The sequence below is a fragment of the Schistocerca cancellata genome, chromosome 7, assembly GCF_023864275.1.
Source record: "Schistocerca cancellata isolate TAMUIC-IGC-003103 chromosome 7, iqSchCanc2.1, whole genome shotgun sequence".
NCBI classification, from domain to species: domain Eukaryota; kingdom Metazoa; phylum Arthropoda; class Insecta; order Orthoptera; family Acrididae; genus Schistocerca; species Schistocerca cancellata.
In genome coordinates, this window is record NC_064632.1 from 434,384,162 (window position 1) to 434,960,877 (window position 576,716).

Below are 576,716 nucleotides of genomic sequence, written 5' to 3' on the forward strand. Positions count from 1 at the left end.
CCAATGAAAGAATTACATACAAAGACATTCAGAGAAATACAGGAATACAGAAATACAAATCATTTAGGAATGAAACAAATAGGAAATCCAAAGAAGCTAAGGCGAGCTGCCTGCATGAAAAATGTGAAGAACTCAAAACAGAAATGACTGTCTGAAGGAGTAGCACACAGAACTGTCAAAACAACCTACTGCGAAAATAAAGCAAAGGCGGGAACATTGAGAATGCTACAGGAATGCCACCGTTAAATGCAGATGATAGAGCAGATAAGTGTTGGTTGGAACATTGAGAGTGCAACAGGAATGCCACTGTTAAATGCAGATGAGAGAGCGGATAAGTGTTGGTTGGTTGGTGCTGTAGTGTGCAAAACTGCTACGGTCATAAGGCACCATGTCATAACGTAAGAAAAGAACAAAAAAACCTGAGGCGAGAAAGGCAAAAACATTAAAAAAGGTGGAGCAGCTGAGGACAAGGAAGTCCCTCGGAAAAATTTTCGGAACACCATGGAGATCGCGGAGGTCCCCATCGGGGAGGGTGGGGGGAGGGATCAAATTTGCTTCGCCATCCCGCTGGGGCAAATAAAAAGCAAGACGCGAACCACAGAGAGCCTTTCGTCTCCTAAAACATCAGGTAAAGTAGACAGCAAACAGACGAAAATGTAAACAGTTAAAAAATGGGCACCGGATCAGTAAGAGGCGCATCGACGAAGGTTTGAGAGCAGTATTAACAGAGTGGGACAGAGTCGCCATCTAATAAATAGGAGTGACAAAAACGACAGAGTCCTATATGCAGCTGGGCTAGAATGACCTCGTCACAACATGGGGACCAAGAGTCAGTTCACCATGCGGGTTGATAGAGGTTTGACGTCCTGGAGTTTGTTCCCCTGGAGAGAAGACCTTTGTGCTCTCCAGAGTGAAACTATGAGGTGTGATTGGAAAGTTTTAAGAATGGATCCGCTACTGCTTACAGGTTTGGCAACCAGGTACACGGAGGGTGGGGTTTGAGTCATTGCCTCGTTCTTGAACGCTCTCTGACAGGAAACTGCATTTCCTTCATTCAGTTCATTGTGACAGCTGTTTGAGTGCGGGTCTGTTAGGGCTTGTTTCCAGATTCTGTATGCGTAAAAATGGACGTAAAACGGAGCAAAGAGTTTGTGTGGAATTTTGTTTTAAAACCGGGAAATAAGCTTCTCAGACTTAAGAACTATTGAAAACAGCTTTTGGAGATAATTCTATGAGCCTGTCAAATGTTTTTGTCTGGTTCAACAGATTTAAAAATGGCCACGAATCATTTGAACATGAACCATGATGCAGCCATCATTCCACCTCAAAAATGATTGAAAATGTTGTGAATGTTGGCGACGTAGTGTGGTCTGTTCGTAGACTTACAATTAGAGAGATAGCTGACGAACCTAATTTAAGTTTCTATGCAGTTCAGTCAATATTAACTGAAAATGTGAACATGCATCGAGTGTCCGCAAAATTCATTTCAAGTGTTGTCAAGTGACCAGAGACGACAGTATCGACATGAAGTGTGCCAAAGACTGATTAATGGGACTAAAAATGACCTAGATTTGTTAAGTAGGGTAATTAAAGATGACGAATCGTGGGTATACGGATATAATCCTGGAACCAAAGTGCAGTATTCTTAGTGGAAGACTCCAGGTTCACCACGACCGAAAAAAGCACGGCAAAGGCAAAAGTCAGTCGAAAGTGAAGACAATGTTGGTGATTTTTTTCGGTTCTACCAGTATTGTGCATCATGAACTTACCTTAGAAGACAGACAATTAACCAGGAATACTACAAATGTGTCCTTAAGCGTTTCCGCGAAAAGGTGCAGAAGAAAAGGCCTCCATTGTGGAAAGAGATGACAATGCTCCGGCTCATAGTGCCTTCTCCATAGTTGAATTTTTGACCAAATTCAACATTCCTGTGCTTTCACAACCACCATATTGTCCTGGTTTGGCCCCTGAAAACCTCTGGCTATTTCCTAAACTGAAATTTTTACTGAAAGGGAAGCGATTTGACTCGATTAAAGACATCCAAGCAAATACGGAGAGCGTCGTTAACACACTTCAGGAAAAAAAATTCCAGGAATGTTTCCAAAATTGGATATACCGTGGGAGTCGGTGTGTTCAGTCATAAGGGGACTATATTGAAGGAGATGCATCAGAGTAGCATGTAAGAACCACCACTGTACAATTACAAGTCCATTCTTACCATTGTACAATTACAAGTCCATTCTTAAAACTTTCCAATCACACCTCGTACGTGCCGACAGACAGCAACATGAAGATCATCAGAGGGAACAAAATGACTACCAGGCCAAGGGAGGAGAATTCCAGACTTTGCAGCTGCAGCAGGAGCCTCGTTCCCTGGCAAGTAGACGTGACCGGGAACCCACAGGAACACCACATTGGCTGCCCTTACAGTAAGCGAGTGGAGGTAGTCTTACATCCGTTGTACTAAAGTGTGGACTGAATACAGTGCGCAAAGTCTGTGAAGAGCACCAAGAGAATCAGAGCAGATGACACAATTTGGAAGGCCGTGGCACCAGGATGTACTAGCTAGGTGGCCTAATGAAGGGCGTCGAGCTCCACGGTAAAAAAGGATCACCGCCAAGTACAAGAATATTATCAGTTTTGGAACCATCGGTGCAGACGAAGACACTGTCCCCAAGGCGCGTGAGAACTGCGAGAAACTCGCTGCGATACACCAGGCCAGGAGTGGGGTCCTTAGGAAATGGATGTAGTCCGAAATGAGCACGTACCTCGGCGCGAAGCCAGGGATTTAAGAGCTCACCCACATGGAATACGTGGCAGGGCGCTTAGAGCAAAGCTGTCGAATCAGCAAATGAAAGCAAACTCCGGGAGGCAACAGAGATGATGGACGCAGCCCATACTGGCGGTCAAGGGAATCGTCAAAAAAGGGAGCATATAATGGGTGACCAGGCACAGAAGACAAACGGCTTGCATAACGACAGAGGAGAACATCCCACCGGTAGGACAATGGTAAGCCAGCAGCCTCGGCATAAAGACTCGCTACAGGGCTAGAATACAACGCGCAAGTGGCTAAACGTATTCCGCAATGGTGGATGGTGTTGAGATAATTTAAGACACACGAACATGTTGATGAATATACGATATGTTCATAATTCAGTTTGGAACGGACAAGGGATCGGTTTAAAAGGAGGAGGTTAGTCCGATCCTCTACCTACGAGGCATCGCATTAAAACACGTAGGATACTGAGGGAGCGAGTACAACGAGCTGCCAGGTAAGAGGCGTGGGAAGATCAAGAGTTTCCTATCAAAATTAACTCCCAAGAATTTCGTGTGTCAACGAACGGAAGAAGGAATGAGACGAGACTTAGGGATGGAGGAAGAAACTCCCGGCGCTGCCAGATGTTCATACAGACAGTCTTGTCAGCCAAAAAGCGGAAGCCATTGTTGATGCTCCACTAATAAAGATGATCAAGACATACCTGAAGACGCCGCTCAGGTAGACAGGTTCCCTCAGACCTGCAATAGATCACAAAGTCATCACCGAAAAGAGAGCCTGAGATACATGGCCAGAGACAATCCAAGATCGACTTAATGGCTATGCAAATAAGACGACGCTGAGTACAAAACAATGAGGCACCTCGATGTCTTGAATAAATGTGTCGATCAAAGACGATCCCATGCGTATCTCAAAAACACAGTGTTTTAACAATTTCCAGGTAAAAGGGGAAGGAGACTACGGAAGCTCCATTGTACATAATACGGGGGATACCCGTCCTCCAGTAGGTGTCATACCCCTTCTCCTAATCGAAAAACACGGCCGCAGTTTGGCGCTTCCGCAAAAAATTGTTCATAATATGAGTTGACAAGGTGACGAGATGGTCAACTGTGGAGCGATGCCTACGGAATCCACATTGGGCGTCAGTAAGAAGATTCCAAGACTCAAGACACCACAACAGCTTACCATGAATCATACATCCCATCACCTTGCAGATGCTACCGGTGAGGGAAATTGAGCGGTAGGTGGAAGCAGGTGTAAGTATGGGAATGACAATGGTCTCACGCCATTTACTGGGAAATGTGTCATCTGTCCAAATGTGGTTATATATATGGAGGAGAAAGCATAGGTCCTAGGGAGATAGGTGTTGCAACATCAGAATGTGAATGCCGAGTGGTCCTTGGGGGATGACCGGGACAAAGAGAGCGCATGTTTAAGCTCCCTCATAGTAGAAGCTGTATTGTAAGATTCACAATTATCTGAGGAGAAGGATATCGTCTTTGCCTCTGCCGCCCGTTTTACAGCCAGGAAGGCACGAAGGTAGTGCGTGGAACTGTAAATGTCTGCAAAATATCGGCGCAAGGTGTTGGAGATACAGAAAGGGTGTACAATGACATTGTTCGCTAAGGTCAGACCAGGAACTGAGGAGTGAACCGCGGTTCTTGAAACCGATGGAAAATTACCCCAAACAACAGAAGAGGTAGTAAAACCGTTAAAAGAGCTTTGAAGAGAATACCAACTAGCTTTTTTGCTATCCCTGAAAATGTAGCGACACTGCGCACGTAGCTGTTTATAGCGAATACATTCCGCCATCGTGAGATGGCGTTTAAAAACGCGGAGAGCTCGTCTCTGCGCGCGGATTGCTTCAGTCCACCAGGGATTTGCGGCACGTCGCAGCGAGGAAGAGGTGCGAGGTATGGAACATTCTCAGCAGGAAGGACAGCGTTTGTCAGGACTTCTACCTGCTCATCAGTGCAGAGGACGTGGTGTTCATCGAATATGGCCATTGAGGAGTAGAGCTACCTGTCACCTTTGAATAGCTGCCAGTTGGTTGGAGACACAGATGGATTAGCAAACGAATGAGACAGGGGAAATGCTCACTCGAGTGGGTGTCGGAAAGAGCGGACCATCCGAGACGAAGAGCAAGCTGAGCAGTACAGATCGAAAGGTTCGAGTGGGAAAAGGAGTGCGTGTAAACGGAAAGAAATTGTCTTTGTGTACCCATGTTCAAAGAAATTACATTGGGTTGGTTGAAAATACCTACTAGGAGAGAGTCTCCCAGACAGTGGGGTGGAGAGCACCAGAGGGAAAGGTGGACACTGAAGTCGCTGAGCAGCAAAAAGGGAGGTGGAAGTTGAACAGTAAGTTGCAAAATGTCTGCCCTGGTGACAGCAGAAGACGAGGGTAAGTAGACGTTACGAAGAAAGAGGGTTAAACCAGGAAGGGAAAGACGGATAGCAACAACTTGAATCTGTGTGTGCAAGGAAATGGTGTGACTACAGACGTCGTCTCGATTGAGCAACATGACTCCCCCTTTAGTAGGAGTTCCGTCCTCAGGAGGAAGGTCTAAACGGATTGAAGAGAAGTGGTGGGACGTGAGAGCGGTCATGAGGGCATAATCTGGAGGCAGAAAACAACTGGACAGAATGATCACAAGAGGAGCTGTAATTCAACCATATCGGATTCGCGGATGTTCCATTGGAGAATAATCTTATCCAATGATATACAGGAGATGAGTCAAATAAGGAGGCAGTCACCACAGTGGCTGCCGAGTGCCAGAATTCGAACGTGGACAATAAACAATTTCAGAGGCTGGAGGATCTAGGTCCATCAAGTTCGACAGAGGTGTCGATAATGGCCTTCGATTGGCTAGTAAACAGGTTGTTGTCGGTGCGTCCCAGTGAAACGGAGGTTGGCCGGACGAGGGTAATGCATGGTGACACTGTTGAAGAAAAACGCCGAGGTGGAGAAGGGGAACATGGTTTGCCTTTGTTTACTGCATAGAACCCTAGCGTTTGTCAGGTGCTGACCCAGATGTTGGCTATATGTGTGCAGAAAGCCATTGCGGAAGTATTTCTTTTTAGATTTCCATGCTTCTGTTTGCGAGGCAGGCGAAGGTTTGTTGGTGTGGTGGGCACCTGTAGCAGGTGAAGATGAGGGTGAGACCGTGGAGCTGGACGATTTCGCAACAGTGGCACTAAACTGGTAGCCGCAAGTCTGCGTAGCAATGCCCCACGTAGGTCTGAATGTAGCGAGAACTGTATTATAATTGTCAGAGAGCGGTGTACAAGGTTTGCGGCTACACAACATTTTCCCATCACTGTTAGTAGGAACATTCTCTTCACCCGATCTCCTCAATGTCTCTCTCATTGAGGTAGATTGGACTGTCACAGGAGGAAGCAGCATAATCACCCTTGCATTTGATAACCTGCGTCCTTGCCGCAGGTTATGCATTTGGCTGGATATTCACGAGTGAAGTTGTAGCAATTACATTTATAGTAACGCATTGGATTCGTGATATATGATCTGACAGCAATAGCTTCGTAGCCAGCTTTAATTTTTGATGAAGGTACCACACACCCTCAAATGTGAGGAATAGAGTGCGGGTTGGCACTAACTCTTTGTCAACTCTTTTCATACAAGGTCACCTGGAGTCGCTGTTGTTTCAGCTTCGGCCAGGCCATCAGGCAGTCGGGTGTATGTGACAACGCAGAAGAAATTCAGAGTGCAGTGGGCTTCTACTTTAACGGGATAGCTGTGGAGAAGCGTTGCATTAAGCCGTTGTGTGCTTGAAATGCGCTATCCGTAGCCAAACCACAGTCCCATTATGCACTTCTGGACAAAAAGTGGATTAAGTGTCGCGAAGCTGTGACCATCTACCACGCGTGACACCACGTGGTATTGGGGTGCAGCCAGGAGAGGCGTCGATTCTTTCATTTTAATCCACTTACGTTTTTGTTATGAGAAACTCACTACGGAGAGATCAGTCATGATTGACAGCGTCTCTGACACCGTCTTCCTTCCTGATGCCCCCAATCTCCCTCAGGGAGGGGTGTGGGGCGCACCTGCTTTAGGTGACTGTTCACACCTCAGGTCAAACCTCGGAGACTCCTAACAGAGGGACCAATCGGCATACAGGAAGGTACCAGCTCAGGCAGTCACCCTTCCCTGGGCCTGGCCTACTTGTCGTCCCGACTTGGAATTACGCGTTACCCAGTCAAATTTTACTCGTCAAACGCGTGAGCTGGCCTCCAGGAACGCACAGGGAGGAAGAAGAAGAGAAGGAAAAAGAGAAACCTGAAATGCCAAAGTGAAGGGAGACTAAGAAGAAGGCCGGCCGCGTTGGCCGAGCGGTTCTAGGCACTCAGTCCGGAACCGCGCGACTGTTATGGTCGCAGATTCGAATCATGCCTCGGGCATGGATGTGTGTGATGTCCTTAGGTTAGTTATGTTTAAGTAGTTCTAAGTTCTAGGGGACTGATGACCGAAGATGTTAAGTCCCATCGTGCTCAGAGCCAGCCACTAAGAAGAGGAAGGAAAGGAAAAGAAAGACAGCTGGACACGAGGAATCCACAAACAGCTTTACCAAGAACTTCAGTTTCCCAAAGAAGGGATACAACTCGATCCCCAAGAGAGGGGAAGAGAGTAGCAGGAGGATAAACATGCAGCACGGAAAGGGAAGCTGCGCGGCGAAGACTGAGACCCCGTAGTAGCCAAGCACGAACTCACGCAAGAGTGGTGAGCCCCCTGGGGAGAGAGCGAATAAGTGGAAAGGGTACATTGAAGGCCTTTACGATGGGGAGGAGCTGTCTGGTGATGTGATGGAAAGAGAAACAGGAGCCAACAAGGAAGAGATAGGAGATTCGGTATTAAAACCAGTATTTGGATGACATTTGGACAACTTAAGCTCAAATAAGGCAGCGGAGATAGATAATATTGCATCTTAATTTCTAAAATCATTGCGGAAGTGGCAACAAAACTATCACTTACGTGCGATATTCCTGATGTGGTCAATGTGGGGGCAATCTGCAGTTTATGGTAACTGAAGAAAACTTCCAAAGCCAAGATCGCTAGAAAAAGCATTCTACTGGATGGCAAAGGTATTCTGTCATCATAAGATCTTATGTTCTGAAAGGTTTACAACATATTGTCTGTCAGTGTTGAAAAAAATTGTCGCTTTGATTTGTATGAGATCGGCGACATACCATCAGATTTTCGGAAGAACATCATCCACATAATTATGGAATTAGCAAGAGGCGACAAGAGCGAAAATAATCAAAGAATCAGTTCGACAACTGGTGCTTCCAAGTTGCTGACAAGAATTACAAGAATTACTGAATAACAACCGGAAAAGAAGAGAATCTAAGCATTTGAGATCTGGTACTACAAACGAATTTTGAATATCCGTTGGAATGACGACTTATGCAATGAGGAGGTTCTCTGCAGAATCGGCGAGGAAAGGAATATATGGAAAACACTGACGAGAAGAAAGGATAGAGTGACAGGACGTCTGTTGAGACACAGTATGGAAAGGAACGAAGTATAGTAAAGGGTATGCAACATGTTAATATTTTTTAGAGATTTTACACTTACTATTTTTTTTTGAGTATGGTAGGCGATCTGAAATGGAAAACTGTTGACTGCCTTCTCGAAGCATAACGTATCCCTAGTGCTTACTGGCATCACTGATGAAAAAGTGCCAGTGCTGTATCACAGATCAATCTCATCAAAGGTATCTTATGAAATTACGAGTACAAAAAAGTTGTGTAATTTGGCTTTGTGACATTATTAAGTGAAAAAAGGGATTTCTCAAATTTCACACCTGCATATTTTTTGTTTTTAATTAGTCTTTGACCACTGACTTGGAAAAATTTTCTCCGTCGTATTGGGCACATCGGTTTTATACAGGAAAGTTGTACAATGGAATATTTACACTTCAGACATGTATTGAAAATTAAGCATTTGGAATGAATACAGGTTTTTACAATAATAATATGGTCAGATACTTGTCAGTGGTATTTAAATAAAACTGTAGGTTAACTCACTTTAGGGCCTACTAGTACTTGTGCATACTACATCAACATACTTGAATGATATATGTTATTTTGTTTTCAAGGAGCTCAAGTCAGCTCATTTTCTGTGATGTTAGGGAACACTGAAAATCTTTCTGCCTGGTTCACGCATTATCGTGTTGAAGTTTAGTTGTACACAAAAATTATCCCTTTATTACGAGTAGTTATCTATCTCATACATGAAGTATCCTGTTATGTATTTAGACACTTAACTATCAGGATATTAAAATGTAAAAAGAAAGCAAAACATCACAGCAGGCAGGTTACATTGCCGAACTGTATCGGAAAGGGTGCATATTATTGCCTCACATATTTGACGAACTATGTACGCTATCATCACATTTAAGTTAAAAAAAAGGCAAAACATGGAATCGACAACTAAGCATTCCCCAGGACAGGAAATTTTGTTATTGAGGAATTTCTGAAAACTCTGCACATTCGTATTCCCCCACACCAATACTATAAATTCAGAATCTTTCAATGTGGATACCCAAAGAAGAATTAGGTCAACAGAGTAAAAAGGTGTGGTAATGACATTTGAGGCGTTTATATCTGTTACTCTTACAAGGTTAACACAATCAGCCATCCACTGGAATTCTGCGTACAATAACGCCAAATAGAAGAGATACGTAACAAACTGAAGACTTGGAGATACTTATTTAGCCGCTCGCTCAACAAAAATGTAAGACTCTCTCGATAGCAGAAGAAATCGAGCAGTTTTCCAGAACTCACATAGAACTTCGCTCAGATGGGCTATCTTGTACAGGAGTAAGAGAATCTATCACGTTGCCTATATTTTTGTGTTGTATTACAAGGCCCTGCACTTTTTCCATTAAGCGAACAGCATCACAAATTAAGCTTCGAATTTTACCTACAGTATTCACCTTACATATTAGTTCCTACATGAAAAAGCGCGTTTATAACCTTTCACTCTAACAGTGCTGTAGCAAAGTTCCGTGTATTTCCTGTTGCAGCTGCGAGCGTAATATTTCTAATAGGGAGTGATAACCACTTACGTACTATATGAAACACCAATAATCGTTCAGTCATCAACTGATATGTACTAGACCGTCAATATTCTAATGGTGCTTCCACACGGTGCCGTTTTTGTGTTCAATTTTGCGACTGCCCATAAATTTCCGACACTGGAGCTATGCAGACGCATTTGTACATGCGTCATTTCCTGGAAATGGAAAAAATGAACAAATGTGTGTGAATTCCTCAGGGACCAAACTGCTGAGGTCATTGGTTCCTAAACTTACACACTACTTCAACTAACTTACGCTAAGAACAACACACACACCCATGCCCGAGGCAGCACTCGAACCACCGGCGGAAGGGGCCGCGCAATCCGTGACATGGCGCAATAAACCACGCGGCCATTTCGCGAGGCCCTGGAAGTGGAGGCCGTGCGTGCATAAAGCGCATTGCTGCCCGCCTTCGGAGGGAATCTTTGCGCTTTTCAGCAGACGAAAAGCAGCTGGGGCCCATAGGTGTTGATTGTGAAGTGTGTTGTGGTTATACTGTGAACCGATTTATGTGCAATAATGTCTGTTGACTTCGAAGGAAGTACGTTTAAGTTTGTAGATGATTTCAGACAAAGAAAAAAGTCGTATGAGTGCCGCTTCTGAAGAGTATTTGAATGAAAATTCGTGATGTGTTGCCCTGTACGCCACGTATTAGATAAAAAGCTTCCGATCATATTTCTGTAAAGTATAAGATACTAGAAGTATCTATAGATTGTAAGTAAAGCATACTGTAAATTTTGTGTATGAAAAGTATATACGAAAACTGGACGAATATTCATGCGATTTAAAAGCACAGCAACTCACGAGTCTGACATTTGAATAGAAGAAGTGTTGGGATATGTGTAGCTGCTCACAAACTACTAAAAGAGAAATAAAGCACACTGATGATGCAAAAAAATATGAAAAAGAAAAACGCAACCTCCGTTTTTTTGGATTCTGGATTATATGAAATTTCCAAATTTGTCGAGTCCGAGAATGTAATCGACATATCATATTTCATCATTACATACAAAAGACGTGCTGAAATTTACTAGCCTTCACACCGAGCACAAAATCTAAAATCTCGTTATGACCTCGCTCTGAAATACACACACAAAACTTTGTCATCACTTTGCAGTTCTCTTACCTCTGTTCTTTGCATACTTTTTTACCCACAGTCGCTTATTCGTTTTCTTTTTCTGTCACCTTTTCATCACAATAAATATCATTTCTGGAAACCCAGAATCTACTCTGTAGGAATCAACATGGATTCCGGAAACGGCGATAGTGTGAGACCCAACTCGCTTTATTTGTTCATGAGACCCAGAAAATATTAGATACAGGCTCCCAGGTAAATGCCATTTTCCTTGACTTGCGGAAGGCGTTCGATACAGTTCCGCACTGTCGCCTGATAAACAAAGTAAGAGCTTACGGAATATCAGACCAGCTGTGTGGCTGGATTGAATAGTTTTTAGCAAACAGAACACAGCAAGTTGTTCTCAATGGGAAGGCGTCTACAGACGTTAGAGTAACCTCTGGCGTGCCACAGAGTAGTATTATGGGACCACTGCTTTTCATAAATATATAAATGACCTAGTAGATAGTGTCGGAAGTTCCATGCGGCTTTTCGCAGATGATGCTCTAGTATACAGAGAAGTTGCAGCATTAGAAAATTGCAGCTAAGTGCAGGAAGATCTGTAGCGGATAGGCACTTAGTGCAGGGAGTGGCAACGGACCCGTAACATAGGCAAATGTAATGTATTGCGAATACATAGAAAGAAGGATCCTTTATTATATGAGTATATGGTAGCGGAACAAACACTGGTAGCAGTTACTTCTGTAAAATATCTGGGAGTATGCGTACGGAAGGATTTGAAGTCGAATGATCATATAAAATTAATTGTTGGTAAGGCGGGTGCCAGGTTGAGATTCATTGGGAGAGTCCTTAGGAAATGTAGTCCATCAACAAAGGAGGTGGCTTACAAAACACTCGTTCGACCTATACTTGAGGATTGCTCATCAGTGTGGGATACGTACCACGTCGGGTTGACAGAGGAAATAGAGAAGATTCAAAGAAGAGCGGCGCGTTTCGTCACAGGGCTATTTGGTAAGCATGATAGGGTTACGGAGATGTTTAGCAAACTCAAGTGGCAGACTCTGCAAGAGAGGCGCTCTGCATCGCGGTGTAGCTTGCTGTCCAGGTTTCGAGAGGGTACGTTTCTGGATGAGGTATCGAGTATATTGCTTCCCCATACTTATACCTCCCGAGGAGATCACGAATGTAAAATTAGAGAGATTCGAGCGCGCACGGAGGCTTTCCGGTAGTCGTTCTTCCCGCGAACCATACGCGACTGGAACAGGAAAGGGAGGCAATGCCGTGGCACGTAAAGTGCCCTCCGCCACAGACCGTTGGGTGGCTTGCGGTGTATAAATGTAGATGTAGATGTAGAACACAAGCTCCCAAGCAAAGAAGAGGCTCATACCAAACTGCTCGCGCATTGAGCAAACGTGTTGACACGAGAACGCCCTTGCGTACATGCGTTCTTTCTTTTGTGTGTGCCCTTTTATTTCCGTTGTAGCCGCTCACTATTCTCCGAAGTAACTGGATTAATAGACGTGTCGAACCAAAAAAACACTGAACTATCGTCCCTGGACTACTGTCACTGTGATACGTCCCCACAGTAGCTCCCCCCCCCCCCTATTTTATGTGGGGGATACGGGTACCATTTTGTGTTGACTCTCTGGAGAATGTGGTTGCTGTTTCTTCTCTTCCGACTGTAAAAATGTTCCGGAACCCTGGTGCGCCTGGACCTCTGGACGCGCATGATAAATGCGACGTGCAGGTCGGGAGAACACTTCACTGGGCTGTCCTGTTGTTGATCGAGGTGTCTCAGTAGGCACTGCAGCCGGTGTCCATGGCCTTCTTTGCTGTTCCTGTGGCTGCGGCTGATTGGCTGGCGAGGCGTCTGGAGGGTAGGGCGCCGAGGTACGACTTTTCTTCCTGCCCGCGTTCTATGTTCCTCTCGGACTGCGTGTCCAACTGGCTGCTCGTCCTCTTCCTTCTGACATGTCTGTGAACTTTTCTCCTCTCTCGTGAAGACCACTGTATTATGAGGTAATAATGTTTCTAGATCTTGTCGATTGCTTGTGGTTCCTGGTTTTGCAGGCTGCACTGTGTCCTCCTACTCTGCCACTTACTCTGGTTTTAGTTTCTCTATAGGTACTGCCGTGGCCTTGCCTTCTTGCTCTATGACAAAAGTATGTGTCTTACGCATCAAGACTCGGCATGGTCCCTCATATGGCGGGCATAATGGTGGTTTGACTGCAACTCCTAGTCGTAACCACATAGCAGAACATTGATGAAGATGTTTATGAATAAATACAGGTATTATACAGTGACGCAGAGGAACCTATGGGGGAAGTTTTTGGATTGAACGCTAGCTGAAGGTATCATTGTATTTTGAAGCTCTATTAAATCCGCGGGAATACAAATCTGTTTGCCGAGAACCATTTGACTTGGTGATAGGTCGATATCTGCTTTAACAGCCGTTCTTAACCCAAGCAGCACTACAGGGAAAGCTTCGATCCATGTCTCCTGGTGACACATGAATGCAGCTATACGAGTTCTATGCAGTCTTTATACCACGCCTACAGGGAAAGCTTCGATCCATGTCTCCTGGTGACACATGAATGCAGCTATACGAGTTCTATGCAGTCTTTATACCATGCCATTGCTGTCGGGATGATAGCTTGTAGTCCGCAAATGGGAAATTCTACATAATCCCTTAAGCTATGAAAACCGTTCACACTCGAACTGACGTCCCCCGTCAGTTGACACCGTGGACGGACTCCAATATAGGGGCGAAGTTGACCACGAGCTGTCTCGCACCACGATGTCGTATGCCTCCCGCCGGAGGTTCGAGTCCTCCCTCGGGCATGGGTGTGTGTGTTGTTCTTAGCTCAAGTTAGTTTAAGTAGTCTGTAAGTCTAGGGACCGATTACCTTAGGAATTCACACACACATTTTTAATGTCGTATGCGCGGGCGGTACGTAAGTTTCTTTCAATTCATAACTCGAATTTTTTTCCTTCCTTTAATCTCTGCAATTCATCGTCTACTTCTTGTGCCGGGGCAATAGCTGGCCATGAAATTCCTTGAATCGCTGTACACGCTTTTGATATACAGCCCGCCACAATGTCGCCATAACCACTGTTGTGACGAACGTACTTTGTAAATTGTCCTACGAATTCCAGATGTCTGATGCGACGTGAGGTACTCTCCTGGTGAATCAAATGGTTCAAATGGCTCTCAGCACTATGGGACTTAACTACTGAGGTCGTCAGTCCCCCAGAACTTAGAACTACTTAAACCTAACTAACCTAAGGACATCACACACACCCTTGCCCGAGGCAGGATTCGAACCTGTGACCGTAGAGGTCTCGCGGTTCCAGACTACAGAGCCTAGAACCGCACGGCCACTCCGGCCGGCCTGGTGAATCCTCTCAAAGGCGTTGACCAGTGGGCGGTAGAGAAGGGTCTTGGCCTATAAATAAGTACTGAAATATTTTACTTCTTTGTATATTTCCAATAACTCCCTATTGACAGCTGACCACAGAGTTGGAGCTGGTAAGAGCTTTCTTGAAAACAACGCCAATGGCTGCCATATCGCTGCCACCCGCTGCTGCATTGCTGCATCAGTGTCGCTCCGGCTTGCGTCAGCCATTAGAGCCAGCTCTGCAGTATGAGTTGGATGACATAACAGTAGCCAAGACAAAAGAATCCTTGAGTTTAGAGAAGGCTTCTGTCATCTGCTGTAACCACGGCACCTGACATTTGCCACTGGTATATTGCCCCGCTATATTTGTATGAAGAGGCTCTAGAATCTCAGCTACATGTGGTAAGTGACGTCAGTAAAAATTTATCAATCCCAATAAACGACGTAAATCTTCGTATGTTTCTGGTTGGCGCGTATTTACTATTGCTTTTACTCGCTTTGGAAGGGGCTCATACCTTCTGCTGTAGCCTCGTAGCCCAGAAATTTGATCTTCCTTTTTCCTAATCTACGTTTATCAAAGTTTAAAAGGACGTCAAATTTTTGCAAACGATCGAACAACTGTCGTAAATGTCTCTTGTGTTCTTCCTCGTTTCGTGAATTATTCTCATTTTCAAGTGCATTGTGGCATTTGTTTATATGAATATGTTTGGTTCGCTTCTCTTGCGTGTTTTTGAAGTTAGACAACAGTCAGAAAATCTGAAAAAATGAAGGTGCGGACTACAACAGGAATTAGACCAGACCTTAAATAACGAAAATCAGGAATATACAAAATATCATGTAAAACTTACTCAAGCTACTACACTGGACGAACTAGCAGGAATTTTCAAATTGCATACAATGAACATATCAACTACTACACGCATGACCAATTTATAAAATCAGCAATAGCAAAACAGATTAAAAAACACTGATAAACACTGTACACACATTCGAAAACATAGAAGATTTTAAAACACTTCACCTCTTCCAAATACCTCATGCAATGGATTTGATAGAGGAGCTTGAAATTTCTGTACACCACAAAAATCGAAGAGATACATTCTCTAAGACAAACTATATGGTGAATCACTTAATTTTTACAAATGTTTCTCCTTTATATGATAAGTCCAACAATTTTCATAAATATGTATTTTCTTCATTAGAAAAAAAGTCGATAATTTGAGACAACAGTGGTAAAAGTATGTTTTGTAATGTACAACCCAGTAACCCTAACAATTGCGACTGAGTACAAACCTTTTGTGAAGTCATATCATCGTAATATCTTTGTGGCATGTTTTGTAGACAAACACTGTAAGTGTTAATTTGCATCTGTATGATATTCTGAGTTTGTCCGGTTTTCCGATAGCAGTCTAACTTCAGAAACACGGAAGAAAGGCAGAAAATCACACATGCAAACATCACCAAATATATTCATGTTATTTAATGCTCTTTAAAACGAGAATAAATTCTCGCGACGCGTTGTGCTAAGCAAAAAAATTAAGTAACTGGTGCAGTTATCAGTATTTAAACCATGAATGACACTAATACAGACTTACGTGAATCATATAATATGAAGAACGATATTAAATCGATTTATTGTCCTGCAAGCCAGATCTTCCGCGTATGACACACAACCAATATGGATTTAGAAAGCGTCGTTATTGCGAAACATGGCGCTTTATGTATTCGAAGAACTGAGTGTTACCGACAGGGGATTGCAAGTTCAGTTTATGTTTCTAGACTTCCAAAAGACTTTTGGCGCCTTTTCCCACAATCGGATTCAAATCCAACTGCGTACCTGGAGTACAGTCTCAGTTGTGCGACTGGATTTTTATTTTCCTGACAGAAAGGTCAAAGTTCGTTCCTGGGGTTCCCCAAGGAAGTGTTACAGGCCATCCGCTATTCTTAGTCGATGCAACCGATCAACCGATTTAGGTGTCAATCTGAGCAGCCGTCTTACAGTGGTTGCAAATGATGCTGTCGTCTACAGTCTGGTAAAGTCATCAAAAGAACAAAACCAGTTGAAAAATGATTTATACAAAACATCTGTATGGTGCGAAGAGTGGCAATTGATTCCAAGCTATAAAAAGTGTTAGGTTCTCCACAATTGAAATACTGCCGATTCAACTTTAAGGGACCGAGCGAGGTGGCGCAGTGGTTAGCACACTGGACTCGCATTCGGGAGGACGACGGTTCAATCCCGTCTCCGGCCATCCTGATTTAGGTTTTCCGCGATTTCCCTAAATCGTTTCAGGCAAATGCCGAGATGGTTCCTTTGAAAAGGCACGGCCGAATTCCTTCCACATCCTTCCGTAACCCGAGCTTGCGCTCCGTCTCTAACGACCTCGTTGTCGACGGGACGTTAAACACTAATCACCACCACCAACTGAAAGGGGCGATCAAGAAGTTTCCGTTTGAGGTCGTTGTTGCAGTATATATACAACAGAGCGTGACTCCGATGCTGGTATATAATCACCGACATGTAGGCAAGGGATTAGTGTGGCTTTAGTGTCTTTCCGCCATGTGTACACTGAAACCGGTATTACCTCGGCGTATCATAAAACTCCCAAATGGCTAAGCAGGGCAGGGGAACATTCACCTTTTATCGTTCACAATATTTATTAACGTCAATGAACAGAAATAAGAATTGTCATAGAGCCCATCAGTTGGCTTCAGTACCCAACCAAATATAACAACTCTTCAAATGAGAAAGACAATACCTTCAAAAAAGGATAACTTTACACATGAACTGTGAATAATTGTATTTTGTATTAACAAGTAGTGAAGATATAACATTTCTAATAATCTCCCAATCAGAGAACATTTACATGTAAAGCCCCTGAGTTTGCTTTAGTTACTAACAAATGTATTACAACTTGTCAAATGAGAAATTTAATACCTTTCTATAGAAAATAGGAAACATTGCACGCCCAAAGGGCTATCGTAAGTGCACTTACAGAGAGTTGTAAAACCCTGCCCAAATATGTTCATTTAAAAAAAAGAGCAACCTTGCATACGGACTCTCAACCTGACAGGCAATAATCTACACTCCTGGAAATTGAAATAAGAACACCGTGAATTCATTGTCCCAGGAAGAGGAAACTTTATTGACACATTCCTGGGGTCAGATACATCACATGATCACACTGACAGAACCACAGGCACATAGACACAGGCAACAGAGCATGCACAATGTCGGCACTAGTACAGTATATATCCACCTTTCGCAGCAATGCAGGCTGCTATTCTCCCATGGAGACGATCGTAGAGATGCTGGATGTCGTCCTGTGGAACGGCTTGCCATGCCATTTCCACCTGGCGCCTCAGTTGGACCAGCGTTCGTGCTGGACGTGCAGACCGCGTGAGACGACGCTTCATCCAGTCCCAAACATGCTCAATGGGGGACAGATCCGGAGATCTTGCTGGCCAGGGTAGTTGACTTACACCTTCTAGAGCACGTTGGGTGGCACGGGATACATGCGGACGTGCATTGTCCTGTTGGAACAGCAAGTTCCCTTGCCGGTCTAGGAATGGTAGAACGATGGGTTCGATGACGGTTTGGATGTACCGTGCACTATTCAGTGTCCCCTCGACGATCACCAGTGGTGTACGGCCAGTGTAGGAGATCGCTCCCCACACCATGATGCCGGGTGTTGGCCCTGTGTGCCTCGGTCGTATGCAGTCCTGATTGTGGCGCTCACCTGCACGGCGCCAAACACGCGTACGACCATCTTTGGCACCAAGGCAGAAGCGACTCTCATCGCTGAAGACGACACGTCTCCATTCGTCCCTCCATTCACGCCTGTCGCGACACCACTGGAGGCGGGCTGCACGATGTTGGGGCGTGAGCGGAAGACGGCCTAACGGTGTGCGGGACCGTAGCCCAGCTTCATGGAGACGGTTGCGAATGGTTCTCGCCGATACCCCAGGAGCAACAGTGTCCCTAATTTGCTGGGAAGTGGCGGTGCGGTCCCCTACGGCACTGCGTAGGATCCTACGGTCTTGGCGTGCATCCGTGCGTCGCTGCGGTCCGGTCCCAGGTCGACGGGCACGTGCACCTTCCGCCGACCACTGGCGACAACATCGATGTACTGTGGAGACCTCACGCCCCACGTGTTGAGCAATTCGGCGGTACGTCCACCCGGCCTCCCGCATGCCCACTATACGCCCTCGCTCAAAGTCCGTCAACTGCACATACGGTTCACGTCCACGCTGTCGCGGCATGCTACCAGTGTTAAAGACTGCGATGGAGCTCCGTAAGCCACGGCAAACTGGCTGACACTGACGGCGGCGGTGCACAAATGCTGCGCAGCTAGCGCCATTCGACGGCCAACACCGCGGTTCCTGGTGTGTCTGCTGTGCCGTGCGTGTGATCATTGCTTGTACAGCCCTCTCGCAGTGTCTGGAGCAAGTATGGTGGGTCTGACACACCGGTGTCAATGTGTTCTTTTTTCCATTTCCAGGAGTGTATATTAGACACTTCTCTTACAAATAGTTCCCAGCTCACGGCATCCGCCAAGTGCGGACATGAACGTCCTGAGGAGCGGCCAACACGGTCCACACCTGGTTGTGCCGCTCGGACCCGATTTATCCGCCCGACCGAGGGCGCGAAGTACAGTAGTTGCATCCGACTTCCCTTCCCGGTTGCTCCTCTTCCTCAACCGGTTAATTCAGAGGCCTGAACTGGGTGCATCTGGGTCTTAACGGAACGTTCAATTTCGTCAGATTCAAGAACAAGCGAGAACCCGAAGGTGTAGCCCAGACCCACCACTTAGGCACAGAGTAGAACACCACAATTGTAGTCCAACAAATCACGTGTGGGAACGCGTCAACAACATGGTACAATCAAATGTCTCAAACAGTGCGATGTTAGTAAAAGCAAAATCAGTCACTTACAACAACTTTAAATAAAAAGGCATAGCAACAGTATCGCAAGATTTAAAACAAATTGGGACTGATAATTTTAGCTTAAAAGTAACCATTAAACTGAGGGTTGTGATATTTTATGTAACCGAGTGAGCTCACTTCCACACGTGATGCCCCCCCCCCCCCCCCCAAAGAAAAAAAGAAAAGACACCAAATGATATTTTACGCTTAAGATAATCGACTCCTTGGTGGATGCCGACATTCAAACCTCCGCACAAGTGTCTCACGGAGTTAGCGTACCTTCGTGCATCATACAGTTCAAGATCCATCAGTTGGGATGGTAAGGCTGAACGCCGACGTTACCAAACACCGAGCAACAAGTGTTCCATCAAAATGGTGCAACAAATTGCGTACAGTCCGACCACAACATGGATTACTAACAGATTCCCATAACTCAGCACTCGCTAATACTTTGTCTCAGGTGAGGTACACTTGAAATCCGAGGGCAGAAGGTGCATGGGCAGAGAAAAATATGAATAGAAAGACGTCACCTTATCAGTCCAGCGAAATAATCGTCCAACAGCATCGGAGAAGCAGGTCGCCACTACAATCTCCCAGTAACATGTCATCGGTTAACGGCCACCAACTGCTTGGCTGCGCAGACCATCTCAAGACACAGCCGTTACAACTGGCGCCTGTACAACGCCTTTTCAAAAACACCTCTTCACCGACCGGGTTACCTCCCCTCCTTGGGCAAGCGCACCATCTTCTCTCTCCTCCAAACTCAAACTCTCTCGCTGACCCGTCTTTCCGCTCACCGCCGCGCCACCTGGCGACCAACCCACCAGCGCCGAAAGATTAGCATCTCAGAACAAATATCGATAGCCGCAAAACCGGCATGGCTCATGCACTAAATGCGTAAAGGTCAACTATGGCGACGTTATTGCCACATGTGTTCAAACAGAACCAACGAGCTGTTATTCTTTTCTTAGCTTGTGAAGGACGATCTACGATAGCCATTCGTCGGAGAATGAAGAATGTGTATGTGGCAGTATGATTGTAGAAAACCACCATTTTGGATATCGCAATTGTCATAACGCAAAAGTTACGCGAACTCAATGAGGGAGGCGCCGAGCATCCGTTCTATTGTCCCGGTCCCTGCCCATGCGTTTAGAACGCATTCAGTCCCTTAGAAAAGGTCTTGAATGGTCGTCACTTCCTGTAGGACGAAGATGTGCAGCAGGCACTTACGGCCTTCTTCATGTTCTAGGATCTTCAACCTCGTGCGTCGGTGGGACGATGTCCTCAATGCTCACGGCAGTTTTGCCTGATTGGCATACCGATTCTATACTGTGCGGCCTATGAACGGAAATTATATGACAGCCGTTAGAAGTATCTAGGAACTACTGTCACTACCAACTTAATTTGGAGCTGTCACATAGAAAACGTTCGGGCAAGACGATTTTTTTGTTCGGAACATATACAAGATGCAACATATCTATGAAAGAGACTGGCCACACTGCACTTGTGCGTCCTCTTTGGAATACTGCTCCGCATTATCAGATTCTTAGCAGATAGGACTGACGGAGGACACCGAAAACTTCAAATTCAGAGAAGGGCAGCTCGTTGTGTACATCACGAAACAGGTGACTAAGTAACATCGATATGAGAGTCGAATTCTGGATGCCACTCATTAAGAGAAAGATGTTTTTTCGTTCTGCGGATAGCCTTTTCACGAATTTCAGTCACACATTTTCTCTTCCGAAACCATCTACATTGGGCGAAATGACAATCGCAATGAAATAAAGGAAATCAGAGCTTGCACGGGAGGACTGGGGAATGCTTTCTTCCTATGTGCTATTCGAGAGCGAAAGGCTCGAGAAATAGTGTAAAGGTGGTGCTATGAACCGTCTGCCAAACACGTAAGTATGAAATGCAGAGTAATCATGCAGATGTAGATGTAAAATGAATTATACCGCTGCAGGGGTCTTTCAAGGGTTTTCAGGCTGGCATCTACTGTTCCCTCAAGTCGCTTTAAATCATCGCTCACTTCAGGTCACTCCCAGCTGTTTTACAATTCTTGCTGCTTCCAGGGATTTCTCGCTAATAGTCTAATCGAATGGTAATCCATCTCATCGTCGCAATGCCTTTCGTTCATTTATGTTGAGTGTCAGCTGCTCATCACTTCATCAAACATCGATCATTGACCCTCTACAGCTCTTACTGCAATTGGCTACAGACTTCTGATGTTGCAACTTCCCTACGGTCAACAGCACCATCTGCAGACATCCTCATCATGCTTCCTATGTTTGCCACCTTATCATTTATATGAATTATGAACTGTATTCTTTACGATCTATCAGGTATTCTCTGCATAATAAATTAATGGTGCAGCTCTAGTACAGTCAGCCAATGACTCAGTAGATGAGTTTCAGCCGTTAACTAACTTCAGGTAAGACCAGTGCGTTGACTTTTCGATGGGGCCATCGGTATAATTTTGCTTTCAAAATTGATTAAAAACTTTAAGAGATAACACTATCGTAATGGCCTAAAAAAGCAGTTTATTGCAGGTTCTTTTCATAAAGAAAGGTAAGAGTGAAATAATATTTATGATAGCTACTGAGCATATATTTAAGTGCATGGTGATTATAATTAAACTCTCAAACCGCTGTAGAAATAACATCATTGATCAGAATGACGTCAAATTGCAACGAAATATTATCGGAGAAGGGGAAATGGTATGGCAGAAGAAAAATAAATAGTTACACAATGTAGCAATAGATGGTGCTTTAAGTGTCATAATTTAATAGTGGTCGTCTACAAATGACAAATGTATCATACAACAATACCTGTGGTGAACGTTTGACGTTAAACAAACTGTACTACTCAGTGTGCCTGGGTGTACAGGTGTGATACTATTAGTTCGTTAGCCCATCCACCGTTCCAAGGTCATATCAAATTGAATGGGAAAAATCTATTTTTAATTTTCCTGAGGTAAAAAAAAAAAATGCTTCAGATGGCTCTGATCACTATGGGACTTCACATCTGAGGTCATCAGTCCCCCAGAACTTAGAAATACTTAAACCTCACTAACCTAAGGGCATCATACAAATCCATGCCCGAGGCCGGATTTGAACCTGCGACCGTAGCGGTGGCGCGGTTCCGAACTGAGGTGCCTAGAACCGCTTGCCAACAGCGGCCGGCTGAGGCCAAAAAAACCACATCAAAAGCATCAATAGGTTTTTAACTTTCCTGAAGCAAAAAACCACATAAAAAAGATAAAACACGTCAGTTTTTAATTCTCCTGAGGCCAAAAACCGCATAAAAGCATCAATCGAAATAAAATCGGATTATTAATTTCCGTGTGATTGGCGCAGAACATGTTTAGTATGCCGTCCGGCGTTATCTGGAACAAGCTGAAATCGAGAAACAGCATGTTTCACAACTTATCGAAGTGTTTCCGGTAGGATTTTCAGAATATGTTGCGCAATTCGCCCCTTCGATGCAGCTAGGTGTGATATTCTTGACTGAACAGTACTACACTTGTTAATTTAGTGACGACAAAGAAGTCCATCACGGAAAATTCTGTACATTTTGGAGCACGTCCATCTAACTACATAATATTGCTATTATTTTGCCATGTTGAGTTATACGTGCGCTTGTGTGGAAGCCATACAAAAGGGGTCATACACAAGAAATGACAACGAAGCAAGCCTTTAATTGGCTTGCTCAGATATCTCATTAAGGGTTCAAATAATGATGATGACTGTATCAACTAGGAACAATTTATTTTCGAATTACCTAAGGCGGCTACGGGATAAAGCGCCTTGTGATCAATAATGTGCAGAAGGTATACTGTGTGTCTGGGTTTCTGAGAACACTTTAGTTTAATGAGAAACAGGCAGCTTGGCGTAGGCCTGTTTAAATTAAACATAAGAGCACCGTGAAGGAAAAGTGCTGCAGCGCCACGCCTGTGGTACCGGTTGGAGCCAAAAAGAATCCGTGATTCGTCAGTGAGCGTTTCTTTCGATTCCACGACGGCTGCACTTTCTCCTGCACGACGCTTTGTAGCGACCATTTGAATAGTTAGCTCACAGTGCATGCCGCTAGTTCGTTATTCATAATCAGTCTCTGTAAGATGGTGAGTGGCAATGATAAGCAGTTTTACATTGTCTTGTTTCCATAAATAATACATGCAGTGCGGCAACAAATTTGAAGCATTAGTGTATTTGTTTAACTATCGATTTTTGATGTTGACACTTTTAAATTACTTACTTTTAGTATTCCTACGTGTATTTAGACGTAATACAGTGAAAAATAGTTACTAAAAGAAATACTGAGCTCCAGCTTCCTTCAGACGTGCCCTGTTTTAGACCATCAACATAAATGCATATTCAAATAGGTATATTGGCATAAACTACAAATGTTTAGTATGGCAAATCTCTATATGCAAAAGGCAATGTCCTGAGTGACTGACACATCACCGCCCCGCCCAAACCTGTAAGGACAGAAACTTGAAATTTGGTGAGGGTGATACTCTTATACTAGGGGCATCGCAGATGAAGGGATTTTTCGAAATTCCACCTCTAAAGGGGTGAAATAGGAGACTAAAGGTTTTTCTTGAAAATACGTCTGTATTAATCTAATTTTGAACGTAGAACGATGGAAATTGGTATTTGGTTTCTCGGTCAGAAATCAAGAAACACTTATTTCCATATTTTTTCAATTTTACCCCTATAAGGGGCGGGGGGGGGGGGGGGGATAGTTGGTGAAAGATTTTTGGCAACGAATCATTATTGAAGAACTACTGAAGAATTTTTTAAAGCCACATCTACAAAATTGGTGTTTGACTTCTCGGACAGAAATGAAAAGTACGCGTTTCAGTGTTTTTGGAGTTTCAACCCCTACAGGATTGAAATAGAACCTGAGTGAGTCATTCAATCATCACTACCCAGCCTAAACTGCTAAGGACGAAAACTTTAAATTTAGAAAGGGTGTTGATTTTATATTGTAGGCATCATTTAGTAAGGGACTATTCGTAATTCCACCCCTAAAGGGATGAAGTAGAGGATGACAGGATTCATGAAAACATGTCGCTATTAAGGCAATTTTGTGGCTAGATGTACGAAAACTGGTGTTTATTTTATTGGTCAAAATTAAAAAATTAAAAATGTATACTTCAGGATTTTTGAATAGTCAACGAATAAGAGGGTAAAATATTAGGTGAATGATTTTTAGAAAATAATTCATTATTAACGTTTTCTTGTAGAAACATTAAATAGCTAATCAGATGCAAAGTGGAAGGTTTATTAAAACCGCTTTACCATGGTTTCTACTTTTATAAACACGTCTTCTCCACAAGGAGACATAGACAACTGGGTTACATGTTGTGGCAAAGGTATTTTAGAACATAGCTGAAAGGCATCAGTTAAATATATAATTTCACATCCATAATAAATCAAAACATGCACAACATGGTGGTTGTTATGTCGTGCTTCCTCGCCAAAGTACATCTGGTGCACACGTTGAAACCATGGTAAAGCCATTTCAATAAACTTTCCAATATGTTGCTGACTGGCTGTTTACTATTTCTCCAAGGAGATTTCATTTTACGGTTGCTGCTCCAACCATGTACAAAATTTTCAAACGTTGTTAAAGTACCAATGAAGCATTTTCAAAGCTACATCAATGAAAACTGGTATTGAACATCCCAGTTAGATTTTTTTAAAAAATCGTGTTTTCAATGTTTTTGGAAACTTAAGCCCTAAGGGGGTTGAAGCAGTATTAGGATTTTTATGAGAATAAATCGTTATATTTAAATATTTTTGAAGTTAATTCTACGAAAATTTGTATTTGACAGCTATAGAAATATATATTAAGGGATGAAAGTTGTTACAGAAATATCACTACAAAAAGTCAAAAGAGAGGACTCACTAAGACTTCATACTCTAGCTGCCAGAATCCCTTTTTGGTCGGAAGTACACTCGGAAAATACAATGATTCTAAGGCCTTATTTAGCGCGCAAAATGTAGTGGGTCCTGCAAATTGTTAACATAAAAATTAGATTAAAGGAAAAATTAAAAAATAAACCTTGTCCAGAGTGTACAATCGCCACGAGCAAAGCATTGGGCGCTAAGCTAATTTTGTTGTTGTTGTTGTGGTCTTCAGTCCAGAGACTAGTCTGATGCAGCTCTCCATGCTACTCTATCCTATATAAGCTTCTTCATCTGCCAGTACCTACTGCAACGTACAGCCTTCTGAATCTGTTTAATGTATACATGTCTTGGTCTCCCTCTCTGTTTTTTACCCTCCACACTGCCCTCCAATACAAAATTGGTGACCCCTTGATGCCTCAGAACATGCCCTACCAACCAATCCCTTCTTATAGTCAAGCTGTGCCACAAATTTCTCTTCTGTCCAATTCTATTCAATACCTCCTCGTTAGTTTCCATCTAATCTTCAGTATTCTTCTGTAGCACCAAATTTCGAAACATTCGATTCTCTTCTTGTCTATACTATTTATCGTCCATGTTTCACTTCCATACATGGCTACACTCCATACAATAACTTTCAGAAACGACTTCCTGACACTTAAATCTATACTCGATGTTAACAATTTTCTCTTCTTCAGAAACGCTTTCCTTGCCATTGCCAGTCTACATTTTATATCCTCTCTACTTCGACCATCACTAGTTATTTTGCTCCCCAAATAGCAAATAGCAATAGCGGCTCATTTCCTAATCTAATTCCCACAGCATCACCCGACTTAATGCCACTACATTCCATTATCCTCGTTTTGCTTTTGTTGATGTTCATCTTATATCCTCCTTTTAAGACACTGTCCATTCCATTCAACTGCTCTTCCAGGTCCTTTGTTGTCTCTGACAGAATTACAGTGTCATCTGTGAACCTCAAAGTTTTTATTTCTTCTCCATGGATTTTAATTCCTACTGCAAATTTTCCTTTTGTTTTCTTTACTGCTTGCTCAGTATACAGATTGAATAACATCGGGGAGAGGCTACAACCCTGTCTCACTCCCTTCCCAACCACTGCTTCCCTTTCATACCCCTCGACTCTTATACCTGCCATCTGGTTTCTGTACAAATTGTAAATAGCCTTTCGCTCCCTGTATTTTACCCCTGCCACCTTCAGAATTTGAAAGAGAGTATTCCAGTCAACATTGTCAAAAGCTTTCTCTAAGTCTACAAATCCTAGAAACGTAGGTTTGCCTTTCCTTAATCTATTTTCTAAGATAAGTCGTAGGGGCAGTATTGCCTAACGTGTCGCAACTTTTCTACGGAATCCAAACTGATCTTCCCTGAGGTCGGTTTCTATCAGTTATTCCATTCGTCTGTAAATAATTCGTGTTAGCATTTTGCAGCCGTGGCTTATTAAACTGATAGTTCGGTAATTTTCACATCTTTCAACACCTGCTTTCTTTGGGATTGTAAATATTACATTTTTCTTGAAGTCTGGGGTATTTCGCGCGTCTGGTACATCTTGCTCACTAGATCGTAGTGTTTTGTTATTCCTAGCTCTCCCAAGACTGTCAGTAGTTCTAATGGAATTTCGTCTACTCCCGGGACCTTGTTTCGACTTAGGTCTTTCAGTGCTTTGCCAAACTCTTCATGCAGTATCATATCTCTTATTTCATCTTCATCTACATTCTCTTCCATTTCTATAATATTGTCCTCAAGAACATCGCCCATGTATAGACCCTCTATATACTCCTTCCACCTTTCTGCTTTCCCTTCTTTGCTTAGAACTGGTTTTCCATCTGAGATCTTGATATTCATACAAGTGGCTCTCTTTTCTCCGAAGGTCTCTTTAATTTTCCTGCAGGCGGTATATATCTTACCCCTAGTGAGATAAGCCTATACATCATTACATTTGTCCTCTAGCCATCCCTGCTTAGCCATTTTGCACTTCCTGTCGATCTCATTTTTGAGAATTTTGTATTCCTTTTTGCCTGCTTCATTTATTGCATATTTATATTTTTTCCTTTCATCAATTAAATTAAATATCTTTTCAGTTACCCAAGGATTTCTACTAGCCCTCATCTTTTTACCTACTTGATACTCTGCTACCTTCACTATTTCGTCTTTCAAAGCTACACATTCTTCTTCTACTATTTTTCTTTCCCCCATTCTTGTCAATCGTTCCCTAATGCTCTCCCTGAAGCTCTCTACAACCTCTGGTTCTTTCAGTTTATCCAGGTCCCATCTCCTTAAATTCCCACCTTTATCTAGTTTCTTCAGTTTTAATCTACAGTTCATAATCAATAGATTGTGGCCAGACTCCACATCTGCCCCTGGAAATGTCTTAAAATTTAAAACCTGGTTCCTAAATCTCTGTCTTACCATTACATAATCTATCTGAGACCTTCCAGTATCTCCAGGCTTCTTCGATGTATATAGCCTTCTTTTATGATTCTTGAACCAAGTGTTAGCCATGATTAAGTTATGCTCTGTGCAAAATTCTACCAGGCGGTTTCCTCTTTCATTCCTTACTCCCATTCTATATTCACCTACTACATTTACTTCTCTTCCTTTTCCTACTATCGAGTTCCAGTCATTCCGTGAGTATTAAATTTTTGTCTCCCTTTACTATCTGAATAATTTATTTTATCTCCTCATACATTTCATCAATCTCTTCGTCATCGGCAGAGCTAGTTGGCATATAAACTTGTACTACTGTGGTAGGCGTGGGCTTTGTGTCTGTCTAGGCCACAATAATGCGTTTACTATGCTGTTTGTAGTAGCTTATCAGGATTCCTATTTTCCTATTCACCTACTGACCCTACTCATGCATTACCCCTATTTGATTTTGTATTTATAACCCTGTATTCACCTGACCAGAAGTCTTGTTCCTCCTGCCACCGAACTTCACTAATTCCCACCATATCTAACTTTAACCTGTCCATTTACCTTTTCAAATTTTCTAATCTACCTGCCCGATTAAGTTATCTGACATTCCACGCTCTGATCCGTAGAACGCCAGTTCCTTTCTCCTGATAACAATGTTCTCCTGAGTAGTCCCGGCCCGGACATCCGAATGGGGGACTATTTTACCTCCGGAATATTTTACCCAAGAGGACGCCATCATCATTTAACGATACAGAAAAGCTGCATGGCCTCAGGAAAAATTACGGCTGTAGTTTCCCCTTGCTGTCAGCTGTTCGCAGTTCCAGCACAGCAAGGCCGTTTTGGTTAGTGTTACAGGGCCAGATCAGTCAATCGTCCTGACTGTTGCCCCTGAAACTACTGAAACGGCTGCTGCCCCTCTTCAGGAATCACACGTTTGTCTGGCCTTTCAACAGATACCCCTCCGTTGTGGTTACACCTACGGTACGGCTATATGTATCGCTGAGGCATGCAAGCCTCGCCACCAGTGGCAAGGTCCATGGTTCATGGGGTGAGGGGGGGGGGGAAGTTTGTTAATAATTGTGAATCCATGAGTTGAAGAATCACTCTAACCATATGAAACACTTGTATTGACGACATCCAGTAGGCGTCAACGTAGAAAATTACAAGCGAAAAGAAACTGTGGTGCAGATTGCTCGGCCATCAGGATCAAAAGGATTGAGCGATTGATTGAGGTTAAGCCTCATATTTTAAACAATATATTTATCGAAACCATTATTAAATTTAACATTAACCGATTCATCAAGACAGCTTTAGTCAAATAGCCTTTCAAATATTTAAAAATGTTTGCCAGTAACAGTGAATTCCGAAAACCGTTACAATAATAGAAGAAAGAAAGGCTGGCACGTAATGCAACTGTCGAAATTTCTTATGTGAAGAATGAATTAATACCCTTTCGGAAAATAGTCTTTAGTGAAGACTGGCCAGCAGGTGGGGCTTAATTTTAAAAGATTAATGCAGGCAGTACACACATGCAACCACAACTACCAAAGGTAGTTATGGTTCTCTTCGGCACATCATTACGCAAACATAGAGAATGGAGCTGCTTCGAGACTGTTAAAGCAATCTTTCAAAACGTTCAAGTAAGATTAGAAAGTGCTGTTATAATAGATACAGTACATTCATTGTAATAGGAGGCACAAACTACATTAGCTTCCCATGTTCAATGCGTGTTGCACCAGCGTCACTCTCCTTCACACATGTGACAGACCATTCGGCGCATCGTTTCTGTCAAGTAACAGCTGTAAAGGGAATCTAACCAGCAACAGACTATAATTAATAACCACTAACCACTGTTCTTAAAGTCAAGGCTGTTCAGCACTTCTTCCTTTCACTACAAATGCCGGCCAACGTATATATCAGTACACATCCCACTGACTTACAGTTAATCACGTGAGCTAACCGGCATTCAGCAAACAGCAAGCAGAAATGTCGGCGCCCAAAGAAACACTATGTGGTGAAACGTTACAATAAATAATTTTGGTGCCAGCTGGAATATTATGGTCTCTGTAGATATACAATAGATATGTTAAGGTTGATCTTGTTTTGTCACATTCTGGTATCTTTAATTTTTCAACGTTGAATAGATTTTGGGGAGAGGGGAGTAAGTCCGGTCATTATTAAATAATAACCATTCAAGTGACGAAACCGGTGTACACAAACATTATTACAGTCCGGTGACGACTATGAGTGTAGAGAAGCGAAGGAGTTTAGCAGTTTTTCGAGGTAGTAAAAAGTCAGCTCATCCGAGAAGCCCTCTGCTTCCTGTATACCGATCTAAAGCGAGGCAGGTGTTCTTTTTCTAGATCGTAGAACTAACCATAATCATGAAATATGGCACTAGGAAATAACCCGTTCGTACCTCTCTTGGCAATGTTAATCCCTTTTGTGTGGTGCGGCTAAGGATTTCATAGAGAATCATCCTCAAATTGCGTGCGTATCTGATTTTCAAAATTATTAAGATATAAGTCTCTGACTAAGCAGTCAGCAATGTTTCTATCGTTTCGATACTCGTCAGTAATTGCAAGTCACACAAAGGGAGGATTTACAGTGTGCTTTAATACAGGAACACAATCTGCCGGTGGACTCAAGTAAACTTACTGCCATCCAAAACGGGGCTCAGAAAATATGACAGTACCTGTAAACACGAAGAGCAAGCGCAGCCCAGGCTCGCTACACACACTACACATACATACCCTTCCACAGAAGGGGCCCAGCAGGATACAGACGTCCGATGTACAGGGAGCGGTGCTTAAATCCAGACAAATTTCAATTTGAATTTCCCGTCATATCGTAATTCCGCTGGAGGTCGCGATTGGCGTTCTTGAAAGCCATAGGCGTCTAGTAAACAGTCATGACCTCAAAATGGCCGAGATGTGACGGACAAGCGCGGAGTACAACCGAAGAGCCGCGATTATCGAAACTCTTCGCGCTGGGCGTCCGTCCACTGAAATAGTTCGATTCTTCGGATGGCAGAGATCAACTGTCTACGATATTCTGGCCAAATATAATGCTTCGGGGAAGTGTGGGGAACGTTCTGCTAACGCGGCGAGGAAACGCCATTCGAGGAAACGCGTGTGACGAACTGTGGCAGTGGTAGAAAAGGCTCAGGCGCTGGTTTCGGAGCACCCGGGGCCATCGTTGAGGAATCTGGCGCCAGTAGTGAATGTCAGCTAGCGAACAATGCCTCGAATGGCAGAGGAGGACCTCATACTAGCCGTTTAGTTCAAAACTGGCTCTCGAATAACGTTGACATGTTTTCTGGTCAAAGAAGTTCTGCCCCCCCCCCCCCCCCCCCACCCGTCCCTAACAGCCGGGATCTGAACCCTTTCGACTATTATGTTTGGAGCGTAGTCGAAAGAGTTATCAATAACGCGAGACATCGTAACGTCGCATCCCTACGCACCGCTATTGAAGCAGCATTCGTGAATATGGAGAGCAATGTTATTAGAGTGCTCGTGTGATCGCTTCAGGACAAGACCGGAGGCGGCCATTGCGGCTGAAGGAGATTATTTCGACTAATATCATACGACTATAGTTGGTGGTCGCTTCAATTTACCCTCAATATGTTGGCGAAAATAGACGTTTAATTCTGGAGGTACCCATAAAACGTCATCCGAAATTCTGCTAAATGCATTCTATGAAAATTATTTCGATCAGTTAGTTCATAAGCCCACGCGAATAGTAAACAGTTGTAAAAACACACTTGACCTCTTAGCAACAAATAATCGTGATTAATAACAAGCATCAAAACGGATACAGGGATTAGTGAACACTGGGTTGTCATAGCGAGACTGAATATTGTAATCCCCAATTCCTCCAAAACTAAACGAAAAATATACCTATTCAAAATGCAGATAAAAATTCACTTAACACCTTCCTGAGAGACAATCTTCACTCCCCAAACTAATAGTATAAGTGTAGACCAGATGTGACTTGAATTCAGAGAAATAGTATCGGCAGCAGTTGAGAGATTTATACCAAATAAATTAACAAACGACGGAGCCGATCCTCTTTGGCACACAAAACTGGTCAGAACACTGATACAGAAAAAACGAAACAAACAGGCCAAATTAAACAGACGCAAAATCCCCAAGATTGGCGATCTTTTACAAAAGCTCGAAATTTTGCGCGGATTTCAGTGCGGGATTCTTATAACAGTTTCCACAACGAAATATTGTCTCGAAACATGGCAGAAAATCCAAAGAGATTCTGGTCGTATGTGAAGTACGTTATCGGCAACAACCAATCAATGCCTTCTCTGCGCGATAGCAATAGAGATACTATCGAAGACAGTGCTGACATGGGAGAGCTACTAAACGCAGCCTTCCGAAATGCCTTAACAAAAGAAGACGAAGGAAATATTTCAGAATTCGAATGAAGAACAGCTGCCAACATGAGTAACGTAGAAGTAAATATCTTCGGAGTAGTGAAGCAACTTTAATCACTTAATGAAATCAAGTCTTCTGGTCCAGACTGTATACCAATTAGGTTACTTTCAGAGTACGCTGATGCATTAGCTCCATACTCAACGATCATATACTACCGCAATGGCCGTTTTCTAGACGAAAGATCCGTACCCAACGACTGGACAGTTGCACAGATCACACGAATATTCAAGAAAGGTAGTTGGAGTAACCAACTTAATAACAGACCCTATATCATTAACGTCGAAATGCAGCAGGATTTTGGAATGTATATTGTGTTCGAACATTAGGAATTACCTCGAAGAAAACGGTCTATTGACACACAGTCAACATGGGTGTAGAAAACACAGTTCTTGTGAAACACAACCAGCTCTTTATTCACATGAATTGTTGAGTGCTATTGATAAGGGATTTCAAATCGATTCCGTATTTCTGGATTTCCAGAAGGCTTTTGACACTGTACAACACAAGCGGCTTGTAGTGAAATTGCGTGCTTATGGAATATCGTCTTAGTTATGTGACTGAATTTGTGATTTCCTGTCAGAGAGGTCACAGTTCATAGTAACTGCCGGATAGTCATCGACTAAAGCGGAAGTGATTTCTGGCGTTCGCCAAAGTAGTGTTATAGGCTCTTTGTTGTTCCTTATCAATATAAACGATTTGGGAGACAATCTGAGAAGCCGTCTAAGGTTGTTTGCAGATGACGCTGTCGTTTATCAACTAATAAAGTCATCAGAAGATCAAAACAAATTGCATTGCAAAACGTTTTAGAAAAGATATCGGAATGGTGCGAAAATTGTCAGTTCAACCTAAATAACGAAAGGGGGGGTGGTCATTCATATTAGTGCTAAAAGGAATCCGTTAAACTTCGGTTGCACGATAAATCAGTCAAATATAAAGGCCGTGAATCCAACAAAATACCTAGGAATTACAAGTACGAACAACTTAAATTATGAGGAACACATAAAAAATGTTGTGGCGGAAGGCTAACAAAAAACTGCGTCTTATTGGCAGGACACTTAGAAAATGTAACAGACCTACTAAGGAGACTGCCTACACTACGCTTGTCCGTCCTCTTTCAGAATACTACTGCGCGGTGTGGGATCCTTACCAGATAGGACTGATGGAGTACATCGAAAAAGTTCAAAGAAGGGCAACATGTTTTGTATTATTGCAAAATATGGGAGAGGGTGTATCTAAAATGATACAGGAAAAGTTCAGAGAAGGGCAACATGTTTTGTATTAATGCAAAATATGGGAGAGGGTGTATCTAAAATGATACAGGATTTGAGCTAGACATAAGGCGTTTTTCGTTGCGACGAAATCTTTTCACGAAATTCCAATCACCAACTCTCTGCTGCGAAAGCGAAAATATTTTTTGACACCGATCTACATAGGGAGAACCCATCACCACGATAAAACAAGGGAAATCAGAGCTCACACGAAAAGACATAGGTGTTCGTTCTTTCCTCGCGCTATACGAGATTGAAATAATAGAGAACTGTGAAGGTGGTTCGATGAACCCTGTGACAGGCAATTAAATGTGATTTGCAGAGTATCCATGTAGATGTAAATGTAGAATGTTACTCTTGAAGGATACTACTAATTATAAGAATTTCCATTTTCTTTTGTATTTTGTTTCATAAAATTGCTTTAAATAAAGTTCCATTTGTCCGGATTTAAGCACCGAACCTTGTACAGTGTCTCATAGGATAAACTTGAGGACATACAACAGACCAGCTGCGGACGTCTGTTTACGAGGAAAGCCGCCACAACTGTTCGCTTCCTCCTGTTCCTTGCTGTCATTATCCACTACCTCCCTCGTGCCCCGCAGGTAAACACTCTTTCTGGCAGCCATCTCGTAAAACGCAGACGGTGGAAGTGTTGCCAACTTAGGTCGTACGTTGGAACAGTGCCAACTACGGCACAGCTGAAGAATATTTCCTACATTTTTTTACAGTTGCTTATAGATATTACCTAACATACGCAAATAACACTCTAATCTATATTCCACATATATTACGAAAATGGATATGCGAGTATGTATGTGTGATGTATTTTGTATGTGTATGAGTGTGTGTATGTATGTTCCACACCTCCTCCTAAACCACGGAACCGATTTCAACCAAACTTGGTACAAATGTACCTTACTGTCAGACAATAATCGCTGTGGGGTTGAGAACCACCGGCCTTGCGAAAAGGGTGGTGGTGGGGCTGAGTTAGCAGCGTAGCCTGCGACGTGTGAATTCTTAGAATCTGTTCATCAAGTATTTGAGAATGATAGCACTTAGCGACTTGCAACAAATTTTGCATATAATTTCAAATCTTTACCAGATTTTTTATCTTTAACAACCCCTGCAAAATCATGACAGGAAAAAAGTTTCTCCCTTGCCACTCTTCCGTTATTCATGCAGTAAACGTACCGTATGAGGCTTGACGTCATGGTTTGTTACTGCTTTACTACTAACTGTTTCGCATCACATTTTTCAGACAGTATGCACATACAGCACTCAATGTAATATTAAAATTATATAATTGTGTGACTCATAGTTCAGGAGCATGACGTCATAAACAATGAGATGCGTGAAAACTGTCACATCGAGCATGACGTTTAAATTTATTACTTCGTTACTATTAAATCTATTTGCAATACATTTTGCTGACAGTATCCACGTATGTCTTTAAAAGTACCCAGAAGATTATATCATTGTACGAGACATGGTTCAAAATATATGAAGTCATAAAAATGGTTCAAATGGCTCTGAGCACTACGCGACTTAACTTCTGAGGTCATCAGTCGCCTAGAACTTAGAACGAATTAAACCTAATTAACCTAAGGAGGTCACACACATTCATGCCCGAGGCAGGATTCGAACCTGCGACCGTAGCTGTCGCTCGGCTCCAGACTGTAGCGCCTATAACCGCACGGCCACTCCTGCCGGCTATGAAGTCATAAACGTTAAGGACAAGGCGAGACGCTGTGCGGTACGAGCGTGGACACACTGCTTCAAAGAAATACCTGGGCCATGCAATGTTTCTCTCCTAGTATATTTCGTTTGGCTAATAGAATACAGCAGTAAGTAAGTAATAACACAAACAACTTATAAAAACAATGAATGGTCAATATGTTACAAGCAACAAACAATTATTAGAGCTAAAAAAGGAAGTAAAACACAAAATACACAAAAATACTTAGAAATTATAGTAATAGTATCTAGTAATAGGTTTTTCAGAAGGAAAAGAGTAGACCAGACTCATGGTTGTATGTCCAAGTCCCTCAGCCAGCCAGATGCATCTCCCTCCAGGAGGTGCAGCTCCTGCATTGTGCCAGGGAATCTCCTCGTAGGGCAGTCCATCGCGATATGATGTAGAGTTTGTGGATTACCACAGTCGCAGTTGGGTGAGTCAGTCTGTCCCCATTTGTGCTTCCAGTAATTACATGTACCATAGCCTCTTCGGATACGATTTAAAGTTGTCCAAGATTTTCTGGGAAGACCGAAGCCCTCGGGCCGTACGGTTGGGTCCGAGACTAAGTTAAGGTGATCAGGGTTAGACATATCCCATTCCCGACGCCAGGCTTCGTCGATATCATAATTGTCCTCGATCAGCTGTTGCCCTAATCTCCATGATGGCTTACGGGACTTGAGCCTGTGGCTCTCCTAGTGAATCAATAAAATAGCCGTAGATAGCACCGAAAAGTATAATTTTAGTACTGTAAACACTTTTGCCATCGTCAGTGCCCCGATGTATCATTTAGAAGAATTTTTGATCACACTATAAACCAGCGGCGGATTTCTGCTTGCCCTATCGCTTATTAGTTACAGCTGGAGCATATCTAACAGTAGTCCAACAGGGGTCTGTCAAAATACCAATAGGTCACTTCACTGCATACCATACCCCTTCTCAGTGACTGCAGTAACCTGTCACTTGCAGCGTTCGTCAGGAAGAGTTCTGCAATATTCAGGGTAGAAATCGAGGTCGGTACGAGGGAAGTGTCTTTCAGAGACATGTCACAGCCAAGGTTTTCGTACCATGACAACAGTTCATCCCCAAGTTACTTATAATTATGTTCTCTCTTATTACCTAAGTAACTGAAGCAAACGTTATTAAATCTTTCCTAGGCAGCGTCCTTCTCTCGACTAACGTTTCCTCAAACTGTTTGCCTCTGGAAAGGTCCGGAATCTACGGGTCAGCGAAGATACTCTCTTTCACTTTTGATTTGTTCAGTCGTGGCAGCTTTTTCTTCGTTTGCGTATAGACCTCACATTCGTGATTCATTTTCTTTATAAGGGTAATTCCATCTCAAATCAACTAACAGTCTGAACCTTGATATCTCAGATTTGTATGAATTTTTTTTCAGGTAATGTACCCACTAACACTAGCTTAAGTTTGAAATTTCAGATTTTTATGACCTTTGGTTTTTGAGTTTACAGGGTATAAAAATAAAAAAAAGCCTCCGATTTTGATCACTAGATGATTGTTTTAAAATGTTGTAGCTCAAAAACTATGCAACCTAAAGAGTTCAAACTTGCACCATTGTTTTCCTCTATAAATTTCCTTCAATTTGATATGTAACATGACTATGCTACCTAAATCTGAAAATTTTAAACTATTCCAAAAAACATTTTTTGAAATTTCCAAAATACGTACCTTCGGATTTTTTTTATAAAAATTGTATGTGTTGCCCAGTCTAACTGACTACATGCATGCAAAATTTCAAGATGGGATCTCAATGGGTTCTTGTATAAAATAATATTTTACTACCGCAATACACACTAGTGAGATGGAAAGCAGACTATTTCTACGCTATGAATATTAAGGTAGGCATATCTAATTCTAACCAACTTAAATTATTATGTTAGCCTTTTTATGCAACATTATCCTCTTATTGTTTGTTTATTCATTAAATCGTACAAATCTGAGAGGTCATGGTTCAAATCATGTGGTACAATTGGTTGATTTGACATGGAATGACCCATAAAATTTTTCATGAAAGATATAAAAATGAGTTTAGAAGAAAGCGTAACGATAAATTATTGTAACTACCATCTATAGCACTAACTAACTTAACATACTGAAGTAATATAATCTGAGCATTGAATAATGTTTGCAACACATAGTTTCATTTTTTATGTATGTAGCAGTTATACGTGCATTGGCGATAAATTTCTTCTAGTTTCCTTTGTAAACTGAATGCTTCAGCTAAGTTTCGTTTTTCTTTGTTATATTCGTTGTTAGCATTATGAAACCGATAAAAATTATGTATTTCGCGCAATTTGCATTTTCACTGTAGTACGGTGCTACCTAAATCCTTTTATCTCTAGACTTGGCGTCATGGTGTCACGAATATTATATGAGCTTGCATCATTATGCGTTGCCACGTCTTTTAATTGTAGCTGAATTTCTCAATTACAGCTGAAGTGCTTTCTGTCCGCAAGGATGTGGCGGAAGCTCCGTCGCTGGTTTTCGTGCTGTGTGAGGGGAGAGGAGGAGGAGGAGAGGAGTGTCCAGCAGCAGAAGGAGGAGGAGGAGGAGGAGGCGTGCCGTCCAGCTCCTCTGGGGGACAGCGTGCAGGTGAGGGTCGCCGTGGTTCGTCACTCTAGAGGCCTTAAAACACAGCAGTGCTTCGAAGCAGCCACAGTGTGTTTAGCATGTCCACAGCATTATACCGTATCCTGATTTACTGCTACTGCTTCTGGACAATAGCAAGATTACTTATCGAAACACAGTTTTAAACACTGTATGGTCGAATTCCAATTTTTATGCCACTACTCATGAACGTAGCCCTCTGTATTCATGTTTATAATAACAGGAATGTAATGTCATTCGAGTTTCGAGAACCGTTCTCTGTACTTTTGTAAGGGACAGTCAGATGGAAACGAGGGAGATGGAATAAAAATAAGTAAACTCTTTATTATTTTAAAAGTAATTGCTGCAACTGTTAATACAATTATACCACATTTTGGAAAGCCAGCCAGTACTTTCATCGAAAAATGTTTGCGGTTATCGACGAAAACACGATTGTTCCCTCCTTCGGAGCAAATCAGCAGCCACGGACCTCTTTCTTCAGGGCTCCAAAAATATGAAAATCGTATGGGGAGAGATTGGGACTTAACTGACGACGTGTAAGCACTTTTCTGCGAAACTTGTGCAGCGTGGTCGAAACAACCGCGGCAACATTCTGGCGGGCCCCCTACATCCTATGATAATGGTCTGAAGTAACACAGAAAAAGACATCACGTAAGCAAATCTTCCGCTTGTTATGTAGAAGCCTACAGTCGACAATACCGACACCATAATAAACCTACACAGAATGGTCCATGTATTGCGGGAAGTGTAATATTTTCGCAACGTTTGCGAATAACCTAGTGCGGATATAACGAAACAACAGAATATAAAGATGCAGCTAATTTTTCTCCAGTTCAAATGCAAAGCATTTTTTTCCTGAGATATAAAACCAAGTATATTCTTTCTAACGGCAACGAATATAACGCAAACTCTATTTTTTACTGAGATACAAAACCAAGTATATTCCTCTTAACGGCAACTAATGCATTGCCAGTTGATAAAAAAGAATACAATTATACAGCTTTATATGGTAAAGGTCATAGTGCAATAGTTCACAAAAATATTCTTGAAGCTGTGCTAAAAGTTTGATCAAGTTTGTCAACAGGGAGTAGTTTCTCAGGATTTGTTTACAAAGAAGTGGATCTGACAATGTAATCTGTTAGGAGATTTCGCGTATGTCTAACCGAACAAATACATAATTGAGGTTACAATTCCTCAAGTCGATATTGTCTAATTTCACTGAAGCTCGAAAACTTTTATTGTGTCTTTAAATGTATTCGTGTTAAATCAGAAAGTATAGTTAGATTTTGGCTACCATGCGGCTTATCAGTCGTTTTGTTTACAGGACAGTCCCATCCACCTTGGCGACTTGTGCGCGCTGTACGGTGGGCTGCTCGTGAGGCTGACGCTGGAGTCGTCTGGGGTGAGTAGCATCAGCTCTGTGGACTTCGGTCGTAGCATAAGGCCGCAGGCTTTGGCTGTACGCCCACTTGTTACCTTCCATTCATTTTTAACAGTTAAGGCAGCCATTATGATCAGATGACACTGAGATTTTCTCATGTTTCTTAGTCCGTATCCCGACAAATAATACACTTTGTGGCAGAGTGGACTATGTACAGAGTTGGAAAGAGCTGTCTACTGCTTGCCAGGAGCGATAGGCAGTTCACCTACACACTTCTTCGTGTAGTGTCGGAAGAGTAGTACACGTAGGCGCGATCTTAAACATCAGTGTATCTTAATTCAATACCTGTCGATGAAAAGCTAGAAGTATATGCTAACGGACCAAGACAGTGTGACCATAGCCCGCCACGGGACTGAATGCGACGCGGTAAAGAAAGCGTGTGAGCGGAGCGAACAGGGATATCCACAGATATAAGCGACTCTGGCAAAGCGCGGATTATTACCACCCGACGCTTGGGAACAAGCATTTCGGCAACAGCGAAGCTGGTTTAGATTAGATGCGAACAAATCCATTTTTCTTCCCAAAATGCTTTTCTTATTATACGTAATCTAATCTCCATTTGATCTCCTCCCCTGCCCGCATCTCGTGGTCGTGCGGTAGCGTTCTCGCTTCCCACGCCCGGGTTCCCGGATTCGATTCCCGGCGGGGTCAGGGATTTTCTCTGCCTCGTGATGGCTGGGTGTCGTGTGCTGTCCTTAGGTTAGTTAGGTTTAAGTAGTTCTAAGTTCTAGGGGACTTATGACCACAGCAGTTGAGTCCCATAGTGCTCAGAGCCATTTGAACCATTTTGATCTCCTCCCTACTTCACCCATTGTCAGTTATTTTGTTTGTCAAACATCGAAACTCATCCATCATTTTTAGTGTATTATTTCCTAATCTAGTAGCCTCAGCATTGTCTGAGTCAATTCTAGTCCCTTCCATATCCCTCGTTTTACTTTTGTTGACGTTCATCTCATAACCACTTCTCAAGGTACTATCCTCTACGCTGAACAGTTTTTCGAAAACCGAACGAGGTGGAGCAATGGTTAGCACACTGGACGAACATTCGGGAGGACGACGGTTCAATCCCGCGTCCGGCCATCGTGATGTAGGCTTTCCCTGATTTCTCTAAATCGCTCCAGGAAAATGATGGGATGGATTCTTTAAAAGGGCAAGGCTGACTTTCTTCCCCCTCCTTCCATAATCTGGTGAGATCGCTGTTTGGTCTCCTCCCCCAAACAACTCAACTCAAGCTCTTTGAAGAACTTTGGTGTCTGTGACATAATTGCAATGTCATCGGCAAACCTCGAAGTTGTTTCTTTGCCCGATAATCAATTCCTTTTCCAGATTTCTGATTGGTTTCCTTTACTGCTTGCTTATGTACACACTTAGTAACAACGTCCTTGGAATCTCAAAACGGTAGCAGATTTCTGTGCAAGCTGTATACAATCTTTCACTCTCTGTATTTTATGACTGCTACCGTAAAATTTCGAAGAATAGATTCCGGCCACTGTAGTCAACAGTTTTCCTTAAAGCAGTGTTTCCCAAATTCTGCTCTGTGGAACAATGGTGTTAAACAAAAGCTCTGGAAAAATCTTGTCAATAACATGGTTGTTTTTTCCGATTTGTTGCCAGTACTAAAAACTTTTTTTCAAATCTTATTATGGTTTTTGTCTTAGTAGCTATGGTTTAAAACTGAAGTAATCACTGATTAAAACAAGTTTATCTGATTTTTAAAAACAATATTAACCATCAAAATAAAGGTATTCCATCGAAGCACCAGGATTCTCAAAGTTTTCCGTCAGAGCAGAAGTTTGGAAACCTACAATGAGATTTTCACTCTGCACCGGAGTGAGCGCTGATATGAAACTTCCTGCAGATTAAAACTGTGTGCCGGACCGAGACTCGAACTCGGGACCTTTGCCTTTCGCGGGCAAGTGCTCTACCAACTGAGCTACCCATGCACGACTCACGCCCCGAGGTACTGGCGGACGTAAAGCTGTGAGGACGGGGCGTGAGCCGTGCTTGGGTAGCTCAGTTGGTAGAGCACTTGCTCGCGAAAGGCAAAGGTCCCGAGTTCGAGTCTCGGTGCAGCACACAGTTTTAATCTGCCAGGAGGTTTGATATCGTTTGGGAACCTGTTTCCTAAATCTACATATGCTATAAACGTAGGTTATCATAACTGCAACGAAATTCCCTGCTGTTTCGCAGTAATTTGCGTCTCGCCAGTGGCCCCTCGGTCTCAGCAGTTGACGCGACCCCGCTAAGTACTGACCTTGTCGTGCAGGACACGTCGGCCCCAGCCCTCGCTGCCTACTACTCCGACAGCCGCCGGGAGTTGCCGCACCGGAGGCGGAAGCGCCGCGAGGAGCTTCGCTGCCGCTCGCCGACGCCCAGCAGTTCGACCTGCAGCAGCGAGGAGAGGCGGCACATGTCGCGGAGGCGGAGCCGCCGCTGCCGCCCCTGCGACCGCAACGCAGCCGCCGCGCGCCAGCCGGCCCGCGTCAGCCATCGCTGTAACTACAGGCTGTGTCCGCGCAGCCAGCGCTTTCAATAAATGGCTCTGTCTGAGCCGCACGTGTACTCAGCTGTTGTTATTGTAGTCTCACTCAAGGGTAATAGACGCGCACAATCACCCGACCGATCAACTTCGTGTGCAACTTTCACACGACCCTACCAACTTTACTCAGCCATTGCAATGACGCAATGACAAACTTTTGTGGGCCAGTTGGAACGACTGCGCTACACACGGCACCGTTATTTTTAGTGAAAGGGGAAGGAAGGAGGGAGGCGAGTGAAGTCGTTGGCGGTCGCCTGTCGAGTGGACGTACGCAACAGACCAACTGACAAGGATAGTTGGTCAGTCGGTTGGCCAAAGAAGCACCTGCAAACATTCAGTTTGTTGGTCGAACGGTCGGTTGGTACACGTGTATGGCCAGAAACAGTCTCAGAGTTCTGAATTAATTGATAACATCATTGAGCCGACTTGAGCGTTCGATACCGGGCGTCAGTTCTGAGCTGTGACGTAGTGGCGTTCTGTGGGTTTAGTCATATATGTGTGGAGCGCTGCTCGTTTTTCTCTTGGGCGATGTTAAAGTGCGCCTCATTTACGACGGCGGCCGAGTTTAGGTTCGTTCTGCGCATCTGACGTCACAAAACAGTCAGCAAATGAACAGAGAACGACGTTGCCAGAGCTCGACTGCAGTGCAGAGCATGGACGAGTGTCTTCAGTTTTAGAAACGTTCAGTCATAAATAAAGTAATTGAACAAAAGCAATGTCTTGATAGCAGACTTTCTACAAAAGAAAGTTTGGAAAAAGCATTCTTTATACCAACTGCTTCATATTCTATTAATTAATTAAACCAAACAAGTAATAAGCACGGTAATACAGGCGATAGCAAGAAAATTCATTCTCACCAGCCACTTTTTTGCAATAAAGAACAGCGGTAATTGCTTATTTCCTATTGTACTTCGACGAAACGTGGGTAATTCATAGTCATACTAACAATGTTTGTCGGTATTTTGCGTGACTTTTTAATGTACTACAGGAGGCCTGTTGGATGGTGAGCTACAGTAGCGGAACAGGTAGCGTGTTTCGCTGCTAAGCAAAAGGTTCTTAGTTCAAATCTTGTTTGGTGCTTCATATTTTCATTATTTAAAAACAATATCGAAGTGTCTTACTTAATGAATTTCATTCGTTTGAGTGTGATTTTTTTAAATTTCTAGGGCCAACTAAAATCGTCCATACAGAAAGTATACGCTGCGGACTTTCACCTCTGCAAACTCTTCAAAATTTACTGCAAAGGTTTACTACATTTAATGCTGCACAATAACGGCGGTAAACATCGAAACAAAATTAAGTCATTCATGGGGGAAGGTATCAGTCAAAAAGATGTATAAAAATCAAATTTTTGGGCCAAATAGTTTTTGTGAAATCGAATGATAAGTGTGTCAAAGCAGTCAGAACACCATGTGCCTGCACAGGCGAGCAGTGCAGTGGTGACAAAACCACACACAGCGCGGAATGCGGGGCGCACGTCTCTGAAGCAGTGAAAGCGTAAATGCGGCGTGGTGGCTTTACTTCATAAACTGCGCGCTCCCCCCTAAACGTAAGTTTGCGAACTATACTACACTATGGCTCTGCTTCTCTTGGCTCGTGCATCTGGCAACGCAGCAATCTCCCGCGCCTGGGCGGGCATGCGCGAGCCGCCAAGATAAAAGAATTGAACTATAGTGTGAGTTAATGCTGCATTTGCAGTTTGTTATCTGTGTCACGTGGCCTTACTCGCACACCAAGGAACAACCGTGAGTTGGTTTAATGAACAGATTTTTGTAAACCCTCGTCGCCAGTTTTCTAAAGGCCTTCTCGCTACTCCTGTGGAGGTCGAGTTGCCACTGTTACGGTAGGCCGAGTTTGTGAGTTCGTGTAACGGCTTCTCGTGCAGTAAACCGTTAAGACAATTTCTTCGTGCCACTATATAAAAGTTAAGTCCCAGGATCAGGTAACAGTATATGAGAACGAAGGTTCTACAACACTCCAACAATTTAGTAACAAAGTCACACAAATGAGTTACAGGTTTACTCTCTTTGTGACTAGCTGAATACGGGAGTCCTGAACACTACATGTAATACAACACAAAAAGGCTCTCATTGGCTAAGTGCAAGTAATCGTAGGTAGACATCACAGTACATAGCAAATGCAATTCACAACAACTGTCAGTTCACTTCAAAGAGTTCACTAACGACGTTGCATATCTAAGTCAGCTGTGGGCAGTGATCTACAATCAAGTGTGAGAGCTGCTCTTCTATCTGTCGAGTAGGCTTCTGTCCGTTGCCGCCCGGTCATTGGCGGATTGTACTCGGCCGGCAATTGGCCGAATTGAAATCGATGGCTTCATCCCCAGCGCCGCCTGTGGCGCTGGTGGACCTCGCGCAAGTCGCGCGTCTGTATGGCGCTGACACCATCTCGCATCTTTGCGTGTGTGGTGCTTTTGTCCACGCTCTTTTGTGTTCAAAAGATACATCACAGATAACGTGAGAAGTGCACAACTTTTCAACCACTTTTCGCACTCATCGATAGTGATACCTCATGCACTACAATGCTAAAACCAAACACTGCAGTTTCAATTTGTCTCATTCCATTCAAACAGATGAGTGAAAAAGATGAAACACTCACACTTCAACTCTTTTCGGTTAAGGCGACCAAACAAAACTCACCTCAAAAATGAAACAACCACTGATACTTGCGGGATGTTATGTTGTTATTTTGGGATAATATCTGGAGGAGGTAGGCCACCAACATGATACAACAGGAAAACTGAAAAATGCCTCTGTTTTTGCAAAAACATCTAGAAAATGCGTATCACAAAAGAAAAGAAAAAAGAAAAACAGTGAGAGATGATATAGTGTTGGACCTTGATAGTACCACACCCAGTTGGAAACACACTGCTGGCATTAAAATTGCAACAAGAGGAAGAATAGCTAATAACGAAATGTTACTTCTTGTATGTTGTATGTATATATAGTTTAATGGTATTGCTCATCAAGATTGTAACGGAATGGGAGAGAGAAAATTTTTGTAAGTCACTACAGCTCAGCACTGCTCCGGCACATGGAGGAATCAACACACGCAACCACTAGATATAAACATTTCTACACGGTTAGGCACTCACCAAGATTGTAAAACCAACACTTCAGCATGTGAATGTAAGCTCAAAGGAAAAGTGTAAGAGAAGTGCATACCATCCTGCACCCATCACTCTCGTAACATTAAGCAAGAAGCACTAGGTAGGACGCAACAACACTTGAGAAGAGTCTGATGAAGCACTTAAGATACTGAAACAAACTGATGAGTCAATGCAGCAAAACTGAAGACATCTGATGACTTGTAATGAGGATACCTATTAGGTCGTTATAAAGGACTTGGTACTGCAAAGCCACTCCTCAGCGCCAGAAATACTCCACTACACTAGCCAAGAGGCAGTCAACCTTAGAATCCATGGTGTTCATGCCATTTGCACTTAATTATCTGTTTATGACATTGTAGTAACTGCGACTGGAATGGTCGCGAGGTTGACGAGACGGAAAGCGCGGTTGGACCCATGTAGCGACCCGTGAACAACAACACAAACGTGAGAAGATGGACACGACCAACGAAGGACCTTACGAACAACAACATGATCGAAACAACAGTCACAAGAAAACCTAATTAGACCACCACATCCACTCGTACACACAACAAGAAAGTAAATACATTGTCGAAGGCGAGGCGATATGTCCAGAGACGTACACAAGATTAGACTGGCTTACTGAGCGAGAGGCAGGTGCTTAAATACGTGATCGGGGGCTCCGCTATTGGTCGCTGGGACCACGTGTTCCACGGTGGCCCCTCTCACCTTAAATGAGGGCCAGGAGGCGCACGCAGCCACAGCTTATAGCGCGATGGTGCAGAGACTTCTAGGGGTCTTCAACATCCATGCCGTCTGGCGCATGCGACCGAACCGCTGAAACTTTCCATCAGTAAATGGGGTATGTTCTCCACCGACTCGGTTGTTTTAACCCCCTCCACTGACGGAATGACCCACTTCCCAATTCCGTATGTATAAAAGCAATACGGACTTGTAGCTGTCACGCCTTTGCGCTTACTGCTACGTATTTTAACTGTAAATAGCTCAGTCCCAATGGTAAGAGGCAGTAGTGAATTCACGTAGTTAATATTTGAATCCAGCACAGCTGCCACAAGCTCAGCTCACTTTTACTCCACTCCTACCCTCGCCATTGCACCACATTAACTAGGTGCTACGTGGACCTTGCTAAATTCACTTGCGTATACATTTTTGACCGTTACTCGCCAGTATTTACCTAATGATTAGTACACTCCTAACCGGACTATTTCCCTAAGAGCTGTGATGATTGAACGGGTTCGATCCATGGCCTACAGTGCCCTACAGTTCACATGGTAACACTGCCTACCTGACCCACTTAACTTGGTAGTGAGCTAATGTATCCAATCACCACTGCTAGCAGCAGTGGATAATCCTATCAGCACGACGAGAGCAGCAGACATACCGTCGAATCCTCCTGAAAATACTTATAACTACGGTCGCCAGCTCTGAAGGAGCAAAAGAATAAATCAATTTTTGGGCTCGTTTCAAAGTGAAATGGCTTGAGTTGAATTTAAACTTAATTCTGAATATTACTATTTCTGATCATTCTAGATGATTCTACAAAGCAAATACTCTCTCAATTTCTGTGAGTTGGCTTGGTAATTACTACCAAGACAGTTTATGCAACTTCGGTTAACAAAATTCTATCCTTCAACTTATTTAATGATTTTGGATATTACTCTTTGGACCATTGATACAGAATTAGTTAAGTGACTTTACTTGAAAGGTTGCTCAGAAAAATTTAAGTAACTATAAATAGGCGACTCATTCTGGTGTGACCATTGCTCTTTTCAACATTCTTATACGCTAAAGTATTCTACAACCAAAAGAATTGTAAATGAAAGAGGCGATGGTGGCCTCAGTCTGATTTCACTATACTATGTTTGAGGTTACTACACTTTACAATGAACAATATGCATCGTAATTTTACTCATTACTATATTCTGTCCTCTGCACTTGCATAAAAGAAAACTGGTATTCTCCTTTTACATTTATACAAAGTTCGACTTAACAATTGCAAGCAGTCTTGCCTTGGGTAGACGTGTCGGTGCTGGTGGTGAGATGCATGTGGCTAACGCAGCTCTTCACGCCTCATGCCCTTAATGGCGGCTGGAACTATGAGCTGTAGCACTCGTATAAGCTACTGCATGTCCGCCATAAAATCTGGGCACAGGAACTCTTACAATCAGCCCCAGTGGCATAAAGGCGGCTTCAACAACCATTCGTCGCGTTTTACTCCAAAACGGCGACGATATTCGCCTCTTCGCTGTTGCACAATCACTTTTGCATGAGCACAGTTACGCACGTCCGATCACGTCAACACTCCCCAGGCCATTCCATTGTTCAGTCCCTGTGTCTCCAGCTACCCTTAGCTACACTCGTATCACCAAGAGTGGGGGCGTTCCCCTACCACCTTTTTACCGAAATCATTTAGTATTTAAGAATATTTATATTTACTACCCTGGAGTCCATACCAGTCATAATAATTTACTACTAGCGCTTTACAACATTAAATTATACAGTAATAACTTATAATTACCAAGAAAAAGAATACATTTGACTCCGAGAGCTTAGTGCATTGTCTCACAGGCAGCGCTAATTCCCAGTTTCGCCAATAGATGGCATCAGGGTGCACTCCCTGGCAGTCTCACACAAGCGCGCCCGTTTCCGACGCGCGGGCTCCAAATTACTGTCAGCCCACCATCATTTCAGTTCCGTTACACACAGATTCAAATTCCGTGGCATGCGGTACCAGAACACTCAGCCCTGAATCTTGCACGTATTGGAGGAAACGCCATGGACGGTGCCGAGGTGGGCGGCAGTGGGAAGAAGAGCCTGGCTCATCAACCGCTGTTGGTGGGGAGGAACGGACCCTGATGTATCCATGATGGCTGACCCAGAGTCCAGGATGGGGGAGGGAGCTGCTGATCCACCCGGAGGTGGGTAGGGGTGGGGGCAGGCGCGGGGGAGATGGCAACTGGGGGCAGGGGCAGCGACTCGAGGAGTACGTCCGTAGCGAAAGGAGGTGGGAAGGAGGCGGTGGCACGAGTCCCATGGGGGCATACAGGCAGAGATGATTATGATGGAGGTGCTCCAAATCTTTTGATGTCTGCACTGACGTCACACGCCGCCCGTACGACCGTCGCAGGCTTTCAACCCGCCTTGTAGCCGTATTTGCGGGCCCACACAACCGTGCGGGGGGCATAACGCTTTGAGGACCAGGAGTGGAGGCGGGACGGGTTTGGCATCAGCAAATGGAGGAGGGTCTGTGGCTGTTGCCCATGAAGGAGCTCCGGTGGACTGCGTCCATCAGTTGGCATAGTGCAATAGGTGCTCAAAAATAGCATGAGGGCTGACGTGAACGGAGTTGAGTCGACCACCTTTGCCAGCTGTTGTTTAAACATGTGGACAAGCCTCTCCATCGTGCCAATGGATGAAGGGTGGAAAGGGGGGCTATGGATACGTTTGATACCATTGGCCTGACTGAAGTCGTGGAAGGAGGATGCTGTGAATTGGGGATATTTGTCAGAGCCCAACATGTGTGGCAGCCCTTCAATGGCGAAAACCTGGGCCATGGCTGTGAGTGTAGCCTCCGTGGTGGTGGATGCCATGTGGACGACATATGGGTATTTGGAGTATGCATCAACGATAAGTAACCACAAGGACCCCAAAAACGGGCCCAAAAATCGATATGAATGCTATCCCAGGGCCAGTGAGGCACAGGCAAGGGTGCAAACGACTGAGGGGGGCTTGCCTAATGATGCGCACACACACTGCACCCACAGTCGAGGAGGTCAATATTGTCATCAATGCTGGGCCAATACACGAGCCGATGAGACACAACTTTCATACTTGACATACCCCAGTGCCTGTGGCGTAAGAAACTGAGCACCCGAAGCCGCAAATCTGGAGGGATGACAACCTGATGGGCATCCAACTCTGTGGCCAACAGAAGGACATCATTCACCTGTTGTCCAGATGGCGCCAGGGGCTGAAATCAGACTGCATCCAACGAGTAACATAAAACTGCCACCAATGGACCATGCAGTGGAGAACCTGCCGAAAGATAGGGTCACGGTGGGGAGCTGCTTCAATGTGAGCTGCCGTGAGAGGTAGACCGTCCAGTGCATCCTGGAGGTCAGAATCAATGCGAAAGCAGAGGACCTCCTGTTGGTCAAAGGCAGGATCGGGGCCTGCTGGGAGACGTGACAAAGCGTCCACGTTAGCATGGTGGTCGGTGGGCTTATACCAGATGGCGTAAGCGTAATTCCGTAAAATCAACGCCCAGCGCTGGAGACGTTGAGCCATCTGCTCTGGAAGGTGAGAGTGGCGTCCGAAAAGCGTAACCAAGGATTTATGGTCCGTCAGGAGGGCGAACTGTGCCTCAAAAATGTAGGTGTGAAATTTTTTGATGGCGAACTCGCACGGCTACCTTTTCAATCTGGAAGTAGATCCATTGTGCTGGGGTCAACGTCTTAGAGGCATAAGCGATGGGCTGTCGGAGCTATCAGTATCCCGGTGGGCGAGGATGGCCCCAATGCTGTATGTCAACGCACCAGCCACCACAACCAAGGGGTGGTCCAGAGCGAAGGGAGTAAGGCAAGGGGCGGACTTCAGCATCACCTTTAAATGGAGGAAAGCCTGGTCACAGGCAGGAGTCCAATCAAAAGGTATTCCTTTGCGATGCAAGTGATTGAGGGGTTGAGCAACGGAGGCAGCCTGGGGCAAGAACTTTAAGTAATAAGTAACCTTGCCTAAAAACACCTGGAGTTCAGATAAGTCCTTGGGACGAGGAAGGGTCTCAATGGCCGCGACATTGTGACCTGAAGAGCTAATGCCATCTTTGCTAAGCCAGTGGCCTAAGTATTCCACTTCTGGTTGAAAAAAACAACACTTCTCCAGCTGACAGCATAAACCCACGCCGGCAGGGGTGGCCGAGCGGTTCTAGGCGCTACAGTCTGGAACTGCGCGACCGCTATGGTCACAGGTTCGAATCCTGCCTTGGGTCCGGATGTGCGTGATGTCCTTAGATTAGTTAGGTTTAAGTAGCTCTAAGTTCAAGGATAATGATGACCTCAGCAGTTAAGTCCCATAGTGCTCAGAGCCATTTGAACCATTTTTTCGAAAACCCACTGATTGCAGAGCGTGAAATAAGGCGCTGAAATTTTTCAAATGTTGGGAATGCCCTGTGACCAAGATGTCATCCAGATAATTAACGCAGGTGGGGATAGGCTGTGTAAGCTGTTCCAGGAACCGCTGGAAAATGGCCGGCACCGAAGAGCCATCAAAGGGAAGGCAGTTGTACTTGTACAATCCAAAATGTGTGTTGTTAACCATGACGTTCTGAGATTCGGCATCCAAGGGTAACTGGTGGTACGCCTCAGCCAGGTCGATCTTCAAAAAATACTCTCCCTCGGCAAGCTTGGTGATAAGGTCTTCCTGTCGGGCAATGGGACTGGGGATGAGGGACTGGGCATTGACAGTCGTGCCAAAGTCCCCACACACCGAAGGGTCCCATTGTGTTTCTGCATGACCACCAATGGTGTCACTCAGGCACTGAAAGTCACAGGTTCCAGAACGCCAGCAGATTGGAGGCGATCAAGTTCCTGCTTCACTGCTGGCCATAAGGCCACTGGAAGGGGCTAGGCTCGGAAAAAGCAAGACTGCACATCTGGCCAAAGGGTGAGGTGCAGCTGAAAATCGTAAGCATACCCAAGATCCGTTGCAAACAACGACGCAAAAGCGGAGCACAGATCGTCCAAGTCCTGAAAAGGAACAGCCGTGAAAATGACCTTAACTTCGTCGGAAATTGAAAAGCCAAACAGTTGAAACGCAGGTCGTGCGTTAGCGTTCTCGCTTCCTGCACCCGGGTTCCCGGGTTCGATTCCCGGCGGGGTCAGGGATTTTCTCTGCCTCGTGATGACTGGGTGTTGTGTGATGTCCTTAGGTTAGTTAGATTTAAGTAGTTCTAAGTTCTAGGGGACTGATGACCATAGCTGTTAAGTCCCATAGTGCTCAGAGCCATTTGAACCATTTGAAGTTGAAACGCATCCAGGCCAAAAATATTCGAAGCTGACAGCTGGTCGACGACAAAGAGGGTAAGGAGCCAGGGAACACCCTTATACATCGCCTGGGCAATGAACTGCCATCTCTGTAGGCGACCACACGGCGAGACGGAAGTGACAACTCAAGAGAGCCAAACTGGGTATAGGGCGCCATATTAATCAGGGAGACGGTGGCCCCAGTGTCGATCTGAAAACTGACATGCTCAGTGGAAAGGCGGAGCGTGAGGAAAAGCTTCCGCGCCAACGGGTCGTCCTGTGGTACAAACGGTTGCAGGGCATGGATGGTATCTTGAGGCCAAGGAGGGGCAGGACTGGAGCAGGTCGAGCGACTATGACAAACCAATTGAATGTGGCCCTCCTTGTTACACAGTGTGCAGGTTCCCTAGCGGTGGGGACAATCAGCTTGAGAACATGCAGTAAAGCACTGTGGGCAAGATGGAAGTGGGTCGTGCGACTGGCGACGAGGGGCGACCGGAGGCAGTGATGCCATAGAGACGTCGGACAACGGGGAGTCCCGACGGCGCTGGCCTCTTTCGTCCGGGGGCATGTCGACGTCGCAAGGGCAGAACATGCCATGATCCCTCTATCGCCGCCACCTGCGGCCGTGTCATAAGATGCTTGTTAGCCGCCTCAGCAATTTCAAAGGAGTGGGCAATGCGGAGGATCTCTTCCAAGGAGGCGTTATCGAGTTTCAACGCCGCAATGTGGACCTCAGGATCGGGAGCCAGCTGAAGCACTACATCCCGGATCAGGGAGTATGCATAAGAAGACTTAAACTGCTGATTGGTGCATGTAAAATCGCGACGACGGCTGAGACCCTGCAATTCGGTGACCCAGGAACAATACGATTGACCAGGCTGTTTATGGTACTGGTGGAACTCCAGCCGAGAGGTGACCGCTTTGTAGTGTTGGGAATAATAGTTTGTAAGCAAAAGGCATATCTTCTGGAAAGCGGGAGCCAACGGATCGGACAACGGTGCCAACTTGCGGAGAAGAAGGAACGTGTCAGGGGAGGCCCAAGAAAAAACAACGACTGCTGTAAGGAGGCGTCTGTGAGTTGAAAAGCCGTGAAATGTGGTTTCAGTCTATCTAAGTCCGTCTTCCAGTCTTCTGTATCGTCATTAAATGGAGGGAACGACAGTGGACGTGGGAACGCATCAGACACCCAAGGACTAGGAAACTGTTGTGGTAATGTGCCCTGGCATCAACGTTGTCCGTTAGCAATTGCAGTGACTGCTGTAAGATGTCTAACTGGAGCTGCTGCTGCTATATGAACTGCTGCTGTTGCTCCAGCAGACAGACCAACTTCGCCTCCATGCCAACAACGATCACCATGTACCTCATCGCCAAAATGTTGCAACTGCGACCGGAACGGTCGCGGGGTTGACGTGGCAGAAAGCGCGGCAGGACCCACGGAGCGGCCTGTGAACAACAACACAAACGGGAGAGGACGGACACGACCAACAAAGGACCTTACGAACTACAACAAGATCAAAACAACAGAGTCAGAAGAAAACCTTACTAGACAACCACATCCACTTGTACACAGAACAAGAAAGTAAATACGCTGCCTAAGGCGAGGCGATATGTCCAGAGACGTACACAAGATTAGACGGGCTGGCTGAGCTTCTTCTCTATTGAGTTTCGATTCCCCCCGAAGGGGGCGGGCTGGCAGCAGCTTAGTATGCCGCTCTTCAGCCTACAGAATTGGTTGTAAAAAGATGAAAATAATAAATAATAAAAAGATGCGATAAACTCGGAGACTTAAATGGTAACATGGCGGAAGATCGTGGAACTTAAAACATAGAACAAAGGTTTGATAAGGCTAATAAATTTCATATGAAGGAGACAGGGAAAATAATAGACCAAGCCACAGGAAAAAAACACAGCGACAGTCTGGTTACTGTTCGCCGGAGATATAAAATTTACACCCAGGGACAGCATGGTTTCTGTTCACAACACTTTGGAAAGACGAACAACACTGAACAGTCACTTAAACACTGCACTAAAAAATTGGTACAAATGTGATATACCACAGCTGAGGGCAGATGGGGAAGGGAACCTGGACAGATGACGGGAAAGGAAATGGGGGAAGGAGAGGAAAAAATGAAGTGGGAGGAGGGGGGAAAGGAGCCAATGGAGGACGAGGACCCACAAGAGGGGTGGGGCGGGTGCTGGGCAGATATGACAGGGAGTGGGGAAAAGCAGAGGATGGGTATACAAAACGAGTTGCTGGGGGGGGGGGGGGACAGAGAGAGGTGAGGTGTGGAGAAAACAGGATGGAAGGGGAGGAAGAGGGAGCCCAGGGAAATGACAGGAGAGCAGAGGGGTTGAGGATCAGGGTTGATAGGAGGGATAATGGAGGGAGAGAGGGCACCCTCCAGGAGAGGGAGTTGACGCAAGACACCTTGGAAAGGAAGATGAAGGGTGTAGAGATGGAGGGTAGGGGGGAAACAACAGTAAAGGCATGGCAGAGGGTGGGGACTGGAGAGGAGAGCTGCGACCAGGGGGTGAGGGGAATTAAGGCGGCGGGAGGTGTAGTGTATGCAGATATGTTTGAGGAATAGGAGCAGATGGGGGAAAGGAATGAGGTCGTAGAGGATCCGCGTGGGGGATTGGAGGCATATATGGAAGGCGAGGTGGAGTGCATGGCGCTGGAGGATCTGGAGGGACTTATAGAGTTTGGGGGGGAGGGGAAGGGGATATCCAGGCGGGACTGGCATTACAGAGGATGGGACTGATTAAGGATTTGTAGGTGTGGAGGATGGTAGAGGGGTGCAACCCCCATGTCCGGCCAGAGAGGAGATTGAGGAGTCGGAGGCGGTTGTGGGCTTTGGACTGAATGCAAGGGAGATGAGGGATCTAGATGAGGTGATGGTCAATTTGAGGCCAAGGTAGGTGAGGGTGGGGGAGAGGCGGACAGAACGGGCGCAGATGGTAAGGGAGAAATCCAGGAGCCAGAAGGAGCGAGTGGTACGACCTATGATGATTGCCTGGGTCTTGGAATGATTGATTTTCAGGAGCCACTGGTTACACCATGTGGCAAAAAGGTTAAGGTGATTCTGAAGAAGGCGTTGGGACCGTTGGAGGGTGGGAGCGAGGGCAACGAATGCGGTGTCATCGGCAGGACGCACCGCCAGGGCTTACAGTGCGATGTTGCAGAGACCTCTAGAGGTGTTCGACATTCAGGCCATCTGGCGCGGATTCAAATTCTGGGGCATGTGGTACCATATATATTGTAACATCTTCTATAAGATTCTTCCAGTATTTGTCATATTCTTGGTGCCTGATGTGATGACCACCAATCTTTAACCATGGATGAACACGAACCAGGATTCAGTACTGACGCCACTAATGGGTATTCCACACGTATATGAACACTGTACCAGTTTAGGGCACCAATTTCTCTTAATCTTGAGCATCGTTTGGGTCAGACAGCCTACCAGCCGGCAGGTCAGGTCAACATCCGACACAACGTCATAGCATCTTACATCACGGTCCATCTAATAGGACAACATGGCCGGTGACCCAAGGTGACAAACTATTCTTGACAGAATGTGAGCCAAACACATATGTGTCACAGTGATGGCTTCATTTGTAGCAGACCAGTCCACATGAAGCGCCTTGCAAACCAGTGGGTGTGTAAGCCACCATTCTCCTAGTCAATGGCTGGGCTCAGGGCCTCTGGATATGGCAGAGTCCACTCCAGCTTACGAAGCCACCAGGCACTGTAGAGGACATGAGGACAAGATGTATCTGGGGAAATAAAACGAGTCAACAACAGAACACAGGTTTCTCAGCTACCATCCTGACGAAACTTTAGGGGTTTACCGCCTGGGAGTAGGTGATCTCCACATTCAGAAGAACATATGATAAATTTTGTAGATGACTGGCGAAGTGTGCACGGCGTGAAATTTATTTCAAAGAGCTACCGCCTCTGCCTGCAATAAAGGCGCAGAATCGGTCGGGCAAGAAGTCAAACTGAGTCTTTATGCGCTTGGGGACTGGGTGTTGTATCGTCTACATCACAATTCTATCGTCACTGACATGTAACTCACCGAAATGGCGCCAAAATACAATAAATAAACTTGGTTACCAAACAAACTCAGATGACGTTTCCCAGTTAATAGTGCCATACGGTCATTTAATTCTCATTTCAAAGGCAGATGCAGGTAAGTCACTCCATGCTCCTTCAAATCTGGGCCAAGAAGTTCATCAAATGAAGTGACCAGCGTGTGATGGTCTGCCAGTCTTGCGAGAACCAATGAACAGATATTTTCAGTGGCTGAGGGATTTGAAGAACTTGCTGGCAATAGCTACATATGAAGTCTGTACGTATCGAGAGAGGCCAGGACAGCACAGCCAACATGCTATCTGGCGTTATCTTATTGAATGGTAACATCATGGAGATCTTGAAGATAGCTGCTGTTCGTATTACAGCCTATGTGAACCAGAAAAAATAGGAATGTCTACCAAATGACAACCTGTACCATCGTGCTACGTGCAGGACCGGTATGACGACGACAAATGCGCTCACACCGAGATACGTCCATTTTGAATCTGTACACAGAAGCAACAGTCATCTGAAAAGAAGACTTACCGCCTCTCCTGTGTCAAGTGTCGAGTACAGCACTGTCAGTGCACCTCCGCCAGCTGTGGGTTCAAGGGTCGCTGCAGTACTGGTCACCATGCTTGGTATGTCTGACAAGGCAGCCCCCACACAGTAACTGATTGGCCAAGGTCATAGTTAACTTGAATTTATTTCCATTAGACACTAAAACACAAAACACAAGGAAACCTGAAACTTCCTGGCAGATTAAAATCTCTGAATCCTCGCCAATGTGATGGTCCAAGTAATCCTGCAGTAGTGCATCGGAGACATCTACAGGAGCAACATGCTCCTGTTGATATGAGTGTTCAGAGAAGCGTTGCAGGTATTCAGATGTCGCAACAGGGTACTGGTGTTGCCATCACAGAAAGCTAATAACTTACGGCAGGCACTACACTCTGCGTAGCATACTGATTTATTTTCACAATCTACAATCTGTGTAACGTTTTGCCGTACCACGATATCTCCTAATTTCTTCAAACGAGTGTAGGCTCCCTCCACCAGTTTCAAGGAAACTTGTTTCTTTTCTTCCTCACGTTTTCTAATTTTTGGACTTTGGGAGGATATTTCCTGTTCGGTATGTTTTTCTGACATAATAATGATAATCTTTTAAAAACCAATAAGCTCTATCAAGATGCCCACGACAGTTACGAAGTTCCTGCGCCCTGGTCACTTCAGCGTCTTGCGCCGAACTGCGTGCATCCCCCCACCCCCCATTCCCGGCGCCGTCTCTGCCGCTGTTGCTGCGGGCCCTGTTGACTCTCCGGGCTCGCCGGATACCCCGTCGAGCCACGGGCCTCCGTTCCCGGTGCAGAAGAGCTCGACTAGAGCGGTGCGGGCAACAGCACGGAGCGGTCGGCAGCAGGCGAGCTCGGGCGGGTAAATGTGGCGCGGTGCACGGCTCTGGTCGCAGGTTCGAATCCTGCCTCGGGTATGGATGTGTGTGATGTTCTTAGGTTAGTTAGGTTTAAGTAGTTCTAAGTCTAGGGAACTGGTGACCTCATATATTAAGCCCCATAGCGCTCAGAGCCATTTCAACCATTCTGAAAAGTACCGATACAGACAAAATTTCAACTTTGAAAAGTTTTGTCCATAAATTTGTTAAAAACTATTCACGATGGCGTCATTGTTGAAAATTCATTACAAAATGCAGTATGCCAAGACGTCGGAAATCCAAGCTTGGCAACAGTTGCCGTTAATGCGCCAAATCGTGAACTGGCTGATGGCAACCAAAATAACGAGTTTGCCGCCCCACTATTAATAAATGATGACACTCGTAATATAACTAATTATGATGTCATTTTTATGACGCTCGATGAGACAATTTCTCAGTTCTCACCGGCACACGGTTTTTCAAATATATGATGTCATTTTTATGATGCTCGATGAGACAATTTCTCAGTTCTCACCGGCACACGGTTTTTCAAATAGTGAAATTGAAGGGCGCGAAGCGAAAAATTCCTTTGATTACTTGCTCACGACACCGTGAACACAAGAACAGGAAACAGTTCGTAAAAACAACGTAAATACTAGCGAGACACACAATTTGACAAAACTGATGCTACAAATAACACAAGTTTACGAAACAACAGAGATTTCAGGGAAGTGTAACGCTACAGCTCCATCATTTGGCAACGTCAAAAGGTGACCAGTCGCTTTTTCCTGCATTTCTTAAACGTTCTTAATTACTTTTTGATATCATCTCTTAATAATTTACTCTCTCCCGCCACTGATAGATATTGTCAATATCGAGTTCAGTTTGCGTAACATAACATCTCTCTTGAGGTTTTCTACACCTTGAAACGTTTCCTCGCAAGCAAGATGTGCTGTGTTATGTTAGAAATATAGTCGAACTGCTGCAAATGCGTAATAACGTACTTCGCCCACATACAGCTTTAACTAAGTGGGAGACGAATGTTCTCTTCGATTACATTTCTGTGGTGCTTAAAGAAATAATTGTTTTAATAAGTCATTCTGTCTCCATATTAAACTTTGGTGTCGTTTCCGTACGTCGTGTTTCAATCTTCCTTCTCTTGGGAGATTCGTACTGGCATCGGCCAGCAGTTCTGTCCGATTGTTATATGGTGTATGCTTACACTTCAAGAGCCTTCAGCCCACGTTTGTCCGGAAATGATCAGTCAGTGGAGATTCATCAATAAAATATCTTGCGCAATGCAAGCAATAAAAATCTGTGCTTTTCTAGGTTTATCTAAATCTATATTTTGATTTGGTAACCGTCTTGCATTCTTTTCTTCCATATCCCCTTCAAACTCGTCAAAGACTTTGGTTCGGTGCTTAGTTCTCGAATCCTTCTTAAAACACCTATCGCCTTTATGATGTTTTTTTCCCCTATATCATTCTTTGGCGTAGGAACGCTTCGGTATGTCTGACGATATAACAAAAATTCGCAAAATTGCTATCGAGGTGTCACTTACGACTAGGTATCCCCCCACCCCTCCCCCACGAAAAATTCTATTTTGACTATATGACTCTCCTGTTTTCCATACTACCCACCTGCGTGCCTCCCTTGACGAGCACTCTTCTAAGAAAGGAGCGGTAACCAGCAGCTCCGACTCTGCCACAAAGTAAATGATCCAATATGGAAACAATCCCTAGGATGAGACAAAGCCATTCGCTGGGATATTCTTTCTTTGAGGAAGTCGAGTGAGGTATGCGTAAGAGCTTTAGTGAAACCTGAGAAGCAGGAGATACAGTACGTAAACAGGCAGAATACGGCGCTGCTGTCGACAACGCCTTTATAAGACAAGTGTCTCGCGCAGTTGTTAGATTAGTTACTGCTGCTACAGTGGCAGGTTATCAAGATTTAAGGGAGCTGGAACGTGATGTTATAGTCGGTGCACGAGCGATGGGACAAAGCATCTCCGAGGTAGCGATAATATGGGGATTTTCCCGTACGACCATTTCACGAGTGAACCGTGAATATCAGGATTCCGGCAAAACATTTAATCTCCGATATCGCTGCAGCCGGTAAAAGGTGCTGCAAGAACGGGACCAACGATGACTGAAGAGAATCGTTCAACGTGACATAAATGCAACACTTCGGCAAATTGCTACAGCTTTCAATGCTGGGTCATCAGCAACTGTCAGCGAGCGAACCATTCAACGAAACATCATCAGTACGGTCTTTAGGAGTCGAAGGCCCACATGCGTACCTTCCATGCCTGCTCAACACATAGCTTTAGGCTCACCTGGGTCTGTCAACACCGACACTGGACTGTTGATGAGTGGAAGCATGTTGCCTGGTCGGATGAGTCTCGTTTCAAATTGTATCGAGCTGATCGACGTGTGCGGTGTGGAGTCAACGTCGTGAATCCATGGACCCTGTATGTCGGCAGGGGACTGTACAAGTTCGTAAAGGCTCTATAATGGTGTGGGGCGTGTGTAGTTGGGACTTCCGATACAGCTGGATACGACTTTGACAGGTGAAACGCAAGTAAGCATCCTGTCTGATCACCTGCATCCATTCATGTCCATTGTGCATTCTGACGGACCTGCTCAAATCCAGTAGGACAATGTGACACCCCAAAAGTCGAGAATTGCTACAGAGTGCCTCCAGGAACACTCGTCTGAGTTTTAACACTTCCGCTGGCCACAACCTTCCCAGACATGAACATTATTGAACATATCTGGGATGCCTTGCAAGGTGCTGTTTAGAAGACATCTCCACGCACTCGTACTCTTATGGACTTATGAGCAGCCCCGCAGGATTCATGATGTCAGTTCCCTCCAGCACTACTTTAGACATTAGTCGAATTGATGCCACATCGTGTTGCGGCACTTCAGCGTGCTCGCGGAAGCCTTACACGACATTAGGCAAGTGTACCAGTTTCTTTGGTTATTCAGTGTATAATTACTTTCAGTTTCATCAGGTAAATAAAGGAAACCTAACACTTTTGTACTATTACTTCTCAAAAGAAGAAATTAATGTTTTTCAAGCTGGTAATATTAAGTCGTTGTTATTAAACGTGTGTGTGTGTACTGTCTCTCTTTGTATCTCTGTGAAGGACAATATCCCAAACAGCGTTGACTTCTCCCACAGAATACTTAATTTCGTACACGTAGACAAGTTACTCTCATGGTGGAGAAGCAGCTGCCGACTCCGACGGTTGCCTGTAAAATTCTTTGAAATGCAACAGACTGTATTCTGACGCCGGCCGCGGTGGTCTAGCGGTTCTGGCGCTGCAGTCCGGAACCGCGGGACTGCTACGGTCGCAGGTTCGAATCCTGCCTCGGGCATGGGTGTGTGTGATGTCCTTAGGTTAGTTAGGTTTAAGTAGTTCTAAGTTCTAGGGGACTTATGACCTAAGCTGTTGAGTCCCATAGTGCTCAGAGCCATTTGAACCATTTTTGTATTCTGACCGTTACTAAACTCCACATTAACATTACATGTTGCTTGTGCACCTCAAAAAACACCAATTATACAATATGGAGGCTAACAATTACTGTTCCATTGCACACACTCCTACATGTCCTTTCGTTATCCCGTCTCGTAATGAAGCGCGGTCAGATTCCGACTTTCTTACTATTCTTCGCTCGCCATGGAACAACGCTAAGTCAAGGAACAAATATTTCGCTCGCGCAGGCTAAGCGCACCAACTGGCGATATATATTAGCTTTAAATCGCAATGGCAAGGCACCTGCCCATGTTAGGCAAAATTTTCTGCCTGACTCATGTAGTACTATCACCGTCAGAGGGTGGTACGGGACTACAAGTCCCACCGCCACACCTCCAAAGTGAATTGCAGTGACGCAGTCACTGCCCTGTGGAAATTTACCGCCTCACCAACACAGCTAGACCGCAATAGACCGGTGAGCACACCCGCACTTAACTTTCACACACGTACACTTTTCTTCAAAACCCTTTTGAATTAGTTTGTAACTGCATTCCATCGCATGGTCTCTATATATATCTTGTCAGTCGCCATGAGCAACGGGAAATATACCGTTACATATATATATTGCATCGTACTTCAAGAAGTGTCACAATTCTTTTGCAAAAAAAAAGGGACATATTTTGCAACTTTTTGGAGAGTTCACAAATTAGCTTTTTTTAACGACGGCGGCATTGCTAAGAAAACAAAGAAATATTTTAACCACACTGCATGAAACACACTATCACAAGTTAGCAATGTCGTGTCATTGCACGCACTAATTTAAAACCTGAGAATTGCCACTAATGGCGCTTTTTGATCCTAATCAACAGTCGTATTTTGGCTTTATGGACATCAGTGGATCAGATGTCTCTAGCAATAGAAGACGAAACGTCACGCAGAGCGCTAATGCCAATGAAATTAAATTCACCGAGGATGTGAAAGACCGTGCATGGTAACAATGGTGCCTGTTGTATTACATCCCGATCCAATTTCTGTGATACGTCGTCAATGTGAAGATCCAAGAGTTACAGTAAACACGCAGTGGTACATCTGAAACAACTACTGGACTCCCAGAAATGTTATTTCTGTGTTTCCTCGTCAATGTGAAGGACCAAGGGTTACAGTAAACCTCAAGTGGTCCATCGGAAACAACTACTGGACTCCCCGAAAGGTTCCAAGCAGATACCGTTTGAAGCGTTACTCCACTGGACAGAAGTTGGCATGGTGAATGTTGTATTCAATTCCGATGCAATATCTGTGCTTCGTCATCGACGTGAAGATCCAAGGGTGACAGTAAACCTGCTGTGGTGCACCGGAAACATCTACTGGACTCCCAGAAAAGTTCCAAGCACAGAACGTTTAAAGCCTTACTTGCATGGACAATAGTCAGCATGGTGCCTGTTGTATTCAATCCCGACACAACTTCTGTGTTTCCTCTTCAATGTGAAGATCCAAGCGTTACAGTAAAACTGCAGTGGTGCATCGGAAACAACTACTGGACTTCCAAAAATGGTACCAAGCAGATACCGAGTGAAGCGTTACTCTCCTTGACAAAAAGCCAGCATGGTGCCTCTTGTATTGAATCCAGGTGCACCTTCTGTTTTTCGTCTTCAATGTGAAGGTCCAACGGTTACAGTAAACTTGCAGTGGTGCATTGGAAACAATTACCAGACTCCCAGTAAAGGTTCCAAGCAGATACCGTTAAAAGCGTTACTCGGATGGACAGTAGTCGTCATGATTTCTGTTGTACTCAATCCCGATGTAATTTCTATATTTCATCGTCAATGTAAAGGTTTAACGGATACAGTAATCCTGCAGTTATCCATTGGAAAAAACTACTCGACTACCAGGAAAGATTGCAAACACAGTCCAATTTAAGCGTAACTCGAATTGACAGCAGTCAGCATGGTGCTTGTTGTACTCAATCCCGATGCCATTTCTGTGTTTACTCGTCAATGTGAAGGTCCAATAGTTACAGTAAACCTGCAGTTGTGCATCGGAAACAACTACTGGACTCCCATATAAGGTTCCAAGCACATCGTTTAAAGCGTTATTCGTCTGGACAGTAGTCAGCATGGTGCCTGTTGTATACAAACCCGATGCAACTGCTGTGTTTCATTGTCAATGTGAAGGTCCAACGGTTACAGTCAACCTGCTGTGGTGCATCGGAAACAACTACTGGACACCCAGGAAAGGTTCCAAGCAGAGGCCGTTTCAAGCGTTACTCACATGGGCAGTACTCGGCATGGTGCCTGTTGTATTTAATACCGATGCAATTTCTGTATTTCGTCTTCAGTTTGAAGATCCAAGCGTTACAGTAAAACTGCAGTGGCCAGGGAAGGCTTATCTCACTAGGGGTAAGATAGATACTGCCTACAGGAAAATTAAAGAGACCTTTGGAGAAAGGAGAACCAGTTGCATGAATATCAAGAGCTTTGATGGAAACCCAGTTCTAAGCAAAGAAGGGAAAGCAGAAAGGTGGAACGAGTATATAGAGGGTCTGTACAAGGGAGATGTACTTGAGGACAATATTATGGAAATGGAAGAGGATGTAGATGAAGATGAAATGGGAGATACAATACTGCGTGAAGAGTTTGACAGAGCACTGAAACACCTGAGTCGAAACAAGGCCCCAGGAGTAGACAACATTCCATTAGAACTACTGACAGCCTTGGGAGAACCAGTCCTGACAAATCTCTACCATCTGGTGAGCAAGATGCATGAGACTGGCGAAATACCCTCAGACTTAAAGAAGAATATAATAATTCCAATCCCAAAGGAAGCAGGTCTTGACAGATGTGAAAATTACCGAACTATCAGTTTATTAAGTCACAGCTGCAGCTGGCCTTCAGTGTGAAGGTCCAAGGGTTACAGTAAATCTGTATCTGTGCATCGGACACAACTACTGAACTCCCAGGATCGGTTCCAGGCACAGACCTTTTCAAGCGTTACTCGCCTGGACAGAATTTGGCATGGTGCCTGTTGTACTCAATCCTGATGCTATTTTTTGTTTCGTCGTCAATGTGAAGGACCAAGGATTACAGTATTGCTTTAAAAAAAGCGTTCTGTTCATAGTGTTGTGGAATGGCGAACAAAACCGCAAATTGGCGTTCATAAGAAGAAGAACAACACAAAAAATGCAACAGGAACGTAATATGTAGGAAATTGTCCACGCAACCTGCCACTGATGATGCCTTGCAGAAAATAAAGGCGAAACGCGTATGGCACTAAAATTGTGTTTTATTCAGTTGCTGTCAGACGGTCCATAAGTAAAAATTATTAATCTACCCATTCTTCTTCCACTGTATTTCTTTCCCCCATTCCTGTCAATTGTTCCCTTATGCTCTCCCTGAAACTCTGTACAACCTCTCGTTCTTTCAGTTTATCCAGGTCCCATCTCATTAAATTCCCACCTTTTTGCAGTTTCGTCAGTTTTAATCTACAGCTCATAACCAATAATTGTGGTCAGAGTCTACACCTGCCCCTGGAAATGTTTTCACAATTTAAAAACCGGTTTCTAAATCTCTGTCTTATCTTTATATAATCTATCTGATACCTTTTAGTATCTCCAGGGTTCTTTCATGTATACAACCATCTTTCATGATTCTTGAACCAAGTGTTAGCTATGACTAAGTTACGCTCTGCGCAAAATTCTACCAGGCGGCTTCCTCTTTCATTTCTTAGCCCCAATCCATATCACCTACTATATTTCCTTCTCTCCCTTTTCCTACTCCCGAATTCCAGTCACCCATGACTATTAAATTTTCGTCTCCCTTCACTACCTGAATAATTTCCTTTATCTCATCATACATTTCATCAATTTCTTCGTCATCTGCGGAGCTATTTGGCATATAAACTTGTACTACAGTAGTAGGCGTGGGCTTCGTGTTTGTCTTGGCCACAATAATGCGTTCACTATGCTGTTGGTAATAGCTTACCCGTACTCTTATTTTTTTATTCATTATTAAACCTACCCCTGCATTACCGCTAATTGATTTTGTATTTATAACCCTGTATTCACCTGGCCAAAAGTCTTGTTCCTCCTGTCACCGAACTTCATTAATTCCCTCCATATCTAACTTTAACCTATCCATTTCCCTTTTTAAATTTTCTTACCTACCTGCCCGATTAAGGGGTCTGACATTCCACGCTCCGGTCCGTAGAACACCAGTTTTCTTTCTCCTGATAATGACGTCCTCTTGAGTAGTCCCTGCCCGGAGATCCTAATGGGGGAATATTTTACTTCCGGAATATTTTACCCAAGAGGACGCCATCATCATTATTTAATCATACAGTAAAGCTGCATGCCCTCGGGAAAAATTACGGCTGCAGTTTCCCCTTGCTTTCAGCCGTTCGCAGTACCATCACAGCAAGGCAATTTTGGTTAGTGTTACAAGGCCAGATCAGTCAATCATCCAAACTGGTGCCCCTTCAACTACTGAAAAGGCTGGTGCCCCGCTTCAGGAACCACACCTTTGTCTGGCCTCTCAACAGATACCCCTCCGTTGTGGTTGCACCTACGGTACGGCTATCTGTATCGTTGAGGCGCGCAAGCCTCCCCACCAACGGCAAGGTCAATGGTTCATGGGCGAGGGGGGGGGGGCGGGGGAGCGTTTGAAGTGTTAAAACCCTGGACACAAGTCGGCATGGTACCTGTTCTATTAAACCAATGCAATTTCTGTGTTCCATCGTCAATGCGATGGTTCAAGGGTTTCAGTCAACCTACCGTGGTGCATCGGAAACAACTACTTGACTCCCATAAAAGTTTCCATATCACAGACCGTTTGAAGCGGTGCTCCACCTAGGCGGAAGTCGTCATGGTGAGTGTTGTATCAATCCCAATGCAATTTCTGTGTTCGTCTACAGTGTGAAGATCCAAGCGTTAGACTAAACCTGTGTTGGTGCATCGGAAATAACTACTGGACTCCCAGGAATGATTGCAAGCACAAACCATATTAAGCGTTACTCGAATTGACAATAGTCAGCATGGTACCTGTTGTAATCAAATCCGATGCCATTTCTGTGTTTCGTCGTCAATGTGAAGGTCCAAAGGTTACAATAAACCTGCAGTTGTGTATCAGCAAACACTACTGGATCCCAAGAGAGGTTCCAAGTATAGACCGTACTCCCCTGGACACAAGTCGGCATGATTCCTGTTGTATTCAATCCCAATACAATATCTCTGAATCCTCGCCAATGTGATGGTCCAAGCGTTACAGTATTCCTGCAGTAATGCATCGGAAACATCTACAGGACTAACAGAAAAGTTCGAAGCACAGACCGTTCGAGACATTACTCGCCTGTACAATAGTCGGCATGGTGCCTGTTGTATTCAATCCCGATGCAATTTCTGTGTTGCAGCGTCAATGTGAAGGTCCAAAGGTTACAGTCAACGTGCACTGGTGCATCGGAAACAACTACTCACCCAGGAAAGGATCCACGCACAGACAGTTTGAAGCGTTTCTCCCCTGAACCGTAATGGGCATGGTGCCTCTTGTATACAATCCAGTTGCAATTTCTGTTTTTAGTCTTCAACGTGAAGATCCAAAGGTTATAGTAGTCCCAAAGTGGTACAACGGAAACGATTACTTGTCTACCAGATAAGTTTCCTAGCAGATATCATGTGAAGCGTTACTCCCCTGGATAAAAATCGGCATGGTGCCTGTTGTATTCAATCCCGATGGAACTTCTGAGTTTCATCGTCAATATGGAGGTACAAGGGTTACAGTATAGCAGCATCTGTGTATCGCAAACAACTTCTGGACTCCCAGGATTAGTTCCAAACACAGACTGATTGGTGCGTTACTCGCGTGGACTGTAGTCGACATGGTGTCTACTGTTTTTCATCCCGATGCAGTTTCAGTGTTTCGTCGTCAATGTGAACGTCCATGGGTTGTTGTTAACCTCCAGTGGTGCATCAGAAACAACTACTGGACTCCCAGAAATGGTTAAGAACAGATACCGTTTGAAGCGTTTCTCCTCTGGACAGAAGCTGGCATGATGCTTGTTGTTATCAATCCCGATGCAATTTGTGTGTTTCGTCGTCAATGTGAACGTCCAAGGGTTACAATAAACCTGCAGCGGTGCATCGGAAAAAACCACTGGAATCCCAGAAGAGGTTCGAAGCAGGTACCGTGTGAAGCGATATTGTCTTGGACAGAAGTCGTCAGTGCGCATTTTGCATTTAATCCCGATGCTATATCTGTGTTTCTTCGTCAATGTGAAGGACCAAGTGTTACCGGAAAACTGCCGAGGTGCTTCGGAAACAGCTACTGGTCTCCCAGAAAAGGTTCATAGCAGATACTGTTTGAAGCGTTACTCACCTGGACAGAAGTCGGCATGGTGAATGTTGTATTCAATCCCAATGGAATCTCAGTGTTTCGTCGTAAATATCAAGGTCCAAGTGTTACAGTAAACCTGTGTTGGTCCATGGGAAACAATTACTGGTCTCCCAGGAATGATTGCAAGCACAGACCGTTTTAAGCGTTACTCGAATCGACAGTAGTCAGCATGGTGCTTGTTGTACTCAATCACGTTGCCATTTCTGAGTTTCTCGTCAATGTGTAGGTGCATGGGTTAAAGTAAACCAGCAACTGTGCATCGGACACAACTACAGGACTCCTAGAAAAGGTACCAAGCGAATACTGTGTGAAGCGTTATTCCCCTGGACAGAAGTCAGCATGGTACCTGTAGTATAAAATTGCGACGCAATTTCTGTGATTCATCGTCAATGTGAAGGTCCAAGGAATGCAGTAAACCTGAAGTTGTCCATCGGAAACAACTACTGGACTCCCAGAAAGGATCCAAGCACCGACCGTTTGAAGCTTTACTCAACTGGACGGTAGTCGGCATGGTGCAAGTTGTAGTCAATCCCGATGCCATTTCTGTGTTTCGCCTTCATTTTGAGGATCCAAGCGATACAGTAAAACTTCAGTGGTGCATCGGAAACAACGACTGGATTCCCGGTAAAGTTTCCAAGCAGGTACAGTTTGAAGCATTACTCCCCTGGACAGTCGTCGTAGTGGCTGTTGTATTCAAACCCGATGCAATTTATATGTTTGGTCGTCATTGTGATAGTCCAAGGGTTACAGGCAACCAGCAGTGGTACATTGAAAACGACTACTCGACTCCAAGGATAGGTTCCAAGAACATACCATTTAAAGCGAGACTCTCCCGGGCAGTAGTGGGCATGGTGCTTGTTGTATTCAATCCCGATGATATTTCTGTGTTTCGTCTTCAATGTGAACATCCAAGGGGTACAGTAAACCTACATCTGTGCATCGGAAACAACTACAGGACTCCCGGATAAGTTGGAAGGACAGAAAGAGGAAACGTTACTCGCCTGGATTGTAGTCGGCTAGGTGCCTGTTGCATTCAATCCCGATGCAATTTCTGTGTTTCGTCGTGAATGCGAAGGTCCAACGGTTCCAGTAACCCTGCAGTTGTGAATCGGAAACAACTACTGGACTCGTAGGAAAGATTGCAACCACAGACCGTTTGAAGCGTTACTCGAATTGAGAGTAGTTAGCATGGTGCCTATTGTACTCAATCACGATGCCATTTATGTGTTTCGTCGTCGATGTGAAGGTCCAAATGTTATTGTAAACCTGCAGTGGTGCCTCGGAAACGACTACTTTACTCCCAGGATAAGTTCCAAGCACAGGCCGTTTGAAGCGTTCTCCCCCTGACAATAGTCGCCTTGGTCCCTGACTTACTCCATCCCGATGCAGTTTCTGTGTTTCGTCGTCAACGTTGTGGTCAAAGGGTTGCAGTAAACCTGCAGAGATACATCGGAAATAACTCCGGGACTCGCAGAAAATGTTCAACGCAGGTTCAGTTTGGAACATTACTCTCCTGGACAGAAATTGGCATGGTGCCTCTTGTATTTAATCGTCCTGCAATTGCAGTGTTTCATCGTCACTGTGAAGGTCCGAGAGTTACAGTTAACCTGGAGCTGTGCATCGGAAACAACTACTGGACTCCCAGTAAAGGTTCCAAGTTACTCCTCTGGACAGAAGTCGGCAAGGTGCTTGTTGTGTTCAATCCCGATCCAATTTCTGTGTTTCGTCGTCAATGGGAAGGTCCGAGGGTTACAATAAACCTGCAGCGGTGCATCGGAAAATACTATTGGGCTCTCAGAAAAGGTTCCGAGCAGATACAGTGTGAAGCGTAATTACCCTGGACGGAAGTCGGCATGGTTCCTGTTGTATTCAGTCCCGATGCAATTTCTGTGTCTCATCTTCAATGTGAAGATCCAAGGGTTACGGTAAAGCAGCAGAGGTCCATCGGAAAAAAACTCCCAGAAAGGGTCGCCAATAAATGTCGTTTGTAGCCTTACTCCACTGGATAAAAGTCGGCATGGAGCCTGTTATATTCAATGCCGATGCAATTTCTATTTTTCATCGACAATGTGAAGTTCCAGGGGTTACAGTAAATCTGAGTGGGGCATCGGAAATAATTACTTGTCTCCCAGAAAATGTTCCACGCAGATACGTTTTGAAACGTTTCTCCCCTGGTCGGAAGTTGGCATGGTGCCTGTTGTATTCATCCCCGATGCAATTTCTGTGTATCGTCTTCGATGTGAATGTCCAACGGTTACAGTGACCCTCCAGTTGCGCATCGGAAACAACTACTGGACTCCGAGGCAAGGTTCCATATTAGAGACCGTTTGAAGTCTTTCTCCCCTGGACCGAAGTCGACATGGTGAGTGTTGTATACTATCCCAATGGAATCTCTGTTTCGTTGTAAATGTAAAGGTCCACGTGTTACAGTAAACCAGTGTTAATGCATCGGAAACAACTACAGGATTCCCAGTGAAGATTCCAGCCACAGACCATTTTAAGCGTTACTCGAATTGACAGTAGTCTGCATGGTGCCTGTTGTACTCAGCCCCGATGCCATTTCTGTGTTTCGTCGTCAATGTGATGGTTGAAAGGTTACAGTAAACCTGCAGTGCTGCATCGGAAACAACTACTGGACTCTCAGAAAAGGTTTCAAACAGATACGGTTTGAAGCGTTACACCCTGGACAGCAGTCGGCATGGTGCTTGTTGTGTTCAATTCCGATGGAATTTATCTGTATCATCGCCAATGTGAAGGTCCAAAGGTAACAGTAGACCTGTATTAGTGCTTGGAAACAACTACTGGACTCCCAGGAAAGGTTCTAAGCACATACCGTTTGAAGCGTTACTCACCTGGATAGTAGTCGGCATGGTGCCTGCTATAATCAATCCCGCTGAAATTTCTGTGTAACGTCTTCAATGTCCATTATAATTATCCGGGCTGTTATGCCGTGGTCGGTTGATGAATTCTGTGTCGATTCCCAACGTTTCGTCTCCGACTGCGGGAGACATCTTCAAGGGGGTCCGTAGCTCAATGGAAGGGCCAACACACCCACTGGCTCGCTACTGATTGCCGCTAAATTCCGTGTCCGCGCGCTCCCACGCCGCGGCGTGACGTCACGTGTTTTGAAAACGTCAGTGCAATTGGCCGCTGTCCGTCGCCGTCGATCGCCGTTGCCATCAACCAGTAGTGGGCGGGTGGTACACATCTTCTTTAACACCGGCATCCATATGCCGTTTAATTTCACACCCTCCTCCTTACGGTTGAAATTATTAGGGTGTTTAGCGATTTCGATTGCCTCCCTGTAGAGACTTTCGTAATATCCGCTAGTGGCCGCTAGTACTTGCGTCTCCTCGAAACGAATATTGTGGTTCCCTGGCTGGAAAGCATACTCCGCAACAGCTGATCGTTCCGTTTCTCCTCTTCTACAATTTCCCTTATGCTCTTCCAAACGTTTAGAAACAGTTCTTTTAGTGGTACCCACATAAACATCACCACAGCTGCATGGGATCCTATACACTCCAGCTTTTTCCAGTGGTTTGCGAGCGTCCTTGGCAGGCTTAAGGTATTCCTGTATCTTCCTGGTGGGCTTGTAAATTACGGTAATATTCCGCTTCGTCAAGATCCTCCCTATTCTTTCCGTTACATTTTCAACAAACGGCAGGAAAACCATAGATTTTGCAGTAGCCTGTACGTCAGTATGATTTCTGCGTGGGTGCCTCAACGCACGTTTTATTTCGGCGGACGAATATCCGTTCTTCATTAGTGCATTGTGGAGATGTTCCATCTCAGCGTCGAGCAACTCAGGTTCACAAATATTTCTAGCTCTGTCCGCTAACGTCTTGATAACACCCCGCTTCTGTTGTGGGTGGTGGTTCGAATCCCGGTGCAAATAACGGTCCGTGTGCGTGGGTTTGCGGTATACTGAGTGGCCCAAACTACCATTTTCGTTTCTAAAAACAAGCACATCGAGGAAATGTAACTTGCCGTCTACCTCCTCCTCCATTGTAAACTGAATTCTCGAGTTTATACTGTTCAGATGGTCGTGGAACCGGCTTAGTTCCTCCCTACCATGTCTCCACAGCACAAACGTGTCATCCACGTATCGGAACCATACATTTGGTTCTTTGGTGGCAGTACCTAAGGCCTGTTCTTCGAATTTCTCCATAAAGAAGTTTGCAATTACGGGACTTAGGGGGCTTCCCATAGCCACGCCATCCGTTTGCTCATAAAACTGTTCATTCCACTTGAAGCATGTGGTCGTCAAACAACACTTAAACAGTTGTGAAATATCGGCAGGGAAAATTCGATCCAGCTGTTCCAATACATCATTAAGTGGAACCATGGTAAACAGCGATACCACATCGAAGCTGACCAATATGTCCTCCGGCTGAACCACTATGCCATTCAATCTGCTGATGAAATGTGTCGAATTCTTTATATAAGAGTCCGAACGGCCCACATGTGGTTTTAGCAGCGTAGTCAAAAACTTGGCTAACGAGTAGGTGGGCGAACCAATGGCACTTAGTATCGGTCTTAACGGCACATTTTCTTTATGAATTTTGGGCAATCCATAAAGCCTCGGTGGTAGCGCAACCGAACTGCAGAGACCTTTCTGTACACTCTCTTCAATGTAGGACTTTTTTATTAACCGCGACACAGTTCTGAGAACGCCGTTAGTGGGGTCCTTATTCAGCTTCCTATATGCTTGCGGATCCAGCAGATCAGTAATTTTACTCCGATAGTCGGCCACATCCATAACCACCGTTGCGCTTCCTTTGTCAGCTGGGAGAACCAAAATACTATCATCGTCATTCAGGAGTTTTAAAGCTCTTCTCTCACCCACAGTTATATTACTTTTCGGCGGTTTTGCATTGGCTAATATTCTTACTGTTTCTATACGGATTTCTTCAGCTGTTACAGAATCCACACTGCGAATTCCTGCTTCTACACTGGCTATAATTTCTTCCGTGGGCACAAAACGCGGACTAACAGCAAAATTCCCTCCCTTGGCAAGCACAGATGTCTCATCGTCAGATAACGAACGTTTGGACAAATTGATAACGGTCCGGGAAACGTCTAAATGCCGAGCAGTCTGATTAGGTAGCAAGTTATCAAACTTCTTCTTCTGTCTACTAGACGTTGTCAACATACGCTTCCCCATGGTATCATGCAGTAGTCTATCAATTTTACCCCAGTCACCGCTGCACAGTTTATTACTGATCGTAATATGGAGAGACATTAACTTACAGTTTGTGCTTGCCAAGTCCCGTCGGGTCTGCTGAATGCGCTCTCGTAGTAAGGCCTCCTCAGTCCGTTTGAAAATGCGTTGTGCCTTTCCCGAATAGAACAGTCGCTTTATCTTCAGAAACTTCGGTATAACGCCGACGGCTCTGCAACGAGACAGGAATGTGAGGTAACACAAAAGCTGCACTCTCTTCTTCTGGAGTCCTTCCAGGCGTCGCACTTCTCTTGACATCTCCTCCCCGTAGAGGCGTCTGATACTAAAATGTAGACTTTCAAGGACGGAAATATCATGTCCATTATAATTATCCGGGCTGTTATGCCGTGGTCGGTTGATGAATTCTGTGTCGATTCCCAACGTTTCGTCTCCGACTGCGGGAGACATCTTCAAGGGGGTCCGTAGCTCAATGGAAGGTCCAACACACCCACTGGCTCGCTACTGACTGCCGCTAAATTCCGTGTCCGCGCGCTCCCACGCCGCGGCGTGACGTCATGTGTTTTGAAAACGTTGGGAATCGACACAGAAGTCATCAACCGACCACGGTATAACAGCCCGGATAATTATAATGGACATGATATTTCCGGCCGTGAAAGTCTACATTTTAGTAACGTCTTCAATGTGAAGATCCAAGGGGTACAGTAAACAAGCAGTGCTGCAATGGAAACTACTACTGGACTACCAGAAAAGATTCCAAGCAGATATCGTGTGAAGCGTTTCTCCCCTTGATAAAAGTCGTCATGGTGTCTGTTGTATTCAATCCCGGTGCCATTTCTGTGTTTCGTCGTCAATGTATAGGTTCAAGGGTTACGATAAAGCTGAATAGGTGCATCGGAAACACGTACTGAACTCCCAGATAAGGTTCCAAGCACATCGTTTGAAGCTTTATTCGTCTGGACAGTAGTCGGCATGGTGCCCGTTGTATGCAATACCGATGCGATTTCTGTGTTTCTTTGTCAGTGTGGAGGTCCAAGGGTTACATTAAACCTGCGGTGGTGCATGGAAAACAAGTACTGCACTCCCAGGAAAGGTTCCAGCACAAACCGTTTGAAGCGTTACTCGCCTGGACAGTGCTTTGCATGGTGGCTGTTGTATTCAATCCCGTGCAATTTCTGCGTTTCCTCGTCAATGGGAAGGTCCAAGGGTTACAGTAAACCTGCAGTGGTGCATTGGAAACATGTACGGGACTCCCAGAAATGTTCCGAGGACAGAAACGTTGAAGACCTTACTCCCTAGGACCATAGTTGGCATGACACGTGTTGTATTCAATCCATACGCAATTTCTGTGTTTCGCCGTCGATGTGAACGTCCAAGAGTTACAGTAAACCTGGAATTGTGCATCGGAAATAACTACTGGACTCCAAAGAGAGGTTCCAAGCATAGACCGTTTGAAGCATTACTCCCCTGGACAGAAATCGGCATTATGCCTGTTGTAGACAATCCCGATGCATTTTCTGTGTTTCGCCTTCATTGTGAGGATACAAGCGGTACAGTAAAACTGCAGTGGTGCATCGGAAGCAACTACTAAACTCCCAGAGATGTACCAAGCAGATACTGTGTGAAGCGTTACTCCCCTGCACCAAAGTTCGCTTGGTGCTTTTTGTATTTATTGCCGATGCAACATCAGTGTTTCGTCGTCTATGCGAACGTCCAAGGCTTACAGTAAACCTACCGTGGAGCATCGGAAACATCAAGTGGCCTCCCATAAAAGTTCCAAGCACAGACTGTTCGAGACCTTATTCGCCTGGACAGTAGTCGACATTTAGCCTGTTGTATTCGATCCCGATGCAATTTATACGTTTCTTCGGCAATGAGAAGGTCCAAGGGTGGCAGTAAACCTGCAGTGGTGCATGGAAAACAACTACTGGACTCCCAGGAAAGGTTCCTATCTCAGACTATTTGAAGTGTTACTCGCCTAGACAGTAGTTTTCATGGTGCTTGGTGTATTCAATCCCGATGCAATTTCTGTGTTTTCCCGTGAATGTGATGGTCCAAGGGTTACAGAAAATCTGTAGTGGTGCTTCCGAAAAAACTACTGGACTCTCATAAAAGGTTCATAACAGATACCGTGTAAGGCGTAATTCCGCTGCTCAGTAGTCGACATGGCGCCTGTTGCATTCGATCCCGATGCAATTTCTCGGTTTTGTCTTCAATGTAAGGTCCATGGGTTACAGAAAACCTGCAGTGGTGCATCTGAAACAATTACTGGTCTCCCAGAAAAGGTTCAGAGTAGATACCGTTTGAAGGGTTACTCCCATGGACAGGAGTATGTATGGTGCCTGTTGTGTTCAATCCCGATGCAATTTCAATGTTTCGTCGACGATGTGAAGTTCCCTAGGGTTACAGTAAATCTGCAGTGGTTAATCGGAAACTACTATTGGTCTCTCAGAAAAGGTTCCAACCAGATACCATTTTAAGCGGTATTCCCGTTTATAGAAGTTCGCATGGTGGCTCTTGAATTCAATCTCGATGCAGTTTCTGTGTTTGAGCGTTTGACCGTTCGAAGCGTTACTCGCCTGGACAGTAGTCGGCATGGTCACTGATGTACTCCATCCCGATGCAATTTCTGTGTTTCGCCATCAATCTGGTATTCCAAGGATTGCAGTTAAAATGCAGTGATGCATCAGAAACAACTAATGGGCACCAGAAAATGTTCCAAGCACAGGCCATTTGAAGCGTTACTCGTCTGGACTGTATTCGACATGGTGCCTGTTATATTCAAACCCGATGTTATTTCTGTGCTTAGTCGTCAATGTGATGGTCCAAAGTTTAGAGTAAAACTGTAGTTGTGCATCGGAAACAGCTACTGGACTACCAAGAGAGGTTCAAAGCATAGACCGTTTGAAGTGTTACTATCCTGGACAGAAGTCGGCATGGTGCATCTTATATTCAATCCCGTTGCAATTTCTGTGTTTCGTCGTCACTGTGAAGGTCCAAGGGTTATAGTAAATTTGCACTGGTACATCGGAAACAACTACAGTATTCCCAGAAAAGGTGCCAAACAGATACCGTTTGAAGTGTTACTCCCATGGACAGAAGTGTGTATGGCGCCTGTTGTATTCAATCCCGATGCAATTTCAATGTTTCGTCGACAATGACTAGTTCACTAGGGTTACAGTAAATCTGCAGTGGTGCATGGAAACTACTAGTGGTCTCCCAGAAAAGGATCCATGCAGATACCGTGAGAAACGTAACTCCTCTGGTCTCAAGACGAAATGTTGCCTGTTGTATTCAATCGCGATTCAATTTCCGTATTTCGTCTTCAATGTGAAGGACGAAGGGTTACAGTAAACCATCAGTGGTTCTTCGGGAACCACTTCTGGACTACAAGAAAATGTTTCAAGCAGATACCGTTTGATGCGTTACACCTTGGACAGCAGTCGGTATGGTTCCTGTTGTATTCAATACAGATGCAATTTCTCTGTATCATCGCGAATGTGAAGTTCCAAGGGTTACAGTAAACCTGCAGTTGTGCATCTTAAGCAACTACTGGACTCCCAGGCAAGGTTCAAAGCACAGGCCGTTGGAGACCTTTTTCGCCTGGACATTAGTCGTCATGGTGCCTGTTGTATTCAACCCCGATGCAATTTCTGTTCTTTGTCGTCAATGTGAAGGTTCAAGGGTTACAGTAAAGCTGCAGTGGTACATAGAAAACAAGTACTGCACTCCCAGAAAAGTTTCCAAGCAGATACCGTTTGATGTGTTACTCCCCTGGTCAGAAGTCGGCATGGTGCCTGTTGTATTCAATCCTGATGCAATATCTTTGTTTCATCGGCAATGTGAAGGGCAAGGGTTACAGTAAACCTGCAGTTGTGCATCGAAAACAACTACTGGGCTCCCAGGAAGGGTCCAAGCATACACCGTTTGAAGCGTTACTCTCCTGTAGTCGACATGGTGCCTCTTCTAATAATTTCCGGGTATGCAGCCGGATCCCGTCGACATTCTGCCACGATATTTCGGCCCAGAGACGTCCGGCCATCATCAGGTGAGTACACAACTACTGAAGAGCCCAGGTGCAGTCGCGGTATTTATGCCGAATCTCGCGCATGTGAAATGTACTGGCATCCTACAGCGCAGAATGTCGACGGGATCCGGCTGCATACCCGGAAATTATTAGAAGAAGAAATACGCCGGGAAAATTTCAGAAGTGACATGGTGCCTGTTGTATTAATTCCCGATGCAATATCTTTGTTTCATCGTCAATGTGAAGAATCAAGGATTATAGTAAACCTGCAGTGGTGCATCGGAAAATATACTGGATCCGAGAAAAGTTCCAAGCACAGGCCGTTTGAAGCATTACTCCTAACAACAGAAGTCGGCATGGTGCATGTTGTATTCAATCCAGATGCAATTTCTGTGTTTCATCGTCAATGTGCATCGGCAAGCCTCCGCGTGTGGTCGATTCTCTCTAATTTTTACTTTCTCTGTCTTTTCTCGAGATATATGCATGACGGGGCCATGTTTTGGTTGACTGGTTGACTCAAGTGAGAAGAAACTGAAATGGACGTGAAATTTGTACTACATGTCTCTGTTGCAATCTCATCAGAATGTTTGAAGTCGATTGAAGATTTTCGCGCACGCAAGGCCAAAAAGCAGAAAATACTTCTTAAAAAAATGAACTTCTTAACAAAACATGTATTTAAAATTTACTATAAAGTATAAAATAAATTCTCCTATTCCTATTCTGATTCCTAATCGCATATCTGTTGTCCTGAAAATTTGTGCTTCTACTTTTTTAATAGCTATGACAATACTTCTAAAAATTTAAAACGAAAAATGTGAGCCGCATGCTGTAGACAACTGATTCATGACTACTTCACCTAGTCACTAACAGTTTTATAGCACAGCACATGATATTAGCTGTACGTGATTTTTCCCAGCGACAAATACTCTCTACACAACTTACTTTCATCTATTGCATATGCCGCACAATTTTTGTTTTAAATGTTAGAAGTATTGTCATAGCTATGAAAAATTCGCAAGCTCAGATTTCCAGGACTGTGTGTACGGTGGTTAGGAATCTAGTAGAAATTATTTTACATTTTATAGTTCGCTTGAAAGAGGTGTTATATTAAGAAGTTTTTGTTTACATAAATAATTACTTATTCCAACCTGGGACTCCAACTACCATTTCAGGTTCCCGCAGAATACGAGCTCAGTGAAGAGCGATATGCAGGACAGCCAGGCATCAGAGTGCCAAACGCGTTTGGATAGTCACGAAGCTTAATGAACATTCGTACTATTATTGATTAACAGCAACGTTATTCAGCCGGCCGGGGTGGCCGAGCGGTTCTAGGCGCTTCAGTCTGGCCTCGGGCATGGATGTGTGTGATGTCCTTAGGTTAGTTAGGTTTAAGTAGTTCTAAGTTCTAGGGGACTGATGACCTCAGCTGTTAAGTCCCATGGTGCTCGGATCCATTTGAACCATTTGAACCAACGTTATTCACAGAGAAAAACTGGGATAGTTTCCGCTGATGAAAGCGATTGTAGGGTGAGAGGATCATAACATATGTAATTTACAATTAACATACACGAAATCGCAAACTGAGGAAGTAATCATTTCTCGACGAGGCTGGTCTCAGACAGTAGTTTAAATTTCACCATTTGATGCAGGTGATGATTTGAACACTCTCTATAACACGTGTCTGAGAATTTAGTTCACACATCTCTATAAATAACGAGAAAGAGATTGGAATTTATATTGGAAACACGAACTCATACTGGAGATGACATTATAAATATTACTTTCACACAAGGTCCATTACAAGCAAATGTAAAGCCAAAGTAAGAACAGATTTAAATCATACAATGGAGCGTTTTCTCGGGATGAAACCACCGCTGTACATCGAACTTGTCTACTTCTAACCTAACTTTTTGTCAACTGCGAAATAGCAACCTGAGCTTAGTTCCTGACCAGTAATTGCCTTTACAGGCAGGAAGACACCACTTCCGTTGCATTACATCGAAAGAACCAGCGCATGAAATGAGCTTCATACTCTGTAATGCAAGAGTGGCCGCATAGTGTTACGTCATAGCAGCTTCAGACGTTCAGCATTCTGTCCTTATTTCCAAATGGAATTGACTAAGACGCAGTTCTAACTGCAAATTTTTAATCTTTGAGTTCTGATGGGAGACTCATGATTCATCTGCAGTCACATACCGACTTCGGAAATCCATCGTATTACGCTTCGTCATTTCCAAGTACGATTTTATTATATCCTTTCACTGGAATCAACAAAAATGGAGTCCATTGCGAGATTAGCTCTATTTGCAAAACGTCATCCAGGATAACTATTGGAGATTGGTACAACACCACACAAATCACGACACCACGAATTGTAACAAACATATCTTCATAAGGAACCCAAACGCAGCTGGCCAGGATAGAAAGCAGGGAACATGTTGATACCAGGGTATCATTCATCTTCTCGAATTCCATTCTGTGTACTCAGCTGGACAGTGGCCATGCTTCACAGACAGACGCGTGAATGAAATATGCAGATCTCAAAATTTTAGAGAGGACATGTAGTTGAGCTAAAAGAAGGTCATTGAAGTAATCGGCGAATCGCTCAGCATTTAAATAGAAGCTATGCCACTATTCGGCAATGTTGGCAGGAATGGGTGAACCGTGGCGGAACGCAAAGTCGAGTTAGAAAGACAACTGGTCGTGAGGACCGAGCAGTCGTCAGAGAGGCATTCAGAACATCGGATTCATCATTGTCATCGATCCGACGTGCAGCTGGTGCTTCACTGACTACCAGCACCATTAACAGGTGGCTCACAGAAAGGGGGCCGAGTTGATGGCGCCTGTCGCCCTGACTACCATTGAGCTCTGTACACCAACGAGGCCGTTTGCAGTGGTGTCGGGCCCATTTGGCCTGGAATCTCATTGACTCGTGTAGAATTGTCTTCAGTGATGAACCACCCTCCGAAAAGAGCCCCGATGACGCGAAAACGTGTTTGGAGATTCCCCGGACAACTTTGGGATACCAACATGATTTTCGGCCGCCATACGGCCCGAGAACCAGAAGTGATTGTCTGGGGTGTCATATCATTTCATTGCAGTACACCTCTGATTGTCTTCCGCAGCACCCGTAAAGCAAAGAGCTACGTCGACGATATTCTAAGCCCTTTTTTTGTTCTTCATGGAGAGCCCACGTGGGGTTACGTTTGTGAAAGGTGAGGTCCTCTCACACACTGCGAGAGTTTCTGCCGCTTGTTTTCGCCGTGGCAAACATTACATTGGCCAGCAAAGTCGACAGGTCTCTCCTCAACTGAGAATGTCTGGAGCGCCACGGGTAGGGCCTTCCAATCAGTTGGGAATTTTGATAATCTAACTCGCCAACTGGACATAGTCTGGCACAATATCCCTGAGGGAGACATCCAATTACATCAATCAATGCCATGCCAAGTAACTGCTTGCTCAAGGGCCAGAGGTGGAACAGCGCGTTATTGACTAGCTCAATTGGTGAAACTTTTTTCCTTGAATACATTGTCCAATTTTTCTGAAACCGTAATCATCTGTTTGTCTGTTCATGTAAATAGCATCTACTGATTTCCACCCTTTTCGACTAATTCTTTCGTGATGCATCATTGTTTTTTTTGTCTTATAATGTATTTCATTGTACACGAATCATTAAATAATAATTGCGATGAATAAAGGCTTTCGTTAATAGTGTGGGTATACAACATATCGATTGTCTACATGCCCCTATCCCACAAAGCTGTACTCTCATTCCGAGGAAGTTGACGCAAAGGTATAGCGTTGGACTCGGACTTGGTAGGACTGCGGTTCCGATATTCGTCTAGCCGTCCAACCGTGATCTGATTTCCCTACATCGCTTCAGCCAAATGCAGGAATGCTTACCTTGAAACGCATGCCGCTTATTTTCTACATTATCCTACCCCAAAAACTCGTAGTAGCCGACCTCGGAGAATATCAGTTTGGATTACGTAGAAATGTTGGAACACGTGAGGCAATATTGACCCTACGACTTATGTTAGAAGATTGTTTACGGAAAGGCAAACCTACGTTTCTAGCATTTGTAGACTTAGAGAAGACTTTTGACAATGTTGACTGGAATATTCTCTTTCAAATTCTGAAGGTGGCAGGGGTGAAATACAACGAGCGAAAGGCTATTTATAATTTGTAAAGAAATCAGATGGCAGTTATAAGAGTCGAGGGGCATAAAAGGGAAGCAGTAGTTAAGAATGGAGTGAGACAGGGTTGTAGCGTATCCCCGATGTTATTCAATCTGTATATTGAGCAAGCAGTAAAGGAAACAAAAGACAAACTTGGACAGGAATTAAAATCCATGGAGAAGAAATAAAAACATTGAGGTTCGCCGATGACATTGTAATTCTGCCAGAGACAGCAAAGGACCTGGAAGAGCAGTTAGAAGGAATGTCCAGTGTCTTGAAAGTAGGATATAAGATGAACATCAACATAAGCAAAACGGGGGTAATGGAATGTAGTCGAATTAAGTCGGGTGATGCTGAGGGAATTAGATTAGAAAATGAGACACTTAAAGTAATAAATGAGTTTTGCTATTTGGGGAGCAAAATAACTGATGATGGTCGAAATAGAGAGGATATAAAATGTAGACTGGCAAATGGCAAGGGAAGCGTTTCTGAAGAAGAGAAATTTGTTAATATCGAGTATAGATTTTAATGTCAGGAGGTCGTTTCTGAAAGTATTTGTGTGGAGTCTAGCCATGTATGGAAGTGAAACATGGACGATAAATAGTTTAGACAAGAAGAGAATAGAAGCTTTCGAAATGTGTTGCAACAGAGGAATGCTGAACGTTAGATGGGTCGCCCACATTACTAATGAGGAGGTACTGAATGGAATTGGGGAGAAGAGAAATTTATGGTACAACGTGACTATAAGAAGGGATCGGTTGGCAGGGCATGTTCTGAGGCATCAAGGGATCACTAATTTAGTACTGGAGGGCAGCATGGAGGGTAAAAATCGTAGAGGGAGACCAAGAGATGAATACAGTAAGCAGATTCAGAACGATGTAGGTTGCAGTAGGTTCTGGGAGATGGAGAAGCTTGCACAGGATAGAGTAGTATCGGGAGCTGCATTAAACCAGTCTCTGGCCGGCCGGAGTGGCCGTGCGGTTCTGGGCGCTACAGTCTGGAACCGAGCGACCGCTACGGTCGCAGGTTCGAATCCTTCCTCGGGCATGGATGTGTGTGATGTCCTTAGGTTAGTTAGGTTTAATTAGTTCTAAGTTCTAGGCGACTAATGACTTCGGAAGTTGAGTCGCATAGTGCTCAGAGCCATTTGAACCATTTTGAACCAAACCAGTCTCTGGACGGAAGACCACAACAACAATAACAGCAACAACAACTTACCCCAATTCAAGACTGGGATTCATCTGTAACGATCTTCTCCACAATGGAACGTTATACACTAGTGAACATTTCTTTTTATACGATCATTTGATAAAGATTTTTCTGTATGGTTCTCCCCCACCACATTTACTCTAATATCGCTACATTCCGTTTTTATTTATATTTTGGCTTCACTTTGTTGTACACTTCTGATATATTTAGTTACCTGTTGCGGAAGGACCCACTGTCTAATTTGCGCCTGCCTCTCGGGGTAGCCGTGCGGTCTGGGCCGCCTCGTCACGGTCAGCGCGGCTCCCCCCGTCGGAGGTTCGAGTCCACCCTCGGGCATAGGTGTGTGTGTTGTCCTTAGCGTTAAGTTAGTTTAAGTTAGTTTAATTTGTGTGTTACCCCAGGATCGATGACCCCAGCAGTTTGGTCCAATAGAACCTTACCACAAATTATCTACTTCGTTCCCGGCGTCCAGTTTCGTAAATGCCTCTCTGTCTCTTTTCTTTATCCTTTAAAAACCTAAGTTCACCTCTAGTAATCGTGTACACACTACTTCTCAACGTGTGACACGTAACACAAGCCTGTTGTCTACACATCTGAATTCTTTCACTTTCATTTTCTAGTGCTGATATGATAGACACTGTTTTAGAGTGCTACGCTTCTGTGTTTTAATTGATTTTGATTATAAATGACAAGTTCGTCATTTTAATGGTTCTCGTGATACAGCTATCTTTCAGCAGCAATTTCATTTCAAAACATAATAATTGCTATTCGTTTCTCTTCCGTTTACACTGACGTGACGCTAGTCATTGGATAGAGGTATGCTTGCGTACAGAAGGCGGTAGTGTGGTGTACACAAGATATAAAAGAGCAGTGCTTCGGCGGCAACGACTTTCGAGGTAAACTTCCGGCCACTTGTGGAACCAGTTAACCTGAAGAACGTCCAAACTGTCGAGACCAGACTTGCTGCCTTCCTCGATGGAGACCATGGTGACGTCATCATTGTACCGACGTCTGAACGGGAGGTCACTGAAAACATTACACGGTTGCCCCAGAAGACAGTCGCAGGGCATGACATTGTTGATGGGAGAGTCCTCCGCTTGCTGCCCAGGCTAGCCATCTTGTATGTAGTAGGTCTCATCAACGCCATATTTGAGAAAATGCGGTTTTATGAAGCTTGGAAGAAGGCTGTCGTTGTGGCGGTCCCGTAGCCAGGCAAAACCAGGACATTACCGGCGAATTATCGGCCCATCAGTCTCTTCCCGAGGTTGAGCAAAGTGTTTGAGAGAATCCTACTCTCCAGATTCGACCGGCTGATTCACCAGGACAACATCACTCCACGGGAGCCGTTCGGATTTCGTCAGCATCAATCTACTACTGAGAAGTTACTCCACGTATTCGAGGAGGCTGAAATGGTTCAAATGGCTCTGAGCACTATAGGACTTAACTTCTGAGGTCATCAGTCCCCTAGAACATAGAACTACTTCAACCTAACTAACCTAAGGACATCACACACATCCATGCCCCAGGCAGGAATCGAACCTGCGACCGTAGCGTACGCGCGGTTCCAGACCGTCGAGGAGGCCTTCAACAACCGGGAGATTTGCGGCCTTGTCCTGCTTGATGTGTCATAGGCTTTTGACACCGTATGTCACCAAGGCCTTCTCTACAAGCTGTTCCACCTTGGCATCCCACCGTGCTTGGTACGCCTCCTTGCCAGCTACCTCGAGGGGCGTAATTTTGTCGTCCGTGTTGGTACTACGAGTTCTTCTGTTCGCCAAGTCCTTGCTGGAGTACCACAAGGGAGTGTTCTTGGCTCGATCCTGTACAACGTCTACACCTCTGACCTCCCAGTTTCCCCGAGAGTCGGTCGCGCCATCTACGCAGATGACACGACACTCTTCTCGCGATATCGGAACATTGATGCCGTGCTCCGACGTTTACGAACCGCACTGGAAGACCTCGAGCGTTGGGCTGCCGACTGGAGGATCGGCTTCAACGCCACCAAGATGCAGTGGATGATACTTACCCGCCGTCGCCCACCTGATGCACAACCAATGGTTCTTTGTAACCAGCCCATCACCTGGACTACTACAGCCACCTACCTTGGAGTCCTCCTCGATCGCCAACTAACCTGGAAGGGCCACATCACCGCTGTCCCCCAGAAGACGTCTCAGAGGGCCGGGGCATTATAGCCCATGCTCAACGCAACCTCCTCGCTCCAAGTCGACCATGGTCTGCGCCGATATCGCACCTGCATCCGTCCAGTCATGAACTATGCGTGTGAAGTCTGGGGAACGCTGCTCCCTCGCACATGCACAAGCTCCAACAACTACAAAACAAGATTTTGCGACGCGTCTGCCACGTACCAGACGACTTTCGTCACCGTCTCCTTCACGAAGCTGCAGAAGAACCGCTAGTAAAGGAGTGATTTCAAGAAGCGGCGCACCGGTTTTACAACACCACCCGCACTTCCGACAACCCACTCGTCCAGCAGGTAGGACGGCCAAATGACAATCACGACCACTATAGGCGGCCCGTTGCCTTGATCGAATAGACAGGTCAACATAGAAGCTTCACCACCACCTACTCCTCTCCGAGACTAACACCATCAAACAAGACGCCACCACCACCTACAATCCACAGCAGTGGTAGGAAATGCCCTTATGGGTAAACCCTACGTTCCAGGTAGACTTGGGCTACAGTCCAGAAGATATGAGGCCGCGCGCGTTGTCATTTGTACTCAGGCGATTAACGTGAATAGGTTTCCGGCGTGGATGTGGCTGCACGACAAGAATTAAGCGACTCTTAACGCGAAATGGTAGCCTGAGCTAAACACATGCGACTTTCAACTTATAAATCGTCAGGGAATTCAGTGTTCCGGGATCCGCAGTGTCAACAGTGTGTCGAGAATACCAGATTTCAGGCATTACCTCTCACCCCGGACATCGCAGTAGTCGACGGACTTCACTTAACCACCGAGAGCAGCGACGTTTGTGTAAAGGTGTCAGAGCTAACAGATAAGCAACACTGCGTGAAATAACCGCAGAAACCAACGTGGGGCGTGAGCCAGACGTATGTGTCAGTACAGTGCGGCGAAATTTGGCGTTAATACACTCCTGGAAATTGAAATAAGAACACCGTGAATTCATTGTCCCAGGAAGGGGAAACTTTATTGACACATTCCTGGGTTCAGATACATCACATGATCACACTGACAGAACCACAGGCACATAGACACAGGCAACAGAGCATGCACAATGTCGGCACTAGTACAGTGTATATCCACCTTTCGCAGCAATGCAGGCTGCTATTCTCCCATGGAGACGATCGTAGAGATGCTGGATGTAGTCCTGTGGAACGGCTTGCCATGCCATTTCCACCTGGCGCCTCAGTTGGACCAGCGTTCGTGCTGGACATGCAGACCGCGTGAGACGACGCTTCATCCAGTCCCAAACATGCTCAATGGGGGACAGATCCGGAGATCTTGCTGGCCAGGGTAGTTGACTTACACCTTCTAGAGCACGTTGGGTGGCACGGGATACATGCGGACGTGCATTGTCCTGTTGGAACAGCAAGTTCCCTTGCCGGTCTAGGAATGGTAGAACGATGGGTTCGATGACGGTTTGGATGTACCGTGCACTATTCAGTGTCCCCTCGACGATCACCAGTGGTGTACGGCCAGTGTAGGAGATCGCTCCCCACACCATGATGCCGGGTGTTGGCCCTGTGTGCCTCGGTCGTATGCAGTCCTGGTTGTGGCGCTCACCTGCACGGCGCCAAACACGCATACGACCATCATTGGCACCAAGGCAGAAGCAACTCTCATCGCTGAAGACGACACGTCTCCATTCGTCCCTCCATTCACGCCTGTCGCGACACCACTGGAGGCGGGCTGCACGATGTTGGGGCGTGAGCGGAAGACGGCCTAACGGTGTGCGGGACCGTAGCCCAGCTTCATGGAGACGGTTGCGAATGGTCCTCGCCGATACCCCAGGAGCAACAGTGTCCCTAATTTGCTGGGAAGTGGCGGTGCGGTCCCATACGGCACTGCGTAGGATCCTACGGTCTTGGCGGGCATCCGTGCGTCGCTGCGGTCCGGTCCCAGGTCGACGGGCACGTGCACCTTCCGCCGACCACTGGCGACAACATCGATGTACTGTGGAGACCTCACGCCCCACGTGTTGAGCAATTCGGCGGTACGTCCACCCGGCCTCCCGCATGCCCACTATACGCCCTCGCTCAAAGTGCGTCAACTGCACATACGGTTCACGTCCACGCTGTCGCGGCATGCTACCAGTGTTAAAGACTGTGATGGAGCTCCGTATGCCACGGCAAACTGGCTGACACTGACGGCGGCGGTGCACAATTGCTGCGCAGCTAGCGCCATTCGACGGCCAACACCGCGGTTCCTGGTGTGTCCGCTGTGCCGTGCGTGTGATCATTGCTTGTACAGCCCTCTCGCAGTGTCCGGAGCAAGTATGGTGGGTCTGACACACCGGTGTCAATGTGTTCTTTTTTCCATTTCCAGGAGTGTAGGTTTGGGCAGGAGACCCACCGACGCGAGTGCCTTTGCTAACAGCACGACATCGCTTGCTGCGCCCCTCCGAGGCACGCCATCATGTCGGTTGGACCCTAGACGACTGGCAAACTGTGGTCTGGTCAAACGAGTCCGGATTTCAGTTGATGGTAGGCTTAGAGTGAGGCGCAGACCCCACGGATACAAGTTGTCAGCAAGGCAGTGTGCAAGCTGGTGGAGGCTCCATGTTTACGTGGAATGAACTGGGTCTTCTGGTCCATCTGAAATAATCATTGACTGTAAGTATTTATGTCTACATCTACATCTACATCCATACTCCGCAAGCCACCCGATGGTGTGTGGCGGAGGGTACCTTGAGTACCTCTATCGGTTCTCCCTTCTATTCCAGTCTCGTATTGTTCGTGGAAAGAAAGATTGTCGGTGTGCCTCTTTGTGGGCTCTGATCTCTCTGATTTTATCCTCATGTTCTCCTCGCGAGACATACGTCGGAGGGAGCAGTATACTGTTGACTCCTCGGTGAAGGTATGTTCTCGAAACTTCAACAAAAGCCCGTACCGGGCTACTGAGCGTCTCTCCTGGAGAGTCTTCCACTGGAGTTTATCTATCATCTCCGTAACGCTTTCGCGATTACTAAATGATCCTGTAACGAAGCGCGATGCTCTCCGTTGGATCTTCTCTATCTCTTCTATCAACCCTATCTGGTACAGATCCTACACTGCTGAGCAGTATTCAAGCAGTGGGCGAACAAGCGTATTGTAACCTATATCCTTTGTTTCCGGATTGCATTTCCTTAGGATTCTTCCAATGAATCTCAGTCTGGCATCTGCTTTACCGACGATCATTCCATTTTAAATCACTCCTAATGCGTACTCCCAGATAATTTATGGAATTAACTGCTTCCAGTTGCTGACCTGCTATATTGTAGCTAAATGATAAGGGATCTTTCTTTCTAAGTATTCGCAGCACATTACACTTGCCTACAATGAGATTCAAATGCCATTCCCTGCACCATGCGTCAATTCGCTGCAGATCCTCCTGCATTTCAGTACAATTTTCCATTGTTACAACCTCTCGAAATACCACAGCGTCATCCGCAAAACGCCTCAGTGAACTTCCGATGTCATCCACAAGATCATTTATGTATATTGTGAATAGCAAAAGTCCCACGACACTCCCCTGCGGCACACTTGAAATCACTCTTACTTCGGAAGACTTCTCTCCATTGAGAATGACATGCTGCGTTCTGTTATCTAGAAGCTCTTCAATCCAATCACACAATTGGTCTGGTAGTCCATATGCTCTTACATTGTTCATTAAACGACTGTGGGGAACTGTATCGAACGCCTTGCGGAAGTCAAGAAACACGGCATCTACCTGGGAACCCGTGTCTATGGCTCTCTGAGTCTCGTGGACGAATAGCGCGAGCTGGGTTTCACACGATCGTCTTTTTCGAAACACATGCTGATTCCATGTTCTGCTAACATGAAGATAATTTGCAAGCATTCATGGACTTCATGTTTCCAAACAACGATGGAATTTTAATGGATGACAATGCGCCAATTCACTGGGCCACAATTGTTCGCGCTTGGTTTGAGAAACATTATGGACAATTCGAGCGAATGATTCGGCCATCCAGGACGCGAGATATGAATGCCATCCAACATTTATGTGACATAGTCGAGAGATTAGCTCGTGCACAAAATTCTGCACTGACAACACTTTCGCAGTTATGGACGGCTGTAGAGGCAGTATATCTGCAGCGGACCTCCTACGACGTGTTGAGCCCATGCCACGCTGTGTTACTGCACTTCGCCGGACAGAAGGAGGTCCGACACTGTGTTAGGGGGTGTCCCAAGACGTTTTTCACTTCAGTGTACATCTTAGTGCGTTATTGATTTCTTCCATACTGTTTTCACGCCAAGGTTAAGTTATAAAGGAATGGATAATAAACGCCTTAAGTAGAAAGTACATGGTCCCAGCAGCAAAAAAGTTTCAGTAAATATTGGATCTAAAACGCATACCATAAGAGCTATTAGCTCGAAGGGAACGATCTATTGATACGTAATCAGCATGGTTTCAGAAAACATCGTTCTTGTGCAACGCAGCTAGCTCTTTATTCGCACGAAGTAATGGCCGCTATCGACAGGGGATCTCAAGTTGATTCCGAATTTCTAGATTTCCGGAAAGCTTTTGACACCGTTCCTCACAAGCGACTTCTAATCAAGCTGCGGGCCTATGGAATATCGTCTCAGTTGTGCGACTGGATTCGTGATTTCCTGTCAGGAAGGTCACAGTTCGTAGTAATAGACGGCAAATTATGGAGTAAAATTTAAGTGATATCAGGTGTTCTCCAGGGAAGCGTCCTGGCACCTCTGCTGTTCCTGATCTATATAAATGACCTGGGTGACAATCTGAGCAGTTCTCTTAGGTTGTTCCCAGATGATGTTGTAATTTACCGTCTAGTAAGCTCATCCGAAGACCAGTATCAGTTGCAAAGCGATTTAGAAAAGATTGCTGTATGGTGTGGCAGGTGGCAGTTGACGCTAAATAACGAAAAGTGTGAGGTGATCCACATGAGTTCCAAAAGGAATCAGTTGGAATTCGATTACTCGATAAATAGTACAATTCTCAAGGCTGTCAATTCAACTAAGTACCTGGGTGTTAAAATTTGGAACAACTTCAGTTGGAAAGACCACATAGATAATATTGTGAGGAAGGCGAGCCAAAGGTTGCGTTTCATTGGCAGGACACTTAGAAGATGCAACAAGTCCACTAAAGAGACAGCTTACACTACACTCGTTCGTCCTCTGTGAGAATGTTGCTGCGCGGTGTGGGATCCTCACCAGGTGGGATTGACAGAGGACATCGAAAGGGTGCAAAAAAGGGCAGCTCGTTTTGTATTATCACGCAATAAGTGAGAGAGTGTGGCAGATATGATACGCGAGTTGGGATGGAAGTCATTTAAGCAAAGACGTTTTTCGTCGCGGCGAGATCTATTTACGAAATTTCAGTCACCAACTTTCTCTTCCGAATGCGAAAATATTTTGTTGAGCCCAACCTACATAGGTAGGAATGATCATCAAAATAAAATAAGAGAAATAAGAGCTCGAACAGAAAGGTTGACATGTTCGTTCGTGGTTCGATGAACCCTCTGCCATGCACTTAAATGTGAATTGCAGAGTAATCATGTAGGTGTAGATGTAGTTATAGCACTTGTTCAGCTCCTCTACTGTAAAAAAAAAGTCTCTTTAACTGTAATATCTTTGCTTCCCATTAGTGGGAAGGAGGTACAGTGGATCAAAACAAGAAAAATATGTCCAATGAACATTGGCTCTAGTGTGCACAACTTAAGAGCTGTGAGCACTTGCGTGGTAGAAGAGACGTGGGTCAAGGAGCAAAGATGAAGTGCTCATCACCGTTAAGGTATTCACTTTAGAGCCCATGTTTGCTGGACTTTTGTTCTTCTTTTGGTCCGTACTACCACCAATAAAACTGTGGAAATAAGGGATTTTTGCCGTAGAAGAGGTCTGTTTCACAGTATCGAAGATGAACAAGTTTTCATAGTTCTTAAGGTATTTGTTTTACACCACATGTTTGGTGACACATTTTTTGTTATTAGAATCGTGTACTTTCGACTGTTTGTGTTGACGACATTAATTAAGATACACTCCGTACACAAGTTTTGAGTAACTGTAGTAATGTCTCACACAATGGGAACATTCTGTCTTTGCGTTCAGCTCCTGTAACCTTGTCTTCTTTCGCTGATATTCTAATGTACGCCTTGTCTTCACCCTTGATCGCAACTCTTCCTGAAATTCCATGCTCAGTGGTCCAGTTCTCGTTGTCAAAGGCTTTCCCTGAGCCTACAGATTATTTGAAGGTATTCCGATTTCTCTCATACCTTTCCGTCGTTCTGCTAATGCGATACGCACCGGAAATGGAAAGGAGCGTACGGCACTGTGGGCCGGGAGCCCCCTACTCGGGGAAGGTCGGCCGCCGAGGGCAAGTACTTATTGCATTCGACGCCACATTGGGTGACTTGCGCATCGGAAATGGGGATGAAATGATAATGAGGACAACACAACACCCAGTCACCGAGCGGAGAAAATCTCCTTCCCTAGCCAGGAATCAAACCCGCTCCCCTTGGCGTGTCATTCCGCCGCGCTGACCACTCAGCTAACGGGGACGGACGCGATACGCACTGTTTCCAGTATGCAGTTGAACAACAGATTAGGCACTACTTAAATACAACTGAAAATCAATTTCGTAATGGTCTTCTAAACCGTCTCACACTTTGCAGTACATAGAAGAATATCACGATCCGTCGGACGTATAAATATAAAAAGAACAGTAGAAAACAGTTTACAGTCATTGTGTAGCTTCCGAATCAACATACTGATTTATTTCACTTCCATTTCAATTCCATGTAAATATCTATTTAACTACTGTCTATTCAATGTGATCTTTCGTACCTACCTTCTAAATTCGAGTGGCATTCTCTTCTTGGAAAATTCTCATTATGTGGCCAAAGTATACTAGCTACAGCGTTAGTATATCGTCTTCCACAGAAACCTTCGTTCTAATATACTCTAACGTGCGCCTTGTTAGTACAGTGGTGATTGTTAAAACTGCGACGACGTGACGGTGACATGTAACAAACGTCAAACTGGCATGAAGTGTACTGCATGCTTCGATATGCAAATGACTGGCACTGCAGTGCACCTGTACAAATTAGGTGGCAGTAGCGCCAACTGTATCCTGCATATGTGCTGAAAGATCACGCGGGTGGTTCCTCATTCGCAAATCCATTTTTATGTTGTTAAAATTTCCAGGAAGAGAGGCCGTGGTCGATAAACAAAACCGCTTCTTGACGTTTCGTCTCCAACTTTGGGAGACTTCTTCCGAAGTAAAACGGCTACTGCGACTAAAGCTTGAGGGGCTCTCGCATTTATAGAGCGCATGAAGAGCACCACAATACGCCAGGTGACACCGGCTGTGTTACTGTTTCTGGATGGCATCAAAATTCTCGTTCATAAATAATCGAGTGCCACTCTGATGGTGCAAAGTCGACATCCGTATTTTGTCTAACAAAAGGCCTTCTTTTCTACGAAAATTATTATGGCGTTTGTGAGTCTCAATTCTACAGTACTCGACGTCTAGGGGTAACGTCTTTGATTACTAATCATATCGGCCTCAGTCTCAGGTTCGAACCACACCACCCTTCAAATTTTGAATAAGACTAATTACCAGTGTCGGTCGAGGACGTCCGGCATAAGTTGCCCTCATTCTAGCAGAGGTTTTGTCAGAGGGTAGAGGATCTGGCAGAGGTACAGGGCACTCTATTGTCCTTGGGGTGGGAAAGAACACTAAAGTCGGAAGAAACAGCTACGATCAGAAGTTGCAGAAGTCAAAGGAAACCAATGCATTACTGACGAATAATGTGTGTCCATATGACTTGTGGGCTGTAATTGAAAAAGTGTAATGATCTCTGCATTCGCAAAAGATTCTGGAATAGTCCTCCATTCGGATTTCAGGAAGGGGACTGTCAAGAGGGTGGTGACCATGAGAAAAATATTGAATGACCAACGAAAGGATAACGTTCTATGAGTCGGGGTGTGTTATGTCGGTAGCATGAACGTAGTAGGAGAGCTAGAAAATCTGAAAAGGGAAACGCAAAGGCTCAATCTAGATATAATGGGGGTCAGTGAAGTGACATGGAAAGAAAACAAGGATTTCTGGTGAGACGTGTACAGCGTAATATCAACAGCAGCAGAAAGTGGTATAAATGTTATAACGGGAGCAGGATTCGTTATGAATAGGAAGGTAGGACAGAGAGTGTGTTACTGTGAACTGTTGCGTGATAGGGCTGTTCTCATCAGGATCGACACCAAACGAACACCGACAACCATAATTCAGGTTTACATCACGACTTCGGAATCAGAAGATGGGGAGACAAAGTATACGAGGATACTGAACGGGTAATTTATTACGTCAAGGGAGATAAAAATCTAATAGTCACGGGGGAATGGAACGCTGTTGGAAGGGAAGGCGTAAAAGAAAGTGCTATGGAAGAAAATGGGATTGGCAGTAGGAATGAGAGAGGAGAAAGACTAATTGAGGCCTCCAATACATTTTGGGTATTAACAGTAAATGCTCTGTTTAAGAATCACAGAAGGAGGAGGTATACTTCGAAAAGGCCGGGAGATACCAAAATATATCAGTTAGATTTCGTCAAGGTCAGAACGGGATTTCAGAATCAGACATCGGATAGTAAGACGTATCTAGGAGCATATATAGACTCAGATCACAATTTAGTAATTATGTAGGGCAGGATGAAGTTTAAGGCACTCTTGTGGAAGAATCATTCCGCTACGAAGTGGGATACGGAAACTGTGGAACGAAGAAATACGCTTCAAGTTGGCCGAGGCTATAGACTGCAATAATTAATTGCTAAGTAGGCAGGTCCAAGTTTGCGGACACTGTAGATACTGCGGTAATTAATAGCTAAGTAGGCAGCTCAATTGAAGACCAATGGGCAGTCACAGAAGTTGGAAAAAAAAAACATAGGTACAAGGAAGTTAACTGCGAAGAAATCACGGGTGACAGAAGAAATACTTCAGCTGACGGGTAAAAGACGGAAGAACAACGATGTTCTAAGAGATTCGGGAATAGAGCGATACACGTCACTGGACGCAAGGGTGAAGTGGCTGCACGTCAAATGTGAAGGAATCGATAACAAAATTATTGCCGAAAGGCCTGACTCAATACATAGAGAAGTCGTAGAAACTTCCGATGATATTTACGGCTACAATTTACCGACCAGATCTACGCTTATCGGGAAAATTTCCAGTTTAATCCGTTTCACTTCAGTAGATATCCTTCCATTGCTAAAACTAGAACTGACAAAATACGTCGAGTTAGCGCGTTTCGCCTGCGTTGGCGATGCGTTTACTCCGGGAAATTGTGTGCTTCGTGGCGAGCGGTCAGAAATAGCAAAACATTTTTGCGCTCGGGAAAAAGACAGGCCACAGGGAAGTGTTTATTTATGGGCCTATTGGACTGAGATGTGCGTAACTGTCGATTGTAGAGCACCATGTTGTAAAAAATAAACTGTTACAGAGCGGTATAAAGAGAGAGAGAGACAGAGATCTGTGATTTTATCATTATTAACCTATGCGAGACTATATGGAAATTCTATAAAAGTAATTCAATCTGTCACAGTTAATTTCTAGAGTGAATTTTGAAGAAGTAAATTGTGCTAAGCTTCTATAGGAACTTGGGACATTCGGCTGACGATGTTTGCTGGTAGATCTGTAAGCATGGTCATGCGAATTTAGAAGTGCTTCCAGTTATTAATAGATATCCGCGAACGGTTGCGCATCATATAATCAAATGTGGACTGAGTCGTACAGAATCAGTATCCGAGGATCGTATACGAGTTCCTGTTCATAAACAGTAAAAGTTTTGTAAGCGACCGAAGGATATGGGCAGCTGCTTCCTCTTTACGAGATCAACGAGGTTTCATCACTACACATTTAATATTCTTTCTAGGTTAAAATCTTATCGCCGGACATTTTTTGACAAATGATAAATGATATACGCTCATGTTCTGTAAGACTGTAGAGGTACCATACGAACAGTAATAAGTGCTCTAGTAACTTTAAGCATTAGTTAAGAGAGTTTATGCTTATTCGCGATACAAATATTCTCAGCGTAGAGCACTAGACACAGATCCAGACATTGGTGCAAATATATTAGCTTCAAGTTATAATTACTTCAAGTATTACTATATATCAAGTATTACTACATATCGGCACATACATAAATCAGTGTACACAAATACATACAAGAAGTGATATACCGTAAGGCATGGGCGTTAACATTAAGAGTGCAATGGAAATTCCTCTGTTATAAATACAGTAGTGAGAGCGGATAGTTGGAAAGAGTGTATTGAGAGCCTCTGTAAGGGGGAGGACTTATATGATGCCGGCCGGTGTGAAAGAGTGGTTCTGGACGCTTCAGTCTGGAACCGCGCGACCGCTACGGTCGCAGGTTCGAATCCTGCCTCGGGCATGGATATGTGTGATGTCCTTAGGTTAGTTAGGTTTAAGTAGTTCTACGTTCCAGGGGACTGATGACCTCAGATGTTAAGTCCCATAGTGGTAAGAGCCATTTGAACCATTTATTCGAACTTATATGATGACGTGGTAGAAGAGGAAAGAGAAGTCGTCATGGAAGAGATAGGGGTTTTAGTGTTAGACACATCATTTAAAAGTACTTTGGAAGACTTAAGATTAAATAAGGCTGAAAGACAGATAATATTCCATCAGAATTTCTTGAATCACTATGGGAAGCGTCAAGAAAAAAAAAACCATTGTTTACGTTGGTATGCAGAATGTTTGAGAGTGGCGATACACTATCTGAGCCGCTCGGAGTGGCCGCCCAGTTTGAGGCGTCATGTCACGGACTGCGCGGCCACTCCTGCCGGAGGTTCGAGTCCTCCCTCGGGCATGGGTGTGCGTGTTGTTTTTAACAAAAGTTAGTTTATGTTAGTTTAAGTAGTGTGTAAGTTGTTGACCGATGACCTAAGCCGTTTGGTCCCTTAGGAATTCACACACATTTGAACATTTGAACACTATCTTACATTCAGAAAAACGTTATCCACGCAATGCCAAAGACGGTAAGAGCTGACAGATGCGAGAATTATCGCAGTCAGCTTAAGAGCTCATGCATACAAGTTGCTGAAAACAATAATACACACTAGAGTAGAAAAGAAAATTGGGGATCTGTCAGATGACGATCAGTGTGGCTTTAGTAAAGGTAGAGGCAAGAGAGACACAGTTCTGACGGTGCCGTTAATAATGGAAGCAAGACTAAAGAAAAATCAAGACACATCCATAGATTTATCGACCGGGTAAAAGGGTTCTACAACGTCAAAAGATGCAAAATATTGAAAATTCTGAGGAAAAATTGGGTAAACTATAGGGAAAGACAGCTAATATACAACATGTACAAGATCCAAGAAGGAATAATAAGAGTAGAAGGCCAAGAACGAAGTGCTCGGATTAAAAAGATGAAAAGACATGGGTGTAGGCTTTCACTTCTACTGTTCCATCTACTCGTCGAAGAAGCAATGATGGAAATAAAAGAAAGATTCAAGAATGTAATCGAAATTCAAGGTGAAATGATCTCAACGATAAGATTCTCTGATGACATTGTTGCCCTCAGTCAGAGTGAAGAAGATTTACAGAGGTGCCATCTGTACAGATATCATTGGTAATCTAGCAGCTCTCGAAGAATGAAGTTATAATGAAATCTAGACATTTCGCTGTTACAGGCGTTGATAAGTATCAGCGGGGACAGATGAAAATGTGTGCTTCGATCGGGACTCGAACCCGGGACCTCCCGCTTACATTTCAGATGCTCTACCTGACTGAGCCACCGAGTTTGCTGAATAGAATAACAGTCCAATGAGTACAGATTATGGACTGCGGATAAATCGAACAAAGACGAAAGTAGTGAGAATTAGCTGAAATGGCGTCAGCGAGGAAACGCCAGGATTGATGGTCACGAAGTAGATGAAGTTACGAGATTCTGCTCCTAGGCAGCAAAATAACGCATGAAGGATCGAGCAAGGAGGGCATCAAAAGCAGACGCGAAGTGGAAAAAAGCGCATTCCTGGCCAAGTATCAAGTATCTAGTATCAAACACAGGCATCAATTTGAGGAAGAAATTTCTGAGAATGTTCGTTTGAAGCAGTGTTGTATTGTAGTGAAACGTGGACTGTGGAAAAGCCGGAACAGAAAGAATCGAAGCGTCTGACAGGTGGAGCTACTGACGAATGTTAAAAATCCGGCGGGCTGATAGGGTAAGGAATGAGGAGATTCTGCACAGGATATGAGGGGGAAGGAATACATATGAAAAACAGTGACAAGAAGAATGAACAGGATGACAGGAAATCTGTTAGGGCATCAGTCATTAACTTCCACGATACTGGCCGTTGTTGTAGAGGATAAAATCTGTAGCGGAAGACAGATATTGGAATACATTTAGCACATAATTGAGGACGTAGCAATACTGAAAGGAATATGTGGCATGCCGCATCAAACGAGTCAGAGGAATGAAGACTCAAAAAAAAAAAAGAAAAAAACCCATGAAAGATCATGCAGTGTCCTTCCTAAAACTCGGGTCTCGCTGAATTTTATTTCGTGGTTCTTATCTAGAAACATGTTCTGCTACCGCACGATTCTTCGGTATTTCCGAGACGACAGTACCTTTTTTGTTCGGCTATCTGACGTTGACATTTCGTTCCATTGTACCAATATACACATGTCTGCAACTGCACAGAATTTCACGTAGCCTGGATGTCGCTAGAGGGTGCCATTCGCCTTTTGCCGCTCTTGAACATTCATTAATTTCTTGGTGGGTCTAAAGATCGTTTCAACCTCATATCTGACGAAACCTTCCACAATGCGATACGTAATTTTTTTTAATGAACGGGAGAAAACCGTTGCAGACGGCAGCCGTTATTGCTCAGTACTTCCGGCGTCCTCTCTTCTTTGACGGAGTGCTGGTTCAGTCTCCTTACTATCACATTCATTTTTCTTTACGGCTGATGGTAATTGAGTTAAACAAAGAGGCTCCCAAATTTTTCGATCTGTCCATCTAGGTTTTAATGACACCCTTTTTTCGTTTAGCATGATGGTTTGATTTCTTGTGGAGGTATCGATCAGTGTGTGTGTCCTTTCTGCATATCTCATGGCCCAGAGTCCCGTCCACCCATTTGAATACAGATACATCCACAAAAATAAGTTTATTATTGCTCTCCTTCTGCATCGTAAACTGTATCTTTTGGCAAATAAAACTGAGATGCTTCAGTAAGACACGTAGCTCTTCTTCACCGAGAGTCAATACTAGAAGGGTATCGTCCACATAGCAGTACCACTCTTTTACTGGCAGTCTGCAACGACTGCTGTTCGAAGAACTCCATAACTAAATTGGCAACGGCTGGACTAAGAAAGCTACCCCTTGTACTTGTCGGTAAAATTGTACGTTGTTTATTCGTGAGAATATGATGTACCTGCTCTCTCTCTCTCTCTCTCTCTCTCTCTCTCTCTCTCTCTCTCTCTCTAAGTCGTTTGGCAGCTCGCCATTGCGTGAAATTCCTTTTAGGTGAAGCCATTTAGGCGAACTGCGCGTCAGTGATGATGAAACGATGATGAGATAACAGAACACCCATTCCCCGAGCGGAGAAATTCCCCGAACTGGCAAGTAATCGAATATAGGTGTCCTTTTTTGGCATCCAGCCACACTGCCTCGCAGCTACGGAGGCGAACGTGAGACGTCGTGTAAGAAGGATAAACGTCTGCCAGCACGTGCTGGACCTCGACACTGCCAGGACGGTGCCCTGCCAAGGCTGGAGATTATAGTTGCACGATATACTCTTCCTCCCGTTGGATGGTATCCCACAAGTGAGAAACGAATTTAGAATCAATCAGTCGAGGACAGCCACAGCGTCGCGCTCGGCTGTACAGCAGCGTAGTTCAGTCACGTAACATACCTCGTTTGCAGCAAGACAGGTATCGATAAGGACAGGGGAACAATGCCTGGAGCAACAAGCAGTCAGCACTGCCGTAATGAAGGCCTTCGCCTACGACCACCGTTACCTGCCTTACAGCCGTAGCTTGCAAGTTGCCGACGCTCCCGCTCTGGGTGAGACATTCTCTTGCTGGAACGAGGTGGCAACAGTACGGTAGGTATGGCGTATCAACCATAAAAAGTTGGAGTGTGTCCAAAACACGCTTGTCTGTTTTAAAGTGGGACTGAAACCGACACCACAGGAACTCGTGACGCTAGCTCTAAAATAAGAGGCGCCAGCCTCGAGTCCAGCAGCGTACACATCGCTTACAACAGAGTCAAAATCGGAAGCACTACTTTGTTTCTGCTAGTCATGTGCCATCCACGCATCGAATAGATATCGCCCCACCTCCCTGCCAGTTTAGTTGGCTGAGCCACTGCAAGCAATTTCGAAGCATAGCGGCCACCAGGATATACACCACGAGGCTCTGGGAAGAGTGTTGTTTGAAATATGCTGCACCACAGCCACCACGGGCAGCCAACTGTCGCCCAGGAATCTTAGTCTCCTCTGACTTGCTCTGAGATTGGTATTCTCGTGTGGAGCTTAGACTCACAACTGTGCTCAGTAGCTGGCGTCACTAAATTACCGAATAGACTTTGACTTCGTCGCACTTCCTGATAGTGGCCCCTTGCTAATTGGGCGTAACACTCATTATCCCCCTCATAAACTAGTTCAGTGACTACCATCGTCGTGATTCCACATGTGGAACTTACATACTTTCAAACAGTTTCATGGACAATCAATAATTGTGGTGAAGTGCAGTTGACGTACTAAATCACTGCTGAACAGGTTTCCTTGTGTTTTGTGCTTTAGTGTCTAATGGAAATAAATGCTAGTTAACTATGACCTTGGCCAATCAGTTACTGTGTGGGTGCTGCCGTGTCAGACATACCAAGCATGGTGACCAGTACTGCAGCGACCCTTGAACCCACAGCTGGTGGAGGTGCACTGACAGTGCTGTACTCGACACTTGACACAGGAGAGGCGGTAAGTCTTCTTTTCAGATGACTGCTGCTTCTGTGTACGGATTCAAAATGGACGTATCTCTGTGTGAGCGCATTTGTCGTCTTCATACTGGTCCTGCACATAGCACGATGGTATAGGTTGTCATTTGGTAGACATTCCTATTTTTTCTGGTTCACATAGGCTGTAATACGAACAGCAGCTATCTTCAAGATCTCCATGATGTTACCTTTCAACAAGATAACGCCAGATAGCATGTTGCCTGTGCTGTCCTGGCCTCTCTCGATACGTACAGACTTCATATGTAGCTATTGCCAGCGTGTTCTTCGAATACCTCAGCCACTGAAAACATCTGCTCATTGGTTCTCGCAAGACTGGCAGACCACGGCACACCGGTAACTTCGTTTGATGAACTTCTTGGCCCAGATTTGAAGCAGCATGGAGCAACGTACCTGCATCTGCCTTTGAAATGAGAATTAAATGACCGTATGGCATTATTAACTGGGAAACTTCATCTGAGGTTGTTTGGTCACCAAGTTTATTTATTGTTATTTGACACCATTTCGGTGAGTTACATGTCAGTGATGATAGAACTGTGATGTAGACGATACAACACCCAGTCCCCAAGCGCATAAAGACTGAGTTTGACTTCTTGCCCAACAGATTCTGCGGCTTTCTTGCAGCCAGAGGCGGCAGCTCTTTGAAATAAATTTCACGCCGTGCACACTTCGCTAGTGATCTACAAATTTTATCGTATGTTCTTCTGAATGTAGAGATCACCCATTCCCAAGCTGTAAACCCCTAAATTTTTGTGAGGATGGAAGCTGAGAAAACTGTGTTTTGTTGTTGACTCGTTTTATTTCCCCAAATACATCTTGTCCTCATGTCTTCTGCAGTGCCTAGTGGCTTCGTAAGCTGGAGTGGACTCTGCCATATCCAGAGGTCCTGAGCCCAGGCAGTGACTAGGAGTATGGTGGGTTACCCACCCACTGGTTTGCAAGGCGCTTCATGTGGACTGGTCTGCTACAGATGAAGCCATCACTGTGACACATGTGTGTTTGGCTCACATTCTGTCAAGAATAGTTTGTCCCCTTGGGTCACCGGCCATTTTGTCCTATTAGATGGACCATGATGTAAGATGCTATGATGTTGTATCGAATGCTGACCTGGCCTGCCGGCTGGTAGGCAGTCTGACCCAAACGATGCTCAAGATTAAGAGAAATTGGTACCCTAAATGGGTACAGTGTTCATATACGTGTGGACTACCCATTAGTGGCGTCAGTACTGGATGCTGGTTCATGTTCATCCATGGTTACAGATTGGTGGTCATCACATCAGGCACCAAGAATATGACAAATACTGGGAGAATCTTATACAAGATGTTACAATATATCTGGTACCACGCGCCGCAGAATTTGAATCCGCGCCAGATGGCCTGTACGTCGAAGGCCCCTAGAGGTCTCTGCAACATCGCGCGGTAAGCCTTGCTGTTTGTGCCTCCTGGCCCACATTTTGTGTGAGGGCGCCACAGTGGAACACGTAGTCCCAGCGGCCAATAGCGGCGCCCCCGATTATGTATTTAAGCGCCTGCCTCTCGCTCAACCAACCCCCTCCCCCCTCCAGTACACCTCCTGCAGTATGCCAATGACACCGCATTCGTTGCCCTCGCTCCTACCCTCCAACGGTCCTAACGCCTCCTTCAGAATCACCTTAACCTTTTTTCCACATGGTTTACCCAGTGGCTCCTGAAAATCAATCCTTCCAAGACCCAGTCAATTATCATAGGTCATACCACTCGCTCCTTCTGGCTCCTGGATTTCTCCCTTACCATCTGCGCCCGTTCTGTCCGCCTCTCCCCCACCTTCACCTACCTTGGCCTCAACATTGACCGTCACCTCACCTGGATCCCTCATCTCCGTTCCATCCAATCCAAAGCCCACAACCGCCTCCATCTCCTTAATCTCCTCTCTGGGCGGACATGGGGGTTGCACCCCTCTCACCCCTCTACCATCGTCCACACCTACAAATACTTAATCGGTCCCATCCTCTGTTATGCCAGTCCCGCCTGGATATCCGCCCCCCCCCCCAAATTCTATAAGTCCCTCCAGATCCTCGAGCGCCGTGCACTCCACCTCGCCTTCCGTATATGCATCCCGTCCCCCACGCGGATCCTCTATGACCTCATTCCTTTCCCCCATCTGCTCCTATTCCTCAAACATATCTGCATACACTACACCTCCTGCCGCCTTGACTCCCTCACCCCCTGGTTGCTCCTCTCCTCTCCAATCCCCACCCTCTGCCATGCCCTTACTGTCTTGTCCCTCCTACCTCCATCTCTACACCCTTCATCTCCCTTCCCAAGGTGGCTTCCGTCAACTCCCCCTCCTGGATGGTGCCCTCTCTCCCTCCATGTGTCCCTCCTGTCAACCCTGATCCTCAACCCCTCTGCTTTCCTGTCCTTTCCCTGGGCTCCGTCTTCCCCTCCTTCCATCCCGTTTTCTCCCCACCTCACCTCTCTCTGCCTCCCCTCCCCACCCCGAGTCCTTTTATATACCCATTCTCTACATTTCCCCACTCCCTGTCGTGTTTGCCAGCACCCACCCCCCCCGTCTTATGGGTCCTTGTCCTCCATTGGCTCATTTCGCCCCTCCCACCACTTCAGTTTTTCCTCTCCTTCCCCACCCACTTCACATTCCTGTCATCTGTCTAGGTCCCCCCCCCCCCATCTGCCCTAGGCTGTGGTATATCATATTTGTACCAATTTTTTAGCGCAGTGTTCAAGTGACTGTTCAGTGTAGTTCGTCTTCCCAAACTGTTGCGAACAGAAACCATGCTGTCGCTGGGTGTAAATTTTATATCTCCTGCGAACAGTAACCAGACTGTCGCTGTGTTTTTTCCTGTGGCTTGGTCTATTATTTTCTCTGTCTCCTTCGTATGTAATTTATTAGCATTACCAACCCTTTGTTCTATGTTCTATGTTCCACAATCTTCCGCCATGTTACCATTTAAGTCTCCGATTTTATCGCCTGTTTTTATTATTTATTATTTCTATCTTTTTACAACACATTCTGTAGGCTGAAGAGCAGCATACTAAGCTGCTGCCAGCCCGCCCCCTTCGGCGGGAGTCAAAACTCAATAAAGAAGAAGCTCAGCTAGAGAGTCTAATCTTGCTCACGTCTCTGGACATATCGCCTCGCCTTAGACAGCGTATTTACTTTCTTGTTCTGTGTACAAGTGGATGTGGTTGTCTAGTTAGGTTTTCTCGTGACTCTGTTGTTTCGATCTTGTTGTTGTTCATAAGGTCTTTTGTTGGTCATGTTCGCCCTCTCCCGTTTGTGTTGTTGTTCACAGGCCGTTCCATAGGTCCTGCCGCGCTTTCGGCCACGTCAACCCCGCGACCGTTCCGGTCACAGTTACAACATTTTCGTGATGAGGTAAATGTTGGTCGTTGTTGCCATGGAGGCGAAGTTGGTCTGTCTGCTGGAGCAACAGCAGCAGCTCATATAGCAGCAGCAGCTCCAGTTAGACATCTTACAGCAGTCACTACAATTGCTAACGGACAACGTTGATGCCTGGGGCTCATTACCACAACATCTTCCGAGTGTCCGATGCGTTCCCACGTCCACTGTCGTTCCCACCATTTAATGACGCTACAGAAGACTGGAAGATGGACTTAGAAAGACTGAAACCACATTTCACGGCTTTTGAAGTCACAGACGACTTCTTGCAGCAGTCGTTTTTTTCTTGGGCCTACCCAGACACGTTCTTTCTTCTCCGCAAGTTGGCACCTTTGTCCGATCCTTTGGCCTTCGCTTTCCAGAAGATATGCCTTTTGCTTACAAACTATTATTCCCAACACTACCATGCGGTCACCTCTTGGCTGGAGTTCCACCAATACCATAAACAGCCTGGTCAATCGTATTGTTCCTCGGTCACCGACTTGCAGGGTATCAGCCGTCGACGCGATTTTACGTGCACCAATCAGCAGTTTAAGGCTTCGTATGCAGACCCCCTGATCCAGGATGTGGTGGCTCAGTTTGTTCCCGATCCTGAGGACCGCACTGCGGCGTTGAAACTCGATAACGCCTCCTTGGAAGAGATCCTCCCCATTGCCCACTCCTATGAAATTGCTCAGGCGGCTTACAAGCATCTTATGACACGACCGCAGGTGGTGGTGATAAAGGTGGTCACGGCGGGTTCCGCCCTTGCGACGTCGACATGGCCCGGCCGACAGAGGCCAGCGCCGTCAGGACTCCTCGTTGTCCGACGTCTCTATGGCATCACTGCCTCCGGTCGCCCCTCGTCGCCGGTCGCGCGACCCACTTCCATCTCGTCCACAGTGCTTTACTGCACGATCCCAAGGTGATTTTCCCCACTGCTGGAAAACCTGCACGCTGTGTAACAAGGAGGGCCACATTCAATTGGTTTGTCGTAGTCGCTCGACTCGCTCCAGTCCTGCCCCTCCTTGGTCTCAAGATACCATCCATGCCCTGCAATCGGTCGTCCCCCAGGACGACCCGTCGGCGCAGAAGCTTTTCCTCACGCTCCGCATTTTCACTGAGCATGTCAGTTTTCAGATCGACACTGGGGCCACCGTCTCCCTGATTAATATGGCGCCATTACCCGCCTTGGCTCTCCTGAGTTGTAACCTCCCTCCCGCAGTTTGGTCGCCTATGGAGACGGTTCCATTCCCCTACATGGGCAGTTCATCGCCCAGGCGATGTACAAGGGTGTTCCCTGGCTCCTTACCCGCTTTTTCGTCGACCAGCCGTCGGCTTCAAATATTTTTGGCCTGGATGCGTTTCAACTGTTTGGCTTTTCAATTTCCGACGAAGTTAAGATCATTTTCACGGCTGTTCCTTTTCAGGACATGGACGATCTGTGCTCCGCTTTTGCGTCGTTGTTTGCAACAGATCTCGGATGTGCTTACGATTTTCAGGTGCGCATCACCTTTTGGCCAGATGTGCAGTCTCACTTTTTCCGGGCCTAGCCTCTTCCGGTGGTCTTATGGACGGCAGTGAAGTTGGAACCTGATCAGCTCCAATCTGCTGGCATTCTGGAGCCTGTGACTTACAGTGCCTGGGCGATAACATTGGTGGTCATACGGAAACCCAATGGGACCCTTCTGCTGTGTGGGCACTTCGGCGCTACTGTCAATGCCCAGTCCCTCATCGACACTTACCCCACTCCCCGACAGGAAGACCTTCTCGCCAAGCTTGCCCAGGGAGAGTATTTTGCGAACATCGACCTGGCTGAGACATACCACCAGTTACCCTTGGATGCCGAATTTCAGAAAATCATGGTTAACAACACACCTTTTGGATTGTACGAGTGCAAGCGCCTTCCCTTTGGTGGCACTTCGGCACCAGCCATTTTCCAGCAGTTCCTGGAACAGCTTGCACAGCCTGTCCCCACCTGCGTGAATTATCTGGATGACATCTTGGTCACAGGGAGTTCCCGCCAGGAACATTTGAAAAATTTCAGCGCCTTATTTCACGCTCTTCAATCAGTGGGTTTACGAAAAAATAGTTCAGATGGCTCTGAACACTATGGGACTTAAATGCTGAGGTCATCAGTCCCGTAGAACTAAGAAAAATGGTTCAAATGGCTCTGAGCACTATGGGACTTAACATCTATGGTCATCAGTCCCCTAGAACATAGAACTACTTAAACCTAACTAACCTAAAGCCATCACACAACACCCAGTCATCACGAGACAGAGAAAATCCCTGACCCCTCCGGGAATCTAACCTGGGAACCCGGGTGCGGGAAGCGAGAATGCTACCGCACGACCACGAGCTGCGGACAGAACTTAGAACTACTTAAACCTAATTAATCCAAGGACATCATACCCATCCATGCCTGAGGCAGGATTCGAACCTGCGACCGTAGCAGTCGCGCGGTTCCAGACTGTAGCGCCTAGAACCGCTCGGTCACCCCTGCCGGCATGGGTTTACACTGTCAGCTGGAGAAGTGTTGTTTTTTTTCAACCGGAAGTGGAATACTTAGGCCACTGGCTTAGTAAAGATGGCATTAGACCTTCAGGACGTAATGTCGCGGCCGTTGAGACCCTTCCTGTCCCAATGACTTATCTGAACTCCAGGTGTTTTAGGGCTTGGTTACTTATTATTTAAAGTTCTTGCCCCAGGCTGCCTCCGTTGCTCAACCCCAGAATCACTTGCATCGCAAAGGGATACCTTTTGATTGGACTCCTGCCTGTGACCAGGCTTTCCTCCATTTAAAGGTGATGCTGAAGTCCGCCCCTTGCCTTACTCCCTTCTCTCTGGACCGCCCCTTGGTTGTGGCGGCTGATGCGTTGGCATACGGCATTGGGGCCATCCTCGCCCACTGGGATGCTGATGGCTCCAACAGCCCATAGCTTATGCCTCTAAGACGTTGACCCCAGCACAATGGATCTACTCCCAGATTGAAAAGGAGGCCCTGGCGAGTTCGCCATCAAAAAATTTGACACCTACATTTTTGGGGCACAGTTAGCCCTCCTGACGGACCATAAACCCTTGGTTACGCTTCTCGGATGCCACTCTCACCTTCCAGAGCATACGGCTCAACGTCTCCAGCGCTGGGCGTTGTTTTTACGAAATTACACTTACACCATCTGGTATAAGCCCACCAACCACCATGCTAACACGGACGCTTTGTCGTGTCTCCCAGCAGGCCCTGATACTCCCTTTGACCAAGGGGAGGTCCTTTGTTTTCACATTGATTCTGCCCTACAGGATGCACTGGACGGTCTGCCTCTCATGGCTGCTCACATTGAAGCAGCTCCCCACCGTGACCCTATCTTGCGGCAGGTTCTCCACTACATGGTCCATTGGTGGCCCTTCTATGTTACTCGTTGGATGCAGTCCGATTACAGACCCTTGTGGTTACTTATCGTTGATGCTTACTCCAAATACCCTTATGTCGTCCACATGGCATCCACCACCATGGAGGCTACACTCACGGGCCTGGCCCAGGTTCCCACCATTGAAGGCCTGCCACACACGTTGGTCTCTGAGAGTGGCCCCCAATTCACAGCATCCTCCTTCCAACCTTCTGTCAGGCCAACGGTATCTAACGTATCCGTAGCCCCCATTTCCACCCTTTGTCCAATGGCGCGATGGAGAGGCTTGTCCACTTGTTTAAATAACAATTGGCAAAGGTGGTCGACTCATCTCCAACCACATCAGCCCTCATGCTATTTTTGAGCACCTATTGCACTATGCCAATTGACAGAACGCAGTCCGCCGGAGCTCCTTCATGGGCGACAGCCGCGGACCCTGCTCCATTTGCTGATGCCAAACCCCTCCTGCCTCCACTCCCCATCTTGGCAGCGTTATGTCCCCAGCACTGCCACGTGGGCCCGCAAATACGGCTACAAGGCGGTTTGGAAGCCTGCCACGGTCGTATGGGCGGCGTGTGACGTCGGTGCAGACATCAAAAGAGTTGGAGCACCTCCATCATAGTCAGCTCTGCCTGTATGCCCCCATGGGACTCGCCCCACTGCCTCCTTCCCTACCTCCTTTGGGTAGCACGTGGTCCTCGAGTCGCCGCCCCTGCCCCCAGTTACCATCTCCCCCTGGCCTGCCCCCACCCCTACCTACCCTACCCCCAGGTGGATCAGCAACTCCCCCCCCCCCTTTCCGATCCTGGACTCTGGGTCAGCCATCATGGATACCTCAGGCGTCCCTTCCTCCCCACCAACGGTGGTTGATGAGCCCAGCTCTTCTTCCCACTGCCGCCCATCTCGGCACCGTCCGGGGCATTTCCTCCACTACGTGCAAGATTCAGGGCAGAGGGCTCTGGTACCCCATGCCACGGAATTTGAATCCGCGCCAGACCGCATGGATGTTGAAGACTCGTAGAAGCCTCTGCACCATCGCGCCATAAGCTGTGGTGGCGTGCACCTCCTGGCCCACATTTAAAGTGAGGGCGCCACAGTGGAACACGTGGTCCCAGCGACCAACAGCAGCGCCCCCGAGCATGTATTTAAGCACCTGCCTCTTGCTCAGTCAGCAAGTCTAATCTTGCGTACGTCTCTGGACATATCGCCTCGCCATCGATTAGGTATTTACTTTCTTGTTCTGTGTACGAGTGGATGTGGTTGTCTAGTTAGGTTTTCTTGTGACTCTGTTGTTTCGATCTTGTTGTTGTTGGTCATGTCCATCTTCTCACGTTTATGTTGTTGTTCACGGGTTGCTCCATTGGTCCCACCGCGCTTTCCGTCATGTGAACCCCACGACCGTTCCAGTCGCAGTTACAATATAATAAACGGAGAATTAAGTGCAAATGGCATGAACACCATCGATTCTAAGGTTGACTGCCTCTTGGCTAGTGTAGTGGAGTATTTCTGGCGCTGAGGAGTGGCTTTGCAGTACCAAGTCATTTATAATGACCTAATAGTTATCCTCATTACAAGTCATCAGATGTCTTCAGTTTTGCTGCATTGACTCATCAGTTTGTTTCAGTATCTTAAGTGCTTCATCAGACTCCTCTCAAGTGTTGTTGCGTCCTACCTAGTGGTTATTGCTTAATGTTACGGGAGTGATGGAGGCAGAATGGTATGCACTTGTCTTACACTTTTCCTTTGAGTTTACATTCACATGCAAAGGTGTTGGTTTTACAATCTTGGTGACTGCCTAACCGTGTAGAAATGTTTATATCTAGTGGTTGGCTTGTGTTGATTCTTACAAAAATTTTCTCTCTCCCATTCCGTTACAATCGCCGGCCGGAGTGGCCGAGCGGTTCTAGGTGCTACAGTATGGAACTGCGAGACCGCTACGGTCGCAGGTTCGAATCCTGCCTCAGGCATGGATGTGTTTGATGTCCTTAGGTTAATTAGGTTTAAGTAGTTGTAAGTTCTAAAAAAATGGCTCTGAGCACTATGGGACTCAACATCTTAGGTCATAAGTCCCCTAGAACTTAGAACTACTTAAACCTAACTAACCTAAGGACATCACACACACCCATGCCCGAGGCAGGATTCGAACCTGCGACCGTAGCAGTCCCGCGGTTCCGGACTGCAGCGCCAGAACCGCTAGACCACCGCGGCCGGCTGTAAGTTCTAGGAGACTGATGACCTCAGAAGTTAAGTCCCATAGTGCTCAGAGCCATTTGAACCATTTTTACATTACAGTCTTGATGCGTAATACCATTATACTATATATACGTACAAGAAGTAACATTTCGTTATTAGCTATTCTTCCTCGTGTTGCAATTTTAATGCCAGCAATGTGTTTCCAACTGTGTGTGGTACTATCAAGGTCCAACACTAAATCATCTCTCACTGTTTTTCTTTTTCCTTTTGTTTTGTGATAGGTATTTTCGAGATGTTTTTGCAAAAACGGTGGCATTTTTCAGTTTTCCTGTTGTATCATGTTGGTGGCCTACCTCCTCCAGATATTATCCCAAAATAACTGCATAACATCCCGCAAGTATCAGTGGTTGTTTCATTTTTGAGGTGAGTTTTGTTTGGTCGCCTTAACCGAAAAGACTTGAAGTGTGAGTGGTTCATATTTTTCACTCATCTGTTTGAATGGAATGATACAAATTGAAACTGCAGTGTTTGGCTTTAGCATTATAGTACATGAGGTATCACTATTGCTGAGTGCGAAAAGTCGTTGAAAAGTTGTACACTTCACACGTTATCTGTGATGTATCTTCTGAACACGAAAGAGCGTGGACAAAAGCACCACACGCGCAAAGATGCGAGATGGTGTCAGCGCCATGAAACCTCGCGACTTGCGCGAGGTCCACCAGCGCCTCGAGCGGCGCTTGGGATAAAGCCATCGATTTCAACTAGGCCAATTGCCGGCTGAGTACATTCGGCCAATGACCGGGCGCCAACGGACAGAGGCATACTCGACAGGTAGAAGAGCAGCTCTCGCACTTGATTGTAGCGTCCCCCCCCCCCCCCCCCCCCGAGTGCTTTTGTATTCCCCACCTCTGCCTTCCCCATTCCCTGTCGCGTCTGCACAGCACCCCCCACCCGTCTTATGAGTCCCTATCCTCCATCGGCTCCTTTCCCGCCTCCCCCCTTCTCTTTTCCTCTCCTTCCCTCTTTTTTTTATTTTCCCATCATCTGTCTCGTTTGCCCCACCTGCTCTCGGCTGTGGTATGTCACATTTGCTAACCTTTTAGTGCAGTGTTTGTGATATTTGCTATTTTTGACTTCATTAAAACAGCAAATACGAGTAGTTAATACTTTCAGCCAGAAGGCAAATACTTGTTTATACATAATGATTAATGTATAATAAGGCGTCGCATAGCGACGGTGTAATTTTCTAAATACTGTAATTCGTCGTCTTTGGGCAGCAATATAAACAGAAAAATACGGATAGATATGCGACCCTTCACTATTTTGTTCGCTGGAGAACAAATGAAGCCTTGAGCGCTAAAGACTTGTACTGTTTTTCTCAAGTAAGACGGACGCAGATTTGTGGCGGTCTGATCTAATCTTTTTACTAAATACGAGTAAATAAAAACGTGTTCCGTCTAAGTTTGAGTGAAGTGTAAGAAGAACATTTATAACTTATAGTGACGACGCACGGGTGACTCAAAAGGACAATGGCTATATAAAAGAGCGCTCAATGGACATGATACGGACATAAAAATCTACCGTCATTGTAGTACTAAGCTTAAGGTACGATATATGTTTTAGTTATAATAAATATTTGTTCTGGGAATATTGAATCGGTTAGCAGTGTCCATTCCTATCTCCTCAGTATTATTTTCATTGTAATTGTGCATTTTGCTAAGATTACAGACACCAAGATCAGCAATCCAATGTGCGTGTTACATTGACAAAAAGAAAACTGTTTTATCGTCATCTTGCATCAGCTTTAATATTGAATTTCCCTTTTGTGTGATGTTACAGTTGTTTTTATGCCCTTAAGAACTTTCTGGTCCCTTAGGAAATTGTTTTGTCATAACAATAACTTCACGAATAGGTATGATCGTATCTACGATCATGAAATAATTCGAAAGACGATAACGCAATTTCTTAATCAATAGCACGCTAGTTGTGACTGCCTCAAGCCACGCGAAACTGCAAGTAAAAACTATTCACATCTCATAATGCAATATTTTATGACAATGGTCAATCCATGATTCTTACGCCAATTGTAATTGATAAAACAGTAAGCGAAATCTCAATTTCCAACTTTCCATTGAATAACAACATCACTTTTATTTTGTAACATCACACTTGGCGCCCGAACAGGGACATGACCAAATATTAGTACAGATACTTGGAAAATTTTCTATGTGCTTGTGTTAATAAATGTTCCGTTGTTTCATGTACACATCATCTCTCTGAGAGAAAGACGAAAAATACGCTTGTCGATAACGCAGTTTAATTACCGAGAGAAAAGAAAAGAAAAGAGACGCGAATTTGCTGAGACAACATAGCGGTAACCAAGCCATCAAAAAGTAAGTCAGAATTTTGCATACGCAGTGTAGTGCTTCAGTAGCGACGTTGCTTTTCCAAGTCGATCCACATCCTTTCTATCTCCTTCCCGCTATAGAAAGTCTGCTTTATTTTGTCTTTGAAAGTAAAATTCTTCGTAGTCTGATAATAGAAATTATTTCTCTCCATTGTTAGTATAGCTATACTACATTTTCAACATGGTGGATATTTTGTGCAATTTGCAGTGAAGAGCATCTTCATTCATTTGTCTTAAACGTTTAGGTTCCATCTTGTCTTCTCGGCAGATAGAATTTCATTTGTTGCTCACGCTAGAGCGGTGCTCTTAGCGGACTCACCACGTCACTGGCAAACGACGAAAGCCTTGGGTAGCACGTTGTTTATTGACGAAAATGGCAGATAGTAAACAGAGACAGGTGACAACAGGAGACGGGAGTGAAAACGTTAACAGTATTCCATACCCTTTACGATCGCGAACGGTAGGTTCCCGTGTGGAAACTGCACTGACTATGTCTGTAACTGGGGAAAGTGACCCTAAAGTCCAAACTCTTCCCGCTGCAGCTACAAATGACCTCGGTGCGTTAATGGAAATGCTGAAACAACAGTTTGACGCAGTAAATGAAACTATAAAAACACAAAATGAGACTGTTAACGCCCGATTAGATGCTGTAAGCGAATCAGTAAAAACACAGCTAGGCACAATCAAAACAGATCTGCATAAAGAAATTACGGCTGAATTAAATACCCATTTGGGTGAGGTGCAAACTAAGATCAGTGATCAAATTCAGAAAATGCAGAAACAGGTGAAAAGTGAAATAGCTGAAGTATCTGGAACATTAAACACAAAAATTCAGGCAGCTACCAAAGAAATAAACTCAGTTAAAAATACAGTATCTGACATTGAAGGTGTAGTAGAGGATCTGTCGAGGCAGATAGACTCAATCAATATCGAAGAACAGGTTCAAAGCACCGTGAAAACACACGCGGAGGCATTGTTGGAACACTACGGTGCATGGATAAAGGGTAAAGATATTTTTATCGAAAAGAAGGTCAGGGAGGAGTTCAGGGAGACTGTCAAGGATGTAACATATGAAATCTTAGCTGCTCCTGGTATGTCGGGTGACACAGTGGTTTCTGAATTGGGACAGATTCGGAGGACACTTACACGGGATCTTCTTGAGTGGAAGCAGCAAGTAGTGGACGAGGTCAGAATGCTGAGGAACTGGGTAGAAAATCCGCACATGCATACGCAAACTATAGGGAACAACTCTATAGACGGTGACGAATGTCAGTCAACTCCTTATGGTTCACCGCCTGATTACATGCTAAACAACAGTTCTGTTGAGCCTCGAGTGGGGAAAATAAATGATCCGCCCACAATTGTGAGTTTAATGCAAGAGGAAAGTGTGATTAAGCATCGCACTTTTCCTGTTTTTCATCCGCTTCATCAGAAGCGAGAAATACACCCCATCGTATTCCTAATGAATTTTTCCGGCATATTTCCCAGGAGCTGGACAGACAGACAGCGTATTCAGTTCGTCACTGGCTTTATTTCCGGAGATGCAGCATTATGGGGAACGGAAATGGTAGACACGTGTTGGAATTATAAGGAGTTTGAGAAAATGTTCTTGGCAAAAAATGGTTCAAATGGCTCTGAGCACTATGGGACTTAACATCTATGGTGATCAGTCCCCTAGAACTTAGAACTACTTAAACCTAACTAACCTAAGGACATCACACAACACCCAGTCATCACGAGGCAAAGAAAATCCCTGACCTCGCCGGGAATCGAACCCGGGAACCCGGGCGCGGGAAGCGAGAACGCTACAGCACGACCACGAGCAGCGGATGTTCTTGGCAAAATTTTGGAGTAATGGGGTACAGCAAAGATTAAGGAAGGAGGTGTATGGTGGGGAAATTTTCAATGAGAAGTATGGAAGTCTCCGGCGATATTTCGAGAAGTATGTAGCAAAAATTAAATTCTGAGATTCTCCGACTACTTCCAAGGACGTAATTATGATTCTCAAAAGCAAACTCCCTGTGTCTATTAGAGAGAAACTAGTAAATGTGTCCGAAAAAGACACGGATGTATTCCTTTCTGTGCTGGATTCCTTAGATTTAATTAGCAAGGATGTGCGCTCCAAGGTTGGCAGCGGCAATTTCTTCCCTGGCAGCCAGCAGAATGCATCGCACGCGGACAACAATGCGCCGAAGGAGAGAGCGAGCTACTGCGACCGCTGTTGGCAACCTGCCAGCCGTTATGAAAACGCAAACGGCAATAACTTTAAACGGAAGCAGAAAACCAATTACAGTAATCAGCAGAGATACCACCCAATTTACAACCACCAGGTACAACATCAGTACGGAAACCCATCCTTTAATTCTGCGCCTGAGCAGTATGGAAATTCTCCACAAACGAGTGGCAGTTTTTCAAATGGGCCAGTGTACAATCAAAGTTATTGGTGGAAAAATAGCAAGTGGCATGGGCAAGGCGGAGGCCACCCAGCACAACATCAGAACAACTTTTCACAGGATAGAGGACCGCGGAACAATTTTCAAGCGACATCAAATGCGAACTTTCCTTCACAAGGAAATGGTTTTGCCGGCTACCAAAAGATAGGGCGACAGCAGCCGTCTCAAGTATTCTATTCAAAAGTGGATGCATCCAGTGGATTTTACCCCTTTACACCGGCATTTGTACCACATAACCAGCACCAATATGAAACGGAACAAACACTTACGACCATGAATGACAAACAGACAAAACATCCCGCGGAAAATTAGAGGCAGCGCCTTTCAGCCTTCTAGAGGTCGCTGCTGGTTCGAGTGAGGGTACTAACGAATACTCTGATTCTGAGTATGTTAATGCGATACGGTACGCCCATGAGACCGATTTACGAGATGATCTTGCACTTGACAAAGAAGCTCAAGACATTAATGACATTTATGATGAACAGGTCCAAGCTTCGATTAAGATTTCTATTGCCAACATTCCTGTCATAGCCATTGTTGATACAGAAGCAAACATCAATGTCATGTCATGTCTCTTCAGACAGGTGTCTTCTGTTTCAAAAGTTTTATCATTGCCGATTCAGGGTTGCTGCATATCGGGAGCGATTGGTCCATTGAAACAGAGAGTTAGTTTACAGACACAGCCTCAACTGCAGATAGAATCTGTTTTGGTTTCTTACCTCTTGCGTACTGGAAATTTCCTTGTGTGAACTGTTAATGATAAGTATTGTGTTGAACAGCGCTCTGACTACATGGTAACGGCTACTACATGTAAACTTTAAGTATTAAATGTTAAGTATGGAAAAATTGTTTATAGTGATGGACATTGAACTGATATTTCTTCAACAAGCTGTAGCAGGAAATTGAGGTTGCACCAAGAATTTCAATTTAACTTTAAGTTAAAAAAAAGAAGTGCTTGCGAGGTGATTGGCCGGAGCTATATAAAATGTAAAGGTGAGAAATGGAGGAGGATGCGTAAATAAGCACTTCTCTCAAGGTACAAGAATATTTATAGATTTATTTTTAGTAATGTAAGTACTTGAAGTTCTGTTGTAAAAGCCCAAATTACCTGCTAAAAAAATACATATTCAAAACGTCCAGACAGTGAACAGGAGTGGAGGAAATATCTTAGCTTAAAGTTCAGTTAAAGCGTACTGTTAACTGAGAAAACAAGTGGTAACCCACATGTGTTAACGCAAGGAGACAATAAGCTGTAGTAAACTAAGTTAGGTGAAATACAGTACAAATAGAGGCAAACCATGAAGCATCGATAATGTAGCGTACGTACTCCACGTGGCCATTAATTGCTATGAAAGTAAACTATTTCCCTGTGATCTGAGCCCAATGTAAAGAGTATATGAGGAATGTTAGCTGACGAATTGATTTCAGTAGAACCAAGGTACTAAATAACCACACAGCAAGCCCCCTGTATCATAAATAAGTCCAAGTAAAGATCTTCAGAAGTTTTGTAGTGTAATTTAGCGACCATTCAATACCCTAATTGAAGGCTACTCTAAAGAACAAACAATGCAGTGATATTTAAACTTAATACTGACTATAACCAGAGTAAGACGTAGAAGTAGCAAAGCATGCTGTAATGAAAGAGGTTAAAAATTTATATATGTGGCTATGTTTATTATGATAATTTTATTTGCATGCAGATTTTATTGCAAAAATGTCTCCTAAGACACTCCTCTTATGAAATCCATTTTCCTTGTGCCCGTTCCTTTTGATCCTGGTTCATTAACCCAGACCAATGGTCGACTTGTAAAAGGCTCGTGTGCTTGGAGGCAAAGCAGTGCTTATGAGAAATGAGACACGTAGCGCGATGAACTTCGGTAGCTTTGGTAATGTTTGTTATGGACAGGTTGCGTAAACCCAGTGACATATGGGTAATTCCATTCATACGGAAAATAGTAGACACGCGTTACCCTATTTTTTTAACAGAGAACGATTGCTGAGTACATGAAGCGAAGAGGGAGACCTATTGTTATCCAGTCTGCACTCAAATATAAAAAAAAAATTGGCAAGCACAAAGGAAAGCACAAAAGAAAGGGTTCAGCGTTAAATGCGTACTCGTTAAGTAGTAGATACGCTGCGTGGCGGTAGAAAATGATCTTGAGTGCACTAAAGAATAAATGCAACGAGTGTTGCGAAATCTGTAGTTTTCATAATGAGGAGATGAGCCCTTAAAAGAAAATTTGAAATAATATTTTTAGATTCACTAGTGAAAGTAAACCTTGAGATATAAAGAGTCCATTCATAAAGCAGTTGTTCACTGGACTTAACAAAAGGAGTGACCATTAATTGTAAATATTAGCTCGTAGCCGGCCAGGGTGGCCGAGCGGTTCTGGGCACTACAGTCTGGAACCGTGCGACCGCTACGGTCGCAGTTTCGAATCCTGCCTCGGGCATGGATGTGTGTGATGTCCTTAGGTTAGTTAGGTTTAAGTAGTTCTAAGTTCTAGGGGACTGATGACCTCAGAAGTTAAGTCCCATAGTGCTCAGAGCCATTTGAACCATTAGCTCGTAAGTGATCTTTTGTAAATAGTAGAATATAAGTCTTTCTGTACCAATGGAGGAAACATGCAAAATTGATTGTTTTGTAAATGAACGCTATTGACGAAGGAACTGAGCACGAATGCTGTGTGAAGATGCACACTAAAGTGCGACGTGCATAATAAAAATAACTGTTCAGTGTGTATTAGTGGTAGTGCTGTACTGCAAGTGTAAAAAGAAGTCAAGGCTACGACAACAGGTGCAAAGCAAAGTTCAGTGTTGTTCTAAGTGCAGCGACAGCTAAAACATTCGTCGTCACTTACCTGTGAGCCTCATGGGAGGCAGTTGACAGGGAAGTATGGAGGCAGCTTCAGTGTCCGGCTCCTCCGATGGAAAACGCGCGAGGTGTTTGTATCGATGCACTCGCGTGATACGAAGTTCACAAAAAAAAAAAGAGCGATCGACGACCGGCAGCTCTGTTACAGCCTGAGCGCGAACGGATACTGAGTATTGGAGCTCACGCAACACTGTGGAGCCGCTGTGAGTGGCTGACGTGTGGGTGACGATACAATCCAAACTTTAAACTGCTAACCGCCATGACTTCAATCATACATACTGGAGGAAAGACATTTGCACACTTGTGTGACTACATTTTCAAACGTAAATTAAGCAATTTTCTTGAGTTGAAGTTAAGATGAGTGAGAAGTAGGTTGTTAGATTACTCAGACCTTAAAGCCATTAATACCGGCACTCCTGAACACTGCTAAAATGAATTATAATCCTGTCTCTTGATGGACAAAGAAAATGAATGTGCACTGTAGGAAGACCCTGAACTCCAGACCAGTCCCGATCCTTAACAAATGTATCCAATAGGTTCTAAGTTATACTAATAATTTTCCACTTCTTCTTTTTCATATTGTAAATAAAAACCCGGGAAGCCACTTGAATTCCTGCACCACAGTGGAAAGGACAGATATACTGCATGATGAACGCCGTAGACAGCTAACACAGAAAGTAAAAGCATCACGAAGTGTAGTGCTACGCTATTAAACTGTAATTGAACCACAATGAGTCAACAGATGCTCGAACATTGTCCACTCTAGTTTAGTGAAAATAAGCACTCACTGTACTCATGTATTAGTTGTTAAACTCAAGAGAATGTAATTTCTGAATTCTATCCCCTGAAGTGTGAAATCAACGTTCACTTATTGTTATAAGCAAATATGGACCAAACTTAAATATGCACATAAATGTTAATCTTGGTATTATGGAATGCAGTGACTGATGAACAAAGAGTGAAAAACTTTATTTTGAAAAATGATAAATATCTGAGATATGTTTATAAATGTAATTTCAATTTATCTACTTTGTACGCCAGTAACATTATGTAAATGTCACACCAAAAATCACGAATATCTCATGAGGACATGAGGATCGAGGTAATCCTTCGGCATTCCCTCTCTCCTCATGGGAGGCAATGTGATATTCGCTATTTTTGACTTCATTAAAACAGCAAATACGAGTAGTTAATACTTTCAGCCAGAAGGCAAATACTTGTTTATACATAATGATTAATGTATAATAAGGCGTCGTATAGCGACGGTGGAATTTTCTAAATAATGTAATTCGTCGTCTTTGGGTGGCAATATAAACAGAAAAATACGGATAGATATGCGACCCTTCACTATTTTGTTCGCTGGAGAACAAATGAAGCCTTGAGCGCTAAAGACTTGTACTGTTTTTTTAAGTAAGACGGACGCAGATTTGTGGCGGTCTGATCTAATCTTTTTACTAAATAAATAAAAACGTGTTCCGTCTAAGTTTGAGTGAAGTGTAAGAAGAACTGTTATAACTAATCGTGACGACGCACGGGTGACTCAAAAGGACAATGGCTATATAAAAGCGCGCTCAATGGACATGATACGGACATAGAAATCTACCGTCATTGTAGTACTAAGCTTAAGGTACGATAGATGTTTTAGTTATAATAAATATTTGTTCTGGGAATATTTAATCAGTTAGCAGTGCCCATTCCTATCATCTCCTCAGTATTACTTTCATTTTAATTATGCATTTTGCTAAGATTACAGACACCAAGATCAGCAATCCAATGTGCGTGTTACATTGACAAAAAGAAAACTGTTTTATCGTCATCTTGCATCAGCTTTAATATTGAATTTCCCTTTTGTGTGTGTAACGTCTCTTAGGAAAAGACATATTATGTAATAAAGAGAAAGCATTATGTGTCATGTTTTGTTCTTGTATGGAATTATGTACTGATTTTTTTATTTAGATAATATCTGTGTCGGCGAGTACTGAAACCGCCACAGACGATACTTATTAAATATCAAACAAAGATGAGAATAGGTGACTAGTATAAATAGTAAAAAACGAACATTAATTTCTCCGTCGTCTTCCTGGAGTTACGTGAGTAGGAAGAGCCTGTGACGTTATATTGTACGCTTGCGTAGCATTCTTTTGTTAAGATGTGAGAGGGACGCCATTAGACATAGCCTTGGAAAGGTGTGTAATTAATTGATTTGTTTAAATGTTTTGAATAAAGTTACTTAGTGAAACCTTGCATTATGATTTGCAATAAGCTTGCCTGGTATTTTATCCCATCCCTTTAAGACTTTTTCAGTTACTTAAATATTATTCGTGGTGCAGAGCTGCGCTACGAACGAACGAGCCGCTGCCGCGGCGCATTAAAATTGCATTAAATGAAATCTATCATACCGCAAACAAGCGGGCAGGTAATAGTGAAGTAAAATTATTTATTTCAGCTTTCAGAATTGTAGAGCAGAGCAGCAGATTTTATGATGTGTTTTACAGGTTGATGCGGACTGCTGATAATATATTACTAACAGTGCAAATAGATAATTTACCTTCATAACATAAAAGAAATCTTGCTGTGCGTAGTTCTGGTCTGGCTAACCTTATAGTAAAAACATCTTTTTTCTCCGATAATAGTCTCATGTTCTCGTGTTAGTCGTGGTAATTATTGGTGTTTTACTGTTAACAAAAATCCACTGCAAAATTTTGATGTTGAACAATCATTGCGTACTGTAACATCAGTATTGATAACAAAGTAATTTTCATTAACCTTTTCAATAACTATAAAGTAAGGAAGATATGTTGAACTTTATAGTGAGTTACAGTAACGAAAAAATGTTCCTTTAATAGAAAGCCAGATCCAGAAGAATAAGAACATAATATATTTTGTTTTGTTGAAAATTAATGATCCAACGAAAGTCACAGCACAGCATCGCTAAAAGGTATTTTGGGGCTCTTTTCGTAGTAACATATTTTATTTCATATATTAGTTGTTACGCGAGTAATAATAAAACGAAGCAAATAGTAATAGAGCCGGCGAAATGTGATGTTACAGTTGTTTTTGCGCCCTTAAGAACTTTCTGGTCCCTTAGGAAATTGTTTTGTCATAACAATAACTTCACGAATGGGTATGATCGTATCTATGATCATGAAGTAATTAGAAAGACGATAGCGCAATTTCTTAATCAATAGCACGCTAGGTTTGACTGCCTCAAGCCACGCGAAACTGCAAGTAAAAACTATTCACATCTCATAATGCAATATTTTATGACAATTGTCAATCCATGATTCTTACGCCAATTGTGATTGATAAAACAGTAAGCGAAATCTCAATTTCCAACTTTCCATTGAATAACAACCTCACTTTTATTTTGTAACATCACATGTTCCAGTGATTGTTCAGTGTTGTTCGTCTTTCTCGTGTTGCGAACAGAAACCATGCTGTCGCTGGTTGTGAATTTTATGTCTTTTGCGAACAGAAACCAGACTGTCGCCGTGTTTTTTAATTGTCTGTCTATTGTTTTACCTGTCTGCTTCGTACGTATTTTATTAGCATCACCATCCCTTTGTTCTATGTTTTAAGTTCCACGATTTTTTTTTGCCATGTTACTATTTAATTCTCCGATTTTTCGCCTGTTTTTATTATTTATTCTCTTCATCTTATCAACAAAGTCTGTAGGCTGAAGAGCGGCATACTAAGCTGCTACCAGCTCTCCCACTTCAGGGGGAATCGAAATTCAATAAAGAAAAAAAAGTTGATTGTAGATCAATGCCCAGAGCTGACTTACATACGGAACGTCGTTAGTGAACTCTTTGAAGTGAACAGACAGTTGATGTAAATTAAATTTGCTATGTACTGTGATGTCTACCTACGCTTACTTGCACTTAGCCAATGTTAGCCTTTTTGTGTTCTATTACATGTAGTGTTCAGGACTCCCATATTCAACTAGTCACAAAGAGAGTAAACCTTTAACTCAGTTGTGTGACTTTGTTACTAATTTGTTGGAGTGTTGTAGAACCTTCGTTCTCGTATACTGTTACTTGATCCTGGGACATAACTGTTATGTAGTGGCACGAAGAACTTGTCTTAGCGGTTTACTGCACGAGAAGCCGTTACACGAACTCACAAACTCGGCCTACCGTAACAGTGGCAACTCGACGTACACAGGAGTAGCGAGAAGGCCTTTAGAAAACTTGCGACGAGGGTTTATAAAAGTCTGTTCATTAAACCAACTTCCGGTTGTTCCTTGGTGTGCGAGTAAGGCCACGTGACGCAGAGAACAAACTGCAAATGCAGCATTAACTCACACTAACAGAGCCCTAGAGAAAAACGAACAGCGCTCCACACATGTATGACTTAACCCGCACAACACCACTACGTCACAGCTCAGAGCTGGTGAGCGGTATCGAAGTTGGCTCAATGATTTTATCAATGAATTCATAACTCTGAGAATGTTTCTGGCCATACACGCGTACCAACCGACCAACCGACCAACAAACTGGTTGTTTGCAGGCGCTTTGGCCAACCGACCGACCAACTATCATTGTCAGTTGGTCTGTTGCGCACGACCACTCGCCAGGCGACCCGCCAACGACTTCACTCGCCTCCTCCCCCCCCCCCCCTTCCCCTTTCACTAAAAATAAGGGTGCTGTGTGTAGCGCTGTCGTTCCAACCGCCCCACAAAAGTTTGTCATTGCGTCTTTGTAATGACTGAGTAAAGTTGGTCGGGTCGTGTGAAAGTTGGACACGAAGTTGATCGGTCGGGTGATTGGTGCGCGTCTATTACCCTTAAGTGAGACTACAAGAACAACAGCTGAGTACCATGGATTTCTCCCTTACCGTCTGTGCCCGTCCTGTCTGCCTCATCCCTACCTTCACCTACCTTGGCCTCACCATTGACCGTCACCTCACCTGGATACCTCCTCTCTGCTCCATCCAATCCAAAGCCCACAACTGCCTCCGACTCCTCAAATTCCTTTCTGGCCAGACATGGGGGTTGCACCCCTCTACCATCCTCCACACCTAAAAAGCCTTAATCCATCCCATCCTCTGTTATGCCAGTCCCGCCTGGATATCGGCCCCCCCCCCACAAATTATATAAGTCCCTCCAGATCCTTGAGCATCATGCACTCTGCCTCGCCTTCCGTATACACCTCCCGTCCCCCACGGGGATCCCCTATGACCTCATTCCTTTCCCCCATCTGCTCCTATTCCTATCCGCATACTCTACACCTCCCACCGCCTTGATCCCCCTCACCCCCTGGTTGCTCCTCTCCTCTCCCATCCCCACCCCCTGCCAGGTCTTCACTGTTGTGTCCCCCCTACCCTCCATCTCTACACCCTTCATCTCCTTTCCAAGGTGGCATCCATCAACTCCCCCTCCTGGATGATGCCCTCTCTCCCTCGATTTATCCCTCCTATCAACTCTGATCCTCACTCCTCCTCCTTTCCTCTGTCCTTTTCCCGGGCTCCCTCTTCCCCCCTTCCATCCTCTTTTTCCCCACCTCCCCTCTCTCTGCCCCCTTCTCTCCCCTGAGTCCTTTTGCATTTCCCTCCTCTGCCTTTTCCCATTCCCTCTCGCATCTGCCCTGCCCCTCTCCCCCCTTATGAGTCCTCTCCCTCCCTTGGTTCTCCCTACTCCCTCGTTGTTTTGCACCAGGTCCCCCCCCTCCCCCCTATCAGCCCTTGGCTAGGGAGTGTCATCTTTGTGCCGACATTTTCGTGCAGTGTTTTACAGTGAGTGTTCCGTGTTGTGTGTCTTTTAGGAAGTGTTGCGAACGGCCATCATACTGTCACTGGGTGTGATTTTTTATCTGTTGCAAACAGGAACCAGACTGTCGCCATGTTTTTTTTAATTGTGTGTCTGCTGTGTTACTTGTCTGATTCCTCAGTATTTTGTTAACCTTGCCAAACCGTTTGCTTTCTGTTTTAACTTTCCACAATTTTCAGCCATTTTACACTTTTACCGTTTTCACGCCTGTTTTTCTTGTTTCTCTTCTTCTTCTGTTTTTAAAAAAGTCTGTAGGCTGTAGAGCAGCGTACTAAGCTGCTGCCAGCCCGCCCCCTTCGGGGAGAACTAAAATTCAATAAAGGAAGAAATAAAACAGCTGAGTACACGTGCGGCTCAGACAGAGCCATTTATTGAGATCGCTGGCTGCGCGGACACAGCCTGTAGTTACAGCGATGGCTGACGCGGGCCGGCTGGCGCGCGGCGGCTGCGTTGCGGTCGCAGGGGCGGCAGCGGCGGCTCCGCCTCCGCGACATGTGCCGCCTCTCCTCGCTGCTGCAGGTCGAACTGCTGGGCGTCGGCGAGCGGCAACGAAGCTCCTCGCGGCGCTTCCGCCTCCGGTGCGGCAACTCCCGGCGGCTGTCGGAGTAGTAGGCAGCGAGGGCTGGGGCCGACGTGTCCTGCACGACAAGGTCAATACTTAGCGGGGTCGCGTCAACTGCTGAGACCGAGGGGGCACTGGCGAGACGCAAATTCCTGCGAAACAGCAGGGAAGTTCGTTGCAGTTATGATAACCTACGTTCATAGCATATGTAGATTTAGGAAACAGGTTGCCAAACTTCTGCTCTGACAGAAAACTTTGAGAATCCTGGTGCTTCGATGGAATACCTTTATTTTGATGGTTAATTATTTTTTTAAATCAGAGAAACTTGTTTTATTCAGTGATTACTAGAGTTTTAAACCATAGCTACTAACACAAAAACCATAATAAGATTTGAAAAAAAATTTTTAGTACTGGCAACAAATCGGAAAAAACAACCATGTTATTGACAAGTTTCTTCCAGAGCTTTAGTTTCACACCAGTGTTCCACAGAACAGAATTTAGGAAACCCTGCTTTAAGGAAAACTGTTGACTATACTGGACGGAACCTATTCTTTGCAGTTTTACGGTAACGGTCATAAAATACAGAGAGTGAAAGACTGTATACAGCTTGCACAGAAACCTACTACCGTTTTGAGATTCCAAGGACGTTGTTACTAAGTGTGTACATAAGCAAGCAGTAAAGGAAACCAAGCAGAAATTTGGAAAGGAATTGATGATCGGGCAAAAAAACAACTTCGAAGTTTGCCGATGACATTGCAATTATGTCAGAGACAGCAAAGTCCTTCGAAGAGCTTGGGTTGAGTTGTTTGGGGGAAGAGAACAAACAGCGAGATCTTCGGTCTCACCAGATTAAGGAAGGAGGGGGAAGAAAGCCAGCTCTGCCCTTTTAAAGAATCCATCCCAGCATTTGCCTGGAGCGATTTAGAGGAATCAGGGAAAGCATAAATCACGATGGCCGGACACGGGATTGAACCGTCGTCCTCCCAAATGCTAGTCCTGTGTGCTAACCATTGCTCCACCTCGTTCGGTTTTCGAAAAACTGTTCAGCGTAGAGGATAGTACCTTGAGAAGTGGTTATGAGAGGAACGTCAACAAAAGTAAAATGAGGGATATGGAAGGGACTAGAATTGACTCAGACAATGCTGAGGCTACTAGATTAGGAAATAATACACTAATAATGTTGGATGAGTTTTGATGTTTGACAAACAAAATAACTGACAATGGGTGAAGTAGGGAGGAGATCAAATGGAGATTAGATTACTTAGAATAAGAAAAGCATTTTGGGAAGAAAAATGGATTTGTTCGCATCTAATCTAAACCAGCTTCGCTGTTGCCGAAATGCTTGTTCCCAGGCGTCGGGTGGTAATAATCCGCGCTTTGCCAGAGTCGCTTATATCTGTGGATATCCCTGTTTTTGGCACGTGATGTCACTAGAATGACTTCCCATTCGCCGCTGCTCCACTCACACGCTTACTTTATCGCGTCGCATTCAGTCCCGTGGAGGGCTATGGTCACACTGTCTTGGTCCGTTAGCATATACTTGTAGCTTTTCATCCACAGGTATTGAATTAAGATACACTGATGTTTAAGATCGCGCTTACGTGTACTACTCTTCCGACACTGCACAAAGAAGTGTGTAAGTGAACTGCCTATCGCTCCTGGCAAGCAGTAGACAGCTCTTTCCATCTCTGTACATAGTCCACTCTGCCACAAACGGTATTACTTGTCGGGATACGGACTCAGAAACGCGAGAAAATCACAGTGTCGTCTGATCATAATGGCAGCCTTAACTGTTAAAAATAACTGAGGAACGAAGTAATTAATGGCTAAACGTCTGTTGTCGGTTATGAACGGAAGGTAACAAGTGGACGTACAGCCACAGCCTGCGGCCTTATGCTACGACCGAAGTCTACAGAGCTGATGCTACTCACCCCAGACGACTCCAGCGTCAGCCTCACGAGCAGCACACCGTACAGCGCGCAGAAGTCGCCAAGGTAGATGGGACTGTCCTGTAAACAAAAGCACTGATAAGCTGCATGGTAGCCAAAATCTAACTATACTTTCTTATTTAACACGAATACGTTTAAAGGCACAATAAAAGTTTTCGAGCTTCAGTGAAATTAGACAATATCGACTTGAGGAATTGTAACCTCAATTATGTATTTGATCGATTAGACATATGCGAAATCTCCTAACAGATTACATTGTCAGATCCATTTCTTTGTAAACAAATCCTGAGAAACTACTCCCTGTTGACAAACTTGATCAAACTTTTAGCACAGCTTCAAGAATATTTTTGTGAACTATTGCACTATGACCTTTACCATATAAAGCTGTATAATTGTATTCTTTTTTATCAACTGGCAATGCATTAGTTGCCGTTAAGAGGAATATACTTGGTTTTGTATCTCAGTAAAAAATAGAGTTTGCGTTTTATTCGTTGCCGTTAGAAACAATATACTTGGTTTTATATCTCAGGAAAATAATGCTTTGCATTTTAACTGGAGAAAAATTAGCTGCATCTTTATATTCTGTTGTTTCGTTATATCCGCACTAGGTTATTCACAAACGTTGCGAAAATATTACACTTCCCGCAATACATGGACCATTCTGTGTAGGTTTATTATGGTGTCGGTATTGTCGACTGTAGGCTTCTACATAACAACCGGAAGATTTGCTTACGTGATGTCTTTTTCTGTGTTACTTCAGACCATTATCATAGGATGTAGGGGGCCCGTCAGAATGTTGCCGCGGTTGTTTCGACCACGCTGCACAAGTTTCGCAGAAAAGTGATTACACGTCGTCAGTTAAGTCCCAATCTCTCCCCATACGATTTTCATATTTTTGGAGCCCTGAAGAAAGAGGTCCGTGGCTGCTGATTTGCTCCGAAGGAGGGAACAATCGTGTTTTCGTCGACAACCGCAAACATTTTTCCATGAAAGTACTGGCTGGCTTTTCTAACTGTGGTATAATTGTATTAACAGGTGCAGTGATTACTTTTGAAATAATAAAGAGTTTACTTATTTTTATTCCATCTCCCTCGTTTCCATCTGACTGTCCCTTACAAAAGTACAGAGAACGGTTCTCGAAACTCGAATGACATTACATTCCTGTTATTATAAACATGAATACAGAGGGCTACGTTCATGAGTAGTGGCATAAAAATTGGAATTCGACCACACAGTGTTTAAAACTATATTTCGATAAGTAATCTTGCTATTGTCCAGAAGCAGTAGCAGTAAATCAGGATACCGTATAATGCTGTGGACATGCTAAACACACTGTGGCTGCTTCGAAGCAGTGCTGTGTTTTAAGCCCTCTAGAGTGACGAACCACGGCGACCCTCACCTGCACGCTGTCCCCCAGAGGAACTGGACAGCACGCCTCCTCCTCCTCCTCCTCCTCCTTCTGCTGCTGGACACTCCTCTCCTCCTCCTCCTCTCCCCTCACACAGCACGAAAACCAGCGACGGAGCTTCCGCCACATCCTCGCGGACAGAAACCACTTCAGCTGCAATTGAGAAATTCAGCTGCAATTAAAAGACATGGCAACGCATAATGATGGAAGCTCATATAATATTCGTGACACCATGACGCCAAGTCTAGAGATAAAAGGATTTAGGTAGCACCGTACTACAGTGAAAATGCAAATTGCACGAAATACATAATTTTTATCGGTTCCATAATGCTAACAACGAATACAAAGAAAAACGAAACTTAGCTGAAGCATTCAGTTTACAAATGAAACTAGAAGAAATTTATCGCCAATGCTCGTATAACTGCTACATACGTAAAAAATGAAACTATGTACTGCAAACATTATTCAATGCTCACATTATATTAATTCAGTATATTACGTCAGTTAGCACTGTAGATGGTAGTTACAATAATTTATCGTTATGTTTTCTTCTAAACTGATTTTTATATCTTTCATGAACAATTTTCTAAAGAAAATGAATCACGAAAGTGAGGTCTATACGCAAACGAAGAAAAAGCTGCTACGACTGAACAAATCAAAAGTGAAGGGGTGTCTTCGTTGACCCGTAGATTCCGGACCTTTCCAGAGGCAAGCAGTTTGAGGACACGTTAGTTGTGAGAAGGAAGATGCCTAGGAAAGATTTAATAACGTTTGCTTCAGTTACTTAGGTAATAAGAGAGCACATAATTATAAGTAACTTGGGGGTGAACTGTTGTCATGGTGTAACATTACGAGTCAAGATAGCTGTAACGGAAACTGAATAGCGTAAAGTTATCATTAAAAACGCACGCCGCGCGATTTAATTGAATAGCGTAAAGTTATCATTAAAAACGCACGCCGCGCGATTTGTGACGATTTGGTTCGTCATAATAGTAGTAACATGCTTTTGAATACAATTAAAATATAACGGCGATACCTGTTTAGTGTTATTGGAAACAATATGTAGTAAATTAATGAGTAAGGTAGCCGATCCTATAAGAAGAGGTGAAATTGGGCATATTAAAGTGTTTTGCTTTATGTCGACTAAGCCCATGATACAGCGTCTTTTTTTCCGTTTACTCTTAGAAAAAAAAACAAATAAGTAACGAAGTGCTAATTGTGCGTTGTGGAAAATATAGGGGCGAATTTTAAATAGCTACAGTGTATAATCAGACTAACAAATGGACATTCAGTTACGCGAAATAGCGGACAGCGAAGTGTGGTCATGAAACTGAGTACAGCTACAGGGCGGTCAATTCCGGGATAAGTCTATTCGCATCTCACGAGGGACGCGGTATTGAGACCGGTTTTTTTCTTATTATATCACGGAGAGCGGGCTTCAATTTATAAAAAGGAGAAAAGCTGTATCATTATCATTGACTGTTGGTGTTAAGCAACCAAAACTGTTCATCAAAGGGTTTCGGTGAATGAGTGGTGAATGCGAAATGAAACTGTGAACGAAGTTATATTAAATAAAGCAGAAGAGACAAGACAGTTTGGTCGTATCTGTTATTATTCCATCAACCGTAACATTTCTTCTCGTTGTACGAAGCCTTTATAGACGATTGTTATGACAATTTACTTTGAAGGGATCTCGTTGCGAGTTAAGTTTTGGGGACCTGGTCAACAAGGGATAGTTCGTAGATCTTAACTACTGCAGCTATTCTGGAATCAGGTGCTACCGTGACCGTTGTGTGTTGTCAATGGCTTAAGGTCATCATATCTCATGCTCTAAGATCGACGCGCCTTTCCTCTTGGTATAACGGTGTCTCACGGTAACAACGACAACGCCGACGGCGAAAGAAGATACGGTAGAATGGTACGAAAACCTTGGCTGTAACATGTCTCTGAAAGACACTTACCTCGTACCGACCTCGACTTCTACCCTGAATATTACAGAACTCTTCCTGACGAACGCTGCGAGCGATAGGTTACTGCAGTCACTGAGAAGGGGTATAGTATGCAGGGAAGTGACGTACTGGTATTTTGACAGACCCCTGTTGGACTCTTGTTAGAGATGCTCTAGCTGTAACTAATAAGCGATAAGGCAAGCAGAAATCCGCCACTGGTTTATAGTGTGATCAAAAATTCTTCTAAATGTTACATCAGGACACTGACGACGGCAAATGTGTTGACAGTACTAAAATTATACTTTTCGGTGCTATCTACCGCTATTTTATTGATTCACTAGGAGGTTCAAATGGCTCTGAGCCCTATGGGACTTAACATCTATGGTCATCAGTCCCCTAGAACTTAGAACTACTTAAACCTAACTAACCTAAGGACATCACACAACACCCAGTCATCACGAGGCAGAGAAAATCCCTAACTCCGCCGGGAATCGAACCCAGGAACCCGGGCGCGGGATGCGAGAACGCTACCGCACGACCACGAGCTGCGGACTTCACTAGGAGCCAAACATTGCATGGCCCAGGTATTTCTTTGTAGCTGTGTGTCCACGCCCGTACCGCGCAGCGTCTCTCCTTGTGCTTAACGTTTATTAGTTCATAGCCGGCTGGAGTGGCAGCTGCGGTTCTAGGCTCTACAGTCTGGAGCCGAGCGATCGCTACGGTCGCTGGTTCGAATCCTGCCTGGGGCATGAATGTGTGTGATGTCCTTAGGTTAGTTAGGTTTAATTAGTTCTAAGTTCTAGGCGACTGATGACCTCATAAGTTAAGTCGCGTAGTGCTCAGAGCCATTTGAACCATTTTTTATGACTTCATATATTTTGAACCATGTCTCGTACAATGATATAATTTTCTGGGTACTTTTAAAAACGTACGTGGATACTGTCAGCAAAATGTTTTGCAAATAGATTTAATAGTAACGAAGTAATAAATTTAAACGTCATGCACGATGTGACAGTTTTCACGCATCTCATTGTTTATGACGTCATGCTCCTGAACTACGAGTCACACAATGATATAATTTTGCTGTTACATTGACTGCTGTATGTGCATACTGTCTGAAAAATGTGATGTGAAACAGATAGTAGTGAAGGAGTAACAAATCATGACGTCATGCCTCATACGGTACGTTTACTGCATGAATAACGGAAAAGTGGCAAGGGATAAACTTTTTTCCAGTCATCATTTTGCAGGGGTTGTCAAAGATAAAAAATCTGGTAAAGATTTGAAATTATATGCAAAGTTTGTTCCAAGTCGCTAAGTGCTATCATTCTCAAATACTTGATGAATAGATTCTGAGAATTCACACGTCGCAGGCTACGCTGCTAACTCATCCCCACCACCACCCTTTTGGCAAGTCCGGTGGTTCTCACCCCCATAGCGGTTGTTGTCTGACAGTAAGGTAGATTTGTACCAAGTTTGGTTGAAATCGGTTCAGTGGTTTAGGAGGAGGTGTGGAACATACATACACATACAAAATACATCACACTTACATACTCGTATATGCAATTTCTTCATATGTGGGGAATATAGATTAGAGTATTGTTTGCGTATGTTGGGTATTATCTATAAGAAACTGTAAAAAAAAATGTAGGGAATATTCTTCAGCTGTACCGTAGTTGGCACTGTTCCAACGTATGACCTAAGTTGGCAACACTTCCACCGTCTGCGTTTTACGAGATGGCTGCCAGAAAGAGTGTTTACCTGCGGGGCACGACGGAGGAAGTGGATAATGACAGCAAGGAACAGGAGGAAGCGAACAGTTGTGACGGCTTTCCTCGTAAACAGACGTCCGCAGCTGGTCTGGTGTATGTCCTTCAGTTTATCCTCTGAGACACTGTACAGGGTTCGATGCTTAAATCCGGACAAATGGAACTTTATTTAAAGCAATTTTATGAAACAAAATACAAATGAAAATGGAAATTCTTATAATTAGTAGTATGCTTCAAGAGTAACATTCTACATTTACATCTACATGGATACTCTGCAAATCACATTAAATTGCCTGTTCATCGAACCACCTTCACAGTTCTCTATTACTTCAATCTCGTATAGCACGAGGAAAGAACGAACACCTATGTCTTTTCGTATGAGCTATGATTTCCCTTGTTTTATCGTGGTGATCGTTTCTCCCTATGTAGATCGGTGTCAAAAAATATTTTCGCATTCGGAGCAGAAAGTTGGTGATTGGAATTTCGTGAAAAGATTTCGTCGCAACGAAAAACGCCTTATGTCTAGCCCAAATCCTGTATCATTTTAGGTACACCCTCTCCCATATTTTGCATTAATACAAAACATGTTGCCCTTCTTTGAACTTTTTCGATGTATTCCGTCAGTCCTATCTGATAGGGATAGCACACCGCTCAGCAGTATTCTAAAACAGGACGGACAAGCGTAGTGTAGGCAGTCTCCTTAGTAGGTCTGTTACATTTTCTAAGTGTCGTGCCAATAAGACTCAGTTTTTTGTTAGCCTTCCGCCACAACATTTTTGATGTGTTCCTCTCAATTTAAGTTGTTCGTAATTGTAATTCCTAGGTATTTAGTTGAATATACGGCCTTTAGATTTGACTGATTTATCGTGCAACCGAAGTTTAACGGATTCCTTTTAGCACTAATGTGAAAGACCACTCACTTTTCGTTATTTAGGTTGAACTGAAAATTTTCGAACCATTCAGATATCTTTTCTAAATCGTTTTGCAATTTATTTTGATCTTCTGATGACTTTATTAGTTGATAAACGACAGCGTCATCTGCAAACATCCTAAGACGGCTTCTTAGATTGTCTCCCAAATCGTTTATATTGATAAGGAACAGCAAAGAGCCTACAACACTACTTTGGCGAACGCCAGAAATCACTTCCGTTTTAGTCGATGACTTTCCGGCAATTACTATGAACTGTGACCTCTCTGACAGGAAATCAAAAATCCAGTCACGTAACTGAGACGATATTCCATAAGCACGCAATTTCAATACAAGCCGCTTGTGTGGCACAGTGTCAAAAGCCTTCTGGAAATCTAGAAATACGGAATCGATCTGAAATCTCTTATCAATAGCACTCAACAATTGATGCGAATAAAGAGCTGGTTGTGTTTCACAAGAACTATGTTTTCTACACCCATGTTGAGTGTGTGTCAATAAACCGTTTTCTTCGAGGTAATTCCTAATGTTCGAACACAATATATATTCCAAAATCCTGCTACATTTCGACGTTAATGATATGGGCCTGGTTACTCCAACTACCTTTCTTGAATATTCGTGTGATCTGTGCAACTGTCCAGTCATTGGGTACGGATCTTTCGTCTAGAAAATGGTAGTATATGATCGTTGAGTATGGAGCTAATGCATCAGCGTACTCTGAAAGGAACCTAATTGGTATACAGTCTGGACCAGAAGACTTGATTTTATTAAGTGATTTACGTTGCTTCACTACTCCGAGGATATTTACTTCTACGTTACTCATGTTGGCAGCTGTTCTTCATTCGAATTCTGAAATATTTCCTTCGTCTTCTTTTGTGAAGGCATTTCGGAAGGCTGCGTTTAGTAGCTCTCCCATGTCAGCACTGTCTTCGATAGTATCTCTATTGCTATCGCGCAGAGAAGGCATTGATTGGTTCTTGTCGATAACGTACGTCACATACGACCAGAATCTCTTTGGATTTTTTGCATGTTTCGAGACAATGTTTCGTTGTGGAAACTGTTATAAGCATCTCGCATTGAAATCCGCGCTAAATTTCGAGCTTTTGTAAAAGATCGCCTATCTTGGGGATTTTGCGTCTGTTTAATTTGGCCTGTTTGTTTCATTGTTTCTGTATCAGTGTTCTGACCCGGTTTGTGTACCAAAGAGGATCGGCTCCGTCGTTTGTTAATTTATTTGGTATAAATCTCTCAACTGCTGCCGATACTATTTCTCTGAATTCAAGTCACATCTGGTCTACACTTATACTATTAGCTTGAGAGGAGTGGAGACTGTCTCTCCGAAAGGCGTCAAGTGAATTTTTATCTGCTTTTTGAATAGGTATATTTTTCGTTTCTTTTTGGAGGATTTGGGAGGTTACAATATTCAGTCTCGCTATGACAACCTAGTGTTCACTAATCCCCGTATCCGTTTTGATGCTTGTTATTAATTCACGATTATTTGTTGCTAAGAGGTCAAGTGTGTTTTCACAACTGTTTACTATTCGCGTGGGCTTATGAACTAACTGCTCGAAATAATATTCAGAGAATGCGTTTAGCACAATTTCGGATGATATTTTATGCGCACCTCCAGAATTAAACGTGTATTTTCGCCAACCTATTGAGGGTAAATTGAAGCCACCACCAACTATAATCGTATGATATTAGTCGAAATAATCTGCTTCAGCCGCAATGGCCGCTTCCGGTCTTGTCCTGAAGCGATCGCACGAGCACTCTAATAACATTGCTCTCCATATTCACGAATGCTGCTTCGATACCGGTGCGTAGAGATGCGACGTTAGGATGTCTCGCGTTATTGATAACTCTTTCGACTACGCTCCAAACATAATAGTCGAAAGGGTTCAAATCCGGCTATTGGGGGGGGGGGGGGGGCGGGGCAGAACTTCTTTGACCAGAAAACATGTCAACGTTATTCGAGAGCCAGTTTTGAACTAAACGGCTCGTATGAGGTCCTCCTCTGTCATTCGAGGCATTGTTCGCTTGCTGACATTCACTACTGGCGCCAGATTCCTCCACGATGGCCCCGGGTGGTCCGAAATCAGCGCCTGCGCCTTTTCTACCACTGCCACAGTTCGTCACACGCGTTTCCTCGAATGGCGTTTCCTCGCCGCGTTAGCAGAACGTTCCCCACACCTCCCCGAAGCATTATACGTGGCCAGAATATGGTAAACAGTTGATCTCGGCTATACGAAGAATCGAACTATTTCAGTGGACGACCGCCCAGCGCGAAGAGTTTCGATAATCGCGGTTCTTAGGTTGTACTCCGCGCTTGTCCGTCACATCTCGGCCATTTTGAGGTCATGACTGTTTACTAGATGCCTGTGGCTTTCAAGAACGCCAATCGCGACCTCCGTCGGAATTACGATATGGCGGGAAATTCAAATTGAAATTGGTCTGGATCTAAGCGCCGCTCCCTGTACATCGGACGTCTGTATCCTGCTGGGCCCCTTCTGTGGAAGGGTACGTGTCTGTGGTGTGTGTAGCGAGCCTGGGCTGCGCTTGCTCTTCGTGTTTACAGGTACTGTCATATTTTCTGAGCCCCGTTTTGGATGGCAGTAAGTTTACTTGAGTCCACCGGCAGATTGTGTTCCTGTATTAAAGCACACTGTAAAACCTCCCTTTGTGTGTCTTGCATTTACTGACGAGTATCGAAATGATGGAAACATTGTCGACTGCTTAGTCAGAGACTTATATCTTAATAATTTTGAAAATCAGATACGCATGCAATTTGAGGATAATTCTCTATGAAATCGTTAGTCGCACCACACAAAATGGATTAACATTACCGAGAGAGGTACGAACGGGTTATTTCCTAGTGCCATGTTTCATGATTATGGTTAGTTTTACGATCTAGCAAAGGAACATCTGCCTCGCTTTAGATCGGTATGCAGGAAGCAGAGGGCTTCTCAGGATGAGCTGACCTTTTACTACCTCGAAAAACTGCTAAACTCCTTCGCTTCTCTACACTCATAGTTGTCACCGGGCTGTAATAATGTTTGTGTACACTGGTTTCTTCACTTGAATGGTTATTATTTAATAATGACCGGACTTACTCCCCTCTCCCCAAAATCTATTCAACGTTGAAAAATTAAAGATACCAGTATGTGACTAAACAAGACAACCTCAACATATCTATTGTATTTCTACAGAGATCATAATATTGCAGCTGGCATCAAAATTATTTATTGGAACGTTTCACCACATAGTGCTTCTTTGGGCGCCGACATTTCTGCTTGCTGTTTGCTGAATGCCTGTTAGCTCACGTGATTAACTGTAAGTCAGTGGGATGTGTACTGATATATACGTTGACCGGCATTTGTAGTGAAACGAAGAAGTGCTAAACAGCCTTGACTTTAAGAACAGTGATTAGTGGTTATTAATTATAGTCTGTTGCTGGTTAGGTTCCCTTTACAGCTGTTACTTGAAAGAAACGATGCGCCGAATGGTCTGTCACATGTGTGAAGGAGAGCGACGCTGGTGCAACACGCATTGAACAAGGGAAGCTAATGTAGTTTGTGCCTCCTATTACAATGAATGTACTGTATCTATTATAACAGCATTGTCTAATCTTACTTGAACGTTTTGAAAGATTGCTTTAACAGTCTCAAAGCAGCTCCATTCTCTATGTTTGCGTAATGATGTGACGAAGAGAACCATAACTACCTTTGGTAGTTGTGGTTGTATGTGTGTACTGCCTGCTTTAATCTTTTAAAGTTAAGCCCCACCTGCTGGCCAGTCTTAACTAAAGACTATTTTCCGGAAGGGTATTAATTCGTTCTTCACATAATATTTTATGTAAAATATGAGGCTTAACCTCAATCAATCGCTCAGTCCTTTTGATCCTGATGGCCGAGCAGTCTGCACCACAGTTTCTTTTCGCGTGTAATTTTCTATGTTGACGCCTACTGAATGTCGTCAATACAAATGTCCCATATGATTAGAGTGATTCTTCAACTCATGGATTCACAATTATCAAGAAACTCCCCCCCCCCACCCCCTTGAACCAAGAAACTTGCCGTTGGTGGGGAGGCGCGCGTGCCTCAGCGATACAGATAACCGTACGGTAGGTGCAACCACAACGGAGGGGTATCTGTTGAGAGGCCAGACAAACGTGTGATTCCTGAAGAGGGGCAGCAGCCTTTTCAGTAGTTTCAGGGGTAACAGTCTGGATGATTGAGCGATCTGGCCTAGTAACACTAACCAAAACGGCCTTGCTGTGCTGGCACTGCGAACGGCTGACAGCAAGGGGAAAATACAGCCGTAATTTTTCCTGAAGCCATGCAGCTTTACTGTATCGTTAAATGATGATGGCGTCCTCTTGGTTAAATTTTCCGGAGGTAAAATAGTCCCCCATTCGGATGTCCGCGCCGGGACTACTCAGGAGGACGTTGTCATCAGGAGAAAGAAAACTGGCGTTCTACGGATCGGAGAGTGGAATGTCAGATTTTTAATCGGGCAGGTAGATTGGAAAATTTAAAAAGGGAAATGGATAGGTTAAAGTTAGATATAGCGGGAATTAGTGAAGTTCGGTGGCAGGAGGAACAAGACTTCTGGTCAGGTGAATACAAGGTTATAAATACAAAATCAAATAGGGATAATGCATGAGTAGGTTCAGTAATGAATAGGAAAATAGGAATGCTGATAAGCTACTACAAACAGCATAGTAAACGCATTATTGTGGCCTAGACAGACACGAAGCCCACGCCTACCACAGTAGTACAAGTTTATATGCCAACAAGCTCTGCCGATGACGAAGAGATTGATGAAATGTATGAGGAGATAAAATAAATTATTCAGATAGTGAAGGGAGACAAAAATTTAATACTCGCGGATGACTGGAACTCGATAGTAGGAAAAGGAAGAGAAGTAAACGTAGTGGGTGAATATAGAATGGGAGTAAGGAATGAAAGAGGAAAACGCCTGGTAGAATTTTGCACAGAGCATAACTTAATCATAGCTAACACTTGGTTCATGAATCATAAAAGGAGGCTATGTACATGGAAGAAGCCTGGAGATACTGGTAGGTCTCAGATAGATTATGTAATGGTAAGACAGAGATTTAGGAACCAGGTTTTAAATTGTAAGACATTTCCAGGAGTAGATGTGGACTCTGGCCACAATCTATTGATTATGAACTGTAGATTAAAACTGAAGAAACTAGATAATGGTGGGAATTTGAGGAGATGGGACCTGGATAAACTGAAAGAACCAGAGGTTGTAGAGAGCTTCAGGGAGAACATTAGGGAACGATTGACAAAAATGGGGGAAAGAAATACAGTAGAAGAAGAATGTGTAGCTTTGAGAGACGAAATAGTGAAGGTAGCAGAGTATCAAGTAGGTAAAAAGACGAGGGCTAGTAGAAATCCTTGGGTAACTGAAAAGATATTTAATTTAATTGATGAAAGGAGAAAATATAAAAATGCAATAAATGAAGCAGGCAAAAAGGAATACAAAATACTCAAAAATGAGATCGACAGGAAGTGCAAAATGGCTAAGCAGGGATGGCTAGAGGACAAATGTAATGATGTATAGGCTTATCTCACTAGGGGTAAGATATATACGGCCTACAGGAAAATTAAAGAGACCTTCGGAGAAAAGAGAGCCACTTGTATGAATATCAAGAGCTCAGATGGAAACCCAGTTCTAAACAGAGAAGGGAAAGCAGAGAGGTGGAAGGAGTATATAGAGGGTCTATACAAGTGCGATGTTCTTGAGGACAATATTATAAAAATGGAAGAGAATGTAGATGAAGATGAAATAGGAGATATGATACTGCATGAAGAGTTTGGCAGAGCACTGAAAGACCTAAGTCGAAACAAGGCCCCGGGAGTAGACAACTTTCCATTAGATCTACTGACAGTCTTGTGAGAGCCAGGAATAACAAAACTCTACAATCTAGTGAGCAAGATGTATGAGACACGGGAAATACCCTCAGACTTCAAGAAGAATATAATAATTCCAATCCCAAAGAAAGCAGGGGTTGACAGATGTGAAAATTACCGAACTATCAGTTTAATAAGTCACGGTTGCAAAATAATAACACGAATTCTTTTGCAGACGCCGGCCGCAGTGGTCTAGCGGTTCTGGCGCTGCAGTCCGGAACCGCGGGACTGCTACGGTCGCAGGTTCGAATCCTGCCTTGGGCATGGGTGTGTGTGATGTCCTTAGGTTAGTTAGGTTTAAGTAGTTCTAAGTTCTAGGGGACTTATGACCTAAGATGTTGAGTCCCATAGTGCTCAGAGCCATTTCAACCATTTTTTCTTTTGCAGACGAATGTAAAAACTGATAGAAACCGACCTCGGGGAAGATCAGTCTGGATTCCGTAGAAAAGTTGGAACACGAGAGGCAATACTGACTTGTCTTAGAAAATAGATGAAGGAAAGGCAAATCTACGTTTCTAGCATTTGTAGACTTAGAGAGAGCTTTTGACAATGTTGACTGGAATACTCTCTTTCAAATTCTGAAGGCGGCAGGGGTAAAATACAGGGAGCGAAAGGATATTTGCAATTTGTACAGAAACCAGATGGCAGTTATAAGAGTCGGGGGACATGAAAGGGAAGCAGTGGTTGGGAAGGGAGTGGGACAGGGTTGTAGCTTATCCCAGATGTTATTCAATCTGTATACTGAGCAAGCAGTAAAGGAAACGAAAGAAAAATTTGGAGTAGGATTTAAAATCCATGGAGAAGAAATAAAAACTTTGAGGTTCGCCGATGACATTGTAATTCTGTCAGAGACAACAAAGGGCCTGGAAGAGAAGTTGAACGGAATGGACAGTGTCTTGAAAGGAGGATATAAGATGAACATAAACAAAAGCAAAACGAGGTTAATGGAATGTAGTGGAATTAAGTCGAGTGATGCTGCGGGTATTAGATTAGGAAATGAGACGCTTAAAGTAGTAAATGAGTTTTGCTATTTGGGAAGCAAAGTAAATGGTGATGGTCGAAGTAGAGAGTATATAAAATGTAGACTGGCAATGGCAAGGGAAGTGTTTTGAAGAAGAGAAAATTGTTAACATCGAGTATAGATTTAAGTGTCAGGAAGTCGTTTCTGAAAATATTTGTATGGATTGTAGCCATGTATGGAAGTGAAACATGGACGATAAATAGTTTGGGCAAGAAGAGAATAGAGAGTTTCGAAATGTGGTGGTACAGAAGAATACTGATTAGATGGGTAGATCACATAACTAATGATGAGGTATTGAACAGAACTGGAGAGAAGAGAAATTTGTGGCATAACTTGACTAGAAGAAGGGATCGGTTGGTAGGGCATGTTCTGAGGCATCAAGGGATCACCAATTTAGTATTGGAGGGCAGCGTGGAGGGTAAAAACCGTAGAGGGAGACCAAGAGATCAATACACTAAACAGATTCAGAAGGATGTACGTAGCAGTAGGTACTGGGAGATGAAGCTTCTATAGGATAAGAGTAGCATGGAGAGCTGCATCAAATCAGTCTTTGGACTGAATACCACAAGAACAACAACAAAAGTAGCCTAGCGCCCACTGCTTTTCTCGTGACGACTGTACACTCTGGACAATGTTTTTTTTTAATTTTTCCTTTAATCGAATTTTTATGTTCACAATTTGCAGGATCCACTAAACATTGCGCGCTAAATAAGGCCATAGAAGCATTGTATTTTCCGAGTGTACTTCCGACCAAAAACGGATTCTGGCAGCTAGATTATGAAGTCTTAGTTAGTCCTCTCTTTTGAGTTTTCGTAGTGATATTTCTGTAACAACTTTCATCCCTTAATATATACACTCCTGGAAATGGAAAAAAGAACACATTGACACCGGTGTGTCGGACCCACCATACTTGCTCCGGACACTGCGAGAGGGCTGTACAAGCAATGATCACACGCACGGCACAGCGGACACACCAGGAACCGCGGTGTTGGCCGTCGAATGGCGCTAGCTGCGCAGCATTTGTGCACCGCCGCCGTCAGTGTCAGCTAGTTTGCCATGGCGTATGGAGCTCCATCGCAGTCTTTAACACTGGTAGCATGCCGCGACAGCGTGGATGTGAACCGTATGTGCAGTTGACGGACTTTGAGCGAGGGCGTATAGTGGGCATGCGGGAGGCCGGGTGGACGTACCGCCGAATTGCTCAACACGTGGGGCGTGAGGTCTCCACAGTACATCGATGTTGTCGCCAGTGGTCAGCGGAAGGTGCACGTGCCCGTCGACCTGTGACCGGACCGCAGCGACGCACGGATGCACGCCAAGACCGTAGGATCCTACGCAGTGCCGTAGGGGACCGCACCGCCACTTCCCAGCAAATTAGGGACACTGTTGCTCCTGGGGTATCGGCGAGGACCATTCGCAACCGTCTCCATGAAGCTGGGCTACGGTCCCGCACACCGTTAGGCCGTCTTCCGCTCACGCCCCAACATCGTGCATCCCGCCTCCAGTGGTGTCGCGACAGGCGTGAAAGGAGGGACGAATGGAGACGTGTCGTCTTCAGCGATGAGAGTCGCTTCTGCCTTGGTGCCAATGATGGTCGTATGCGTGTTTGGCGTCGTGCAGGTGAGCGCCACAATCAGGACTGCATACGACCGAGGCACACAGGGCCAACACCCAGCATCATGGTGTGGGGAGCGATCTCCTACACTGGCTGTACACCACTGGTGATCGTCGAGGGGACACTGAATAGTGCACGGTACATCCAAACCGTCATCGAACCCATCGTTCTACCATTCCTAGACCGGCAAGGGAACTTGCTGTTCCAACAGGACAATGCACGTCCGCATGTATCCCGTGCCACCCAACGTGCTCTAGAAGGTGTAAGTCAACTACCCAGGCCAGCAAGATTACCGGATCTGTCCCCCATTGAGCATGTTTGGGACTGGATGAAGCGTCGTCTCACGCGGTCTGCACGTCCAGCACGAACGCTGGTCCAACTGAGGCGCCAGGTGGAAATAGCATGGCAAGCCGTTCCACAGGACTACATCCAGCATCTCTACGATCGTCTCCATGGGAGAATAGCAGCCTGCATTGCTGCGAAAGGTGGATATACACTGTAGTATTGCCGACATTGTGCATGCTCTGTTGCCTGTGTCTATGTGCCTGTGGTTCTGTCAGTGTGATCATGTGATGTATCTGACCCCACGAATGTGTCAATAAAGTTTCCCCTTCCTGGGACAATGAATTCACGGTGTTCTTATTTCAATTTCCAGGAGTGTATTTCTTTAACTGTCAAATACAAATTTTCGTAGAATTAACTTCAAAAATATTTAAAAATAACGAATTATTCTCATAAAAATTCCAAAAACATTGAAAACACGATTTTTTAAAACCTAACTGCGATGTTCAATACCAATTTTCATTAATGTAGCTTTGAAAATGCTTCATTGGTACTTTAACAATGTTTCAAAATTTTGTACATGGTTGGAGCAGCAACCATAAAATGAAATCTCCATGGAGAAATAGTAAATAGCCAGTCAGCAACATATTGGAAAGTTTATTAAAATGGCTTTAGCATGGTTTCAACGTGTGCACCAGATGTACTTTGGCGAGGAAGCACGACATAACAACCACCATGTTGTGCATGTTTTAATTTATTATAGATGTGAAATTATATATTTAACTGATGCCTTTCGGCTGTGTTCTAAAATACCTTTGCCACAACATGTAATCCAGTTGTCTATGTCTCCTTGTGGAGAAGACGTGTTTATAAAAGTTTAAACCATGGTAAAACAACTGATTAGCTATTTAAAGTTTCTACAAGAAAATTAATAATTATTAATTTTCTAAAAATCTTTCACCTAATATATTACCCTCTTATTCGTTGAATATCAAAAAGTCCTGAAGTATGCTCCCTTCATTTTTTAATTTTGACCGATTAGATGAACACCAGTTTTCATATATCTAGCCACAAAATTGCCTTAATAGCGACATATTTTCAAGAATCTTGTCATCCTCTACTTCATCCCTTTAGGGGTGGAATTACGAATAGTCCCTTACTAAATGATGCCTACAATATAAAATCAACACCCTTTCGAAATTTAAAGTTTTCTTCCTTAGCAGTTTAGGCTGGGTGATGATGATTCAATGACTCACTCAGGTCCTATTTCAATCCTGTAGCGGTTGAAACTCCAAAAACACTGAAACACGTACTTTTCATTTCTGTTTGAGAAATCAGATACCAATTTTGTAGAATATGGCTTTAAAAAATTCTTCAGCAGTTCTTCAATAATGATTCGTTGCCAAAAATATTTCATCAACTATTTTCCCGCCCCCCCCCCCCCTCCATAAGGCTTAAAATTGAAAAAAATATGGAAATAAGTGTTTCTTTACTTCTGACCGAGAAACCAAATACCAGTTTCCATCGTTTTACGTTCAAAATTAGATTAATACAGACGTATTTTCAAGAAAAACCTTTAGTCTCCTCTTTCACCCCTTTAGAGGTGGAATTTCGAAAAATCCCTTCATCTGCGATACCAATAGTATAAGATTATCACCGTCACCAAATTTCAACTTTCTGTCCTTACAGGTTTAGGCAGGGCGGTGATGTGTCAGTCACTCAGGACATTGCCTTTTGTATATAGAGATTTGCCATACTAAACATTTGTAGTGTATGCCAATCTATCTATTTGAATATGCATTTATGTTGGTGGTCTAAAACAGGGCACGACTGAGGGAAGCTGGAGCTCAGTATTTCTTTTAGTAACTATTTTTCACTGTATTACGTCTAAATACACGTAGGAATACTAAACGTAAGTAATTTAAAATTGTCAACATCAAAAATCGGTAGTTAAAAAAATACACTAATGCTTCAAATTTGTTGCCGCACAGCATGTATTACTTATGGAAACAAGACAATGTAAAACTGCTTATCATTGCCACTCACAACCTTACAGAGACCGATTATGAATAACGAACTAGCGGCATGCATTTCTTTCACTGTGAGCTAACTATTCAAATGGTCGCTACGAAACGTCGTGCAGGAGAAAGTACAGCCGTCGTGGCACCGAAAGAAACGCTCACTGACGAATCACGGATTCTTTTTGGCTCCAACCGGTACCACAGGCGTGGCGCTGTAGCACGTTTCCTTCACGGTGCTCGTAAGTTTAATTTAAACAGGCCTACACCAAGCTGCCTGTTTTTCATTAAGGTTTTCTCAGAAACCCACACACACAGTATACCTTGTGCATATTATTGATCACAAGGCGCTTTATCCCGTAGCCGCATTAGGTGATTCGAAAATAAATTGTTCCTAGTTGATACAGTCATCATTATTTGAACTCTTAATGAGATATCTGAGCAGGCCTACTAAAGGTTTGCTTCGTTGTTAGTTCTTGTGTATGACCCGTTTTGTATGGCTTACACACAAGAGTACATATAACTCAACATGGCAAAATAATAGCAATATTATGTAGTTAGATGGACGTGCTCCAAAATGTACAGAATTTTCCGTGATGGACTTCTTTGTCGTCACTAAATTAACAAACGTACTGTTCAGTCAAGAATATCACACCTAGCTGCATCGGAGGGACGAATTGCGCAACTTATTCTGAACGTCCTCACGGAAACACTTCGATAAGTTGTGAAACATGCTGTTTCTCGATTTCAGCTTATTGCAGATAACGCCGGACGGCATACTGAACATGTTCTGCGCGAATCACACGGAAATTAATAATCCGATTTGATTTCGATTGATGCTCTTTATGCGGTTTTTGGCCTCAGGAGAATTAAAACCCGATGTGTTTTATCTTTTTTATTTGGTTTTTTGCTTCAGGACAGTTAAAAACCGATTGACGCTTTTGATGTGGTTTTTTTGGCCTCAGCCGGCCGCTGTGGGCAAGCGGTTCTAGGCACCTCAGTTCGGAACCGCGCCACCGCTACGGTCGCAGGTTCAAATCCAGCCTCGGGCATGGATGTGTATGATGTCCTTAGGTTAGTGAAGTTTAAGTAGTTCTAAGTTCTGGGGGACTAATGACCTCAGATGTGAAGTCCCATAGTGCTCAGAGCCATTTGAATCATTTTTTTTTACCTCAGAAAAATTAAAAATAGATTTTTCCCTTCCAATCTGATATGACCTTGCAATGGTGGATGGGCTAACGAACTAACAGTATCACACCTGTACACCCAGGCACACTGAGTAGTACAGTTTGTTGAACGTCAAACGTTCACCACAGGTATTGCTGTATGATTCATTTCTCATTTGTAGACGACCAGTATTAAATTATGTCACTTAAAGCACCATCTATTGCTACATTGTATAACTATTTATTTTTCTTCTGCCATACCATTTCCCCTTCTCCGATAATATTTCGTTGCAATTTGACGTCATTCTGATCAATGATGTTATTTCTACAGCGGTTTGAAAGTTTAATTATAATCACCATGTACTTAAATATATGCTCAGTAGCTATCATAAATATTATTTCTCTCTTACCTTTCTTTCTGAAAAGAAACTGCAATAAACTGCATTTTTAGGCCATTACGATAGTGTTATCTCTTAAAGTTTTCAATCAATTTTGAAAGCAAAATTTTACCGATGGCCCCATCGAAAAGTCAACGCACTGGTCTTACCTGAAGTTAGTTAACGGTTGAAACTCATCTACTGAGTCATTGGCTGACTGTACTAGAGCTGCACCATTAATTTATTATGCAGAGAAAACCTGATAGATCGTAAAGAATACAGTTCATAATTCATATAAATGATAAGGTGGCAAACATAGGAAGCATGATGAGGATGTCTGCAGATGGTGCTGTTGACCGTAGGGAAGTTGCAACATCAGAAGTCTGTAGCCAATTGCAGTAAGAGCTGTAGAGGGGCAATGATCGATGTTTGATGCAGTGATGAGCAGCTGACACTCAACGTAAATGAACGAAAGGCATTGCGACGATGAGATGGATTACCATTCGATTAGACTATTAGCGAGAAATCCCTGGAAGCAGCAAGAAATGTAAAACAGCTGGGAGTGACCTGAAGTGAGCGATGATTTAAAGCGACTGGAGGGAACAGTCGATGCCAGCCTGAAAACCCTTGAAAGACCCCTGCAGCGGTATAATTCATTTTACATCTACATCTGCATGATTACTCTGCATTTCATACTTACATGTTTGGCAGACGGTTCATAGCACCACCTTTACACTATTTCTCGAGCGTTCCGCTCTCGAATAGCACATAGGCAGAAAGCATTCCCCAGTCCTCCCGTGCAAGCTCTGTTTTCCTTTATTTCATTGCGATTGTCATTTCTCCCTATGTAGATGGTTTCGGAAGAGAAAATGTGTGACTGAAATTCGTGAAAAGGCTCTCGGCAGAACGAAAACGCACGTTTCTCTTAATGAGTGGCATCCAGAATTCGACTCTCATATCGATGTTACTTAGTCACCTGTTTCGTGATGTACAGAACGAGCTGCCCTTCTCTGAATTTGAAGTTTTTCGGTGTCCTCCGTCAGTCCTATCTGCTAAGAATCTCATAATGCGCAGCAGTATTCCAAAGAGGACGCACAAGTGCAGTGTGGTCAGTCTCTTTCGTAGATATGTTGCATCTTGTAAATGTTCCGAAAAAAATAGTCTTCCCCGAACTTTTTCTATGTGACAGCTCCAAATTAAGTTGGTAGTGACAGTAGTTCCTAGATACTTCTAACGGCTGCCATATAATTTCCGTTCATAGGTCGCACAGTATAGAATCGGTATGCCAATCAGGCAAAACTGCCGTGAGCATTGAGGACATCGTCCCACCGATGCACGAGGTTGAAGATCCTACTACATGAAGAAGTCCGTAAGTGCCAGCTGCACATCTTCATCCTACAGGAACTGACGACCTTTTCTAAGGGACTGAAAGCGTTCTAAACGCATGGTCAGGGATCAGGACAATAGGACGGGTGCTCGGCGCCTCCCTCTTTGAGTTGGCGTAACTTATGCGTTATGACATTTGCGATATCCACAATGGTGGTTTTCTACAATCATGCTGCCCCATACACATTCTCCGATGAATGGCTATTGTAGATCGTCCTTCGCCAGCTAAGAAAAGAATAACAGCTCGTCGGTCCTGTTTGAACACATGTGGCAATAACGTCACTGTAGTTGACCTTTACGCATTTAGTGCATAAGCCATGCCGGTTTTGCGGCTATCGATATTTGTTCAGATATGCTAATCTTTCGGCGCTGGTGGGTCGGTCGGCAGGTGGCGCGGCGGTGAGCGGAAAGACGGGTCAGCGAGTGAGTTTGAGTTGGGAGGAGAGAGAAGATGGTGCGATTGCCCAAGGAGGGGAGGTATCCCGGTCGGTGAAGAGGTGTTTTTGAAAAGGCGTTGTACAGACGTCAGTTGTAACGGCTGTGTCTTGAGATGGTCTGCGCAGCCAAGCAGTTGGTGGCCGTTAACCGATGACATGTTACTGGGAGATTGTAGTGGCGACCTGCTTCTCCGATGCTGTTGGACGATTATTTCGCTGGACTGATAAGGTGACGTCTTTCTATTCATGTTTTTCACTGGCCATGCACCTTCTGCCTCCCGTATTTCAAGTGTACCTCACCTGAGACAAACTATTAGCGAGTGCTGAGTTATGGGAATCTGTTAGTGACCCATTTTGTGGTCGGACTGTACGCAATTTGTTGCACCATTTTGATGGAACACTTGTTGTTTGGCGTCTGGTAACGTCGGCGTTCTGCCTTACCATCCCAACTGGTGGATCTTGAACTGTATGATGCACGAAGGTACGCTAACTCCGTGAGACACTTGTGCGGAGGTTTGAATGTCGGCTTCCACCAAGGAGTCGATTATCTTAAGCATAAAATGTCTTTTTTTTCATTTTTTTTTGGGGGGGGGGGGGGGAGGCATCACGTGTGGAAGTGAGCTCAATCGATTACTTAAAATATCACAACCCTGGGTTTAATGGTTACTTCTAAGCTAAAATTAGCAGTCCCAACTTGTTTTAAATCTTGCGATACTGCTGCTATGCCTTTTTATTTAAAGTTGTTTTAAGTGATTGGTTTTGCTTTTACTAACATCGCACTGTTTGAGACATTTGATTGTATCGTGTTGCTGATGCGTCCCCACACGCGATTTGTTGGACTTCAGTTGTGGTGTTCTACTCTGTGCCTAGGTGGTGGGTCTGGGCTACACCTTCGGGTTCTCGCTTGTTCTTGAATCTGACGGAATTTAACGTTCCGTTAAGACCCAGATGCATCCAATTCAGGCCTCTGAATTAACCGGTCGAGGAAGAGGAGCAACCGGGAAGTGAAGTCGGATGCAACTACTGTACTTCGCGCCCTCGGTCGGGCGGATAAATCGGGTCCGAGCGGCACAACCAGGTGTGGACCGTGTTGGCCGCTCCTCAGGACGTTCATGTCCGCACTTGGCGGATGCTGTGAGCTGGGAACTATTTGGAAGAGAAGTGTCTAATATAGATTATTGCCTGTCAGGTTGAGAGTCCGTATGTAAGGTTACTCTTTTTTTTAAATGATTATATTTGGGCAGGGTTTTCCAACTCTCTGTAAGTGCACTTACGATAGCCCTTTGGGCGTGCAATGTTTCCTATTTTCTATAGAAAGGTATTAAATTTCTCATTTGACAAGTTGTTATACGTTTGTTAGTAACTAAAGCAAACTCATGGGCTTTACATATAAATGTTCTCTGATTGGGAGAGTATTATAAATGTTGTTTCTTCACTATTTGTTAATACAAAATACAATTATTCACAGTTCATGTGTAAACTTACACTTTTTTTAAGGTATTGTCGTACTCATTTGAAGAGTTGTTATATTTGGTTGGGTAATGAAGCCAATTGATGGGCTTTATGATAATTCTTATTTCTGTTCATTGACGTTAGTAAATATTGTGAACGATAAAAAGTGAATGCCCCCCCTGCCCTGCTTAGTTATTTAGGAGTTTTATGATGCGCCGAGGTAATACTGGTTTCAGTGCACACATGGCGGAAAGACACTAAAGCCACACTAATCCCTTGCCTACATGTCGGTGATTATATACCAGCATCGGAGTCGCGCTCTGTTGTATATAATCTCCAACAACGACCTCAAACGGAAACTTCTTGATCGCCCCTTACAGTTGAATCGGCAGTATTTCAATTGTGGAGAACCTCACACTTTTTATAGCTTGGGGTCAATTGCCACTCTTCGCACCATACAGATGTTTTGTATAAATCATTTTGCAATTGGTTTTGTTCTTTTGATGACTTTACCAGACTGTAGACGACAGCATTATTTGCTGCTCAGATTGACACCTAAATCGGTTGCATCGACTAAGAATAGCGGATGGCCTGTAACACTTCCTTGGGGAACCCCAGGAAAGAACTTTAACCTTTCTGTCGGGAAAATAAAAATCCAGTCGCACAACCGAGACTGTACTCCAGGTACGCAGTTTGATTTGAAGCAGATTGTGGGAAAAGGCGTCAAAAGCCTTCTGGAAGTCTAGAAATATAAACTGAACTTGCGATCCCCTGTTTGTAACACTCAGTTCTTCGAATACATAAAGCGCCGTGTTTCGCAATAACGACCCTTTCTAAATCCATATTGGTTGTGTGTCATACGCGGAAGATCTGGCTTGCAAGACAATAAATCGATTTAACATCGTTAATCATTTTATATGATTCAGGTAAGTCTGTATTTGTGTCATTCATGGTTTCAATAATAATAACTGCACCAGTTACTTAATTTTTTTACTTAACACAACGCGTCGCGAGAATTTATTCTCGTTTTAAAGTGCATTAAATAACATGAACATATTTGGTGATGTTTGCATGAGTGATTTTCTGCCTTTCTTACGTGTTTCTGAAGTTAGACTGCAATCGGAAAATCGGACAAACTCAATCTTTGGGTGTCTACTCCACTACACAGAATATCACACAGATGCAAATTAACACTTACAGTGTTTGTCTACAAACATGCCACAAAGATATTACGATGATATGACTTCACAAAAGGTTTGTACTCAGTCGCAGTTGTTAGGGTTACTGGGTTGTACATTATAAAACATACTTTTACCACTGTTGTCTTAAATTATCGGCTTTCTTTTCTAATGACGAAAAGTACATATTTATGAAAATTGTTGGACTTATCATATACAGGAGAAACATTTGTAGAAATTAAGTGATTCACCATATAGTTTGTCTTTGAGAATGTAGTCTCCTCGCTTTTTGTGGTGTACAAAAATTTCAAGCTCCTCTATCAAACCCATTGCATGAGGTTTTTGGAAGAGGTGAAGTGTTTTGGAATCTTCTATGTTTTCGAATGTGTGTACAGTGTTTATCAGTGTTTTTTAATCTGTTTTTCTATTGCTGATTTTGTATATTGGTCATGCGTATAGCAGTTGATATGTTCATTGTACCTAATTTGAAAATTCCTGCTAGTTCGTCCAATGTAGTAGCTTGAGCAAGTTTTACATGCTATTTTGTGTATTCCTGATATTCATTGTTTAAGGTCTTGTCTAATTTCTGTTATAGTCCGCACCTTCATCTTGTCGAGTTTTCTGACTGTTGTATAACTTCAAAAACACGCAAGATAAGGGAACCAAGCATATTCATTTAAACAAATTCCGCAATGCACTTGAAAATGAGAACAATTCACGAAAGGAGGAAGAACACAAGAGACATTTACGACAGTTGTTCGATCGGATGCAAAAATTTGACGTCCTTTTAAACCCTGATAAACGTAGATTAGGAAAAAGGAAGATCAAATTTCTGGGGTACGAGGCTACAGCAGAAGGTATAAGCCCCTTCCAGAGCGAGCAAAAGCAATAGTAAATATCCGCCAACCAGAAACATACGAAGAGTTACGTCGTTTATTGGGATTGATAAATTTTTACAGACGTCACTTACCACATGTAGCTGAGATTCTAGAGCCTCTTTGTACAAATCTAGCAGGGGAACATACCAGTGGCAAATGTGAGGTGCCATGGTTACAGCAGATGACAGGAGCCTTCTCTAAACTGAAGCATTCTTTGGTGTTATATCATCCAACTCATACTGCAGAGCTGGCTCTAATGGCTGACGCAAGCCAGAGCGACATTGATGCAGCAATGCAGCAGCGGGTGGCAGCGATATGGCAGCCATTGACGTTGTTTTCAAGAAAGCTCATACCAGCTCAAACTTTGTGGTCAGCTATCAATAGGGAGTTATTGGCAAGATACAAAGAAGTAAAATATTTCAGTACAGATTTAGAGGCAAGACACTTCTCTACCGCCCACTGGTCAACGCCTCTGAGAGGATTCACCAGGAGAGTACCTAACGTCGCATCAGACATCTGGAATTCATAGGACAATTTACAAAGGACGTTCGTCACATCAGCGGTTATAGCGACATTGTGGCGGGCTGTATATCAAAAGCGTGTACAGCGACTCAAGGAATTTCATGGCCAGATATTGCCCCGGCACAAAAAGTAGACTATGAAATTCAGAGATTAAAGGAAGAAAAAAAAATCGAGTTGTGAATTGAAAGAAACTTACGTACCGGCCGCGCATACGACATCAAAAATGTGTGTGTGAATTCCTAAGGGACGAGACTCCTGAGGTCATCGGTCCCTAGACTTGCACACTCCTTAAACTAACTTAAACTAACTTGTGCTAAGAACAACACACACACCAATGCCCGAGGGAGGACTCGAACCCCCGGCGGGAGGCATAGGACATCGTGGTGCGAGGCAGCTCGTAGTCAGATTCGCCCCTATATTGGAGTCCGTCCACGGTGTCAACTGACCGGGGACGTCAGTTCGAGTGTGAACGGTTTTCAGAGCTTAAGGGATTATGTAGAATTTCCCATTTGCGGACTACAAGCTATCATCCTGCCAGCAATGGCATGTTATAAAGACTGCATAGAACTCGTAAAGCTGCATTCATGTGTCACCAGGAGACATGGATCGAAGCTTTCCTTGTAGTGCTGCTTGGGTTAAGAACAGCTGTTAAAGCAGTTATCGACCTAGCACTAAGTTAAATGGTTCTCGGCAAACAGATTTGTATTCCCGCGGATTTAATAGAGCTTCAAAATACAATGATACCTTCAGCTCGCGTTCAATCCAAAAACTTCCCCCATAGGCTCCTCTCCGTCACTGTATAATACCTGTATTTATTCATAAACATCTTCATCAATGTTCTGCTGAGTGGTTACGACTAGGAGTTGCAGTCGAACCACCATTATGGACGCCATATGAGGGACCATGCCGAGTCTTGAAGCGTAAGACACATACTTATGTCATAGAGCAAGAAGGCAAGGCCACGGCAGTACCTATAGAGAAACTAAAACCAGAGTATGTGGCAGAGTAGGAGGACACGTGCGAGCCTGCAAAACCAGGAACCACCAGCAATCGACAAGATGGAGAAACATTATCACCTCATAATACAGTGGTCTTCACGAGAGAGGAGAAAAGTTCAGACATGTCAGAAGGCAGAGGACGAGCAGCCAGTTCGACACGCAGTCCGAGAGGAACATAGAACGCGGGCAGGAAGAAAAGTCGTACCTCGGCGCCCTACACTCCAGACGCCTCGCCAGCCAATCAGCCGCAGCCACAGGAATAGCAAAGAAGGCCATGGGCACCGGTTGCAGTGCCTACTGAGACACCTCGATCAACAACAGGATAGCGCAGTGAAGTGTTCTCCCGACCTGCACGTCGCATTTATCCTACGCGTCCAGAGGTCCAAGCGCACCCGGGTTCTGGAACATTTTTACAGTCGGAAGAGAAGAAACAGCAACCACAGTCTCCAGAGAGTCGACACAAAATGGTACACGTATGCCCCACATTAAAAGGGAGGGAGGGGAGGGCGACTACTATGGCGACGTATCAGAGTGACAGTAGTCCAGGGACGATAGTTCGGTGTTTCTTTGCTTCGACACGTCTATTAATCGAGTTACTTCGGAGAATAGTGAGCGGCTACAACGGGAGTCAAAGAGCACACACAAAACTTTGTGGAAAGAACGCATGTACGCATGGGCGTTCTCGTGTCAACACGTTTGCTCAATGCGCGAGCAGTTTGGTATGAGTACCCCTCCTTTGCTTGGGAGCTTGTGTTCTACATCTACATTTATACACCGAAAGCCACCCAACGGTGTGTGGCGGGGGGCACTTTACGTGCCACTGCGTTACCTCCCTTTCCTGTTCCAGTCGTGTATGGTTCGCGGGAAGAACGACTGCCGGAAAGCCTCCGTGGGCTCTCGAATCTCTCTAATTTTACATTCGTGATCTCCTCGGGAGGTATAAATAGGGGGAAGCAATATACTGGATACCTCATCCAGAAACGCACCCTCTCGAAACCTGGACAGCAAGCTACACCGCGATGCAGAGCGCCTCTCTTGCAGAGTCTGCCTCTTGAGTTTACTAAACATCTCCGTAAGCCATCACCCTTACCAAATAACCCTGTGACGAAACGCGCCGCTCTTCTTTGGATCTTCTCTATCTCCTCTGTCAACCCGATCTGGTACGGATCCCACACTGATGAGCAATCCTCAAATATAGGTCCAACGAGTGTTTTGTAAGCCACCTCCTTTGTTGATGGACTTCATTTTCTAAGGACTCTCCCAATGAACCTCAACCTGGCACCCGCCTTACCAATAATTAATTTAATATGATCATTCCACTTTAAATCGTTCCCTACGCATACTCCCAGATATTTTACAGAAGTAACTGCTACCAGTGTTTGTTCCGCAACCATATAATCATACAATAAAGGATCCTTCTTTCTATGTATTCGCAATACATTACATTTGTCTATCTTACTGGTCAGTTGCCACTCCCTGCACCAAGTGCCTATCCGCTACAGATCTTCCTGCATTCCGTTGCAATTTTATAATGCTGCAACTTCTCTGTATACTACAGTATCATCCGTGAAAAGCCGCATGGAACTTCCGACACTATGTACTAGGTCATTTATATGTATTGTGAAAAGCAATGCCGGCCGCAGTGGCTGAGCGGTTCTAGGCGCTTCAGTCTGGATCCGCGCGACCACTACGGTCGCAGGTTCGAATCCTGCCTCGGGCATGGATGTATGTGATGTCCTTAGGTTAGTTACGTTTTAGTAGTTCTAAGTTCTAGGGGACTGATAACCTCAGATGTTAAGTTCCATAGTGCTCAGAGCCATTTTTTTTTGAAAAGCAATGGTCCCATAACACTACCCTGTGGCACGCCAGAGGTTGCTCTAAAGTCTGTAGACGCCCTCCCATTGAGAACAACTTCCTGTGTTCTGTTTGCTAAAAATTATTCAATAAAGCCACACAGCTGGACTGATATTCCGTAGGCTCTTACTTTGTTTATCAGGCGACAGTGCGGAACTGTATCGAACACCTTCCGGAAGTCAAGGAAAATGGCATCTACCCGGGAGCCTGTATCTAATATTTTCTTGGTCTCATGAACAAATAAAGCGAGTTGGGTCTCACACGATCGCTGTTTACGGAATCCATGTTGATTCCTACAGAGTAGATTCTGGGTTTCCAGAAATGATGTTTATTCTGATGACAAGATGACAGAAAAAGAAAACGAATAAGCGACTTTGGTTAAAAAAGTATGCAAACAACAGAGGCAAGAGAACTACAAAGTAATGACAAAGTTTTGTGGGTGTATTTCAGAGCGAGGTCGTAACGAGATTTTAGATTTTGTGCTCAGGAAACTGCAGCGATAATGCTGGAAAAAAATGTTGTTAGCTAGCAACTGGCGGCTTTCATACTAGTTTGAATCATTTATTCCTCATTTCAAAGCAAAGCATTTCAATTCTATCAAGTTTGTAACGTGTAAAGTGGAATAATTTATTATTTAAATTTTTATACCTCTTTTCAGTGTAGGAAATGCCTAAGCTTGTAATTATTAGCATATTTTGTCCTTATACACATATTACAAATTGTATTTACACTGAAGCGCCAAAGAAACTGGTACAGGCATGCATATTGAAATACAGAGACATGTGAACAGGCAGAATACGGCGCTGCGGTCGGTAACGCCTATATAAGACAACAAGCGCCTGGCGCAGTTGTTAGATCGGTTATGCTGCTACAATGGCAGGTTATCAAGCTTTAAGTGAGTCTGAACGTAGTGTTATAGTCGGGGCACGAGCGATGGAACACAGCATCTCCGACGTAAGGATGAAATCCCTATTTTTCCGTATGACCATTTCACGAGTGTACCGCGAATATCAAGAATCCGGTAAAATGACAAATCTGCGACATTGCTGTGGCCGGAAAAAGATCCTGCAAGAACGGGACCAACGACGATTGATGAGAGTCGTTCAATGTGACAGAAGTGCAACCCTTCCGCGAATTACTGCAGATTTCAATGATGGGCCATTAAAAAGCGAACAATTTAACGAAACATCATCGATATGGACTTTTGGAGTCAAAGGCCCACTTTCGTACCATTGATTACTGCACGACACAAGCCTTTACGCCTCGCTTCGGACCGTCAACACCGACATTTTACGGTTGATGACTGGAAACATGTTGCGCGGTCGGACGAGTCTCGTTTCAAATTGGGTCGCGCGGTTGGACGTGTACGGGTATGGAGACAACCTCATGAATTCATGGATCCTAGATGTCAGCAGGGGACTGTTCAAGCTGGTGGAGGCTTTGTAATGGTCTGGGGCGTGTGCAGTTGGAGATATACGGGACCCCTGATGCACCTAGATACGACTCTGAGAGGTGACACGTAAACATCCAGTCTGATCACCTGCATCAATTCATGTCCACTGTGCATTCCGACGGCCCTGGGCAATTCCAGCAGTACCCCACACGCCCTGAATTGCTACAGAGCGGCTCAAGGAACACTCTTATGAATTTAAACACTTCCGCTGGTCACCGAACTCCCCAACCATGAATGTTATTGAGTATATCTGGGATGCCTGCAGAAGAGATCTCCACAACCTCGTACTCTTACGGATTTATGAACAGCTGTGCAGGATTCATGGTGTCAGTTCCCTCCAGCACTACTTCAGACACTAGTCGAGTCCATGCCACATTGTGTTGCGGCACTTCTGCGTGCTTGCGGGTGCCTTACACGAATTTGGGCAGATGTATCACTTTGATTGGCTCTTGGCTATTAGGATCTGTAAGTACTGATCTCATGTATAATTATGACTCGTTCCATTACCATGCAATTATCTTGCATACTGGATCAACGGAACAGGCATAATAAATAAAAAAAACAGTGAAATACTTAAGGAAGGTTCTTAGTCGTTATGTGAAGGCTAGTAAATTTCAGCACGTCTTTTGTATGTAATGATGAAATATGATATGTTGATTACATTCTCGGACTCGACAAATTTGGAAATTTCATATAATCCAGAATCCAAAAAAACGGAGGTTGCGTTTTTCTGTTTCATATTTTTTGCATCATCTGTGTGCTTTATTTCTCTTTTAGTAGTTTGTGAGCAGCTACACATATCCCAACACTTCTTCTATTCAAATGTCAGACTCGTCAGTTGCTGTGCTTTTAAATCGCATGAATATTCGCCCAGTTTTCGTATATACTTTTCATACACAAAATTTACAGTATCCTTTACTTACAATCTATAGATACTTCTAGTACCTTATTCTTTACAGAAATATGATCGGAAGCTTTTTATCTAATACGTGGCGTACAGGGCAACACATCTCGAATTTTCATTCAAATACTCTTCAGAAGCGGCACTCCAAACGACTTTTTTCTTTGTCTGAAATCATCTACAAACTTAAACGTACTTCCTTTGAAGCCTACAGACATTATTGCACATAAATCGGCTCACGGTATAACCACAACACACTTCACAATCAAACACCTATGCCCCCAGCTGCTTGTCGTCTGCTGAAAAGCGCAAAGATTCCCACCGAAGGCGGGCAGCAATGCGCTTTACGCACGGCCTCCAGTTCCAGGGCCTCGCGAAATGGCCGCGTGGTTTATTGCGTCATGTCACGGATTGCGCGGCCCCTTCCGCCGGAGGTTCGAGTATTGCCTCGGGCATGGGTGTGTGTGTTGTTCTTAGCGTAAGTTAGTTGAAGTAGTGTGTAAGTCTAGGGACCGATGACCTCAGCAGTTTGGTCCCTTAGGAATTCACACACATTTGTTCATTTTTTCCATTTCCAGGAAATGACGCATGTACAAATGCGTGTGTATAGCTCCACTGTCGGAAATTAATGGGCAGTCACAAAATTGAACACAAATACGTCATCGTGTGGAAGCACCTTTAGAATATTAACGGTCCAGTACATATCAGTTGATGACTGAACGATTATTGGTGTTTCATGTAGTACGTATATAGGTTATCGGTCGCTATTAGAAATATTAACCTCGCAGCTGCAACAGGAAATACACGGAACTTTGCTACAGCGCTGTTAGAGGGAAATATTATAAACGCGCTTTTTCACGTAAGAACTAATATGTAAGCTGCTTACTGTAAGTAAAATTTGAAACTTAATATGTGATGCTGTTCGCTTAATGGAAAAAGTGCAGGGCCTTGTAATACAACACAAAAATATACGCAACGTGGTAGATTCTCTTACTCTTTTACAAGATAGCCCATCTGAGCGAAGTTCTATGTGAGTTGTGGAAAACTGCTCGATTTCTTCTGCTATCGAGAGGGTCTTACTTTTTTGTTGAGAGAGCGGCTAAATAAGTATCTCCAAGTCTTAAGTTTGTTACGTATCTCTTCTATTTGGCGTTATTGTACGCAGAATTCCAGTGGATGACTGATTGTGTTAACCTTGTTAGAGTAACAAATATAAACGCCTGAGATGTCATTACCACACCTTTTTACTCTGTTGACCTAATTCTTCTTTGGGTATCCACATTGGAAGATTCTGAATTTGCAGTATTGGTGTGGGGGAATACGAATGTGCAGAGTTTTCAGAAATTTCTCAATAACAAAATTTCCTGTCCTGGGGAATATTTAGCTGTCGATTCCATGTTTCGCCTTTTGTTTTAAAAACTTAAATGTGATGATAGCGTACATAGTTCGTCAAATATGTGAGGCAATAATATGCACCCTTTCCGGTACACTTCGGCAATGTCACCTGCCTGCTATGATGTTTTTCTTTCTTTTTACATTTTAATATCCTGATAGTTAAGTGTCTAAATACATAACAGGATACGTCATGTATGAGAAAGATAACTACTCATAATGAAGGGATAATTTTTGTGTACAACTAAACCTCAACACGATAATGCGTGAACCAGGCAGAAAATGAACTGACTTGAGCTCCTTGAAAACAAAATAGCATATATCATTTAAATATGTTGATGTAGTATGCACAAGTACTAGTGGGCCCTAAACTGAGTTAATCTACAGTTATATTTAAATACCATTGACAAGTGTCTGACCATAATATTATTGTAAAAAGCTGTATTCATTCCAAATGCTTCATTTTCCATACTTGTCTGAAGTGTAAATATTCCATTGTACAATTTTCTTATATAAAACTGATGTGCCCAATACGTCGCATAAAATTTTTCCAAGTCAGTGGCCAAAGACTAATTAAAAACAAAAACTATGCAGGTGTGAAATTTGAGAAATCCCTTTTTTCACTTAATAATGTCACAAAGCTAGGTACCGCCAAATTACACAACTTTTTTGTACTCGTAATTTCGTAAGATACCTTTGATAAGATTGATCTATGATACAGCACTGGCACTTTTTCATCAATGATGCCACTAAGCACTAGGGATACGGTATGCTTCGAGATGACAGTCAACAGTTTTCCATTTCAGATCGCCTACCATACTCAAAATAATTTAGTAAGTGTAAAATCTCTAAAAAATATTAACATGTTGCATACTCTTTACAATACTTCGTTTCTTTCCATACTGTGTACGAGATAAAATGCAGGGAGTTTTTCCTCTCAGTAACGTCACAAATTATTAAGTACATTTTTTGAGAAGGTTAGAGATGTGCTGCATCTTGTATTATTACTGACACGAGTTTCCTATACTATCCAAAATTAACGCAATATATTCTTACAAAATGATAAACGGCTGTGTTATGTCTGGCCAGCGGTAGCAGAATGAAAATACTGTACACTTCAATAACTATCCTCTCTGGAAGTACCATCGGCTTTTACGAACTTTAACTGGAGTCCGTAACACATTTACCAATTTCTAGGTTACGTCAGTGGTAGCACGTTAACTCCCGGAGAACAAGAACTATGAGTGTATATGATAAATGCCACAGAAAAATACCGAGGTCTGACGGTCATTTCGATAGACGCGCGGCTTCGTTGTGGTCGCTCCAACTTAGTTTGTGCCGACAGTAATAAGAGTGCACGAAAGCGTAGTGCACACTTACACAAGCAGAAGGCGTGCAGTCGCACAGTTACTGCCATGAGCTACATAGCACCTACACGGTCCGCCCCTCTTTTTTGTGGCCAGGTTTCAGGTGACCAACACTGGTAAATGTTATGAGAGTACCATAGTTGTTCCAGCCCTTCAACACCGTGAATGTGCGGGCACAATCGTTTTTGTGTAAGATAGCACTTTCCCGAACATTGCCATGGACAGTGAAGTGGCTGTTGCTGGGGAATTCTGGAAATGCTGGAATTATCACCCTTTATTTCGCTACAGCTTGGCAGTCCAGGTCACTTAATTTTAGTCCGTGCGACTTCTGGCTGTGAGAGTGTCTGAAAGATACTGTGTTCAATGCACCGATTACAAACGTAGCGCCAAATGAGGTGGCGCTGTGTTTAGCACACTGGACTCGCATACGGAAGGACGATGGTTCAAACCCGTCTCCAGTCATCCGGATTTAGGTTTTCCGTGATTACTCTAAAGTGTTTCAGGCAAATTCTGGGATGGTTCTTGTGAAAGGGCACGGCCGATATCCTTCCCCATCCTTCCCTAATCCGAGCTTGTGCTCTGTCTCTAATGACCACGTTGTCGACGGGACGTTAAACACTAATCTCCTCTTCCACAACTGAACTGAACTGAAGACACACGCGCGAGGCACCTCTGCGACTCTCCCACCTGTTGTGGAAGAAGCTGTTTATCGATATCAACTTGTGGAATAAAACGGTTGACATCATACGAAACACGTCGTGCGCCTGTCTCACGACAGTTAAAAACCGACTCCGTTGTTGCTTTTTATGCGGTTTTTGGCCTCAAGACAATTAAAAACCGATTTTTCCCATCCGATGTGGTACGAACTTACCATGGTGGAAGGGCTTACCATCTAACAGTGGTGCAACTGTTGAATGCCAAACTTGTTCGGTCATGCACATTCCATAGTGCGGTTGGTTTAACGTGCAACCAACACCAAAGCCTTCGTGTTGCGATTCATGTGTCGTTTCTGTTCGAATCCATCTATGTTATGACGCTTACAGCGTCACCGAGTGGTAAAATGTTCACTAATTACTTTTCTTTCTTCGATAATTCTAATTTGACCGTCCCAAAATCAGAAAGCAATGGAAGAGCTATAGACACCGTAGAGAAAAATTTTATTTAGTTTCATTCTTGCCTGCTATCTGAGTGGTTTGATGCGACTCGCTAACCTTTTCATCCCAGAGTAGCATTTGCTACCTCCGTCCTTAATTACTTGCTGGATGTACTCAAATCTCTGTCCTTCTCTATAGTTTTTACCCTCTACAGTCCCCTCTAGTACCAAGGAAGTTATTCCCTCATATCTCAACAGATGTCCTGTCACCCTATTCCTTCTTCTCGTAAGTGTTTCCCATATATTCCTTTCCTCGCCGATTCTGCAGAGAACCTCCTCATTGCATAAGTTATCATTCCAACGGATATTCAACATTCGTTTGTAGCACCAGATCTCCAATGCTTCGATTCTCTTCTTTTCCGGTTGTTATTCAGTAATTCTCGTAATTTTTGTCAGCAACTTGGAAGCACCGGTTGTCGAACTGATTCTTTGATTATTTTCGCTCTTGTCGCCTCTTGCTAATTCCATAATTGTGTGGATGATCTTCTTCCGAAAATCTGATGGTATGTCGCCGATCTCATACAAATCAAAGCGACAATTTTTTTCCACACTGACAGACAATATGTTGTAAACCTTTCAGAACATAAGATCTTATGATGACAGCATACCTTTGCCATCCAGTGGAATGCTCTCTTAGCGAACTTGGCTTCGGAAGTTTTCTTCAGTTACCATAAACTGCAGATTGCCCCTACATTGACCATATCAGGAATATCGTACTTGAGTAGTAGTTTTGTTGCCACTTCTCCAATGATTTTAGAAATTAACATGCAATATTATCCATCCCCACTGCCTTATTTGAGCTTAAGTTGTCCAAATGTCATCCAAATACTGGTTTTCATACCGGATTTCCTGTCTCTTCCTTGTTGGCTCCTGTTTCTCTTACCATCACATCACCAGACAGCTCCTCCCCATTGTAAAGGCCTTCAATGTACTCTTCCCACTTATTCGCTCTCTCCCCAGGGGGCTCACCACCCTTTCGTGAGTTAGTGCTTGGCTACTACGGGGTCTCAGTCTTCGCCGCGCAGCTTCCCTTTCCGTGCTGCATGTTTATCCTCCTGCTATTCTCTTCCCCTCTCTTGGGGATCGAGTCGTATCTCTTCTGTGGGAAACCTAAATTCTTAGTAAAACTGTTTGTGGATTCCTTGTGTCCAGCAGTCTTTCTTTTCCTTTGCTTCCTCTTCTTAGTCTCCATTCACTTTGGCGTTTCAGGTCTCTCTTTTTCCTTCTCTTCTTCTTCCTCCCTGCGCGTTCCTGGAGGCCAGCTCACGCGTTTGACGCGTAAAAGTTGACTGGGTAGCGCGTAATTCCAAGTCGGGACAACAAGTAGGCCAGGCCCAGGGAAGGGTGACTGCCTGAGCTGGTACCTTCCTGTATGCCGATTGGTCCCTCTGTTAGGAGTCTGCGAGGTGTGACCTGAGGTGTGAACAGTCACCTAAGGCAGGTGCGCCCCACACCCCTCCCTGAGGGAGACTGGGGGCATCAGGAAGGAAGACGCCGTCAGAGACGCTGTCAATCATGACTGATCTCTTCGTAGTGAGTTTCTCATAACAAAAACGTAAATGGATTAAAATGAAAGAATCGACGCCTCTCCTGGCTGCACCCCAATACCACGTGGTGTCACGCGTGGTAGATTGTCACAGCTTCGCGACAGTTAATCCACTTGTTGTCCAGAAGTGCATAATGGGACTTTGGTTTGGCGACGGACAGCGCATTTCAAGCACACAACTGCTTATTGCAACGCTTCTCCACAGGTATCCCGTTAAAGTAGAAGCCCACTGCACTCTGAATTTCTTCTGTGTTGTCATATACACCCGACTGCCTGATGGCCTGGCCGAAGCTGAAACAACAGCGACTCCAGGTGACCTTGTATGAAAGCAGTTGACAAAGAATTAGTGCCAACCCGCACTCTATTCCTCACATTTGAGGGTGTGTGGTACCTTCATCAAAAATTAAGACTGGCTGCGAAGCTATTGCTGTCAGATCATATATCCCGAATCCAATGCGTTACTATAAATGTAATTGCTACAACTTCACCCGTGAATATCCAGCCAAATGCGTAACCTGCGGCAAGGACGCTCATGACGGTGAGTCTCCACTTCCTTCTCCTCACTGTATCAAATGCAAGGGTGATTATGCTGGTTCCTCCTATGGCTGTCCACTCTGCCTCTATGAGAGAGACATTGAGGAGATCGGGTGAAGAGAATGTTCCTACTAACAGTGATCGGAAAATTTTGTGTAGCCGCAAACCTTGTACACCGCTCTCTGACAATTATACTCGTAGTACAGTTCTCGCTACATTCAGACCTACGTAGGGCATTGCTACGCAGACTTGCGGCTACCAGTTTAGTGGCACTGTTGCGAAATCGTCCAGCTCCACGGTCTCACCCTCATCTTCACCGGCTATAGGTGCCCACCACACCAACAAACCTTCGCCTGCCTCGCAAAGAGAAGCATGGAAATCTAAAAATAGTACTTCCGCAGTGGCTTTCTGCACACATATAGCCAACATCTGGGTCTGCACCTGACAAACGCCAGGGTTCTATGCAGTAAACAAAGGCAAACCATCTTCCCCTTCTCCACCTCGGCGTTTCTCTTCAACAGTGTCACCATGCATTACCCTCGTCCGGCCATCCTCCGTTTCACTGGGACGCACCGACAACAACCTGTTTACTAGCCAATCGATGTCCATTATCGACACCTCTGTCGAACTTGATGGACTAAGATCCTCCAGCCTCTGAAATTGTTTATTGTCCACGTTCGAATTCTGGCACTCGGCAGCCACTGTGGTGACTGCCCCCTTATTTGACTCATCTCCTGTCTATCATTGGATAAGATTATTCTCCAATGGAACATCCGCGAATCCGATATGGTTCAATTACAGCTCCTCTTGCGATCATTCTGTCCAGTTGTTTTCTGCCTACAGATTATGCCTTCATGACCGGTCTCACGTCCCACCACTTCTATTAAGTCCGTTTAGACCTTCCTCCTGAGGACGGAACTCCTACTAAATGGGGAGTCATGTTGCTCAATTGAGACGACGTCTGTAGTCACACCATTTCCTTACACACACAGATTCGAGTTGTTGCTATCCGTCTTTCCCTTCCTGGTTTAACCCTCTTTCTTTGTAACGTCTACTTACCCTCGTTTTCTGCTGTCACCAGGGCGGACATTTTGCAACTTACTGTTCAACTTCCACCTCAATTTTTGCTGCTCAGCGACTTCAGTGCCCACCATTCCCTCTGGTGCTCTCCACGCCACTGTCTGGGAGACTGTCTCCGAGTAGATATTTTCAACCAACCCAATGTAATTTCTTTGAACATGGGTACACAAAGACAATTTCTTTCCGTTTCCACGCACTCCTTTTCCCACTCGAACCTTTCGATCTGTACTGCTCAGCTTGTTCTTCGTCTCAGATGGTCCGCTTTTTCCAACATCTACTCGAGTGAGCATTTCCCCTGTGTCATTCGTTTGCTAATCCATCTGTGTCTCCAACCAACTGGCAGCTTTTCAAAGGTGACAGGTAGCTCTACTCCTCAATGGTCACATTCGATGAACACCACGTCCTCTGCACTGATGAGCAGGTATAAGTCCTTACAAACTCTATCCTTACTGCTGACAATGTTCCATACCTCGCACCTCTTCCTCGCAGCGACGTGCCCCCATTCCCTGGTGGACTGAGGCAATCCGCGCGCAGAGACGAGATCTCCGCGTTTTTAAATGCCATCTCACGATGGCGAAATGTATTCGCTACAAACAGCTACGTGCGCAGTGTCGCTACATTTTCAGGGATAGCAAAACAGCTAGTTGGCTTTCTCTTCAAAGCTCTTTTAACGGTTTTACTACCTCTTCTGTTGTTTGGGGTAATTTTCCATCTATTTCAAGAACCGCGGTTCACTCCTCAGTTACTGTCTCACCTTAGCGAACAATGTCATTTTACGCCCTTTCTGTATCCCCAACACCTTGCGCCGATATTTTGCAGACATTTAGAGTTCCATGCACTACCTTCATGCCTTCCTGGCTCTAAAACGGGCGGCAGAGGCAAGGACGATTTCCATCTCCTCCCATAATTGTGAATCTTACAATACAGCTTCTACTATGAGGGAGCTTAAACATGCGCTCTCTTTGTCCCGGTCATCCCCCAAGGACCATTCGGAATTCACATTCTGATGTTGCAACACCTATCTCCCTAGGACCTATGCTTTCTCCTCCATATATATATAACCAAAATTTGGACAGATGACACGTTTCCCAATAACTGGCGTGAGACCATTGTCATTCCCATACTTACACCTGCTTCCACCTACCGCTCAGTTTCCCTCACCGGTAGCATCTGCAAGGTGATGGGATGTATGATTCATGGTAAGCTGTTGTCGTGTCTTGAGTCTTGGAATCGTCTTACTGACGCCCAGTGTGGACTCCGTAGGCACCGCTCCACAGTTGACCATCTCGCCACCTTGTCAACTCATATTATGAACAATTTTTTTGCAGAAGCGCCAAACTGCGGCCGTGTTTTTTGATTTGGAGAAGGGGTATGACACCTACTGGAGGACGGATATCCCCCGTATTATGTACAAGTGGAGCTTCCGTGGTCGCCTTCCCCTTTTACCTGGAAATTGTTAAAACACTGTGTTTTTGAGATACATGTGGGGACGTCTATGTCCGACACATTTATTCAAGGTGCCTCATTGTTTTGTACTCAGTGTCGTCTAATTTGCATAGCCATTAAGTCGATCTTGTACTGTCTCTCGCCATGTATCTCAGGCTCTCTTTTCGGTCATCTATTGCAGGTCTCAGCGAACCTGTCTACCTGAGCGGCGTCTTCAGGTATGTCTTGAACATCTTTATTAGTGGAGCATCAACAATGGCTTCCGCTTTTTGGCTGACAAGACCGTCTGTATGAACATCTGGCGGCGCCGTGAGTTTCTTCCCCCATCCCTAAGTCTCGTCTTATTCCTTCTTCCGTTCGTTGACACACGAAATTCTTGGGAGTTAATTTTGATAGGAAACTCTGTTGATCTTCCCACGCCTCTTACCTGGCAGAACGTTGTACTCGATCCCTCAATATTCTACGTGTTTTAATGCGGTGCCACGTAGGTAGAGGATCGGACTAACCTCCTCCTTTTAAACCGGTCCCTTGTCCGTGCCAAACTGAATTATGGACATATCGTATATTCATCAACATGTTCGTGTGTCTTAAATTATCTCAACACCATCCACCATTGCGGAATACGTTTAGCCACTTGCGCTTTGTATTCTAGCCCTGTAGCGAGTCTTTATGCCGAGGCTGCTGGCTTACCATTGTACTACCGGCGGGATGTTCTCCTCAGTCGTTATGCAAGCCGTTTGTCTTCTGTGCCTGGTCACCCATTACATGCTCCCTTGTTTGACGATTCCCTTGACCGCCAGTATGGGCTGCGTCCATCATCTCTGTTACCTCCCGGAGTTTGCTTTCATTTGCTGATTCGACAGCTTTGCTTTAAGCGCCCTGCCACGTATTCCATGTGGGTGAGCTCTTAAATCCCTGGCTTCGCGCCGAGGTACGTGCTCATTTTGGACTACATCCATTTACTAAGGACCCCACTCCTGGCCTGGTGTATCGCAGCGAGTTTCTCGCACTTCGCACGCGCCTTGGGGACAGTGTCTTCGTCTCCGCCGATGGTTCCAAAACTGACCATATTCTTGTACTTGGCGATGATCCTTTTTTACCGTGGAGCTCGATGCCCTTCATTAGGCCACCTAGGCAGTACACCCTGGCGCCACGGGCTTCCAAATTGTGTCATCTGCTCAGATTATCTCAGTGCTCTTCACAGACTATGCGCACTGTATTCAGTCCACACTTTAGTACAACGCTTGCAAGACTGCCTCCACTCGCTTACTGTAAGGGCAGCCAACGGTTCCCGGTCACGTCTGCTTGCCAGGGAACGAGGTTCCTGCTGCAGCTGCAAAGTCTGGAATTCTCCTCCCTTGGCCTGGTAGTCATTTTATTCCCTCTGATGATCTTCATGTTGCTGTCTGTCGGCACGTACGAGGTGTGATTGGAAAGTTTTAAGAATGGACTTGTAATTGTACAGTGGTAAGAATGGACTTGTAATTTTACAGTGGTGGTTCTTGCATGCTACTCTGATGCATCTCCTTCAATATAGTTCCCTTATGACTGAACACACCGACTTCAACGGTGTATCCACTTTTGGAAACATTCCTGGAAATTTTTTTCCTGAAGTGTGTTAACGACGCTCTCCGTATTTGCCTGGATGTCTTCAATCGAGTCAAATCGCTTCCCTTTCAATAAAAATTTCAGTTTAGGAAATAGCCAGAGGTTTTCAGGGGCCAAACCAGGACAATATGGTGGTTGTGAAAGCACAGGAATGTTAAATTTGGTCAAAAATTCAACTATGGAGAAGGCACTGTGAGCCAGAGCTTTGTCATGTCTTTCCACAATGCAGGCCTTTTCTTCTGCACCTTTTCGCTTAAACGCTCAAGGACACATTTGTAGTATTCCTGGTTAATTGTCTGTCCTCCAAGGTAAATTCATGATGCACAATACTGGTAGAACCGAAAAAAATCATCAACATTGCCTTCACTTTCGACTGACTTTCGACTTTGCCGTGCTTTTTTCGGTCGTGGTGAACCTGGAGTCTTCCACTAAGAAGACTGCACTTTGGTTCCAGGATTATATCTGTATACCCACGATTCGTCATCTTTAATTACCCTACTTAACAAATCTGGGTGATTTTTAGTCCCATCAATCAGTCTTTAGCACACTTCATGTCGGTACTGTCGTCTCTGGTCACTTGACAACACTTGAAATGAATTTTGCGGACACTCGATGCATGTTCAGATCTTCAGTTAATATTGACTGAACTGCATAGAAACTTAAATCAGGTTCATCAGCTATCTCTCTAATTGTAAGTCTACGATCAGAGCACACTACGTCGCCAACATTCACTACATTTTCAATCATTTTTGAGGTGGAATGATGGCTGGATCATGATTCATCTTCAAATGATTCGTGGCCATTTTTAAATCTGTTGAACCAGACAAAAACATTTGACAGGCTCATAAAATTATCTCCAACAGCTGTTTTCAATAGTTCTTAAGTCTGAGAAGCTGATTTCCCGGTTTTAAAACAAAATTCCACACAAACTCGTTGCTCCGTTTTACGTCCATTTTTACGCATACAGAATCTGGAAACAAGCCCTAACAGACCCTTACTCAAACAGCTGTCACAATGAACTGAATGAAGGAAATGCAGTTTCCTGTTAGAGGGCGTTCAAGAACGAGGCAATGACTCAAACCCCACCCTTCGTGTACCTGGTTGCCAAACCCGTAAGCAATACCGGATTCATTCTTAAGACTTTCCAATCACACCTCACAGTTTCACTTTGGAGAGCACAAAGGTCTTCTCTCTAGGGGAACAAACTCCAGGACGTCAAACCTCTCTCAACAGCATGGTGAACTAACTCTTGGTCCCCATGTTGCGACGAGGTCATTCTAGCCCAGCTGCATATAGGACTCTGTCGTTTTTGTCACTCCTATTTATTAGATGGCGACTCTGTCTCACTCTGTTAATACTGCTCTCAAACCTTCGTCGGTGCGCCTCTTACTGATCCGGCGCCCATTTTTTAACTGTTTACATTTTCGTCTGTTTACTGTCTACTTTATCTGATGTTTTAGCAGACGAGACGCTCTCTGTCGTTCGCGCCTTGCTTTTTATTTGCCCCAGCGGGATGGCGAAGCAAATTTGATCCCTCCCCCCACCCTCCACGATGGGGACCTCCGCGATCTCCATGGTGTTCCGAAAATTTTTTCCTAGGGGCTTCCTTGTCCTCAGCTGTTCCTCCTTTTTTAAAGTTTCTTGGTTGGGATTTTGCCTTTCTCGCCTCAGGTTTTTTTGTTCTTTTCTTACATTATGACATGGTGCCTCATGACCGTAGCAGTTTTGCACACTACAGCACCAACCAACCAACACTTATCCGCTCTCTCATCTGCATTTAACAGTGGCATTCCTGTTGCACTCTCAATGTTCCAACCAACACTTATCTCTCTCTCATCTGCATTTAACAGTGGCATTCCTGTAGCACTCCCAATGTTCCCGCCTTTGCTTTAATTTCGCAGTAGGTTGTTTTGACAGTTCTGTGTCCTACTCCTTCTGACAGTTATTTCTGTTTTGATTTCTTCACATTTTTAATGCAGGCAGCTCGCCTTAGCTTCTCTGTATTTCCTATTTGTTTCATTTCTAAATGATTTGTATTTCTGTATTCCTGCATATCTCTGAATGTCTTTGTATTTATTTCTTTCATTGGTTAGCTGAACTATTTCTTCTGTTACCTACTGATTCTTCTCAATTACTTTTGTTAAACATACATTTGTGCATCCAATATAAGTGATTGCCCATGTTAGTGATGTCCACCCCTCTTCAGCTAAACTGCTTTACCTGGTATTCTTTATCGCAATATCCACATCCTTAGAGATTTTCCAACAGTCTCATCATTCCTCAGTACTTCAGTATACCAATTCTTTGTACAATGACTTCTCTGGTCATTTCTCTTAAATTTCAGTCTTCTCTTCCGAGTCTATATCTGCTCCTATGTACACCTTACAATCGAATATCTAATCTCGGAATGTCTGCTAGACCATGATGTCATCTAACTGAAATCTTCCAGTATCTCCTGGGCTTTACCACGTTTACCTCCTCCTCTTGAGATTCACAGAAAGATTATTAGCTTTTAGTATGTGAAATTTATTACAGAACCCAATTTGTCTTTCTCTTGTTTCTTTCCTTCTACCAAACCCATATTCTCCCTTAATCCTTTGTTCTACTCCTTTTCCTACAGCTACATTTCAGTCCCCCATGACTATTCGTTCAAAATGTCACTTTACGTATTGAATAACCTCTTCAATATCTGCATATACTTTCTCTATCTCATCTTCTGCTTGCAACGTTGGCATGTATATCTGAACTATTGTCGCCTCTGCAGATGTTGATCAGAACAACCCTATCACTAAACTGATCACAGTCACTCACTCTCTGGCCTTCTTTTCTATCCATAACTAATCCTACCACCTTTTACCATTATTTGATTTTCTTGATATTCCACTAACTCGTCTGACCAGAAGTTCATGTCTTATTTCTGTTTAAGTTCACTGTCCCCCACTACATCTAGATTGAGGGTTAGAAGGAGAGGTATCATGCATTAGGACTGGCTATATGAAACCATCTGCATGGTGACATAGGTTAGAGTCCCAGATATCCCATTCTTGTCATTAGTCCTGGCGGGTCCTTATTTGCTTGTAATAGATGGAAAAAGAAATTCATTTCCCTTTCGTTTGTTATTCAGTCTTTTTCTCATGGTCACCTCCATTTTGGCAAATCCCTTCTGAAGATTTGAATGGGGGACTAGTTCAGAACCTTTTACCAGTGGAGTGATCATGATGATACTTTTCCCATTACAGGCCATATGTCCTGAGGATGCACATTACCTATCTTTAATACAGTAGCTTCCCTCGTCTTCTGCTCATAATTGCCGATTATTCCGCCTTTTAGGAGCAGTTTCCCACCCCAAGGGAAGAGAGTGCCCTTAACCTCTTTGCGCTCCTCTGCCTCTTTGACAACAACATTGGCAGATAAGGGTGACTTCTTTTCGTGATGTTCTAGAGACATAAAGTTGATGTTAGGGCATACAGTACCATTCTAGCATAATGGTTAGGATACGACCATATGGGTTCGAATCTCATTTTACTCTTAAATAGTAATCGACATCAGTTTGACAGTTAATTTTATTCAATTACTTGGTTCACATGAACCTTTAAGAAATTCTCATCATATTCTATATAAGTTTAACCATCGTATTAACTTCTGCCTGTCTTCCTATTTTCATTCGGAATCATTGTGCATGTGGTTTTATTACCTGTATTTATCTGTCGCAACATGTAAATAATCGAATAGCCAAACTATCGGTTAAAAGACGAAAGGTGAAATAGTCTATTGAGGTTGTAATAGTGTCATTAATGTATTTTTCGTTACATACAAGGTGCAAATTTTTTTGGCTAGTAATCGACATACAAACATTTAAAACACAAATTGCTGTTGCATCATGGACAAAATAACACAGATAAAGATATAAACAAAAGATGGGGATTATAAATAAATGTGGAATATGAGGGATAGAAATAATGAATGCAGTAACATGGCCGAAAATATAAGATGATCAAATGGATGAAGTTAAATGGAAATTAATACGAAAAAGTCATAGAAATCATGAGCACAAAGATAGCAAATAAAGTATAGGAAGAAAATATAAGAGTAAATGTAAAATTTAATACAATGATTAAAACGATGTGTGAAAGGATTTAAAAAATTATAGAAAATGCATTTAAATCAATTAACTAAATTAAAGCAGTGATCAAAGTTATTTCTATACTTATTTAAAAATAAAAAAGGATTTCATTCCTTACGCCGCCAAATGGAATCAAGTGACTTTCATCATTATTTTCATTCAATTACTTGTTTTAAATGCGTTTTTTAAAATTTGCTATCACTTTCAAAATTTTGATGTTCCATGCCCTAATTTTTAGAACGTCACGCTTTCGTTGGTTATTCAGTCTTTTTCTCATGGTCACCTCCATGTTGGCAAGCCCCTTCTGAAGATTTGAATGGGGGACTAGTTCAGAACCTTTTACCAGAGGAGTGATCATGATGATACTTTTCCCATTACAGGCCATATGTCCTGAGGATGCACATTACCTATCTTTAATGAAGTGGCTTCCCTTGTCTTCTGCTGATAATTGCCGATTATTCCGCCTTTTAGGAGCAGTTTCCTACCCCAAGGCAAGAGAGTGCCGTGAACCTCTTTGCACTCCTCTGCCTCTTTGACAACGCCATTGGCAGATAAGGGTGACTTCTTATGCTGGAAGACTTCAGCTGCCATTGCTGATGATTTTTACTCAAAATTTATGCAGTGCAGCATTAGAAGCCAGCATGCAGGAGTTTTGATTATTAGTCAAAAACACTATCCACACCCCCATGGGTATGTTTCATTACAAAGACAATATGGCCATTGGAGTGGAATATTCATTCACAAAGCCAAATCTCAAGTAAACTTACTATAGGTAAATTTTCTAAAGGCAGTACTATTTACAAAACACAATCAACAATATAAATAAACAGGCTACAATGAAGCCAGATAACGTATTAAATAAACTGAGCAACTGCAATTGGATCCACAACGAAAATAAGAAAAACAAACTGATAGCTCTACACGAAAACAAATAGTCTACATATGTCAGACAATGCCTGGTAGTCATATGAAAACCATCAAATGGCGGGAATGTTATACCTGTCACTAAATGACGATAGAAATTTTGAAATACATTATGCACTAAGAATGTAATAAAAGAATGAATATTGCACAATTGAAATATTGCGAATAACTTTCGGTAAACATGTGGAATACAGAAGGCGTTTAACTATACGATTCAGCTTGTCATGCACAGTCTTAGACATAAATCCGACCGCCAGATGGCCGCCGCAGAGACCAAGTCGGTGTCATTCACTTAAGGTGCCCAATGTAACCGGCTGCCCTTCAGAATTCTAACTCGGGCCATATGCACCATCTTGCAATACAGTAGGATGCTGAAGTGTATGGAGGATATGCTGTAACTCTTCATGAGCTGTTACAGTGCAGTACCTGCTCACGGTCCAGTGGCAGTCCAACTTTGGCAGCAGACGTGTGCGGACCACTGCTGCAAGCTGCAGCGGCCTCACTCGCTTGCGGTGAGTCTGAGCGCTTGCTGCAGCTTTATGCTGTGGTGTTCGTTTTTGTGCGATTCTCAGAATATGGAGGTGTAAGTCAGCTAAACAGAGCAGACACTTTCGACTGGCAGTCTTTTAAACCGAACTCTTACAAAATTGAATGTTTTCTTGAACAAGCTATGAAGATAACTTCTGATAGTTTAGTTAGTGGCCAGAGATTTTTCACTCTGCAGCGGAGTGTGCGCTGATATGAAACTTTCTGGCAGATTAAAACTGTGTGCCGGACCGAGATTCGAACTGGGGACCTTTGCTTTTCGCGGGAAATTGCTTTAGCAACTGAGCTACCCAAGCACGAGTCACGCCCCGTCCTCACAGCTTTACTTCTGCCAGTACCTCGTCTCCTACCTTCCAAACTTTACAGAAGCTCTCCTGCGAAAGGTCCCGAGTTCGAGTCTCAGTCCGGCACACAGTTTCAATCTGCCAGAAAGTTTCATATCAGAGCCCACTCCGCTGCAGAGTGAAACTCTCATTCTGGAAACATCCCCCAGGCTGTGGCTAAGCCATTTCTCCGCAATATCCTTTCTTTCAGGAGTGCTAGTTCTGCAAGGTTCGCAGGAGAACTTCTGTAATGTTTGGAAGGTAGGAGACGAGGTACTGGCACAAGTAAAGCTGTGAGGACGGGGCGTGAGTCGTGCTTGGGTAGCTCAGTTGGTAGAGCACTTGCCCGCGAAAGGCAAAGGTCCCGAGTTCGAGTCTCGGTCCGGCACACAGTTTTAATCTGCCAGAAAGTTTCAGTTTAGTTAGTATTTATTTCTCGATCGTGAAAGCTGTTATGTATGTCAAACTGACGAATGCTGATTTTTGTGGTAAAACGGTCGAATTTAGTGGAAAATCTTTCAGATTTAATCACTCTGACTGAAACTTTTGCCGGTTTTTGGTATACGAAAAGTAATGGTTTTCGAATGGCCATTGGAAGCTCCAGATAGGGCTCTGTCATGTTCGAACTCACATAACTTTCCAGAGCTCAGTGATATCAGACAACTTAAAGTGCAACTTTTGAGAAACAACCTGCCTTACAATAACATTTGTGCCTATCGAGCCATCGTCATGGATGAAGGACACCATAGAATGTGCGCATGGCGTGGTTCAATGGGTCACGTGCGTGCCGATGTATACAATGGCGGGCGGCCCAGATGCCGGCCGACGAGGCTGTTAGACCTACAGCTACACCCTATATACCGATAAAGTATGTGGCGGCAGTCACTGGACTCCCACACGCCGCCCCCATTATGACCACTCCTCAGACTGATAATGCTAATGATAATGGTATTCCAGTGGAAGACAGTGAAGTAGAGGAGGTAATTCCAACCACACTGCAGCCAACGGTACACTCCAAGGAAGCCCTACACGAGCCGGTTCCGGAAAGTAATCCGAAATCCGACGCACCACCTGCTGACGGGAACATCACTGAACCTGAACAGGATATTGCAACAGAAAAATCTCTAAGCTCACCGAAAAGCTGCTCGCCTAGAAAAGAATCTGAAACGAAGCACATGAATTGCTGAGCAAATTGTTCCACTGATGGACGGAAAGATCAAAAAGGTAGCCCACAAAGTAAATGAAAGTTGACAGGAATCTTCCAGTCGTACTCAGTCTGCAACTGTTCACACACCAGCTGGCGGTAGAGCACCCATTCCTAACGAAGGAAGAAGAACAAGACACAAGTGCAGCTCCCGACAAATGTGTTGCAGGAATCCTCCATACAGCCGTGGAAGACAACTTCAGATATCCGTTTTAGAAGAACTGGGGAGACGAGACTGTGGGAGATGTGGAAATGAGAGAAACTCCTTTAACTTCTAGAGGGGCACTGCCAGTCTTCTTTCAAGAACAGATACCTCTCCGATCCTTAGTAATAGTAAGCGATTATGTATCTGATATTTACTGACAGCTTTCATACTGACTGTGTGTGATGAAAGAGTTGAATGTATAAAAACATAGTAAATTATGAGTTCAGCTCAAGCCTACATAATTGCAATACTGAGCATCAGCAACATACACAGTTCACTGAAATTGAATAGCCCGAAAGACTTTCTGTATGCGGCAAAAATTAATATTATTGTACTTCAAGAAGTAACAGACGTCGCACTACACGATATCTTTGCGTTATAGCACTGTAATTAATGTTGGAAGTTAAGGTGAATCTTAGACAGTGATACTTTCGAAGGAGGAGCGTATAATATTCAATCACAATGAAAAACTCAAAATTAATAGAAGGATCGCTCGTACTATCTACGACACCTGGATTGCTAACACACATCAAAAAAAGTTTTGCATCACCTCGGTTCCGAGAGCTCAGGAACCTCTACAGAGAATTTGAATAGAGATCAACATAAACATCATTTCCACCCTTTTTATTGGTCATGAAAACCACAGATTGGTTGTTGTACAACCACACATCGAGACCTTCAGAGGTGGTGGTCCAGATTGCTCACACCGGTACCTTTAATACCCAGTAGCACGTCCTCTAGCATTGATGCATACCTGTATTCGTTGTGGCATACTGTCCACAAGTTCATCAATGCACTATTGGTCCAGATTGTCCCACTTCCAAATGGCGATTCGGCGTTGATCCCTCAGAGTGGGTGGTGGGTCACGTCGTCCATAAACAGCCATTTTCAATCTATCCCAGGCATGTTCTATAGGATTCATGTCTGGAGAACATACTGGCCACTCTTGTCGAGCGATGTCGTTTACCTGAAGGAAGTAATTCACAAGATATGCACGATGGGGAGCGAACTCTCGTCCATGAAGATGAATGCCTCGCCAATATACTACCTATATGGCTGCACTATCGATCGACGTATGGCATTCACGTATCGTATAGCCGTCACGGCGCCTTCTATGACCACCAGCGGCGTACGTCGGCCCCACATAATGCCACCCCAAAACAGCAGAGAACCTCTACCTTGCTGCAGTCGCTGCACAGTGTGTCTAATACGTTCAGCCTGACCGGGTTGCCTCAAAACGCATCTCCATCGATTGTCTGGTTGAAGGCATATGAGACACTCCTCGGTGAAGAGAACGTGATGCCAATTCTGAGCGGTCATTCCACTATGTTGTTGGGCCTATCTGCACCGCGCTGCATGGTGTTTTGGTTGCAAAGATGGACCTCGCCATAGACGTCGAGGGTGAAGTTGTACGTCATGCAGCCTATTGCGCACAATTTTTGTCGTAACAAGACGTCCTGTGGCTGCACGAAAAGTACTATTTAACATGGCGTCGTTGCTGTCAGGGTTCCTCTGAGACACAATCCTTAGGTAGCGGTCATCCACTACAGAAGTAGCCCTAGGGCGGCCTGAGCGAGGCATGGCATAGACAGTTTCTGTCTCTGTATCTCCTCAATATCCGAACAACATCGCTTTGGTTCAGTCTGAGACGCCTGGACACTTCCCATTGTTGAGACCCCTTCCTGTCACAAAGTAACAATGAGGACGGATTCGAACCGCGGTATTGACCGCATAAACATGGTTCAACTATAGACAACAAGAGCCGTGTATCTCCTTCCTGGTGGAATGACTGAAACCGGTCGGCTGTTGGACCCCCTCCGTGTAATAGGCGCTGCTCATGTATGGCTGTTTACATCTTTGGGGGGGTTTAGTGACATCTCTGAACAGTCAGAGGGACTGTGTCTGTAATACAATATCCAAAGTCATCGTGTTTCCTCAGGAGTTCTGGGAACCAGGGTGATGCAAAACTTTTTTGATATGTTTATATGTTCCATCTGGTAGCAGCAAACGACGCAACCGAACAAAGTTTTTTTAAATAAGAAATTGTCCCCCTCTTCGGAGTCCATTATGATAATATTGTTTTAGCGGGAGATTTATAACTGTATCCTACCTCCCAAAGATAAGCTCATTAATTTTAACTCGTCTGCTGAATTATAATACATAATCGAAGAGTTCAATTTAACTGACACGTGAGAGCACAGAAACGGTGACGTGCTTGGTTTTACGTTCATCACCAATTGCTCGACAAGTCGCTTGGATAGAATATAGGCATCTAACAATTTGAAGACTAATACTCTGCACATAGTAGAGTGGCCCACTAGCCACTAACCCGGAGAAACAGGGACCTCCACAGCTAGAAGTTACTGGAGGCTATAGGTTGCACACTTGCAAGATGCCGAATTCCGCGAGCGTTTTCACAAAACTTGGCAGGAATGCAAAAAGTAAGTTCACCTCCTCCGTTAATGGAAATCAGCATAAAGGCATAGATATTTGTAGGGGAATTACCATTGTTGTGCATTGTGTATGCGGCAGTATGAGGTCTAGTATACCGACAAATGCAGTCGAGTGGCAGCGCATTTGAAGTTAGTTGTATAGTATATAACAAGACATCAGTGCTTCTGGCGGTTGAGTGTGGAATTCGGTACACGCAATCGGGTTTGTGTGTTCTTGGTGTTTGTGTATGTGCCCTTACTCAAAATGGGAAACACATCTTTAATGAAGTGCGCGTTGTGTATATGAACCACTAGAATGGCAACGCCACGCGGAAAATTGTTACCATATGATGAAAAAGCAAAAATCAGAGTGTACAAGGAAATGGGACTCAGCAAGCAAGTTGAACCGTTGAAGTATAGTACTGATAATTTCGTTAGACTGGGTGCACGACATGAACAGAACGGAAAAAATGGCGAGAGTAGAAAATTATGAGGCAAAACGGTTACTTTTTTGAAAATCAATGGCCACAAATCGTTATTCGTCTCAACTTGCTGTTGATTTACAGTTGTCAGTAGCTGCCAGACACAAATTTTATCAAATGACAGACATCTTGCATTCAAGAAATCACTGCAGAAACCTGTTCTAACACCCAAACGTAATGAAGCTAGATATGAGTTTGCTAAAAACGTTAGTCATGGAATGTAGACTGGGATAAAGAGGTCTTCAATGAGGTGGAGAAATTTAATTTAGGTGGGCAGGATGTTTTTTAGTATTATTTGCATGGCGTCAGGGCAGGGCAGCAAGTAAGAATGAGCAGAAATTCTGGCGATGTTAAGTGTTATGATTTGGGCAGCCTTCTACGCTAAAGATAAATCACGCTTTGCCTGGCTGATCACTAGAATGAAATCTGACATGTACACTGAAATTCTGCAGACAGAACTGATTAGAATGTATGATGATCTAGGGGAATAAAGTCTAAAGTTTCAAGATAATGCATGTGTAAGTGTTTCTGCAACAGTCAAAAAGTTGTTTTTGAAGGTAAAGATATCAATGTCTTGCGCAGGGCTGTACGTAGCATTTGAACAACGTGGAAAACCTTTGGGGAATACTTGCAAGGCATGTTTATCGCAATGTAAGGCATTTTAAGGCTGCATGTGAGCTCAAAAGAACGATACGAGAAGAGTGCATGACAGTTTCACTGCAAGAACAACGAACCTTAACACAATCAACGCCGTAGATCATTATGAGTTAATCAGGAAGAACGGATGTCGGGCAAAGTACTAACACTGCAGTAACTCAACTGGATAGTGAGTGCCCTTATATCAGTTTCCATCCAGGCAATTCAAACGCCTTACTTTGTTACCCGTGTTATGAAAGAATTATGCAATTCCGTCATGATTATGTATATCTAATGTGTATCTACTACTTTCATGATAAATTCGACACTTGTATGCTTGAGATATTACATTCGTAGGAACACAGCTTCTACACTGATTTCCAGTACTGTAGAATTCTTCTCTGTCCCGGTGGCTAAAATGCGCGAAACAGCGATTAAGGAAAATGTTAATCGACTATTCGCGAAAAAAAAGTTTTGCTAAAGAAAAGTAGCAGAGTTTTAATTTCAATGACAGTGGGACCTATTCAAACTCGACACATCTGTCACTGAAAATTATGTCTCGATCAAGAAAATGAAGGCCACAATTTTGGCCCGGAAGCGGAAACAGACAGGTAACAAACACTTGTGAGGACGCAGGACGCTGTTTGCCGTGAAGGAACTTCAATGGTACATGTAATAGATGAAAAGCATAGAGGAAAAAGAATAATGAAGAAAATAAAAGAAATAATTAAAAATAAAAGAATAATTCTCACAACACAGAACGACTTTAAAAATGATATCTATGACCATCTCGCTAACGTCATGTGCGGCCGTGGTGTTAATTGTGAAGCCCAAGAGGCCCCGAAACAAAATATTTAAGGCAGACATAGCAGACTCTTGTAGTAGAGATTCACGATGATGACCTGGTAACCGTAATTGCGCAGAGTCCCAAAAACAAAGCGCCGTTGCATGACGGTCTTCCAGAAGAGTTTTACCATCTTTTCCAGGCGCAAATTAAATATAAATTGCTACTCGAGTGTAATGAATTAATGAATTCTGACAGGAAGATCTCAAAGGAAGATCTCCTCAGGGGGCACCACCTTAACGAAGCACTGTCTGTGCGGGCGACGAAGTTTACATGGTCTTGATCCGGAGGGATATGCCAGCGGTAGTCTACCTACCAGAAGCGTCGCCCAAGCCAGACAGGCTGCAGAGAAGGAGCCAGACAAAATTTGTCCCACAATGGGCTATCTGTCCCCATTTTCCTGTCCTCATTCTGTCTACATCTACATCTACATTTATACTCCGCAAGCCACCCAACGGTGTGTGGCGGAGGGCACTTTACGTGCCACTATCATTACCTCCCTTTCCTGTTCCAGTCGCGTATGGTTCGTGGGAAGAACGACTGTCTGAAAGCCTCCGTGCGCGCTCTAATCTCTAATTTTACATTCGTGATCTCCTCGGGAGGTATAAGTAGGGGGAAGCACTATATTCTATACCTCATCCAGAAACGCACCGTCTCGAAACCTGGACAGCAAGCTACACCGCGATGCAGAGCTCCTCTCTTGCAGAGTCTGCCACTTGAGTTTGTTAAACATCTCCGTAACGCAATCACGGTTACCAAATAACCCGGTGACGAAACGCGCCGCTCTTCTTTGGATCTTCTCTATCTCCTCCGTCAACCCGATCTGGTACGGATCCCACACTGATGCGCAATACTCAAGTATAGGTCGAACGAGTGTTTTGTAAGCCACCTCTTTTGTTGATGGACTACATTTTCTAAGGACTCTCCCAATGAATCTCAACCTGGTACCCGCCTTACCAACAATTAATTTTATATGATCATTCCACTTCAAATCGTTCCTCACGCATACTCCCAGATATTTTACGGAAGTAACTGCTACCAGTGTTTGTTCTGCTATCATACAATCATACAATAAAGGATCCTTCTTTCTATGTATTCGCAATACATTACATTTGTCTATGTTAAGGGTCAGTTGCCACTTCCTGCACCAAGTGCCTATCCGCTGCAGATCTTCCTGCATTTCGCTACAGTTTTCTAATGCTGCAACCTCTTTGTATACTACAGCATCGTCCTCGAAAAGCCGCATGGAACTTCCGACACTATCTACTAGGTCATTTATATATATTGTGAAAAGCAATGGTCCCATAACACTCCCCTGTGGCACACCAGAGGTTACTTTAACGTCTGTAGACGTCTCTCCATTGATAACAACACGCTGTGTTCTGTTTGCTAAAAACTCTTCAATCCAGCCACCCAGCTGGTCTGATATTCCGTAGGCTCTTACTTTGTTTATCAGGCGACAGTGCGGAACTGTATCGAACGCCTTCCGGAAGTCAAGAAAAATAGCATCTACCTGGGAGCCTGTATCTAATATTTTCTGGGTCTCATGAACAAATAAAGCGAGTTGGGTCTCACACGATCGCTGTTTCCGGAATCCCTTGATTCCTACATAGTAGATTCTGGGTTTCCAAAAACGACATGATACTCGAGCAAAAAACATGTTCTAAAATTCTACAACAGATCAACGTCAGAGATATAGGTCTATAGTTTTGCGCATCTGCTCGACGACCCTTCTTGAAGACTGGGACTACCTGTACTGTTTTCCAATCATTTGGAACATTCCGTTCCTCTAGAGACTTGCGGTACACGGCTGTTAGAAGGGGGGCAAGTTCTTTCGCGTACTCTGTGTAGAATCGAATTGGTATCCCGTCAGATCCGGTGGACTTTCCTCTGTTGAGTGATTCCAGTTGCTTTTCTATTCCTTGGACACTTATTTCGATGTCAGCCATTTTTGCGTTTGTGCGAGGATTTAGAGAAGGAACTGCAGTGCGGTCTTCCTATGTAAAACAGCTTTGGAAAAAGGTGTTTAGTATTTCAGCTTTACGAGTGTCATCCTCTGTTTCAATGCCTTCATCATCCCGGAGTGTCTTGTTTCGAGCCACTTACTGATTTAACGTAAGACCAGAACTTCCTAGAACTTTCTGTCAAGTCGGTACATAGAATTTTACTTTCGAATTCACTGAACGCTTCACGCATAGCCCTCCTTACGCTAACTTTGACATCGTTTAGCTTCTGTTTGTCTGAGAGGTTTTGGCTGCGTTTAAACTTGGAGTGAAGCTCTCTTTGCTTTCGCAGTAGTTTCCTAACGTTGTTGTTGTACCACGGTGAGTTTTTCCCGTCCCTCACAGCTTTACTCGGCACATACCTGTCTAAAACGCAATTTACGATTGCCTTGAACTTTTTCCATAAACACTCAACATTGTAAGTGTCGGAACAGAAATTTTCGTTTTGATCTGTTAGGTAGTCTGATATCTGCCTTCTATTACTCTTGCTAAACAGATAAACCTTCCTCCCTTTTTTTTATATTCCTATTTACTTCCATATTCAGGGATGCTGCAACGGCCTTATGATCACTGATTCCCTGTTCTGCACATACAGAGTCGAAAAGTTTGGGTCTGTTTGTTATCAGTAGGTCCAAGATGTTATCTCCACGAGTCGGTTCTCCGTTTAATTGCTCGAGGTAATTTTCGGATAGTGCACTCAGTATAATGTCACTCGATGCTCTGTCCCTACCACCCGTCCGAAACATCTGAGTGTCCCAGTCTATATCTGGTAAATTGAAATCTCCACCTAAGACTATAACATGCTGAGAAAATTTATTTGAAATGTATTCCAAATTTTCTCTCAGATGTTCTGCCACTAATGCTGCTGAGTCGGGAGGTCGGTAAAAGGAGCCAATTATTAACCTAGCTCGGTTGTTGAGTGTAACCTCCACCCATAATAATTCACAGGAACTATCCACTTCTACTTCACTACAGGATAAACTACTACTAACAGCGACGAACACTCCACCACCGGTTGCATGCAATCTATCCTTTCTAAACACCGTGTGTACCTTTGTAAAAATTTCGGCAGAATTTATCTCTGGCTTCAGCCAGCTTTCTGTACCTATAACGATTTCAGCTTCGGTGCTTTCTATCAGCGCTTGAAGTTCCGGTACTTTACCAACGCAGCTTCGACAGTTTACAATGACAATACTGATTGCTGCTTGGTCCCCGCATGTCCTGACTTTGCCCCACACCCGTTGAGGCTGTTGCCCTTTCTGTACTTGCCCAAGGCCATCTAACCTAAAAAACCGCCCAGCCCACGCCACACAACCCCTGCTACCCGTGTAGCCGCTTGTTGCGTGTAGTGGACTCCTGACCTATCCAGCGGAACCCGAAACCCCACCACCCTATGGCGCAAGTCGAGGAATCTTCAGCCCACACGGTCGCAGAACCGTCTCAGCCTCTGATTCAGACCCTCCACTCGGCTCTGTGCCAAAGGTCCGCAATCAGTCCTGTCGACGATGCTGCAGATGGTGAGCTCTGCTTTCATCCCGCTAGCGAGACTGGCAGTCTTCACCAAATCAGATAGCCGCCGGAAGCCAGAGAGGATTTCCTCCGATCCATAGCGACACACATCATTGGTGCCGACATTAGCGACCACCTGCAGATGGGTGCACCCTGTACCCTTCATGGCATTCGGAAGGACCCTTTCCACATCTGAAACGACTCCCCCCGGCATCCACACGGAGTGCACATTGGTTTTCTTCCCCTCTCTTGCTGCCATATCCCTAAGGGGCCCCATTACGCGCCTGACGTTGGAGCTCCCAACTACCAGTAAGCCCACTCTCTGCTACCGCCCGGGTCCCTTCCTTGGCCCCTTTCCTACCATCCCTTGTTATAAGTAAAGGGTGGACAGGGCTCCTTAGCAATAGTGAAGGCAACCTGTCTAGGGGTGAAAAACTCCAATAATAAGCCTCTCAAGCTAACAACTTGGGTACTATCTTGGACAGTGGCTCGTCACTGATGCCACGAAGAATAATCTTCAACTGAGCATGGAGAGAAATTTCGCTCAATACACTAGCCCAGGTGGTAACCAATACACCATCACACGAGGTGGCATTAGCGGACCTTCGAATTCTGCGGAGTTCACATTAACATGCTTTGAGGATGAGTCAAAGCATCCTGAAATCATCGGATGTAAACTCAGACCAAGACGGCAAAGCTTCTTCGCAACATTTAATGCAAATTCACTGGTCAAAGTGGGTAAATTGACAAAACTGACAGATTCACTAACACAACACATCATAGTACTGACAAAAGTATAGGAAACTAGATTCACGGATGATCGTGCCTTCAAGTTCCTAGGATACAGGATTCTCAAAGGAAAGTGGGTCAGCAGGTAATGAAGAATGTACACCGCTTAGGTACAGGACTTATAATCAGTCACAAGATACTGAATTCAGTGATTGACTTCACCTCTCCAAGGAGTTGTGTATCCATGCACTACCTCGAATGTGCTATCAAGGAGTACAATGTAGTCAACGTACATGCCTCAACCAACCAAGACCATAGACGCAATCCAGACAGAACTTATAAATTCTGGGAAGACTTACAAGATATACTCTATAAAGTTCCAGAGACACACACCATCATACAGCTTGGTGACCTCAATGCCCAGCTGGGAAGAAAGAAAAAGGACAGGAATACAGTGGGCAACTATCCGGTGCCTACGAGAACCAACCGCATTGGGGAACGATTGGTGTATCTGTGTAGGACTTTTGGGTTGGTCATGAAGTCTACAGCCTTCAAACACCTGCCAAGGAAGCAGAAGACTTGGATTTCACCTAACACCAACATGGGTTAATTCCAGATAAATCATGTGGCCGTTTCAAGAAAATCTCAAAAAGGAAATACAAAACGCACAGATATTAAGAAGTGCCAATCTGGACTCAGTCCACTACCTCTCAAAGATCAACCTGAGACTCCAGCCTAAAAACACTAGATTACACCGAACTTCCAAGATGGTAAGATCTGACGTAGAGCAACTTAAGAATAGGCAGGAAGTAAAGCAGAGATTGAACAGTAGAGATTTAAACATCTGGGAGCAACTGAAGGAGATTCTTTTGAAGACAGCCAATGAACTCGCCCCCCTCACGAGAAGAAGGAAGCGTCAGTGGTGGAATGAAGACAGAGACGATGATACAGCCCAAAGACAGAAAATCTGGGGGAAATGGAATTGTAAGAAACCCAAGCAAAATTAGGAGAACTTCTTGGAACAAAGAAGGCTTGCAGATAAGGTAATTCGAGGAACCTTCATACAAATCCATCTAAATCAAATCGAGGAGAGCTTTGCTAAGAACAGAGATTTCTACAGAACTTTAAAGCAGATATTCAGAAAATATAATCCGCCAAAAGTCCAGAGACTCGCAGGGCAAACTGATTTTTAATGACAAGGACAACTGCTACCAGTTAGCTTGTCCTTTAGAAACCTACTCATCTGTGATCCACAAAGCGAATATTTCGACTGCGAATGAACCACACCAAACCTGAACTCACTGCTTCCTTGACTGGAAGTAGTTGGACAAATCATATAACTTCTAAAGAATAATAATACAGCTGGAGAGGACTGTATCGTTGCTGAACTCTGGAAATGTGTTGGGAGCAATGTCGTGGGCAAGCTCATGGAGATCATCCAGGATATCTGGGAAACAGAGAATTAACAACTGGGTGGAACACGGCTCTGATCCATCCACTTCACAAAAAGGGAGATTTTACTGATCTCAACAACAACCATGGAATTTCTCTTTTCCTGGTAACATATAAGATTCTCTCCTAGGCATTACTAACAAGGGCAGAAGATCAACTAGGTAGTCACCTGGGAGAATATCAGGGAGGCTTCAGGCAGACCTCATCCTATGCTGAACAGATCCTCAACCTTAAAACTGTACTGGCATACTCCAAGTTGAGGAACCACATAGTGGTAATCACATTTGTTGATTTTAGGAAGGCCTACGACTCCGTTGATAGAGAAATACTTAAGAAAATACTCCATGGACTAGAACTAGACAACAAAAGCCGCAGAATCATTCTAGGAATCTTGACAAACCCCTATTTGGAGGTCAAATTTAGAGGTGAGATCTCAGAAAGCATCGAGATAAAAACTGGAGTGAGACATGGGAATGTACTCTCCCCACCTCTCTTCACCTGTGTCCTTGAAAAGGCTGTGAGAGAATGGGGCAAGAAACAGACCAATTTGGGTGTTCAGACTGGCTTCTACCTGGGCTGTAAGAACGAAGGACTGATTGCAGATTGCCTGGCTAAAGCAAATGAGATGGTGCTGATTGCTAATTCTCTTGAAATGGCAACAATGCATGTAAACTGCCTCAGAAAATAAGCAGCGAAAGTGTACTAGATCAGGGAAAAATCAAAAGGACTGAGATGTTTAAGTATCTCGGTGAATGGATTGAACCCAACTTATCGGAAGAAAACATCATTATCCATGAGAGTCAGCAAGTTGGATCAAGCCTATCGACTGATTATGAACACCTACAACAAAAAATGCCTGCCACGCAACCTGAAACTTAAGCACTACACATCAGTCATACGACCAGAAGCCTGTATGCCTTGGAATGTCTTTCTATGAACCGGAGAGGTCTGATGGACAAATTGGAAGACAGAGAGAGAGGAGAATCCTCAGGAAGATCCCAGGCCCGGTAGAAGAAGATGGGGAATTCAAAAGGCGACGTAACTCAGAGCTGTACGAACATACCGAGAGGCTCTCTAACAGTGCAAGAAAAAGAAGGGTAGCTTTCTATAGCCATGTTGCAAGATTGCCTCCAAACAGGTTGACCAACCGTCTGTTCACCTTCTGCCAAAACAAGAAGGTTCGCACCGCTTGGGTCACATGAGCTGAAAAGGACATTAAAGAACTGGGAATAACCGATCTCCAGAACAGAGAGTGTGTGAGACATACCCTGAAGGAAGTCCGAGGATTTCAGGAAAAGCACTGATTTGAAGGTAATCTGACGATTTCAGGAAAAGCCCCCTTGGACAGATGAAAGGAAGAGTTACAACGGCAGAGGATGCCACAGTACTGAGCAAAGATCAAAGCCCAAAATTTGAACAATCGAGGTCCAAAGTACGCCCATTCGAAACAAGAAGAAGAAGGAAATGTAGTGCTAATTTTCAACCATCCCTGCAGCGTGTCAATAAAATGCCTAATGCAAATTACTCCCCTAAACAGCGATTACAGAATTATAGCACGCATTCTTGCCCGAAGACTAAAAATAATAATGCTTGAATTAACCGGACCGTATAGTGTGGCTAACGAGAGATCAATTATCCAAACAGTTTGCGAATATAGGCACATCATAGCGACGAAAGACATTCTCAGACTTCAGTCTGCTATAATTACGCTTGATTTTGAGAATTGTTTCAATACGGTCAGCTACCAATACCTTCCCAAAACAATGACGGCACTGGATTTTCCCCAATGTTTTGAAAAATTATTGGTAGATTTAGAAGAAAATCGTGAACAATGGTCAGCTTAAAAGGTAACTTGCGATCATGGGTTCGGTGAGACAAAGTTGTTCCATGTTTGCTATTGTCATTGAGACTGTGCTAGCCACTCTGCAGAAATAACTCCCAAAACACCATGTGCATGGCATATGCAGATGATGCCGGTCTCGTGGTCACCGCTGTAAGCGACGTCGAGAAGGCATTGCAGGCCACAAGCAAGTACGAACTTCCATCAGGTGCGAAGCTAAGCAAGACTAAATCACGCAATATGAATGTAGACCTTGAAATATCTTTGCAAAACACGGAAGAACTAAATCTGTTCACCCACGTATAAATTGTAGGTAAGGACCACAGCTCTAATACAAACCTATAAGCTGCAAACTCTAGGGAAATCCTCGCAAGAGTGTCAGCTAGCGTCAAAAAACATAGCGTGCAAAGACTTGACGATATACAAATATCCACCCTTTGCAAATATGAACATAGTCTCGAAAGTAAACCATGGGGCACAGGTTTTACACATATCACGTAAAACATCAGCAAGAATTTTCTGAGCTTTGGGTCATTTTGCAGCTCATGCTAAAATTTTCAGGGTCATGTTTGACATGTTGACTCTCCCATCCGAAGACGGGGGTCTAAATCTCACAGTTGTTGGAAGGAAGCCACAAGTTACAACCATCAGCTTCACATCCCACTTCGTAGGCGAAATTCCTCCCACTGTCTTGTATCGACCCATAGACGTACGGCGCATCCCCAACGGCTTTTAACATTTTCAGGAACTTTCCTCGAACTCAGTTGTATCAAAACCAGTCCGCCCGTCGAATATCGTAAAAGTTATGTTCATACACATGAAATTGACGGAAGATAAAAGCTGGAATGTGATGGAACAAAAGTACCTGTACTCCAACTGGGAGGTCATTTCGAAAAGCCGGCCGGTGTGGCCGAGCGGTTCTAGCAGCTTCAATCTGTAATCGCCCGACTGCTACGGTCGCATGTTCAAATCCGCCTCGGGCATGGATGTGTGTGATGCCCCTAGGTTAGTTAGGTTTAAGTAGTTCTAAGTTCTAGGCCAACTGATGACCTCAGATGTTAAGTCCCATAGTGCTCAGAACCATTTGAATTTGAAAAAAATATCAGCACTAATCACCCGCCAACAAATGTGAAAACTACTACGTACAATGCAGTAAACAGAAATGTAGCAACCAAAGCGTAACATCGTGCCATCCACCTGGGTGATTCAAATACATGTGACAATAGCGACCTAATAGACATAGAGTAACATAGGTTTGTGTGCACTGAAGTGAAGGACATCTGGTAAATTATCATAAAAGCCACGAAAAAGTGAACAGTACCATCCCCCCCCCCCTCTCCATTCTCAGTACCTTGACTGTCGACATTTTGAATCCTAGTGATGTGCCATACTCATTCACAGTAATAAATGACCTAAACTGGCCAAAAGACCAAACAATACCTTACCTTCTGACCGAATAAAGGACAACTAAAGATGATTTCCAAATGTGTCTTATCCTTCCGCATCGTAACCTAATGAAGACAAAATACCATAAAAAATTGCAATTTTTTAAGTATAGGCCGGCCGAAGTGGCCGTGCGGTTAAAGGCGCTGCAGTCTGGAACCGCAAGACCGCTACGGTCGCAGGTTCGAATCCTGCCTCGGGCATGGATGTTTGTGATGTCCTTAGGTTAGTTAGGTTTAACTAGTTCTAAGTTCTAGGGGACTAATGACCTCAGAAGTTGAGTCCCATAGTGCTCAGAGCCATGTGAGCCATGTTTTAAGTATATATAATTACGTCACACTTAGTCTACAACATCAACAGAGAAAGACACTCACACAAAACTCAAGAACAAAATAAAAAATTCTTGTTTCCATGAATTTGTTTTGAATGGAAACAGAAATTTGATCTGAAATACTCAGCTCAGAAGCACCTTATTTTACGTTGAATCTCTGAGAAAAACTTTATCCTCACGACAGTAGATGTCGAACTTTTTATGTTATTTTATTTTATTCCGTGTGTAAAAACCTCTTTTAATCAGAAGCAGGACTGCCTTAATTTCTTCTATCCTGAGATACAGTCATCTTCATCTGAAGCATTGAGAATGGCAGTACGGAGATTCCGGCGAGCGGTGTGCTCGGAGTTAAGAGAAGACCACTCAGCAAACACACATCGGGGAACGGTTGCGTTGGATGGCTCATGGAGGTACTGCGGAATGTACTGGAAAACACACGTTCATGAAGACAACGTTGAAGCTGTCGCTCAGCTCAGATAGTTACAGTGCAGACGTTCTCTTCTGAGGTAGACAGAACAAAGAGGAGAGACAGTTATTATCTTACTACAAAGTATCAGTTTCTCACAACGTAAGAAGAATGCATGGAAGACTGGAACCGAAAGAAAGCATCGCGAGCGGAAGGACGGGGTGAAAGGGTGGATCAAGGTCACTCAACGGGCAAAAAAGAAAAAAAAAAACGAAAAGAAAGTTGGGGCGAGGGGTTAAATGTCAGGCAATGTAGATGCTGAGTCTGTGGTTCGAGTCCATTCCATCTGGAACCACAAAGATAATTCGTTTCACTTTCAAACCCACCTATAACAGCACAAATTTCTGGAAGCTATTTCGCCAAACAGCTTGCGGCTGCGCCATGATCGCCACCCACGGCATTACGCCAGGCGCCGTCCGCCAGGTGAACGCGGGCGGGGCTGTGGGTGTATTTATCAATTGTTGATTTCTTATTTGCAGATCTAGTACTTACCTTGCAGTTACGAATTGGATTCTGCATGCTTGAAACTTGTGACCGTTGTTCAAGAGTTGTAAAATACAATCGCAAGTGGAAAAAGGCCTAGCACCTGCGACATCTTAATCTCTTTGAATTTCATAGAGGGGTGTTGGCAGCAGAGGCAGCGCGAAACCTTTGTATTGTGTGTGGGGCGAGTGCCTTTGGGCAAAACACGTCAAAAAAGGATTATCTTCTTTCGAGAAAGATCGTTGTGATCAATGATTTTCCTCATTTATGAAGTCTCGATAGCTGACACACATGATGAACTGGATGTGATAAACTGAGACCGTTCAAGCATCGTGCAACATTTGCATTAATAGGCAAAATTCAGAGGCCGGGTGTAGGAATATTCCACGCTGTAATTCAATCCCACAAAAATCAAAACAGTGGTTACTAATGTACACTCCTGGAAATTGAAATAAGAACACCGTGAATTCATTGTCCCAGGAAGGGGAAACTTTATTGACACATTCCTGGGGTCAGATACATCACATGATCACACTGACAGAACCACAGGCACATAGACACAGGCAACAGAGCATGCACAATGTCGGCACTAGTACAGTGTATATCCACCTTTCGCAGCAATGCAGGCTGCTATTCTCCCATGGAGACGATCGTAGAGATGCTGGATGTAGTCCTGTGGAACGGCTTGCCATGCCATATCCACCTGGCGCCTCAGTTGGACCAGCGTTCTGCTGGACGTGCAGACCGCGTGAGACGACGCTTCATCCAGTCCCAAACATGCTCAATGGGGGACAGATCCGGAGATCTTGCTGGCCAGGGTAGTTGACTTACACCTTCTAGAGCACGTTGGGTGGCACGGGATACATGCGGACGTGCATTGTCCTGTTGGAACAGCAAGTTCCCTTGCCGGTCTAGGAATGGTAGAACGATGGGTTCGATGACGGTTTGGATGTACCGTGCACTATTCAGTGTCCCCTCGACGATAACCAGTGGTGTACGGCCAGTGTAGGAGATCGCTCCCCACACCATGATGCCGGGTGTTGGCCCTGTGTGCCTCGGTCGTATGCAGTCCTGATTGTGGCGCTCACCTGCACGGCGCCAAACACGCATACGACCATCATTGGAACCAAGGCAGAAGCGACACTCATCGCTGAAGACGACACGTCTCCATTCGTCCTTCCATTCACGCCTGTCGCGACACCACTGGAGGAGGGCTGCACGATGTTGGGGCGTGAGCGGAAGACGGCCTAACGGTGTGCGGGACCGTAGCCCAGCTTCATGGAGACGGTTGCGAATGGTCCTCGCCGATACCCCAGGAGCAACAGTGTCCCTAATTTGCTGGGAAGTGGCGGTGCGGTCCCCTACGGCACTGCGTAGGATCCTACGGTCTTGGCGTGCATCCGTGCGTCGCTGCGGTCCGGTCCCAGGTCGACGGGCACGTGCACTTTCCGCCGACCACTGGCGACAACATCGATGTACTGTGGAGACCTCACGCCCCACGTGTTGAGCAATTCGGCAGTACGTCCACCCGGCCTCCCGCATGCCCACTATACGCCCTCGCTCAAAGTCCGTCAACTGCACATACGGTTCACGTCCACGCTGTCGCGGCATGCTACCAGTGTTAAAGACTGCGATGGAGCTCCGTATGCCACGGCAAACTGGCTGACACTGACGGCGGCGGTGCACAAATGCTGCGCAGCTAGCGCCATTCGACGGCCAACACCGCGGTTCCTGGTGTGTCCGCTGTGCCGTGCGTGTGATCATTGCTTGTACAGCCCTCTCGCAGTGTCCGGAGCAAGTATGGTGGGTCTGACACACCGGTGTCAATGTGTTCTTTTTTCCATTTTCAGGAGTGTATTTTTGCTTGAACGCTGTCAGTTTATACATTAGGCTTCCTGTGCAATACTGTTACTGGTGACAAGTTATGATGCCTTTATATTAAATTCATAAGAAGAAATTAAAGGCAGAGCGACATATACTCGAGCAAAGATCAGTCTGAGCATACTCTGATTCTGCTGGCTGAAAAAGGGTGTTGTGCTCTAGAGACTCCTTCCCAGACGTGTCTCCATCGCAGCTGATACTTGTTTCGAACACCTGAGACACCTTTCGGTCGCCGTTTAAGAAAAACGACAGTCAAAACTGAATCGCGTGTTGCTACTACCCACTATTGTACTCTACTGATTATGAAAACCAAACTATTCAGGAGGTTGTTTGGGAAATCATCCGTCACGTACTTTTACTCTGATCTTAAGCCCTCAAACGTACACTCCTCCTTATCGAACAACCGTCAAGGTTATTTTTTGCGGACGAAACTGCACTTCCAACTTCCTTTGATGACATCCATTACTCAGAACTGCTAGGTTTATAAAGGTGTGGAATCGGTGAATTATCTGAACATTTTCGGACTATTTTAGATAATGTGAGAGAATACCAATACAAATGAAATGCAGCTTACAGCGATAACCTTACGACAAATGTCTATTTTAATAAAATATTAAATATCTGTAACACGAGAGTGCCTATATCTTTATTAATTAATAATATGTTATTCAGTATGATATGGTCTTTGTTTACTTGCTTTGCTGTGTCATACTCAAGTAGTGCGTAAATGTGGAACTTCATAAATAACGCTATGTATTCACAAAAACAAAAAGTTATGTTAGTAGAAACGGAAAGATGCATTAAAATGTGTACAGCATCATGGTTTTCGCCCTTACGCTCTGAGGTACTGGAAGTGGTGAAACAATATTTCATGGAGAAGTTTTCTTAAGATATCCTTACAGATTTTCGACATGGCTGATTATAGGTCTGTAACCGAACGGCTAAAAATATAGCCTTCCGCGAGGCTTGAACCGCAAGTCATCACAGCCTTCGTTTGACATGCGACCATGTGACCCAAAGAGGGGGCGAACAACTGCAGTGTTTACCACCACTTACTGTCTCAGTGGTGGCTGGAATATCGCAACGTGAAAAACTAGATTAGTTGCTGTTTTCACGTGAAATGAGTTTTCTGAACTCAAAATCATAAAGTGATAGCCTTGCGTCTCACTTTCAATGAAAATCACAAAGATTATTCAATGGTAGTGACACACAAAATGAAGTGAATTTAGCTAGATCATTCTGTGCCATCCAGAAAGTAACTCATCCGGCAAAGAGTTGCCAAACTTATTCCACGTTGTTGCCAAGATTCAATTATACTACCATCAGAAAGAATACCAACCGATGTGCGGCGTGAGCGAATTCAGGTATGAGGCAGGTGAAGGTCGTAATACCAACAGTATATGTCACAGTGTTTTTATTCCCACTTCTCCAACGAGGTTTAGGATCTAGAGCGTGGTTACTAATAACTGTCACTAGCACAAGCTACAAATTAATAATTATAAATCAATGACTGTAGCAGTCGCTTTGGGTTTTCCTTCTTAAGCACTCTGAATACTGGAAAGTTCGCTCAACGGACAAGATTCACATTTTGGAGCGTTCCAGTCACCATGCTCCAATCATTATGAGTACACGGGGCGAATTTTGATCGTTATACACTTGAAAAATATTTTTCCTTAGAACGCTGTCATTGGGACCATCTACAAAACCAAGGAACTCAAATGAAAAGACAAACAACACTGATCACAAAAGAACATTCACAGAGGGACTTCGTAAGTTACAAATAACAATAAGTTCCAAATCAAGTAGTCTACTGTGCACAAAAACCATGTGCCATGAACGCTGAAAGTAATGTCTGGCATAAGTCGTCCTCAAGCAGAACCGTCATTCAGTCTGTAAATACTGGAAGAACGACTAAAATCATCTACTTGTAATAATTACAATATTACCAGTTCTGATGCTTTCTCAATAAAAGCGAAAATCATATATTTTGAAGAGTTTCCCAATTTGCAGTACTCTTAATAGAGAGAAAACCCGAAATAACAACTGGTTCACCAAGTTGAAAGTGGTGCTGAGATTCTACGTAGCGTCTGCGCAGACTGTTACTAATTCTGTCCCTCATGTTTTCATACAAATGACGTTATAGGTTGCCATAACATTCGTATGAGAATTATCGAGTTGTAATGCGACGGCGTAGATGGACAGAAGGTCATAGAATTTGTCGAGACTGTCCATATGTTGCTGTTTCATAACGGCAAATCACCATTACGGCGGAAGGTTATTTCTGCCTGTGAAGGAATTGCACAACGCTGGGTGAACAGCATCGAAACCTGCACGCCACAACACAGACCTATTATATGCTAATTAATCGCATGTCAGTGGCATAAGAACAAATTTCTATGGCAATTTTCGACGCGGTCCTTTCAGGACCAGCGCCCCTTATCTCAGACTGGTACAGTCACACTTCTCCATCACCCCTGAATGTTTGTAACATCATCCCGGTCTCTCCTTGTACATTTACCGGTTTCTTGTAGTCAGCTTTTCTGACTGGTTATCCTGCCATTGCTCTGAAGATATGTACATCAGCTAATTACGAATACTGCGTAATGCGAACATCCGATGTTTCCACTGTTCCAATTCCATCAAAATAGTGCATTAAAATAGTGTAAATTAGCGGGGTAAAAGGTGCTATGGAGTAATAAATAATGCATAGTAAAGTTTGGCAATCTCCATCAGACATCTGGCGATTATGAAACGTTACTTTCATTACTTACACAGCACTGCAGTACAATCTCAAAGATTTCGTAAGATCCCATTACTTAAACTTGTTGCGGCAGTTTAGAGTTCAAGTAGAGGAACAGAGAAAACATCTGACTTTAAATACACATTTGCAGCGGGATTTGAATGTATGGCTACAGGTGCAGTAGCACACATCCAATGTGGCATCGAGGATTTGACCACTCTACCATTGCTGTGGTAGAGGCTAAAGACAGAAAGAATCAGATTTATCACAAAGTAAATAATGAGTGACTTTGTGATTTACTCGTAAAATAACGTTCTTGCGCTCGAAAACTTTAAGTTTGTGACCCACTGCCACTTACTGCGCTCGACAATTACAAGTAAATATCTAGAGGACCTAGTAGGATAACGCAGATCCAGTCCTGGAAGTCCGTCGACTATCTCTGGGTTACCAAACGTTTCCTGGATGGCAGCTTATATACACATATCAAAAAAAGGTATGCATTGGCCCGGTTCCCAGAATTCCTGAGAAAAGGGATGACTTTGGATATTGTATCACAGATACAGTCCCTCTGACTATTCAGTGATGTCACTAGACCCGCCCAAAGGTGTAAACTACCATGCATCAGCAGCGCCTTTTAGCGGAGGATGGTCCGACAGCCGATCAGTTCCGCTCATTCCACCAGGAAGGAGGTACACGGCTCGCGTTGCCTGTCGTTCAACCGTCCATCGACGGCCAATACCGCGGTTCGACCGCGTCTGCATTGTTAGTTTGTGTCAGGAAGTGCTCTCAACAAGGGAAGTGTCCAGTCGTCTCAGAGTCAACCAGAGCGATGTTGTTCGGATATGTAGGAGATACAGAGAGACAGAAACTGTCGATGACATGCCTCGCTCAGGCCGCCCTATGGTTACTACAGCAGTGGATGACCACTACCTACAGATAATGCCTCGGAGGAACCCTGACAACAACGCCACCATGTTGAATAATGCTTTTCGTGCAGGCACTGGACGTCGCATTACGAATCAAACTGTGCGCAATAGGCTGCATGATGCGCAACTTCACCCCCGACGTCCAGGGCGAGGACCATTTTTGGAACCACGACAACATGTATCGCTGTACCGATGGGCCCAACAACATGCCGAATTGGCCGCTCAGGATTGGCATCACCGATGAGAGTCGCATATGCTTTCAATTAGACGATCGTCGGAGACGTGTTTGGAGACAACCCGGTCAGGCTGAACGCCTTAGACACACTGTACAGCGAGTGCAGCAAGTTCGATGTTCCCTGATGTTTTGGGGTGGCATTAGATATGTCGCTGGTGGTCGTGGAAGGCGCCGTACCGGCTGTACGATACGTGAATGCCATCGTCCTACCGATAATGCAACAATATCGGTAGCATATTGGCGAGTAATTCGTCTTCTTCGACTACGATTCGCGCCCCCATCGTGCACATCTTGTGAATGACTGCCTTCAGGATAAGTACATCGGTCGACTAGCGTGGCCAGCATGTTCTCCAGACACGAAACTTATCGAACAAGCCTGAGATAGATTGAAAAGGGCTGTTTATGGATGACGTGACCCACCAACCACCCTGAATGATCAACGCCGAATGGCCGTTGAGCAGTGGGACAATCTGGACCAACAGTGTCTTGATGAACATGTGGGTAGTATGCCACGAAGAATACAGGCATGTATGAAGGCAAGAGGACGTGCTAGTCGATATTAGAGGTACCAATGCGTACAACAATCTGGACCACCACCTGTAAAGGTCTCGCTGTATGGTTGGTACAACGTGCAATGTGTGGTTTTCATGAGCAATAAAAAGGGCGGAAATGATGTTTATGTTTATCTCCATTGCGATGTTCTGTACAGGTTCCGGAACCCTCGGAACCGAGATGATACAAAACTTTTTTCATGAGAGTATTAAATTCATCTAAAACAGTTACTCGCTCCTCGTCGCAGACGGCTGCTGTCCTGCAGTGTCACGTGCTGTGACGTACACGCCACGGCCTGTCTTTTTCGTGGATCTCGCCTCGTGAATGGTGATGGCACTTGCTCCATACACTTACGCATCCTGCAGTTATGGCAGACTGTGCATATTCCCAGACTTAGGATTCTGAAGGGCGGCCTGTAGTATTTGCTGCCGTAAGTGAGCGACTCCTACTTAGTCTCTGCGGCGGCCGGGAGGCGGTAGGGTTTCATGTCTAAGACTGTACGTATGATGGCAATATGCGATTTTCAACGACTGTATCCTTCAGTAACATACAACTGGCATAAAAGTACAGATGGATGAAGCTATACGCTGCTGAAAAGACGTTCTGAATCGCAGTGTTCATCATTTGACGCATTTTAAATGGCAGGTGTTCACAGCTCGAACACACAACAACAACAACGCACTCACTCACACACACACACACACACACACACACACACACACACACACACATACACAAAATGGTTCAAATGGCTCTGAGCACTAGGGGACTTAACTTCTAAGGTCATCAGTCCCCTAGAACTTAGAACTACTTAAACCTAACTAACCTAAGGACATCACACTAACCAATGCCCGAGGCAGGATTCAAACCTGCGACCGTAGTGGTCACGTGGTTTCACACTGTAGCGTCTAGAACCGCTCGGCCACCTCGGCCGGCCGCACAACACAAACACAAACCGGAATCGAGTATTCATTTGACCTATAGACATCGACGAGGAAAAAAAAAACCGAGAAGGATTTCTGCGAGTTAAACGAGAGCTGGTTGACGCCTTTCTACATCTGAGAAATAGTGTCTGTTGCAGCTTCGAGCCAGTCGCGTAAGAGTTGTGAGCGGTAGTTACTTTTGAGATTGAATGTGGTGAACTTACGTTAATGGAGAATACCTTAAGGCGACAGCCACCAGTATCGGCACCTCACTGACTTTGAGAAAGGTGGTTTAATAGGGCTAAATGTAGCTGGATGTTCCTCCTGTTACACTGCAGAAAGACCTGGCATGCATATAGCCATTGTACATAATTGCTGGCAAGGGTGCTCACAGGAATGTACCGTAGCGAGAAGACCAAACTCCGGACGGCCATGTTATCTGCAGCAGCAGCTGGCACCACAGTGACACGACGAACTGTTACAAATCGGTTACTTCAGCGATAGTTTCGAGCCCGGTCCACTGTAGCGCGCGCTACACTGACCTCAAACGAACGCCGTCTGGTACAACAGTGGTGTCAAGCGAGCGATCATTCGAAGCCAGGATGGATGTCTTTTGAGTTTTCTGATGAAAGCTGGTTCTTTCTTGGCACAAGTTATGGCTATGTATTCGTAAGGAGGACAGGTGAGCGCCTGCAAATGACATGTCTGCGTGCTCGACACACTGGACCGACACTTGGAGCGATAGCGTGACGTGCAGATTTCGTATGACAGCAAGAGCAGTCTCAGTTATCTCCCAAACACTGACTGCTAATATGTTCCTTAATCTAGTGATTCGGCCTGTTGGGCTGTCGTCCGCAGCTCGTGGTCGTGCGGTAGCGTTCTCGCTTCCCACGCCCGGGTTCCCGGGTTCGATTCCCGGCGGGGTCAGGGATTTTCTCTGCCTCGTGATGACTGGGTGTTGTGTGCTGTCCTTAGGTTAGTTAGGTTTAAGTAGTTGATGACCATAGATGTTAAGTCTCAGAGCCTGTTGTGCTGTCATTCGTGAACGGTATTTCATGGTGCGTTTTCCAACAGGATAACGCTCGCCCACATATCGCTGTTGCAATCCTACAAGTTCTACAGTGTGTAGATATGTTGCCTTGGCCTGCTCGATCACCATATCTGTCTTCAACCGAGAACGTCATCGGACCAACTCCAGCGTCATAACAAATAGCGTTAACCGTCTCTGTGTTCAGCGGCCAAGTGCAACAGACATGGATCTCTGTCTCACAAAGTGACATCCAGAACTTGTACAACAGAATTCAGACACGTTTGCTTTCAGCTTTCTTGCGGTTACACCCATTATTAATGTACCAGTATTTCACATTTGCAATGGGTAATCTCCCACTTACATTAACCTGTGATCTTGCATTGTTAATCTCTTAAATATATTATCTAGACAAATGTATTTCCGAAATGTCATTACACCATCTAAATTATTTTTAAGTGTTCCAATTTTTCCCTCAGCCTAGTTTAAATGGAGACGCGATACCAGACTCCTCTTTCCCCGCCCGCCACAAAACTGTGATATTCAGTTTCGTAAATTTAACTTGAAAACAACCCCCCTACAGAAACAGTCCATTCCCAATACGCCGCACATCCACGACGTCACTCTAGGGTGATGATGATGATGTTTGGTTTGTGGGGCGCTCAACTGCGTGGTTATCAGCGCCCGTACAATTACCCAATCTTTGCTCAGCCCAATTTCGCCACTTTCCTGGATGATGATGATGAAATGATGAGGACAACACAAACACCCAGTCATCTCGAGGCAGGTGAAAATCCCTGACCCCGCCGGGAATCGAACCCGGGACCCCGTGCTCGGGAAGCGAGAACGCTACCGCGAGACCACGAGCGGCGGACGTCACTCTAGGGAAGAACATGGCCAAATATTTTTAAGAACCAAGACTATATTTATGATGAGTACTCGTTTCAGTCGCAACAGTTTCATTTGTGCTCACAGGTTCCTGCCTAACCTCCCCCTCGGAACACATACCTCATATGAGAAACAGCCACATTTGTGACAAATAAAATTATAAGTTAATCGTTTCACCCGCAGACAATTTAAGCAGTGCTCGTTGTTTCCTACCTAAACTTATCCGCGGAAATATTGCCGCATGCGGAAAGTAACAACCTAATAGTTGTGAGAACCAAAATTATAAATATGATGGCTACTCATTTCTCTAGCAACAATTTAGTGTGTGCTCGCAGGTTCTTGCTCAACCACGCCCTCGTAAAGCACGACATATTTGGAATAAACTGCGTAGTTTATACCACTCACTAAGACAACCACGGTTAATATTGAATAATAGGCCGCGTACATCGTTTGTGTCGTAAAGTAATGACGTCACAAAGGACATCACTGGTCAAAGGAGGCTGGTGGACTCGGACTCGCATGTCTTTCAGCCGTGAGTAAGGACAGATATGATCGCTGGTCACCTACCTGATTTCAGGCGAATCAACTCCCCGTCTACAGATGCTGCGGCCTGATGCTTCTCAAGACGAAATACTAAGCTGTTAGTCACTCCTATATCAAATTACAACCTTTCTCACCACGAATCAGAACGCTCGAAACGATAACGAACAAAGGCGTATTCGAATCGAAATCGAACTGATGCTACGCAACAGCCAACGCAGCTTCAAACCATACTGTATTGTTGGGATCCTGTCCTGACAAGCTGCTGTTCCGATAGCTTCAGTCCACTCCTATTGCCTTACTGTTGATGTGTTGCTATAATCGAAACATTTAAGAATAACGATATAAGGGTGAAATACTATACCGCTGAGAATTAATACTACTACTAGATGTTATGAACAAGCCTGGCTAAAAGTCTATCATTAAATCTTTTAAATCCTACGTGTTATATAATTCACTATTTGAATTTTAAGAAGCAGTTATGTTTGAGAGTACTGGAAATAGAAACTTCATTAAATCTTATAATGAACGTTTTCTGTTAATCAGAGATTCTTGTATGGAGTAGAATTTTAATAGTTGTCATCAGCTTGAAAGGAAGTATGAGGCTAATTCGGTATATTTTTATTCGACAGAAACGAAATATTGTACGCGAGATAACACGGAAAGAATTTCCACAGACGAATCGGGCTTCTACATGAAACAGGCAAATGTTGACTTTTTCTTTTTAACTGCATGCGACCATTGCAAATGGATAAGGCTTGAACAATTGTCTGATTTGAAATTCGAGTAGCAATCGTTTGTGGTTAAGTGAAATATAACAAGATTAAAGATTATTGGATGAAGCAGTAAGGAATATACTGATTCCATGTTAGCCTCAGGTTTTTAGTAGTGGACATGAGAGTATTCGTGGTCAAGAGATAAGCAGACGACTGTCATATATGGGTGATATTGCAGGGTGATTCAAACTGTTCGTTCAGTTTAATACAGGAGACAGAGAACATTAAAACAATTATTTTGGTTGTAGCACATATGGTCCCTGGTGGCAGTTTCTGAGTCAAGGGGAAATTTACACAGAAAGTAGTGTAGCATGCAAAGTACAGCAGTGGTAATCGTACGAACTGCTCGAATGCGCGACGGTTGGCCTGTATGCACGCAGTACATCTTCGGACAATTGGCTGGTGTGCCTATTCGAAGATTCCTGGCATGTCCGCAGTGCTCTCGGCACGGAAGGGAGTTCTCGCTACGAGGTCGTCTTCCGTTGCCACAACGGTTTCATATACCAGCTGCTTCATATACCTCCACAGCAAGAAATCCAGGCACGTTAGGTCAAATGATTTGGGTGAGCAGGCCTCTGCCTGTTCATATTAGAGCACGCAGCACTGGCAGACTACAGTCCCAGTTATTAGTTAAATGTATTCCAAACTCTGTCTTCCGCTACAATTTTTACCCTCTACTGCCCATCAATGGTTCAAATGGCTCTGAGCACTATGGGACTTAACATCTTAGGTCATCAGTCCCCTAGGACTTAGAGCTACTTAAACCTAACTAAACTAAGGACATCACGCACATCCATGCCCGAGGCAGGATTCGAACCTGCGACCGTAGCAGTCCCGCGGTTCCGGACTGCAGCGCCTAGAACCGCACGGCCACCGCGGCCGGCTGTCCATCAATCATTTACGATTCACCAACCTGGAGGATGACTATAAATGAGCGAAGGAAAAACTAAAATTTGTAAATAAGAGTAATGAGGAAGATATGGGGACAAATCTTAGATAAACGAAAGTGGAGGAGGAGAACGAGGACATTTTGCTCTTGATGCAACAACCAGTAATCTTACAGAGGCAGGAAAAAGACAAGTGAAAAAGGCGCTTGAGGAGAAACTAAACACCATACGCCCCACAGCACGAACACGACAACTCCGAATAGAAGCCCTCGCGAAGGACGTGGCATCCATGATGACTGAAGACGTCTGGTGGATCCGAGCAAAAAACACAAAGAAATGTAGTTTTGTAGAAGCAGCGCGTAGTTAGCAAGGCCTGTGATGGCTAGATATGCATGAATGTCGGTATGTATGTTTAGCTCCCTCTAGTACCATGGACGTTATTCCCTTTGGTCACCACACATGTCCGACCATCCTGTCCCGTATTCTTGTTGGTATCTTCCATACGTTCCTCCCGTCACCGATTTTACGGAGCATCTTCTATTTTTTGTCTTATTCGTCCACCAAACTTGCAATATCATTCCCTAACACCATAGCTCTGACGCTCTGATTTTCTTTTTTTCCAGTTTTCCCACAGTCATCATTCACTACCATACAATGCTGTGCTGCACAAGTACAGTCTCAGAAATTTCATCCTTAGATTATGACCTATGTTTGATAATACTAAACTTCTCTTGGCCAGGAATACCCTTTTTGTCAGTGCTAGAGTGGTTTTTATGATCTCCTTGCTTTAGCCATCATGAGTTATTTTGCTGTATACACATCTGCATTCCGTAACTTTATCTTCTTCTTGATCACCGATCCTAATGTTAAGCTCTCTCTCGCTGGTCTCATTTCTGCTACTTCTCATCTCTTTCTTCGACTTACTCTCAAACCATATTCTACATCCATTAGACTGGCCATTCCGTTCAACAGATCCTGTTCATTTTCACTAAGGATATGCAGTGTTATCAGGGAATCTTATCAGTCATGTCCTTTCACCTTGAATTTTAATTCCACTCTTGAATCTTCCTATTATTTCGGGCATTGCTTCTTCGACGTACAGACGGAAGAACAGGGGCGAAAGATTACGTCTCTGTCCTCCACCTTTTTCAATCCGAGCGCTTCGTTCTTGGTCTTCCAGTCTTATTGTTTCCTCTTGGGTCTTCTGCATATGGTATACCAGAGTGAAGAATGCACCTATTATAGCATAAAAGTAGGCGACTATGTCATCGGCAGAATTAGGAATGTAAAACAAGGAAACTAGCTTTTAGGTTTATATGGCGGCCTCGAAGACATTTAAATCAAAACACCTTGACATTTTCTCGTATTTTTACTTGTTAGCATTAGTACCAACGTCGTATAGTACAATGCGTCGTGTGAAGTGAAGTAACATGGTACATGTGATACGTCGTATTAACATTTGTCATGTCATGCAATATAAGTCAACGTTTCATTAAAATTTGGGGTGTATGCATCACCATTCTGAAATAATTCCCGTAACACATCCACCCCACTCTCGGGGTCTTGATGCATCCCAATCTCTAGAAGCACATACATTTGTGTCTAGCGGTTTCTACACCATTCACCATGTATGTAACAATGGGTGGGTTTGGTCGAGAAATGGTCCGCTCAGGGACAAAATCAAATCTCAACCCCCCCCCCCCTCCAATCCAGAAATCAAAACATTGTTTTAGCGTCCCCCTCCCCCCCTCCCCGGTCCCCGTTCCACCAAGTCTTGCTCCCTGGAAGGAAACCGCCCCTATATATTTCATTCTTCCGGAAAAAACTTTTCCAGACTTAACATATATTGTCTTTAGCCATACGATAAAATGTATTGATTACGATCTTCTGGATTTTGGGCACAGGATCATGGATTTAGCTTATAAGTTGCAAGAAGCATGTGTGGCAGCATCTTTCAGTTAAGAGAGTCACTGCGCTGAACAAGTAGGGGTAAGACGTAAAAGAGCGCTAACGTGTCAGTACCTTTTGACTTAAATGTCTTTGAAGCTACCAGATAAATCGAAGAGCTACTTCCCTTCTTCTGCAGCCCTAATTCTTCCCAGGACACATTCACCTGTTTTGTGTTGTAACTTGAGTATTTTTCATTTTGCTCTACCATAATTTTGATGTGCGACTGCCATAACTTGGCAGCTGATATAGATTTCTGTTGACTTGGGCCACGACTGGTACAGTATAGGTTTTCCCGCGAACCATGTTCCTTATATCACGGATTACACAAAGCAACAGAACTATTGTTAATTACATATATTTGTCTCCGTTATTACAAAATAAGAGCCGATTCGCAACAGTTTTAGTCATAGAAGAAACACGCGAAAAAATATTTAAAAAGCGGTTTTCTTGCAAGTAAATCCGAATGAAGGTATATTTTTTAAAGCCAGTTTTCAATTTCTTTATCTGATATATTTTAAGAGCAACGGAAAAAAATTATCAGATTAAAAAAGTGGTTTTGATTTTATCCATTTATCTACCTTCGTGCAAAGTTTGAACCTATTCGTACAAATTTAAAGTCTAGCAGTGAAACGCTTCAGAAATGTCCAAGGAAAACGCATTTGTGACATACATTGCTCAGCCAGAAAATTATGACCACCTACCCAACAGCCGGTATGTCTACCTCTGGCACGGATAACAACGGCGGCGCGTTGTGGCATGAAAGTAATGGGGCCTTGGTAGGTTGCTGGAGGGAGTTGGCTCCATATCCGCACGCGCACACACACACACACACACACACACACACACACACACACACACACACACACACACGTCGCCTAATTCCCATAGGTGTGGCCAAGCGGTTAAAGGCGCTACAGTCTGGATCCGCGTGACCGCTACGGTCGCAGGTTCGAATCCTGCCTCGGGCATGGATGTGTGTGTGATGTCCTTAGGTTAGTTAGGTTTAAGTAGTTCTAAGTTCTAGGGGACTGATGACCTTAGAAGTTAAGTCCCAGTGCTCAGAGTCATTTGAACCATTAATTCCCATAAATTCCGGAGAGGGGGCGATGAACTCTCACGCTGCGTTCAGTGATATTCCAGATGCGTTTGATCGGGTTCAGATCTGGCCAGTTGGGAGGCCAGCACATCAACGGTAACTTCCTACTGTGTGCCTCGAGCCACCCCATCATACTCCTAGCCTTGTGACATGGAGCATTATGTTGTTGAAAAATGCCACTACCGTCGGGAAACATAGATGTCGTGAAAGGGTGTACTTGGTCTGTAACCAGTGCACATGGCATTCCTTGGCCGTCATGGTGCCTTGCACGAGCTCCAATGGACCCATGGATGTCCAAGTGAATGTTTCCCAGAGAATAATGGAGATTCCACCAGCTTGTAGATTTCTATGTTAATCTGTACTACCATTTTCAGCTTGAGAAATAGTCCAAGACTGATTGGAGTGAGGCAGGAGGGGGGGGGGGGGGGGCGGCGGTTGGAGGACGGCACCGATGTTGAGCGAAATGGTTCTCGCTTTATTTCGAAGATTTTAAAATCCTGCTCCCTGCAGTGTGAGCCCTCTCTGTTAGTGGAGCTACCTGGTGGCTGGTTTTGCGACTTGCAACATACAGCAGTTGGAGACTCAATCTTTCCTTTTGTGACGTTGAAGTGGCTTCCCTGAACACAAATTGATGACATTTTTGTTTGTGTTCAGTGTAAAGACTTAAAGAAAGGGGATCCATATCAAAAGCGGTAAAAAGAGGGGAAGATACAGATGCTTTCTTTTTTAATGAAAATTTTTCAAATACTGATTACTCTCAGTTTCAATAATATCTGACTGAATTTACCGCCCAAAAAAAGAAAATTAAATTCACGGCAAAATGGCCATTTTTGGTTAGCGGTGCACCAGATGACGTATAACCGTGTATGTAGTTAATATTCATTCAAGGAAATTACTTGGTAAAATGTTAATCGGGCTCGGAAAGAAATGCAGGCTCGACTTTCAATAGATGAGGGAACCACAGTTAGAGCGGTTATTAACGGTCAATCGTTGCGACACAAAGCAAATTGCTTGCAGCTTAAAATGAACGATCAGAAATCATTTGATTCAAAAATTAACACACCGAACCCCAAAGATTATTCACCTCACAAAATAAAAATTCATTTTTGAAACAAAATGCTCCAATCATTTTTGGCAGAGAGTTACAACGAAGACACATCTGCATCGTGCCGCTGCCAAAGGGAGAAGCAAACAAAGTCGAGTCGCTTTTTATAGAGGTAACAAGATTACACGTACGTAAAACAAACAGTATTCGAAATGCACAGCAGCACATTTTTTCAAAAAGTGTTTGCCTTTTTATAGATAAAGTTTTTTTTGTTCATTTAATGTACAGTCGTGTTCAAAAGTATCCGAACGACCTGAAATGCATTTCCCCTGATTCGCATATAACCCTCATAACGCAGCTGTCTAGCAGGTCCTCTAATCGCTCCTCGGTACAGTCGTTTGTCTATTGAAAATGGTTCCAACAAATCACCACTAGAAAACACTGCTCTGTATCGCAATAACTCAAGATGTAAAGTAATTCCACGACACTACAAATAACAGGGAACACCTTATCACAGATACGACTGTCCTTAAGGCTTGTAAGCTCACATTTATCGCAATAAATGACATACCTGAAATGTTACCACTCTCATTATTATGTCAGATAGGTAATACACGTAGTAAGTTCGTCGTATTCATGATTTCCTCTTCAGAGTAACATACCGTACTTATTATTTAACACAACATGACATTACAAATTTAAGTTATTCACGAGCTGCTAGATGAGAATATGTATGAACTTCAAATGACACGACGAACCGTCACGTTCTGCATATGGATTCAAACCCAGGTCATGCAGACTAACCAAAGATTTCTTGACTGACGGAAACTAAGTGTCATTCCTAACTAGGAACACAGAGAGTGATATACCTCGATTTTAGACAATATCAGTTAGGAAATATCAACTTTAAATTACATAATGTAAAAATTTTTAACGGATGCGGATTCCTACCCAGCATCTATTGTCCCTGTTAACAAACCACGAGAGATGTTAAATATTGCTTCTTCACAAGTAACTTACTTGAAATGTCGTGAGATAAAGCATTGTGTTGGACAGGGATTCGAACCCAGAACCTAATCGGATTGTTATCGAAGCACAATGAACTGTGACATATCGGATTTTCTCTGCAGTAGCAAGATGTTTTAACTGAAATGACGAGACGAAGCATTAATTTTTTCCTTGCCAGGACTCCAACCCGGCACCTATCGCTGCTATATTCTAGAGAAAAAGAACGTTAAATATGGGTTTGTTATACGAGCAGCGACATGTGAGCATGTTTGAATTAGAAAAAATATCACGAAGAGTTCAGTGCTGACTGGTAATCGAACCCAACACATATTTTTGTCGACTACACACAAAGAGACGTCAGCTACCGAATTTTTCTCCACCACCAGCTCGGACTTAACATCCTTGAAGTTTACGTGATCTAGCAAATAGTTCTGTGTCTCACTGGGAGCCAAAAACGTCAGATATCGTTAGTGTTGACAACGAATGAAAATATACTAAAAATCAAAATTATTATCCATCAGCAGATAGGTGTTCTCATGCTATAGCTTGATAATACATAATGAAAACCTTAGTGCCGGGGCCACGATTCGAACCCATTCACGCGCAATATGTGGAGATGTTGAGGAATCTGCAGTTTTGAACGAACAACAAATTTCAGTCGAGCTGTATTGTCACGAAAGGATCAAATTCCACGTTAAGGGCGGTCTGAGTTGCATTCCCAGTTCAGAACCAATTTTATCGACGTACAGAAGCTCAAAGCAAAGATGGAATAAGTGTCTTGTGACCCTACGTAGCGTTTCTTTCGTCACTAGAAATAAATAACTAGTATAATACAGGTTACTGGTGATTGAGTTTCTGCATGTCACCACTCCTGACTTTATTGTGGTTCAAGCTAATGTCTACTTGGTAGAGAAGGAATATCATGTTCAATGTGAATTTCAGACCACAATGCCATTATACCTTCTTCACTTGGAGCGACCAGAAGAGAACAGTATGTGTCTCTCCCTATCAAAAATCGTGGACACAAGTTGGGATCGAATCCAAACCAAGCATATACGAATCTATCAGCAATCCAACAGACTACCAAATCCTCTTCTCTGTGGCACATTTTTCTATTGTAACGCCGTTTCGCCACACTGGATGAGAATTCTGACACACAAGCTCCCTGTAGTGGTTTGCAGCATGTTCAATACATTCATTTGTTTGGTTGACCGAATCGCCATGAACTAACTGAATCGGCATACATTAGACTCTATTTTGTAACCACTGAAATAAAGTCACGTAACTGCCACCTACACAGAACTGCCAACAGTGTAGGATGCAGAAATTAAAATAGGAAGTATTCCTTTCCACTTGAACTACTCTATTGTGCTATCTGTTTGTTGAAAACTTCGTGCAGTGCAAAGAAATGCTGAAACTGTCTGTCTGTCAGAAGTCTACATCCAGCCTTATGCATTATCTCACAACATTGTGTAAGGCGGAAGTTCTGGAGCTGCTGTAGCTACGTTTCAGGTAGTAGTGTAACGGTAAGAATAGCGCACCGTAGACAAAACATCGCGAATTGAAATACATTCACTGCTACATTTTTTAAAACGCAATTCTGCTGTCTGCTGAAGTTATCAATCTAATGGAACTTTGACATTATTCCCTTCACTTCTCAACTCAAAATAGTCGCATGTGGAAAAAGGGCCAACTACTGCGACATTTTGTTCTTTTCAGGATTAATAGACGGCCAGACAGAAGATGCATCTCGAAACTTTTGTATTATGTATGGGGAGAGCGCATCGTGCCAAAATACGTCAGAAAAGTATTTTCTACAGTAACTGCCATGTGGTATTAGCATTTTATTCTTCTACAAACCATGTTTGACAGCTTTAACTCAGATAAAGTTTTCTACATGCATGTCATCAATAAAGTGCATGCCTATTGTCAGACTGTTATAGGTAACATCAGAGAGTTCGCATATATCGTTGATGATGAATTTCTCTCTCGTGTTTTCTATTGTTTCAGCAACACAAAAAGTACCCTACTAAAATTGTGCACTGTATTACAAGAAATGAAATAAAACTACCCACGATAACCTTACGACAAAGTCTGTTTTAATAAAGCTCAGTATTTGTACACAAGCCTGCCTATATAGAAACGAATTAGTAAAATACTACTCACTTAGATTTCCATTTGGTGTGTGTTTCATTAGTATACTGTGCGTAACTCAAGAGGTATGCAAATATAGCATTTCATAAATAAAGTTAAGTATTCCCAGAAACCGAAATTTTGCTTGTCAGCAACGGAAAGAGGCATTATCTGTTGTGCAGCATTGTAAGTTTTTCACGATTGCACTATGAGCCGAAAGTTTTTTCTTGCATTTTCCTTATCAATATTTGATCTGACTGCTTGTAGCTCTTTCACAGAGGGGATAAAAACGTCACGCTCAGCGGGACTGGAACCGCGAAACAGAACAGACGCTTTTTTACAGGTCAGCATGTTACCACAGAGCCAGCGTACAGGTGTGTGTCAAAGATTCCAATTACGATGCTAATAGTGGCTTGAACTCGTAAATCGCTACTTAAAGGACAAGAATAGTTGCGATTTCCACGTGCAACGGCTTTCCTGGGCTGAATACCGTAAATTTACAATCTTTTGTTACACCTCAAGTGATAATAACTCAGATTATTCAATGGAAATAACAGGAAAAATCAAGTGAAATTTGAGGCTTAATTCCGTGCACACCAGGAAGTAACTCGTCGACCACAGAGTTGCCAAACATACCTTGCCTTGTTGCCAAATCTCAGTTACAGTATCACCAGGAAGAAGACGAAACGATGTGTTCCTACAGAGGGCTGAAAAGTGAACATATTTGACATCTCAAAGACGCGGCTGGCACGGCCGGGAATACGTAAGGCGCCTGATTCGCATTTCTGTAACTAGGTATAGGGACTAGCGCGTAGTTTCTAATATTACTCAGAACAGACTGTAAACTAAGTATCACAAATCAGTATCTCTCATAGTTGTTTTTATATTTCTTTCGTAAGTGTACTCAAAACGAAGAAACACGTTCGTCAACGTTTTCGTGCCTGGCCGATAGTCGAACACAACAAACAAATAAAAATAAAAAACAATGTGTGTGTGTGTGTGTGTGTGTGTGTGTGTGTGTGTGTGAGGAGAGAGAGGGAGAGAGAGAGAGAGAGAGAGAGAGAGAGAGAAGAGAGAGATAGACATAAATATAAAAAAGACTGAGAGAGTAAATAATTGTAAAAAAATTTCACCATGGTATGTAAAGAAATCTTTTATTAAAATGACACGTTCCACATCATTACGACTTGTATTCACGATCTGTGGAACAAATATTAATCGAATCAAATCAAATCCTAATCTAATCATATTGCTGACTAGCCACGAAGAGTCATGAATTACTGAAATTGTCGCCAATATCAGTAACCAAATCTAAACTTGAAAATAAAAGACCACAGTTTTTGTAATAAGCTGGGACTCCTATCAAGATCTTTTCGTCCCTGTTAACTATCCACGAAAGATGTCTGATATACCTCCATTCAGATGTAACAAAGTGTGTATGCATTTAATGATGAAGTGCATGACATGAAGTTCTGTGATGGAGATACGAACCCAACACCTACTTGGATTGTTAACTAAGTAAAATCAAATGTTATGTATCGGTTTTTCATACCTGCTGCTAGATGTTTGAATCTAAAATAAGGATACAAATTTTTTGCCTGAGCGACAATCGAACCCACTCCTACCGTCCTTCTTTATCATCCACGAATACAGCTTAAGAATCAATTGGTTACTCACCAACAGTAAGATGTGTGCGTGTTTGACCAGAAATAACGAAACCTATTGCGAATGTTGGGAACACATGAACAGACATTACAAATGCATGTTAATTTTCACAAGAAGTTCGCTGAGCACGTGATAGGTCTTGAAATGAAATTATGAATATTTTTGTACTATATCAGTATTCGGACCCACATACTTACCTTTGGAAAAGACCTAGAGAAGACTGCAGTATTGGGAAGAGGAACGAAATGACTGAACTATACTGTTCAGAGAGATTCAGATCCTCGAAAGGGGAGATACGAATTCAAATCACAGTCCAGCACCAAATTTTTCAGCGTCTGTAGTTCAATCAAGTACAAGTAAAATAAGAGTCCTGTTCCTTTAAATGGCTATCGGTTCATCAGATAAAATAAAATTTTATAATGAAATTAAGTTTACTGGTGACAGTATTTCTGTTTACCATGACTTCTGCCTACGTCATTTCCCAACGTAAAACGGCTCTGCCCAGTTGGTAATGTAGGAACGTGATGTTTAATGCGGTTTATGAATTATAACGTCTTTCTATTGAGGTTACCAGAGGTAAAGTAAATCTGTTTGTGCCTCTTAAAATTAAATGCCTGAACCCACGCATTGCACCTATGATAGTTCGTTCCACTAGACCATTATGACAACATTTCCCAGCCCCAGGAGTGTGCTGTAACGGATCATAAGCTTAGTTTACAAATGTAGCCACGGTGGAAAAAATGCGAGTCTATTAAATGGTTAAGTAGAAGCAAGCTTCTGACGCGGAGATTATGCTATTCTCGTGTCATCAGGATGTAAAGACTCTTCTGTGCATCATAGCCTCGATGTGAAGCCATTTTGAAATTTTCACTAATTCAGCAAATGTTTTAGTTCGAGAAAATCGACTGTGAAGTATGAAGTTACCGGATAACACCATTATTACCGTCATTAATACCATCATTTTCTTCATACCGTTGCTAGAACACATGAGCTTTAACATCATTTAATGTCTTTTGGTCATTATAGAAGTATTTGCCCAAGAACAGGTTCTTTCCCTGTCTACGGAATTCTTTTCATGTTAATATAAAACATCAGCAATTACTCGTAGTTTACATTAAAACTGAAGTAATTGATGAAGACATCTCTTGATAACAGAAACGCTCTGTCTTTCTTCATTTACTTTCGCCTAGAAACGGCTGTCGAATACTCCCAAGCCAGAAGCCAAGGGATCTTACTGCCTTCCGGTATACGTCGCTGTCAGTTCTTCACAATGATTTGGTCGCCGTGACCTGCTTCAAGTTGTGTATGACAGAGAATGTTTTAGAAAATCAATTGTTTTCCTTTGCAAGAAACAGTAACATTTTCATTCTAAGCTACCCAAGTGCAAAATTTTCGCAATATTAGTTCAAATTTAATATTCCCCTCTGTAATGTCGGAAAGTATTTCACAGTTGGAAAACCCACATCCGACCCATTGACCTTACACTTAGTCGCTGACCATAAATTCTAGTTCAAAGTGACACTAGTTGAAGTAACCTAATGTGGCGAAGACTGTTTACCAGTGCTCTTTCTCACCGGAAAGTACGCAATTAACCGATTGGGCTCAATAAATACACTGCAACAGTAATTTCTGCGTGTATGCAATGCATACGGATTGTAGAATGTAGTGGTGCTTTTTCTTCCACTTCTGTATACATTATGCGTGATCTAAACGGGCCCTTTATCATTACAGTCCCTGGGGAGTGCAACATCATACTGACAAGAGTAATGTGCTTTTACTGACAACTTCACTGTTCGTTTTACCTGATTTCGTAATCATTTAAATAAAACAACACGACCTTTCAGCGTACGTTAGGCAGTGTTTGTTGATGTGAAAAATGCCGAGTTGCACTGTGGTCCGAAAGCCACGTTAAACTGTAGGCTCCCCTATTAACTGTCTAGTCAAGTCAACTCAAAGGTTGGAGGAAAGCAACGGCGTACCAACTCCAACAGGACCGTGCCTATTAAAGCACTATGGTGTTCAAACCAGTCTGCTAACTGATGACTGCTTTACTTTACTGTGGGTTCCAAAGTTAATGATCTTTAGGTTATTAACGTTTTTGTGTTTTCATGCTGTAGCTTTGATACCACTAAACGTAAGTAATCAGCCGAGCACTGTCACCGTTCGAGTTGTCAAGGTGGTAGACGACAATGCTGTCGACCCAAGTTATAATCTTGTTCATGGCAATAATTCAGTCGAATATCCCTTTGTGCCTTTCTGTGTATTTCAAGATATACTTTTATACACTTGGGACGCATCTTCATTGATAGCTGATAGAGGTGTATTAAGCAACATGAATCAGATATGTTTTCCGAGCAATATATCAGACAATACGTCAGTGCAGCGAGATTTCGTTTGTGTGTTGCGCATGGTGCAAGAAATATTTGTGTTTTGCTTGCTTCTGTGATAGGTTTCACCCCACTGAAAGCGCGCAATCTCACAAATAGACTATCAATAATTGGAATTACGCAATAATACACTTAAAAGGTGTATTTTTGCATTGTATAACAGGATGAAACTAACTGTAAATAGATTATATGCCTACTTGCTTATTACTCGCGCCAAGTTCGTCTAGCCGCCCATAGTGGCCGTGCGGTTCTAGGCGCTGCAGTCTGGAACCGCGAGACCGCTACGGTCGCAGGTTCGAATCCTGCCTCGGGCATGGATGTGTGTGATGTCCTTAGGTTAGTTAGGTTTAACTAGTTGTAAGTTCTAGGGGACTAATGACCTCAGAAGTTGAGTCCCATCGTGATCAGAGCCATTTGAACCATTTTGAACCATGTTCGTCTCGTGATGTAAAGCAAGGAGAGTTGACAGGTAATATCTCGTTGCACTAGCGATATGTATGGCTACTGGATTCTCTCTTTTCCCTCTGCAAACAACCAGAACAGAATTCACTAACAAAGCGGTAGGAACACTTATGCAGTGCGCCAATTAAACACTCAGCCTTTCTTGGTTATTTTCTTAATCGTTAACAATTGTCTGTAATGTAGTAAACATCCTTGATTACTGATTTGTTACTACTACCTCTGTTATTTTTATTCGTCACCTCACAACAACTTTTCTATCAGTCATTGCTGCCGATGCACGTAACGAATGGATCAGGGTGAATGGAATGTGGGATGTTTCGTCACGGAGAATATACACATTTATCTCGGCGTCTTGTGTTCAGAGTAATATGAAAATCTCAGTAAGAGAAGACAACAATGCGATGCCGATGAGGCAGGCAATAATACCCAACTATTTCTGTCGACTTAACACCGCGACGACAGACAGATATGCGTCTCAATGGATTTTGATTATACTTCGTTAGCCTTCTTGCGACCTCGTTCTAATAGCTCATGGGAGAAAGCATAACATTTTACTTTTTGAACACCAAGCAATAACATACAAAGTTAGTAGATGGAAGGATACAAAGAAACAATCAGACTCATGGGTGTGGATCCAGTTCATCATTAGAAAACTAGACAAGAGGGAAACATTACGAAAGCAAATAATACGCTGGTTAGTATACATTATTTGTATAGATCTGAAGATGAAAAAGCGCAGATCTGCACAGTGCCCGCATCTGCACTGTAGTTTCTGTCTTAATGGGCATAATTTTTGGTTTCTTATCTTCTGAACTATCAAATGAATTGATTATTACGTGGTACAGAATAATTAGGTAACTGTGTTTCTTACAGCTTCCATTCGCACCAACATTTTTCTACATTCTCGTGCAATTCATGAAATTCTACTTGTATGATCACAAGACTGCACATAGATGCAATCTATTTCGAGGTACAAAGTGTTTGTTATCTTACTTTTCGTGACAGGTGGGCAAAGTTGATTTCCTAAGACGTTCTGTTGTACTGAAATAATCTTTTGTCACAAAGTAACAGGGTAAGTGTTTTATTCGTATATATTTTGTGGGAAATTGTAGTCGTGATGGCAGTTTATACACCTGAATGTTTGACACAACTGGTAGGAGAAAACGCTGCATATTAACCAAACCCCGCACCTCCTCTCCGTACCCTCCTATGACACGAGCACGGGATTCTCCTCGCATACCGCTACAGAGCTGTTCCTAGCACAACTGAGAATTGGCAACATCGTCACATAAATTTGGCAACAATGTGACATTGCAATCACTTCCATGTATGGTACTGAACTGACTCGCTAAATTCACTTGATATTCCCGTTCCATTTGAATGACTCGTGCTATATAACCCCTAGACACAGAAACAGAAAATTCTAATTTTTGGCTAAAGTAATGCTATTCTTCACGTAAGTGACAACTTCTATTATCGTTCACGACGCGTTATGAGGTTCAGCGACCAATACCATGATGAGAGTGGCGTGCTGGCTGCAGTGTGTCCGTAGCCCCGTTACCCCACCCGTATCTCATGTCACATTGGCTGAATGAGTCATCAGTTCTAACCATGGCAGGGATCAGAGTGTGTGAGCTTTTTTTTCTGATTTATTTGATGGAGCTGCGAATTTCCAGAAAAAATTCTGTAATGAAATCTGAAGAAAACCTCTACACATTAAAGTCCTCTTGGTAGCTCGACGCAGCAAGTTGTGTTAATGGTCATAGATCTCGGCTTTCTGACTGCCAAGCTGCTTCACAATACAAGCGTCTCTGAAGAAATTCGAATCGACTGTCAACAATACGGTTCAATTGGATCTGAGCACTATGGGATTTAACATCTGAGGTCATCAGTCCCCTAGAACTTAGAACTACTTAAACCTAACTAACCAAAGATCATCACACACATCCATGCCCGGGGCAGGATTCGAATCCGAGACCGTAGCGGTCGCGCAGTTCCAGCCTGTAGCGCCTAGAACAGCTCGGGCACTCTAGCCGGATCAACAATACGAATTTCAGTATTGTTCTTCACTTAAGACTCACATGCCAGGGAGATAAATATGATGGAAATGAACCTGTTGATTACTATATAGCCTCTATGCTAAATTTCCACACTAGCAATTAGGAACTCTCTGCAGACATTTGCTAACAGTGGCTCTAACAACTTACTTTTTTCCTGGATAGCTTCAAATATGGGCAATTTTGTCGCCTTAAATCCAATTGAATATTTTAAATATCACTTTTGAACAGTGTTCACTTCTCCATTAATTAATGTATGGACCTCAAAACAAGCAATCTACCTGAGTAGCTATAGAGCGGGTTTTGAAAGGTATTGACACAGTTTCACATCCATTTAACATAGGGAATCAAAGAAAGAAACCAAACACATTACGTTGCATTTACTCTCTGTGCCTTGACTAACATATATTAATCCATGACAAAAATATAGTACACTCCTGGAAATTGAAATAAGAACACCGTGAATTCATTGTCCCAGGAAGGGGAAACTTTATTGACACATTCCTGGGGTCAGATACATCACATGATCACACTGACAGAACCACAGGCACATAGACACAAGGCAACAGAGCATGCACAATGTCGGCACTAGTACAGTGTATATCCACCTTTCGCAGCAATGCAGGCTGCTATTCTCCCATGGAGACGATCGTAGAGATGCTGGATGTAGTCCTGTGGAACGGCTTGCCATGCCATTTCCACCTGGCGCCTCAGTTGGACCAGCGTTCGTGCTGGACGTGCAGACCGCGTGAGACGACGCTTCATCCAGTCCCAAACATGCTCAATGGGGGACAGATCCGGAGATCTTGCTGGCCAGGGTAGTTGACTTACACCTTCTAGAGCACGTTGGGTGGCACGGGATACATGCGGACGTGCATTGTCCTGTTGGAACAGCAAGTTCCCTTGCCGGTCTAGGAATGGTAGAACGATGGGTTCGATGACGGTTTGGATGTACCGTGCACTATTCAGTGTCCCCTCGACGATCACCAGTGGTGTACGGCCAGTGTAGGAGATCGCTCCCCACACCATGATGCCGGGTGTTGGCCCTGTGTGCCTCGGTCGTATGCAGTCCTGATTGTGGCGCTCACCTGCACGGCGCCAAACACGCATACGACCATCATTGGCACCAAGGCAGAAGCGACTCTCATCGCTGAAGACGACACGTCTCCATTCGTCCCAGGTCGACGGGCACGTGCACCTTCCGCCGACCACTGGCGACAACATCGATGTACTGTGGAGACCTCACGCCCCACGTGTTGAGCAATTCGGCGGTACGTCCACCCGGCCTCCCGCATGCCCACTATACGCCCTCGCTCAAAGTCCGTCAACTGCACATACGGTTCACGTCCACGCTGTCGCGGCATGCTACCAGTGTTAAAGACTGCGATGGAGCTCCGTATGCCACGGCAAACTGGCTGACACTGACGGCGGGGGTGCACAAATGCTGCGCAGCTAGCGCCATTCGACGGCCAACACCGCGGTTCCTGGTGTGTCCGCTGTGCCGTGCGTGTGATCATTGCTTGTACAGCCCTCTCGCAGTGTCCGGAGCAAGTATGGTGGGTCTGACACACCGGTGTCAATGTGTTCTTTTTTCCGTTTCCAGGAGTGTATTTGAAGAATCTCCTGTGAAAGGAAAAAGAACAGGATGTGACAATTTAATTATAGCACACTAGATCAGGAACAATGAAATTAATTCTGTGCCACGTTGATGTATTGCATATTAGTGTAATAAAATACTCCTCAAATAAAAATGGTTTTGTGCCTCCATCGCTATCGAGTGTGAAACACAAATCGTAGACAGATATTATGGGTCACCACTCAACAACATTAAAGCATGTTACACCGTTGAGAGTGAGGAGTGGAGCAGATGATGTCGGCAGAAGGCGAGGCAGCGCAGTGCCTCAGCCCCCACCAGTAGACAGCAAATGGGTCCCAGAGAACTCAGACGCATGCAGTGTTCAGAGGCAGATGGCCGACCAAGAACTCTCTCACTAAAATAGTGTTGAACCAAACTGTTATTACAAATGAGACAGAAAGTGAAATATATTGTAAGTTCGCTTGAATTATACTTGTAGCTTCAGCACCAAGAGGAAAGGGGCGATAAAAGTTTTGTCAACGTGTGCTTTCTGTTGCCAGATGTCGTATAGCTAGTCTCGTGTTTTACCTCAAGACTACAGTTGTAGTCAAGACTGACGTACTCAGACTGCAGTCAAGACTTCCTCCGGGAAGTGCCGTAATCTACAATGTTGCCAGATCGAGTATATTGCCGCACATAGTATTCTGAGGGGAGCACAAGTGTATTGTCCACCCTAAGTGAACGATTCGGCGGTCAATAATTTTTGTCTAAGACTGTATCTACAACACATATTGCACGCTGAAGACCCAGAAGAGTTTAAAAAAGAACAAAATTAGTTTATGGGAGCAACGTTAACTACAGCGTTCGAGGTATTCATAGTATTGTATACGTGTGTGTAAACGCCTTCCAATGCCCACTCAAGGAAGACAAGGACCACAGTCTAGCTTCAATATTATAAATAGGCCTCAGTTTGTGAATAAACTGAGTCTTAGATTGATAATCATTTTGAACATACAGCAGTACTGTACCCATTGGTGTTACACTCGTTTTCAACCAATGATTCCCACAGCTACAGGAACACTACTTGTGATACCTCTTAGACAAAATACGCAGTACTATCAGAGGAAGATATCAACCTGACAGAAACTGTGGGAAGTTCGTTTTACAATTTCCGTACCTGGATAAAGAGCTTTTCCTATTTGAGATATCTGTGAACGTTGCTGCATAAGACGATTTAAGAAGAAACTAAATTCCTTCAGCTACCACAATGTTTAAACAAATCGTCTTAATGGCACTAAATCATGGTTTGATAATTGTTTAACAGCCATATTCTGCCGCATTTCTCTGATTGGAAGTAAAAAGCTTACTGACAGATTTCACAGAAGCAAAACGGGGACGAAAAGTCTCCCACTGGAAGGTCACGTTGTTTTATTTAAATGACTACAAAAAAGATGAAACAAACAGTGAGGTTGTCAGTAAAAGCACATTACTCTTGTCAGTATGATGTTGCACTCCCCAGGGCCTGTAATGATAAAGGGCCCGTTTACATCAGGCATATTGTATACAGAAGTGGAAGAAAAAGCACCACTACATTCTACAATCCGTATGCATTGCATACACGCAGAAATTACTGTTGCAGTGTATTTATTGAGCCCAATCGGTTAATTGCGTATTTTCCGGTGAGAAAGAGCACTGGTAAACAGTCTTCGCCACATTAGGTTACTTCAACTAGTGTCACTTTGAACTAGAATTTATGGTCAGCGACTAAGTGTAAGGTCAATGGGTCGGATGTGGGTTTTGCAACTGTGAAATACTTTCCGACATTACAGAAGCGAATATTAAATTTGAACTAATATTGCGAAAATTTTGCACCTGGATAACTTAGAATGAAAATCTTCCTGTTTCTTGCAAACGAAAACAATTGATTTTCTGAAACATTCTCTGTCATACACAACTTGAAGCAGGTCACGGCGACCAAATCATTGTGAAGAACTGACAGCGACGTATACCGGAAGGCAGTAAGATCCCTTGGCTTCTGGCTTGGGAGTATTCGACAGCCGTTTCTAGGCGAAAGTAAATGAAGAAAGACAGAGCGTTTCTGTTATCAAGAGATGTCTTCATCAATTACTTCAGTTTTAATGTAAACTACGAGTAATTGCTGATGTTTTATATTAACATGAAAAGAATTCCGTAGACAGGGAAAGAACCTGTTCTTGGGCAAATACTTCTATAATGACCAAAAGGCATTAAATGATGTTAAAGCTCATGTGTTCCAACAACGGTATGAAGAAAATGATAGTAATAATCGCGGTAATAATCGTGTTATCCGGTAACTTCACACTTCACAGTGGATTTTCTCGAACTAAGAAATTTGCTGAATTAGCGAAAATTTCAAAATGGCTTCACATCGAGGCTATGATGCACAGAAGAGTCTTTACATCCTGCTGACACGAGAAAAGCATAATCTTCGTGTCAGAAGCTTGCTTCTACTTAACCATTTAATAGACTCGCATTTTTTCCACCGTGGCTACAATTGTAAGCTGAGCATATGATCCGTTACAGCACACTCCTAGGGCTGGGAAATGTGGCCACAATGGTCTGGTGGAACGAACTGTCACAGGTACAATGCATGGGTTCAGGCATTTAATTTTAAGAGGCACAAACAGATTTACTTTACCTCTGGTAACCTCAAGAGAAAGACGTTATAATTCAGAATCCACATTAAACATCACGTTCCTACATTACCAACTGGGCAGAGCCGTTTTACGTTGGGAAATGACATAGGCAGAAGTCATGGTAAACAGAAATACTGTCGCCAGTAAACCTATTTACATTAGAAAATTTTATTTCATTTGATGAACCGATAGCCATTTAAAGAAACGGGGCACTTATTTTACTTGTACTTGATTGAACTACAGACGCTGAAAAATTTGGTGCTGGACTGTGATTTGAATCGTATCTCCTCTTTTGAGGATCTGAATCTCTCTGAAGAGTATAGTTCAGTCATTTAGATCCTTTTCCCAAGCCGGTCGGAGTGGCAGAGCGGTTCTAGGCGCTACAGTCTGGAACCACGCGACCGCTACGGCCGCAGGTTCGAATCCTGCCTTGGGCTTGGATTTTTTGTGATGTCCTTAGGTTAGTTAGGTTTAAGTAGTTCTATGTTCTAGGAGACTGATGACCTCAGAAGTTAAGTCCCATAGTGCTCAGAGCCATTTGATTTGAACCTTTTCCCAAGACTGCAATCTTCTCCCAAGTCTCCTCCAAAGGTAAGTATGTGGGTCCGAATACTGATCCAGTACAAAAATATTCACAATTTCATTTCAAGCTCTATCACGTGCACACCGGTCTCCTAGTGAATATTAACATGCATTTTTAATGTCTGTTCATGTGTTGCTAACATTCGCAATAGGTGTCGTTATTTCTGGTCAAACACGCACACATCTTACTGTTGGTGAGTAACCAAATGACACTTAAGCTACATAAAGATGATAAAGAAGGACGGTAGGTGTGGGTTCGATTATCGCTCAGGCACAAAAAGTTATATTCTTATTTTAGATTCAAACACCTAGCAGCTGGTAAGAAAAACCGATATATAATATTTGATTTTACTTAGTTAACCATCTGATTACGTGTTTTGTTCATATCTCCAACACACAACTTCACATCATGCACTTCCTCTTTAAATGCATGCACACTTTGTTGCATCTGAATGGAGGTATATCAGACATATTTCGTGGTTAGTTAACAGGGACGAAAAGGTCTTGATAGGAGTCCCAGCTTATTACAAAAACTGTGGTCTTTTATTTTCAAGTTTAGATTTGGTTACTGATATTGACGACAATTTCAGTAATCATGACACTTCTTGGCTAGTCAGCAACATGATTACATTAGATTAGATTTGATTTGATTCGATTAATATTTGTTCCATAGATCGTGAATACAAGTCGTAATGATGTGGAACGTGTCATTTTAATAAAAGATTTATTTAAATACCATGGTACAATTTTTTTAAAATTATTTCCTCTCTCAGTATTTTTTATATTTATGTCTATCTCTCTCTTCTCTCTATCTCTCTCTCTCTCTCTCTCTCTCTCTCTCTCTCTCTCCCTCCCTCTCCTCACACACACACACACACACACACACACACACACACACATTTTTTTTTTTAATTTTTATTTGTTTGTAATGCTCGACTATCGGCCAGGCACGAAAACGTTGAAGAACGTGTACATTAGTTTTGAGTACACTTACGAAAGAAATATAAAAACAACTATGAGAGATACTGATTTGTGATACTTAGTTTACAGTCGGTTCCGAGTAATATTAGAAACTACGCGCCAGTCCCTATACCTAGTTACAGAAAAGTGAATCAGGCGCATTACGTATTCCACGCCGTGCCAGCCCCGTCTTTGAGATGCCAAATATGTTCATTTCTCAGCCCTCTGTAGGAACACATCGCTTCGTCTTCTTCCTGGTGGTACTGTAACTGAGATTTTTCAACAAGGCAAGGTATGTTTGGCAACTCTGTGGTCGACGAGTTACTTTCTGGTGTGCACAGAATTAAGCCTCAAATTTCAATTGAATTTTCCTGTAATTTCCATTGAATGATCTGAGCTATTATCGCTTGAGGTGTAACAAAAGATTGTAAATTTACGGTATTCAGCCCAGGAAAGTCGTTGCACTTGAAAATCGCAACTATTCTTGTCCCTTAAGTAACCAATTTCGAGTTCTAGCAAGTATCAGCCTAGTAATAGGAATCTGTGACACCCACCTCTTCGCTGGCTCTGTGGCAACATGACGACCTCTAAAAAAGCGTCTGTTCTGGTTCGCGGTTTCAGTCTCGCTGACTGTGACGTTTTTATCCCTTCTGTGAAAGACCTACAAGCAGTAGGATCAAACATCGATTAAGAAAACGCAAGAAAATACTTTCGGCTCACAGTGCAATGGTGAAAAATTTACAATGCTGCACAACAGGTAATGCCTCTTTCCGTAGCTGATAAGCAAATTTTGGGTTCCTGGAAATACATAACTTTATTTATGAAATGCTATATTTGCATACCTCTTGAGTATGACACAGTATACCGATGCAACACAGACCCAATGGAAGTGAGTAGTATTTTACTAATTCGGTTCGATAGAGGTAGGCTTGTGTACAGATACTCAGCTTTATTAAAACAGACTTTCTCGTAAGGTTATCGTGGGTAATTTTATTTCATTTCTTATAATACAGTGCACAATTTTCGTAGGGTATCTTTTAGTGTTTTTTAAACAATAGAAAACATGAGAGAGAAATTAATCATCAACGATATAAGCGAATTCTCTGATGTTATCTATAACAGTCTGACAATGGACATGCACTTTATTGATGACGTGCATGTAGAAAACTTTTTCTGAGTTAAAGCTGTCAAACAAGTTTTGTAGAAGAATAAATTGCTAATACCACATGACAGGTACTGTAGAAACTACTTTTCTGACGTATTTTGGCACGATGCGCTCTCCCCATACATAATACAAAAGTTTCGAGATGCATCTTCTGCCTAGCCGTCTATTAAACCTGAAAAGAACAAAATGTCGCAATAGTTGGCCCTTTTTCCACATGCGACTATTTTGGGTTGAGGAGTGAAGGGAATTATGTTCAAAGATCCAAAGTTCCATTAAAAAATGCAGCAGAGTTCCATTAGATTGATAACTTCAGCAGAGAGCAGAATTACGTTTTAAAAAATGCAGCAGTGAATGTATTTGAATTCGTGACGTTTTGGCTACGGTGCGCTATTCTTACCGTTACACTACTACCTGAAACGTAGCTACAGCAGCTCCAGATCTTCCGCCTTCCACAATGTTGTGAGATAATGCATAAGGCTCGATGTAGACTTCTGAGAGACAGACAGTTACAGCTTTTCTTTTGCGCTTCAGGACGTTTTCAACAAACAAATAGCACAATAGAGTAGCTCAAGTGGATAGGAATACTTCCTATTTTAATATCTGCATCCTACACTGTTGGCAGTTCTGTCTAGGTGGCAGTTACGTGACTTTATTTCGGTGATTACAAGATAGAGTCTAATGTATGCACTGGGTAGCCGATTCAGTTAGTTCATGGCGATTCGGTCAACCAAATAAATGAGTGTATTGAACGTGCTGCAAAACCACTACAGGGAGCTTGTGTGTCAGAATTCTCATCCAGTGTGGCGAAACGGCGTTGCAATAGAAAATGTGCCACAGAGAAGAAGATTTGGTAGTCTGTAGGATTGCTGACAGATTCATATACGCATGGTGCGGGTTCATCCCATCTTGTGTCCACGATTTTTGATAGGGAGAGATAGATTCTATTCCCTTCTGGCTGCGCCAAGTGAAGAAGGTATAATGGCATTGTGGTCTGAAATTCACATTAAACATATTATTCCTTCTCTACCAAGTAGACATTAGCTTGAAACTCACTAAAGTCAGGAGTGGCGATATGTAGAAACTCTGTCACCATAACCTTTATTATACTAGTTATTTATTTCTAGTGACGAAACAAACGCTTTGTAGGGTTACATGACACTTATTCCATCTTTTCTTTGAGCTTCTGTACGTCGATAAAATTGGTTCTGAACTGGGAATGCAATTCAGTCCGCCCTTAACGTGGAATTTGATCCCTTCGTGACAATACAGCTCGACTGCCATTTGTTGTTTGTTCAAAACTGCAGATTCCTCAACAACTCCACGTATTGCGCGTGTTTGGGTTCGAATCCTGGCCCGGCACTAAGGTTTTCATTATGTATTATCAAGCTATTGCATGAGAACCCCTATCTGCTGGTGGATAATAATTTTGATTTTTAAAGTATTTCCATTCGTTATCAACACTAACGAGATCTGACTTTTTTTGACTCCCAGTGAGACACAGAACTATTTGCGAGTTCACTGTAAGTTCAAGGATGTTATTTCCAGCTGCAGGTGGAGAAAAATTCGGTAGATGACGTCCCTTTGTGTGTAGTCCACAACGACATGTGTGGGGTTCGATTACCAGTCAGCACTGAACTCTTCGTCATATTTTTTCTAATTCAAACATGCTCACATGTCGCTGCTCGTATAACAAACCCATATTTAACGTTCGTTTTCTCTAGATATAACAGCGATAGGTGACGGGTTGGAGTCCTGGCAAGGAAAAAATTAATGTTTCGTCTCGTCATTTCAGTTAAAACATCTTGCTACTGCCGAGAAATTCCGATATGCCGCAGTTGATTGTGCTTCGATAACAATCCGATTAGGTTCTGGGTTCGAATCCCTGTCCAACACAATGCTTTACCTCACGACATTTGAAGTAAGTTACTTGTGAAGAAGCAATATTTAACATCTCTCGTGGTTTGTTAACAGGGACAACAGATGGTGGGTAGGAATTCTCGTCCGTTAAAAATGTTTTCATTATGTAATTTAAAGTTGATATTTCCTAACTGATATTGTCTAAAATCGAGGTATATCACTCTCTGTATTCCTAGTTAGGAATGACACTTAGTTTCCGTCAGTCACGAAATCTTTCCTTAGTCTGCATGACCTGGGTTTGAATCCATATGCAGGACGTGACGGTTCGTCGTGTCATTTGAAGTTCATACATATTCTCATCTAGCAGCTCGTGAATAACTTAAATTTGTAATGTCATTTTGTGTTAAATAATAAGTACGGTATGTTACTTTGAAGAGGAAATCACGAATACGACAAACGTACTACGTGTATTACCTATCTGACGTAATAATGAGAGTGGTAACATTTCAGGTACGTAATTTATTGTAATAAATGTGAGCTTACAAGCCTTAAGGACAGTCTTATCTGTGATAAGGTGTTCCCTGATGTTTGTAGTATCGTGGTATTACTTTACGTCTTGAGATATTGCGATACAGAGCAGTGTTTTCTAGAAGCGATTTGTTGGAACCATTTTCAATAGTCAAACGACTGTACAGAGGAGCGATTAGAGGACCTGCTAGACAGCTGCGTTATGAGGGTTTTATATGATTCAGGCGAAATGCAGTTGAGGTCGTTCGGATACTTTTGAGCACGTCTGTACATGCCTGGGGTAATGAATATTGTGTCTAATTCACTATCTCTTGTCCTGGTAGGATTAACAGAAAGCAAATGATCCACTCCGATGATGATGCCAAAGAATAAGACAGCAGCAAAAAAGATTTCAGAGATGGTAAAGTTTCCAAACAGACAAATCTAGCGATACAAGGAAGTCACTGAGTCGGCCCCATAGAAGATCAAAACATCAGCACCAAAGTGGAAGGCAAGAATGAATAGAAATACAAAGACATGGTACTATGAAGTAGGACAGAAGGTTCTGAGACATTATTTTATCCATTTTGATTGGAGAACACCATAACTCTTTTCGTAAATTATGCTATAGAAACACTGCAACTAGGCACAAGTTTTCTTGAAATGGTTTTATCATATCATTATAGGTTTCTGGCATGAGCCCATCATAAGATGATGATAAAATTTTTGTGCTGCATAGTTTACAACAGATGCTTCACAATTGTTTTTTTAATTTAATTTGTAAAGAAGTCGACGCTGCCATCTGACGATGGGCTCAGTCCCGAAACTAGTAATGGTATAATAAAATAATTTCAAGAAAACTTGTGGCTGGTTGTAGTGTGTCCTACGGGGTAAGGTTTTGATACAGCCGTATAGACTATCACGGAGACAGAAGGCAATGTGTCAAATTCTTTCTGCTGTGTTATGGAGCAGTGAAGATTCGACACGTTATCCATACCAACGTCGTGGAGCTGGAGGCATTCAGGACTGTAAGAAATGGAGGAAAATACCGTATTAGCAATATTAAATCTCTTAGAGAATGAGGAAGTAGTGAGAACAAAGCCTTTGGGGTCAGGAGCAGTAATTAATTTGTTAGCGAGATGTGTGGTCATTCACGTTTTATTATCTGAGTGGGTGTAAATGTTGACGTTTGGAAAGAGGAGATCAACTTGTGAGTACAGTGTGTGGCTCTGGGTATCTGACAAAAGTAATTATAATATGTAAGAATGATGAATACAATACCGGCCCTTACAATTGCTACACCACGAAGGTGACGCGCTATAGACGCGAAATTTAACCGACATGAAGAAGATGCTGTGATATGCAAATGCTAGCTTTTCAGAGCATTCACGGAAGGTTGGCGCCGGTGGTGACACCTACAACGTGCTGACATGAGGAAAGTTTCCAACCCATTTCTCATAGAGAAACAGCAGTTGACTGGCGTTGCCCGGTGAAACGTTGTTGTGATGCCTCGTGTAAGGAGGAGAAATGCGTACCATCACATTTCCGACTTTGATAAAGGTCGGATTGTAGCCTATCGCGATTGCGGTTTATCGTATCGCGACATTGCTGCTCGCGTTGGTCGAGATTCAATGACTGTTAGCAGAATATGGAATCGGTGGGTTCGGGAGGGTAACACGGAACGCCGTGCTGGATCCCAACGACCTCGTATCACTAGCAGTTGAGATGACAGGCATCTTATCCGCATGGCTGTAACGGATCGTGCAGCCACGTCTTGATCCCTGAGTCAACAAGACAACAACCATCTGCACGAACAGTTCGACGACGTTTGCAGCAACATCGACTATCAGCTCGGAGACCGTGGCTGCGGTTACCCTTGACGCTGCATCACAGACAGGAGCCACTGCGATGGTGTACTCAACGGCGAACCTAACCTGGGTGCACGAATAGCAAAACGTCATTTTTTCGGATGAGTCCAGGTTCTGTTTACAGCAGCATGATGGTCGCATCCGTGTGTGGAGACATCGCGGTGAACGCTCATTGGAAGCATGTATTCGTCATCGCCATACTGGCGTATCACCCGGTGTGATGGTATGGGATGCCATTGGTTACATGTCTCCGTCACCTCTTGTTCACATTGACGGCACTTTGAACAGTGGACGTTACATTTTAGATGAGTTACGACCCGTGGCTCTACCCTTCATTCGATCCCTGCGAAACCCTACATTTCAACAGGATAATGCACGACCGCATGTTGGAGGTCCTGTACAGGCCTTTCTGGATAGAGCGACTTCTGCCCTGGCCAGCACATTCTCCAGATGTTTCACCAATTGAAAACGTCTGGTCAATGGTGGCCGAGCAACTGGCTCGTCACAACACGCCAGTCACTACTCTTGATGAACTGTGGTATAGTGTTGAAGCTGCATGGGCAGCTGTACCTGTACAATCCATCCAAGCTCTGTTTGACTCAATGCCTAGGCGTATCAAGGCCGTTATTACGCCCAGAGGTGGTTGTTCTGGGTACTGATTTCTCAGGATCTATGCACCCAAACTGCGTGAAAATGTGATCACATGTCAGTTCTAGTATAATGTATTTGTCGAATGAATACCCATTCATCATCTGCATTTCTCCCTGGTGTATCAATTTTAACGGCCAGTAGTGTATTAATTAAGTGGGTGTATGATGCAGGGAGGATTACAAGACCATAGAGTAGGATGCATGATATCATAAGAGAGGAGATGGAGAACTCACATTTAAAGGAATACACATGACTTAGGGAAAACCTGGAATTGGTCTGATGTTTACAAAGCGAAAGAGAGGAAGACCACTGCTGTAGGGAATAACAAGTGATTGCGTATGTGTCCACGCCAAGTGAATACGAGGACATGATACGTGGGGCTAAATAATTTGTTCTACGTCCAGACAGCAAGTGTTAAATTGGTAATATAACATAGAAACAATCGAGGATATTATTTATAGCAGGCTCGTCCAAACTGTGCCCCTGGGGCGCTAGCGCCCGCGATCGCCCGCGGCCGGCGCCCCGGCCGAATTCGTATGGCTGCAGTGGCCGAGCCGTGCCGCTTAGCTGGCCGTGCGGACCGCCCGAACGCCAGCCGATAGATGTATTTGTTCGCTCGTTTTCCCTTCGGGCAGAGGACGTCTCACAAATGCTTCAACTAGAGCTGACTGACCTACAGTCCACCTGAAGGACCGCTTTCTTATGTGTAAAACTTTGGATGACTTTTACTGCTGTCTTGCACGAGAGAAATATCCTCTTTTGCGCAAGCACGCGGCCAAAGTTCTCTCAATGTTTGGTTCCACGTATATTTGTGAGCGCTTTTTCTCTCTTTTAAAGCTTGCTAAAACTAAGAACTGTCCGTTCCTTGGCGATAAAAATTTGACCAATTCCTTGAGGTTAGCAGTCTCACGGAATATTGTACCAAGCCTAGACAAAATCGTTTTCTCGACAAAGAAAAAACGTGTAAAATGTTAATTGTCTTCTTTAACAATGTTGACTGTAAGAATTAAAGAGCTTTATTACCTTAATTATATTGTAATAAGTTTTCAAACTTGGTCAGTTAAATTATTACGTACCAAACAGCAAACTAAGTATCCGATTTTTAAACTCTGAAAAGGGATGCAAAAAATTGTAGCACGAAGTATAACAAAAAATACTTACTTGTAACTACTAACAGTGAGAATGAGACTCTATATCCCTTACATAAAAGTAATTCTAAAATAGAATATTTTGTTTACGTTAGATCTGACCGCGGGACAGTCCAGCGCAGAGTAGTGCTGCGCGATCTCACTCGCTCTTCAGCTCTCTCTCTCTCTCTCTCTCTCTCTCTCTCGCTCGCTCCTACGCCGACACTAGCGACACACGGTCGCGGACGGGGCGCTGAACTACACTGTCTTGCGCCCGCGGGGCGCGGGCGCGCCTGGCGGGCGCAATTCTTGGATTAGCCTGATTTATAGCGTGTGCGTTGCAATGAAGCAGTTGCCCAATATAGGGAACAAGTGTTCTTCCTTAAAAATAGTCTAGAGAAGGATTAAATGACAGATGCACTTATAAGCAATGTGAACAAATGTACATTCCAGCAAATGAGTAAAATCGGTAAATGATAGTCCATTAGATAATAAATATATGCGTTTGTTTATTTGTTTTCTTTGTTACATATAAGTATAAGCCGTACTGCTCATGATGGAGAGAAGAGGGAGAATGATTGGAGAAGCATATCCACTGTCCATGTCTACAGAAATGACCATTGTGAAATACGAGGAGAACAGCCATAACAGGTCCCAGAATCTGGGATCTATTATGGCTGTTCTCCTCACATTTTACAATAGCCATTTGTGTAATGAAAGAGAGTATCCCGCTAGACTACGTCGCTAAAAGGTAAAGCGAGAACATAAAGTTGCAGAATAGTGTATGGTAGGCTGATGTTTTCTTTTATTATGTTTGCAAAGAAAGAGCTAGTTGCTCCTGAACGACAACAATGAGGATAATACGGGAGTGACTGGAGGCTTAATGTAATGAAAAGAGAAAAGGTGTAAATATATAGACCCTCATATAGAAGGGGAATACCAGCCATGATGTCAAAGAATAACTTCCCTTATGTGACTAAGATGTGGTTAAACATAAAGGAAGTAACCTGGAATGCATGAGGAGAAAATTGCACATATGTAAAAATTGGTTGTACATCTAAAAGACTCATTAGCCAATAACAAACTCTGTGTTTGGTTTCCCGCACTTATTGCCGTTATGCCGTAGTTCTTTCTCTTTCTACGTGTGGTAGCAGCTGTGTGTATCGATATTTGCTCCGTATACCATCTTTGGTCTGGTGCTTATAGTTACAGCTTGGCGGTGTGCAGGGAGTAGATCGGTTGGAGCGGATCGGCAAGCAAGTCTCCGCACAGCACCGTCGGCCGGGCCCGCTGGCGGTCTCTATGCAGTGTCGGAGCGTGTGGGGGCTGTTCCGAGTGCTACAGGGTTCGTGGCCCACCGACCCATGACATGAAAGTTGAGTGGTGACTTAATTACCGAAGCCACGTGTGTTCACGTTGTCCCCTTGGTTGGTGGTTTGCTGTTGGCCATATTCCTGGGAGCAACAGTGAGTGTTCAAGTTGGTGAAGATTTAGCCGCCATGTGGAAGAATTTACTATATACGTCGGTTTGAAATTCAAGTGCACCAGCGGAATTTTCTGGTTTGTGGCCTTTAGTGTTCCGGTTACCTGCCCTGGTCGCTGACGTAAATTCCGGCAGTGTCCTTTCCTCATCTGTTGTCGCTGTCCACAATGCTGTGTAGTTTTTGACAGCTTAATGTCTTTTTTGGTTGTGGGCGGCTATTTCTGTAACGTTTTGACTTTGGAATTCACGTGTACTGGCGGTGGTTAGCATGTCGTCTTTTCGGTAGGTCCCTGACTGTCTCTTGTTTGTGTTGCCGGTGGACCAAGTATAGTTTGGCCGACTTCTTGTCTCACCTAAGCGAACGTTAAGATTTCAAGGGCAGACCGAGCCCCCTGGAAACTTCTGAGCGCCGTTGCCTATATTGCCTTTCTTGTTGACGTTTAATTGTGTATTTTTAATTGGTCATTGCCGATGGTTGGAATTTGTATGCTTGTAATTGTATTTTCAAAATCAAAGGCCTTCAGCCGTTTTAAAAGTAAGTTTTTCCAAATTGGGCAAGTTACATTGCCTGAAGATAAAGCTTGGGCCCTCTGCCTGTTGAAAATTTATTGTATTGTTTTGAAGCATCGGCCTTCTGCCGCTTTAAGTTTTAAGGATCTTACTTAACAAGTATTACCTTTTGGAAGATAAAGCTGTGGGCTATCTGCAAGTTGAAAATTTATTGTAGTGTATTGTTTCTAAAAGCATCTGCCTTCAGCGGTTTTAAGTTTTAAGGGTCCTACTTATCAGGTATTACATTTTGGAAGATAAAGCTGTGTACTTTCTGCCTGTTGAAAATTTATTGAAGTTGTATTGTTTTTTAAAGGCATGGGCCCTCAGCTGCTTTAAGTCTTAAGGTTCTTACTTATCAAGCATTACATTATTTCAAGATAAAGCTATGGGCCTTCGACCAGTTGAAAATTTATCGTAGTTGTATTGTTCTTAAAATGATGGGTCTTATGCCACTTTAAAATTTCAGATTCTTGCTTATAAAGTCTTACATCACTCGGGCTTAAATACTATATAAGGTTAAAAACTTTGGGTCTTCTGCCTTGGAAAATTGATTGCAAGTTTTTTTAAACGCCTTCAGCCGTTTTGGAGTAAGGTTTCTTATTGGTCATAAAGCTTGCACCCGCTGCCTATTGAAAGGTTATTAGTTTTAAATTTCTCGACCTTCAGCCACTTTTAAAAAACTGAATGTATCTGATTAGTCAAGTCTTACATCGCTTGGCCTTAAATACTATCTAAGGTTAAAGTCTAGAGCCTTCCGTTAAAAAAAAAAAAAAAAAAAAAAAAAAACCAGTTGTATTTAATTCGATAGTCAAGCTTACAAGTTGCGCTGTTACGTTTGGGCAACTAAATCTACATCTACATACGTACTCCGCAATCCACCATACGGTGCGTGGTGGAGGGTACCTCCACCCTCTCCCTGTTCCACTTCCAAACAGAACGAGGGAAAAACGACTGCCTGTATGCCTCTGTACGAGGCCTAATCTCTCTTATCTTATCTCTGTGGTCTTTACGCGAAATGTAAGTTGGCGGCAGTAAAATTGTACTGCAGTCAGCCTCAAATGCTGGTTCTCTAAATTTCCTCAGTAGCGATTCACGAAAATAACGCCTCCTTTCCTCTAGAGACTCCCACCCGAGTTCCTGAAGCATTTCCGTAACACTCGCGTGATGATCAAACCTACCGCTAACAAATCTAGCCGCCCGCCTCTGAATTGCTTCTATGTCATCCCTCAATCCGATCTGATAGGGATCCCAAACGCTCGAGCAGTACTCAAGAATAGGTCGTATTAGTGTTTTATAAGCGGTCGCCTTTACAGATGAAGCATATCTTCCCAAAATTCTACCAATGAACCGAAGACGACTATCCGCCTTCCCCACAACTGCCATTACATGCTTGTCCCACTTCATATCGCTCTGCAATGTTACGCCCAAATATTTAATCGAAGTGATTTTGTCAAGCGCTACACTACTAATGGAGTACTCAAACATTACGGGATTCTTTTTCCTATTCATCTGCATTAATTTAAATTTATCTACATTTAGAGTTAGCTACCATTCTGTACACCAATCACAAATCCTGACCAAGTCATCTTGAATCCTCCTACAGTCACTCAACGACGACACCTTCCCTTACACCACAGCATCATCAGCAAACAGCCGCACATTGCTATCCACCCTATCCAAAAGATCATAAAGTGTTATGTTGGAGTGTAACTGACAGCCCCTCATTCTGGACCTCTTTCACAATGCCTACTACTTTTCCTGTCCTGCGGGTTTAGCAGGGCGTCTCAACGGGTACATAAGTGACATTTGTATTATGAGTACCAAGTAGATAAGAGGTGGAGAGAATGATAGATGGACTGTATGTGATGGTATTTAAGCGTCAGGCATACATGAGGGAAGCACGAGAAGGAGGTGTGAAGTGAACTTCAGGACAGCTGGCAGCCAAACAGCACTGCGCCCATCCACTTGACAGACGCTGTGACCAGTAAAACTAGGCCATGAGGCGACCCAATTGTCCAGACTTTGTTGTGGAGGGATCAGTTGAGGGTGCCTCACAACGTGGAGACAGAGTTGCACCCTCGGACCAGAGGGAGCACGACAGCGTTGGCAATCAATATGGGTTAATAACAAAAAACAAGCGTGAGCACGCGCCAGGACACAGTGTACCACCGTGGGGGGATGGTATGAGGCTACAGCTTTGTTGAGATGCATCATGGAACCCAGCGAGGAAACTACGAAGACCATTCCTTTTTGGAGGCTATACAGGGTGTTACAAAAAGGTATGGCCAAACTTTCAGGAAACATTCCTCACACACAAAGAAAGAAAATATGTTATGTGGGCATGTGTCCGGAAACACTTACTTTCCATGTTAGAGCTCATTTTATTACTTCTCTTCAAATCGCATTAATCATGGAATGGAAACACACAGCAACACAACGTTCCAGCGTGACTTCAAACACTCTGTTACAGGAAATGTTCAAAATGTCGTCCGTTAGCGAGGATACATGCATCCACCATCCGTCGCATGGAATCTCTGATGCAGCCCTGGAGAATGGCGTATTGTATCACAGCCGTCCACAATACGAGCACGAAGAGTCTCTACATTTGGTACCGGGGCTGCGTAGATAAGAGCTTTCAAATGTCCCCCTAAAATGAAAGTCAAGAGGGTTGAGGTCAGGAGAGCGTGGAGGCCACGGAATTGGTCCACCTCTACAAATCCATCGGTCACCGAATCTGTTGTTGAGAAGCATACGAACACTTCGACTGAAATGTGCAGGAGCTCCATCGTGCATGAACCACATGTTGTGTCGTACTTGTAAAGGCACATGTTCTAGCAGCACAGGTAGAGTATCCCGTCTGAAATCATGATAACGTGCTCCATTGAGCGTAGGTGGAAGAACATGGGGCCCAATCAAGACATCACCAACAACGCCTGCACAAACGTTCACAGATAATCTGTGTTGATGACGTGATTGCACAATTGCGTGCGGATTCTCTTCAGCCCACACATGTTGATTGTGCAAATTTACAATTTGATCACGTTGGAATGAAGCCTCATCCGTAAAGAGAACATTTGCACTGAAATGAGGATTGACACATTGTTGGATGAACCATTCGTAGAAGTGTACCCATGGAGGCCAATCAGCTGCTGATAGTGCCTGCACACGCTGTACAAGGTACGGAAACAACTGGTTCTCCCGTAGCACTCCCCATACAGTGACGTGGTCAACGTTACCTTGTACAGCAGCAACTTCTCTGACGCTGACATTAGGGTTATCAGCAACTGCACGAAGAATTGCCTCGTCCATTGCAGGTGTTCTCGTCGTTCTAGGTCTTCCCCAGTCGCGAGTCATAGGTTGGAATGTTCTGTGCTCCCTAAGACGCCGATCAATTGCTTCGAACGTCTTCCTGTCGGGACACTTTCGTTCTGGAAATTTGTCTCGATACAAACGTACCGCGCCACGGCTATTGCCCCGTGCTAAACCGTACATCAAATGGGCATCTGCTAACTCCGCATTTGTAAACATTGCACTGACTGCAAAACCACGTTCGTGATGAACATTAACCTGTTGATGCTTTGTACTGATGTGCTTGATGCTAGTACTGTAGAGCAATGAGTCGCATGCCAACACAAGCACCGAAGTCAACATTACCTTCCTTCAATTGGGCCAACTGGCGGTGAATCGAGAAAGTACAGTACATACTGACGAAACTAGAATGAGCTCTAACATGGAAATTAAGCATTTCCGGCCACATGTCCACATAACATCTTTTCTATATTTGTGTGTGAGGAATGTTTCCTGAAAGTTTGGCCGTACCTTTATGTAACACCCTGTATGCCAAGCTACGACACAGGCAGCACCGAGGGCAGGGATATCTACCCATAATTATATTTTCTCCTGGCGAGATCTAACCCCTTGCTTTCGATTATGCAATGTGGCAACATATAGACAGACAGAATTACATCGCCAGGTAGCGCTACTCTTGCTATATCTCTCTATATTTGCTCTCAGAATTACATCGCCAGGTAGCGCTACTCTTGCTATATCTCTCTATATTTGCTCTCCTGTGAGTCTTTCAGAATCTTTCGCATTTACATAGCAATGGCACCAACCCTAATAGATAAAAGAGAGTAGATGGGCTCCATATATGGTCACACGAGACAAGTGACAATATGCTGACGGTAACTCTGACCTTGCCATGCTACTCAGGCGCAAACGAAGCCAGTAATGCTGTCACCTCCTGTGGGACCTTGCTTCTCCGCAGCTGTTGACGTACAAGCTGAAGGAATCCTATCTTCCAGATGAGCCGTTGCCGTGAAGGAAGGAAGGATGACACCTCCTCATCCACACTACTGTGGCAGCTGTCGACGAGCGACTAGAATCTGATCCCCCCCCCCTCCCACACCAGACAGAACCGCATGCCCCCAAAGACATTCACGTGACAGTGTTGCATAAACGTTTTAGCAAGTTAAATTGAGCATACTATAACTACTGTGGATGTCAGTGATCTTCATTGTAGATGGATACTGAATGTTCTGCTCTACTGTGAATCTTGTGCTGTTTTTTTTGTTTCTAGCGAACTGATTACTTCGGAAATAGTGTATGTAATATATTTTGTTATATTGACTGTCTAACTGTAACAACAATGCAATCAGCTACCCGTCTGACGTAATTTTCTTGTAAAGGTTTTGTAGCATAATAGAGAAAGAGACACACACACAAATTACTGAGTCATCATCGATATCCTATCTATAAATTAAGGGTCTGTGATTCAATTAATATTTGGGTGTTAATACACCACAATTTAAACTTATAATTTGTTGTAGATTTGCGACCCACTTGACCTCAACCACAACGATGTTATATCGCCTGAGGAATTTATGTTATTCGGATGCAGAGTTAAATAGAAAATTGAGGTTACTATGATATTTAACAAACATTGATGTCCTTGGCGTGCATTCACTGCATTTGCTATTACACATGGCTGAAATATTGTTTGTGTTAGTGCCATGTTCTTTTATAGATTGATGTATATGACTTTAGATTAGTATTGGTATCTAACAATGATATGAGACAGGGTGCTCATATAAAACAGCAAAAATGTTTAAAACCTAGATTTATGTTTTTAGCTTACAGTCACACATCAGCTTACACATATTTAGACATAGCTGATAGACTGTTTACTTTATGCCTTGCTCTTTTGCAGGTAGATATACATGTCATCAGCTTAATGTTGATTTCAGACACTTATGCATTGGTCAGATAAAATATAATTCATGTTCTGATATGAGTGCATAAATATTATGTAATGTTATGATGGCGTCCTGTTGTGTTTATTCATGTAACTTTTTATGTTGGTGATGTAAATGTAATTGATGTACAGATATAGTTTTTATAAAAAATGTTCTGATGTGAAGTAAGTGTTGCTGGATCTTATGTCAACAACCTGGTATATTTTGTGATCTGTCAAAGGCATTTGACTGTGTAAATCACAGTATCCTTTTAAGTAAACTAGAGTATTATAGTGTAACAGGAAATGCTGCAAAATGGTTCAAATCTTATATCTCTGGCAGGAAACAAAGGGTGTTATTAGGAAAGAGACATGTATCAAGCTATCAGGCATCATCCAACTGGGAACTAATTACATGTGGGGTCCCACAAGGTTCCATTTTGGGGCCCTTACTTTTTCTTGTGTATATCAATGACCTTTCATCAGTAACATTACCAGATGCCAAGTTTGTTTTGTTTGCCGATGATACAAACATTGCAATAAATAGCAAATCAAGTGTAGTCTTAGAAAGATCCGCCAATAAAATATTTGTGGACATTAATCACTGGTTCCTAGCCAATTCTTTGTCACTAAACTTTGAAAAAACACACTACATGCAGTTCAGATCTTGTAAGGGTGTCCCAAGAGTATATGTCTAACATACGATGACAAGAAGATAGAAGAAGTGGACAGTGTTAAATTCTTGGGATTACAGCTTGATAATAAATTCAACTGGGAGGAGCACACCACAGAACTGCTGAAGCGTCTTAACAAATCTCTGTTTGCAATGCGAATTTTGTCAGACATAGGGGATATAAAAATGAAAAAGCTGGCATACTATGCTTACTTTCATTCCATAATGTCATATGAGATTATTTTTTGGGGTAATTCATCAAGCCAAGCTAAAGTTTTCAGGGCACAAAAGCGTGCAGTGAGAATTATATGTGGTGTGAACTCAAGAACATCCTGCAGAAGCCTGTTTAGGGAACTAGGGATACTAACTACAGCTTCGCAATATATTTATTCCTTAATGAAATTTGTCATTAAAAATATATCACTTTTTCAAACCAACAGCTCAATTCATGGAATCAATACTAGAAATAACAATAATCTTCATTAGGATTTAAAGTCACTTAGTCTTGTACAAAAAGGTGTGCATTATTCAGGAACACACATTTTCAATAACTTGCCAGCAGCCATAAAAAGCTTAACAACCAATGAAATTCAGTTTAAGAGAAGCCTAAAGGATTTATTGGTAGCCAACTCCTACTCCATTGATGAATTTCTTAGTAAAACCAACTGATTTGTATACAAGTACAACATAACTTCTGCACAATTTCTGTGCAGTAATGTGTTCACTGAAAATTTGTGTGTCTGTGTGTGTGTGTGTGTGTGTGTGTGTGTGTGTGTGTGTGTGTGTAAGTATAATCTAACTTCTGCACCATTTCAGTGCAGTAATGTGTTCATTGTAAATAAGTATTACAGTAGTTGTATTACATGTTTATTACCTTATAAATAAATAAAAAACTTTTTTATTTTAAATTCAGTGCATTAGTATTTGTAAAATGACTCTTAGTGTTCATTAAAAAGTGACGATCATTCCACTTGGGACCTGTGGAATGGTACATTAGCTTATTTGTTTTAGTTGTAAATATTTGTCATGTATTGTTGTTTTTCTGACATGTTCCACATCCTGGAGGACCTCCTCACTATGGATCAATTGGAATGAAAGTAAATCTAATCTAATCTAATTATCTGTTGAGAAACATGAAGGTATTGTGATACTGAGTACTAACAAAAGTTTTGAGGAAATGGAAAGTATACATTTTGTAGCAGTAAATTTTCTCTTCCACTAAAATGCGAACTACTTGGGAGAGCTTTATTTCATTTTCATTTCTTACTTAGATTTTTGCTTGAGAGATGTTTGTGAGATGGAAATGCCTTCTGCAGCATCAGATAAATAGCTTTCACCAACGTGCCCAGTATTGTGTGTGAATGGATGCAAAGGGTGTTCCCCAGAGTGTGAATGAATAATTTTCATTCATATATTTGAGTTTTTCTTGTAATGGCAAGAATAAAATGTGTACTCCTTTCTCTTATCCTTGACCAGTCCATTAAGAAGATAATATCAAACATATTACGAGGACGAAAAGACCTTCAAAAACTTTGCTGAGGAGATGCCACACTAACAGTTTTCAGTATGTCACGTTCTGTTAAATTTTAAATACGAGGAGAAAGCCATAAGTGGTGACTAACCATTCCAGCTAGACACATCTCATCCATGTAAGCGGTGATGGGACGGATTAGTAGGTTAATGATAGCCAAAAGCGTCAGTTGCACATATAATCTTGAGGAGGGATAGGACAGTGATTACGAGAAGCATACTAACTCTCGATGAATGAGACTTTCACTCTGCAGCGGAGTGGGCGCTGATATGAAACTTCCTGGTAGATTAAAACTGTGTACCGGACCGAGACTCGAACTCGGGACCTTTGCCTTTCGCGGGCAAGTTTGGAAGGTAGGAGACGAGATACTGGCAGAAGTAAAGCTGTGAGGACGGGGCGTGAGTCGTGCTTGGGTAGCTCAGCTGGTAGAGCACTTGCCCGCGAAAGGCAAAGGTCCCGAGTTCGAGTCTTGATCCGGTACACAGTTTTAATCTGCCAGGAAGTTTCATAACTCTCTATGGTTTTCTACTCTGAAGGGATTTCGTACATGCCGTATAAAGCTGTGTAGAGGCATGTGCTGAGTTGTCAGGGTGGTCAAGCACCAGGGAGACCGAAAAGCCACTGCAGTAGTGGCTTCCAATCTGGGGGTAATTACCCCTCGAGTGGTAAAATGAGATTCTTCGACAGGTAAAAAACAAAAAAGTTCTATTGCGTTTCGTTTACATCGTACTTCATAAGACTGTAATACTGATTACATAAATTACCAATAGTTACCTTTCCTTCAAATACTCGTATTAACGTTTGACACAGTGTGGTGCAAGGTACAGCTTGAGAAACGAGTATATGAACTGAATCTTCTTCACATAGTCCACCAACTACACAGGGACTTTGTACTGCATACCATTCATCTGATACATTGCTGTCGGTTCTACACAGCGCAGTTGTTGCTGTTTATGCTGCTGCTGCTGCTTTTGTTGTCGTTGTTGTTGTTGTGGTGGTGGTGGTGGTGGTGGCGGTGGAGGTGGAGGTAGAGGTGGAGGCGGCGGCGGTCGCGGCGATCAGACAAAAAATAATGGAAGCTTGAAGTCTTCCAACTTCTGTTAGTTCAGAGGTAAGAAGTGAAATAATGAAATAATTTGCAAAGTATAAATATAGTGTACACATTTTAACTTTGTTAATTTTAAATGGGGGTAAAGGACATGTATGAAGAAAGTGTCACCAGGGAGGAGAGTGATGCAGAGGAAAGCATGTTTTGTAGAAGTGTCTACCCTCAGCGTCGATGATAAGTTTTCTTTTTTGAGAAGGAGCTGTAGCCATCACTCGCGGTTCATTTACAGTTGCTTCATCATTCTATAGAAAAATATTATTAGAAATAAACATTACAAATAGTCTCATCGACTGATTAGTTCGCGGTGTAATAAAATTTCAACAAACACTAAATCATTTACCTTTCATCATTTTAAAAATAAGTATTCAAAAAAATTCCATTTTAATTCTAAAGTTTACTTAGGGTCTACTCAGTATTGTTGATGATGGTGGGAGGAGGAGGGGGGAGTCTGCACGAGCTAACATTTCATTACACTTACGTCCTCAGAAAGTTTGGAAACCACTACCCTAAGGGGTTCGTTCCCTTGGGAAGCGTGAGGCGGCGTGCTGTACTTGCTGGACAGTGACCTCATGACTGAAGGAAAGCAAAATATCGAGACGGTGTAGGCGGCGCACAGCCACCAGGCCGGAGCCACGCCACAGACCACCTAGGTCGAGAACAAGCGGGTCACAGTCGCAGTGTTACAAAAGCAATCCTTACTGTTCCTCCAGTCTAACTTACTGGCAGTACATTGTGCCTTCAGGTTAACGAGAAAAACTTTCCTGGTGGTGTAAGTGATGTAAGAGAAGTGCTACTCTGGGTCTGCAAAAGCATAGGCTCTGGCTGCAAACGAAATCTTCAGAATACGTACCAAAAGCACGACTGTGTGTGATTTTATTAGGATGGCTGGTGGACTGCCAACATGACGCTGAGAGAGTTATTCCCCACGAAGGTAGAATCGCGCCGGCTGGGAAAGTATGGTCTGTCGTTGCTAGGCAGCCTTTGACGTAGGTCCTCAGTTACGCATCCTAGTGCTGGAGGGAGGATGGAAGACGCTACAAAATTATACTATTGACCAGTGTTGCCGACAAATCGATTGAGTGGAAATTTTAGGCACGCGAAAAAATTATCACTACGTAGTGCGTTTTAGGAAATTCGCAAATCACTGAGCATAGAGTGCTTAATAGGACATTAAAAAATGTTTAAAAAAAAGACAAGGAAGCAGTGGATAGGTGGGAGAATTAAAATCTCTTGTAAGAGGGGAACGGGAATTTATGGTAAGGCCAGAATAAGTCAAGATCCGGCATTACTTGCCTACTATAAAAATACTATGGAATTTTGAGGAAAATCATTAAAATCTCCAGACGTATGCACATCCAGGCGGAAATAGATAAAAGGGAGATGGTGGAGCCAGTCATTGTACAAGATACCACTACAATTAAAGTAAATAACAATGTAGTGACTGATAATTAACAAGTTGCAAATATTTTTAACAATCACTTTCTAAATGTAGCAGCCAAAGTAGGATTAAACAGTTCAGTTTAAGACCCAAGAGAATATATTAAAATTGTCATCCCACAAAACTTAAAGCAAATAGAGGTAGTAGAAATATCCTTCACTGAAATTAAAGGAACTATAAAAATTCTAAAAGTACGAAACCTTGTGTGGTGTAGATGGAATTTCGAACAGAATTATGAAAATTTGTTCCAACTTAATGCATCACTGGCACAGGGGATTTTTTTTTCGAGAAAGGTTAAAACACGCAATTGTAAGAAGTGTGACAAGACAGACTAAACCATTATCATCCAGTTTCCTTACTGACATTTTTTCCAAGATAATCGAAAAAGTAATGTACTCAAGACTAATCTCACATTTAAGTGGAGATAATTCATTTAGTATATCACAGTTTGGATTCTAGAATGGTTGCTCAACTGAGAATGGTAGTAATACATTCATACGTGAAATAGTATAAGTCCTAAATAATAAAATTTCACCATTTGGTATTTTTTGTGATCTTTCCAATGTATTTGATTATATAGATTATGTTACTCTCTTAGAAAACTCAATTTTTATTGAACTGCTGGCTTTACACACAAATGGTTCGAATACTATTTGACAATTAAAATTCAAAAGGTTGTGCTGAATAATTCAAATGATAGAAAATTTTTGTTGTTTGGAAGAAATCACAAAAACGTTCTCTAGGGTTCAATTTTGGTCCCACTCCTATCCCTTACATATGTGAATGACCTTCTACTTAACATTCAAAAAGCAGGATTTGTCCTTTTTGCAGACGATACTACTGACATAATAATTCCCGTTAGAGAGAAAGCATCTGAAGTGATAAATGATATGTTCCAAAAATCGTAACATGGTTCTCAGAAAATGGACTTTCTCTAAATTAAAAAAAAGACCACTATATTTAGCTCTGTACAAGAGAATCGTATCAAAAATTGATATAGCACATGAATAGGTGAAATTAAATAGAGTAGAGTGCTCCAACTTTTTGTGTCCACAAGCTGATGAAAAGTTGAACAGCATATTACTGAGCTTCTCAAGCATTTAAGTTCAGCTACTTTTCATCTCCATGTAATTTCTAATATGGGAAAGAAACGAATCAACCTCCTGACAGATTTTGCTTATTTCCACTCAATAATGTCTCATGGAATAACTTTCTGGGTATAACTCATCACTTAGAAAGAACGTATCGATAGCACAAAGGTGGGGCAGTAAGAGTAATATGTGGTGTTGACACACGGACCTTATGTAGGAGCCTCTTTAGGGATATAGGCGCTATCACAATGCATGAAATTCTTTATAAATAATCTATCACGATTTAAACAGAAAACTGATGTCCACACGTAAAACACTAGACGTTTATTACCCATTATTAAAATTATCAGTGGCCCAGAGAAGTGCTCAATATGCAACAAAAATCTTCGATCCTTTGCCCAATAACATAGCAACCTTTAACTGTAACTTAAAATCCTTTCCCCTGGACAACTCCTTCAGTTCCACTGAGAATTTCTACTTAACGGTAATAATAATGTGACCATTAATGTTAACAGTAATCATGTATAAATATCCTGCTAACTGACCCCTTCCAGATAATTTCGCTAAAATAATCGTTCAAATGACCTATGAACAATGTGACTAACTTGAAAGACTGGAATTATAAATTGTCTATCTCTAGTGCAAACTGAACTTCAATTTTATTACCTTATAATTATCTACTGTGTTAAATCAGTTTAGGTTCAGAACTTTTATATCAGTGCCACGCCCATCAACGAAGTAAAAGAGGAGCTTATTTTATGTAGAGTACTTTAATACATGATTGTTCTTCGTAATTACGTGTTCATGGGATTATTCTCTTTGAGCTAGATTGCCCTGTGACGTGAGTGTGGTAAACTTGTAAGTAGGCCACATTCCTGCAGCCACGGAACTCTGTAGCTGGAGGATTACTTCTCTCTGCCTTGATTTTGCTCAAGTAAGTTATTAGTGAATACAACAATTGTCGATCTAAATAGTTGTGTAAAGATTATTGCAATTTTATATCTGTATTAAGTCATCTGTTAAAGGCAGGGAGAGAAGTATCGCTAGCCACATATACACTACTGGCCATTAAAATTGCTGCACCAAGAAGAAATGCAGCTGACAAATGGGTATTTATTCGACAAATGTATTATACTAGAACTGACATGAGATTACATTTTCACGCAATTCGGGTGCATAGATCCTGAGAAATCAGTACCCAGAACAACCACCTCTGGCCATAATAACGGCCTTGATACGTCTGGGCATTGAGTCAAACAGAGCTTGGATGGAGTGTACAGGTTCAGCTGCCCATGCAGCTTCAACACGATACCACAGTTCATCAAGAGTAGTGATTGGCATATTGTCACGAGCCAGTTGGTCGACCACCATTGAACAGACGTTTTCAATTGGTGAGAGATCTGGAGAATGTGCTGGCCAGGGCAGCAGTCGAAAATTTTCTGTATCCAGAAAGGCCCGCGCAGGAACTGCAACATGCGGTCGTGCATTATCCTGCTGAAATGTAGCGCTTCGCAGGGATCGAATGAAGGGTAGAGCCACGGCTTGTAATACATCTGAAATGTAACGTCCACCGTTCAAAGTGCCGTCAGTGCGAACAAGAGGTGACCGACACGTGTAACCAATGGCACCCCATACCATCACGCCACTTGATACGCCGGTATGGCGATGACGGATACACGCTTCCAATGTGCGTTTACCTCGATGTCGCCAAACACGAATGCGATCATCATGATGCTGTAAACAGAACCTGGATTCATCCGAAAAAATGACGTATTGCCTTTCGCGCACCCAGGTTCGTCGTTGAGTACACCATCGCAGGCGCTCCTATATGTGATGCAGCGTGAAGGGTAACCGCAGCCATGGTCTCCGAGCTGATAGTCTATGCTGCTGCAAACGTCATCGAGCTGTTCGTGCAGATGGTTGTTGTCTTGCAAACGTCCCTATCTGTTGACTCAGGGATCGAGACGTGGCTGCACGATGCGTTACAGCCATATGGATAAGATGCCTGTCATCTCGACTGCTAGTGATACGAGGCCGTTGGGATCCAGCACGACGTTCCGTGTTACCCTCCTGAACCCACCAATTCCATATTCTGCTAACAGTCATTGGATCTCGACCAACGTGAGCAGCAATGTCGCGATACGATAAACCGCAATCGCGATAGGCTACAATCTGGCCTTAATCAAAGTCGGAAACGTGATGGTACGCATTTCTCCTCCTTACACGAGGCATCACAACAACGTTTCACCAGGCAACGCCGGTCAACTGCTGTTTGTGTATGAGAAATCGGTTGGAAACTTTCCTCATGTCAGCACGTTGTAGGTGTCGCCACCGGCGCCAAGCGTGTGTGATTGCTCTGAAAAGCTAATCGTATCACAGCATCTTCTTTCTGTCGGTTAAATTTCGCGTCTGTAGCACTTCATCTTGGTGGTGTAGCAATTTTAATGGCCAGTACTGTAGGTTTGGTGAAAGCGTTGGTGTAGTACTCAACTATTTTGGCGAAGCAGTAGCAGGTTTGGCGTTGGTTGTTTGTTGGCAAAGAGAGTTCGCAGTTGCAGGCAATCCTTCATACCAGTATCGGTGAGAGCAGTACTGGAGCGTATTAGCGTAGGATCTACAGTTTCATGTAGGTAATCGGTTAGACATATATTCGCATTTTTTAACTTTATTATTACTATGAGCTCTGTATATAATTACATAAACTTCTTGTACTCGACTGGTGTATCTCACTGAAATATGTATGCGCTTCCATTAAACGAAAACATTCGGAAATTGTTTGTTCTTGGCTCCCGTCCTCCCCAGGTGCGACCTACTCTATGCGCTAGGCGCAACCAAATGCCGTGTTGCTTTTAACAAGAAGCTGTAGCGTTTCCTTCTGTCGCCCTTATAACGTACCCACAAAAATTAATGTAAACAGCCTGTTTTCCATCTGTCACACACCACAGTAAACGCTTTTTCTCTTTTCATTTCTCAATCAGACACGTCACTTTCTCTATTCCTATTTTTATTAATCGTCGTATAAATTTCACTAATTTGCAGTATTTGTATTGCTGCTATTTTCACAATGGTTAAAGTACACTGGTGTCCAAAATTAAAGCAACAAACGGAAAATTTTCAAGGTTGAGTTTATTTCGCCACAAGACATATGAACAGATGATAGTAAGGTAGCGGCAATGTAAAGAATACAGGACGTAATAAACTGCATGAAGTAGACAAAAAGCTTTTTCCAACATAACGGATTTGTATACACATTCTGACAGCTGGTTAATATGCTGAGTATGGGTGTGACCACCTCTGGTACCAACACAGGCCTGACAACGACGGGACATGTCATCAATCTCATGTTGAGGCAAAACGCCCATTCTTCCTGCAGAGCTGCTCAGAAGACTTGGAGAGTGATTGGCAGATGCTGACGTGATTCAGCCTGTCTCCCTAGTGCATGCCAGACATAATCTATGGGATTCAAATCGGGAAAGTGAGCAGGCTACGCCATGAATGTAATATCTTCCGTCTCCAAAAAAACATCAATCACCAATCATGAGGTCGAGCATTGTCGTCCATCAGTAGGAAGTCTGGGCCCACAGCATCTCGCGACAACCTCGCACGAGACCCCAAGATCTCCTCACGGTACCTGACAACAGTTACATCTTGCTGATTCAGCGTACTATTTCATGTAGAGGTGTTCGATTGGTCAACATAACTGCTAGCCCACAACATTAGGAATCCTCCTTTACATCGGTCTCTTTCCACAACGTTTGGATCCAGAAATCGCGTTCCACGTGCCCTCCAGATGCGAATCCGTCGAGAATCATTCTCCAGACCAAATCGGAACTCATCTGTGAAAATAACTTCGGCCCTCAGTTCGACCGTTCAGGTACTACGTTGACGGCTCCACTCCAGACGTTCCCTTCTGTGAAGACACGCGAGAGGTAAACAGACAGCAGGTCACCAACAATAAAGGCCACTCCGCTGAAACCTTCTGTATATACACAAATTGACACACATGCTTGTAATGACATAGGGTTTTATTAGAACCAAAAAATACAAAAGTTCAAAAAATGTCCGACAGATGGCGCTTCATCTGATCAGAATAGCAATAATTAGCATAACAAAGTAAGACAAAGCAAAGATGATGTTCTGTACAGGAAATGCTCAATATGTCCACCATCATTCCTTAACAATAGCTGTAGTCGAGGAATAATGTTGCGAACACCATTGTAAAGCATGTCCGGAGTTATGGTGAGGATTGGCGTCGGATGTTGTCTTTCAGCATCCCTAGAGATGTCGGTCGATCACGATACACTTGCGACTTTAAGTAACCCCAAAGCCAATAATCGCAGGACAGGTCTGGGGACCTGGGAGGTCAAGCATGACGAAACTGGCGGCTGAGCACACGATCATCACCAAACGACGCGCGCAAGAGATCTTTTACGCGTCTAGCAATATGGGGTGGAATGCCATCCTGCATAAACATCGTACGTTCCAGCAGGTCTTAATCAGCCAGGCTGGGGATGATGCGATTCTGTGATTCTGTAACATATCGGCGTACCTCTCACCCGTCACGGTAGCAGTTACAAAACCAGAATCACTCATTCCCTCGAAGAAAAAAGGCCCGATAACGGTAGATTGTTAATCCAACCCATACCGTGACTTTCTCGTCGTGTAATGGAGTTTCCACGACAGTTCTGGGATTTTCGGTAGACCAAATTCTGCAGTTGTGGGCGTTGACAGACCCTCGGAGAGTGAAATGAGCTTCGTCGGTCCACAGCACATTACTCAACCAATCGTCATCTTCCGCCATCTTTTGAAAGACCCACACCGCAAATGCCCTCCGCTTCACTAAATCGCCAGGTAACAGTTCATAATGCCGATGGATTTTGTACGGATACCATCGGAGGGTACGCCTAAGTGCCAACCAAAAAATGGCTCTGAGCACTATGGGACTTAACATCTGTGGTCATCAGTCCCCTAGAACTTAGAACTAGTTAAACCTAAGTAACCTAAGGACATCACACACATCTATGACCGAGGCAGGATTCGAACCTGCGACCGTAGCGGTCACGCGGTTCCAGACTGAAGCGCCTAGAATCGCACGGCCACACTGGCCGGCCTAAGTGCCAACCAAATAGTAGCGTATGGAATGCCGGTGCGACGTGCGACTGCACGAGCGCTGACTTCCCCGTACATAGACGAACCCGCTACAGTCGCCATTCCTTCCTGAACTGTCTCAGCAGCATAACGCCTTGTGCTCGGGCGGCCACTACGGGGTCTTTCGTCTAAACAACCCGTGGCTTCGAACTTCGAAATCATTCTCGCCACAGCTGCATTTGCCAACGGACCTTTACACGTTCGAATCCCCTTCCTATGGCGATAGGATCGTAACGCTGAACTAGCACATTCCCCATTCTGATGCCGGCCGGTGTGGCCGAGCGGTTCTAAGCGCTTCTGTCCGGAACCGCGCGACCGCTACGTCGCAGGTTCGAATCATGCTTCGGGCATGGATGTGTGTGATGTCCTTAGGTTAGTTAGGTTTAAGTAGTTCTAAGTTCTAGGGGACTGATGATCTCAGATGTTAAGTCCCATAGTGCTCAGAGCCATTTGAACCATTTTAAACCCATTCTGATAATACAGCTTCACTAAAAGCGCCTTTTCAGGTAACATCAACATGCTGCGACTGCTGGCGCATCTGATTCTCTCTCTCATTACAGCTCCTTTTATACACGATTGTCATGCGCAATCACTGACATTTTGCTGTCCAGCGCCATCTGTCGGACAGACATTTTGTGAACTTTTTTTTTTTTTTTTTTTTTTGCTCTAATAAAACCGCATGTCATTCCAAACATGTGTGTCAATTTTTACCTCTCTATCTACATTATTCCGTGGTGTACAGTTTTCAAATTTATACTGACTTTCTGATCACCCGGTAGTTTGCCTCGATACAACACGTGCAGGCGATGCTGTAAGGGCCGGCCGGAGTGGTCGTGCGGTTGTAGGCGGTACAGTCTGGAACCGAGCGACCGCTACGGTCGCAGGTTGGAATCCTGCCTCGGACATGGATGTGTGTGACATCTTTAGGTTAGTTAGGTTTAATTAGTTCTAAGTTCTAGGCGACTGATGTCCTCAGAAGTTAAGTCGCATAGTGCTCAGAGCCATTTGAACCATTTTTGATGCTGTAAGGTCAGATGCCAGGCGCAGTGCAGTACTAAGGAGGCACCGTCTTGGTCTTACAGCCAAATAACGGTCTACTATTTCTGATGTCACACGTGATCGGTCCTGTCCTGGTCTCTGGGGTACAGTTTCGGTTTTTATAAACTGTCTCCTTATCCGAGAAACTACAGAACGATTCACATTAAGCCATCGGGTCCCATCAGTTTTCGACTGTCCTGCTTCCATTCTTCCTACGGCCATCCACAGCAGAGAGTCTGTAGGCGTCTTCACTGTACCATACTGCACCGTCTGTAGCTGTGTACACAGCGATTGTGGATGTGGGACTATCCTGCAAACACTAGCCAACTTGATAGGGGCTCTGACGTCATTACCACGTGGTTGTCCGTTGATCGGAATGCTATCTTCCGTGGAGAACACTATTGTATCAGTTTGTATGATTATATTGTGAAATAGCAGTTTGTTGCTTTAATTCTGGACAACAGTGTACATTGTAACTTTCTAATAAATGATTGTAGTTGTAATTCAATATTTATTTTGGTAACTTAAAAACGTCATGTTTTCGATCCAATAGCACGAGAGCACGAAAACAAGTTTTCCAATTTTTTTCTGTAGGAGCAGAATTAGACGTTAAAACTCGTCAGAGTAAAGCCGATTACGGGACAACGATTGCCAAACAAATGGGATTTTCGTAACGCAGTCGATGCCATCCTGTGGGATATTTAAACTGCAAACCGATTAGCGAACTCAGTAAGCTGCGCGCTTTCATGCTAAAAATCACAACAGCGCTTGTCCCCTCTAGACCTACAGTGCAGCTTACCGCTGACTAATCCTCGGAGTGAGATTCGAACTAATTTGCACGGCAACGGCTCGTGTTTTGCATGCTGTTTGGGATCGTACTTGTGTGTTATTAGGCTCCAGCACACGATACACGATATGAAAATTCTGTTGTTGATCTTCGTAATTCCAGAAGTAGTATAGTAGCTTTTAGCTGAAACATGAATGAAAAGTAGCTGATTGATTTTGACTGCAATTTATTTCAGAAATTTCGTTCGTTGGTCCTTGATTATATCTGCAGTTTCAAACAACTTAGTCAGTTGTGTCTACACGACGGCGATCTCGCTGTTATTTCCGTCTTCCTGGTCGTCTATGTATGGGAATTAAAGCGCTACGCGAATTAGTGAAGTACTATGGCAGGAAGAACAGGACTTCTGGACAGGTGGGTACAGGTCTATCAATACAAGATCAAAGAGGACTAATAATAAATAAGAAAATATGCATGTAGGTGAACTACTAAGAACAGCGTAGTGAACACATATTAGTACCGAAGATAGATAAAAAGTCATTATCTTCCACAGAAGTACAAATTTATATAGACCATAACATGAACGTATAGCTATACTTTCAGGGAACATTCCTCACGCATATAGGAAGAAACTGTGTTATATGGACATGGGTTCGGAAACGCTTTATTTCCATGTTATATTTCATTTTTACTTCTCTTCATAATCACATTACTCGTGGGGAACGCAAAGAGGGGAAGCGTACCAGTATTGTATAAATCGTTTTGTTACATGAAATGGTCAAAATACCCTCTGTGTTATGTTTGGTTAGACCGAACAGTAAGCTGTAATTCTTAGGGTCATTGCCAGGGTCTGCTGCTCCAATTGAACGAAGATAATGTTGACATGTGAGTCACTTCATTTCTTGGCTTGTCATGCGACTAACATGAGTGCTGTACTAATATCAAGCTCGAAGCATCTACTGTTAAGTGTTCATCACAAACTGAATTCCCTATATATTCCAGTGGAAGTGTTTACTCAAACGTGGAGTAGGCAGATACACATTTGCTGTACGGATTAGTAGATGCTCATGGCTATGGCGCTCAATGTTTGTGTCGAGAGAGATTTCTAGAGCGACGGTTGAAGCAAGTGATCGTCATATTAGCGAGCATGGGACTTTTAAGCCTACTACTCGCCGTAGGGGAAGTCTGAGAAGCACGAGGACACCTTAATTGGAGGAGCAATTTCTTCGCGCAGTCGACGACAACCGCAACGCCAGCATCACACTATTAGCTTCATCAAGTAATGTAGACCACATGACTTACACTATCTGATCAAAAGCATCAGGATATCCCCATATTTGGTACAATGTGCTGCCCCCTACTGCCAGGTACTCCATATCAGCGACGTCAGTTTACATTAGACGTGAGAGCAGAATGGGGCGCTCAGCGGAACTCACGGACTTCGAGCGCGGTCAGGTGATTGGGTGTCACTTGTGTCATACGTCTGTACGCGAGGTTTACACACTCCTAAACATCCCGAGGCCCACTGTTTCCGATGTGATAGTGAAGTGGAAACGTGAAGGGGCACGTACAGCACAAAAGCGTACAGGCCGACCTCGTCTGTTGACTGGAAGAGACCGCCGACAGTTGAACAGGGTCGTAATGTGTAATAGGCAGACATATATCCAGAATATCACACAGGAATTCCAAACTGCATTAGGATCCACTGCAAGTACTATTACAGTTAGGCGGGAGGTGAGGAAACTTGGATTTCATGGTCGAGGGGCTGCTCATAAGCCACACATCATGCCGGTAAATGCCAAAGGACGCCTCGCTTGGTGTAAGGAGCGTAAACATTGGACGATTGAACAGTGGAAATAGGTTGTGTGGCGAGACGAATCACGGTACACAATGCGGCGATCCGATGGCATGGTGTGGGTATGGCGAATGCCCGGTGCACGTCATCTGCCAGCGTGTGTAGTGCCAACAGTAAAATTCGGAGGCTGTGGTGTTATAGTGTGGTCGTGTTTATCATGGGAGGCTTGCACCCCTTGTTGTTTTGCGTGGTACTATCAGGACAGGCTTACATAGATGTTTAAGCACCTTATTGCTTCCCACTGTTGAAGAGCAATTCGGGGATGGCGATTGCATCTTCCATCACGATCGAGCACCTGTTCATAATGCAAGGCCTGTGGCGGAATGGTTACACGCCAATAACATCCCTGTAATGGACTGACCTGCACAGATCCTGACCTGAATCCTACAGAACCCCTCTGGGATGTTTTGGAAAGCCGACTTCGTGCCAGGCCTCACCGACCAAAATCGATTGATACCTCTCCCCAGTGCAGCACTCCGTGAAGAATGGGCTGCCATTCGCCGAGAAACCTTCCAGCACCTGATAGAACGTGTGCCTGCGAGAGTGGAAGCTGTCATAAAGGTTCAGGGTATGGAGTGCGCCACAAACTTGTAAGTCATTTTCAGCCAGGTATCCGGATTCTTTTGATCAAATAATGTATATGGAGAGTGTTACATTAGAACCTGCAGCATCATTACCATGTATAGCGTGTGCAAGCACTATTGGCAGCTGTTTTCTTGCACGGGTACACTTTTCAAAAGTTCAGTCACCAACGTGTCAACCCTAATTTCAGTGCAAATGTGCTGTTCACGGATAAAATTTCGTTCTAAAGTAAAAGATTAATGTGTTGAAGAGTTTTAGAAACTAAACTCTAACACGAAAATAAATCGTTTCCTGACCCATGTCCATAAAACACTGTTTCTCCCTCTACGTATGAGGAACGTTTCCTTAAAGTCTGGCCATACCTTTTTGTTGCACCCTGTGAGCACACTAGCTTCGCAGATGAAAAGATTGAAAGAATGTATGACGAGATTAAAATAATTATTCGGATAGTTGTCGTAGTGGAGTGGAATTTAACAGTGCGAGAACAAAGAGAATTGGAAAGGAATGAAGGGGGAATTCGCCTGGTCTATTAATAGGGGAAAAAAAAAATAGAAGAAAATGAAGGTGGAATTCGTCTCGTAGTATTTTGTGCAGAGTACACTTCAGTCATTACCAACACTTCGTTTAAGGGAAGACGTTCATGACAAAGACACACTATTTAAAAGAAGCACCAAACCCACAATTTTGAAGATAGGCAATGAAATTTTGTACCACGCTTACATGAAGGAGGAGGAAGATATTAGTGTTCAACTGTGTTGAGAACGAGCTCACTAACGACAGAGAACGATCTCGGATTAGGAAAGCATGGACCAAAGAAAGCGTCTGTGCTATTTCGAAGGAGCAATCCCGGCCTTTATCGTAAGCGATTTAGGGAAATCACGGAAAACCTAAATCAGGATCGCCGGACGCGGGTTTGAACCGTAGTGCGAGTACAGTGTGGTACCCACTGCGCCACTCTGCTCGGTTCTATACATGAAATTAAAACATTTTCTGTTTAGTCCCTTGGATTATATATATTAACTTATTTTGGAATTTAAGCATTTTCTTTTGAAAAAAATAATGTGTGTACCTTTTTCTCAGTAACTATTGAAGAGATTTCTGCAAAATAGTAAGCTTCTCTCTTGAGGAATTTTGAATATCTCGAATAGGAGAATCTTAATTACTTAATTATAATCCTGTAAGTATAATATAAAACACACGGAAAATTCCAAGCACTTTGCTTCTTATTTCAGCTTACACTCATAATTTCAAAATTTACTTTTGAGTCAACATTTATTGTGTTTATATTCAAAATTTCGTATTTCTGGTCTTCGCAGATTCTGAGAAAAAGGTACATAAAGTTAAAAAAACGTAATTTTCAGGAAATACAATTTAAAGTTCAACCTAACATTTTTTCTTATGTCGCCTCTTCAGAACGCCTCAGATTTGTACTCAGGGTCCTCTTTCCCTTCAAGGCTTCTCTTCTAGTTTCTTGTTTTCTGCCTTCTTTCCTTTACCAGGGTTTCAACAGATTTTTCAGTAGTAGAGAGGCCTTGTAAATCTATTTTTATCAAGATGTCTTGAGTGAAATTTCTTAACTGAAAGTCCATTTTTTTTAATACCGTCCCTTCATCATCTCTATGTTCACATCATTAAATACAAGAAGTGTATCACAAGTTGCAATTCTGACAACTGAAGCAGACGAAAATGTGGCAAAACAGGAATTACTTCTTCATAAACAAAGCAGCTGGCTAGTTATTGTTTCTAAGATACGGAACAGAGTCATGAATCATCCATAAAACCAATGAGTATACATCACAGCCTTCTAGATGTGTCCCGTTCAAGTTTCTTTAAAGGTAATTCATGGAATAGTTATTCATCGAGCTAGTTTTGAAGTGTTGCTTCAAAAAGTGGGCGTGGCACGAGTATCGAGTCAGACAATTATATTGCAGGCAGTTCAGATGCGATTTAGTAACTGGAATTTTGGAAACTTACTTTCCATGATTTCTACTAATAAATAAAAAGAAAGAAACTGAAAATCGACGTTTTCAGTCAATTTCATGAACTTGCCCCATTCGTGAACCTGAAAGGAAGTGTTACAGAAGAATGTTTAAGATTAGATGGATAGGATAACTAATGAACAGGTACTGAATTGGGGAAAAAAGAAATTTGCGAGAAATTTTGACTTAAAGGAGGAATCGGATGACAGGGTACACACTGAGGCACGAAGTATAAAGTGTCGGGGTTGACATCTGTAACCGGAGACGGGGGCTTGACTTCGCTTGGTAGGATAAAATGGATGTTGGTTGCAGTAGTTATGTAGATTCGCTGGCACTGGATAGCCAAACTAGTATTCGGATTGAAGACTACAAATACATTTTGGTACGAAAAATATAGAATGCATCGCAGGACGGTTATCATACTGTGAAAGGTACTGACAATGATGTTGAAGTATGTCGACTGCAGTATCGTCGCCAGCTGCGTTCGGTTTTTCGGATGAGGGTCTATGGCGTGAGCAGGCCGATCGAGGTGTTCCCATAGATTCTCGATTGGGTTTAAATCCGGGGAATTTGGTGGCCAGGGTAGTGTGGTAAGCTCGTCTTGGTGCTCTTCGAAATACGGACATACACAGAGATGTGCGACACGTTGTATTGTCTTTCTGGTACATGAAAATATTTTTAAATTTTAGATCATCTCTAACTTGTTCGCCACAACCCATCGCTGCACACAGTTCAGTGCTCCCTCACACTAGTAAATGGCTTGTCTGTGTGCTATTGTTTGTACTGAACTAGATATCAAGGCTACAGTTCTCAAGCCCGCACAACCATTCACTGCCTATGAAATTAGATGACTGTAACCTGAAACATACTAGTTAAGCAGGTTAAACATGTTGCTTAAAAAATGGATACTCAGCCGAAATGTTACATACGTGCTAGGTTGGGCACACAAACCTCAGTCGGATTTTGGCGCCAGTCTGCTCCATCTTCCACGGTCCATGTAGTCTTCTCCAGCTAGTCGCATCTTACACATATCCTTCCTGATCCCGTCAGTCCATCTCAGCCGTTGTCTTCCTCTCGGTCTGTTGGCTCTGATGCCTACCTCCATCACCTGCCTAATTATCTTCTCCCACTAATCACAGCCTCAGTGTCCACCGACTTGTACAACTTCTTCAATTCACAGTTTTTCCTTTTTCTCCAGCCATGTCCCCCTTTTCCTTTCATTGGCCCAAAAATCTGTCTCAGAACAGCATTCTTCAATGCCTGGAATTTTCTTTCTATCTTTTGTATCATAGTCCAGATCTCTGCTCTGTAAAGGACGACAGACTGTATTACTGTCCCGTAGGTCCTAATCTTCGTGAATATCGCTAGAAACTGGGACTTCGGCAGCTTTCCGAGTGAAAACCTTGACTCATTTATTTCCTGGTTTCTTGCTATTATTTCTTGGTCTATCTCATTCCTTTCATTGAGTACTGCTCCAAGATATTTGAACTCGTTTACCCCTCCAGAGATTATACCATCTAAATCTAAAGATTTCTCATCTCTCTTCTCACTACGAGGTATTTGGTCTTATCTATGTTAACATTCAAGCCTGGTCTCATTGCTTCTTCCATTAACACTCTTTCCATCTGAACCAGTTCTTGCTCATTCTGTGCTATTAAAACTACACCACCCGCATAGGCCAGAGTGTTTTCCTCTCTTCCCAGCTGTATTCCTATCTTCAGGCTTGTTACTTTCTTAGGACTCTTTCCAAAACCAGATTAAACATTCATGAAATGTATTCGTAGTAGCGAATATGGACAACTATCAGCTGTATAATGGGATGACGACAGTGAAAATTTGTACCGGTGCAGGACTCGAATCCGGATTTCCCGCCTACAAAGAGCAGTCGCCTTGCAGTTTATTCGAGCACAACTCACGGCTAGACACAGGCTCCTAAAGTTGTGTCAACCGTAAGTCTACAACCTGTACTCGTACAACCATTATGTATACTTCCGTACAGAGGAGACATTTTAATTGAATGACACCTGCCCAGTGTCGGCGGATTAATACGATATTGCAGTGTCTGCATTGTTCCGAAGTTCGTTGGAATGTTGCTTCGGACACGCGTGTAAACACCAAATGGCACTGCAAAGTCGCATCTTTAGATTCACTTCACCGTGCATGACTGTGGTGTGCGTACTGTAAGACCTTCGGTGCACACACCATCAGATTATTTGACTTGTTGCTCTATCGATTTAGGCGAGTGTCAGCAATAGGTCTCGTGGTCTTATCATGGCGTGTTTATCTTCTGCCGTTAGCTACGACGATAGAAATGCCACTTGCACTCTTAGAGTAGCAGATTGACGGTGACAAACTTTAAACAGAACTTGATTAATTTTCACACACATTTATTAAAGTAATAAAAAGCATAGAAATTACTTACAATTGACAATCTGAAGTTCCTTTGGTCATGGTACGTTAATCTTATTGTCACATATCTCTGATACTTGACAAAGGGTCTATACATTTCTCTTCATGGCTATGTACAGGAATATGATAATCTTATTAGGTGCAGACTGAAACTTGACTATAGACTGGTACAGACAAATGCAGACTAATGCAGACAATTGCAGACTAATGCAGACAATTGCAGACTCACTAATCGGAGGTCTGTACACTTGTTATAATACCTCGCGCGTTCATGTATCACTGCGCGAGTGTGATCCGTGAGGAGAAAATCTTCTACGTTAGCAGCAATGTCATTGGCTGCATTACGTATTAATAGCCGGATCGGCGGAAGCAGAATTTGGTCCGTCTCTAAGACAGCGCCATCTCGTAGTGCGGAGACGGACGAGCGCTGCGCCAGCGCTGTTGTGCTTAGCGGGGCGCGCTCTAGTGGGAAAGTTGTGTACGCGCTGAATACGCGGAACTATGTACACAACAATGACGTCTTTTGTATACAAGCTTGGCTTACTTTTATTAGTTTTCTGGGGACCTGTGCATTTCCAGTTCTTGCCATATTGCTTGCCTGTTGACGCTAACATACGAGTTTTGAAAGTGCACGAAAAGACAGGGAACATCTCGGCGAAATTCCCAGCTCTTTGATAGTATTTGCTTCATTTTGTGTAGTTGGTATATCGTTGATTTTTCCCTATCTAATCCCTGCTTCCTGGAATCAAAGCACCTCCTCTACGTATGGTGTTAGCTGCATACAAATAAAAATAATGTGAATGTAAAAAACAGCCAATGCAGGTAACTAATTTCGTTATTACTTTTAAGAACTTTTCGTTGAAATAGCTCTTTCCGGCTCTTATGAATCTCAGTGAATCTCGTTCCAGTCCTGTTACCCAGGGCACAATGGAGGTCGAGGGATGAATTCTGGTCCTGAATGCCATTTAGATATACTGACCACTCAACGCCGTTGGCGGATACTGTAATTTTTAGAACAATTATTGCGATGGCAGCGGTCTCCCTAACGTAAATGGCTGATTTAATTTGGTCCTCACATTTGGTTTGTAAAACCTCTGTGATCAGTTTCGTCCGATTCGGCGCGACCGCCGCGCGATGTGCATTTCCAGTGTAACAGAGTTAGTCTGGAATGTTCTGAATATTTTATTCTAATTGCGCCACGGGCTGACGGATGCTGTCGGCATGTTTCTGCTGCATAATGGGACGGCCGTTCGCGCCGTGCGAGAACACGGGCGGTTCACAATTGCGCCGAGTGGGGAGTTTGAAATTTCAAATTAGACCCTCGGCGTCAGCGCGCATTTTAATGCGAGTTGCCACTTGACGTGTTCCTGACGGCCGTATGCGTCTGGTGGTGCGTGTTGTTGCGTGTGCGCTCTCTTTCGGGCGACCAGTGAGACATCCGCGACACGACGCGGAGAACGATGTGTTGACTCTGCTGCGGTTCATCCGGGAGAGTTGCTACTACAAACGTTGCTCTTTTCTTTGTCGCTATTGCATCTGGCATTGTGCTTCACCTTTCACAATACAAGGTATAGGAATGAAATAATGAACAAAATAATACAGTAAAAATTACTTTTAAGTTTCCTGGCGGATTGAAACTTCGCGTCGAACCGGTACTCGAACTTGGAATCTTGCTTTTCACAGACAACATTATTTTTTAATTAAATTAATTTAGTTCATAAATTATAAAATTTCGCACAGTCACATCATAATCGCAGAACACAAAAATTCATTAATAGATAATTACTTACATATCTACGGGGTGCTACAAAAAGGTACGGCCAAACTTTCAGGAAACATTCCTCACACACAAAGAAAGAAAATATGTTATGTGGAGATGTGTCCGGAAACGCTTACTTTCCATGTTAGAGCTCATTTTATTACTTCTCTTCAAATCGCATTAATCATGGAATGGAAACACACAGCAACAGAACGTACCAGCGTGACTTCAAACACTTTGTTACAGGAAATGTTCAAAATGTCATCCGTTAGCGAGGATACATGAATCCACCCTCCGTCGCATGGAATCCCTGATGCGCTGATGCAGCCCTGGAGAATGGCGTATTGTATAACATCTTGTATCACAGGCATCCACAATACGAGAACGAAGAGTCTCTACGTTTGGTACCGGGGTTGCGTAGACAAGAGCTTTCAAATGCCCCATAAATGAAAGTCAAGAGGGTTGAGGTCAGGAGAGCGTGGAGGCCATGGAATTGGTCCGCCTCTACCAGTCCATCGGTCACCGAATCTGTTGGTGAGAAGCGTACGAACACTTCGACTGAAATGTGCAGAAGCTCCATCGTGCATGAACCACATGTTGTGTCGTACTTGTAAAGGCATATGTTCTACCAGCACAGGTAGAGTATCCCGTATGAAATCATGATAACGTGCTGCATTGAGCGTAGGTGGTAGAACATGGGGCCCAATCAAGACATCACCAACAATGCCTACCAAAACGTTCAAAAAATGGTTCAAATGGCTCTGAGCACTATGGGACTAAACATCTGTGGTCATCAGTCGCCTAGAACTTAGAACTACTTAAACCTAACTAACCTAAGGACATCACAGACATCTATGCCCGAGGCAGGATTCGCACCTGCGACCGTAACGGTAGCGCGGTTCCAGACTGTAGCGCCTAGAACCGCTCGGTCACCCTGGCCGGCCCCAAACGTTCACAGAAAATCTGTGTTGATGTCGTGATTGCACAATTGCGTGCGGATTCTGGTCAGCCCACACATGTTGATTGTGAAAAATTACAATTTGATCACGTTGGAATGAAGCCTCATCCGTAAAGAGAACATTTGCACTGAAATGAGGATTGACACATTGTTGGATGAACCATTCGCAGAAGTGTACCCGTGGAGGCCAATCAGCTGCTGATAGTGCCTGCACACGCTGTACATGGTACGGAAACAACTGGTTCTCCCGTAGCACTCTCCATACAGTGGCGTGATCAACGTTACCTTGTACAGCAGCAACTTCTCTGACGCTGACATTAGGATTATCGTCAACTGCACGAATAATTGCCTCGTCCATTGCAGGTGTCCTCGTGGCGAGTCATAGGCTGGAATGTTCCGTGCTCCCTAAGACGCCGATCAATTGCTTCGAACGTCTTCCTGTCGGGACACTTTCGTTCTGGAAATCTGTCTCGATACAAACGTACCGCGCCACGGCTATTGCCCCGTGCTGATCCATACACCAAATGGGCATCTGCCAACTCCGCATTTGTAAACATTGCACTGACTGGAAAACCACGTTCATGATGAACACTAACCTGTTGATGCTATTTACTGATGTGCTTGATGCTAGTACTGTAGAGCAATGAGTCGCATGTCAACACAAGCGCCGAAGTCAACATTACCTTCCTTCAATTGGGCCAACTGGCGGCGAATCGAGGAAGTACAGTGCATACTGACGAAACTAAAATGAGCTCTAACATGTAAATTAAGCGTTTCCGGACACATGTCCACATAACATCTTTTCTTTATTTGTGTGTGAGGAATGTTTCCTGGAAGTTTGACCGTACCTTTTTGTAACACCCTGTATACATAAAAGGCAATTTCATCACTGACTGACTGACTGACTGACCATCGCCCAGCCATATCTGCTATTGATAGAAACTTGAAATTTGGAGTAGGTGTGGATTCTATGCTGTGGGTGTCGTTCAAGAAAGGATTTTTCGAAATTCGACTCCTAAAGGGGAGAAATAAGGGATGAAAGTCTTTTTGAAAGTAAGTCGCTATTAACGGAATTTTGAAGTTAGAGCTACCAAAACTGGTATTTGGTTTCTCAGTCAAAAAAAAAAAAAAAAAATACACTTTCAGAATTTTTGGAAATTCAACCACTAAGGGGGTTGACTAGTGGGTGAAAATTTTTTTGAAAATAAATAGTTACTGAGGAGCTACTGAAGGATTTTTATTGCTACACAATACAAGGTACAGCAATGAGAACTGCTATTTGACTTTACAATGCCCTCTGTGGCAGTGTAGCGATAAGGAATCGACTCTGCCTTACTTCTCTGGTCACTGTATCAGTAACCTGGTGTCTTGCTGCTTCGGTAGACCCTCGTCGCATAGCGGTAGCGCTCAGGCGCCAGGTTCGATGTAGATTGCGATCCTGCTGGAGTGGAGTGTTTAGGGATGCCAGTTGTTAATTGTTAACAACATCTGAATTATACTCGTTTTAATAAAGAAAATACTTCGGCATACACGTCACAGAATTTGCAATATGGCGGCTCTGGGCTACGCCGTTATATTGAACCCTTTACAACACATTAACACAGTTCTCCCTTGCCATACTCTCGATAGACACTGCCCACGACACGTGGCATTCTGATAACTAATACCTTCACTTTATACCTTTGCTTAACAGCTGAACTATTTACTCGGGACCGCTCTTTTAGAGCCGCCCCGGTTACTCGACTGTGCACCTTGAGTGGCGCCTCGCTAACACGCCCTATCTTCCCGACGGACAAGAGATACCACCCCACCTTTCTCCCTCAGCCAATAAGGACACTTCACTCATATCCTACACACACACACACACACACACACACACACACACACACACGCACACACACACACACACGCACACGCACACAGACACAGATATATAAAACTTACAGTCAATGGGCGTTCAAATCGCTGTTGCTAGGCGGATCTGACGTCGGGTTTACGGACACTGTGACGAAAATTTGTCTCGGAACACTGTCTCAGATTGTAAGATCCTACTCCCGAAAAGTCGGATCTTGTCCCTGCTAAGGTTGCACAACATTGCCTCCTATGATTTCATCAGTAATGCTCCTTGCTGACGCTTAATTGTCAAATGTACATGTACAGGGTGTTTCAAAAATGACCGGTATATTTGAAACGGCAATAAAAACTAAACGAGCAGCGATAGAAATACACCGTTTGTTGCAATATGCTTGGGACAACAGTACATTTTCAGGCAGACAAACTTTCGAAATTACAGTAGTTACAATTTTCAACAACAGATGGCGCTGCGGTCTGGGAAACTCTATAATACGATATTTTCCACATATCCACCATGCGTAGCAATAATATGGCGTAGTCTCTGAATGAAATTACCCGAAACCTTTGACAACGTGTCTGGCGGAATGGCTTCACATGCAGATGAGATGTGCTGCTTCAGCTGTTTCTGTATTCTGGCGGTACACCTGGTCTTTCAAGTGTCCCCACAGAAAGAAGTCACAGGGATTCATGTCTGGCGAATAGGGAGGCCAATCCACGCCGTCTCCTGTATGTTTCGGATAGCCCAAAGCAATCAAACGATCATCGAAATATTCATTCAGGAAATTAAAGACGTCGGCCGTGCGATGTGGCCGGGCACCATCTTGCATAAACCACGAGGTGTTTGCAGTGTCGTCTAAGGCAGTTTGTACCGCCACAAATTCACGAAGATTGTCCAGATAGCGTGATGCAGTAATCGTTTCGGATCTGAAAAATGTGCCAATGATTCCTTTGAAAGAAATGGCGGCCCAGACCAGTACTTTTTGAGGATGCAGGGACGTTGGGACTGCAACATGGGGCTTTTCGGTTCCCCATATGCGCCAGTTCTGTTTATTGACGAAGCCGTCCAGGTAAAAATAAGCTTCGTCAGTAAACCAAATGCTGCCCACATGCATATCGCCGTCATCAATCCTGTGCACTGTATCGTTAGCGAATGTCTCTCGTGCAGCAATGGTAGCGGCGCTGAGGGGTTGCCGCGTTTGAATTTTGTATGGATAGAGGTGTAAACTCTGGCGCATGAGACGATATGTGGACGTTGGCGTCATTTGGACCGCAGCTGCAACACGGCGAACGGAAACCCGAGGCCGCTGTTGGATCACCTGCTGCACTAGCTGCGCGTTGCCCTCTGTGGTTGTCGTACGCGGTCGCCCTACCTTTCCAGCACGTTCATCCGTCACGTTCCCAGTCTGTTGAAATTTTTCAAACAGATCCTTTATTGTATCGCTTTTCGCTCCTTTGGTTACATTAAACCTCCGTTGAAAACTTCGTCTTGTTGCAACAACACTGTGTTCTAGGCGGTGGAATTCCAACACCAGAAAAATCCTCTGTTCTAAGGAATAAACCATGTTGTCTACAGCCCACTTGCACATTGTGAACAGCACACGCTTACAGCAGAAAGACGACGTACAGAATGGCGCACCCACAAACTGCATTGTCTTCTATATCTTTCACATCACTTGCAGCGCCATCTGTTGTTGAAAATTGTAACTACTGTAATTTCGAAAGTTTGTCCGCCTGAAAATGTACTGTTGTCCCAAGCATATTGCAACAAACGGTGTATTTCTATCGCTGCTCGTTTAGTTTTTATTGCCGTTTCAAATATACTGGTCATTTTTGAAACACCCTGTAAATGGTTCAAATGGCTCTAAACAATATGGGACTTAACATCTCAGGTCATCAGTCCCCTAGAACTTAGAACTACATTAACCTAACTAACCTAAGGACATCACACACATCCATACCCGAGGCACGATTCGAACTTGCGGCCGTAGCAGCAGCGCGGTTCCGGACGGAAGCGCCTAGAAGCGGTCGGCCACAGCGGCCTGCAATGTACATGTAGCCTGGCTGCTACTGAGCATTACCGATCGCATAAATGTGCCTCATACTTGGTTTATACACGTGAAGGGAATGCATGTATGCATTACAACTTCTAGATTAGAAATTTAAAAAAAAAAACATGTTTCACTCTTTCTGGAAATTCAACCCCTAAGGGACTGCAATAGGGAACGAAAAATTTTAATAAAATATTTCGTTACATTAAAAATTTTTAAAGCTAAATCTATCAAAATTTTAGATATTTTTTTTCAAATGTCATGTAAGAATCCTGAATGCGCGATAGGTTAACTTATCTTCAGCTACTACTCATGGACTGGTATTAACCGGCCGTTGTGGCAGAGCGGTTCTAGGCGCTTCTGTCCAGAACCGTGCTCCAGGTATGGTCGCAGGTTCGAATCCTGCCTCGGGCATCGATGTGTGTGATGTCCTTAGGTTACTTAGGTTTAAGTTGTTCTAAATCTAGGGAACTGATGACCTCAGATGTTAAGTCCCATAGTGCTTAGAGCCATTTAAACCACTTTTGACTGTTATTATGCGACCGTTGCGTGATAGGTATTTAGTGAATTTTCGTCAAACTACTTTTATCGACTAAACCAGTACGTACCACCGTAGAGTGAAGGGCAGACAACCTGAAACCTATCCAAGTGGACTGATTGTTTAAGGGACAGCGAGACCAACCCGCCCCGCCGCAACCACAATTGCTTTTTGATCATAAGTACATTCGGAAAAGACCTTGCCTATATGGCTTTAATTAGCGTGGAAAGCTTATAAGGCGTTGCAGGTTATGAACATAAATATTCGATTAAATGAAAAAAACCGCCGGCCGGTGTGGCCGTGCGGTTCTAGGCGCTTCAGTCTGGAACCGCGTGACCGCTACGGTCGCAGGTTCGAATCCTGCCTCGGGCATGGATGTGTGTGTTGTCCTTAGGTTAGTTAGGTTTAAGTAGTTCCAAGTTCTAGGGGACTGATGACCACAGATGTTAAATCCCAATGCTCAGAGCCATTTGTATCATTTGAAGAAAACGTCTGTAGGCCATACACAATCTACACGTGCGAAGCAGCGGGCGTTAAGCTAGTATTCAGAGTAAACCTTTTATCTGTTACACATCTAATTTTTTGTCTTTGGTAACAGGATCGACATCTACATATATTTACATAAACTGTAAACCACTGTGAAATGTATGGCGAAGGATACTTCCCACAGTGATTGTTAGGGCTTCTGCCCATTCCATTCATGTATGAAGCGTGGGGAGAATGATGTCCTCTATGTCCGATGCAATTTGTGCAGTATTGTTCTCGCGACCTCTACGGGAGCGATACATTGCGGTTTACAGTATATTCCTATAGTTGCTGTACTTCAAAAATGTTTGGTGTATTCGTTGTAAAATTTTAAAATTTAACTCCATCCACAGCCAGGTAGTAGACGCTTGCTGAGGCGATGCGCCAATCAAGCAAGCCGCTGGGCAGTATTGTTGACATTGCGTCAGAACATTCCAGTAGGACGGGGTAGCTGCACCAGTCACAACTGAAGGGTGCAGAACCGTGGCAAACAAATTGTGACCAAGGGTGTGGCAACATTTTGTAACTCAGAGCACTCGCAGGCTACGGTGAACTTCTCGTATTGAAAATTTTAGCAACCCTTGCTTAGGTCGGAGCGAACCAGGAAAAGCTGACAGGACAAGTACACTCATGCTCATAAATTAAGGATAAATGCAGAATATGAAGCCACAAAACGTGGCACTACACAAAACTGGCGCTAATAGCATAGACACATAGGGAACACACGCGACACAGATCTCTAAGTCCACGGTATTGGTGATAAATTGAGAAAACCATCCCGAAACACGTGTGCTACAAAACGCCACTGTTTCCTGCGCATGTACCCCGACATCATATGGGATATGATCACCATGCACACGTGCACATGCCGCACAGCGGGTTGGCATACTCTGGATCAGGTGCTCGAGCAGCTACTGGGGTATAGCCTCCCATTCTTGCACCAGTGCCTGTCAGAGCTACTAAAATGTCCTAAGGGTTTGAGGACGTGCAGCGACACATCGACCGAGAGCACCCCAGACATGCTCGATGGGGTTTAGGTCTGAAGAACAGGCAGGCCACTCCATTCGCCTAATATCTTCCGTTTCAAGGTACTCCTCTACGATGGCAGTTCGATGGGGCCGTGCGTAATCATCCATCAGGAGGAAGGTGGGACCCACTGCACCCCTGAAAAGGCGGACATACAGGTGCAAAATGACGTCCCGATACCCAGTTACAGTTCCTCTGTCAAAGACATGCTGGGGTGTACATGCACCAATCATAATCCCACCCCACAACATCAAACCACGACCTCCATACAGGTCCCTTTCAAGGACATTAATGGGTTGGCATTTGGTTCCTGGTTCACACCAGATGAAAACCCGGCGAGGATCACTGTTCAAACTATACCTGGACTCGTCCGTGAACATAACCTGTGACCACTGTTCCAATGACCATGTACTGTGTTCTTGACACCAGCACCGCGTGGGATTAGCCGAGCGGTCTGTGGCGCTGCAGTCATGGACCGTGCGGGTGGTCCCAGTGGGGGTTCGAGTCCTCCCTCGGGCATGGGAGTGTGTGTTTGTCCTTAGGATAATTTAGGTTAAGTAGTGTGTAAGCTTAGGTACTGGTGACCTTAGCAGTTAAGTCCCATAAGATTTCGCACACGATGGAACATTTTTGACACCAGGCTTTACGGGCCCTCCTGTGACCAGGAATCAGTGGAATGCATATTGCAGGTCTCCGGGCGAATAAACCATGTCTGTTCAGTCGTCGGTAGATTGTGTGTCTGGGGACAGCTGTTCCAGTGGCTGCGGTAAGGTCCCGAACAAGGCTACCTGCAATACTTCTTGGGCATCTGCGGCCACTGATGGTGTGATATCGGTCTTCTTGTGGTGTTGTACACTGTGGACGTCCCGCACTGTAGCACCTGCACACGTTTCCTGTCTGCTGGAATCGTTGCCATAATCTTGAGATCACACTGTAGCACACGGAGGGTCCGTGCTATGACCTGCTGTGTTTGACCAGCCTCCAGTCGCCCTAGTATTCTACCCCTCACAACGTCATCAATATGTGTTCTTTGAGCCATTTTCAACACCCAGTCACCATTAGCACGTCTGAAAACGTCTGCACACTTACTCGCTGCACCGTGCTCTGAGGTATGTGGACTGCTGCCAGCGCCACCGTGCGACGACCATAGGTCAAATGCACAGCATGGTCAAACCCCGAGGAGATTTAACCCCGCAGACCGCCCACCAGTGCGTTGTTTCACCACGTATCAGCATTCCCCTTAATTTATGAGCCTGAGTGTATATGGCAAACCTACTTGTACCTATCCAGTACGACTAGGTCAGAATCATAGCTATAAGAGTATAAATAATTTAGCTTAAGGGCTCAAAGCATTCAGTCGTACCACCATTCGGTCTGCGTTTTGACCGGAGAGAACGATTCTCTTGACTTTCAGAGAAACCATGGCTACTATGGGTGATGAAGATTAGTTGTAACCTGTCCGCAACTATGGATGATGATCAGCTGGTAAACTGTCCGCTAACTAACTCATCGAGTTCCCGCACGAGCGATAGCTGTTGCTTGGCGGCTGCGGAACTTGGGAGAAACTTCAGTAATGCAGGTAGCTGCGTCTGCCATACGAGGAACTTTGTTCAATGGACTGCAACCTGTCTCCGATCCGTCTTGGGTAGACACGTCCTCGTGGTCTTCTTGTCACCTAGACGTCATCAGACACTGACCTGGTCTCCCCTCTAGGATGACCGGGGCATTTTCTGCTCGGCGTCAGAACATCTAGTGTCTGCTATTACACACGGCATGGTAACGATGAGTATGCACGGGGGTGACAAGCTGGAACAACTCCGGAGGGCCAGGGCGAGCCATCAGGTCTTTACCGATTGGCGACCTACATAACGGACGTCGTCGGTGTGACCACGGCGTCAGCACATTCCACAATAGTCTGCATTCGCGCTCACCCAGTGCGGCCCTGAGGTGGTCCAATGGTGTATAAGGCTACTCGAATAAACGTATGTCAGTTTAGCTGCCTCACCACTTTTCTCCAAATACTGACACCCAGCAGCCACGGAATAGGCCGGCTCGTTCTTGATTTCTGTAAGATGGCTTACAAGGGATATTTTGCATCTATCATCAGGCTCTTGGCACATCAGTTTTTCAGCTTCTCTGTGACCCTCTGATGACACAGACAAATCTGTGACCATTAGTGTTGTCCCCTCTGTGTAGTTCAATATCCTCCGCAATATTGCAGACGAGAAGCGCACTGAAAAACTTCACAAAACTCTTTTTCCTCGTCGCCATTGTTCTGCATGTAATATCTGACATGCAATACCTGCCGGCCGGAGTGGCCGAGCGGTTCTAGGCGCGTCAGTCCGAAACCTTGCGACCGCTACGGTCGCAGGTTCGAATCCTGCCTCGGGCATGGACGTGTGTGATGTCCTTAGGTTAGTTAGGCTTAAGTAGTTCTAAGTTCTAGGGGACTGATGACCTCAGATGTTAAGTCCCATTGTGCTCAGAGCTATTTGAACCATTTGCAATACCTGCTTCAGGCTGTATGTGGTGGGAAGAACATGTCCAACGGGAGACTGAACATCATTCCTATTGTGAACTCTATTTTAACAAAACATACTAAGTTAAATTTGTTAAACATCTATTGGAAGTGGTATTATCTGCTAATAAACAATCTACAGTCATAAAGTGTACCAGATTGGTTAATAGCATACAGATTAAATACAATAATAAAACTGTAGCAGTGCAATAACGGAAGTAAAAACTCTTTCTCGAAAGAAACTTTAAGAGTCACAATTCAGAATAGAAGTATACCCAGCAAATAAGCATCATATAACAAAAATACTATGCTGCCAGATAGCGCAGGTTCGCAAGGCACTTAAGAGACAAAACGAGACAAATTTGATGTTAAATATTGCGACCTTAATGGTAAAAATATTCAGTGACATCCTTCATGAAACTGAAATATGTTAAATCTCCAGTTCAAAAACCAACGGTGCAAACAAGGAGTGAGATTAATTACCATTCCGTTGGCCGAGCCATCCTTGCATAAACACATCTCTAGCAAGAACAAGATTGCAGTGGGTGTGGGTGGTGCTTTCATTTATTTTCTTTTAACAACCTTGCCTTCCAGGAAGGCGTGAGGCATAATACGCTACTACTAGCATCAAATTGGAATAGTTCCAATAATCTGAAAGTGAGAAGAAAAATAAAAATATCAATGAACTTCCAGGATAGCAGTTAAATATCAGTCACTTGTTGTTCTTCTTAGGACATCAAATCTGAAACGTTGCAATGATTTAAAAGTAACAAAATACGTAATATTAATGAATATTCAGAATGCCAATGAAATATTAAAAAACTAGTTTTCCTTCTTGGAAACTAACAGGCAGTAGAAATTAGCAACATCAAGCATCAATTGCAAAAATATTACAGTACATCTCACACAGTCACAGTTCAACACCTGTACCATACTATTTGGTACCCAACAGCTTTCCTTAGAACAACTTCAACGTATCCTGAAAACTTTACACATAAATTAAGTCCTAACCGCCCTAGCCAAGTCAAGTGCTAAATACAATTTCTTGATCAGACATCTCTAACGGGAAAATTATACAATAACAGTAACCCAGGTTATCGTGTTGAATTTCACCCAACCACTAAGACACAAAGACACGTACAAGCGTAACTTTTTATGTACCATACGGCGACAGATAAACAACAATAAGTAGCCAGTATCTGACATGAAAAGACCACAACAGCAACGACCTAACCAATTTCCGTTCATCAAGTCACTGTTTCGGCACAACTGACAACTATCGTAAGGGCTTCCCCTATATTTTCAATGCGATGCAAAGTTCCTTTTTTCACCCACGTAGAAACAGAGGTACCGCGCAACACCAGCGGCAAGAAAGCCCTAAAAGCTCGCAACACACAACACTTTAACCACCACAGCTTTTTTTCTTTTTTTTCTTTATTGTGATTTTTATCACCTTACACAAGGTGGGCTGTCAGCAGCTGAGTACGCCGCTCTTCAGCCTTGAGGTTTACAATAAGTAATACATAGAGGGGGCACAGAGAATACAATGAAAACGGCGGGCAAAACAATGTAGACACTAAAAAAACAAAAAACACGGAGCCGTTCACGCTGGACGAGAAAACATCACTGACAATAGTTGACACGGCGCACAAAACATGGATGATGGCGACGGTACACGTGAATAGTGGCGGCGTGACGGCGAACAAACACTAAACACAAACGAAGGCACACACACGAGACACTGATGGCAATGACCTCCGGCGCGCGAATGTTCACTGTGCGTGTGCGAGTCCGGGGACCTGCCAAGAAAGGAGGAGGAGAAAGGGGAGTGAGAGAGCGAGAGAGAGAGAGTGAGAGATACCACGGGCAGGGGAGATAGGGGGAGGGAGGAAGGGGGAGGGGAAGCCCGGGGGAAGAGGGGTGGAGGGAGGGGACGGGGGAAAAGGAAAGAGAAGGGAAGAGAAGAGAAGGGAGGGAGGGTGCCTAAAGGAAAGGACACCAGAAGTGTCCACCGCAGCAGGAAAGCTCGTTAATATACGCAGAGTTCACAAAACCTAGGACAAGAGGTTCAGACAGTTCGAAATTTAGATCCCACGGCACAGTGATTACAGCATACACAGTATTTCATCCCAAGCGAGCAGAACATTGTTTACAGCAAATGATGCCTTCCACTCCAACTAACTCCAGCGTCATCCTGCCCTATCTTCTGTTCTCCGGCGGCGTACTGTTCACAGCCGCAGGCCGTGGCGGGAAGTTCAAACACCAGCGCTCATTGTGACGCTGCTTAAACTGTGCTTCGGGAGGGGAAGTCGATGTAACAGCCTCTGGTCCACAGCGATTGGTCTCCCCCGCTGCGAATGGTCTCACCTGCTGCTCAAGTAGACACATGTAAAGAAAGGTAATTTCAAACGGGTGAGGATGCCACTCCACAATAACAGTCACAATTATACTTCTTGACTCCCCGTGCGGAAGTGACATGTTCGTTTAAGACACTTAAGGGAACAGGTGCAACCGGCACTCCCTGGCGTTAATGTTCTTGTGGCAGAAGTGTTCCATTTAGGCTCACTTAACAGACAGATTCAGTTACATATTAACTAAAATAAAATATAATTAAAATTACAACAACTTGTCAGACTTAACTCAGTGTACGATGTACAATAATCTAATGATCCTCTAGACTCATGCCTTCTTTGAACGGCTTCAACTGAGACAAATGGAGCCTCAGTATTCATTTAGTGTTGCGATCTCTCACAGGTAAGGTCACTGGTGTTACATATCTCGGCAGCAGCTTCCCTATTATATTGTCCGGCCCCATACTTGCGACATAAAAATTGCTAAAACAAACCTCGCCGCCAGGACGCAGTGAGGCCGCCTGCACTCCCGCGTTGTACCGGCGTGGCGCTCCGTTCACTCGTGGGCGAGTTTTAGAGTTTTCCTGGCTCTCCTCCATCTATCTTTAATTTGCGCAGCGTCTGCGTTATCCGGAAGAAAGTCATTTATATTTCAACGGTTGGAGAGTGGACTGTTCATTTTGTAGGAGAACATAATGGCGGCCGGGGTCTCCTTAAGGGCATCGTATACAGCATATTAAATGCGGCAGGGTGGCATCCCATCTAGTGTGGTCATCCCGGTGGTACGCGATTAGGGCAAAGGATGGGTTCGGGTAGTATAGTGTGGTCATAGTGTGCTGGACTCCTGTTTCGAAACAGAAGATTCGAAAGCGCGCCTAAGTAAATGTAGCAGCATTGTCGGTAGCTGTAAGTCTGCATCGCCCAAGTTCCAAAGATGTTTTTCAAAGCCTTTGTAAGCGTATTGTCATATCGCTGGCTTAGTTGTGGAGTATCTTTGCGGGCAGCCGCGTCTGTAGAGTCGAGCGCGGGACACGGAGCTGTTATATTGTGTAGTGTGTAGCTCTGCATGTGAGAGGCATTGTTAGTATGGAAGTTGAAGTGTTGCTATAAGTGCTTTTACAGTAAAGTGATAAAATAAGTAAATGATTCAGAGGAAAGTGCGTGAAGAAGTAATTTAAAAATTAGCAGTGCGGCTGATAACGTATTTGTGTATCCTCTCGTTGCGTGTCGTCCTGTACTGTACTGTATCAATCATCCGCGCCGTGTTCGGTCCCCAAGAATGAACTAATGTGAATCAGTAATACTATTTACCACAAAAGAGAGCAGTTAAGTGCCAGTGTCTTGTAGCGAGCGTTTTATGTGACGTAGCATGTGAAAGTTGCTGGATTTGGACGGGTTACTCCTGTAACTGAAATAGCATATCTGAAGATGGTTCTGAATGAACCGAAACCGGTCATATGAATAAAAAAAAATTTGCTCCCCTAACTCGTTTGCGTATTTCGATAGATAATTTCAGGCATGCCAACAGTAGTGTGGAGCAGAACAGTACGACGGCCATGGGATTATCAGGTACGTCGCGTGGACAAGGCGCACGGTGTAGAAATGGTCGAAACGAGAAGCCAGGTTAAGGATTCCCCCCACCCATTAGTACTCCCGGGCGTGTTACACCTGTGTGATGATGCCCTCGAGTTAACGGAGCGCCGGTACAATACGGGACGGTAGTCCTCTTTCTTTAACAGAATATTGCAGTAGGTTCCTCAGTAAGAAATAGAGCTTTATTTCCTCACCCTGCCGAATCCTATTCTTATTGTAACTCAGCACAGGGTCGGTATACCGCCGCCCTACACAGGCCACGAAACAGTTCCGGGCGCTCTGACAGTTTAGCACTGCACGCGGAGGGTATTGCACCAACTACTTCTGCAGGCCTCCCACATTCTACATCTCCCGCGATGGGAGATGCATAATCCATCAGCAACCACATTCTCCGAACCACGGATATGCCTTACTGCACATTCAAATGTAGACAGATGGATCACCCACAGATCTATCCGTCCCATACGCCTTGGGTGACACAGGACCCAGGTCAAGACCTGATTATCAGTTTCAAGCAAAAAGGCCTGGTGTGCAAGGTATGAGAAATTTCTCGGTGGCAATCAGTACTGCAAGCGTTGCCATCTCTTTACTGAATACTTCGCTTCGAGAGCTGTTAGCGGCTTTCAGATATAGGCGATGGGCCCCCGAGATCTTCTTGCAGAAGGACGGCAGCCACCCCGGATGCAGAAGCGTCAGCCTGGACGATAAACTCTTCATTGAAGTCCGGCATCGCGAACACGGGGGCGCCCACTAATGTCCCTTTCAGTCCCCCGAAAGCCGCCTGTTGGGAGGGTCCCCACTGAAATTTATTCCCCTTCCGCCTAAATTAATTAAGCAGGGCTGCCATTTTGGCAAAACTAGGGCACGAACATACGAAAAAAATTCGTCGTTCCTATGAAAAGGGCTACTTCCTTGACAATCCTAGGAACCCGACACGAATGAATAGCCTCAGTGCGCTCTTGGTCAAGAGACACTCCCTTTTCCGAAATCAAATGCCCCAGGAAGAAGATCTCAGGCTGAGCAAAATTTAACTTCGATGGTTTAACCATAAAGCCAGACAACCTGAGACACCCAAGGACTTCCATAATACCGATTAAATGTTCGTCAAAATTTCGCACTGAAAATCACTAGATCGTCCAAATAATGGCATATGCAGTGAAAGTTAAGTCCTGTAAGTACTCTGTTCAGTATCCGGGAAAGCACAGCGGCCCCAGCCTACAGACCAAAAGTCATTCGGTTGAAATCGTAAGTGCGTAATTAACTTGGTCACTGGCTTGGACGTCTCGGCCAAAGGAATTTGACAGTATGCTTGATTAAGGTCAAGAGTGGTAAACATCCTCACCTCACGAAACAATCCGAAACAGGACTGGAGATCGTGTAAAGGAATGCATTGTAGTAGTACTTTCTTGTTGAACTCTCTATAGTCAACAACACTTCCCTTTACCCCTTAAGCACCAAGAAGATGGGGGATGCATGAAGCGACTGGGACAGTTTGATTACACGTACCTCTACCGTCTTATCGACCTCAGTTTCCTGCTGTCTCATTCGGGGTGGGGATAGTCGATGCGGGAGCCACCTCGTCACGATCTTATCAGTTAATTCAATTTCGTATTGCTCCTCGCGTTCCGGCCCCAGACGATCACACAATGCATTACGAAACTTCTCGCACAATTTTCTAATCCTACTTCCTTGCTCCCAGATGCTGGAGCGCAAATATCTACCATTACCCCCTTCTCCGGCAGTAAGCTGTGAACGCGTTCGCTCCCTGGAATGCTGGCGACAGTAGGAAAACGGGTCGATGCTCCCTATCGAACCAGAAACAAAACTTGCCGTGTCTCCAATTGGTAAATAAAATCAGATCCGAGAGTAAGACCTCGCGCCATTCTCATCATTATCTTCCAAGTAAAATCCTGTATTCTAATCTTAATCCAAACACTGGACAATAAGACCATTTTCTCTGAGTTCGCCACCTTAATCGTTACTGCACCTCCCTGTAGCTCTGGTAACTTAGAGATTTGCATCTATACCAGGCCTCACTAATTGCCGGCCGGAGTGGCCGAGCGGTTAAAGGCACTACAGTCTGGAACCGCACGACCACTACGGTCGCAGGTTCGAATCCTGCCTCGGGCATGGATGTGTGTTATGTCCTTAGGTTAGTTAGGTTTAAGTAGTTCTAAGTTCTAGGGGACTTATGACCACAGCAGCTGAGTCCCATAGTGCTCAGAGCCATTTGAACCATTTTTGAACCTCACTAATTAGACTGGACAAACTACCTGAGTGCAGCAATGCGCGCTGTGACTCATCACTGAAACTTCTACAGACAAACGGCACTTTGTGCCTAGCCGCGGCCACGATTTGGTTATGAAATTTCCTTATTGAAGCCGCGCCTCTCCTCTTGCATCAGAAAATCCCGCCATCGCGAGAACGAGTGAAATCCGTCGCTAGATGTTTCCTCTGCTGAAACCCGTAACAGCACGCCTTGACCTCACCCTCCCTACTTCCTAGTTTTCCTCGCCCACGCCATTATCGGCCTTCCTTACCGAAATGTAATCGTGGTTTGCCTGCCAGTCTAATTGCCTCACCCTGGCTAATCGAGTCATCTAGTTGCTGTAAGGAGGTCGGCCTACTGTCAAAAGTGAACCACGATCTTTCATTCGGATGCAGACCCAAAAGGAGACTATGCACCGCGTCGCGCCTTCCTATAACGTAATGTTCTAACAGTCCGTTTCCTCTGGCGCCGAGAAATATCTTCACGCGACCAATTCAAGATGACCGCGAGGCGACAAGAAATTCTCGGCAAACCCCGCTTAATTTCCACAAACGTCAGTTGATCGCTTGCCGCTTGGCGCAACAAAACTTCCAACGTACCAAAAATATCGGAGTCAACAAGTGATACAAATGTTAATTAGCTAACCCCAGGCTCTCCGCCCGATCTCGGAACCCCAAAAGATAGTTCAGAGTACATCGGTTTCCTACGTTGAACTGACAGACAACTCTCCTCCATCTCGCAATATCGTGGGCAGATGATTTGGTAATTTGGCAAACATTTTTGTCAATCTCCCTGCACAACGCTCCCTACTTTCATACACTACTGGCCATTAAAATTGCAACACCACGAAGATGACGTGCTACAGACACGAAATTTAACCAACAGGAAGATGCTGTGATATGCAACTGATTAGCTTTTCAGAGCATTCGCACAAGGTTGGCGCCGGTGGCGACACCTACATCGTGCTGACATGAGGAAAGTTTTCAACCGATTTCTCATACACAAACAGCAGTTGACCGGCGTTGCCTGGTAAAACGTTGCTGTGATGCCTCGTGTGAGGAGGAGAAATGCGTACCATCACGTTTCCGAATTTGATAAAGGTTGGATTGTAGCCTATCGCAATTACGGTTTATCGTATCGCCACACTGCTGCTCGCGTTGGTCGAGATCCAGTGACTGTTATCAGAATATGGCATCAGCGGGTTCAGGAGGGTAATACGGAACGCCGTGCTGGATCCCAACGGCCTCGTATCACTAGCAGTCGAGATGACAGGCATCTTATTCACATGGCTGTAACGGATCGTGCAGCCACGTCTCGATCCCTGAGTCAACAGATGGGGACGTTTGCAAGACAACAACCATCTGCACGAACAGTTCGACGACTTTTCAGCAACATAGAATATCAGCTCGGAGACCATAGCTGCGGTTACCCTTGACGCTGCATCACAGACAGGAACGCATGAGATGGTGTGCTCAAAGACGAACGTGGGTGCACGAATGGCAAAACGTCATTTTTTCGTATGAATCCAGGTTCTGTTTACACCATCATGATGGTCGCATCTGTGTTTGGCGTCATCGCGGTGAACGCACATTGGAAGCGTGTATTCGTAATCGCCATACTGGCGTATCACCCGGCGTGATGGTATGGGTTCCATTGGTTACACGTCTCGGTCACTTTGAACAGTGGACGTTACATTTCAGATGTGTTACAATCCCTGCGAAACCCGACATTTCAGCAGGATAATGCACGACCGCATGTTGCAGGTCCTGTACGGGCCTTTCTGGATACAGAAAATGTTCGACTGCTGCCCTAGCCAGCACATTCTCCAGATCTCTCACCAGATGGAAACGTCTGGTGAATGGTGGCCGAGCAACTGGCTCGTCACATTACACCAATCACAACTCTTGATGAACTGTGGTATCGTGTTAAAGCTGCATGGGCAGCTGTACCTGTACACGCCATCCAAGCTCTGTTAGACTCAATGCCCAGGCGTATCAAGGCCGTTATTACGGCCAAAGGTGGTTGTTCCTCAGGATCTATGCACCCAAATTGCGTGAAAATGTAATCACGTGTCAGTTCTAGTATAATATATTTGTCCAACGAATACCCGTTTATCATCTGTATTTCTTCTTGGTGTAGCAATTTTATTGGCTAGTAGTGTATTTAACATTCCGGCGTTGTCAGATTCCTCCTCACGCCTTTCCTCTCTTTAAAGACTCATTCTTTTGCCGTTCCAGATCATTACACTACCACTTTACTACATCGTCCCATACTGCCTGAATCCCCTGCGCCCTCAAAGGATGTCACTAGCGAACGGAGCGTGGCCAAAACAGTAGAAATACGAGAGGCAGCGCTGCTCACCTCGCCCGGCTGTAGCTGCGGCGGCGCCACCTGCCGGCCTGCCACATCGCGCAGGCGGTGCGTCACTTCTGCCGCACTCCCGCTTACTTCTGTTCACCAACTCGTAAAAAAGCACGGCCTTGCATAGATCGGGAACGCCGCCCACCTCCCTTGCTGGTATCCTGTAATACAACTTTAAACAAGTAGCGGCTGCCGGTACAAAGAAACTAATTCACACAATAAAGCCAGTACCCGCGAAATTAGCTAAAGAGTCAAAACCGAAACTCAGCTATCCGCCCTGAAGCAAAGGAGTTTGTTGATAATGTATGCCCCTCTCACCAACCCACAACCAGTCTCTGCTACCGATAGTGTACCAAGAACATGATTGCTGTGGCTGTGGGTGATGCTGGATTGGGAGGAGAATACATGCTCGAACAACTTTCATTTACTTTATTCTGACAACCTTACCTTCAAGGAAGTTGTGAGAACAGAATATGATACTTCTAGCGTCAAATATGAAGCAGTTGCAACAAATTAAAAATAAGAAATAAAATTCATAATATCAATGAACATTCAGGACAGCAGTTAAATATCAGTCACTTGTTTTCCTTCTTAGAATATAAAATTTGAAAAACATTAATTTCTTCTTTTGAGCAGTAATACTATAAAAGTATTAGGTTTCCTTGATTTACCTGACGAAACTGAAAGTAATTATACACTAAATAACCAAAGAAACTGGTACACTTGCCTAATATCGTGTAAGGTTTCCGCGAGCACGCTGAAGTGCCGCAACACGACGTGGCACGGATTCGACTTATGTCTGAAGTAGTGCTAGAGGGAATGAATCCAGCAGGGCTGACCATAAATCCTTAAGAGTACGAGGGGGTGGAGATCTCTTCTGAACAGCACGTTGCAAGGCACCCCAGATATTCTCAAAAATGTTCATATATGGGGACCTAATTCGCAGACACAGTTGTAGTGCTTCAAGAGAACTTGTGACATTTTAGTTCTCCCATTATAGCAGTGGCCATCGCGTTTTCATGGACGAATGTATGTCACCAACTCTATTACGTTTAGTCTCCCGTTTACATTACGTTAGTATTTTTCGATTATCATGGAACTGGGACTTCTTTTCACGCAGGATATCATCCTCATACCGCATTGACAGTATCAACGTAGACATTCATCTCTTTTTCATTATTATTTATTTATATATGTGCTGTTATATACAAGGTTTATTTCCTGAAGGCTAGGGCAGACTTGCGAACTAATATAGAAGAAAGGTATACTAGAATTCTATAATACAATATCTCTTGTTACGTATAATACAGCAGAATAAATTACTGTTCAACTTAAAGACATGCACTGTAAATTGTTTGCTTGAATTAAATTAAAAGTATACCTAATTTCTAATTATTTACTACAATTTTATCTCAAATGCGCTCTGGCATCAGCAGACTCAACTACCTACATCCTGAGCAATCACAGCTGAATTGTTATATTTAACTGCATTGTTTGTTACTGGTTAGCTGACGAACAAAAATTCCTGAATTATATTATGTAAGACCTAACATCTAATAATCTAATCATAATAAAGTCAGACTCATAATCGCATATGTCCGTTTTTTATCCCATTTGCTAATGTACTACTGAAACGATATGTATAATCATGATCGTTAAGTCAGAAATATTTCTTATCAACTATTAAATATATGAACATAGTGTTATGGTACCAGCGCAAGATACGCGTAAGACTCGAGCAATCCTGTGTGGGTACTCTGTTCTTCCCGTCTGCTAAGCGCCGTTTCTCAATATGATGCAAGAAAAATTTCTTTCAGGTGATTTTAACAATTTGTAGGAAGAAAGACTGTTGTCAGTTAATTTGTTAGGGCATGCAAGGAGTGCCAGAAGAGAGGAAAGCGCTCTGTTTGTCCCGGTGCCTTACATACCTCAATATGTCTCTATTCATCAAGTAAATGTATATACCTTTCATTGTTTTTTAATCTTGTTCACTTGAGCTATCGGTTACTACATTACAGGACATCACTACAGTCTTTCATCTACTCAGTTCGAGTGACCATTATGACCCCCAGACAATCCTTCGACGGTTATCGTTTTTCCAGTGTTAACGTTCTGTTCAAAAAAATGGCTCTGAGCACTATGGGACTTAACTGCTGAGGTCATCAGTCCCCTAGAACTTAGAACTATTTAAACCTAACTAACCTAAGGACATCACATACATCCATGCCCGAGGCAGGATTCAAACCTGCGACCGTTGCGGTCGCGCGGTTCCAGACTGTAGCGCCTAGAACCGCTCGGCCTCTCTGGTCGGCTAATGTTCTATCATATCGTAGTGTGGTCTCTCTCTATTTCTTTGATCTTCAGCTTTACTTCTACCCCATTTTGTCGATTTTTGTCTTCTTTCCTGTCGCCTCTCTTCGCTGTGTCTTATTTGGGTATTATGTCTCTAATTTCTAAGTCTGCCTGATAGATACAATTCCAAATCCTAGATGACACCTTCTGACTTACCTTCTCAAACATATCACAAAATATTTTATCCCTATATAATGTTTGATTTTGTCTCACAACCTACAACTTTCTTTCGCTTTTGCATATCTATGCATCAACACTCCATAGTAGTCTCCAGCTATTCATGTTGTCTACAGACACAGGTTGGCTTGTTCCACGTAATCTTTCAAACGATCTATGGAACATGTAACCAACTCACTATCTAGATAACAACTAACTACGTCACTGTTTTGTGGTTTAATACTATTCAGGAACGTTATGTATGATCCGCGGCCCGATATGAGGTGGTCGGATCCTTAAGATGGTTAGATATGGCCCACCAAGAAACTTTGCTCGATGTTAGAAAATACTTTGTAGCATATACGTACATACTCAGCAAGCCACCATAAGTTTGATGCTAGAGGGTACCTTGCATCGCAGCTAATTATTACTTTTGATGTTCCATTCGAAAACGGAGCGGGGGAAAAAACGATTGTTTATGTATTTCCGGACGCCCCCTGATTTGTTCTTATCTTGTGTTTGGTGCCATTAAGCGAGGTGCCTTTTGGTGGTACTGGTATCGTTCTGCAGTCTGTAGGGAATGCTGAATAAACGTTCTCAAGAACCTTTTTCGAAAAGAATTTCTTATTCCCTCCAGTGGTTTCCATTTGAGTTCACGGAGAATATCCGGATAACTCGCGTGTTGATTGAATCTGCCGGTAACAAATCTAGCTGCATGTCTCTGAACTGCTTCGATGTCTTCCTTTAATCCCAACCGTTGGGGATCCTAAGTACTCAAACAGTACTCAAGACTGTGAGACATCAGCATTTTGTATGACGTCTCTTTTATAGGTGAACTGCACTTTCCTAGAATTCTCCCAACAACCAGAAGTCGAACGTTCTCCTTTCCCACAACGACCTCACGTACTCGAAATTTCGTATCTTTTTGTAACGTCACACCTTGGTATTTAATCGACGTGACTGTATAAAGCAGCACAGCACTAACACCGCATTCAAATACCTCATGATTGTTTCTCCAACTCTACTGTATTAACTTACATACACATTTAAGGCCGGCCGCTGTGGTCTCGCGGTTCTAGGCGCTTCAGTCTGGAACCGCGTGACCGCTACGGTCGCAGGTTCGAATCCTGCCTCGGGCATGGATGTGTGTGATGTCCTTAGGTTAGTTAGGTTTAAGTAGTTCTAAGTTCTAGGGGACTGATGACCGCAGCTGTTAAGTCCCATAGTGCTCAGAGCCATTTGAACCATTTGAACCACATTTAAGGGAAGCTGTTACCCATCATGCCGTATATAAATTCTGCCCAAGTCGTCGTGTGTCACCAATCGAGATGCGGCAGCTCAATATACAAAAGGCAAAGAGCACAAATACTATTTCTAGGCTAACGATCTGCTAGATCGTTTATTGTTTGTCGTATCTTCACAGTTACCGGCCGATAACATGCATAAAATGAGATCGTTTCAATTATTACTGAACTACAGAGACGCCGCGTAATCCAGTAGTAGAAATTTTTGTCAAAGATCTACGTATGTCAGTAAAAAAAATCAATATTCATTTGCAATTAACGCAAGACTCGACAAGAAGTGTCAGACGGATTTTCGCGGATTAACTCATCCAGTATTAATGCACAAATGGTTGAACAAATACACATAATTAACTGTTCGTGGTAATAATCATGACGTGACTGTGTACTTGACACGCTTAGTGAGCTTTCTTTCTTGCTGTCCAAGCACGTTTTGGGCATTACCGCTTACTGCGATAACTACGCTGAAAGCTACTGATCGAGCTGAAATCTTATCGTGTTTTTGTGTTGGTGTTGATTGCTATCACTGAGATCTTCAGGGAATGTCCCTTGGTCTTTTAACACTGTAAAAATAGAAGGAAGTAGGATATTTTTAGAGAGAGATCCTCGATTGTGAAATAGCTGGATTATCCTATGTTGATTTGAATACAGAAAATACACAATATGGTATTGTTGCGACCTTACACGTTTAAGAAATAGGAGAACAGTAACGCTCCAACCACACTGGCCGTCCATAAGCCTTTTACGTTTCTTCCACTAAGTTATAAGGCTAGGGCAATGTGAAGAAAAGAGTTGCTAGGCGGCAGAGGTAAGTTACAGGTGGGGTGTAAATCTTGTACCTAATCTTTCTGATGAAAGCTGTAGTAAGAATAACAAGCTTTCACCCAGTAATTCGTCTCGATGGGTAATCGAGTGCCGGCAGCTGTGGCCGAGCGGCTCTAGACACTTCAGTTCGGAACCACGATGCTGCTACGGTCGCAGGTTCTAATGCTGCCTCGGACATGGATGTGTGTGATGTCATTAGGTTAGTTAAGCTGAAGTAGTTCTAAGTCTAGGGGACTGATGACTTCAGATGTTGAGTCCCATAGTGCTTAGAGCCATTTGAACCATTTGATAATCGAGTACGTGGCCATAAGATCGTGCGTGTCGATGGCAATATTACAATGGGAATACTTGTACGGGGCGTCCAGGGTCCAACTCAGCATGATGAACAATTGAAATACATTACGTAATTTCTGATAACAATCAGACTGATGTAATAACATAACGTTGTTCCAAGACAGTTTGCTTGATAAAAGCTGTTGTTAATGTTTACTGAATTATTGCAAGAATGGATAGGAAAATTGGTGGAACACTATCTGTGCGTATTAGTTATTCAAGAAATATTGTTAAAATTGCTTTTCCCACATTCGCCATTCTCATTAGTAATTTGAATAGATGTGAGTGATAATGCTGACGGGTGATGATAAATCTGATGGTTAATATTGAGCACAAATTTTCGCTATGTATGAAATAAATTCACAACAGGACATTGGATCCTATAGACGCTCTTTGAACTTGAGACTTTCGTTTAGGGAAGAACTTTCAATGTTTGTTTCCGGTTCTAGACCACAGCCGAGGAGCAGGAGCAATGCATGTTACAAAACAAATCTTTTATCATGCACGGCGAGCGAGTGCAATGACTGAAGAGTGAAGACTGAGACCAACAGATATTAATTTCCTCTAATGACCGACAAAAACCACAATAAAAATTAACAGCGAATAAAGTTGTTTAAAATTCAAAAAAATGGTTCAAATGGCTCTGAGCACTATGGGACTCAACTGCTGAGGTCATTAGTCCCCTAGAACTTAGAACTAGTTAAACCTAACTAACCTAAGGACACCACAAACATCCATGCCCGAGGCAGGATTCGAACCTGCGACGGTAGCGGTCTTGCGGTTTCAGACTGCAGCGCCTTTAACCGCACGGCCACTTCGGCCGGCTTTAAAATTCAAATCTAATTACAAAATGACGCTAAAACTGTGGGGATATACCAAAAATAGTGTGGAAGATTGTAGAGAGAAGCTGACCCAGATCTGCTCATGTGGGCAGATCGCGAAATTAAAGTTAACGATACAACGAGATGTGACAAATTATAAGCAAATTAAGAAACAAGTTGCGTGGAAAAGTGAGCGACTAACGGACTGCTCAAAATATGGATCGTGCTACCAGAACTGCGGCACTTACATTTCCCCAAAATCAGCAGGCCATGGATGTAGTCAGCAGGAAATCGTGACCGAAAGATGTGGGACCCACACGGTAGTTGGCAATCGAATGGCAACGAAATGTAGATCTCCCTCCACAGCTCTCTGCTTTGGGAAAGAAATCTGCATGAGCAGTTCTGAGAGAAAACCACCCTCATTCAAATTAAAAAGATTAGTTGTCACTATTCTGATATGTAACTAGTGGTGATATTACTTGGGCGACAAGTATATACACTATTTTGTACTTCATAAGTAACATTGTGACTCTTAATTTTGTTTTTAATATGCAGGGACATCAGAATGGCATTAATGAGATGCCGAAACTGGTCCTGTAAATAAAATAACTTCTGAAAGCATGTGGTTGTCTGGTGATTTTTCTTTGCTGAATATTTGACCGGCCGCTGTCCTGTATCCACGCTAGAGCAAAAAAGACTTAATGCTGTTGTCAACGTGTTGGACGATCGCATATTTCATGCAAAAATGGGGAAGACTGCAGTCACTGTGCCACTCTTGGTATACAAAACGCACCTTACCAATTAAGAGGCTATTATTAGGATGAAGCAGGTACCCATCGATTGGTCTGTTTCTTTGCTCCAAGCACGTTGGTGGGGCTACTCAGTTCGAACGGGTACACCAAATTCTGGTCGGGTGGGGTCTCGTGTGTCTTCCTTTCATCTCCGAACAGAATAGAGAAATGTGTTGCTCGCTTATTCTCTGGGGATATAAGCGGTGGCACGGTACCTTCCGCTCAGAGCTAAGAGAGGCGCAGTCTCTGCCAACAAAAGCACAAAGCAGGCCGCAGCCTTACTTTCGTGAAAACTTCCCAGCTTTCAACGGACCTTCGCCCTTCCTTATGAGATTTACATAGCGCATCGTGCCGACGGGGAGGACCCTGAGACTGCACTGGGAGAACGCTATCCCAGTGAGAGAAACGCAAGATTGTCTGCCAAGCAAAAGTACACAGTCGACTCGAAATAAAAGTAACTATGAACTGTCGCAACAATGAAGGAATTTGGTGCATCGATGTGGGACAGTATTGTCAAAACGTTTTGATTACAATGAAGTTATACATATATATTTAGGGCAACCGACTGGCAGTTTCGAGCAGTATCTATTCCGCATATTCAGGGGATTTGTGTATTAGCTCCCTAGTGATAGTCACTAGAAAAGCCACACCATACACGTCATGCATCGAATAGAGCAATCAGTTACGTAGCTTGTTGCAAAAAATCTGATAAGGCATGCACAATTCATGAGCGGGAATACTACCATGTATATATCATGGAGAAGCTGTGGCAGTGTTAGGCCGTTGTGCAATATTAACAACTTACTGAAAATACCAGAAAGGTTAGAGGAGTTCTGGATGCACTGACAAGGCCAATTTAATATGCGACTTTAGTCTGTTTTCATGGGCTTTATTCCTATTTTCCTTCTACAATGGGTCTGTAGGAATTTACCTGCTCAAATACACTGATGAAAAAGGAATTGCAGCACCAAGAAGAAGGCGTGCGAAATAAATGAAAGTTGGTAGGCTTGTTTCTACATCTGAAACATGATGTCTGTTGACATTTCGCGCCAGTCGCATAAGAGTGACACTAGTAGCTCTACTCATGAGAGTTCGAATCAAGTTTGCATTAAATACAAGCTGTAACGATTGTGAGCGTTAGTTGCCTTTGAGATTGGACGTGGTGAGTTGATAGGCAAGAATGCGGCAAAGACGCCATTATCAACACCTCACTGAGTCTGAACGAGGTCGTGTAATACGGCTACAAGAAGCCGGATATTGATTCTGCGATACTCCAAAAAACTTGGCAGTAATGTAGCCACTGTAGATATTTGCTGACAGAATGGTGGCGAGAATGTACGGTCGCAAGACGACGGGGTTCAAGACGGCCACTTGGAGCTACCGAGAAGGAAGACCATAATGTGTGGCGCACGGCTCTAGCGCTTTGTACTGCATCTGCAGCAGCAATTTGAATAGCAGTTGGCACAATAGTGACACAACGAACCGTTACGAATCGGTTACTTCAAGGACAGCTCCGAGCCAGACGCCCTGTCGCCTGCGTTCCTCTGACCACTAAGCAGAGCAATTTGCAACTTCAGTGGTGTCAAGCGAGAGCTCATTCGAGGCCAGGGATGAGATTTGCTGAGTTTCGTGGTGAAATCTGGGTCTACGCCAATGCCAGTGATGACCGCATATTGGGTAGAAGGAGCCAGTTAGGGCTTGCAACCAACCTGTCTGTGTGCTAGACACTTTAGACCTACACCTGGAATTATGGTCTGAGGTGTGATTTCCTGACAGCAGGAGCAGTCTCATGGTTATCCCACGCACCCTAACTGCAAATTTTTACGATGATTTGGTGATCATATCTGTTCCGCTGCCATTCATGAACAGCATTCCACGGGGTGTTTTCCAACAGAATAAGGCAAACCCACATTGGGCCAACACGCTTTACGGGATGTCTACATGTTGCCGTGGCCTACTCGATCGAGCTCATATAGTGCATCATCGGACAATTCTAGCGTCATCCACAAATAGCCTTAACCCTCCCTGTGTTGACCGACAAAGTGCGACAAGTATGGAACATTCGACAGCTGTAAAACATAATGCATGGACGTTTGCACGCTTGCATTCGACATTCTGGCGATTACACCGGTTATTAATGAACTAGCATTTCACATTTGCATTGGCTTATCTCACTCTTACATTAACCTGTGATCTTGCAACGTTAATCACTAAAATATTATAGCTACACAAATGTATTCCTGAATTCATTACTCTAAATTAATTAGTTTTTGGTGTTGGGATTGTTTTGCGTTTGTGAAACTGGATCAATAATGCTGTAATTTTGAGATAAGATTAAACGCATAGCATAAATAAATCTAAAGATCAATTACAGCTTCACGGAAGGATAAAAGGACGATATCAACAAATTTGCTCGAAATATAAAAAAAAAATAAACACTGGGAGACATTAATCAACGGCGGAGAAGGCAGTAGAAACAATGACGAAGACATAAAATACAGTTTCAGCGACTTTAATTAGATCTGAACAAATACCCGATCACACGCACTAAAAACAATGACCTGTGACGTCGATAATGCGCTAGCTAACGTTCAGCTGCTTTCATAAACTTAGCTGCTAATAAATAAGCCTCCTTTGTTGTGTACCAGAGGATAGCTCAAACTTTTGTTCGTATTTGCATAATGCAGACGAAGCTTTCAGAGGCAGACCCTTCTAGACCAACTTAATTTATTTGGACTTCCGCAACTTTGTCTGCAGGCGGGCGCTGCTGAAGTGACTCTGAGCCGCAGCACGCTTCTGGCAGTCTCCCGCGTCTTGCTGTCCTACCTGTAACCAGATGAGCTCTCTCAATAAATTTTAAGAAGCCCCACTGAAGTAATAAAACAGTTTCGACCTGAAATACATCTTAAATTCATCGGTGAAATGAAAACGAGGTCTTTAAAAGAACATCTCTTTCTCAATTGTAATAAGCTGTGGAATAAGGCCTTTTCCCTCCTGATTCAGTACCTCGCAATCGAAACTTTGTAACTTTTTGTACAGGGTATCCATCATAAAAACGGTACGCCTTACGTACGGTCTAATCATCTCTAGTCGAATTGCTTGTGAAGTGTCGACACAGCCTCGAAAGTTGGCTACACTGGACTTTATCGGAAAGATGACTGCAGCTGTGTATTCGTGTGTCAGTTGTTATGATAAGCTCGTATTCTTGAGCTGTTACAGGAATGGGGCAGTTTGCATTAGAACAGTGAAATAATATTGTGGAGTACAAGACTTGCTCTATCAAGGAATGTAAAGAAATGTTCCAAGCTAAGTATCTTGATAGGAAACTCCCCAAGACCAGCACTATTCAGGATCAGCACAAGAAATGGAGGAACTCTTCTAGCTTGGAATATTGTGTTACGAAGCAGAAGTATATAAAGAAGACAGAATTCACGTGGTCATTACGAGAAGTCCTCAGAAGTTGATAATGAGGTTATCGTAGCAGGCTGGTGCATCTCGTACACCGTGTCACCGTGTACTAAAAGATATGATATAAAAAGCCTATCGTCCGAGAGTTGAAACATGAGAATAAGGAAAGAAGAGTTCATTATTGTAACTGGCTGTTAATATCAATTTCTAAGGGCCACTTGGACCCTTTGTTTTACATCATGTCAGATGACGCTTGGTTTCATTTGTTAGGTTATGCAAACTCCCAGAATTATAAAAAAAAGTGTGTGAAATCTTATGGAACTTAACTGCTAAGGTCATCAGTTCATAAGCGTACACACTACTTAACCTAAATTATCCTAAGGACAAACACACCCACCCATGCCCGAGGGAGGACTCGAACCTCAGCCGGGATCAGCCGCACAGTCCATGACTGCAGTTACTTAGACCGCCCAGCGAATCCCGCGCGGCCCCAGAATTATAGGTACTGGTCGTATGACAACCCACATACACTGCGTGAAGAACCTCTCCACTCGGAGCAGATACGTGTCTGGTGTGCTTTGTCCGGCATGTGCATTATTGGTCTCACCTTAAACAGTGCGAGATATCTAAAGATCTTTGACTTTTCCTATGCACAATTAGCATATGCAGAGAAGCTGTAGGCAGTATTCAAAGAAGACGGAGCAACTGCTCACACATCCAGCAGAAGTATGGGTCTCATACCAACGCGTTCATTGAAGACCGAACTGTCAGTACTGGCATCAGACTGCCAAGGTCCCCAAACCTGACATCGTGTGATTTTTATTTATGGGGCACACTGAAAAGCAGAATGTATGCTGATAGATAGACGATCCTAAACGGAACAGCGCCATAGATATTAACATCAGCCCGCAAAATGACAACGTGTGCTGGCAACGTCATCACAAGAAGTCACCGATGCCTGGATGCTCACGGCGACCACTTCCAGTATTTCTTATAAACAGATAACCTCCCTATTATCTATCTTTTAGTTTCTTCGTTGTTCCTTGAATCTCAGGCATGAGGCGTACCAGTTTCATGTGGGACACCCTGTATTTATGGTACATGAAATTCGGAACTCAAAAATCAATCGAGCAGAGCATTTCGATACAACTCTGAAAACTTCTCCAGAAGATCGGCTTTGATGTTTCTCAAGCGTCGGTAGTGCCTTAAATTTTGGTCGATTTTTTTGACAGGCAGCTTGGATCTATGGTTAAGTGCTCGCCTGCCGTGTAGGCGTGCTGCGTTCATTCCTGGCCAATGCAAAATTTTAAACAAATGTTTACGAGCGTACCTATGAAGCGTAAAATGTGTAAGAGCGGTAAAAAATCGGTAGTGCTTGAGACTGGTTATCGCTGGTTTTATTCTCATTTCGCTCAGTATTTTTTTCCGTTTGCTTCCCAGTTTGAATAACTACGTCATTTAAATATAAAGTTAATCAAATATATAATAATTACCATATACAGAGGATATAACTGGTACACGTACAGACATTTTTATGTATGGCACCTTTATATGTACGTATACTAGTGTTTTTTCTCTGTGTCGAACAGTCTTCCCCAAAACACGTCACGTAATTTACTACCTATTGCCTGCACAGTCGTAACTATAACACTAAGTGAACTACACCTGCCAGTATAGGCTAAATTTAGCATCCACATATCTACACTGCAACACCTGACCTGCTGCCTATGGGAAAGTAAACATTAATGGCTAACCTAAAAATCAACCTGAAAACAAACTATCCCAAATTGCTATACTTATTAGTCTGCAAATGAAGTAAATATTGACGCATTGTTGTTCATTACACTAGTCAGTCATCTATAAAAGTTTCTACACTTACTGCGTCACACCCCATGTAACATTCATTCTAATGAAAAGTGTACATATTCTTATTTAAAATTACATATCACACACAAAAATCCAGTATTCATTGCGAATATAAATTTTACAATCTTTAATGTACAAGATTGTTGATAAAGACTGTTTAAATTAAGAAACAAATTGCCACTACAATTTATTGTTTTTTCGTCTATGGGTACTTATTGTTCACGGAAATGCTGGTAGAACATGGAACTTTTTTAAAGCTTTACCACAGCTGCAAATCGGAATATGTTTGGTCCCATGACAGACAATCATTCTACCACTGAGCCGCAAAAGCTTTCGAAAACATGGCCTTTATTTATGAGGTTAAAGATGCTTAGTAAACTGATATTTGAGAGTTGAACTCCACATACCATAAATATTAAAAAATAAAATAAAAATCCGATTGTCATGTGGTCTCCTTGTTAGTATCTTGTGCAACAATGCATCTAAATTAAGATGTCACTAATTAAAGGAAAAGTCTACAAAATTACGACTGAAAAAGGAAAACTACTGTTAAACCAGAAAGATGGAAAGAGTGCTTCGACGTGGTGGAGGAAATGTATTCTGATTTGATGGAATGAGACATCGGTCTCGATTAGGGAGAAATGGGCCTCAGTATTAGAGTCAGATTTTCACAGAAGTTTGGAAGACTTACGGTCAAATAAAGTAGAACAGATAGTTTGCGTTGCTCGGAATTCCTAAAATCTTTGGGGGACGGTGCAACTAAATGTTTATTCAAGAAAAATATATGGTACTTGTCATAAAGCTATCGGAAGCATATTATCCACATAATCTCGAAGATAGAAAAGGCAGACAAATGCGAGAAAGGAAAAATAAAACATAATATTTTAGATGATGATCAGTTTGGCTTTAGTAAAGGTAAATAGACCAAAAAGCAGTTCTAACGGTGAGATTGAAACTGCAGACCTCGAAGAAAAATCAAGTCACTTTCACAGAAATTATCTACCTAGACAATGCATTCGACAGTTGAAAATGACACAAGAAGTTTGAAACATTCAGAAAAATAGCTTCAAGCTGTGTGGATATACGAGACAAATACAGTATGTAAAATAACAGTTACAGTGGTAGAACTTGAGAAAAGTGTTCCGATTTAAAATGTTGTAAGATACGAATGAACGCTTTCTAGCCGCGGAAAGTAGCAAATGAGACGCAGGCGGAAGCAAAGCTGTACGACAGGTTGCGATCCGCGCTTTGGATAGCTCAGTTGGTGGAATACTTGCCTGTGGAAGCAAAGATCCCAGCTTCGAGTACTGGTTCGGTACATGAACTTATTGTGCCAGGAACTTTAAATCACAGGAGCTGCTGAATCCAACGAACAGTCGCCTGAGAACAGAATATGGTTTGAGAATAAATGAAAGACAGTCGAAAGTCATGAGGAGAAGCAGAAATGAGATTAGAGATACAATTAACGTCAAAATTATGGACTATGTAATAGACGAAGTGGAGGAACTCTTCTAGCTTGGAATATTGTGTTACGAAGCAGAAGTGTATAAACAAGTAGTCTAGCACACAAAAAGGGATGATTTCTAGATAAAAGGAATCTACTAGTACCAAAAATAGGCCCTAACATGAGCAAGGAAATATCTAAGCTTCGTAACAGATAAATCTATCGTGTATCTGATTAATTATCAGCGAAGTTTTAAATGCTCGAATAGGTAAAATACATAATCCAAATGTTTTCCGGGCTTTCGGAGAAATAATCATGAATGACAATGGTGAATAACGGAGGCAATTTGTAACCTTCGTAAAGCTAGACTTAAGAGACATTTACTTTCGCAGGGGAGATACACTTAAATTTACATAGAGCTTTCGAGGGTATAGATCATTAATCGATTATGAAACGGGCAATTAATAAGTTAAGTTATATGGTACAGGATGTTAAAATAGACAGAGGCGACGATATTTAAAAAGTAGGTAAGGAAGCGCCCACTGACAAAGATGTAAATAAAGAATGGGAAAATATAATACAGGTAATATATAAAACTGCTAAGTGAGTCTTAGGAAATATGAGAAAAAATAAGAATTAAAAACGTCTTGAGAACATGGAACGCAGGAATACAAGAAGCTACTGAATAAAAATGGAAAGTATTGAAGATATATCTAAAAAATGAAAAGGATATGTCCTATGAAGTACATAAAGAGAAAAGAGCAATTGGCAAGGAAGACACGCAATGCGAAGTGTGGAATAAACTTATAAGCTAGGTAGAGCATGACGTACATGAGCGACAACTAATTGGACTTAATCTAATTGAGCACATAAATGAGAAAAAGATTCTACACATTAATGTAACGGCACTAAATGGAGTGAGTATGGAACTTATTAAAGTAGTGGTACAATATGCAACCTAAAAATTTCATATCTGCTCAATACCTGTTTACCCGTTTGTGCTTGCAATAAAACTCATCTATAAAGGAGACCCTGTATAGATCACTAGTGTGGTCCAATATTGAGTATTGTTCGGATGTTTAGAGTCTTCTCTGGGTGGGATTAATGGGAGATTGTTTACGAGTGTATGGCTGTGGTACGTACGCTTTTGCAGATATTGATTTGTTTTAGCATGATATTTTGTCTAGCAATATAAACTCAGAAACTATGTTACCATAGAGGGCCTGAAGATGGCATAACGTAAGGCGATAACCGTTTGCCTCTGAAATAAACCAGAGATGATACTACATCTGTTGATTTATTTATTATTGATTATACTTATATGCTGTCGTCCTACCGTCCTTGCTACCAAGGGTGGGCGAAGTGAAATCGAAGCAATTCAGAGGCGTGCTGCTAGACCTGCCGCAGGTAGGTACAAACAAGGTGACAGCATTAATGAGACGATTCATGAACTCAAATGAGGATTCATGTAGGGAAGACGACGTTCTCTTCGATAAGCACTGTTGAGAAAATGTGGAGAACCGGTGTATTCTTAATTCGACTGCATAAGCGAATGTTGATTTATAACTATTTGTGGAGAGTATGTTTTATACCAACATGAGCGAAATACAAGTATCAGAAACTGTATTACGTACTTGTGGTAACATTGAAATTCATCACAGAACGTGTGATTTCAAACAATATATAGCTTTCGCCAACTATGTTTCATGTCGGATAGCCCCTGGAGCACGAAATTGCGCACCACAAGAGAGATCTCAGTTAACTTTGAAAATTAAGTATAACTCTCTCTGTGTCCCAGCTCTCATGAATTATTAGAGCAAAATCGAGGGATCAGGACTTAGTGACTTGATCCATGTGTAGCTTGAGCTTTCTGTTACAAGTGCTAGATAAAAATTTATTTACATCAATTCCATTCCAAACGTTTTAATTTTTGTTTAAAGTTCAGTATTGATGGACCTGCATTTCACGCCTTATTTTCTACTCGTAAACACATCTGAGTTTTATTCGTACTTGTAATGTCTGCAACGCAAGTACAGCAGATCTTTTTCAGTCAAAACACACGTTTAATGCCTATATTTAATGCTGTTGCGTCAGAAACAGGACTGAAAAGTCCATTCAGTGAGAATTTTATACTCAACTTACAACACTTATGTCGATTATCGATGCTGTTTAACATCCGTAATATTTGAGGAATTTGATTTGAGATGCATGTAAATATTCTCTCTCATTCTATATATCTATGTAACCTTGAAATTTTCTGCAAATGTCTTTTTGAAAACTATGTCACGTTATCATTTACTACTACATGAAGACAAGCCGTTGTTTATCACTGTTACCAAACATTTCTAAATGTTCTTCGTAACTTTGCGTTGTGCTTTTCAACGATTCTCTAATAAACGATCGGACGAACATAGACTACATATTTTTGTAGATATTTGGTATATAAATATAATTATTATTTTTAACAAAGAAAGGCTCTCAGCAAAATTCTCTAAAATTTATTGATCTGTTTACTTGTAATATTTAAACAATACTTTAATAAACATTCGGACGAACATAAGCTATGTATTTTTAAATTCGTCTTCTATATAATTATATACATAATACACTACTGGTCATTAAAATTGCTACACCACGAAGAAGGCGTGCTACAGACGCGAAACTCAACCGACAGGAAGAAGATGCTGTGACACGTAAATGATTAGCTTTTCAGAGCATTCACACAATGTTGGCGCCGGTGGCTACAACTACAACGTGCTGACATGAAGAAAGTTTCCAACCGATTTGTAATACACAAACAGCAGTTGACCGGCGTTGCCTGGTGAAACGTTGTTGTGACGCCTCGTGTAAGGAGGAGAAATCAGTACCATCACGTTTCCGACTTTGATAAAGAATGGACTTTAGCCTATCGCGATTGCGGTTTATCGTATCGCGGGATTGCTGCCCACCTTGGTCGAGATCCAATGACTGTTAGCAGAATATGGAATCGGTGGGTTCAGGAGGGTAATACGGAACGCCGTGCTGGATCCCAACGGCCTCGTATCACTGGCAGTCGAGATGACAAGCATCTTATCTGCATCGCTGTAACGGATCGTGCAGCCACGTCTCGATCCCTGAGTCAGCAGATGGGGACGTTTGCATGACAACAGCCATCTGCACGAACAGTTCGACGACGTTTGCAGCAGCATGGACTATCAGCTAGGATATCATGGGTGCGGTTACCCTTGACGCTGCATCAAAGACAGGAGCGCCTGCGATAGTGTACTCAGCAACGAACCTGGGTGCACGAATGGCAAAAGTCATTTTTTCGGATGAATCCAGGTTCTGTTTACAGTATCATGATGGTCGCATCCGTGTTTGGCGACATCGATGTGAACGCACATTGGAAGCGTGTATTCGTCATCGCCATACTGGCCAGCGTGATGGTATGGGGTGCCATTGGTTACACGTCTCACTCACCTCTTGTACGCATTGACGGTTCTTTGAATAGTGGACGTTACATTTCAGATGTGTTACGACCCGTGGCTCTACCTTTCATTCCATCCCTGCGAAACCCTACATTTCAGCAGGATAATGCACGATCGCATGTTGCAGGTCCTGTACGGGTCTTTCTGGACACAGAAAATGTTCGACTGCTGCCCTGGCCAGCAGATTCTCCAGATCTCTCACCAACTGAAAACGTCTGGTCAATGGTGGCCGAGCAACTGGCTCGTCAGAATACGCCAGTCACTACTCTTGATGAACTGTGGTATCGTGCTGAAGCTGCATGGGCTGCTGTAACTGTACACGCCATCCAAGCTCTGTTTGACTCAATGCCCAGGCGTATCAAGGCAGTTATTACAGCCAGAGGTGGTTATTCTGGGTACTGATTTCTCAGGATCTACGCACCCAAACTGCGTATAAATGTAATCACATGTCAGTTGTAGTATAATATGTTTGTCCAATGAATACCCGTTTATCATCTTCATTTCCTATTGGTGTAGCAATTTTAATAGCCAGTAGTGTATATAGACTGAAAGCGTTATTAGTAAAGTCTAGAAAGCTTTTGACCACTTTGCTTCAAATTTTTACACGATACTGCAACAAACATTCAGACCGACATAAACTACATGTTTAGGATGTATCTGAAATGAATGTAGAAAGTGAGAGGGCTGGTGGAGCATATTTCGTTTAGCAGCCCATGTCTGTATCCATTAGCGTATTGCGCTAGTTGTCGCTGAACAGCATCGCGTGCCGCCAAGAGGGTAGACACACAACATGCCATCCGAGCCGTCATGGTATCAGGTCTGTAGGACAACGATTTCAATCTATTTGTGGCAGGGTAAAGCTTTATAACCTTTATCTGAAAACAATTACAGAGAGTGCTTGAAATTACACCCTCCTGTTTGAATGCACGCCGTGCAATGACGCTATAGTGACTGTCGCTCTCTTTCAAATACTCCTGGCAAAGTGGAAATTTCATCGGAGACAGCCGTAATGCGCACTATCAGCTCTCCATCAGTCTCTATGCTTGTTTCATAGACTATAGATTTCAGGTGGCCCCAGAAGCAGAAAATCAGTGGACATCAAGTTGGGGGGAAAGTGCATGCCATGCCGCTGGCCCGCCGTGTCCTGTCCAATTCTCACGAAAGGTTTCATCTAAATGCATTCGCAATGCATGTGCCAAGTGTGCAGGTGCACCATCTTGATGGCACCACTCGCTGTCGCACGTTGAGTGGAACATGTTCTGAAAACTTTGGCAGAGTTTCTCGTAAAAATACACTTATGCTCATAAATTAAGGATAATGCTGATACATAGTGAAACAACGCTATGCTGGACGGTTTGCGGGCTTAAATCACATCGGGGTATGACCATGCGGTGCATTTGACCTGCGGTTGTCGCACGATGGCGCTGGCAGCAGTCCACATATGCAGAAGTGTGTTGGTGAATTCTGAGTACGGTGCAGCGACAAAGTGTGCAGACGTTTTCAGACGTGCTAATGGCGACGGTGTGTTGAAAACTGCTCAAAGAAAACATATTGATGACGTTATGAGGGGTAGAATACTAGGGCGACTGGAGGCTGGTCAAACATAGCAGGTCGTAGCAAGGGCCCTCCGTGTGCCACAAAGTGTGATCTCAAGATTATGGCAACGATTCCAGCAGACAGAAAACGTGTCCAGTTGCTACAGTATGGGACGTCCACAGTGTATAACAGCACAAGAAGACCGATATCTCACCATCAGTGCCGCAGACGAAAACGGAGTACTGCAGGGAACCTTGCTCGGGATCTTACCGCAGTCACTGGGACAGCTGTCTCCAGACACACAGTCTACAGACGACTGAACAGACATGGTTTATTCGCCTGGAGACCTGCAAGGTGCATTCCACTGACCCCTGGTCACAGGAGAGCCCGTAAAGCCTGGTGTCAAGAACACAGTACGTGGTCACTGGAGCAGTGGTCCCAGATTATGTTCACGTACGAGTCCAGGTATAATCTGAAAAGTGTTTCTCGTCGGGTTTTCATCTGGCGTGAACCAGGAACCAGATAACAACCCCTTATTGCCCGTGAAAGGGACCTGTATGAGGGTCGTGGTTTCAACGTGTTGGGTGGGGTTATGGTTGGTGCACGTACACCCCTGCACGTCTTTGACAGAGGAACTGTAACAGGTCTGTTGTATCGGGACATCATTTTTCACCAGTATGTCCGCCTTTTCAGGGGTACAGTGGGTCCCACCTTCCTCCCGATGGATGATAACGCACGGCCCCACCGAGCTGCCATCGTGGAGGAGTACCTTGAAACAGAAGATATCCGGCGAATGGAGTGGCCTGCCTGTTCTCCAACATAAACCCCATCGAGCACGTCTGGGGTGCTCTCGGTCGACGTATCGCTGCACGTCTTCAAACCCCTAGGATACTTCAGGAGCTCCGACAGGCACGGGTGCAAGAATGGGAGGCTATACCCCAGTAGCTGCTCGACCACCTGATCCAGAGTATGCCAACCCGTTGTGCGGCCTGTGTACGGATTCAAGGTGATCATATCCCATATTGACGTCGGGGTACATGCACATGAAACAGTGGCGTTTTGTAGTATATGTGTTTCTGGACGGCTTTCTCAACTTATCACCAATACCGTGGACTTACAGATATGTGTCGTGTGTGTTCCCTAAGTGACTATGCTATTAGTGCCAGTGTCAGGTTGTGTGGCACCACATTCCGCAATTATCCCTAATTTATGAGCATGAGTGCATTTAGTAGGCCTATCTATTTGCTTTCAGTCACCGGAAGGACAAGTATAGATCGACTATATAATCGCCCAAAAAGCCTGTGCAAATGATGACAGCGAAGTGACCTTGGTGATCACGAACAAAAGCGGCATATGGATTTTCCCACGCCCACTCGTGTTCATTATGGCTGTTGAATATAACCTCTGGCGTAAAGGATGCCTCATCCGTAATACGTACACGGTCTGGAAAGCCCGGTTGAATCGTTCACCTTTACAGAACCACTGGCTGAATTCAGTTCGACGTGGAAAATCGTCTGGGTTAATGGCATGACCCTTCATGCAACACATGCTAAATTGTTCCCGTGCAACACGCCGCAAGCTTGCTGAGGGTGTTTTCCAGCTGTGCTAACGCCTCCTCTTCAACCTCTGGTGTACGCATTGACCACCGCGTCCGTCAGGCCTTCGCACCTGTAAAACAAAATGAATACAATAGGATTCGAAGTAGGCCTTAAATACAAATGTGCCATTACGAGAACTTGCCAGTGGAAAATGTAGCTCAAGTGAATCTGTGTCTCATAAGGTCTTGTGGATGGCAGTGGTAGTGAGTGGATCTGGCGCTCTACGATTCGGAAGCTGCCGAAAGTACAAATATTGGGCAGCGTGAAGATTTACATCCGCGGCTACATAAGCACAGTGAATGTCTGCCATTGCCGGCCGGTGTGGCCGTGCGGTTCTAAGCGCGTCAGCTTGGAACCGCGTGACCGCTACGATCGCAGGTTCGAATCCTGCCTCGGACATGGATGTGTGTGATGTCCTTAGGTTAGTTAGGTTTAAGTAGTTCTAAGTTCTAGGGGACTGATGACCTCAGTAGTTAAGTCCCATAGTGCTCAGAGCCATTTGAACCATTTAGCCAATGTCTGCCATTTCCTCCCAAGAATAGCGCTCCATTTCCTGTCCGCTCCACACAGTAACAAACATGAGTGTGTCCCCGTTTTATGGTAAACTGAGGCAGGGCGAATCAAGCTCCACAGTGTGCACAGAACTTGCAAAAAAAACTCATAAAACTTCACTCCGACACCTCTTCTACCTCGATGTCATAAATACATTAAAATCGCTGAACAGACCTGCTGCCATGACAGCTCGAATGGGATGTTGTGTGCCTACCTTCTTGCCGGCGCGCAACTCCGTTCAAGGACGTCTAGCGCCGTATTCTAAGGAATGCGGACGTGGGCTGCTATGTCAAATATGCTTGTTATGACCCACTCTACTAGGACGTAAGACGTTAACACCCCCTTTATTTCGTCAACGGTTACACATATCGAAACGAGGCTTTTGTATGGTTAACGTTTTTAGCATTGATATCAAAGTAGATATTGAAGCAAGTACATTTTTATTAATGGAACCGTATACTTTTTTATATCTGCACTCGATAGCTGTTGAGAAGACAATTGCAGTGATATAGTGTTTTCTAACGTTGACTTTGAAACTTGTGATGAAAAAATTCGAGAAATGAACTAGAATTTGAGAGCACGGTGACCTGAATCGGCATTAGCGGTGCAAACAGCGCATAGCAGAGCTCTCGTTTTAGGCTCTGCCGAGAGGTGAACACATGTGCCCGTTTGTTTTGTTTGTCTGCACTGCAGAGCGCCCATTTCTGGTTCGACATTCGTTGCGTGCAGATATTACACTAATGAGGAGAAGTTGGAAACACTACTTTTATATGGTGATTATAAAAGAAATGAATTAATAACAGTACAGTGGTACAGGGCTACCTTTCCAGATCGTCGATGTCCGACGCGTCCGGCAGTTGCATCAATTATTAAGACTCTAGTGCAGACAGGCTGCTTGAACGTCAGAAAGAGGACAAGAAAGAAGACTGCAGCTGACGGAGAACACGAAGTAGTTGTTCTTTTTACCACGCTGATGGATGCTCACGCTGGTACGAGACATATTGCATCCTGCATCGATAGAATTTCCATCTCTATGATCTGTCTCTACCTCAGGCCATCGACGACCGTGATTTCAAACGTCGTACAGAATTTTGTGGGTTTTCCCTCCAGCAATTCACAGACGACCTTAAGTTTTCCAACGTGTGCTCCTACCGATGAAGAAACGTTTACTATGTAAATTTGCATAACGTGCACTACTTGGCAGCCGAAAATCCACACTGGCTTGGTCGGGTGCAACATCAGTGGCCGTGGACCGTAAACGTATGGTGTCGCATCATAGGAAATCACCGTGTGGGACCTTACCTCACCTCAGGCGTTCTGAACGGTCATTCGTACGCACGCTTTCTGACGAAACATTCTACCGGATTTTCTAGAAGAGGTACCATTGGATATTTGATAGTGTATGTGGTTGTAATCCAACGATCGTGAAGCTCACTCGTCCCGTGTTGCAACGCAAATGCTGAATGACAACTTTCCTGGACGTTGGATAGGATGAAATTGTCAAATGGCCTGCGAGATCCCCAGATTTGACTCCTCTTGATTTCTTTCTTTGGGTAGCACTCAAAAATGCATCCTGCGACGAACCCTCAAAACGTCAGACGATTTGTGTCGTCGAACCGCCAGTGCATGCTCTACTATATCATCCACTGTAATTACATCTGACCGTCGTTCTATCTCACGGCGTACGTCGTGGCTGCTTCAGTGGCATCGTGTCGGCACTCGCCGAGCATCAGCAACATGTCAAGGTATTCGTTGTTCGTGTATGTCATCTTCATCCGATATCAGTAACTGCGGTATATTGAGCCCCGTTTGTTTGTGTGGCTCGAACTGTCGGGTATACGGTCGTGAGCGGCGACAATTGGCAGTCTAACAGCGCATCGAGGAAGCTTCTCGCTCCGTGACACAGGCGACGTTACAACTCGGCCGCACCACTTTTAGAAGGCGCATTGCGTTATGCGCAGCCTGTGTGGTACCTGTCCCTGAAACTTTGAAGGCTTTAGCTCCCAAACTAAAGGTGATAGGGATGTAATTTAAATTGTTGTATACACAGCTGGTGTTACTGATTCCAGTGCATGATAGAAACAACTATTGTTCCATTTAAGATATTGTATCCCGAGAGAAAAAATGGTTCAAATGGCTCTGAGCACTATGGGACTTAACATCTATGGTCATCAGTCCCCTAGAACTTAGAACTACTTAAACCTAACTAACCTAAGGACAGCACACAACACCCAGCCATCACGAGGCAGAGAAAATCCCTGACCCCGCCGGGAATCGAACCCGGGAACCCGGGCGTGGGAAGCGAGAACGCTACCGCACGACCACGAGATGCGGGCTATCCCGAGAGAGAGAGAGAGAGAGAGAGAGCAAAACGTGCAATTATTTAAAACAATATAAAATAACATCGCTTAGATGGTTGGCCAATTTGAAGTTCTTAAACAAGATCATAGCAAAACCGAATTAAGAGAAATAACGTTACATCCACATTCCCTTAAAGCCACTGTGTTAACAAAGCAGTCCTCTGAATTTCATGATAGCGGTTAAAGCAAATAAACTTCAAATTGGCCGAAAAACAAGCGTGAAGAGACATTAGTTTGAATAAGAGAGCCCGGTAAAATACACAGTAATCAAAATGAACTCCAAAGGTAACTGATAAAACTCATAACCGTTCTTGAACTAACTCATAGTCACGGCCACACAAAAGGCCATACAAGATAACATAAGTCTTTTAATGTCAATTAATGATAAACGGCGAGCGTCTGTATCGAACACACTCACCTTGTATGGTTAGACAAAAGCGCCAAGTAGCTCAGCCCAGCTTACCACGACAACTTTCCAGCGAGCTGAACATCTCATACAGCCTAGACAAGTGATCGTCAAACTGCGCATGCAGCCCCAATCAAGTATTCGTAAAGCACGCGGTTCTCAGCTGTACATTGTACTAATGTGCATCTAGCAAGTTCTTGTATTTCTTCGTCTTCCTCGGAAGTTTCTGCTTATGTAGTTCGTTCACATAGCGTCTTCCAAGTTTCTTTTTTCTCCCACAGTCTATCACTGAGAATTTCCTCCAATTGTTGTCTTCACATTATCCTTCACCTGGTCTCCCCATCTTGTTCGCGGTCTTCCAGTTAGTCTTCCTCCAGATTTTGTCCATTCTAGGACTCTTCTTGGGAAATTTCTTGTACTCTTTTAACATGCCAAACCATTTAAACCTATTTCTCTTCATAATTTTTTTTAATGGATTGATCTGAAGTGTGTTTCATTCCTTATCCTGTCCCTTGTCGTTTTACACAGGATCACTCAAAGAAAGTGCGTTTCTGTTGCTTGTATTCTACTCAGATTTTTCTTTGTCCAGGTACTAAATTCTGATTCATAGGTCAAAACTGACACATAATATGACTTTTACATGCCCATCTTTGCTTTGGAGGGTATTTTACAATTTATAATTATGTTCACTACACAATAATAATTTTTTTCTGTTCTTTCTGAAAATTCATTCTTGATATTTCCTTTTCTTCGTTAATTTAATTCCTAGATACTTGTAAGCATTTGCTTCTGCTACTTGAATCTAGCAAGAACCAACTGAATCCAGAAGCGTCAGTCAGTGTTAAGAGCTCCTTAGTGATGTAATTTTGTATTGGCCGTGAGCTAAGTGAATTCGGCCGCTTACCTCAGGGGCAGACGGGCGTGGCCATTGTGGGATTGGAGGATGTGCGAAGGGGAATGTTCTCTTGTTTGTCTACCAGAACTGACGACTCACAGAAGTAAGCTACTCGTGCCAATCAGATACGATGGTACAAGTTTTGACACGGAGGCGAGATCGTGAACGTGAATTACGGAGACAGTCATCTTCATAGGTGCTACATATTTTAGCAGTGCATATAAAATTAAATTAAATTAAATTTAGTTTGTCGTGATACAACGCAATGAGTAGCAGAAAACTGACTTTCAAAACATGTAGCAGACACTTGTGACAGTGTCTCATATTGAGTTGGGTTGTTTTTGGGGAAGGAGAGCAGACAGCGAGGTCATCGGTCTCGTCGGATTAGGGAAGGGCGGGGAAGGAAGTCGGACGTGCCCTTTCAAAGGAACCATCCCTGCATTTGCCTGGAGGGATTTAGGGAAATCACGGAAAATCTAAATCAGGATGGGCGGAAGCGGGATGTCTCATACTGTATAATGCATTTAAGCATAAGTAAAGTTACTGTTATTAACAAATTCATCATTTGCTCACACAATGACAGTGCCACAACTTTCGGATCGCTGATGGTGACAGCAATCTGAAACACAGGACAATCGACACGAAGTGTTCCGAATGGTGCTCACATTTAACGGTCAGTATTTGAGGGCCTGCGGCCAGCTTACCGTGCCGTCACTATAGTTAGTGCAAAATTGAGGTGACAAAAGTCATGGAACAGCTCCTCATATCTTCTGGGATCTTCTACTGCCCGGCGTGTGTAACACCTCGGCATGGCATGGTCTCAACAAGTCGGAACTCCCTTGTACCCATGTTGTCTCTATAGCCGTCCATAACAGTTACAGTGTTGCCAGTGTGGGATTTTGTGTATGAATTGATCTCTCGATTATGTCCCATAAATAGTCGTTGGGCGGAAAAATCATTCGCTCGAACGGTCCAGAACGTTCTTAAAATTAATCGCGAACAATTGTGGCCCCTTTGACATAGCGCATTGTCATCCACAACAAATACATCGATGTTGTGAAACATGACGTACATGAATGGCTGCATATGATCCCCGACCCGAACATCCGGAAGACCCAATCCATTCTATGTAGACACAGCCTATACCAGCTCGCGTAGCCTTGTCGACAATTTGGGTCCACGGCTATGCGAGGTTTGCGCCACACTCGAATCCTACCATCAGCTACTACCAACAAAAATCGTGACTCATGTGACCAGGCCACGGTTCTTCAGTTGTCTAGGGGCCAACCGATAGGGTCACGAGCAAGGAGAGGCCCTGCAGTCGATTTCGTGCTGTTAACAAACTCACTCGTGTCGGTCATCTCCTGCCATAGCCCGTTAATGCCACATTTCATCGCACTGTCCTAACGGATACGTTAATCAGACGTCGAACATTGATTTCTTCGGTTACTTCACGCAGTCTGACTTATATGTTAACACAGACAACCCTACGCAAACGCTACAGCACTCGATCTATTAGTGAAGGCTGTCGGCAACTGCGTTGTCCGTGGTGAGAAATAACGCCTGAAATTTGTTATACTCGGCATATTTTGACATACGTGTGTGTTCAAATGTGTGTGAAATCTTATGGGACTTAACTGCTAAGGTCATCAGCCTCTAAGCTTACACACTACTTAACCGAAATTATCGTAAGGACAAACACACACATCCATGCCCGAGGGAGGACTCGAACCTCCGCCGGGACCAGCCGTACAGTCCGCGACTTCAGCGCCTTGAGACCGCTCGGCTAATCCCGCGCGGCTGACACACGTGAATCCCGGAGTATTAAATTCCCTAACGATATCGGAAATTGAATGTCCCATTCGTCTAGGTACAACTACCATTCCGCGTTCAAATTCTGTACATTCCCGTAATGTGGCCATAATCACGTCGGAAGCCTTTTCACATGAAATAATAGCTGTGCCAATGAATTGCCCTTTTAAACGGCATGTGAGCGATGCTGCTCCATCTTAATGTGTGCATATCGCTATCCCATGACGTCTGTCACCTATACAAATGAAAATGTAACTTATATACGATCTTATCCAAATAACACACTAACGATTTCAATGTTGATTTGTAATATAGAAACAAGTATCAGAAGGCCTATGACAACTCGCCGTGAACGGATTGCGTTGACCTGATTGACAAAACACAGAGAACGACACAACAACCAATTGTCTTCGTTTCTCGCCAACGTTGCGACATTTTGTCATATGTAAAATTCTTACAAAGCAGTTGTTGTTAAACGCTGCCTTTTTTTAGATTAGTCGTTTAAACACTAGCTATTTCGTGCAATCTACAGGAACTGGTTAGGCGGTTACTTGTAGTAGACGTTGTGGATTTACAATTTGTGAACTAATAGAAACTATTGACAATGGATGTTTTAATTTCGTAAAATTAATATTTTTTTTTTACATTTGATAGTGATATTATTTTATTTATTTCAGTGGTTAGCTTATTAAAATATCGGTTTTGGAGACAGAGAATGGGAAACTTTTCCTACTCTGGCGAAGCTTTAAAAGTGGAGGATAGACTTACTTCCGGTTTACAAGACCAGCGTTTTTTAAAAACCTTTAAGATCGATGTTTATATTTTCTATTTTTACTTCTTTTTCTCTTGGAAGCATTTCCCGGTTCAGTACATCAAACGAAGAGGCGAATATAATCTGCGATACTTTAAATTCTTTCCGTGGCAGGCTATGTACGATGAACTTCCAATTTGGTATTGCATCATTTGTCTTCGTTCCGAGTCAGGCCAGTTTCGAATGTCGGCACGAATCGTATTTCACCGCTCGTACAGTTGGCAGCTGCGAGTGTAACGAGTTCAAAATGAGAGATGAGTTTGTGTCATGAAGTACTACATGCTACGTGTCAAAGCCATTATTTATGACACCGTAACGAGAGAAAGGTAGACATTTGTCATTGAGTGCGGCACGAGAGGACACACAAAGGTACACACGTTAAAACGATTCACGTTTTCTTATATTTGTACCACATGTGACATTTATTACTTTTAGTATTACTTTGGCACTAGTTTCACAAACTATGAGTTATAATAATTTTATTCTGTTTCTGACGGAGGGTTTTAACGTAAGTAAATGACCGTCTTGGATTAATAGCAACGGCTTACATTTACAGCTGTTAGCTGTAGTCCTCCCGACTGCACTGATGAGCCAGAGCATCACGAACGTGTACCCAACAGCGTGCTGGTCCACTTTGGAATGCAATACTACAACACGTAGAAGAAATTCTAAAAGTCCTTGGCAGGTTACCGGAGATCTGCGACAATAGACGTCTCTGCACATGTCACGTAGTTCCCATAAACTACTGACCGGTGTTTCATGGATGCGGAGCTGGCACCCTATTGTGTCCAAGATGTGTTTCATCGGGTTCACCCCAGATGAATCTAGTGGCCAAGACATGAACATAATTTCACTGTCATGCACCTCAAACCACTGTAGCATGATTCTGGCCGTGTGATACTGACATTTATCCTGCTGGAAGACCCCACCGCCGTCATTAATGATAGAGGGTTAATCTTAGAACAGGGTTACTCGTAAACAAAGGGCCACTGAGCTTTTTTTAAAAAAAATACTTTTCACTTTTATTAACACAACGACGATTACAGTATAGTTTTTTCTTTTTATGTGAACTGAAGAGGAGAGGAAGAAAGGAACGTAAAGGAAAGGAAAGGGAAGGAAATGAAAGGAAAGGAAAGAGAACGAAAAAATGATATCAACTGCATCGGGACTTCGTGGAGTGAATAGTGAAAATGCTTGCCGCATCCGGACTCGAACCAGAGGCTTCAAGCTTGCCATGCGGACACAGTATTTATCGAAAATGCGCGTACTATCTCGGTACGCTTCCTGGACGACTTAAACCCCCATCTAACGCCACATATCGGCCATCCCCATCCATGTCCTCCATGCTCGATAATTCCAGGTTTTTTGTAAATTTGTGGTAAATTCCTATGGGACCAAACTGTTGAGGTCATCGGTGCGTAGGCTTACACACTACGTGATCTAACTTAAAGTAACTTACGCTAAGGACAACACACACAACCGTGCCCGAGGGAGGACTCGAACCTCCGACAGGGGGAACCGCGTGAACCGTGACAAGGCACCTCACACCGCGCGTCTACCCCGCGCGGCATTTTAGATTCCTGTTGGAGGTCGAACATAAATGTGCATCAGCTCTGAAAGTTGCGGATTCATTGCTCATCGAGGCACGCATTCATATAACAAGTTTCTTCATTCAATGATACTTTAAAGACACACCGTTTGCAACACGTTTAATCACCAAACAGTTAAAAAGAAGAAAAAACACTATTCCTCTTCCTTTTTTTTTATATAAATTCTGCCCTTTGCTCATCAGTGGATTTCTTGACGGGATTCTCGTATAGCGTAGCACGCAAGGTGCTAATCTCCAAGACGCGGACGGTGAACCACACCCGGATTGGATTTGGGCAGTGTGTTAACTACCGCGCTCTGTGAACTGCCCACAAAATACTATACACAAACGGTTAAAACACAATCACATGCATAACGAAGTTAATACGATTCACCGACAGGCGGCGCACACGACTTCCGGCGACTGACGGCTGCGGCAACAGCTGGCCACAACGTTAAATTTAATAAAGAGCCAAATTTTGAGTACGGCGGACCCCGATCCAGACTGGATAGTTGCTAAGAAAAAGTGTACGCCTTGACTCACTTACTTCTTGTACGAAAGATTCACACAAAATTTGTGGTTTCTTCTATGTAATTTTATGAGATTCTTCTCGAAATGTAGTACGTTGAAAATACAAATAGTGACCTGTTATGAGCTAATAGTCAACAGGTCCAACATCGATTTATCACCACGGAATTTTGATTTTTAGTTGACCCCAATGAGCTACGAGACGGTACCACAAGCACCCTTCTTAGAGCACGTTTTTCGTATCTCGAGACGCCAAAATGTAATAGGAAATGCGAAATACACGTTCCAGTCACAATGATGTGACCTCCTGTCAAAATCCTGCATAACCATCTTATACAGCTCGGGCCGCTGTAAGACTAGCAGGAACATAGAGAGGTTCTGGAAGGTACCATCAGAGATGTGGAGCTTTGCCGGCTCTAATGTCGTGGCCAATGCATTAGGTTTCACGGTGGTGGATTCAGGCCATTCGAAGTCGTCTCAAAAAATGGCGACTGGATGTTGGTGGTCAAGTGACTACGGGAAACTCTTTCTGGTGCTCTTAGAACCACCCACGTACACTGCGAGCTGTGTGACGCATTGCATTGTCCTGCTGGTAGGTGCCATTGTGCTGAGGAAAAATAAACCTCATGCAACGTGGTCCCCAAGGATGGAAGCAGACTTGTGGCGATCTACTGTGCCTTTGAGAATGGCAGATTCACCCAGGGGATGCCACGAATATATTATCCTGACCATAACTCTCCCTCCTCCTGCCTGGACGCTTTCTTCAATTGTTGCAGGTCCGTACACGCCGAAGATCATGGAGCATAGAACGTCCGCCTGTCGCCACTCAGTGAACGTCTAACTGCGGTATTGGCGTGCAAATTTCAGCCTTCGTTGCAGCTGAACAGCAGTCAACATGGGTGCATGAACAAGACACTTGCTGCGGAGTCCCATATGCATCAACTTTCACTGAGCGATCCTTGAGGAGACACTGTTGAAGCCGTTTGGTTCATCTGAACCGTCAGATGCTCAACAGTTGGACTTCTATTTGCCTGTACACATCTCCGCAGCCGTCGTTCACCCCTGTCACCTACCACTGTTGGCTCCGAGCTGGTTTTGGTTAGCGTCACTTCGCCATGCAGGGCATACTTTAACCACGGCGGTATGTGAAGAGGTCACAATCTTAGCCATTTCGGAAATTTTTGCACTCTTGACCCGAAAGCCTCAACCGTTATGTTTCGGATTTATGATAAATAGTTCCGTTTCCCCATTATGACAAGGGTAGCACTGTTTTCTGCGCCCCCTTTCCCCATCCGACGCACTTTATATACCCTGCATTTCTAGTCCTGCCACCTCCCATCTGTGTGTGGCTATGGTTCAAAAAATGGCTCTGAGCACTATGGGACTTCTGAGTTCATCAGTCCCCTAGAACTTAGAAATACTTAAACTAACCTAAGGACATCACACAAATCCATGCCCGAGGCAGGATTCGAACCTGCGACCGTAGCGGTCGCGTGGTTCCAGACTGTAGCGCCTAGAACCGCTAGGCCACTCCAACCGGCCTGTGTGGCTATGACTGGACCATGTAATAGTCATAGGTCATACACTGACTTGCCCTTAAAGTATTTTTCTGTATTTAGTTAGTCCCTATGGGTCACCAGACACTACTACAAGCTCCTCTTCTTATTTTAAATGTTGTTAATAGTAAATATTTGTGTAGTAAGTTGTTCAGTAAATCACGAAAAAAAGCCGGAACGTTCTTGTGCACGCTTTTTGCGTAAGACGTGAAGCTAAAAGATTGTGAACTTTTATTTAACGGAAAGTAAAATATCCACAAGTTATGAATAATTGGATACCTGTCAAAATGTGTAGTTTGCAGTGGCTACAGGATTTCTTTTTGTCGTCTCATTAGCGAAAGCTACTTGTTGGAGCTAGGTTGCTTGGATACAATGTAGAACTATTCCGTCATTCGATAAGAAGTTGTAGAACGGCTGCTAATAAATATTTTTCTTCAAACAGTTACTTAGCATGTAACCTCCCAACAGATAAATTCCGTAACCTACCAACAATACAACGTGTAGGACTCGTAAGATACGAAATGAGGAGTTCCTCTGCAAAATCGGCGAGGAACGGTATGTGTGGAAACACTGACAAGAAACGATATGATAAGAGGGCGTATGATAAGACAAGGAATAACTTCGATCTTACTATAGGGACAAAAAGGGGGAGATTGGTAAATTCCTTAGTCATGCACCTCTTACAAGCACCAAATATTCAAATAGGTTTGCTCTTCATTGTGTGGACTATTCAAATTTAGCAGACCTATTACCATATAGATGCTCTTACGTTATCTGTTGATTTCACAATATCTTGGAAGTTCTTTGATACCAAAATAATGTGATAAAAATTCGTGTAGTGTAAAATGAAAACTATGAATATGAATAACATTGAGCTTCATTGTCATTTTCAGAATGTCACACAGTGTGTTGTACCACCCCATGGCATATCAAGGTTGGTAACAGAATGGCGAGTTTCCGTCTGACTTCGGCAGAAATCGCACAGGATTTGTCTGATCCAATCGTGTGCACCTGCTGAGCCACAGCTCCATCGGCTCCATACCACGAGCGTCCTCTACCACAGTGACATATGACGGCTGGAGGAGTCACTCAGCCCACTTCCACGTGGGGCCTCTTCACTACGACTCTTTGTTCGTGCTTAATGTAGGGAGTCTAATACGAGTCGGGAAGGGAGTGGGACAGGGTTGTAGCCTATTCCTAATGTTATTTAATCTGTATATTGAGCAAGCGGTAAAGGAAGCAAAAGAAATATTTGGAGTAGGAATTAAAATCCATAGAGAAGAAATAAAAACTTTGAGGTTTGCCGATGACATTGTAATTCAGTCAGAGACAGCAAAGGACGTGGAAGAGCAGCTGAATGGAAACAACGTGTCTTGAAAGGAAGATGTAAGATAAACATCAATAAAAGCAAAACGAGGATAATAGAATGGAGTTGAATTAAATAAGGTGACATTGAGGGAATTAGGTTAGGGAATTAGACGCTTAAAGTAGTAGATGAGTTTTGTTATTTAGGGAGCAAAATAACTAATGATGGTCTAAGTAGAGAGGATATAAAATGTAGACTGGCAATGGAAAGGAAAGCGTTTCGGAAAAAGAGAAATTTGTAAACATCGAGTATAGATTTAAGTGCTAGGAAGTCTTTTCTGAAAGTATTTGTATGGAGTGTAGCCATGTATGCAAGTGAAACGTGGACGATAAATAGTTCAGAGAAGAAGGGAACAGAGGATTTTGTACGTGGTGCTACAGAAGAATGCTGAAGATTAGATGGATAGTTCACATAACTAATGAGGAGGTACTGAATAGAATTGGGGAGTAGATGAATTTGTGGCACAACTTGATTAGAAGAAGGCATCGGTAGGTAGGACATGTTCTGAGGCATGAAGGGATCACCAATTTAGTATTCGAGGGCAGCATGGAGGGTAAAAATCGTTGAAGGAGACCAAGAGATGAATACACTAAGCAGATTCAGAAATGTAGGTTGCAGTAGGTACTGGGAGATGCTCAGGATAGAGTAGCATGGAGAGCCACATCAAACCAGTCTCAGGGCTGAAGACCACAACAACAACAAACATGGTTTGTCAGATGACAGTGTGGGAATAATGCCGTCATATAAACAGTCTACATCGCCAGATTTGCACCTAGTGATAAAAAATGAAACTAATTTTTTCCTTGTTAGCGTATCTACCAAGTTTCACGCTTATACGATACAATAGTCCACAATTCATCTCCGTAAATTGTTGCACTTTAATTATAACCACACAGTAGATCTGCACAAGGTTTCAATTATTCACTAATTCCTCTTATATCTTGTGAAACCCATTAAGTCCATCCCGAAACTATGTGAAACTACCACCCCTGTAAAAAAGCAACACGCAGAGGCTTAGATCGACTCAAACTTCAAAACACCAGTCTGACGTAATGAGTCAAAAAGGTTATTACCACTTATTTGATATCGTGTTGGGCTAAAAACCACAACAACAATCCGAGTGGACACTGTGATAGCTGGACTCTGTTTCTTGCTGTATTATATGTAAGGAGTCTTCATATGCGAGTTAAGTAGATCTTCTGTTTGTTGTGTTAAATTGTTGCTGTATTATATGTAAGGAGTCTTCGTATGTGAGTTAAGTAGATCTTCTGTTTGTTGTGTTAAATTGTTCGCTAATCATTTGTGCTCCTGTCCAACTTTTCTACAACAGTAGTTGCCACACCACTCAGTACGTCACCTCTCCTTACCCTTTGAATGAAGTCACACAAAGGACACTGCATTTACAAAATCTCGATTTACCCCGCACTCTCCTGTTCAAATGTCACCTGACTTTCACCTGCATTACAATTGTGCAGCGCACTATGTACACTTTTCCCACCTCATCCACTGCATTCTACTACCCATGCAAGCGCTGGAGGAGGATCCGTTAAGTCCTATGGATATTTTGAAGACGTAGCAATTGATTTATTTGTAGGAATTGACGATAACTCCAAGTCAGAAGGAGGCATCAAGTTGTTGTAGAATACAATACTATACAATCGTATTAACGAGATAGGTTCAGGATTATTGATAGAGTTTTGGGTAAGAGAATATAAATGATAATCTTCGCTGATGGAACTGTTATCCTCAATAAGAGCAGAAGAATTAAAGGAAATGATGAACGAGGTAAACAGTCTACTGAGCAGAGAATACAGACTAAAAGTAAACCAGATGAACACGAAAGAGATGGGGAGTAGCAGACATGAGAGCAGCGATAAAATTAGTATAAAATTCGGAGACCATCGTGTAGAGTAAGTAAAAGAACGTTGCTGCCTTGGACACAAAATACGATACGACGGATGCAGGAAAGGGGACATAAAAAGCTTTCATAGATAAATAGGATATTCCTGACCAAGGACAGGTCATTTAAGGAAGACGTTCCGGAGAATGTGCGAATGGAGGGCAGAATTCTGTGGAAGTGAATGATGTGATAAAGTCGAAAGAGAAGAGAACCGATGGATTTGACAAGTGGTGCAGTAGAAGGATGCTGATGTAAGATACGAAATGAGGAGTTCCTCTGCAAAATCGGCGAGGAACGGTACGTGTGGAAACACTGACAAGAAGCGATGTGATATGAGGGAGTATGATAAAGACAAGGAATAACTTCGATGTTACTACAGGGACAAACAGGTGGAGATTGATAAGGGGACTCTACCACCTTCCCGTCACCTGTTTGATTCATATTGACAGGATATGTAGGGCACGAGAAAAACGAGTTTGAATATATATCTTGTATGTTTGCTAGCACCTACGGATTCTACAGTCGAGTGAGTAAGCGTTTGGTTTCATAAGAGCGAGACAAAATACGTCTATTATATGAGCTGTATGTAGCAATAATTATTGCTTTCAATGTTTCTAGAAGCAGATCCATAGGATACACGTGATGTTTTTCAGAATTTAGTTCAGTCGTCTGTTGCTGTAAGCACAACCGCTTGACGTATATTTAGATATGATTCAGTTACTGCATATTGTCAGTCTGTGTTTACTTTAATCACAAACAATATATACATTTCTGGGCATTTCGTGCCATTATGCTTCTATGAAGAAGATATCTGATATCTGCTAAACCAATACCAATCCTCTGAAGGTGAAAAATTAATTTGCAACTGACGACTGAACTTTATTCTGAGACATATATGCTTCAGTTGCTGATAATTACAGCCATAAATAAAATAATTAAAGTTACATATTATATTTTTCAATAATGTAGATACAATAATACAACTAAAATAACTATATTTATTTGATTGAAAGTTGTTGCGTATCCTTTTTTTATTTTCAAGTTCCTTACGGAAAAACTCTTTTTTCAGGATAAAAATTACGAAAATAATAAATGGATAATTACGTAATGATAATTTGGATAATAATAAATTCGTTTCAGAGCTACATGGGAATGAAAACAAGGACCAGCAACAAGACTCAATTCAGAGATCTTGTGTTTATCTACGTGCTTAATCACTCGGCTGCGGATTTCTTGAATGCTAACGACCATGAAAAGCATGTAGCAGGCTTAAAATTTTCTAACTCGATTGCCTCGAAAACCGTTGAGAGTCGCGTCTTCATGTTTACATATCGCACCCAGGCAAGAACAGTGACATAACTAAAAATGCTATACTTGAGAGAAATGGAAATAAAGAATTCTATAAAATTTACATTGAAATAGTGTCAGTGAGACGCCCTGCTTAACCCGCAGGGCGGGACAGGTAGTTTAAATTGTGGAAAAGGGCCAAAATAATGGGCTGTCAGTTACGCTCGAACATACAGTTTTATTATTTGATCAAACATCTAATAATTAAAAAACATTTTTTTAAATCACACAGCTTTAATCTTTGGTACTTAATTACCGGCTGAAAGCCACTTTAATTTAAAAACGGCTGAAAGCCAATAACTTACAACGCAAGCGCAATCAAAAATTTAAAAGGTGAGCCTTATCTTACAACAGTTCCTTAGTTAGGCTGAAGGTCCAAAGAATCAGACACTTCAAGAGCAAACATGTTAAATTCAAAACGGCTGAAGGCCTAACACTTAAAACTCTATAACATTAATTTTTTGTATACCAAAGGCCTTACGTGAAACAGTTCTTTAAATTAGGCTTAAGGCCCAAGGAATCTTACACCTTAAAGGCAAGACAACCTTAATTTAAAAAAAAAAATCAGCTAGAAGCCACAAGTACAAACAACAAGAACACATTAAACAAAAGTAGTACTCCCAAGGGCACTCAGATGTTCGAGGGTCAGCCTGGAATTCAAACACTAACGCTCGCTTAGGTGAGACAGGCAGTCGGGCCAACCATTCTCAATCCGACGACAACCCAACCGAGCGACAGTCGACAGACCAATGACCAAGATCAGTTCCGCTCCACACTAGCACCAAAACTCAACGATTCTAACAGCAGAGACAGTGGAACAGCAACAAGAACGGATCACAGGCAACCCATAAACGGTGGACGACCCAAATACACGTCGTCTAATCAGACGACCGACCAAACGGCCACAGAAAGTCGTTGCCACTCAAAAGTTAGTATGGTCCGTCAGTGCACTTATCGATACGCGCTGATGCTACCGCTCACGGACAAGTAAGGCAGGAAGTTAGTGACGCCAGTAAATGGAATAAGAAGACGAGGCGCCAGTATAGTAATAGAAGATAACGAAGTATAAATGGGATAAACGCGAGACGTCACGGCTCAGTGAGCTTCCTTTAAATTTGAAGTTAGTATTTTTGCCAGTAAATTCCAACATATTATATATAACACTAAAATAGAAATGTAGTTCTGTTCTCGTCGAATGTGAGGTATTACCAGCTAATTGTCAAGTAGCTCTTTAACTTTTTTAACTTTTCTTTATATTTTTACGACCAATCATGTAGTACTTTTGCCACTTTCCCACCGAAAATTATATATATTTTTTTTTACTTACTGTAATATAACACGACGTTCGGTCTTCTATGAGGCGAAATTAGTACCTAAGTGAGAATAAAAATGAAAAACACGTTGATATTGTTTTATTAGAAAAATACAAAATGAAAAATTATGATTTATGACAGTTAATATAGTTAACAAGGAACATCAGTTACGTAGAATGTAAAGAACAAAATTTACGAAAACAGAGTCATAAAGGGGTTTATATAATGTAGGAATACTTTTCGCTGAGAAAATGGATTCAGTTTGAACTTTCTTTAAAGCAAATATTTCCATTTTTTTCTGGTATGCTGCAACGCACAAAATTCCTATTTTCCTATTCATTATTAAACCTACTCCTGCATTACCCCTATTTCATTTTGTATTTATAACCCTGTATTCACCTGACCAGAAGTCTTTTTCCTCCTGCCACCGAACTTCACTAAGTCCCACTATATCTAACTTTAACCTATTCATTTCCCTTTCTTAAATTTTCTAACCTACCTGCCCGATTAAAAGATCTGACATTCCACGCTCCGATCCATAGAACGCCAGTTTCCTTTCTCCTGATAACAACGTCCTCCTGAGTAGTTCCCGCCCGGAGATCCGAATGGGGGACTATTTTACCTCCGGAATATTTTACCCAACAGGACGCCATCATCATTTAACAATACAGTAGGGCTGCATGTCCTCGGGAAAAATTACGGCTGTAGTTTCCGCTTGCTTTCAGCCGTTCGCAGTACCAGCACGGAAAGGCCGTTTTGGTTAGTGTTACAAGGCCAGATCAGTCAATCATCCAGACTGTTGCCCCTGAAACTACTGAAAAGGCTGCTGCCCCTCTTCCGGAACCACACGTTTGTCTGGCCTCTCAACAGATACCACTCCGTTGTGGTTGCACCTACGGTACGGCCATCTGTATCGCTGAGGCACGCAAGCCTCCACACCAGCGGCAAGGTCCATGGCTCATGGGGGGGGGGGGGATTCATGTATTATATATATTAAAAATGAATAGCCTATGTCCGTCTGAATGTTCATTAGAGTACAGTGTAAAAACGTAAAAGTAAATCGATCGGGAACCTTTATAGAATTTTGGTAATAACGTCTCCCTTTATATATTATATATTTATTTACATGTAATGTATATTAAAAATAGTTATATAAAAACACGTGCGTATTTGACTGTAACGTCATGTCATAATCTGGAAGCAATGGGTGAGGAACTTCTAGAGATTTAAGATTTCGAACAAATGAACATTTACATTTTTATATGGATTTCCCCCGATATTTATTACCTATGTATTTATATGTTATGTGGCGCTGTAGTACGTATATAAAAATGCAACGTTGTGTCTAAATATCAAAACAATCAGTGAAGGACTTTAGGAGATTTACGAGTTTGTACGACTTCCATTAGGAATGACGTCCTCCTTTTGCTTTTGCTTTTGTCCCCATCGGCGCCGTGTCGGCATGGTTATCAACGGATTTAGCGTGGTTAGCTTGATGGGTTGCCGGATGCCTTTCCCGCCTCCACCTGTTACCTCCTTGGGACGTAATTTGTGTACCCCAACTGTCTCTGTGTAGTGTTATGCATGTGAAAGCGAGGAGAGGTTTGCCCAATGTTTGCGAATCGTGTAACTGAGGTGGGACTTTGGCACTAGCCCGGTGTTCAGTAAGTAGGACGTAATAAATCCCCTAAAAACCAAATCCAGGCTGGCTGGCCCACCGACCCTTGTCCTGAATCCACCAGGTGGATTTCATCTTGGACCGTCGCATCTCCCCGTCCCGGAAGCGGCTCTTTAACACGCTCCGCTAACTGAAAATGTCGAGAAAGACTACCTATCATTTAAGTTCATCTTAGGTTCAAAAATGGTTCTGAGCACTATGGGACTTAACATCTGAGGTCATCAGTCCCCTAGAACTTAGAACTACTTAAACCTAACTAACCTAAGTACGTACATCCACGCCCGAGGGAGGATTCGAACCTGCGACCGCAGCGGTCGCGCGGTTCCAGACTGAAGCGCCTAGAGCCGCTCGGCCACACCGGCCGGCTTTGTGTTAGGTTTTAAGAGAATGTTGTTATTGCCAGTCTGCATTTTATTTCTTCTCTACTTCAGCCATCTTCAGTTATTTTCTCTGCGCAAATACCAAACCTCATGTACCATATCCTAATCTCATTTCCTCAGCATCACGTGACTTAATCACACTACATTGTATCATCCATCTTTTATTTTTGTTGATGTTCATCTTATAACCTCTTTCCAAGGCGTTAGCCATTCCTACTACTTGGTCTTCCATGTCTCTGAAAGCAGTACTATGTCCTCGACTAATCTCAATGTTTTTATTTCTTTCAACTAAAATTTAATTGTTCGTCAAAACTATTAATTGAAGGAAATCCCTTAGATAACTAATAATATTCATGACTTCTGTTAATTTGATCTTTCCGTTTTCATTACGTCACAAATAATGCAATTGGTTTTTATGTCTGTAATTTTTGTAATGAGTGAATTTCGTGATTGTCAGAGACTTCCTATGTTTTACAGTCTTTTGTTGACAATCAGAGTTTAAATTTTGAAGAACGCTTTTCTTTAAAGTAAGCATTGCACCTTACACCACATGCAGACACAGTTTGTTTCTGACAAGGAAAGAAGAGTTTAGTAGTAGACTAAATTATTTTTCCTCGGCGACTGCATTTGCTGAGTTGAATTTGCTTTCGAGATGTCAGTACCCCAGACTCAAAATGGCATGCTGAGCAAGAGATAAATTGTTTTTGTTCTAGGACAGATCTCACTTTGCATTCTTGTGAGCAAACAATATGTAGTCGGAATTTTCAGATGTTGTGCTAAGTAAGCAGATTAATGTAGAGTGAACAGTGAAGTATTCTTCAACTGTTCCGAGTTGAGCTGTATTTCAGTTTGCGAATATTTCAAGTCAAAAATTGCACTTCATTTACGACTTCCAGCATGCTGGAATAGCTGTGGGTCAGTAAATTCTGTTAATCAGTACAACGAAAAACCAGTATAAAGATGCAAATTTTCCTTTTTATATTCAGTCGATGACTACTTTCGGGCCGAGATACACTTCCAGATCATCGCAGCATACTCAAAAATTATGTTTCCGAAGATGTGGAAATGTCAAAAATGTATCTGTATGTTCGTTGCACAGTTTTGACATGGTTTTCACATCTTGGTAAATACCATTTTTGACTATGTTACGATTATCTGAAAATGGATCTCGGCCCGAAATTAGTCATCGATTGAATAAAAAGAGTAAAATTTGCACCTTTGTACTGAGTTTCTTCGTTGTACTGATTGCACTTAATGTTACTTAGCTTTCATAATGTACTTCAATATTTTCAGTTAAATAGTTTTCACCAGGTACACAATAAGATTCTTTTGGGATTTAATTAGATTCATTTTCATAATTTCAAATTGAACATTCCACTAAGATTACAATTTTGTTTCACGACACTGCTCACAACCGCAATACAGGGCCAATCAACAGTCGGTACTGTTCAGTAGTTGAATGTGATAACTAAAGGACACGTTACACGAGGAGATAATTTTTGAAGAAGAATATTCCATATTTCATATACAGATAAACTTACTTAGGAAGCTTACAACTGAAATTGCTCCTCGTCCAATTTTCGGTGAATGTCCCCTCTGGTGAACTGTAAAGACCCAAAATTTAAATAACATTGAAAAGATGTATTTCGTCATCTGAAACAAATCGGCAGCAAAGCATATGGAGTTAAGACGAATTCCTTTACATCCTCCTTGTCCCATCCAAGAGTCTATTTTTGAGGTTCATGCAGGGATTACACGCAGTGACTAGCATTGCACGCGGGAAGAGAGAAAAACGCCAATAAGTTAGTTGTGTTCACAGCAAAACGAGAACGTTAACTTATGTAAACGTAGGCAGTCGGTGATAGCCACTGACTGTTCGAAACGGGTGACCGCCTTTTGTGATTGTTCTCGCTACACAATAAAGAAGCTAATTAGAATGTTCGTTACACAGTAAATGAAATGCTGGTTGAAAGAAAGACCGTACGCTTAATAATTTCCGGGAGCTACTCTTGAAAGCCGTTCCACTATTTCAGTCAGATAGCACTGCAGTGTAAACCAACATTACAGAAGCAGAGACTAATTAAACCCATGTCGTAAGTCAAAGAGAGGCTGACATTCCTCATTAAAACCTGTTAATGGATATAGGCGTGAAGGAAGTTGACGCGAATCCCCCAATAAAGTGTTTTCTTTGTCGTCCTTCAGGCAATTACTTCGGAAACCGTAATCACATGAGTTGCACACCAGTCATATCGCGTTGAAAGTGCTAAGAGAGCTACTGTTCGAACACGTGGAGAAGGAACATTTCAAGTTTGCTAAACAGAGTGAATCTAAGGACGTCTCTTTTTCCATCAAGAACACCGAATTTGAGTGGACTTATATCTTGGTTTGTTGTGGTTTCCGTCATCAACCATACAATTGCTCTAATGCAGTTAGCCGTTCCATTTCCTTGTTAGCCGTCCATTTCAGCAGAGCTACGACATCCCACTTCGTCGATCGTCTTTCACATAGATTCATACGATCCACACATTTAACTACGTTTTGCAAGCGTGGCTGATGTTGGGATACGTGCGCAGGTACTCTATTTCTTCGATCCAGTTTTTCTTTACTGTGCAAGTTTTTTCTTTACTCATAGCACATCTTTGTTTCTCACTGTATCACTTATCTTCACCAGTTTCAAGCGGGGGAAGGTTGGGTAGTACCGAACAGCGCTATATATCGTAGAAGATCTGTTTCCAAGCTATAGCGCTATAGACAGCATCTGTCGCTCCACTACAGTGTAAACTATGGACGTACAAGACAACGCATGTGATTAAGATGAAAACGGCAGTGCGTTTCGGAGTGTTAACAAGTTATCTCTTTCTAGTCAGATTTGCGACTCACGAACTTGGGGATGTTGTGCTTTGTTTGCAGCTATATATTGTAACATTTTTATTTTATCTTTACATACAAGGGATATTATTCTCTACATTGTAGATTGGACAATTTACAGCTCAAAAAATAACAATGAAAATACTAAACTGCTGCTGCGGTAGGTTCGGGTTTTATCGGATAAAGCAGTATCAGATTGTACTGGACAAAACAGATACCTCAAACATTAAAATTTTTATGTTTTTTTTAATATAACGTGTAAATATGGAGAACTCACGACATGCATGGGATGAAAGTAGCATGAAGAAAGGCGCTGGAATGATCAGACTTCTTGAAAAGACAGGGAAACGAGTAATAAATATTCAGTTCCAAGAAGTACAGGAATACTATAATTGGTTCATTCGTTTTCGAAGTTCTTTATTTACCAAAGCATTACATGTACAAATATAACTGATGCACGAACAGAATCATAAACTTACCGAGTTTGTATTGTGCCCTCTAGATGGCATTACGAGTGCAGTTCAGTGAGAAAATGGCGAAAAGCAAGAAAAGAGTCACATCTTCAGCCCATTTCCCCCATCTTAAATTGTCAGTATTGTGCGAGTCTCCGTTATTGGAATAACAAGAGGCCTGAGTTCAAGTTCCGGCTGTGGCACAAATTTTAATTCATTATTTCACCTTCTATCCTCATAGAAGAAAAAGTAAAAAAGGACATTTAGAGTATTGGAATATGCGAGATTTTATCTGGTACAACAGTGCATTGTGCATTCAGAACGAATTATGGAAAAGAACCGCCATATAAACAGAGCATTGTTCAGTAGTATAGACAATTTAGGGACACTGATGTCTATGTAAACATAAAAACAGACGACCAAGTGTGGTAGCTGTAACCGTGGAGAGGGTGAGGGAAAGTTTGTCAAGTAGACCAAACAGATCAACGGTCCGCAGAAGCCATAAACTTGGAACACAGCAGTAAACTGTGTGGAACATTTTGCGCCGGCGGTTACATTTTAAACCGTACGGTCTGCAGCTAGTGCGACAATTAAAGCGGGAAGACCTTTGTCGGCGTCTTCAATTTCCTATCAGAACGCAGGAAACACTCGAGAGTGAACATTTCGCCGCCAGGCTGATATTCAGCGCCGAAGTAGCCTTTCGTTTATCTGCACAGGTCAAACGCCACAATTTGAGAACGTGGGGCATTGAAAATCGTCATGTGTTTGTGGCACATGAACGAGATTCGCCGAAGGTTGTTTTCTGTGCAATGTCACAGACGAAGCTGTATGTGTCATTTATCTTCTGCGACAAGACTGTAATGGGTAACTGTTGCTCTTGTGGTTCTTTCCACAACTGGCTGCTGATTCCGAGAATTTCATCTTTCAACAAGACGTGGCACCCCTCCATAGGATTTTCTTTGCTTCCTAAGCTACGACATTCCGCATCGCCAGTGTAGTAGTTTCGAGAAGATGATGCGGATATATTCCCTTGCTCCCCCCGTCCCCCCACCCCTCCCCCAGGGCACCTGACTTAATGCACTGTGACTATTTCCTTTGGGAGAACATTAAGGACTGTGTTTACGTGTCCAAATTACCAAGAACAACGGTACAGGTCAGAGAACACATCAAAACAGCAGTGATGACCACTGACAGGATATTGCTACACATGGTATGGAAAGAACTTGTGTAAGATTAGACGTGTGTCGTGTGATCGTAGGAGCAACCATAGAACATTTCTAGAGTGCGAAATGGAAACATCGTGATTTTACAATTCTCTTCTTGCTTCAGTCATATTTGTGCACATAATACACCCCAACCTCCTCTCCCCCATCCCCTAATGAATGACACTCCTTGCCTGTGGTGGGGAGGGCTGCGTATCCTAGCGATACAAACAGCCGTACCGCAGTTGCAACTATAATGGAGGAGTATCAGCTGAGAAGCCAGACAAAAGTGTGTTCAAATGGTTCAAATGGCTCTGAGCACTATGGGAATCAACTTCTGAGGTCATTAGTCCCCTAGAACTTAGAACTAGTTAAACCTAACTAACCTAAGGACATCACAGACATCCATGCCCGAGGCAGGATTCGAACCTGCAACCGTAGCGGTCTTGCGGTTCCAGACTGCAGCGCCTTTAACCGCACGGCCACTTCGGCCGGCAAAAATGTGTTCCCTGAACAGGGGTAGCAGTCTTTTAGGTAGCTGCGTGGGCAACAGTCTGACGACTGACTGATCAGGCCTTGTACCATCAACCAAACCGGCTTAGTGTGCTGGTACTGGAAACGGCTGACAGCAAGTGGAAACTACATCAGTAATTTTTACCGAGAGGTTGCAGCTATTGTTAAAAGATGATAGCATCCTTTTGAGCAAAATACTCAGGAGATAAAACGGTCCCCAATTTGGATCTCCTGTAGGGGACTACTCAGAAGAACGTGGTCATCAGGAGACATCAAACTGGCGTTATACCGATCGGACTGTGGAGTATTAGATTCCTTAATCAGGCAGGTAGGTTAGAAATATTAAAAAGGGGAAGGAGTGAAGTCCGTAGGCGGTTTAGAGGAGGAGGAGGAGGAAAAAATGGGTCAAATGGCTCTGAGCACTATGGGACTTAACGTCTGAGGTCATCAGTCCCCTAGAACTTAGAACTACTTAAACCTAACTAACCTAAGGACATCACACACATCCATGCCCGAGGCAGGATTCGAACCTGCGACCGTGGCGGTCTCTTGGTTCCAGACTGTAGCGCCTAGAACCGCTCGGTCACCCCGGTCGGCAGGAGGAGTAGGAGGGGGAGGAGGAGGAGATCAGTGTTTAACGTCCCGTCGACAACGAGGTCTTTGGAGTATAAGCTCGGATTATAGAAGGATGGAGAAGGAAATCAGCCGTGCCCTTTCGAAGTAGCCGTCCCGGCATTTGCCTTAAAGGACATAGAAAATTCACGGAAAACTTAAATCAGGATGGCCGGACGCGCCTTTGAACCGCTCTCTTCCCTATTGCCAGTCTAGTGTGCTAACCACTAAGCCATCCCGCTCGATCGGTGGCAGGAATACAGGGTTAAAAATACGAACTTAGAGAGGGTTAACGCAGGAGTAGATTTATTAATGAATAAGAAAATAGGAATACTAGTAAGCTACTACGAACAACATAGTGAACCCATTATCGTAGCCAATACAGACAGGAAGCCCACACCCACCACCGTAATACAAGTTTATGTGCCAACTAGCTTCGCAGATGACGGAGAGATTGAAGAAATATATGATGAAACAGAATAAATTATACAGACAGTTAATAGAGACGAAAATTTAATAGTGATTAACAGACATTAGGGAAAGGAAGAGAAGGAAAAATAGTAGCTTAAAATGGGCTGGGGCCGAGCGTAGTTCGACCATCGCTAACACTTGGTTTAAGAATCATGAAAATAGGTTGTATATGCAGAAGAAACCTGGAGACACCGAAAGGTTTAAGATTGATTATATAATAGTAAGACAGAGATTTCGGAACCAGACTTTGAACTATAAGACATTTCCAGGTGCATATGTGGACTCTGATCACAATGTATTGGATAAGAACTGCAGATTAAAACTGAAGAAATTGCGAAAAAAAGGTAGGAAATTAGGAGAGGTGACGTGGAAACGGTTCTAGGCGCTACAGTCTGGAAGCGCAAGACCGCTACGGTCGCAGGTTCGAATCCTGCCTCGGGCATGGATGTGTGTGATGTCCTTAGGTTAGTTAGGTTTAAGTAGTTCTACGTTCTAGGGGACTGATGACCTCAGAAGTGCTCAGATCCATTTGACCCATTTTTTTGACCTGAAAAGAAACAGAGATTGTTGAGAGTTTCAGAGGGAGTACTGGCCAACGACTGAGAAGAACAGGGAAAGGAACGGATAGTTTTGAGAGATGAAGCAGTGAAGCCATCGGAGAATCAAATACATAAAACAACAAGGTCTAGTAGAAATCCCTGTATAAGACAGGAGTTATTAAATTTCGAAACTATATAAAATGCAGTAAAATAAGCAGACGAAAAGGAATTCATATGTCTAAAAACTGAGATTAACAGGACATGCATAATAGTTAAGCATGAATGGCTAGAGGATTTGTGGTAAGGTCTTATGGGACCAAACTGCAGAGGTCATCGGTCCCTAAGCTTTACACACTACTTAATTTAACTTAGACTAAATTACGCTAAGGACAACATACACACCCATGCGCAAGGGAGGACTCGAATGGCTAGAGGACAAATGTGTGGATGACAAATGTGTGGATTGAGAAACACATCACTAGGAGAAGAATGGATAGCACCTACATGAAAATTAAAGACGACCTCGGAGAAAAGAAGAGCGACTGTATAAATAACAAGGAGTCAGATGGAAAACTAGTCCTAAAGCAAAGGACTTGGAAGAGGAGTTGAACGGAATTGACAGTGTCTTGAAAGGAGGATGTGAGATGACCATAAGAAAAATGAAAACAAGGGTAATGGGATATATTCAAATCAAGTCAGGTGATTCAGAGAGAATTAGTTTAGAAAACTAGACTCTGAAAGTAGTAGATGAGTTTTGTTATTTGGGCAGCAAAATAGCTGACGATGGCTGAAGTAGAGAGGATATGAAATATAGACTGGCAGTGGCGAGAAAAGCATTCCTGAAGAAGATAAAGTTGTTAACATCGAATAGAGATTTTTTCTGAAACTTTTTGTGTGAAGTGTAGCCATGTATAGAAGAGAAACATGGACTATGAACAGTATGGACAAGAAGAGAATAGAGGCTTTTGAAATGTGGTAGAACATGTGACTAATGAGGAGTTACTGAATAAAACAGGGAAGAAAAGAAATTTGTGGCACATACTGACTAGAAGAAGGGATCGGTAGACAGACACATGCTGAGCCATCAAGGGAACACAACTTTAGCATTGGGGGAAGTGTGGAGGGTAACAATCGTATACGGAGACCAAGAGGCAAATATAGATTCGGAAGGATGTAGGTTGTAGTAGTCAGTCGGAGAAGAAAAGGCTTGCACAGGATAGAAAAGTGTGAAGAGCCGTATCAAAGTAGCCTTCGGACGGAAGACCACAACGAGAACAATATGCAAGACTTCGGGAAGTGTACAGCTTTGAAAACGAATTGAGGATTTATAGTAAACCTGTATTTTAGTTGTTAGACTTAATGCTTTACAGGAAACGAGTATTTAATCTCAAAACCTTTTTCGGAAGTTACAAGTTCTTTCCGAGAACATTCGGTGACGAACAGGAAACAGTGCTTTACGTTCGGGCCTCTGAGTAAAGATGAGTTTTTAAGTCTACTGTACAAATACGCAGGGCTTATGATAAAGTATCTTTTCAATAATACAAAGTTGAAAGCGAGTAAAGACATGAAGACATAGGGCTGAAGACAGCTGAATTCACGGGACTGTAGCGTGCTGCAGGTTTCAGCAAAGAACAGTTTGACGGATTCCTTAGCATTCTATGTGAGGTGACTAAAATGTCCAATTTATAACTATTTACGATACAATACAATTTTTTGCAACAAAAACGACTTATTTGAACATTAAATTTTCATGTCGGGTACAACCCTCCAAAAATTTAAACTACCGAAATGCAAAAGGTAGAAAAATATTGAAAAATATAAAGAACGTATACACTTACGACATCAAGTTTTATAATTCTGTTAAGTATGTGACTGAATTCCATTTATTGGGAAGAATGTTCCTATACAACGTTTAGAAATGCTGTAAATATTCTGTCAGGCAGTTTTTGGTTTACAGTAAAGGGAAGTAACCACATGAAAGGAGGAGATGGTGTGGAAACCAGATCATCTGCGGATGAATTGGGAGAGCTTGAAGTGCAGTAGTGTTTTGTTTATAATAAAACTATTTGCGACTGACAGCAGACTTTACATGTCCATTCATCTGAAATATAAAATTAATGTTCAGTTTGGAAAGCTTTTGTTTCTTCGCTAATGACTACCTAATGTGATCGTAAAAGTTCAGAACAAGCGGGATCAGCATGAAAATTTGTGAATTGGAGCATCGCTTCTGTTTTCGGAAATTGAGTTAGAAAGGAAAACTATTCTTCGACGCAGTTTCACCCTCCAGCTAATTTCCAGCTGCAATGTTCCGTCTCAAAAGGGAAATTGACTTTCACTCACCCCAGAGCACTGCCTCACTGATACTTGGAACAGATATTTACACCATTTTAATCTCAGCGAGCTAAGATAAATAAGAGTGCTTTAACAATTTAACTTTGCTGCGGGCTAAGTTTGGAAATTCCTGTTTATCTTTCTCGGCACTTCTCTCGTTTGAAACTGTCGTCAGCATTTGATCTGCTAATTCTTAAAAACATACTAGAGAAAAACAGTATCATTTTATAGACCTTTCACACGTAAAATGAACAGTCACTTTATGGACAACAATATCATTCAACGTCAATCGTATCCGTCTTTGCACAGACAGTACATGTGAACCGTAGCTACTGCTCTGAAGATTAATTTCTACTTCAGCAAAATGTTGCTTGTTAGTTGTAAGACAGAAGCAAAGAACTGTGTATATTGATCTTAGAAGATCGCCACATTTTTGTTTGGAGATACTGAACGTAACCTGTTTAAATTTTTGAATTATTTGTTAATGTATCGTCTGGAACCGCGCGACCACTACGATCGCACGTTCGAATCCTGCCTCTGGCTTGAATGTGTGTGATATCCTTAGGTTAGTTAGTTTTAAGTTGTTCTAAGTTCTAGGGGACTGACGACCTCAGAAGCTGAATCTCATAGTGCTCAGAGCCATTTGAACCATTTTTTGTTAATGTATACTGACAGCTAACGTCTAATGAAAGGTTTAAATGCTGTTACTTTTATTTATTAGTATCGTTAACTGAATTACTGAAGTACAGAGGGGGCTACGACAGGGATATGTGATCTCTACAATGCTATTTAATTTAGTTTTAGAGTAGGTGACGCGGAAAATGCCGATAAACCCAGGAGGAACAGTACTTAATCGGCAAGTTCAAGTGGTAACATATGCGGATGACACAGCATTAATGGCAAGGAATGTAAGGGCACTAAAGGGGAACTACGATACGTTAGAGGAAGCAGCAAGAGAAGTAGGTTTAGAAGTAAACATAAACAAAACAAAGTATATGGTGGTGGGGGAGCCCAATATAAACGGACAATAGAATTCAATAGTGTGAAAGAATATGAAAGAGTGAAATCATTTAAATATTTAGGTTCTGTAATAACGGAGGACAATAAAGTAGCAGTAGAAAGTCAAGAAAGGATAGCGAGTGGAAATCGTTGCTATTTTGCCTTGCAGAATGTATTTAATTCCAGGAATGTTAGTAGGAATACAAAATCAAAATATACACGACCATATTAAGACCTGTAATAATATATGGATCAGAAAGTTGGGTATTGACATTGAAGGAGGAGAACTGGTTATTGAGATGGGAAAGAAAGATACTGAGAAGGATTTTTGGAACAGTGAGAGAGGAAGATGGCTGGAGAGTAAGGACAAATGTAGAACAACAAACACGTTTCAGATATTGTTGTTAAAAGTAAGCAGGGAAGAATAACATGGGCAGGACATGTACAGAGAATCCCAGAAACTCGTAGTGTCAAGAAAGTTTTCATGGGAAAACATGACGGGAGAAGGAGAAGAGGTAGACCCGGGAAAAGGTGGTTGGCCGATATGGAAGAAGATCTAAAGGCGATGGGAGTAATAAATTGGTGAAGGAAGGCGATGGACAGAGAAGAATGGAGGCAGGTGATACAGGAGGCCAAGGTTCTTCAAGGACTGTAGAGCCAACCAAGAAGAAGAAGAAGAACTGAATAACCCTGATAGGAACGGTCATATAAAAGAAAATTCTTGTAGTAGCTACGTTGTTTAATAATTGAACTGTGCTTATGTTAGGCAGAGTGAAGCTTGAACAGAATAACAAATTTAAAAGTTTGTGCCTTGGAGGCATAAAGTACATGATTATACGAGGGGCTTCAATAATTAATTGAACACTTTTATTCTGAAAGCAGGGTGGTTTTATTCAGCATTCCAATACACCATATTATTCGCCATTCTTTTTACTACAAAATACTATTTTTCAACATAATCTCCATTAAATGCGACGGCCCTACGCCACCTCACTGGAAGGGCTTGTATGCCTGCATGCTACGACTCTATTGGTTGACGTCGTCGTCAACGTCTTGCCGCATCAGTAACCTCATCATCATCCACGTACTGCTTACTGTGCAGTGCATCCTTCTTGTGGCCAGGCAGATGTAAGTCGGAAGGTGCGAGATCCGGGTTGTAGGGTTGGTGAGGGAGAACAGTCCAGTGGAGCTTTGTCAACTCCTCTAGGGTGGGCAGACTTCTGTGAGCACTTGTGTGGCGGGGGTCGTGGAGAAGTTCATTTGCTTTTCTGTAGCGACGAACACACTGAAGTCGTTCCTTCAATTTCCTGAGGGTAGCACAGTACACCTCAGGGCTGATTGTTGCATCATGAGGGAAGACATCAGAATAATCCCTTCAGAGTCCCAGAAGAAAGTCGCCATGACTTTTACGGCTTTGAACTTTTTCTTCAGAGGAACGGTAGTGTGGCGCCACTCTTTGGATAGCCGTTTTTTTTCCGCTTCGAAATGTTTCATCGCGTATGTCGACGCTCGACAAAAACTTGTCACGATCAGCGTCGTAACGAGCAAGCAATTGCGCTGTTGCTCTCTATGGGCCTCCGTTAGGCGGCGAGGAACCAGCGGTCACGCACCTTTGAGCACTAATAGGCGATTGTTTCAGCACTACCAACACAGACGTCCAGCTGAGCAGCGTGAGGTTAGTCTGAGATCCGTTGACAACCTCGAATGAGACCGTCTGCACCTGACTTCGATAATATACTGGTCTATCTTCAGTGCCGAATCAGAAACAATGATACATGGTTGCCTGCCCCCACAGTCCTCAACTGACTTCCACTCCTACATCACACTTAAAGGTTTGTACTGCATGTGGTCCCAAGTTCCCAACTCACTGAAGTCATCTCGGCCAGGTCCAAAAAAGATATATTGCTGTGCTGCTGCGCACTGTTGTAACAAAGAGACGAGTGCATAGTAAAGATTTTGGATACTCAGGGACTGTCATAGGCGTAAGATGGTCTCTGAAAATGGATGGTGAGGTGATGTTATAATTCAGGGAAAATCAGTCATGAGGCCGAAATTATTCTATTTATTTAAACAAGAAGTAATATAATATGCGGACACTAATGGTGTTCTTCCTAATCAACGTAGTTAATTATGAGAGTTGGAACTTACATAGTGGCAACTATTTATTCACAACCCGATACAAAAGAGTTACATGTTTGCATCTGTTTCTGTCCTTCAAAATAGTCACCAGCATTGTGTAGAACCCGTTGCCAGCGATGAGCAAGGCGTAGTATACCGTTAGCAGAGCCTGTTCTGTTGATGGTGCGAATGGGGTGGTCCAGAGTTATGGTGATTCTCGTATACGACTGTGATGGTGTTATCGTAACGCATTACGTTCCTCCACGGCACAGTATTACTGTTCGTTTTTGGAGCATCACCTGTGACCAACTTTGCGAAAGCAGTGGTGACACTTTCTGAGCAACCCACCTATCATTTTGCACGACAATGAGCGGGCGTATACAGCGCAATCTGTGGCTGCTCTGTTCGGTCGATGGGACTGGGAAGTACTGTACCATTCACCATACTCCCCGGACTTAAGTCCTTGTGACTTTGATTTGATTCCGAAGATGAAGGAACCACATCGTGGCATTCGCTTCAGAATTGTTCCAGAGATTCGATAGGCAGTTCGCACCATCAACAGAACAGGCTCTGCTAGCGGTATACTATGCCCTCCACGTTGCTGGCAAAGGGCTCTGCACAACGCTGGTGACTACTTTGAAGGACAGTAACAGGGGAAAACATGTAAGTCTTTTGTATCGGTTGTGAATAAATAGTGTGAACCATACGCAAGATGCTGCTACGATGGCCGTGGAGTATGTGTGGCGTGCACTTGGAGGTTTCTTCAGGTTAGAGGAACTCCCCCTTGGCATCAGAGATTTACCGCCTCCCGAGAATGAAGATACATCTGGCACATTATTCTAAGAGAATATTCGCCCCTGTAGATAGAAAACAGAGAAGGTTAATGCGGTATTAGTTAAATGCAGGAGCACGCATGGTAAAACCTCAGAATTAGTATCGCCTATTGTAGGTTATTCCAGTCTCTTAAACTGACCAACCGGGAGTGCGCTGTGTTGACCACATGGCCCTCCATATCACGTCCAGTAATACCTATGGGCTGAGGATGACGCGGCTGTTAGTTGGTATCAATGGGCCCAGGTAGTATTAGGAACACAAACTTGATTGAAACCGGAAGTGAATAGGAACAAAATGCTAAACTCAGATTGGAATATTTATTGTAATGACAGGTTAGCCGTCAATGGTGGCAGAAATAATTCAATAATATTCACTTGTGCATAAATCTGTGTGAAGTCGAGCATCGAAGGTGAGTCAAAAATGATAATCGGATGCCCTTGTGGTACATCTGTATCAGGAGTTTTAGTGGTAACCGCTTCAGAGAGAAATTGCAGAATCTCGTGAATAAATACCCTGACCACGCTATTGTAGTATGCGGTCATTTCAACTTGCCGGGTATAGACTGGGGGAGTTAGGCTATCGTAACTGGTGCCAGAGACAGGGATTCGTGTGACGTTATTCCGAACGTCTTTTTCGAAAATTACTTAGTGCAGATAATTAGAGAACCAACTCACGAAGTTAACGTCTTAGACCTCCTAGCAACAAAAAGACATGAACTTCTCGAATCCGTTATGATAGAGAAGATTATCAGCGATAATAAGACTATGACTGCAGGTAGGTAGGAAAACACATTATCTCAACAAGAGTGACGGGATACAAACTGCAGAGTATCTGAGTAGGCAGGATGAAATATTAAGTGCTGAGGACAAAGACGTGGAGTAGAAATGGAATTCAAAAAATATCGTTCAATATGGTTTAGGTAAATATGTTGCGAGCAAGGTCTTAGGGGATGAAAAAAAGCCCTCGTAGTTTAACAGTCGTGTTAGAAAACTGCTATTAGGAAACTGCTACGTAAACAAAGAGAGTTTCATCACAATGCAAGAAAATTCAAAACCAATCTGAGGAATAAAAGCAGAATTGAGTGATAGTTAGCGTAAAGAAAGCAATGAGGGAAGCGATAACTGACTTTGAACCTAAAATTTTGTTAACGGATCTGACTAAAAATCTTAAGAGGTTTTCGTCTTACATAAAATGTTATTTCGAAATCGTTTATTCACTCAGTCAGGGACTCAAGCGGAAGGTGACAGCGAGAGAGCGAAATACTGAATTCAGACTTCCGAAACTGTTTCACGGTGGATACGCTTCCACTTTTCAGTCACGGAGGAAAATCGAAATGGCGGATGTTGAGATAAGTGCTGGCGAAATAGAAAAGTTTCCACAATCACTTAGTAGTGGGAAGGAATCAGGAATAGTTGAGATAATTGCAAGTTCGAACAGAGATTACTCGAAAGAACATTCTCCGTCCGCAGCTCGTGGTCGTGAGGTAGCGTTCTCGCTTCTCGCACCCGGGTTCTCGGGTTCGATTCCCGGCGGGGTCAGGGATTTTCTCTGCCTCGTGATGACTGGGTGTTGTGTGATGTCCTTAGGTTAGTTAGGTTTAAGTAGTTATAAGTTCTAGGGGACTGATGACCATAGACGTTAAGTCCCATAGTGCTCAGAGCCATTTGAACCATTTTTTGAACATTCTCCGCTTCTAGTTGCAGTATGCCGTAGGTCGCTCGAGCAACGAAGTGTGCCTACCGACTGAAAAAAAAGGCAGGTCATTCCTGTTTTCAAGAAGCGTGTTAGGACAAATGAACATTATTATAGGCCTGTATCGCTGACGTCAGTTTGTTGTAGAATTATGGAACATCTTTGATGCTCATGCATATAACATTTTTGCAGACAGAAAATCTCCTCTGTAAAAAGCAGTATGGATTTCGTAAACAGAGATCTTGCGAAACTCATCTCACTTGTTCCTCCATGAGAACCGTAACGTGTAGATATCGGCGCTAAGGTTGACGTCGTGTTCTTCGACTTCACAATGGCATTTGACACAGTCTAGTGAAAAAAATACGAGCTTACCGAGTACCAGATCAGATTTATGACTGAACTCAATACTTTCTTTGAGAAATAACTCAATATTTCGCTCTTAACGGAACAAAATCGACAGAAATAGAGGTTGTAACACTGAAAATGCAGATAACATACCTTCTGCACCATGCAAAATTTTTCGGCGTTTAATATCCGTTGATCACTTGTACTGTACTTCTGTTTTTGAATATGTGAGCTTTATTACAGAAACTATAGTTGATATGTAATGGATGAAATAGTGTATTTATTTCTGATTGTATATAACTGATTGTAATTACAATGTAAATATTGTAAATTGTTGGGTAACAGTCAAGGACGTTATTTTAATGTATCAATAGCAACGACGAAATGGCAGTAGCTGAGCCATCTTTGCGTATGGAGAGTCTCTGTCACTCTGCGACCAGAGAGGGAGGCAGAACGGCTTGAATGATGACAGAATGTGGAAGTGTTTGTTGGGCGCTCCCGCAGACACGGTGCACAGCTATGATCGCGCCAGTGTAGGCACACCTTTTTCGGTGACCCGTGAGTATTGAGAGCACAGTAGGAGTGGACAGGCGGAGGAAGCTGTAACCCTAACTTTTGCCTGTCCCATAATTAGCCGTTGCACTGAAGTCGACTCGTGGTTCTCAACTAAAGTGCACGTCATTTACGACGGCGGCCGAGTTTAGGTTCGTTCTGACGTCATTCAGCCAATGAACAGAGAACGACGTTGCCAGAGCTCGACTGCAGTACAGAGCACGGATGAGTGTCTTCAGTTTTAGAAACGTTCAGTCATAAATAAAGTAATTGAACAAAAGCAATGTCTTGATAGCAGACTTTCTTTTACAGAAAGTTTGGTAAAAGCATTCTTTATACCAATTGCTTCATATTCTATTAATTAATTAAACCAAACAAGCAATAACCCTCCTAATTCAGGCGATAGCAGGGGAAGGTGTTTGTATCATTCTCAGTAACCGTTTTTTCGGAATAAAGAACAGCGGTAATTGTTTATTTCCTATTGTATTTCGACGAAACGTGAGTAATTCATAGTCATACCAACAGTGTTTGTCGGTATTTTGCGTGATATTTTAAAGACGTTTGGACAGTCTCTTGAACGATGAGCTGCGTTAGCGTAATGGGTTTAGTGTTTGGCTGCTAAGCGAAAGGTTCTGAGTTCATACGTTTTCGGTGCTTAATATTTTATTTATTTAAAAACAATATCGAAGTGTCTTACTTCATGAATTTTATTCGTTTGAATGTAAATTTTTGAAATTTCTAGTGGCCACTAAAACCGACCATACGGAATGTATATGCTATGGACTTTTACCTCTGCAAATTCTTCAAAATTTCGGGCAATGGTTTACTACATCTAATGCTGCACAATAACTGCGTTGCATATCGAAACAAAATTAAGTCATTTATGGGGATAAGGTATCAGTCAAGAAGATGTGTAAAAATCAAATTTTTGGGCCAAATACTTTTGTGAAATCGAATGATAAAGTGTGTCAAAGCAGTCGAAACACCATTTGTGCGCACAGGCGATCAGTGCAGTGATGACATAATCGCGCACAGCGCGGAATGCGGGGAGCACGTCTCTGTAGCAGCGAAAGGGTTAATGCGGCCGTGGTGACTTTACTTCATAAACTGCGCGCTCCCCCCTAAACATACGTTTGCTAACGGTACTATACTATGGCACTGCTTCTCTTGGCGCGTGGAACTGGCAACGCAGCAATCTCCCGCGTCTGGGCGGGCATGCGCGAACCGCCAGGATAAAAGAATTGAACTATAGCAGCAGTAACAGCGGCAGCTCAGCATTGTCGTCGGCTACATTCGTCGTCGTCGGCCGCACGGCTACAAGTCCGCACAACTACAACGTCGTCAGACCGTAACGTGACGAAATATAAGTAACCTTGTAGAGGCATTACCCAGTGACAATTCTATCACAAAGTAGGACCAATTTGAATAATAATCTGCAATGGTTAAAAACTTGTAGAGAACGTGTGTTGTAATTATCCTTAGACATTATTACCAAACAGCGTCCCTTTCCTTTCTATGCAGTCAACGAGACAGGAAGATCAAATATCTAGTGAAGAGGTATTAAATCATATTGGGGAGAAAAGAAATTTATGGCACAGTTTGACCAAAAGAAGGGATCTTTTGGCAAGAGACATCCTGAGTTATCAAGGAACAACTAATTTGGTACCGGATGGAATTGAGGGGGATAAAAATTACAGTTAAGGCATAAGGGATGACTACAATAAGCAGGCTATAATGGACGTAGGCGTCATAAGTTAAGCAAATATAAACAGGTTTGCACAAAACAGACTAGCATGGAGAGATGCATCAAACGGGTCTTCGAACTACGCAACAACAGTAACAACAACACCAACAAAAACAAAAACTACATTGGCTTATATCGATTATGATAATATGTTATTTTATAATTAACACTGACATATTCTTCACCAATGCTTCACTCTTCAGAGCGTACAGGAAAATGTAACCTTTCACACTATCGTGTGGTGGTATGCGCTACACCTCCCTGATCCTATTTTTAAATTAAAATGATAGCAAATTTAGAACAAGCAGTCACTAATTAGGTTTTTAAATTAAGTTTATTCCCGTGACAAATGGTTTAAATAGCTCTGAGCACTATGAGACTTAACAGCTGAGATCATCAGTCCCCTACAACTTAGAACTACTTAAACCTAACTAACCTAAGGACGTCACACACACCCATGCCCGAGGCAGGATTCGAACATGCGATCGTATCAGTCGCGCGGTTCCAGACTGAAGCTACTAGAACCGCTCGGCCACCGCGGCCGGCTATTCCCGTAACAGATATCCTTTTCACCTCGATATTTTGATGGAGAAAATTTATTAAGTGTGACAAAGTGTGTGTAAGCAAAAAAGTATCTTCAACTTATTTGTAGTCGCTTCCTTGCACATATTTGTACAGTGTTTCTAAATAAATACGTTTCTCCAAAAAAGAATATGAAAACCTCTAACAATAGTCAAGCGAAGCAGAGCTCATTTCAAAACACCTATGGCGAGTGACATCTGTACATCCCCTCATCAGTAACCTGCATTATATGCACGATGCTTGTCAAAGCAACATGAGGAAAATTGTGTTGATGTGTCCGAAAACGAGAGAAGGACCTAAATTTCAACCAGTTTTCGTAGTGCTACTGCAGCGCGCATAAAACTCTATGCATCAAATATGTTTACTGAGGGGTTTCCTGGTATACTGAAAGGAATAACGAGTTTCCAGAGTGATTAGAGCTCTTTATGAATATTGCCATTGTCAAACAACATACAACCATAATGTTAAAGGTAGTCAAGTGTGCGGGAGATGAGAGAGGCTACAGAAACAAGTGTAGCTGAAAATTTTTCTAAGATGGAGTGTTCTGGAAACCAGACTGTTAATTACATTTCATGAAAAGCTGAATTTCATACGAAAATTCCCTTAAGGGTGGTGTAACTGACATTTAAGAACGGAGATAATTTAAAAAAATTGCAACGGAAAAATACATAGCTCTGACTTACTTTATCACGTTGTTCGCATTTATACGCAGTGCAAATCCTGGACCATTTGCAAGAAGTTCGTATAAACTGCCACGCAGCAAATATCCCAGGAGCATTAGTGTCTGTGGCCGCACGCACACTGCAGCCGGAGGCCGTCGTCGCGGTCAGAAGATAGCAGAAGGTCTACGGCCGAAGTTGCTGTGGAACAAAAGGAGTTTCTATCGCTGCTTCTCTGATATTAAATTAATCATGTATGCTAACTGAATTCGGTATTTTTAAAAATGTTGTCAGAGGAGTGTCCAAAAATGGGTTCTGGACGCAGTTTGTAATGCTGAATCTCAAATATAACTTTATTTTGTTGTATCATATCAGGGCTTTCCACAAAATAAGATCTCATATTTTAAAGCCTTAAACAAATGAAGCGTTATTATTTAAATAAAAAGCAATCAGGTGTGTATTTTTAAAATTAGTGTTATTTTTAGGAGTGTACTACGAAAAGTTCTCCTGGCAATATAACGAATAATTTTTTATATTTAATTTTCAAACTGTCTTTTGTGTTTCCTCTCATAATCATCATGTTCACGATCCGTGGTTTTCACATTATTACTTAATTTGAATATTTGTTTATTCCCTAGAAAGTTACCAGTAACAGATCAAATTTTTAAAATAATTCTCATTTATTGTTCAGTCTCAAATTCACTGATTACTAAATCAAATGGCATGTTCTAATCACTCTGGATCATGTCATTTAATTTAAAAAATGTGCAACTGAGGGTGAACAATAAATGAGAATTAATTTAAATTTCAATGCAGTTGCTGATTCTTTCGAGGTGAGTATGTTAGCTGTAGTGAGTCAATTTTTGTTTCATGATGGACGAAAATTCCATAGAATGTATACGTCTTGTGGAAGGAGTCTAACAAACTGATCATCAAGCCAAAGTTGATATGTAGTGGTGGAAGAAATACTATTTTTTTCTGTTTTGCTTTGTATGTGGTCTACAAGCTGTTCTTGCAAGACATTTTAGTTTCACTCGCAAACTATCTCCAATGTGGCCACACCTTTACGTCCAGTTCCTTTTGATTTATCCAGCTACCCGATTAACATATAAATAGGGGAATTTACGTGTACCCAGCTCGCTGTGTTAGTAAATGTTCTGTTACTAAAAATAAAGTACACTTCACTCCTTTATGAAAAAATTTATGCTGTGGAAGAAAATTGAAAAGTTTTAAAATCAGAATAAAAGATGTTTTTGTTCCAGCGTAACATCAAGCGCCGGCACGTCGACCTGGAACGTTGCAGCAGAGAGGGCTGTGAGACGACGTTACCAGGAACATCCTAAGACGACACCAAGACAGGAGCGGCATCTATACGAAGAGAATACAAGCGCCGCTCCGTCTAAGCGCGGCCGCAGTAAAAGATGTACCGTCATACAAACGCTTTAGCCGTGACTTATGGACTGTTGTGTTTTGATGGCATTGAAATTGTATATGCCAAAGGACGTTGATTATTTGTATGTCGCCAACTGATTGCGACACCTCTTTGTGAAAACGCAAAGTTAAGTATTGTCAATATAACTTACTGCCGTAAACTCCATTAATAAGATGGGATGAGAAGTTCCGCCTCGTGCAAGACACCTTTTTTTTTGTTTTGTTTCGGCTATACATGTTTCAGCACTTTTGTGCTATTGTCAGTGGGTCCAATTTTTATTTTCAACTGTAAATTTGTTGTTACATATTAACATTTGTGTTGTTTACAACATTATGTAAAAGTTCCATTTACAGCTGAATTGGCGAAAAGTGTATGTAAGCATCAGTTAACATACCTTACATGATGTTATTGTCCATTTATTTTGCTAGGTATTCTGCTGCACAATATACAACTTGTCATCTGCAAACAGCAAAACGTAATTTGTTTTCTCTTTGTTATGCATTTATGAACGGAAATGAGTCTGTATCACGTTTTTTGTGTGTAACTTACAGTTATGAAGTGGTGGAGCGTTCTCCTGTGCTGTTGGCGAAGTAAATAGGCTTACTTCTTAACCTGTGGCGGCTTGGTACTGCACTTTTTTCGATTTCTCAAAACATAGGCGAAGTTTTCACTGCCATTTCGTGTTGTTGTGGCTGTATGGTGTTCACTTGTTACGTAGCGTGTTGTGTTAGGTGAGGCGCGCGAGTTTGAATTGTATTTGGCGTCGGTGGTGTATGGTTTGTGTGGGTTTGCGTGATTGTGTTGGGTACTGGGGCAGGGAGAGAGGTAGAGAGAGAGATAGAGAGAGAGAGAGAGAGAGAGAGAGAGAGAGAGAGAGAGAAATGTGATGAAACCGAGAAAGAAATAACTGTTGGAAAGACTGACTCAGCATATAGAAAAGTCTAAATAACTTTGGTTGTAATTAAAAGCAAGGGTGTTAACATTAAGAGTCCAACAGGAGTCCCATTGTTAAATTCAGAGGACAGAGCGGATAGGTTCTAACAATACCACCCCTTGCAAAGTAGGTTAGAAATCAGATTAATAATGTTGCTCACGCAGCATATGTTCACTTTATTAGGCACAACAAAGTTATTGACTGTGGATGGTATCGTCAGACTAAATAATGAAGTCACTGTACAAAAGTCATTAATTTTGGCACTTATCTTGAAAGGATTCCCACGTAGATTTCGTCGAAGTTGTTATGGCTCATCTTGTTGAGTCTAGGGTGATTCCACTTTGACTGTTAGAAGGTCCAGGTCTGTATTTTAGCAATATTTGAAGACCTAACAGATGCGTTTTTCAGGAAATTCTTAATGATCAAACAATCCCAGATCAGAGCAATGGTATGGTAAAAATAATTTTTGACTTGGTGTTCACGATCCACATTTTTATTAAACTTCTTGTCAATTCACATATACTTCTTCTTAATTGTCACGTCATCAAGAAAACAGCTTTGTATCAATCTTCATATATTTAATTTTCACTTTAACCAAACACAAGACTGCTTTTTACAAAGCGAAATAACAACTTAACTTCTGCAAAGTGAAACAAAACGGTTACAAGTAAGTCAAAGATTATGACAGTCTCACAGAAATGAATACACACAAGAACCATATCACTGTAATATATCGATACATCGGAGTACCTAAACATTAATAAAACCAAATGTGACTATTGTCACAAAAATATGTCTGTTACTTCGCAGAAAAGTAGCACGATGTTACTGGTATCGAGAACTGTGGTTCGAGTGCCGTAATGATCACGTAAATAAAGAACCATTACAACATGGAAAGAGTGCATTGAGGGTCTCTGTGAGAGTGAGGACTTACCTGATGACGTGACAGAAGAAGAAACAGGAATCGATAGGGGTACGCTGTAGCAGAAGACAGGTAATATGCAATATGTACATTTATACATACAGTAAGTACACTGAAGGCCTCTATGAGGGGAAGATTTGTCTGGATTTAATAGAGCTTTGGGGGACTTAAGATCAAATAAGGCAGAAGGGGTAGATAACATTCCATCAGAATTTCTAAAATTATTGGGAGAAGTGGCAACAAAACGACCATCTACGTTGGTGTGTAAAATGTATAAGTTTCGCGGCGTACAATCTGACTTTCGGAAAAGCATCATCCACACACTTCCGCAGATTTCAAGAGCTGACAAGTGCGAGAATTATCGCACTGTCAGGTTAGCAGCTCATGCATCCAAGTGATTACAAGAATCATAAACGGAAGAAATCTGAGTTGTGTTACATAACATAAGCTTGGCTCTAGGAATCGTAAAGGCACCAGAGAGGCAATTCTAACGTTGCGGTTGACAGCCGAGGCAAGACTAAAGAAAAACCAAGACACGTTCATAGGATCTGGGGAAAGTTGAAGGATTTTTGCTATCGTGATCCATCGACGACGCCTGACAACATGCGTCAGCGCATTGTCAATGCATGTGCGAACATTACGGAAGGCGAACTACTCGCTGTTGAGAGGAATGTCGTTACACGTATTGCCAAATGCATTGAGGTTGGTTCAAATGGCTCTGAGCACTATGGGACTTAGAAGTTAAGTCCCCTAGAACTTAGAACTACTTAAACCTAACTAACCTAAGGACATCACACACATCCATACCCGAGGCAGGATTCGAACCTGCGACCGTAGCGGTCGCGCGGTTCCAGACTGTAGCGCCTAGAACCGCTCGGCCACCCCGGCCGGCTGCATTGAGGTTGACGGACATCATTTTGAGCATTTATTGCATTAATGTCGTATTTACAGGTAATCACGCTGTAACAGAATGCGTTCTCAGAAATGATAAGTTCATAAAGGTACATGTATCACATTGGAACAACTGGAATAAAATGTTCAAACGTACCTACGTTCTGTATTTTAATTTTAAAAACCCACCTGTTACCAACTGTTCGTCTAAAATTGTGAGCCATATGTTTGTGACTATTACAGCGTCATCTATCACAAAGCGAAAAAAGTGGTCCAACTAAAACATTCATACATCTTTACTTACTACACGAATATGTATTAAAAATGGGGGTTCCTATTTCAAAAAACGCAGCTGAAAAAAATGGTTCAAATGGCTCTTAGCACTATGGGAATTAACTTCTGAGGTCATCAGTACCATAGAACATAGAACTACTTAAACCTAACTAACCTAAGGGCATCACACACATCCATGCCCGAGGCAGGATTCGAACCTGCGACCGTAGCGGTCGCGCGGTTCCAGACTGTAGCGCCTAGAACGGCTCGCCCACACCGGATGGCAAACGCAGTTGATATCCGTTTGATCTATGGCAGCGCCATCTAGCGGGCCAGCCATAGCGCCACCTGGTTTCCCACTTCAAGCTAGGCAAGTTTCGTCCTTTGTAGTTTTTTCGTTTGACGCTTATTTCGTAAGATATTTGGTCCGGTCACGATCAATGGACCACACTGTACATGTCACCAACTTCGATCCGTGCCAGAAACCGAAGAGCAAATTCAGAATGTTGCGGGTACTGAGGTTCTGTTGCTGCACTGTCTGTATTTTGTATGGGTAAGAGTGTAGAATAGGCCGCCAAAGTTTCCGTGCTGTTGACGATGGGATGGACAACTCTCGTTTCAGTGCATGAGCACTAGCACGCGCTGCTTGATCGGTTATATCAACAGCAACCTCGTCAGTAACTTGCACTGGAACAGGATATCTTCCTACTAGAAGCAACAGCAAGTTCATCCATGTTTTCGAATTTCATTACCATCTTCTTTAAATCATTTAATGATATCGGGCTTCTCTTCAGACCTTTCCGACGGCGATATTGTTACGGTGTAACATCAAGCGCCGGAGCGTCGGCCAGGAACGTTACAGCAGAGAGGGCTGTCAGACGATGTCAGCCAATATTTCGCTGACGGACCCCTCTCTAGGACGCCACCGAAACAGTAGCGGCATCTAGGAGAAGAGAATATAATCGCCGCGCTTCCTATCCGCGCCTCAAGTTAGCGAGTTGAAGTCTAGCCGATCTACGAACACTACAGCAGCGACTTAGGAAATGTATTCACTTTTGTTACGAATTGTATATAGTGAAGAGATTGCTTATGTTTCATGTCGCCCTTTGCTTGTGACATCCCACTGTAAATCTATTATTACGATTTGCTTGAATTGTTGTCTAGTTATCCGAGAAGCAGGTTTCCTAGACACTCTCTGTTACACAAGTGGGCAGGACGCGACACATATTCCCTCAATGCAGCTCTGTAATTGCTGCCGTTCACACAAAACAGTTTGACTAACAGTGCATGATCTCTCTTCTTCATAGCCATGCTGTTCACTCACGTTATGGCTTGTCACATGACAGTGTGGGAGTGATGCCGTCTTATAAACAGTTTACAAGGCCAGATTTGCACCTAGTGATCAAAATTGAAACTATTTTTTTTCCCTGTTAGCGTATCTACCAAGTTTCGCACCCACACGATAACGATAGCCCACAATTCATCTCCGTAAATAGTCGCCCTTTAATTAGAACCACCCAGTAGATCTGCACAAGGTTTCTGTTATTCACTAATTCCTCTTATTGCTTGTGACTCCCATTAAGGCCGTCCCGATACTATGGGTAACTACCACCCCTGTAAAAAAGCAACACGCAAAGACTTAGATCGACTCAAACTTCAAAATACCAGTCCGACGTAATGAGTCAAAAACATTTTACCACCTGTTTAGTACCTCTGTAACGCAACGTACAGAGTCTCTGCATTACAAGGACTCGGCTAGTCCTTGATAGGTTTCTGGAGGTACATGACACCAGGTATCTACGCACAGATTAGACAATTACCGCCATTTACTGGACGGTAGTTTGTGGACACGGACGTCAGTAACGCCCTGGATGTATTCCATCGAGATAAGTTTAGGCTGGTCTTATGGCTGAGAGATCAACATACGTTCACTATTGTGCTCCTCAAGCCACTACAACACGATGTTGCTAGAGGCAGTTTTCCTGCTAAAAGATGCGATCAACCCCAGGAACGACATCAAAAATAAAGGAATGCAGATGGCCCTCAACAATACCCACGTAGTCCACAGCTGTCTTAATACTCTTGACTATCAGTTGTCGCTTGGAAGTCCATATGAATGTCCAGCACAGGATAATATGGTCGCTACCAGCCTTCATCCGTGGTGAGAAGTTCTGTCCCTTAATGATGGCATAAGATCATTTTGTGTAACAAGAAAAACGACACTTTGCCATCGATGTAAGGTCCAATATCGATTATTCTGCGTCCACTGCAATCTTAATTGATGATCTTATTGTGTCAATATGGGAACACATGAGGGCCGACTGCTGCGGATCCCAGTGTTCAACAACCACCTTCCCTTCTTTATCAGGATCTGTGCTCGAAAATAGTAGCGCCTCTACGAGAATTGTACTCTACCTTCAAATCTGCAACAGATCACTGCTTACTCACCTTACGGGGCAGGAAAGGCACCCCAACACATTGTGATGAGATGCTGATGTCAGACACCTCTTCACCTACTCGTGGTTTCAATGTTCTTCAACCACTTTCCAGAGATACTCACAGTAGTAGTATACAAACTGTCGGCCAGCTTCGCCATTTCAAGGTATTTCCTCCTTGGCGCAAGAGCTTAAGAATCTGCCCTTTGTCGAATTTGTTTTACCTGTGGATCTTCCTATTTGGGCACCTGTAATCGCTAGATTTTCCATTTGTCTCTGCTCCACTTGGGTTGTTTGGTTGGTTTGTTGGTTGACTGAAGGTTGAGACTAAACACCAAGGTCATCAGTTACTCATTTATGGGATAGTCGATCTAGAGTTAGTTACAACAGCCAGAAATCTGAACGAATTTTGGTGTTATTTACGTGTTTAATAGTGGACCCTTTGTTCTCTTTTTGTAAACAAACCTATCACTTGCATGAGGCTCTTATGTGAACAAGATGGCCACCACTTGCTTTTATAACAGTCAGGAATCTGAACGAATTTTGATAGCTTCTAGGTGTTTAGTAGTGGAGCAGTGGGCATTCCACCTCAACGGATTCCAAAAAAATGGTTCAAATGGTTCTGAGCACTATGGGACTTAACATCTGTGGTCATCAGTCTCCTAGAACTTAGAACTACTTAAACCTAACTAACCTAAGGACATCACATACATCCATGCCCGAGGCAGGATTCGAACCTGCGACCGTAGCAGTCGTGTGGTTCCGGACTGAGCGCCTGAACTGCTAGACCACCGCGGCCGGCCAACGGATTCCCTGTTCACTTTTTGTAAACAAGTCTATCACTTGCACCATGATCTGGTCTGAACAAGATGGTCACCACATGCTTTCACTTTGCTGCAGCCCTTATGTAAACAAAATGCTGTCAGATGCTTTTAGCCTTATTCAAAAAAACCATGTACTTGTGCTCTTTAATTATGTATATATAAGTCTAATTAATGAGCATATGTTTCTAGCCTAACCTTAAAAAACACAACTTATGACCCAAATTGGCCCCTTCTCTTCTTCATCAGGGCCTGGTTGTATACCTTCTGAGGGTATTATGTGTAATAAAAACTTGATCTCCTCCCTCGCAAATTCAGACTTTTATCGGTTTGCCTCGCTCCTGTCTGTTTAAACTCCTCCTACAATGTGGAAATGTTTCTTCCAAGTATTTTTAGCTATCAAAATGTCATCAATATATAATGCTACACTTTGCAACAGTTCTGGACCTAGTACTGTGTCTAAAGAAATACTGAACACTCCAGAACTAATATTAAGTCCGAAATTTAGGACGCAAAACAGATAACTCCCACCACCACAAAGAAAGCCTGTATGTTTTCTGAATTTTGATATTTTACTTGCAATAGAACTTTTCATATCGATACTTGCAACATACTTGACGCTACGAAATTTTTGGAGCTTTTCATATAGGCTTTCAGGTCGGGTACATACTAGAATGATTATCAGCCAGGAATAGATTGCAATATAGTGAACTGGATGTTCAGTTATGTTTCATTGAAGGATTTGTTTAATTTCATCCCTTCCTGCTACTCCTTTTGACTAGGGGTATATGAAACTATTGAGACAAAGCATGACATAGGGGTGAAATTTCGTATTGTAAATATAAGTTTAATAAGACCTGCTTTGCGTTTAAATAACTGTAAAGAATGTAGCAGCAGATCACATACTTTGTTGTTGTTTTGTAATTTCAGCAGATCCAGTTACTCTGCTACCTACAAGTCTCTTTATATCTGTTACGTCGTTAGTGGTCACAGGTTAGCTCACATTGTGGACTTCATGTATCCCTAATAATTGTATTCCATAGGTTTGGCAGTATTTGCCATGATTTAACTTTTCTCTGTTGAGAGTTACTTCAGTCTTTTCGCCATTGTCCATTACGAAACACTTTCCTAAAGAGAACTCGATTATTCCGTCTTTCCCCCATAGAATATCCATGCCTATAAGTCAGTCAGTCACTAACTGATCAATCGCTAGGGACAGGCGTGTCGGCACTCTTTGTCACAGAAACCTGCATTCTCATCCCACGTGACTTAACGCCGTTGTGGCCGAGTGGTTCTAGGCGCTTCATTCCGGAACCCCGCTGCTTCTACGATCGCAGGTTTGAATCCTGCCTCGGGCATGGATGTATGTGATGTCCTTAGATTAGTTAGGTTTAAGTAGTTCTAAGTCTAGGGGGCTGATGACCTCAAGTGTTAAGTTCCATAGTGCTCAGAGCCATTTTGAAATTAACGCGAACTGTGCTAATGAGCGCTGCCTTACCCTGTATGTATCCTACGATGTAGTCGATTTTATAACGGTCACTCCATGTTCTTGTTATCGTCGTTTTAAATGACTATAAAAGCTACAGTAATCTATAAGCTACTGTATACTACAGTATACTAAAGTATTCTGCCACCACAAGCGGAAGCGGCAATGGCAGCGAAAATAGTTGCATTTACCGGTCCCAAGCATGCGCACTGTCGGTTTTGGTTTGAAGAGTCGAAGATTGCGACAACTATGCAAGCTGAGTGTGGTAAACATTCTCCCAATAGACCTACTGTTTATTAGTTGGATGTTCAATAATACACTCCTGGAAATGGAAAAAAGAACACATTGACACCGGTGTGTCAGACCCACCATACTTGCTCCGGACACTGCGAGAGGGCTGTACAAGCAATGATCACACGCACGGCACAGCGGACACACCAGGAACCGCGGTGTTGGCCGTCGAATGGCGCTAGCTGCGCAGCATTTGTGCACCGCCGCCGTCAGTGTCAGCCAGTTTGCCGTGGCATACGGAGCTCCATCGCAGTCTTTAACACTGGTAGCATGCCGCGACAGCGTGGACGTGAACCGTATGTGCAGTTGACGGACTTTAAGCGAGGGCGTATAGTGGGCATGCGGAAGGCCGGGTGGACGTACCGCCGAATTGCTCAACACGTGGGGCGTGAGGTCTCCACAGTACATCGATGTTGTCGCCAGTGGTCGGCGGAAGGTGCACGTGCCCGTCGACCTGGGACCGGACCGCAGCGACGCACGGATGCACGCCAAGACCGTAGGTTCCTACGCAGTGCCGTAGGGGACCGCACCGCCACTTCCCAGCAAATTAGGGACACTGTTGCTCCTGGGGTATCGGCGAGGACCATTCGCAACCGTCTCCATGAAGCTGGGCTACGGTCCCGCACACCGTTAGGCCGTCTTCCGCTCACGCCCCAACATCGTGCAGCCCGCCTCCAGTGGTGTCCCGACAGGCGTGAATGGAGGGACGAATGGGGACATGTCGTCTTCAGCGATGAGAGTCGCTTCTGCCTTGGTGCCAATGATGGTCGTATGCGTGTTTGGCGCCGTGCAGGTGAGCGCCACAATCAGGACTGCATACGACCGAGGCACACAGGGCCAACACCCGGCATCATGGTGTGGGGAGCGATCTCCTAACTGGCCGTACACCACTGGTGATCGTCGACGGGACACTGAATAGTGCACGGTACATCCAAACCGTCATCGAACCCATCGTTCTACCATTCCTAGACCGGCAAGGGAACTTGCTGTTCCAACAGGACAATGCACGTCCGCATGTATCCCGTGCCACCCAACGTGCCCTAGAAGGTGTAAGTCAACTACCCTGGCCAGCAAGATCTCCGGATCTGTCCCCCATTGAGCATGTTTGGGACTGGATGAAGCGTCGTCTCACGCGGTCTGCACGTCCAGCACGAACGCTGGTCCAACTGAGGCGCCAGGTGGAAATGGCATGGCAAGCCGTTCCACAGGACTACATCCAGCATCTCTACGATCGTCTCCATGGGAGAATAGCAGCCTGCATTGCTGCGAAAGTTGGATATACACTGTACTAGTGCCGACATTGTGCATGCTCTGTTGCCTGTGTCTATGTGCCTGTGGTTCTGTCAGTGTGATCATGTGATGTATCTGACCCCAGGAATGTGTCAATAAAGTTTCCCCTTCCTGGGACAATGAATTCACGGTGTTCTTATTTCAATTTCCAGGAGTGTACATAACAAATCTCCAGATCGTCTCCGTGCGTCTGACGATATTATAATGTAAGTGAGACAGAACTTTGTGAAAGAGCTCGGCATTTCATTGGTGTGTGTTGAGAAAATGGTTGCGTCTCAAACCATACAAGAACTAAAAAACACTGACCGGATTTCTCATAGCGTTTTTTGTATGGAAACGTTATATCAGTTGGACGAAGATGAACTCACTTTGAACCTGTTGAAGTATAAGTAAAATTACACCAAAAACCATCTGTAAGATAAATGAATATTTAAAACTTGTAAAGTCCTTTCCATTACACCCCTTGTACTTTGCTGTCACACCCAATTTTAATGTGCCACAGACCTAAGACATTAACAATAATAACAGTAATAGCATTTATAAAACGTACACTAATAATAATAAGAGTAATAATTTGTTTGTGTAAGAGCTTAGTATGTCACTATGGGATAGCGTCCGGGAAACATCAGTCTGGAGATGCAAGAAGCATCCGTCCAAAATTTTTAAAAACAAATTTGTCACGACATAAAATCGAAGTGTATATTCACCTTTCCTGGTTTGCAGTTTTTTTTGTTGTTGTTTGTTTGAGTTTTCAGTGTTATGACTGGTTTAATGCAGCCCGACACGAACTCCTCTCCTGTGCCAATGACTTCGTCCCGGACAAGCAATTGCAACCTATGTCCTCAATTATTTGCTGGATGTTTCAATCTCTTCTTCCTCCATACATTTTGCCCTCTACAACTTCCTGTAATACCATGGAAGTCATTCCCTGGTATCTTAACAGATGTCCTATCATCCTATCCCTTCTCCTTGTCAGTGTTGTCCACATATTGCTTTCCTCTCCGATTCTGTGCAGAGCCTCCTCATTCCTTAGCTTATCAGTCCAACTAATTTTCAACATTCGTCTGTAGCACCACGTCTCAAATGCTTGGATTCTCTTCTATTTTAGTTTTCCCACAGTCCGTTTCCACTACCATACAACGCTGTGCTCCAACGTACACTCTCAGAAATGTCTTCCTCAAATCAAGGCCTATGTTTGATACTAGTAGACTTCTCTTCCCCAGGAATGCCCTTGTTGCTAGTCTGCTGTTGGTGCCCTCCTTGCTCCATCTGCCATTGGTCATTTTGCTGCCTAGGTAGTGGAATGCCTTAACTTCATTCACTTCGTGACCATCAATCATGATGTTAAGGTTCTAGGTGTTCTCATGTCTTCTACTGCTCATTATTTTTCTCTCTTTTCGATTTACTCTCAATCCATATTCAGTATTCGTTAGACTTTTCATTCATTTCACAAGATTATGTAATTCTTCTTCACTTTCACTCAGGACAGTAATGCCATCAGCGAGTCATATCATTGATATCCTTTCACCTTGAATTTTAATTCCATATCTCAACCTATATTTTATTTCCATCATTCCCTCTTCGACTTACTCGTTGAACAGAAGGGTCTAAAGACTATATCCCTGTCTTACACCTATTTTAATCCGTGCACTTAGTTCTTGGTAGTCCACTCTTGTTATTCCCTCTTGGCTCTTGTACATATTGTATATTAAACGTCTCTCCCTATAGCTTACCCCTATTTTCTCGGAAATTTGAACATCTTACACCATTTTACATTGTTACAACGCTTCTTCCAGCGCCATCTGTCACAAAGCGAAAAAAGTGGCCCAACTAAAACATACATCTTTCTTTACGTACTACACGAATATGTAATAAAATGGGGATCCTATTTAAGAAAACGCAGTTGATATCCATTTGACCTATGGCAGCGCCATGTAGAGGTCCAACCATAACGCCATCTGGTTTCCTCCTTCAAGCTAGAAGAGTTTCGTTCTTTGTAGTTTTTTCCGTTTGATGCTTACCTCGTGAGATATTTGGCCCGGCCGCTATCAATGGTCCACCCAGTATATATTCTATATGGTGACGTGGCACATTTTACACTAAAGGGTGCAGTTAGTACTGCCGAATTTGGAGTACTTTCGCTCACAAAGCACCTTTGCACTCGCCGTTTATAACTGTGTGCTGTCGATTGACAAGCACCTTTATTCTCGGTTCTTACTTCTTTGAAGAGAGTACACCCAGACGGCCAGTCAGGTATATTGTGACGCATGCACGTTGTCCAGAGCCCCATGTACAACACGTGATTACTGCTTTGGAAGAGAATAACTGTGTGGAAACCACTGTTTAAGTGTAAGATGGGCCAACACAAGTCGTTCGCCCAGCGAGGGACCTGTTTAGTGAAATCCTCCAGATGCATGACCTGTAAGATCACTTAATCTGAGACAGTGTGACTTTTGGCTCTGGGGGTATCTAAAAGATACAGGAGCACGTTCGATCCCTACCCAATCTGGAGGCCGGTGTGTAGGAACACGTTTCTCAGATTCCACCAAAACTGCTGCGAGAAGCTGTTGATCTCTTGATGCTCGTACTGTGCAAGCGATGGTTTATAATGACTATTTGACTTTTTCTGGCCACGTCCCGTTGCTAATCCATTACATATGGAAACATTTCTATTTTCTCTTGCATTCACAGCGCCAGATTTTCACCTGGTGGCCAGAAATTGGAACAAATTTTTTCCAGCGTAAATCGGTTACACATTAACATATTAGAATACCTACCACGGTTTGCTTCCATACGATAATTATACCACACACTGGAGCTGCATGAGTAGCTGCACTTCGATTGTAACCACCCGGCGTTATCAGAGCGAGCATGTCTCAATTTGGAGAGTATTGCCTGCGAATTCTGTGGTCGACATATGAGCTTTAGTCCAGCTCAGAGTACTTCAGCTTGTAGCCCATGTTCAAATTTCAAACGGAACGTTAAACCCTAACCTCCATTTACCTCTATTTTTAACAGTGCAAGTTTTCATTAGAATAATAACTGATTATTGTGGGCAACGGGTGAACACGATCACTAATTGGGTGGCATTTCTCCTTTTCCCCATGGAAGAGAGAGTTGGATTTGCATCTACTGCGTAGGATTTGCCTTGTTTACGATTTCTGATTGTTCTCGCTCGCTGTGTCGTCGTTTCGAAGCGTCCTTCCTTACAGTTTAATTCTGATCCGACGACTTTAACCAGACGCAAGGCGCCGCGCAATATCCGCAGAATAATTAGCAAGGCAGTGCTACAAGGGCATAGATGATAATAGCTTTCCACCGCAACCGTTATACGGCGGACAGGCCGGAATACAAATGGCCCTTGAGGGTAGAGAGGCGGCTTACGAGTCTAATGAGAGTGCCCGCCGACTCGCTGTAAGCAAAGGGCCGAAATATCGGAGAATCTGCGGTGGCTGCGGATATAGCAGTTGGCGAGCTAACGAAACCACGATGTTGGGTTACAGAGCTTCTCAAGACTGGGCGGAGACAACATTTTAAGCTTGTTTGAAATTCTAATCTACCTAGAGTCATTAGAAAATTACTTTGATGTTCTATGTAACATTAACTCTATATTTCATTGCTTCTATATTTAATGCAAAATAATGACGAATCGTATTAGTCATCTTCCCGTTTTTATCGAGCATAGCCTGGAGACATTGCATTGCTACTGAGAGACTTATGAATACTGGAAATTTTGAAAGCACCACTGAGAATATCATTTGAAAAATATTCACTTGTTTTAATCATGTTACACTTGCTTCCCTAGCTGTTCAACAATATAGGGTGATTCTAAAAGGTTTTTACATTGTACTTCGATACAGAATTTTATTGAGAAGGTAGTAGGAATGTCACCTTGCAGCAAAGTACTGCAAGTTTCATCCTATATATTCACTTTTACTGTAACTAATATGAAACGTAGATTCATCGAAAAAAAAATGAATAAGCAGTGTCTCATTTTCTTCAATCCAGCGTAAGATTTCTGCACAAAACAGGCTACGTGCCTCCGTATCTGGGCGTGAGAGGCCGTGTGACAATGTCAGTTTTTATGGCTTCAGGTGGAATCTTTTTCGCAGCACGCTCCAGTCTACTGATTGAGGAACTCCAAGCTCTTGCGACGCACGATGCGTTGATTTCTCGGGCCTCCGAGCGAAGTACTCTCTCATTCGGTCGACGACAACCTCAGAAACTCGTGGGCGACGTGGAGCTTTGTTTTGACGAATACTACAATTAGTTTGAATGAAATTCTGATGCCACGTATAGTATCAGATAGCACCTTAACCACATAGATGTTTGGACAACATGGTTGTGGAGTAACAGCGATTGAAATAAGAAAATGCTATGATGCTTGCCAAGAAGTATGTGACAGTCTCAGATATGGTATTTAGTAATAAGTTGGTATGTGCCACAACTGTTAATGATTCTACACGCACTTCATTAGAAAGAGAAAAACAATGAGCTTCCTCTTAGACATCCACAACTACGACTTTTATTCGGGAATCACTGTTTTTTACTCTCAGACTGCTCATCATATTGATTTTTCTTTAGTTACTAGTTTATTTTTTGACATCATAATAAAAGAAAGTTGTTTACTGGAAGAATGAGACAAGTCTATTTTGTAACATTGAATACATCTTTGTTTGGTTATGTGATCAGCTATTGAAGTCTTGGCCTAAATAAGAACTGGGAAAAGAGAAGACCGATTAATAATGTTTTCCAATTCCTGGACAGTTTTTCGTGTTTTAATCGAAAGCGTGTAAACGTAACTTACCTGGTTATTGCATCAATGCCTTTCGTTGGCGGAGTGGCCGTGTGGTTCTAGGCGCTACAGTCTGGAGCCGAGCGACCGCTACGGTCGCAGGTTCGAATCCTGCCTCGGGCATGGATGTGTGTGATGTCCTTAGGTTAGTTAGGTTTAATTAATTCTAAGTTCTAGGCGGCTGATGACCTCAGAAGTTAAGTCGCATAGTGCTCAGAGCCATTTGAACCATTTGAACCTTTCGTTGGATTAATATAAATGATTCACCTGGTCCAGAAATTAGAAACAGTTGATCAGTCGATTTTACCCGAACTGTATCCGGTACTCTATTTCTGAAGACCCATAACAAATTAGCATCGTGCAATGGCCGCCGTTAAAAAGGAGTTAAACGTCGCCTTGGCCGATGATAGTTGGGTGTTTACCCTTCTGAGCGGTGCTGAATCCATCTGGAGAACCGTGGCCTGGCCGCATGCGTCCCGATTTCTGTTGGTAACAGCTGACGCTAGAGTTCGAATGTGGCCAGACCGCACGAAGCCATTGACGCAGGTTGTCAACAAGGCACTGTGCAAGCTGATGGTGGTTCGATAATGGTGTGGGCTGTGTTTACAGGGAATGGAATGGGTCCTCTGGTCCAATTGAACCGATTATTGACTGTAAATGGTTACGTTCGGCTACTTGGATAGTGTCTGCAGCCATCATGGACTTCATGTCACTGGACCTCAGTTTTTCACGATAGGTCCGAAGAACTTTCTGGACAGTTCGAATGAATGATACGGTCACCCACATCGCCCGACATGAATCCCATTGAACATTTATGGGACATTATTGAAAAGGCAGTTCGTGTACAAAAATTTACTTTGCTTTATTTTTAATGAAATGTGATAACAACAAAACATAATCCCAGACAAAATAGGCTCACGTAAGGCCAAAGATGCGAAATGTACTCAGTCACAAATAATGATAGAAGCAATGACAATTAAATAATACTACGCCACAAAATTTCTGTAGTTGTGACTACTGGCTTTAACTGAGCTTAAAACACGATCGAAAAGACACGACATTATAGTTTAACCACACTTTAGCAATAAATGGCGCCAACACGTGCCCAAGTACGTCATACAAAGAAAAGATCTAAAATTATTTAACTGATTTACCAAAATCACTCTGTTATGGCGACAGAAAAACATTTTGCATAAATGGACAACACATAAAACTTGTAGCAAACGAAATAACGGCGTGAACTGAAGGTCCACACTCCACGTCCACTCATGGCTTAGTCCCTAATTTCTATCACTTATTCCAGGAAAATAAAAATAATTAAACGAAATTAAAACTTTCACTGACAAAATTAAGGTTAAAAGCCACATCATTCGCGTTCTCCACGACGAGATAATACATTCTGATACTTCCTTTGTTACCCAGATATGAAGAGCTACGGCCGGCTACGTCTGTTCGTCTCTCCAGGTCTCGCTCGCTAGACTAGGACATAACGTGCTCCTCCACAGCAACTCTCCTATTCAGTCTTTGGTGGTAAGGGTACGACGACCACCCTGTGACCAACCTAACGACTCTTACTCTGCCAGACATGTTGTCTTTGCCTTACCTTTCCTCAGCTTGTCCACCAGGTTAAGTTGGTATTGCCTCTACAGTGCTTTGTCTACCCATGGTCCACCCCTATCGCGCTAAAATCAACCTGTACTCACTCTCAAATAATCACTCATAGAAGGATGCAGAAGGAGAAAAGGGATTGTGACACCTAACAGAAAATAAATTAGAGATCCCAAATTTTTCTTCACTGGCCGGCCGGAGTGGCCGAGCGGTTCTAGGCGCTACAGTCTGGAACCGCGCGACCGCTACGGTCGCAGGTTCGAATCCTGCCTTGGGCATGGATGAGTGTGAAGTCCTTAGGTTAGTTAGGTTTAAGTAGTTTTAAGTACTAGGGGACTGATGACCTCAGAGGTTGAGTCCCATAGTGCTCAGAGCCATTTGAACCATTTTTGAACCTCAGAAGTTAAGTCGCATAGTGCTCAGAGCCATTTTCTTCACCAGGCGAAGTATATCAATAAAAAGTATGAAATAGTTATTGATATCATAGTAAGCGATATAAAGACTATTATTATTTGGATGTAATGTCCGCCCCTGATAGCTGAATGGTCAGCGAGACGGAATGTCATGAACGGCCCTGGTTCGATTCCCGGCTGGGTCTGAGATTTTCTCCGCTCAGGGACTGGGTCTTGTGTTGTTCTTATCATCATCATTCCATCCCCATCGACACACAAGTCATCTAAGTGGCGTCAACTCGAAAGACTTGCACCAGGAGAACGGTCTCCCCGACGGGAGGCCCTAGCCGCACAGTATTTCCATTTTCCATTTGGAAGTAATGAAATGAAGCGAAACAAAAATAACGCTTCACAGCATTTTGCATTTAATTGGTGATTATTTGAAGTAGCCGGTTGCACGAGCTCAGTTCTGCCCCCTCCAGAATTGGACTTCTCTTTTTAGAGTATTGCCGTGGGGGGTGGCCGAGTGGTTCTAGGCGCTGCAGTCTGGAACCGCACGACCGCTACGGTCGCGGGTTCGAATCCTGCCTCGGGAATGGTTATGTGTGATGTCCTTAGGTTAGTTACGTTTAATTAGTTCTAAGTTCTAGGCGACTGATGACCTCAGAAGTTAAGTCGCATAGTGCTCAGAGCCATTTGAACCATTTTACTTAGGTTTAAGTAGTTCTAAGTTCTAGGGGACTGACGACCTTAAAAGTTAAGTCCCATAGTGCTCAGAGGCATTTGAACTATTTGCATTTCTGGTCCCCGATTTAAAGTAAAAATTCAAAGTGTTGTTTCCTTGTGATTTTGATTTGATTTCCACCTTTTGCAGCGTCTGCCCAATCTTAACTATAGATTTCATCTTTCCACTGTGCTGAACTTGAGAAAGGGGATCTTGTTTAACCAGGGGCAGTGACTTGGTGCAACCAGTGGTAGATCATCTTCCTTACATTTTAGCGGAATATTGTATAAGATAGTGAGATAGTTGTTTTAGCTTTAAAGTATAAATAACCTTTGATTCTAGCTTAGTACATGTTGGCACCCGCTCAGTGATATTTTTTAGAGCTGGGTCGACTTACTCTACTTTGACTTGTCGCTGGGGTGTGGGGTGGGGGGGGGGGGGGGTATGGAGGTCTAAGACTGGGGTCTGTTGTGCTGCCAGCGGGCTTGTGGCCCGATCCGATGTCGGGCTTGTCAGTAGTAATTCATTAATATTTGATGTGTCTCATCTTTTTTAACCATTTTAAAATTTAGAAGCACGTCTAAATTGTTTAATGTCTGCAATTAGAGATTAATAACTTTTCTTAAAGTAGATTTTTAATTTATTCTTTTTTAAATGTATATTTCTTGTTGGTTGATAAATTTTTGGAGGAGGTACTTAACAACAAATTATGTTCATTGGTTTTCCCGAGATCTTCCTCCAGGCCGAGGTTGTTTGTGTCCTCTACCTACATACACGTCCTTGTTGCCTGTTCCAGTTTTCACATAAAAAATTCGGCATTACCTTTCGGCACGCCCTCGTACGATGCGCCAGAGGGAAAGTATTCCGCTGCGCAGAAAGGAGGGTTTGGCACCGTAATGTTTTTACTGGAACACTGACTTCCTTCTGGGACATTCTTCCTCTTCTGCTCTCCCCCCTCCCCCTTTCGGCGCACGCCTGATTTCCTTCTTCTGTTCCGAGCCCGCACACGTACAAAAGGCGCACGTCATAAGGCTTTCCAGGAATTTCCACAGAAGACGCATCGGGCGCCCCCATCCCCAGTTTCTTGTCTGTCGAGCCGCCCCTGCTGCGAGGCAGCGGGGTGGCGTGCGTGACAGCTATCGACGATGGAAGTGAAGTTGGGGCGGCGCCGCGCCAGATATCAACTGCCGTGACACGTAGAAAACGCAGACGTCGACCGAGGGCAACGATTCCGTGGATACGGACGTCAGAATCCGCAGGGAGCGCAGGCGAAATACCTTGGCTTCCGCCAGAGGGCCTTATCGCGCCTTCGAAGCCTTTTGACGTAAACTGTAGCTCCTGATAAGGTGCCAAAGATTTTCTCTCGGCGTGCTTCCTCACCTTCCAACACCCACCTCGTGTCAGTCCTTTGCTGTACTCCACAGTCTTACAGGCGAAAATCTGTCTTAGATACTAACAAGCGTAACACATTTCGTATTTACGACACATGCGCAGGTTCACTGCGTAAGTCGAATGAGCCGTCGACTTTATCCTTTATACAGATAAACAATTACAGCCATCATTAATATAAAATTTCAGGCAATTAAGGCGTGGTCACGAATGCTAGAAAACCGCTGAACAAAGCAGTTCAAAAATTATTCAAATGGCTCTGAGCACTGACGTCATCAGTGCTATAGACTTAAAACTACTTAAACATAACTAACAGTACCCGTGGTCTACGGGCAGTGTCTTTTATTCCTAATCAAAACGTCTTCGGTCTCGGGTTCGATCCCCGCCACTGCCTAAATTTTGATAAATAATCAGCATTGGCGGCCGAAGACTTCCGGCATAAAAAGTCAGCCTCATTCTGCCAACGGCCTTGTCAGAGAGGGCGGAGGAGCGGATAGAGGTTCAGGGCACTCTCTTGTCCTAGGGGTGGGAAATTGCCCCTAAAGGCGGAAGATTCAGCAATGATCAACGACATGAGGATGCAGAAGCACAAAGGAAACCACTGCATTAAAGACACGTAACGTGTATCCACAGGAAATGTGGCCTGTAATTGAAGAAGTGTCATGATGATCTCTCCATTGGCAAAAGATTCCGGAATAGTCCCCCATTCGGATCTCCAGGAGGGGACTGCCAAGGGGGAGGTTACCATGAGAAAAAGATTGAATAATCAGCGAAAGGATAACGTTCTACGAGTCGGGGCGTGGAATGTCAGAAGCTTGAACGTGGTAGGGAAACTAGAAAATCTGAAAAGGGAAATGCAAAGGCTCAATCTAGATATAGTAGGGGTCAGTGAAGTGCAGTGGAAGGAAGACAAGGATTTCTGGTCAGATGAGTATCGGGTAATATCAACAGCAGCAGAAAATGGTATAATAGGTGTGGGATTCGTTATGAATAGGAAGGTAGGGCAGAGAGTGTGTTACCGTGAACAGTTCAGTGACCGGGTTGTTCTAATCAGAATCGACAGCAGACCAACATCGACAACGATAGTTCAGGTATACATGTCGACGTCGCAAGCTGAAGATGAACAGATAGAGAAAGTGTATGAGGATATTGAAAGGGTAATGCAGTATGCAAAGGGGGACGAAAATGTAATATTCATGGGCGACTGGAATGCAGTTGTAGCGGAAGAAGTAGAAGAAAAGGTTACAGGAGAATTTGGGCTTGGGACAAGGAATGAAAGAGGAGAAAGACTAATTGAGTTCTGTAACAAGTTTCAGCTAGTAATAGCGAATACCCTGTTCAAGAATCAGAAGAGGAGGAGGTATACTTGGAAAAGGCCGGGAGATACGGGAAGATTTCAATTAGATTACATCATGGTCAGACAGAGATTCCGAAATCAGATACTGGATTGTAAGGCGTACCCAGGAGCAGATATAGACTCAGATCACAATATAGTAGTGATGAAGAGTATGCTGAAGTTCAAGACATTAGTCAGGAAGAATCAATACGCAAAGAAGTGGGATACGGAAGTACTAAGGAATGACGAGATACGTTTGAAGTTCTCTAACGCTATAGATACAGCAATAAGGAATAGCGCAGTAGGCAGTACAGTTGAAGAGGAATGGACATCTCTAAAAAGGGCCATCACAGAAGTAGGGAAGGAAAACATAGGTACAAAGAAGGTAACTGCGAAGAAACCATGGGTAACAGAAGAAATACTTCAGATGATTGATGAAAGGAGGAAGTACAAACATGTTCCGGGAAAATCAGGAATACAGAAATACAAGTCGCTGAGAAATGAAATAAATAGGAAGTGCAGGGAAGCTAAGACGAAATGGCTGCAGGAAAAATGTGAAGACACCGAAAAAGATATGATTGTCGGAAGGACAGACTCAGCATACAGGAAAGTCAAAACAACCTTTGGTGACATTAAAAGCAACGGTGGTAACATTAAGAGTGCAACGGGAATTCCACTGTTAAATGCAGAGGAGAGAGCAGATAGGTGGAAAGAATACATTGAAATCCTCTATGAGGGTGAAGATTTGTCTGATGTGATAGAAGATAACACAGGAGTCGATTTAGAAGAGATAGGGGATCCAGTATTTGAATCAGAATTTAAAAGAGCTTTGGAGGACTTACGGTCAAATAAGGCAGAAGGGATACATAACATTCCATCAGAATTTCTAAAATCATTGGGGGAAGTGGCAACAAAACGACTATTCACGTTCGTGTGTAGAATATATGAGTCTGGCGACATACCATCTGACTTTCAGAAAAGCATCATCCACACAATTCCGAAGACGGCAAGAGCTGACATGTGCGAGAATTATCGCACAATCAGCTTAACAGCTCATGCATCGAAGCTGCTTACTAGAATAATATACAGAAGAATGGAAAAGAAAATTGAGAATGCGCTAGGTGACGATCAGTTTGGCTTTAGGAAAAGTAAAGGGACGAGAGAGGCAATTCTGACATTAAGGCTAATAATGGAAGCAAGGCTAAAGAAAAATCAGGACACTTTCATAGGATTTGTCGACCTGGAAAAAGCGTTCGACAATATAAAATGGTGCAAGCTGTTCGAGATTCTGAAAAAAGTAGGGGTAAGCTATAGGGAGAGACGGGTCATATACAATATGTACAACAACAAAGAGGGAATAATAAGAGTGGACGATCAAGAACGAAGTGCTCGTATTAAGAAGGGTGTCAGACAAGGCTGTAGCCTTTCGCCCCTAGTCTTCAATCTGTACATCGAGGACGCAATGATGGAAATAAAAGAGAGGTTCAGGAGTGGAATTAAAATACAAGGTGAAAGGATATCAATGATATGAATAACTGATGACATTGCTATCCTGAGTGAAAGTGAAGAAGAATTAAATGATCTGCTGAACGGAATGAACAGTCCAATGAGTACACAGTATAGTTTGAGAGTAAATTGGAGAAAGACGAAGGTAATGAGAAGTAGTGGAAATGAGAAGAGCGAGAAACTTAACATCAGGATTGATGGTCACGAAGTCAATGAAGTTAAGGAATTCTGCTACCTAGGCAGTAAAATAACCAATGACGGACGGAGCAAAGAGGACATCAAAAGCAGACTCACTATGGCAAAAAAGGCATTTCTGGCCAAGATAAGTCTACTAATATTAAATACCGGCCTTAATTTGAGGAAGAAATTTCTGAGGATGTACGTCTGGAGTACAGCATTGTATGGTAGTGAAACATGGACTGTGGGAAAACCGGAACAGGAGAGAATCGAAGCATTTGAGATGTGGAGCTATAGACGAATGTTGAAAATTGGGTGGACTGATAAGGTAAGGAATGAGGAGGTTCTACGCAGAATCGGAGAGGAAAGGAATATGTGGAAAATACTGATAAGGAGAAGGGACAGGATGATAGGACATCTGCTAAGACATGAGGGAATGACTTCCATGGTACTAGAGGGAGCGGTAGAGGGCAAAAACTGTAGAGGAAGACAGAGATTGGAATACGTCAAGCAAATAATTGAGGACGTAGGTTGCAAGTGCTACTCTGAGATGAAGAGGTTAGCACAGGAAAGGAATTCGTAGCGGGCCGCATCAAACCAGTCAGTAGGCTGATGACAAAAAAAAAAAAAAACCTAAGGACATCACACACATCCATGCTCGATGCAGGATTCGAACCTGCGACCGTCGCAGCAGCGCGGTTCCGTACTGAAGCGCCTAGAACCGCTCAGCCACAGCGGCTGGCAACAAAGCAGTAATTGATATGAAACTTCCCGGCAGATTAAAGCTGTGTGCCGGACCGACACTCGAATTCGGGACCTTTGCCTTTCGCGGGCAAGTGCTCTCTATCTGAGCTTTACTTCCGCCAGTACCTCGTCTCCTACGGGCCGTGAGTCGTGCTTGGGTAGCTGAGATGGCAGAGAACTTGCCCGCGAAGGGCAAAGGTCCCGAGCTCGAGTCTCGGTCCAGCATACAGTTTTAATCTGCCAGGAAGTTTCATATCAATTCACACTCCGCTGCAGAGTGAAAATCTCATTCTGTAAGCAGTAATTTATATGATTTGTTTAGTAGGTGAGATGTACGGCGGTACTACGAAAATAACGGCCGAAAAACGATTAGAAGAGCACACTTGCAACTGTAGATTGACAGAATCAGTTGTGGAACATGCTTTGCAGCAAGGAGACCCCTATATTCAAATTGATAATAGGAGATCCTGCCCACTCGTCTAATATAGGGTTCCTAGGAAACTATTTTCTTGGATAGCTAGACGACAGTTCAAGCAATCACATTAATGGTTTTTATTACAGGAAAGTAAATTGACAATACTTTAACTTTTTACAAAGAGGTGTTGCAAGTAATTGATGACATGCAAATAATCAATGTCCTTCGATATATACGATTTATATGCAAGCATATCACAGAAGTTCATAAGTTACTGCTATAGAGTTTGTATCACAGCTTGTCTTCCAGTGCGGCTCTTCTGGTGCGGCCGAGGATATATGTTTTTTCTTTATTGTGCTTCAATTCCCCATCTGGGGTGGGCTGGCAACAGCATATGCACTGCTCTTCAGCTAAAAGACATTAATTATACAATAGAGGACATTTAAAATAACATAAAGGAGAAAATATGGAGTACATAGTTATAAAAAGTGGGAACATTGTGGAAGAGAACAGACAAAAAGGGGGCGACTGTAAAATGGAGCCGACCGAAGTGGCCCACTGGTTCTAGGCGCTACAGCCTGGAACCGCGCGACCGCTACGGTCGCAGGTTCGAATCCTGCCTTGGGCATGGATGTGTGTGATGTCCTTAAGTTAGTTAGGTTTAAGTAGTTCTGAGTTCTAGGGGACTGATGACCTCAGATGTTAAGTCCCATAGTGCTCAGAACCATTTGTAAAATTGAGATAAAACCCTTAAAAAAGTAGCAAACACAAAAAACCACAAACTGGGACAATTAAAAGAACACATAGTGAAGTATGGCCGGAGCACAAATGTATCGATGGACTATGCTATGGCAATTAACGAACACTGACAGTAACACTAAGTACAAGTCCAGCACACAATTAAAGTCACAGTTCTTGAAGTCATGGGAGTACAGCACCAAACACACCTCTGACGTGGCACACTGATGATAGGCCCTGCCAGGGGAATGGAGATGACTGAGAAGGGAGGAAGGGATGGAGAGGGGAGGAAAGTGAGGGAGATGGATGGGGGGCACCCTGAAGGGGACCGGGGAGGGAATGACGTTGGAGGGAAGCAGTCGAGGAGGGGCTACAGTGACTCGGCGGGAAGGGGGGGGGAGGGGCGGCCGAGGCTAGCTGGAGCGGCGCTTATTTCTCTTCGTATAGGTACCGCTCCTGTCGTAGTGCCATCCTAGTCAGCATTCTATTGGCTGACATCATGTCACAGCCTTCTCTGCTGTATCGTTCCAGGCTGACCTGCCAGCGCTTGATGTTACGCCAGAACACATAGGACGCAGGTAATGGCAGTCACAAGCGGATACCATGAATTTCTATGAAGGGAGATCTTAGACACTGTTAAACACCTCAGGAATTTCAATAGCAAGGATGAGGGCATCAAATTGTATAACATCTGGATCTTGATGCTGAAGGAGAAGTGTACGAGTCTTCCACACGGGGGTGACTGCAACAGCAGACAGCGGCAACCGACCACGGCAAATTGCACTAGGGTGTCCAAAGCATATGACGTCACGCCAGTACGCCGGACCACGCCTAAACGAAAATTTGCAGTAGTCAATAGTGAACCACGCTGTAAATCGGACACTCAAAGAAGTTATGATACCGTTTCAAAATGTCGTCCACAGATGGGGACCAAACGTTGGGTTTTAACGTGAAATCCATATGACAAACCATTACGACACTGAATTATATTGCCGACCAGGGTGGCCGAGCGGTTCTAGGTGCTCAAGTCTGGAACCGCGCAACCACTACGGTCTCAGGTTCGAATCCTGCCTCTGGCATGGATGTGTGTTAGGTTAGTTAGGTTTAAGTAGTTCTACGTTCTAGGGGACTGATGATTTCAGAAGTTAATTCCCATAGTTCTCAGAGCCATATGAACCATTTTGACAGCCGCTACATCAGTACTGTAGGCGCCCCGGTGGTCCCGGTCGCCTACAGTGGACTGGATGGCCGAGCGGTGACCTCTCCAGTTGTCAGGATTCTAGGAAATGACTGTTCACGCGTCAGATACGCCAAAGAAACATTATTAATTCATAACACCTTTATTCCTGCCGAGTACAATGTGGCCGGCATAACACAGGCTAGCTGAGCTTGGTCCGTGAAAGTTTACATTTTACAATTACATCCATACATCTGTATTAATAAATAGCTAAAGTGGTTACCCACTCCTAACACTGTTCCCAATAGTAGGTCGCCTATGCAGATGGCTTTCAGTGGCAACAACAATTGATTGTCAATCACTAGAAGATCAGTGGGAGACCTAGATAATCTTGAACACCACTCATAGATCATTCCAGGAATTATGACATCATCACATCAAGCCATGTGCGTCATGACCACATCAGCGTTCATGGAATTCTGATGTCATTGTATCAGGCCACGTGCACCATGGCCATGGCATCATCATGCCCAGAATTCTGGCATCATCGCATCTTTGCCTTAACTCCAGCGCCCCTACCTTAGCACTCTTCGACGTTTTCGTCAGTTGCATGCAGTGTCAGGTGAGCATTATTTGTTATAAACTGATAGCGAGAATGTCGCCATTTGCTGTCCAGAATGAAGCGCTGCCAGTAGCAGCAGCATCTATGAGTATCAGAGTATTTTCTTCAAATCTTCTTTGTCGGTAACAAAGTCAATCAGCGCTTGGGGCAGCAGCTAACGTTATACTGCTTGCTGTCACTAATACATGTGTTTTTGTACAGATAAAACAACAGTGTTATGGAATTCTCTGCTTATTACCTATGTTTCGTTGTCATTGTTATAGACTCTGATCTAGTGTTGGAATTTAGAGGCATTACAATGGAGGTGGATAGTGGGCTATACCCCATAAAATGTACACTATGTAATCTATCCTTGAGAAGAAGAATTATAGGATCTGCTGAATGGAATGACAGTCTAATGAGTGCAGAATATAGACTGAGAGTAAATCGAAGAAAGACGAAAATAATGAAACACCGGTAAAATTAACATCATGATTTGTGATCTTGAAGTATGTGAAATTGAGGACTTCAGCTACCTGAACAACAAAATAACCCATGACGATTGGAAGAAGGAGAACATCAAAAACAGGCTGGCACTGGCAAAAACGGCATACTTAACGTAGGGGAGTCTACTGGTATCAAACATAGGCCTTAATTTTTGGGAAGAAATTTCTGAGAATGTACATTTGGAGCACAGCATTGTGGAGTAGTGAATAATGGACTGTGGGAAAACCAGAAAAGAATCGAAGTCTATGAGATTTGGTGTTACAGAATTTCATTGCAAATTAGGTAGTCTGATAAGGTAAGGAATGAGGAGGTTCTGCGCAGAATCGGAGAGGATAGGAATATATGAAAAAAACTGACAAGAAGAAGGGACAGGATTATAGTACATATCATACAATGTATATGTGTCGGTAAGTGAATACATTATATTTTCTCTAATTCTATCAATCAATTACACCACCCAGTGTAAGTTGCAGCAAGAGGGTCATGTAAGTGTAGATTACATCAATTTTTTTCAATTGGTAAAATTGGCAGTTTGGTAGGTTGCCAAACGTTGATAGAAAAAGACCAAAATGTTTATGTACTGACCAAAAACAGAATTGGCGTATGTGTAAATGAGTTCTCTCTTACAGATTCACATTTACGTTAAATACTGAGTGTCATTAAATACTGAGAGTCATTACATACTGAGTGCTGTGCATTAGTGATTGTTGAACTGCTAGCATCCATACACGCTGTAGTGAGAGGCAGAGTTAATATGAACATAAATGGCGACGTAACTAAGACAGTGTAAATGAATGACACCATAGCATCTAACGGGAAAAAAATTAACGTAAGAGATTCTGGCATTAATATATATATATATATATATATATATATATATATATATATATATATATATATATATATATATCAGTTGGCCTAGATGACTAACATTTTTTCATTGAATTTACACACATATGTATGCACACGCATGCGTACACACACATGCGTGTGCATATATATGTGTGTAAATTCAATTAAAAAATGTTAGTCCTCTAGGCCAACTGTGTGTGACTGAACCTAGAAAAAGCTACCTGGTATAATCATAACTAATTACTGCCTTCAAGTTTCATATCTCACAACTGGCAGCGGACTAGTGGCTACTTTCGCTAATTGTTACAGACTTTTTCATAAATAACCAAGAGATATAAATCGTTGCTACGAGTAATTGTGGTTTGTACTGCCTCATGTGGACATCTACATTAAATATTCAACTGAACTCACATTTTTGCAAGTCTCAGCCTACATACAAATGCATTTCTAGTGAGTCGGTGATTGCTATAAGTATTGACTGCTACCACAATACCGCAAAGGAATGTTGCCTTGTAGGTCTCAAGAAAGAAAATAACCAATACATCAAACGCAAACTATAATCTACCTGTCTATGCTTGTAATTTTAAGTCTTTAACGAGAGGATCGAGACACTATTCCATCATGACTTCCAACATGTGGACAATCAATTTATACCGAGGTGACAAACGCCATGGGATAACTCCTAATATCGCGTAGGACCTCTTTTTGCCCGGCGTAGTGCAGCATCTCGACGTATCATGGACGCAACAAGTCGTTGGATGTCCACTGCAGAAACGCTGATCCAAGCTGCCTCTCTAGTCATCCGTAACTGCGAAATTGTTGTCGGTACAGGATTTTGCCTCATAAATGTTCGATGGGTTTCATGTCGGGCGATCTGGGTAGCCAAATCACTCATTCTAATTGTCCAGAATGTTCTTCAGACCAATAGCGAACAACTGTGGCTCGGTGATACGGCGCATTGTTAGCGATAAAAATTCAATGATTTTTAGGGAACGTGAAGTAAAAGAATGGTTCAAATGGCTCTGAGCACTATGGGACTTAACATCTGAGGTCATCAGTCCCCTAGAACTTAGAACTACTTAAACCTCACTAACCTAAGGACATCACACACATCCATGCCCGAGTCAGGATTTGAACCTGCGACCGTTGCGGTCGCGCGGTTCCAGACTGAAGCGCCTAGAACCGCTCGGCCACTCCGACCGGCAACGTGAAGTACATGAATGGCTGTAGATGGTTCCTAAGCAGCCGAATATAACCATTTCCTGTCACTAATCGGTTTAGTTGGAACAGAGGACGCAGTCCATTCCATATAGACACAACCCAGTCTATGATGGAACCACAATCAGCTTGCACAGTGCCTTTTTGACAACCTGGATCCATAGCTTCGTGGGGTCTGAGCGACACTCGTACCCTACCATCAGCCATCACCAACTGAAATCAGCAATCATCTGAATAGGCCACAGTTTTCCAGTCATCTAGGATCCAACCAATATGGTCACAAGCCCATGAGAGGCTGCGTAGGTGATGTCTTAATGTTAGCAAAGGCACTCGCGTCGAACCTCTGCTGCCATAGCCCATTAACGCCAAAATTTGCCGTACTGTCCAAACGAATCCGTTCGCCTTACGTCCCACACTGGTTTCTGCCGTTATTTCGCGCATTGTTGCTTGTCTGTCAGCGCTTGCAGCTCTACACAAATGCCGCTGCTGTCATTAAGTGAAGGCCGTCGACCACTACGTTGTCTCTGAGAGAGTTAATGTCTCAAATTTGGTATTCTCGGCACTCCTGACATTGTTTATCTCGGTATATTGAATTCCCTAACGAATTCCGAAATGAAGTGTACCACGCGTCCAGCTTCAACTACCGTTTCGCTTTCAAAGTCTGTTAATTTCCGTAGTGCGGCCACAATCACGTCGGAAAGCTTTTCAAATTAATCACCTGAATACAGATGACAGCTCCACAGATGCACCGACATTTCATGCCCGGCGTACGTAATAATACCGCCACCCGTAATTGTGCGCATCGGTATCCCATGACATTTGTCAATGTGTAACTGCAGTATTTATGCTACAAGTGTGAAGAAAATGTTGTACTATTGCTGCGAAAATGACATCAGCATGTCCAAATGTAGCTCTAGTCAAGTGCAACAGACGGTAAAAAGTAGTGGACTGGATCAAAACGCAAGCGTAAAAAAATTGCTAGAATTACCTGTCTGACGTGAAGATATCATATCAGCTTTGAGTAATTGCATGACTGCCTCAACTGCAAAGAATGACAAACTGTTAGTACCCACTAAAGGGTCCAAACATAATCACCGCCCTTCTCTTACATCCTCACACAATAAAGCACTATATGCATTATAAAAGAGGTACATGTATCTATTAAATTATAACCCTAGTGATACGTGCGTTCCGATTGTATAGCGCCCGTATCTATGGCCAGAGAGATTATTTTGCAGTACACATCTGGCAGTGCCCTACATGGTTTGGCTAGGGTCTTAAGTGGGAGCCATCGTGGAGTTGAGAGGAAAGTCTGCAGAGGGAACCGATGGACAGCAGGTTCGCGAGTGACAGACAGAGAAGCGAGTGCTGTCGTTGGAATGGCCGCGTGCGTGAAGGGCAGTAGGCCATTAAGGAGAGTCGCGGGCGAGGCTGTGTCCAGGCGAGATTAGAGGCTTTGGAGAGCCCAGTGGCTGTTGCGACGATACGGAGGAGCTCGTCGTTTTATGACGGAGCTGTATTCCCATGAGAGAATGAGTGTCGTCTCACGGAATTATTTGCAGCTGCTCTGCTGACCTTATTGGTGAATGCTTATTTGAATGTTACTGTTTAGAAGTTACTGTTTATAAGTTCTTCTTCTGTTTTTACCTTTGGTGACTACTGTTGAAGCTTCCGTACCCTCAGTATACTCCGTTCCCTCACACATCGGCGTAGTTGTTACTTGATTTGGCTTCGTTATGCCCACCTTCTTAGACCCCTCCAGCTTCTCGCGTTCTATGGAACTTCCAGCTTGCTACTTTGTTGTCGGTATTGTAGTTCTTTAACGTCTTGCTCCGACATGAGGGGGGATCTAGAAGATGAAGTGCTCGCCGATGCAGAATGTGTCAGTGTGATTTTATTATGTGTTTAGGTCCTGAAAATTTGTTATATCCCTTTAAGGACCGTTCAGCGCATCCACATTACTTCCAGTTGTATGCATTAATTAAAGGGTGTAAGTTTCCCTTGAAAGTTGCTTAAGCTTGAGAAGTTGTTTTTAAATTCACTTTTAGAAGCCCCTCAATATATTTCTTTTTCTATTTCAATCTACCCTTTGAAGACGGTTGAGAGTAATTTTTTCTCTGACTTTAGAAAAGTTTTTTTATACCATTTAAATGCGGTTCAGTGTGAACTGTAGCCCTTGTAATCATTGGTTGTATTAAGGTTAAGTGTAAGTCTCGATCATTTACTACCATCTAACTTGGTGATTAGTAGAAGAGCCTACATTAATTCCTGTTTAGTTTGTTTATATCGACGCAACCTATTTTTGTAATATCGCTAAAGTTGCTCCGTGCGTCTCCCGGAGTCTAAGTCAATTAAGGGAACCGGCAGATAACCAACAGCTCAAATATTAAAAAAAAATAAAAAATAAAACTTTGAACATAGCTGCTAAGTTTCAGTGACCGTGTCAGAATAATATTAGAACAAATAAGCCCTCGGTCACAAATATTAAGTCAAAATTGACCAGGTTTCGACGCTACTACGAGCGCCGCAGCGTCGTCTTCAGAATTAAACTAACTGTTCTAAAACATATTAGGTATATAATGCATTAATAAAATTAAAGTTTGTACTGACTGGAAAAAGATGCAGTACTTACAAGTCACATTAAAAAAAAATCTAAGCAACAAGACTTGCAACCCTTGTACGCTCAAGTACGACCAGCCCTTAGCGGATCGCCATCTTATTTACAACTACACTCCTGGAAATTGAAATAAGAACACCGTGAATTCATTGTCCCAGGAAGGGGAAACTTTATTGACACATTCCTGGGGTCAGATACATCACATGATCACACTGACAGAACCACAGGCACATAGACACAGGCAACAGAGCATGCACAATGTCGGCACTAGTACAGTGTATATCCACCTTTCGCAGCAATGCAGGCTGATATTCTCCCATGGAGACGATCGTAGAGATGCTGGATGTAGTCCTGTGGAACGGCTTGCCATGCCATTTCCACCTGGCGCCTCAGTTGGACCAGCGTTCGTGCTGGACGTGCAGACCGCGTGAGACGACGCTTCATCCAGTCCCAAACATGCTCAATGGGGGACAGATCCGGAGATCTTGCTGGCCAGGGTAGTTGACTTACACCTTCTAGAGCACGTTGGGTGGCACGGGATACATGCGGACGTGCATTGTCCTGTTGGAACAGCAAGTTCCCTTGCCGGTCTAGGAATGGTAGAACGATGGGTTCGATGACGGTTTGGATGTACCGTGCACTATTCAGTGTCCCCTCGACGATCACCAGTGGTGTACGGCCAGTTAGGAGATCGCTCCCCACACCATGATGCCGGGTGTTGGCCCTGTGTGCCTCGGTCGTATGCAGTCCTGATTGTGGCGCTCACCTGCACGGCGCCAAACACGCATACGACCATCATTGGCACCAAGGCAGAAGCGACTCTCATCGCTGAAGACGACATGTCCCCATTCGTCCCTCCATTCACGCCTGTCGGGACACCACTGGAGGCGGGCTGCACGATGTTGGGGCGTGAGCGGAAGACGGCCTAACGGTGTGCGGGACCGTAGCCCAGCTTCATGGAGACGGTTGCGAATGGTCCTCGCCGATACCCCAGGAGCAACAGTGTCCCTAATTTGCTGGGAAGTGGCGGTGCGGTCCCCTACGGCACTGCGTAGGATCCTACGGTCTTGGCGTGCATCCGTGCGTCGCTGCGGTCCGGTCCCAGGTCGACGGGCACGTGCACCTTCCGCCGACCACTGGCGACAACATCGATGTACTGTGGAGACCTCACGCCCCACGTGTTGAGCAATTCGGCGGTACGTCCACCCGGCCTCCCGCATGCCCACTATACGCCCTCGCTCAAAGTCCGTCAACTGCACATACGGTTCACGTTCACGCTGTCGCGGCATGCTACCAGTGTTAAAGACTGCGATGGAGCTCCGTATGCCACGGCAAACTGGCTGACACTGACGGCGGCGGTGCACAAATGCTGCGCAGCTAGCGCCATTCGACGGCCAACACCGCGGTTCCTGGTGTGTCCGCTGTGCCGTGCGTGTGATCATTGCTTGTACAGCCCTCTCGCAGTGTCCGGAGCAAGTATGGTGGGTCTGACACACCGGTGTCAATGTGTTCTTTTTTCCATTTCCAGGAGTTTACTTAGGGATGACGAGACACGCTTGAAGATCTCTAAGGCTATAGATACAGCAATAACGAATAACTCAGTAAGCAGCGCAGTTGAAGAGGAATGGACATCTCTAAAAATAGCAATCACAGAAGTTGGAAAGAAATCCATGGCTACAAAGAAGGTAACTGAGAATAAACCATGAGTAACAGAAGAAATACTTAAGTTGATCGATGAAAGAAGGAAATACAAAAATCAGGAATATAGAAGTACAAATTGCTGAGGAATGAAATAAATAGGAAGTGCAGGAAGCTAAGACGAAATGGCTATATGAAAATTGTGTGGAAATCGAAAAAGAAATGATTCTCGGAAGGACTGACTCAGCATACAGGAAAGTCAAAACAACCATCGGTGAGTTGAAAAGCAAGGGCGGTAATATAAAGAGTTCAACGAGAATTCCACTGTTAAATGCAGAGAAGAGGGCGGATAGGTGGAAAGAGTACACAAAGGCCTCTATGAAGGGGAATATTTGTCTGATGTGATAGAAGAAGACACAGAATTCGATTTAAAAGAGATAGGGAATTAAGTATTAGAATCTGATTTTAAGAGAGTTTTGGAACACTTAAGATCAAACGAGGCAGAAGGGAACGATAACGTTCCATCAGAGCTTCTAAAAGCTCTGGGGAAGTGGCAAGAAAACGACTCTTCACGTCGGTGTGTAGAATGTATGAGTCTGGCGACATACTATCTGACTTTCTGAAAAAAAAAAGACATTATTCAAACACTTCCGAAGATTCCAAGAGGTAACAAGCATGAAAGTTATCGCACAATTAACTTAACAGCTCATACATCAAAGTTTTTACAAGAATAATAAACGGAAGAATGTAAAAGGTAACTGAAGATGTGTTACATGACAATCAGTTTAGGAAAGGTAAAGGCACCAGAAAGGCGATTCTGACGTTGAGGTTATTAGTGGAGGTAAGACTAAAGAAAAATCAAGACGCGTTCGTAAGATTTGTCAGCCTGGAAAAAGCGTTCGACAGTATAAAATAGTGCAAGATGTTAGAAATTCTGAGGAAATGGAGGTAAACTAAGGGAAAGATGGATAATACACAATATGTACAACAGCCAAGAGGGGCGATCAAAAACGAAGTGTTCGGATTAAAAAGGGTGTAAGACAAGGATGTAGTCTTTCGTCTCTACTGTTCTATCTCTACATCGAAGAAAGCAATGATGGAAATAAAAGAAAGGTTCAGGAATTTAATTATAATTCAAGGTGAAAGGATATCAATGATACGATTCGCTGATGACATTGCTATCCTGAGTGAAAGTGTAGAAGAATTACATGATATGGTGAATGGGAAAACAGTCTGATGAGTACAGAACATGGATTGAGAGTAAATACACTCCTGGAAATGGAAAAAAGAACACATTGACACCGGTGTGTTAGACCCACCATACTTGCTCCGGACACTGCGAGAGGGCTGTACAAGCAATGATCACACGCACGGCACAGCGGACACACCAGGAACCGCGGTGTTGGCCGTCGAATGGCGCTAGCTGCGCAGCATTTGTACACCGCCGCCGTCAGTGTCAGCCAGTTTGCCGTGGCATACGGAGCTCCAATGCAGTCTTTAACACTGGTAGCATGCCGCGACAGCGTGGACGTGAATCGTATGTGCAGTTGACGGACTTTGAGCGAGGGCGTATAGTGGGCATGCGGGAGGCCGGGTGGACGTACCGCCGAATTGCTCAACACGTGGGGCGTGAGGTCTCCACAGTACATCGATGTTGTCGCCAGTGGTCGGCGGAAGGTGCACGTGCCCGTCGACCTGGGACCGGACCGCAGCGACGCACGGATGCACGCCAAGATCGTAGGATCCTACGCAGTGCCGTAGGGGACCGCACCGCCACTTCCCAGCAAATTAGGGACACTGTTGCTCCTGGGGTATCGGCGAGGACCATTCGCTACCGTCTCCATGAAGCTGGGCTACGGTCCCGCACACCGTTAGGCCGTCTTCCGCTCACGCCCCAACATCGTGCAGCCCGCCTCCAGTGGTGTCGCGACAGGCGTGAATGGATGGACGAATGGAGACGTGTCGTCTTCAGCGATGAGAGTCGCTTCTGCCTTGGTGCCAATGATGGTCGTATGCGTGTTTGGCGCCGTGCAGGTGAGCGCCACAATCAGGACTGCATACGACCGAGGCACACAGGGCCAACACCCGGCATCATGGTGTGGGGAGCGATCTCCTACACTGGCCGTACACCACTGGTGATCGTCGAGGGGACACTGAATAGTGCACGGTACATCCAAACCGTCATCGAACCCATCGTTCTACCATTCCTAGACCGGCAAGGGAACTTCCTGTTCCAACAGGACAATGCACGTCCGCATGTATCCCGTGCCACCTAACGTGCTCTAGAAGGTGTAAGTCAACTACCCTGGCCAGCAAGATCTCCGGATCTGTCCCCCATTGAGCATGTTTGGGACTGGATGAAGCGTCGTCTCACGCGGTCTGCACGTCCAGCACGAACGCTGGTCCAACTGAGGCGCCAGGTGGAAATGGCATGGCAAGCCGTTCCACAGGACTACATCCAGCATCTCTACGATCGTCTCCATGGGAGAATATCAGCCTGCATTGCTGCGAAAGGTGGATATACACTGTACTAGTGCCGACATTGTGCATGCTCTGTTGCCTGTGTCTATGTGCCTGTGGTTCTGTCAGTGTGATCATGTGATGTATCTGACCCCAGGAATGTGTCAATAAAGTTTCCCCTTCCTGGGACAATGAATTCACGGTGTTCTTATTTCAATTTCCAGGAGTGTAGAAGAAAGACGAAAGTAATGAGAAGTAGCAGACATGAGATCACCGAGAAACTTGACATCAGGACTGATAGTCACAAAGCTGATGAAGTTTAGGGATTCTGTTACCTAGGCAGCAAAATAACCAAAGACGGACGGAGCATGGAGGATATCAAAAATATCAAAAACAGGATAGCACTGGCAGAAAGAGCATTCCTGATCAAGACAAGTCTACTAGTATCAAACATAGGCCTTAATTTGAGGAAGAAATTTCTGAGAATGTACGTCTGGAGCACAGCATTTGGGAAAACCGAAACAGAAGAGAATCGAAGCATTTGAGATGTGGTGCTACAGGCGAGTGTTGAAAATTAGATGGACTGATAGAGTAAGGAATGAGGAGGTTCTGGGCAGAACCGGCGAGAAAAGAAATATGTGGAAAACGTTAACAAGGAGAAGGGACACGATGATAGGACATCTGTTAAGACATCAAGGAATGACTTCCATGGTACATGGTACTAGAGGGAGCTGTAAAGGGCAAAAACTGTAGAGGAAGACAGATTGGAATATATTCAGCAAATAACTGAGGACGTAGGTAGCAAGTGCGACTCTGAGATGAAGAGATGGAACAGGAGAGGAATTCGTGGCGGACCGCATCAAATCAGTCAGAAGACTAATGACCCAAAAGCAAAAAAATGCGAGCCCTATGGTACGTAGAGACTTGGATATATGGAAGTCTCGGTCTGTCCGTCGGTCGTGCACGAATAGCCAAATCTATTAAGGCGGACGCTTGCGTAAAACGGGAAATCCAGCTTCCATTCCCGATCCAGCGAAAATTTTTCTTATGTTACTGGTTAAGCGAATGCACAGTGTACAATCGTACACAGAGTTTGGGAATACATTTTATAATCTCATAGGATCACTTTTATGTCCTTCCGTCTATCTGCCTGTCCGACTGCTAAAAACACTGTTTCTCTGGAATGGGCAGAGGTTACTGTTTTTACTGTGGTCTTCATTCTGAAGACTAGTCTGATGCAACTCTCTGTGTTTCTCTATCCCCTTCAAGCATTTCCATCTCCCAATAACTACTGGAAGCTATATCCTTCTGAATTTGCTTACTGAATTCATCATTTGGTTCCCCTCTACGATTTTAACCCCCCCCCCCCCCCCCACAAGTTCCTCCAGTCTAAATCTGGTAATTCCTTGATGTTCTTCTAATCAGGTTGTGTCACATATTTATTTTGTCCCCAATTCTGTTCAGTAACTCCTCATTAGTTACGTCATCTAGCCATCTAACCTTCAGTATTCTTTCAGAGAAGACTTCCTAACACTTGAATAAATATTCGATGTTAACAAACATTTCTTCTTCAGAAACGCTTTCCTTGCTGTTGCCATTCGGCATTTCATTTCTTTGTTTTGGCTATCAATACTTTGCTGCCCAAGTAGCAAAACACATCTACTACTTTCAGAGTCAAATTTCCTAATCTAATTCTCTCAGCGTCACCTGATTTAATTAGACACCATTCCATTGTCGTTGTTTCGCTTTTGTTGATGTTCATTTTACGTCCTCCTTTGAAGACACCATCCATTCCGATCAACTACTCTTCCGAGTCCTTCGCTGTCTGTGACAGAATTACAATGTCATCGGCAAACTTCAAAAATTTTATTTCTTCTCTCTTAACTGTAATTCCTGCTCTAAATTTTTCTTTGGCTTCATTTTATGCTTGCTCAGAGTACACATGTAGAGGTATCAAGTTGAAATTTGTGTCAAATAATAAAGTCTACGGTCCCTTGGTGGTGTAAAAATGTGAAGCATCTATGTCAATGAAATAAAGAAAAGGCCGTTTATGTGACATATTTTTGCAGTCTCAAACTCATTCATTAAAACCTATGGGGCTATTCCCGTTGGTTTAGAATCTTGAAATTTGGCAACAAGCAATCTTTCACGGCAAAAGCTAAAGAAAAACGAAATCCGAAAATTATTAGTGTGCAATTATACCACACGAAGAAAACATTTCTTTTGTCACTCGTTGTGTCTATCTTTCTGCTAAGGCCCCTTTTTCTGAGGAACGGATCAACGTATCATGTTAAAATTAATGCCAAATTCTAATGTCCGCAGTCCTCTACTGGCGTAATAAAACTTTAGCTTCTAACTCAATGCAATCGAAAGATACTGCCATTTCTATCAAATACTTAGGTACTCACAAACTCACTCATCAAAACCTATAGGGTACTTCTCGTTGACATAGAATCATGAAACTTCGCAAGAAGCAAGGTTTAACAGTCTAAGTAACGTTGATTCGTAATTACACTACTGGCCATTAAAATTACTACACCACGAAGATAACGAGCTACAGACGCGCAATTTAACCGACAGGAAGAAGATGCTGTGATATGCAAATGATTAGCTTTTCAGAGCATTCACACAAGGTTGGCGCCGGTGCCGACACCAACAACGTGCTGACATGAGGAAAGTTTCCAACCGATTTCTTATCCACAAACAGCAGTTGACCGGCGTTGCCTGGTGAAACGTTGTTGTGATGCCTCGTGTAAGGAGGAGAAATGCGCATCATCACGTTTCCGAAGGTCGGGTTGTAGCCTATCGCGATTGCGGTTTATCCTATCGCGACACTGCTGCTCGCGTTGGTCGAGATCCAATGACTGTTAGCAGAATATGGAATCGGTGGGTTCAGGAAGGTAATACGGAACGCCGTGCTGGATACCAACGGCCTCGTATCACTAGCAGTCGAGATGACAGGCATCTTATCCTCATGGCTGTAACGGATCGTGCAGCCCCGTCTCGATCCCTGAGTCAACAGATGGGGACGTTTGCAAGACAACAACCATCTGCACGAATAGTTCGACGACGTTTGCAGCAGCATGGACTATCAGCTCGGAGACCATGACTGCGGTTACCCTTGACGCTGCATCACAGACAGGAGCGTCTGCGATGGTGTACTCAACGACGAATCTGGGTGCACGAATGGCAAAACGTCATTTTTTTTCGGATGAATCCAGGTTCTGTTTACAGCATCATGATGGTCGCATCCGTGTTCGGTGACATCGCGGTGAACGCACATTGGAAGCGTGTATTCGTCATCGCCATACTGGCGTATCACCCGGCGTGATGGTATGGGGTGCTATTGGTACACGTATCGGTCACCTCTTGTTCGCATTGATGGCTCTTTGAACAGTGGACGTTACATTTCAGATGTGTTACGACCCGTTGTTCTACCCTTCATTCGATCCCTGCGAAACCCTACATTTCAGCAGGATAATACACGACCGCATGCTGCAGGTCCTGTACGCGCCTTTCTGGATACAGAAAATGTTCGACTGCTACCCTGGCCAGCACATTCTCCAGATCTCTCACCAATTGAAAACGTCTGGTCAATGGTGGCCGAGCAACTGGCTCTTCACAACACGCCAGTCACTACTCTTGATGAACTGTGGTATCGTGTTTAAGTTGCATGGGTAGCTTTACCTGTACACGCCATCCAAGCTCTGACTAAATGCCCAGGCGTATCACGGCCGTTATTACGGCAAGAGGTGGTTGTTCTGGGTACTGATTTCTCAGGATCTATGCACCCAAATTGCGTGAAAATATAATAACATGTCAGTTCTAGTATAATATATTTGTACAATGAATACCCGTTTATCATCTGCATTTCTTCTTGGCGTAGCACTTTTAATGGTCAGTAGTGTATATTACAGGAAAACGAAATTTTTCTGTCATATGGTGTCCGGCTGACTTTCTGTTTGTCTGTCCGTCTATCTGTTAAGACGCCTTTTTCTGTGGAGTAGGTAGACATAACAAGTTGAAATTTATGCCATATACCAAAGTGTAAAGCCCCTTGGCGGTGTAAGTACCTTTAGCTTCTAAGCCGATTCAACAAAAGATACGGCCATTTACGTCATATATTTTGCAACCCGCGAAGTCACTCCTTAGAACTGATAGGTACACGTCGTGTAGGGATAGCGTCTTTGATTAGTAACCAAAACGTCGTCGATCCCAAGTTCGTAATACGCCACTGTTTAAATTTTGAATAAAAATCATCAACATTGCAGCCGAAGACTTCCAGCATAGGAAGTCATCCTCGTTCTGCCAACGGGCGTGTCGAAGAGGGCGGATCAGTAGACAGATGTTTAGGGCTCTGACTTGCTCTTGGTGTGGGAAACTGCCCCTAAAGGGCCGGAGAATCAGTGACGACCAATGGAATCCATTGCATTAACGGCACGTAAGGTGTATCCACAGGACATGTGGCCTGCAATTCTAAAAGTGTCAAGATGATCTCTCCACTGGCAGAAGGTTCCATAGTTGGATGTCTGAAAGGGGACTGCAAGGGGGAGGCGATCACGAGAAAAAGAATCAATAACCATCGAAAGGATGATGTTCTAGGGTTGAGGCGTAGAATTTCAGAATTTGAACTTGTTAGGGAAGGTAGAAAATCAAATGCAAAGGCTCAGTCTAGGTGTCGTAGGGGTTAGTGAAGTGAAATGGAAAAAAGGCAAGGATTTCTGGTCAGATTAGTGTAGGGCAATGTCAATAGCGGTAGAAAATGGTATAACGGGAATAGGATTTATTATGAATAAGAAGGGAGAACAGAGAGTGTGTTACTGTGAACGGTTCTGTGATAGATTTGTTCTCACCAGAATCGACAGCAACCAAACCGACGACGATAGTTGATGCATACTTGCTGTGGAAGCAAGCTGAAGATGAAGAGATGGAGAAAATATATGAGGATACTGAACGGGTAATTCACTACGTAAAGGGTGTTGAAGATCTTATAGTCATGGGGATCTGGAATGTGGATTGTATGGGAAGAAATGGGAAAAACGGTTACAGGAGAATATAGGATTCGTACTAAGAATGTGGGAAGAGAATAATTGAGTTCAGCTAGTAATGGCGAATAATTCTTCATGAATCACAAGAGGAGAAGGTATATTCGGAAGAGGTCAGGAGGTACGGAAGATGTCAGTTAGATTACGTAACGGTCAGACAGAGATTCCGAAATCGGTACTAAGATATAAAAAGTTCTCTATGGCTATAGATACTGCAATAAGAAATAGCTCAGTAAACATTTCAATAGAAGAGGAATGGACGTATCTGGAAAGGGCAGTCAGAGAAACTGGGAAGAAAAACATAGGTACAAAGAAGGTAACTGCGAAGAAACCATGGGTAACAGAAGAAATATTTCAGCTGATCGATGAAAGAAGGAAACACAAAAATGTTCATGGGAATCCAAGAATACAGAAGCATATGTCGTTGAGGAACTCAGTAAGTCCGAAGTGCAGGGAAGCTAAGGCGAAATGGCTGCATGAGAAACGTGAAGAAATCGAACAAGAAATTATGATTGGAAGGACTGACTCAGTACATAGAAAAGTCGAAACAATCTTCTGTGAAATTAAAATCAAGGATGGTAACATTAAGAGTGCAATGGGAATTCCGCTGTTAAACACAGAGGAAAGAACGGATAGGCGGGAAGGATGCATTCAAGGTCTCTATGACGCCCAAAATTCGTCTGATGTAATAGAAGGAGAGTAGTTAGTGTAGAAAATATAGGGGATTGAGTATTAGAATCAGAATGTAAAAGACTTTTGAATAACTTAAGTTCAAATAAGACAGAAGAACTAGATGACATTTCACTGAAATTTCTAAAATCATTGGAGTAAGTGGCATCAAAATGACTATTAATGTTAGTGTGTAGAATGTATGAGTTTGGCGATATACCATCCGGAGAAATATTATTCACACAATTCAGAAGAGTGCAAGAGCTGACAAGTGCGAGAATTATCGCACAGTTAACTCAACGGCTCATGCATCCAAGTTCCTGAGAAGAATAACATACAGAAGAATGGAAAAGAAAATAAAGGATGTATTAGATGACGATCATTCTGGCTTTGTGAAAGGCAAAGGCACCAGAGAGGTAGTTCTGATATTGCGGCTGATAATGGACGAGAAGAAAAGTCAAAACACGTTGATAGAGTCGACCTGGAAGAAGCATTCGACAATGTGAAATGGTGCAAGATGTTCGAAATTCTGAGGAAAATAGGTGTAAGCTATAGGGAGAGACGGATAATACACAACATGTACAGGAGCCAGGAGGGAATAATAAGAGTGTAAGACCAAGAATGGAATTTTCCAATTAAAAAGGTTTGAAGACAGGGATATAGTCTTCACCCCATCTTGTACATCGGAGAAACAATTATGGAAATTAAAGAAAGTTCAGGAATTGAATTAAAATTCAAGGTGAAACGATATTAGCGATACGATTTTCTGATGACATTGCTATCGTCATTGAAAGTGAAGAAGAATTTCATGATCTGCTGAATGGAATGAACAGTCCAGTGAGTACAGAATATGGATTGAGAGCAAATCGAAGGAAGACGGATGTGATGAGAAGTAGCAGAAATGAAAACAGCGAGAAACTTTAACAACAGGACTGGTGATCACGAAGTAGGTGAAATTAAGGTATTCTACGACCTAGCCGGCAAAATAACCAATGAGGAATGGATGAAGAATGACATGATAAGCAAACACTGGCGAAAAAGGCATTCCTGGCCAAGAGACGTCTAATAGTATCAAACATAGGTTTTAGTTTGAGGAACAAATTTCTGAGAATGTACGTTTGGAGTACAGCATCCTATGGCAGTGAAACATGGGTTTTGGAAAAACCGGAAAAGAAGAGAGTCGAAGGATTTGAGATGAAAATTAGATGGGCTGAAAAGGTAAGAAACTAGGAGGTTGTGCGCAGAATCGGTGAGGCAGGGAATTTATGGTAAACACTAACAAGAAGAAGGGACAGGATCATAGGACATCTGTTATGACATCAGGAAATAACTTCCACGGTACTAGAAGGAGCTGTAGAGAGTGGAAGAAGCAAGGTTTCACAGTACAAACAAGGGATAAAATGAGGAAAATGTTAATTCGTAATCATATCACATGAAAGAAATACTTCCTTTGTCATTTGTTATCCGACTGCAAACTTAAAATTAAAACATTCGCAGTCTTGGAATTCCCGGGACCGACATCTCGGCATTGTCAAAAATAATTGACGTACTCGATTTCTGGGATGCATGTTAAATGGTTCAAATGGCTCTGAGCACTATGGGACTTAACATCTACGGTCATCAGTCCCCTAGAACTTAGAACTACTTAAACCTAACTAACCTAAGGACATCACACAATACCCAGTCATCACGAGGCAGAGAAAATCCCTGACCCCGCCGGGAATCGAACCCGGGAACTCACCTAACTAACCTAAGGACATCACACAACACCCAGTCATCACGAGGCAGAGAAAATCCCTGACCTCGCCGCGAATCGAACCCGGGAACTCGGGCGTGGGAAGTGAGAACGCTACCGCACGACCACGAGCTGCGGACCACGGGATGCATGCACTGTATTAAATTTGTGCAGAACCCTCAGAACGCAAGTTCTACTCGAACCTGGCCAATTTTTATTTCTTTGGGAAGTCTTTTGCACATAAAAAACAAAGATGACATACAAACTATTCTAGCTAGTATACTTTGTAATTTATCTTTAAAGAAAATATTTGTAATGTTGTATGCTGCCTGCAGTGAAGGAGTGATGGAATGCAGAAAGAAGTGGTTGAGACTTTTCGTGTTTAACATTATTTATTTATCATCAGCAAACATCATTATCATCATCTTTAATAGAGATTATCTCATGGAGTAAGCTGACTCTATCATTTTCATCTATTCTCATCATCATCACCATTTTCATCATCATTACTACGTCCACTTACATGATCTTTATCAAATGCCTCTATCTGTATTAAGCGCTGTTACCCTCAATAATCGGCTCTGCATCCCTAATACCTCCTCAGGTGGCGGAGCTGTCATAGTCAATTCCGCTGGTATTTCCAAAAGCTTAGGCACAAATTCCATGAATTCACGATTTGCCAGCAATAATCGGCTCTGTATTGCCGATACCTCCTCAGGTGATGGAAGCTACCGTAGATGTATTTTGTAAAAGTAATGAATAAACATACGCTGGCAGCAATTCTGGCTTTGGTGGCTGTGAAGGTGGTGGCGGCAGCGGCTGCAGTTTATTCAGCAGCAGTGCTGCGTTAGATTTAGACGTAGCTGCTAAAATAAAAGCAGCTGATTGTCAAACATCCGTTTTATACATTAGATGTAGTCACCGAAAGCTTGTTGACAGTAACTAATTCGTGCGGACGAAATTTTAAACAGACACCCACCCACAAACATACACAAACACACTTCATCATCGCGACAATACTGCCAAGAAGCAATCGAATTCGCCTTTCACAAATATTCTGAAAGTGTGCAGCTCCTACAAAACTGCACCAGAATGAAAGATGGACAGTAGCCGAAGCGAGCGCTCGTCATGACACACCACTCACATAGCGAAACATTTTTCCATATTGCCTTTCTGTCATGCGATCTGTAATGCAGATGTTGTCAACTCACGTAGCCTACTATGAGTTGGACATAAATGTTATCATTCTTGCAGGGCGTCTGTGCATATCACAGCGATAAATACTGCTCAGACACACACACACACACACACACACACACACACACACACACAATCCTCCAAATGTCAATTTGTTCCTCCCCGAAACGTTATAAATTTAGCGGTATTTGTGAAAGAAAGCGTCGGAATACTACTCCTTGCGAACAATTAAAAATTCGCCACTAGTAAGTCTAAACGTTGGTCTAGCATCTGACAGTAACTTTGATGCTGTAAGAGAATTAGAGGACGCTTGAAATTTTTTGGTGCACTATGATGACAAATTACATTCAAATATGGTCTATCCCATGTTAGGAAGGAAGATGTCAATCAGCGAAGCGGTTTACGTGATATGTACTGTATAGTAATGATTTACGATAATGGCCTAGGCCATTTGTATGTTTGAGGTGCATACTATGACTGTGTGAGCATACTGTAAATATGAGGTAATTAGAAGAATGTGTAAATTGATGTGTTCGTCCAGCAACCTTTACAATTTGAATATAACCTAAAAACCTTTCATTCTAATAGAGTAAAAGAAGCTACACAAATTAAAACACAAATAACTAAAAGAAGAAAATGCGGAGCCTGTAAGTATTACGTCGGCAGAAGCTGAATATTTTGTCTTCATGCCCTCAATTCACTGACAGTATTCGAAAGAAAAAAAAAAAGGTCAAGGAGGCCTCACCACTCACGCAGAAGTGTAAAGTGAGCGGTCAGCAGCTCACCACAGTACATAGCTCATAGGTATCGATTCTAGCAAACATGCAGCTGGATCCACTGAAGTTACATTGTGCCTTGTGATTTTCAGTCTGCGTACACGTTGACAGTTGTGGATTTGTATGACATCATTGTTTCACTAGAAGCGGCGACATTTGTGCAACAAACAATCCACACCACGGGAGCGAAATATTTGCTATCATGCCATCGTAGAAAAAAATGCGTGATATCATTATCTTTACCAGAATCACTTTCCACACGATCGTGAGGGTGGATGTCAAGCTTTCGAAAGTACCAGAATCTGTGACACGTGTTTTTTTTTAAAGAAACACAAGCCTTGCGATGTGTATACGCACTATCGCGGAAAAATGAGTGACGTCATTGTTTTTCTTCCAGAACCGCTTTCCACGAGGGCGTAATACTGCATGTCAGCTTTCGATCACATCAGGCTCTGAGACACGTTCCCAGTTAAATAATAATCTAACTGTGCATTTGTTGGAAGCACCAGGCAGACTTTCATGAAGATACAGCGCACATGTCAGTATGCTGACAACGCGTCGAATGCCTTTTGAAAAAAAAAAAATATATTTTTGCTGAGCAGTTCAGTGATATTCCCACATTTGCGTCTTAGAAATGGAAGGACGTCTCGGCAGCATGATTATTGGACAAGAGAGTGGCTACAGGAGCAAGTCGACATGAATTCATCGTCTCTACTGAAGCTTAGCGCTATCGCCAGTGGGATTGGCTTCCTGAGATCCCTTGATAAATTTGAAACTTTATCGATAGACATACAGTTCCCTATTACAATGGCGAAATAAATTATTACGCCTTTCGGGGAGGCCATAATAGTGGAGCTGCTACAGAAAAAGAGTTTCCTCACACTATGTTTCTGTAGCAGGAGTGACAAGGATTTGACTTTTTTTTTTTATTGCAATATATCAGTCTGCTATGGTGCGACTGCAGATGGGATCCACTTCGTGTCATTCACTACTCAGAGAAAGATTTTTCTTGTATTCAAGGTACGTACACTCAGTAGCGATCATATCTTTTCAAATGAAGTTTTGCAATATAAGCTTTAGACAGGTGTATATGTTTCACTAGATTAGATTACCGCATTTTGCAGACAATAAGACGCTACGGACTACAAGACGAACCTTAATTTTTAAGCACTTTTTCCCGTTTTCGTTATAAGACTAAATAGTGGGACTAAAAAAATTCCTAGCTTCTAAAACCTAACTGAACTTTAAAGTCCTTGAAAATCGACATCTTCTAATTTTGGCCATTTTGCATTAAGTCCTCTATTTGTGCATTTAATGCTATTTTGTCTAAAACTGACATGGTGAGACCGTGGCTGTGTACAATTAATGTAGGTTAATTGTACATTTAGTTTTCCTTATTTTTTCTAGCTCTTCTTTACTAGCCCGCCAATCATAAATGGTTTTTTCTGTCGGTGGAGGACCGAAATGCTGCTCAGCTGCTTTTTTCTTCGTGTTCTTCTGCATACGCTATCACTTTAAATTTACAGCCCGCATCATATGAATACGTTCTATTTTTTTCCATTACGAAAGTAACTGCTAACAAAAATATTACACCGTTACCGATAACACAAACCACTTTCAATTCATGTTCGTTGGCACCGTAGACTGCAATGAAGCATCTTAGGCTAGACAGTGTTCTGGGTCTGTGATGGCGGGGTGGGTGGGAGACAGTGTCAGCAAGCTTGTGGACCCCAGCAACTCATGTTCGTCGCACCGATGCTCTGCTTCTGCCAGTTGAATCAATTGTTGTCAGATACAGATAGGTTTCCCGAGGTATCGAATATTTGGCCATTTTTAGGACTGATGGGAATTCTTAAATCAAACACTGAACAATTTTATATTAAGTTCGAGTATAAGGCGCACCTCAATTTTGTAGGCAATTTCTCGATGAAAAAAGTACAGTTTACAGTCTGTACAATACTTTAATTGCATTACCACGCTTTCCAGGTATGAACACCATATGTTATATGTTGTGGATTGGCAAGACAGCCAACCCACTATAAGGAAGCCGAAAGGCACGCGTTTAAGCTCACGCAGGCTGGCGTGAGGTCTGGAACAGGACACGGAAATGAGAGTAGTAAATAACGTTCGTAGCTGCTGGAATACTTAACTTTAATCCATAATTGGTGAACATCGCTCTTGACGGTACATGTTTTACAGCATCAATAGTAACTGGTAATGGCGCCTTGCTAGGTCGTAGCAAATGACGTAGCTGAAGGCTATGCTAACTATCGTCTCGGCAAATGAGAGCGTAGTTTGTCAGTGAACCATCGCTAGCAAATTCGGCTGTACAACTGGGGCGAGTGCTAGGAAGTGTCTCTAGACCTGCCATATGGCGGCGCTCGGTCTGCAATCACTGATAGTGGCGACACGCGGGTAAGACGTATAGTAACGGACCGCGGCCGATTTAAAGGCTACCACCTAGCAAGTGTGGTGTCTGGCGGTGACACCACATTATGTTGTTTTGATATTAGGATGCCTCTGTATAGACCACTGTGATGGGATTGCGAAATACACGAATGTAGTAACGAAGAAACGACGTCCATCGACCGCGACTGAGGACTGGAGTATTGCCGGACGCCACGTGGATTAACGTTCCAGTCAGTCTGAATTGCACAGAGCCAGTTGGCGTAGTGGTTAGCACACTGGACGCGCATTCGGGAGGGCGACAGTTCAAACCCGAGACCGGCATCATGATATAGGTTTTCCGTGTTTTCTCTAAATCGAATCAGGCAAATGTCGGGATGGTTCCTCTGGAGGGGCACGGCCGATTTCCCTCCCCATCGTTGACACATTCCGAGCCCGTGCTCCGTCTCAGGATATTAAACCTATTCGTTGTTTATGCTTCTATTCAGCTGTAAGTAATGGAACTACGCGCAAGGAAACATAAGGAAAGGGCTGCCCGAGTGGAGCGTCTGTTTTTTCGTTCGACGATACGCTTATAATTTTGCTACTTGGCAGGTAGGCGCTGCAGCAGTTCACTGACCAAATGAAATTCACGCAACCTACAATAAAAAGGAGATTGAGAAGGACGGCCGTTATTAGATGTGCTATTCGAACGAAGAACAGATGGACCACTCGGCCATTCTGCGTTTCGCATCGGGACCTGTACCTCAACGGGAGTAGCTTTCACCATCCAGTAAAGAGCCAGGACTGTTTTGTTCAGCGAACACATCAGCTCTGAGATGAACGATCTGACGACGTTGTTCAGAAGGGGTGGATATTCTCTCCTTTTATAGAAAACCTATACGCGGTGCCGTTCTACAAATCCAGGAGGATAAACACATAGCGCAGTTTCCATTCTGCGGTTTAACAACCAGGTAGGGAATCAGATCGGTGTTTCGCCCACCAAGGAAATTTCCAACGTCTAGAGCATACAGAAACTTATTCAAGAATATTTTAGCAACTGGCGATTGGTGGTGGATTTTTTTTTTTTGCCTTTATTACATAAGAAGAAGAGATTTTATCTACTGTGAAAATTATTGAAAGTTTTGGAGTTTATATGAAAGCTCTTTGCCAAAAATACACTTTGTAGGAGGAGAGAACTGACGTAGAATTAATACGGAGTTATTTTCTTCATTTCCGCCCTCTCTGCATCTTATTTCGCTAAGTTTCCAATTTCTTGTTTCGTAAAGACGAACCTGCACTAAGCTTACTTGAACATCGCAGAGAAGAAACGAAATCGGAAACGAGAGTTTATTACGACACCAGGTCGGAATACTACAAATTCAGAAATGGACTACAAGGAGTCTTGAACTCTGATATGTAGCCCGTCTATGATTTGGAAATAATATTATGGGGATTTCGTCCCCCGATAACTAATCCGTCAACGAAGACTAATGAAGACGTGTGGGTTTGGTTCCATTGCCCAGACATTTGACGAAATTCAAATACTGAATTAGTGAATGGCACCATGTCCTGAATATATCTAATTTATGAACAAGGGCCGGACAAGGTTTCCACCTTTGAATGTTAGTCGGATTGCGATTAGCATGATTGCAATTTCAACCTTTTGGTCATTTTCGGGCAAAATTTCTTGTCTACGCATTTGGCTAAAATTTAAAATAATTTCTTGCCATTTATGTATGATAGTGGGTTTTTAGATATTTGATATGTTTCCATACACACAATAATTCACAAGAAATTGACCATACGTCACAACTACAATTATCTGGGAGTAGGCATTAGGAGTGATTTAAAATGGAATGATCATGTAAAGTTGATCGTCGGTAAAGCAGATGCCAGACTGAGATCCATTGGAAGAATCCTAAGGGAATGCACTCCGAAAACGAAGGAAGTAGGTTACAGTACACTTGATGATGTTTGGATTGTGGGGCGCTCAACTGCGTGGTTATCAGCGCCCGTACAATTTCCCAATCTTTGCTCAGTCCAATTTCGCCACTTTCCTGGATGATGATGAAATGATGAGGACAACACAAACACCCAGTCATCTCGAGGCAGGTGAAAATCCCTGACCCCGCCGGGAATCGAACCCGGGACCCCGTGCTCGGGAAGCGAGAACGCTACCGCGAGACCACAGTACACTTGTTCGCCCACTGCTTGAATATTGCTCACCAGTGTGGGTTCCGTGCCAGATAGGGATGATAAAAGAGAGAGGCTCAGTAGCTCGGTGCGGGCTTTTGTTGAAGTTTCGAGACCATACCTTCACCGAGGAGTGAAGCAGTATATTGCTCCCTCCTACGTATATCTCGCGAAGAGACCATGAGGATAAAATTAGAGAGATTAGAACCCACACAGAAGCATACCGACAATCTTTCTTTCCACGAACAATACGGGACTGGAATAGAAGAGAAAACCGATAGAGGTACTCAAAGCACCCTCCCTCACACACCGTCAGGTGGCTTGCGGAATATGGATGTAGATGTGGGTGTAGAGTGGCAGCCCGACGCAAAATGTTTGTCCTTCAAAACGTTCTACATGACTATGAACTCCGTTCAACAAGAAATAAAAGTTTTGCTTGACTTTTTATGTTACTGAACGGCGAATCCAGGGAACGATCCCAGTATCTCGTGGGCTAATTAATGGCTTGCGGGGACAACCAAAAATCTGATTTTCAATATTTCATACAGTTATTGACTCGAACAAAAAAATTTAAAATGCTGTCATTTTCTTTTCATTATTTTGAAGGTTTAACACTAAATCAGGTACTGCAGGTAGAAACTGTGTATGTCTCGAAGCGGTGGAACTCGTGGCGCGCAGATTTTTCGTTTTTGAGGATGAGAACACTTAATGACTTTTAACAAACTTAAAAAATAATTTCAAACTCATAAAAATCTTCTTATCGGTGACACTCGCTCATAAAATGGTGAAAGGAAAACAGTTTGTCTCTAACTACATTTACATTGATCATGTAGTAAAATTGCAGCTTCAGGCATGAAGTTTTATTAACTTTATTCACGATATATTTTGTGTACAATATCCACATACAATTTTGCGACACGTAGTTCGGGAAATGCAACGTTTTATACATGGAGTTCTTTAATGAACTGGAGGTTGGGTTTATTCGTAATACGATATGGAAGGTGGGAGAGGACAGATTCTCCGGAACCACTAAGTAGTGTTTATTGGTAATACGATATGGAAGATGGGACAGGATAAATTCTTCGAAGCCACTAAAAATAACCTGCGTGATGCGACACATGATTTCTGTGATACAGGAAGAAATATAATTTGTATATTTGCAATTAGCGTAAATTTTCTTTTCTTTTTCGCATTTACATGATTTTACAAGCATTTTTGTGAATTGTAACAATAGATATGATAGTAAACGAAGAAAAATAAATATAAGATTTGTCTTACATATAACAAGTATTTCCTGAACTCAGAACAAATTATTCCGCTTCACGTTACTCATGGGTGCAACATAATTCTGTCTGCCCGTTATACATCTGCTGTCCGCCGATGTAAGATATTCCTTGCTTTTCCACTAAAGAGTACGATGTGTCTCGGATGCACGTAGCTGATTTGTGGAATCCAATATGAAAAGCATTTCGGAAACGTTGCACGCTCGGGACATTCTTCAACTGCAGCGGACAGAATGAATCCTGCTGCAATATTGCGGCTGAGTTTGTAAAACGATAGAACAAACACAAAAGAGGCATTATTCAAAATCGAAGTATTACATCGACCTCTCACGGAAAAAAATCCTTACTTCGGAGACACGAATACGCGCCAGCTGCTTTACTGGCAGCAAGAGAAGCGCGAGACAGAGGCAGAAACTGCACTTCATAGCAATGAATCAGCTAAACATGTCTACATGTACATCTACATCCATACCCTGCAAGCCACCTGACGGTGTGTGGCGGAGGGTACCTTCAGAACCTCTATCGGTTCTCTCTTCTATTCCAGTCTCGTATTGTTCGTGGAAAGAAGGATTGTCGGTATGCCTCTGTGTGGGCTCTAATCTCTCTGATTTTATCCTCATGGTCTCTTCGCGAGATATACGTAGGAGGGAGCAAAATACTGCTTGACTCTTCGGTGAAGGTATGTTCTCGAAACTTTGACAGAAGCCCGTACCGAGCTAGTGAGCGTCTCTCATGCAGAGTCTTCCACTGGAGTTTATCTATCATCTCCGTAACGCTTTCGCTATTACTAAATGATCCTGTAACGAAGCGCGCTGCTCTCCGTTGGATCTTCTCTATACCTTCTATCAACCCTATCTGGTACGGATCCCACACTGCTGAGCAGTATTCAAGCAGTGGGCGAACAAGCGTACTGTAACCTACTTCCTTTGTTTTCGGATTGCATTTCCTTAGGATTCTTCCAATGAATCTCAGTCTGCCATCTGCTTTACCGACGATCAACATTATATGATCATTCCATTTTAAATCACTCCTAATGCGTACTCCCAGATAATTTATGGTACTAACTGCTTCCAGTTGCTGACCTGCTATTTTGTAGCTAAATGATAAAGGATCTATCTTTCTGTGTATTCGCAGCACATTACACTTGTCTACATTGAGATTCAATTGCCATTCCCTGCACCATGCGTCAATTCGCTGCAGATCCTCCTGCATTTCAGTACAATTTTCCATTGTTACAACGTCTCGATATACCACAGCATCATCTGCAAAAAGCATCAGTGAACTTCCGATGTCATCCACCAGGTCATTTATGTATATTGTGAATAGCAACGGTCCTATGACACTCCCCTGCGGCACACCTGAAATCACTCTTACTTCGGAAGACTTCTCTCCATTGAGAATAACATGCTGCGTCCTGTTGTCTAGGAAGTCCTCAATCCAATCACACTGCGTTCTAGAGGCAAGTAACGGGAGAGAGGAGGGGAAAATTTTTCCATCATTAGTTCTTTATTTTTTTACAGTTTAAAATTTTCTTTGTGAACAATGCTGCACTCTTTCGGTGTATATAAAGGATGTCAGGAAATACAGGTCTCATCCATTTTGATGTAAGACTCCATTTTAGCAGTTCACTCATGACAAAAACGTAAGTGTTTAACTCTAAATTCACGACATTTTCTCTATCTTACGCAGTTGGAATTCTATTTGTAACCACTATTGTACAGACTGGTGTAATCCTCATAGCTACGTACACTAAAATATCTGAGTATTCTTGTGTTTTAGACAATTACACAAAGCAGTACAATAGACCGAAAGGACTTCTAATCAGGGATTTTAATATGTGGCGAAATTATTAGCTGAGTCGTGCTATGTAAAGCAAATATCGTGCGTCATATCGAAACGTATATAGCGTTCACTTGGCAACAAACGATTACAATAGTGTAATCTAATTGACATGAAATTTAAATAGATGTCATCTTTCAGATGTAGAAACATTCCCACCAACTTTCGTTTATCTCGCGCAAATTCTTCTTGGCGTTGGGATATTTTCCCTGGGTATAATACAGTAGATACATTACTCTACATAAATATTTATTTGTAATTACAGTATATTAGCGTCTGAGGTACTTTAGCTTTTGCCAATGCCTCCTTGCTACGATGGATAAATTTGCTTTGGATCATAGTTAATGTGACTGTTATGATGAGGCCCGTTCCGAATTCCCCTTCTGACTCAACACGGAAGAGCAAGCTGTGACGCTTACTGTTACACCGTCTTTCCATATCAGCACGTCCGGTTTCCCACCTCTGAATAACTCCTGCGCCATAGCTCTTGTTTGTGTAGCAAGTGCCTCCATATATCCGCTACCAACAGCCAAAAACCGCGCAAGATAACACGTGCGGTGTGATCCATTAGATAGAAACCTGAGCACACGATCCGCTAGCCTTTCTGCGTTGTAACTCTATCCACTTGCTATCGTAAGCAAAAATAGTGCAGAATATAACAATAAAGGTAAGTTTCATTGCATAGAGATATGATTACTGGATCGACGATCTTTTGGAGAAAGTTGCAGGTACAAAACTTCCGCTAGTGCTGTTCGCATCCAAAGCGTAGGAATCTTTGGCTAAGTGTTATGAACACCAGTCCACGATAGTAAGGAGAAAAATAAGGGTCCTTAATTATAGAACTGTCTAAACTAATGTTAGTTGCTTAAGAACGATTAATGAATTACTTAATATGCTTTTTTACTGTGATGTCAGCTGATGTCACCGTTATTTGAGGTGATGTGATATAATAAAATCAACGTTCACGAGTGATAGTTAAAGTAATATGGTCGTCACCTTACAATTTAAGTCTGATGACAATAAATCCGGAGACCACTCCCTTGATGCAACGGTTTTTGTCTGATCGGCGGGAAGCTCGAGTTGTCTGTCACACTCCACGCCACGACGAAGAAGAATCATTTATTTCTAAAAAGTAGATATCTAACGAGCTGTAATATTAGTAATTTTCGCCTCACAAACATTAATAGACGCTCAATAGTAAACGCCTGATGGCCTAAAGTTACCGAACAATTGTAAAGTGAAAGAAATGAACCATCGCATAGCAGCGACAGAATCTGTTATTCTTTATCTTTTCCGTTCTTGCGCAGTGCCTGTAAATCTCTAAGTACATTTATCGATTAATGATATAAAAAAGAATTCTGTTGTTTCAAGATAAATGGGGCATTGGGCGCCTCACCTTTTCTTGTTTGTATTCTATGAAAGGCGAACGCGGACTTGCTGCGTTCCGCATCGGTATTTTATATTTTATGTGAAAATATTCAATAAATGTGCTAATTGTTATTTTTCCAATCAGAAAACATGTAGTTTCTTGTAATTCATTATGAACAGACAGCATCAAGAGGACATTTTGACTGTTATGTATAAAGTATTTAACCACAATGGTCATCAATTGTAATTTAATATGAAAAGGTACGTAGCATTAAAAAAACGTGTGTTAAAGATAAGTGTGCTTATTTTAGTAAATTAACCTTGATGATTTCCAGCTCCTCATTTACTTTAATGATAATTATGTTGTGTTACTTCATCACCAGAAATTACGATCACGCTGATGGGCCCAACGCAGCATGAGGCAGAAGGAACATTATCGTTTTCCTATTATTTTTGAATCAACTCTTTTTTTTAAATTGTGTAGTGTTGCATTTCTTTTAAGGCCTATAAATCTTCTGGTTTCTTAGTGTTATTCCGGGTATGATTACATCGCGACTATAAAAATGCACAGAAATGATAATGTTTCTTCTGAACGATCTCAAATAAATCAATCTGCTGCTCTTATTCAGGTATTTAATGCACAACGTATGTTATTATGATAGTGTAATCAGTCCCTGATTCTGTTGCCAAGTGGCCCACCAAAATATTCTCTTTTTCGACAGTTTAAAAAAAAATATAAAATAACAATTCTTTTTCTTTTCGCCCCCCAAGAGCAACGCTACAGAGCGAACCAGTGATTTGTTTGGTGAAGGCTTGTAATGTTTCAGAAAGTAGTGCTAAGTACTTAATAGTAAACTGTGTTCTTTAGTATAGCACTTTAGTTTTCCTGAACTGAAAAATGAGAGGCAGTAGGCTCTTTCTAGATATTCTCATTCACATTCACAGGAAGAATAGGAACACAGCAATCAGTCGAAATCTCCTTCTTTTATTATTCTTGCATATCCAGATTTCAGCTGTATATAGCCACTGTCTGTGCTAAAATACAAGGAAATTACAGTATCATAATTAATTTACAAAAACAATAAGTAAAACAATAATTTATCCAAAAGCAATGATCCATTCTAATCAACATGTCATTCGAGTGAGTAACCATCCAACAACCTCCAAGCAGTGTATGTCATCATATCACTTTAATGGTGTACAGGCAAAAGAAAACTGAGGTTGTTTACAACCAGTACAGTAGCCTCAGTTTGCGTCATGTAGTGCAAGTAACGTCCTCTGTATTACAAAAACTAACAAACGCAGTTTTTTTCCGATACAGTAATTTAAAACCCCTTTTTTTCGTTAAATAAAGTCAGTAAGTATGTTTGTGAATCATCTTTAAAAGCAAGACTCGCCGATTAACAATTCGTTTATTCATATGTTAGTTGTGAAGCGACCCTTCCTTGTAAAAATATAGAGTTGTACAATTGCTTGTACAAATAAGATTTACCGCTGTAAACCTGTTTTCTACTAAATGATGAAGGAGAATGTTTGACACACACCCACCCACACACACACACAAACTCACACACCTTGTGCCGTAATCATGAAGTTTACCAGAAGAAATAACTGATTTGCGAGAGACTGGAATATTAAGTGCCATTTAATTTTCTAGTAGCGTTCACGATTAGAACTCTGGTGGGGGCTAATTTCAGTGAGAATTAACGTTCGCTTTTTGTCTTACTTATCGGTCTCCGGGGGAAGATAACTCTCGAGTTGGATTATTCCTCTGAGACAAGCGAGACAAACGCTACAGCATTATGTGGTAGCAGCACCGTCGAAAGAAAGGAATAAACTATGTGTGATTCAGAATGATGGCTACCTGTACGTTGTGAATTACGTGCGGTGAAAATTAAAGTAAAAAATTTTTGGTTCACTGCAGTAGCAATCCCTCCATAGCAAGACATTCCGCCGCTGCAAACGACTTTTAGTTTCCTTCACCCACTTAATTTTCACTCATTTTTCTTCTTCTTTCTTCTTTTTCTTCTGTTATACTTTAGCCTTCCTCGGTCCATTGCGCCTACATTTGGTCTTTGCATCTTTATATTGGTCTTCCAGTGAATATTTTACCTTGTGGAATATACAGACACTCTATATACCGCGTCCAGATTCCTCTTGTTCGCAACACACGAGATATTCATTGTTCCCTTTTTGTTTACGTCAAATATTTTCCATTCCTTCCTAGCATCAGATTTTCTGTTATATGCTATTTTTTTGAATCCTACGATGTTCTAGAGGAATTTCATCTTATTTTATCTTTTTTTCGTTACTCAAGATTCACTCCCATACAGCATCATTGGTACCGACATCCTTACATGTAAAAATGTATCTGTGTGTGTGTGTGTGTGTGTGTGTGTGTGTGTGTGTGTGTGTGTGTGTGTATGTGTATGTGTGTGTGTATGTTCCGCATCTCCTCCTAAGCCGATGGACCGATTTCAATCATACTTCGTACACACATACCTTACTGTCAGGCAACAATCGTTGTTGGGATAGGACCGACCTACCTATCAAAGAGTGGGGATGGTGGTGGAAAAGTAGCGTAGCACTCGAAGCGTGAATTCCCGAGCTTTATTCACCCAGTATTTGAGAATTAGAGCACGTAGAGACTTGCAACAAAATTTTCACATAATTTCAAACCGTTACGAAATTTTTTTCTCTATGACAACGTGTAAAAATGTTGAAAGGAAGAAAAGTTTATCATCTACTATTTTTCCACTGTTCGTGCAGTAAAAGTACCACATGACGCATGACATTTTATTACTTCTTCACTACCAACTGTATTCGCGACACATTTGCAGACAGTGTCCACGTACGTCGGTGTATGTACCTGCAAGATTATATCACTTAAGGCGTCTAGAAATTTTATAAAATTTCTGTTCTTATTTTATTTTGAGATATGTTCTAATGGTTCCGTTTAGGTAACTATATCGTACATTTTGGTGTTTTTGATCGAGATCTCTCTGCGTTAACATGGTCCCTAAAAAATTAAATCCTTCTACTTGCTCTTGTTTTCTGTTACTAAATTTGTCCTAACTAGGTTTTCCTCACTTAAAGCCAAGAATATTTTTTTGTGTATTGATACCGACATGTATCTAAAATGTTTTGTGTAGTTCACAGGTAGGTCTCCGTAGGCCATCTTCGCTGTATGACATTAAAAAGAATATTTTAGAAAGAATATACAGTGTGGCATTGATTCGTCAAGCTCTTGGTCGGTTTCCGGAGGTATGTGGCACCTAAAGTCTTCGCAAACGTCCCACAATTCCCGTAAATGGGGTATCAGTGGTTTGTGCGAGCGGTGCTTGCGTCCCTTAGCATCCGAGATGTGTGCCAGAGGGTTATGAAGAGGCGAATTGTGGTGACCAATGTCTCAACGCGACTTCTTTACCATGCTCCTTAAACCACTGTAGCGCGATTCTGACCTGGTGACACGAATCGCTATCCTGCTGGAAGATGTCGCCACTGTCGAGGAGAACATCATGAAGCGATGCAGGCAGTTCACACTTAAATTCACGTAGTCCATAGCTGTCATAATGCCTTCGAATTGTACCACTAATCTTCGAGCAAGCGTTTACCTTAATGATTGCGTAACCAGGCACGATGATCGACTTTATGTAACAATAAACGTAATTACCTAACCATGCAACAATTTCCCATTCATCTACGGTTCATTCTTGATGCATCCATTCCCATTGCAATAGTAATTGATGATTCCAGAATGAGATTTTCACTCTGCAGTGGAGTGTGCACGGATATGAAACTTCCTGGCAGATTAAAACTGTGTGCCGGACCGAGACTCGAACTCGGGACCTTTGCCTTTGGCGGGTAAGTGCTCTACCATCTGAGCTACCCAACCACGACTCACGACCCGCAGCTTCAGTTCTGCCAGTACTTCGTCACCTACCTTCCAAACTTCACAGAAGCTCTTCTGCGAAACTGCAGAACTAGCACTCCTGGTGGAAAGGATATTACGGAGACATGGCTTAGCCACAGCCTGGGGGATGTTTCCAGAATGAGATTTTCACTATGCTCACTTCAGTACACACATCAGACAGCTTCTTAGTTTCCGAGATGCTCGTCCTCAAGCAATGAGCCATAAGAATCTGCCTTTTGCGAGTGTCGCTTATGTCAATGTATTTCCCCGTTTGCGGCCCATACAGTCCTTAGGAAGACGTCACATTCCCCTCCGCTCTTTTTGCGAGATTTTCAATGGACTGCTTCTTTCTCAGTCAGCTCATTGCTTTGCTTCCTACTTTTGCAAATGATTTTCCCTGCTTTCTACTTATGGAAATAAATCATGTTCTCCTATCCTTTACTCGCCAAGATTTTCCTAATAAATTTCCAGTCACATCAAAATGACCAACAGTCAAAAGCCTGAATAACCACCTTTTGCAGCGTGGACCGCTGTGAGACGGGCAGGAAGAGAGTCACTGAATTCCCGGAAAGTATCGACAGGGATGTGGAACTATGCCGACTCCAATGACGTTGCCAGTTGCACTGGATTTATCCGCTGAGGATCGACGGCGCGAACAACTCCATCGAGGTCATCCCACTGGTGGCTGACTGTGTATAAATCATGATAGAGTGGTGACCAGGGTTGTACAATAAATTCATCCTACTGCTATTTGAACCACACTCATACACTGCGAGCTGTGTGACATATAGCATTGTCTGTTGGCAGATGCCATCGTGCCGAAGTAGAACAACCTGCATGTGGGGGTGGACATAGTCTACATCTACATCTACATTTACACTCAGCAAGCCACCCAACGGTGTGTGGCGGAGGCTACTTTACGTGCCACTGTCATTACCTCCCTTCCCTGTTCCAGTCGTGTATGATTCGCGGGAAGAACGACTGCCGGAAAGCCTTCGTGCGCGCTCGAATCTCTCTAATTTTACGTTCGTGATCTCCTCGGGAGGTATAAGTAGGGGGAAGCAATATATTCGATACCTCATCCAGAAACGCACCCTCTCGAAACCTGGACAGCAAGCTACACCGCGATGCAGAACGCCTCTCTTGCAGAGTCTGCCACTTGAGTTTGCTAAACATCTCCGTAACGCTGTCACGCTTACAAAATAACCCTGTCACGAAACGCGCCGCTCTTCTTTGGATCTTCTCTATCTCCTCTGTCAAACCGACCTGGTACGGATCCCACACTGATAAGCAATACTCAAATATAGGTCGAATGAGTGTTTTGCAAGCCACCTCCTTTGTTGCTGGACTACATTTTCTAAGAACTCTCCCAATGAATCTCAACCTGGCACCCGCCTAACCAACAATTAATTTTATATGATCATTCCACTTCAAATCGTTCCGTACGCATACTCCCAGATATTTTACAGAAGTAACTGCTACCAGTGTTTGTTCCGCTATCATAAAATCATACATTAAAGGATCTTTCTTTCTATGTATTCGCAATACATTACATTTGTCTATGTTAAGGTTCAGTTGCCACTCCCTGCACCAAGTTCCTATCCGCTGCAGATCTTCCTGCATTTCGCTGCAATTTTCTAATGCTGTAACTTCTGTGTCTACTAAAGCATCATCCGCGAAAAGCCGCATGGAACTTCCGACACTATCTACTAGGACATTTATATATATTGTGAAAATTAATGGTCGCATAACACACCCCTGTGGCACGCCAGGGGTTACTTTAACGTCTGTAGACGTCTCTCCATTGAGAACAACATGCTGTGCTCTGTTTGCTAAAAACTCTTCAATCCCGCCACACAGCTGGTCTGATATTCCGTGGGCTCTTACTTTGATTATCAGGCGACAGTGCGGAACTGTATCTAACGCCTTCCGGAAGCCAAGGAAAATGTCATCTACCTGGGAGCCTGTATTTAATAAAGCGAGTTGGGTCTCACACGATCGCTGTTTCTGGAATCCATGTTGATTCCTACAGAGTAGATTCTGGGTTTCCAGAAATGACATGATTCGCGAGCAAAAAACATGTTCTAAAATTCTACAACAGATCAATGTCAGAGATATAGGCCTATAGTTTTGCGCATCTGCTAGACGACGAACTGGGACTAGCTGTGCTCTTTTCCAATCATTTGGAACCATCCGTTCCTCTAGAGTCTTGCGGTACACGGCTGTTAGAAGGGGGGCAAGCTCTTTCGCGTCCTCCCGAAGTATACATGCATACTTGTGTTGATGCATTATGCCTTCCAAAGTAACGAGATCACCCAGGAATGCTACGAAAAAAATGTCATAAGCCTTTCGATGATTGTTGCAGGACGTTAGCTTTCTGACATTTGACAACAACTGAGCATAAAACGTGATTCATCTGAAAACGCCACCTGCTGCCACATAGTGAACGTCCAGAAGAGGGCCTGCGCATTCCAGCCTCTGTCGCCGATGAACAGCAGACAGCATGGGTAAATGAACCAGGCGCTTACTACGGAGGCCCATACTCACAAGGGAACCTCCCCATCGCACCCCCCTCAGATTTAGTTATAAGTTGGCACAGTGGATAGGCCTTGAAAAACTGAACACAGATCAATCGATAAAACAGGAAGAAGTCGTGTGGAACTATGAAAAAAATAAGCAAATCATACAAACTGAGTAGTCCATGTCGAAGATAAGCAACATCAAGGAGACTGTAAGCTCAGGAGCGCCGTGGTTCCGTGGTTAGCGTGAGGAGCTGCGGAAAAAAAGGTCTTTGGTTCAAGTCTTCCCTCCCGTGAAAAGTTTAATTTTTTATTTTCAGACAATTATTATCTGTCCGTCCGTCTGTCTGATGCGAGGTAACTGCGCCGTAGTATGGGGACGCTACACCTAAACGGAAAAATTTGAAAACGTTTAACCCAAAGAAATACCATCAGATTGAAGTCACAGTATTTCCTCTTCGTGTTATTCGTACGGATCGTCAGCAAATTCATCATCTGGTACACACAGCTCCGCAGCAATCAGCAAGGTATCGTCATCACCACACGTACTGTTTATCAACAAATGTAGGAAATAATCATACAATTGTTCGACAATCGTTCGATCCCTTAAGGAACTTTCCTATTCCTTACAGTTCGGAAAATATTCATTACCTCGCATCGGACGGCGGACGGACAGATAATAAATTGTCTGAAAATAAAAAATTAAACGTTTCACTGCAGGGAAGACTTGAACCAAGGACCTCTCGTTCCGCAGCTCCTCACGCTAACCACGGGACCACAGCGCTCCTGGGCTCACATGATTCTTGATGTTGCATATCTTGCACATAGACTGCACAGTTTGTATATTTTGCTTATTTTTTTCATAGTTCCACACAACTACTTCCTGTTTTCTCGATTGATCTGTGTTCAGTTTTTCAAGGCCTATCCACTGTGCCAACTTACAACTAAATTTGAGGGGGGTTGCGATGGGGAGGTTCCCTTGTCAGCAATGTTCGCTTAACGGTCGTTGAGGAACCACTGTTGACGGCCCATTGGTCAGCTACTCAACAGTTGCTTGTCTGTCCACCCGTACACGTATCGGCAGACCTATCATCTGAGGCATGAGGTTCACCACGGCTGCCTCGGCACTTGTTTTCGATAGCGCCATTTAGCGCACATGTAATTCAAACACAGAGGCAAGCAAACGGCCGGCTGGAGTGGCCGAGCGGTTCTAGGCGCTTGAGTCTGCAACCGCGCGACCGCTACGGTCGCAGATTCGAATCCTGCCTCGGGCATGGATGTGTGTGATGTCCTTAGACTAGTTAGGTTTAAGTAGTTCTAAATTCTAGAGGACTGATGACCTCACCTGTTCAGTCCCATAGTGGTCAGAGCCATTTGAATCATTTTTGCAAGCAAACGGTTTGCAAACTTATCACTTTCGGAAATTCTTTCATCGCTGGCCCGAAAGCCAATGATCAACGCCTTCTGAAAGTCAGATGAATTGCTCCATTTCCTCATTACAACGACTGCACTGTTATCCGCATCCTCCAGGCACACATTATTTACAATGAGCTGGCTAAAGGTAGGGGATACCTCCTTATATCCTGCCGGACTTTCTTTTGCCCGGTGTAGTGCAGCAACTGAGCGTGCGATGGACTTCACAACTCATTGGAAGTCCCATGCTGATATAATGCATCATGCTGCATTTATAGCCGTCCATAATTGCGAAAGCGTTACCGATGCAGGATTTTGTGCATAAATTGACCTCTTGATTATGTCCCACAAAAGTCTGATGGTATTCATTATGGGCGATTTATGTCAGCAAATCATTTGCTCGAACTGTCCAGAATGTTTCTGAAACCAATTACGAACAATTGTGGCCCAGTGACACGGCGCATTGTCATCATTGTTTGGGAACATGAAGTCCACGAATGACTGCAAACGGTCTTCAAGAAGCCGAGGATAACTATTTCCATTCAATGATCGGTTAAGTTGAAAGAGAGGACCAAGTCCATTTCTCGTAAACACAACCCAATCATTATGGAGCCACGACCAGCTTGTATAGTGCCTTATAGACAACTTGGCTCCATGGTTTCGTAAAGTCTGCGCCGACCATTAGCTCTTGCCAACTGAAATCGGGATTCATCTGACCAGGCCACGGTTTCCCAGTCGTCTAGGATCCAACCGATATGGTTGCGAGCGAAGGAGAGGCACCGCAGGCGATGTCGTGCTGTCAGCGACGGCACTCGCGTCGGTCTTCTGCTGCCATAGCCCAAAGCCGCTCATTTCGACTTACTGTTCTAACGGATACTTTCATCGTACGTCCCACATAGATTTTTTCAGTTATTTCATGCAGTGTTGCTTGTCTGTTACCGCTAACAACACTGTGCAAACGCCGCTGATTTCGGTCGCTAAATTGGTGGTAAGGGGTATTGCCTGAAATTTGGTATTCTCTGTGGAGACCAGTGGTCTAAAATTGTTGGCTCAGATGGCTCTGAGCACTATGGGACTTAACAATGGTTCAAATGGCTCTGAGCACTATGGGACTTAACATCTGAGGTCATCAGTCACCTATACTTAGAACTACTTAAACCTAACTAACCTAAGGACATCACACACATCCATGTCCGAGGCAGGATTCGAACCTGCGACCGTAGCAGTCGCGTGGTTCCAGACCGTAGCGCCTAGAACCGTTCGGCCACCGCGGCCGGACTAAAATTATTTTTGCTTTCTTGGTAATTAAATACTTTTATGGTTCTTTGAATAAATCCAAGGACTCTTTGTAAGTGATCGCATTCTTTTTCACGTTCCGCTAATTTTTCTCCCAATACCTGACCACGTTTTCTTCCGCGTTCTGCTTGCAAGCAGTCGCTTTGTTTGTCATGTTCTTCTAACTTACATAGAAGTTCAGCGAATGGATTTGTTATGGGTGAACTGATAGGCCTATTTTGTAACCCATTCGTTTCCCTTTCTACAACTTGTCTTTTCGGTGTCTCAGGGCTTGTGGCTTCCGTCCTACTGCTTTCTGTATAAGATGACGCACCCGGTTCACTAATTATTCCATTTCCTTTCCGAGTTTCGGCTTCAGTATGTCCTCTTAGGTTGTCTACTTTACTGTCTTGTGCTGTTTCTAGTGTAGACGCCTTGGCTGGCTTGCTGTTTTGTTTCCTACACTTAGCCATTATTCGTCACACGAAATGCAGCACGTATTTGGTACTAAACACACTAAACCTCGATCAACAAGCAACAACACATAGTGCTGCTGTACAGCAAGCAGTGCTACCAGCACCAGAAGCTACATTCTGTACATTCACTTTAGGAATTACTCGCCAACAAGATTTGCAAGTACCTTCTCGTGAACAATCGCGTATATATTTAATGAAAAAAGAACGCACATACAATACCGTACGTTATACACACACGTATGCCACTGTAAATGGCATTCCGTGATCTAATTGTGTCAATATTCGTCGTGCACCCGTAATTACCCGTAATGACTTGGGAAACATTTTCATATGAATCACCTGAGTACAAATTACAGCTGCACCAGAGCACCTTTTATACCTTGTGTACGCGATACTACAACCGTCTGTATGCGTGCTTATCACTGTGCCATGACATCTGTTAGCTCAATGTACAGACTTGAAACTTTTTTTAGATAATTCTATGGCATTGTGAGCACCGCAGTAATGTCCAGAAGAGACTCAAAGCGTTTGAAATCCGGTTGCGCAGGGCAGAGCGGATCAGGTTATGGAAAGGGGCCAAGGTCAAGTATTGTTAGTTATACGAGAACACATTCAACTTTATTCCTCAAACCAACACAGTTCTCTTCTTAAAACAACAAAGATCAATTCACAGCTGAGGGCCCAAGTAACTTTTCCAGAATAAGTTTAAATGATTGCTTTTAAAACACCAGGATTTAGAGTAACGGCTGAAGGCCTTACTTAAGTAACCTTACAATATCTTCTCGGCTAAAGGTCGAAATACTATTTCAGATCAGGTAAGGAAATTCTTTGAAAGCCAAGCATTTATAAATTCTGGCTAAAGGCCATATTAAGGAAAGTTCAAGGTAATTCTTCGGCTGAAAGCCCAATTAAAAAAATTTTCTTTACTTAATAAAAGAGAAACTTTAAGAACAAGCCTGTAATAGGCCTAAATGCACAGAAACAAGAATTTTAAATGAAACACGGCTGAAGACCTAATCTTAAACTTGTTATGAAGTTCGGCTGAAGGCCATATATTAAACATCAAACAGACAATATTAATACACACGGCTGAAGGCCTGGCACAGTACCTGTCACCAAATAAAATGACAATAACAACAAACAGCGGTGCTCAGAAGTGTTCCAAGGGTCGGCCTGTGGAGGAAACTCTTACCACAGATTACGTGAGACAGGCAGCGAAGCGTAACACTGAACAGTTGCGTTGCAACACGACTTGGGGACGGCTGAAGAACCAACCAACAACCTAATCAATTCCTTCTGTTGCAACCGACCAACTGCCTATTACGGTACGCAGACAGCATTCATCTGCTCAGTGGAAATCACAGAAGCTACACACAGTTCCACGTAAACACACTTACTCAAGAACTCGAACAATCGTTAAAGCAATCACTGTGGAACAACAAGGACGAATCAGTTCGACACACAGAGCGTTTTCACAAGCGATCGGCAACCAAATACACGTCGTTCGGTGAGACGACCAACCGAACGTCCAACCCATGTTGTTCGCACTCAAGTTACGTGTGTCGGCGACGGTCGGGCGAGTTTTGGCTGTCCGAAGCTGACTACAAGCTCCTACCCGACTCAACTCCATGTCCGTTCGGAACTCGGAGACACGGTGACCCGGGCACCATGGCTCGGACCCATCCATGCAGAGGTAACTCTTACGCATTGGCCACGACATCTCTGCACAATGAAGGAACGGACGCACGTCCGGCTAGATGACCAAGTGAAGAGACTCAGAAAAGGTCAAAAGACCAAATACACGTCGCCCGATGAGACGACCAAGCGAACGACAGACCAACGGTCGTCCCGCTCCAATGTCCTTCCGTCGCACAGTTCATGTGTGCTGCCAGCGGCCAGCGAGCACTGGCTGTCCACACCTCACTGCCGCTCCGTCCCCGAATTCACTGCTGCTGCCTACGGACTCATCTCACCATGGAGGTAAGAATAAGGGGAGATGGCGCTACCTATCCCAGCCGTATTACGTTTTGAAGCCATGGGGGCGTGGCTCGCTGCCATGACACTCTGACCAAAACATTGCCAGTGTGCTATAGCGCTGCGTGTGTTACAGTCGCTAATTGCACCAATACGCATGTAACGTCATCAGATTGGTTGTTTCAAAGTTTTTGTTTAAAATAAAATCTCGTTAAGTCGAAATTCAACGTTTCTTCTGATTAAAAATAGTTTTTAGTGTAATATTACGAATAGCTAGCCTTCAATGTAAACGATACAATTTTGTTAATTCAGTAATAAACGTATATCACAAACTAAATAATAGAAACTGAAAACTAAGCTATACCCTCCCTCCAAAGCCCCATAAATACATCTTGTCTGTAATACGTACTGGGACATTTCAGTTACGTTACACTACTGGGAAACACTGTTCATTACCACCAATATTTACCGAAATACGGTACGTAGAATGGCAAATCTACACAGTGTCCTGTTTAGGCCTATACTTTACGCCAGTTAATGTAGTGTTAGCTTTTAATTTCGTACGTGATGAAGACAAAGTGAGTTACTCAACACTTCGATTATCGACCATACGTACGTATTACACTGAAACGTGAACTTGAAAACTAAGAATTTAATTCTTTGAATTAACATACCTTTTGCAAATGTTTTGGGTGTGTAGGGAAAACTGATGGTACAGCATTTTGTCGGGGCCTTACTGTTGAAAGGGAAGTTCCGTCTATGTCCTCTTCTCGGAAATGCTGAGAACATATAGTGCTCCATTTAGACGCACGCCAATTCTTCCTCCTCACAGCATTCTCCCACAGAGCTTTCCGACTTTCATTTTTAGGAAATCTAAAATCATACAGGAGAAAAACACGCTATAGTACAAGTACCGATGTAGCATACGTTCATTCACAATGAAGTTGTAAAATCACACTTAACGAGAGAACTTACACATGAAATGTTATTCCCTTCGATTTCGCGTCACAATCAGAACGATTCGTACATTCGAACACCACACAAGTCACCATAATAGCGCAAAATCCTTCCAAAGGCGAGCGACAAGCCTATGCACACAAGCTTACAGCAGCAATCCAGAATGAGATTTTCACTCTGCAGCGGAGTGTGCGCTGATGTGAAACTTCCTGGCAGATTAAAACTGTGTGCCCGACCGTGACTCGAACTCGGGACTCTTGCCTTTCGCGGGCAAGTGCTCTACCATTTTTTTTTTTTTTTAAATCTCAGTTTGTTCGCTTTCGTTCGTTGCATCTGCTCGGGGCGGACGTCGTAAGACATCCGTTTAAGTTCGTTGTTGATCGATTAACTCAGTTTTTTTATTATAGAGGGCAATTAACCCTCTGACCGAACACGCTGAGCTACCGTGCCGGCTATCATCTGAGCTACCGAAGCACGACTCACGACCGGTACTCACAACTTTACTTCTGCCAGTACCTCGTCTCCTAGCTTCCAAACTTTACAGAAGCTCTCCTACGAACTCTCCCGAGTTCGAGTCTCGGTCGTGCACACAGTTTTAATCTCCCAGGAAGTTTCACATCAGCGCACACTCCGCTGCAGAGTGAAAATCTCATTCTGGAAACATCCCCCAGGCTGTGGCTAAGCCATGTCTCCGCAATATCCTTTCTTTCAGGAGTGCTAGTTCTGCAAGGTTCGCAGGAGAGCTTCTGTAAAGTTTGGAAGGTAGGAGACGAGGTACTGGCAGAAGTAAAGTTGTGAGTACCGGTCGTGAGTCGTGCTTCGGTGGCTCAGATGGTAGACCACTTGCCCGTGAAAGGCAAAGGTCCCGACTTCGAGTCTCGGTCGGGCACACAGTTTTAATCTGCCAGGAAGTTTTACAGCAGAAATGTTTTGGTCGGATTGAGATGGCTACCCTCGGCTTCACATAGCTTCACAGCTGTGACGTCACGGCGTCTCCCTCTATTCTTACCTCCATGCAACTCACACAGACGACGGCCCAGAAGTACTAGCGGTCGCTCCAGAGATGGTACGACAGTGCACATATCGATAAGCGCTGCTGCTGCCACTGAAGGGCAAGCGATCAAGCAACCTACTGACGCCAGTAAATCTAATTAAAAAGAAAAAAAAAGAGTCGACAGAACCACAAAAACAAGATGACGAGCATAAAACGGCATGACCGCGAGCAGTGCGCGGCTCGGCGTTCTCTTTCTCTAATGCGCGCTTGTCAGTTGCCTGCCAACGGGAAGTCCTTCCATTGGCTGTGTGACGTCGTCTCGTATACTCGAATGCTATTAAACCAATTTATAGTCCTTGTGCGGGTCATGACGTTTTGTGCAAAGACACAGTTGACTATACATTTTGCACCTCTTTTCTTTACGATATACACGTCAGTTACATAAAAGTGACCACCTGTCAAAAGCACGAATAACCAACATCTGCATCGCAGACTGCTGCGAGAGACATTTCATTGAGGATCTGAAAGATATCGACAGTGATGTAGGGTCATGCCAACTCCACTGCTGTAGCCAGCTGAGCTATGCTTCTCGCCTGAGGATCTACGACTGGATTTAAATCAGAAGAGTTTGGTATCCAGGGGAGCTCGTTAAGTTCATCCTGGGACTTTTAGAACCACACACGTAAAACAGAGGGCTGTGTCACACACTGCATTGTCCTGCTGCTAAATTCCGTCGAACTGAAGAAAATCAAACTCTATGTAGGGGTGGACATAGTCCACAAGGAAAGGCAAAGACATGTACTGATGCATTGTGCCAACGAATGACAAGGTCACCCAGGAACTGCCATTCGGCCTGAACCCTTTCGACGACTGGTGCGGGGCGTTTCCTTTCATCACGCGGTATCAAGCCGTACACCTGAGCGGCCATATTGCCGCCGGAGCATATAAGGTTATTCACTTAAAATAGCTACCTGTTGCCACTCAGCGGACGTCCAGTTGTGATACTGGAGTGTAACTTCCAGCCTTCGTCGCTGATGAACAGCAGTCAACAGTGGGTGCATGAGAGAGGCACAAGTTGTGGAGGAACATAAGCAGCAACGTTCCCTGAGCGGTAGCTGAAGACACACTGTTGGTAGCTCCTTGGTTGGTAAGGACAGTCAGTTGCTCAACAGTTGCACATCTATTCGCCCGTACACATCTCCACAGCAGTCATTGACCCCTGTCATGTATAGCCGATGGTGTCAGTTTTGGATAACGTCATTTTGCCATGCACAGTGTACTTTAATCGTGGCGGCACGTCGACTGTTTACAAACAGCCATTACGGAAAGGACTCCAGTCTTGTCCCGAAATCCAATGATAATGCCATTTTGGACGTCAGGTAACTCGTCCCGTTAAGATATTACACCAACGACTGCACTGTTCTCCGCGACTTACAGGCACGTTTTATACTCCCTCCAGTGCTAGTGCTGCCATCTTCCGTCTGTAAGTGGTTATTGCTAGTTGACTTCGAACATGGCGGTGGCCAAATTAATGTGACTAGACAGTATATTTTTCACATTCGACACAATTACCAAAACGCCCTTTTCCTTTTTAAGTGACCTTGTTTTCCATCCGAATATTCTAACCACTCTTTTGGACTTTTCGATCTAACTCCCTTGTTCCACACTCCTCTACACTAGTGAGTGAGACCGAGAGCCAGCCATGGCGTGATTGGAACATTCCCGATGACCAGCCTGTAGCATCTCTAAATGTTACAGAGTGCTAACACTCGAGAACAAATATAACACAATAATTCAAAAGTAAGCCGGCCACTGTGGCCGAGCGGTTCTAGGCGCTTCTGTCCAGAACAGCGCTGCTGCTACGGTTGCAGGTTCGAATCCTGCCTAGGGCATGGATGTGTGTGATGTCCTTAGCTTAGTTAGGTTTAAATAGCACTAAGTCTAGGGGACTGATGACCTCAGATGTTAAGTCTCATAGTGCCTAGAGCCATTTGAACTATTTTTTATTCAAAAGTAAGAATCACTGGAAACGTACTCACCTAGGTTACAGCCTATATCGTAATTCTCAGACACAACACACTAAGACAACAGAAGACATGGCATACCTCCTAATATCGTCTTAGACCTCCTTTTGCCCGGCGTAGTGCAGCAAGCCCATCGTGATATGGACTCAACAAGTCGTTGGAAGTCCCTTGCACACATATTGAGCCATGCTGCCTCTGTAGCCGCCCGTAACTGCGAAAGTGTTACCGATGCAGGATTTTGTGCACGAACTGACCTCTCGTTTTTGTCCCATAAATGTTCGGTGGGATTCATGTCGGGCGATGCGGGAGGTCAGATCATTCGCTAGAGTAGTCCAGAATGTTATTCAAACCCGTTGTGAAGAATTGTGGCCCGCTGACATGGTGGTCTATCATCCATAAAATTTCCGTCGTTGTTTGGGAATGTGAAGTCCACGAATGGCTGCAAATGATCTGCAGGTAGTCGGACATAACCATTTCCACTCAATGTACGGTTCAATTGGAGCAGATGACCCAGTTCACTCCATGTAAACTCAGCCCATACCATTATGGAGCAACCACCAGCTTGACAGTGTCTTGTTTACACTTGGGTGCATGGCTCCGTGGAGTCTACGATACATTCGAACCCTGCCATGAGCTCTTACCAGCTGAAATCGGGATTCATCTGACCTGGCCACGGTTTTCCAGTCGTCTAGGCACCAGCCAATATGGTCAGAGCCCAGGAGAGGCGGTGCAGGCGACGTCGTGATGGTAGCAAAGGCACTCATGTAGGTCGTCTGCCGTCGTAGCCCATTAATAATCAATTACGCCGCTCTGTCCCACTGGATATGTTCGTCGTACGTCCCACATTGATTTCTGCGGTTGTTTCACGCAGTGTTGCTTGTCTGTTAGCACTGACAACTATACGCAAACGCCGCAGCTCTCTGTCTTTAAGGGAAGGCCGTCGGCCACTGTGTTGTCAGTGGTGGGAGGTAATGCCTGAAATTTTGTGTTCTCGGCACACTCTTGACGCTGCGGATCTCGGAATATCGAGTTCCCTAACGATTTACGAAATGGAAAGTCTGTTAATTTCCGGCGTGCGGCGATAATCACGCAGGAACCCGCTTCACTTGAATCACCTGAGTACAAATGACAGCTTTGGCAATGCGCTGCTGTTTTATACCTTCTGTATCCTATATTACCGCCATCCGTGTATGTACATGTCACTTTTTCCACTGTGTATACTAACACATTTTCATAACAAAATTTACCCTTTACACAGTTACCTGGATTTTTTAAGTCTAGCCCGCATCTCGTGGTCGTGCGGTAGCGTTCCCGCTTCCCACGCCCGGGTTCCCGGGTTCGATTCCCGGCGGGGTCAGGGATTTTCTCTGCCTCGTGATGGCTGGGTGTTGTGTGCTGTCCTTAGGTTAGTTAGGTTTAAGTAGTTCTAAGTTCTAGGGGACTTATGACCATAGATGTTGAGTCCCATAGTGCTCAGAGCCATTTGAACCATTTTTTAAAGTCTAGAATGTAAGTACAATTGTTTAAAAATTATGACATAATTACAAATATAATAGGAGGTCGGTAAGATCCTATGTCAGATGTAGCAAACAATTAACCGAAAATAAACAAGTTACAATAAAGAAAGTGTGATGGTGAAAATTTTTCATTATAACTAACACGTTTTCGAGTAGTCACCTTGACTAATTAACTTGTAAATATCAGTCTTTTTTACTACTGTCTGTAGTTGTACAGTTGCGACATTAGTACATTTTTAAATTACGATTCTGTATTGATTCTCTGTTCGATCGCTTTTTACTTTGAGTTTGACATTTTTGTTCGTACAGTACCTCAGATGTGTTAAATAAGTGATTCGTTTGTACGAGGCGAGTTTTTTAAGTAAGTACCGTTTTGCCACACCGCGGCCGCAGCGCTGCGGTCGGCGTTCTGTTCATGCGCACTGGGTACCTACATCTGTCGTCTACGCATTGACGCCATTACAGTCTGATTCTTCCTTGTTTACGTTGTGTACTGAGTGTTTAAGATGCCTCCGATAATCGTGAGTCCCGCCGACTGTGAAGTATGGGCTGTTATAAGATTTCTTAGTGCTAAAGCCCTAAAAGCGATAGATATTCATCGTGAGATATGTGCAATTTACGGAGCAAACATTATGAGTGATGGAGTGGTAAGAAAGCGGTCGAGAGCATTTAAAGATGGCCGCACAAATGTGCATGATGAACAACGGAGTGGGCGTCCCTCGGTTGTTAATGAAAGTTTGGTGCAGGAAGTGTACGATAAGGTGAGAGAAAACAGACGCTTTACGATTTCCTCCTTGCGGGATGACTTTCCTGTTTCTCGTAGTGTTTTGTACGGCATTGTGACCGTGCACTTGAATTACCGAAAATTGTGCGCACGTTTGGTACCGAAAATGTTGTCGGATGTGCACAAAACCAAACGTTTAAACAGTGCATTGACTTTCCTTGAGTGGTTCCACAACGACGGTGATGATTTCTTAAGCCAAATTGTTATGGGTGATGAAACATGGGTGGCCTATGTCATACCAGAATCAAAGCAACAGTCCATGGAATGGCAGCATTCAGATTCACCCAGAAAAGTGAAGTTCAAGCAAACAATTTCTGCCCGGAAAATCATGTGCACTGTTTTTTGGGACAGATAAGGAGCATTGCTTGTGGAATTTCTGCTTCGTAATGAGACAATCAATGCAGCAGCTTACTGTAAGACATTGCACAATCTGTGCCGTTCAATTCAAAACAAAAGACGTTGAAAGTTGAGCAATGGCATCGTTTTGCCGCAAGACAATGCTCGTCCGCATGTGACGAATCAGACTAAAGATCTCAACACATCTTCCCGATGAGAAACTCTAGATCATCCTCCGTACAGCCCCGATCTTGCGCCGAGGGACTACCATCTCTTCCTACACTTGAAGAAACACCTCGGCGGTCAGTTTCTTCAAGACGATGACGAAGTCAAAACAGTGGTGCTGCAGTAGTTAAAAAATCAGGCAGCAGACTTCTACAAGGAGGGTATTCAAATATTGGTACAACGTTATTACAAGTGCCTCAATATTGACGGAAATTATGTAGAAAAGTAGACTAAGGTACAGGCTTTCATGTAAAAATAAAATTATTGAGATATCTTAGCACGTCTTTTTTTAATTTCAAAACGGTACTTACTTAAAAACACGCCTCTTACTTCTTCAAGGGTAAGAGCCGAAAATTATTTGTTGTAAATCTAAGTGTTGCACGACAACAATAATTAATGATAACACTTGTAGCATTTACAGCACTGCGCTTCCTACCAACCGAACTAGCCCAGTTAGATATTTTCAAGTCTAGTATGGACGAATAAGAACAGAGAATTATTTCTTTTCTTCCTGCAAAATTGTAGTATATTCTAAGTTCCTATCTCGTTTCAATGACGCACTCATTTGTTTCCTTTATATAAAATAACCTTACCCCGACAGTTTGGATATCACAAGTAGCTGTGCTACAAAACTTAACCAATATTCTCCAAGCGAATCTTAAACAAGGAAGTAATAATATTGTAATATAATACTATTGCTTTAAAGTGGTAAAGTGTTTCAAAGTAATAGAGATTGTCAGTTGCAAAAACTGTGAGAATTCAAATGTGGATGGTCGCGGAAAAACAGGTATTAGAATCTTTTAGAACCGCACATTTTACTCTCATTCCGTCTTTCGGGCTCTGCTCATCTTCAGATGCCTGATGAAAATACAATAACAAATATAATGTTACATGATGTACGTATTACACAGATAAGCAAGCAATTCAGTTGCACCACATTTTCACAACAATTAATTTTGGTAGTCGAATCCATATCATTTTCAATAAACGTTAAATATAAGCTTGACAAACATGTCAAAAATCGCCACGAAAACTATGGAGTGAAGCAAAGTGCAGCTGTAACTAGATACAAAGACCTAACACGTGCAAAACGTATAATGGAATGAGGGTATCGCCCTCTTATGCCTGCTAGGTAAACTATTAACGGATGGTGGAGTTGTAGGGGCGTTGCACTCCACTCAGCAGTATTGGCATGTTGCTTATTTTTTTGATATGTTGCAATTATCATAGAAATAAGCACGAAACGACCTACATAATTTCTCAGTTGTGTGCGCTAATAGATGGGTCTGTGTGTAAGCCCCATAATGATGGGAATCGAAAAGTAATCACACGTAGTCCGCGAGAATCAGATAATATTTAGCATCAAATCTGATCTTCCAGTGACGCAAGCGATCAATTGCAGGCATCTCTGAGAGCAGCTGGAGTGCACTCCACCCACGGATCACGGGTTCAATTTTCTCGCCCGTCTCTCGTCGTTTCGAATTTCTGCCACTCCATCTCCAATCTGCGGCTCACTTAATACCCCAGCTAAAGGAATTCCATTAAACCCTCCAGTGTGACAAATTCCTCCAGTCGAAAATTCTGTGAGGAAAGGGGGGGGGGGATACCACGAAGCTGTTCTACCATTCTTAACGCTGCAGAACACTTTCGCCAAGGCATATTTTAAGACGTCGACAGTGTATGTTTGTACTAAATTTATTTTTATTCAATTTTTCAGTACAATAGCGATTGCCGAAGAGAAGTGAAAAATTACAAATAATAACTTTAATATCCGATATGATTTCTGTTCTGAGAATTACATTCACCTTACGCAATAGATATTGAAAACATTGTTCTGTACAAACTCAGTTTTTGTTTCGAATTTCCCTGTTTTTTTCAAGTAAACGATATGATAATCCATACTGACATACATTACTATTGCAAATAAACGTTCATTAAGAGTTCAGACATTTCTGGCGTCAAGATCACTGAACCATTTCTGAAGCTACTTGTTCGACATTAAATGAAAGACTGTTTTAACGTAGCCGAGATACCAATAACAAATCTACTTTATTTATCTATTGGTTTTCTAGTGATCACAAGAGTCAGTATTCGTCACTTATAACGCCGCGTAATGGCAGCAATAGTCTGCCATTTGCCAGTAACCTGACTCACATTTTGGAATCATTTCCTGGAAGGAAGCCATTAATTAATTTTCCGCTGTTTATTTGCTGCTACGTTCATAATGAAATTTATTTATGACTGTTTTCAAACACATTGTCCATTTTTGTGTCATACTTTATTCTTAATCAGTTGAATTTTCATGAAGTAATATAGTAGCTGAATCGTGAGCAATTCTGTGTTTCATTTAATGCAAAGCCCTGTCGAAGAGCTGCAATACGCAACATAACGAGCTTTCAAGATGGAATTTGTCAGAATTCACTACAAAATACATCACAATTTACATCAGACAGCTAAATTCTACGAATACAACCATACAGTTATCTCAGAGAATGGTGTTAAAAACTACTTTTTACTTACTGCACCACTGCAACAGAAGTAACAAATTTCTCTTTAATGTTTCTCGGAAATTAGGAATAAATCTCCTTTGCTGCATCTTAACGCAATTTGTGTTGTTTATATCATCAACTTCCTGTAATGGAATAATGAAGTCATTGTATTTTTGGTTTTCATAGAATTTAAGAAGATAAGAGTTCAGAAATTTTCTCTTCAGATCTCGTATCACCTACCGCCATTGCTTTGCGGGTGTCTTCACTCAACTTCTTTAAGGAAGGGCAGTAGCAGTAATTATGTATTACTATTTTAAATTTTGCACAGGATACGGAATAAATGACAATCAGTTTAAACAGTTTATAACAATAATCAGAACTGACATCGCTCTATTTTTTTCTGTCGTAATTTTGTTACTTCTAAAATTTATTGCTGACATATTTCCTACACTATGTCCATTTTCCAACCATTATACAGATTAGAGCAGATCATCTCGTGAAGATACATACATTAAATGAATAATATGAACTGCTCATATATTCAGAGGGCTTCGTATATATATTAATAGGGTGTTGTAAATATAATCATCAATGGCAATTAATACAGTGCAATTTTTTAAAAATTAGTAAGAAATACGAGGGTGAGTCAAATGAAAACCTTAAATTTGTAACAACAAATCGAAATTTCGCGCCATTATCCTGTAAGTTGGTAAGCGTGCTACAAACAGCGTGCAGAATGACCTGTAGGTGGCAGCATAGTGCAGATGCACATGTACCGTCGCAGTATCAGTATAAAGATGGCCGCTCCACTTGTGACTTGCAGCAGGGAAGAACAGCGTTCTGTTATTCGGTTTTTGAGTAGTGAAGGTGCGAAATCTACTGAAATTCATCGACGATTGAAGGTTCAGTACGGAGATGCATGTTTGTCACAGCTGCAAGTCTACAATGGAGTGGGAACTTCGCAAATGGTGTAACTTCAGTGGAAGATGCTGCTCGTCCAGGTCAGGCACAACGAGTTGTGACTCCACAGAACATTGCAGCAGTTGAAGCCATAGTGAAGGGAAACCGGCTAGTGACACTGAATGACACTGCAGCGTGTTTACAGATTAGTCATGGGTCAGCACACCACATTGAGCATGATGAGCTCTAGTTTCACAAAGTGTCTGCAAGATGGGTGCCACGGCAGCCGACTCCTGAAAACGAAAAGAGCGAGCAAGGAATGGCGCCAGTCCTCATCACCAAAACCACAGAAGTTTCGAACAGAACCATCAGCAGGGAAGGTTATGTTGACTCTCTTTTGGGACGAAAACGGCCTCATTTTGGAGCATTACATGCCTAGATGGACCACTGTCACCAGTGAATCATACACAGATCTCCTAAAAAATCGTCTGCAACCTGCAATCAAATCAAATCGACGTGGATTGCTGTCAGCAGGTGTCCTTTTGCAACGTGGCAATGCAAGGCCCCACACTGCCAGTACAACAGTTGCAACAATCACAGACCTGCATTTTGAGTGTCTTCCTCATCCATCATACTCACCAGACCTTGCCACAAGTGATTTCCATATGTTTGGACCACTCATGGACGCAATGGGAGGAAAGAAGTTCCGTTCTGACGAAGAGGTACGCCACAAGGTGCATGAATGGTTGCGCGGACTACCAAAAGAATTTTTTTGTAAAGGAATTTATGCAGGGGAGATTATGTTGAAAAGTGATACACCTTTGTACTACTTCTGCACAATAAATAACATTTAAAAAAATATTTAAGGTTTTCATTTGATTCACCCTCGTATGTGATGTCTCTCCTAAGAGTCTTTCGTGTTTCGGCAGATATTTCCACTGTTATTTCAGTGTGTAGCTAGAATCAGACCACACAAATACTGCTCATTTCGTCTTTCAGGCGGCTTCCAGTGTGAACGGAAAGCGTTGGTTTGTTTCCTGTTACAAACAAAATTATTTTTAAGCTGGAATTTCACATTCCCAGTCTATAGAGCTGTCACAGATCAGTGTAGTGCGATATTCGTACTGTCGGTATGTATTAACAGGGACAGCAGAACAGGAAGAATAACCAGTACTCCAGCAGCCACGGAGCAGCGCTTCTAGTGTATTGCGGTAACAATCAATGCAGACCAGAGCAGTGCTGTCGCTGTTGCACTACTGGTTATTCTTCGTGTGTAACTGCTCCTGTGAACGCATATCGATAAAAGGAATATCCCACTAGACTAGTCTGTGATCGTTCTGTCGAATGAACGCCTAAAATTCCGCTTTAAAAATCATATTGTTGAAACTTGACACAAACTACCGCTTCCCATCCGACACTTGGCGTCACGTGAAAGACTTTATGAGCAGTAGTTGTTCGGAATGACTCCAGCTGCACAAAGCATAAACGAAATTGCAAAAATCTGGTGAACTGACGAATTTTGGGAGAGACACTCCCCCCTCTCCCCCCTCCCCCTCACACATATACATATAAACAGAAAAATTCCTTTTCCAGAGATGAATGAAATGAAAAATACTTTGAACGCTGGACTATCAAACCACAGAAGTTATTTTTAGAAACTGTTAATCAGTAATTTTCAAAACACTGCACTGTTTCATAGTCCTCGACTATTATGTGCAGAAACTTTTACTAATCTTTGTACAATGTCCTCTTCAATTCCTGAATTTACAAACTGCTCATATTATTCGTTTCACATATTTAAGTTTACGAGGTGATGTGCACTGATATGTATTAAGACATGATGTATTAAGACATGGGTAAGAATTATTATGAAGGTGGTTCGATGAACCTTCTACAAGGTACTTAAGTGTGATTTGCAGAGTATACATGTAGGTATAGTTCTAGATGTATAAACAGCACTACAGAATTTCTGCTGTATGCTTTCGTTAAAGAAGCTGAATGTAGACAACCTCAAAAGACTCGTAGCAGGTGATACGACCTCTGAGCAGAAAATTCGTACAAGTGTTCTTCTTATATTCTATAAAAGTAGAAATACAATGACTTCAGTATTCTGTTACAAAGAGCATAAAACAACGCAAACTACGTTGAGATGATGCAGGAGCTACTTACTCCAAATTTCAGAGACCCATTATTCTTATTTGGCCAAGAAGGGTGGGCTGCCACTCTTTCTTCTCGTAGTGAAAATATATTAACAATGTTGAAGATATTGTTATCGCAGAAGACATGCCAAAGAAGGAACTGGAAGGTTGCATAAACCTCTGCCTCCATACTGTTGACAACATTTTAAAGTAAAATGCTTATAGTGTTCAAGCATTTCATCACTGTCAGCAAACAAGGTGGCGCCGTGGCTCTGACACACTCGTATTCGGGAGAACACAGTGGTTCAAATTCCGGTCTGGCCAGCCAGATTTAGGTTATCTGTGATGCACCAGAACCCGGAGGACAAATGGTTGCCTTCCACGTTCTTCCACAGTTTGAGGTTATGTTCCGTCTCACATAACCTTCATTTGTTCCTTCTCCCCCGCTGTCACCAGGATTGAAACCAAATCGAACTTATTTAGAAAATTATAATAAAAAAAGAATAATCAAGAAATATTATCTGTCTGTGTTTTCTAAACTTGAAAATGCGTCAAACAGTGTGGCACAAAAGTTGTAGTTTTAGGTAACTAAAATGAAAGCGTGCAGGTATTGGAAAGTAAAATTATCATCATGATCCCTTAGTGGATCTACAATTTGAAAATTTGTAACATAGGTTGATCCTCATGCGTAGCTGGTTATTGCTTGTGATACACATATAGACGATCTTGGTTCAGTTACTGGAACTGCCAGGGATTGTTCCTTGATGGCGGCCTGGAATGGAGTACACTCACTCTCATGAGACACGTGAGGACAGTTGATAACCAACCTGAATGACATCAACTGGGAGACCACTTTTATTCCCCCATACCCCTCTATAGCGTATCTAAATGGCACCATTTGGAAAATATTGGGACTGCAGCCGCTCAACATCGAATGATCCTTTCTACTTAATAGTGGAGGACGGGTTTAAAATACAGTTTGGACCAAAAGTTAATGACTAGGACAATGATTTTGCCTGCTCCATGCGACATACAGAAAAATAAATCGGTATGGCAACAGACTCTACTTATATATCCAATGAACTAACGGTTTAAAATTTGTTGCAGAATTACTGCTGTCCACGGTAATAAGAAACACAAAGCAGAAGCCCAACATAGCCCCAGAATTCATGTTTAACCGCCAAGTTCTGGCTTAACCACAGTACATCGAGAATGAGGTCTGGGATGGGAAACTAAGCAGGAAAAATTTCAACAAGTATATAAAGCAATGTTATGGTATACTATGCAGAGACTATGGTGTCTTTACTTACTTTTGATTTTATTCCCCCAAACTCGTTTCAGTGAAATACAGCTATCTTCAGTGACTTTCTTTATTCTAAAACTCAAAAATTAACATTGATACATTACATTATGAAAAATGTTATTATATGTTTTACTGTTTGGTTCCAGATACATGTGTGGATCATGTTATAGTACTTTTTACTGTAAAGTCATACATATGTCTATGCTTATTGTAGTTTTTCGGCAGGTAGCATTTCATCTGCAAAGGTACGAGCGGCTGTCATTAACAAATATGAAAATACGGCTTTAAATTCCTCAATGTTGTGAAACTGAAATTTGTGGCGATATTGTGCGACAATTATGGGTGGCACCATAGTAGGTTCAGCGAAAGAAGAAGGTCCCTGACAACTCGCAGCGTTGTTGCTAGCATTCAGCTGGAGTGTATGTTGCGTGTGAAAACAATGGTAGTGTAAACACTGAGATGGCAATACATAATTGATTCAGGCAGACGTGCAAAACATCTACACCAGGAGCATCGTAGCTGTCAGGGCACTTCTTTAACTAATTATAGTGTAGGCTATATCTTATTCAGTCGTATAGCCCGCACACACTGCCTCATCAGTTGCTCCAAAAATTATAGGAAAATGCAACTATCACTTTGGCAGTAAGTCAAATAATAGACAATCTTACTGTTCACGTGTGTCGTAGGATGGATTGCGAATTTCAAGAATTTTGAAAGCTGCAGCAGTAATTCAGGTGACTTCTGTTTATTACACATTGGTCGGTATCAGGGAAGGTAATCATGCATGTGTGTGTGTGAGTGTGTATGTGTGTGTTATTTTTATTCTCTGTCATGTGGCAATTCTCTTAAGGGGAGTTTGCAGGCCCTGTGCGATCAACGTTCAATAAGCTATGTTCATGTAACCTTATCTCTGAAACCAATGCAGATAACGCTCTAAAATTTTTGCAGGTAATTTTTTCATGTTATTTATGTCTACAGAAGCAGAATTAAGAAACAAGGTACAAAAGAATCAGAGATATATATTTTTTTAAGTTATGCCATTTTATTGGGAATATTTGCATATGTAAATCCCTGAATTTAAAATCACTAACATGAGAGTGCTTCAGTAGGTTCAGTTGGTACATTAAGTTACAATAAAACAGGTCAAAGAGTTACATGTACCCATCACAAGCGGTTTCTGATATATAGCACATAAAGTAAAAACAGTATAAAAATCGGGTTTAAATATGAAAAATGACAAAAACACACTCACATTTTAAATTAAGTCTCAAAAGCACTCAGAAGGATAGTCAGCATCATTTTCTTGGACACACTACTTCTCTAAAAGCTGCCTCCTTCTGGTTGATCTTGTTACTTCGGTGGTAAACTCAGCTGCACGTTGTACCTCGGTATGTCCCGACTTGTCTAATAATTTCAACTTCTTTACAGTATGACAGCAAAGGGTACTGTTAAGATTGGCTAGAACTCTTATTCTCTCCGTGTATCCATCATCAGATAATAATACAGCATCATTAACTCGCTATTTCTGTCTATTTAACCCTACAAAAAATATTTCCACCCCTTTCCAAGATAAGGTTATTGAAGAACTCATTGGAATTCTGAGTCTGCCACTTTCGGAGGACACCTGGGTAAATAGGTTTTTACAGATTCGCTTGATGGCTTCCAAAACTTATTCAGAATTAGAGCTCTCATATTCAGTGTTCACTCCGGAAACTTCAGCCTTCAGGAATTTACACCATCATTCAGGTCCAGATGGGCAAAGTGTATCTATCGATTTTCTGCCAGTTGAGAGTTCGTAAAATTATGCGGCCAAGACCGCTTTCTTCTTCTTCCTCTTTTCAGATATTAGGCGAAATTACCCGTTATGGTATCCGTCATTGCTGGTGTCTTTCTCTGTCTCTTCTTCCATGGCACTTATAATTTCTAGCCTTTCCTTTCCTTTCCTGAAACCCATTTGTTACTCGAGCAGTGCTACTACCGTTATGTATTTCAATCTTGTGTTTAAAATCTTAGCATATTTCTTGTTTTCTGTGTCCAGTAAACTTGTTCCTCTGCAGTTACTGCATAGGCTTTGGTCTCCTTTTTTAAAAGTTGATACCACTCTAGCAACCGTCCAGTCTTTGGGAATAGTCTTCCACTTCCAATATTCGTTTGAGAGATGTAGCAGTCGTAGATGTAGCGTCGCTCAACCATATTTTAGCAGTTCATCATTAATGACATCTCTTCCTGTTGCTTTTCAGTTTTTAAGTGATGTTAAGGTAGACTATTTCGTCAGACAGTATTTCAGCTAATCCTTTCTCATCTTTCATATGATGTATCATCATATCGCAATCGTTTATAATAATTAACCTATCATTCTACCTCAATATTGTTTATTTGTATCTTCTCTTTTTCTCTTGTGTTTAAATATTTTAAAACCTTCTAGGCCATTATCTGTCTGCTGTGAATATCACTCTCGATGTTAGAAATAAATCTACCTCAATGTTCTTTGTGTGCTTTTCTTACTACACATTATAGTAATATTATATCTCTTGTTATAGGTCTGCAGTATTTTCAGCTGTGAAATTACTTCATTATTTTTTGTATGCATTCTATTTTTGTTTAAGAGCTTTTCTTATGTAACCACTCCCAATTTTTAGGCCCTTTATTTTTCTTATTTCTTTCTTTTTACCGAGAGCTTCTTCTGCTAGTCTGTGTATCACATTCTTTAATTTTTTCTATAGTTCTGCAAGTTTGATAGCTCTTTGTTTAATCTGTTTCAGTAAAGATGCTTGATGATGTCCTCTTCAACCAAGAGTAGTTGATAGACTCTTAGATATTGTTGCTTACTTATTTGTTTTGTTATTTCCCTCCCTTCAGCATAAACAAAAATTGTTCTGGAGATTACTAGAAAAATAATGTGATCCTATATCTAGTCTTCTATAAACTGTTATATCCCTTACTTCACCAGCTATCTTATCATTTACTAAACTGGAGTCAATTATTGATCTATCGTACAAAGTATACTTATGTGCATCCTTAAAAAGTAAATTCATATTTTTAGATTATTGCAATTGCCAAAATCTCTTTGTATTTTTAAAAATTTTCATTACGTACTGGTTCTCCAGAAAGGTCTATAACATTCGTTACTGGGCTGTTTCGTATTCTGGCATTGAAATCATTCATTACAATAATATGAACAGTAGCTCTGTGTTGGTTTAGATTCTTTCTCAGTTCTTTGTAGAAGGTTCTTTACTCATGCTTTTTTCTTTTTTATGGTGCATATATACTTATAATGGTGGCGTTAACTCCTCTCACTCTGATTGTGCGAATTCTTTTTATTATGTATGTGCAATCTTCGATCAATTTTCCCCATCCCTTATGCAGGAGTAACGGCACACCTTTTCTTGATCTTTCGCTTTGTTGGGCTCCACTTAGAACATAATGTAATCACCTGCATGTTTATTAATTCTCGTTTTTATTTTCATTTCTGTGATTGCCACAGCATCGATATTCATGTCTCTTCGTATATTTGTTAATTCTATCTTCTTTGGGGAAATTCCTCTGATATTCCAGGTTGCTACATTGATACATCCGTTGATCCGTTTCCGTTTGCCCTTTTTAATAGCTTTGTCACTGACCTTTGAGACCATCCTGTTACTGGGGTTCCTTGGGTTACTAGGAGTAACTAGTGGTTATCAGTCGTCTGCTCAGGCCCTTACTAGAAGAACCAGGACTGCTTATACTTTGTAAATCATTTTCGTTACTCCTGATGGCCATATTATAATACTTCTGAAGCTGATCTATTATTTTATCACTCAGTCAGCCACTGAGTGGCTTGCCGTCCGACAATGGGGTGGTGCGAAAAGTTTGTTTTAATTTTATGAGGTGTGTATCCATCCACTTTAATACATGCCCATTGAATTCCAGTTTCTCTAGCTCCACATTTTCATATGGATCTCATTCAATTACACACTTATAGGCTTCATACTCGCATGTAAAGAGAGGCATGTCCCAAATTATGTATAGTTTTGGATATAGGCAACTAATACAATAAAAATAACTATAAAATACTGCTAAACCTCACACAAAGATACGTTATATACTATTTTTTGCAAGGAAGAGTGAAGAATACTGAAGCCGGCCGCGGTGGTCTAGCGGTTCTGGCGCTGCAGTCCGGAACCGCGGGACTGCTACGGTCGCAGGTTCGAATCCTGCCTCGGGCATGGGTGTGTGTGATGTCCTTAGGTTAGTTAGGTTTAAGTAGTTCTAAGTTCTAGGGGACTTATGACCTAAGATGTTGAGTCCCATAGTGCTCAGAGCCATTTGAACCATTTTTTGAAGAATACTGAAACACAGGTTTTGTAAAGTGCCAAATCGAAATATTTTGGTTTTCTGCCTGCAAACCCTCTTTAAAGTAGTAAATAGTGAGGGCTTTCACACTCCTGTGTGATCATTTAGTACATATTTGCTTGCAGCAGAGCATTTCAGGGACCTGTGCGTCCATTTTATACTTTTTTATCATCTGCTACAGCCTGTTTCAATGTAACAACTTCCTTCTAACATTGATTTATAGTGTCACTTATTGCTGTGTATCAAAATTTAGAGCCAATTTCGACATTTTTTGGCTGGTGGTTTCCATTTATTAAGTGTACAGAGAAACTGGAAGGTGTGTTGTCACTCGTAAGTTCTGTGTACCTCGCTGGGAAAGCATGTTTGTCCTAAAGATTTGGATTGACAGGAGTTGCATGCGATATGACATGTAGAGGTAATAATTTCACAGCCAAGACCGCTAAGCGTAATTTTATTTTTGATAACTTCTTTCAGAAAAACTAGGTTGCTGTCATCAGATGTTACACAAATAGCTCTCAATGCATCTCCACTATATGTACAATATATTGTGTCAATTATGTATGATGGAGATAGAGATGTATTGGGATGTATTTGCAACTTAGCTTTATTCTAATAAGCGAACTTGCCTACTAAAGTTCTTTACATCTGTATTTCACTTTAGTCAAGATTGCCCCCATATCTAAATGAGATCAAGCAAATACAAACTGCATGTAAGTTAGTCTACTCCTGTACTGGAGTCTGGGATTCTGTTGTCTATTATTAACCTTTTTTGTGTCATGTTATTTGTTCTCTGTGCTATTGGTGTCCCTTACTTCTTCGCTAGGCTTATAGCTGCATGTATTAATTTATGTTAATACGTAGTATTTGTTACTTTCTTCAGTTGTGATGTGGTTTGTTCCGTCGTCTATATTCTCTGGCTCTGTGTTTTTATAGACTATTTAGTTGTGCGTTTGTGGTTGTGGTCACCATGCTCACCTTTTGTTTTTATGTCATCATTGAGGTTGTTTATAGTGTGTGTTTCATTTTCAATAGCAATCTGTTTGATAATAATTTGGTTGTGTATATAGTTTTAGTGTATGAGAGGTCTGTTTAGCGTGTCTAACATGTGTATGTGTGTGCTGGTTGTCATGGATTTTCTGTAGATATAAAAATCATATTGGTTGTTGTTTCCTTTTACTCTAAGGTCCAAAAATTTTAGTTCGTTGTTCCCTGCTGTTTCAATTGTGAAGTGTATTTGTACATGAACTTTGTTTATGTTATTGTGCAGCTCTTCAGTCCTACATTGTTTGATCTATGAGACAAATTATGTCACCTACTTATTGGTTCCATTATATCGTTTTGTGCTATTTTTCTTTCACAGTCTTGTTGACTGTTTACAGCTCTACGTGATCCAAGAAATTGTTGTTCATAGTTCCACTCCAGGGAGATTCTATGGATAGCCCTTCTTGTAGCAAATAGTTATTGCTGAAAGCAAACTAGGTAAGTTTGATTAGGATGAGGTCTCATTTACTTGTATTTCTGGGGCTTTCTAGCATTTCGAGCATTGTTCTATGGCACTTATACTTTCTGCTGTAGATGTTTGTGTGTAAATGGATGTAATGTATGTAATGTCAGATGATGGAAGTGTTGTTGTTGGGGGAGGATATTGATATTCTTCATTTTCTCTGTTATGTCTGTGTGTGAAAGTGTGTACGATGCTTTTTAAGATCGCCTTCAGATTCCTTCCGTATTTTCATTTTGCATCTGCAGTTGGCACGGTTATGTTGCTCTTCGAGGAATATTTGTCTCTTCATTGAATTCTGCCTCTGTTATTATGACCAGTAGGTTCTTTCTGTCAGTTTTAGTATTGAGAGTGATGTAATGTTTCAGTTTTCTGCGAAGACTGTTTATGACTTTCTCATCGGAGGTTCTTACTTTGTATAAATGGATTTTTGTTAGCTTTCCCGTATGATGTTCTTAGTTTTTAGATCTTTTATTTTCTTATGGGTTATGGAACTGTACATGTTGTGCTTGACGCTTTGCTCAGTTAACTGCTTTTCTAGTTTTGTGAGTGGTAAGTTAATTAAACGAGCACGGAATGGGTGTTTTGCGTGTATGTGTTTCAGTTTCAGGTATGTTTGTGTCAGTGATTTGTTTAATTTCTGTTCTCTTTCTCCTATTTCTTCCTCATAACTGATCCTTGCATTGTTTTATTTTTCTATGAATCCATGTAGTACTGAGGAGCCTGTGATTTGGTTTACTAGTTCTAAATGAAATTTGTATAGGTTGACATTCAATTGTTGTAATTTTGAGTTCAAGGCGTTAATTTAATTTTCATGTAATCTTGTTGCTTCTCCTTCAGTGCTCGTTTGGCTAATTCCACCGATAAATATCCACAATGAAAACCATCCATTGGAAGCTATAAAGTCTTCGTTATCATGAAAATCGTAGTGAAATTATGTAGGCTGAGTTTTAATAACTGGCATGGAAATTCACTTCGTTTTAATAAGAGCCACGTAAAACACATTGTCCTTTTCGTAATAATTTCAGCATCGCATTGAGATATGTTTACAAAACTTCTAAATTTGTCCTCTCCTTTCATATATCTCCTGGTTGAGTAACACCACATTCACGTGCTAACCATGCTTTCTTTACCATAGTGCTTTACAAGACAAATAATTTTTAGTTTATTTATTACAACATAGGCTGTACCATCTGACCTTCAGGAAAACATCATCCACGCAATTCCAAAGATTGCAAGATCCGAAAAGAGTGAGGGTAATTGCACAATCAGTTTAACAGCTCATGGATCCAAGTTGCTGGCAAGAATAATATATGGGGGATGTGTTAGATGACGAAAAAATTGCCTTTAGGAAAGGTAAAGGCACCACAGCAGCAGTACTGACGTTGCGGCTGATAATGGAAGAAAGACTGAAGAAAAAGCAAGAAACGTTCGTATGATTTGTCGATCTGGAAAAAGTATTTGACAATATAAAATCGTGCAAGACGTTCAAAATTCTGCGAAAAGTAATAATAGACTGTAGGGAAAGACCGGCAATATACAGTATGTACAATAACCAACAGGGAACAATAAGAGTGACAGACCAAGAACGAAGTTCTCCTGTGTAAGACGGAGACGTAATCTTTCGCCCCTACGGTTCAATCTGTAGATCGAAGGCAATGACGGAAATAAAAAATAAAAAAAAAACGCTTCAGGAGTGGGATTAAAATTCAGCGTGGAACGATACCTATGATAAGATTCACTGATGAAATTGCTATCTTCAATGAAAGTGAAGAGGAGTTACAGGAACTGCTGAATGGAGTGAACAGTCTGATGAGTACAGAATAAGGACTGAGAGTAAATCGGATAAAGACGAAACTAATAAGAAGTAGCAGTAATGTGAAGTTAAGGAATTCTGCTGTCTATGCAGCCAAATAACCCATGACGTACGGAGCAAGGAGGAGATAAGAAGCACACTGGCAGCGGCAAAACGGGCGTTCCTGGCCAAGAGGAAGAAGTTTATGAGACGGTACGTTTGGAGCACAGCATTGTAGGTTGTGAAACATGGACTGTGGGAAAGCCGGAACAGAATAAAATAAAAGTGTGTGAGACATGGTGCTACAGACAAATGTTGAAAATTAGGTGGACTGATAAGCTAAGGAATGAGGAGGTTCTCCTCATAATCGTCAAGCAAAAGGAATACATGGAAAACACTAGAAGAAGGGACAGGATAATATGACATCTGTTAAGACCTCAGAGAATAACTTCCATGGTACTAGAGGGAACTGTAGAGTGTAAAAAATGTAGAGGAAGACAGAGACTGGAATTCATCTTGCATCCTCAATCGAGGACGTAGGTTGCAAGTGCTATTCTGAGTTGAAAAGGTGGGCACAGGAGAGGAATTCGTGGTGGGGAGCATCAAACAAGTCAGAAGATGGATGACTAAAATAAAAATGGAAATGATCTCTTCTTTATTAACTTAGGTACAAAATCAAGAACATTTTATCCCAAGTGCGTCACAGTAACAAGCATGTCATATCTTCAAACAAAAGTTAATCACCTGCCACGTACAGGAAAAGATCTGTTATCCAGCTCTGCATTACAACTCTAATGCGCCATTTAGTGCCGACTGATCGACGTGCCGTTCTTTGATAATGGCGGTTGCAGTCCGGGGGTGTAGGGATCAGCGCGATGCTATCCCGGCTTCCCAGAACTTTGGACAGCTGCTTTTCACTCTCGTAGCTCCTCAACTGGATCTCGAGGCTGATTTCTGCCCGTTCCAAGGGATAATGCTTGTCAGTATCGAGAACAGGACTCAAGTACTCCGCATTGGAGTTAAACACGCTGAGCTCCGGGCGAACTCTGGAACTGGTATAAGTGGGTAATTTTAAGACCCGTCTGTGTAAATGATCATACTAAAGGTGTCCAGTAACCTGATACATTTTGTAGTAGTGTGCTGATTCTACTGTTTGTGTATAGCGGTGTAATGGACATAAAAGTCACACAGTTGGAACACATGCGAGGTATATGAAACGAAATATTATGCTTACGTAAAAACTATAATTCATTTAATTGTAGAGCATACTGTTAATATTAGGGGTGATACAGTCACTCTGAAAGCGACAGCGATTCACTATTATAAAATTTTGTAAATACCACAACAGTCACTGATCTGAAATATTTGTTTATTCAAATACCAATTTTGATCATTGTGATCATCTTCAGGATGATCTAAACACAGAAATGTACATATGTTATGAAAAATGTAGATTTTTAACTTTGTTTTACACCAGCAGCCAAGAGCATCTAGCAACCACATTCCCTCTACATATTGCACTGCTGTTGTAAGTGCAGTTCGCAAGCAACAACCCAACATGATTGGACATGTGTGGTTATTACTTTATCATGTTTTTATTCTACGTGACAGTGCTACATATGGCTATATTTTTTAATTGATTTACCTGTTAACTTCATGAAAATAGATATGTTTGCTAACTTTACAATACTTTTTATTACAGTTGATAGCCTACTATTACGTTCATTTTTATAACACATGCACATTTCTATATTTAGATCAATCTGAAGATGATCGGAATGATCGAAACTGCTAACTGAATGAACAAATGTTTGCCATCAGTGCCTGTTGTGGAATTTAAAAAATCTGGTATTGTCAACAGATATCGAAAGGTGCCTCTTTGTTGGCTCTTTAATTTCCTTACCACTTTTTTCATCATTTCCAAGATATTTAATAAAATTTATTGTACCACTGTCTCTGAGATACTGACATAACCAGCTTCAGTATACACTGACGGAAATGAAATTATAGCACCAAAAAATAATTAATGTAGAGTAATTAAATTGGGGAATACATTTGTCTATGTAACATATTTACATGATTAACGTTGCAATATCACAGATTAATGTAAGTGCGAGATAACTACTATAAATGTGAAATGCTGATACATAAAAAACGAGCCTAACTTCCAGAGCGTTGAATAAAGGCATGGAAAAGTGCACCCACAGTGTCGTACATGTGCCGGATGTCAGTTTGTGGGATGAAGTTACTTGCTGTTGCACATGGCGGTCAATACACGGTGGTTAATGTTGTTTGTGGATGACACTGGAATAGTCGTCCGATGATGTCTCATGAGTGTTCGGTTGGAGACAGATTTAGTGACTGATCAGGCCAAGGTTCAAATGGCTCTGAGCACTATGGAACTTAACATCTGAGGTCACCATTCCCCTAGAACTTAGAACTACTTAAACCTAACTAACCTAAGGACATCACAAACATCCATGCCCGAGGCAGGATTCGAACCTGCGACCGTAGCAGTCGCGCGGTTCCGGACTGAAGCGGCAGGTCAAGGCAACATATTGACACTCTCTAGAGCATATTGGATTACAATAGCGGTAAGCGCGCGAGCGTTGTTCTGTTGGAAAGCGCCCCATGGACTGCTGTTCATGAATGACAGCACAAGAGTTAGAATGATTACGTTGACGTACAAATGTGCAGTAAAGATGCACGGGACGGCCACGAGAGTGCTCCTACTGTCATATGAAATCGCACCACAGACAATAACTCTAGCTGTAGGTGTAATGTGTCTAGCATGATGACAGGCCGGTTGCAGGCTCTCAACTGGCCTTCTTCTAACAGACACACGGTCGTTACTGGTACCAAGGCAGAATCAGCTTTCATCAGAAAACACAACAGACGTACACCCTGCCCTTCAATGATCTCTCACTTGTCACCACTCAAGTCGCAAATGACGGTGGTTTGGGGTCATTGTGGTACGGACTGCTGCTCAGATTGTTGGTGGAGATGCAGTACGATGCACCAGAGCCATACTCCAAACACAATATTCTTCCCTGTCGGTAGTGCCACGTGGCCGTCCGGGCCGCGCGGGGTAGCCGCGAGATCTTAGGCGCCTTGTTACGATCCGCGCGGCTGCTCTCGTCGGAGATTCGAGTCCTCCGTTCGGCATGGGTGTGTGTGTGTGTGTGTGTGTGTGTTGTTCTTAGCGTAAGGTAGTTAAAGCTAGATTAACTAGTGTGTACGCTTAGGGACCGATGACTTAAGCAGTTCGGTCCCACAAAATCAAATTTACAAAAATTTGGCCATCCGGAGCCCTGTCTTCTTGCGACCGTACATTCTCGTGACCAACGCTGCCTGCAGTCATGTGCAGTGGTTTCATTCCTGCCACGTCTTTCAGCAGTATCGCAGAGGGAACATTCAGCTTCTTGCAGCCCTATTACACGATCCCGTTCTATCTCAGTGAGATGCTGATAATGGCATCTTTGCCGCCCTTATGTCATTCTGGATTAACATCAGCCAACCACGTCCAATCTCAAGCGTAACTAACGCTCATGATCATTGCAGGGTGTATACAAAGCAAACCTAATTTGGAGCCTCATTGTGGTGCAACTAACGCCACTTATGTGACTGGAACGAAATCTGAATAGATATCATCTTTCAGATGTAGAAACGCGTCTACCAACTTTCGTTTATGTCGCACAGCTCCTTCCGTGTTCTGGCGTTTGAGAATTCCATGTACATTATCGTTCGAAAGCAGTCAACCACTACATCTATTGTACAGTACCTCGAAGTATTAAGACATATTTGTTTCTGGAGCTATATTCGAGTAAGCACCTTGTTCTGATGAAATTACTTTTTTTTTTTTTTGCCGGAGGTGCATGGTTTCGAACAGTCTCCACGACATATAACATGCCCGATAAGATCATTCTAATTTGTATTCAGTGTGGAAATACGTTCTACAGCTTGAGCTTAGACAAGTGGTCTTTTGTATCAGTCCGCTCTTACACCCGTCTGTAGGATGCCCATAATTAATGTTCCAGTTTCAAAACGCTGAGGAAAGAGAACCAGAATGACATCAAAGTTGAACAGCAAGATAATGCACAGGACGAAACGTCATGAAAAAGAGAGAGAGAGAGAGAGAGAAAGAAAATTGATTAATGTATGGCGCTGTAACCTTTAGGATATTCAAACCAACAGACGTACCGTACACGACTATTCGTCAGTTTGCGTCCGAGGGGCCCAATATGACTGTCTCATGATGGATCGCACGCTGCTTGTAAAGCTCCCTTACAAGAACGGTGACCGCCCGGGTTCCCGGGTTCGATTCCCGGCGGGGTCAGGGATTTTCTCTGCCTCGTGATGGCTGGGTGTTGTGTGCTGTCCTTAGGTTAGTTAGGTTTAAGTAGTTCTAAGTTCTAGGGGACTGATGACCATAGATGTTAAGTCCCATAGTGCTCAGAGCCATTTGAAGAACGGTGACTGTGCGCCAGTAGAACTACGGATGTTTCGGACACTAAGGGTTTCAAAAAAGGTACTGGTCTGATATCCGCGAAGGATCTTGAGAAAATGATTAAGATCAAAAAGACACTTTCTTTTGAAGCGGAACGTGGCAGAGGAAGGAAAGCAATTGATCCGACGTGGCCACAGCATTGCGGGAAGAGTAGAGCAGTTGTATGCAAACGTGCGGTGCAATGGGAATTGCATGAACGCTGTGCATCCCTGTGAACACGGTGCATAAAATACTAAATTCTACGAAACACCCTGCATTGATCTCTGTATAAAATCACGCATGTTCAGGAACTGCTTTCTGCTGACCTGCCAGCAAGGCAGACGTTCTCTCTGGAGTTGTTTGCTTCCCATGAAAGTTGTCAATGAATTGCCATAGCACATTCTGTGGGCAGACGAAGCCCAGTTCCAAGAACATGTCAATAAGCGGAATAGCAGCATACGGGAACGGAAAATACGCATAAACATCAACCGGTATCATTTCATTCTGCAAAAGTGACTGTGTTGTGCTGGTTGATGTCATAGAGTATCGTAGGGCCATACTTTTTCTAGGAGATGAGTCCTGTGGGTCCTGTTACCTGTGTTGTGCGCCCTAAAACACTAATCATCATCATCATCTGTTACCTGTACCGTCGCTGGAAAATGATATGGGAGTCTTTTGAGTATCAGAGTTATTCAAACCCCTCAACAGTATGGATGTGTGGGTACGATTATTTTAATGCAAGGTGGCGCTCCACCGCAAAGTGCAGTATCAGTGAAGCGGCTGTTGCACAGGAATTTCGGAAATGCTAGAAGTATCAGCCGTCATGGCTCTACAACCTGGCCATCAAGATTATCAGATATTATTCCGTATGACTTCTGTTTGTGGGGATATCTGAAAGATGTTGTGTTCAGTGCTCAATTATGAACGTAGCCGAACTGAAGGCACACATTGTCCAACGCATTCTGAACGAAACCCCTGAGACGCTCCAATCTGTTGCGGAACGTGCTGTTTCTCTATTTCAGCTTGTGGCAGAAAGCGGTGCACACCAACTGAACATGTCTTGCACCAACATCACGATAACTAGAAACCATTTTCATCGTTCCTTTTTATGCGATTTTTTGGCCTTAGGACAGTTAAAAATCGATTTAATTTTACTTTTCATGTTGTTATTGGCCAACAGGAAAATAAGAAATCGATGACATTTTGCTCGTTATGCTGTTTTTCGCCTCAGGAAAACGGGATTCTCGGGGCTTTTGCCAATGTGAACGCAGCTACGCAAAGGTGAATATACCACGGGTGAGCGGGGAGGAACACAGTCCATTTGCCTTTTTGAGCTACACCCTTTACTTGGATGTAAACAACCTCTACAGGCAAGCCAACCAATAATCTCTGCCGTTTTGAGAGCTGTGCAAATAGAAAATCGTCAGATTGAAAAAAAAAGGAAGATCCGAGATATGGCTGCGCATTTTTGAGAACTATATGGCTTAGAGGCATACATGGCATATCCAATCCATTTGCATGACGCACTCAGCGAGTTTCTACTGTATTTGAAGCGTCTAATCCATTGATAAGGTTCCGTCATGAAGCTGATGACAATGCTGGGGAATAAGCAGAGGTACGTTCTGCACTATAGAAACCTTCAGCAATGTCTCAGTTTGGGGATGAAACTTAATACAATCACCCACGCCTCTCCTTCAAGCAGTATCTCTGGCTGAAGGAGTAAATTGATGTAAATACCGAAAAGAGGGGTCTCAAGACGTAAGTTTTTGAAAAGAATTTTAATAAATTAGTGAGTAATTCTGTTTTTACTGAAAAGCATGGAAAATATTAGAAACCACCGCGAAATCCATTCAGTTTACCGTTGAGAGGGGTGTTATGGCGCAAGAGATTACAACGCCAGGCCATGTTTTAACGCGTTCCTCACGGATCCCGAGTTTTCTCGTGTTCAGTGCGTCTGCACCATTTGTTTGCTGACGTATCGCGAGATAAGTCGTGTTGACTGCATGCTGCCTGTAGACTTCGCCGAGTTTGGTATGTACACCCGTAGGCAACATAGCAAACGTGGTTGTGTCCGTGTACTTTTTGCTTATTTAGCATAGTTACTATTTTCAAGTTCCACCTGCCCTTAGAGATGTCCCAATCCAGTAAACGGAAGGAAATGAACTACTCTGAAATGCCTTCGAGGGCATATTCAGATGTTTCTGGTGATAACTAAGATCTAGATGACTGTATGAAAGAATGTATGTATGGATTCAAGCAATATTCCAGCGATAGCTACATTTTTAGGCCTGTAAAGAAGCATAAGTTGGCAATGGCATCACGTGATTCCTTGACCAACCATAAAGGCAATTTTATTCGCGTGAATGATTCATTTTGTCAACAATGATTGGCGTGAAACTGACATTCAACCACACTTGCAACCGTTTCAGCGTCATCCTGGGATCATTACACTTCCATAGCGTGTATGCTCTGTGATTAGAGTGACGTTTGGTGTCAAATAGTTGTGCACCTATGTGATCCAATCTCAGTGAAACGTAAAATGTCACATAAAGCACTCAAGTGGTTTCCTGTTACACAAAAGATATAAGGAAATTCCTTGGGTATCTCTTCCAGTGGAGCAGACAAGAAAAGATAGACTGAAAGATCATCACTGAATAGACTCTCTAATAGCTAACACAATATTTTCACAGTTAATGAGTCGCAATAGATTTTAATAGATTTTGACATTCTGCCACGAACAATAGATTTGTTGATTCTTCAAAGTTCAACACGTGCTCGATTGTTTCCTCAGTAAATTCAGGGCACTTTACAAACCAAAGCTACAGTTGTCTTAGGATCAGGGGATGAGTTCATGGAGAAGACGCCTGAGGTTTCGAATGAACAGCCCTGGAAAAATTGCAGTATTGATTCTGGATCGGATATTATTCGAGAATGGTAGAGGCTATATCTGTAATATGGAAATTTACACTGATGAAGGAAAGAAACTGGAAGAATCTGTTCTCTCAGCTCTTGCTCTTCTTCTCGGCATGTGTCACGGTAACTACCAGGATGACTTTTACAACAGCACCGCCACCACAGAGTTACTATAAAAAGCAACAGCAGAGTCTGTGATGTTATTAGAATTGATAACTCTGAAAGCCAAAGCGTCAATAATGAAGAAAGTTGGAATAGTTTTCTGTGGAAATTGTAACTTTTTGCTCATATGGAAGGAGAGTTAGGATGCCAGAATGCTATCAACATTTCATGACGTTTCCGTCTCAAATATCAGGAATGAAAATTAGAAGATCCGGATGTGATGTACTGAGGTCTGTGTGTAAATTGAAATAAGAACACCGTGAATTCATTGTCCCAGGAAGGGGAAACTTTATTGACACATTCCTGGGGTCAGATACATCACATGATCACACTGACAGAACCACAGGCACATAGACACAGGCAACAGAGCATGCATAATGTCGGCACTAGTACACTGTATATCCACCTTTCGCAGCAATGCAGCTTGCTATTCTCCCATGGAGACGATCGTAGAGATGCTGGATGTAGTCCTGTGGAACGGCTTGCCATGCCATTTCCACCTGGCGCCTCAGTTGGACCAGCGTTCGTGCTGGACGTGCAGACCGCGTGAGACGACGCTTCATCCAGTCCCAAACATGCTCAATGGGGGACAGATCCGGAGATCTTGCTGGCCAGGGTAGTTGACTTACACCTTCTAGAGCACGTTGGGTGGCACGGGATACATGCGGACGTGCATTGTCCTGTTGGAACAGCAAGTTAACTTGCCGGTCTAGGAATGGTAGAACGATGGGTTCGATGACGGTTTGGATGTACCGTGCACTATTCAGTGTCCCCTCGACGATCACCAGTGGTGTACGGCCAGTGTAGGAGATCGCTCCCCACACCACGATGCCGGGTGTTGGCCCGGTGTGCCTCGATCGTATGCAGTCCTGATTGTGGCGCTCACCTGCACGGCGCCAAACACGCATACGACCATCATTGGCACCAAGGCAGAAGCGACTCTCATCGCTGAAGACGACACGTCTCCATTCGTCCCTCCATTCACGCCTGTCGCGACACCACTGGAGGCGGGCTGCACGATGTTGGGGCGTGAGCGGAAGACGGCCTAACGGTGTGCGGCACCGTAGCCCAGCTTCATAGAGACCTTTGCGAATGGTCCTCGCCGATACCCCAGGAGCAACAGTGTCCCTAATTTGCTGGGAAGTGGCGGTGCGGTCCCCTACGGCACTGCGTAGGATCCTACGGTCTTGGCGTGCATCCGTGCGTCGCTGCGGTCCGGTCCCAGGTCGACGGGCACGTGCACCTTCCGCCGACCACTGGCGACAACATCGATGTACTGTGGAGACCTCACGCCCCACGTGTTGAGCAATTCGGCGGTACGTCCACCCGGCCTCCCGCATGCCCACTATACGCCCTCGCTCAAAGTCCGTCAACTGCACATACGGTTCACGTCCACGCTGTCGCGGCATGCTACCAGTGTTAAAGACTGCGATGGAGCTCCGTATGCCACGGCAAACTGGCTGACACTGACGGCGCGGTGCACAAATGCTGCGCAGCTAGCGCCATTCGACGGCCAACACCGCGGTTCCTGGTGTGTCCGCTGTGCCGTGCGTGTGATCATTGCTTGTACAGCCCTCTCGCAGTGTCCGGAGCAAGTATGGTGGGTCTGACACACCGGTGTCAATGTGTTTTTTTTCCATTTCCAGGAGTATATATATATATATATATATATATATGTGTGTGTGTGTGTGTGTGTGTGTGTGTGTGGTTTCTCTTCATCTGCTGCTACTAGTTCACCCATTTCACATTCATTGTAAATATTGTTTAGAGAGTATTAATTTCACTACTATTTATTATAGAATAAAACAGTCTTGGTTTCGAAATTATTTAATATCAATGATGCGTTTCATCCTTTTGGGGCATTATCATTGATATTAAATAATTTCACAACCAAGACTGTTTTCATTTTGAAATAACTAGAAACTGACTGCTGTGGCACCCTGTCATAATAGAATGACCTAATTTTTATTTATAGTATTAGTTTTAAAAATCTATATAGTACAAATGAATTATTATTACAATAAAATGTGCTACTTCACTGTTGGGTATGTGTATATAAGTCCTGTTTGAAAGTATAAACATGTGATAAATTTTTCATTTGAATATAATTATATATGTCACCTTTTAAAGCAAAAACAAAAAATTTGTTGAAAATTATTGGTCACCAAAATGTATTGTAAATAAGGTTATAGATATTGTGTTGTATCATTGTTATTATTTACAAAATAACGTGATCCCTTCACTATAGGGTACTAACAATTAGATTCATGTAGTTGCCCTGAAGGGGAGCTGAGAAAAGACACCTGTAAGATGTTGGAATGGTTCTTCTTGACCTGTAGAACATCTTTCAGTGTCAATAAAACTGATTAGCAAATTAATATTTATTCATTCAGATTTACAGTTCTGTGTCTCCTTGTCTGCCATGATTGATGCCTCTTGTCAGTATCACACTGAATTTCCACTGAGTTCAGTTGTCAGCTCAGCTGGCTGGTCACTCAGGCAGCTACACAAGCAAATTGGCTGAAGTATTGTGGGTTGCCACTTGGCAATCCACAGGTGATGCTATAGCTTGAGAATTTCCTCCCACAGTCTTAGAGCATCGTCGATCTGAAATTGGAAGATGAGAGTCATCTGCAATGACCCATCGGGATGTACTACAGTGTCAGAAGCTATATACTCAGCTGATCCTGTCCCCACTATACAGGTAGGCGCTTGCACCTCTCAGCCAACAGTGATGATGATGTTAGTGCGATAAGCACCATGAAATATACTGGTATTGTAAGACCCTCAGTCTTCCCATCAGCAATGTGGTAGCCAATGCGAATCCCACCAGTTGCAGTTTGTGGTTACTTGGATGTTGTCATTTCAGGAATGGCCAGCAGTATGTTCATGAGAAGTGCTGGAACATGTAGCACATGGATGTAACAACCCCATAATGATCACCAAATTGAGTGTTTCAGTATGAAAAATGAAGATCCTAACGACCAGCTGAATTTTGAGCAGGAGAACTGTGGCATTTATGGTGACGGGCGAGAGGTAATGAGGGGAGGCTCTGTTTGGTGTGACTGAATGTGGCCCACTTCTTTGCTAGTGGTCAGCAGCCCCAAATTCCACTTTGCTTACTTAACAATTTGTTACAGTCTTTTCACCTTACTGTCAGGCCTCTGAAACGACTTGTAGCATCTGAAGTAGTGCTTGTTGCTTCAGCTAACAACAGCTAACGAAAATGTCATTCTCAGTTGTTGTTTTGCTGAATGTGTAACTTGTGCTTGGGGATTGGTCCCAGTGTAGCAATATACACTCCTGGAAATGGAAAAAAGAACACATTGACACCGGTGTGTCAGACCCACCATACTTGCTCCGGACACAGCGAGAGGGCTGTACAAGCAATGATCACACGCACGGCACAGCGGACACACCAGGAACCGCGGTGTTGGCCGTCGAATGGCGCTAGCTGCGCAGCATTTGTGCACCGCCGCCGTCAGTGTCAGCCAGTTTGCCGTGGCATACGGAGCTCCATCGCAGTCTTTAACACTGGTAGCATGCCGCGACAGCGTGGACGTGAACCGTATGTGCAGTTGACGGACTTTGAGCGAGGGCGTATAGTGGGCATGCGGGAGGCCGGGTGGACGTACCGCGGAATTGCTCAACACGTGGGGCGTGAGGTCTCCACAGTACATCGATGTTGTCGCCAGTGGTCGGCGGAAGGTGCACGTGCCCGTCGACCTGGGACCGGACCGCAGCGACGCACGGATGCACGCCAAGACCGTAGGATCCTACGCAGTGCCGTAGGGGACCGCACCGCCACTTCCCAGCAAATTAGGGACACTGTTGCTCCTGGGGTATCGGCGAGGACCATTCGCAACCGTCTCCATGAAGCTGGGTTACGGTCCCGCACACCGTTAGGCCGTCTTCCGCTCACGCCCCAACATCGTGCAGCCCGCCTCCAGTGGTGTCGCGACAGGCGTGAATGGAGGGACGAATGGAGACGTGTCGTCTTCAGCGATGAGAGTCGCTTCTGCCTTGGTGCCAATGATGGTCGTATGCGTGTTTGGCGCCGTGCAGGTGAGCGCCACAATCAGGACTGCATACGACTGAGGCACACAGGGCCAACACCCGGCATCATGGTGTGGGGAGCGATCTCCTACACTGGCCGTACACCACTGGTGATCGTCGAGGGGACACTGAATAGTGCACGGTACATCCAAACCGTCATCGAACCCATCGTTCTACCATTCCTAGACCGGCAAGGGAACTTGCTGTTCCAACAGGACAATGCACGTCCGCATGTATCCCGTGCCACCCAACGTGCTCTAGAAGGTGTAAGTCAACTACCCTGGCCAGCAAGATCTCCGGATCTGTCCCCCATTGAGCATGTTTGGGACTGGATGAAGCGTCGTCTCACGCGGTCTGCACGTCCAGCACGAACGCTGGTCCAACTGAGGCGCCAGGTGGAAATGGCATGGCAAGCCGTTCCACAGGACTACATCCAGCATCTCTACGATCGTCTCCATGGGAGAATAGCAGCCTGCATTGCTGCGAAAGGTGGATATACACTGTACTAGTGCCGACATTGTGCATGCTCTGTTGCCTGTGTCTATGTGCCTGTGGTTCTGTCAGTGTGATCATGTGATGTATCTGATCCCAGGAATGTGTCAATAAAGTTTCCCTTTCCTGGGACAATGAATTCACGGTGTTCTTATTTCAATTTCCAGGAGTGTATGTTCACGTGTGCGACCAACTTACAGCGCTGATTATTTCTTTCTGCTGATAACCTATGTCACCATCTCTGCCTGGTACTTCGTGGTACTGTGCTAGCGTCAGCTTCGGAAAAATTTTAATTTCTTCTCCTTTTCTACTGTGATATAACAGCTCAAAAGAAGAGGTTGGAATTAATTTGTCATAAAAATTGTACGAGTTGAAATTTACAACCTATACTTAATGTCAGCAGCTAATTGTTAACTATGTGCAGTTACAGCTGCAAGACTGGAAACATTTATGCATCAGACAGATACACAACAGCAGTGTCATGTGTTGACATGCATGATATATTGGTATGACGTGCATGTTATCGTGGCAAGCCATGCATGAGATGTCAGTAAAATGTGCCTGTAACATTGGTATGACGTGCCTGAAAACTCAGTACGACATGTGTGCAATGTCTCTATGATGTACACGCAATGTTGGTAGGACATGTGTTGTTGATCTACAATCTCCTCCCTACAACGAACAAAAACACTAGACTTATCCAACTGCTCAAATGGAATAGTTGGGATTAATGTATTGTAACAATTTTGTATGTGTTGAAATATGAAGACCTACACTTAACACAAATACAAGTCTTGGGTTTGCCGCTGGATCATGTTGTGTAAATCTCATAAGATTTCATTGATGCAACTGCCCGACATCTTCAGGTGCTGGCAGTCACTGCTGTCACTGTTGGACGCTACTGCAAAGCAACTGCAATGCGACTGCAAAGCAGCTGCAACAGATCTGTCAGGAAAGTCTGAAAATTCACACCTACACTTAAAGTCAGGAGCTAATTATTCACAATGTGCATTTAAAACTGCATTGGATATTTCTTTTTTCAATAAGAATGGAAGCATTTACTCATCCGGCAGTCACGTCTACATTCTGGTCTATCCTACAAACTAATCAATTTTTATGAACTATGTGTGAAATTAATTACGGACCTTTGACTATGGAGCAGAGAGCTGGACTAAAGACCATATTTTTGGACAGGGGGTGTCTCTGGCGATTGGCTGAGAGTGTAATGATGTTGATGTGGAGGAGAGGGGTGTGAAAGTCAGTGACTTGGTAAATAACAAGGACAATTGCCTCAGGACACCAGAAGTGCAATTACCGAAATACAGTTATCGGAAAGAGCTGATATCAGCCTTCCTTGAGCCAGAGTATACCCTTTTCTCTTACTCAAGGTTGCCTGGCGAGTAGAATTACTGTGTGATGGCAAATGACGTATTAAAACAGTTCGCCCCTCCTTGCAGCTTTAATTTCGTTTCTCTGCAAATGTTTTTCCAGTATCACTTTACCGTTAGTACTTTGCAGGAGAAAGTAAAGAAAGGTGTATGTATGGCCAATGTAGTTGGACTGTCACATATTTATGCTACTTCATGCTCTCTAGTGGTGTTCTTGAGGCTAATGTCGCCTTTGGTGATGTGTCTCCATTACGCTAAACAATGTTAGATGTAGAGGAAGTGATTCACATTTCGGCTAACCAGGAAAGGACTTGGGCTCGAACAAACACAAATACACCAAAATCGTGTGAGAAATAATGTAAAGGTCTCTTATTGCACTAGTGATACTCCCGCATCTGCAAAACTCTTCAGTCGTCCGTTAGAGGCCTCTGCGTATGCCATCCCGCACTGCACACTGACCTGCCGGTACGCCAGTCGGCACCAGCAGGGACGGTGCAGTGTGCCTCTGAAGTTTCGTTTTGTGACATTATTTGTGTATTGAAGCGTCAGATGGCTCGGCGATTGGTAATCAATCCTGCTAAAGTATTGCGATTGGTTGAGATGAAGTTACGAAGAACCCTTCTTCGTGAAGATGGTATTGGTGTAGAAGACGAATCATTCGCATGTTTTCTGGTATCTATTATAGTGCAGAAATATGAGAATAAGTTAGAAACAGATACTGTTTTAACACTAACACATAATGATGATGGTAGGGACGATAATGACGAACAACTCATTGCAAACGGTAGTGCTACGGCAAGTGCGGGAAGAGGCGATGGAAGCAGTGACAGTGAATACCAACCGTCTCCCAAGAAGAAGGTTAAAGTTGCAAGTATCATTACGGCGTTTGATGACAACACACTGGAGAACATGTAATATGATTATTACGTAAGAGGTTTCGACACATACGACAAGCTTCTGAAAAGATACGCTAAACTGAATTCTGAAAGCAATATTGAAAACATACTGGATTAAGTGGCAAAGAAAAGAGAAGGAAATACAGTTTTCAAAGGAAATCGTACACTGCTGTTCAAGACCATCAAGGAGCGTGTAATGGCGAAATTCGATGAAGCGCGAGAATGCGGTTCCGCCGTTCATTAGTGGCATTTACAACATTGGGCATTGGACGTAGCCAGAAATCTCGGGTGTACAAACTTTACAGCTTCACTAGGATTTATTACTAATTTGAAAAAGGACTTTAGGATAACATCACGCCGTATCACTAGGTTCCAAGCACGAAAAGATAAGGTTGATGAAGAAGAGCTGATTGAAAGAGCTCAAACGTTTGTTGCTGACGTCAATGAGCATATCACGAGAGAAAACATCGATATTAGTTCTGTATGGAACTGTGATCAGAGTCAGTTCAACTATGAACTTTCTTGTGACAGAACACTATTCATGAAAGGGGAGAGAAACACTGTCGCGATGTTGCAATCAGTTAACTGTGCAACACTTAGTTACACGATAGATGTTGCTATATCAATGGACGGACGATTGGCAGACAAAATATATATTTGCTTCCAAGAATCCAGTGGAAAGTTTGGACCCCACGTGTCAAGGGAAATAGAAACGCGGTGCCCTCCAGATGTCGTCATCGATGCAAATGTGAGTGGGAAGATGACGAAACAACATCTGAAGACGTTTTTTCTGTCTGTTTTGAATCCACATTTGTCGAGAAAGTCGTTAGTACTTTGTGACTCCTGGTCTGGACATAAGGATGAACGAGTTCTACTGGAAGCATCTGATGGAAAACACGTAGATTTAAAAATCATTCCGCCTAAAACTACAAAATATGCACAACCTCTGGATGTGTATTTCTTCAGGAAATATAAAATATATGCCAAGAGAATAACAGACTTCATTAAACTACGTTCCAGTAATATGCAGCCGAAATTGCACGACAGATTCTTTATCATGAATATGCATTCTGTCATTTACAATCAGTTATCTGCGAGAGTATACAGACCAATGCTTCGTTACGCGTGGCAGAACGCTGGCTACGATATTGGCGAACCAGTGCAAATACGCCATGCGATCAACTTGCATTTGTTCACTGTGCATTTTGCAGTAATTCGTATTGCTCGGAGCATTTTATTGACATTCCGCAATTACATTTATAGTTAAGATTGCTGCATTGCGTATGGCGTCTACAATTACATCTACAGTGATATCTAGAGCATGACTGCAGAGTTTTGCAGAAAAACGACACCCACCAGCACATTCAGAGGTACATAATGGTCCTGTAACCAAACGTTCATACGATCTGTTTGTTCGAGCCCAAGTACTTTCCTGGTAAGATCTAAATTTCGGCTACATAGATATTTCTCAAAACTATGTATGTGTGTATTAATTATTTTTCATACAGTCTGTGTTTACGAATAATGTTCTGTCTAGCACATCGTGTTAAGTATAATCTCAGATTTTAGAATATCTGTAGCGTCAATAACTACTATTTGTCATTCTTTTGCAATTAACCTAAAAATTACATAGTATTAATGGTCTAAATTCAGGCTGTTCCCTGTGGTCTAAATTGGGGCTATAGCCAGGTTCTCATTTGGTCAGTATGACTAACCTCTGCCGCTTTATGTTCACAAAGTACAAACAGGAGAAATTGGGAGCCAATGGTTTCCGAGACCCAGGGATATATCCAGTAACACCAACAAATCATTACTGTAGCTGTCTGCTTGGAGTCCCAGAACGAAGCAGCAAAAAGGTATAGCTTATCGTCAGTGTCACAACATTACTATCAGGTACAACATTCACGAAATCTCCCATCCACTTCTGACGGTCCTACGCCGCTAACATCTGACGTGTCAGCCCCTGTAACTCAGGAGCCTCAGTGAAACAGGTCTACCTCGTGGCCTGTTAGTCCTAACGATACAGCCCCTGTTCCTAGGGCAAACAAAGTAAAATGCAATTAAGGGAGTAAAGCCGTAGGATCTGCCCCGATAACTGGAACTCCATACAAAACAATGTAAAAAAAGTGCTATTCAAGAAAATTTTCTACTCGAATTTCCAAACGAAACACTTCCAAAGAAGAAAGTGAAATTTTAAAAATAATGTGCAATCTCATCGAAAAAAGTGAAGATTAAGAAAAGAAAAAGAAAAAATAGAAATGTAAATGGATGACAAAAGCAAGAAGATAGTTCAGATGAATCATAGATAGGTGAACCGACCACGTCACTTGAGTATGACTTAAGAGATTAGACTTCCCTTTTGGAAGGAATAAGATGGACACTGATACTTTAGAATGTATTTTTATTAGGGAAATTTTTGTAATGACTCGAAAGCAGATCTGTGGGCATGTGCATCACTTGTGGGTACAAAACGGACGTGCAAGGGCTGATAAAGATATTTATATTTGTGACTTTTGTCAGTAGAATAGAATGTTTTATGTAATTTGACAACACCTTCCAGTAACCCACAGTTATTTAAAAATAAAAAATATCACCTACGTTTTTCAACTATTTTATAAAGTATTACTGTCGTTATATTCTTCAAAAAACTTGTTTTTCATTGGTTTTAATGAGCTTTACGGTTCCATGACTCAATCCATAAAAATGAAATCTTTATGGTCTCTCTGTTTTGTCCGTCTGCCTGTCTGTCCGAACGACTCTTAGGACCTTTTTCGCAGGAATGGGTAGGTGTATAAAGTTTAAATCTGTGTCACTAAAGTCCACGGTCCCTTGGCAATGTTAAACATTTAAACTTCTAAGCCAATCCATTGAAACGATACGGTCATTTATGTCACATACACTGACAAAGTCTTCCGTCCCTTGGCAAAGTAAAACGTTTAAACTTCTAAGCCAATCCAATGAAACGATTCGGTCATTTATGTCACATACACTGACAGAAAAAAATCGCAGCACCTGGAAGGGGTTGTGCGACGTCAACGGAAGATGGTAGGCGTGTTTCTACATCTGAGAGATGATGTCCATTGAGATTTCGCACCAGTCGCTTAAGAGTAGCGTCAGTAGCCCCGCTGTGACGATGCACATCAGGTTAGCTTTAAATACCCGCAGTAAAGGTCGTGAGGGTTAGTTATCCATGGGATCGGACGTCGTGAGTTGATGTTCATCAAGGATGACTAGAGCGACAAAGACGCTATTATCAGCACCTCTGAGTTGGAAGGAGATCGTGAAATATGGCTACGAGAAGGTGATGTTACGTCTGCGATACTAAAGAAAGACTTGGTAGCAATTGTAGCCACTGTATATGATTGTTGACAGCGGTGATCGAGAGAATGTACTGTCGCAAGGCCGAGCTTCGGACGGGCACGTGGTATTACCGAGAGGGAAGACCATGGTGTTCGGTGTATGGCTCTGGCGCATCGTACTGCATCTGCAGCAGTAATTTGAGCAGCAGTTGACATCACAGTGACACAACGATCTGTTACAATTCGCTTACTCCTAGACAGCTCCAAGCCAGACGCCCTGTAGCGTCTGACCCCAAACCACCACCCTTTGCGACATATGCGAGAGCCCATTGGAGAGCAAGGTGTTGGTTGTATTTCCTGATGAAATCTGGTTCTGCCTCGATGCCAGTGATGGCCGTGTGTTAGGCCTGCAACCAACCTATCTGTGTTCTAGACACACTGGACCTACAACTGGAGTTATGGTCTGTGGTGCGATCTCGTATGATAGCAGGAGAACTCTCGTGGTTATCCCACGTACCTTGACTGCAAATTCTGGTGATTCTACCTGCTGTGCTGCCATTCGTGAAGAGCATTGCAGGGGGTGTTTTCTAACAGGATACCGCTCACACACATACTTCCGTTGCCTGCTCGATCGCCAAGTCCGTCTCCAATCGAGCTCATATGGGACATCATCCGACGGTAACTCCATCGTCTTACACAAACAGCATTAACCTTCCCTGTACTGCCCGACCAGTTGCGTCAGGTAGCCCACAAACGGAGGTCTAGCACGTGTACAACTCAATGTATGCACGTCTGCATGCTTGCATTCAACCTTCAGGCTGTTAATTGGTTATTAATGCACCAACATATATGTGGGTAATCTCAGGCTTACTTTAACCTGTGATCTTGCAATGATAATCATTTACTTATGCCACTTAAGCAAATGTATTCCCGGAATTTCATTGCTGTTCGCTAATTATTTTTTTGTGTTGTAACTTTTTCTGCAATTGTATTTTGACGCTTGAAAACTCATTCACTAAAACTGCAGCGTAAGTCCCAATTACCTATTAGCATGATATTTGGCAATAACCGATGGAAAAGTACAAATAAACTCCGAAATTTATTAATATGTAATTATATAACACAGAAAACCTTTCTTCATTTTCCATACTTCTGTCTGTCAGTCTGTTAAGACCCATTTTTCTCAAGAATAGGTATGTGTAAGTGGTTCAGTTGTTAGTCACATGGTGTGCTAACCGTCCCTTGTTGGTACAAAACTTTTTAGGTAAGTCAATGTAATAAAAAGAAAATCCTTAAATTGTAATTATGCCATCTAAAAATATTTTTACCTTTAGAATTTACATTGCTTTCATCATCTGTCAAAAGCGTAATAGTAAAAACTTTGGAATACTATTGTAATATGTGTTTACGATACTAGAGACCTCGTTGACTTTTTTTTTGGGGGGGAGGGGGGGGGGCTCCACGCCCGCACCAACGTGGTGACCAGACCAAAAGTTCTACTCTCACCTCCGTCAACATGTTAGTTATCTAGTAAGTGGATCACAGGATGCTGGGCTGTGATGTTATCCGTGCGTCTGGGTAAGATTACGCATTAACACGGTCCATCAGGTGATAGATAGTGGACGAAACGCGAGTGAGGGTAGCAATTTGAAGAGCAGAGGGAAAAAAGTGCAAAGGCTCGTGCCGTGGGAAAAAAACCTCTGCGACAGTGGGATGGGTAGTAAGAGCAGTAGTGGCTTACTAGCTGCGATAGTTCATGCAAGGTTGGGTTTGTTAGTATGGATATCATGCATCATTACCGTGGCAAGCGATGGCGATGTATCCCAGTTGCTGCAGGTGCTACATTCCTGGAACAATCAAGATCGTTATATAGTAGTGGGAGATCGGCCATAGATCATCTCGCGGTGTGTGTGTGTGTGGGGGGGGGGGAGCTTGTCTGCATGCAGTGTACAGTACGGCTTCCCTGCGTGGTGCGAGTTGTTCAGCAATGTGTTCCAGCTGGATATCCAGTAATGGCGTCTGATTAACAGGGGCTCACCTGTATCGTGTCTGCGTGTGCTTGGCCATAGATGTTAGGTTCTTAAAAGTATGTCTTTTGGTCTTTTATGTTTCCATCTATGGTTGTGGTCGTAGTTCCCCAGATTCAGAATAAACGGGTTCTCCGAATGTCTAGAGTTTCTGTATAGTCTTGTGGTGAGTTTGTGGATTACCTCCGTGAGAGTCTCAAGTCGGTATTCCCGGTGAAGGTCCGCGATGCGTGTGTATCGTGGAGCATTGCTTATGATTTTGAGTACTTACCGCTGATGCAGTGGCACACCGCGAGCAGTCCAGTACCATCATTAACTTCATCTAGTTTGCCAGCACTGCAGTAACATTCCAAGTAGAGAGTTACACCACTTCGATAAAGTCAGGATAGTGGCTTTACTTTCAGCATGTCATACACTGAAAGATGTTACCCATCGCCTACGTGTCACTCAAAGTGATGTGTCTAGCGTTTTGAGAAAGTACAGAGAGACGGGAAATGTGATCGATAGACCTCACAGTGGTCGTCCTCGTATTTCCACACCAATGAAGGATCGTTTCCTCCAACTGTCAATTCGCAGGCGCCCAACATCAACTGTCAGAAATATTGGAAATTTCTTCTCCCAGGCAACAGGGATTTGTATCTCAGACCAAAAAGTGCATAGAAGGTTGCATCACCGTGGTCTTCATTCCAGAAGACCAATGAGTGGTTTGCAGTGAACTAATGGAACTGATGCAATCGAAGGACCTGGACCTTTGCTCTTCAGCAAAGAATGCAGTAAGAATGGAGCAATGTCATGTTTGCTGACGAGACCAGGTTGATTTGCTACCGGACACTTGATTATTTAGGATTTGGAGCAACGCTAGACGACACCAGGAAGCTCCTTACGTTCAGGAAGTCCACCAGTTAGCAGATAGAAGTGTAATGTTCCGGGCGGCAACCATGATGGAACGGCGGACCCCTCTAATTCTCATCTACGGCAGTTTGGTCCCCGATACTTCCAAGAGGTCCTACAAACGACTGTAAGGCCATACAGACGTGAAGTCGGTAAAAACTTCATCCTGGTCTATGACAGTGGGACCAAGCCGTACTCTAGCAGTGTCTCGATCTTCAAAGATGCAACATCAACCGAATGCAATGGCCTGCACAGTACCCAGACAAGATTGCAATTGAGCATGCCTGGGACCTGTTGAAGGTGGCCATTGCACATCGTCCGAATCCACCTGACAGGGACCTCACTGAAGCTGCCATTGAGGAATGGGACCTCATTCCCAGACATAGACTTGATGGCCCCATCCAGAGCATGCCTTGCAGAGTGGAAGAACTTCTCTGTGTGTGGGGAGGACATGTTACTAAAGACTGATAATCATCATCATGAGATAAAGATTTTCATTTTTTTTGTTTTCGAGATGTACACTTACAAGGGAACCTCCCCATCGCATCCCCCTCAGATTTAGTTATAAGTTGGCACGGTGATAGACCTTGAAAACTGAACACAGATCAATCGAGAAAACAGGAAGACGTTGTGTGGAACTATGAAAAAAATAAGAAAAATATACAAACTGGGTAGTCCATGCGCAACACAGGCAACATCAAGGACAGTGTGAGCCGAGGAGCGCCGTGGTCCCGTGGTTAGCGTGAGCAGCTGCAGAACTAGAGGTCCTTGGTTCAAGTCTTCCCTCGAGTGAAAAATTTAATTTTTTATTGTCAGACAATTGTTATCTGTCCGTCCAATGCGAGGTAACTGCGCCGTAGTATGGGGACACATAATCAACTTCGCTCTCCAAAATTCCAGGACATGTTCAGATTTGCTTGGACATATGTAGGATTTGACGGTCTACACACGGAAAAATTTGAAAACGTTAAAAACATATGTTTTGACAGAGCACAGGGAAAACTGTGCGACTGTGAAACTGTTGCATTCATTTGTTGCAGTTTATGTGACAATCTCTTATGTTTTCATCACTTTTTGGGAGTGATTATCACATCCACAAGAAAACCTAAATCGGGCAAGGTAGAAGAATCTTTTTATCCATTCGCCAAGTGTACAAGTTAGGTGGGTCGACAATATATTCCTGTCATGTGACGCACATGCCGTCACCAGTGTCGTATAGAATATATCAGACGTGTTTTCCTGTGGAGGAATCGGTTGACCTATGACCTTGCGATCAAATGTTTTCGGTTCCCATTGGAGAGGCACGTCCTTTCGTCTACTAATCGCACGGTTTTGCGGTGCGGTCGCAAAAAGTGGCTCAAATGGCTCTGAGCACTATGGGACTTAACTTCTAAGGTCATCAGTCCCCTAGAACTTAGAACTACTTAAACGTAACTAACCTAAGGACATCACACACATCCATGCCCGAGGCAGGATTCGAACCTGCGACCGTCGCGGCCACGCGGTTCCAGACTGTAGCGCCTTTAGCGGTCGCAAAACACAGACACTAAACTTACTACAGTGAACAGAGACGTCAATGAACGAACGGACAGATCATAAGTTTGCGAAAATAAAGAAAGTAAATTATGCTTATCCATTACGGATGTTTTAGAACCGTGACTGTATATTGAATGTAAATAAGTTATACAGAACTGCAACCTGTCACTTTTTTGAATAATAATGTTTTATTCCATGAACCGGTTTTCGAACCTTTTCACGTTCATCTTCAGATGGATTCGGGAAGTTACATCATTACTGGTAGTAGCATAATGCTATATTAATTGTAAAGCGCATGCTGGATGCTGGAAAAGTGTCACTGTCAAAGTGTAAATTAATATAGTTTGTGTGAAAGTGTTCTGGACATCAAAATGGAGGCAGACAGATGGACACTAACCGAAAAAAGCCGCCTACACTGTCGCAAGCCAGCACCCAGCATTATCCTACTACCAGTAATGATGTAATTTCCCGAAACCATCTGAAGATGAACCTGAAAAGGTTCGAAAACCGGTTCATGGAATAAAACATTATTATTCAAAAAAGTGACTGGTTGCAGTTCTGTATAACTTATTTACAAAGAAAATAAACTTTTCACTCGAGGGAAGACTTGAACCAAGAACCTCTCGTTCCGCAGCTGCTCACGCTAACTAAGGGATCACGGCGCTCCTGAGCTCAGATTATCCTTGATGTTGCCTAACTTGCGCATGGACTACTCAGTTTGTATATTTTGCTTATTTTTTTCATAGTTCCACACAACTTCTTCCTGTTTTCTCGATTGATCTGTGTTCAGTTTTTCAAGGCCTATCACCGTGCCAACTTATAACTAAATCTGATGGGGATGCGATGGGAAGGTTCCCTTGTTAGGAGAGAGCACTGTTTTGTATAGATTTTTTGTAACTAAACAAAATCGTTCTCGTTTTCGAAAGGAAATATTAATACGGCATTGTAAAAACCTCAATGACTGTATTATAAGAAGTCATTGTAGTAAACTCTACGACATTTGAAACTTTTGTTGAGGTGTGTATTTCTGCATGCAAACATAATGTCTTGAGATTTATCATGATCTAAGAAGTAAATAAAAATATCTTATTAAATCTCTCTCTAAATATGTAAACTGAAGTCCCCTGCTCACTTCTTTCTTTATATCCGGGCTAGTCTCAAGAACTACTGTAAGCATTTTGTAATGGTCTTGGAATTCCCAGGACCAGCAACTTTCCAGTATTGATATCCATAATAGGCGAAAATCGACGACATTCTCGATTCCCGGGGTGAATACACATTATAAATTATTATGTTGGCATGGAACCCACACCGCCTGAGTCCTTGTTGCACTTGGCCCATTTCTTCAATGATATGTCAATATTTTTGGGGCTGGCCCAGACAACTCCAAGTTGTCTCAAGTTGCCGATAGAGTTTGAAATCCAAAATAAGAAAAAACAATGAGCGGATGCAACATCTCACCTTAATTTTATGTTGGTGTATAAGTTCGTAGCGTTTTTGTTTCGGATGTTGGTATCCCGGTTGCTATGTGTATATTTATCGACTGTCATTTTTTATTTGTAGTTCACTGTTGGGATCTGAGTTTACATATTGTCATTTTGTGATTTGAAGATAGTGAGTGGAGCTATCGACGGTAGAAAATGAAGTGCCAAGTGGAGAAATCGGAACGTACCCTGGTTGAGTTCAGTAGACGGGTGACAGAAACGGAAACAGGCAGGAACATTTGCGCTGTTTATGGGGATGACGCCGATGGGACAGAGCATGGCAAAAAATGATTTTCTCGTTTCAAGGTAGACCTTTTTCTCATTAGTGACTCACCACTTTCAGGAAGCTCTTTGGGGTTAGATGAAAATCGGTTGAAAGCATTAATCCACAACGATGTATGTTGGTGAACTCGAGAACTGGAAAATATAAAGAACTGTGATCATTCCGCTATTGTGCAACATTTGCATGCAATGAGGAAGGTTCAAAAATCAGGTAAATGGGTACTGCGTGCTCTAACCCAAAATCACAAAAATCAGTGGCTGGCCGTATGGTATGTGCATCTCTGTTTGCTCGTTGTCAGTTATCCCGTGAACAATACCGACCATTTCTGTCCTATATCATTACTGATCACGCGAAACGGTGTCTTTATGCCATCCTAATGAAAATGAAAGAGCAGTTGAGCCCAAACAAAGCAGCAACTACTTGTACAAAGACCTGCGTGCCTCCATAAAAGATAATGTTATGCATAGGATGGAACGGCGACGATGTGGTGTACTAAAAATTGCTTGCACGAGGTATTATCATCACTGCTGACATTGTTAACAACTGAGGCCTCTTGCAGACGCAACCCAGGAGCAATGACCAGTAAGACTGCGTGAAATGGTTCTGCTCCGCTATCACGCCCGCCCGCATTCTGATAGAGTGACAAAAAACACAATAAAGGAGTTGGGCTGGGAAGCAATACCGCATCCACCTTATTCGCATCTTGAGCCCTTAGATTTTCGTCTTTCCCGCTCTATCCATCAACCTATAAGGAACTTCCTATCCGGATGGATATGCGCTCTCAACATGGCTCGACGAGTTCTTAGCCTCAAAACCAAGCGACTTCTACAGTCGCGGTATAGGAAGGTTACCCAAGCGTTGACAGAGTGTTGTAAATAGTGAAACCAAATAAATTACTGATGACTAAAGTCTCCGTTATGTGTATTTGCTGCGATTATGAAACTTGTAAGAAAATGATGAAATTGTGCATGAATCCAATAGTTTAATGCAAGACACTTCAGTGTATCGTTTACTGCTACATTCCTCAATTTATTTTCAGGAGAACGTGAGTGGAAGCAGATGGCAGTGCAAATGTAGAACACTTCTCTACTACACTACTGGCCATTAAAATTGCTACACCAAGAAGAAATGCAGATGATAAACGGGTATTCATTGGACAAATATATTATATTAGAACTGACATGTGATTACATTTTCACGCAAATTGGGTGCATGAATCCTGAGAAATCAGTACCCAGAACAACCACCTCTGGCCGTAATAACGACCTTGATACGTCAGGGCATCGAGTCAAACAGAGCAAGGATGGCGTGTACAGGTACTGCTGCCCATGCAGCTTCAACACGATACCACAGTTCATCAAGAGTAGTGACTGGCGTATTGTGACGAGCCAGTTGCGCGGCCACCATTGACCACACGTTTTCAATTGGTGACAGATTTGGAGAATGTGCTGGGCAGGTCAGCAGTCGAACATTTTCTGTATTCAGAAAGGCCCGAACAGTACCTGCAACATGCGGTCGTGCATTATCCTGCTGAAATGCAGGGTTTTGCAGGGATCGAATGAAAGGTAGGGCGACGGTCCGTAACACATCTGAAATGTAACGTCCTCTATTCAAAGCGCCGTCAATGCGAACAAGAGGTTACCCAGACGTGTAACCAGTGGCACCCCATACCATCACACCGGGTGAAACGCCAGTACGGCGGTGACGAATACATGCTTCCAATGTGCGTTCACCGCGATGTCGCCAAACACAGATACAACCATCATGATGCTGTAAACAGAACCTGGATTCATCCGAAAAAATGACGTTTTGCCATTTGTGCACCCAGGTTCGTCGTTGAGTTCACCATCGCAGGCGCTCCTGTCTGTGATGTAGCGTCAAGGGTAACCGCAGCTGATAGTCCATGCTGCTGCAAACGTCATTGAACTGTTCGTCCAGATGGTTGTTGTCTTGCAAACGTCCCCATCTGTTGACTCAGATCCGTTACAGCCATGCGGATAAGATGCCTGTCATCTCGACTGCTGGTGATACGAGGCCGTTGGGATCCAGCACGGCGTTCCCTAGTACCCTACTGAACCCACCGATTCCATATTCTGCTAACAGTCATTGCATCTCGGCCATCGCGAGCAGCAATGTCGCGATACGATAAACCGCAATCGCCATAGGGTACAATCCGACTTTTATCAAAGACGGAAACGTGATGGTACGCATTTCTCCTCCTTACACAAGGCACCACTACAACGTTTCACCAGGAAACGTTGGTCAACTGCTGTTTGTGTATGAGAAATCGGTTGGAAACTTTCCTCACGTCAGCACGTTGTAGGTGTCGCCACCGGCGCCAACCTTGTGTGAATGCTCTGAAAAGCTAATCATTGGCGTATCGCAGCATCTTCTTCCTTTCGGTTAAATTTCGCGTCTGTAGCACGTCATCTTCGTGGTGTAGCAATTTTATTGGCCAGTAGTATAGTTCACACTATCCGCAACTTGTCGGCGTGTGTTAGCGAGTTGCAGTGGGATGGAAGGGCGCGGCGTATGAGGCACGAGCGCGGCTACTGAGCGGCGCCTACCCCTTCTATCACCCCCCCTACTCCTTCCCCCCCAGATGGACGCCGGGACGCCGCGGCCGCCGCGCGTAGCGTCAGTCGCTCGGCCGACGCTTCGCTGTTGCCAGCTCCGTCTGCTTCACGGCGCCCTCAGTAGCTTCTGCCGCGGCGGTAGCGGTGACGGATGGCTAGGTAGGCAACCTGCACGTCAGCTGTGCGCCTAGGTAGCCGGCTGCAGGGTACACTCAGATTTCTGTGCGTTGTCCATCAATTCTGGAGGGACATAGTTTCGCTGCAAATAATAGAAAATGCATGCCATTAAAATGCTATGTCTACCATTTCCCCTGAAGTACTCATGTTTGCTATAGTTAATAACAACAAGACAATTCTTCACTTAGAAGTTTTTTTTATTAAAAACTAGCTAATTACAAATAATAGCACTCTCAGCTTTTCCGCTTCTCCCCATTTATTTCATTTACCTGTCTTATCAATTCTCCTTTTTTTCTTTATTGCATGCACAATTTTCATAGTGTCAATTGGAAAAAATCAAACATAGAACTTTTTGGAACAGAAGAAAACTTTAAATATGAAAATCGTTGTAAGACATCTGTACATTTTATGAAATTCAAATAAGATGCAAATGAGTAACTTAAATAACCCTGAATTAAAATGTCGTCTCATATACTAATTTTTGTCTCATAAACTCATATAATGACGCAAGCTGACCGTACCACTAAGGAAATACGAGAAAGAACAGGAGTAACTTACTTCGCGCAATATTCCTGTAGTGGGTGTAAGTCATAGTTAACTGAACTGCTATAACACTCCTAAGCTGTGATAAGCACATGAATAATGTGTAAGCCACTATGCACGTATTGTAGTTGTGCGAATGGTCATGCTTGGCCCTGCCTGCTAGCGTAACTTTACAATCCTGAAACCTGAAAATGCAATGCGTAGGCCGAGCGGTTCTAGGCGCTACAGTCTGGAACCGCGCGACCGCTACAGTCGCAGGTTCGAACACTGCCTCGGGCATGGATGTGTGTGATGTCCTTAGGTTAGTTAGGTTTAAGTAGCTCTAAGTTCTAGGGGACTGATGACCTCAGCTGTTATGTCCCATAGTGCTCAGAGTCATTTGAACCATTTTTTTTGCAATGCTTAAATCAACCAAAGCTTTATACATAAATGATGGACTGCCAGCTGCCTATGTAACCACAGCAGACAAATTTAATTTCATAAAAACATGTACATAATAAGATCAGCAAATTGTTTATCACAATTTCTGAACTTTCGCAGTGATAATTCATAAAATTACTATCTTTGTTGGCCGGCCAATGCGGCCGCGCGGTTCTAGACGCTTCATTATGGAACCGTGCTGCTGCTACGTTCGCAGGTTCGAATCCTGCTTCGGGAATGGAAGTTTGTGATGTACTTAGGGTAGTTAAGTTTAAGTAGTTCTAAGTCTAGAGGACTGACGACCTCAGATGTTAAGTACCATAGTGCTTAGTGCCATTTGAACCATTTTTTTCTATCTTTGTTGAGCAAAATATGCATCACGTACAAAAACTTGATATCGACTGCAAAGTACAGCTCAGGGGCAAAGAGATGAGAAATTGTAAGTAATGGCAAGGAACTACAAATGACTCTGTAGAATGTTTTAGTAGAAAAAAACATAATTGCATTTAAGGTATCTTTATCCATCACATGGTATACAGCATACGTACACATTGCACCTGTTGTAAAACGCCGGCTGGGGTGGCCGTGCGGTTCTAGGCGCTTCAGTCTGGAACCGCGTGACCGCTACGGTCGCAGGCTCGAATCCTGCCTCGGGCATGGATGTGTGTGATGTCCTTAGGTTAGTTAGGTTTCAGTAGTTCTAAGTTCTAGGGGACTGATGGCCACAGATGTTAAGTCCCATAGTGCTCAGAGCCATTTGAACCATTTGAACCTGTTGTAAAAATCGACAACTTGTGAAACGTTTGCACAAAAGAAAATCTAGGCACCACGGGGAATATTGAAAGAAGATCATAAAATGAGACTGTGACGAATTTATATGCTCTAGTACCGCATGGATCAGGGGAAAACTGAATCATCCAGCGTAAAAGTTGCTGCTATAACATCTAGAACGTAGAACGCACTTGCTAAATTTCGAAAAATAGTGTGAATTTCACCTCGCCAAGCTTTGCAATACAAACCAGTGAATAGGTACGCATTAATAACATCATATGTACAATTGAATAACAGATACTAACTTCAGCTGCACTCACATCTTACGCGACTTTTGAAGAATCTTACCACACCAGTGCACCTCAGGTCACTGCGCCCGATTCGGCTCTCCTTTTAATAACTGTGTGTTGATGATTCAAACACGCCGAACTCTCTAAGACCACGTGCCATGCTCCTTCTTCACTGACTCGGGGATACCGGAACTTCAAACAGTATCCTTCTGCCACATTACCGAAAGCGTCGAAGACAGTTGCACTTCAGAAATCGATAGCTCGCTACAGAATATATCTTTTTAAGAGCGTTTGTGCTTTTAGAACGCACAAAAGAATTCAGTACTGGAAGTTATGAATTTTACAGAAAACTTCCACAGTTTTCAATAATAAACTGACGCTATGCAAGACAACCTACGTCTGTCTGCTCTGCAGTAACATACATAACTAACTAAAATGAGTCGATGTATTACGCTACACATCCAATAAATTAGCTAAAAATTTCAGATCTTGCCACTACCTAACTACCTTTTACATAAGAAACATCACGGTTCTTAACGTATTGCCGGCCGCTGTGGGCGAGTGGTTCTAGGCTCTTCAGTCCAGAACCACGCGTCTGCTACTGTCACAGGTTCGAATCCGGCCTCGGGCATGGATGTGTGTGATGTCCTTAGGTTAGGTGCAAGTAGTTCTAAGTCTAGGGGGATGATGACCTCAGATGTTGAGTCCCATAGCGCTTAGAGCCATTTGAACCATCTTAACATATTAAAGAGCCAGATAACACGGATTTATTAGTAATAGTTTATAAAATCACTTGTATTGGCTGCAATAAACTGTATGTTGGTCATACACGGAGGGTCTAGCGGTTCTAGGCGCTCAGTCCGGAACCGCACGACTGCTACGGTTGCAGGTTCGAATCCTGCCTCGGGCATGGATGTGTGTGATGTCCTTAGGTTAGTTAGATTTAATTAGTTCTAAGTTCTAGGGGACTGATGACCACAGATGTTAAGTCCCATGGTGCTCAGAGCCATTTGAGCCATACACGGAGGGCTACGGTAGCTCAGCTGAATGAGCATTAACGTTGTTGGAGACTACACAAGTCAGACGGCGCTTTTGCTAAACATGTGATGAATGAAGATCACAGATACAAATTCGGAATAAAATGCTACGTACACCGTACAAAGGAAAAAATTAACCTATTAGAGGTACTAGAGGTAAATAAGCATTTAGCTCAGAGGCCCCACCTGCTTCTAAATGATGTAGCTGAGCTCATCATCACTCTTAAGGTCCGCTTAATCCAGTCAATCAGCCATATTCTCGCAGATCTAGTCCGAAGGAGCATTCAACATGAGTTGTGACTGCTCGATTTGATAGTCCTCACCTAATTTCGTGACCCAAGATCGTGTGTGTTGATAATATAACATCCAACGCAATTAACTTGTGATCTGAATAGGCCCAGAGAGGCCCTTATCGTGTCTACGTATTTTAGCACTTATTTTAAAAACTGAAGGTTACTTAACCACAAGTCTAGATAAGCTAGACGTGCACTAAAGGCCGGATAGATGACGTTCTCATGCAGACGTCAGACTACTTATTATACATGTGCGCGTCGACAGATAAAGGTTTCACCAACAAAGATAAACTTTGTCATAAATATTTTATGCTGTCCAGACGCTCTGTTTTATACCTAATATACGGTTGGCTTTGCGGAAAACGCTGGATAATTAATTATTTTCTTTGAGATTTAGTTCGCCACTCCTTTTCTTAATAAACTTTTGTTATTATGAACCTACATAGTTAATTTAAGATTGTCAACTGGAAATAATTCCGCACTTGATGCACTGCATTGTGGCTGGTTGTTACTGACAGGCTAACTCCCTGTGGAGGTAATAAACATGGAAATCACCGTTTCAGTTTTACGGCTTTTATTTTTTAAGATAACAACCAGTTTCGGGCTAACGAATGTTCATCGTGAGGTACAATTACTGAAAACAAGTATGAGAAGTGCACTAAAAAATGATCTTTACATACGCTTGGATGCATAAAATATTGAAAACTATTGAGGACTGTCATATACAGAATTATAATAGCATTCGGGCTGAATACTGTGAAACGTGGGAGAGGTATACGTCGCAATACAAAGGCGACAACAATTAATAAATCAGAAACCGCCTAGATGAAGAGGAATGGTGTGGGATATAGGGCGGATGCGACCACCATAAGCGAACGCAGAGCACGGAGTGGCGGACAGGAAGGAAGGAGCTAAATTGGTAAACTTCGGTGCGACGATATTGTGGCCACGAGTTACGAGGCCAGGAAGTGAATAGCATGAAACCCACTGGCCCGACCGTTCACCTCTAAACTGACAATTTTAAGTGCAGACTAGAAGAGAAAATATTATGAAATGATGCAAACAACGAGAAATGCATGCAGAAAAGTATTTGTACGCATCTTTTGCGGTGTTCACCTCACTGTGTGAAGATACTGTGATGGTCAGCGTGACGTTCGCATAAAAGTGAGATGCAAATCCTCGGGGCAGAAGTCGCATAATAATCGCGCCCTCTGGTAGTAGGAAACAGAAATCAATAACTTATACGATTCACCACGCCTCGTGACAATCGTATGTGGCAGATATAAGTTCTTTCCTCTCCATTTCAACAAGTAATGAATTAAGAAAGAAAGTGGGAGGTTTGCTCGCGTTATGCGTTGTGCTACATTCGTAATATGTGATTGTTTTTTTTTTCTTCTCGCCAGTGGTTGCAGCATGCAAGTGTTACAGATCAATACTTCCTATAAAAAATTAATGGAGTGTGACTAGGGTCTCCTGTCGGATAGACCGGTCGCCTGGTGCAAGTCTTTCGAGTTGACGCCACTTCGGCGAGTTGCGCGTCGATGGGGATGAAATGATGATCATTAGGATAACACAACAATCAGTCCCCAGCCGTGAATCGAACCCGGGCCCTTAGGATTGACGTTTGTCGCGCTGACCCCTCAGCTACCGGGGGCGGACCTTCCTATAATTATTTGCATTAATTGCTTCAGTCTTCCTTTTTGTGGATAGTGTCCTGTCTGTGGTATAGAAAGAGTCATCAGCCATTTAGATTGGAAATGGAAAAAAAAATAGTTAAGTACATTGATATACGTCTACATAAATATTTCGTAAGCCACCGTACGGTGCGTGGCGGAGGGTACTCTGTACCACTACTAGTTATTTCCCTTCCTGTTCCTCTTGCAAACAGATCGAGGGAAAAATGACTGTCTATATGTCGTCGTATGAGCCCTAATCTCTCGAATCTTATTTTCGTGGTCCTTACGCACAGTGTATGTTGGCGTCAGTAGAATCGTTCGGTAGTCAGCATCAAATGCTGGCTCTCTAAATTTTCTCCATAGTGTTTCTTGAAAAGAATGTCGCCTTCAGTCCAGAGATTCCCATTTGAGTTCCCGGAGCATCTCCGTAACACTTACGTGTTGTTAGAATCTACCAGTAACAAATCTAGCAGCCCGCCTCTGAATTACTTCGATGTCTTCCCTCAAACAGACCTGGTACGGATTTCAAAAACTCGAGCAGTACTCACGAGTAGGTCGCACCAGCGTCCTATTTGCGGTCTCCCTTACAGGTGAACCACTCTTTCCTAAAATTCACCCAATAAACCGAAGTCGTCCATTCGCCTTCCCTACCACAGTTCTTACACGCTCGTCCACCTCATATCGCTTTGAAACGTTATGCCCAGATGTTTAGACGACTTGACTGTGTCCAGCAGGACACTAGTAGTACTGTAACCGTACATTACAGGTTTTTCCTTCCCACTCATCCGCATTAAATTACATATTTCCACATTAGAGGTAGCTGTCACTCATCGCGCCAACTATAAATTTTGTCTAACTCGTCTTGTATCTTCCTACAGTCACTCAACTTCGACACCTTACAGTACACCACGGCATTATCAGCAACAACCACAGATTGCTGCCCATCCTCTCCGCCAAATCGTTTATTTATTAGAGAACACCTGCGGTCCTAACACACTTCTCTGGGGCATTCATGATGATGAACACTCACTGTCGAGGACAACATACTGGGTTCTGTTTCTTAAGAAGTCTTCGAGACACTCACATATCTGTGAACATATTCCATATACTTGGTAGATATGTTAACAGCCTGCAATGGGGCACCGTGCCAAATGCTTTCCGGAAATCTAGAAATACGGAATCTGCCAGTTGCTCTTCGTCCATATTTCGCAGTACATCATGTGTGAAAAGGGCAAGTTGAGATTCACAAGGGCGATGCACACTAAAACCATGCTGATTCGTGCACGTAAGATTCACAGTCTCAAGAAAGTTTATTATGTTCGAAATGACAATATGTTCAAGGATTTTGCAGCAATTCTAAGTTAGGTCAAATCTTGATAATGCCGTGTCCACTGCAACCGTATTTGAGAATGCCACAGGACCAACATGGAAACACTTAGGAGTCGTCTGCTCCTGAACATATTCAATGAAGTTCGCTGAACGATACGCTACGAAACTCCTGCGCCTGTACCAGCACCATTCTCTGTCGTCTGAATTGCCGTAGGTCGCCGCCTATGCTGGTTTACATAACTGGCAAGCCATCGACCTCCAAGTTCTATGATGAGGTGTGGGCTTCTGACACCTTGTCGCCTAGTATTGGCTTCTCAGTTCTTGTGAGTGGTCATGACAAGTGCACGCGAACGGCCGGTCAGGTTCGCCGTTTCCGATTGCTAATTCCCAGGGGCTGGACTACAACAATACGCCCTTTCTCGAAGTCAATGTATTATCCCAATTTGCGACCGTTATCATCACTAGAATGATGCCCACTCACCTTTGCGCTGCTTACAAACTTACCTTAGTGCGTCAAGTTTCCACAACGTCAGTCTCGGGGTGGGATGCAGTGGTCATAATGTTTTGCCTTTAAAGATAGTGCGAAAATATTTGCTGCCACCTCCTGTCCACTTTTAAAGGCTCTGATGTAAGCATTATCCAAAGTCTTCTCTTTAGCACAAATTATTATTGGGGCAACAGTCTGATCAGCGTAACTTTATGTTTAAACACTTTTTCTGCAAGAAATAGTACCTCTTTTTCTTGATTCATCTGAAGATGACACAAATACAGTAGCCCAATGTTGTGTAATGTTCATTTCTTGTTTATTACTTTCTGCGCACAAATGTTCAAGTGATTTGTAAATTTTGCAACGAGATTTTTATGTTTGAGGTGATTAGCGTGTCATTTCTCTAGAAAATGAGATTTATTGATCCAAAGACCAACATTCTGTACGATCGTTTGACGTTCGTGGACTTTCACACGTGCGTCCCGTGTTTAGTTTTACATTTTCACTTTTATAACCCAGCGACAACTTCGAAATTGCTAACACTTCAGTCGCACAAGAACCATTGTCAAGTTCTAGCTTTTTAGGTGCAGGATAACAACTTAAATAGTTTATTATTTTGCTGTTCATCTTACATTGACTTCAAAGGTAACTTGCAACGAAGAGGAAGTAACAACGTAAAATCAAGCATACAACCAACAAGAAGGGAATATAAGTGAATAATCAAGTATGTCATGTCCCGTGTGCCGGCTCACTAATACGACACAAGTAAATAGACTCGTTGACTGGCTGCCACCGACTCAATGGTCAGGAACGGTTGCCTGCTGCTTCTAACTTTCCATGGACTTAAATGCATGAAAGTTACTTTGGGGGCAGAGAAGTTTAGAGTTACGCGTCTCCCAGTGTTCCCTCACAAAAAGAACTCTGAGTTATAAGTAAAGTGCGGCTACTTACGGAGGTCCAATGTCGTCTGTAATTATCGTATAGCGGCGATACATGGTAGATATGCTAAAGCGTTCATGCCGAACCGAATTAAGATAAAAAAATTAGTCGCAATTTCGACCACCGGGAACAAGTATGGCGCTCTACAGCTTCTCGTAGACGCTTTCAGTGCTCACACAGAACAAACTATGTAAGCAGCAGTTAATAATAAACTCAACGTTATTCCTTTCTCAAATGTTTATTGCTTTCTGCCCATGTCTCACTCCTAATCCATTACATATCGAAAAAATTCTGTATTAGTTCAAATGGTTCAAATGGCTCAGAGCACTATGGGACTTAACTTCTGAGGTCATCAGTCGCCTAGAACTTAGAACTAATTAAACCTAACTAACCTAAGGACATCACACACATCCACGCCCGAGGCAGGATTCGAACCTGCGACCGTAGCGGTCCCTCGGTTCCAGACTGTAGCGCCTAGAACCGCACGGCCGCTCCGGCCGGCTTCTGTATTAGTTCCTTATATTCACAGCGCCAGACCTGCAACAGTGGCCAAAGCGGGAACTAACTTTTTTCCAGTGAAAATCGATTGTGCATTAAGGCATTAGAACAGTTACCAAGTTTTGCTGCCATACGACAGTAACAGCCCACATTGGACCTTTGAGAGTAGCTGCACTTTAATTTTAACTAGCCACCAGAAGATGGCACAAAATGATAGGACCTGTGTTATGTTGTTAGTGATCTGATGGTTAGTAAAGTACTACCAAACATCCGAGAGCCCCATGAGCTGTTCAAGGTGTCTTTCAAATAGACTGACACCCTGACGTTTGTACTTATTGCGGAAACCAATTTATTTACCAAGATCGCTACATTAACACGGATACTGGGTTACTAGTTTCCGCAATATGTACTGCCATCTTCAGATTCGTAAAACTGGGCAGTGATAATTACATTGTACAATGCTTGAATCACTCTGTCATATTTTGTCCATACAAAATGCTTAAATGCATCTACTTTCTTATGCATTTATGGGCAGCACAAATTTATAGATTGCCTCCAGGACTGAATAATCCTGTCAGGTAACCATCCTGACATTTCCTAAACCATGAAATGTCGTCACCATATTGTATTCTTCGAGAAACGGATACAGAATTTTATAAGAAGTTTTAGAAATGCGACTAAATGGAGACGGACATCTACTGCCTCTCAGTATCTGTCTAATTGCTATGCTGCTGAGCACAATCTAGTCTTGTCGATCAATGTACCGCAGTTTGCATGAATTTACATCGCTATCTTCATATTAAAAAAACTGGTGCAGAGACGCATATGCAAAGGCAACAGCTACACAAGCGACCTCTGTCGTGTTTCGCACCCTCTTAGAATATGGGTACACCTATGAGGGTTGCGCGCATGCGTAATGATGATACTACATGCGCGCTCTCTGTCGGAATGCGGGTTTGCGGAATTATAAGCCAAATGCCAAATTACTAAAATTCACTGTCACTGTGTGTCACTAGTCATAAAATGTTTCCGTTCAGTAGGTACTAAAAAATAAACGGGTCCCATGCCTAATTCAGTTGAAAGCCGTCATCATGATTCATACGATCTTCACCCAAACTTATTTTCACCGGTTCCTTTTTAATGGGATCCCTGAAGCATCTTTGCGATGCCAATATTTCCGTGGCAGAATAATCTATTGAATTTACTGTGGAAATACAATGCTCTGGCTGTGGGAGAGTTAATGGTCTGCGAAAGGTGTGTACGTCGAATACGTTCATCGCACCTTTCACGTACTAAAAAATGGTTCAAATGGCTCTGAGCATTATGGGACTTAACATCTGAGGTCATCAGACCCCTACAACTTAGAAATACTTAGAACTAACTAACCTAAGGACATTACGCACATCCATGCCCGAGGGAGGATTCGAACCTGCGACCACAATCCCAGACTGTCCTTTACCGAACCTAGAAGAGCACTCGACTTAGAAGGCGGCCGAAAGGTTACTTTGAAGTAGTATTTTCTTAAGGGTCTGCCTAATTTCGACGAAATATAGCCCAAAAATGGAAGGAGCACCCTAGACTTGAACATCTCCTTCTTCTCTTGCGCATATGGGCGGTCACGTGGTAAGAAGTCAACGTCACCCGGCTGCAGTCCCGAACTTCATGGAATGCTGTTTACCCTGGGAAAATTTCAAGAATCAAAGTCCTGTGTGCGCGGTCTCCTGGTTTATTTGGACGATGACCGTTTCCGCTGCACGTCGTCCATTATTCCTCAGCACCTTCATACTTCATGTTCACCTCATAAATTAATGACATACTCACAGTCTTCACTCCTCGCAAGGCAGTTATTTCCCTGATTGGCATTAACCTATTTGTGCCACGTTTTCACTAGACCAGCATGCAAAACAAATTTCACCGTTACTGGCTTGGCACTTCTGTTTTCATCATGAATTAATCACTAAAACATTACCAACGACAAGCTTTTTTTTCTTCAAGGTGCATTATGACTTCTAGGACCTGCAATCTTATTACATTATGCAGGCCGTAGTGCTCCACAAAGACGTCTCAGCCATCACCAACGGCACCCACTGCATAGTAAAATTGTGCTACGCAGTTGAGGTCTTGGGCATTGTAGCCTATGCAGCATCACGTGAAAGTGAGGCTATGTGGAGTTCTTTTGTCTGCTCTTTGATATTGTCTTTTACTTACTTACTACAATTATACTTATTTTATTAAGAAACGCACACGAAGTGAGAAATTATAAATTTATGACAATGACGGGGAAAAGGTTTTGTAGATGTCCTTTCACAACACTACTAGGGGAAGAGGATTGAAATTTGAAGCACAGTGTACTGGTGCTGCTCATGTTTGTATTCCACACGAACATCACTCCTCTGAAACACTCTATTTGTTCAGTACATGCTGATCTATTCTCATGTATGTTGGTGTTTTATGTTAACGTGCTGTGTGTGTTTGTTAGGGTACAATACAACCACTACTATTACTAGGTTAGTAGGCAAAAAAAGAGTGGTTTTGGAACAGCATCCTGCCACGATGTAATCTAACTTACTTATTTACAGATCTTACATGAATGAATAAAGAAATAACAAGCCACAACTAACTTAAATACATATCTATATAATGAAACGAGCTTCTTTCACCAGTGTACTTTTTATTTTGTATTGCATAATATCCGTGATGCACCACTATTCTACATTAATAATGTTTCGATTACCAATCTGTTGGTAAGTTACTTTATATTCCATTCATATTACTACATTTACAATGATATGATCATTTACATTTTTACTTTCCAATTATGTTTATACGTTGAATGTGGCTTCAAGAAGAATATATTCTATGAAAGGACTATTCTAATTTCTACCATCCTTAATAAGAATCATGCATAATGAGACATAAACTGCGTATTTTGACTAATGTTCATGTTAATTGTTGCATATATTTCATGAGCTTTATATTGCGTGTGTTTTTTATATCTATGTTGTTTCAGTGTTGTCATTGTTACTCATTTCATCATCGGTAATGGAACTACTCGAACTATCTATGTCGACCTGTCATTAACTTCTGCGCCTTCAGTATTGATAAGTCTGTATATTATGTCATGTTCTGCTTTTGAGATGTTGGTAGTGATTGTGTTCAGTTGCGTCCACGTATTTACGTTCCTCAGTGCATCATATAGCGTAGTTTCTGTTATGTATTCTGTGTTGTTACGTAAGTGCCTGTATAATCAGTAAAATTATAAAGGACAGACAAATGGAAACGAGACAGATGGAAAAAAAGTAAGCGAACTGTTAATCTTTTCAAAAGTAATGGCCATATCTGTTAATAAATTTATCTAACTACGAGATAAGACGATTCATGCCTTCTTGGAAAAATGTTTGCGATTGCCTACGGAACCACCATTCTATTCAGGCATGCACCTCTTCGTCCGAAGCAAATAGACGGCAACAAATGTCTTTCTTCCAGGCTCCAAAAATATGAAAACAGCATGGTTAGAGAGAGATATGGTCTGTATGAAGAATGTGTAAGCGTGTGGCCCGTCCATATGTTGCCAAAGTTGATCCGTCTACGGTACAGAAGTTTTTCTGGGAATCCCTTACACATCCTCCATACAATCTAGATCTTTCCCCATACGATTTCCATACTTTTGGAGCCCTCAAGAATGACACTGATGCCATCGGTTTGATTTGGACTAAGATGTGCATTCTTGGGTACAATTACGTTACCGTAAGCAACCGCAAACATTTTACCATGTTTATAATTGACTGTCTTGTCTAAAAGTGTGATAAACGTGTAGACAGTTATGGCGATTACTTTGTATGTGATACAAAGTTTACATACATTTTTCAATCTGTCTCGTTTTCATTTGACTGCCTTATAGATCCGACAGGTGGTCGGACGACTTATATCCCCTACAACAAACAGGGTCAAACATATGTTTGTTAGCATCATTGCTTCCTTGAGTGCGTACCTGAATGAAACTGTAATGGTGATGCTGATGCCGTGTTCCTCCAATGATGCCGGTGTACCACTGAAACTTCAACAATTTCCACTGCTTCGGGTTTTCTTCTAACATTTTCCTAGCTGCGTATGATGCTTTTATTATGATGTAGTCAAATAATTAGTTTCTTCTTCTTTTTCTGGCACCCTCATTCCTTCTAAAGCATCATTTGTTATGCAGTCTCATCTGATCCGATAGCCTAGCCAATTTCTTTTCCTCGTCTTAATTGTTTCCAGTATTTGTTTTCTTCTTATTAATCCCGTGCAACGGAAACTCGTTTCTTGCTTTATCTGTACATTTGAAACGTTTCAGACTTCTTCAAATATACATCTTAAACGCATCTAGACATTTCTCTTCTCTTCGTCGTAGAACCCATGTTTCAGCACAACAGTTTAACACTACACACAAAAAGTTTCACCAATCATGCGTTTGATTTTTTATTTGATGAAAAACTGGATAACTCCTTCTTCTGTAAAATGTTTCAATCGATTTTATTTGTTGATTACAGCTATGGTACTGGTTATTTTGTATTTTAAGTACCAGAAGTTTTCATCTATTTCCACTAACTCCCCACAAAGTTTCACATATATCTTCCTTGATGGCCTTGTAAAAGCCTACCGTTAGTCTTTTTCACATATACTTCTATTCTCGGTTTCTTACAGCAGATATCATCTCTATTTAGTATTACTACATCATCAGCCCAGCTTATACGTTTGAGTTGATTGTCACTCTCTTATTGGAAACAGCTTCTAATTTAAATCACATGATATATATTAGATTGGGTAACAGATAACAGCGTGGTATAACTACTCTAACAATTCTTATTCCTTTTGTTAACTCATCCCCTATACTCATTTTTAGTTGTTGTGTTATATAAACACTGACTGACACTAAGAAGTTAAGTATCCAGAGGACATGGTAGGACGTCGATGTAACCTTTTACGCGTTCTCACCAACAGCAGGTATGGAAATAATTAGACTTACAGTTCGCTGTTACATGTAGCATGGCCACGAAAATGTTAATCGTGTTTACTGTTGTTATCAGGCTTGGTAGGGTACGTAAGGGCCTTGAACAGCGTCAAATACGAAGTAGTCACTGTGAAGGACAGGGAGACGCCTCGTACTCGTGTGAGGTGGCGTTTTCAGCACCTGAAAGAGTTTGAAAGTGGCCTCATCGTGAGTCTCCATATTGCCGGCTGGTCGAATCATGCAGTAACCACGTTTGCGGCGTATTTGGATACGACGATGGTCTGGTGGACTCGTGAGGACAGCATACTCGTCGACAAGGTTCTAGTCGATCATGTCTGACCACTGCAAGGCGCTGGAGGGAGGAGGAGGAGAGATTAGTGTTTAAAGCCTCCTCGGCAGCGAAGTCGTTAGAGATGGAGCACGAGCCCAGATTAGGGAAGGATTGGGAGGGAAATCGGCCGTGCCCTTTGTCAAAGGAACCATCCCGGCCTTTGGCTGAAACAATTCAGGGAAATCGCGGAAAACCTAAATCAGGATATTCACACGCGGGCTTGAACTGTCGTGGTCCCGAAAGCGAGTCCAGTGTGCATTCATAGCGCAGCCTCGCACGGTACCATAAGGCAGTATCATAACCCCTCCATAGCTTCACTTGACATCCGTCAACAGTCAATGGACTCCCTGCAGCATTCTGTGACATCTAGCCCCATTGAACAGACTAACAGCAGCCAGGCTAGGGAATGGCCGTCCCAAGGGTAGGCTGCCGTTAACACAACAACACGAATGGCTTCATTTGGAGCGATGCCGTGAATAGGGAAAACGGACTGTTGAGGAATGGCGTTACATTGTATTCAGCGAAAAATAGTGGCTCTGCACTGCTCTGGACGACCGTTGTCGGTGAGCATAGTGGCGACCTGGGGAGATGTCCTGTTCTTCTAATGCTTAGGAGAGGCACGGCGGTGTTACTCTTGGATCCATGGTGAGGGGAGCCATTGAGTATGGCTTCAGGTAACGACGATAGTGACTGAGGTAACTCTGGCGCCACGGTGTTACGCCACAGACATCCTGCGTCGTCATGTCTTAACTCTCATCCGGCAGTATTGTGGTGTCATTTTTCAATAGGAGAATGCTCGTCCGCATATGGCACGTGTATGAATTGCCCGCATGATTTTGAAAAACTCCCATGGTCAGCAAGATCTCAGATCTGCCTCAACAGAGCCTGTGGAAGTATCTTAGATGTCAACTCAATCCCAGTGCCAGTATCCATGAAAATGGATGAAATGACTCTAAACACTATGAGGCTTAACAGTCGATTGTCTACGATAAAAGAGCTAAATTTCATGGATACTGGGCCGGCAGCAATGGTCGAGGGGTTCTAGGCGCTTCAGTCTGGAACCGCGCTGCTGCTACGGTCGCAGGTTCGAATCCTGCCTCGGGCATGGATGTGTATGATGTACTTAGTTAGGTTTAAGTAGTTCTAAGTCTAGGGGAGTGATGATCTCAGATGTTAAGTCCCATAGAGCTTGGAGCTATTTGACCCATTTGAGCCCATCAACCCGCAAAGTTTCATTTCGTTTCCTCATCCCGTTCTGGGTGCTTCACGTTTTGTCATGCAGTGTGTAGCTCTAAGAAGGCCCTAAGAGAATGTGCAATAACCGACACAGTCGCCAGGAGAGAGAACGAAACTGATGCGTTATGTGGGTGGCCGGCCGTGTGACGACATCCCACTCGGCTGTCGCCAACTTTCATGTTGTGTCGGGGCAGAGCACAGTTGTCGAAGTGACTGACCTCGGAGTGAAGAACATAGCAGCCTAACAGTCGATTGTCTACGATAAATGCGCTAAATGTCATGTGTGAGTGGGCACAATATGGACAAAACTAACTCTTCTTACATTTTTCGTGACGAAGCTTTCGCCTAATTCGGAATGACACCAAGTCAGTGGTCCGATAAGTTGACGAACGGATAACAATTGGAATTTTGAGATTACTGTAATTGTATCGGTAATGAAGTATGGATGCGAGGCATGTGGTCGCGTTACATGTATGAAAGTGGATCTAATACAGGGTTTGCAGGAGAGATACAAGAAATGCCGTCATTACTGATTTACGAAGAACATATCTTATCTTGACTATTTCTAATAACCGAAAAATTACCGCAGTATGATGGGAGATCAAAAAGTTTCCATATCAAAGCGTTGCTGCAGCATATACAAAACATAGAGCGACTATTATCGGATATATAAACACAACATGTAGGCAGGGGATTAGTGTGGCATTCGTGTCTTTTCGACGTGCATGCTGTAGACGCAGTAACGTGAACTACAACGACACTATTACCAAATGCATTCAAACAGTACCAACGTGCTGCGATTCTTCTCTTGGTTTCAGAAGGACAGGTAGACGTACAACGGAGAATGAAGAACGTGTACGGGGCAGCACGTTTGTCTAAAACCATCGTTGTGGAATACTGCTCCAAGTCCTGTGCTGGTAGCCATTCGACACGAGACGCTAGACGATCTGGGAGGTCAACCTCATGCCTTCAAGGAACCCGATGTCTCCATGACTGGTGAACTGTACTGCGCAACACCGTAGAAATTACGGTGTGCAGTTAAAGCGAAACGTCTCAGAACATCGCGACAAGGGATGCTGCTGCTTCATGATAACGCACGTCCCCGTGTTTCAAAAGTCGTAATGCGCTAGTTAAGCTAACTCGATCACCCATCCTAATGTCCTCTTCCCATGCGATTAACAGGGCTACTGTCCCTTAAAAATGTCTTGACGGTTCGACGGTTCCTGTCGGGTGAGGTTGTGCATCAGGCAGTTAGAGACTTCTTCAAACTGCATACACTATGTTCCACCTACTAGTATGTTCAACTTGGTGCACCGGTGGTAAGATTGCCTCTATGTTACGAAATTTTGCTTAACTGGCATACCGATTCTATACTGTACGGATTTCGAACGGATACTTTTCGATCGCTCCTCATTATAGACGTACGTGCATGAAAGGCAGAATCTTGACTTCTAAAAGGTAGAATTCTAGTGATTGATATCTGATAATAAATCCCTAAAGTGGCAGTAATTGCACGTATTCATAATAATGACATTATTGGTTAGAGCGCCCGCTCATTGTTAGAAGCGCAAATGACCAATGAACCTAAGTTATGACAACACTAACCAACATACTGGGATGAAATAAATGTTTGTTAACCATATCGACCACGCTGACAACAAAAACTATAAAGTTCAACTCGTATTAGCTCTCGCTTCCGAGTTAACGAGGGGTGCATTTATTTATATTTTATTAGCATTCATTATCAACCCCTTCCCATATAGGCATCGAAATCCCATGATGATAAAGAGATTCACGAAGCTTCAGGCAACAATAGCTGTGTGTATTTTGTTACTATTTTTAGTTCGGGCTCGTACCAAAAAGGGGAATGGGACGAGGAAGGGAGGAGCGGTGCATGTTTCATTTATGTGTACATATAGTCTGTTAGAAGCCGTGCTCTGTTCCTGTGTTGCAAGAACGTCTTATTGAAGCAAATACGTAGCCAAAGTCCAGAGGGTTCGAACGCTCCTCCTCCCCCCCCCCCCTTCATATCAACAAAATGAAATTACACACATCCTAGTTGCCGTGCAGTGCAATTCAGCGATATAAGGGGCGTTCAAAAAGAAACGAGGCGGATGCATAATTACAGAAACCAGTACCTGTATGCTAGCAATATTGACCCTGGTTTCGAGACACTTGTCCCGCTGTGACACAATGCGGTGAATAGATGTCTCATAAAAATCCCGGATCTGCGATGTTAACCAGTTCCGCACGTACAACCGGACGTAGTCATCCGAGGTGAATCGTTTGCCCCTGAGAGCCCTTTTAAGCGAACCAAAAATGACTTAATCACAGGGAAAGAGGTTCGAACCGTATGGAGGGTGGGAGAGAACCTCCCATTTGAATTTCTGTAGGAGTGCCGCGACTCTGTTGGCCGTATCAGGCTTTGAATAGTCGTGGAGCAGAATGACCCCACGGGTGAGACTGCCTGGTCGTTTTGATTTGATCGCTTAGCGAAAGGCGGTGAAGGTTTGCGAATAACACTGGGCATTCACTGTTGTCCCATGCTGCAGGAAGTGAATCAAATGGTTCAAATGCCTCTGGGCACTATGGGACTCAACATCTTAGGTCATAAGTCCCCTAGAACTTAGAACTACTTAAACCTAACTAACCTAAGGACACCACACACACCCATGCCCGAGGCAGGATTCGAACCTGCGACCCTAGCAGTCCCGCGGTTCCGGACTGCAGCGGCAGAACCGCTAGACCACCGCGGCCGGCGGAAGTGAATCAGAAGCGGGCCATCTTGGTCAAAGAAGAACGTCAGCGTAAATTTTCATGCACTCGTGTGGATGGCTTTGGCTTTTTTTATGGTGGTGACACTGGATTCTTCCACTGGAGACTTTGTCGATTTGATTCTGGTTCGGAGTGATGAAACCATGACACATCTCCAGCCACCACTCGCCCCAGGAACGCATTCCCTTTCCGAGGATAGCGCTACAGATGAGCAAGACAGTGGGCTATTCGATGGTAGAAGACTGTGGGGTGCCCATTGGGCACACACTTCGCGCATGTGCAGTCGTTCCTTCATGATTGTGTGAACACTTCCGATGCTCAATCCGGCCATGGCGGCTATGGTTTTCACTGTCACTCGGCGGTCCTGGGTAATGAGTGCATCCATCAGCTGGAAGATGTCATTGGTAATGCAGTGTGGTGCTCCAGACCGTGCATCAACGGCTAACGACATCCGTCCTATGCTAAAGAGCTTGTGCCACGCCTTGACCCTTGCAAGGGACATGCAGTGTTTGCTGTACACTTGTGACATCCGTCGATGAATGTCTCTTCCTCCTAATCCGCCGGCCGTTGTGGCAGACCAGTTCTAGGCGCTTCAGTCTCGAACCGCGCGACCGCTACGGTCGCAGGTTCGAATCCTGCCTCGGGCATGGATGTGTGTAATGTCCTTAGGTTAGTTAGGTTTAAGTAGTTCTAAGGTATAGGGGACTGATGACCTTAGCTGTTAAGTCTCATAGTGCTCAGAGCCATTTGAACCATTTTGAACCTCCTACTCCTTCCGCTGTCAGAAAACGAACAACACCTCTTTGCTCTTCTGTTGGCGCCTCCATGTCACTGTTTGCAATGCGACTGGCAGGGTTGGACGATTGATGCATACTGGTGCTAGCTTTGTGTAGCACGTGACGTGCGCGCGTGCCCTCTAGCGACGGGCTGTGAACTTAAACGCTTTGGTCGGAACCACACTTCGTTATATACTTCACAGTATTACCCTCCTGTCACCGGTTTCCGCATTCCAGTCTCCGGCTCGTTTCTCTTTGAACGCCCCTTATATTTTCATTTTCAGTCATGCGACGAAAAGGAATGTGCGCTATCGATAGCATTGCGAACAGAAAATTCAAACTATCTTTCCACGTGACGTAGGGGCGCCGGTACGGCAGCTCAGCATCAACGTAACGGATATTTTGTGACATCCGCCTAGACCAAACGAAACGAACTATATCGAACAAGGAAGAAAAAAAAGGCGTCTTCGGTCAGAGAGCTGCCTGGTCTCTGTAATAAAAAACTGAGTGAGTGGATCAACAACGAATTTAAACGAATGTCATGTGACGTCCGCTACGAGCAAATACAACGAACAATAACGAACAAAATGCAAAAAAAGAGCTAATGTCTTTGATTCGTAATCAAACGTCATCGATGCCGGGTTCAAACCCTCCTACTGCTTGATTTTGATTAATAATCAGCATGAGCGGCTGAAGGCTTGCAGAATTAGAAGTCACCCTAATTCTGACAACGGCCTTGTCAAAGAGGACGGAGAAGTGGACAGAAGTTCAGGGCACTCTATTGTCTCTGGGGTGGGAAAATGACCCTAAAAGGTGGAAGAATCGGCAATGATCAGCGGCATGACGATGCAGAAGGCAATGAAAACTACTGCATTAAAGTCACATGGTGTTATCCACAGGACATGTAGCCTGTAATTGGAAAAGAGAAATGATGATCTTTCTATTGCCAAAAGATTAGAGAATAGCCCCCATTCGGATCTGCGGAAGGGGACTGCCAACGGGGAGGTGACTCTGAGAAAAACATTGAATAATCAACGAAAGGGTAACGTTCTACGAATTGGCGCGTGGAATGACAGAAGCTTGAAACGTACTAGGGTGCTATAGAATCTGAAACAGAAGACTGGAAAAGAAAATTGAAGATGTGTTAGATGGAGATCAGTTTCGCTTGAGGAAAGGTAAAGGCACTAGAGAGGCAATTCTGAAGTGGCGTTTGATAATAGAACCAAGAAAAAAGAAAAATCAAGACACATTCATAGGCTTTGTCGACCTGGAAGAAGCGTTCAACAATGCAAAATGATGCAAGATGTTAGAAATTCTGAAAAAAGTTGGGGTAAACTATAGGGAGAGACAGGGAACATACAAATGTAAAATATCCAAGATGGAATAATAAGAGTGGTCGACCAAGAACGAAGTGCTCGGATTAAAAAGTGTGGAAGATAGGAATGTAGTCTGTACTGTATTCACAAAATAAGACAGTGTGAAATTAATGACCTGAAACTGTCGAAAGGTAAAGCTGAACTGTTGGCGTCAAGACGACGACAGTGGAATTGTCTTGATAGTACGGTAAGTGTGACTGACCTCCGTAATCACCATATGGCATCCCATCCATTCTTCGAAAATGAAGAGAACTCAGTATTTTGTAGTGATGTACAGGAATTAATGGCAGCTATAGGCATTGACTATAAAAGCGAACAGAGAAGGTAAATTTATTGACAATTCATACTGTTCAACAGGTGTTTAAATACAAGTGCTAAAACTGAATGAAACGTCCAATAGTTCGCTCTAGCTGTGTTTATGTAGGTCGATTAAAGACCCACACAACCAGGTTTCACAAAGTTCGCGTTGCCTATGCTAGTGTATATAAATAATGCGTCGTATGATATAGGGAGTTACAGAATGCCTCAGAGTAACAGCTGGCTTGGCTAGGTAAATTTCTTAGCCCTCCTCAGTTAATAAAAAACCATCATCAATGATGAATGTCGAGCCTGTGTTAAAATCACGTACTGTCATCACTTTACCAGTCAACAAATATTTTAGCTGCGGCTACTCCAGTTTTAAAATTATTGGGTCGATGGAGTTTGTTCATCGACTCTTCTACAGTAAGTCTCAAGTGTGTGCTACTGCATAATGGGAACGTGTTGCCATCGATTACGATTTGTTTATGCACCTTACATGTAAGACATATATGATAATATGGAACAATTGTTATTGTGAGTGAACCATGAACAGCTTAAATGGCAAATTTACAAGGATCTGAAAGTCAATGGCGTATGACTTGGGCTACAACACGGCTACGCTGAATTTTGTTGCTTGCTATGTCTCTGGAATAGCACACGCCAAGGCACTTCGTTACAAAAAGAAAGATTCGCCTAAGCGTCAATCACTTGAGCCAGGATCTCACAATGTCATGCACGAAGCACTTGTCGAATCCAGTGACATAATTCTCCCTGCTCTTCATATAAAACTGGGCTTAGTGAAAAACTTCGTTATGGTCAAGGACACAATTGGAGAGGCATTTATTTGCGAGAAAAAAATTTCCACGTTTTACTAAGGCGAAAATAACCTGATAGGTTATGAAAAGTTAGCCTTTGTTTAAGTGTCAACAAATTTTCTAGGAAATAAAAGGGCAGAAAACTAAAATGATCTTTTGGGAAACACTGTGCACTGCTACAACAGCCTAGGGAGCAACACGTCCTTAAAGTTACATTTCTTAGAGTTCCACTTAGAATTCTTATTTGATCTCTGTTTGCTTCCACCAGCAAATTTCAAATATGGAAATGGGATTCCAGGGCAAGTGGAGTGCATCAATGTTAGGCGATTGTTGCTGGACACTAATCAATGCATCAACAGCAGAAAACTACAAACGTCAGGCAAAGCGGTTGCGCCTACTCTGACCTTTCTCCGAGGAATAATATCGAGGCAATTATATGTATGGTTTCAGTTTTTACCGAGTCAGGTCTAGAACCTTAAAACTATGAGCGTACTGAGTAACGGACGACCTTCGCGAAGAAGATTCCGGACCGAAATTCATAGCGAGATTCTTCCATACATTGAATAAATGGCTTAGAAAACACTTGTTCGAACCGAACTTGAATACTCGTCATAATTTTTGGCCTCCCCTCCAGGTTGAATTAATCAAAATGGTTCAAATGGCTCTGAGCACTATGGGACTCAACATCTTAGGTCATAAGTCCCCTAGAACTTAGAACTACTTAAACCTAACTAACCTAAGGACATCACACACACCCATGCCCGAGGCAGGATTCGAACCTACGACCGTAGCAGTCCCGCGGTTCCGGACTGCAGCGCCAGAACCGCTAGACCACCGCGGCCGGCTTGAATTAATCAAACAGATAGTGTAGAGCCAACAAAATCGGTGCGTTTCGCCAAGGGGTCGTTTAGTTGGGGTGAGTGTTAGGGAGATTCTCAACAAACTGCAGTAGCCGACGCTTCAAGAGGGACGTCGTGCACCACAGAGACCGTTACTACCGATATTAAGGAGGAGTGAGTTCCGGGTAGAGTCGGAGATCATATTGCTTCCTCCGACATACGTGTTGCGAAATGACCACAAAGAGAAAACTGGGTAAATCAGAAGTAAACGGAGATTTACCGACATTAATTCTTCCTACGTGCTATTCGCCAAAGGCAGAATCTGATAGCGGTGCCAAAAGTACCCTGCGTAACACACCGTCAGGTGGCTTGCAGAGCGTATGTATAAATGTATGTAGGCCGTACGGTAGCTTCTAGAAAACACACCGCCTTGGTAGTCAACAGCCCTTTATTTTCTCAGATCGCAATGGCGGATAGGCGGGCACAGTTCAGCATACCGCCAGCTAACTCAGTGCTATATTGCAACAATAGACAAATAGTCCTACCAATCAGAACTATATTACAACAATAGACGAATAGGCCTACCATTTAGAGACGGTTCCTCACTGTGGGGCCGGCCGAAGTGGCCGAGCGGTTCTAGGCGCTTCAGTCTGGAGCCGCGCTACCGTTACGGCCGCAAGTTCGAATGCCTCGGGCATGGATGTGTGTGATGTTCTTAGGTTAGTTAGGTTTAAGTAGTTCTAAGTTCTAGGGGACTGATGTTGAGTCCCATAGCGCTTAAATCCGTACCATACTTCACTGTGGGGCCTAGTGCTTCAAGTGTGATCTGTGCTCTGCACGTAACATGTCACTTACACTATCATGGCCGCAGGAACCACCGTTGAACTCCTAAAGTAATAAAATAGTTGCCTGGTTTGGTGAACCGGATACAAATTGATACTTGTCGATGGAAGAGACCGAGTACGTAGAAAATCATACTTGACAATGCATTTAACTAGTGAACAGCATGTATTTCATGCAGGTTGTTGCTGTTTTATCGAAGCTGGTTGCTTATACAGCGTGAAGTAGGGCCACTGTATCTGCTAATGCGCACAGGAAATATGATTCTTAGTGTTAGTTTTTTTGGAAATATATGATTTGCTTTACAAGTTTTGTTGATAAAACAACAGAAGTAATGACATCTTCAACTTTTGTAGTCCTGTCTTCCTCATCTGCGTGTAATATTACGGTATATTGATAATTTTTACTTATGGACCGTCATCCTATAAACACGGAACAAGAAATGAAAACAATGAGAATAAGCCACCATGAAAAACATCTTACACAAACGCAAGAAAACTTCCACATCCAGAAAGCCATAGCAGAAAACAAACATGTGATAAATGAACAAACACACATCAGCATAGGTTCCCTACTACACTTAATAAAGGAAATGATAAGATAGAACAAAAATACTCTTCCCCCTTCACCTTCTGGACACACACACACACACACACACACACACACACACACTGCCCACAAAAAAAGTATCACACCAAAATACACACACACACACACACATACACACATACACACATACACAATAACATTTGACAGTCGGCAACAGAAACCAAAACATTGAATAGAAACAAGCGTTCAGTTCATAGTGCTGTGGAATGTGGGAAAAAACGGCAAACTGGCATTCATAAGAAGAAGAACAACACCAAAAATGCAACAGGAGCGTAATATGTAAGAAATTTTCCACCCAATCTGTAAGTACAGTTCAACACATTACTACTTAATAGGAAATACCAACCACCAGAACTGTTTATAACCTATAGGTACAGTGACAAAAATGTAAATTAAATAGCAAACATATGTACATAATCCAGGCCACTGATGATGCCTTGCAGAAAATAAAGGCGAAACGCGTATGGCATTAAAATTGTGTTTTATTCAGTTGTTGTCAGACGGTCCATAAGTAAAAATTATAAATATATCGTAACAGAAGTAATATCCGGCGTTCCCCAAGGCCCTCTATTGTTCCTGATCTATATTAAATACATATGTGACAATCTGAGTAGCCGTCTTAGATTGTTTGCAGATGATGCTGTCATTTACCGTCTTGTAAAGTCATCAGATCAAAATGACTTGCAAAATAATTTAGATAGCATATCTGTATGGTGCGGAAAGTGGCAATTGACTCTGCTATAAGAAAAATGTGAAGTTATTCACATGACTACTAAAAGAAATCAGCTAAATTTCGATTACGCGATAAGTCACACAAATCTGAGGGTTGTAAATTGAATTAAATATTTAGGGATTACAATTACAAATAACCTAAACTGGAACGATCACTTAGATAATATTGTGGGTAGAGCAAACCAAAGACTGCGATTCACTGGCAGAATAGTTAGAAGGTGCAACAGGTCTACTAAAGAGACTGCTTACACCACGCCCTATTGTATTGCTGTGCGGTGTGGGATCCGAATCAGGTGGGACTGATGGATGAGATCGAAAAAGTACAAAGAAGGGAGGCTCGTTTTGTATTATCGCGAAATAGGGGAGATAGTGTCACAGACATGATACTTGAATTGGAGTAGCTATCATTAAAACAAAGGCATTCTTCTCATGAAATTTCAATCACCAGTTTCCTCCTCCGATTGCGAAAACATTCTGATGGCACCCACCTACATAGGGAGAAATGATCATCACGATAAAATAAGAGAAGTCAGGGCCGCAAAGAAAAATTTAAGTGCTCGTTTTTCCCGCGTGCCGTTCGAGAGTGGAACGGTAGAGAGACAGCATGTAGATGGTTCATTGAACCCTCTGCCAGGCACTTTATTGTTAAAAGCAGAGTAATCACGTAGATGTAGATGCTCTAAAAGACCTTCACAAAACCAACAAATTATGATCCTAAAGTAATTTCTGACAAGTAATGATTCGCTACTGCCAGTGAATAAACCTTAACTTTCTTATTGTTTACTAGCCAGTTTCATTAAGCTCAATGGGACAATATTCATTCAAAAACAAGAATTCGTCGTCTTACGAATCAGATGATTCTGCATTGCTATCACGAAGAAGCGCTTCTAACTGCTAAGCACTTAATATTTGATGTATTTCTGTAAAGAGTAATTTCAGTATTGCACTATCAAAGACCAAATAGAAATTAACGAATACACATTATGATCCGAGGTCCACGTTCGAGGGCCTTCAGAAAATAGATTGTTTTATAGTAACGAACAAAATTTATACAAATTTGAACAAATTCTCGACATCTAAGAAAGTTAGTGAACGTTAGGTAAATGAAGCAGATTCTCAATCTAATATTTAAGCATAATAATTATTTACAAACCATTTAGATTTGTGGATATAACCATTTTCTGCGTGCGGCCCGTGCTAGGTGCTGTGCCCTGGTTTCAAAATTAAGAACTAGAAGGTGCACATCGCGGACTATCAGTCTACCAGCTGAAAAATACTCTTATTCAGGGAGGAAAAAAATGATGTTTTACATGAGTGTACTGAGGGAACGAAGGGGCTAAACATCATCGTAGCGGGTTATTTAGTGACCTTTTTTTCCATTTGTTGAGAGTTGTCGTCGCTGATGGTGGTGGTAAGTAACAAGCTCAACATAAGCGAGCGGGAGACATAACCTGCAAGATGCACGCTTTCTTCAAGCGCAAAACATGTTTATTTGGAACTGTCTCGAAGCGTATGAACCACCATTATCCGTGAATCGGGCTATAGGGCGGCATCTCTCTTTGCAAGGCTAGGCGGTTCATCTGGTGTCCATCGCATGCAGTCCATGGCGGTGCGTGGGAAATTCACAAATTCTCACGTTTTTACTTAGGAACCTCGCAGTCGAGATGGTGTGTCAGGCTATGGTGGCCACTGAGAGATGTCGCCCTGCCGAAACCCATTGAAAGTCCTGAACCAGCAATAGCTGTCGGCATGCAGACGGATGGTTCAAATGGCTCTGAGCACTATGCGACTTAATTTTTGAGGTCATCAGTCGCCTAGAACATAGAACTAATTAAACCTAACTAACCTAAGAACATCATACACATCCATGCCGGGGGCAGGATTCGAACCTGCGACCGTAGCGGTCGCTCGGCTCCAGACTGTAGCGCCTAGAACCGCACGGCCACTCCGGCCGGCAGACGGACGGCTTCGGCAGGAAGACACTGCTGCTCATTGTGTGTATACTCGGCCGATGACTGTTCAGGAGATGGCACCAGATAAATTCAGGAAGAATAATTTTACAGCTGAGTCAGGATATTCTTATTCCTTCTAGAGAGGAGGGTGGCTCCCGTTACGTACTCGGATGCGGAGGTGCACCATATGCAAGGTGACACAGAAAAACGGGAATGTCTGAGCTGAGTAGTGGCAGCCAAAGGCAGGTGGCAGCACTGCGGGCTCGTGACAGTTAGCGAGTAAACAGGCCGCCATTTTAGTAAGCATGGATCAGTGGAACGGATGATGATGATGATGTTTGGTTTGTGGGGCGCTCAACTGCGTGGTTATCAGCGCCCGTACAATTACCCAATCTTTGCTCAGTCCAATTTCGCCACTTTCCTGGATGATGATGAAATGATGAGGACAACACAAACACCGAGTCATCTCGAGGCAGGTGAAAATCCCTGACCCCGCCGGGAATCGAACCCGGGACCCCGTGCTCGGGAAGCGAGAACGCTACCGCGAGACCACGAGCGGCGGACAGTGGAACGGACAAAAGCGTACGTTAGCCATAAAAGTGTTTTATAAAAACGATGATAGTTTGGTAGCAGCGCAGTGGGAGTTTCGACGTTTTTTCGATTTAGGACGTCATGATGCCGTTCCGTCGAAAAACGCGATAAAATGTTGGATTAATAACTTTGAAGAGACTGGATCTGCCCTCAAGAAGAAAGCAACAGGACGACCAAGAAGTGTGCGTTCTCCAGCGAACATTGATGTTGTACGCTAGTCTGTCGTACGGAGCCCACGGCTTTCAGTTTGTAAGCAAGCACCAGTGGTTGGAATGTCCCGGGAGAGTGTTCGCAGGATTCTTCATCTCGATTTAAAATTTCATCCGTGCAAACTACGGATGGTGCAACAATTGAAGGACAGCGATTACCGGTTACGATTAGGATTCTTTCAACAAATGATAACAGGAATAAACAATAACGATCAATTTCTGAACAACTTGTCGATGTAAGACGAGGCATATTTTCATCTCACAGGTTATGTGAATAAACAGAACCATCGTTACTGGGCGAACACAAATCCTAATAACGTTCATGAGCGCCTTTTCCACGCTAGTAAAGTGACAGAATGGCGGGGTGTTTCATCACATGGGATTATCGAACCGTAGTTTTTCCCAAATGAACATGGAAACACATTAACTGTCAATGCCGATTGCGTGGAGATGTTACGAACTTTCATTACACCAGCACTGAACAATTTTCCAATCTTTCAAGAAGCCTGACGGAGCGACATCACACACTGCACGGCGATCAATAGCATATGTGCGAGAATTGTTTGGCACCGTGTGATCTCAAGATTAAGTAACATACCCCGGCCCCCTTGATTGCCAGATTTATCCGTTTGTGATCTTTTCTTGTGGGGCTACCTCAAGAGCAAAGTCTACACGATTCGACCAAGAACACTGGATGAGTTAAAACAGAGAATTGGGGACGCAGTTCACAGTGTCCTAGCTGAGATATTGCAGTGGTCAATGTGAAATCCCAACAGCAGAATTCCGTAAGTATTCGTACACGAAGACACCACCTAAGGGACGTAATTTATAAAAAAAAATGATTAATGCCATCAATGTTTCGTAAATGGCAAAGTTGTAAGGTTTCAATTACTGAGAACGTAATTTCTTTCCTTCATCACTTCTAGTTTTATTGGATTATGAAAATGTTTCCGTTTTCCTGTTTCACTCTGCACTGTAGCAATACGGTACACCACCGATCCCTGGACGCAGCGTCGCTGGTTTTCCGGAGGTTTGACGGCAGCTTGCACCGGCGTAATTGTAGCGCACAGTCGTAGAACTGCAGCTTATTACAACACTACACTTCCTTCTCGCCTGCTAACTTCCAAAGTCAGTTACCTGTCCGGCCCTGCACTTTCAAATTCCTTCCTGCTCTTCTGAATCCCCATGTCCATCATATTTTCGGTTGAAAGTTGATCTCTAACCTATTTTAACCCCGAATCGGGAGTCTGATAAGAAGGACAGGATCAATACTATCATTAATGTTGATAGGAACAGAAGTTTTATACAGTTGTCGGTTATTAAAAAGGCGAGGATTGACACTTCTATAAATGGAATATGAACTCATTAGCATAATTAACGTACCTTTTTATATTACATTAAGATGTATGAAGCACATTAGCTTTTGATACTAAGGGTGGTAGAATGAAATTTTCACTCTACAGCGGAGTGTGCGCTGATATGAAACTTCCTGGCAGATTAAAACTGTGTGCCGGATCGAGACTCGAACTCGGGGCCTTTGCCTTTCGCGGGCAAGTGCTCTACCAACTGAGCTACCCAAGCACGACTCAGGCCCAGTCCTCAAAGCTTTAATTCCGCCAGTACCTCGCCTCCTACCTTCCAAACTTCACAGAAGCTCTCCTGCGAACCTTGCAGAACTAGCGCTCCTGGAAGAAAGGATATTGTGGAGACATGGCTTAGCCACAGCCTGGGGGTTGTTTCTGGAATGAAATTTTCACTCTACAGTGGAGTGTGCGCTGATTTCATTCTAGAAACAACCCCCAGGCTGTGGCTAAGCCATGTCTCCGCAATATCCTTTCTTCCAGGGGCGCTAGTTCTGCAAGCTTGGCAGGAGAGCTTCTGTGAAGTTTGGATGGTAGGAGGCGAGGTACTGGGAAGCTGTGAGGACGGGGCGTGAGTCGTGCTTGGGTAGCTCAGTTGGTAGAGCACTTGCCCGCGAAAGACAAAGGTCCCGAGTTCGAGTCTCGATCCGGCATACAGTTTTAATCTGCCATGAAGTTTCATATCAGTGCACATTCCGCTGCAGAGTGAAAATTTCTTTCTGGAAACATCCCATAGGCTGTGGCTAAGCCATGTCTCCGCAATATCCTTTCTTCCAGGAGTGCTAGTTCTGCAAGTTTCGCAGGAGAGCTTCTGTGATGTTTGAAAGGTAGGAGGCGAGGTACTGGCGGAATTAAAGCTGTGAGGACGGGGCTTGTATCGTGCTTGGCCAGCTTAGTTGGTAGAGCACTTGCCCGCGAAAGGCAAAGGTCCCGAATTCGAGTCTCGGTCAGGCACACAGTTTTAATCTGCCAGGAAGTTTCTAAGGGTGGTAGTTTAATTCTATCATGTGAAATGTATTAATGGGGGTAATTTTTATTTACTTAATTCACTCTATCAAGGTAATCCTTTAATCAGGCACTCCTTCTTCTGTTAGTTGGAAGCCATTGCGTTATGTTGTTATGCCATCTGTGCTCACACAAACGGAGTACATGCCCGCAACAAGTCGACCGTTCTGTTTCGATTATATTCGTGACAGTGGTACTCTGGAGCACTCTCTCATATATCCCTTCATTATGAAATTTATCCTTTAGTGTCAGCCTACAGCAACATCTCCAGAATACCACCTGCTTTGACAAACAGATCCTCTTCATTCCATTTTATCTGCTGCATACGTACTACACTTTCTGCAATAGTTTTAAACAGCGTATTTTTCGTTTCTGAACTGTGCCCTCCATAAAACTCTATTTTACGTTTTCGTTGATTGTCGACGTTGGACAATGTGTCTCGTGATTTACAAACTGTCCAAAAACGGTCTCCAGGTCGCTTTCCTTTATTCTCACACGTTTAGTTTCGGTCCAGCTGGCCATCTTAAATTAATTTGGTTCAAATTACAAATAGCTTAAAATTTATATTTAAAAGCTTAAAAATTAAAAAAGGTACAGTATAACAGTAATACAACAAGCCATTTGTTACAGTTGCGGAGTACCCAGTTGAATATGGAACTGGAAGTTCACTTTCACGAGTAACCATATGTCAGACTGCTGCGACTTTATACTTTTTTTTAGGAATCCTCACTGATGCAACAGCTAGAGTGCTGGAAAGCTCTCGCTGTCTGTAAAGAGCAGACTGATGTATTTCATGAAAATACTCCTAAGTATAGGATGAAATACTGATGTGTAATTTAACAGTATTAAAATATTTTAAAAGAACCTTACTAAACAATTACAAAAATTATTTTTTAATAAGGATCCTAATTGGTGCAAAGTCTGTAGCTCAGAAATACTCTTCGCGGGCAGATTCAACACATAACAGACCTTCCGAAATGTAACGTATTAAAACCTAGATGAGAAGATTAATATTATTAAAAACGTTAAGAGAGCTGTCAAACCTCTAGAAATATCATCTCTTCCCCCCCATTTGGTGACATAAAGAAGCTTAAAAGTGCTCTCTATGGACTGAAATAACTCATACAAAAATGTTACTAACAAGGGAACATCCCCATCGCACCCCCCTCAGATTTAGTTATAACTTGGCACAGTGGATAGGCCTTGAAAAACTGAACACAGATCGATCGAGAAAACAGAAAGAAGTTGTGTGGAACTATGAAAAAATAAGCAAAATATACAAAGTGGGTCGTCCATGCGTAAGATAAGCAATATTAAGGGCTATGTGAGGCGAGGAGTTCCGTGGTCCCGTGGTTAGCGTGAACAGCTGCGGCCCAAGAGGTCCTTGGTTCAAATCTTCCCTCGACCGTAAATTTTAACTTTTTATTTTCAGTATATGTGAAAAACTCTTATGTTTTCATCACTTTTTTTGGAGTGATTATTACATCCACAAGAAAACCTAAATCGGGCAACGTAGAAGAAACTTTTCACTCATTCGCCAAGTGTACTAGTTAGGTGGGCCGACAACACATTCCTACCGAGCGAGGTGGCGCAGTGGTTAGTACACTGGACTCGCATTCGGGAGGACGACGGTTCAATCCCGTCTCCGGCCATCCTGATTTAGGTTTTCCGTGATTTCCCTAAATCGCTTCAGGCATATGCTGGGATGGTTCCCTTGAAAGGGCACGGCCGATTTCCTTCCCCATCCTTCCCTCACCCGAGCTTGCGCTCCGTCTCTAATGACCTCTTTGTCGACGGGACGTTAAACACTAATATCCTCCTCCCCCAACATATTCCTGTCATGTGACGCACATGCTGTCACCAGTGTCGTATACAAAATATCAGACGTGTTTTCCTGTGGAGGAATTGGTTGACCTATGGCCTTGCGATCAAATGTTTTCGGTTCCCATTTGAGAGGCACGTCCTTTCGTCAACTAATCACATGGTTTTGCGGTGCGGTCGCAAAACACAGACACTAAACTTATTACAGTGAACAGAGACGTCAATGAACGAACGGACAGATCATAACTTTGCGAAAATAAAGAAAGCAAAATTTTCAGTGGAGGGCAGATTTGAACCAAGGACCTCTCGTTCCGCAGCTGTTCACGCTAACCACGGGACCACGGCGCTCCTCGCCTCATTTTGCCCTTTATATTGCCTATCTTACGCATGGACGACCCAGTTTGTATATTTTGCTTATTTTTTCATAGTTCCACAGAACTTCTTCCTGTTTTCTCGATTGATCTGTGTTCAATTTTTCAAGGCCTATCCATTGTGCCAACTTATAACTAAATCTGAGGAGGGTGCGATGGGGATGTTCCCTTGTAAGAACAAAACATAAAATATAAACCGAGGGTTTGATGTAATTAAAAACTTTAGATAATTCCGTAAATATCTTGTCTTCTTGTTATCGGCCGATCGTATAGTTTCTACTGCGCTACAACAGAGTCACCCTCAAGTTTCATTGGTCGTGACCAGTTCGCCGCAGCAGCTAATGTTTGGCATGTTTTGCTCATTAAGTAATTTCTCTGAGTCTTTCATTTGGTGGGCATAAATTTCCAACGCTTTCAGCACATTCGAATGTAACTTTACAGATCTCTGTGTAGGACTTCCATTTGTTCACTTATGGGTTAACTCCTTGCTTGCTGTCTCTTAGATGGCTTCCTATTGCTGTCAGGGTACTTTGACTACAGTGTTCATTGTATCGAATTTCGAAATTTCGCGCATTTAATCTTACACACCCCGGTGGGGTGCCACGGTGACGGTTTTTGGGAAGAACTTTGCAGTTCTCTCCGAGACATGCCCTTTGTATCTCAAAGCGACGAATTTCCTCTTAACTTTCATTATGTTCATTTCCTTAATTATAATGTCAAAGGTTTTTAATTTTAGGAAAGATATCCATAACATCTCGGGTCCCATACTGATTAGCTGTAGCTAGTTGTCTAATCATATATAATTCTCCTTGTCATTCCTCTTCCCTGAGGGGCAGTCTCAGGGCTCTGTTGTATATTGCATGAAAGCACGTTATTTATGTTGGATGCGTGATGTGAGGTGGCTCCTATAATATTATCTGAGGATGTGTCGTTTCTAAAGACGCTGAAAGCGTACCTTCCTCCCTCGCTTCTTACAGTCAAACCTAGAAGTTAATTGCTCCATTGTCCCCCATTTCTAATGTGAAGCGCATTTTTGGATGTTCCTCGTTTAATATTCCCGTTATTTCCCCTACATCCTTCCTCCATTTAAACAACAGAATAGAGTCACCAAATTGTCAAGCCCAGATACCGTTGTTCGACGTTATTACAACCGGTGGTCTTCTATTCTTGATAGAGAGATTGATATCGAAATGTTGTTGTTTTTTTCCCCCGAGAAAAAACGATTACCTCTATCAGAGCACAAAATATCGGAGAAGAATCGATGTTCTGAAAATCCTGATTAATTATGTCAAGAGCTCTTGCTCGATGTGGAATTTGTATTGCAGCGCGCTTGTCGCTTTTGCCTCGCGAGATATTAGTGATATGAAGAAACCGTACCTGTGAAAACGATGTGATTAGGATAAAGCCACGTGTACTTCGCGAAGCGATAAAGGCAGCATTCCGTTGTCTTGGGCTTGGGAAGGACACACATCTCGCAGTTTGTACTGTATACTCATTAAAATAGACTCGTAACCATGGGGTCTTCCAGTATTTAATTTCATTTTCTTTGTGGATAAGGAATACAAAGCAACAACAAGCATAGAAACTGAAAGTTTACTGTGGCTGCAATAGTTGCAAAATGCACAGATTTCTTTCTAGGCACCCGCTAGGCTTGATGTTGCTATTAAGTACAATATTTTTGTTGTAGACGAAGACAGAAAAAGAGAGGATTGAACCCAATGCCTGCCCACAGGTCACTCCTGTGGAATTACAGCCTAGCTCCACACCTCCTTCCGACGGACCAATCGTCTTCAATAATATAGCGTCTCTTCACTACATATAAGAATACCATCAGGACAAATGTGAACCCATGCTTACTGACAATTTTTCATCTTTACTTTTACAGCCCTTGCTAGTCAAACAATTGCAAAGCTATAACTTCCACATCATAATTCGAACCGTCTATCACCTAGTCACGTTAGTGGCCTTAGCGTTATTCGCTATGGAGAGTTATATTTATAACTTCCGTATTTTTTGTTTCATGAAAGAGAACAGCGGTGTTTCCACTTTTTAGGGTTCCGTACCTCTTGTAGGACTTCTGTTTGTCACCCTGTCCGACTATTATGACCCCTTTTTTCTCACAAACGTGTAGAGGTATCAACCTGATCCTAAATACTAAGGTTAGCCGTCCTTTGGCTATCTAAAATATTTAAGCAGTCATTGCAGTCAAAAGGTACGACCATTTACCTCACATATTGTGCTACTCGCAACTTCCGTCATCAAAACCCAAAAACGACCTAACTATATACATAACGAAGTTAATACGGAACACTCTTAAAGCGAGACTTACTCGCACTTGTACGGTTTTTGCACAACAAATAAGCAGTAATGCACTACCTGCAAACAGGCTCGAGAAACGTTTGTTCGAATACAGACGGAGGAACGTGTTACAAGCATAAATGTATCATGTCTTGTATATGTGCTGACCAACTGAGACGAAACGATACCACCGTCCACTAAATAGTCAAGTTAGGAACTAGCTCAGACAGCAAGTCACAGTTGCCCTTTCGAAAATACTAAAGTTGCCACATAATCTCTCTATAAATATATAGAACACTGTATCAGCACCACTGGCCAACGATATTGTTCATACAAAATATAGTCTCTATGTCCCAGTATTGAGAAATCAGTCGTTTGTAAAAAAGGCAAGTCAGCTTTCTATAAGTTATTTGTTTTGGTTTCAAAAGTCATTTTCTCTTATTACTTAACTCTGCTACCTGCAACCCTTCCAGCGATATTATGAATCATGCACGGCGTATGACACAAAAGGTGCAGCCTACCATCAGAAACTGATTCCAGAAGCTGTTTGACAATTTTATCGACGTAATTTTTATATGCTGGAATCAAACATTAAGGTTGTTACTTACAACCGTTTACTTTTGTAATAAACTGCAGTCACATGCATAAAAGCCCACAAGTTTTGATGTAATCTGAATATTCTTATGTGTTTACTGCAAGAAAAAGATATTCTTTGAAAACGATTCGCTGACAGGCAAAATGAGTGAAATAAATGCCTTTACTTAACTTCTGAGACTATGGTTCTGTAGTGGTTTGTATAAAATTCGCAGGTGTTTTCATATGTTCTAACATCAAACAAGTGCTAAATCTTTATCCATACAAATTAAAAAAAACGTCGTAAACTACATCAATAAGGAAGTTTCTTTTTACGTAGCTCTTGATACTGTTTCAATTTACAAAGCGAAATATGTAGTTCAGCAGCAGTCACTGCATGCGCTGTAACTTCATGCAATGCTCGATCTGCTCTGACCTCGTTGCACATGTAAAATGGGTGCTATCCACATGTTCTCTATACGCCTGAATGAAACTGTTGTATGGACATTTCCGCTGTATCAGATATTCATGCTCGCTCTTGTCGAAGTACAGAATCACTAATGAATATTTTAGTAAGTCACTGCCGATGACGCGACTCTGAAACAGTCTGACGGCTACGTGGATGTCAATCCTAACTGGTTACGGGGAACTCGGTTTAACGCAGCCTTAATGTGTTTGGCTCAGTATGTAAGTAATGAATGAGTTTTGTCGATGTTAATCTGATATTGGGTGCCATTTTGACTGCGGTTATCACAGCAGCTATAACATATTGTGGCCCAGTCCTTCGTTAAAATATCCATAACATTAGAAAGTATGAAGGAAAATTTACTGTTGTGTTCAAAGCAAACTTCGGATTGAGGATACGTTTAAATTCTTGAGGAACGTCATTTCTATGAGAATATAGATGGACTAATTACAAGAATTATTCCAACGAGTGTTTTGTAAGTTACTTATTTAGTGGTTGAATTAAATTTTCTTAACATTCTGTCAAACAGCGTTGGTCCGTCATCTGGTTCCTTCAATTTGTTTTACAGGTCACCTCGGATGGCTAATCGTCATTACTTCTACTAATTTGGCGCCAGTTGCGTAATCAAACATTATTGGATGTTCTCTTCTATTTAAGCGTAGTGTGTTACGTTTGTTTACGTTATGCTGAACTGCATAGTAGTTCTTCCTCTGCAATTTTTCCTGCATTTCGCTATACTCTTCTCGCGTTGCACCCTTCCTATAGACAACACCATCGTCCGCAAACAGTGTCACGGAACCTCCAACGTTATCCACTTTATTGTTAATTTAGAGGGTGTTAGGGGTATAAGTGTACACACTTTTATTGACGACTGAGTTCAGGTTAATAATTGTAGTTATCAGGAATAATATGTTTTCAGGTTGGTTATTACCTCTGAGTACATGTGTTAAGAAGAAGCCATTAATGCTTATTTCCCTCTTGGCCGTCAGGTGTTGAATTGTGGACCGTGGACACAAAACGGTTAGTCTATACTGACAGTTATAGTCTATTTAGTGGTTAAGTTCCGACAGTGCACAAAACACCATCCACACTGTTACATGTTGTTGTTGTTGTGGTCACCAGTCCTGAGACTGGTTTGATGCAGCTCTCCATGCTACTATATCCTGTGCAAGCTTCTTCATCTCCCAGTATCTACTGCAACCTACATCCTTCTGAATCTGCTTAGTGTATTCATCTCTTGGTCTCCCTCTACGATTTTTACCCTCCACACTGCCCTCCAATGCTACATTTGTGATCCCTTGATGCCTCAAAACATGTCCTACCAACCGATTCCTTTTTCTAGTCAAGTTGTGCCATAAACTTCTCTTCTCCCCAATCCTATTCAATACCTCCTCATTAGTTACGTGATCTACCCACCTTATCTTCAGCATTCTTCTGTAGCACCACATTTCGAAAGCTTCTATTCTCTTCTTGTCCAAACTAGTTATCGTCCATGTTTCACTTCCATACATGGCTACACTCCATACAAATACTTTCAGAAACGACTTCCTGACACTTAAATCTATACTCGATGTTAACAAATTCCTCTTCTTGAGAAACGCTTTCCTTGCCATTGCCAGTCTACATTTTATATCCTCTCTACTTCGACCATCGTCGGTTATTTTACTCCCTAAATAGCAAAACTCCTTTACTACTTTAAGTGTCTCATTTCCTAATCTAATTCCCTCAGCATCACCCGACTTAATTTGACTACATTCCATTATCCTCGTTTTACTTTTGTTGATGTTCATCTTATAGCCTCCTTTCAAGACACTGTCCATTCCGTTCAACTGCTCTTCCAAGTCCTTTGCTGTCTCTGACAGAATTACAATGTCATCGGCGAACCTCAAAGTTTTTACTTCTTCTCCATGAATTTTAATACCTACTCCGAATTTTTCTTTTGTTTCCTTTACTGCTTGCTCAATATACAGATTGAATAACATCGGAGAGAGGCTACAACCCTGTCTTACTCCTTTCCCAACCACTGCTTCCCTTTCATGCCCCTCGACTCTTATAACTGCCATCTGGTTTCTGTACAAACTGTAAATAGCCTTTCGCTCCCTGTATTTTACCCCTGCAACCTTCAGAATTTGAAAGAGAGTATTCCAGTTAACATTGTCAAAAGCTTTCTCTAAGTCTACAAATGGTAGAAACGTAGGTTTGCCTTTTCTTAATCTTTCTTCTAAGATAAGTCGTAAGGTCAGTATTGCCTCACGTGTTCCAATATTTCTACGAAATCCAAACTGATCTTCCCCGAGGTCGGCTTCTACCAGTTTTTCCATTCGTCTGTAATGAATTCGTGTTAGTATTTTGCAGCTGTGGCTCATTAAACTGATAGTTCGGTAATTTTCACATCTGTCAACAAATGCTTTCTTTGGGATTGGAATTATTATATTCTTCTTGAAGTCTGAGGGTATTTCGCCTGTCTCATACATCGTGCTCACCAGATGGTAGAGTTTTGTCATGACTGGCTCTCCCGAGGCCATCAGTAGTTCAAATGGAATGTTGTCTACTCCCGGAGCCTTGTTTCGACTCAGGTCTTTCAGTGCTCTGTCAAACTCTTCACGCAGTATCTTATCTCCCATTTCGTCTTCATCTACATCCTCTTCCATTTCCATAATATTGTCCTCAAGTACATCGCCCTTGTATAAACCCTCTATATACTCCTTCCACCTTTCTGGCTTCTCTTCTTTGCTTAGAACAGGGTTGCCATCTGAGCTCTTGATATTCATACAAGTGGTTATCTTCTCTCCAAAGGTCTCTTTAATTTTCCTGTAGGCAGTATCTATCTTACCCCTAGTGAGACAAGCCTCTACATCCTTACATTTGTCCTCTAGCCATCCCTGCTTAGCCATTTTGCACTTCCTGTCGATATCATTTTTTAGACGTTTGTATTCCTTTTTGCCTGCTTCATTTACTGAATTTTTTATATTTTCTCCTTTCGTCAATTAAATTCAATATTTCTTCTGTTACCCAAGGATTTCTATTAGCCCTCGTCTTTTTACCTACTTGATCCTCTGCTGCCTTGACTACTTCATCCCTCAGAGCTACCCATTCTTCTTCAACTGTATTTCTTTCCCCCATTCCTGTCAATTGTTCCCTTATGCTCTCCCTGAAACTCTGTACAACCTCTGGTTCTTTCAGTTTATCCAGGTCCCATCTCCTTAAATTCCCACCTTTTTGCAGTTTCTTCAGTTTCAATCTGCAGTTCATAACCAATAGATTGTGGTCAGAATCCACATCTGCCCCAGGAAATGTCTTACAATTTAAAACCTGGTTCCTAAATCTCTGTCTTACCATTATATAATCTATCTGATACCTTTTAGTATCTCCAGGATTCTTCCAGGTATACAACCTTCTTTTATGATTCTTGAACCAAGTGTTGGCTATGATTAAATTATGCTCTGTGCAAAATTCTACAAGGCGGCTTCCTCTTTCATTCCTTCCCCCCAATCCATATTCACCTACTATGTTTCCTTCTCTCCCTTTTCCTACTGACGAATTCCAGTCACCCATGACTATTAAATTTTCGTCTCTCTTCACTATCTGAATAATTTCTTTTATCTCGTCATACATTTCATCTATTTCTTCATGATCTGCAGAGGTAGTTGGCATATATACTTGTACTACTGTAGTAGGCATGGGCTTTGTGTCTATCTTGGCCACAATAATGCGTTCGCTATGCTGTTTGTAGTAGCTAACCCGCACTCCTATTTTTTTATTCATTATTAAACCTACTCCTGCATTACCCCTATTTGATTTTGTATTTATAACCCTGTAATCACCTGACCAAAAGTCTTGTTCCTCCTGCTACCGAACTTCACTAATTCCCACTATATCTAACTTTAACCTATCCATTTCCCTTTTTAAATTTTCTAACCTACCTGCCCGATTAAGGGATCTGACATTCCACGCTCCGATCCGTAGAACGCCAGTTTTCTTTCTCCTGATAACAACGTCCTCCTGAGTAGTCCCCACCCGGAGATCCGAATGGGGGACTATTTTACCTCCGGAATATTTTACCCAAGAGGACGCCATCATCATTTAAGAAAAGAAAAGAAATAACTAAAACACTGAAATTGGTGTAAATTAAGATACCAATGACCACAGTATCTGCACAATACCTACACCCTGTATATTACAAACACATACTTCCTTATGGTACTCTCGAAGTTAGCTTTACATCTTCAGACTTCATCGCATAGCATCCGTGGTCTAGGGGTAGCGTATTAGACTTGTAATTGAATGCGGAATCCGCCACTGCTTGAATTCTGAATAAAATTATCAGCACTGGCTGCCGTAAACTTCCGGCATAACAAGTCACCCTCATTCTGACAAATACCTTGTCAAAAAGAGCGGAGGTTCAGAGCACTCTCTTGCCCCAGGAGTGGGAAACTGCTCCTAAAAGGCTGAAGAATGAGCAGTGATCAACGGCATAAGGATTCAAATGGCAATGGAAACCACTACCCTAAGACAAGTAATGTGTATCCGCAGGGCATGTGCCCTGTAAATGACAAAAGTGTGTCATGATAATTTTTCAGTGGAAAAAGATTCCGCGGTAGGCCCCATTCGGATCTCCGGGAGGGGACTGCTAAGGGAAAGGTGACCATGAGAGAAAGAATTGAATAACCAACTAAAAGATGACGTTTTACGAATCGAGGCGTGGAATGTAAGAAGTGTGAACGTGGTAGGGCAGCTATAAAACCTTAAAAAGTAGCAAACAGAAGATGAAGAGATAGAGAAACTATATGAGGATACTGAACGAGTAATTCAGCACGAAAAGGGAGATGAAAATGACCGTGGGGGACTGGAATGATGTTGCAGAGGAAGCAGTAGAAGAAAGGGCTACGGGAGAATATTGGGTTGGACTAGGAATGAAAGAGGAAAAAGACTAATTAAGTTCTACAATAAATTTAAGCTACTAATAAAGAAAATTCTAATCAAGGAAAAGGCCTGGAGGTAAAGGAAGATGCAGTCTGGAACCGCGAGACCGCTACCGTCGCAGGTTCGAATCCTGCCTCGGGCATGGATGTGTGTGATGTCCTTAGGTTAGTTAGGTTTAACTAGTTCTAAGTTCTAGGGGACTAATGACCTCAGAAGTTGAGTCCCATAGTGCTCAGAGCCATTTGAAACATTTGATAAAGGAAGACTTCAGTTAGATTACGTTGTGGTTCGGCAGAGATCCCGAAATCAGATATTGTATTGTAAGATGTACCCAGGAGCAGATATAGACTCACATCATAATGTAGTACTGATGAAGAGTAGGATGAAGTTGAAGGGATTAGTCAGAAGAACGAAAATGCAAAGAAGTGCGATACAGAAGTAATAAGGAATGAAGAGATACGCTTGAAATTGTCTGAGGTTATGGATAGTGCAATAAGGAATAGCTCAGTAGACAGTGCACAATGGACATCTCTAAAAAGGGCAATCACAGAAGTTGAAATGAAAAACGTATGTACAAAGAAGGTAGACGCGAAGAAACCATCGGTAACAGAGGGAGTACTAGTATTTCCGTTGATCGACGAAAGAAGGAAGTACAAAAACGTTCACGGAAATTCGGGAATACTGGAATACAACTTACTTAGGAATGATATAATCAAGGAGTGTAGGGAGAACTAAGGCAAGATAGCGGCATTAAAAAATAGAAGACATCGAAAAAGAAATGATTGTCGGAAGGACTGACTCAGCATACAGAGAAGTATCGTTAACGTCGATATGCAGCAGGATTGTGGAACATCTATTGTGTTCAAACATTATGAATTACCTCCAAGAAAACTGTCTACTGACACACAGTCATCATGGGTTTAGAAAAAATCGTTCCTGTGAAACACAACTAGATCTTGAATGAGATTTTCACTCTGCAGCGGAGTGTGCGCTGATATGAAACTTCCTGGCAGATTAAAACTGTGTGCCCGACCGAGACTCGAACTCGGGACCTTTGCCTTTCGCGGGCAAGTGCTCTACCATCTGAGCTACCGAAGCACGACTCACGCCTGGTACTCACAGCTTTACTTCTGCCAGTATCTCGTCTCCTACCATCCAAACTTTACAGAAGCTCTCCTGCGAACCTTGCAGAACTAGCACTCCTGAAAGAAAGGATATAGCGGAGACATGGCTTAGCCACAGCCTGGGGGATGTTTCCAGAATGAGATTTTCACTCTGCAGCGGAGTGTGCGCTGATATGAAACTTCCTGGCAGATTAAACTGTGTGTCGGATCGAGACTCGAACTCGGGACCTTTGCCTTTCGCGGGCAAGTGCTCTACCATCTGAGCTACCGAAGCACGACTCACGCCTGGTACTCACAGCTTTACGTCTGCCAGTATCTCGTCTCCTACCTTCCAAACTTTACAGAAGCTCTCCTGCGAAACTTGCAGAACTAGCACTCCTGAAAGAAAGGATATAGCGGAGACATGGCTTAGCCACAGCCTGGGGGATGTTTCCAGAATGAGATTTTCACTCTGCAGCGGAATGTGCGCTGATATGAAACTTCCTGGCAGATTAAAACTGTGTGCCCTACCAAGACTCGAACCAGAGTTCGAGTCTCGGTCGGGCACACAGTTTTTATCTGCCAGGAAGTTTCACAACTAGATCTTGATTCACAGGAAGTGTTGAGTGCTATTGCAAGGGATTTCAGATCGATTCCTTATTTCTGGATTTCCAGAAGGCTTTTGACACTTACCACACAAGTGGCTTGTAGTGAAATTGCATGCTTATGGAATATCGTCTCAGTTATGTGACGGGATTTGTGATTTCCTTTCACAGAGGTCACAGTTCATGGTAACTGACGGAAAGTCATTGAGTAAAACAGAAGTGATTTCTGGCGTTCCCCAAGGTAGTGTTATAGGCCCTTTGCTGTTCCTTATCTGTATTAACGATTTGGGAGACAATCTGAGCAGCCGTCTTAGGTTGTTTGCAGATGACGCTGTTGTTTATCGTCTAATAAAGTCATTAGAAGCTAAAAAAATTGCAAAAAAATGGTTCAAATGGCTCTGAGCACTATGGGACTCAACTGCTGTGGCCATAAGTCCCCTAGAACTTAGAACTACTTAAACCTAACTAACCTAAGGACAGCACAGAACACCCAGCCATCACGAGGCAGAGAAAATCCCTGACCCCGCCGGGAATCGAACCCGGGAACCCGGGCGTGGGAAGCGAGAACGCTACCGCACGACCACGAGATGCGAGCAAAAAAAAATAAAATTGCAAAACTATTTAGAAAATATATCTGAATGGTGCAAAAAGTGGCTATTAATCCCACATAACGAAAAGTGTGAGGTCATCAACATGAGTGCTGAAAGGAATTCGTTAAACTTCGGTTACACGATAAATCAGTCTGATCTAAAAGCCGTAAATTTCACTAAATACATAGGTATTACAATTACGAAAAACTTAAATTGGAAGGAACACATAGAAAATGTTGTGGGAAACGCTAACGAAAGACTGTGTTACATTGGGAGGACACTTAGAAAATGTAACAGATCTACTAAGGAGACTACCTACACTACGCTTGTCCGTCGTCTTTTAGAATATTACTGCGTGGTGCGGGATCGTTACCAGATAGGACTGACGGAGTACATCGAAAGAGTTCAAAGAACGGCAGCGCGTTTTGTATTATCGCGAAATACTGGAGAGAGAGTCACAGAAATGATAGCGGGTTTGGGCTGGAGATCATTAAAAGAAAGGCGTTTTTCGTTGCGACAAAATCTTCTCACGAAATTCCAATCAACAATTTTCTCCTAAGAATGCAAAAATATTTTGTTGACACCGACCTACATAAGGAGAAAAGGTCACCACCATAAAATATGGGAAATCAGAGCTCGTACGGTAAGATATAGGTGTTCGTTCTTTCCGCGAGTTATACGAGTTTGGAATAATAGGGAATTGTGAAGGTGGTTCGACGAATCCTCTGCCAGGCATGTGATCTACAGAGAATCCATGTAGATGTAGATTTAGATGTAAAAGTCAAAATAACTTTTCGTAGAATTAAAAGCAAGGGTGACACCACTAAGTATGGAATGGAAGTTCTGCTGCTGAAAGCAGAAGACAGAGCGGATAGAGAGAAAGTGTACAATGAAAGCTTCTATAGAGGGAGGTCGCCTAAATGTTATGGAAAAAGAAATTTGAGTCAACAGGGAAATAAAAAGGGGTCCAGCATTAAAATCTGAATTTAAAAGGATCAAATAAAGCCGGAGGGATAAAAAACATTCCATCAGAATTCCTAAAATCATTGGGGGAAGTGGCAACCAACGATTAAAGTTGTTGTGTAGACTATGTATCAGACTTGTGGCGGTTGTTGTGGCCGCACGGTTCTAGGCGGTTCAGTCTGGAACCGCGCGACCTCTACGGTCGCAGGTTCGAATCCTGCCTCGGGCATGGATGTGTGTGATGTCCTTAGGTTAGTTAGGTTTAAGTAGTTCTAAGTTCTAGGGGACTGATGACCTCAGATGTTAAGTCCCATAGTGCTCAGAGCCATCTGTACCATTTATCGGACTTGTGACATACCAGCAGACTTTCGGAATAATATGATGTACACAATTCCGAAGATAAAAAGAGCCGATAATTGTGGAAACTATCACACAATAAGCTTAACTGCTCATGCATCCAGACTGTTAACAAAAATAATATGCAGAAAAATAAAAAAGAGGATCTGTTAGATGACTATCAAGTTTGGCTTTAGAAAAGCTAATGCAGCAGATCCGCAGATCTGACACTGCGGTTGACAATGGAAAAAAGATTCAAGGAAAATTAAGGCACATTCATATGACTTGTCGACCTGAGAAAAGCATTGGAAAGGTCAAATAGCGTAAGATATTCGGAATTCTAAGAAAAATAGGAGTAGGGAAGAAAGCCAGTTGACATCCCAGTAATGTGACACGGCTAAGTAATCCATTTTGTATGAGTGTAGCAGTGTCCTCTCTTCAACGCAACAGCTGTTTATCATGAAATCGATCACCTGCTCATTTGAGAGAGAACTCACGAACGGGCTGCAGAACGACCTAGGTTTTCATTATCTTGCTATAGAGCCACTGAACGTCTGTGAGAAGAGATGAACAGTAATCATGAGAAGTAGGAACGCTGTAGTAGGGGAAGGAATTGAAGACGGAGTTATCAGAGAAAATAAAATCAGTAGTACGAGTGAGAAAGAAGTTAGACTAATCGGATTCTGCAATTAATTTCATACAGTAATAGCGAATAGACTGTTCAGATACCACAATTACATAATGGTGAGACAGAAATATCGAAATCGCATGTCGGATTGTAAGCCGCACCCGTATTCAGTATAGGCTAAATTCACAGTTTAGTAACGATGAACATTGGATTGAAGTATAATCACGGTCTAAAACAAACTGTCACGACAATGACTGGCGTGAAATTTGTTATCATTTGATAGCTGGAGCGACAGTGGTGTTCCAAGGGGTGAGAAAGCAGACAGTCACATGTATCGTAAGGATAACTGCTTTTTAAAATTATTTTTTAATTAATTAAGGAAATAGTAGTTGAATTTTTGCTTTCTGTGCGTTAGTAAATTACTAAGACGCATGAGTTTTCTTGAAATACATTTAAAATAGCGGATCACATAAGCTACATCTTATTTATGAAGAAATACTTTCGAATATGGAATACGTGTATGTTTTCAGCTTATTCCACAGAAAGCAGGAGAATATAAACACGTATGTCATACATGAGGAGCACATATTTCTGCTGAGGTCTGTTGTTATTATCATAGGCACTTTCCATGACACTCAAAAATTTGTTATGGAATTTAATGATTTTCCCATTCTTACACTTCACTCGGCTTTCTAATACACGAATATTTTTGTAAATGTAATTATTTTTGCTTCAAAAGCGTATGTGTTGAAGGTCCTTGCCGTTTTTGGCCCAGATTCAACAACAATTTGTGGCATTGGTTTCTTATGCCCTGGGAAACAGTTTTACTGCTTTGGACAATTTATAATACCTTCTTTGTGGTTTTCCTTTCAGTTACAGTTTTTTTTTGTGGATATATAACGTCTTTCTGCGAAAGATCATATCTTCTGGTATATACTAGCAATTTCTTGTTATTAAAGGAAAACGACGTTGTACTGTTAAGATGGTCCCCAATCTTTAGACTTCTAAATCCCACTGCGCATATCACGTGTAGTGGTCTTCCATCGCTCTCTAGCGCCTCCGCTCCTACGGCGATTCTCTCTAGCACGTGTACAGCTGACCGCCTCCAGTGCTTTACCCTCGCAATAACCAATTACAGAGTAATCGAATTTCGTGTATTGGTATGCTTGGACATTCAGCTCCTTTTAGGCGTTTTGTTCTTCTAGTTTCACAGTTTTCTCATGAAAATGGCTCTGAGCACTATGGGACTTAACATCTGAGGTCATCAGTCCCCTAGACTTAGAACTACTTAAACCTAACTAACCTAAGGACATCACACACATCCATGCCAGAGCAAGATTCGAAACTGCGACTGTAGCAGCAGCGCGGTTCTGGACTGAGGCGCCTAGAACCGCTCGGTCACAACGGCCGGCAGTTTTGTCATCATATGTGGTGTCTTCTATTACGTGATGCGTTGATTCTCGGTTTCCGCTAGTTGTCATTGGTGAGTATCTAAGGTGAGGTTTATCCCATTATCAGTTTTTTTTTGACTCTTTAGTCCTTCATCTGCATTCGGTTTGGACATGGATGCACGTGTAGGCCCAACTGCTTAATTAACTTCTCGCTTCCCAATTTTTAAACTTGCATAACTACTTCTTTCTGCATATTTCTGTCTTTGTGATAACGGGGCTAGTTAATGGGTTACGTTTCTTGTATAGATATTCTAGTGATGCTATCTTATTTTATGTTTCTTGCATTATAGTTTAATCATATTTATTGCATTTCGCTGCCAGCAGCCTAGCCACAGTGGTAGCACAAGCTCCTGTCAGATCACAAAAGTTACGCTCTCGGGCTTTGATGGGTTACCGTCCTGGTCTGCCGAGCGCTGTTGGGAAATGGGGTGCACTCAGCCCTTGTGAGGCAAATTGAGGAGCTACTTGATCGAGAAGTGGCGGCTCCGGCCATGAACACTGACAACGGCCGGAGAGCGCTGTGCTAGCAACATGCCCCTCCATACCCGCATCCACTGACGCATATCGGCTGAGCGTGATACGGAGGTCTTTAAGTACCATTGGGGCTTCCGAGGCAACGGTTGTACATTTAGCCACAGCTTAGTCATAGTTCCTCATTCCCTGTCCCATTCGTCCCAATGATCAGCCGGTTATTATTATTTTGGCTTCTTCCCCTCTTCATGGGCTCGGATTCTTTTACAATGGCGGTGTCTCCGTGTGCTAATCTTTGTGAAGTACTTTTCATTTACGTTTATTTTTATTAGCTGTCCTAAAATTCCTTTCTATGTAGTATCACCTGAAGATGTCGTTTTAACACAGTAAAGCACATCGTGTGAATAAATCATCAATTAACGGCTGTTTGCGATTTTACTCTATTTCAAGTACACCTGGCAATAGTTTGTTACATTATGTGCGTCAATACACTGTATACAGGTCATACTGCTTTTAACGTAGAATTTATGATGAATATATACTCGGATTAAATCATTTATGGATAAATGTTGCGCGGGTTTCTGACGGCAAAGCCGATTAAAATCAGTCCCGCGCCACCGCTTAATAGTCTCTCTCCCTCATCATACATTATAAGCCTCCTGGTAATTGAGGAACGATACATTTATTCATGTGAACTGCTTTAAGGTATTCCAAACTATTCTCGATGGGTGTACTGTTTGAAAGAATAAGAACGTGTTTGCGTTGCTGCATCTGTTATGAGCACTTTCCGTGATCAATAACTTAAAGTCTATAACATTTTAATGGAAAATTATTTCTCTACTCTATGTGAAAGAGTAATAAACGGTCAGCTTCGTTTCTGGATGAGTTAAGTGTGAAGTACCATTACGTCGGGTAATATCAACTTCCGAAATGAAAAAATTTCCATATTGTTACTTAATATTCATGAAAAATTTAAAACGATACGCAGGAACATCTTCAGTTCCTATTAACATTTTAACATTGTTAAAATTATAAGAACTTCTCCAGTTAATTTTAGCCTGGAAAACGTAATTTTTGAAGTAGAAAGATAGGAGCTGTGGAACGTAAAATGGACTCTCGAGTGTGTGTCTGATCCTCTCTCGATCCGTTTCTCTTCTTGAGAAACATATGTAGTCTCCAAAACAAAAAAAAGGAAATTGTAAAACATTTGATATGTCAAAATAATATGAAAACTAAATGCATCGACACAAAATTTTATTTCTTCTGACGTAACTGGTTCGTATTCACAAATCTGCAAGTGAATGAATTACAGGATTAACTGACGGAAATTTGAAATGTCTTTATGACTTATACTACGTACAGACGCTTATTCAAACACTAACGATAATTTAAAATTTCAAATAAAAGTAACTAGACAGGGCAAGTGATTGAATTGGTGCAGAACAAAATAAAATTGTCTGTTGCTGACGTCAGGTATTTTAAAAGATAAAATGAACTTCCTCCCCCCATGAACGATACACCTTGCCGTTGGTGGGGAGGCTTGCGTGGCTCAGCGATACAAATAGCCGTACCATAGGTGCAACCACAACGGAGGGGTATCTGTTGAGAGGCCAGACAAACGTATGGTTCCTCAAGAGGGGCAACAGTCTTTTCAGTAGTTGCAGGGGCAACAGTCTGGATGATTGACTGATCTGGCCTTGTAACACTAACCAAAACGGCCTTGCTGTGCTGGTACTGCGAACGGATGAAAGCAAGGGGAAACTACGGCCGTAATTTTTCCCGAGGGCATGCAGCTTTACTGTATGGATAAAGGAAGATGGCGTCCTCTTGGGTAAAATATTCCGGAGGCAAAATAGTCCCCCATTCGGATCTCCGGGCGGGGACTACTCAGGAGGACGTCGTTATCAGGAGAAGAAAACTGGCTTTCTACAGATCGGAGCGTGGAATGTCAGATCCCATAATCAGGCAGGTAGGTTAGAAAATTTAAAAAGGGAAATGGATAGGTTTAAGTTGGATATAGTGGGATTTAGTGAAGTTTGGTGGCAGGAGGAACAAGACTTTTCGTCAGGTGAATACAGGCTTATAAATACAAAATCAAATAGGGGTAGGTTTAATAATGAATAAAACAGTATGAATGCGGGTAAGCTACTACAAACAGCACAGGGATCGCATTGTTGTGGTCAAGAGAGACACGAAGCCCACGCCTATGACAGTAATACAAGTCTATATGCCAACTAGCTCTGCATATGGCGAAGAAATTAAAGAAATGTATGATGAGATAAAAAATTATTCAGATAGTGAAGGGAGACGAAAATTTAATAGTAATGGATGAGTGGAATTCGGTAGTAGGAAAAGGGAGAGAAGGAAAAGTAGTAGGTGAATATGGATTGGGGCTAAGAAATTAAAGAGGAAGCCACCTGGTGGCATTTTGCACAGAGCACAACTTAATCATAGCTAACACTTGGTTCAAGAACCATAAAAGAAGGTTGTATACATGGAAGAAGGCTGGAGATACAGACAGGTTTCAGATAGATTATATAATGGTTAGAAAGAGATTTAGGAACCAGGATTCTAAATCGTAAGACATTTCCAGGGGCAGATGTGGACTCTGATCACTATCTATTGGTTATGAACTGTAGATTAAAACTGAAGAAACTGCAAATAGGTGGGAATTTAAGGAGATGGGACCTGGCTAAACTGACTAAACCAGAGGTTGTACAGAGTTTCAGGGAGAGCATAAGGGAACAATTGATAAGAATGGGGGAAAGAAATACAGTAGAAGAAGAATGGGTAGGTTTGAGGGATGAAGTAGTGAAGGCAGCAGAGGATCAAGTAGGTAAAAAGACGAAGGCTAGTAGAAATCCTTGGGTGACACAAGAAATATTGAATTTAATTAACGAAAGGAGAAAATATAAAAGTGCAGTAAATGAAGCAGGCAAAAAGGAATACAAACGTCTCCTTGGGTGACACAAGAAATATTGAATTTAATTAACGAAAGGAGAAAATATAAAAGTGCAGTAAATGAAGCAGGCAAAAAGGAATACAAACGTCTCAAAAATGAGATCGACAGGAAGTGCAAAATGGCTAAGCAGGGATGGCTAGAGGACAAATGTAAGGATGTAGAGGCTTATCTCATTAGGGGTAAGATAGATACTGACTACAGGAAAATTAAGCAGAGCTTTGGAGAAAAGAGAACCACTTGTATGAATATCAAGAGCTCAGATGGAAATCCAGTTCTAAGCAAAGAAGGGAAAGCAGAAAGGTGGAAGGAGTATATAGAAGGTCTATACAAGGGCGATGCACTTGAGGGCAATGTTATGGAAAAGGAAGAGCATGTAGATGAAGATGAAATGGGAGATTTGATACTGCGAGAAGAGTTTGATAAAGCACTGAAAGACTTAAATCGAAACAAGGCCCCGGGAGTAGGCAACATTCCATTAGAACTACTGACAGCCTTGGGAGAGCCAGTCCTGACAAACCTCTACCATCTGGTGAGCAAATTGTATGAGACAGGCGAAATACCCACAGACTTCAAGAAGAATATAATAATTCCAATCCCAAAGAAAGAAGGTGTTGACAGATGTGAAAATTACCGAACTATCAGTTTAATAAGTCACAGCTGCGAAATACTAACGAGATTTCTTTACAGACGAATGGAAAAACTGGTAGAACCCGACCTCGGGGAAGATCAGTTTGGATTCCGTAGAAATGTTGGAACACGTGAGGCAATACTGACCTTACGACTTATCTTACAAGAAAGATTAAGGAAAGGCAAACCTACGTTTCTAGCATTTGTAGACTTAGAGAGCCCGCATCTCGTGGTCGTGCGGTACCGTTATCGCTTCCCACGCCCGGGTTCCCGGGTTCGATTCCCGGCGGGGTCAGGGATTTTCTCTGCCTCGTGATGGCTGCGTGTTGTGTGCTGTCCTTAGGTTAGTTAGGTTTAAGTAGTTCTAAGTTCTAGGGGACTTATGACCACAGCAGTTGAGTCCCATAGTGCTCAGAGCCATTTGAACCATTAGACTTAGAGAAAGCTTTGGACAATGTTGACTGGAATACTCTCTTTCAAATTCTTAAGGTGGTACGGCTAAAATACAGGGAGCGAAAGGCTATTTACAATTTGTACAAAAACTAGAAGGCAGTTATAAGAGTCGAGGGACACGAAAGGGAAGCAGTGGTTGGGAAGGGAGTGAGACAGGGTTGTAGCCTCTCCCTGATGTTATTCTATCTGTATATTGAGCAAGCAACAAAGGAAACAAAAGAAAAATTTGGTGTAGGTATTAAAACCCATGGAGAATAAATAAAAACTCTTCGGTTTGCCGATGACATTTTAATTCTGTCAGAGACAGCACAGGACTTCGAAGAGCAGCTGAACGGAATGGACAGTGTCTTGAAGGGAGGGTATAAGATGAATATCAACAAAAGCAAAACGAGGATAATGGAATGTAGTCGAATTAAGTCGGGTGATGCTGAGGGAATTAGGTTAGGAAATGAGACACTTAAAGCAGTAAAGGAGTTTTGCTATTTGGGGAGCAAAATAACTGATGATGGTCGAAGTAGAGAGGATATAAAATGTAGACTGGCAATGCCAAGGAAAGCGTTTCTGAAGAAGAGAAATTTGTTATCATCGAGTATAGATTTAAGTGTCAGGAAGTCGTTTCTGAAAGTGTTTGTATGGATTGTGGCCATGTATGGAAGTGAAACATGGACGATAAATAGTTTGGACAAGAAGAGAATAGAAGCTTTCGAAATGTGGTGCTACAGAAGAATGCTGAAGACTAGATGGGATCACATAACTAACGAGTAGGAACTGAATAGAATTTGGGAGAGAAGGAGTTTGTGGCACGGGTTGACGAGAAGAAGGGACCGGTTGGTAGCACATGTTCTGAGGCATCAGGGGATCACAAATTTAGCATTGGAGGGCAGTGTGGAGGGTAAAAATCGTAGAGGGAGACCAAGAGATGAATACACTAAGCAGATTAAGATGGATGTAGGTTTCAGTAAGTACTGGGAGATGAAGAACCTTGCACAGGATAGAGTAGCGTGGAGAGCTGCATCAAACTAGTCTCAGGATTGAAGACCACAACAACAACAACAACAACAAAATGAACTTAAAAACATGGTCTGTCAGATATTGATGTTTCCTACAAACACATAAAGATAGTCACACTTCAGTACCTTTGAGGAACTGTTTTCGCAGTCTTACCTATGTAATAGGAGAGTCGTTCGTAACGTAACCTTATTTAGAGGTCGGTCACATATAAAAGTCGGTGATTTTGTCTATTCAACTTTGAGTGGAAAGATATTTACAAAAATCTTCAACTTAGAGATCTCTGTAAGCAGTTTGGTACTAAACTCAGACAACTTTCGATGACAGTGAATTTATCCAGAGGGTTTATTCTTTCTGTGTTCTAGTGGGTTTTAAATTCAGATTGTCCCTCCCATTCTTATTTTGAGGTGGAGTTGGCCTTACTATGGAGTGGGATCATGTTCGCTCATTTGTTCTTCATTCCTCTTCGCTCTCTGCTGGATCAGCAGCCAGTAGGTCTGGTAAGAAGTATTCTGCAATCGGTGCAACCTCATTTCTAGTGCTTGGACTTGATACAGATTACTTGTAGAGAGTAAGAGCTTGTTAGCTGATGCAAACCTCCGTGGAACAGTTCTAGTGTAGACGTAGGGAAAAATTTCAGTGCGAGTTTCTGCATTTTAGAAAGCGGTAATTGTATTACATGGACGCACTTCGCTCGACAACTGCTGTGAACCTGAAGATAGATCGAGAAAGAGCCGAGTAGATCACAGTGATCAGATGAGTAAGAGTAGAATGCACATCGGATTCAGCACTGCTCAAAATGACAGTATCTAGTAAGAAATGAGATTAGCAATAGTTCCACTAAAACTGGATACGAAGTGAGAGAGACCTGTTACCTCAGAAGCAAATAACTTATGATAGGCGAAGGGAGGACGATGCAAGATGCACACTTGTAACAGCTAAGAGAGAATTTCCATCTAAGAGGAGTCTAGAAGGCATCGAATTTGAGAAAGATATTTCGGGAATGTATGTCTAGAAGTGAATCATCGACTGTGGGAAAACCGAAAAAAAAGAGACTCGAAGGGTCTGACACACGTTACACTAGGGTGCTGAGAAATAAAGGGATTTATAAGATCTACAAAGAAAGAATATGTGAAAAACACTTACAAGAAGAAAGGACGGAACTGCAGGACATGTGATAAGTCATCTGCGAATAACTTTAATGGTACTAGAGGGAACTATGGAGAGGAAATAACTTAGGGGAAGGAGTTTATGGTAAGATATCCTGTGCATATTCAAGGACATTGTAAGAGCTGGTCTAAGATGAAGAATATTACACAGGAAATGAAATCGTGCCGAACCTCATAAAATCAATCAGATGACTGATGAAAAACATTTCAACCAGATGTTCTCTGCCCTCTTCCGTCGACCTGAGGCATCCATATAAGGCGTTTCTGGAGTCGAGTGCTTAGCTACGTGCCGTAACAATGGGCAAAACATTCACGCTTTTGGAATTTCTGCGTTGGTTAGTCGGTGAGCAGGCGATCCATCTTGAGTGTGCGTGTATAAGCCTCTGACATGATATTTATTTATTGCTTATTTAGCCTGGACTCATTACGGTCTTAAGGCCCTATCTTACCCTCCGCCACACACCGTCAGGTGGCTTGCGGAGTATGGACGTAGATGTAGATGTAGATGACCAGGAACAACAACACATACCAAAGATAGTACAAAAATATCATTATTATTATTATTAATATTATTCCTCTGAACAGTAGTAGTAGTAGTAGTAGTAGTAGTAATGAAATAATAATGAAATGACGCTAATAACGGTAATAACAACTAAAAATAATAATAATAATGAGAATAGTAGTTGAGAATAATAATAATAATCAGAGTACCAGTAAAAGGCTTTGAGAATGATAGAAATTAGTTTAGCACATGCGAAGACGTGTCTGATACTGTAGAAGCGGAAGGGATAAAGAAAGAGGTGAAGACTGAAAGGGCAGTGACAATGCCTGTTACGAAAGACAGAATTTAAATAAAGGACACTATAAACATGGGGGAAGGCAAAGTTGTAGGGGATGGGGTTTGACGACAGTGAGGTGAAGACTGGTGAATGGTATAGATCGCTATTGTGATGGTATACAAGCTATTAATCGTCCAAAGCTTGGGAACAATATAACTTCTCTGCTTTTTTTTTTTTTTTTTTTTGAGGAAGCTTATTAAAAAGCCTGTTTCCTTACACATAACTGATTTAGAGAACCTGGAAGTGTTATAGGATGGTACAGAGATAATTTTAGTTTGCTAAGAAGGAATATTTCCGCTTTGGTGTTCAGCTAGTAGTTTAAGAGAATACGATCGAGCCAACATAGAGTACTATAGAGTCAACGCTTATTGACTTGAGCTATAATAATTGTTCGTTGGCAGGAATGATACAGTCGGAATAGTACTTCACAAATGTATCGACACAAGTATTTATCGCCGTTCCAGCCTGCGTGAGCTTTCGTGCGAAAATCCTTGAAGAACAGTATCACCTTAGACAAATATGGGGAGTATTAGTAACTGTACGAACTTCCTTCTAAGGTTTTGGCAGATGCTCATGTTGTAAGGATACACTCTGTGCAAGGAGTTTGTCTAGTAAAACGTAAACTTATACTGTTGGAAATATCCTACTTATGAAAATCTTCCAGACTGTTACTCCGTGCTCAAATGAATTTCTTGGATAAACGAAACGTGTCGTCCTCATTTGTGGACAACTGTTCAGATCCAAGTACGGGCATCTAGATTTACGTTTTCCGTGATTTCCTGTTCCAGTAAGATGCTGGGATAATTGCTTTGAAGGGGCACGGCCGATTTCCTTCCCCATCCTTCAAACAATCCGAACTTGTGCTCCATCTCTAATAACATCGTTGTCGTCGTGACCTTTTAATCTTCCTTCCTTCAACTGCAGAGGTCATCTTCAGGGAGCGTTGCAACATCAATGAGTGTGAATCGTTCATAGAAGATGCAACCCACCCCGTCCCCTCCCCTTGTTCTGCAGAAATGTTGACTTTTAGAATAAATTCATTCGCCCCCGACATAACAGCTCGGAGTATTCAAATAAGTGTAACAAGAGATTTACACAGAAGACCACTGAGCACTCCAAGTCGAAGATCGTTGATACGACTAGGAATATCACGCCCTCTTCTGCAACACGTGACCATCTTCCACGAGAATACAAGGTGTACCTGATGCCTGGTGGGTGGTAGGGCGCAGGTACGATTAATAACGGATCAGGTATGGTTAGTTTACGGGGTGGCCGGTTGCCCTTCCTATCGCAAACCTGTTAATCCCCTGTGTGGAATTTGTGTACGCCAACTGTCTGCTTGTAGTTTTCTAAATGTTTGAGACTCGTGTAGCTGAGGCGATAATTGGGTACCAGCCCGTTTCTCAACGGGTGGGATACGGGAAAGCGCCTATAAACCACATCGAAGCTGGCCGGCACACCGACCATCACCGTTAAGCCAAGGCTCTAGTCGAGACCGATGAAATCATGGAACTTTTAAAAATAATTTCTATCTCTGTCGTACATGGATTATAATCGTAAAGTTATTTTAGAAGTTACAGCGTGTTGAACGGAAACTTGTACTGAGCGAAATACAATGTGTCTAATAGTGTATTTTAAATACGACGGTATGCCATCTTAGGTACTGTATAGCATTAAAAAAGTTGATAATGGCACTATGAAGCCGAAATCATAATATCGTAAATATAGCACTGCAAATATAAAACAATCTAATGGCGGTACTGACTTTAAGGAACTACACTCCTGGAAATTGAAATAAGAACACCGTGAATTCATTGTCCCAGGAAGAGGAAACTTTATTGACACATTCCTGGGGTCAGATACATCACATGATCACACTGACAGAACCACAGGCACATAGACACAGGCAACAGAGCATGCACAATGTCGGCACTAGTACAGTGTATATCCACCTTTCGCAGCAATGCAGGCTGCTATTCTCCCATGGAGACGATCGTAGAGATGCTGGATGTAGTCCTGTGGAACGGCTTGCCATGCCATTTCCACCTGGCGCCTCAGTTGGACCAGCGTTCGTGCTGGACGTGCAGACCGCGTGAGACGACGCTTCATCCAGTCCCAAACATGCTCAATGGGGGACAGATCCGGAGATCTTGCTGGCCAGGGTAGTTGACTTACACCTTCTAGAGCACGTTGGGTGGCACGGGATACATGCGGACGTGCATTGTCATGTTGGAACAGCAAGTTCCCTTGCCGGTCTAGGAATGGTAGAACGATGGGTTCGATGACGGTTTCGATGTACCGTGCACTATTCAGTGTCCCCTCGACGATCACCAGTGGTGTACGGCCAGTGTAGGAGATCGCTCCCCACACCATGATGCCGGGTGTTGGCCCTGTGTGCCTCGGTCGTATGCAGTCCTGATTGTGGCGCTCACTTGCACGGCGCCAAACACGCATACGACCATCATTGGCACCAAGGCAGAAGCGACTCTCATCGCTGAAGACGACACGTCTCCATTCGTCCCTCCATTCACGCCTGTCGCGACACCACTGGAGGCGGGCTGCACGATGTTGGAGCGTGAGCGGAAGACGGCCTAACGGTGTGCGGGACCGTAGCCCAGCTTCATGGAGACGGTTGCGAAAGGTCCTCGCCGATACCCCAGGAGTAACAGTGTCCCTAATTTGCTGGGAAGTGGCGGTGCGGTCCCCTACGGCACTGCGTAGGATCCTACGGTCTTGGCGTGCATCCGTGCGTCGCTGCGGTCCGGTCCCAGGTCGACGGGCACGTGCACCTTCCGCCGACCACTGGCGACAACATCGATGTACTGTGGAGACCTCACGCCCCACGTGTTGAGCAATTCGGCGGTACGTCCACCCGGCCTCCCGCATGTCCACTATACGCCCTCGCTCAAAGTCCGTCAACTGCACATACGGTTCACGTCCACGCTGTCGCGGCATGCTACCAGTGTTAAAGACTGCGATGGAGCTCCGTATGCCACGGCAAACTGGCTGACACTGACGGCGGCGGTGCACAAATGCTGCGCAGCTAGCGCCATTCGACGGCCAACACCGCGGTTCCTGGTGTGTCCGCTGTGCCGTGCGTGTGATCATTGCTTGTACAGCCCTCTCGCAGTGTCCGGAGCAAGTATGGTGGGTCTGACACACCGGTGTCAATGTGTTCTTTTTTCCATTTCCAGGAGTGTATATAACGACTGTGGTCCCACATTGTGAAACAATTATTAAGTGTCTAACAGTGTATTTTAAAGACGGCAGTATGCCATCTTAGGCATTGTATAACATTAAAACACGTGATAATGGCACTTTGAAGCCGAAATCATGATCGTGTAAAAGTAACACTGCAAATAAAAAACAGTCTAATGGCTTCAAAGACAGATAGTTGTGAAGCTCGACAAAAGACTGAACAGTATAGAAGTTTCTGTCCAATGAAGATTTTTCTAAAAATTGCACCGGTGTCAGTACGCCAAACGACGACGAGAGCTTCAGTGGATGCATATGGAAAATCGTACCGAAACATCGGCATTATGGGCCAAAAACTGTTGAAACAGCAACATATGTAGTTGCAGATATATTCAGTGTAGGCTATTCGTCTGTTCTGAAGGCCATAAAGGTGTTAGGAATCGTCATAGGAGCGAACAACAGAAACTGTGCGAAATTACCCGACAGGAATGTGTGCCCGCCACAGAGCAAGGAATTCCTCAGTTTGTTAAAAGAGACATCAGATCACTGAGCATGTTTGAGGAAGGGAGAGAATACCTCTCCGGCTTTGGGACAGCAGGTTAACCGTCCTTCCTTGTTGCAGTGGTGTTGCTGTCGCCGCATACCGCATCTCTGTCGCCAGATGTCTCGATCTCGCCATTCTCCCCCATACTCTTCTATTCCTCTTCTCTCCATCGCTTCTTGAATACCTCTTAGCCACATTTCCTCTTATTTGCCACGAAAATACCCTCCTGGGCCATCTGCCTTCACCCATCCTTTTGACATGCCCAAATCCTCCTAGCTGTCTTCTACGTCATCCGTAATACTATAATGAGTTTGTGTCCTTACTCTTATTTTCTCATACCTTATGTGGTCAGATCGGGATGCTCTACACGCTCTTCTCAAGCGGTCCATTTCTAAAGCTCTAAGCCCCTTCAATTTCTTTCTGTGTCTTCCCTGCACTCACTGCCACAGCCTGTTATTGGTTCCACGATCAATTCGTATAAATGAATTTAAACCTTTCAACTCATATTTGAGGGTTTAATTTTTGGATGGACGCCATACCCTGACTGACCCGTTGTTGTATGTTCTGTCACATCTTCCATCACCTAATAGGATACTACCCTAGTACTTAAACTCTTTACATACTTTAATAAGATGTCCATCACTGTCCACGTTGCTTTCGTCTTCTCCTCTACGTATATATTCCACCTTCTCAAAATTAATTTTCAGGTCTCACTTTTTACGCTCCTCCAACGACTTCCTAAGCTTGTAAGATATATCTTCTTCATCGTTTGCTTCGACGACCTGATCATCAGAATAGAAATGTATTCTCTACTTGCGCCGGCCGTTGTGGCCGAGCGGTTCTAGGCGCTTCTTCTGCACATACATCTTAAAGAGTGTGTGAGGAAGACGGCAATTTTGCTTCAGTCCTTTAGTTCTTCTGAAGGCCTCTCTAGAAAACTCTTCCCCTACTTTAACGAAACATTCCACTGACTTGTAGATGTTTAAGACACTTCTTACATCATAAAATTTTGGCAGTAGCCTTGACCACAGCAACCTGAACAATAGCTTTAGTGACACTGAGTCATATGCTTTCTCAAGATTTATGAAAACCAATTACTGCTTGGATTCTTATCCAATCTCTTCTTCATGACCTGCCTTAGCACAAAGAAAAAAAATTTTCAAATGTGTGTGAAATCTTATGGGAGTTATTTGCTAAGGTCATAAGTCCCTAAGCTTACACACTACTTAACCTAAATTATCCTAAGGACAAACACACACACCTGTGCCCGAGGGAGGATTCGAACCTCCGCCGGGATCAGCGGCACAGTCAATGACTGCAGCGCCTGAGACCGCTCGGCTAATCCCGCGCGGCTTAGCATAAAGATGTTATTAACAAATGACCTACCCATTATAAAGCCTCTTTGTTCTTCCTCTTCAGTTAAAGACGTCTCCTCCCATATGGCCTCCTAATTGTATTTGTCGCACTTATGCTACGATAGTTGTTGGATACTTTCTAGCTTCCTTCTTTATATATAGTTTATAGATACGGTAAGTTCCATTCTGCCGAATTTCCTCTCCATGTCACATACATTAACTAGCTTGTTTAGATATTCATACAGATTGCTTGTGCCATAGCTCTCTAATTCTGTTGGTACATTTCCAGACCCTGGTGGTTTCCCAATTTCCATTTGTGAAGCCGCCTTTGGTACCTCTTTCGTAATTATCTTCTGTATCTGTTCACCATCTTGGTTCTTCCGCATTTTCCAATTTTATTTCCTTGTACTCTGCCCTTTGGTCGGCCGGAGTGGCCGAGCGGTTCTAGGCGCTTCAGTGTGGGACGGCGCGACCGCTACGGTTGCAGGTTTGAATCCTTCCTCGGGCATGGATGTGTGTGATGTCCTTAGGTTAGTTAGGTTTAAGTAGTTCTAAGTTCAAGGGGACTGATGACCTGAGATGTTAAGTCCCATAGTGTTCAGAGCCATTTGAACCATTTACTCTGCCCTTTGTTCTGTTAATAGACAATTAAAACGCTTCTCCCACTCTACCAGACTGATAATCGGCATGTTTGTACTTTCTTTTACTTCTTTCCTTAGTCCTGCAATCATTTTCCATGCTGCTGCCACTTTTATGACCACCCCCACTCTCCCCCCCCCTCCTACGCATCGATAGAGTTAGTCAGATTTATCTCCCCAGGTTTCATTTTTCCTTTTGCAGATGTCCTTTTTGACTTAATTGCTCATTCGAACATACAAGGCTCAATCATGTTTATCCCGTGTTCTGGACCATTTATTACAGATCATTTCTTTTAGTTTCCCTTTTTCTTCATTCCTTTGAGTTCACCTTTGTTGGCCCCGCTTTCTTTTTTCCTCTTGCGCCCTCAGTGCTTCAAATGCTGCTTCGTGTATGCGTCTTTTACTCGTAATTTCTTGGTACATATGCTCCTTCTTTTCTTCTTCTAAGTGCCTCAGTTTGACAACCATAATTTATAAAGAAGTTGTGCAGACTTTTGTATTAAACTGTGTAAGTCGTATTTCAAAGTAACCACTGTCCTTGTGCAAATATTTGCCTCTTTAATTTGGCTTTGGCCCTTGGAAGTTACTATCATCTTTTTACCTAACAGGAAGTGGTGGGAGCCAAATTTTTCACCCCTGTCGCCTCTTATATTATTTGCTCTTATCTCGTAATTTTTATTTTTTATAATATACTCTATTATTGACCTGGAACGACTCTACAAGATGTATTAGTGATCTGTTTGTGAGGAAGGAAACCATTAAACATCTTCAAAGACAGTGTCTCACACATATCCAATAACCTTTTTCCATTGTCCTTTATTACTTAATTTACATTTCTTCGCCCTACTCCACTATCAGTAGCCACTCCCTCTTTTCCATTAAAATCTCCTGTTAAAATTATTTCTTTGCAGGCACTTATACTCTGTAGCATACTTATTAATTTTTCGTAAAACTCATCTTTGACTCTGCTATCAGCTTCATTCGTAGGTGCATAAGCCTCGATAATGACCAGTTTGCGGCAATATTTTGATCTTTCTACTGTCGTTATCATCTCATAAATTTTCTCCCACCATTTAATTTTTCTGTGTTTCTTATGGACGGATATAGAAATGCCTCTCTTGGCCCTATCCTCCATTTTAACGCTACTGTAATTAATGTAATTTGATATATTTTCGTTTCCCTGTTTCACTGAGAAATCACGCATCTAACATCAACCTCACTAATTTTTGGAAGACTTCTCTTCTTTAACAGTAAATAACATATTTTAGGGCGCGAAGTGCTCTAGAACTTCGATAGATAAACAGATTCATTTGATTTTTTTTAAAGTGGGAAGATAATTAAACTTTGGGGGCCTTAGCGAGAGGTTCTTTTATTAGAATTTGAATATTTACTTTACACATTAGGATCTAGAAGAGCCTGCCGAGAAATTTACTCGTTTTTCAAATATCTGTCATTTTTGAAGTATTTTGCTAGATGCCATAGCCATGACATAATTTTAAATTACGAATTTTCTATTTTAATTGGTTTCAGAAATAGCCACGAATATGGACAATGCAAACCAGGACGCGCAGAGAAGCGCATAATATGACAACGGCTTCAGGCATCATTTTCAGTTTGTTCTATCATAAAAAGGTTTCAACTTGTTTCGAGATAAAAAATAGTTTTTTATTCTCGAATGAACGTATAATAAAAATGTAAAAGTCCCATTTTACTACAAACAATTTTTTATGAAAAATAAAAGTCTGAGCTTCAACACTTATCGTGCCTCACGGTCAGATCGTCCAGTTCCTCTTCTGGGGGGATTCTATACGGGGCCGGCACCGCTCCCCCTCCCGGAAGTGACGACTAACTCGCATGGAACCTCTGGTGGGTGTTGTCCCACACTCCTTCCTGAAGCCAAATATCTCTTCCGTATGCAGTGGACCTGATTCGCCGTGCTCCTGCTGGCGATGCGGAGAGAGGCGTTTGAATACTTTTGACTTCGAACGGAGTACTGTGAAAGGTCTGTTCCTTTTTTCAGTGAGAGAGAGTAACCTAGATTGCCTTACGAATGGCAATCGTATCATCACGCTTCTATGCGCAGGGTGATGTCGAAGGCAGACACCCTTGATAGGCAGATTCGTCATCTTGTCGGGACTCCCTTCGTGAGTGCCGTAGATCTACTCTACCTGCGCCGTATGACATAATTCTATTGAGGTCGCCGTTCTTTCCCTGAAACCCGGGACCGGTGGCAACCACTTACTCTATTCTAGACAGATTTCTTCAGATGGAAACTTCTTTGTAAGGTACTGCCGAAGGTTTAACAGAGTAAAAGCTGATCCTGATGCAACAAGAGCGAGACATTTCTGGCCACTAGATACAACGGCTTGAAATTATCCGTTCCTTTCCATATCGATCTTTTCACTATCTTTTTACTGTGAAATTTTCTTTATCCAGGTCAAGTTTTGATATATGGCTTTCTTTTAGAAACGATCCACGGCACGTTTTCTAACATGTACCCTAAATCAGGCCGGCCGGAGTGGCCGAGCGCTTAAAGGCGCTACAGTCTGGAACCGCACGACCGCTACGGTCGTAGGTTCGAATCCTGCCTCGGGCATGGATGTGTGTGATGTCCTTAGGTTAGTTAGGTTTAAGTAGTTCTAAGTTCTAGGGGACTTATGACCACAGCAGTTGAGTCCCATTGTGGTGTCACCGCCAGACACCACACTTGCTAGGTGGTAGCGTTTAAATCGGCCGCGGTCCCCTAGTATACGACGGACCCGCGTGTCGCCACTGTCAGTGATTGCAGACCGAGCGCCGCCACACGGCAGTCTAGAGACATGTCCTAGCACTCGCCCCAGTTGTACTGCCGACTTTGCTAGCGAAGTTACACTGACAAATACGCTCTCATTTGCCGAGACGATAGTTAGCATAGCTTTCAGCTACGTCATTTGCTACGACCTAGCAAGGCGCCATTATCAATAGATATTTAACTAGTGATGCCTGTACCTTCAGACCGATGTTCTCCAATTATGGATTAAAGTTAAGTATTCCAAGAGCTTTGTACTTTTTTTATTAGACTCAACTCCTTTAACTGTTCCAGACCTCACGCCAGTCTGCGTGAGCTTAAGCGCGTGCATTTCGGCTTCCTCCAAACTCCGTGAATTGGCTCCTGCCAATCCACAACACCCATAGTGCTCAGAGCCATTTGAACCCTAAATCAGAACCACCTCTTACACGCAGTGACAAAATAAGTCTTGTATGGGATTATTCCATATTACTAATCCTGCTCAGCCGGATATGACATCGCTGCACGTCTTAAGCTTGATACCTTCTTTTAGAAACGCTTTTTAAAACAATTAAGGTATTTAAAGTGAAGCTCAAGGTCAAAGTATCTCATTTCTCGTAACTAATTACACTTAAATGACAATGATTTAATTGTCGACAGTTAATTAGGTCATCGATGAAAATATATAGATAAGAAATTCAATTTTAGTTTCGTGAACCTCTCATCAGATGGAATCGTTTAACATGAATCACAATAAAATTTTTTGATTTATATTTTGCCATTTTTCTAGTGACTCTTCTGTTTGTGTAGTTTTAGGTCTTCCAACCTCTTTCATCTTGTGAATATGAAGATGGTATTTGTTCTTTTGGACATGTCCGAAAGAACAGATGCCGTTGGTTATCTTGCAGCTCTCTAAGAATGAAATTACAATCAAATCAAGACCTTAAGTTACTTACAGGCATTGATAAGCATCAACGGGGACAGTTGAAAATGTATGCCCCGACCGGGACTCGAACCCGGGATTTCCTGCTAATATCGGAGGGTTGGATTGGGTTGTTTGGGGGAAGAGACCAAACACCGAGGTCATCGGTCTCGTTGGATTAGGGAAGGACGTCGGCCGTGGCCTTTCAAAGGAACCATCGCGGCATTTATTTGGAGCGGTTTAGGGAAATCACGGAAAACCTAAATCAGAATGGCAGGACACGAGATTGAACCGTCGTCCTCCCGAAGGCGAGTCCAGTGTGCTAACAACTGCGCCACCTCGCTCGGAGCTTATATGGCAGACGCTCTATCCGTCTGAATCACTGAGGACACAAAGAATAGTGCGACTGCAAAGACTTATCTCTGGCAATCTCCCCGTGAGACCCACATTCCCAACTTACTGCCCACACACTACATTTGTAGTGTGCAGGCATGTCCGAAAGAACGGATACCATCTCCATATAGATAAGGCTTACCCGCCAATGATCTTCTTCAGTGCGGATGCACTCACATTGCACAATTGGTAGATTGACTGCCACGAGTAATGAGTTTAGTGGGCAGGGGCACTACAAATGTAGTGTGTGGGCAGTAAGTAGGGAATGTGGGTCTCGGGGAGATTGTCAGAGATAAGTCTTTGCAGTCGCACTATTCTTTGTGTCCTCAGTGATCCAGACGGATAGAGCGTCTGCCATATAAGCTCCGAGCGAGGTGTCGCACTGATCTCTGTGCCCTCGGTGGCTCAGATGGATAGACCGTCTGCCATGGAAGCAGGAGATCAACGGTTCGAGTCCTGGACGTGGCACACATTTTCAACTGTCTCCGTTGATATTTATCATTCTCTGTGAGCAGCTAAAGGTCTGGATTTCATTGTAATTTCACCTTTCATCTTGGTTCAGTCAACATTTGACAAACGCTAACTGCATGCGAGTCCGCCCCTCGTGGTCTCGCGGTAGCGTTCTCACTTCCTAAGCACGGGATCCCGGGTTCGATTCCCGGCGGGGTCAGGGATTTTTCCTGCCTCGAGGTGACTGGGTGTTGTTGCGTCGTCTTCATCATCATCATTCATCCCCATTACGGTCGGAGGAAGGCAACGGCAAACCACCTCCATTAGGACCTTGTCTAGTAAGGCGGTGCGGGTCTCCCCCATCGTTCCCCGACGCTCTGTAAAGAAGCATGGGACTTCATCCCCATTTTCCAATTGCATGCGAACTGGAGCGACAGTTTGTCAGGGATTCACCATGCTATACACTGTATTATCCACCAATATAGCTTAAAATAAAATGAAACTTAATTCGGTTCATAAGACACGTCTTAATTCTGAGGTGGGGCATATTTGACGCTATGGGAATGATGTCACAAGCCACTGAGGATTAAAGCAGCCACCTGCTTGACGGAGAGCTGTTTGTAAGGTGTCTGAAAATTTTCATTGTCGTGGACATACGATGCCACTTTCAATGGTGATTAATATGTGCATAGAAGTTGCCTCTTTTCCAAAATAAACAAACATAAAGAAAATAGTGCTACAAAAGTTACAATTCTCACGTCTGGTTCATGACAGTCACATCTGCTTAAATGCAGCGTGTTATTATTTTGAATCTGAAATGTTTTACTACTGGTCAACGAGCAAGTTTCTCTTCACCGATCCCAAGTTTGAAACCCACATTTAGTTGTTGGCTGTTCAGCAGGATGTGTACCCTGGACGGTGCATTCCAACATTCACAAATTTCTCAAATTTCATAGTAGTGACTCTATAACAAAACATAGCATCACAGTGTTGAAGCAGTCGCTATCCTGAAGATCTAGAGGAAAAATTAACTCCTCTAATCTGAAAATAATTTACTAGTGCAAATGTAAGCCGCTTATCGTAGTATTAATACATAGAACACGAAAATTGAAGTACCGATTTTTAATTTTCATTATATAAGGAGGCAAATGAACGTATAGAAGTCGAAACACCCTTTGCCATGGATGTGCACAAAGAAAAGAAACTATGTGTGTATGTAGCCGTTAAGAGACGTAGAAGGAAATAGATGCTTTCATATTCACAACTCTGATAATACCTTCGCTATCGCACATGAAAATCTGCCTCTCACATTTCTAATACCGGTGCCAACATCGACCAGGTGCTATGGTAGAAAAGACACATGAAAGTAACATGGTTTCGTGAAATCGCTACCAAGTGATGATCATGTTTACTTAGTTCATTTGCAGCAACACACGCATACCGAGCAGCTACTGTGCAACAACTGTTAGGTCGATGAAATTTCAGCAGTGTAAATTAAAATATTATAGTTACGAAGTCTGTAAATAACGTTGCACACAACCGTCGTTATTTCGCTTGCTTTTCTGCAAGAATAACTTTGTGCTCCTTTTCCGCCGTTAGCAGCAAATTAGAAGTAAGTCCCTAATTTTTGATTTCTTAATTTTGAATATCAGTGACTTCCAACTTCCCTTATTATATGGAAACCATTTTTTTCGGATTATGTCTAGAAGGAGAACACTAGCGGGTCAGAGTGAAATGTGTGTGAAATCTTATGGGACTTAACTGCTAAGGTCAACAGTCCCTAAGCGTACACACTACTTAATCTAAATTATCCTAAGGACAAACACACACACCCATGCCCGAGGGAAGACTCGAACCTCCGCCGGGACCAGCCGCACAGTTCATGACTGCAGCGCCCTAGACTGCTCGACTAATCTCGCGCGGCAGGTCAGATTGAGAGACACAATTTTTGAGCAGAGAAAGTATTAGGAATGTGGACATTCATAATGCAACTGTTTTATTGGAAGATCATAGTAGAGTGTGGTGTAGAAAGAACGCATGGATTTCAAACTATTTTGATCACAAACAAAATGTACTCACATCACAGCACTTGGTAATGTACCCAATTTATGAAGTGTCACGTTTTTCACGTTTCTGAGATAACGTCAGGAAGATAGCGGCCTTCTTCGTGAGTACACATTAAAAGTCTTTCTTTGAAATTAGCCATCACTTTCGTGAACATGTCCTGTGAAACTAAAGCAATTCTTGACGTATTGTAACTTTCAGGTAATTGAATGTACGAAGTTTATTGCAATACACTTTTTAAGTAGAAGTCACAAACCGACAAATCTGGCGAAGGTGCTAGCCAGTGTACATGGCAGAGTCATTTCTCGAACAGCCGTCTTGGATTCATTAGCAGTGTCGGCTGTGGTTCCATCATGTTGGAAACTATGTCTGTCGCGTTCATCCCTATAGTGTCCAGTCGTGGCCGCACGAAATTGCGTAGAATTGCAACATAATGTGCAGCATTCCCTGTTAGACTAACGTCGCCTTATTCAAAAAAATAAGGCCTAAAAGTTCCCAGTTAGGACACTCCACACCAGACAGTCACGTGTGCACTGTGCAGTGATTTTTGAAGCACTTCTTGTGGGTTGTCTGCTACCCAACAGCAGAAGGTTTATTTGTTTACATAAACGTCTAAGGGTTCAAATGGCTCTCAGCACTATGGGACTTAACTTCTGAGGTCATCAGTCCCCTAAACTTTGAACTACTTAAACCTAACTAACCTAAGGACATCACACACATTCATGCCCGAGGCAGGATTCGAACCTGCGACCGTAGCGGTCGCGCGGTTCCAGACTGTAGCGCCTAGAACCGCTCGGCCACTCCAGCTGGCAAACGTCTAAGGGAAAGTGCGCTTCATCGCTCATCATCCACACAACATGTTGGTAGCCCGAACATCAAGCATTCTCTCACAAAACTTTCCCTGTTCACCACAAACACGGTCGTGAACTTTTGGGCGATCCTAATTTGGACGGATGAAAATATAACCCACTCTAAAAGATGCGCTGCAGCGAGCGACGAGACAAGCTTGGAGTGGGAGCACGCCGCCTAGTGGAGCGGTGAGTACTTTGAAGAACAGACGCTCTTACTCTATCAACATTTTCCTGCGGCCGCACAGTGTGAGGATGACCAAGCGACGTCTGATTCATGACTGATTCAGTTGTGCGATAAGTGGCAACTCAATGCATTATCGTGTTGTGATGAGCTCTCGAACCATTTCGTGGAACATTGAAGTGTGTACGAAAAAGCCGTTAAACTGTGACCACAGTGTCATTGTTTTTGAAGAAATTTTGAGCAGCAAGAACGTAATGATGAACGGACAACAGCGCCATTACTACTGAAAGTGGACGCTCTAATCTACAAAACAATACGTCCACCACATCACCATTCCACTCCCACCACTGATACCCATGCGTTAAAGGAATAATGTCGATGATGATCATAATAATTCTATTGTTGTAATGAAAAATAAATTTTCTTTCATTAATAAGTGAAAATCGAAAATTCCTCTGTCTCTTACATTGCCGATGTTGGTACTAACACCGATCAGGTGCTATGGTAGAAATGACACATGAAAGTAACAACGTTACGTGAAATCGCTGCCTAGGGACGTTCATGTTTACTTGCTTCACTTGCAGTAACTCATTCATATCAGGCAGCTACAGTGCAACTGCCACTGTCAGCAGTGGAAAATGAAACGCCTTAACGAAGTCGTCCCGGACGGCATCACGAGGCTGCGTGCACCCCGAAAAATTGCAACAGCACATGGCAACCTGAATGGTGACTCATCCACGTGCCGGCCATGCCCGACAGCGCTTAACTTCGGTGATCTCACGAGAACTGGTGTATCCACTGCGGCAAGGCCGTTGCCTCCCAGCTGATACGGATACTATATTTGTTTTAGGCTATGCCTCAAAGAAGAACGCTAACGGGTTGAACTGAAACACGAAGAAATATACAGAACTTTTGTGTAGACAAAATAATGGGAATAATGTGGCTGTTGATAATAATAAGTCTATTGTTGTCATGAAAGATAAACTTAAATGAGCACCGCACGTAATTCCAAATAATTTGAGGGCTATAACTGCGGTTTGATGAAGTTATAGTTGAGATTTTGTAATGCAAATACACTCCTGGAAATTGAAATAAGAACACCGTGAATGCATTGACCCAGGAAGAGGAAACTTTATTGACACATTCCTGGGGTCAGATACATCACATGATCACACTGACAGAACCACAGGCACATAGACACAGGCAACAGAGCATGCACAATGTCGGCACTAGTACAGTGTATATCCACCTTTCGCAGCAATGCAGGCTGCTATTCTCCCATGGAGACGATCGTAGAGATGCTGGATGTAGTCCTGTGGAACGGCTTGCCATGCCATTTCCACCTGGCGCCTCAGTTGGACCAGCGTTCGTGCTGGACGTGCAGACCGCGTGAGACGACGCTTCATCCAGTCCCAAACATGCTCAATGGGGGACAGACCCGGAGATCTTGCTGGCCAGGGTAGTTGACTTACACCTTCTAGAGCACGTTGGGTGGCACGGGATACATTCGGACGTGCATTGTCCTGTTGGAACAGCAAGTTCCCTTGCCGGTCTAGGAATGGTAGAACGATGGGTTCGATGACGGTTTCGATGTACCGTGCACTATTCAGTGTCCCCTCGACGATCACCAGTGGTGTACGGCCAGTGTAGGAGATCGCTCCCCACACCATGATGCCGGGTGTTGGCCCTGTGTGCCTCGGTCGTATGCAGTCCTGATTGTGGCGCTCACCTGCACGGCGCCAAACACGCATACGACCATCATTGGCACCAAGGCAGAAGCGACTCTCATCGCTGAAGACGACACGTCTCCATTCGTCCCTCCATTCACGCCTGTCGCGACACCACTGGAGGCGGGCTGCACGATGTTGGGGCGTGAGCGGAAGACGGCCTAACGGTGTGCGGGACCGTAGCCCAGCTTCATGGAGACGGTTGCGAATGGTCCTCGCCGATACCCCAGGAGCAACAGTGTCCCTAATTTGCTGGGAAGTGGCGGTGCGGTCCCCTACGGCACTGCGTAGGATCCTACGGTCTTGGCGTGCATCCGTGCGTCGCTGCGGTCCGGTCCCAGGTCGACGGGCACGTGCACCTTCCGCCGACCACTGGTGACAACATCGATGTACTGTGGAGACCTCACGCCCCACGTGTTGAGCAATTCGGCGGTACGTCCACCCGGCCTCCCGCATGCCCACTATACGCCCTCGCTCAAAGTCCGTCAACTGCACATACGGTTCACGTCCACGCTGTCGCGGCATGCTACCAGTGTTAAAAGACTGCGATGGAGCTCCGTATGCCACGGCAAACTGGCTGACACTGACGGCGGCGGTGCACAAATGCTGCGCAGCTAGCGCCATTCGACGGCCAACACCGCGGTTCCTGGTGTGTCCGCTGTGCCGTGCGTGTGATCATTGCTTGTACAGCCCTCTCGCAGTTTCCGGAGCAAGTATGGTGGGTCTGACACACCAGTGTCAATGTGTTCTTTTTTCCATTTCCAGGAGTGTAATTTTGTATATGATGTTACTTTACCCGATAAAACGACGTTCACATTGTGTTCTCAAAAGTGATTTGTCGAGATCAAATCCATTGAATCAGTTGGTCGAATTTCGACCACAGACGATACCAGTCTAAATAATTACTCTAAGGAGAAGTGGGTCTGACTGACGAACGTCTGAATCAAAGGCAGGAGAATATTTAATAAGTCACTTCTACACTAAGCTTGAGTACGTACAAGTCATATATATTTCATATATATCAACATGTTTACCGCGTATTTGGACATATATTTCACAAATATCTCTAGCTATTTTCGCCCTGCCGTTTTATTTTCACGCAACTCAATGTTTATGATGCGATATCATCTGAACTATATCTCGTACAGTAATATACTTCTAAAAGTACATTCAACGGCAGATGTTGATACTGTCTGCGAATTGTGCTGTGAAAGGCGGCAGTAGTATAGAAATAATAAATTAAAGCGTCATAAGCCATGGGGCCGCTTTTCACTCATCTCATTGTTCATGTCGTCATACTTCCTGAAGTATGCGTCGTTCAGTGATACAATTTTGCTCGTACATTCAATGGTATGTATGAATATTCTCTGCAAAATGTGTTGCCAATAGAGTTGGCAATGGAGAAGTAATAAAATGTGGCAGTTCTACTACATGAATAGTGAAAATGTAGTAATCGATGAACTTCTTCTCTTCCTTTACCCATTTTGTGGGAGTTGTCTGCAAGACAATGTTTCGTAAAGGTCTGAAAGTATGTGTCAGAAGCTACTATGCGCCCTCGTTGTGAAATACTGAATGAGTAAAATGTGGTACTCGCCTGTCTTGGACTACAGTTTCTTTTCCACCCTACCCTTGACAGTCAGGTGGTTCTTACTCCACGGCAATTGTTTCCAGAAAGTAAGTAATTCGTGTATCAAGTGTCTATGGAATTGGCCCAGTGGTTTAGCAGGAGCTGTGGAACACATAAGTAAGATTTTTGCCACTGTGTGCAAAATCTAGGGATTGATCGATGAGAGGATACGGAACAAAACAGGTCTAATGAACTCATTTCTGGAAATGCATGGTTTCCACGCTAGAGACCATTTATTCAATCATACTTTATTACAGAGGCTGCGGTCTAATACGCACTGTACCATGCAGCCACAGCTACAGTATGCGTTGAAAACGGTTTCCGTGGGCCTCAACGCATGTGTGGACGCTCCCGAGCACGTTCTGCCTCACATGTTCACATCTGCCAGGCTGATTCCGAAAAGTGCCACAGGCAGCAAAGCTGCTCCAGTGTCTCCATATCTGGGATGGTCTCTGCATACACGATACTTCTGAGATGGCACCAGAGCCAGAAATCACAGGGGTTGAGATCCGGTGATCGAGCAGACCATGCAACTGGAGCACCTCGTCCGATCCATCGACGAGATGCGTCCTGACGTTTAATGGCGAAGTGGGCTGGAGCACCAGCACGGAGTAGTCACATAACCCTATGAATCATCAATGGCACTTCTTGTAGCAGGGGAGGCAACGTCGCCTTCAAGAAACGCTGATACTTGCGGCCTTTTAGACAACGTGGAAGGAAGACTGGTCCCAAAATACGATTGCCAATTATCCCGACCCACACATTCTAGGTGTACCAGTGCTGATGATTCGCTGTCACCATACCACAGGGGTTCTACATGCTATCTGATAGACGACTGTTACGAAAGTTGAAGATAGCACTCCGCCTAACGGTGGCCACATTTGTGAATAGGATGGATGACACGAATACCGGAAAAGTGGTTGCATGGTGAAGAAACCATTGACAAAACTGCTCCCGTTGTGAAAATTCTGTCATTTTTAAGCCCTGCACAAGCTGTAAGTGATGAAGGTAGTAACAACTGTCATGGAGAATGTTCCACAGTCTGGAACCGCGCGACTGCTACGGTCGCAGGTTCGAATCCTGCCTCGGGCATGGATGTGTGTGATGTCCTTAGGTTAGTTAGGTTTAAGTAGTTCTAAGTTCTAGGGGACTGATGACCTTAGACGTTAAGTCCCATAGTGCTCAGAACCATTTGAACCATTTTTTGAGAATGTTCCGCACGGTCGTCCGGTTTACCCTGTACTGGCGGGACAACTGCCTCGTACTGACAAATTCCACAGTGTTAATCACATTTTGCTCCAAGTCTGGTTCAAATGGTTCAAATGGCTCTGAGCACTATGGGACTTAACGTCTGAGGTCATCAGTCCCCTAAAACGTAGAGCTACTTAAACCTAACTAACCTAAGGACATCACACACATCCATGCCCGAGGCAGGATTCGAACCCGCGAACGTTGCGATCGCGCGGTTCCACACTGTAGCGCCTAGAACCGCTTGGTCACAACAGCCGGCTCCAAGTCTGATGTCCGTACATTTCGAGTACGTCCTTCACGATTTCCTGCTTCCTGAAACGAAACTGTTTCAGACAAACGGCGAAACACTGTTGCAAACACTGAATGCCGTGGTTGTTGCCGTCGGTTCCCTCATACAACCTCGCTGTCCTCCGCCCGTTTCCATTTGCCTTTTCATAAGTAAACACCATGTCTGCAAGCTCGTGATTCGAATACGGAACAATTGTATAGGACGCTGTATCACATCCACTAGAAGGTGATTCAACAAGAGAACTGAATCGGACACAACATTACCAATTACTATGGCAGGACAGGTGGATAGGGCATGACGTATGAGGAACAGTACCACCCTCTAGGAGGAAACCGTTCTTGCTGTGACTGTGACTGCATGGGAAAGCGTTTATTAAACCACAGTCGCTATAACAAAGTACGATTGAATAAATATTCTCCAGCATGGAAACTATGCGTTTCCAGACGTAAGTTGATCAGACCTTTGTTGTTATGTATCCTCTCATCGAGCAATCCCTAGAGGTTGTGCACGGTGGAAAAATTCACGTTGTGTACATCCATTTTAAAAGTATGGGTTGCTAATTTTGCTGCGATGCTAGTGCGCTATTGAGAACGAAGTGGTACACGTCTAAAGCGTTACAACAACGACGACAGTGGGAAGGTTCCGGAGATCTGCGGTAAGGTGCTGTTGCGTTGGTGGGAAGTAGCTGCTGACGCGGCGATAGTGAGAACGCCGCAGGCAAGTGCAGCTGACGCGTGTGATAAACGACCGGGCCAGGCCAGAACATGGCGGGTATACGAGGAAGGAACCAGTGCGGGGGATGCGCCGGCCGATTCCAGGAGCTCCAGTGCCGCTCGCAGGGGCTCCAGCCACTAATGTCGCGCTTCCCGATTCTGGAGAATGCCCGCGAGCTGACGGCGCAGCGCGTCCGGAGAACACACAAAGACCAGGACGTGTTGGGCGGTCGACCCAGAGTCCAGAGCCGTGACGACAAAGGCGGCTGCTGCTGGGATACTAATACAGTCTGGTCCCACAAAACAAGCAAGTGTTTCTCACAGTACCTTGCTGCACAACACGCATACACCACATTATTGTTCACTTTCGGACCTACTAGATTGCACTATAAACAACAAAGGGCGTTTTCAGAGTTTAGTTTTAGCTTTCCTTTGTGACCGTATTTCATCTCCCTCTCGCCATACGCGAATAGTTCCCAAGTTTCTTTGAAGACTAGCTGCCTAGTCATGAATTTTCTGACTAAAATGCTTTTATTTGACTGATGTGTGAACTTTTATTCCTGTTTTTTTCCGGCGTTTCTTTTACAACACAGATGCATTTTATTGTTTGACTGACTCCTGCCGTACAGGCATCGGAAGGCCCAAAGGTGCCGACCGACCGCCGTGTCATTCTCAGCGTACAAACGTCAGTGGTTGCGGATAAGGAGGGGCATGTCGTCAGTAGGCCGCTCTCCCAGCCGTTGTCAGATTCCGTGATCGGGGACGCTACCTACAAACCAAGCAGCTCCTCAGCTAACCTCACAAGGGCTGAGTGCACCCCGCTTGCCAATAGCTCTCGGAAGACCCGGACGGTCACCAATCCAAGTGCTTGCGAAGCCCGGCAGCTCTTAACTTTGACGGAAATCGGTGTTACCACTGCAGAATCCCGTTGATTGATGCATTTGATTGTTTCTGTTTTACGTTGACTGCGGATTCATCAGAATTCCCCAACCTGTCTAGTTAATCTGTATGGTCCCACTTTTAATATGCCCATAATGTTTACCCTACGAGTTTTCATATCATACTGACCCAGATTCGAGAGTCGGCCACACTCCTAATCTGCCCAAAAATTTCAGATCAGTACAGAAAAGAAAATTCATTCTGTAAACAACTCCTCCAGCTGTGGCTAACCTGTGTTTCTCCGCAATATCCTTTCTTCCGGGAGTCATCGTCCCACAAGTTACGCAGGAGAACTTTCGTAAAATCTGGAAGGCAGGACACGACGTAATAGCAGAAATAAAACTGTGAATGTAGGCCATGGATCGTGCTTGGGTTGTTCAGTCGATAGACAATTTATCCGCAAATGACAAAGGTACCATCTTCGAGTTCCCGTTTGGCACACAGCTTTAATATGCCAGGAAGTTTCAAATCAGTGCACACTCCATTTCACAGTGGAAACTTCAACCTGTCTAGTCTAATGTTTTCTATCGCAGTAACTACTGTTTCAGAGAACTTAAAACACACATCATCATTCCTCAATATATCATTATCTCGTTTCCTTCAGTATTCATGCTTCCTGGTCATTCTTTTATGCTCAATACATTCTTCATTATTACATCACAATTAACAATGGAATCCCCATTGCATTTTTTACGTTACCACCCTTGCATTTAACTTCTCCAAACAATTTTTGAGTTCTCTGTACGCTCAGTCAGTCCTTCTTTTTAATCATTTCTTCACCTTCTTCAGGAAGCCATTTCGATTTACACTGAAGAACCAAAGAAACTGGTACGCCTGCCTCATGTTGTGTATGGCTCCAGCGAGCACGCAGAACTGCCGCAACACGACGTGGCGTGAACTCGACTAAAGTCTGAGGTAGTGGGGAGGGAACTGACACTATGTATCCTGCAGTGCTGCCCATAAATCCATAAGAGTACGAGAGGGTGGAGATCTGTTGTTGCAAGGCTTCCCAGGTATGTTCAATATTGTTCATATGTGAGGAGTTTAGTGGCCTGTGGAAGTGTTTAAACTCAGAAGAGTGTTCCTGGAGCCACTCTGTAGCAATTATGGACGTGTGGGGTGTCGTATTGTCCTGCTGGAATTGCCCAAGTCCGTCGGAATGAACAATGTATGATGCAGGAGATAATACAGGATGGATGCAGGAGATCAGACAGGTCGCTTACGTACGTGTCACCTGTCAGAGTCATATCTAGACGTATCATGGGTCCCGTATCACACCAACTCCACACACTCCACACCATTACAGAGCCTCCACCAAAGATCCCCGTGGTGACATGCAGGGCCCATGGATTCATGAGGTTCGCCGGTCGGAGTGGCCGAGCGGTTCTAGGCGCTACACTCTGGAACCGCGCGACCGCTACGGTCGCAAGTTCGAATCCTACCTCGGGCATGGATGTGTGTGATGTCCTTAGGTTAGTTAGGTTTAAGTAGTTCTAAGTTCTAGGGGACTGATGACCTTAGAATTTAAGTCCCATAGTGCTCAGAGCCATTTGAACCATTTGATTCATGAGGTTCCCACCATACCCGTACACGTCCATCCACTCGATACAATTTGATAGGAGACTCGTCCAACGAGACAACATGTTTCCAGTCATCAGTAGTACAGTTTCGGTGTTGATGGGCCCAGATGAGGCGTAAAGTTTTGTATCGCGCAGCCATTAAGGGTAAATGAGTGGACCTTTGGCTCCGAAAGCCCATATCGATGATGTTCGTTGAATAGTTCGCACGCTGACATTTGTTGATGCCCCAACATTGAAATATGCAGAAATCTGCGGAAGGGTTGCACTTCTGTCACGTTGATCGATTCTCGCCAGTTTGTCCCTTTCTTGCAGGATCTTTTTCTGGCCGCAGCGATGTCGGAGACTTGATGTTTTACCGGATTTCTGATAGTCACGGAAAACTCGTGAAATCTTCGTACGGAAAAATCGCTGCTTCACCGCTACCTCGAAGATGCTGTGTTTCAGCGCGCTTGTGTGCCGACTGTTACACCACGTTGTAACCTCCCCACAAAATTTCGTAAGACAATATTATATAGAAATGGAACCAAAGCGTAACCTCTGTAGCAATTAAATTTCATGACAATAAAAGTGAGAATCGCAATCTGACTGAAAGTATAAGCTGTCACGAAAATGATGGAAAACAATTCAGTGCTAATGAAAATCTCAGTGATAATGAAAATTCAATTAAACCGAAATATCGGTCTTTGGCCCTGTGCAAAAAATCATAATTAATTTCTTACCTTATTCGAAACTGCATGTCAAAGTTCTGCTCTTATTGTTGGCCACGGCTTGGAGGAAATTCATCGCAAATATAAATTTGAATTTAAGGGAAACTTTTCTTTAAGGAAATGCAAGGGAGATATTATTTCAAAAAAAGGATTGTTTGTTAAAAATGCTTAGTTTGAAAACAAAATTATTATTGGGGCCCTTGTTGGAAATTAATTACAATAAATAAACTTTACATTATCTGATGATTACCTTAATTAACAATATACCTCATTGAGCATCTTGACCAGAATGCCATATCGACGCTCCCCGACTGCGTCCCGCTCGCGACCGTGACAGGACCAGACCACTACTGAACTGCTCTCAACGACTACTAACAGAGTACTACTCAACTGCACTGCTACTATCGTACTGCTCGCAACACTCGCGCGGTCAAGCGCAGACTAGCCACGATTATAGGCTCTCTGGTCAAAGATTTTAACGTGCCTCACCATCGCTGCTATGTTACATACGTGTTTCATAACCCTCCACTGGGGGGGCAAAAATTTGGCAGCGATGGTGAGTCATTTGGACTTGCCATCGCAAGAAATTTTTACAATTTACAGAATATTCAAATTCAGTACATAAATTAAATGTTGTGCACATGCACCGAGTACAAAATATATCAGACAAAGACAGGATGTGAGTACAAAACATAGTAGCAAATCAGAAAAATGTATATACAAATTATTTGACAGATAACAAAGTGCACAGGCACTGAAAAAATTCTTTAGCATATTCAGAACAAATAAACAGACTGGCAAAAAATATTATGTTGACAAGTGACATGAGTGCACATGCACTGCAGTTGAGAACATATCAGTAAATGATGAAATGTATATACAATTAGTAACAAATGACATAAGTGCATACGCATTGTAGTATTGAATATACAGAATAGTACAAATCATATTGAAATATGAGAAAAGTGCACAGGCACTGGAGTTCAGTAGAAAACATATTAACACACAACATAAGTGCACATGCACTGTAGTTCAGATCATTAAAATAAAATACTAAAAAATTGTATATACAATATAAAAGACAAGAGTGCACATACTGTACTTGAGAACAAATCGAAAAAATGTCTTAGGTATTTTTGCAATAAATAAACATAATGGCAAAAATATATAGGCATTGCCGACCGCAGCGCCATATTCTGCCTGTTTATATGTCTCTGTATTTGAATTAGCATGCCTATACGTTTCTTTGGCACTTCGGCGTAGCTTCAAAAAAATGGTTCAAATGGCTCTGAGCACAATGGGACTTAACTGCTGAGGTCATCAGTCCCCTAGAACTTAGAACTACTTAAACATAACTAACCTAAGGACAGCATACACATCCATGCCCGAGGCAGGATTCGAACCTGCGACCGTAGCGGTTGCGCGGTTCCAGACTGGAGCGCCTAATACCGCTCGGCCACACCGGCCGGTGGCGTAGCTTTCCTACACTTCCTATTTATTTCATTCCGAAGCGACTTGTATTTCTGAAATCCTTAATTTCCATGAACATTTTTGTACTTCCTTCTGTGATCAATCAACTGAAGTATTTATTCAGTTACTCGTGATTTCTTAGCTGCTACGTTCCTTGTTCCTACGTTTTTCTTTCCAAATTCTTTGCAAAAGCAGACATAATGTCTTATGGGATAACAGCAATCAGTGATTTTATGTTACTTAAAATCCATCTTGATTGCAAATCAAGTGGGACGTAGCATGTGAAAGTTGCTGGATTTGGATGGGTTACTCCTGTAACTGAAATATCATATCTGAAGATGGTTCTGAATGAATCTAAACCGGTCATATGAATAATAAAAAATTTTTTGCAATCAAGACGGATTTTAAGTAACATTTCCAAATTCTGTGATCGTCCTTTTTAGAGATGTCCGTTCCTCTTCAATTGAACTGCCTACTGAGCTATTCATTATTGCAGTGTCCACAGCCTCAGAGAACTTTAAGCGTACACAATGTGATCAAAAGTATTGAGACACCTGGCTCTAAATGACAAGTCCGTGGCACCCTCCATCGGTAATGCTGGAATTCAGTATGGTGTTGGCTGACTCTTGGCTTTGATGACAGCTCCCACTGTCGCAGGCATACGTTGAATCAGGTGCTGGAAGGTATCTTGTGAAATGGCAGCCCATTCTTCATGAAGTGCTTCGCTGAGGAGAGGTATTGATGTCGGTCGTTGAGGCCTGGCACGAATTTGGTGTTCCAAAACATCCGAAAGGTGTTCTAGAGGATTCAGGTGAGAACCCTATGCAAGTCCATTACAGGGATGTTAAGGTCGTGTAACCATTCCGCCACAGGCCTTGCATTATGAACAGGTGCTTGATCGTGCTGAAAGATGCAATCACCATCACCGATTTGCTCTTCTACAGTGGGAAGCAAGAAGGTGCTTAAAACATCATTTTAGGCTTGAGATGTGATAGTGCCAAGCATAACAACAAGAAAAACAATACCACACCATAACACCACCGCCTCCGAATTTTACTGTTGGCACTACACACGCTGGCAGATGGCCATTCCCCAAGAAACCTTCCAGCACCTGATTGAACGTATGCCTGCGAGACTGGAAGCTGTCATCAAGGCCAACGGTGGGCCAAAACTATACTGAATTCCAGCATTACCGATGGAGGGCGCCACGGGCTTGTAAGTCATTTTCAGCCAGGTGCCTGGATACTTTTGGTCACATAGTGTATCTAGACTGAACCTCAGCATTTCCCTTTTCAGATTTTCTTGCTTACATATCGCATTCAAGCCACTGACATTCCATGCCACGATACGTAGGACGATATACTTTCGTTGGTTTTTCAATTTTTTTACTCATGGTCACCCCCCCTTTTCAGTCTCCTCTCTGAGATCCGAACTGGTGGCTATTTCGGAATCTTTTGCCAAAGGAGGGATCATCATCGCACTTTTTCAATTACAGGCAACATGTGCTGTGGATACACATTATATGTCTTTAATAGAGTGGTTCCAATTTCCTTCTCCACCCTAATGGCGTTGATCATTGCTGACTCTTCCGCCTTTATTGGCAGTCTCCGTCCCCAAAGGCAAGGGAGTGCCCTGAACGCTCCTCCACCCTGTCTTTAATAGAGTGGTTCCCATTTCTTTCTCCACCCTAATGGCGTTGATCATTGCTGACTCTTCCGCCTTTATAGGCAGTTTCCGACCCCAAAGGCAAGGGAGTGCTGTGAACACTCCTCCACCCTGTCTTTAATAGAGTGGTTCCCATTTCCTTCTCCACCCTAATGGCGTTGATCATTGCTGACTCTTCCGTCTTTATTGGCAGTCTCAGTCCCCAAAGGCAAGGGAGTGCCCTGAACGCTCCTCCAGCCTGTCTTTAATAGAGTGGTTCCCATTTCTTTCTCCACCCTAATGGCGTTGATCATTGCTGACTCTTCCGCCTTTATGGGCAGTTTCCGACCCCAAAGGCAAGGGAGTGCAGTGAACGCTCCTCCACCATGTCTTTAATAGAGTGGTTCCCATTTCCTTCTCCACCCTAATGGCGTTGATCATTGCTGACTCTTCCGACTTTATTGGCAGTCTCCATCCCCAAAGGCAAGGGAGTGCCCTGAACGCTCCTCCAGCCTGTCTTTAATAGAGTGGTTCCCATTTCTTTCTCCACCCTAATGGCGTTGATCATTGCTGACTCTTCCGCCTTTATTGGCAGTTTCCGTCCCCAAAGGCAAGGGAGTGCCCTGAACGCTCCTCCACCCTGTCTTTAATAGAGTGGTTCCCATTTCCTTCTCCACCCTAATGGCGTTGATCATTGCTGACCCCTCCTCCTTTAATGGCAGTTTCCAAACCCAAAGCCAAGAGAGTGCTTCTTCACCCTCTTTGCCAAAGCGGTTGGTCGATTGAGGATGGTTTCTTCTGAACAAGAATTACAGAATTTGATGAATCTAATGAGTACACAGTATGCATTGAGAGCAAGTCCAAGAAAGACAAAAGTAATGAGAAGTAGCAGAAACGAGATCAGCGAAAACTTAACATATGGTTTGGTGGTATCGAAGCATATGAAATTAAAGAATTCTGCTACCTAGGCAGCAATATAACCCTTGACGGACGGAACAAGGAGGACATCAAAAGCAGACTAGCACTGGCATAAAGGGGATTCCTGGATTCCTGTCTAAGAGGAGTCTACTAGTGTCAAACATATGCCTTAATTTGAGGAAGAAGTTTCCGAGAATATGCTTCGTACACAGCATTGTATGGTAGTGAAACATGCACTGTGGAAAAACCAGAACAGAAGAGAGTCGAAGCATTTGAGAAGTAGTGCTACAGAAGAATGTTGAAAATTAAGTGGATTGATAAGCTAAAGAAAGAGGAGGTTCTGTGCAGCATCTCAGAGTAAAAGAATATATGGAAGAGCCACATCCGCATCAAACCAGTCATAAGCCTGATGAAATAATAATAATTATTATTATAAGCTGGAATACAAGTGCGAATTAATACGAACTACTTTTCAGATGCACCATTCGAAGGTGTCACTGAGAGCGAGCTAAATGGATCATAAAGGCATCAGTCACGACATGTGATGACTGTTTTTACAAGTCAATCTTCCGCACAGTAGCAAAATAGTGCCTCTCGAATTTGAAGTTATCGTGTCGTATTCGATGACATTACGATGTTGTAGCCAAATATTCAACTTTCCTCACATCAGTAAGTAGGTTTATTTTTCAAACTTTATCTAGTCGAGTTCGCGATCTTGATACATTATCTGATCTCTATCTCAAATGATGACACGTTTGTATTGTTAGCTAAACATGTGCTTCAATCCAGTCATATACCTCCTACCTGGCTCTGCTTAACCATGGACTGTGTGTACACGAGCGTATGGCACCGTCGGCCGGGAGGCCCCTATTCGAGAAAGTTCGGCCACTAAGTTTAAGTCTTATTTCTTTCGACGCCACATTGGGCGACTTGCGTGCCGGTGATAATTACGAAATGATGATTAGGACAACACAACACCCAGTCCCCGAGCGGAGAATATCTCCGACCCGGCCGGGAATCGGACAGCTCAGCAGCTGTTGTGGCTGAGCACCTGAAGTATAATTTGCAAAATATTTCGAGTAATTTCCCCACCATGTTATAGTTCTGGGTGGAGATTTTAATTTGCCGGATATGGACTGGGAGACTCAAACTTTCATAACGGGTGGCAGGGACAAAGAATCCAGTGAAAGATTTTAAGTGCTTCATCTGAAAACTACCTTGAGCAGTTAAACAGAGAACCGACTCGTGGCGATAACATATTAGACCTTCTGGTGACAAACAGACCCGAACTATTTGAAACAGTTAAAGCAGAACAGGGAATCAGCGATCGTAAAGCGGTTACTGCGTCGATAATTTCAGCCGTAAATAGAAATATTAAAAAAGGTAGGAAGATTTTTCTGTTTAGCAAAAGTGACAAAAAGCAGATTTCAGAGTACCTGAAGGCTCAACACAAAAGTTTTGTCTCAAGTACAGATAATGTTGAGGATCAGTGGACAAAGTTCAAAACCATCGTACAATATGTGTTAGATGAGTATGTGCCAAGCAAGATCGTAAGAGATGGAAAAGAGCCACCGTGGTACAAGAACCGAGTTAGAAAACTTCTGCGGAAGCAAAGTGAACTTCACAGCAAACATAAACATAGCCAAAGCCTTGCAGACAAACAAAAATTACGCGAAGCGAAATGTAGTGTGAGGAGGGCTATGCGAGAGGCTTTCAAAGAATTCGAAAGTAAAGTTATATGTACTGACTTGGCAGAAAATCCTAAGAAATTTTGGTATTATGTCAAAGCGGTAGGTGGATCAAAACAACATGTCCAGACACTCTGTGACCAAAATGGTAACGAAACAGAGGATGACAGACTAAAGGCCGATATACTAAATGTCTTTTTCCAAAGCTGTTTCACAGAGGAAGACTGCACTGTAGTTCCTTCTCTAGATTGTCGCACAGATGACAAAATGGTAGATATCGAAATAGAAGACAGAGGGATCGAGAAACAAAATCGCTCAAAAGAGAAATGGCCGCTGGACCTGAGCGTAGCGTTCCAAAGGATTGGAAAAGGGCACAGGTCATCCCCGTTTTCAAGAAGGGACGTCGAACAGATGTGCAGAACTATAGACCTCTATCTCTAACGTCTATCAGTTGTAGAATTTTGGAACACGTATTATGTTCGAGTACAATGACTTTTCTGGAGACTAGAAATCTACTCTGTAGGAATCAGCATGGGTTTCGAAAAAGACGATCGTGTGAAACCCAGCTCGCGCTATTCGTCCACGAGACTCAGAGGGCCATAGACACGGATTCCCAGGTAGATGCCGTGTTTCTTGACTTCCGCAAGGCGTTCGATACGGTTCCCGACAGTCGTTTAATGAACAAAGTTACAGCATATGGACTATCAGACCAATTGTGTGATTGGATTGAAGAGTTCCCAGGTAACAGAACGCTGCATGTCATTCTCAATGGAGAGAAGTCTTCCGAAGTAAGAGTGATTTCAGGTGTGTCGCAGGGGAGTGTCGTAGGACCGTTGCTATTCACAATATACATAAATAACCCTGTGGATGACATCGGAAGTTCACTGAGGCTTGTTGCGGATGATGCTATGGTATATCGAGAGGTTGTAACAATGGACAATTGTACTGAAATGCAGGAGGATCGGCAGCGAATAGACGCATGGTGCAGGGAATGGCAATTGAATCTCAATGTTGACAAGTGTAATGTGCTGCGAATACATAGAAAGAAAGGTCCCTTATCATTTAGCTACAATATAGCTGGTCAGCAACTGGAATCAGTTAATTCCATAAATTATCTGGGAGTACGCATTAGGAGTGATTTAAAATGGAATGATTATATAAAGTTGATCGTCGGTAAAGCAGATGGCAGACTGAGATTCATTGGAAGAATCCTAAGGAAATGCAATCCGAAAACAAAGGAAGTAGGTTACAGTACGCTTGTTCGCTCACTGCTTGAATACTGCTCAGCAGTGTGGGATCCGTACCAGATAGGGTTGATAGAAGAGATAGAGAAGATCCATCTGAGAGCAGACCGCATCGTTACAGGATCATTTAGTAATCGCGAAAGCGTTACGGAGATGATAGATAAACTCCAGTGAAAGACTCTGCAGGAGAGACGCTCAGTAGCTCGGTACGGGCTTTTGTTGAAGTTTCGAGAACATACCTTCACCGAGGAGTCAAGCAGTATACTGCTCCCTCCTACGTATGTCTCGCGAAGAGACCATGAGGATAAAATCAGAGAGATTAGAGCCCACAAAGAGGCACACCGACAATCCTTCTTTCCACGAACAATACGAGACTAGAATAGAAGGGAGTTCCGATAGAGGTACTGAAGGTACCCTCCGCCACACACCGTCAGGTGGCTTGCGGAGTATGGATGTAGATGTAGATGTAGATGGGCCCGCTTGCATAGGAGGTCAGCACGATACCACGCAGCTAAATAAGTGGACACTTGTAAGTGAGGTATATACTAAAGAGCCAAAGAGACTAGTGCACCTGGCTAATAACGTGTAGGGCCCCTGCGAGCAATCAAAAGTGCAGCAACACGACGTGGCATGGACTTGACAAATGTCTGAAGTATTTCTGGAGGGAATTGACACATGAACTCTGCATAGCTGCCCATAAATCCGTAAGAGTAAGAGGGGGTGGAGATGTGTTCTGAACAGCACGTTGCAAGGCACCCAGATATGCGCAACAATTTCATGTCTGGAGAGTTTGGCTGCCAGTGGAAGTGTTTAAACTCAGAAGAGAGTTCCTGGAGCCACTCTGTAGAAATTCTGGACCTGTGGGGTGTCGCATTGTTCTGCTGGAATTCCCAAGTCCATCGAACTACACAATGGACATCAGTGGTTGCAGGAGATCAGACAGGATGCTTGCGTGCGTGGCACCTGTCAGAGACGTATCTGGATGTATCAGGGGCTCCATATTACTCCAAGTGCCCACATCCCACACCATTACAGAGTCTACACCAAATTGAAGAGTTCCCTGCTGACATGCAGGATCCATTGATTGATGAGGTTGTCTCCATATCTGTACACGTCCATCTGTACACTCGATACAATTTGACACGAGACTCGTCCGACCAGCTATCATGTTTCCAGTTATCAACAGTCAAATTTTTGTGTTGACGTGCCCAGGCGAGGCGTAAAGCTTTGTGTCGTGCAGTCATCATGGGTAAATGAGTGGGTCTTCGGCTCCGAAAGCCCATTTCGATGATGTTTCGTTGAATAGTTCGCACACTGACACTTGTTGATTACCCAGCATTGAAATCTGCAGCAATTTGCAGAAGAGTTGCACCTCTGTTACGTTGATCGATTCTCGCCTTCCTCGTTGGTCCCGTTTTTGTAGGATCGTTTTCTGGCCGAGCGATGACGGAGGTTTGATGTTTTGTCGAATTCCTGATATTCACGGTACACTAGTGAAATGATCGTATTGAAAAATCCCCACTTCATTGCTACCTCGGAGGTGCTGTGTCCCATGGTTCGTGCGACTATAGCACCACGTTAAAACTCACTTAAAACTTGATAACCTGACATTGTAGCAGCAGTAACCGATGTAACTACTGCCCCAGACACTTGTTGTCTTATATAGGCACTTCCAAACGCAAGGCCGTATTTTGCCTGTTTATGTATCTATGTAATTGAATTAGCATGCCTATACCAGTTTCTTTGGCGCTTCAGTCTAGATTCGGAATCAGCAAAGAGATTCTGAGGAATAAGTGTGCAGGAAGGAAAGTAACATTTGTTGGACGATAAGGTAACTGAAGGACGAGTAGTTTCCGATTAAAGATGGAGACAATCCGCATAAATATGTATATACGGATGTTAAACTTAAACCCGATCCTGTAGAAGGCGCTATTCCGCTTCCGCTCGTTGTAATTTGACAGGTAGTGAGCACAGAACTAAATATTTGATTTTAGTAAACTGCAGGAGCATCCAAGGAAAATTCCAAAATTAGTGTCGCTTACTGAAGGTTATAATGCACAGATAGTTTTGGGAACAGAAAGCCAGTTGAAACCAGACGTCAATGACAACGAAATCATAAGTTCAGATTGAAATGTTTATCGCAATGATAGGTTAGTCACCAATGGTTGCGACGTGTTTCTTGCAGTAAAAAATTCGATAAAATCTAGCGAGTTTATAATGGATACCGAATGTGAATTAATCTGGGTGAAATTAGGCATCAAAGAACGGTCAAAAATGGTGATCGGGCGCTCTTATAGAGCACCTGTGTCAGGATATGTAGTTGTAGGGCGCTTCAGACAGAACTTGCCGAATATCATTGGTACTTTTGCTGATCATAGCGCTGTAATAGTGGGTGACTTCAACTCGCCAGGTATAGCAAGTGGCAGAGACATGGAATCGTGTGGAACTGTTATGGATGTCTTGTCGAAAATTACTTTGAGCAGATAGTTAGAGAACCAACTCGTGAGGGTAACGTCTTAGACCTCCTGGCAACAAACAGACCTGGAATTATTGAATCAGTTAACGTAGAGGGAAGTATCAGTGATCATAAGGCTGTGACAGTATCTATGACGACGGGTCCACAAAGAATGTTAAGAAACGCAGGAAGATATACACTACTGGCCATTAAAATTGCTACACCAAGAAGAAATGCAGATGATAAACGGGTATTCATTGGACAAATATATTATACTAGAACTGACACGTGATTACATTTTCACGCAATTTGGGTGCTTAGATCCTGAGAAATCAGTACCCAGAACAACCACCTCTAGTCGTAATAACGGCCTTGATACGCCTGGGCATTGAGTCAAACACACTTTGGTTGGCGTGTATAGGTACAGCTGCCCATGCAGCTTTAAAGCGATACCATAGTTCATCAAGAGTAGTCACTGGCGTATTGTGACGAGCCAGTTGCTCGACCACCATTGAATAGACGGTTTCAGTTGGCGAGAGATCTGGAGAATGCGCTGGCCAGGGCAGCAGTCGAACATTTTCTGTATCCAGAAAGGCCCGTACAGTACCTGCAACATGCGTTCGTGCATTATCCTGCTGAAATGTAGGGTTTCGCAGGGATCGAATAAAGGGTAGAGTCACGGGTCGTAACACATCTGAAATGTAACGTCCACTGTTCAAAGTGACGCCAATGCGAACAAGAGGCGACCGTGACGTGTAACCAATGGCACCCCATACTACCACACTGGGTGATACACCAGTATGGCGATGACGAATACACGTTCCCAATGTGCGTTCACCGCGTTGTCGCCAAACACGGATGCGACCATCATGATGCTGTAGATAGAACCTGGATTCATCCGAAAAAATGACGTTTTGCCATTCGTGCACCCACGTTCGTCGTTGAGTACACCATCGCAGGCGCTCCTGTCTGCGATGCAGCGTCAAGGGTAACCGCAGCCATGGTCTCCGAGCTGATAGTCCATGCTGCTGCAAACGTCGTCGTACTGTACATGCAGATGGTTGTTGTCTTGCAAACGCCCCCATCTGTTGACTCAGGGGTCGAGACGTGGCTGCACGATCCTTTACAGCAATGCGGATAAGATGCCTGTCATCTCGACTGCTAGTAATACGAGGTCGTTGGGATCCAGCACGGTGTTCCGTATTACCGTCCTGAACCCACCGATTCCATATTCTGCTAACAGTCATGGTATCTCGACCAACGCGAGTAGCGATGTCGCGATACGATAAACCTCAACCGCAGAGGCTACAATCCGACCTTTATCAAAGTCGGAAACGTGATGGTAAGCATTTCTCCTCGTTACACGAAGCATCACAACAATGTTTCACCAGGAATCGCCTGTCAATTGCTGTTTGTGTATGAGATATCGGTTGGAAACTTTCCTTATGTTAGCATGTTGTAGGTGGCGCCACCGGCGCCAACCTTGAGTGAATGATCCGAAAAGCTAATAATTTGCGTATCACAGCATCTTCTTCCTGCCGGTTAAATTTCGCGTCTGTAGCACGTCATCTTCGTGGTGTAGCAATTTTAATGGCCAGTAGTGTATTTACTCAGCAAGGGTGACAGGACACAAATTTCAGAATATCTCAGCAGTCAGCATCAAATATTCGGTGATGAGGACGAAGATTTGAAATACTAATGGAAAAAATTCAAGGGCATCGTTCAATATGCCCTGGACTAGTATGTTCCTAGTAAGATTTTAAGGGATGGGAAAGATCCACCATGGTTTAATAGCCGTGTTAGAAAAGCGCTACGTAAACAAAGAGCACTTCATCTCAGATGCAAGAGAAGTAAAAGCCTAGCTGACAAACAAAGCCTAAACGAAGCAAAAATGAGCACATGTAGAGCAATGAGAGAAGCGTTCAATCATTTCGAAAGTAAGACGTTGTCAACTGACCTGAGTAAAGACCGTAAGAGATTTAGGTCGTTTGCAAATTCAGTAAGTGGGTCAAAATCATCTATTCATTCTCTCAGTGAACACACCGGCACAGAAACAGAAGATAACAAAGAGAAGGCCGAAGTACTGAATTCGGTGTTCCGAAGTTGTTTCACCGCGGAAGATCGTAGCACCGTCCCTCCTTGCATTTGTCGTACGATCGTCAAAATGGCAAATATTCAGATAACCGATCGCGGAATTGAAAATCAGCTACAATCGGTTTGTAGTGGAAAGGCGTGAGGACCAGGTGACATACGTATAAGATTCTATTAAGGTTATGCGATGAAACTTGCTCCTCTTCTAGTAGTAATTTATCGTAGATCGCTTGAGCAACGGAAGGTACCTAAAGACTGGCAAAAGGCGCAGGTCATTCCCGTTTTTAAGAAAGGCCTCAAGACAGATCCTCATAATTATAGACCTATTTCGTTAACGTCAATCTGTTGTAGAATTATGGAACACGTTTTACGCTGAAGAATTATGACGTTTTTGGAAAATCTTCTCTATATAAATCAACATGGATTCAGCAAACAGAGATACTGCGAAACTCAGGTCGCTCTGTTCATCCATGAGATCCACGGCGCTCAGGATGATGCCGTGTTCCTAGATTTCAGTAAGGCATTTGACACCGTCCCGAATTGCCGTTTAATGAAAAAAATACGAGCTTACGGAGTATCGGAGCAGACCTGCGATTGGATTCAAGACTTCCTTGCAGACACAGCTCAACACGTCTCTCTTAACAAAACTAAATCACAGATGTAAAGGAAGTGTGATAGGACCGCTGCTGTTTACAATATATACACTCCTGGAAATGGAAAAAAGAACACATTGACACCGGTGTGTCAGACCCACCATACTTGCTCCGGACACTGCGAGAGGCTGTACAAGCAATGATCACACGCACGGCACAGCGGACACACCAGGAACCGCGGTGTTGGCCGTCGAATGGCGCTAGCTGCGCAGCATTTGTGCACCGCCGCCGTCAGTGTCAGCCAGTTTGCCGTGGCATACGGAGCTCCATCGCAGTCTTTAACACTGGTAGCATGCCGCGACAGCGTGGACGTGAACCGTATGTGCAGTTGACGGACTTTGAGCGAGGGCGTATAGTGGGCATGCGGGAGGCCGGGTGGACGTACCGCCGGATTGCTCAACACGTGGGGCGTGAGGTCTCCACAGTACATCGATGTTGTCGCCAGTGGTCGGCGGAAGGTGCACGTGCCCGTCGACCTGGGACCGGACCGCAGCGACGCACGGATGCACGCCAAGACCGTAGGATCCTACGCAGTGCCGTAGGGGACCGCTCCGCCACTTCCCAGCAAATTAGGGACACTGTTGCTCCTGGGGTATCGGCGAGGACCATTCGCAACCGTCTCCATGAAGCTGGGCTACGGTCCCGCACACCGTTAGGCCGTCTTCCGCTCACGCCCCAACAACGTGCAGCCCGCCTCCAGTGGTGTCGCGACAGGCGTGAATGGAGGGACGAATGGAGACGTGTCGTCTTCAGCGATGAGAGTCGCTTCTGCCTTGGTGCCAATGATGGTCGTATGCGTGTTTGGCGCCGTGCAGGTGAGCGCCACAATCAGGACTGCATACGACCGAGGCACACAGGGCCAACAGCCGGCATCATGGTGTGGGGAGCGATCTCCTACACTGGCCGTACACCACTGGTGATCGTCGAGGGGACACTGAACAGTGCACGGTACATCCAAACCGTCATCGAACCCATCGTTCTACCATTCCTAGACCGGCAAGGGAACTTGCTGTTCCAACAGGACAATGCACGTCCGCATGTATCCCGTGCCACCCAACGTGCTCTAGAAGGTGTAAGTCAACTACCCTGGCCAGCAAGATCTCAGGATCTGTCCCCCATTGAGCATGTTTGGGACTGGATGAAGCGTCGTCTCACGCGGTCTGCACGTCCAGCACGAACGCTGGTCCAACTGAGGCGCCAGGTGGAAATGGCATGGCAAGCCGTTCCACAGGACTACATCCAGCATCTCTACGATCGTCTCCATGGGAGAATAGCAGCCTGCATTGCTGCGAAAGGTGGATATACACTGTACTAGTGCCAACATTGTGCATGCTCTGTTGCCTGTGTCTATGTGCCTGTGGTTCTATCAGTGTGATCATGTGATGTATCTGACCCCAGGAATGTGTCAATAAAGTTTCCCCTTCCTGGGACAATGAATTCACGGTGTTCTTATGTCAATTTCCAGGAGTGTATAAAGCATCGGATGCTCTTTAAAACTATTCGCAGATTATGCAGTTGTCTATACCAAAGTAAAAACGCCAGAAGATAGTATGATTTTACAGAACGACCTGCAGGATCTGGCAGTTGTCCCTGAACGTAAATAAATGTAACATATTGCGCATACGTAGGAAAAGGAATCCACTGTTGTACAGCTTCACTATGGATGACAAACAGCTGGAGACAGCGTCTGCTGTAAAATATGTTGGCGTAACTATACAGAGCGACCTTAAGTGGAATGACCATCTAAAACAGATGATGGGAAAAGCAGACACCCGACTCAGATTCATCGAAAAAATATTAAGGAAATGTAAATCATCTACGAAAGAAGTGGCTTATAAGGTGCTTGTTCATCTATCTGGAATCCCTATCAGGTAGGGCTGATAGAGGAGATAGAGAAGATTCAACGAAGAGTGGCGCGTTTCGTCACACGATCCTTTAGCTGGCGAGAGGGCGTTACTGAGATGCTAAACAAACTCCACTGGCAGACGTTACAGGAGAGGCGTTGTGCATCACGGAGAGATTTACTACTGAAATTTCGGGACAGTAAGAACCACGAGGAGAAAATTCGAGAAATTAGAGCCAATATTGAGGCTTACCGAGAATCATTCTTCCCACGCACTATTCGCTAGTGCAACAGGATTCTAAAGATTAAATAGTGGTAGCGAAAGTACCCTCCGCCACACACCATTAGGTGGATTGTGAAGTGTGATGCAAGATGTAAATATTTAGCTGTTGGGCTAGCAATTAAATAAGAAATTAAGGTACTTACGAGTTACGCCAATAACTGAAGCTAGAAACATAAATGTCGTAAGAGTTCAGTGGTCAAGATTGGGCGTAGATATGTACTGCGTCTTATGTCGGTATTCGGACTCCTAAAGTTTAAAATTATTAGTGAAGTTCGATGGCAGGAGGAACAAGACTTTTGGTTAGGTGAATACAGGGTTATAAATACAAAATCAAATAGGGGTAATGCAGGAGTAGGTTTAATAATGAATAAAAAATAGGAGTGCGGGTAAGCTACTACAAACAGCATAGTGAACGCATTACTGTGGCCAAGATAGACACGAAGCCCACACCTACTACAGTAGTACAAGTTTATATGCCAACTAGCTCTGCAGAAGGCGAAGAAATTGATGACATGCATGAGGAGATAAAAGAAATTATTCAAATAGTGAAGGGAGACGAAAATTTAATAGTCATGGGTGACTGGAATTCAAGCGTAGGAAAAGGGAGAGAAGGAAACATAGTAGGTGAATATGGATTGGGGGTAAGAAATGAAACAGGAAGCCGTCTGGTACAATTCTGCACAGAGCATAACTTAATCATAGCTAACACTTCGTTTAAGGATCATGAAAGAAGGTTGTATACATGGAAGAACCCTGGAGATACTAAAAGGTATCAGATAGATTATACAATGGTAAGACAGAGATTTAGGAACCAGGTTTTAAGTTGTAAGACATTTCCAGGGGCAGATGTGGACTCTGACCACAATCTATTGGTTATGAACTGTAGATTAAAACTGAAGAAACTGCAAAAAGGTGGGAATTTAAGGAGACGGGACGTGGATAAACTGAAAGAACCAGAGGTTGTACAGAGTTTCAGGGAGAGCATAAGGGAACAACTGACAGGAATGGGGGAAAGAAATACAGTAGAAGAAGAATGGGTAACTTTGAGGAATGAAATAGTGAAGGCAGCAGAGGATCAAATAGTTAAAAAGACGAGGGCTAGTAGAAACCCTTGGGTAACAGAAGAAATATTGAATTTAATCGATGAAAGGAGAAAATATAAAAATGCAGTAAATGAAGCAGGCAAAAAGGAATACAAACGTCTCAAAAATGAGATCGACAGGAAGTGCAAAATGGCTAAGCAAGGATGGCTAGAGGACAAATGTAAGGATGTAGAGGCTTATCTCACTAGGGGTAAGATAGATACTGCGTATAGGAAAATTAAAGAGACGTTTGGAGAAAGGAGAACCACTTCCATGAATATCAAGAGCTTTGTTGGAAACCCAGTTCTAAGCAAAGAAGGGAAAGCAGAAAATTGGAAGGAGTATATAGAGGGTCTATACAAGGGCGATGTACTTGAGGACAATATTATGGAAATGGAAGAGGATGTAGATGAAGATGAAATGGGAGATACGATACTGTGTGAAGAGTTTGACAGAGCACTGAAAGACCTGAGTCGAAACAAGGCCCGCGGAGTAGACAACATTCCATTGGAACTACTGACGGCCTTGGGAGAGCCAGTCCTGACAAAACTCTCCCATCTGGTGAGCAAGATGTATGAGACAGGCGAAATACCCTCAGACTTCAAGAAGAATATAATAATTCCAATCCCAAAGAAAGCAGGTGTTCACAGATGTGAAAATTACCGAACTATCAGTTTAATAAGTCACAGCTGCAAAATACTAACGCGAATTCTTTACAGACGAATGGAAAAACTGATAGAAGCCGACCTCGGGGAAGATGAGTTTGGATTCCGTAGAAATGTTGGAACACGTGAGGCAATACTGACCCTACGACTTATCTTAGAAGAAAGATTAGGGAAAGGCAAATCTACGTTTCTACCATTTGTAGACTTAGAGAAAGCTTTTGACAATGTTGATTGGCATACTCTCTTTCATATTCTGAAGGTGGCAGGGGTAAAATACAGGGAGCGAAAGGCTATTTACAATTCGTACAGAAAGCAGATGGCAGTTATAAGAGTCGAGGGGCATGGAAGGGAAGCAGTGGTTGGGAAGGGAGTGAGAAAGTGTTGTAGCCTATCCCCGATGTTATTCAATCTGTATATTGAGCAAGCAATAAAGGAAACAAAAGAAAAGTTCGGAGTAGGAATTAAAAGCCATGGAGAAGAAATAAAAACTTTGCGGTTCGCCGATGACATTGTAATTCTGTCAGAGACAGCAAAGGACTTAGAAGAGCAGTTGAATGGAATGGGCAGTGTCTTGAAAGGAGGGTATAAGATGAACATCAACAAAAGCAAAACTAGGATAATGGAATATAGTCGAATTAAGTCGGGTGATGCTGAGGGAATTAGATTAGGAAATGAGACACTTAAAGTAGTAAAGGAGTTTTGCTATTTGGGGAGCAAAATAACTGATGATGGTCGAAGTAGAGAGGATATAAAAAGTAGACTGGCAATGGCAAGGAAAGCGTTTCTGCCGGCCGTTGTGGCGGAGCGGTTCTAGGCGCTACAGTCTGGTCAGGTTCGAATCCTGCGTCGGGCATGGATGTGTGTGCTGTCTTTAGGTTAGTTAGGTTTAAGTAGTTCTAAGTTCTAGGAGACTGATGACCTGAGAAGTTAAGACAAATAGTGCTCAGAGCCATTTGAAAGCGTTTCTGAAGAAGAAAAATTTCTTAACTTCGAGTGTAGATTTAAGTGTCAGGGAGTCGTTTCTGAAAGTATTTGTATGGAGTGTAGCCATGTACGGAAGTGAAACGTGGACGATAAATAGTTTAGACAGGAAGAGAATAGAAGCTTTCGAAATGTGGTGCTACAGAAGAATGCTGAAGATTAGATGGGTAGACCACATAACTAATGTGGAGGTATTGAATAGAATTGGGAAGAAGAGGAGCTTGTGGCGCAACGTGACTAGAAGAAGGTATCGGTTGGTAGGGCATGTTCTGAGACATCGAGGGATCACCAATTTAGTATTGGAGGGCAGCGTGGAGGGTAAAAATCGTAGAGGGAGACCGAGAGATGAGTACACTAAGCAGATTCAGAAGGATGTAGTCTGCAGTAGGTACTGGAAGATGAAGAAGCTTGCACAGGATAGAGTAGCATGGAGAGCTGCATCAAACCAGTCTCAGGACTGAAGACCACAACAACAACAACAAAGTTTAAAACATTACTCCTAATTTCATATTTTAATTTTAGCTGTTAGAAATTTTTTCGAATTGCATCCATAGCAGTCACATATATAAATGATTGTGGTTAATGGGTTCGTCTGCGTCTACAAAAAGGAAGATACATCAATTCTAAACACTGAAACTAGTTAAGGCGATGTGAAAGATATTGTAACCTATTTACTTGTGAGCAAGTGTGAATGTAAGGATAAGATGTGACGACGAAGGTAATATGCGTCCGGCAGTCACATTCTACCATAATTAGGAAAAGAAAACAAAAATTCCCTACTAGTGTCACAAAGAATGCCGTAGCGAGGAACATCTACTCTGAGACAGGCATACAGCAACGCATGCAATTCTGAAAAATTTTGGAAATTGTGGGAGAATTTAGTGTGCTAAATTCAATAATTTCGAAAAGTGATGAAGTAATTTAAAAGCGTTCAGCAAAAGGTTCCTACGTAAGTAAACAAGACGGATTTTTCGGGTAGCGCACAGAATGGGGGCTCGCAGTTTTGTGACCACAGACGCCCTTGGCACGCTCTTACCTGGGAGATTAATTACTGAAATTCCGGAGGGAACGCCAGCCGCTCGGTCAGGTGAATTTTCTAACGGCGAAGTCACGACTTACGAGTTTAATTTGAAGCTACACCGCTGAAGCTCTTCCGTAGGTGCGCTGTGATGGTCCCCAGTAAGACACTATGTAAAGACCCTCATGTAACGGGTAATGTAGTATCATACATCTGGAAGGTCATATTTATGTGAAAACATTGCTTATCGAACGAAGTGCATAAAATAGCTTGTAAATGTTGCCCGTTTAATATTCGCGTGGGCACACTATTTCCTTGCTGTGATGAAATTCGTGATAGAGACGAAGCATTGGAAACAAATGAGGACGTATCTGCTATGAGTAATGTGTCAGAGATGTGCAAAAAGTGAATTGTTTCCTCCTAACTCAGAAATATCCGTAAACACTGAGATTCCAATGTGAAAACCTCCAGTACAGAGTCCACAGACTTGTGCTCGCGTTGAAGGATGATTGCACTATGTAAATTTTGTTTTTTTCCGTGGAGTGTAGGTTTTATTTTCTCCTCACGTCTCAGAAATGTGAAAAATTGCTCACCACAGACTTTGCATTTGAAACATGACAGTCATATTATGAGAACTACGTATTTCAGATCAGCAAAGAGGATAAGTTACATTTCATTTTGCATGATTGATTTAAAACACTAAATACTTTTTAAGTTTGACCTGACGAATGTAAGTACCTCAGAATTGGAAGTTGGTAACTTTCCGAGGTTTCTTACGATTGTAATGTAAACCATTCAACCCCCACATGAAGTCTCCAATCTTCCTTTGTCTGTACTGTCCTTGATAGACATGATAAAATTCCACTCAAGAAGTTTGCCTTATTTTTCTGAGTAAACTCTCATCTTCTTTTTGAATTTGTCCAGATAAGGGTCAAGATTAAGGACGTTGAAGGACATCCAGTATTACGCCGAAGTTGTTTCCATCGTCTTGTCCATTGGCACACAGTTTTCTGTCCCATGATTTTTCAGGAAGTCCTGAACTACAGCTATAAAGCAATTCCAAGCAACGTTCTCTTTCGCAGTGGGTATCTTTGAAAATTCGTTGAATTGCTCGTTCTTTATTCGTGGTACAACAAAACTCCAGCTTTGTTTTCCTCAGATGTTTTACTATCAGCACATATTGTGTGGTATTTAGACGGTTAATTCCATTCAGCAGGTCTTGTAATTCTTCGTCAATTTCATTTAAGAATTTTATCACTGACAAAATTTCACCTTTAACTTAAATCCCGCTTCAGAACTTTACTTTTAGATCTATCATTGCATGTTACATGTGTACTTTGCACAGTAGGGGCGATAGATTATATCCCTGTCTTGCACCATATCCAGTCCGAGTACTTCGTTCTTGGTCAACCATTATAACTATTCCGTCTTGGATCTTGTGCATATTGTTTGTGGCCGATGTTTCCCTAAAGCTTACACCTATTTTCCTCCGCTTTCGGATATCTTGCACCTTTTTAAGTTGTTGAAGGCTTTTTCTAGGTCGACAGAACCTGTAAACATACCTTGATTTTTCTTCAGTCTTGATTCAATTATCAAACATACCATCATCAGAACTGCATCTCCGGGGAATTTTCCTGAAGCCAACCTGCTCGTCATCTGAAACTTCCTGGCACATTTAAACTGTGTGCCGGACCGAGACTTGAGACCTTTTCCTTTCGCGAGCAAGTGCTCTACCATCTGAGCTACCCAAGCACGACTCACGACCCTTCCTCGCAGGTTCAGTCGTGCCAGTAGCTCGTCTCCTACCTTCCAAACTTCACAGAAGCTCTTCTGCGAACCTAGCGGAACTAGCACTCCTGGAAAAAGGATATTGCGGTGACATGACTTAACCACAGCCTGGGAGATGTTTGCAGAATGATAATTTCACTCTGCAGCGGAGTTTGCGCTGAAATGGAACTTCCTGGCAGATTAAAATTGTGTGCCGGACTGAAACTCGAACTCGGGACTTTTGCCTTTCTCGGTCCGGCACACAGTTTTAATCTGCCAGGAAGTTTCATATCAGCGCACACCCGCTGCAGAGTGAGAATTATCATTCTGATCTTCACCTAACAGAGCCTCAAATTAACACGTGTGGTCACTAGTTCATCAGTTATATATGTTATACTATTAGAGGTAAGAGGTTGAAAACAAATAATAACATACGTATAGCGCAACCACGGACCTTGCTGAGGTGGGGTGGCTTCCTTGCCTCTACGACACACATACCTGTATGTCATTTGTAATCAAATCGGAGGGGTATCTGACGCTAGACAAGCATGTTATTCCTGAAAAAGATTAGCAACCAGTGTGTGTGAATGACTGATCTAGCTTTCAACTTTTAGCCAACGTGCCCTTACCGTCTTGGTACTACGAACGGCTGAAAGCAATGAGAAACGAAAGTCGGTATACTTCACGAGGACACGTAGTCCTACTGTACGGCTTAATGACGATGGAATATTCCTGGCTAAGCTAGTACAGGGATATAACAGTTCCCCGTTTGGATCTCCGGATGGAGAATACTCAGGAGTATGTTCTCATCAGGAAAAACCAAACGCTCGAAACGTGGAATGTTGAATAGCTTACTCGTGTAGGTAAGTTAGAAGATTTAAAATGTGTAATAATAGATTGGACTTACATAAAAGAGTATTACTGAAGAGCTCTAATAGGAAGAGAAGTACTTCTGGTCAGGTCAATGTAACCAACGCAAAATCAAATAGGTGCGATGCAAGAGTAGCTGTAATAATGAAGAAGAAAATAGGAAATCAGATAAGGTACTATGATCAGCATAGTGAACGTATTACGAAAGCCAAGACAGAAATATAAGATTCGTCAGTTGGTAATAGAAGAAAATGTGTATACGGATGGGCGGGGGCGGGGGGGAGGGGAGGGTATGGGAGACGGCAAAAGGAATTAAAATTGTAGAGGGATACCCAGGCTTCAATGATGCAGTAAGTAGGATCAAATGGATATAGGTTGCAATAGTTAAGTAGTGAAGAAAAGACTTGCTTCCGACACAGTAGGACGGAGAGCTACGTCAAACCAATCTTCAAACTGAACAACAGCATCAACATGACTCAATTTTGAAGTGGTTTATTACTCTTCGTTGGAACCATAAATAGTCTGGCCACTCGGTAATGAAACGAGTCACTTTGTGATACAAAATTTAAAAATTGAGTACAAAATGTTTTTAAAAGTACATAAACAAAATATGCGAGATGTTATAAAATTTAAATAATAACACATTACAGCGAAAGGCAGGAAGAGAATTACAGTCTTCAGTGACATTAATGTGACCCCTGCCAGAAGCCAACTTTTGCATCACGCTCTGCTGCAACAGGTGCAGGAAGAGAGTCATTCAGGTTCTGGAAATACTTACAAGGATGTGGAGCCATGCAGACTCTAGCGCTGCGGACAGCTGCCATTGGTTCCTCGGTTGAACATCCATGGCGCAAAGAGCCCGACCGTGGAAAAAATGAACTGCATGAAGGAATGGACATGGTCCCCATCGATAAACGTTGGTACATTGTGCCTTCCAGAATGGCGAGATGACCCAGGAAAATTCCCCAGACGATAACGCTCCATCTTCCGGCCTGGATCCCTCCGACGATTGTTGCAGGATATTTGCCTTCACGCCGTGCACACCGACGGCCATCTGACATCTGACAATGCCACCCGCCGCCATTCAATGGACGTTCAGCTGCGGCATTGGCATGCAAATTCCAGCCTTCGTCGCTGACGAACGGCAGTCAGCAGCGGTTCATGAACCAGAAACAAATAATACGTACAATTTTACTCTTCGCAAAAATATGACTTTGTGGCCATTGTTAACTTTCTAGGTAACAGGCTGCAATATGTACAACATATAAATAAATTACAAATAACAATCATGAGGTGCTACTGCACTACCTATACACACACCCACACCCACACACATACACACACACACACAGGACTCATTTGACTCAAAAATTACATTTATATACACTACTGGCCATTAAAATAGCTACACCAAGAAGAAATGCAAATGATAAACGGATATTCATTGGACAAATCTATTATACCAGTACTCACATGTGATTACATTTTCACGCAATTTGGGTGCATAGATCCTGAGAAATCAGTACCCAGAACAACCACCTCTGGCCGTAATAACGGCCTTGATACGCCTGGGCATTGAGTCAAACAGAGCTTGGATGGCGTCTCCAGATACAGCTGCCCATGCAGCTTCAACACGATACCACAGTTCATCAAGAGTAGTGACTGGCGTATTGTGACGAGCCAGTAGCTCGGACACCATTGACCAGACGTTTTCAGGTGGTGAGAGATCTGGAGAATGTGCTGGCCAGGGCAGCAGTCGAACATTTTCTGTATCCGGAAAGGCCCGCACAGGACCTGCAACATCCGGTCGTGCATTATCCTGCCGAAATGTAGGGTTTCGCAGTGATCGAATGAACGGTAGAGCCACGGGTCGTAACACATCTGAAATGTAATTTCCACTGTTCAAAATACCGTCAATGCGAACAAGAGGCGACCAAGACGTGTAACCAATGGCACCCCATACCATCACGCCGGTTGATACGCCAGTATGACGATGACGAATACACGCTTACAATATGCGTTCACTGCGATGTCGCCAAACACGGATGCGACCATCATGATGCTGTAGGTAGAACCTGGATTCATCCGAAAAAATGACGTTTTGCCATTCGCGCATCCAGGCTCGTCGTTGAGTTCACCACCGAAGGCGCTCCTGTCTCTTATGCAGCGTCAAGGGTAACCCCAGCCATGGTCTCCGAGCTGATAGTCCATGCTGCTGCAAACGTCGTCGAGCTGTTCGTGTAGATGGTTATTGTCTTGCAAACGTCCCCATCTGTTGACTCAGGTATCGAGACGTGGCTGCACGATCCGTTACAGCCATGCGAATAAGATGCCTGTCATCTCGACTGCTAGTGATACGAGGCCGTTGGGATCCAGCACGCCCTTCGTATTACACTCCTGAACCCCCCGATTCCATATTGCGCTAACAGTCATGGTATCTCGACCAACGCGAGCAGCAATGTTGCGATACGATAAACCGCAATGGCGATAGGCTACAATCCGACCTTTATCAAAGTCGGAAACGTGATGGTACGCCGTTCTCCTCGTTACACGAGGCATCACAACAACGTTTCACCAGGAAACGCCGGTCAACTGCTGTTTGTGTATGAGAAATCGGTTGGAAACTTTCCGAATGTCAGCACGTTGTAGGTGTCGCCACCGGCGCCAACCTTGAGTGAATGATCTGAAAAGCTAATCATTTGCGTATCACAGCATCTTCTTCCTGTCGGTTAAATTTCGCGTCTGTTGCACGTCATGTTCGAGGTGTATCAATTTTAATGACCAGTAGGGTATTTATTTATTTGTTCACTTACAACTAGTAGTGTTTCGTCTGCATTCTAGATATTATGGGAAGCAAATATGGAGAGATTATAAGTTCCATGATCACAAGGACTACTGTAGAATTTTTGACACGGTTTTCATTGTGTGACTGATTCAAGAGGTTCGTGTTGTAGATAGTTAGTGCTACGCTAGTACTTTATGATAATTAGTGACTATAGATGTATTCAAACTCCATTAAGTAGAGAGCATATTGTAGCTTCTTTGGAAAAAGAAAATATGACCGTTGGGAAGGCGCAATATGAATTTACTCTCCGATTACTTTCTATTGTATTATGATCGTCAGGTTGAAATTACTTATGATAATGCTACCTATTGCTTTCAGTGCTAGTCGTTGAACAAAATGGAATCATATTGCAGCTTTCCGGTAGTATGTCTTCCACTTTCAAATATTCAGCAACTATGTAGCGCCACCTGTATAAAATATTAGAAGTAGCTTCGGCTGTGTTGGTCGCGATATTACGAGGGTGCGCTGAAAAGTAATGAATCGGAAAATTTTTTACACGAAAACTCTGAAGGGCTTCTAAACAAAACAACGACATTAACACTCTACGCCTTCATTGTTCATGTCTACATTTATTTCTGAACATAGTCACTCAGCCAATGAACATTTCTTCCAATGAGTGAGCAGTTTGTTGTTACCGTCACGGTAGGATGTTTGAATTTGGTAGTGGTGCGACGACCTCACGTCTGATTGCACCGTTTCGCCACTATCAAAGCGAAATCCACGAATGTTTCGGAAACAGATGAAAATCTGACGAGTTCAGCTCGGGACTGTAATGGGGATGATAGATAATAGTGGACCCAAGACGTCGGATTGCTGCAGATGTCGCAGTACTTGTCGTGTTGGAGCAAAGCGCGTTCCATATATGGACGAACTCAATCTGTGGATTACAGCACGCTGTTTCTCACGCACCGTCGTTGCAGGTTTACACACCACCATTTACAACCTACAATTCGGAGTCCTTTACCGGCAGGGGTCTTTAAATAGGTAAATATTAAGAATAAAGGTGTAGAATGTTAAAAAGTTTGTTTCATTTATAAAGATTTAAGAGTTGACACATAAGCAGATCGGAGGAGCTGCTTTTCAGAACGCTTGCATAGATCTCTCCTGGCTGTAACTTAAATTCATCTGCTTCATTAGGCAGTTCACAATAACTTTTGTATCATTTGCTTTTGAGTATTTTCTTGTGATCAACTCAACACCTATATCTTTCTCGCAACTTAAAGCTTCATTAGACGTTCACGACGAAGTTGAAAGCCGATAACCGTACTATTAACCATTGGAGCCCTTAAGTGAGGTTGGTGCCATTGTATAACGCATATTTTCAATAAATCGAGCATGCAGTGCGACAATACCCTAATTGTCCTATCTGTCTGTCGAAACAACAAAATTTGATATTTAATTAAAAGCAAAAAAGAAACCTGAATAAGTTCGACAAAGAAGGCAGCAAGCCAATAAATTGTGCACCACGTTAACAAGTTAATACAAATCAGCTAATGTATTGGTGTTTTCTTGCAAACTATGTCCACATTTATTACACTTCCTTAACCTTTGTACAGACCATTTGTATTATACTGCACATTTAGTTTTCAGGCGGCGTCCACAAGAATTCAGTCATGTGAGTTATGAACACCAGATTGTCAACTCTTATTGTTAGGTAGTATGACTGATTTCTCTGTCTTTGAGGCAAAATAATGCGCAGCACATTACGCTGCCTGGCTCTTTGTGCCTGCAACGGCTCGCCGAAATCGATGAGATCACTCGTCTGAAGTTTCCAGGTGGACTGCAGGAAAAAGCTCCAAAAGTTTTCCATTTATTGCTTGGGTTCCTAACTCGGAATCCCGTAACTTTCTTCGAAATAAATCGGTGATCAGAAGGTACTGTGAAGTTTCTCGTGCTGCGCCTCCGAGTTGCTTAAAATAGTCTGTGAATGGAAGACTGACTTCAAATAGCCTCGAGTCTTTTTAGAATGCGCAGCCTTGCGTAAAGTCCTTGTGGTTTGTGAAGCTGAGAGTTAGTGTGTGTGTGTGTGTGTGTGTGTGTGTGTGTGTGTTTGTACAGAATGATTCCCGTTAGCTACGTCTCACTAAGGTAGAGAAACATTTTTGAATAATGTATTAGGAAGGTTTACCGAGCACAAGATTTTTTTCTTATCGGCACTCGGTTGACGGTTTTTCATTATAGGTGCATGGCTCTGCAATCCGACATTGTATTTAACTGTGGTTCACTTATTTGTAAGAGAGCTGAAAAGCTGTCTCACTGAAATTTATCTTAATCGTATTGTTTCCTGATGTACAAGATTGAGATGATTTCCAATGACCTAGTTTTGCAACTTTTATGTATGCGTTTGGTAGACTTCTAGTTTTTATTACTTTTATATTTTTGTTGTATCATTTCCACTGTCACACATTTTGTAGTTTTTCCCTTTTTAATAATTTATTACCGTCATTATGACGAAAAATGATGTATATTAACGATATTGCTTATGCTTTAATTTGCTATGACCACATGTGATTTACTGTTTAAAAGTCTTGAGATTGTGACGAAGGCTAGCAAACCTTTGTAAATTACCAGTTTGGTGGAAAATAATGTAACACTAGATCGCTTTCTTTACATGACTTTAGTAGAATCGTATTATCATGTCATGTTTTATTATTATCAGTTAAAGCCCTGTTCATTCAGTTGTAAGATGATCTGTACTGATGTTAATAATTTGATTACAAATACTTTAATATCCTGCATTTCTGTTAAATTTTGTTAGAATATTAAGATTTTCCGTAAGTTACAAAGTCGAACTGTTAACGCTGACGATCTCTGCTGTAATACATATACCGACTAAATTGCGTCAGTTACTGAGTTATAACAGCGTAACGCCTTAGGTTAGACGATACTTCTTGCGTGTATATTCATTCTGGTAGATAGCTTTGACTTTAGTAAGTACGTTCTCTGATTTTCAATGCCTCTTCCTTATCTTAATGTTTTAATGTACATTTTTCAGTGTTGTGACCTTCGTTCTGCTACATTGGTTATGAATGATAGTTATTTACATATGCATTCTGCATGAATGTTGTCACTAAAAAAAAAGATTTGAGCGACGCGTTGCTCTGTTACTGCAATTACTCTAATCCAGAATGTTTAATGGTGTGTATCCTGTAATTACTTCTTCTTATATACATTTGACCTTTGATATAATTTTATGTGCAGTTTGTATTTTGTATCTGTAATTTTGATTCCTGTAAGCTGTTGCTGCATTCTTACGTACAGTTTTATATCTTAGATCTGAAGGTGACTCTTGTGTAGCTGGAACTAGCAATAAAAAAAAATTAATAAAATAAAAGATTATTTGCCATCTTGACTTCGAGGATTTTCAATCCTTAATATAAAAACTACGACAGACACCTTGTCTCCAACACTGGCAATATCAACAAACAAAATGTCTTCATTATAGACTGAAACATGAGAAAGTAGAAGTAAGAGAATAGAGTCTGTAGATTTCTCTCCAAATACCACACTGTCCAGACTATGAACGACAAGCGCTATAGGCCGTCGACAGTTTCAGTATAGCTCAGCGATAGCTTATGAGTACGGAAGCAAAATAAGAAAAAGAAAAAAAAATCTGTAAAAAGCCATAGTATAATAGCAATGACCAACCAATTTGTGTTAAAACTGAAGGCTGCTGTCTCCACTGTAATCAAACTACAAGTTTGTAAGTTTTGTCTCTTGGAATACAGCAAAAATATGTTATCAGGGCTTGCTTGAGGTGAAGATAAAATTTGTCTACATTAGCGGTTGTTGTGTGAATTCCTTCTCTTGAAGCCGGCCGGAGTGGCCGAGTGGTTCTAGGCACTTCAGTCTGGAACCGCGTGACAGCTACAGTCGGAGGTTCGAATCCTTCCTCGGTCATCGATGTGTGTGATGTCCTTAGGTTAGTTAGTTTTAAGTAGTTCTAAGTTCTCGGGGACTGATGACTTCAGAAGTTAAGTCCCATAGTGCTCAGAGCCATTTGAACCTTCTCTTGAAGCCTCCCATCACTGGAATCTGTTTTCGGTTCATATCGAGCTCTAAGAGCTCACGCAGTCAGCACAAAAATATGTAATTACGAAGGCAACTTTTCTTGCATGATATGTCACTGTCAAGTACCACAGCTAGTTGAAAGATGGATCATGCTAGAAAGAATGGCTACAGTATAGAACAGAAGGTAACTAATACGCAATGACACGAACAGAAATGATACTTATATTCAAATGCAATAATTACACTGATGTCACCGCTGTTCGTGATGGACTACTGGACTTTACAAATGGCGGGACATGGTTCCTAATAGAATGTGTAATCACCACGGACGGCAGTGCGGGCTCTGCATTATGCTTCCATGTGTTGTAAACTTGGTAAGCAGTTCGTGTAGTATGTCGTTCCATTCGTCCATTAGCACGGTTAACAAGTACTCATGGTCGTTGGCGCATGTGGACATGCTGCAATACGTCTCGTCAACACATCCCACATGTACTCATTGGGATTTAAGCCTGGCGAACATGCAAACCAGTAAATTCGCCGTATATCCTCTCGTCCCAACAGCTTTACGATTTGCGCTGTCAGATGCGCTCGCAGTGTCAGCCATGGAAATGCTCTCCTAAAGAAATGCACATGCAAAAGGAACACTGTGTCACTACAATGATGATCTTTTTTGTGGAAAACGTTTTTCCGCCATTTTACTGTACATAACGTGTTCATTTCAGTATCTAGATTCCGGCTTAGGCCATTTTCAAGTGTTAAAACGTCAAAACTCGTCCGACTTGTATGAAACACAAATCATTGTTGAAAACAACTTATTACGTTATTGGAACCATTTTTGTTTCGTAAGTAAGTGTCAGAACATATCAGCAATTAATAAAAAAGGCTGGAAACTTGCATGTCTGGCAACTGTAGTAATGCTGTGATGTAAATTGTACTTCCAAAACATAGATGTAATTCCAAAACATAACTGTATGCTTCATTTCACTGTATTTAAACATATAATTAAATTTTCTGTCAGAAATGTGAGTTTCAACTTTATCTACGATAATCAGGGAAGCTGAAGAACTGACTTAAATGTGTGCCACAGCTGGGAATTGAACCTGGTTCTGCTGCTTGCTAGGCGTATGTGCCAGCCCTTAGATCGCCACAGCAGAATAGTCAAAACAGCTGCAAAGACTACCTCACTCCAACGCCCTTCCTAACAAAAACTTTAATTCACATTTTTAGTCTATTTGACAATTAAAACTACGCCAGAACAGGCCTTGGAAAGCCCAACGGTACCGACCGGCCGCCGTCTCATCCTATCAGCTCAGGAGCGTCAGTTGATGCGGATATGGAGGGGCATGTGGTCAGCACACCACTCTCCCGGCCGTTGTCAGTTTTCATGATCGGAGCCGCTACTTCTCAATCAAGTAGCTCCTGAGTTTGCCTCACAAGGGCTGAGTGCACCCCGCTTGCCAACAGCGCTTTGCAGATCGGACGGTCACCCATCCAAGTGCTAGCCCAGCCCGACAGCGCTTAACTTCGGTGATGTGATGGGAAATGCTGTTGCCACTGCTGCAGGGCCGTTGGTATTTGAAGTTGTAAGAAGGGGAAAATAGGATCAAGGCATTAATTATAGTGAGGGGATTGGACTAGTGTGGTTCATGCATCTCTGATCCCCATGCTGCCACGGTGGTGTAGAGGCTAGCACATCTGCCTAGTAAACAATAAAACCGGACTCAAGCCCAGCTATGACACAAATTCTAATTCATTTCTTCAGCTTCTATGATTACCGTATCAAAATATGTTTAGCTACAGCGGAATGAAGCTTACATCTGTGTTTTGGGCGTCTAATTTGCGAGTTTGCAGCCTTTTTATGTATAGTGGATATGTTCCCAAACTGACGAGACAACTGGTTACATTAACCTGATACGTATTTTTCGACAGTGACTTGTGTTTCACACAAGTCGGACGGTTTTTGATGTTGTAACATTTGAAAATGGCCTAAGGCCGCAATCTAGATAACGAAATAAACTCATTATATACAGTAAAATGGCAGAAATATCTTTTCGGAAATTTTGTGTGGCTGTGGCTCTATAAAAAGGTAAAAATCATCAATAAGGATGACAGATGAGTTTATCGTGTGAAAATTTGGAAGTCAGTACGACCGCGTAACACTTTACCTCCTGGCAGCATATCACCTGGACCATCAAAGCGATCACGTTCGACAGTATTCCTGGTTGCATTACGTGTTCCCAGCTCTCGTCATGATGGTACGTTCAGTACTGCATCGGAAAATAAGGGAGCTGGAGCGTCTGATGAGGTGATACATATGCTGAAGAGAGGGTGAATCGATAAGATCAGGAATGAGCAAGTTCTCCTTAGGACTGGCGAAGAGAGGAAGATGTGGAAAGACAAGAAAAAGCGGTGGGATAATGGTACCTGTGTTAAAACATCAGGAAATTACTTCCATTTTACTGGATGCAGCGGTAGACAGAAAGAATCGGAGATTAGAATATATTCAGAAAATAACTGAGAACGTAGGGCACAGGCACTACTCAGAGATGGCGAGGTTGGCACAAAAAAAGGAATTGTGGAGGCCGCAACAAACCAGTAAGAAGAAAACGTATTTGCCATGTGGCTACTACATTTCTGTACATCTTGTGCAGCTAACGTTCAGTGCAGTGCTGGGAAACGATTCGAATACACTGGCATGGAATACTGTAAACACCTTGGATACTGAGGCTATGACTGTCTTTTAGAGATTGCTATATGTATTTGATTTTCTTAGGGGGCTAAACAACGCTGTTCGTCGTAACGTAGCTCACTTCACACTCTTCATGCCTTCTATTGATGATGCGAGGGGTATTCGGAAAATAAGTTCCGATCGGTTACGAAAAGCAAACCACAGTGAAAATCCGATGAAAATTTGCACATATTAGTTGGGTGGTGTCCCTAGTATGCCTGTCGTTCGCGTCACGTCACTCTTTCCTGTTCTGAGCTTACGGCGAGCACGTAAAGATGCCTAGGGAATAGTGTGTCCCGCCAAGTATGTGGGCCTGGTGAGAGATTTCGCCTCATATCATGCAACCCACACAGCGTAACTGTCATACGGTTTCTTCTTCTTGACAATTCTCGGCCGCACTCTGCAGGGGCAATGAAGATGATCCTCCAGCGTTTTCGACGGCAAGTATTTGATCGCCCACAATACAGATCATAATTGGTTTCTACTGAGTTTCATCTCTGCTGGCTATGAAGACAACGTTTTGACACAGACAAGGAGCTTAATGAGCGTAGAGACTTGGGGGAAAGCACAGACGCCTGCCTTCTATGACGACAGTACTGGAGAGTTGGTACAACGCAATGACAAACGTCTAAGTAGGAGCGGTGACTATGTAGAGAAGTGGCCGGAAAGGATAGCTGACTGTTGCAAATAAAACATTTTTGATTGTCACAGTGATTTCCATTCCGCGACCAAACGAAACGCACTTTGCGAATAGCCCTCGCGGTTCGGCTCTTATCATTGGAAGCGTATCTGCGAGCGAGCTGAGAAGTTACCAGAGGCAAACTGCTCGCAAAACCTTTTTTTAATTTAAAAAAAAGCGCGCCAGCACTCTGCTGTGCTCAAATAATACAACGTAAAAAACGTAATGAATTGCAAATTCAATAACACAGCAATCGTGAGCACGCTTGCGCCTACAGCGAACCACTGGAAATTGACAGGTGACAATGACCCACCATAGCAGCGCTCTTACTCACGCCACCTGAGGGTATCAAATAAATCCACAATGCTCGCCAGATCGTAAACATTTGTTTCATGTTTCATTAATTTTCATCCGGAGATTATGAAACAATAATACATTTTTTTCATTTTAACAGCTCCCCCGTGTGGCAATAATAATGAACAATATAATATTTCCACAACATTTCGCGCAGCCTGGTGACATATTCGACATAGAGTTCCGTGGAGATATTCTAGCAAGGAAGACCATAGTAAATAAGATCCCGCTTTAGGCAGACTTCGCCGTTTGTATCTAAATGGACCACGGACGTTAAGGTTCTCTGAACGCTGCTGATGTTTAGAATTTTTCTCAAAATGACGTCTGCAGTGTCGTTCAGAGAAAGAGAGAGAGGGTGGGAGGGGGAGAGGGAGAGAAAGAGAGATGGGGGGAGGGGGGAATGAGGGGGCAATGGGGGAAGGGACAGCATGAAAGAGAAGAGAAAAATGAAAGACAGTTTCCCTGGCACAATGTCGCAGTGAATTGATGTCTCAAATTGCGGAACACAGAGATGGTGGAAAACCATTCGAAAAACCACTTATTCACTGAACACTAAATACTTGCTGCATAATGCCATGTTGAACAACGATGACCAAGTGAAACACAAACATCTGTCATGACCTAAAGACAGTGCATTTTATACAGTAGTTTTGTAGGATGCGTGAGTGCTGTCTTGTCAGACCTTAGACTGGCCGGCAGAGACTGTCGTGCTCTCAATGGGTAACGCACGTGATATCTCGCCCTACTTTAATCTCGCCGTGTTATGGAAGTCTTCTAATTGGGTCACAACCATCTATTAGTTAAATGCACCAAAACAAATGAACAAATAGAGAACAGATTCTGTAGGGCTTATAGAGATATTAGAAGTTGATAACTGGTTAAGGGTTTTAATGTAATTTTGTAGTATTGGAAGTAGTTGCAGTATTTTAAAAATTAGGTATCAGAAATAAATAGTTAATATACACTCCTGGAAATGGAAAAAAGAACACATTGACACCGGTGTGTCAGACCCACCATACTTGCTCCGGACACTGCGAGAGGGCTGTACAAGCAATGATCACACGCACGGCACAGCGGACACACCAGGAACCGCGGTGTTGGCCGTCGAATGGCGCTAGCTGCGCAGCATTTGTGCACCGCCGCCGTCAGTGTCAGCCAGTTTGCCGTGGCATACGGAGCTCCATCGCAGTCTTTAACACTGGTAGCATGCCGCGACAGCGTGGACGTGAACCGTATGTGCAGTTGACGGACTTTGAGCGAGGGCGTATAGTGTGCATGCGGGAGGCCGGGTGGACGTACCGCCGAATTGCTCAACACGTGGGGCGTGAGGTCTCCACAGTACATCGATGTTGTCGCCAGTGGTCGGCGGAAGGTGCACGTGCCCGTCGACCTGGGACCGGACCGCAGCGACGCACGGATGCACGCCAAGACCGTAGGATCCTACGCAGTGCCGTAGGGGGCCGCACCGCCACTTCCCAGCAAATTAGGGACACTGTTGCTCCTGGGGTATCGGCGAGGACCATTCGCAACCGTCTCCATGAAGCTGGGCTACGGTCCCGCACACCGTTAGGCCGTCTTCCGCTCACGCCCCAACATCGGGCAGCCCGCCTCCAGTGGTGTCGCGACAGGCGTGAATGGAGGGACGAATGGAGACGTGTCGTCTTCAGCGATGAGAGTCGCTTCTGCCTTGGTGCCAATGACGATCGTATCCGTGTTTGGCGCCGTGCAGGTGAGCGCCACAATCAGGACTGCATACGACCGAGGCACACAGGGCCAACACCCGGCATCATGGTGTGGGGAGCGATCTCCTACACTGGCCGTACACCACTGGTGATCGTCGAGGGGACACTGAATAGTGCACGGTACATCCAAACCGTCATCGAACCCATCGTTCTACCATTCCTAGACCGGCAAGGGAACTTGCTGTTCCAACAGGACAATGCACGTCCGCATGTATCCCGTGCCACCCAACGTGCTCTAGAAGGTGTAAGTCAACTACCCTGGCCAGCAAGATCTCCGGATCTGTCCCCCACTGAGCATGTTTGGGACTGGATGAAGCGTCGTCTCACGCGGTCTGCACGTCCAGCACGAACGCTGGTCCAACTAAGGCGCCAGGTGGAAATGGCATGGCAAGCCGTTCCACAGGACTACATCCAGCATCTCTACGATCGTCTCCATGGGAGAATAGCAGCCTGCATTGCTGCGAAAGGTGGATATACACTGTACTAGTGCCGACATTGTGCATGCTCTGTTGCCTGTGTCTATGTGCCTGTGGTTCTGTCAGTGTGATCATGTGATGTATCTGACCCCAGGAATGTGTCAATAAAGTTTCCCCTTCCTGGGACAATGAATTCACGGTGTTCTTATTTCAATTTCCAGGAGTGTATAATTATTACTATCCAAGAAAATGATATTTGTTGAGGCCTGCACTTCACAATCTGTATTTGATGCTAGTGCTAGTTTCGAATAAGTAACGATTTTCGCACAGCCCTTTTACCCTAAACCAGGAGATAGGAGCTAAATGTTTAAATTATATCGTAGGTACACTTCTAATATGGAAGTTACTAATCTACCAATAAAACTCGTAAGGTATATGATTGCCATGTGTTCTTGACAAGTCAGTTGACATCGTCTTTGTACTTTGTTTACATTATCAATGTTCGACAACTGCGTCACAGATTGTTTCATATCTATTGTCGTAATTTCATCTTCATTAGGGACCGATGACCTAGTAATTTGGTCCCCTCCGCCCCAAATCAACCAAACAACCGACCAACCAGTCAACCATCATTCCTGTGCTACCCCACATTGGGTAGCGAGGGAGTTTGTCAGCAAGACACCTTTGATAAAGTCCATAAAGGTGATTTAAGGGTATTAAAATGTGCTAAATTACATAAGAAAATTGAAATAGTGTAGTTTTACAATGGTAATAGACGACGGAGGTGAACATACGATAATGATATTCAGGCCGTTGTGACCGAGTGGTTCTAGGCGCTTCAGTCTGGAACGGCGCGACCGCTTCGGTCGCAGGTTCGAATCCTGCCTCGGGCATGATGTGTGCGATGTTCTTAGGTTAGTTATGTTTAAGTAGTTTTAAGTTCTAGGGGACTGATGACTTCGGATGTTAATTCCCATAGTTCTCAGAGCCATTTGAACCATTTTTTAAAAAGGTATCTGGGGACAAGTGTCCTGTGAAGGATGGGGACGAGGATTCTAAGCCAAATAGTGGGAGTGAAAGAAGGAAGAAGAGGGACCTTCATGTGAAAAGTAAACTTCTGTTCGATATGATATTGGAGTGCTTGCGTTGTTCAGAAGTACGGTGCAATGTTCCTTCGGATTTGCAAGCTTGTCTAAAGGACAAGCCACTGCTGCGAATACAGGCGTTAAGAAATACGCGGAATGTATTCGCAATTGCGAATATCGACAACCATCAGCTGTACAATGGAATGACGACAATGAATAATTGATCTGGACTTGAAGCCGGATTTTCCGCTTGGTTATAACGGTTGACGTACCTTTTTTATTTTTTTTCCATCGTTGGTCAATTTTGTTCGTTATTGTTTTCCTCATTTGATTTGGGCGAACGTTAAACGACCCCCGAATATTTCATTCAGTTTATTTTATTACAGAGGGCAGCCAACCCTCTGATCGAACGCGCTAAGCTGCCGTACCGGCAATCATAAGATTATTCAAGCACGCTCTATCGCCAGATCCAAATTTCGATATGTTGCCAACCGTGTGTCTATAACATGCACTCGTTCATTCATTATGCATATTCTCCTGCAGGGAAGGCATTTTAATTGAACTTCGCTTGCCCGGTGTCGACCTTTAAGTATGATATTCCAATACCTGTATTGAAGTATGGAGCTATGTTCCTTCGGACGTCCACCATCTCCGATGGAACATGCACTGCAACGACCACAGCCGTTATAAAATACATGGAATACATTCGCATATGCATCTCTGAACAACCATTACGTCGTACTTGTCAATAACACAGGCACTGTAATATCATTATTTATTCGCCAACATCGGCCAGGCGACTTCCAATTAAATTGCCTCCACTGCATGGGAATATACGTAATAAATGTACTAGTGTGAGCTGCAGGCGCATAGTTGACGATATATGGGAATTTGGGGATGACTCCGTAGCGCGCTGTGGTAACCTAATGCTAAGGCGATAAGACGCGATAAGCAGGAAATCCGGGTTAGAGTCTCGGTCCGCCACAGACGTTCATTATGGTCATTGCATTATACAGCTGATTGTTGTCCTCATTCGCTAGAGCAAATTTCATGTAAACGCCTGTTCCTTAGGATCTGGAAGAAATTGATAGCTTTCTGGGCGAATTTCCTGAGTACCTAGGGGGAAATGGTTAGAAGTTTCGTTAGGGCTAGTGTGGAGAGTGCATGAATGTAACCCTGGGGGATATGTGAGTTCAGTTGAGGATTGCTAATTAGAATTTTGGTTTTGTGGGAAGTGTACTGCAGAAATACAGGTGACATTAGTCTGAGAGGAAATGTTGGATTACTGATTGCTGGGGGTGGAGTACAGCGGAGGAATGTCGTTCTCATGATCTGACGTTTGGTAGTTTTGGTCACGAATTGTCTCGCAGCAAACGTCATTGATTGCAGTCAGCATTACCTAATTTGAAAGCAGGAAATCGTCACTTCTTCCGTCCTCTACCTATTGGGTATCATACAAGTCGCGTATCTATGGGCAATCGAGCCCACAATTATAGCAGCTGCCACTGGTCGGCGCTGTGTTAGTCGGAAAACCCAAGATGGCTCTGACTGGAAATAGCAAAATACAAGATGGCAGTGGCAGAAAATTTTAAAAATACGAGATACTGGTGGTCATATATTGAAAATGGAAGATGACAATGATAGAAAATTGGAAAACGCAAAGCATACGTAAAGGCAGTCTTCGGACTGAAGGCCACAACAACAACAATTAGTTGAAGATGCTAAATTTTAGTGTTAGATGTATTACAACATTCTATGTCCGTTGTTATCACTTCTGTTGGAACGAAACCGTGAAATTTGGTGTAGCGTTTACAAAAGTAGACTAATGCTCACAACACAGAATCATTTAAGTAGGCATATTGAGATGGGTACCATAGTGAGACACATGAAGTTCTATTTCAGCTACATTTTAAAAAGTAGCTTATTTATTACATATGATCTACTTTCAATGTAAGTGCCCCTTGTAATCTGAAGTATGTGTCGTACGTATTGGTGCACCTCACAAGGTAGCCTCAAGCACCTTTTCTCTATAACTGACACTTGGTTCTCGGAGTGGTTTTTCACACGTGCGGTAACTGACGCAGATAAAAACATTCAACACATTATAAATAGCAATCAAAATGGAGCAAATAACAGTACTAATATTATTATTCTTAAAAATCAGTGACGGTATTAAATCCTGCTCATATGCCAACTGATATGGGTTTGCTTCTTCGAAATGGTTCAATTGGCTCTAAGCATTATGGGAATTAACATCTGAGGTCATAAGTCCCCTATAAATAATAACTGCTTAAAGGTAACTAAACTAAGGCCATCACACACACATATGCCCGAGGCAGGATTCGAACCTGCGACCGTAGCGGTTGCGCGATTCCAGAATGAAGGGCATAGAACCGGTCGGCCACAAAGCCCAGCTGGATGTGAACCACACTTTAGCAAAATTCTCCCACTGAACCGAAGTCGACCATTCGCCGTATCATAATCCTCACATGATCGGTTCATTTCATATTACTTTGCAACGTTACGCCTAGATATTTAATCGACGTGACTGTGTCACGCCTGACACTACTAATGCTATATCCGAATTTTACGATTTTGTTTATCCTACTCATCCACATAACTTACAATCTTCTATATTTAGGGATAGCTGCTATTGATCACACTAGCTAGAAATTTTCTCTAAGTTATCCTGTACCCTGCTACGGTTACTCAACTTCGCACCTTCCTGTAAAGCACAGTATCATCAGCAAACAACAGCAGATTGTCGCCCACCCTATCCGTGTAGGGAAAATAATAGCTGTTGTACCACACTTCCCTGGGGCACTCCTCACGATACCCATGTCTATGATGAACACTCGGCGTCGAGAACAACATACTGTGCCGTATGACTTAAATACCTCATGTACCCTTTCCTATTCACCACATGCTTCACTTACACTTAACTAGCAATCGCGCATCTTGTATCTACGAGTCTTGCACTTATGCGTCTTCTGTTAACTCGTTGTCTTGCATCCTTGCATCTCCGACTCCAGTATAGAATTTCCCCTTGGTACACTACCTACCTCCATTTTTTCTTGTGTCTTCCGATCCAGTCTGTCCTTTCCCCACATGCTTGTTTTTCCAGGCTCTGCTACTCACTCCCAGAATCCCTCTCTCCATTCCACCTTGATCACTCCACAGGTCTGTACCATGATGATGATTACGAAAATGTGTTGCCTTGGGTTCAAGACAGGGAGTTCTTCAGTGCCTGTCCTAAAAATTTGATGAGGGTGAGGATAAAACTGACAGAATAGCTTAAAAAAAGAGTTAAAATGTAAAAATACTCTAAAACATACACACACACACACACACACATGGGCACGCATGAGAGTGCTGAGACTCGAAAGAGTACTGCATTTTCTTAGTTCTAAAAATAACTATTACAACAAGACAGGACTTCATCGGAAAGACGGAAAATGGTGTATCATATAGTTGTGGTTGGATCAATGCCGGAATAGAATGAATGAGGCAGTCATTCTGCAATACACTTCCGACTAAAGGCTTAGGCTGGAATCCAGACATTACACAATATTTTAATATCTTTGCTACGCTCACTATTCCTTAAAATAGTGAGAGCTGACTCCCACCTACATTGCCACAGGTGCTTTCAGGGCGTATATTGATTTGTGCTAAGCAGGCTTCAGACATTGCAGACATTTGGAGTGGTGGGAGAGGGGGGGGGGGAAGGTGAGGAGCGGGTCCTCTCAGTGTAGTACTGGAGTGTTGGAATATGAAGCCATGTGTTAGCTGACAGTGCGCTAAGCACACAAGTATGGGCTGCTTTATCCTGCTGGAGTGACCAGTACGAGGAACGCAACGGCCACTTAATTGGCTTCGCCGACCACAGCTTATTGTCCCTCACTGCCAGTCACTACTCGTCCTAAAGTTGCATGGTTCTGTGACGTATTGTCTTAGATCGACATCTACGTGAATAATCTCGAAATCACACTTAAGTGGCTGGCAGAGGGTTCATCGAACCACCTTCATAATAATTCTCTATTATTCCACTCTCGTTAACGCGCGGAAAAAGCGAACACCTATATCTTTCTGTGCGAGCTCTGATTTCCCTTATGTTATCATGACGCCTTTTTTTAATCGTGTTCATCCGAAATCATGTCCACGACACTCGCTCACCTATTTCGCTATAATACAAAACTTGCTGCTCTTCGCGGCACTTTCTCGGCTTACTTCATTAATCTTATCTGGTAAGGATCCCAGACCGCGTAGCATTACTCCAAAAGAGACGGACATGAGTAGTGTAGGCAGTCTATTTAGTAGGTCTGTTACATTAACTAAGTGTCCTGCCAATAAAACGGAATGTTTGGTTTGCCTTTCTCACAACATTTTCTACGTGTTCTTTTCAAGTTAAATTGTTCGAATTTAGTTGAATTTACGGCCTTTAGATCTATCGCATATACGAACTTTAACGAATTTATTTTAGTAATCATGTGTATGACATCACACTTTTCATTATTTAGGGTCAGTTGCCAATTTTTTCACCATTCAGGTATCTTTTGTAAATCTTTTGCAATTTGTTTTGATCTTATGATGTCTTTACTAGACGATAAACGACAGCATCATTTGCAAACAACCTAAGACCGCTGCTCAAATTGACTCATAAATCGTTTATATAGATAAGGAACAGCAGAGGGCCAAGAACACTACCTTGGGGAACGGAAAATATCATTTCTGTTTTAGTCGATGACTTTCCATCAATTACTACGAACTATGACCTCTCTGACAGGAAATTACGAATCCAGTCACGTCACTGAGACGATATTCCATTAGCACACAATTTAATTACAACCCGCTTGTGCGGTAGAGTGTCGATAGTCTTTTGGACATCTAGAAATAGAGAATCAATTTGAAATCCCTTGTCAGTAGCACTCAATACTTTGTGTGTGTAAAGAGCTAGTTGTGTTTCATAAGAACGATGTTTTCTTAATCAGTGTTGACTGCGTGTCGACAGACCTTTGTCTTCGAGGTAATTCATAATGTTTGAACATAATATATGTTCCAAAATCCTGCTGGATATCTACATTAATGATATGAGCCTGTAATTTAGTAGACTGCTTCCACAACCTTTCTTGAATATTGGTGTGACCTGTGCAACTTTTCAGTCTTTGGGCACGGATCTTTTGTCGAGCGTGAGGTTGTATATGGTTGGTGTTATTGCATCAGCAGACCCTCAAAAGTAACTAATTTGTGTACAGTCTGGACCAGAAGACGTGCTTTTGTTAAGTGATTTAAGTTACTTCTCTTCTTCAAAGGTATATACTTCTTAGTTAATCATGTTGTTGATTCGAATTATAGAATATTTAGTTCGTCTTCTTTGGCGAAAGAATTTCCAAAGGCTGTGTTTAGTAACTCTGCTTTCGCAGCAGTGTCGTCGATAGTATTTCCATCGCTGACGCGCATAGAAGGAATTAATTATATCTTGCCACTAGCATGCTTTACATAAGACCATAATCTCGTTGGATTTTCTGACAGGTTTCGGGATAAAGTTATTGTGGATACTACTGTAAGCATCTCGCATTAATGTCCGCGCTAAATTACGAACTTCTGTAAAAAATCACCAGTCTTTGAGATTTTGCATTCGTTTAAATGTTGCATGCTTTTTTTTGTTGTTTCTGCAACAGTTTTGCGTCACGTTTCCTGCAGGTCTGCATGCTCGACTTCTCAGATTCCAACATGCTCAAGTACCCAGCAAAATGATACATGCTCCTGCTAAAGAAGGAGAAAGGTGTACTAGGAGGTGGATTAGAAACTGGTGCCTCCTTATGACAAAAAATTTGATAATGAACATCGCCATTATCTTTATCACCATCAGCTATTTCGATTATTTGGTAATGTGACCTCTTTGAATCGGCGCTATAAAGAATCCCAGAAAATATAACAGCGGAATTATTACAGCTCATAGCCTGAACCGTCCTAAGTACCAGTGTTCCGTAACCTTTTATTGCTTATAGTACGTCTTTATGGACCTAGATTCAAGAAAGCACACCAAAATATTTTTTCCCCTCAAAATCACGTGAATCCTAATACAGTTACCAATTATTACATTATTATTATTATTATTATTATAAAACAAGCATAGACTCATGTATTTATTAACAACTGGTTAACTTTAATTCACTGCACAAAACAGACATTTCTCATACGAATTTTAAAGAAAATAACTCTACTCCTACCTTTAATGTGGTGCCTGAGTTTGCTTAGCTATACACAGACAGCTAATAGGTGGAGGAGTCGTTGACAAAGCAAGCCTCATTATTTCAGCGATGGATTTTAGTCTTCCTCTCTCACTTTTACAGTTTTAATTAAAGTCAATGTCGATAAGTCCAGTTCACACAAATATATATCTGAAAATGGTAATGACAAATTAACTTCCAACTCGGGTATAGCCGGTTATTCACTGAATATTGTCAATCAAAATGTACCCAAAGGCAGTTCGAAAAAATTTGATTCCAGTGTTATACCCACTTTCAAATCTGCCTGCAGGTTTTCAAAGCGTAAACCTAAATTATTCGGAAGACCTTTCAACTTAAAGAATGGATCACAAACAAAGTCGGAATCTTAAAACGCTCTTTCCAAAATATTATTTGAAATCCAACTGCAGGAGTACTTTTATGTTCTTTAATTAAATACATCAACACCTTATTGTCGTCAGTAAAGTAGCACCCCTCCCCCCCCCCCTGTCCCCCATGAACCATGTCTGATGATGATCGAAGTTGAGAGGAAATAAAATGTAGACTGGCAATGGCAAGGAAAGCGTTTCTGAAGAAGAGAAATCTGTTAATATCGAGTACAGATTTAAGTGTCAGAAAGAATTTTCTGAAAGTATTTGTATGGAGAGTAGCCATGTATGGAAGTGAAACGTGGACGATAAATAGTTTAGAAAAGAAGAGAACAGAAGTTTTCGAAATGTGGTGCTACGGAAGAATGCTGAAGATAAGATGGGTAGATCACGTAACTAATGATGAGGTACTGAACAGAACTGGAGAGAAAAGGAATTTGAGGCACAACTTGACTAGAAGAGGGGATCGGTTGTTAGGACACGTTCTAAGGCATCAAGGGATCAATTTAGTATTAGTGGGAAGCGTGTAGGGTAAAATTCGTAGAGGGAGACCAAGGGATGATTCAGAAGAATGTAGAATGTAGTAGTTACTCGGAGTTGAAGAAGATTGCACAGGATAGAGTAGCATGGAGAGCTATATCAAACCAGTCTCTGTACTATTGACCACAACAACAACAAGATGGCAGCATACATTTGGGCACATCTCACACGAACCAGTTACAGCTATCTGTACCCATAAATTTAAATTATTTCTAAATCATCGAATATTATCCATTTGATGTGTACAAAAATATCAGGAATATAAACCAACTTATGTGCCTGTTTATCACCTCCATATAAATCCCCATACTGATGCCCCTCAATAGTAAAACATGCAACTTTCTGTTCAGACAATTGCTTTAACACTTTTCCTCGAGATAAGCATCGTTTTTCTGTTTGTAGCAGAAGTTTAGTGTGCTGTGATCCCATTTCTTGACACAAAACACTAAACGAATATGTAAGGGTAGCAATATGATGATGTTCACAGCTATTACTAATTCGTCCATCACAATTTTTAGAGGAGACGCCAAAGACTTTGCAACAATGAATGAGACAATGATCGATTTATAGGTTAGGATTTACTGCCTGTGTTTCATGCATGAGAAGCGGTTCCGTCTCGACAAACACAAACGCAATTGTTTAGTGTTAATTCATTGTGGATCAAATATTCACCAGTCACATGAAATTTTTCTCCACTGGCTGCTCTTTTGGGTACTTATTTGCAAAAAAAGAAATTATTTTCAATTACATCCATATCAATGTACTTTATGTGAGAAAGACGTAGGTGACCACCAATATCATTGGACTCGTCAATGTGAAGCGTGAACTTAGGACTGCTCCTTATTTTTTTCTTCGAAATGTCTTCCATGCGAAATGACATGCCACTAACCCAGCGGCTGATGGAGTCAGTAGAGACGAATTTTTGACATTTCAGTATCATCTTCGTAACCAAGGAAAATTTTTACTATGAGCATTAACAACGTTTCTGCTACTGCATATGGCTTTTTGGCTTCTTTGACAAGTTCAGGTACTTTATAGCTTGCTTCCTGCACTTTTTGTCAAACATGTACCGATGTAGTAACGAGTTTCACTTGTTTTTTGTTTTGTTACACTAAACAAATGAAATAATTCACAACGTTACTAAACAGAAAGGAACTCGCTGACGCATGTCGTTTCAATTTACTGGGAATCATAGCAGCATTGCAAAGAATTTCACCACACGTAACACGCGGGGATTTATTTATTTATTTATTTATTTTGGAGGGGTGCTGGTGAATTGTTTCTTCCCTCGCTCTATTTGTTAGTGGAACGCGAAAGGAAATGTCTGGTAGTGGTACAAGGTGACATAAGCCACGCACAGTAGACCGGCTGAAACGTCCCCTTAGAAAAATTATACATGACTGTGCTTAAACTGACACACAATATTTTTTAGCGCAACGCAATCTGACTTTCAGAAATCCCTACAAAGGAATGGCCCTGACTAACATTAACCTGTACCTTTCACAAATCACTTACCTCACAAAAATCTTCGTTACTCAAGCTACTGCAATACAGCGAGCGCCATTACTGCCAGCTAAATAAAAGATTCAAACTACATAAGGCACTAACTACTGATAGGTATAGTTAGCAAATGAAAGATTTTAATAGAGAACAAACAATGTATTTACCTTAATAGTCATAATATATATAGCAGTTCATGACAAATTACAAAACTCCGCCATCTCTCTCCCCACATCCACCACTGGTGGCAGCTCACCTCCAACTGCGCAACGCTACGCGCTGTTCACATCCAGCTGCCGCTGCCCAACACTACAATGGCAGACAACAATGCAAACTAGCCACAGACTGCACGCAGCACAGCCAGTGATTTTCATACAGAGAGCGCTACGTGGTGGCGGCGTTACCAATATAAGAACCTAAACAGCCTACTTACATAGCCTACTTACATAGCCCCCATGCCCCCACAAAAAATTTTACAAATTGTTTTGGGCAGTGGCCAATAATGATTTGAAATTTTTTTTCATAATTACAATAACAAAGATATCAAATGCACACACTTATTGATACAATGTTGGTCAAAAGCTAAAATTTTCTCACAGTCCATAAAGACAGTCCAGATTGTTCATCACTGTAAAATTGCAGTGTCTTTCTCAAAGAAAGAAAATGCACATGGAAGTAGTGGATTTCCATGGAGTCTTGAAGAAGTAGTGTTGTCCTTCCAACGGAAAGACAGTGCTGACTCTTGACATGCTGATAGGTAATGGGCCACAACAGAGCAAACCCACAGCAGAGTGATTAGACGTTTTCAAGAATATTGGTAGGTAGGTCATCACAGAGTAGACCCACTGTAGTCCTGGTAGAGATTACAGTATTGGTGGGCCACCAGAGGTGCAGACCCACTGCAGTCCTAGTAGAAATAATGGTATTGGTGGGTCATCAAAGGTGCACACCCACTGCAGTCCTTGTAGAAATAATGGTAATGGTGGGTCATCAAAGGGGCAGACCCACTGTAGTCCTTGTAGAGACGGCCAGCAGCCATCTGTTGCGACTGTGCAGGTGCACAATCACCATCGAAGAGTCTTGCGGAGAATATAGCAAGTCCATAACCACCACTTGTGCACTCACAAAGTTTTTGGTATTGTCCTTAGAACCAGCAATGCTGTTATCCAGTCCCTTGCTGAATTATTAACACACGTGCAAACACTAACAGTCCCTACTTCTCACATATTGTCCATATACTATGACCAACTGAAACATGTACAGTGAAATGTAACTTACAAGTTACTTAATTTGATGAACTGGTGTCAATTACAATTTGATAACATAAGAATACAATAACAAAGGTACAAAATACCTCATTAAAGAACATAACAATACAGATAACATTTGTGGTACAGGCTTTACAAAAGAATCGAACTAACATATACATCAGTGTTACAGGAATTATGACATAAGTAAATCCATAAAAGATCAGAATAACTTTTGAAACATCAACTTTACACATGAGCATTAAAATAAAACAGAATAAATAATGTCTAAGCATCTTTACAAAGAAAATAACATATTATCAGAAAAATTCTACAATGTAACTCTCATCAGATAAACACATAAAGACAGGAAAAACACAAATATACAAGAGTACACAAACACATAGCAGAATAACACAAGAGGAAAGGGAAGGGTTTGTTTTCAGTGTAACATTTGGTACTGCAGTCCAACCTACAACTTCATTCCATAGATCTTTCGTCTTGTTTCAATATTTGTTTCCACCAAAAAAAAAAAAAAATCCTATCCAAGCATGCTTTCTGTATTTTTATGTTCACATACATCTCACCTCATTACTCATTTTCCATTATCTTACCTCATCATTTATTTCCAACAAAATCCTACCTAAACCTGTTGTCCATAAACCCTACTTTTTTGCTCACATCCTCTTTCAAAATACTTTTTTTGGCCAAACGATTTTCTTATAGCTTCTCAATGCATTTTTTCCAATTTATCACAACTTGTTCTCTCATATAGCCTAACCCATCTTAAGCTAACTTAAATCTACTGAGCTCAGATGCTAAACTAAGGAACGAGGCAATGCAGCAGCACAAAACAATTAACGCAAACAGCAATGAAAAAAATGCAGATTTGCGAAGCAAGCAGCCTTATAGAAATTAGCAAAGCAATTGCAATATTACAACTAATATAAGGCAATGTGCAGCAAACAAGAAAAATAAATCAGTAGTAAACTGGCTTAGAAGAGTAACACAAAGTCAAATTCAGTAACACTATGCCTGGCAAACAGCAGCAGCAAATGAAATAACTTGTATCTAAACATGACATAGCTCAAGGAAAAAAAAAAAAAAAAAAAAAAAAAAAGAAGCGTTACACTAAAGACAATAATGCAGACAAGGGAAATGTATATTCACATCTTAATGTCTATGTAATTAAAGTGGTGCACCACAAAAACTAATTCTACAAAAAATTACCAAGTACTTGAAAAGAAAATTATATGCAATTACTGTTACTAGTCCCTTCTTATTGTTCTTTCCATTCCAAGAGCTCTTTTTTCGAAGAATGTGGATCATAAAATAATTATTTAATAGATCTGTTGACAGAAAGTGTTCACATTAGCAAATGCATTTAATTTTATTTTATGAAACCAATGCCGCAAGACAGCTGGAAACCAGATATCAAATGAAATAAGCAACTATGAAAAGCAAAGCATAAAAATATCATTCAATAGTTATGTGACATTTCATAAGTTAGTAGAAATTCTCTCAACTCTCGTAGAAAGACGCTTGTCATAATCAATTGTGCAGATGTAAGTATCTTTCCAAGTAATGAGCGTGTCGTATTTGCGATGCTTACTCTAAAGGAATGTCAATGGCGAGGATAATGGCCTCTTTTTTTTTTCTCCGCCTAGTGGCTTTCTTTTGTCAGACGAGTACCTCTCAGCTGGGCGCCCAAAACGCATTACGTCAAGGTCACTTACCTTTATTACTGAAATATTTACGACAGCAGTTTCTGCTACAGTGGCAGTCTCATATAAAAAAAATCACAGGTCGAGAATTTGCGTTGCAAATGTGTAGAAACAAAATGCTATTGATATAACAGAGTCCAAAAAACTTTCGTCGGCATTGTAATACATTCATGCATTTACATACATTTCATAATTCTTAAAGTACGATCGTTGGTTTCCAACAACCTTCTTCACAAACCAGAGTCCCTAACCACTACTCATTATTCCTTAGCTTATTCGTCGACACTTCTTCAATATTTCATCATAACCGATATGTAGCATACTCAAATAACTCATACAGCATCAGCTTATTGATCATAAACATACCACAACAGCATAATACACATAGTCATTGTAATAATAACATCATAACACCTCAGTCAACTCTCAAAATCGTCGTAGCTTCCTCCAATAATTTCAAAACCTAAAAAAAATTCTCTCCCCATGTCAAAAGTGTCATCCGTCTCAAACGTACTTTAAAAATCGTGATCCCATACCAAATACATCATTCAAAGCTCTCATAGTATCACAACAGTTCCGAAAAATATGAACAGTTCACACAGTACAGACAAAAAACAGTTCCGTAAGTGTGAAGTTATCCAGCTGTGTAATCGCGTAAACATCTGACACTGATGTAGTAAAAAAAATGTTTATCTCTCAGTTTTATGATCAGATAGCTGTGTAATTTATGTGTTAGAGGAATATGGTACCGATGTGTAAAGTTGTATAAGCAAATACCATATTAGCTAGGGCTCCTTGTGCTTGCCAAACACATGGTACACAAAGTAGGCGTGTGCCCCCCTGAGGATTAATGTAAATATACCCTCAGGTGTTACAGATTACAGCAATGGAATGAAATGTATCACGGAAAACTTTCTTTGTAATTCAAAAATCTTTAAAAATAAATCTTTTAAGTACAAAATTAATCACTGAAATGCATGTTCTGTAGTGCTAAATGTGCGTCTTGTTGTAAGATAATCTCTGTGGAAGTGTCATAGTTATTGTCCTCCGAAAGCTAAGTTCTGCAGAAGTCACTGTACTTACCTCATGATAAACAAAAGTGAAATGCTTTGCGTATAGATATCTTAGTTATCACGCTTATTGCCGTGATGAGGAAAGTACGGTGCTGTAACGTATTGTTGTGCTATGGAAAAGGCTGTCTCCTTGTAGCTATACCACAAAAGTTACTACTAAAACATGTTTTACTTTACAGAAGAATTCAGAAAAACTGTGCAGATATAAAACAGATACACCGCAAAAGCAACATTGTAAATTGTCACTCTTAGTAATGTCGTGATACAATCGTGTAGCTGTCACATAAACTAACCACTGTGTCATCTGGTATCTCTCAGAAAGTACTTTAATTCAGAATGTATTTTCAAGTAAACCAAAATGTTGCATTAAAATCTCATTAGCAGTACTGGTAAATGTTCTAAGTATGTGAGCCTTATAGTCGTTACGTAATCATGCAACTAACAAGGAAGAATGTATAAATAACAACACTGTGTCATCTGTTCGCAATAACAACGCATTCGCAATTACTTGTCTAAGTTACCTATGTTCTTGACTGGATAGTTAGTTAGCTTTAAAACATAGTTGCATGTTAACAGTTTGTAAGTGTGACAAAGAGTACTAGTAACGTGAAGTGAAAAGTTATATGGCAAAGACAAAGTTAAAAGGCAGATTATCTCTCAATAAATGGTTTTACATGTGAAATGTGGTGTAACCCTTTGCTCTTCTCAGTATGCAGAGTTTCAACTTGAATGCAATTATCATGCGGTATTCGTCCTTAAAGAATACTGGAATTTTGCTCAAGGTCAGCGTCAATGTTATTTTTCCCTGAGCCAGCGGGCGCAAGTGGCTGCCTGTGGTGCGTGTCATTGTCTGTTTCTTTGTTGGCACGCGTCGTTATTGGGATTAAGAGACCTAACTTCTACAAATTCACTTTGTCGAGAGGGCCCTGCTCTGTTTAAATCCCGCCAGTTCTGATGAAATTCAGGTCTGTCGTTATGATCATATCGTCTGTCGTCATGTCGGTAGATTCCACAGTTTCTTTCTTGTCGGTCATATGGTGGAGAATTTCTCCCTGAATCGTAACTGCACGCTGAACTGTTGCGTCTGAAATTATTCTGTCTCCCTTGATAATAATAGTTCTGGGTACCATACTGTCTGTTTCTATGATTGTCTCTGTTATATTCATTACTACGGAAATGTGAACTTTCTCTGTAACTATTACTCTGCCAGTGGTTGTCATACGGGTGGTGTCTGTTTTGGTCACGATTTGTGTTGTGAGAATAGCCTCGTCGTGTCCAGTTATTGTTTCTGTCGTCACGGAATTGTGACGGATGTGACCTGTAGCGATTGTTTTCCTGTTTCCGCATCCTGCGACTGTCTGTGTCAATTTCTAATTCTTGTAAGAGTCCCTGAAAAGCTTCAATGTCGTCTTTGCAACGTCCTGCCAAAATAATATGTCGTAAATGTTCAGGTAATTTGATTAAGCAAATGCGGATGAGTTCTGAGGGACTGTATGGGTTTGAAAGATATTGATTCTTATACAACATGTCTTCAAAATATTTAACAAGACTGTAAAATTCAGATTGTTCGAAATGTTTCATCATTATGATGCTATGTTTTACTCAGTCTTGTGTAGCTTGAGACCAATACGCTGAGAGGAAGGAATGATAAAATTCTCCTTCACTGTGACAATCGTGAATGACCGATCGCATTCTTACAGCTGGTTCATTCTCTAAGTAGCCACACATAAATTCTAATCTGTGTTCTAATGACCAGTTGGGAGGAAAACAATGACAAAATTGATGAAGCTATGCTTGTGGATGAATGTCGTCAGAATTCTTAAATGTTTTGAATTTACATGTAGTAATGAACAGCTTCTAGTCAAAATCATCGTGTCGGCGAGTCGCATATCGGTCATTGTTACGTCGTGTCGGCGGTTCCATCTCAAAATTCGGTGTACCTTGCCAATTTCTTTCATAATTTCCGAAGTGCCCTGTGTTATTATTTTGTGGTTGTTCCGTATTTCTATGTCCCTCTTCCCATACTGGAGCGCGAGTGTCCCCTGAAATACGTAATTCTTGTATTACGTGTGTCAGCTGATCTTGTACTTCCCGGATTTCTCTTTGGTGTTGCGTATTAATTTGATTCTGATTTTGTTTGAATTTCCTAATTTGTTCGCACTCTTCTGTGTCAGTGATGGTTACAGGTCTTGTGTCATTCAGATCATCATCTACCTTTGCAGATAAGTTAGTGAACTGATCCGAAATTTCGGCTACTTTCTCTGATAGTGTACTTATTTCCTCAGTGTGTTTTTCTGAACCAAGTTTCAAAGTGTCCATTTGTGTTGAAATCGTATCTACTGCGTCCTTTAAGTTTTCTTGAGTTTTTGCAAGTTTCGTAACCGAATCGGCAGATGCAACTGAGTCAATTTTAGCTTGCAAGGTGTCGTGATTTTCATGAACAATAGTTTGGAGTTCTTTTATGGCTGCTTCATGATTCTGTAATGCATTTTCATGCCGCGAAAAAATAGGTTGAAAATGCTCGCAAATTTGTGTTTTTACATCATTACAGATTCTTTAACATTTCGATTCAATGTTATGTAACTCAGTAGTTAAATCTTCACGTGTTTGTTCAAGCTAATTTTCCACTGAGACTAACTTTTGAAGCTTTTGTTCCATTGTGTCTAACTTTTGAAGAATTTGTTCCATTGTGTCTAACTTTTGAAGATTTTGTTCCATTGTGTTTAACTGTTGCTGTGTTTGTCTCTGATTTTGTTCCATTTGTTGCATTAGCTGTAATAACAATGCATTAGTGTCTGGAATCTGTTCCTCTACGCTTTTCGGCAGTGTATTTGCACCGGCAACATTCACATTTTGACAAGCAGAAAATGTGTCTTGACTTATTTGAGAAAACGGTGAGGATGCAAAACCTGAATCTACAGTATTTGCAAAATTGTGTCCTGTCATTTCGGATTCCTGAGGCGAGCTGTTGCCGACCGATCGATCGATAATGCTTCCTTTTTCACTACCTGTTTCACTGTCTACACCATTATTTGCCGCCCGCTCCATTTCCCTATGCACAATTACCAAAGTACTACTTCGAATGTCTGTTAATTCACTACACAGTGGTGCTGATAAGCTACGCTCGTCGTCACTATTATTTCTCAGTTTACTTTGAAGCCTAGTGTTACGTTTTTCACACGCCATTATTGTCACAATATTTCACACGATAACACAGAAAAACACAATTTGAAGAGCAAAAATAAGAGAACACATTAACATAGCACTGAAAATAATATGTAGTTAATTGCAAGCGCAGCTGCGAAATACTTGGTGCAAATCTACATGCACGCCACAACTGTTTTACTGTACAACAATGAAAGACTGCAACTATAAAGGAGATTCTCTCTACAATTACGCACTAGCAATAAACAATAGCTACACTAATTACACAAACTACAAGAAAAAATCAGAAGATTCCAGTGAGGTATCCTCGGCTAAGGGTCGACATATGAAACGTCCCCTTAGAAAAATTATACATGACTGTGCTTAAACCGACACACAATATTTTTTAGCGCAACGCAATCTGACTTTCAGAAATCCCTACAAAGGAATGGCCCTGACTAACATTGACCTGTACCTTTCACAAATCACTTACCTCACAAAAATCTTCGTTACTCAAGCTACTGCAATACAGCGAGCGCCACTACTGCCAGCTAAATAAAAGATTCAAACTACAGAAGGCACTAACTACTGATAGGTATAGTTAGCAATTGAAAGATGTTAATAGAGAACAAACAATGTATTTACCTTAACAGTCATAATATATATATTAGTTCATGACATCCAGTGTTACAAATTTCAAAACTCCGCCATCTCTCTCCCCACAGCCACCACTGCTGGCGGCTCACCTCCAACTGCGCAACGCTACGCGCTGTTCACATCCAACTGCCGCTGCCCAACACTACAATGGCAGACAACAGTGCAAACTAGCCACAGACTGCACACAGCACAGCCAGTGATTTTCATACAGAGAGCCCTACGTGGTGGCGGCGTTACCAATATAAGAACCTAAACAGCCTACTTACATAGCCTACTTACACGGCTTGCGGAATATGCATGTAGATGTAGATACAGAAGCGAAAGTAAAAGTTGTTGATGACAGCAACATATTACACTACGTTTGAACCGGTATTGCGATAGTACGTCGCGGAAAAGATCGTATACCACCTCTTCCTTGCATTGCATTCAAAGTATAAATTTTTTTGGGGTATTTAAGCCGAAGAATGTAAGCCAATATCAGTTTTCATACGAGCAGGATTGGCAAGCATTACTGATTTCTAAGAATAATAATATTAGTACCGTAATTTGCTCCTATTTTGACTGTTATTTAGAAAGTATTTTATGTTTTTATCTGCATTAGTTACCGAATGCGTAAAAGAGCACTCCGAGAACAAAGTGTCAGCTATAGTAGAAAGGTACTTGTGGCTACTTTGTGAGATGCATCAATAAGTACGACACCAAAGTGGCACTTACATGAATAGTAGATCATTCGTAATAAATTAGCTACTTGTCAAAATTTAGCTGAAACAGAACAACAGCATGTGTCGTGTCCATTATAATTATCCGGGCGGTTATGCCGTGGTCGGTTGATGAATTCTGTGTCGATTCCCAACGTTTCGTCTCCGACTGCGGGAGACATCTTCAAGGGGGTCCGTAGCGAGCCAGTGGGTGTGTTGAACCTTCCATTGAGGTACGGACCCCCTTGAAGATGTCTCCCGCAGTCGGAGACGAAACGTTGGGAATCGACACATAATTCATCAACCGACCACGGCATAACAGCCCGGATAATTATAATGGACATGATATTTCCGGCCGTGAAAGTCTACATTTTAGTAACAGCATGTGTCTCACTGTGGCGCCGGTCTCAATATGCATAATTCAGGGATTTCTGTGTTGTGCGCATTAGTCTACTTTGGAAACGGTACACCACATTGCACCGTTTCGTCCCAACAGAAGTGAGAACAATTGACATGGAATGTTGTAGTACATCCAACACTACAAGTTAGCATCTTTAACTAACCAGGAAAGTACTTGGGCTCGAACAAACAGATCTGTATGAACGTTTGGTTACAGGACTATTATGTACCTCTGAATGTGCTGGTGGGTGTCGTTTTTCTGCAAAACTCTGCAGTCATGCTCTAGATATCGCTGTAGATGTAATTGTAGACGCCGTACACAATGCAGCAATCTTGACTATAAATGTAAATGCGGAATGTCAATAAAATGCTCCTGACTGCAAAACGCACAGTGAAGAAATGCAAGTTGATCGCATGCCGTATTTGCACATTCTATAATATCAGTGTTGAACGCCACATCAATGACACTTTTGAAGTTATTCACTGGTTCACCAATATCGTAGCCAGCGTTCTGCCACGCGTAACGGAGCATCGGTCTGTATACTCCCGCAGACAATTGATTGTAAATGACAGAATGCATATTCATGATAGAGAATCTGTCATGCAATTTCGGCTGCATATTACTGGAACGTAGTTTAATGAAGTCTGTTATTCTCTTGGCATTTATTTTTATTGCCTGAAGAAATACACATCCAGAGGTTGTGCATATTTTATAGTTTTAGGCGGAATGATTTTTAAATCTACATGTTTTCCGCGAGATGCTTCCAGTAGTACTCGTTCATCATTATGTCCAGACCGGGAGTCACAAAGTACTAATGACTTGCTCGACAAATGTGGATCAAAACTGACAGAAAAAACGTCTTCAGATGTTGTTTCGTCATCTTCCCACTCACACTTGCATCGACGACGGCATTTGGAGGGCACCGCGTTTCTATTTCCCTTGACACGCGGGATCCAAACTTTCCACTGCATTCTTGGAAGCAAATATATAGTTTGTCTGCCAATCGTCCGTCCATTGATATAGCAACATCGATCGTGTAACTATGTGTTGCACAGTTAACAGATTGCAACACCGCGACAGTGTCTCTCTCCCCTTTCATGGATAGTGTTCCGTCACAAGAAAGTTCATAGTTGAACTGACTCTGATCACAGTTCCATACAGAACTAATATCGACGTTTTCTCTCGTGATATGCTCATGGACGTTAGCAACAAACGTTTGAGCTCCTTCAATCAGCTCTTCTTCGTCATCTTTATCTTTTCGTGCTTGGAGCATAGTGATACGGCGAGATGTTATCCTAAACTCCTTTTTCAAATTAGTAATAAATCCTAGTGAAGCTGTAAAGTTTGTACACCCGAGAATTTTGGTTACGTCCAATGCCCAATGTTGTAAATGCCAATAATGAACGGCGGAACCGCATTCTCGCGCTTCATAGAATTTCGCCATTACACGCTCCATGATGGTCTTGAACAGCGGTGTGCGATTTCCTTTGAAAACGGTATTTCCTTCTCTTTTCTTTGCCACGTAATCCAGTATGTTTTTAATATTGTTTTTAGACTTCAGTTTACGGTATCCTTTCAGAAGCTTGTCGTATGTGTCGAAGCCTCTTGCGTAATAATCATCGTACATATTCTCCAGTGTGTTGTCATCAAACTCCGTGATGATACTTGCAACTTTAACCTTCTTCTTGGGAGACGGTTGGTATTCACTGTCACTGCTTCCATCGCCTCTTCCCGCACTTGCCGTAGCACTACCGTTAGCAATGAGTTGTTCGTCATTATCATCCCTATCATCATCATTATGTGTTAGTGTTAAAACAGTATCTGTTTCTAACTTATGCTCATATTTCTGCACTATAATAGATACCAGAAAACATGCGAATGATTCGTCTTCTACACCAATACCACCTTCACGAAGAAGGGTTCTTCGTAACTTCATCTCAACCAGTCGCAATACATTAGCAGGATTGATTACCAATCGCCGAGCCATCTGACGCTTCAATACACAAATAATGTCACAAAACGAAACTTCAGAGGCACACTGCACCGTCCCTACTGCTGCCGACTGGCGTACCGGCAGGTCAGTGTGCAGTGCGGGATGGCATATGCAGAGGCCTCTAACGAACGACTGCAGAGTTTTGCAGATGCGGGAGTATTACTAGTGCAATAAGAGACCTTTACATTATTTCTCACACGATTCTGGTGTATTTGTGTTTGTTCGAGCCCAAGTGCTTTCCTGGTAAGTGGTGATGTTGTGGCATTTTAGTCAAAAGACTGTTTTCGTGCTAGTCTCTCCAGTGCAAGTCTCGTCATCTATGCATAAGCACCACAACCCACATCAATTTCAGTCTACCTACTATGTTCAAGTCATTCCCATCAGCCTTACCTCGGTCTTCGCCGCATCCACCAGTATCTCCGCCAGCATCGCCTCCTTCCCGTTACCCAGTGTGGCTTTCGGCCGTCCTTCTCTTCCGACGACCTTCTCCTTCACCTCACTCATCTCCTTTCCGAACAGCTTAATTCCCGTCGCTCCGCAATCTTCCTCTCCCTGGACCTCGAACGTGCTTATGACTGCGTATGGCATTCCGGTCTCCTTTTCAAGCTCCAAAAATTCGCCCTTCCCATTAACCACGTCCGTCCATTTGGCTCCTTTCTCTCCCACCGTCCTTCCTACGTCACCATCCATAACACGGATTCCTTCAACTTATTTCCCTCCGCCGGTGTGCCCCAAGGCTCCGTCCTCTCTCCCCTTCTGTACCTTTTATATACGGCGGACATGCCGCCGCCGTCACCCCCCGTCCACCTTCTCCAGTTTGCCGATGACACCGCCTTCCTTGCCCTTGCCCCCACCCTACAGCGCACCCAACACCTTCTCTAATCCCATCTTGACCGGTTCACCACTTGGTGCAACCAGTGGTTGCTCAAGGTCAATCCCTCCAAAACCCAGGCGATCATTGTAGGCAAAACCACCCCTTCCTTCCGCCTCCTTGATTTCTATCTCACCATCTATGGCCATCCTATCGCCCTCACCCCAACCCTTAAGTACCTTGGCGTCACCCTCGACCATCGCCTCTCCTGGACCCCCCATCTCCGAACAATCCAAGCCAAGGCACGCTCCATCTCCTCAAGCTCCTTTCCGGCCGTACATGGGGTCTGGACCCCTCCACCGTACTCCACACCTATAAATCCCTCAGCCGCCCTATCCTTTGTTACGCCCATCCGGCCTGGATCTCCGGCCCCCTACCTTTTATAAATCCCTTCAAATCCTTGAACGCCATGCTCTCCGCCTCGCCTATCGCATCCGTATCCCCTCCCCCACGCGGATCCTGTACGATCTCATTCCATTCCCCCACCTCCTCCTTTTCCTTGAAAGGATACGGATCCTGTACACCTCCCGTAAACTCGATCCTCCTCGCCCGCTTATCTCGCCCATCCTCTCCCACCCCCGCCCGCTGCCGCGCCTGTATTCCCACATCCCACCTGGTCTCCATCTCTCCACCCTCCTTACCCTCTCCCAAGGTGGCTTCCGCCAACTCCCCCTCCCTGATGATGTCTTACTCCCCTCCATCTGCCCCTCCTACCAACTTTGATCCTCCCCTCCCACATCCTGTTCCTTTTCCTTTGGGCACCCTCCTTCCCTTCTCTCTCCTTTACCCCCATCCCCCTTCCTCTGCCACTCTTCCCCTGGGGTTTCCCTCCCCTTTCCTCCCTCCCCCCTATCTCCCCTGCCTGTGGCATCTCTGCTCTCCCCGCTCCCTCTCCCACCCCCCTCCTCCTCTCTTGGCAGGTTCCCGGACTCGTACACGTTTAGTGAACATTTGCGCACCAGATATCAACGCCTTGTGTTTCTGTGTGTGCCGTCGTTTGTGCTTCAGTGGTTCAGTGTTATTCGTTTTGTGCACCTACGTTCGCATGTGGCAATTTTCGTCTATGTATTTGTCCAAGCGTCTGAACAAATTTTATCTTGGGCTCTACGCCCGTGAATGGCTCCATGTAATTTTAAAAAGTGTTTGTCTCTGTTTATATGTCCACCATGTTTTTTCTAATTGTCTTCATTTGTCTCTTTTGTGTTTCTTTATGGCCAAAGATCAGCGTAGTATGCTGCTGCTGGCCTGCCTGTAAACAGGTTTAAAAATAACAATATAGGAAAAAAAAGTTCAAGTCATTGTCTCCCTCTACAGTTTTTACTACCTACACTTCTTTCCATGACTCAACTAACAATTCCTTGGTGCCCCCCCCCCCCTCTCCCCGACGATGTATCGTTTCAACCGATCCATTCTTCAGGCAAGCAGTACCATAAATTTCTTTTTTTCTCCTCAGTTTTATATTGTACTACTTCATTTGTTATTCGATTTACCTATTTGGTCTTAAGCACGTTTCTAAAGCTTCTATTCTCTGCAGTTCCACACAAAGCTACATTCCAGACACATACGTCCAAGTTATACCGGTGTTAGAGGCAAACAAATTCCACTTTTTCAGAAATGCTTCCCTTGCTACTGCCAGTGTGCATTTTATTCGCTCTGTAATTCAGCCGTCGTCACCCACTTTGCTGCCCAAATAACAAAACTCACCAACTACTTTTAGTGTCTTCTTTCCTTATTTAATTCCTTTGGTATCGCCTGATTTAATTCGTGTACACTCTATTACCGCTTTTTATTTCTCCTGATGTTCATCTTATAATCAGTCTTTAAGGGACTACCCATGTCGTTCAAGTCCTTTGGCACCTCTGACAGAATTACCATGTCATCCGTAGAGTCGAAAGTTTTCAGTCCTTCTCTCTGAACTTTAATTCTCTTTCCAGCTTTCTCATTGCTTTCCTTCACAACATGATTAATAGCAGATTGAATAACATTATAGTTAGACTACAACCATGTCACTTTCATTCCATAATGAGAAGTTTTCAGAATGGGTCAAAGTGCAGCAAACAAGGAAAACACAAACAACGAAATACGAAACATTCGTGTCTGTGTTGCCTGCTGTGTGTGTGTGTGTGTGTGTGTGTGTGTGTGTGTGATGCGTGGTAAAAGGAAGCGATCAACAAAAAACCAAATCGTGGCATTCTGATTCACGCTGCTCTGCCATCAGGATTGCTTGTTTAACAAACATTTGGAAATACGTAGCAACATGTCGACAGTGATTGTCCACCGCAACACATTGGCGCCTCTGCTTGAACAGACAGAAAGCGAACGTCGATGTTAATTTAATGCTGATGTCGTTCCATAAACAGTGCTTGCTGACCGTGCTTTTCCGATTAAAAACTCATTAGCTGCCACTGTAAAATACCTGCAGTGGCTGTTCACAGTCGTTTCCCGGAAAGCCTGTTGCTCCATAAAAAGTGGACTCTACCAAGCAAGGTCTGACACAATGCCTTACAATAATTGTTGCTAATTAAGCCCCAACTGCTGTTGTCGAGTTGGCCATACGGCGTAGCAGTCCGTAGCGGCCACAGTTACGGCCATACACGTTTCAGTAGCGATCTAGGCAGATATTGTGATATAACTGTTGGCTACAGGGTGTGCAGCTCATGCAAACTGTCACATTATCTAGTATTTCAATACTGATCTACCTCTAAGGCTGCCAACAACCACTTCGGAAGCAATAACAAACTAGCACAAAATTAGTTTGATATTTGATACGAAACGCTAAATATCTGAAACAATTAAATTTTTAAAATTTGTTTTTTATCATGTTGGTAAGCTTGCTTAATTCTGTGATTTTCTTTATGCTGACAAGCAAAGAGGTACTTTAACGCACTGCCTCGAGACTTTACAGATGTCACCACAACGCAATCTTCTAGTAGTAGGATCAGAACCATGAGAGTAAAACTGCGACTAGTAACTTCATTCCCCACATTTTTCACGAGTAGTTGGAATGTGTGCACTATTGCTGAAATTTACAACAAACAACGAAGATAATTCTATAGCTCAATCTAGGCCTAACTTTCTTAACTTAGTTACTACATTTCTCAAAAGGTACGTACTTAAAGCGTAGGTTTTGGAAGGAAAATGTTAATCTCCAGCGGTTGTGAGAGACTTCTTTAAGGGAGGTAGGACGTCAAACTGGCCGACCTGGAGCAGGAGAGGCACCACAGGACATTTTAATTTCCAGTGTCTATACTTTTACAAATAAATTCATAAAACTTTGTCAGCATGACCAGGAAGGGTTCCGGATTCACGCTCATAGCAGTGGAAGTTCAAAACTATAACAAAATATGTTTTTTTTACATGTGAAATGTCATCACTTTTTCACTTACTATTGGCTGCATTAGTTGCTATAGGTACACTTTTCTTCATAAGTAAGGGAGCTGCTTCTACGAATTTTGCACAGCATACAAACCATACTTACAGGTGTATGAAGCTCTAGAACTTTCCAAATCTATTAAAAACTGTGCTAAAATTTGAGATAATTAACCATAAAATTTGAGTTTTTTCTAAATATGAAGTTTAAAATGTAACAGCTCATTCATTTTTTCATTAATTAAATAAATTATAGAGTTTCATACACCTGTAAGTATGGTTTGTTTGCTGTGCAAAATTCGTCGAAGAATCAGTCTTATTTGTAAAGAAAAGTGTACCTGTAGCAACAAATGCAGCCAATAGTAAGTGAAAAAATGATGAAATTTCACAGGTAAAAAAATTTATGTTGTTACACTGTTGAACTTACATTGCTATGGGTTTAAATCCTGAATCCTTTCTGGTCGTGTTGACAAAGTTTAATGAATTTATTTGTAAAAGTATAGACAGTGGAAATTAACATGTCATGTGGTGCCTCTCCTGCTCCAAGTCCGCCCGTTTGACGTCCTACCCCGCTTAAGAGATGGCCACTGTTTTGCGTTATAACTCGTTCTCTGTGTATTTCGTAAATACACTATACTGAAAAAATTTGATGAGTAATATAATTAATTTCAATTCCCTGTAATTATTTTTCGTTTTGGCATGTCACGAAATTCGCTTCCTTCAGGTAATAACATGAGGAATTAAAGCAAAATTTTAAAAGTTTGGGGACATAAATTAATAGAAGCAGCAAAACTAGCGTAGTACGAAAAAGTAACAGTTTGTTCAATTATAAAATTTTGGGGTTCACTGGATCTCAGTCAGAATCACTTATTGCTAAGATTGATATACGTAAAAATTAATATCTTGTGTTTTATCATAAGTATAGAACAGGATTTGGTTAATAAAATACCATAAGTTGATTATCAGAATGTCAGTAGAGAAGACGGATTCCTGAACTTCAGGCTGAAGATTGTAAATTGTGATTGATTAACGAATAGAAGCAACGTCACCCATAGTAAGTATTAAATTATTTCAGCCTTCAATAGCTATTATGCCCACAGAGGTCGTTAAAATCGAAACTGAAACACAATTCCCTGGCACAAATTTTGTCTAAACAAGATATAATACAGACCTATCTCATCGGTCAAAGAAGTTCCGAGACCGAATTAATAAAAAACAAAGAAACGTTGAGATGATGGTATTAATGCTTCAGGTGTTCTACATTTTCTCTCCCCTCACTTGAGTACAAAGCACAGAACGTTCATACAGTTTTCTGAAACAATCAAAAATATTCTTCTCTGGGATGCTTCCCAAACCGCGAGTCTCGTTGGCTTCACTGTTGGATATGTCATTAAAGCGGAGGAAGAATCTGTGAACTTTTTCGTTTTATTGTACGTTGGTATTGATAACACCGAGTCTGGTCATCGATGGTGATTTTTTTCCAGAAAACAACTGTCTGCGTTTTACATTTTAGTCAAGTATTGACAGTCGTCCACGTGTTTACTTTTGTTCGAGAGTCAAGGTGTGAGGGAGAAACTTTGCTCACACTGTTCTCATCTTCAAAACATTCTGGAGAATACCTTAAACACTTCATTTTGAGATGTTGCTCAACTGCGAGTTGTGACACAAATATTTTGACACATCAAGGCCGCACGTCTGCTACTTAATACTGCCTGTTCTCAACTGACTTTTCGAATGCATATTTTTTTTTTAAATTTCGGGTAACATTTTTGAAGGGCACGGTAAATCAATATAGTGTCTTCTTTCTGTTTCCACTTACATCCAGTTCTCGATATTTTTCTCTCCTGAAAGCCTGCCTTTTCTATTGTTTCCTTAAAAAAAGTGTTGTGTTTATTTTACGTGCAAGTCGACTCCTATATTTTCCATAGCCCTTCCTACAATTCCAAGCCATGTGACTTAGAATTTGTAATTGTTTAGTAAGACAATGATTTTTTAGATATTCTGTTATTATTCATCCCTCATGTGTCCACAGAATTTTAATCTCATTTTTCTCATTACGCCTGTTACCTTTTCAACTTTCAAATATAATTCTGTATTAGATTTTAATCTACACACATCAAAATAGTTTTGCATCACCCCGATTACCAGATCTCCTGAAGATATACGTTGACTGTGGACATTCTATCACAGACACAGTCCCTTTGAATGTTCAGAGATGTCACTAAACCAGACAAAAGATGTAAACAATCACGCATGAGCAGCGCCTATAAACGGAGGGTGTCCGGCAGCCGATCAGTCCAGTCATTGCACCATGAAGGAGGTACACGGCTCATGCTGTCTGTAGATCAAGCGTGCCTAGACGGTCAATACCGAGGTTCGATCGCGTCCGCATTGTTACTTTGTGCCAGGAAGAGCTCTCAAGAAGGGAAGTATCCTGGTGTCTCGGAGGGAACCAAAGCGATGTGTCCGGACATGGAGGAGATACAGAGAGACAGGAACTGTCGATAAGTTGCCTCGCTCAGGCCACCCAAGGACTACTACCGCAGGAGATGGCCACTGCCTACGGATTATGGCTCGTCGAAACCCTGACAGCAAAGACTCCACGTTGAATAATGCTTTTCGTGCCGCCACAGTATGTCGTGTTACGACTCAAACTGTGCGCAATAGGCTGCATGATGCACAACTTCACTCCCGAAATCCATGGCGCGGTCCGTCTTTGCAACCACGACACCATGCACCGCGGTACAGATGGGCCCAACAACATGCCGAATGGACCGCTCAGGATTGGCATCACGTTCTCTTCACCGATGAGAGTGCATATGTCTTCAACCAGACAATTGTCGGAGACGTGTTTGGAGGAAACCCGGTCAGGTTGAACGCCTTAGACCCACTGTCCAGCCAGTGCAGCAAGGTCGAGGTTCACTGCTGTTATGGCGTGGCATTATGTGGCACCGACGTACGCCGATGGTGGTCTAGGAAGCCGCCGTAACGGCTGTACGATACGTGAATGCCATACTCCGACCAATACTGAAACGATACTGAAACCGTATTGCCAGCATATTGGCAAGGCATTCGTCTTCATGGACGACAATTCGCGCTTCTATCGTGATCTTTTGAATGACTTCGTTCAGGATAATGACTAGAGTGGCCAGCATGTTCTTCAGACATGAATCCTATCGAACATGCCTGGGTAGATTGAAAAGGGCTGTTTATAGGCGACGTGACCCACCAATCTACGCCGAATCTCCATTGTGGAGTGGACAATGTGGACTAACAGTGTCCTTATGAACTTGTGGATAGTATGCCACGACGAATACAGGCATGCATCAGTGCAAGAGGACGTGCTACTGGTTATTATAGGTACCGGTATGTACAGTAGTCTGGACCATCACCTCTGAAGGTCTCGCTGTATGATGGTACAACATGCAGTGTGTGGTTT